Genomic DNA, 523040 nt, shown 5'->3' on the forward strand with positions numbered 1-523040 from the left:
ATTTGCTTTGTGTGGATTACAAGAGCAAGAAAGATATAAATAATAAACATCTTTCATATAAGAAAATAATCTAATATTTGTGCATATCTTCACCAAATTATAACTATTAAATTTTGTTTAAATTTTGAAATCAATGTATAAACAATTCTCTGTTTAGCTTGTTTCACTAACATTACCTAATTTCCTCATTACATTATTTCTAAATTTATGTATAATAAATTTAATGATGAGAAAAATCTCAACATATAGACCAAAAAATAGTTAAAATATTTGTCGCTGTTAGGCTTTTAATATGCCTCTAATTATCTAATTGTTCTACAAGTTATGATAAAAGAATAGCTTTTATGCATAAAACTATCTTTTTACTAATGAGAAGAATTTGAAAATTCATAGATGTTTTAGCCTTGGTTCGCTAAGAAAAATAACGAAAGTCTGCTGCCTAACTCACACGACAATGCTTTAATCAACTCTGTAATCCCCAGGCAGCAAGTGAGGAAAATTGGATGTGATGCAGAGTAAAAGTGCATGCAAATACAAGGTGATATGTTACTACAAATGAAAAGATAACTAATGTCTTGATCATATAGGGCATTCTGAACAGGCCATATGGAAGCACTGGGCCATGGAATAGTCCATCAGAGGGAGGAAAGAAGATAATTTTTTTCTGCAAATTTTTTCCTGCAAATTTTTTCCTTTTTCTGTTTATCATTGGCCAATGTTTATCTCATGAAGTGTTAACTTCCTCATATTTCTAGTACATATCAACTAGTCCTTCTGACAGAAGCCTAAGAATCCAGGATTCTCTGATGCTATTTTATCTGCATTTAGAAATGGTGCAAGCCAGCACCCTAATGAGACTTGTTGAGTAGGAACTGAGCATTGACTATGCTGTGGTTTCCATCACAGTGGACCCCACAGAAGTCATGCAAGGGGCTTAGCACCCACAGTAAGGCAGCCAAGATAATCAAATGTGCTACAAAATGAGGAGGTAGCCACAGGCAGCCAAAAGCCTGAGAGGGAAATGAGTTTAACTGAATATGGTAATACATCTAATAAAAGGTATAAAAATTTGCCTAGCTCTTAATAATAACTGATGAGTTACTTTTTAAAAATGTATACTATTGTGCACATGTACACGTAATACATAAATGCATTCAGCATTTTTATTAAATTAATCAATGTATCTCTGAATCCACCAAAAACTTTTCTAAATAGCATTGTTTAATTACATTTTCACTTATATTATGAGAACAGATTAAACTATTCATGTTTATTCATTTGAACCTGCAACTACTTCATAGCTGTACAAATAATTCCCCAAACTATTTAGATAATCAGACTTTACTCATAACTCTAAAAAGATAAAATTACAGCTAGAAGAAATAAAGTCATATACACAAATCTGTATTAATCAACTTTTTTCTGCTTTTGATCCACGTTTCACTAAAGAGTTTTATATTAATACCAAATACAATAACAAAAACATGATTAAAGATTAAACACTAAGGAACATACTTTATAAAAGGAATAATAACAATATGAAAAATAAATAAATTACTACCAAATTGCTCAAAAAGAAACTTGAATAAATGAAAAGACCAACTATATTCTTGGATTGTTTGAGAGACTCAAAATAATAAAGATGGCAATTTTTAGGTAAGAGAATTTAAGGTAGAGGTAAGAGAATTTAAGGTAATTAAACATGTTAAGTTTAACATGATTCAACAATCCAAAGATTTTGTTAATAATCCTGAGATATGTTAATAGACTATAAGATATAAAAAATAAAACACAAATAGCCAGAAACTACACTGTTGCATAGTAAACAACCACCAATCTCTGTGGCTTCCAAAAATAATCATCAATTTTATTCTCATGGGTTTGTAGGTTGGTAGTAGTTTGGTTTCTTTTGGCTGTCCTTATCTGCTAGGCTGTGCTCTGATCAGCATTAGATCCAGGAGTCTTCACCCTAGCTCTGAGCTGAAGAAGCCATGGCTATGTGTTTGTCATTACAAACAGGCATCAGAAGCTCAACAGGGGCCCCTTAAAACTTGGAATCAGGGCCAGTCATGGTGGTTCACACCTGTAATCCCAGCACTTTGGGAGGCTGAGGCAAGTGGATCACCTGAGGTCAGGAGTTCAAGACTAGCCTGACCAGCATGGTGAAACCCCGTCTCTACTAAAAATACAAAAAAAATTAGCCAGGCATGGTGGCAGGCACCTGTAATCCCAGCTACTCGGGAGGCTGAGGGAGGAGAATCACTTGAACCTGGGAAGAGGAGATTGCAGTGAGACGAGATTGTGCCATTGCATTCCAGCCTGGGCGACAAGAACAAAACTCTGTCCCAAAAAAACAAAACAAAGCAAAACCTTGGAATCAGAACTTTCTCTCTCTCACCTCGTGTATATTAGATTGATTAAACTAAGTCACACAGCCATGCTTAGTGACAACAATTTTACCGCACTCACATTGAATAACAACAAAGGAAGAGAGGAAATTATGAACTCTGAGCAAATAATACATTCTGCCACACATAAATTCTTCATGACTTGTGTTTTTACACTTTTAGCCCTATCTCAGTCTTCTGCTGTATTGTCCTTTATTTCTTACATTTTTAAAAATATTTTTTGTCCCCAAAACATTGCACCTATTTCTTCCTCTGTATCAACTCAACTTTTCCTACTTCCTAGTGAGGTTTATACTTAAAATCACTTCACTAGTATCACCTAAGTTCAATATTCTTATAGATGCTCATCTTATTTCATTGTTCATGTCATGTTGGCATTTAAATAATATAGCAATTTTTTTAAGGTTGTCATTATTGCTAGGCCTACAGTTTCATGAAAGCAAGGGTTTTGTTTGCTTTCATCATCACTATATCTCTAGAATGCAGTTTAAATTCCTTCATAAAGTAAGCACTTGATATGTATACATTGCAAGTATACACAAAATAATTAATATTATTTTGGGGGAAATTATTCTTATAGATATTATTTTCCAATTATATGTTTGACATATCCATTGTTCTCATCAATTATTATACGTTCTTATATGGCATATAATCTTTATCATATATATATTTATTGCATTCACTTCAATTTGATGTTTTCCTTTTGTTTATTTGTATTGCTTTGCTTTTGATAATTAGGGAAACTTCATATAACAAGATTTCAAAAGGATATGATAATTAAATTTTAAATACAAAGAAAATAAAAATATAAGCAAAATACTTACAATAGCTAGTATTTGCTGGAGGATAACCAGATATTAGAGAAAAGCCTATAATTCAAGATGGCAAGAATAGGAAAAAAATAGCTAAAAATAAAGATATTCATCAACTGGAAATAAATTCCAAATGAATTTGGATTGAAGAATATTAAATGTGCTAAGTTTGTAGAAGGTTGATGTTACTGGGTCATAATATAAACCAAAAAAAACCTAGTATTCAGACTGAATTTGAGGAAACTCTGAGGTGCAGAAAACTTTTAATTGTGTACCTATGCCATTCTTTATGACTAGCTAACTCTAAGAATTTTCATCTTCCTCTCTTCATTGCTGCAAATCCTTATTTAGAGGATGTACATTGTTTCTCATCTTTCTCAGTTAAGAAACCAGACAATATTCCTTTATGTAGGCATTGGTGCTAAAGAGTCTGTCCAAAAATGTTAAAAAAAAAGTGCAGCCCTCAGATCTAATAAGCATCAAAGCCTGTACGCCTACCACTTTAGTTATGTTTTGCTTTGTTCTTGGTGATGAGTGAGGGTCAAAATTAGGAAGAACGTAGAATACTGGAGCTCATATAATTTTTGGCAAATGTCTCTAATGTAATACAATTTGCATTGGAATTCTATTAATTTCCAAAGAGTAGTAGATACTATATGGCCAATAAATTTTCCCAGTGACTGAGACTAGTCCCACCTGTTTTCTTTTTCAGAGTTACTCCAGGACAATAAGAGGAGTAATGCTTACTTGGGCACTTGGAGAATGAACATGAATTGCCTTACCCAAGGCGATATTTGCATTATGCAAAAATAAAAAGCATCTGCATGAATATGAATATGACTATAAATATTACTGATATTACAAATTATGTTTATTTTCAATCTAAAAGTAACCATACCAATTTTCCTTTTCCTCTAGTATTGCATAAAACTTTCTGATTATTTTGACTTCTTCCTTTCAAATATTTCAATGATTACTTATTTTTTTCAAAAAGATGAATTAGATTTACCTAGATCTAATTAGCTAAGATGCGGTGACACTGGAGTAGGGCAGACTCGTAATCCAGACTGGTGTCCTTATAAAACAGAGAAATTGGAGCATATACATGCACACAGGAGAAACACCATGTGAAAATGAAGGAAGAAATTAGGATATTGAAGCATATGACAAAGAACACCAAAGACGTAGAGCAAGTAACAAGAAGAAGGTAGAAGAGAAGCATGGGACAGATTTCTTACTCACAGCCCCCAGAAGGAACCAACCCTGCCAATACCTTTATCTTGATTCTGACTTGCTGATCGTGAGACAATAAATTCATGTTGTGTAAGCCATCCAGTTTGTGGTATTTTGTTAGCGAAGCCCTAGCAAGCTGACTGGTTTGTTGTCCTCTACATATTAAAAATATCTCTTTTGTGTCTCATTGATCTTTGTACAAATCCTTCCTCCAACTCCAGCCAATTTCTTGAATCAGACATGAGATCAATGGAAGGGATAAATAAGTAAAAGAATCAGCAAATAAATAATACAAGGTGAAAAAAATCCCAATTAATTACTGTGCCTTGAGTTTGCAAGACAGGTGTAAGAAATTCTTGGAGATATTGCAAAAAATACAAAAAGAGAAAAATGAGTTGGGAATCATTCCACTGAATACCTACATAAACATTTACATTTCTGTAGCCTCTTTCAATACCATAAACACTAATTTCTATTTTAATTTTGTGTACCTGAACCCACTCTATTCACAGTTGCATCAGCATGACCTTTTTGCATGAATATGTTTTTGAAAATAATATCTTTCTGAGTTATCACCACCATTTCAATTATTTATATCCAATTTCCTATGTAAACTTCTGTGACACATGCCCTGACACTTCTGTCTCCTCACACTGATGACATCTCTCTATTGTCCTTCTTCAGTGTATATGAGTTTTCATTTGCTAAGAGACTTCAACTGTAGGATAATACCCTCTGGATATTTCACTAATTGTGTCTCTAATTTTAGGAAGAACTAAAGATTTTATTCTGATTTTACTTTATTTCAAGAAGTGGAAAAGTTTTTAAAGGAGTCAAGAAGAAAATGTTATTAAGAAAAAAAATATTGCACATACTAGACTAAGGAGTTTCTAAGAAGAAGTAAAGAGGCATTTAATAGAACTACTCTGTGCTGGATTTTTCTTAAGCGACATTTGATGTCTTTTTAGATTGCTGCTCTTTGTAGGAAAGTGTAAAAAATTATTTGCAGGAGAAGCCTCCCAGTTATCAAACAGTAGTAAAAATACATTAGGCTACACTTAGGTAAATCATCAAACTAGCTGATTGCTTGGGACTATCTCAAGACTAGAGACATGAAATGCTCATGCCTTACAAATCCCATTTCACCCAGTAAGGTAATATGTAGGGATTTTATGTCAGAATCTTGCTAATCATAACAAATATTTTTGCCTGGAAATTTGGCAAACATGTATTTGGAATCTTTAGCAACTCTAGAAAACTGGTAGAATGTGTGGGCTGTTGGGATCATAGTCCATTTTCATTTATTTCTCATCAAAGGGATATTGCTAACAGATGGCATCTGGATCTAAAACTTTAGTATGGGCTCATTGCATTGCTCTACTGCCTCTGATAGATCCTACTTCACTCATTTTATAATTTCTGACCCATGAAGTCTGTGCCAACCAGTGGTAGTATCACTTTCCTTTCAATTTTCTCATGAATTTCTAAATCAGGAGGTACATTTATGATCATAACATGTACTTTAAATAGGCATACCGGATGTTTTTAAATAGTCATCCTTTGTTGTGAATTTATATTTTGACTAAACAAAAACTATTACAGCTGCATTTTATGAAATGCCTTCCTTATAGTTATCACAACATTAGAGACCTGAGAATTGTATTTCTTAGAGAAAACTATTTTCTAAGTTAACTGAAAGGCCACAAGGAAAAATTAAGTAAGTGAAAATTATTAAATATATTTTGTTTATATCATTATCATCTCTCAAGTATAGCACAGAAACTACTGAGTTCACTATTATTTTTATTGTATTCTACACCAACATATGGTTTTACTTTATTTTTCTCTTTAAATCAACACCTAAACGTATGTACTTAGTCAAAGGTGGTTCTAAAATGTTGCTAGAGAATAGATGCAGCTCTAACATATTGGATAGGAGTCTATAAATTAATAACAATATAAAACTAAAATACTATAAAACAGCAAAACTGTACTGGGAAAATTACTCAATGCACAGACAATAGTTCTTTTAAAAAATAGTAGTCTATTGTTTCTCTACAATGTTACAATACATGAATAGCATCTACAGAAAGAAATGTTTCCATGCCATGCTATGCTAAATATATATCCTTTATCTTAAAGAAATCAATAGATAAGGTTAACATACAAAATAGGCTTCTGAGAGTAAACAAAATGAAACAAAAATAAACCTTCCCACACAAATAAGATATACTTGTCACGGAGGATAGCCTAGTTATAGCAATTGCAGTGCAAGACTTACAGAGCTACCCAACCAAACGCTTACTTGGCACCCATTTCCTAGTAGAACAGGCTTACAAACTTGTAAACAGGCACCATGCCATACTAACAGATGGTTGAGTATTCACAACCAAAAGACCATGAATGAACATCAAATGTGTTTACTGAGGGCAGGAGTTCCAAGAGCAAATGCCCAAACAGCTGTCTGTCCTTAGGTTATGAACCTAGAGTTGAAGATATCTGCCACTCCTAATTCATGTCTTGGTGAGATTAAGTTCTCTCAAACCCTCAAGTTGCCTTCTTCCTTTCATAACAAATATTCTTTATACACTGAACCATATGTATATGTACTTAATTGTGTTCAGAGTACTGTAGTGTTTTACTTGTAAATATGTTCATTTCAGTTAACATCTTGCATGTATGCCCAAAGGAAATAGCAGATATGTACTCAAATCTGATGTTGGTTGATATGTATTACCATCATTGTCAAAATCATTATTTACAGTCACAAACCTGTCTCTGACCATAAGAGATGCCTATTGTAAGGTAGCCTGGAGGATATAAAATCCTCTATAATCTCTTCACTGACACAATAGAAAATCGATCTGTTCTTATCTAGATTTATTACCCTCAGCTTTTAGGAGATGCAACACAATCTGAGAATGGTAATCATGACATTGTTTCTTAAAAGTTGGATGTAGTAAAGTTCATGTATTACAGTTGCCATAGCTTCTTCAGAAAATTCCACTGAAGAAAAACACAATAGCTAACACCTAACTTGTTTTTTCTAATGGACAATTGCACTGCAATAGCCCCCATGGGACAATTTCAAAAATCATAGTAAGCCTTTTAAAGACTTTTCAACATATATTATTAAGTAATTTATAATTGAAGGCATTATAATAAACTCAGGAAAGCTGTCAAGAGACAAGAATATCAAACACATTATTATTATCCTATAACATTTAAAATACATCTAAAAAGTAGTTATGTTATCTAATATTTTATAAATAATAGGCGATAGTTTTATTAAAGTTTGAATTTTTTCAGAAATTATTAAATTATTTTGCAAGGAGACTCTGAAGCCAGAATTTACATCAGGCTTCCATGGTGATATATGAGAATGCATTAGAAGCATTCTTACCAAAAACAAGATGAAGACAAGAATGTTTACAGTAAATTACATGTTATATTTACATTGGTCTATCTTTGCACATTATAATTAACGATGACATTACATGAAATAATATTTTTGAAACATATGTATTATATGTAAGTAGTTATTAAGTTATTTAAGACTCAGGAAAATCATCTAATACTTGCAAACAAAGAGTTGAATATCATACGATTCATGTAGATATTTCTATATATAAGTAACATAACATATATTAAGATAATGGCTAATTTAAAAATATAGAAGAACAAACACTTTTTAACATGAAAAATAACTAAACCATTATAATTGGAAATATGTTTACCTAAACATACTGACAGATGAAAAGATGACTATTCAATGAACAAAGATGGAAGAGGATGATCTTTAAGATACCTATTTTCTCTAACTTGACCTGTATATGTAACAAATTTTTAATTAAAATATAATTCTAATATCCATCTGAAAAGTAAAAATATGAAGTTAGCTATAAAAATTCTGAAAATAAAGAATAGTAACAAGCCACCAGGTATTTTAAAATATTGTGAAGTCACATAATTAAAAATGTATATTGACCTAGGAATTGGCTTGCCAATCAACGAGGAAGGTATAACAAAAATAAATAAAGTCATGTATGTAAGATTTTGGCTGATGGTAAAGAAGACATCTCAAAGTAGTGAGGAAACTATTTCATCTTTATTTAGTAACATTTATAATTGGCTGTTTAGTAATAAAAAAATAGAATATAAAAAATAGGAAACCAATTTTACTTCTTTAACAATTACACCTATAAACAAATACCAGAGGGAGTAACTATTTAAATGTAGAACGTGGCAGTTTAAAACACTACAAGGAGAAACGTGTTTCTAACTCAGGAATAGGAAAGGCACTTTTACAAATGGCATAGAAACCACCGGGAGCCATAAGTGAAATGGAAGCAAATAAAACTTTAAAACCCTTTTATTAGTTAGGTTAATACTAGCTTCTGTAAATAACAATCATGAAGTATTCAGTGGCTTCACAGAGTAAGAGTTTATTGCTAGCATGGTGGGTAGGCTACCATGCTGTGATTCAGAGCCTCAACCTCCTTCCTTTTCTCTTGGGGCTAGAGACTTTTCTGGGTCATCATAGTCCTCAGTATTCAGCTGGCCATTGAGGCAGCAGAGAGTGATAAAGGCCCACCAGCTTCTTAAATACGCAGACCTGAAAAAGACCCGCATTCATTCTACTCACACTACATGTTTGAACTCATTATCCCCACCTCCCTGACTTTGATTCAAAGGTGTGATGAGAACATAATTTCTGCCTGATCACCTGTTGCTCATCAACAACTCTGCACAGTAGAAGGTGTAGCTCATGTAATTAGAGGAAATGTAGTCATATTTTTTAAAAGAAAAATGTAACTACACACATAAAAAAGTCACAAAAAGGAAATCAAACATTGAAAATCCAACTACCATAGATGATACATTGAGAAAAAAGCAGAGATTCCTTAAGAAAGTAAAGAAAGTACTAAAATGAGGCAATAAAAAGGAGAATAAAATTGGTCAATAAATACATGAAAATATATTTAAGTATATTTTAATTTAAAAAGTAAATTGAAGCTCTTTGATGAATTTTTTCATTGGTGAAATTGGTAAAGCATATAAAAATTATCAAAACTGGAGAAGAACAGTTTTTATTACGCTTCAGGAGATGATAAAAAATAAATATAAATTCTATCTCTCTCTCTCTCTTTCTTTCTCACACACACCCATGAGACACACACACACACACACACAGAGAGAGAGAGAGAGAAAGAGATGTTCTCTAATCATTTGGCAAGGATTAACGACTAACGGAGAAAATGTTAGGGGTCTTCATAGGTGTTTGTATTTTTGTGTTTTATCAATTATTTGCTTTTGTAAAATGCATGCATTGATATTGTAATTCAAAAATTTTGTTTTCAACATAATTAAACAAAACTCTACAAACTGCACCAAATTATTAAAATATATTAAGGTTTTAAACACCCTAATATTTGGCTATGCTAAGTATTAAGCATAGCTAAAGTTTAATTCTGTGTTCCTTAAATTTCAGATTGTAAAGTAATAATTTGTGGAGTCTATCTAATACAACACAGATTGCCTACATCCACTTCCGGTGTTACTAATCAACAACTCTAGGGAGCAAACCACGAATATACATTATTAATGAATACTCTAGACAATTCTGATGCCAGTGATCTCTGTGGAACATACTTTAAGAAGCACCATGTTGAACTTAAAAATTCATAAAATAAAAACTGATGTCTAAAGTAATTTTATTTGTATTGTGTTTCACTATATTTTCATCATTTTCAAAGCAAATACCCTCCACTGTATATATTTCCCCTTAATCAGTTTTCTCTAAGGTATGATGTAAAGAGCCTGGACACATTTTCAGTGTTTTCATGGTATCCATGTTATGCTAAAGCTTCATCACACTCCCATAACTATTTTATACAGGTTTGCCTTTTTCTCGTAAACTATGAGCTTTTTGGAACTCATGTACAACTTCTCTCTCATTCACTGATGCACACCCAATGTCTTGTACAAGTATAGCACACAATAAATATTAAAATATTTGTTAGATATGGCTGAATAGTTGAAAATATTAATACATAAGAGGATACATTGTTATTGATATTGTATTGTTTCATTTTCATATATCTATCCTGTCTTTTAACTAGACACTCCATTTTGAAATTATCGTTTACTTTATAAACTACAATAAATACAAATGCACAGAAAGATTGTTTTAGAGTTTAGAGAGAATAACAAAGTACAAAATGTTTTGTTTATTTACCGTTATAAAAAGATAATTCAGCAGTGAAAAGATTCAGGGACAACATAGAGTGTTTGAAAAGGTACAGTTTTGAATTAGACTTCAGGAGTTTGGATTCTAACCTCAACACGTTTTAGCTTGGTGACATTAGGAATGTTTCCTAGACCTCTGATATCTCCATTTTCTTATCTGTAAAATGTGAATGATACTAATATGGCTATATTAGTAGGTTCTTGTGGAGATTATATGAATCATTTGTAACAAATTCTTGACATATATTAAGCAATAATGATTGCCAAATAAATACTCAGTGACATCAAATACAGATTCTTCTATATTCATTATCATAATCTGTATTGAAAATACAACAATTTTATCAGTTGAGAGTCTATTGAGCAATGAATAATACAGTAGATATATTAATATGAGATCAATGCAGTCCATGGTTTTACCCGATGAATCTGTTACTCAGTGTTTCAGTTTTTTGAGCTCTATTAATGTTCATTTTCTTATTCTTCCAGTAAGTAATACTGAGCAGTTGAGCTGTAGGTAAATCTCTAACCTCACGGATTTCATAACTATTGTGTGTGGGAAGAAATATAAAAATAAATAAATATATAACAAGATTTCATATATGATGTAGCTGATTCTTATGAATATTAACAGATAATATGAATTATTTCTACAGACATACATTCCCCAAATTCTAAATTTATGTTTGGAACATTTGCTTGTGTGTGTTTCTATGACATAACCAAGTTTGTCTTGAACTTGGAAGGCAAAATAGCTTCACTTACTTTGCTATTTTTAGGGCCATAATCCAGTTCTTGACACTCATAGTGCCAAGACAAGGTAAGTAATAATGCAGAAAGAAACAAGAGAAACATACAAAGGAGATTATTATTATTTTTATTTCTGATTTCTGATGATGGTTTCAATTGCTCCAATGAGAAAACCAATCTAGAGCAGAAATTGTTCTTTTAATTTTAGTCTTTTCCCTTTATCTTATACAGCATTTTATATGTTAATAATTTTTCAAAATTCAGATATTCATAATTTGAGAAGCACATCTTGGAGGTGTGGCTATTAAAACATAAATAAGAAACGTGGTTTACAAATTGGAATTGCAACTTACCACTTCAAATATTGTTTGAAGTTATTTTATTTTATTTTACTTTATTTTGTTTTATTTTATTTCACTTTATTTTGTTTTATTTTATTTCAGGAATGTCTTCTTAGAAATACTTGAAGGTGTTTCTACGTGAAGACCAGAGAGAAAGTAAAGTGGTCTCAAAGTGAATACATCCAGAAAGCAGCATGCAATATGGCTCTGCAATTAAGTTTTTATTCACTCAACTCAGTAATTGGCTAATTATGTCATGGTTATTATATGTCTCGTCTTGTTCTTAGTCTAAATTAGGTTCTGTTCATTTTGGTTCAATTTTTATGAGTAGTTTTCTGGTTCTGGTTTTTCTTTTGTTTCAATATATAGTACTTTCAGGCTAAACAGGCAATACCTCAGTTTGAAATTTTTAGGATAAATTTGTAACCTTCTAAGTCTTTATGACTTTAATTTCTCAAAAATGAATCCACACATACTATTTTTTCTCAACAGAGCACAACAGGTATGTTTATGTCAACCCTAATTTATCTCATTAATTGCACAACTGTGTGCAGAGCTGACATTTTCTGATGTCTGATTCTCATGTAGAAATATCTTCGATATAAATCCTTGCATTAGTGTCAGGAAAAACTTTCTAGAACATGGTCTCTCTTATGCTGAATGTCACCAGAAGGCTCTCCTTTGATGACTTCTCTTTGTAAAGCAATCCATTAGATGTATCTTTTACTGTTATAAATAATGCCACCTTACCTGGGCTGTGCTCTCTAACAGAATTGTGAGCACTCATGTTGGTTCTATTGACAGTTGTGATAAATTGTTATTCATCTGCATATGTTCTTACACAATAAAATTATGATTAATTGAAAAAGTATCTGAGATTGCTAGCTGGGGATAAATTAACAATTAAAGGCCAAAGAATTGAACAAGGAACTGCCATAGCAAGGCTTCAGAATGAAAACAAAGGCGTTAATATCCGCTTTGCCAAGTGATTATAATTACATCTTCAAATGTGTTTTTTTCTCAAACACTAGAGTGAGTAAGTTGTTACTGTATGATATATAGATATATATATATATATAGAGAGAGAGAGAGAGATAGATAGATAAAGTGTTTTTTAAATAGTTTTTTGCATTAATCGAATGTTTACTCTGTACCGCATTCTATCCTATGTGATGTATGTATCTGTTAGATAACCTAATCATCACTTTTATCCTGTGAATTTGATACTATTACTATCTCTACTTTATGGCTAAAAATTCTGAGGAGCAGCCTGAGATCTCATAGCCAGTGAGTACTGGAGTTAAGTTCCAAATCCATATATCAGTATTCCAGGCTGCAAAACAGAATTTAGCAAAGAAAGTTCTTATATATTAAGGGACTTTTATCTATAAAGCATTTTAATAATTCTTCACATGCAGCATGACTAATAAAAGTTGATGGCTTTTCTTGACAAAAATTCCTAAGAAAGATGAGAACAGAAACTTCCTGGTTAACTAATCCCAAAACAGTTTATGAAACCATAGTAACAGAATAATAGATTAGCTGAGCACTATAATTGGGCAGGGAGGGGGAGATTTGCACATTTAAAATCTAATTTAGGGAAGCACGCAGAATTTATAGTATTAAACAAACAGTAATATTTCAATGTTAAATATTTTAAGATCTTTAATTGATATTCAATTCAAAAGAAGAAATTAGTTTCAAGATTAATTTACTAGCAAAGTAGTAGCTCCTTTTTCATTATTAAACAAGTAATAATAATACTGCACTTGAGTCTTTTATTCACTTAACAAATATTTATTGATTCCTACTGTATGTCAGTCACTCTTCAAAATCATTTTATTTTGACTGCGAACAGGATAGAAAATATTCCTGCACCAGTGGGTTTTCAGATTACCTAGGACGCAGTTAAAAAAAACAGGAGAGGGAATTTTCAATGAGGATGCTATAGTAAATGCTAAGTTGTATTAGGCATTTATTATGTGACACACATTTTTCTATATTTTTTACACCTATTACTCTAGTTGGATTTCACAATTACACTGTCCTGTAAGAAATATTTTCATTCATATTTTTCAGATGAGGAAACTGAGGCATAAACCTCTCATAGTGGGGTTCAAGGCAGGCTATTTTTTTAATTAATAGACTTCATTTGCTTAGATTTAGTTTCACAGAAAATTGACCATATAGAACAAATAGTTCCTACATACTCGCTCTCTTTTTTATTCACTATTTCCCCTATTATTAACATCTTGCATTAGTGTGACCCATTTGACATAATTGAAACAGTATTAAGATATTATTATTAGCTATAGAATATTAACTAAAGTTCACCATACATTACCTTTGAGATCAGTCTTTGCATTTTACAGTTTTGAGTGTTTTGACAAATGTATTATACAAGGTCACATATCTACTATTAAAATATTGCAAAATAATTTTGCTACCCTAAATATTCCGTGTGCTCCATATATTCATTTCTCCTCCCTTCCATCTTGAAACCACTGATCTTTTTGCTACCTCTATAATTTTGCCTTTTCCTTTTCCAGAATGTTATAAGGGTGGAATCATATAGTGTGCAGCCTTGAATTGAAAGAGTGGCTTCTTCCACCAAATAATGTGCATTTAAGGTTCCTTCATGTCTTTACATGGCTTGATAGCTCACTTTTTATCCCTGAATAATAACTCATTATACAGATGTATCACCATTTGTTTACCCATTCATCTGTTGAAGGGCATGTTGATTGCTTCCAGCTTTTGTCAATTATGGATAGGCTGCTATAAACATTCATGTGTAGGCTTTTACCAACACATTTGGACAAACTCCAAGGAGCACAATTGCTGGATTATATAAGTAGACTATGTTTCATTACGTAAGAAGCTTTCAACCTGTCTTGTAAAGTGGTTCTATCATTTTGCATTCCCACTAGCAATAAAGGAGAGTTGTTCTACATTTTTGGAACATTTGGTGTTGTCATATTGGGCAAGGGGTATTTTAGCTATTCTAAAAGGGATCTCATAAGTTTAATTTGCAATATTCTAATAAAATATGATGTTGAACATCTTTTCATATGATTATTTGCTATTTGTATATTGTCTTTGATGAGGTGCCTACTCAGACCTTTTCCCCACTGTTTAAATGGGTTTTTTGTTTTCCAATTTGTTTCATGTGGACAAAATTATAATTTATGTTATATTGCCTTGTAGAATGCTGTTAGATAATGTAACAGGCTAAGGAATAGAAATAATTTGATGGAAAAACAAATCTACTTTTTATTTTACAAAGAAATGTTATGAAAGCCCTTTCTAAGGAGAAAGCATTTTACTTGATAATTTTTTAATAGAGGCAGGGTCTTGTTCTGTTCCCCAGGTTGGAGTGCAGTGACACAACCGTAGCTCATTGCAGCCTTGAACTCCTGAGCTCAAGCGATCCTCCAGAGTAGCTAGCACTTTAGGCAAGAGCCACTATAACCCAGCCAGGAGATAACATTTGAGTGAAAATCTGAATAATAAGAAAACCTAGACAAAGAAATTCTTGGGTGTAGAGAGGATTTTCATTAAACACAATGAGTTATAGTTTCTTAAATTATGAAATGAAGATACCTTTGTTAAGATTTGCTCAATATTTGCTTATAACAACTAAATTGACAGAATCAATAATTAATTATCTTTAAATGGATCATCTAATATGTGTACTGTTTACAATCTTTTTTATTCAATGCTAGCATGTGGACCTGACATCATTGTAGATATATAGCTGATATGATATACAAACATGATTTTTAGCGTCTTTTTATTTTCAAATAAGTATTTATCTGAATATATTTCAATGAAAACCTAAATGTTTTAAAAAATGATTGTATAAAGACTTTTTGCAATTAATGCTTAGTTTGTGTAAGTATTCTGTCATGTGTATTGTTTAGTATTTTAGCTGCAAGCAATCAAGACTGAGTAATTTAAGCAGAAATGTATTGACAGATATTGGATGGATTGTAGATATTTCAGAAGGACCAGAAAATCTGACACAGAAACTATGTAGTCTGGAATATTTCATCCAAATCCTACCACTTCGTTGGATCTGTGAAGTACTGCAATCACGCTGATGACACTGTGCATAGGGAACTGCCATTGGAATTCTCATCAGTGTTGCTCCTTGAAATTGGTTGCAGTGGCTGCACTTGCTACTGTGTAATTTTGTTTTTCCTTCTGGTCTGTATATTTTGCTTTGTATCACTAGCTTTAAATTGAGAAGGCAGGTATTTCTGACTGGTAAAGCCAAGATCACGTGTCCACAGTCTAGCTGCTACAAGGGAAGCTCAGAAAATAAGTCAATGAATCGATGTGTTATTGTTCGTTTGTTTTTCTTTTTGTTTGTTTTGTTTTGTTTTTGAGATGGAGTCTCGCTCTGTCGCCCAGGCTGGAGTGCAGTGGCGCGATCTCGGCTCACTGCAAGCTCCGCCCGCCTCAGCCTCCTGAGTAGCTGGTATTACAGGCGCCTGCCACCACGTCTGGCTAATTTTTTGTATTTTTACTAAAGACGGGGTTTCACCATGTTAGCCAAGATGGTCTCGATCTCCTGACCTCGTGATCTGCCCGCCTCGGCCTCCCAAAGTGCTGGGATTACAGGCGTGAGTCACCGCGCCCGGCCGAATTGAAGTTTTTAGCTTTTAAAAAGGTGACGTAAATGAAGACAAGGTAGTTTGAAAGTTCAAATGTCGAGTAGCCAAAAAGAATTAACAATTTTATATAGTATGCCATAATTCAGAATACATATGTTCCTGAAGAGTATATTATTCTTTATATACTATCTATTCTCTTCTAATGTGGTGCTATCTTGGTATTTTTGTTAGTATAGATACAAAATGTTATCAATTTTTTTCCTACCAGGTATCTTCCCCTTTGTAATGTCGTATTCTAGCTCTCCCATCAAGAGTCTATTTATTTATTTGTGAATCTGGGCTTGGCCATCTTATTTGCTTTGTACAATAGATCCTTAGCAAATGTTGTAAGCAGAGGTTTGCAAACTGCCTGTGCATTAGAGCTTACTCTTTTGATAATTTTGGAAATCTTATATTAAGCATAAAGTGAAATCTTGGTAAGTCCACCATATGAGCAGCATACATCCCAACCATCTTGTTGACTACTATCTGGTGGCAAATGCATTAGTGAGACTAGATTATATATATATATATATTTGTTGTTGTTGTTGTAGTTGTTGACACGGAGTTTCATTCTTGTCACCCAGACTGCAGTGCAATGGCGAGATCTTGGCTCACTGCAACTTCTGCCTCCCAGGGATCAACAGATTCTCCTGCCTCAGCCTCCTGAGTAACTGAGATTACAGGCACCCGCCACCATGCCTGGCTATCTTTTGTATTTTTAGTAGAGGTGGGGTTTCGCCATGTTGGTCAGGGTCGTTAGATGATAACTTGAGGGGCAGCTAAAGCTAAAAACTAGCCCCAAATTGCCTAACTATAGAAATGAGAAATAAGTATAGAGTATTTGTAATTCAAACCCACCAAATTTTAGGGTAGTTTGTTCTTGGTAAATGCTATCTAATACAGTTAGTATTTACTCCTTTTCATATATCACTGAGTAGCTTTTCTCCCCACTTTCTAATTGACACTCATCTGGTACATTGAAGGAAAATAGCTAAAATTTAACTGATTATTATTTGAAGGTATACATGGCATATTTTGAATATGGTTCATAAATCAGCTTCATAAAAGACCATGCATTTATTTCTACAAGACAAGATATTTAAACCTTTCTTTCAGATTTTTAAAAATATTATAGCATCTTGGCATACTTAGCAATTTTCAACATAGATGATGGTGTAAAAAAACTTTTATTTTTGCTTTGTTACAGATATATCAATTAGTTTCAGAAGTCAAAGGTGGTTATACTAAAAAGAAAATAAGTGACATTTTAGATCAGAAACAAAGTTGATTATTCCTAACTACAGAAATGGAAAAATGGCAGGGACCCTAATACTTCACAGATCAGTCACTGAAAGCTTTCCTAGCCTTTAATGACTGCAGGGTTGTCAGTAGGTATAGCTTGGTGGTAAAAATCTGGTATACTTTCCCCAGGGAATAGTGCTCCACTTATTTGCTTTCACAAAAAAAAAAAAAAAAGAAAATAAAACAAATTAAAAAAAACACATTTTAATGAATGTTGTAGTTTTGATAGTATTGTGAAATATTCCAGTAAATAAGTTTCTAAACTAAATTTATATGTGAAGTGTAAATGGCCTGTTCAATTTTATTGTCAAGAAAGGCTTCACCAAAGACTTTCCTCCAAATTATACATATTAAGTGAAGACTACTCTTCATTATGCCAAACTTCCAGTCAATTATTTCTAATATTTATAGAGGTAATTTCCTTAAGATGAAAAACTATAGAAATGTGTTCTGTACTTGCCGTGTTTCAATGATGAAAACTAAATTTAATAAGCAAACACATTTTTGTGACTTTGTTTCTATATATTCTTGATCTTGTATCATCATATTTGATTGTAGTTATAGTCTTTCAATTAAGTTATCTTGCAGTATTTAATTTTAAAAGAATTATGAAAATTTGTTTAGCACTTATAAACAATAAAAACATATCAATATGCTTAACCAAAAGTAAGTTTTTAGTGAATTCGAGTCAACAAAAATTTTTAAAGACATAGCATGTGTAGGCCAGGCACGGTGGCTCACGCCTGTAATCCCAGCACTTTGGGAGGCCGAGGTGGGCAGATCACGAGGTCAGGAGATCAAGACCATCCTGGCTAACACGGTGAATCCGTGTCTCTACTAAAAAATACAAAAAATTAGTCAGGCGTGGTGGCGGGTGCCTGTAGTCGCAGCTACTCGGGAGGCTGAGGCAGGAGAATGGCGTGCAACTTGGGAGGCGGAGCTTGCAGTGAGCCGAGGTCATGCCACTGCCCTCCAGCCTGGACGACAGAGTGAGACTCTGTCAAAAAAAAAAAAAAAAGACATAGCATGTGTAGACTGATGTATAACTGTGCAAATTAAAAGAAGACTGTATATAAGACAATGGAGTCAAGAAGAGTAGCAATTTAGATTATTACCAAGGACAAATAGTATAATAGTATGATTTGAAATATTTCATCAGAAGACATTATATCTGCTTCTCTACATATTCACAGGAATAGAAAGTAAATGGAACCTAAACTAGAGGAGACAAACTAAGGAAGATTTGCCCAAGAAACATAGCAACGATAAATAAATTGTCAGAAAGAAGCACTAATGGCCAGGACCTCAAAAGACAAGGTAATAATCACTATATTTGTAAATCAAGATACATTATTTATAACTAAAATAGTAATTTATTGTTTTATCCATTTAGAATAGTAACCATTTTATATTGTCAAATATAACTTTATTAATATTTAATATTTACTATCAATTCTTTCTGTTGGAGTTTAAATCTAGTAGTGAGTTTCACTTTTAACTGCAGTCCTATCACCCCGTTGTTTAAAATAATTTATCACATGAATGCTGACAAAATAGCCCTTCGTGTACATGAAGATGTAAATGATATATCCCCCTTAAGACTTTCCAGTTAAATTTTACCTCTAAACTTTGATGTTTTGAAAACATTGTCTTTGACTTTTTCTAAGTCCATAGTGTTGACACTACTTTGTATAATTGTATAAGTTAGATCACTCCCAGAAAATGAAAAGTAGTTTGATTTATAATATTTATAAACTATGACCTGGTCAACATGATAATGTATCATATACTAAGTGGACTAGTGACCAATAATATCCTAAGGATTTGTATTTCTATTTCCATAGATGACAAACCTGATATCCAGAATTATCAAGGTACTTATCAAGTAGAGGACCTGAAGCTGCAATCCACATCTTTGATCAAGTTCATTTCTTTTTCTAATAAGATCATGTAGCTTTCTATAGAATATAATTTATCTGTATATTACCTTAAGATTTCTCATTTCAATGGACCACTGAATTTAAAAATTGAAACACGGGTCATTAATGGAGAAGTTATATAAAAGTTATTCTGCTATGATTTGTGGTCAATCATAAGTCAACAATCTGAAGCTTAAAATGTGCCCCAAAGATAATGAGCTTTTCTAATTATGAAGGGGCTCCTGGGTAAGGTAGGCAGGGCTAAAGTAAGCATTAAAACAAAATGAAACAAAGCATTGTAAATGAAGTTGTTGGGCCTAGTTAATGCACAACTCAGTAAAATGTGATTGCCTGTTAAGCAAACCAGACAGGAGCCTCAAAAGAAATTAAATTATTATATAATAAATGTATTTAGAGAGGTGCAGAGTCTTAACTTCAAAACCTTGAAAACATTAAATCAACCCCTGATAATTAATACATTATTTATATTTAATGACCATTATGCATTAGAAATATGTTATAGCACTCACACTACACTAATCTGAAAGAGCTCGCAGAAGTGAAAAAACATAGAGAAAAATGTATACTTTTTACTATTAGTACATAATAGTTTTCAATGGCTTCTTCATAGCTAATTAGATATTAGAACATTATTTAAGGTACTTCAGATCTTAGTAGAAAATTTATGATTTTTGTTTTGTATGTATGCCACCAAAAACCTACAATGTTTGTATTTCTCTGGGAACTCTGTTGCCATCACCAGAATAGTAATGTATAATATACTCAATTTGCATACTAACAGGAAATTAATTTGTAACCAAACTGCAAGTAACCTCAAGCCACCATTAAAAAATCATTTGAACTTCTAGTATTAGACTAAATTAAAAAATATTAAAAACTAGGTTGCTGAAGCTGAAATATAGCAAAATTCTGCAGTGTTTCCTAGGATTTGTCAAAAACTTAAAAAGTTATTGCTTTAGTATAGCAATGGTAGTTCTTAATTAACACAAATAGTAAATTAACCAGCATGTCCTATTTTTGAAAAACCCATATGCATGCCTTATATTGTACAAAACACCTATGACAGACAATGTTTCCCTTGGGAATTTTCATATAAAAGTTAATTTATTTTAATATCAAGAATGATTTAATATTACCAGCAAGAAAGCTACGGTCAGTCCTCCATATTGATGGGTTCTTCATCCATGGATTCAACCAACTACAGATCTAAAATTTGCAGAACAAAAAAATAGATGGTTGTATGTACTGAACATATACAGACTTAAAAAATATTTCCTAAGAAATATGGTACAACCATAATTTACATAACGTTTACATTGTATTAGGTATTATAAGCAATCTAGAGATGATTTACATATACAAGAGGGTGTATTTAGGTTACATGCAAATATTACACCATTTTATATAAGATACTTGAGTATCTGTGAACTTTGGTATCCAATGGTGGGGGACTTTGGAGCAAATCCCCCACTGACACCCAGAGATGAGTGAAATTAGATTTGAGGTATCTTTTTTCATCCATTAAAATTATTATACGGAATTTCATAACAGCGATATGACTAATTTTCCAGGTAAGCACAAAACGTGTCTGGAGGGTATCAATAAGTGCTTATAACCATCAACCTAAGACCAAAGAATGATAAAAATTTACTAGCTGGACTCCCAAAAGTAATTTTTAAGGCTGATGTCAAGTGCCCAATTGTTATAAAGTAATTTCTCCAACACTTTACATTTTTGAAATAATCTAGATAAATTCAGTCCACTAAAATTCTACTTGAGCCTATTTAATTTCCTATGATTCAGTTATATTAACAAAAGGATTCTGTTTGGGTTTGGGGGTTATGCTTGAACGAGACTCAAGTTAATCATTTGGGTACTTAAATGTTCTTAACTCAAGGATTTCTTCTGACAGTCATTTCAAGAACAGCTTTATATTCTTCAATTCACCTATTCCACGAGAAATAAATACAAAGGGATTTTATTCTGCTCACATTTTTCTGCCTTGTCACCAAAATGCATTGCTTAGGGGCAATTTTCATGTACAAAAGGCCTATATGCTTCATGGATTTAAACACCCCTATTTCTCAGTAAAGGTCAAAGGGTGTTAATCACAGCCCCATAACTGTTCTCAACCTTCATTAACAGACACCATATTAAACTGATGGAAAGCCCTGCTTAATCAGGCTTTGCTAAAATTACTCAGGTAGATTATCAAGATAAAAGAGCAGGAAAGCTAGAAATGGGCCTGAGGGAGAATGTGCCTAAAAGTATCTGTCTTCCTCCTGTCACCAAAACCTGTGTAGCACTGAGAGATCTTTGGAAAGTAAAAGTTCAGACTTACTATTAGATTTTATTTTCAAGCATTAGAGTTTGGTGTTTTCAATTATAAATGAAAGCACAACTTGTTGCAGGATGATTTCAGCAAGGATGTTCCATTTCTTCATAAATAGTTATAATCTTGTTTTCCAGTACTTGAAATGTCTAAAGCCATTTGGATTTATGTAGGCCACTTCTTTCTGGTATTTATTCCTCAAAAAGCAGATATGTAAAATGTAGCAGAGTACCTATATTATACAACAGGCTTTGCATGATTAATATATAACTACACACATTGGCACATTAATTCACATTGTTTTAACACAGTTATGTTTTAGTCATCTAAATATTATGAAACAAAAAGAAAAAAGCAATAAAATATCACATACTTTATAGCAGACATAAGGGGAATATATATATATATACACACACACACACACACACACATATATATACACACACACCCACATTTGATCTCTATCAAAAGGTTTTGATCAAGAAAAATATGTATGTGTGCATGTTTGCATTTATGTATACATTGTGACATTACTGTATGAATTAATATTTATTCAATTCAATTAAAAAATTATTTTCATTGTGGTACTATAAAAGACACTAAATCCTAAGAAGCTACACAAACATCTTAAAACAATTCTCTTAAGTTGGTTACTTTTTGAACCGATATATACATGTAGTATAAAAGCAGGTAGAATAGGATACATTACTTTAGTGATATAAAATTTTACAGGAATTCGGAGAAATGAATAGTTAATTTTGGTTGAGAAGCCATAAACTATTCAATAATTCTTCATGAAGAAACAATGTTAAAGTCAAATCTTTAAAAATGAGTTAAAAAATGACACTAATGGCATTGGGCAGCAATATTTCTTCATTTATTAAAATAACCGCTTGTAGGAAGATATTTGATAGCAGGCATATGTAATGGGAAGCATGCGACAGTTCTTTGCAAACCACCAGAGCAGAGGAGAAGTTCAATATGTCAGAAACAAAGAAAAATTTAAAAACCAAGGAAAAGATGGAATGGTAGAATAATTTTAATGATGAGGGCAGGCATTGAGTAATTCAAATGTTAAGTATTTTATCATGAGGTCATTAGGATACATTAAAATATTTTAAGAAAATATTTTAAGGAAAATATGCAATGACATAATTTTATTTTTTAGAGTGTATTTGATGGAAGGAGGTGAAAGTGAAACCTAGAAGATGAGTTTGAATGTAATTGCTGAATTCTATTGAAAAATAAAGGTAATTTGATATAACTATGATAGTGGCAATGGGAATTAGTATGCAATAATGACAATGAGATAAGAAAGCTCAAACTTGGAAATTGATTAGATGCGTGATCACAAATATAGAAAAGGTAAAATTCGAAATAAGGACATTCTATTATTTGTTACTATTTCATTTTTTGCATGGGGAGGTCTTTCTCTCACCTCACTTCTACCACATACTTAATCTTACATTTCTGAAGTAGAAATATCAGTATATATATAAACAAGATAATGAAAGGAGAACAAAAGAAAGTCAATAAGATTACATTATTGGTGCTTTGATTCATGGTGATAAATTTTTGTAAACACTGTTTCTTTGTATTAAAATCATGAGCCCATATTTACTTTAGTGAGCATTCTGTAAATAGAGTCGGAAAATAAGATTGTTAATTACTCCAATTCCAAAGATCTCTTTTCCAGTTTATCTGGATATCCATGTCAGAAATTACATTACAGGTTTGCCTTTAAATTATAATGTGATGTTAATCCATCATCAATGCTTTAATCAGTGTGTCCTTACCAATTAACAGTGTAAAAGCCATTCACTATCTGAAACTAATACTTTAAAAAAAAATCCCATGGAAATTGTCTGTGAAATTCATACAAAAATATTCTGTGTCACAAATTTGAATGTGCAAGGATAAGATTTGAAATGGTGTCGATGTATCAAAATAACACATTTCATGCAGTGTGATAAAATTTTCACCACTGTCAAACTCAGAGAAATAATATCTTAACAGGTTTACAGGAAAGCAAAACATGCTTCATTATCGCTTTGAATATTTCATAAGATCAAAAGAAGCATGTATTTTTTTTTCACCAGGGAAGAATCTGTTTTGTTACTGAGAAAAACTTGTTTAGGTTTGAAAAGGTCAACGTTTCCAAGATAAATGTCATATTTTCGCTTAAAAATATGAATTTCCAAATTTTCTCAGAGTGAAAACTCATGTAATAGTTGCAGTATAATTTCATTGTAGATATGCCAAGTCAATATTTTGAAAGAAAACATTGCACATTTTTTAAACACAAGTAAGAGAAACTAACATTATGATAGAAAATTAATTTTAGTGTCTCAGGTGTATATTGTGTTGATGCCATTGGGCTATGATATATCTTGATTTGAATCCAAGACATTCCCCCCACTGTGACAAACTGACGTTTCCTGACCTTCTTAATTTGCTAGCGATGCTGTAACAAAATGCCACAGACTGGATGGCTTAAAAAACAGAAATTCATTTTCTCACAATTCTCAAGGCCAGAAGTCCAAAAACATGGTGCTGACAGGTTTTGTTTCTTCTGAAGTCTCTCTCCTTGACTTAAAGATGGCTGCCTTCTCACTTGTATCCTCACATGGCCTCTCCTCTGTGTGTGCACATCTCTTGATGTTTCTCTCTCTGCGTTAATCTCCTCTTCCATGATATAATGATATGAGCCAGATTGGATTAGGGCCCATTCTAATTACCTCATTTTAGCTTAATTACCTCTTTAGAGTCCCTAAATTCGAATATAGTGACATTCTGACATACTAGAAGTTAGGACTTCAGCATACGAAGTTTGGAGGGAGCAACTGAGTCCACAATAGTCCTAATTTTTTCAGAATACAAAGAAGCAGAATTATCATTTAAAATTCACAGTAATATTGATATTGAACAGAAATACATTTTATTCCCAACCCAATTTGACAACAAATAAAATTAAATCAGGCTTTAAGGAAACTATGAGGAAACTTCTCAGAGATATTCTTGAGCAATGACAATTTCTGTTTTCATTTGTAATGCTCATAAACTATTACTGCTTAATTACTCCACTTGTTTTTCAGTTGATTAACACTTGGCCAATTTCTCACTTCATCTATAATCCCATGTCTGTAAACCTCATTTGGTTAGCAACGCATCTACCACTTTGGAGGAGGTTAACAGCTATTTTAGTGTCTGGAATAAGTACTATTTTAGTAGCAGTAAAGTATCTTTTAAATTCCTGACATTATAAAGAAAGAAAAGAAAGATACTTTCTTTATATGTTGAAGATAATCTATCTCAAGCTGGTTGTCAGTAGAATATTAAATGTTGATTTTGTGGACACTCTTATGCCCAATATTACTGACACTATTTAAGATTATTCAGTACAGACTGATCAATGCATTAACAAGAGCAACAACAAAGAGGTTACACCTATGTGATATATAATTTCAATATTAATATTATGATATTAATGTATAATTATTTGAGGTCATGTAATTTTTTTAAAAATTTGGAGTGCTGAGGGAAACAAGGGGGATGGACACTATAATATTTTTGTTTGTTTTTAAAAATTTTTTACAATATATTTATGATGATACATTATGATTTTTTTAAACTGAATAAATAAAATCATATTCCTGCAGACTGTAAAAATGTAAAGATATTTTCCAAGTAATATGCAGGCAGGATATTCTTCATGTTACTTACATTGTATCTGAAATATTACAAATGTGTATATAATAACATACATATATTATTTTTCTTGAGAAATAAAAAATATATACTGAGTAAATGTGGAGATAATTCTACATCGTTTCTGGCTATTGGATGTTATAAAGATATCATTTCCTTTTCAAATAAACATATATGCTTAATACAATGATTATCAAATGCAAATTATTTTTAAAATTTAAGTGAAAAGGTCAATAAGTAAGAAAAGCTAACAAACTTTGGGAGTGGAAAGGCTATGTTAAAACTTGCGTTAGTAGAAATTAAGGCCTATATTAACATTTCAATACCTAACCAATTGTGGCCTTGTTTCCAGAATAGAGAGCTGATTTATATCTTGAAATAGGAGCGTAGAATATGCATAATTGAAGATATAATGAAGAAAATGAAAAATATATTAGAATATTTAATAAACAACGCTTGACAAGTGACTGAAAAACCAGGTTCATATCTGTCTACATATCTAAAATAAATTTCATTATAAAATATCAAACAAATAAATATAAATAACTACTCATTTAGGTTCCAGATGAAAAAAAGACTGTAAATAGTAAAAATGCAAAAAAGAAAAAATGTAGGACAACATTGGTAGTCTAATTTCCTAACCCCATATTTCCATTTCTTAATAAATCCTATTGATATTACCTCTAAAGCCTATTGCTTATCGGGCAATTTCTCTATATCTTTCTTACCACCACGCAAAAAGTAGTCTACACCTGGACTTCAGTAGCAGCCTCCTAAATTATTTTCAGTTATCTAAAAGCTTACCCCATTCATCTTTCAGCAGCAAGATTATACTCTAAAATATAATATTTGCTAACAATTATTAAGCATATAGTATGGGCCATGTACCGTTCTGTTTTCTTGGCTATAATAATACATTAATCTTCATATTAATCTTAACTTATGGCCCTCCCTCATTTTTAAATGAAGAATCTGAAAAAGATGAATAATTTATGACTTTAGCATTCATTAACAAAGTCACACAGAGAGTGGCAAGGCAAGATTTACACCCACACACTTCCACACTGAACTGCCTCTGTAAAGCAGCCCTAAAATTTATCTAGAATTGAAGAGAATAACCTTCAGCTTCTTTCCATGGCATATAAAGCCCTTGTTGTGCTGCCTCCCTGCCTTTCTCCTGACTCGTGTTATGTGACCTCCACCCACTCACTCACGTCTTCAATTACACCAGTCTCCCATTGAATTCCTTGCGCTTGCCAAGCTTATTCTTAGCTAACATCTTTTGCTTTTGCATTACTCTGCCTGGTTCTTCCCAGTGTTCTTCAAATAGTGTGTCCTCAAAGATAAATTACCCTACATAAAGTAACGTCTGTCCTCAACAAATACATACTGCAGGGGCTATTACTTCATGCTGTTTATTCTTCATAGCATCCAACACTATCATACTTTTTTTTATTTGTTATTAATTTATTTTTTGTACTCCCACACTAGAATGTAATCTCTATGAGGCCAAGTGTCTTGCCCTTTCTGAATAGAGCTCTATCAACAATGATTAAATCACTATGTGACACAGAATAATTTCTTAAATTAAATTAATGAAGGTATTAAATTAATGCCAGACTAAATCTGCAAAACTTTTGTATGCTAAAAAACTGTGATTAGAACTGTTCTTCTCACTCGATTCTTTTGTAAACTAAAAACTATTTAAAAAATCTATTAATTAAAAACTTAAAATAATGTTAAAAGAAAAAAGGGAAAAGCCTTTTCAACATTATAGTACAATGAGTTAAAACCTCTAAATATGAAATTTTATAATTTATTTACTAATACATAAAACATCAAGACCCTAATTTTAATAATGTGCAAAAGACACTGAAGTTTCCTGTATTTGAAAATGCAAATGTTGAACACATGTATAAAATAATTCAAATTATAAATTCTTTCCCTTTGAGAATTTGTATTATCTTGGAAGCTCTAATCAACAACCTAACATTACAACTAAAAGAACTACAGAATCAAGAGCAAACAAACCCCAAAGCTAGCAGAAGACAAGGAATAGCCTAGATCACAGTAGAACTGAAGAAGATAGAGACATGAAAAACCCTTCAAAAATCAAAAAATTTAGAAGCAGTTTTTTTAAATAGTTGATAAAATAGACCACCAGCTGGACTAATAAAGAAGAAAAGAGAGAAGAATCAAATAGACACAATCGGAAATGATAAGAAGGATATCATCACTGACCTACAGAAATACAAACAACTATTGGAGAATACTATAAACAGCCCTGTGTGCATAAACTAGAAAATCTAGCAGAAATGGATGCATTCCTGGAGGTATACAGCAACCCAAGACTGAATCAGGAGGAAATGGAATCCCTGAATAGGCTAATAATGAGTTCTGAAATTGAAGCAGTAATAAATAGCTACCAACCAAAAAAGCCCAGGACTGGACAGATTTACAGCTAAATTCTACCAGAAGTACAAAGAGGAGTTGGTAACATTTCTACTGAAACTATTCCAAACAATTGAAAAGGAGGAACTCCTCTCTAACTCATTTTATGAGGCCAGCATCATCCTGATACCAAAATCTGGCAGAGATACAAGAAAAAAAGAAAACTTCAGGTCAGTATCCCTGATGAACATCGATGTGAAAATCGTCAATAAAATACTGGCACACCAAATCCAGCAGCACTTCAAAAAGCTTATCCATCATGATCAAGTCGGCTTCATCCCTGGGATGCAAGGATGGTTCAACATAGCAAATCAATAAATGTAATTTATCACATAAACAGGACTACTGAAAAAAAAAACATGATTATCTCAATAGATGCTGAAAGGGCCTGGGATAAAATTTAAAATCCCTTATGTTAAAAACTTACAATAAACTAGGTATTGAATGAACATACCTCAAAATAATAAGAACCATATATGACAAACCCACAGCCAATATCATACCGAATGAGAAAAAGTTGGAATCATTCCCTTTGAAAACCGGCACAAGACAAGGATGCCGTCTCTCACCACTCCTATTCAGCATAGTATTGGAAATTCTATCCATGGCAATCAGGCAAGAAAAAGAAATAAAGGGTATTCAAATAGGAAGAGAGGAAGTCAAATAATCTTTGTTGGCAGATGATATGTTCCTATAAAACCCCATCATCTCAGCCCAAAAGCTCCTTAAGCTGATAAGCAGCTTCAACAGTCTCAGCATAAAAAATTAGTGTGCAAAAATCACTAGCATTCTTACACATCACCAACAAGCAAGCAGAGAGCCAAATCATGAATAAACTCCCATTCACAATTGCTACAAAGATAATAAAATACCTAGGAATATAGCTAACAAGGAAAGTGAAGGACCTCTTCAAGGAGAACTACAAACCACTGCTCCAATAAATCAGAGAGGACACAAACAAATGGAAAAACATTCCATGTTCATGGATAGGAAAAATCAATACTGTGGCAATGGACATACTGCTCAAAGTAATTTATAGATTCATTGCTATTTCCATTAAACTACCATTGACGTTCTTCACAGAATTAGAAAAAACTATTTTAAAATTCTTATGGAACCAAAAAAGGGCCCGACTAGCCAACACAATCCTAAGCAAAAAGAGCAAAACTGGAGGCATCACGCTACGCAACTTCAAACTATACAAGGCTACAGTAATCAAAACAGCATGGTACTGGTATAAAAACAGACAAACCAATAGAACATAATAGAGAACTCAGAAATAAGACCGTACACCTACAACCATCTGATCAACAAACCTAAAAAAAGAAATGGAGAAATTATTTCATATTTAATAAACGGTGTTGGGAGAACTGGCTACTAAATGCAGAAAATTGATACTGGACACCTTCCTTACACCTTATACAAAAATTAACTTAAGATGGATTAAAGACTTAAATGTAAAACCCAAAACCATAAAAACCCTAGAAGAAAACCTAGGCAATATCATTTAGGACATAGGCATGGACAAAGACTTCATGACTAAAATGCCAAAAATGATTGCAACAAAAGCCAAAATTGACAAATGGGATCTAATTAAACTAAAGAGTTTCTGCACAGCAAAAGAACCTATCATCAGAGTGAACAGACAGCCTATAGAATGGGATAAGAATTTTGCAATTTATCCATCTTACTAAGGTCTAATATAGAAAGTCTACAAATTTACAAGAAGAAAACAAACAACCCCATTAAAAAGTGGTCAAAGGACATGAACAGATGGTTCTCAAAAGAAAATATTTATGCAGCCAAGAAGCATATAAAAAAAAACTCAACATCACTCATCATTAGAGAAATGCAAATAAAAAACACAATGAGATACATCTCACGTCAGTCAGAACGGCGATTATTAAAACATCAAGAAACAACAGATGCTGGCGTGGTTGCAGAGAAAAAGGAACACTTTTACACTGTTGGTGGGAGTGTAAATTAGTCCAAGCATTGTGGAAGACAGTGGTGATTTCTCAAAGATCTTGAAGAAGAAATACCATTTGACCCAGCAACCCCATTACTGGGTATATATCCAAAGGAATATAAATCATTCCATTACAAAGATACACGCGTATGCTGTTCATTGCAACACTATTCACAATAGCAAAGACATGGAATCAATCCAAATGCCCATCAATGATAGACTGAATAAAGAAAATGTGGTGCATATACACCATGGAATACTATGCAGCCACAAAAAAGAATGAGATCATGTCCTTTGTAGGGACATGGATGGAGGTGGAAGCCGTTATTCTCAGCAAACTAAGGCAGGAACAGGAAACCAAACACTGAATGTTCTCACTTATATGTAGGAGCTGAATGATGAGAACACATGGACACATGGTGGGGAACAACACACACTGGGGCCTGTTGGGGGAGAGAAGGCAGAAGGAGAGCATCAGGAAGAATAGGTAATAAAAGCTCTGCTTAATACCTAGGTGATGGGTTGATCTGTGCAGCAAACCACCATGGCACATGTTTACCTGTGTAACAAACGTGCATATCCTGCACATGTACCCCAGAACTTTAAATAAAAGTTGGATTAAAAAAAGAAAGCTGTCAAAAAATAAAATAAAACCTCTTACATTGAAAGTTTAATTTCTTACCTGCAAAATTACCATGCAAATATCAAATTAAACTTTTTTTTCTTGAAGGACTATTTATAATTTACAGTCAAGTGTAACAGAATCACCTAGATGACTCCATTTTTTGGTGTTTTATGGATTTGTCATTGTTTTATTTTTCAATTCAATCATTAAGAAAACTTTTGTGGCATTAAGATCACAATTATGGTAAAAAAAAAAAAAAAAAAAGCTAGCGCATTTCCATTTTAGATACTTTTGCTCTCCAAATCAAAAAGTTCCACAGTATAATAAAAGGGAACAGAAAGAAAAGAAAGATAGCAAGAATACAAACACCATTATCAGAGGATGAGAAGTATTTTTTTTTCTTTTCTCAAACACCTAGCTTTTTCTCAAAACATGGCTTTTCCCCTCTGCTACATCCAGAAAATCCCATTGGTTGAAACAAAATTCTACAAAAATTTGGATTGCATGTCTTGGTTTTGGTTTTCTAAATGAATAAATTATGTAGTTCACTGAATTAGTAAATACATTGCTAAAATAATAGGATTGAATTATTCCACCTGCAGATGAACACTGAAGAAATAAATACAAATTACATTATCTCTATTATATTCTTATTTTTTATTTCAAATATTATGGGTGAGATAAAGTCAACCTTCTGGATAAATGTATTCCATCATCAAAATTCCAAGGGAAAATATATGCATGTGAATATATATGTAAATTTATACTTACAATGGCATATGGAGTTTTTTGTTATATCATTATTTATATTTATAATTAAAATGTCTAATTATACTACTTTTTGTAAAAACTGTTAATGCATCAGATATACCTAGGAAAAAAAACCCACATGTTATTTTCATTTTGGTGTGTGGCAAAGCTGATAAGAAGCTGTTAACAATACAGAATTGTAATGTGATGGTTTTATGTACTGTGGGGTTTAAAGCTGAATTTATTAAACGGATCAGATACCTATTTTTGTTATTTTTCTATGTTAACAAATAAATGCGGCTTCCAATATGTTGTTTTCTACTAAATATTCAGTATGCTAAAATGGAACCTAATGGCAATCACTGACCCCTGTATCCTTTTTAAAAACTGTATTAAAATAATGAATTCATATTTTTAATAAGTGTGTTTATTTTCTAATTTTTCTTGTAAGAAATGCTTGCTAATAACAAACTATAAATACAGATGAAAAATTTGCAGGACTTTTTTTTTCTCTAAGTTTAAGCACTACCATTTATTATTCCAGATATCTTCCTTTTTCTACCTATAACCTAATATCTCGGGGAATTCATGAATATTTACTTGAGTGTAATGAGGGTCAAGCTAAAGCAAGGCAATGGACCAGTACTCTTTTGTCCTCTTTCCTCCCTGTAGGAGTGGATCATTTCTTAATGGGGCACTTGACATAATACATGAATAGAAAGTTTACCTTGTTCCTCCCACTCACTCTCCCCCAGAGGTGCAAAGGCAGAGTGCTTTCTTAATAAAACCATTTATGGCTGAAGGTGCTTTTCCTTGCATTTTTATAAACTGCAACAGATATAATCATAGATGTGTGTGCTAAAAACATTTGTCTTATTCAGAATGTGATATTTAGGATCACTCAAGTCATATCTAGAATTTAGCTGTGAGATCACAGATCACTCTTCATGAACAAACTTTTTAATTTTTTTTTCCTGGAGATTTCTGTAAGTTTGCTTTTGAATTATGAGTGCTGCCCCTAATGAAGAAGTGCATGCCACCAAGAAACAGAGCGGATTCTGGGCTCAGCTATCCCTGATAGGTCTATTCATGTGTTTGTCTAAAATAGTTCATTCTATACGGGAAGACTCACATCAAGGACTTTGCAACAAGCTTCCAAATCTATTCTACAGCAGCCCACGAACACCCAACTGGTCCAGTAGATCAATGAAGTTGGTAATCACATCTTCAATGCCATACCAAAAGAAATTTAATTTTAGTGTGGAAGCAAAGCCACTGATAAAATAAATTTTCTGACTAAACACTTTTCTGATTTAATGAAGGGTATTAATATTCAAGGTGAGATGAATGAAATGAGGTGATACCTCATTTATGTTTTTTAATTTAATTTAAAATTTTGATTAACCTTTAATGGGTACAGCTTACATTATGATTCTAAAGTGCTAACTTTAAAAAATGGAGAATTTTATCTTTTACAACTTGAAATTTTGTGACCTTATAAAAATCAAAAATTTTATTTTTTATGTTTTATTTCTTTTCAATAAAGATAATTTCTCTGATACAGTAAAGTTCTATTGAATATTTTGATTTAAGTGCATATTAATACTACAAATTATCACTAAAAAGACAAGCCTTGTGAAAGGGCATAGTTTAATGGAATATATCTTTAGCTTTATGGGGGGTAAAAAGAGAAATGGCTTTCCATAGGGTTTTAAATAAACAAAATATATAAGGTACAGCTAAAATGACAGGAGTTCTAGTATAAACTTTTGGTTTATGGAATTACAACTATTTATTTTAAAATTTTGCTCTCACGTATTCTACAATACATTAAAAGTCTAGCTTTTGTTGTCATAGTTATAAAAATGCAACAATTTATGAATTACAATTTATGAGTTGTCCAAATGCATTTGTTGACTGCAGTTTATGTTTAAACAACTACTTTTTTCATGTGTAGAAATTTACAATAGCTCAGAAATGTACTGCATTCTGAAAAAAAAGAAGTCGGTTGGATTATAAGAAGGTCAACCATATTCATTAAAATTGTGCCTTGCTCTAGAAAAATAAAATCCAATTATTTTCAGTGTAGAACTATCAAAGCTTTTTTAGTTCATTGATTCAGGCCTCATTTTGTTAGTTTACTGTCTCAGAAAGAATATCTACCTGATTTGTATGCAGATGTCATACATTTCTGCCTACATATGGGTATTTTACTAATCATAGACTACTATCGTAAGCTCTAAATTTTACAAGCATAAAGCATGTGTTTATACAGTTGATATGGTTTGGTTGTGTCCCCACCCAAATTTCATCTTGAATTGTAGCTCCCAGAATTCCCATGTGTTGTGGGAGAGACTTAGTGGGAGGTAATTTAATCATGGGGGCAGTTTCCCCCATACTGTTCTCTTGGTAGTGAATGAGTTTCACGAGATCTGATGGTTTGATAAGAAGTTTCCCTTTTCACTTGGCTCTCATTCTGTCTTACCTGCAGCCATGAAAGACATGCTGTTCACTTTCCATCATGATTGTGAGGCCTCCCCAGCCACATGGAACTGTGAGTCCATTAAACATCTTTTTTCTTTATAAATTACCCAGCCTTGGGTATGTCTTTATCAGCAGCATGAAAACATACTAATACAACAGTTATAAAAACAATTCTTAGAAATAAAGGTTTTTTTGCTAATATATTTAAGGAAATATCTGTCTCACATACTAGAGTGCTATCCTAAAATGCTAATTAAAATTAAATCTATTTAGCTTTGTCTGTCCACCGAAGACTTCCAAGAGCTTATTCAGAAAACCCTGATAAGCCAATGTGTCTGACTCTTTGAGGCGTTCCTTGCTGTGTAGATGCTTTCTAAGATACTTGAAGTAGGGCATAGATAAGGCTGATAATAAATAAATATGGATTAAACAATCTGACTAAATTTTTTTAAGTCTAGCTTTGACTTCTATTACCAAATGTCATCTAAAAATGAAAAACTTCTTGTACTTACTATATGTTTTCAGTCCAAGACCTAGAACTTTGAATTTTTAACAGTGCCAATACTTGCAACTTAGGGACATATTGGATAGAATTACCTCCACAAACCAATCCTTAATACTTTACCATAAAACTACCATTTGGCATTTGATAACACCTCATATTCATTCTCTGTTGCTTTTTTTTTTTTTTTTTTTTGGAGATGGAGTTTTGCTCTTGTCGCCAGGCTGGAGTGCAATGGCCCAATCTTGGCTCACTGCAACCTCCGCCTCCCGGGTTCCAGCAGTTCTCCTGCCTCAACCCCCTGAGTAGCTGGGATTCTTGGTGCCTGCCACCATGTCCGGCTAATTTTTGTATTTTCAGTAGAAACGGGGTTTCACTATGTCGGCCAGGCAGGTCTCGAACTCCTCACATCAGGTGATCCACCTGCCTCGGCCTCCCAAAGTGCTGGGATTACAAGCATGAGTCACTGCGCCCGGCCCATTTTTTTTTTTTTTTTAAGTAGGGGGGGGTTTCGCCATGTTGGCCAGGCTGGTCTCGAACTGCTGACCTCAGGCAATCCACCTGCCTCAGCCACCCAAAGTGCTGGGATTACAGGTGTGAGCCACTGCACCCAGCCTTGCTTTTTATTTTAGTGATTGTCATCTCTGCAGCTAACTTATAAACTTCTTGGGCATAGCAATTATCTATTGTTTAGTTTTCATTGCCCTAAAGTAATAATAATACTGATTTTAATATTGAAGTATAAGCAGTCTGTTAATATTTGATGAATGGAAGAATAAATAGCATTTATAAGAGTTAAATATTACAGAAAGATGGTTTAGTCAACAAATGAAAGTGTGGTTACATTAGTCTGTCCTGACTGGGTGTAAAGTGGACCAACATAGAATAAATATAGAAAGAAAAGGAAGTGTCAATACAGCCCAGAACTGAAGTAATGGGATTACGGCAATCAGGCAGGGGAGCTATAGCAGGCAGAGGCTGCAACAGCAGAAGTGGCCGCAACAGTCAGAAGTGATGATAGATGGGGTGAAAAGCAACAACAGGCAAGGGCGGCAGATAGCAGCAGAGAAAAAAAAGCAATACCAAGAATATAATGGTAAGGGAGTACCATCTTGGGTGACACACTCATCCAGGAAAAACTAATATAAGTAGAAATACATTCAATGCATACTAACAGCCAAGGCCTCAGGGACTTCAGAGTACAGATGAAAAACACAGTGAAACAAAATAGAACAGAGAGCAAGAGAAACGGGATAGCCATTAAAGAATAAAGAGCTTCACAGGCATCCGTGGCTTCTGAATGTGAGAAATTTAAAAGATCACACATCCTTTACCTGAAAAATGGGCTGAAAATAGTGGATGACTGAGACTGCATAGTATTGATACTGTCAATCTTCTTCCTTCCTTCTTACCTCCTTTCCTCTTTACATTCCTTCCTTTCTTTTTTTTCTTCTTTAAATCTTTCTTTTCCTTCTTTTAAAATCAGTGACTCACCAGGCAAAATATGAAATTCTTAATTTTAGGAAAATGCGCCTCTTCCTTTTCACTCTCCGTCCCCCTCTTCTCTCTTCCTTCCCCAACTGCACACCTCATTAGAAGATATTCTTTTAAATTGTATTCTTTAGAGTTGAATTGGAAGTTTTGACAATTGAGACTGTTAATCAACACTTTGTAAACCTTTCTTCCCTGAGGCATAATAACCATGTTCCATTAAAACTGAAGAATGTATAAGAATGTATTTTCAAGGGAAACCTGCAAAAAATTAATTTAAATTTTTATTTGAGAAATTAAATTAAATGTAACTACTGATTCCAATTGTAAAAAAAACTTAAAGCAGTGTAAAGTGGCCATCAAAATATTGGAGCAACTAACACATAAACACTTTTACTAAAATATGCTTGTTTTTCTTCATTGATCCTCATAATTTGCCCTTTTAAAACCATAGATTCTAAATTACTTTTTAAAAATTCTTATTCTGTGGAGTAGGTAAAATAATGGCCTCCTCGAAATCCTTGACCTGTTCTCTAGAAATTATGCATATGTTACTTTATATGGCAAGACAGAATTAAGGTTACAGATGTAATTAAGATTGCTATTCAGCTGATCTCAAAGGGATTATCTGGGGTAATCCACCAGGGAACTAAAATAAATTCGATACAAATTCAGTGTTATCAAAAGGACCCTTAAAAGGAAAAGAGGGAGGCAAATAAGGTCAGAGTGAGGCAATGTGAGAAGGACTTGACACACCACTGGCTTTGAACATAAAAGGGGGTCACAAGTCAAGGAATACAGGAAGTTTCCAGAAGATCCAAAAGACAATGAAGTAGAGTATCCCTGAGAGTCTCTAGAAGGATATATTCAGGCCAATAATTTGATTTTAGTTAGTAAGACTGGTTCTGGATTTCTGGCCTCTAAAATTGCAAGATAATAAAATTTTGTTGTTGTAAGTCATTACATTGTTACAGCAATTTTTTTTTCTTACAACAGCCATAGGAACCTAATATAGTCTGCATGGTTATTGTGACCCTTACACATTAAGTAAAGTAATATATTGATTTTAGAGGTAATTAGAACTATGAAGTTAAAATGTGTAAAGATTCTTAAGTTGAAAATGGTAATTACTCTGATAACTATAGCTGAGTTTAACTGATATCAAATGCATTGCTATTTTCATTATATTTTGAGTTTTCATGATTACATGGTTGCAGTATGAATCCAAAATGAGAGATTCAAAATCTCAAGTTACTAATTGGTCTCAAGCTGTGCTGTTCAAATCATGCTAGCAAGAAAGCAATGTCTATTATATGAGCTTGAAAAAGGTAAAAATTCACATCTCCCTGGAATATAATTTCAATTTATTAGGGAAGTATTCTCTAAAGGATCAAATATACGTCAGATAAACATACAATAAGGAATCAAAATGGTTATTTAAAAGTGTAACCAACCTTTACAATTGAAAATGAGAGAGGGAGGTTTATAAGATCTCTTTTAATGAAAATCAAAATGGCTGTGCAGTTTATAATGTTTGAAAAAAGTGTCTTATTATCTCATATTTCTTTGCATTATATCAAAGCTTCACCTTTGATATAGTTATAAAACATATATTTATTGGAATATATATATAAAGTTATATTATTTACCATTATATTTTCAACTTTTTCCCTTATTTTCTCTAAATTACAATAGTCTCTGAGATAGTGCCAGTTTCTCTGTCACTGTACATATGCTATTCCCACGCTTAAAATGCTTTTTTCATCCATAATTTTGGATAGTGAAATCGTTTACACTCATTAAAACAAAGCTCAAAGATACTTCCCGCTGTGAAGTCTTCGCAACTCTCCTAGGCTGCTAAGGTTGCCACTTATGATGTAAATTTAAAGATACTTTGATATGCTTTTCTACCTGGCATTATGAGTCTAACTTTACATGCATTTCTCCACCTTGGAAGGTGAATTATTTAAAAGGTAGGACACGGTCTCATTCATCTCAGTATCCTCAGTCCTCAGCACAGTGTCTAGGACACTTTATCAATGTTTACCGAACAAATTAAGTGCCTGTTTAAATTCCAGGCATGTATCTTTCAATGTAATATCCTGCATTTGTCCTGGTGAGGTATTGGGATGAGATGAAATACATGGCATTCAATGTCTTTTATCCCCACCCCAAGAATAAATCTGAAAAAACTTTCGTGACAAATTAATGTATTTTTTAAAGAATTTCATTTTAAGCACCAAATTTTTATCTCTGTTTGCTGAGTGCCCACTTAAGCTACACTGGAAGCATAGGAAACATTTTATTCTGTAGAGAGTAATCAATTTCTTATAGAAGGGTTTAAAAGCCTTTATTTATATGCCTATAATCTACTCTGTTTTTATTCTAGTTACCACTAATCCAGTTTATATTTATTTTCCCTGCTTCTTGATGCTAAATAAATAAAGTTTAATCATAATACTTAGAAACGTAATACAGGTAAGTGTTCCAATGCCTGGTGCCCTAAGGCAGACAGCCTGGCTTAAATCCCAGTCATGACACTTAAAATACTGGTAAGTTTGAACAAGGCAGCAGGTTGTTCTGTGACTCAGTTTTCTGACAGCAGATGATAGACTTTTAGCCAGGTTGTAAATGTTTGGAGGAGGCAAAGGAAAAATTGCATATGCTAGATCGTGCCGTGTTTCAGGGATAACTATGTTTAACACCGCCTGATATGTCTTCAATTCATGTATTTATTCATTTAAATATATTATGTGCCTAGATGGTCGAGTCTCTGACTAGTAATTGTAAACTTATGTACCAATTTGTAAAAATTGTAACAATAGCAATAATAACAATAATTGGGGGAGTATCATCAACCAGGCTGTGAAGCAAAAGATTCCAGCTTTTGTCTTCCCACCAAAACACAATAACTGGACAGCCATCCCTGAGTGACTATAACCTGGTAGAGCTCAGAAGTCAATTTAAGAAGGTACAACAACATAGTAGAGGAAAAAAAGAATAACTTCACCAAAATGGTGAAAAAAGACACGCTCATTTTGCTTGTATCATCCCATCCCCCAGGAAGACATTGCTAACAAAAAGATGGAAATCCTTGTCTCACTAGTTTTCCTTCATAGGAAAAAGAAAAGCGGGATGAATAATCAGCTTCTTCAGACTTAGGGTCATTGCCCAGAGGGTCTCCTTTGCTGGTATCCTACCCAGCTCACTAAGGAAACTGGTATAGCTGACACATCTGGAAACAGCAAGGAACAAAGAAGTGTGGCACTATTAGTATCAGCCATGTGGCAGAAGCCACCATGGTACCCAGTGGCCTGCTCTACAGAGGACACCTGTATCCTTTATCTCCAGGGCCATAGTTTTTCACCTTTGCAGACTCCAGGTGCCTGAGCCACTGCCTCGCTAACATCCCGATCTCTGGAACTGTCCTGGGACCCAATGCAGCTACTGTATCTGAATGCCCAAACACAGCCCAGGCCTCAGCCATTGGCCCCAGGTCCCATTGCAAAACATGCATCCATGGTGAATCCCGCAGCTGTTTGTGCATGCAGCCAACCCAAACCTAAAACGTCAATCCTCACTGCTTCTTGGGAACCTGCAAAAGGCAATAGAGCTGTGCACATGCACATTGCCAGCCCTGGGATCTGCAGCTGCACATGTACAGGCAGCCAGCCCCTAATCCTGTCGCTGGCCTGAACCACTGTACTTGTCCTTTCACCTAGCTCCTTCAGCCACATACAGGCACAGTACCAACTATAATCCCTATAGAGAAGCACAACATCTGCAGCCAGCCCCCACATCTAAGCACACGCATCATTAGCTCAGGTCCACATTGCTAATGATTTTGATCCCTTACTGCAGAATCTGGAAGTACTGCTGAAGATCCCAACAGCCCATATACCCACTGTAGAATTCCTGAAGCTCTTGAAACCATGGGCTACCCAGATTCCAGTGTTGCAGATCCCAGCTTCCCGAGTTTAAAAGATGCTGTGAACCGCAGAACTAAAGCCGCACGTGTCCTTGTACTTGGTATCCGATGCCATAGCATGGTTCAGCATTCCCTTATCTTCCTTCCACTTCCCACAGTTGAAAGTCTTTTCACACCAAAGCTATTCCACATAATCTGGAAGAGATTACTGTTTCTTCAAATGTGAAGCCACTTATGCAAGGTGACAAGGATCATGAAGAATCAGGAAAACGATACCACCAAAGAAAAACAATAAACTTGCAGTTACCAAATAAAAAACATGGAGATCCACAAATTTTCCAAAAAATGTCTCAAAATATTTGTTCTAAGGTAACTCAGTGAACTATAAAAGAAAACAGATAAATAATTTAAGGACATTAGGACAACTATACAAGCACAAAATTAAAACTTTAACCAAAAAATTGAAAAATAACAAAGGAACAAAATAAATTTTAGAGCTGAAGAATCCAATGACTGAACTAAAAAAATGCAAAAGAAGGCCTCACTAGCAGACTTGGTCACACAGAAGAAAGAATAAGCAAACCCAAAGACAAATCATTTGAAATTATTATTATTATTATTATTATTATTATTATTATTGTTATTGAGATGGGGTCTCACTCTGGTGCCCAGGCTGGAGTGCAGTGTCACAATCTTGGCTCACTGTAGCCTCCTCCTCCTGTGTTCAAGTGATTCTTCTGCCTCAGCCTCCCAAAGTGCTGGGATTACAGGCATGAGCCACTGCACCCAGCCTCATTTGAAATTTAGTCAGAGGAGAACAAGATAAAAATAGTGAAAAAAATAAAGAAATCCTGTGGATTTATTGAATGATATCATGAGCAGTAACATCTGTATTTTAGGATTTTCAGGAGAATAAAGAAAGAGTAAGAAAGCTTATACAAAGAAGTCATGGCTGAAATCTTCCTAAATCTGGAAAAAAATTATGGAGGTCCAGGTACATGAAGCTCATAGATCTTCAATGAGATTTAACCCAAAGAAGACTTCACGAAGATATATTATGGTCAAACGCCAAATATTGAAGGTAAATAAATAACTTGTAGCATCAAAAGAAAATAAGTTCTTTACATGCAGAAAATTTCCAAAATCTATCAGTAGATTTCTTAGCAGAACCTTTGAAGGTAGAAGAGAGTGGGATGATATAATCAAAGTGCTAATGGAAAAAGTATATAAAAAAACTGTCAACCAACAATACTTTGCCTGGTAAAGCTTACTTTTGAAAAGCAAGGAGAAAGAAACATTTCTCCAGATAAACAAAAAACTGAGGCATATCATCACCGATTTTTTTAAAATTTTTATATATTTGGGGTGTACAAATACAGGCTTCTTACATGCATACATCGCATAGTGGTAAAATCTAGGCTTTTAGTTTATCCATCATCTGAATAATGAACATTGTAAACAATAGGTAATTTTTAAACTCTCATTCCCTTCTGACCTTTCCACCTCTTGGAGTTTCCAATGTCTATTATTTGACTGTATATTATGTCAATGTGTACTCATTATTCTCATTACTTAGCTCCCATTTATAAGTGAGAGCATGCAGCATTTGACTTTCTGTTTATGAGTTATTTTACTTAGGATAATGGCCTTTAGTTTCATTCATGTTGCTGCAAGAGACAAGATTTTATTTTTTGTGTGTGTGTGTGTCTGAGTAGTATTCTGTGTATATATTGACTATATCTCTTTATCCAGTCCTCTCTTGATGCATACTTAGGTTGATTCCATACCTTTGGCATTGTTAATAGTGCTGCAATACAAATATGAGTGCAGGTATCTGTTTTTAATAATTATGTATTTCCCTTTTGCATACACCCATTAGTAAAATTGCTGGATCAAATGGTAGTTCTATTTTAAGTTTTTGAGAAATCTCCATATGGTTTTTCATAAAAGTTATTACATAAAATTTGCATTCCCACCAACAGTGTATAAGCATTCCCTTTTCTCCACATCCTTGCCAACATCTGCTGTTTTTAGGCTTTTAGTAATAGCCACTCTGACTGATATAAGATGGCATCTCATTGTGATTTTAATCTGCATTTACCTTATGATTAGTGATGTTGAGCACTTCTTAACGTTTCTTGGTTGCTTGCATGTCTTCTTTTGAAAAATATCTGCTTGTATCTTTTGATCACTTTTTAGTGTTTAATTTTGTTTTCTTTTTGACTTGTTTGAGTTCCTTGTAGATTCTAGATATTAGCCCTTTGTCAGATGCATATTTTGCAAGTATTTTTTCCCGTTTGGTAGGTTGTCTCTTTACTCTGTCAATTGTTTCTTTTGCTGTGCTGAAGCTTTTTAGTTTAATTAAGTCCCATTTGTTGTTGTTGCATTTGCTTTTGAAAAATAAGTCATAAATACTTTGTCGGGGTTGATATTCACAAAAGCTTTTCATGGGTTTTCTTCTAAGAATTTTATAATTTTGGGTATTAGTTTAGGTTTTTAATCCATCTTGAGTTAATTTTTGTATGTTTGAGAGTTATGGGTCTAGTTTCATTCTTCTACATATGGCTACCCAATTTTCAGCAGCATTCATTGAATAAGGTATCATTTCCCTAGTGTATATTTTTGTTGACGATGTCAAAGATCAGTTGGTTGTAGGTATATGGCTGTATTCCTGAGTTTTCTATTCAGTTCCATTAGTCTATGTGTCTAGTTTTATAAAAGTACCATGATATTTTGGTTACTCTTGCCCTCCAATATAACTTAAACTAAGGAAATGTGATGCCTTCAGGTTTGTTCTTTTTACTTAGGATTTCTTTGGCTATTTCAGCTCTTTTTTGATTTTATAGGAATTTCAGAATTTTTTTTCCAATTCTACGTAAAATTCATTGGAAATTTCATACAGATCACATTGAACCTGTAGGTTACTTTGGGCAGTATGTTCATTTTAATGATATCTTTATAATATGATATGCTTTATAATATAATTCAAAATCAGTGGTTGATGTCTCTACCTTTGTTCTTTTTGCTTAATTGCTTGGTTAGTCAGGATCTTTTGTGGTTCCATACAAATGCTGGGGTTGTTTTTTTCTATTTCTTGAAACATGTCTTCCAATTCATAAGCATGGATGTTTTTCCATTTGTTTGTGTAATCTGCAATTTCTTTCATCAGTGTTTCGTAGTTCTTCTTATAGAGATATTTCACCTCCTTACTTAAATATATTCCTAGAAAAATTTTGTAACTATTATGAATGAGTTGTCTTCTTGATTTCATCCTCAACTAGTTCATTATTGGTTTATAAAAATGCTACTAATATTTTGTATGTTGATTCTGTATTCTGAAACTTTACTGAACTCATTTATCAAATCTAAGAGTGTTTGATGGATTCTTTAGGGTTTTCTAGATGTAAGAGCATATTATCAGCAAATAAGGATAATTTTACCTTCTCTTTCTCAATTTGGATGCCATTTTTTCTCTTCACTCATTACTCTGACAAGGACTTCCAGTTCTAGGTTGAATAGGAGTGATGAAAGTGGGCATAAGTAATGTATCAGGATACAAAATCAATATAGAAAATCAGCTGTATTTCCATACACTAACAGGAAACTACAATAAAAATAAAGAAAGAAATCAATCCCATTTACAGTCTAAAAAGAATAACATACTTAGGAATAAATTCCACCAAGGAGGTGAAATATCTGTATGCTAAAAACTATAAGACATTGGTAAAAGCCATTGAAGAAGATATAAATAAATGGAAAAATATCCTGTGTTCATGGATTGGGAGAATTGATATTGTTCAAATGTTTATACTGCCCAAAGTGATCTACAGATTCAATGCAATCTCTACCAAAATTCCAATAACAGTTTTGATAGAATTTTTTTTTAAAACACCGAATTCATATAAAACCACCTTTACTATCTAAGCAATCTTGAACAAGAAGAACCAAATCAGAGGCATCAAACTTCCTGATTTCAAATTATATTACAAAATGATAGTAATCAAAACATTATGTTATTGGCAGAAAACAGACACATAGGCAAATAGAAAAAATAGAAGATCCAGAAATAAAACCACACGTGCACAGTCAACTAATGTTTGGCAAAGGTGTCAAAAACACTCAATAGATAAAATCAGTGTTGTGGAATATTATTCAGACACACAAATAAGGAAATCTTGCTATTTATGAAAACATGGTTTAACTTGGAAGACATTATGCTAAGTAAAATAAGCCAGATGTGGACAGACAAATACTGTATGATTGCACTTGTCTGTGGAATCTAAAAGAGTTGAACTCATACAAACAGAGAGTAGAATGGTGGTGACCAGAGGTCGAGAGGTGAGGGAAATGGGAAGATGTTGGTCAAAGGTTACACACTTACAGTATAAATAAATTTTATAGACCTAATGTGTAGCATGGTGACTATAGTTTATTAATTATAATGTACACTTAAAAATTGCTAAGAGAATAGATCTTAAGCACTGTCAACACACACACAGGTTATTATGTGAAGTGATGGATATGTTTTATGTGAAGTGATGGATATGTTAGCTCAATTGTAATAATCATTTCACAATGTATGTGCATATGAAAGCATCGTGTTGTACACCTTGAATATGACCATCTTGGTTACCTATACTGCTTAAGTAGTAATACCCATCTTTTGATTGAGTACTTACTGTATTTGCAATATTGTGTTAAGTTCTTTACATGTCTTCTTTCATTTAATTCTTACCCTTTTAGGGATTTTCAAGTTCTCGTTTCAAAGTTGTGGAAACTGGTGCTTAACAACATTAAACAACCAGTATTCTAAGTAGCAGAAGCAAGTATAATTATGACATAGGTGAACAGTAGAGCCAATATCTGACAAGTAAAATACTATTCAATGATAAAATAAGGTAAACTTAGGCCAAAAAAGTTACAAAGTGTAAAACATTATATAACTGTTAATTAAAATAAAATTGTTAAGGATATTGGTGAGCTTTACTGTTAAGCATAATATTATATGAGAAAGGGTGGTACAGTTTTATGGAATTTTATTCTGAAAAGGCTGAATTCTACTTTGGACTCGTGATGCTTCATTTCTAAGTGGTTTTTGAGGGAGCTGTATTCACAAGTGTCACTGATAAATGGGATTCCTGAATACCTCTTTAATATTATTGCATGTTATTTGCCACTGCCAATATCCCACTGAAGAGTTCCTTGGTAAACATGGTTTGGAGTACAAAATGTAGGCTCCACACCCAAGAAGGTCATTCCTTAAAACCTTAAGTTACAATCTTGACAGCAAATGACAAAGGAAGCCTAGAAGATAAACAACCTAGGGAAGTGTAATACAAGGTGAAGAGAGTCTTCAAATACGCTAACTGGCTCCAAGTCACTCTACTCACAAATCCACGGATAGAAGAGAAAGCTGTAAAATAAAAATGTCATGGAATCAAACTAATGAGTGATTGACATTCCTGGCTGTAAGGTAAAGCTAGAAAGTCAGTGGTTTAAAGAATGGATGCTAATCTTTCCAGAAGCACGTTTGTTTGATTCTAGATGTCATACTTAATCACTAGGTGGCACTGCTTGGAGTCTGGTATCAAACCCAAGTGCTCATGTTCTTTCCCACCTAGACCATCTTATATTTAATTAAGTGGAAAGAAGTATACACAAATACATAGAAAACACAGAAAACTTTTAGTAATATACACACCATAAAATTATAGTTTTTTCCAGCTAGAATAGATTTAATATCTGATTTATGCAGAAGTAAATTGGTCTGGAATTCCTGGAACTAATTTTTCTTTTAGGTTAAGCCAGGTGAATTATCTATAAGAAATAATAAAGGATGTGGTAAAATGTTAAAAAAAAAAAAGGCATTTATCTAAAAGTCATGAGTGGGCTCCACACCTTGACTAATCCAAGATAACTATAACAATGTTGAATGTTATTTCTGTATTTTTGCTCTGTATATTTGAAATATTAACAAGTACTTTCCAGTTTGTATTTTGAGAATTGTTTCAATCTATTCACCACTGTCATCCTACTAGAACCTCATTAACGCAGGTTCTCATTAGGTCTCAATGTGATTATTTTAACAGCTTTCTAAGAATTTGTGTCTCCCTCCTCAATAATTATCTAAGATACAAATCTGCCCATGTTGCCTCATCCTTGTAAGCATGCAATGGCTACACACCACCACAGAGCAATGTTGAGCTTTTTTACATGGTATGGAAGACTCTTTATATCATTACTAATGCCTGCTTAACCCGTCATATTCTCCTCCATTCTCTGTCTTTCTGAGAGAATCCAGAAATGTTAAACTGCTTTTTTTTTTTTTTTCCATTTTCCCAGAAGCAAACAGTTTACAGTTTTCTTCATTTGGATAACTTCTAGTAATTAAGTTTGGCAGAACACCTCCTAATTCTAAAGCAATTACCCATTTTGTTACACGTACTGTTTATAATCTTATAGTGTAGAAATTATTATAATATTACGAATTTTAAAAATCAGTCACCAAGATGCTAGGTTATGTTGTCGAAGTTATACTATTAGCAACTGCAGGAGGTTAATCTCATATACTATTTCTTGAACACTACATTTCATTTTAAGGGAGGCTGGCGATCTAACCTACTATATTTTATAGAAAGCAACTTTGAATTTGACTTGTTCCTGTATATCACAGAAGAAATGACCCATGATGTCTAGCTGACCACAAAAATCACCCTTGACAGAGATGTTAAGAAACACATTTGTTGTGACTATTTGTGATCACTCTCTCAAGAAATAGCTTTGAACCCAAAGCAGATAAATTTTTTCCTAGTTCCCTTTATAGATAAATATGTATGTATTTGATCTATACAAATTTGTATATTCGATTATATAAAATATGATATATGGACTATATATTGTCTCATCCTTAAATTTATAATCATTATAACTACTAGAATAGCACATATATGCAATTAAAATATATATAAAAATATTTTAGTCCAGGCGCGGTGGCTCATGCCTGTAATCCCAGCACTTTGGGAGGCCGAGGCAGGCAGATTAGGAGGTCAGGAGATCAAGACCATCCTGGCTAACATGGTGAAACCCCGTTTCTATTAAAAATACGAAAAAATTAGCCAGGCATGGTGGCAGACGCCTGTAGTCCCAGCTACTCGGGAGGCTGAGGCAGGAGAATGGCGTGAACCCGGGAGGCAGAGCTTGCAGTAAGCCGAGATCATGCCACTGTACTCCAGGCTGGGCGACAGAGTGAGACTCCGTCTCAAAAAAAAAAAAATATATATATATATATATATATTTTATAAAACCAACATAAAATTGGTTAGAAAGAAGGCTAATCTTAACCGTTCTCATCATATATATATAAGCATTTTTTAATATGTATTTTTCCTTGATTATATTCAGAATTCTCATCTCCAATACAGTGCTCCAAAAATACATGTGAGACTTGTTTCTTTTTCCTTCAAAAATGAGATTCTTCTGCTTCCTTCCTTTCTGTCTCTTTTCTTCTTTCTTTCTCACTTCAGAAATGTATATCAACATTTTCTTATTATTTAAAAAAATTATTTACCAGCTCTTCCACAAAAAAAGATAATTGTATAGCCAAAAACATAAAGCAGGTCAGACATCAGTATTATTAGGCTGTTAAAATAAAATACTATTCCAAGTACGACAAAGAAAAGAGTAGGAGACTCATGTCAAAATGAAGTGAATATGGCCAATAAAGAAAGTGTTTTAGTGCCTTCCATTTATCCTCTTTGTTTTTGCTTTTATGATGTAACTTGAAGTCTTTCCAAATGAAAATACAGTAGAAGTCCAGGAGATTGAAACATCTACTTCACTTTCATTTTATTTCACCAGTGTAAAGCAAGAAGATACTGTACTGTGCTTTCCGTTGATATGTGTGTAGACTATTTTGGCATCTTTTAAGTCCCAGTAGGAAATCCTTTTCCTTTTGTTGTTTGTCACTAAAATCAGCTCATGGGTTCAAAGCTGCCAGTTCTTTTACTTCTTTTCAGCTGCCATTGTCCACAACTTGCCCAATTACCTATTACTCCTTGTTTGCAGAACCTATCTCAGGCAACCTTGAAACATCCTATAAGCTATTGTCAAGACTCCACGGACATCCCCGTTCATTAAATGAGGGCAGCACTATTGTGATCAGTCACAATACAAGGTGCAGCCTCAGTTTTTTGAGGACCTTCTTTAAAGTGGCACATCCTGTTAGAATGCTCATCTGTGGTATTAACAATATTAATTCTTTAATTCTAAAGGTAACATCCATGATATTGTAGCAATTTAAACCCAGAATGTTATGTTGGCTTAAGAATAATGTCAGAAAAAATAACAGAAAAAAATGTCCTTGAAGGATTAAAGAAGAAAACAAATATCTTGAATCTAAACCTCCTTTCAATTTACCAAGTTTGAAATAGCATAAAAGAAGCAAGCACTTGCTAAATCTCTTTTTTCCTGCTCTATAATACTTTAAAATAACAATTATGTGATTAAATATGTGAAGGTTCTCAGTATGCGTTTTGTTTCTAAGTTGTTTAGGTATGCCTCCAACCTGACCTATTAATACTAAGCAACTTTGTTTTACTATGACAAAAGGTAGCCACCTTCCACTTCTAAAGCTAATGCAGAATAGCCTATTGAAATATACTTCTTTTCCCATAAATGGTAGCCACCTTCCAATTCTAAAGTGGATGCAGACTAGCCTATTAAAATATGCTCTTTTTCCCGTAAATGTAATGCTGTTAAACAATCTTATATAAATATCAAAACAAAGCAGGTCAGAATTATATGTACATATTCATTGTTAGGAACAATGGTTTCCTAAAAGGATTTGAAAATAAACAGGTCTTTATGTATAATATGAAGAGAACTTCATATTAAATTCTTGAAAAATGTACTTGAAGGTAAATTTAGAGACAGTGTACATCCTTTACGGTACTTTTATAAGTCAACCTTAAACAAATCTTAAATGAGAAAATATATTAAGATAGTGTGAATGCTGTTTTAAGGTTATTCAACTCCCACCAACACTCTTTGTCATTGTATTTCATTTGCAATTCTTATACTACCTAAGTATATACACACTTTTCAGTTTATTCATTATTTATTACAAGAAATATGTTAATCCAGATATTAAAGAATCAACATAATTTAATAAAGTGATTCAGGAATAAGACATTTTAATTCCTGTGTAATATTATACAACTTAATTTGTATTTTAAAATAAACATTCACTGCTTAGGTAACTGAAAGTTGCCCACTAACATAGCTATTTAATATTAATATTCAGGACCATAAGAGAAAGAAAATAAAGCAAATCTTCCCAAACAATCTGATCTTCCGTGTTCTAAGTCTAATTTTTTAAGCTATATCAAATATAGGTCTATTTAATAAACATGTATAAGCCGAAAAGTTTGTGTCATTTATCTTTAAATATCTTGCCTGTAAATATTAGACAGAGTATATCTATAGGAAGGGTACGAGTAAATTATGAAATAGGATTGCAATAAAATATACTTCATCCATTTCAAACTTACATTATAGGCTTTAGAATAAACTATTTCTCTTACTTTTTTTTCAAAATTAAAATAAATACAGAAATAGTTAACATACTCCAACTTGGAACACCTGCGTTCTTCAGCAGAATTCAAGCCATGGTGGAGCTGATGAGGGATATTTGAAGTGCCAATCAAGGAGCTGTTCCCAGATCCTCCCACGTGGTTGAAGCCCTGCTGTCAGGAACATATTGGAAAGTTGTTCATTCACTTGAGGTGACAGATACAGATTGTGACAAGCCTCATATTGGGATTCTAGCTCAGGGGGTAACAAAGAGTGAAGTGAGAACGCAAAATTCATGGAGGAAAATGTCACTTGCCAATCTCCCTCCTTCCATACATCTTACTTTGCTTTGGACTACAGTTCACATATTACTCGGCAACAGAAAACAGGCTTATGTGAGTTTTTCTCTTACATCCTTGATTTGAATTCTTAAGACAGAATGCTTTTATTAAATAATTAGAGAATCAAGTAGTAATTTTGAAGTATGTCAATTAATCGCAGTTTTTTACCCTAGTGAAAGTCAAATTTAATTACTAGTGACAAAATTAAACTGGAAAATTTGAAAACTTGTATCTTAAATTTGTACACTTATTTGGCTGATATCTGAATATATCACTACTTTGGCAGATACAAATTCATCTCTAATCTGTCCATTCCATTTTTCTAGAACTTAAAGCTCTGGAGTTCTTTAGCTATTTCAAAATACATATATATAGATATATATATATAGATATATAGATATATATATATACACATATAATGTTAATACCGATTTTATAAGCTACAAATGGAATGCATATCTTCTTTCAGATCTCCAAGGAAAGTACCAAATACTGTACTTCTATTAATTAATAGTGATTAAAATAACACAATATAGAAACAATTTTAATGAATGTCTAAAATCATAAGGTGTATTTATTTTATATATATATATATACATGTGTGTATGTATGTGTATGTGTGTGTGTCTGTGTGTGTTCATAGAGAAGCGTTGGGGGGGTCTTGCTCTGTCACCCAGACTGGAGTACAGTGGTGCAATCATGGCACACTGCAGCCTTGACTTCCCCAGGCTCAGGTGATCCTCCTGCCTCAACCCTGAGTAGCTGGAACTACAGACGCACACCACCATGACTTGCTAATTTTTGTGTTTTTCATAGAGCCAGGGCTTTGCCATGTTGCCCAGGCTGTTATGTTATATTTTTACTCCGATATAATATACCTAAAAATTAATAATACAAATTAAATTAGAAACCCTCAAACATGAAAATTTTCTAAAAAGTTTTTAAATGCATTGGTTCAAGCGAGAAACTAAGTAAAATAAAACAGTATTTGGAATGTATACAAAATCTAAATACGAAGATGTGCCTCACTAGAAAAATCTATAACCTGATATATTTCATTTGTAAGAAGGAAAGTTTATTAATTAGCATTTATCCTTGAGTTTATAAAATTATTTTTCAAATTAATAAGAAAGGAAGGGAGGGGTAATGAAAACAAAAGTCAAAAATAAAAAGCAAGCCCTTCAACTAGCTATAAAAATAAGAACAGATTAGAGGAGAGGTGACAGCAACAAAATAAAGAAATAGGAGGTCCCCCACACATCCCTCCTGTAGCATCAATAACTGGTAGCCATCCATGGACAAAAGTGCCTTTGTGGAACTTTGGGATCCAGATAGGAAATTGTGAAACTCCAGTTGACCCAAGAATGATGAGAGCCATTTTGAGAAGATAGGTTCCCTGCCCAGGTGTCAGGCATGCTGACTGTGGTCCTGAATACAGATCCAGAAATAGCCTCCTCCTTTTGTTGACTCAACTACAGCTCCTTTGGCCTTGGTTCCAACAGCAACATCTCCCAAGGTGCTTGGGACGAACCATACCCACCCACGTCTCAGGTAACAAGGTCATCTACTCACCAGCTTGGGTCCTGACTGTGGACACTGAAGTGGCCTCTACCTGTCCCCAGACCCTCTCAGCTGCAGTTTGGGAGCAGTCCTGAATAACCAAGAAACTAATGAGAGACATGTCTGTCCATGCTTCTGGAGGCAGACCCAGATGTCTAAGAGTTGGAAGAATATTGTTCTAATGTTCATGCTACACAAAGTGATTTACAAATTCAGTGCAATCCCTATCAAAATTCTAATGACATGTTTCAAGAAATAGAAAAAAACAACCCCAGCATTTCTATGGAACCAGAAAAGATCCTGACTAACCAAGCAATTAAGCAAAAAGAGCAAAAAAGAACAAAGGTAGAGACATCAAACTTACTGATTTTGAATTATATTATAAAGCAATAGTATTTACAACAGTATGATACTGGCATGAATATAGACACATAGACAAATGGAACAGAATAGAAAGCCCAGAAATAAACCCAAGCATATATATTCAACCATTTTTTTAAATGGTGCCAAGAATGAAGAATACACAACTGAAAAAAGATAGATTATCCATAATTGATATAGGAAAAGCCAGATATCCATATGCAAAGTGATGAAATTGAACACTATTTTACACCATGCACAAAAATCAATTTAAAACAGATTAATAACCTAAACATAAGACCTGAAAGTGTGAAACTCCTAGGAGAAAACACAGGTCAAAAACTTCATGACATTAATCTTCAAAATACTTTCTTGGAGGCAACACCAATAGAACAAACAACAACAACGACAAAAAATAGACAAGTGCAACTACATCAAACTAAAGAGCTTCTTCAAAAGAAGCGATCAAGAGAGTGAAAAGGCAACCTATAGAAAGGTTGAAAATCTTTGCAAACCATTTATCTGATAAATGGTCAATATCTAAAATATTTAAGGAACACTTACATTTCAGTAGTTAAGAAAACACAAAACAACACAAAATATTTCACTTAAAAATAGGTAAAAGGACTGAATAGACATTTTTCCAAGGAAGACACACAAATAGCCAACAGGTATATGAAAGGTGCTCAAAAATCACAAGAGAAATGCAAATTAAAACCACAATGAGATAACATCTTACACCTGTTAGGGTGACTATTAATCAAAAAGTTCAGAGATAACAAGTGTTGGCAAGGCTATGGAGAAAAGGCAATATTTATAGACTGTTGGTGGGAATGTAAATTGAAACAGTCATTGCGGAAAACAGTATAAAGTTTCCTAAAACAATTAAAATAAAACTATCATATCCAACAATCTTATTTTCTGGGCATATATCCAGTGGAAATAAAATCAGTACCTCAAAAAGACATCTGAACCTGCATGTTTATTGCAGCATTATTCACAATAGCCAATATAGGACAACAACCTAAGTGTTCATCAACCAATGAATAGATAAAGAAAATGTGGGGGGTGGGGGGTGTGTGGGGTGTGTGTGTGTGTGTGTGTGTGTGTCTGTGTGTGTAATTACAGTTATTCAGCCATAAAGAGGATAATTTTGCCATATGAGACAACATGGATGCAACTGGAGAACTCTATGCTAAGTAATATAAGTCAGACACAAAAAAACAAATGCTATAATACTATATAATCTTACTTATGCATGGAACATAGAAAGTCAGCTTCATAGAAGCAGTGAATATAATGGTGGTTGGGAGTAGAGAAAATGGGGAGATTTTTATTAAGGGTACAAAAATTCAGTTGTTCAGGATAAATAAGATCAGGGGATTTAATGTGGAGCCTGGTGACTATGGTTAATAATACTGTATTGGATACCTGAAATTACCTAAGAGAGTGGATCCTAAGTGTTCTCAGCACACACACATACAAAGGTGATTAACCATGTTAGGTGATGCTAATTAACTTTATTGTGATAATCATTTCATAATGTGCATGTATATCAAATTATTGCATTTACATCTTAAATATATAAGATTTTCATCAAAAAATAACACTGGGACATGAGAAAATATAAAAATAATTATGTGAATTTAAAATAATATTAAAGAAAAGGCATATATCCTGGAAACTAAAAAAGGACTGAAGGAAATAGAGATATGGGGTATATTTTAACACTATATATACACACACACACACATACACACATTATATATATACTATGTATAACATCTCTACACACACCATATACATACTATATAATGTTAAAATATACCCCATATTAAGTTTCAATATATAACTTTTCAACATATATATATGTTGAAACCTATGCTAATTTGAAAATCTGAAAAAATTGCTAATATTCTCCTGCATAATTAAGTCATTTTTATGAATTGAGACTGTAAAAACATCAATAACCTTTTGGTTCATAGCAATTTTTTAAAAATAAATTATTTTTCTTGTCCTAGAAGTTTTGGACATATTGATAATGCAGTTATTAAGCAAATATTGTATTGTACAGATGATTCAAAACAATTATTTGTACTTATAACAGAATTTAGTGAAGTGTTATATGCTGAATATTAAAAATCAGTAACTGGTTGTCAGGAGGGAGGCTTAGCCAGATGGTTGAATAGAACCCGCCAGTGATAATCCCCCATAAGAACACCAAATTGAACAACTATCCACACAGGGAAGCACCTTGAAAAGAACAAAACATCAGGTGAGCAATCACAGTACCCAGGTTTAACATTAAATCAAGGAAAGAGGCACTGAAGGGGTAGGAAAGAGTCTTGAATTCCCTGCATCACCCCTGCCCCATCCCCCAGCAGTGTCATGTGGTATGGAGAACATTTTCTGTGTGTTTGGGGGAGGGAAAGTGCAATGATTGTGAAATTTTGCATTTTAGAACTCAGTGCTGCCCTGTCACAGTCAGAAGCAACACAGGGTACAATTCAGCTGGTGACCAATAGAAGGAGCACTTAGACCAGTCCTAGCCAGAGGAGAATTGTCCATATCAGTAGTGAGAGTCTGAGTTATGACTAGCCCTACCACCATGGGCTAAAGTACTCCGGAGTCCTAAATAAACTTAAGAAGCTGTCTAGACCACAGGACTGCAATTCCAGGACTAGTGCTGGTGCTGTGCTGGGCTTGGAGCCAGTGGACTTGGGTACCTGTAACCCAGTGAAACAGCAGCTAGGGTAGCCAAATGAATGTTTGTCACCCCTCTTCTAACTCCAGGCAGTGCAGCTGAGGGCACCAGGAGAGAATCCTTCTGCTTGAGGAAAGGAGGAAGGAGAGTAAAGAGGACTTTGTCTTGCAATTTGGATACTAGCTCAGACACAATAAAATAAAGCACCCAGCAGAGTCCTGAATCCCCCATTCCAGGCACTAGCTCTTGCATGACATTTTTAGACCCACTTTAGGCCAGAGGAGAACTTGATGCCCTGAAGGGAAAGAGCCGGTCCTGGCAGCATTCATCATCTGCTGACTAAAGAGCCCTTGGCTTTGAAGAAAAGTCAACAGTGTCCAGGCAGTAGTCCTCATGGCCCTGAGATGGTGGTAGCCATGGGGAGAGACTTCTGCATGAGGAAAGGAAAGGGAAAAGTAAAAATTTGCCTTGCAACTTTAGCAGCAGCTCAGCTGCAGTAAAATAAAGCAACAAGCAGCCTCCTAAAGTCCCCAGTTCCAGGTCCTGGCTCCCGAATGGCATTTCTAGACCTACTCTAGGCCAGAAGGGAACCTGCTGCCCTGAAGAGAAAGACAGAGGCCAGGCAGGATTCATCATTTGCCTACTGAAGAGCCCTTGAGACTTGAATAAACAGCAGATGGGCCAGGAAATAATTTCTAAAAGACTTGGTCAAGACACAGTACTGTGCCAGATTCAGGTGTAAACTAGCACATTCCCAGTGTTGGCGACCATAGGAGTGTTTGTATCACTCCTCCCCCAACTCCAGGCATCATCAGCATGGAGAAAGAGACTGTTTGAAAGTAGGAAGAGAACATCAGAATCCACCTGTTAATCCAGGAAATTCTCCTGGATCTTACTGAGGATTACCAAGGCAATACTTCTCTGTGTCTGCAAGAGTCATGCCATTATTTGTCTTGGGGTGCCATCTAATGCACATACAGCTGCAGTGACCAAAGACAGATCATAACACTCAATTCCCTTTGAATGCTTGGAAAGCTTTCTCAAGAAGGACAGGAACAAATAAGACCAGACCGCAAAGATGAGAATAAATATCTAGCTCTTCAATACCTGGACATTGATGAACATCCACAAGCATCAATACCATCCATGAAAGCATGACCTCACCAAACGAACCAAATAAAACACCAGTAACCAATCCTAGAGTGACAGAGATATACGACCTTTCAGATAGATAATTCAGTTTATCTTTTTTGAGGAAGCCCAGTGAAATACAAGATAAAACCAAAAAGGAATTGAGAATTCTATCAGATAAATTTAATAAGAATATTAAAGTAATTTTGAACAATCAAGCAGAAATTCTGGAGCCAAAAAAGTGCAATTGACAAACTGAAGAATGCATCAGAGTCACTCAACAGTAGAATAGATCAACTGAAAGAAAGAATTACCGAGCCTGAAGACAGACTATTTGAAAATAAATGGGCAGAGAAGACAAAAGAAAACAGAATAAAGCATGCCTACAAGATCTAGAAAATAGCTTCCAAACAGCAAGTCTAAGAGTTATTGGCTTAAAAGAGTAAGTAGAGGGAGATCAGGATAGAAAATCTATTCAACAAGTTAATAACAGAGAGCTTTCTAAACCTAGAGAAAGGTATCAATATTCAAATACAGGGAAGTTACAGAACACCAAGCAGCTTTAAACTTAATAAGACCACATCAAGGATTTAATAATCAAACTCCGAAGGGTCAAGGATAAAGAAAGGATCCTAAAAGCAGCAAAAGAAAAAAACCAACATATACAAAGCTTTAATAAGTATGTTAGCTGACTTCTGAGTGAACACTTTACTGGCCAGGAGAGTGGCATGACATATTTAAAATGATGAAAGAAAAAGATTTTATGCTAGAATATTATATACAGTGTAAATATTCTTCACACATGAAGGATAAATAAAGACTTTTTCAGACAAACAAAAGCTGAGGGGTTTTGTCAACATCAGACATGTCCTACAAGAAATGCTAATGAGAGTTATTCAATCTGAAAGAAAAGAATGCTAATAAGAAGCAAGAAGTCATCTGAAGGTACAAAACACACTGGTAATAATGGCACAAATACAGAATATTATAACACTTTAATTGCGGTGGGTAAATTACTCATATCTTGAGCAGAAATGCTAAGATGAATTTCTCAAAAATAGTAACTTTTCAAGACATAGACAGTATAGTAAGATATAAATAGAAATAAAAAATATAAAAGTGTGGAATTTAAGGTGTAAAGTTCTTTATTTTTGCTTGTTTCTTTGTTCAATCAGAGTCAAGTTGTCATCAGTTTAAAATAATGAGTTTTAAGATGTTACTTGCAAGACTTATGGTAACCTCAAATCAAAAAACCTACAAGAGATGCAAAAAAACAAAAAAGCAAGGAATTAGAACAAACAACCACAAAACAAATAGCAAAATAACAGTAGTAATTTTGTACTTACCACTAACATTGGATGGAAATGGGCTAAACTCTCTAATCAAAAGACGGAGTGGCTGAAAGGTGAAAAACAAGTCCCATTGACCTGTTGCCTTCCAAAACACACTTTATCAATAAAGACGCACAGACTAAAAATAAAAGAATGGAAAAAGATAATCCTTGCCCATGGAAACTAAAAGAAAGCAAGAGTAGCCGTACTTATATTAGACAAAATAGATTTCAAGACAAAAACTATGAAAAGAGACAAAGAAGATTTTTATAGAATGATAAAGGGGCCAAGTCAGCAAGAGGATATAATAATTGTAAACATATATGTGCCCAAAACTGGAACACTCATGTATATAAAGCAAATATTATTAGAATGAAAGAGAGAGACAGACCCCAATTCAATAACAGCTAGAGACTTCAACATCCTACATTCAGCATTGGATGGATCGTTGAGACAGAAAATCAAGAAAGAAACACTGGGCTTATGCCGTACTATAGATTAAATGAACTTAATAGATGTTTACCAAACATTTTACCCAATAGCTGCAGAATACACGTTCTTCTCCTCGGCACATGGATTATTCTTAGAATAGGCCATATGTTAGACCACAAAGTAATTCTTAGAAATAATTTTTTAAAAATAAAATTATATCAAGTATCTTCTCTGATGACAATGGAATTAAACTAGAAACCAATAATAAAATAAATTTTGCACACTATACAAGCACATGGAAATTAAACAATATGCTATCATTTAATAAAATTTAACATTATTCTTTGATAAAAAATAACCCTCAAACAACCATGTATAGAAGAAGCATAGCTCAACACAATAAAAGCCACTATGACAGACTCACAGCTAGTAACATACTGAATGGAAAAAAACTGAAAGCATGTTCTCTAAGATGTGGAACAAAACAAGGATGCCTACTTTCAACATTGTTATTCAACATAGTACTTGAAGTCCTAGCTAGAGCAATCAAACAAGAGAAAGAAGTAAGGAGCATCCACATAAGAAAGGAATAACTCAAATTATCCTAGTTTACAGAAGATATAATATCATATTGGGAAAAACCTAAAGACTCCACCAAAAACTATTAGAACTAATAAACTCAGTAAAGTTGCAGTATACAAAATCAACATACAAGAATTAGTAGCATTTCTGTATGCCAATAGCACACAATCTGAAAAAGAAATCAGGAAAGTAATTCCATTCACAATAGCTACAAATAAAGTACACTACTTAGGAATAAACAACTAAAAAAGTAGATCTCTTCAATAAAGAGTATAAAGCATTGATGAAATAAATGGAAGACACCAAAAAATGAAATGATATTCTATATTCATGGAATGGAAGAATCAATATTGTTAAAATGTCTATGCTACCCAAAGCAATCTACATATTCACTCTAATCTCTATCAAAATACCGATGACATTCTACATAGAAATAGAAAAACAAATCCTAAAATTTATATGGAACCGCAGAAGAGCCAGACTAGTAAATCCTCCTCAGAAAAAAGAATGAAACTGGAGGAATCACATTACCTGGCTTCAGATTATACTACAGAGTTATAGTAACCAAAACAGCATGGTACTGGCATAAAAACAAATAGACCAATGGAACAGAATGGAGAACCCAGAAACAAGTCCATATATCTACAGTGAATTTATCTTTGGCAGAGGAACATGCATTGGGGAAAAAAGAGTCTCTTCAATAAATGGTGCTGGGAAAACTGGATATCCATATGCAGAAGAATGAAACTTGATCCCTATCTCTCACCAAAAATCAAATAAAAATGAATTAAAGACTTACATCTAAGACCTCAAGTTATAAAACTACTAAAATAAAATATTGGGAAAACTCTCCAGGACATCGTTCTAGGCAGAGATTTCTTGAGTAATACCCCAAAAGGATAGGCAGCCAAAGCAAAAATGGACAAAAGGGATTACTTCAAGTTAAAAGTTCCTGCTCTACAGCAAAAGAAACAATCTACGGAAAAATATTCTCTGGGGAAGGGACAACCCGCAGAATGGGTGAAAATATTTATAAACTACCCATCTGACAAGGGATTAATAACCAGAATATATAAGGAGTTCCAATAACTCTATAGGAATAAATCAAACAACCCAATTAAACTACGGCCTAGGCTCCAGCTTTGGCTCTAGCATGGGCTCCAGCTCTTTCAGCCGCACCAGCACCACCAGGGCTGTGGTTGTGAAGAAGATCTAGATCCGCGACGGGAAGCTGGTGTCCGAGTCCCCTGACGTCCTGCCCAAGTCAACAGCTGTGGCAGTTCCTCCCTGCCTGCCCCTCCTGCAGCTTCCCCAGAGCCCGGGAGGGAGGCCGCTGTGCAAGAGAGCACAGGGAACAGGAGTCCCACCTGAGGCTCAACCCTAGCCCTCAGCCCACCTGCGGGGCGTTACTGCCTGGGGACCCCCCTTGCCCAGGCCTCCAGCTACAAAACAATTCAATTGCTTCTTCTTTTTTTTTTGTTCTGTCCAAAATAAAACCTCAGCTAGCTCGGCGAAAAAAAAAAAAAAAGGGGCAAAAGCAAAAGATCTGAAGATCTGAATAGATATTTCTCACAGAAAACATACAAATGGCATCCAGGCATATAAAAAGGTGCTCTACATCATTGTTCATAAGGGAAATCCAAGTCAAAAATACAATGATATGTCATCTTAAGTCAGTCAAAATGGCTTTATCCAAAAGACAGGTAATAACAAATGTTGGCAAGGATGTGTAAAAAAGGGAACCTTTTTACACGGTTGGTGGGAATTCAAATTAGTACAACCACTATGGAGGACAGTTTAGAGGTTCCTCAAAAAACTGAGAAGAGAACTACCATATGATTCAGCAATCCCACCTCTAGGTATATACCCAAAGGAAAGGAAATTAATTTACCAAAGAAGTATCTGCACTGTCACGTTCATTGTAGCATTATTCACAGTAGCCAAGATTTGGAATCAAAGTAAGTGTCCACTAACAGGTGAATGGAAAAATAAAATGTGGTACATATAGAAAATGGAGTACTACTCAGCCATAAAAAGAAAAAGATCCTGTTATTTGCAACATTATGAATAGAACTGGAGAACATTATGTTAAGTAAAATAAACCGGGCACATAAAGTCAAACTTCATATACTGTCATGCATTTGTGGAAGCTAACAATTAAAACAACTAAACTCATGGAGATAGGGAGTATATTAATGGTTAGGAGAGGCTGGGATGAGTAGTGGTGGTGAGGAGGAGGGGATGGTTAATGGGTGCAGAAATACAGTCATATAAAGTAAATAAGATCTAGTATTTGATAGCACAACAGGATGACTACAGTGAACAATAATTTATGGTACATTAAAAATAACTGACTATATTGGAAAGTTCATAACACAGAGAAATGATAAATGCTTGAGGTGATGCATAACATATTACCCTGATGTGATTATTACACACTATATGCCTATATAAAAATATCTCATGTACCCCATAAATATATACACACAGAAGAATTAAAAATTAAAATTAGTAATTGTCCTTCATACAATTACCATTTAGAAAATATGATAGAGGCAAGTGAGCTAACTTACGTCAAAACCTACAACAACAAAAAAATAAAATGCAGAAACATTTTATGAGAAATATAATACCTATATGCAAAAATAATAAACTGACTTAAAACTATATTTGGGTGCAATAAAATGGACACACATACCAAAGATAACTTTGCAAATATTAATGCAAAACAAATATTCTCAGACCAAAAATTTTAAACTACATAAATGAATTCCCAATATGTGTTAGATATGTGAGAATGACTGAAAATTTAGAAAGCACAATAATCTTAATAAGGAAGTTTTTCCTATACAAATATTAATAAGTTTTAGAAATTTCATTTTTAAAATAATGTGACTCTGATGAAAAAATCAAAAGTTAGACTGAGGGGAAATAAACTAAATGAGATACAATAATTAAAATTAATGTTACAAAATATTAATCTGTGCATAAAGGTACTCACTAAATAATGACCAGAAGACTGATTAGCTTTTTAATCTGAAATAAATCTTCATTTTAAACAAAGAATTTTAAAATTTAAAATATTAGCAACAATTTTTTTTTTTTTTACTATATATAGTAGTGTGTCACGTAACATTTTGGTCACTAATGAATCACATATACCACTGTGGTCCCATAAGTTTATAACACATAATTCTACTGTATCTTTTCTATGTTTAGATACACGAATATTTAAATATTTACTACTGTGTTATAATTGGCTACAGTATTCAGTACAGGAACATGCTGTACAGGTTTATAAGATAGGAGCAATAAACAATACCGTATAGTCTAGATGTGTAAGCAGCAGGCTACACTATCTCAGTTTGTCTAAGTACTCTATGATGTTCACATGACAATGACATCACCTAACAATGCATTTCTCAGAACTTATCCCTGTCATTAAGCAACAAATGACTGTATTCCTCTTATAGTATGTATACAAAATGAAATTACATAAAATAAATATTTAGCTTTTTAAATAACTTTTTAAAGACAAGTTTTGATTTACCTTTTATGACTATATAGTTTGTAAATGTATTTGTTACCTATACATTATTTAGCCACATCAGAATAACAGAGTCCTAAGTAAAGATTAAATATCAACAAACTCTTCTAGTGTTGACAGTGTTACAAAAGCTACAAAATATGAGAATCTAAAGACGTTTTCTAGGGATAACAAAATGTTTTGACTTTATATTCACTGATATTCTGCTAATGAGACAAGTACCAAATGCTGATTTCTCTGCTACTTTTCAGATAGCATTTGTCATTAAACTGTTAATAATGATGATTTTTTTTTACCTAAAGGAATATTAGGTTTGTGGATTTTCTCAGGTTACTAAGCAAGGGTATGTCTTCTCTTTCCTTTTCTCTGCCTCCCTCCCTGCCTCTCTCCTTCCTTCCCTCCCTCCCTCCCTCTATCCAATGGATTATAAATCTCTTTCCTTTCCTTTCCCTCCCTGACTTCCTCCCTCCCTCCCTTCCTTCCTTTCTTCCTCTCTTTCTCCAATGGGTTATGAATCTTTCTTTTATGGAAGATTTTATACTGAAATAAATAGACCTTATATGAAGAGAAGACAATTCTACATTAATTTGTTTTTGTCTTGCTGTAATTTTTTTCCACGAATTGTTTGATATTGTTCATGACAGCAAGCTAGAAACCACTACATGGCTAGAGGTAGTGGCTAATGCAGAGAAAGAGGGAAGACAAAGAGGGCATATGGAAAGCAATATAATTCTGATACCAGCATATTTCACAAAAAATATGAACTAACCTATACATTTATATTTTTTATTTGTATTCTTCACTCTATTGTAAACCTTCTTCCCCCAGTGAGGGAAAATATATATATTTGAGATAAATTACTTAATATCATAGTGAGGAGTGTAAACCCCAGGTAGTTTTTCTTGAAATCTATTATTGAAAATTAATATGTTACAGATAGGCGTTAATTTTTCTAAGGCCATAGATAATTCACATAGCATCTTATATATATTTATGTGTATGTATGTATATATTTAAATACATACACATATAGATATATAAGATGCTATGTAAATATACATACATACATAAACACACATGTATATATGATAAAGAAAATTAACAGGAGCTAAAGTAATATAATTGTTAAGAACCAGAGGAGAAGATATGATGAAAGTAAAGGGAAGATAATTTGATGCACATCTTTGCACCCAAGAGACAGTATTAGTCACTCTGTAGAAGACAATATTGTGAAAGCTATTTCAAGTGAATATTGATAGAAATAAGTTTTCTCTTTAAAAATGAAAATTAGTGTATATCTTCACAACAGTTAACACAATTGTGAGATATTCAGAAAAGTCATTAATTTGAGGATATATTTTTAGCCTTTTAAATAAAACCAAATATAATTTGGTCAAACCAGTGAATTATAGAGTAAATCAATAATCAGATGAAGGCTTCATATATGAATTATTTAAACTGATTTATTTGCTAATGGATTAATTTTACTGTAGTTCATGGGCACAAAATTGATCAGATTAAATAGGCATAAATTTTACTTGGACAAGTGAGGTATGCCACAATAAAAAATTAAAATGTACTTGCAAACATACCTGACATGCAACACACATATAAATATTCATATTAACACCCTACATGCAGATAAGAGAAGAACCTGTAAACTTTACTTCAAGGCATACATTTTGAATTAGAAACTTCTTTTTTTTTTTTTGAGACAGAGTCTCACTTAGTCGCCCAAGCTGGAATGAAATGGTGCGATCTCGGCTCACTGCAACCTCCGCCTCCCAGGTTCAAGCAATTCTCCTGCCTCAGCCTCCCCAGTAGCTGGGATTACAGGCACGTGCCACCACCATAATTGATAGTAACTTTTTTATTATATTAGCTCTTTTGCTAGTTACATGACTGCACTTTTTTTGAGGTAATGTTAGCAATTCATTTATAACTTACTAAGTTTGAGATAACTGTTAGATAATCAAGAAAATACCTTGTCCTAATAGTAATTTTGTATGTCATAATGAAGAAATTTCCTGCATAGAGATAAAATTATATGAAATTATGGGTATTTAAAGAATATAAGGCCTTGAGTAGAACATGGGAGTGAGTGATGATAAGAAAAAGTTTCCAAGACTAAGTCATAGAACAGTCTAACGTCCAAAGTTGAATTTGTGAAATGCACACACAAAAAATACTCAGAATGAACAGATAATAAGACAAGAAAACCCAGTAAATTTGAAGTCTGGAATTCCCTGTTTTTTTAAAGTGTTTTACAAAGTGATTTCCATTGGATCTGGCAATATAGAAGTAATGATAAGCTCAATGAAGTAAGATACATTGAAGCAATCAGAGAGAAGACTCTGCCTGGTATGTGTTCATAACAGAATGGAAGAGAGCAAAAATAGAGACAACCATTGCAGAAGAATATTTTGAGAGTTTTACAGTAGAGAAATGAAGAGGAAGGGAGAGCTGCAAGTGGAGTCAGGAAATGTTTTGTTTGGTTTTGTTCTTGAGGTTGCATAAATTAAAAAAGTTCTTAAATGTTGAAAGGATTGATTTAGTGAAAGGAAAAAGTTGATGAAAAAGGATGGGAAAAGGGAAACTACTGGAGTAATGTCTTTAACTGCAAGAATGGATGGCATCTAATGAACTAGCAGAGTGTTTGACCTTTGAACAAAATCCAGACAGTCCATGCATAGTAATAAGGGAAGTCAAAGTACACAGACAGAGATCAAGTAAGTGTTAGATATGGTCGTGGTAGCTTTTGGAATTTGTTGTCCTGCTTTTTTTTTTTTTTTCTATTTTATCAGTGAATTAGGAAGCAAGACATCTACTGAGAGTAAAGTTAGGGGAAATAGTGTTGAAGATTTTAGAAGAGATTTAGATTTTAGAAACAAACAAATATTATAAGAGAGGGGGATAGTGATGGACAATAAAATGTAGGATGAACAGAAACATTAAGAGCTTTAGAATTATTGGTCACTAATGTACTTGGAAACAGTCTGCATGTTTGTTTTCTTTTTCTCTACAGCCACATTGAGCTAGTGCCAAAGAGAGTAGGATAATAGTAACTGTGAGGTTGTTTTCCTAAATGAATAAAATGAAAGGACATAGGGAAATGGAATTTGAGATGAAAATGACAGATGAGATTTATGATGTGCAAAGACGGAAGTGAGATAGTGAAGTGAAGCTACTGACTGACTGAAAAACTAGCGGCATCAATGGATTATAAATCCTGATAAAGGAAGACACTTACAGAAGTCAGGATACTAGAAGAGATCATCCAGAAACATAGTTGCTGAGGATGTGAAACTACTCTTGAGATTGAGACTGGCGAGATGTTGCAGTTACTGGTATCCAACACCACCTGTGGTATGACTAGCAAAGTAAGTGGTCACTATTGTGCCATTGTGCTAATGTTCTAGTAGTGGAGACACATAAAACATATATATATATATATATTTTTTATATAATATATATACATACACACACACACACATACACACACATACACACACAATTTCCTTAAAATCCTGGAACATGGTAACGGCTCAATTAAAAAAAAAGTTCCATGAGTTAATAAATGAGAGAATACATATATGAGAATAAGCATCAAGGCTGATTAACTTAAAATTTTCTCTGGTTTTCACTTAATATTGAGAAAGCTTTTAATCACAGAACATGGATCTACTATTAAAATGTCAATGTTATAATAGGCAAAGACTACCGGGAACAGTCCTCTTGTTAAACAAATTGTGTGTATCACCTCTGGCAGCAAGAAAGAACACACAACATGGGGAAATATGGTATCCTGAAAAGAGGGTGTTAGCAAGAACCTGGTAAAGTACTGAAGTTTTTGGTGGGTGATTTGGAGGAGGTTCTAAAGAATCAGAAGTTTGCCCTAAATTGCATGCTGTTAGAAGGGGATGGGAGGTTTGGAAATGTGTATTTCATTACAGCTTTGCCTTATGTTCTCTCTCCTAATTGCAACTTTGCATCAGTCCATTTGCTATTATGTTTTTAATGTACTACTTTTTCCCGGGAGATGTCTTATAAGAATATCATAACTTTTACCTATTGAACATTGCAAAAATTAGTTCAAAGGTAGTTTTAAAAGTTCCTGATTGGCCAGGCATGGTGGCTCACGCCACCATGTAGTGTAATCCCACTACATTGGGAGGCCGAGGCGAGTGGATCCCTTGAGGTCAAAAGTTCAAGACCAACCTGGCCACAATGATGAAACCCGTCTCTAGTAAAAAAAAAAAAAAAATACACACACACACAAAATTAGCTGAGTGTGGTGGCACACACCTGTAATCCCAGCTACTCAGGAGACTGAGGCAGGAGAATCTCTTGAACCCAGGAGGCAGAGGTTTCATGAGCCGAAATTGTGCCACTGCACTCCAGCCTGGGTGATGGAGGGAGACTCAGTCTCAAAGAAAAAGAAATAAAAACAAAAACAAAAACAAAAACTGACAAAAGACGATTTGTTGCAATAAGGTACAAAATTATAAACAAGACCTAAGGCTATCCAAAGTAAAGATTACATCATGCCTGCAGGGCATCAGTTTTGCTAAACAGGTTGTTTTGACTGACTCTAAGATTGCATACTTAACTTAAACATTTCTCTCTGCTGACTCCTAGTTGTAGATAGAGATTTACTCCTTTAACCAATTGCAAATTAAGAATCTCTGAATTCACCTATATCCTATCAGCCCCTGCTTCCTGATATCATGCCCTTTCCAGCTGAACCAGTGTATATCTTCCAAGCATTGATTTATGCCTTTGCCTATAACTCCTGCCTCTCTAAAATGTATAAAACCAAATTGTAATCTAACCACCTTGGGCACCCTTTCTCACTCCTTGAGCCTGTGTTTCCCTGGGCTATGGTAACTTATATTGACTCAAACTAAACCCCTTTAAAGTATTTTAAAGAGTTTGTTTTTTTTTTTTTCATGAACATCCTGTGGAGCACATGTGGTTAGTTCAGCATAGTTCAAGGGGTAAACTGTAACAGATCCTATTCATACTCCACCCAATATTTTATATGCTTGTCTGTGTTTACCTATAGCTGTACTTAAACATTCCTGTACATTAAGTATGTTTCTGGCACTGTCTCCTTTCCTTTTCAAGAACCTGTGTTTCTCTTATTTACTGTCTGGAAGTATTTTCCAGCACCATATTATTTTGTACAGTTGCATTCAGATAAAATCCTTAAATATGGAATTTCCCTCCGACAATGAAGGATGGAAGTTATTGAATATATACTCCACCCTCCAAGCCCTTTAATGGAATGAATCCAAGATTTATCTCACACGGTTTCTCAGAGTTGCTAATAGACTGAATGCTGGTTGAATGATTGTTAATGTATATTAATAAAATGTGTATTTTATGGTGTTTCTCTTTTTCTCTTACTTTGCCTGTTTCTCTGCTTTTGTTTTCTGGAATCATATCCAAAATCAACTAAACGAATCCAAGTTCTTGACTCAATTTCTACTATGGAAGAAAACCTAAACTAAGACAAAATCAGTACAAGTCGATTTGAAAACAAAAGGGGGAGTGGGTGGGTGGATATTTACCTAATTACGTGAAGGATGGCAAAGAGTCTACAAGTTGAGAAATGAGGAGCAAGGTATTCCTGTTAAAGAAATCAGTTTATGAGAAAATAGTGAGTTGTAAAAAAAATTACAAAAAAGAGAGAATATAACAGAAACTGATAGCAAACGAATGTGGTTTTATTATAGTGATTGGTGGGGAGATTGACAGAAGATTTTAGAGAACTAGACAGAGGCCATAGTAATGGTTTTGAGTTTTGAATTAAATTAAATAGAAAAATCATTGCACATTTATAAGCACAGAAAATAAATAAGAAATTATAATACTTCCTGATGTTCTGCAATCCACCAGGAAAGATTAAATTGATAGGGCATCCAAGAAAAGTTGTTTTAAGCTTGAATAGATAGCAGTTGGTTTGGGAGTAAATGTATACGCTGAGGAAGAAAGTAGTGTTCCAGAAACGGAGAGGAAAAAACAGACATTTCTCAATATGTGAATAATAGGAGTATAAATCCGCCAATCTCTGGGAAAAGACAACACAGTTAAAATGTAAAATACACATAGTCTTTCACCCATTTTTAGTAATATATATATATATGCATGTGTATATATCACTCTATTATATACTATTTATGTAATATATTTACATATTTGTGATAAACATATAATGTATTTAAATATATAATATGTATTATATATTTTATATACTTATAGAAACAAAAATTGTATATATACATGCATATATTGCTTGTAAATTTGTGGAATAATGCATGCACAAGAGTATTCATTGAAAAGTTTTAAAGAGCATAAAACCAGAAACAACCTATATGGTCAAACTCCTATAGATTATGAGACATTTATAAAATGGTATATTATTCAGTCATTACAAAGGAAAACAAAACTGATCTATGTTGATCCCAATTATATTACCTGAAAAAAGCAAGGGACAGAAAGTTTTTGTAGTTTGCTGCCTTTCATATAATATCCTATGTTATCTAGTACACATAAAATGCAAACTTTAATAAACTCATTAGTTAATTTCAGCATTATTTGCTCTTTCTATGAGAAGAACTCTCACACCAAGGAATAGAGCAGTGAAAAGTTTACCAAACTGCAGCCTACTGTTTTGTATTAGTAGTAATGTTACAGATATCAAAAGCATTGTGTCTTACAAGATTCTGCCTCTTTTAATTTTAAAATGACCTGTTGAGTTTTAAGTCAACAGAATTTTGACTCTATACTCTATCGCTTTTAACTGTGGGGTTTTGTTGATTCTTCTGCCTTCATTCTCTTAGGTTTTCTTTCATTTTGAAGTTTCTATTGTGAAAGGAAAATATCTTGGGCCCCTTCAAGCTGGGACCTACTTAAGACAAATCTGCCTCCCACTCTATTCAAAATCATTCCTCTGCTCACAGAGATAGATGCATATTGTGATTGCCTCTTTTGGAAAGACATATCAGAAACTCAAAAAATGCAATTCATTTGTATTTCACTTACCTAGAAGCCCCCTTGGGGAGCAGGATTGGGAGCCTTGCTTTGAGTTGTCCCCGCCTTTCTGGATGGAACTAATGTACTATTTACAGATATTAATTGATGTCTCATGTCTCTATAAAATGTATGAAACCAAGCTGTGCCCCGACCATCTTGGGCACATGTCCTGAGACTGTGTCACAGGCATGTCCTCAACCTTGGCAAAATAAACTTTCCAAATTAACTGAGATCTGTCTCAGATTTTCTGGTTTCACATTTTGGTAATCACGGAGGGATTCTGAGCAGAGATGCTCCTGACTTTTGACAAATCTCCTATTGGTGCTTGGTACCAACATGAGCTAACTTTATCACTCAAACCAATAGGAAAAATTGCTGAGGTCTGGGAGCACTCCCTCCAGAGAATCCCTGATCTCCCAAAATTTGGTCCAGATTTAAAGCTTTTTTTGCTGCATAACTCCTCTTTTTTTTTTTTTTTTTTTTGGAGTTTTACTTGCTTCCAACTCAACGAAGCCAAGTTTGTCTGGCTTCCATGATGATGGAAATTTGAGCTCTCTTCCAACAGGGAAAATGAGATTTGTTTTTTGTTTGTTTGTTTGTTTGTTTGTTTTTTGCTTCTAGGATGGTAGAGAGCAGTCGTCAGCTTGAGATGCATCCCTAGGTAAGTAATTGAATTGGGGTTTGTCTTGCCTACAGTTAAGATTAACAACCAGGTGGTCTAAATTTCTTCTTAACATTAGAGTGCTCAGTGATCATATTGTTGGGGTTTTTTTGTTGTTTGTTCTCATCTGAAGTTGTTGTTTAATGATCCTAATTCTAGTTCAAAGGTGCAGTCTAAAGGATCTTCTCTATTGCTTTTAATCCCAAATTTAATCTTAATTTGGTTTGTTTGTGTGCATTTAAATAAGGAATTGAAATGTTGTTTTTATATGTTAATGAAAAGCTGGGTTTTCTCAGCTCCCAAAAGAAAGGTCACTTTGCTTCTATCAGCCAAAAGGCACCCCTGGGTGACCAGGGTCTCGTGGGAGTGTGTGTCGGGTTGACACCCCACAACATGCAGCAGCCCTGCAGGGAAATCCACAACAAAAACTTAATTTAAGAATGGCTTGTCCAGGAAACACATATAAGGTCTGATCAATCACCCAGTGTTTTGAGCCCTCTCTGAGGTCATAGACCTCTGGAGAGAAAACCTGAGGCAAGTAAAAGGGTGGAAATGACTCAATGGTGACATACTGTGGAGTCCTGCCCACAAACAGCACATAGCGATTCACCACACAAAAACCCTAGACCACAGTTCAGTTCCTCCTTTTAAGAAAAAAAAAAAAAGCAGAAACAAATATCTAAGATGTGGAGAAGACAAGGAGAATGACCCCCTTTGGAGTACTCCATAGGTTTAATGGCACCTCTACTTGCCAAAATTTATGGAAAATATAAATAATATCGTCTTTGTGCACATTTACATTAAGGAAAAAGAGCCTTAAGTTAAACCTGCAAACTATAGAGTTCCTAAGTCCTCTTTTGCTCTATTTTTTTCTGTTCTGCCTGCTCTAAATCCGCTGCTATCTTTCTATTAAGACAAAAACCACTATTTAGATTCAACAAGTTCTTTTTGCAATCTGGTAAACTTGTATTTATCTCATGGCTAAAAGTTCTGAAGTAAAAGCTATCGGATATTTGTGTGTATGTATGTGTATGTGTGTGTGTTTATATTTTAAAGGCCTTTATAATTTATATAATCAATTTTTTTCTCTCTGCAGCTTATACTGTAAATTTTGCTATTTGACTTCCACCTGAGTTTCTTCCTATAATATGCAAATTTAAGACTATTTAGCTAACAACTGCCCAGGGTTATAAAACAGATTATCAAGAATCTGAAAGTGGAAGATAAGAAGATTTAAAAAAGGTTTTTATGAATCTACAAAATGTACTCCTATTGGCATGCCTAATACATCTACGTATTTGTATGTTGTGTACACTATATTTCACTACTAAAAATATATAAAACAGTGGTAATTGGCTGAAAAAATAAAAGCACTTAAATCAGATACTAAAAGAGAAAAGACTAGTCAATGCTTTTTCAAGTTTATGTAACTTAAGTCAAATCTTTAATAAATAAGCTACCTTTAAAATTATTGGTAAAATAATATTAGAAATGTCTTAAGAATTGCTGGCATACATTTTTGTTTGCATTTATTAATCAAACTATTTTATACTTATCCCTGCCAAATACTGTAAGGTGTCAAAATTTGGCACAGTGTTTACAAAACTATAAACCCAACCCAATACAGAATGATCTTTGCTTGTGTAATTTTTAATAAATAAGACATTGATATAGGTTTAAAGAAAATAGCTTCATCTTAAATTTAGTAAGATTACCATAACTTGTAATCTTGTGGCTTAGGCAGTTTACCCCACAGGCAATAAGGAGGTTTGTTTTGGGAAAGGACTGTTATAGTTGTTGTTTCAAACTAAACTATAAAATAAGTTACTTCCAAAGTTAGTTCAGCCTATGCCCAGAAATGAATAAGGACAGCTTGGAGATTAAGAGCAAGATGGAGTCATTTAGGTCAAATCATTTTTCACTTTCTCAGTTATAATTTTGCAATGGTAGTTTCATAATTTTAAATCAAGACTACCACACTTTTCATAAATAATCTAGGTAAACAATAAAAATAAAATAATTAGGTAAATGTAATGGGACAAATACTTGTAGACAAACTGGTCATAATTTAGAATATAAAGTTATATTAAATTAAATAATAGATATTTTGTTATTTGGGTATTTTTCAATAAATATATTGTAGGAAAAATTCTTGCCAGAAAAAAAAGTGTGTTCTTAAAAAAAAAGGTGAACATGTTTTGTCTAATTCAAAGCTTATTTAAAGCTTATGTACTAAACCAGGTAAAATGAACCAGAAAATAAAGAGATATAAAGGATGTTACAAAAATAAAGAGGTTTTTTTTAGTAATAAGAAAGCTGAAAATGAAATAATTTTATAGGGAAAGAATCTTGCATAAAATATTTAGACCTAAAATAAAATGACTGGTTGTTTCAGAAGGAGGGATGTTCAGGACAAATCAGAAAGTCAAAGCATGTCATGAGTGGTTGGTGTAAGTCACAATGAGAGGATTTATATTTAAAAATAAAACTCAAAAGCTTTAATATGATCAAGTTGTCATATTATGAATAGATTTTGGTTTGGCTAGGAAAAAAATCCAGGTAATTTTATTAAAAAATAAAGTTATTACATCCATGCATCTTCCTGTATGTGCCTTTAAAGTCATTGTGACATTGAGTTACAGGGCTCTAACTACTGCATCTAAAAAGGAGAACAAGTCCTGATAAATCTTAAACACTGACATCAATTAAAGACTCGTCTTCAAGCCCCACAGACGATGCCAATCAAAATAACTGTTTCTGAGACACAGGGCAAGAAATTCAAGCTATTCAATTCCTCAAGGCGCAGGGACTATAGTGAAAGAGGTGGGTGTGTAACATGGTAAGGGCCAATTTTGAAAGATAAAATAAGTTTGATTTCCCTATAAATTAATCATTAATGTCAAAGGCAAACTGATGCAAGGCCAGCATATGGGCCTCTGTGTTAGATTAACAAGGTTTTCCTAAAGTATTAACTAATTCCTTAATAAAGGTTATAAATGTTATAAAAGGCATGGTCAATATTAACATTTTATAGATTCTTTATAAAATTTTGAAAAACAAATTTAATTGGCTTCATGTTGTTTTTATTAGCACTTATTATTTGGAAAATTAAGTCTCCTCTCTCAAAGAATAAAGATTTTTGCCTTTTTTGGAAATCTTTGAGTTATCGTTTGGGTTAAATGAATGACTTATTTTACAATGACCTGTGATCCTATTTTGTAATATCAAGTGTTTAAAACCTTTGATATTTGATAAACTTTCCAAAATCAAATTATAAATTATGTCTTTTTCTGACCTAATTAATCCTTTAAGATATTAAGTTTCCTAAAATAAAAAGAAATGACTTATTTGGTACAAAAATTTTAGAGGAAGCATTGTCAAATATCAAATGGTGTTGGGTTTTCTTTGGGCTGTGTTTGTGTAAATATGTTATTGGTATGTGTTCCAAAATTATGGGAAATTCCTGTTATTCTGATATAACTTAGTATACATAATCAGTAATAATAATAATTGTTATGTTAAAATTATTGTGTGCTATAGAGGTAACAAATTTCCTTGACAATTTTGTCTTTGACTATGGTTGCCCTAAAACTGTTGTCATTCACGGACAATTGTTTTGTTTTGATTCTCTTTAGAAGGTGGTAAAACTCTAACAGGTGCTCTTGAATGCAAGCTTCTGACAACTTTGGTGATTGTGACATAAGAACAGAGGAAAACTTTCAGGACTCATGAAGAGTTGAAATGTTCATGAGTATCAAGCAGAACAGGAATTAACAGCATGAGCTGAACTAATCTTTTTGGTTTTTTGCTTAAAATGTTTGCTGATCCTTTGCTTTGCTTTTTCAGAGTCTAAAAGCTTTTCTTTTGAGCTATTGACAATTTTTAACAATTCAGTATACTCCTATGAACAAAATTTGGAGTATATTTGTTTCTCTCTACCTGATTTCTCCAGAATTTAGAAACTATTTGTGAATATTTTTAACTTATGGCAATACAGTTATTTGCATAAGTGCAATAGGAATTTGTTTTTATTTGTAACAGAGCAACATTGGAGAAACTGGTTATTTTACCAAGGCTTTGACTGGAATGGTGTGCTTTCCTTTAAGGAACCAAACTTGACTTATGGAGCCAATAAAGCCCTTGGAAAAATTGGCCTCATATTTTGTGTACATAGTCCATAGGTTTCTGACCTGTGGTAAGTAAAGAATTTCACTTTTTTGACAGGCTCAGATTCCTCAGGTTTATTTTGGAGCTTCAAGAGGAGAGGAAATTCACCAAACCCATAGGTATTTAATGACACAAATTCATAGCTGGGTTCAGTTTCAACAAGTCTTATCTGAGATTCCTCCTATGGAACAAGTTCCATCAAAGCCAATTTAAAAGCCTATGTAAAAACAATTATTCTTGCTGCACATATACAAATACTTAGACCACATATAATAAATCAAAGCAGTCCTACCATTATTTGTCTTTAGTAATAATGGGAAACTGGAGACAGAAAAAATATGTTTCAAAACTGTAGTACATCTGCTGTTAGATTCTAATCTTGCCTGAAGTTTTCAATTTTTATTGTTTCCTACAGTTTGAACTGAATTTCAACTTTTCTTGGCTACCAGCCTTCAAAATAATGGTTTTTTTTTTCCTTTTTTTCCTAATTTGGACTAAAACTAAGCTGTGCTTCCCTAATGCCCTGTGAACTGAAGCCATACAACTTAAACTTCAGAAGAAAATAACAGCAACCAATTTACGTATATAAGCCACTTTCGTACCTGCCTACTAATATATGGACTTCAGAATAATGTGTCCTATATCGATTTTTCCAGGATTGTTCTTTTGTTTATTGTTGTTTTTCTCCCTTACTCCCCCATTTTCTCTTCATAGGACATGAGACTCTGCAACCTGCTAAAAATGAGTTTTCAGGATGTATCCTTCTAGGAATACCTGTCCTAGCCATGAGAGATCAGATGAAACCTGAGACCAGAGACTTACTTTTTTCCAAAATGCTTTCTCCAAAAATTTTTACAAAGAAAAGGGGGAGAAATGTGATAGGAAAATATTTTGGGGACCTTTACACTGGAAACTGCTCAGGGTAAATCTGCCTCTCATTCTATTCAAAATCATCCCTCTATCCACAGAGATAGATGCATACTCTATCTTTAAGTGATAATAGTAAGGTAGGAGTATGTTTATATAATGGTTTCATTGCTGTAAAAATAAATGACAATAATACTGTATTTTATTGATTCAAAATTACATTTTTTAATGTTGTTCCGTCATAGGCATGCATATTATACTTGATAAGAAAGCATACATTAAAATTTAATTTTAAATTTACTCTACTAGAATTAAACTAAATAATAGTATTTCCTATAGTCATTACATTCTTAAATTCAGTGATATATGGTGATATCATATACGTTGATAACACATAATATATGCTCAATTAATATTTAGTAAAATAATTATTTAATTACTATGAAATGTTAAGCTCCAAGTTTACATAAGAAATTGATATAGCAGACAGCTAGTCAGCCATAAGCAGAGCAGGAGAGGGTTCCCCTCACACCTCCCAAACCCCCACAACAGGAATGTCAGATGACCATCAGGTTATGGTCAGGCAGTCGTTAATGTCTCTCTAAAATAAAAATAAGTTGCAGCCAGTCCCAGGGAAAGTCAATCTCCCAATAGATGAAACACCTGAAACTGGGGATTAGCAGCTTCCCACTAAAATTCCAGGAGTTGGGTGGGTGGGCTCACGTATGTGCCCTAAGAGGCAAAATTGTGAAGTTTAACTGGTATATGACCATCTGGGTACATACCACTGGTAAAGGGAAGAACACCTCAGGTGAGCATGCATACAACTCCAGTAAATACATTGTGCATGCTCATCCAAGCGCTTACAGGCCACTGTGCATGTGGGCAGCACATCCATAAGAAGACTCAAGGGAAAAGGCATGCAAGATACCAGAAGTATGGCAACATACAAAACCCCAAGTCAAAAGGTAAGACCCTGCACTTGTTCTTCAAGTTACCACACGGGCTTCTTCCAAATGTATTTTCCTTCTTTTCATTTCTGCTCTAAAGCTTTGAAATAAACTTTCAATCCTGCTCTAAAACTTGCCTCAGTCTCTTCTCCTGCCTTATGCCCCTCAGTCAAATTCTTTTTTCTGAATAAGCAAGAATTGAGGTTGCTACAGACCCATCTGTATTTGCCACCAATAACTCGATTACCAGCCACCACTAACAAAATGATAAACTTTCATTTGTAGATATTTTACCTCTAACAAATAATATTTTATGCCCTCCCAAATGGAAGATAAAATATAAAATTTAACAGGCCACTTATAAATATTATTGGTTATAAAGAAAGGCATATTATCTAAGAAACATGACTGTTAGCCCCAGCTCACCATTTACTAAATGAATGCTTCCAGGAATATCACCCGATTGCTTTTAGTCTCATTTTTCTTGGCTATAGGTTTATTTGTAACAGTAAATATTTGGCAGTTACAAATATAATTTTGTAATTTTCATTATTTTCATTTTATCAAATTAGAGCTAAATTTTAGTACCTCATATTCTGTTATATAGAAATATATAGATTATGTATTTTGGAGATGATTTATATATAATTCCCCATAAAACCTGATGAAAACATATACATTTAAGATTTTCTCCAGTTTTATTATTTCATTATTTCATTTCTTCCTATTTACCTTTCTATCTCTTTCCCTCAGTTTTGTTTTCTCTCTACTTGACTCATCTTCCTTTCCTTCTTTTTCTTTTCTTTTAAATTAAACTGTGTTGCAAATCCAGTGTCAGTTACTGTGCATACCTTTGAAGAAGCATAGGGAACTTTACCCCAAAATGTGGCTCCTTGGTATAATAAATATTTTAACTTACAGGTTAACAAAAGATGGAAGAGACTTTTCCCCTTCCTACATAAAGATCAGATGGAGTCACCAAGGAGAACAATTGTTTTTTCTTCTCATTCCTGATAACTCATTATTCACTGCAGAAAAGACCAAAAATGTAACCACACCCAAACATATCCAAGACTGGACAAAGTCCATCTCTCAGACTCACTTAGTTTCTCACCCAAAAAAACCATTTACACATTAATCTCTGTTCTCTAATGATCTATTCATTCTGCCTAGTAATCATTTATTGCCCACCAACAGAATTACCTATATTCCCCATTTCCACCCTCTCCTCTGAAATAAGGCTATATAGCTATTTGGACCCCAATGGGATACTGGGCAATCACTCTGTGATTCTCCCCCCAAGCACATTGATAAAACTAGATGCCTTTTCTCTTATCAATATGCCTTTGTGAGCTGATTTTTCAGTGATGCTTCCAAGGTCAAAGAACACAATTTCCTTTGACTTCTAAATCTTATTAAACAAATTAAAGGAAGTTTTTATTCTTACAGAGATCTTTATAGATCCAGTAGATTTATTCATTTATCTATTGAGCAAATATTGATTGAATGCCTACTGTGTGCTAGATACAGTTCTAGGTGTCAGAGGTTTGCCTACAAAATCAAGAATGAATGACAGCACCTCTGCCCTTTGCAGTTTTACATCTTTATGTGGTAGAGAACAAAGCCTGTTGAGTAAGTAAATAATGAAATACATTCATATATTTTTCCAAACTGTGATGAATGCTAAGAAGAAGAAATACAGGGAGCTATACAATATTAAATACAAAGGCATAATTTAGCTTTGAGGGAATTTAGTTTGTGTTAGTACAAATAAATGACTACTTTGACTATTTTCTTTAATTAGCAATATGATAATAGTGGTATTTTTAATGCATAAACTCCTCAGTGCAAAGAAAGAGTTCATTTAATTTTTGTCCTAAAACTGTCTAGCATAGCATAACCATGAGCACATTAGGGCAGTTAGCAAATTATCTGGATATTATAAGGATATTAGATGTCAACAAACTCCATTATGCCTTTCGTCATTGTGATTGCACTATTATTTAAACTTCTCAACAGGGTCAGACTTTTTAAAAGACAGATGTAATATTCCATTTTTTATCATTGTGTTGATTTGCAAGGCTCAGAAAATATACAAACACATTTTCAGAAATTGACATAGGCAAAATCCAATCAAAAATAACCCTGAGAATTAAAATTACACCATATTTGAGACCATTAGGTAATATTCTCTTACCTGGGTCAGTAAAGAACTGAAGCTAAGTACTTTTTTTTCATTTTGGTTAAGCAAGGCTTTTTTTTTTTTCCTATCATTCAAGAAGACCAGAGCCAGGTAATAGTTAAAGTGATAAAAGTAGATTTTTTTTTTCCAGGAACTATTGAAATATGGGAAAGAGAGACCTCAGAATAGAACTTGGCTTATTTCCAAATATGACAAGAACAAGTAGGCTTTTATAGCCAAGGACGAGGAGATGGTGGGCATGGGGGTTGGTGGATGGAAAATGATTAAGAGTAGACATCTTAATCATTTAAGATGTCTTAAAAGGGAGAATTCTTGCTAACCTGACCTAACAGGATTCTCACTGAAGGCAACCCATGGTGTTTCTATATCACCTGAGGGATGAAGTATTTGACCAGATGTCAAACATGTTTAGATATGAAGGTGTGTGGGTATGTGGGAGTTCTCTCTAAACCATCTTAGCAGAATTTCCGTTAAAAATGGAAGATGCAGACCCAACAGGGATGGACACTGAAGGCCAAGGGAGAGAAGAGGTCTTACAGGAGTTTTACTAAATTTGGGTCAAGGAGAGCATCTTTGTCATTATACGTCATTCCTGCTTTTGATAGCAATGGTTAGTAAAACACTTTCTACAATAATGATGGGAAAGATCATTACATATTACACATCTACACAAAGAAAAACTATACATGGTTACATTATCCTGTCAATCGATGTTTTAAACAAAAACTTAAACCCAGAAATAACTGTATCAAAGCCGGCTGCATATGCTGTGTGACAGGCTAAAGAACTGCAATGTCGTCTCTAGATCTCCTGAGCATTCTTTAAGAAGGATATTGTCAAGGGGAAAATTTTTCTGGAAAGAGGAGAGATTGATAGGGTTTTCAAAGACCAGGGGTCCCAAGAAATGCTAGAAGGAATCAAAATGTTGTCTCTAGAAAACAGAAGAGACATCCACTACGTCCTAGTAGAACCTCAGCAAGTATTTTATGATTTAGTGGAAAAGAGGAAATGAATTACCAATTTCCAATGGAGACCCAAAAGGTCTTTCTTGTAAAGAATGAAAAAACAAAGTTAGAAATATAAAGTGCCTTTTATTTAATCTCCACAACCATGTTGTGAATTAGGTCATGATGCAATTTTTATACACTGGGTAATAGATTTCAGTCAAAGCCGTCAGAATTTTCTGACAGCCTTTTTTTCTCACACTATAAATATTGCTACTAATGTGATTATTATAGACTACATATATAAATGTTAGCTACTTTGTTTTCTTTGAAAAGAAATCAGCCAGGCATAGTGGCTCACGCCTGTAATCCCAGCAGTTTGAGAGGCCAAAGCAGGCAGATGGCCTGTGGTCAGGAGTTTGAGACTAGCCTGGCCAACATGGCAAAACCGTGTCTCTACTAAAAACACAAAAATTAGCTGGGTGTGGTGGCATGCGCCTGTAATCCCAGCTACTCGGGAGGTGGAGGCAGGAGAATCACTTGAACCTGGGAGGTGGAGGTTGCAGTGAGCCAAGATTGCGACACTGCACTCCAGCCTGAGCGACAAGAGCAAAACTCCGCCTCAAAACAAAAAAAAAATCAAATGAAACTCATGCAGATTCATTCTGTATGATATATATAATCGTGACTATGTTTTAAAAATATTTAAATGACAGTTTTCCCTTGTAAATTCTATTTTAAACAGGGTCCTACATATTAAATTATAATCTTATCTCATTTTACATGAAGTAGCTTTTCCCTGAGTATTCTCTTCTACTAATTATTTGACTTTAAATTTCTAAACTTTAGCAGATCTCAAAAAGAGCCAGGAGGAAAAGATTCCTAAAAAAATTAACAATGACATTATTACAAATAGGGGATAGAGCTGCAAATAATCTCTGCTTCTTTTAAACTAATTATAATTTGTGTCAAAGAGGACATTTTCTTTTATTGTAATAATATAGTGTAATTACAGGGGAATCCGTAGTCATACAATATAAATTTAATTTTTAGAAAGAATTAAGTTTTTTGTGTTTTGCTTATATATCTGAAAGGCTTTATTTTCAAACTAATTTGATTTTATTATTTATAATTTAAAAGAAAAAGTTATACTCTTACAGATGAGAAAAATTTGTCATATATTGTGTTTGCTAGCCTGGTTGCATTTAAAGCAACAGAGAATGTGTATTAAGCAAATTGTACTAATACCTCAAAAGTACAATTTACAAAATGAAATGGAGAATAAAACACTATTGTTTCGGGAAAGAGTCTCATTGCATGGCTATCCTGAAGTCTTGTTATGGGATTTATTAGAAATAATGAGCTTTGTGTGAAAACTTTTTTATTATGTCTCAAAGGGATTGTAAATAATAGAAATCTGAAGAGCTAATAAGAAATGACAAATGTATTACATTATATAGAGAACTACTAAAGAACAATTGTTTCTTTCCAATTATGTACCAGCACTGAAAGAAAAAAGAAGGTACTGTCACAAATTCTCTTTCAATTGCAGTAATATAAAGCACAGTATTTTAGCTAGTCAGTTGCTGTCATGTCCTAGTGAAAAGAGAAATTCCTTAACATAAAGCAACATTGTCTTCCTACAAAATAACAACAAAAATTCTTGCTGAATTATGGGACCACCTCTTAATAACTCACTTTTACCAGTGTGATTCTTTAAAACAGAGAAGTAATTTTATGAGAATATTAATGCCAGAGGTCATGTTTTGATGGTTTCAATTATAAGACATAACTGTTAAAATAATCAAAAGTATAGGAAAATAATGCAGTCTGTTTTTATGAAAGTAAATCTTTAAAAATAGATACATGCTCTTTTTGTTTACAGAAAATAGAAACAATCCCTCTCACCCACGTTCACCAATAGTCAGCCCATTAACCTATAGATGAATGCAAATGTCTTCCTCCCCTAACCAAACGCTGCTGTCCAGTTATAAACCAGTACTCCTAATTTCCTGTTATAAAAGTGATTCAGAAAAACTGAGTATAAAACACAATGTAAAATCATATATATATATATATACACATATTTAATTTACCCATCACAATCATAATAGGAGTGACGTCATGGAATATAGAGAAAAAACAGTTGAGCCAGCGACTCCTCAAATATATGCTTGACAACAACGCATCTTTAGTATTTTAAGGATTTTAAGAGGAAAGATAAAGGTAAACTGCCAAAAATAATGTAAAAAACCTGGCTTAATTAGCTAAGAAAAGTGTATTTGGTACTTTATGCTAAGGAAAGTTTATTTGGTACTTTTCTTTGATATGTAACATTGTTATAAAATGTCTGAAACCTAGTGGATGGTGTTTTTTGAAAGTATTTTGATATTCTGATTTAAGTAGATGATAAAAATAGCAGATGATAAAAAAATCAAAATTGAAAACACAACTCATTTACACAAATAATATTTTAATATTTTGGAAAATGTATTTAAGTGGAATACCTGGACTCGTCATCATAGAATATTCCTTAAAACATTCACTCATTCATTCCACATATAATATATATCTACAGATTATGTGTATGAAACTCAGTGCAGATTTATTCCCTAGGATTGTAGCACTGCATGAGAACCATGTGGTCTCTACCCTTAGGAACAGAACTTTCTAGTGAGGAGAAACAGACATTAAACAAGGAAACAATATATGAACAAGACACTTTCAGATTATGAAAGAAATAGAAAAGATCATGTCCTAGATGGAAATTGCAGTTGGTTGTGGGGAGGGGCTCGGTTAAGGCATTGTTTGGAAAAGACCCCTTTAAGAATGAGAAGTGTTTTGCTGTGAGAACTCAGAGTGCTTACATTGACATTGAACGTTTGTATCCACTGATGTGTGCCCGTATCGAGTTTCTGCAATGTCAGCTTCTAGTTTATTATTCAAGATTTGGCAGAATGGTTGCTAGCAGAACTAAGTTAGAGAGCTATGTGTGTGTGCGTTTAACTTGGCCTGGGGAACACAAACTGCTAGTTCTTTATACTCTGTGATTCTAGTCAAACCAGCTTCTTTAAGGAAGTATAAGTTCCATTGCAGAAACTACTTTTTTACTAGTCGAGTGCATGTTCCTTTAAAACATACACAGCAAAATGTTCACCTCTGACTACTTGTATGATAGTATCTTGGGAAGCTTTTTGAAAATTGCAGAGTAAGCAGTGTTGTTATTTCAGAACGAATCCATCAGATCTCCCTAGAGTGAAATGTGAAGAACAGTCTCCCTTAGTGATACTTATTATGCACATTAAATTTGAGAGCCTCTCCCCTAAGCCCATATGTATGTCATTCTATTTGCTACATAGGTGAATGGTGATGTCAGGTAATGATATACATGTCATTTGAGTATCTGTTCCTCCAAACATGATCTTTAGATACTAAAAGTAGTATCTAAAACACTTATTTCCGAATTTTAGTATGATTTTATTCTTAATTTTTTTCACCTTAACACTTTATTAAAGTAATATAAACTGAATGATACACTCCCAGAGACATTAAACATTAAAAATGGAACAATAAACATATGTACCACTTACAGTATTGTCAGTATTCTAGTAAAACTGCTCTCTTTTTACATGAAGAGAACTTTAAGACATTGCTTTATGCGCCTGTTCCCCCTTTTCTACATTTAACAGTTGAAGAGAGAGAGAGAAAAAAATACGCCAAATACAACATGGGGACATAGTGTACATGATTCCCTGTGAAGATTTTATTTCAGTATGTAATTAATTCAGACCCACTGAGCACTACTCAAACGTGTGGTTCACACGTTGGTGCAAGTCTGTGAACAGTTTGTTACTAGTCCACCAGGAGATAAGAAACTTGTGCCAGAAATATAAATCAACCAATGCTTTCTTCATCAAGAAAGTCACATTATTCCCTTTCTGCTCCCCACCCCCCTCCAAAAAAAGTCAATGAAACTAGTTAGCAAGGTGTGTTTACTGCCAAAAGTTGATTTACAGTCTGGCTCAAATTTTCTATCTCCTCGGGTACCAATAACAGACAGTTCTAGACCAATCTTTTTGAGTAGCCCTGATTGGAAAAATCATATACAGGTGGCATTCACTGCAGTCTTTTGAGTTTGACACATTTCTGTCCATTTACTCATAACTGAGATGTTCAATTGGTAAAATTCTTAACTTTCCTTTGGTGGAATATTTCTGAAAATTTCTAGGAAATATCTGTTTTCTATTTCATGTGTTAATCTCAAAATAAAAATAATTTATTTGGAGATAGCTAATTTGAGTCTATAATCTTTACTGTTGAATTACCCGTATGTATGCAAAAAAAGGAAATTTAAAAGGAAATGGTGACTTTATATGAAGTATAGGATTATTTTATTATTGGTTATAATTAAGAGAACAAAGGTTTGGTTTGGTTTTTTATGCGAGGCTGCTTACTTTCTGCTAATACATTGATAAATTTGTTTTCTTTTTAATAATAAAATACAGGGAATTCTATTTATCTGGTTAATATGATGGAAACGATCCTATAGTATTAACATCATGATCTAACTAAAGAGATATCAAGGCCAGACGCAGTGGCTTATGCCAGTAATCCCAGCACTTTGGGAGGTTGAGGCAGGAGCATTGTTTGAGCCCAGGAGTTTGAAACCAGCCGGGGAAAACATAGCAAAACCCTGTCTCTACAAAAAACTTTATAGTAACTTTAAAGTCAGTGGTCCCAGCTATGCAGGAGGCTAAGGTGGGAGCATTACTTCAGCCCAGGGGTTCAAGGCTCCAGTAAGCCATGATCAAGCCACTACACTCCAGTCTGGGTAACAGAGCAAGATTCTGTCTCAAAAAAAAAAAAAAAAAAAGATATCAATCACCATCGACAGACAAAATAAATTCAATGATATCTTCAATATAGTTTAGAAGTTGACTTTTATTAATTGATCTGTTGAAATTTTAACAAACATACTATTTTAGAATTTCTTAAATTTTAGAAAATTTAAGTTTAAATCCTAATTCTGCTACCTATTTGCTATTTCATCTTAAGCAAGTCATATTTCAGATCCTATATCTCCATTCTTTAAAATAGCAGTAAAAACACTAATTGATAGTTTCTTGGGTAGATCAAGACCTATAAATATGCAATTTTCTAACTTGGGTTTTGACACATATTAGGTGCTTAATAAAGTCTCTCTCTCCTCTCTCTCTCTCTCTCTGTGTGTGTGTCTGTGTGTCTGTGTGTGTGTGCATATATATACATATATAGTAATCAATTTGTGTACTTACATACAATGATTCATCCAAACAATCCTTCACTGCAAACAGATCTTATTGAATATTCCAGGAATAATGCTGGGCACTGAAGATATGGTGAATAAGAGAAATCCTGTAAAATAATGGAAATGGCAAGCCTAGTATTGTTAAAAGGAGTAGAACAATTTGATTTACTAAACTAAAAGTATCTCTTATGTGGCAAGTTTATTATTGTTCTTCAAATACAGCAGTGCCATCTGGATAAGTTGCTATTGAAGCAGTAAACATGACTATAAAATAATCAATAATTAATTAATTATTATTTGGGTTAGTAGAACCAAACAGAAAACCAACCATGAGACATCTCATTTTTATTCCCCTGGGACAGCAGTGTGTGGCCCAGTGCCTTTAGAATTTACTCCCTTTTGGGTGATTAACAGTTTTATGCTAAAAATTCTGAAATGTCCTTGGGAGTTGATTGTATGGATATTTTAAGTTATAGTTGTACTGTCTCAAGTGTTCCCACTGCTGATAGCAAAGATGATCCCTGTCCAAAGAGAGTGACAGAGAACAAGAGAGAAATCAAGAGAGTGAGAGAGCGAGAGACAGAGAGAGAGAGAGAGAGAGACGAACATCTTACAAAGAAAATACCTGTCTAGCCTTTAGAGGTTTCCTTCATTTCTATTTCCTCTGAATATAATAAAATGTGTTTCTTGTTGATGTCGCTGATTAGTAATTAAAGAAATCTGAACCAACACTCAGAAACCCAAAGGGGATGAAAATAAATGACTGCACATTAGTTTAGGCTGAGGGTTGAGGATGTAATTTATTTATGAACTAATGAATTAATTCATGAGAATCTGGATGTGGTTAGGGGATTAAGGTTCTTTACTCTGTAATCTTTGCTTGGAAAACATATAGTTTAGAGGTTTTAGCCAGCTGCTGATTAAGACCATTAGACAAAAAGCAGGCTGGTTTTCTTTTTTTATACTCACAATCACCTCCAAGCCAAATGTGAGGGCTGCCTTCTACCTGTCAAAATTGATATACTTTTGAGAACAAATACGTTTCATAGAAAATATTTTAAGCTTTTTCCAGCCAACCTTCCTGTTGGTTTTTCAGATCAAGCATTTTTCTTCATTAAGTAAGCAATAAAAAATAAAACTAAGATATTTATTTTATTGACAACAAAGTAAAATTGTGATGTAAACTATCATTTTTTTGAAAATAACTACATGTATACACAACCATCTCAGAATGTAGTCCTTTATATGAGACTGCTATTGTTGAAAACCTTCTTTCAAAGATGTTGTATAGATACACTTTATTTATTTTATTGAAGATACTGATTAAGATCAGAAATGGTGAAAGTCTCAAAGACAATTAAATCTGGAAGAGTTGTTTTTAAGGTCCTGTATATTTATAAAAGACAGTAAGTAAAGTACTTAAGAAAAGTCAAGATCTTATAATAAGATGTTTTTTTTACACACAGTTTAGATTAGCAGAAGGCTTGAGTTTCTGCTTCCATTCTCAGCCTGACATCCATAATCACCACACAGGGGAGTGTGTCATTGGTAGGCAACTGTCAGAGACAGTGGTTAGGAGACAGAAAAGTGCTGTCTCTTGTCCTCTTAAAAGCCTTAAGTAGGTTCCTTCATCCTCAAGTCTTGCATGAAGATGATGGCCTTCTAACTGGCATTGTTAAATGTGATGAAAAGCAAAACAAAAAGAAATAATGTAAATAAACCCAAGCAATCAATCATGAGGATTGAAAATTAAAGATCTGCCCTTCTATTTTCTTAAGACCCCTGTTAAAATGTCTAAGAACTAACAGAAAAAGTAATCTCTTTCTTTGACATTCCACAGAACTTTACCTGTACTTTTTTAGGGACACCTTTACCAAAGGTTAGTTAGTGCAAATTATTTACTTTCATATGTGATTACATATACTCAATAAGTAAAATAGTTTCTTGAGGGATGGCACAAGTTCTGTATCTGTCTCACTGTCCATGGCATATGGCAATTATTAAACAAATATTTTCTGATTAAATGAATAAATAAATGGGCCAGAACCTTAACCAATGACTACAGCTGAGCTATGTGATTCCTGTCATTATGCTGGTTATAACACTCTGATATAGGAAACACAAAATTTCTTTTAGTGGAGAGAAAGTTTAGAAAATGACCGTTTGGGGGCATTTCAGCTCTAGAAGTCTGACTGGTAAAAGGCAGCATGTGGGCTCCAGTTAATTGAGGGTAAGCTGCTAAGGACATGAACTTTGGAAACAAGAGTAAGGAAAAAGAAAAGCAATGACACCACTTCACCTATTTTACAGTTTTTCTTAGAGTTGGCTCTGAAAATGGATTTTAAAAATGGCTAATGTCCTCTGATAGATATATCTTTAATCAAAATAATAACAAAAATAATATTAAGCACTGAGCTGTAGTTCCTAATAAAATAAATTTAAAAAGAGTTGTTTTTTTTTTCATGTTATAATAATTGGGGGTATGTGAATATTTCCAATGTCTCCTAAGTTTTTCCTACTGCCATATGGTACATATGTGGGTGGTCTCTTATGATAGTGGCAGTAATAGCATAGTGGTAAAGAGCATGGACTCTAGATTCAGAATGCCTGCAGTCCATCATTATCAGCTAAGTGACAGGGCCAACACACAGCATAAGGCTTGACAGTTGAGATAATATATGTAGAAAAATAAGGATTAGGGTTGGGGCCAGAGAATGGAGTCAGCTTTCCCTAAGGCATACAGATGAGTGGAAGAACAGTGGGTGCTTGTCCAAGATATTAAGAAAGACTCAAGGGAAAATGGATGTTGAGTAGGCAACCAAAAATGTAGATTATATTCTGCCTCTGACTTTGTAGCAGAGCAGGAACTGATCATAACAAAAACTAATCACTCATCCAGCAGAAATCCCCTACCTTCAGGCTCTCTACCCTCCATTTTCTTGACTTTCTACTAACAAAGAAAATTTATTATTTTTCTCTTATTAGACCGTAAAGCTCTACATGTACTCAATAACTAACTTAGCAGAAAGATACACATTTGTTTTGTTTCTTAGGTTGCTAAATTTGTCTGAATTACTTATAGTGGACAAAATTAACTTCTTTTCATGGTCTAGGTGGTTCTTTCATAGGACTCCCCTTTTTCCCACAAGATATTAGAAACCTTTGATAATTCCTTTGATAAGGTATGGCACATTGTTATCTTGTAAACTATCAAGGCTTTAATCTTAATTATATTCCAACTCAAATCACAACTTTGAAAACATCTTTATCAAATATTTTCCTTAGACAATTTATTCTTAAAACACACCATATATACATACTTGTTTCAATATACCTTTCTAGAAAAGCACCTGCTTTTATTATAAGAGTGTCTTTAAACTACAGCATTTCACCAATTTATTTTTTCAGATTTTAAACATAAATTCAAATCACATGCAACTATTTTCCCAACTTTATTCTAAAATGTCATTTTACTCTTACATATGAATTAAAGGCTGACAATAATTGTTATAACCTATTCTTATATTTTGTTTGGTACATATTGGCTTATTGATAGGTCATCTTTAAAACTCTTTATTCATTGGCTTTCATTTTTCACGCAGATTTACTATAAACACATACTGATAGAAAAACACTCTCATAAGATTTGAAGTGAGAGGTTTAGTGATCATTTACTCTATACCACAAAGCATAAGCTTAAGTAGAAGGAAGTAGAAAACAGAAAACATAAGCTTAAGTAGAAAGAAGTAGAAATGTGTGTCTTTCAATCAGTAATTTAATAGGCACAGCAAGAGTATAATTGTATTAATAAACACTTTACATCCAAAGTTTCTTATAGAGCTTATTTTTTCTCAATTACCATATATAGCAGATGACATTATTATCCTCATTTTACACTTAAAAAAACCTAATGTATATGGAGGTGAAGCAATTCAAAGCATCTGTTTAACAAATGACACCCAGAGTGTAGATGCAGAGCATGGTGTACATGTGACCCCTTTTATCCTCTTGCATACTTTGTATTAAACTGTGAAGGCATACTTGTCTGTAAGACTAAAACAAAATGGAGGCCGTCACTCTGCTTCTGTTCAGTGAAAATACCTATATGATCTGTCTAATGAATGCAGGCCCTAAATTTCAATTTAGTCTCTGTAGACAATTTAGTCCACATTTTACTGAACCATTAACACTGATTTTATTTTTCCATTATTTAAATCTATTCTGGCTCTCTTCTTTTCTACTCTTTACATTTAATCATGTGAAATATGATAGTAAAATGTACTGTAACTAATGTGTTTAAAAAGAAAAATCGATAGGATGCAACAGATAACAACTTCACCCTCTGCTACCCTTGTGCATTCAAGCCTGGTTTAGGGTGAGGAGAAGGGTGAGTACTATTTTTCCACCACTTGAAAGGAGGGTGGAAAAATAGTACCCACCCTACTCCCCACCCCAAACCAGGCTTGAATGCACCAGCTTTCATAACTTATCTGAGCACTCTGAGATTTCCCTGGTCACTTCAAGTCAAAAAAAAAATCTCATTTCAGTGATTTAAATGTCAATTCCAAGTAAAAGACAAAATTAAATTTTATTTTACATATCTCTCTGCTATGAATGTAGCCTCCTCGGGGGCAGGCCCTGCCCTTACAAAACACAGAGCATGGATAAGACAATCTGTGCTTCCTGTAGGCAGCACATTTCCAAGAAGACATTTTTCTTTAAAGTCCAAAATCATTATCGTATTAAGTAAAAATTGTTTCCCAGGGCTGGAATGATGAAAGCGTAGAAAGAAAGAAGGAGTATTGTGATAGCAGATCTGCCTTCACATAGAAAGGAAAATAGGGAGTGAGAAAGATTTGTTTCGATTTCATGTTATGCAGTAAGCAAAACACCCTGTTCTGCAGATTTCACAGTGGCCCACAGGAAACACACACCAATTGTTGGTGTGATCCCAGTCACTTCCTTCCCATAGCTCTCTTTTCTATTGTCTCAGCCATCTTCTTACCCTTCTAATGTGTGAGACATTGGTTAGAATGCAGTTCAGTCTGGCTAAATGTTTCCAGCATCCCACACGGTCCCATAGAAACCTTTCTCAACCTTCTTTTACAAACTCAGGGACATGCTTACCCAATGATAGAAAACAAGATGCTCAGTCTCCAGCTTGGCAATAACTGCTCAGGTGTCCTAGTTCCCATTTTAGAAAGTGACAGTAATTAGGACGCTTACAGAAAAAAAAAAAAAAAAAATCACTCCCCCAGTGATTGAAATAAGCAGTCGAATTTAAAAGCATGGCCTGGAGTCCATCTGTATGAATGTCTGAAGGCAGGAACAGATGTCCACACCCTCTTTCCTTAGAGAAAAGCTCAGAAAGGTTAAATTAACTTGCTTAAGGCCACAGAACTAGTATAACGCAGAGCCTGAAGAACAGACTAAATTTTCCAGGCCTAAAATGGTGAATTTTCTATTACGATGACTTCTGATCATAGAAACCTGTAAGATAAAGGCTAGGAGAAACCTGTAAGATAAAGGCTAGGAGAAACCTGCTAGAACCAGAAAAGGGACACTTATGTCCTGTCATCCCTTTTATTTATAGTTCTAATACCGTTATGTGAAACACACAATTAGGTACAAGGGATAAAGCTACTAAGTTGGTGCAAAAGTTATTGCGGTGCTTACCATTGAAAGTAATGGCAAAAACCGCAATTACTTTTGTACCAACCTAATATATTTACTCTCTTTGTCTTTCTGCTTGCTGTTCCCCCTGGCTGGAACTCTCCCTTCCCTGAGGTCTGCAGGCCTCCATCCCTAACTTAAACTCCCCACTGAAATGTTCCTTATCAACAGACTCTCCAGGACTGGACTAAACTAAATAAAACAACACTCTCTAAAACAGACTATCTAATTCCCCCTACCGGCTTCATTTCTCTCCCTAGCCCTTATCATCATCTTATACAGTCTATATTAATTTTGTATTCTTTTGCTGTCCCAACTACAGTATCAGCTGCTTCGGGACAGACTCATTTTGTTTCACTGCTGTGTCCCCAGCAACTAGAACAGTGCAAGGCACAGAGTAGATGCTCAATTAACATTTGTTGAGTGAATGAATGAACACATAAATTGAGATTATAATATTTTCCAAGGACATAAAACACATACATAAATTATCACAGTGTAGAGCAGAATGTTACAAATGAGAGAAGAAAAAAACATTATTTATGGGGTGATCACCAGGTATTAAGACTGGTATTTAAACACAATTATTACAGCATTTATTGGGCAATGATAAAATACAGCACAATACAGGATATCAGATGGAAGTAACACTCAATTTCAGATTAAAACCAAATATAAGAACACTTATTTGGAAAGCAGAAAGACATAGAAGTTAAAAGCAAAGGGTTAGGAAAAAGATTTCCTGGGATTCAGATACTGGCTCTCTCTTTGTTTAACTATGGCACTTCTCCATACTCACATATATCTCTCTGTAAAAGAATAATAATCATATGTACTATATATTTTAATTGAGAAGATTAAATGAGATAATCCAAGTGAAGTGCCTGGGCCATATTAAATTACCAATAAGTATTCATTTCTTTTGCAATTTTACATAAAGTCATTTCTTCTTGACCTGCTCCTGAAAATGTGTTTATTTAGAAATGAGCCTATTTATCTATATTATTGGAAGGTAAAATAATATATCCAATTATAACAACTAAAAAACTTGTGTTATAATGGGAAAAAGTACCACTTACATTCCAGCTGTGAAACCTTATGAATGCTAATGAAATCAATGTGGTATTATTTGACTGGAACAGATATTTAATTTTTATATAAATATATGGCTCTCAGTTAATATTTGGGTATTAAAATAGAACCATAAAATCACATTATACTTCATTATGTCATTAAGCACAACCTATTGTACTTGTTAATTAAAACCTCCAAAATATTAACATCAGACAGTTTAAGTATTAGCAAACTAAGAACATGGCTAATTAAAATTTAAGAGGAATATTTCTGTGATTGTTTTTATGAGAAATATGTTTATATTTCACTTATGAGCAGGACTGATATTCAGCTGGAAAGTACTGGTGGCCTTAACCATTGCTTCCAGTTGGCTAATGTTCTGAATGGCTAGCGTCTTTATATGCTCTGCTTGTATGTACATGTTCTGAATTCAAATGATTTCCAAAATTCCAGAGTAATTTTAAAACCAAAACAGGACTCAAGTGTTAACAGTGTGACCAATTTTTCTCTTTTATATCAATATATAATAGTCAGTTTTTCCCTAAAAGAGGGACCTATTGAGGACATTTAGATATTATTTCTTTTTTTTAAATTATTATATGTTAAGTTCTAGGGTACATGTGCACAATGTGCAGGTTTGTTACATATGTATACATGTGCCATGTTGGTGTGCTGCACCCATTAACTCATCATTTACATTAGGTATATCTCCTAATGCTATCCATCCTCCCCGCCACAACCCGACCACAGGCCCCGGTGTGTGGTGTTCCCCACCCTGTGTCCAAGGGTTCTCATTGTTCAATTCCCACCTATGAGATATTATTTCTTTACATAAAATGTACCTTCTGCTAAAGTATAATATGAGAATTTCGAATGGTACCTTAAATCCATTTTGTTTCTCACTTCAATTCTATTTGAAAGTGTCTGAGAACTTTAACCTCTAATTTATATTGAGAGCTGAAACATTTATTTTATACTAGATTTCATTAGTTTTAAAATGATGTTACAATATGGTAATAGCCACAACTTTTTTTTAAATAGCACTACTTATAACCATACCAAGTATTGTGCAAAATTTATTTTTAACAAGTGATAACCAAGTGATTTCCAACATCTCCTTATTTGCTGTGAATGTGCAAACTAAAGGTATCCTTTAGTTTTTGTTTTATCTATATGTTTGAATATTAATGGGACTTGTCAAATATTTAATACTAGCATAATAAAATTTGTCACATATTTTTTCTCAGATATTCTTAAACCTACTTTGTCATATTTTTATATTTTTAACCTGAAAATTATATTTAAATATATGAAAGTTTGATGTATTGAGTATAGAGTAGAAAATAAAATGAGAATATATTATTCTGATTAAAAATACTAACACAAAAATTATAATAAGCGCAAAAATAATAATATTTTGGAAGCTTAATATGTGCTAGACCTCAGGATAATTATGTGGCATATTTAATTCACATATAGTCTGTGATAGAGAAAATCTATTTGTTTCCTATTTACATAGAGGACTCTAGAGCTCAGAAAGCATCCATTGCCTGGGGTCACCCAATTAATTTACAATTGTAGCAGGTGGACACTGATTTTGGTAAGTTGAGTATGCCATTTTTGTCTTGAAATTGCAATTATGATAATCTAATTTAAAATAAACATAACTTTTTCAGTAAAGGTCAGTGTAAAACTATGTTATTCCTAGTCCATTATAACCCTAAAAAATATACAAACATAGAGGTATGGCAAAATCAATTAGATCCTAAGGTATTCATAAAATTAGAATTGTCAGGCAGAAAAAGTCAAAGAGCTCATCTCCAAAATGTTTTAGCACATTTAATTTAATTCCCAAATTAATTTCCATTACAGAACTTTTGAAACGCTAAGATGGGTTTAAGAAACAAATTCTAGATTTTATAAAACAAGCACACAGAGTGAAGGTCCATAGAACTCCTTTAGACAACTGTTGCTTACATTAAAAATAGCTTTGTCAATTTTTCATTTTTTTTGCCAGGTGTAAAATCTGGCACTTTTTATGAGTTATTTAGGTTAGGTTGTTAAGTGTTCATTTTGTTCATACAGAGTTTAGAATTAAGACTATATCTTTTTGAGGGAATGGAATCCCCGTGTCCTCTCTGGATCTTCTTTAAGCTCTAGAATTTGCAGTCAGTCTGTCCCAGGAGTTTGTTTCTTACAGTCTCCTGTAGTGGTCTGTATGATCATGTTGTACCACAGAGGATGCTGAAATCTTTATCCAAATAGAACTGGGGCTGTTGTCATTATGCCTCATCTTGGAAAACTCACTAGGATAGCTCTTTGCTGTAGGGAACCCCCATTAAAATGAATTCTCTCTCCCTTTTTTTTTTTTTTTTGAGACAAAGTCTCACTCTGTTGCCCAAGCTGGGGTGCAGTGGCATGATCTCGGCTCACTGCTTCCACCTCCTGGGTTTAAGCAATTCTCCTGCCTCAGCCTCCCAAGTAGCTGGGACTACAGGCACACACCACCATGCCCGGCTAATTTTTGTATTTTTAGTAGAGACGGGGTTTCACTATGTTGGCCAGGCTGGTCTTGAACTCCTGACCTTGTGATCCTCCCGCCTCGGCCTCCCAAAGTCCTGGGATTACAGGCGTGAGCTACTGCACTCAGCCTGAATTCTTTCTTAATCTACTAGAAAATCATACTAATGGGTATAAATGTTCAACTAAAACATGTAGGAATTCCTATTATCTGATTTAACTCTCCTTAGTGAAATATTTTAAGAAGAACAAACATCTCTGAAGAAATTATATACTTATTTTGAATACATTTTGTTTCTATAATCTAAGAGTTTTTCTTCTCTCTCCAGTATAAATGAAGAATCAGACTTATGTAGTACCTTTAGAAAACTTCTTCCTTGTGTGTTTAACATAGGTTTTAATTATATGTGAAATTCATGCAAGGAAGAAAAATAAATGTATGAATGACCATCTTGGTAGCAAATGTTAAGAATGCAACTCAGCTTGGCTTAAGAAAAAAATAGTTATTATTTCAAATTTTAAAATATGGTAAAGGCAGGGGCAAAAATAGGCACAAAACAAAATATTGTTTTTTTGGTTCTTTTTGTTTGTTTGTTTGTTTGAGACAGGTTCTTGCTCTGCCACTGAGCTTGGAGTGCGGTGGTGTAAGCACAGTTCACTGCAGCTTCTGCCTCCTGAGCTCAAGTGATTCTCCCACCTCAGCATCCCAAGTGGCTGCGACCACAGATGCATGCCACAATGCATAGCTATTTTTTTTTAATTTTTTGTAAAAACAGAGTCTCACTATGTTGCCTAAGCTGGTCTCTAACTCCTGGCTCAAAGATCCTCCCAGCTGGCCTCCCAAAGGGCTGCCACTCCAGCCCGTAAAACAAAATATTATAATAACATGATCCTGTATAGCATTTCCTACACAGCTGGAAACATGGACACTTATAGTAATTAAGCATACATCTACCATCAGACAGTAGAGTCATCATAGAGATACCAATTGGCCGAGTGTGGATAAAGGTCCATTCTTGAATTAATGACTAGGGTGAGTATTCAATGTGCTAAAGTAACATATTTTACTCATCTTCAATTAGATTCCACCCAAATCCCTAAATCCAGAAACCTTGGGTGTGGAAGAAAATGACAAAGCCCAATGAGATGTTATAAGTAGATAGAAACAAGTCATTTTGTAGAAGATACAGCACTTTGTTGAGGAGCAATAGCATAGATACATTCTTTATCATGTAACATTGAAATTAGCTACTTATGAGCAATGACTTTTCTCTTAGACTGTAAATTCTGGTTCACGATTTACTCATCTTTGAAACCTGGACATTTAGGGCACCTGGCTTATATGTGTGCTCAATAAATAGAGCTACATTTAATCGAGTATTAAGATGATATAAACTGTTTCTGTAGTAATGGTTTGAATTTTATTTGGTACTGAGCACAATAGTTATACTGAGCTATTTATTTCTTAGCTCTGAATAATGCAAATTATTTGATTTATGTTACATTCCAGTATTTCCTTTGTTATCAATCATCCTAATGCAGCTTAGTCTTCCTTATTTTTCAGGATATGAAACAGTGATGTATTTACATTTCAGTTTAATTCAGTGAAAGTCTCATCTTCTTCTGCTCTTCAAGATTTGTCTTAAGAAAATACATTAAAATAAGAACAGTCATTCTTTATACAAGCTTCGTTTCTCAGCCTGTGACTAGTCAATAAAGATTATAAACAGGGATAACTTCCAAGAGGAATTTTGGCTCCAAAAAATATTTTCAGGCATATTAAAAGATGAAGATTCTTAGCAGTAGGAAAATATCACCAGCACATATGTGCTGCTAGCATTTAATAATAATTAAATGTCTGCTGGAGCAGGTTACATTATGAAGTAATTTAAAACTTTCAACAAGGAGTAGTAAGATATTTACCTTATTAGTTTCGTTTTTTAATCCCTGAAGAAAGGATTAACATTATATTCCTAAATAGCTTGGTATTGCAGAATTCTTCTACTCTAAGCTTTAAAGGCTACTGATGTTATTTTGCTTTTGCATTCCTGTCATATTTTTTAACAAGTGATACATAGAACAAGTCTAAATTATATCATATATCATGAAGTGTTTTTATGTTCTTTATTTGCCTTTGCCTTTATTTTCTATCATTGGCATTTCATATATAATTCATCACTAAAGTTATTGAGTAAAAAATGTCATCAGAGATTTTCATTAGCTATTATGTTAGACTGTGGCAAATTTACTTGTTGGTAATTACCAGCCCTCTCCTCAGTTTACAGATGTGGAAACAAAAGATCCAAAATATGTATTACCTTATCCAAGGTTGCACAGTTAATTCAATAGCAGAGAGGTGCCTAGAATTTGTCTGCCTCATAAAATATGTTATAAAATTATCATAATTATAATAGTCCATATTTTTCAGTACACTGCCATTCTAGCTGCTGAAGATATGGAGATGAATATTATCTAAGGCATGCAGGTCAATTTACCTGCAAAAAGAGACACAGTCTAAGGTATCAAAACAGCACCAGAAGATCTTTACAAACATATTCTGTTACCAAAGTAAACTCAGTGAATTTTTCTTTATTGTATTAATTTTTTGTTAAACATTTGAAAAATTCATTCTATTTCCAATATGCTGATTTACATTAATTTGAGAAAAAGACATATCCTTTCATTACTTGGAATGCTTCTTTTAGCTTTTCTCACTGACAACCTTGAAAATTTAAATAGAATGTGTTTAGCTAGGTCATTTTAATTTTTGTATCACTGTACATCAATTTTCATCTTTTAATACTTTTTCTACATGTAAAAATGAGAGGAAAGAATTAGATTAAAAATCATAGAAAAACTTATTTAATTATTCCCACCTTCTTATTTATACTTATTTAGTTTGGAAAATGCTTCTTAGTAAGTGTTTGGTTAAAAAAAATACATTTTTATTTGAGACTGGGATTTCCAGTGGCAATGCTGGTAGAGGCATAGCTTGTGAAGCAAAATTTCTGGACCGGACTAGCCCTCTGCATGTTATTAGAGAGTACAAAATTATCCTCCCCTGGCACATTTGCAAGAGGCAGCTCTTAGAAAGTAAACTCTCTCTACAGGCTATTGATATGAAGCACACTGATCTCATGCAAAGAACTGTGCAGCTGGTGCCATGGGAGAAGACCGTCAGATCCTTTCTAATGGAAAAATGAAGTCAGACCAAGCTTGCCTCCTTTCTTTACAAAATGTAATTATGTAAACTACAAAGCTTTATTATAGACAATGTTTATAATTAGCACTATTTTCCCTTTAATTTTAAATAAAGCATGTTAGCTGTGAGTGCCATGCCAACATATTTTCTACAGATGCTATAAACAATGCACAATCAGAAATCCATTTGGGTTGTTTTTGTGGTTATTATTTCAAATTGTGAAAACTCATAATAAATATCAATGTAATGAATAAACACCATTATATGTTGATAAACATCATACTCTTTCAATTTCAGACAAAACCAATGAATATTAATCAGAACGCTGGCTCTGCAATGATGACATCAAATGGGGTTTCCAATACCTATTAGGCTTCTCTCATAGTTCTGTTCTAATAAGGCCACTGGAATGGTTTATTGTATTCACAGCTCAAAAGTTAACAGAATGGCATTTCCATATTTACAAAATGCAAAGGGAAATAAAATATTAGTTTTGTGGGGAAGTGGTTTAGTTTCAATATCTAGCCAGCCTTTAAGCAAACAATTGAGTTTTTCATGTTCTCATTACATGAGGTCCTCCGTTTCCTTCAACTTTTGAATTTAAATACACTATGACTTATGGAAAGTGTAATATAATTTAGTAGTTCAAGATGTAAATTACAGACATGTAAATTAGTTTACTTTTTAGATTCTAAGCAACAGCAAATGTTAGTTTGATTTTAGAAGCAGCTGCCCAGTTTAGATACCAGTTAATCTTCGTTATTTATACCTGGCTCTATTATTTATTGTAAAATTCTGAACTAGTAACTTGACATCTTTTCTCCTTGGTTTTCTCCTGGATAAAAAGATAGGCACTCAGCAGACTCAACAATGGCTTCTTGCTACATCAAGCTATCATCTGTGCATTCATGTAAACATATGTAACCCTACAAAATTCGGCTATGGTTAGGTCTGCATTAGAATTTCAAATCCTTAACTTTGAACTTATTAAATCAATTTCTTTTGTTGTGCCATTAATAACAAGGTTTACAGAGTTAAGAGAGATGACTGTATAATTACAATACGAATTTACTTGCAAAATTAGACGTTTGAAAATTTTTAATGCTTCATATAGACTCTAATTCACATGTAAATCCTCTTTAATGTAAACAACTATAAAACATTTGATTCATTTGGTTGTATTAAATCAACTGAATAACACCAAATTCAAAGACTCTTATTTAAAATCTGACCAGAATTTTACATGTACCCGATGTTTAAAATTTTATTTCTGTGTATAGATCCTGGTTGGTTTCATGTAATATGTGGATTACAAGTTTATAAGAAGTCAACTCTATAATTATCTTATTTATTTCCTGTTTTGGCTACTTCACTGTTTGTTAGCACCTTTACTCACAGGTGATAAGGTACAATTAGAAGATATAAAAATTAAATCAGTCAATGTTGCTTTTTATGTTAGCAAGAACTGATAGAAAGGGCTTGAAATTATTGACCAAAATGAATTCTTGAACATCTGTGATTTGTAACTATATCAAGTTACTCATTCCTTCCTTTCTTGTAGAAAATCAAGAACCAGCTTATGTATGATAGGACTTCTATATGTTTACCTGGTCTGGACAGAAGTATAACACCATGCAACTGGTTTTCTTTTTTTTTTTTTTTTTTTGACGGAGTCTCGTTCTGTTCCCCAGGCTGGAGTGCAGTGGTGCGATCTCGGCTCACTCCAACCTCCGCCTCCCGGGTTCAAGCAATTATCCTGCCTCAACCTTCCAAGTAGCTGGGATTACAGGCATGAGCCACTGCGCCTGGCTGCAATTGATTTTCATCTACCATTTTTATATCAAAAAAATTATGTAATAATAATAACTCCTATATACCAAACACTTGCTATTTAGTATATTTGCTGACATGGTGTGCATTCAGTTTTAATTCATCTTAACTTTTCCATAATATGAGTTAGTTATAAAATCCTCCATTTCTTGAATTTTCATGGTGCTTCTTAACATTTTATTTAACAAAAATGACTGCACAGCACAATGGACAAAATTAGAGGTGGCTGTTCCCTGCTGAGGGTAACTGGTCACTACCCTGCAATGCAAATGGTGGAAAACCAGTTAGGAAGCTATAGAGGGTGATCTAGAGGAGACAGATAGCATGCTTTCTTCTCTTCAATATTTCTTTATTCTTTCCAATTATGACTTTTGTTTTCCTTTCATGAAAATACCTACATGGAAATTAACTCTTATAGACTGTAGCATTCTCCCCATCAGACAAGCCTGAAAAGGCTAAATTCTAGTGTGGAATCAATATGAGAGTCTTATTCTACGCCACACCTAGGCTAGCTGCATAATTTGCAGGAGCCCAGATAAAAATAACAAAATGTCAGAGAAGCCAATCTCTCTTTTTAGTGGCCCACTGCTGTGGTGCACTGTGGACAGGTGAATCCCAAGAATCACAACCTCTGCACCACGACATGCTCAGTACCTGGATCAGGAGTGGATAAGAAGCTCCCACAGACACCTGCCAAATATACTGTCCTGTGACGCTTCATTCCAACATAAGAATAGCTGTCTGGCCCCATCTTGAGGGTCCAGGAGTTATGCATCTGATCAGCATCCAGGCTCTCACCACGGGCAGAAAGTGATGGGGTAATATTGATGCAATCCACTAGCAGCCCTGGGTGGAAAGAAGCTGCAGTTGCAAAGAGCGTGTGGGGAGAGGAAGTCTGAGGGGAGCCAAGGGTGCCAGAAGGTGGGAAGTGGGCATACCCAGAACTCATCTTGCAGAGGTTGGGGACAGCAGGAAGCAGGGTCATATAAGCTGAGGCTCCAAGCTCTCAGTGCATGCTCCATTGTCCCGTGAACTTCACTTACATAATATAAATTGAAAGATAAAATTATTAAGATTTTCAAGACAAAAGCAAATGTTAAACTCCAAGCATGAGCCCCTTCTGAATATGAGCTTCTGTGTTACTGCAAAACCATAAATCGGACCTATGAGAAGCGAAGATGAAGAAAGTCTCAAAAACTAACTCAAGACTACTTTTAGGATTCAAGTCAGAATAATGTTTTTGAATTTAAAACCTACATCTTTCTAACCTGCTACTCTGATTATCTGACATAAAATTTAATATGTTGCATTTTATTTCCCAATTCTCCATTATCATAAGGTATTTGCTCAATGTATGCTTTCTGCCTGAAGGGCATGACTAGAAACACTTTATTTCCATGAGTAGATAATATTAGTGAGAACTCTTTTGATTCCATCAACACCTTGCATTGGCTTAGGGAAAACAGAAAAACAACAACAACAACAACAACAACAACAAAAACAACAAAAAAAAACTTGTCACAGAGACAAAAGAGACATTTTTCAGAAAAAAAAAAATGGGGCTCAACTAAGGATTAAAGCTGGGTATAGAAGCCAATAAATTTTACCTCCCACTCTGCTCCTTTCTGCATGTCTGTGTTATCTTTGTCTCTTTCTAAATCAATGTTTCCATTGCTTTCTTTCCCAAATTCAAGATGGAATTTATTCAAGCCAGTATTCCCAAGCTTTAATATTGCTGTTCCAATCACTCAAGAGAAAATGATTTAATATTTTTATTCTCAATTCTAAATCCCTGAAAAAGGGACTGATGGGACTTTCCTAGGTCATAATCACCTAACCACTACCACTCAAGAGTATCTGTTAAGGAATATTAATATATCAGTATTAATATATCAAGAAAATTGCTTGGTGGAGCTGCCCAATAACTCTATCTGTGAAGAGAACAGTTCTTAGAAATGAGAGCCTGCCAGGCAGCTCATGGGTTCCACTATGGATGACAAGGCTCTGTATCACAAGATGTTATTAGATTTATTGGAAAATGTTGGTGTAGCATCTCTTACTCCTGAAATTCAACTGTGTGGCAAATAGATTTTTGAAACATAACAATAAATTTGCTTTATTTCTCAAATTTTATCCAAGACTCTGAATGACTTTAACTAAGCTCCACATCAGACTCTGTTATATAAAAAGCAAAACTAATGTCATTTTTCATTTGTGGTGTATCTGTGACCTGACAGTCCTCCCATCCCTCTCGATGATACACTTTATTGAAAGAGTGAAAATTCTAGAAGGTGAAATGCAATTCAGGCCACCCCATGGCTGTCAATGTCATTTTTGTTCCTGCTGGGATTTCCAGTTTGACAGAAATCACCAGAAGTCAAGAGAACTATTTAAACTACGAATATAGCCTACGCACAAACTGGGGCCACTGGGTACCCCAGAAACCTCTAACAACAGTGTAAAATGTTTCATGTTAAACAATGCCTCCTACCAGAATGTCAGCGGTGTCCAAGGAGAATAACCTAAAAGAAATAGTGCTCCCAGGGCCTATCTCTATGAAAAACATGGGCTTTGTGAACTTGAATTTCATCTGCTTATATAGAAATTCAAATTGCATACATCTCCAGTATATGTTTCCAGGCTTTGCAATAAAAGCTGGGTTCTTTGTGATGGAATTTTGAAGTATAGTGCTGATGTTTTTGACAGAAATGATGTGTCTTCAAAGTTTTCTATCATGCATTTATATTTTATAGCCTTAAGTGAGTATATTCTGCATCATGTCACCTTCTCCATTTATACCTTTTCCTGAAAGGTAAAATCCTCATTACGTTTGTGCAATTTTTTTTTATGAATTGTCTTGATGCTGGGAAATATTTTGTTTCTTAATAATATGAATTAGAGAGTCATAATTTCTTATTGATTCATTTTTAATCCTTCATTAACTAAGTTATTACTTATCTTTGGTAACAAGACTAAGTTCTTATTTGCCTTGTGTGTGTTAGAATGCACTGAGGCTTATTAAAATGATTAGCATAATCACGTCATGCTGAGAACATATTCAGCATCTTACATTTAGTAGATGAAGTTTCCATAGATCCCATCCTCTTATTTGCACTTTACAACAGTTAAGCAGTATTTTTTCACGCGTAAAGACTTAAGTCTACATTGGGTAAACAAGTTTTAATTAATTTTGAGGGCAAGTCACCTGCAGAGGCAGTGGTTTGAAGGCCAAAATAAAACAATCTAAGACTCATGGTTGGATAGACATGGGTTCAAATTTCAGATTTTATACTTCCTGATTTTCTGCTGTTGAGTAAGTTACTTGCCCTCTATATTTTCCTATTAGTAAAGTAGGAGAATGCTGGTTATATCTACCCCGTGTGAAGATCAGGTGAGAGTTTTATGAGTGCTGATATTCAGTTTCTGCACAATCTTGTGGATTCGGGCTGTATACAAATCCTTTCTTTCCTTATTTGCTGAGGTCTGTGCTGTACTAATTGTGAAATGTTTTGAATGTATGTAAATGTCAAGAGCCACAACCTGGAACATATCACATACTCAAAACCATCTAAACACAATGTATAAACGTGGCAATTATTAGTTTATTCTGTATGTGTAGAGAAAATCTTTGAAGAGCTTTAGATGAATCTTTCATTAAAAAAGAGCTACATGCATCATGACACAAAGACTTAACAAGTAATTCTTATATTAAGTGTTACCAGTTATTTGTCACATAGTGGTGTTCACTGAATATTTTTATTCCATCAGACATCATTTCAGATAGATGCTCAAGGATTGGTGTGGTGACTGCCTGGTGAAACTTTCACAAAAATTTCAGTGTAAAAGTTCCAAGCATTAAGTATGAGATGAAGCCATTCAAACCAATATTCCCTATCTTTATATGTTTGAGCCCCATTAGATATTGATGTAAAACAGAATAAAAAGTATAATTGCTTTATCTTCTATTAGTTGCAAGGAGAAGAAAGAGAAATAGTATCTTAGGTTAGAGCTTCTGACCCTAGAATTCATTAGTTCTTAATCATGGCTAAATAATGGCATCATTAAAAACTTATGGAACCCTTACTAGATATCAAGCCTTGCCAAGTATTACCCTTGTAATTTTTTATTTAAATTTCAAACAATCTATGACGTAGATAGCTTTATATTTCCCACTTTAATATAAGAAAACATATGCTGTAAAACTATACTATACTTTGCAGAGTTCTGCAATTATTAGAGAGAAAACAAGATTTGAATCCAAGTATGACTAACATGAAAGAAATGCACTTGTTGCAGCCATATGTTAATCTTTCTTAGTGTAGTACAGGTAGTATTGATTTTAATATTTAACTTACTTGAAAAAATAGTAAATACATTTGAGATGTCTTTTATTTGTTTTTTTAGGGGAAGATTATCATCTATGTATGAATTTATTAAATTTTGAAGACAATTTGTGGACCTTCCAGCAAAAATGTAAAATGAGTTAATACAATTATTTCTGCTCCAGATGACAGTGAAAGAATATAAGATCAAAATAATAAACAAGAAATGAACAGAGACCATCAGAATATAGGAGATATGGACAAATTTATTTTAGTTAGACACTAAATGTAAAAAAGGTTTTTGCTAATGGAACTTAAGAAGTTTCTGTTAACAGTAACTGTATCTATCTTTCTAGCTGTCAGGCCAAAAACCCTGATATCTTCTTTAACTCTTCTGTTTACCTTGCCCCATGCAGATAGTCTCATCAAATTCTCTTTTCTCGAACATTATTTTATCCCAAATCCCAACATCTATCTTCACCTCCTTCATTAACACTGTAGTCCGAGCCACCAGCGTCAGTTGCCTCGGGGATTGCAACTGCCTCCAAGCTAATCCCTCAGCTTCCACCAATGTTAGACCTTGAGTCAGCCTATCCTCAACGTTAATCTTAATAGTCCTGTAAAAATGTTTGCCATTTCAGCATCTTCTGCTTTCAAAATAATCATAAAACATTAAAAAAAAATTAAAAAAACATAAAACATTAAAAATACAAAACATTAAAAAAAGTCATAGCTCATTGTTTCTCTGCTCCAAACCCTCCATTTGCTCCTTGATCCTGTCTAGCAAAAGACAATATATCCTTGCTGTGGGCTACAATATCCTTCAAATTATAGTCTCTGGTTATATCTATTACAAAATTTTCTGCAAAGCAACTCTCCTATCTTCTGGGTTCTAAACAAACGCTTCTGATACACAGACTTTTTACTTAACTTCACTGCATGAGTGTCTCTCCCTCTTTCACTGCCATTATCAATTTCTTAGCGAGTTCTTTAGTGAACAAGGTTCCTCATCCTGTATTCTCCACTTAGCACTTTCAATTATATTGCTCCACAGAATCGAACACATTTTAATATATTTTCTATCGAATAAATTTTGTTTTTTTTTTTCTGCCCTTTCCTATTCTCCTGAAACTTTAAGCTTAATAAAGGAAAGCGCCGGGCGGGGTGGCTCACGCCTGTAATCCCAGCACTTTCGGAGGCCGAGGCTGGCGGATCATGAGGTCAGGAGATGGAGACCATCCTGGCTAACACGGTGAAACCCCGTCTCTACTAAAAATACAAAAAATTAGCCAGGCGTGGTGGTGGGTGCCTGTAGTCCCAGTTACTCAGGAGGCTGGGGCAGGAGAATGGCGTGAACCCAGGAGGTGGAGCTTGCAGTGAGCTGAGATGGCGCCACTGCACTCCAGCCTGGGCGATAAAGCAAGACCCCGTCTCAAAAATAAATAAATAAATAAAGGAAAGCTGTTTTCTGGTTTATTCATTGCTCTATCCCATCACATTAAGCTGATTTTAATTGTTTAGTAAATATTTATTGATTACCAGATTAATACAATCTACTTAAATGTATATGTATATGCATGTTTGTGTATACATGCAAACACCTTCTCAACTGCAGTGTTTGTTGTGTATATACAATATGCACATTAATACACACACATATATGTACTTATACATATGCATGCATGTGTATGTGTATGGCAAACATTTCAGCTGAGAAGGTGTTTGCATGTCTGGCAACATCCTAAGCATTCCCCACTTATTAAAGAAAGGTCCATACCGAAACAAGCATAACATTCTCAAACTTCAAAGTCAAAGAGAAAATCTGGAAACCGTACAGGAATGGAAAACAACTAACACATAAAATAAAGCAAGAATAGTAAATCAGGTTTGCATCCATTTTCTATTAGCAACGGATATTGTAAAATATGGATATAACTACCAAAAGAAAAAAAACTGTAAATGTTTAAAAATGCAGCTGCTGAAGAGTGAAAGGACTGGGAAACAAACAGAATCTATGCTTAAAATGTACCATTTTAGCTAATTTGGGGCAAAAACTTTACTTCTATGGTTCTTGGTTTCATTATCTCTGGGTTTCTGTGATTCTATCCTTTCTATGGTTCTGTCTTTTTTCACAAGACTGTTTTATTCATTATGTAGAAAATTGTTTCTGGCTTACTAGTTATCAAGTTATCCTTTGAAAATTCATCAGATTATTACAGAATTGAAAGACTCAACTTTCCAAATATCTGCAGAAACCATTGTAGGCAGGGATTACCATTATTACTTCTTAACCTTCTTATCGACCCCCCATTTTTTCTTATTTTGGCTTAATCTTGGAGCATCAATTCATTCCTTTTTTACCTAGAATATAATCCAACTGTTAATAATTCCCACTTGCCTTCTGGCCACTTCTGATAAAAATATTCCTTCAATATTTCTACCATAATGTGTTTAAAACCAGGCTCAACCTCTGTCCATCTTAAGCCAGGCTCTTCTATTGTCACTTGGTCTGTTAATAACATCACTATTTTCAGAGCCACTCAAAACCTGCATGTCTACTTTTCAATTTTTTTGTTCTCCTTTCCCAACAGTTATTCCTTGATTGGATATCTACATACTCTGGGCATAGCATTTCTCTAGTCTAAAGATATGGAAGTGCGAGGCATAATCTCTGCTCACTAGAAATTCTGTTTATTCTGGAGACCAATGTGCAGAAACAATTATGATACGATAAACTGAGTATCAAATGAACAATAAATCAACTTGAAATAAAGCAGTATGTGAACATTAAAGAGAGAGAGGGAGGGAGAAATTGCTTCTGTCCCTATTGGAACAAAACTTATATTATCTCATTTCATCTCCTAGGTCACTAGGGTCCTGCCCAGGGTCTCCTAGGTCCTGCACAAAGTAGTCTTATTGCAGTATTTTTCTGAAATCAGCTATGTGTGTCACTAAAATTTCAATGGTTTAACTTTGTCAAGAGGGTTAAATAAATTTATGCATTGGACATTCAAGACACTTACGGTCTGGCTTTAACATTTTTTTTCCCCAGCCTTATCTCCCACTATTTGTCTGGTAAACACTATACGTGAGCTTTATTGAAACATTTACCTTTTTCAAATCCTTATGTTTTTCTAAATCCATCCATTTGCTCACCGCATTTTATCAACTACAAGCAGTTTTATCTTTCAAGATGCTAGTAAAATCAGCCAACTCCTGAAGTGCTCATGCTTACTACAATGACATGATCTGTCACTTCTCTTAACTTGCATAGCAATTTATATGCACTATTCTTTACATGCTTAACACATCAGTGTTTGGCATATTTGGGTATGTATCTCTGCTGTCCTACAAAATGATATGCTTGCTGCGAGTAGATACCATTCCTTATATCTCCTGGAATACTGTTTTTAGTGAGCCAATCAAAATCCCTTTTAAAAGTTTAAAGCACACTTAAAATTAAGCACGATTTTATTATTCTTCCTCATATTAAAGCTAACAGAGGAAAGTAAGAAATTGTGATTTTTAATTATTCTCAATTAAATCAAACAAACAGCTGGGTATATAGCTTTCTCAAAAAGATAAATTTCACATCATTGCAACAATCACAATGTGCAGCATTTACAAAGGCCTTTTGGGAAATCATTTTACAAAAATCGTACTCCTTTCTTATTTCATTTACTAGTTGAAAAAGACAGAAACCTGCTTATTGACCTTGTTTTACCTCTATGAGGCAATGAGATTACAACCGGGACTCACCACAGCCAATCACTGTTGCCATGAAAGGAAATAAAAGTGTACAGCACACTTTCCCCTTAAATCAATGCTCAATTTAGGGACAAAATCTTTAAGTCCATTCCTCCCTAAAGGGGAATTCCAGATAGCTATGGTGTAGAAATAACTGGATATGTCTCTCAAGTTTAGGAACTAAAGAGCAACCTGAATGTAATTTAGTATTATTTGAGGTAGATTAAAGGTGGGGCAGTAGAATAAACCCTTGATAATAAATCTCTCACTGCCATTTCCCCCCAATCCCCGGCAATTAAATAAAATCAAAACCAAGCCTATCTTTGTGATTAAAGTCACACCTGAATTTTTCAATTACCCAAACCAAATACTAGCATAGCACTTTGTATATCAAGGGGACACACAGTAATTGATTGTTGATGGAAATTAATTTAATAATTTAATTAAAGAGAATAAAAAAATGAATCTGGCTTTTGGTTCTGCATTTATTCTACTTTATTTGGAAAGATAAAATACTACCATGTTTATAGAAAAGATCATGCTGATTTCTATCTCACTCTGTTGCATCTTTAATTCATTTTGATGTTTATTTTTAAATCAAGAATTTAAGACATTAGAGAAAAGATGAAGGAGGTTTAAGCACTTAAAGGCTCTTAACAAAGACAAAAAAATAAGTCATGAGTATTTTTCTATTGTATTATGTAAACATGTCCAAGGATCTGACAAAGTTCATGACCCTGACTTTCTCTCTCTCTCACTCTCAAAATATAAATAGATAGATATAAAAAAGAAACAAAGAAAGTAAAGAAAGGTGAGAAGCAAAGACATAGACAAAGACACAGAAGCAACACCACACAATAAACAAGAGAAATTAAGAGAAGTCTCCATGGACCCTGAAAGGAAAGTAAATGCTACAGAAAAGCTGTGTTGGTCATGCTTTTACTATGCAACTTGGGTTGTAGTCCTAAAGTGCTCTTGTCCTTTGTCTTGTGTGATTTTGAAATGATAATTTAATCTTTAGCATCCTTAGTCCATTTGGAATCAGAGAGAGCTTTAAAGTTTTCATTTTAAAATTTCAGTTTAGTTTTGAATAAAAGTTTATTCCTTATGGAATTAACAAGTTTTTATACAGGTAGGAGACATGACAAGTATTTTTTAATCTATTTTGGACCCACACATATGTTGGTGAATTTGCCAGACATGTCACCCCCTTTGAAATACAAAGCCACACGACTGCCTTATTTTTGTTTAAAGATTAGGGTATTCTCATTCTGTAGTGCTTGAAAGTTACATTGAAACTAGCATTGATTTCATTATTATAGGCCATTTTCCAAATCAGCACCAATTATTTTCATCTTGAAGGGATAATGAACAGTATGATCTTAGAATAACTGTGTAAATTAAAACTCAGGAGGAATAAGCCTGTGTTTTACTGTAAATTAAAGATTAAATACTGCTTGTGGCTCTTTAAGAGCCTTATTTAATCTTCCAAACAATAAATGAAATGTCCATAGTAATCCGGGTAAGCATGTGTGTATGCACAATGTGGAACTTTCCTTCTGAGATGTGTTGCTCTGCATTTGCCTCGGTCCAAGAGAAATTCATGTCCTTCCTGTAATATATTCACTAAGTTATTCGTTCAATTAGTTATTCATTCATTTAGGCTTTGTATTTCAAAGTTAACTAAATAAAATGGAGAGGACTTAATACTGAAACTGCAAAATCTAGTAATGCTGAAGTATAGAAAAAAGTAAGTAATTATAATACAATGTGAAGTTTGCTGTAGCATTCTTATATAGAGGGTCTTTCTGGAAAATAGAAGGGAATAAATTAATTACTTTGATAGTATAGGCCAGAGAAACTTAAATAGAAAACTCAGTAGTCAAATAGACTATAAAAAATAAGAAAGACTTTATCTGGAAGAGATTAGAGAAAAAAACATTGCCAGGAAATCTCTTCCTATAAAGAACCTCAAATTTTTATTGACATAGTCACACTTTTTTCATTTTCTATTTTGCCAAACTTTCCATAAATATGTGGTAAGGCCTTGGAACTAGCAAAAGTGACCACATGACTCAGGCAAAGCCAACCTTAGTCTATGTACTTGCAACCTTAATAGTAATCACAACTACATAAGGTAAAGAGGGTAGAAATTGATCCATCCTAAAAATAACTCTGATAAGAACCTCCACTTGTTTGTGCTAAGTAGATTTCCAGAAAGCATCTAGTTTCAATTGTCTATGGAGTCAGACTCTGTGTAGCTATGATTCAGTGAGGTACCCAATATGTTTCCTTCTCATTTATATATAAAAAGGAGCCAAATGGAAATACTAAAAAATAAAGAAACCTAATATCAGATAAAAGAATTCCTTAAAAAATAAATAAGCAGACCAGGTAGAGTTGAGAGTAGAATTTGTGAACTTGAAGACAGATAAAATAAATTGTCAAAACAGAAACAAAGACAAAATTTTGAAAAGATACGTACATAATACAAGACATAAAACAATCAATGCTATAACATCTAAGGGGTCTTCAAAAATGTATAGGAAGTGTGTATTATGACAAAACTGTGTGTGGATTTAAATATTATTTTACACCAAACAAGCTTGTAATAATTCGTTGTAACATGCCTGAACAAGATCTAGTTTGAGGCATTAAGAAGGATAAGACACCAGTTTAAAAAGAGGCCCTACCAGAGCAACATGAATTCTGCTAAAATTGAAGGAAACATAACATCAAATTTATGGTGAAGTGTGGGTGAAAGAATAGTGAAATTGTTGATGCTTTGCAGAAAGTTTATGAGGAAAATAATTCAAAGAAACCAGCAGTTTACAAATGGATAACTCATTTTAAGAAGATATGAGATAATGTTGAAGATGAGTCCCACACCAATAGACCATCTACATCAATTTTTGAGGAAAAAAACACATTGTTTGTGTCCTAGTTGAAGAGGATAAATAGTTAACAGCAAAAACAGTAACCAACATCACGGAAATCTAAACTGGTTCAGCTGACACAATTCTGGCTGAAAAATTAAAGTTGAGCGAACTTTCCACTCAATGGTTGCCAAAACCATGGTGCCCAGATCAGCTGCAAACAAGAGAAGAGCTTTCAATGGAAATTTTAAACAAGAAGGATCATGATCCTGAAACATTTATTTAAAGAATTGTAACAAGAGATAAAACATGTCCTTACTAGTATGATCCTGAAGACAGAGCACAATCAAATCAATGGCTACTAAGAGGAAGAACTGGTCCAGTCAAAGCAAAAGCAGACGAGTCAAGAGCGAAGCTCATGCAACAATTTTTGGGGATAGTCAAGGCCTTTTGCTAGTTAACTTTCTGGGGAGCAAAAGAACATAACATCTATTTATTTTTAGAGTGTTTTGAGAAAGTTGGTCAAAGCTGTAGCAGAAAAATGCCTAGGAAAGCATCACCAGAGTCCTTCACCATGCTAATGCTTCTGCTCATTACTCTCATCAAACAAGGGCAATTTTACAAGAGTTTTGATGGGAAATTATTAGGCATTCATCTTATATTTCTAATTTGGTTTCTCCTGACTTCTTTTCATTTCTTTAAATCTTAAAGTATCCTTAAAGAGGATTTTTTTTCGTTGGGAATGGACTAAATTACTCACATCATCACTTAGAAAAATGTTTTACACTTGATGAAGCTTATGTTGGGAAAGAAAGTTTATATTTTATATTTTTAGCTTATAACCCCATTTTCCATGAGTTTTATGAAGTCCTCTTATATGTGTAATTGGAGATCCTAGATTTAGAAAGATGATAAAACAATGCAGGAAAAATATTTAATGGCCAGTAATTTTTCTAAAATTAATGAAAGTCAGCAGACTACATAACCAAGAAGCTCAGCAAACCCAAGAGGAATAAAGAAAAACAAATAAAAACAAACATGTAACAATAAGCATTCAACTAAAAAATAAAAACATCTAGTCATTATCTTTTTATAGCTGAAAAAGGAAACTTGGAGACATCCCAAGGGAAGGGGGAACATCGTGTCCTAAGGAACAAAAATAAGAATTACAGTACATTTTTTTTTTTTTGTCAACAAAGGCACAAACCAGAAGACGGTGGAATAACATTTTTAAAGTTTTGAAATAAAAAGTCTGTAAGTTAAGGATTTTATAGCCAGTAAATTTTTAAAAAAATAAAAGTAAAATAAGCACTTTACTTAGAGAATCAAACCTGACAGAATTTATTTTCAGCAGACATGTAGTACAAGAAATGTTAAAAGAATTTCTTCAGAAAGAATAATATAGTGCTAGATAAAACTTTGTCTATATAAACAAAAGTTATCAGAAATGGTAAAAATTAGGTTAAATTTAAAAGTCATTTATGTCTAAAGCATAAAGTTTAGAGTCTAAGCATAAAGCATAAAGTGTTGAGTTTATTATATAAAAGTAAAATGAATGACATCAATAACATAAAGATATGTAAAAGAAATTTAAAATATATATTGTATATAGTATATTTTAAGTGGTGTATGTCATATACTATATTTTAAGAGGTTGACATGCTTTGGCCGTGCCCCCACTCAAATCTCAATTTGAATTGTATCTCCCAGCATTCCCATTTGTTGTAGAAGGGACCCGGGGGAGGTGATCGAATCATGTGGGCCAGTCTTTCCTGTGCTATTCTCATGATAGTGAATAAGTCTCATGAGATCTGATGGGTTTATCAGGGGTTTGCACTTTTCCTTCTTCCTCATTTTCTCTTGTCGCCATCATGTAAGATATGTCTTTTGCCTCCTGCCATGTTTCTGAGGCCTCCCCAGCCATGTGGAACTGTAAGTCCAATTAAACCTCTTTTTTCCCCCCAGGCTCAGGTATGTCTTTATCAGCAGCATGAAAAAGGATTAATACAGTGGGGTATTATTTAAGACTGTGATACTGCAGACTATGACAAAGAATAAATGGGACAAAAAGAAAGCAACTAATGCCAGCAACAAACAAGTTTAATTCAAAATTAAAATCACAATATCATTTACATTACCACCCCCAAAATAAACTACTTACATATACACCTAACAAAATATATACAATGGCTATATGGAAAGCACTAAAACAGCATGATAAAAGAATTCTAAGAACAAAATATTATTTCATGTTTATGGATAGGAAGACTCAATAATTTCAAGAAGTTTGTTCTTTCCAACTTGATATATAGATTCAGGGCAATCCCAATGCAAATCTCTGCAAACTATAAGATGGATATTGAAAAACTGATTCTTAATTTTATTTGAGGAGGCAAAGGGCCTAGAATGCCCAACATGATATGGAAAGGGAAGAACAAAGTCAGAATGCTGACATTACATGACGTCAAGACTTACTATAAAACTACGGTAATTAAGACAGTGTGGTATCAGTGAAAGAACAGACAAATAGTTCAATGGAGTACTATAGAGAGTCCTGAAATATAACCACACAAATATAGTCAATTGATGTTTGACAAAAGAGCAAAGGCAATAATATAGACAAAAGATAGCTTGTTCATCAGAAGGTGCCAGAAAAATTGGACGTTCACACACACACAAATAAATCTAGACATAGACCTTATCACCCTTCACATAAATTAACTCAAAATAAAATATAAATCTAAGTGTAAAATGCAAAGCTATAAAAGTGTGAGAAGATAACATAGGAGAAAATCTAGATGACCTTGAGTTTGTCAGTGACTTCTTAGCTGCAACACCAAAGGCAGGATCCGTGAAGAAAATAATTGATAAGCTGAACTTAATTAAAATTAACAACCTTTGTTCTGATATTGTCAAGACAATGAGTAAACAAACCATATAAATTGGAGACGTCTCTACTACATGCTCAGGCAGATTTCCAGGCACATACTCACCTGGATCAGCAGCCTGAACCACTCCACCTTTCTTGTACACAGACCATGGTGTAGTGTGGCATATTTTCCAGGCATTTGGAGTCCCTTTCACTGAAATTAGTAGCCTGAGTTGCCCCACCCTTCCAGTGCGGAGATCTGGTTGCAGAGGGGCCCTCTCTGTTCAGTGTCCAGGTAAATGTCCAGGCATTTGGAACATCCACTTGCCTGGGTCAGCAGCTTGAGTCACCCACTCTTCTTGTGCAGAGACCATGATGAAGTGGAGCCCTCTCTCTCCACACCTAGAAATATCTCCAGGCATTAGGAGCACTCATTTGCCTGGGCCAGAAGCTTGGGCCAACCCATCCTTCCTGGGCACAGATTGCAGTGCAGGGTGTTCTCTGCTCCACACCTAGGCAAATCTCCAGGAATTCACAAGACCTACTCACTTGGATCAGCAGCCTAAGTTACCTCACCCTCCCTGTGCGGAGACCATGGTAAAATAGAGCCCTGTCTGCCCTATACCCAGGCATATGTCCAGGCATCTGGAGCACCCACCTACTTGGAATTGTAGTTTAGCCCAACCTCCTCTTCATGCAGAGAACTTGGGGCTGAGATGGTTTCCCAGCTTCATGCCTAAGTACATGTCTGAATTCTTCCTCAGTGCTGAAGCTTGTGCCTCCTGTGGGGAAACATGTAGATGGGCCTGCCTAAACTGATCCTCGCCATCTTGGCACCCAAAGAGGCTGAGCAGGAAGCTCAGACCACTGTGCACTCCGTGGATCAACCCATTTCCTGAGCCAACAGAGAGCTTTTGCCAGTAAACAAGGAGCTAGTATATATCTAGCCACTTTGGATACAGCTGCTTTTTTTTTTTTTTTAACCCAGAAGCACCATCTACCAGCTTGTTGATCAAACTGCACCGCTCAGTATGAAATATGCTAAAAGAAGTGAATAGGGAATTAGAAACAAAACCAAAAGTTCCTACCCAACATTCTCTAAAGTCTTACACAACATGGTGGGGGGAAGGAGGGAAAAGTAAAGGAAGAAAGTAATAACATAGGCAAAGAAAGAAAAAGAAAAAAATTCTACCTGTGAAAATAATTACAAAAATTAGAATTGTCATTGTCTCTGGATGAAAAGAAACCAGGGCAAGAATTCAGGCACCATGAATAATCTGAATATAGTAACATGATCAAAGATCACGTTAGCTCTCTAGCAATGGTCTCTAACCAAAATGGAAATTCAGAAATGGCAGTTAAAAAAATTCAGTGCATGGACTGCAAGGAAGTTGACAAGATGTAAGATAAGGTTAAACATCAACACAAAGGAATTTGTAAAGCAACCCAAGAAATGAAGAAAGAGATAAGCATCTTTAAAAGATATAAATCAGAGCTTCTGGAATTGAAAAACTGACTTAAGAAAATTCAAAATATATTATAAGTACAAAATACAACACAAAACAAATTGCAATAACTTTATCAGTATACTGTTTCAAGCAGAAGAAAGAATTTTAGAGCTTAAGGCAAGTTTTTCAAACTAACCTAGTCAGACAAAAATAAATAAAAATATTTATAAAAACTAATGTCTTCAAGAAATATGGCAATATGTAAAGCAACTCAACCTATTAATTACTGGCATTCTTAGAAAAGAAGGAGAAAAACTCAACAACCTGTAAAGTATTCAAGAAAATTTCCCAAATGTCATTAGAGAGGTAGACATCCAGTTAGCTACAAGAAATCCAGAGGACGCCTGTGAGATACTTTGCAAAGGGAACATCACCAAGATATATAGTCATCAGACTGTCCAAAGTCAACACTAAAAAAAAATCTTGGCCTGCTGTTGTGGCTCACATCTGTAATCCCAGCACTCTGGGAGGCCGAGGCAGGCATTCAAGGCCAGGAATTTGAGAACAGCCTGGCCAACATGGTGAAACACCATCTCTACTAAAACTACAAAAATTAGTCATGCATGGTGGCAGGCACCTGTAGTCCCAGCTATTTGGGAGGCTGAGACACAAGAATTACTTGAACCGGGAGGTGGAGGTTGCACTGAACTGAGGTCGCATCACTGCACTCTATCCTGGGCAACAGAGCAAGAATCTGGAATCTGGCAAAAAAAAAAAAAACCTTAAAAGCAGCTAGAGAAAAAAGTCAGATCACATAAAAAGGGACCCTAATCATTCTAATAGCACATTTCTAAGCAGAAACCTTATAAGCCAGGAGAGATTGGGGGCCTAGTTTCAGCATTCTTATAGAAAAATAATTCAACCAAGAATTTCATATTCCGCCAAACTATGCTTCTTGAGTAAAGAAGAAATGAAATATTTTCTAGACAGGCAAGCACTAAGGGAATTAGTTACCATTAGAACTGCCTTACAAGACATTCTTTTTTTTTTTTTTTTGAGATGCAGTCTTGCTCTATTGTCCAGGCTGGAGTGCAGTAGCGCGATCTCGGCTCACTGCAAGCTCCGCCTCCCAGCTTCAGGCCATTCTCCTGCGTCAGCCTCCTGAGTAGCTGGGACTACAGGCACCCGCCACCACGCCCAGCTAATTTTTTGTATTTTTAGTAGAGACGGGGTTTCACCGTGTTAGCCAGGATGGTCTCAATCTCCTGACCTCGTGATCCGCCCGCCTCGGCCTCCCAAAGTACTGGGATTACAGGCTTGAGCCACCGCACCCGGCCAGAACTGCCTTACCAGAAATTCTTAAGGAAGTTCTAAACAAGGAAATGAAAGAAAGATACCTACTACCACAAAAACACACTTAAGTAAATCGCCAACAGACCCTAGAAGGCAACCACAAAATAGAAACTACAAGGCAACCAGGTAACAACATAATGATAGGCTCGAAACTTCACATATCAATATTAACCTTTAATGTAAATGGTCTAAATGCCTCATTTAAAAAGTACAGAGTTGGAAGTTGGACCAAAAAAAAAAAATTGAGATCCATCCAGCTGTTGTCTGCAAGAGACCCATTTCACGTTATGATATCTATAGGCTCAAAGTGAAGGGTTAAATATGTATCCTAGAAACAGAAAACAAAACAGACGGAGTGGTTTATTCTTATATCAGATAAAACAGACTCTAAACAAACAACAGCAGAAAGGGACAAGAAGGGCGTTACATAATGGTAAAAGCTTCAATTGAACAAGACTTTACTCACTTAAATCTACATGCACCCCACATTGAAGCACACAGATTCATAAAACAAGTACTTCTAGACCTATGAAATCTTTTACAGCCACTTTTCCCAGCACCATTTATTAAATAGGGAATCCTTTCCCCATTTCTTGTTTTTGTCAGGTTTGTCAAAGCTGAAACTGGATCCCTTCCTTACACCTTATACAAAAAATAATTCAAGATGGATTAATGACTTAAATGTTAGACCTAAAACCATAAAAACCCTAGAAGAAAACCTAGGCAATAGGCATGGGCAAGGACTTCATGTCTAAAACTCCAAAAGCAATGGCAACAAAAGCCAAAACTGACAAATGGGATCTAATTAAACTAAAGAGTTTCTGCACAGCAAAAGAAACTACCATCAGAGTGAACAGGCAACCTATAGAATGGGAGAAAATGTTTGCAATCTACTCATCTGACAAAGGGCTAATATCCAGAATCTACAAAGAACTCAAACAAATTTACAAGAAAAAAGCAAACAACCCCATCAAAAAGTGGGCAAAGGATATGAACAGACACTTCTCAAAAGAAGACATTTATGCAGCCAACAGACACATGAAAAAATGCTCATCATCACTGGCCATCAGAGACATGCAAATCAAAACCACAATGAGATACCATCTCACGCCAATTAGAATGGCGATCATTAAAAAGTCAGGAAACAACAGGTGCTGGAGAGGATGTGGAGAAATAGGAACACTTTGACACTGTTGGTGGGACTGTAAACTAGTTCAACCATTGTGGAAGTCAGTGTGGTGATTCTTCAGGGATCTAGAACTAGAAATACCGTTTGATCCAGCCATCCCATTACTGGGTATATACCCAAAGGATTATAAATCATGCTGCTATAAAGACACATGCACATGTATGTTCATTGCTGCACTATTCACAACAGCAAAGACTTGGAACCAACCCAAATGTCCATCAATGATAGACTGCATTAAGAAAATGTGGCACATATACACCATGGAATACTATGCAGCCATTAAAAAAGGATGAGTTCATATCCTTTGTAGGGACATGGATGAAGCTGGAAACCATCATTCTCAGCAAACTATCGCAAGGACAAAAAACCAAACACCACATGTTCTCACTCATAGGTGGGAACTGAACAATGAGAACACTTGGACACAGGAAGGGGAACATCACACACCAGGGCCTGTCATGGGGTGAGGGGAGGGGGGAGGGATAGCATCAGGAGATATACCTAATGTAAATGATGAGTTAATGGGTGCAGCACACCAACATGGCACATGTATACATATGTAACAAACCTGCATGTTGTGCACAGGTACCCTAGAACTTAAAGTACAATAATAAAAAAATAAAAAATAAATAAAAATGTATACAAGATGATAAAACAGTAAAAAATAATTGACACCATCAATAGATTACAATTATCATGTGCTGCAGTTTAAAAAAAAAAAAAAAAAAGAAATCTTTTACAGCCACACAACAAAAGTGGGGATTTCAACATCGCAACCGACAGCATTAGACCAGCCTGGGCAACATGAAGAAACCTCATCTCTACAAAAAGTACAAAGTTTTCCAGGCATGATGGCGTGTTCCTGTAGTCCCAGCTACAGGAACTGAGGATGCTGAGGTGGGGGATCACTTGAGCATCAGGAGGTTGAGGCTGCAGTTAGCCATGTTTATGCCACTGCACTCCAGCCTGGGCGACAAAGTGAGACTTTCCCTTGAAAAGAAAATAAAAATTTAAATTAATAGTATTGGTGTTTAAAAATGGGAAAATATCTTTAAAAGATCATAAAGGAGTATATTATAAACAGTATTATGCCATTTGCTTAAAATTTTTGGATAAATCAACAAATCCTTTGAAAGTTATCAATTACCAGAACTGAAGACAATAAGAAATGGAAAATCTGAATTACCTATATCATTAAGAGGAAATTAAAACAATAATGCAAAACCTTCCTATGAAAATGTTAGGCCTAATCTTTCACTAGTGAAAATGTGAGCACATTAAAAAGATATAATGCCAGTGTTACTAGCCCTTTCAGAAGAGAGAACTAAGAGGAAAAATTTTCTAAATCATCATATGAGGCTAGAATTTCCATCGTAGCAAACCCAGAGAAGAGTATTACAACAAAAAAGAAAACCATAGTCCAATAATCCTAACAATTGAAGATTATAATAGTCAGTAAAACATTACCAAGTCTAGTCCTTCAAAATTATAACATTTAATGGCCTAGTGAGCATTATCACAGGAAGACAAGTTTGTTTTTTCATTCATAAAGCATTTAATGTGTAATTAGCAACATTAATAAAATTGTCACATGGAAATTTACTTTAATAGAATGGTAGCCTCCAAGTATACTCTTGGAGGAAGAGTGACCCCAGACGTCATGGAACTGAAAGGTTTGCAGAGCAAGTTAAAATGCTCTACTCACATGATTTATTAAATCAATTAAAAACGTACAGCGTCAAGTGAGGTGAGTTAGATGGGGATAAGCTATCCTATTTACAAAGCATGCAAACAGGTATGTGTTGCATATACATCATGGAATACTATGCAGCCATAAGAAAGAACAAGATTATGTTCTTTGCAACAACGTTGATGGAGCTTGAGGACATTATTCTAAGGAACTAATACAGGAACAGAAAAAAAATACCACATATTCTCATTTATAAGTGAGAACTAAACATTGAGTACAGATGGACACAAAGAAAGGAAGAACAGATACTGGGGCCTACTTGAGGGTGGAGGGTAGAGGGTTGGAGGAGGAACAGAATAAAAAAAACTACCTATCAGGTACTATGCTTATTACCCTGGTGACAAAATAATCTGTACACCAAATGCCTGTGACATGTAGTTTACCTATATAACAAACCTGAGCATGTCCCTGACCCTAAAATAAAAGTTACAAAGAAGAAGAAAAAGTATGCATATATTGAAATTAAATATTCCTATTTTCTAAGAGGAGGAGGACATTAACTTATTTTGATTTTAAATTGATGACTTTTTACTGAGGACCAAATTCACATATTTGCCCAGCCTTGGAAAATGCAGTGCCATTGCAGTATCTGTCTTTGTCTCCTCTACATAACACAGATGCCATCCTTCCAAGAAACTATCTTATCCTTAATTGTTTAAATGAATTTTGCCTACGCCCCCGACCTCATTTTTGATCTGCTTAACAAATAAAATCTGGGATAGAATTCTGGAGCCTATGCCTGGGCATGATGTCAGGAGAAAGACAGTTTTGTTATGTTTTGATTTGTTTCTCCCAATTCTGAACTGTTTAATATTTCACCTAGACTACAGGTTTGATTTCCTTTACTTGTATTGCTGATGCCTAGATAAGGTGCCAGGTGTGCTTTAATTTTATTTCCTTTGAAAATACAATATTATACTGTATTGATGTAAATATTTTGATAACATAAGCAGTTATGGAGATGATGGCATACAAATGAATAGTTGATGGGTCCTGGAGTCCCACTGCGTGAGTCTGCATTTTAAATTTGTCACTTCTAGCTGCGTGACTTGGGCAAATTATTTTAATCTCTTTGGGCTTCCCAGTCCTAAAGGGGAATAGTATTAGTTTCACCCTCAAGTGCTTGCTAAGAATATTTGGTAAAATAATACATGTAAAGGACATGGAAGTGTTTCTGGCACAGATTAAGCCCTCCATACTATAAACCATATGGTTATACTTAATATTAAGTGAAAACATCAGTGATATATTTAAAGATTTTAATATTTGCATTAGTTTGAGTTTTATAACTGCCTTTGTATTGATGAAGAAATATATAATACAAAATTAAGTAAAAGTTACTCTGAGTCTAATGCATCTGTAATGCATGAAAAGCTTGACACAAAAAGTAAGTGGTTTGGAGAAATCAGGAAAGGGGGCAAGCTTCAGAGACTCCCAAGAGACTAATAGCATAGACTATCAAAAAAGACAGATTTGTCACAGACTTACAAATAAATTACTGAAGACAACATTAGTAGACTAACCTACTTTCAACACGACATGAAACTCTATTCCAGATTCATTTCCAACTTTTAAAAATACTATATTAACTTTTCAGTAAATATGTGTATAATATCTGCAATTGAAAAGTTGAAGAAAACATTGTAACAGAAAAGACCACCAGTATATCTGTCTCTTGTATTCAGTGCGTACCATAAAAAGTAGCAATAATATCCACTAAAAGCAGAACACAACAGCTAATATGAAAATGTCCAAGTAGTAAAGGATTCCTGAACTGCGAATTCATTGAAGTTCATTCTACATTATGGATTGTTTTGAATTGATGCTAATGTATATGATATATGCATATGTTTGTACACTTTGCATGTATTTTAGGAATTCATTCAAAATCATTTTGCATGTGGCTTGCTTTTTATTTACTAAAGTTATTGAAATATGGACCTTTCATAATCTAATTACGTTGAAAGGCACAGGGCTGTATTAGATAGTTTGAAGAATTTTAACAACAAGTACATGTATTTAATCCGTAGTCCTACCAGGTTATAGAATACTTTTGTGTACCCAGAAAGTTATCCTGATGCCCCTTTTTTGCCAATCATAGTGTCTACTAGAAGCGAACATTATTCTGATTTCTATCACCATAGATTAATTTTGTTCATTCCAGAACTTCATGGAAATCATGCAATATGTCCTCTCATGCCAAGCTTCCTTCACCCAGCATAATATATTTTTGAGATTCATCCATTTGTTCTGTGCATAAGAAATATGTTCCTTTTTGTATTGCATTTTGTATATTTATTTACTGCTAGATATTTGTGTCGCTTCCTGTTTTTAGCTATTATGACTAGTGCCGCTGTGAATCATCATGTATAAGAATTTTTCTAGACACTTTTGTCTAGTGCAAAGGATACGTGAATAGTGGATGGGTAAATGGATTCCTGGGTCATAAGGTGGGGCATGTTTTAATTTATTAGAAATAGCCAGAGTATTTTTCAAAATGATTTCACCATTCATTCCCATAAGCAAAAGGTAGGAATCCTGGTTGCTCTATGTCCTGGGGAATATTCAGGATTTCAAGTATTTCATTTGATCAATTCTACTAGGTATGTGATATCACACAGGGAAATTAATATCTATGTATTTAATGACTATTGATATTGAGCACTTTTCAAATATTATCTTCTATTGTGAAGTGCCTTTTCAAGTCTTTTGTCCCTTTTTTGGTGAAATCATTTGTCTTTTTATTATTGAGTTAGAGGCTTTCTTTATATATGTATTTGAAATAACTTTGTCAACTATGTTTGGAACTGTTTCTCCCACTGTCAGTTGTGAGAGAAATATTTCTAAATTTTTAAAATATTCAGATTCTAAAAGCTGTCTTTTGAAAAAGAGATTTTTTACTTTTATAATGTCTGATTAATAAACTTTTTCGCTTATGCCTAGTGACTTTTGTGTTTTTTATGAGACACATTTGACAACTTAATGTGACAAAGAGTGTCTTTTTTAGAAGCTTTATAGTTGAGATTTTATGGTTAGGTCCATCTCGAATTGATCTTTTGCTTTTGTCATAAGGTAAGAACTGAGGTGCATTTTCTTTTCATTTTTTATATGTGGTTGTTGCATAACTATTTATTTATTTATTTATTTATGAGACAGGTCTTTCTCTGACTCCCAGGCTGAAGTACAGAGGCATGATCATAGCTCAGTAGAATTTCGAATTCCTGGGCTGAAGTAATCTTCCCTCTTTAGCCTCCCAAGTAGCTGGGACTTCAGGCATGCATCACCATACCCAGCTGTTTTTTAAAATTAATTTTTATAGAAGTAGGGTCTCACTATGTTCCCCAGGCTGCCACTATCATTTATTGAAAAAACTTTTCCCATTAAATTGTTTACTGCTTCTTAAAAAACTAATTGACCTTGTATATGTGTGATTATTTCTAGACTACTCTGTTTCAAAATCAATTAGTATTAGTTTGTATATTTTATTTTTTAAAAAAAAATTATATTGGTTAATCTTTTCATTTCTATATAAATTATAGAATTACATTGTCAGTTACTATTAAGAGCCCTGCTGAGGTTTTGAGTTGTTTCATGGTGAATCAGTAGGTCATTTTAGGAAGACTTGACATCTTAACATGGGGTACTCCTCATTCATGAGGTTCTAATATGGCGTCTCTTTGCTGACACTTTTTTCTGGCCCCATTTGTCCTCAATTCAAGAATATAAATAAAACCCACAGTTAATTAGAGGCTAATCTGTATGATACAGTAATGACCAGGTACAAATTATTTCATCTTTCCAACAGAGAAAGTATGTCATTGAGTTGGGGCATCTTCCATCTTTGGGTCCCTTTGTTCAAACCTCAATTCTGGTCCTTATACCATCCACAGGGAAGGCTAGTGCAGCAGAAAGTGAGAGACCAGGCATATAAACATTGCTTATCCCAAGACTCAGGTAGGATTAATTTGTTATATATGCAATCATGGACAGTGGTTGTCTTTTGATATAGGATGTGAAAGCCTGAAGTTTCAGGAGCTAAAAATGGGTAGGAGGCAGATGTTTGTGATTCCTAACAGGAGGGTGGACCTGTTGTGTTGTTTTGTTTTGTTTTTCTCAGTAAACCATCAAGTGGACAGTCATATCCAGTCATATCGGCTACACCTGCCTGTTTTCAGAGATCTAAGCAGTCTTGCATACATGTGTTAATGATGACCATAGACATAGCTCAAACACAGTAAGACTCCAGAGTATAGAAATCTAAAGTCTCTGGATGTTGAGACAAGTAGAGGAGTGATCTGAAATAAAGCCGTATAAAGAACTTTTTGTTTTAAATTGAGATGGGTTCTTGCTATGTTGCCCAGGCTGGCCTTGAACTCCAGGGCTCAAGCAATCCTCCCACCTCAACCTCCCAAAGTGCTGGGATTACGGGCATAAGCCACCATGCCCAGCCTGAAAAAAATTTTTAATGAGAATTTTTCTCATAGCAATAGAAACACAGATTGAGATTTATCTCTGAAAAATGGAATGACGTGATACATATTAATGAATATTATTTGTTATTATAGGAAGCGGAATATATAGGGGATCTATTTTCAAATGGACCCTCACTCAATAAAGAATAGACAGATAAATAATTGTGGTGGATTGAAGCTCATTTCCCTTATTCTTTATCTTCCTTCTCCTGCTTAAAGGACAGTTGTTCGGGATGATTTAAATTAGCACTTTCTCAATTTCATTGAGAGTAATTTGCTACAAACATTTACTGTCAAAATGTTCAAATTAGAGATATTTAAATGTTTGTGTAAAAAGATAAAATGGGGAGATTTCCATTTATGTTTTAAAAATGTAATACATGGATTAAGAAATTATTTTCTCTTGGCTCTGATGCATTAGAGGTTGACTATGTACTTTAATTTGTTATCAAAACATAATTTTTACATCTAATATATGAATATTTGTATAATAGTAGCTCTACTATAAGAAAATGGATATGACCTATACCTATTTATAAGTTGATAACAGAAATCAAATATACATTTTTTGTACTATTAATACCAGATGTTTTTACTGAATACAAAGATTTGACAAAACATATTCCGGAATGCCGATGTGAAACTTAATCTATAAATTAAGATTATAATGTTAATTAAACATTTATTATCTTAATGGGATTTTTCAAAGCTGTGGTTAATTGAATTTATTACTAGAAGCTGCTAATCTCTGAGATTTACATTTAACAGTAGGATGATCTTAATTTGCCCCATTATTGTGCCAATTTTAACTGATATTTCCAGTTATTTCAGTATTATTTTGTTTTGCATTCTGATATATAAGTGAGTCAAAATTGCCTCTTTGTGGCCCTGGGATACTTATTTCTTCATTGCAGGCTCAGATCCATAACTAAAAACCCACCACTGCCAAATTCAACATTTTATACATTAAGGCACTTTAAAAATAGACCAAAAAAAGAAGACTTTTAGCCATTTAGACCCTACTTGTTTTGAATACCTTATGTAACCTCAACCAGAATCTGATGGGAATAAATAAGCTCGGGGCTCTATAAAGATTCCAAGCTGTCACTGCCCTTCTGACAATGTCATTGCCCCTCTGACCCTGAGACTCCCCACCACGCTACTGAGTGACATCACTTAAACCTATAAGCCTCCTCTCTAGTCTTCTTCACCCTGGAGTCCGCTCACTCAACTCCTCTTCTGAGTATTCGCCCCCACCCCATAGCCTCTGAATAGACCAGCTGTGAGGGACTCCCCTGCAAATCAGCTTGTCAGAGCACTGTCCCATAAAGCTTGTGTGTGCTACTGCACACACATGGTCTTATCTTTTTCCTTGATTAGCCCTCAAATCCTGAAACATCTTATACATGTTTATAATAAATGAAAAGATGTATTCTGATTAAATGATATTTTAAACATATTGTTGGATTTAATTTGTTCCTATATCCACCACATTTAAAAATGATTCATTAATTCAGTGAAAACCATTCTGCAACTTGTTTGGAACCATGTGAAAACAAAATCAGATTTACCTATAAATGTTTTCTTTATTTTAAAAGCTATTATTGTATTATTGTATAGACATAAATGAAAAGCCAAAATTTACACCTTCTAGTCAACAAATGTGAGCAGTCCAAAACCGAGTTAAATAAATAAATAAATAAATAAATAAAGCAGGGAGAAAATGATCAGAATCCATTCTTGATTGCCTAAGGAATAATTAAATCACCAGCTCGCCCCTCCTTGTTGTTTATACTAGAAAACACCAATTGAACTTTAAAATTATTCTCATAATTTGATATCACCTTCTGTAGCCTGTGAAATCCCTTCTCTTTTTCAAAACGTTGTTAATTTTTGTCTTCTTTATACTATTGCACTATGTGCTTCTTTTATAACATCATACTTTACTATACTGTAGTTTATTTTTTCAAATTTGTTTTCTGTATCAGGCTATGACTTCTGGAGGTGCTATGTGTTATCCATCTGTTTTTCTGAATACCTTGTACAATTCATATCACATAGTAGGCTCTAAATAATTGTTATATAAATATTTCAACATAAAACATCATTATATATAATGACATGTATATACATATACACATACAAAAGTATATTATGCAAAAAACAAGAGCCCAGGGGTTACAGTTTGCTCAGTTCTAACATGTGAGGGCTTGTCATGAAAATGCCGACATGTCACATTCATGTGAGCCATTTGTATTTTTAAATATAAATCTCCTTCATTATGATCTTTAAAAATTTGGTTTTGGTTAAGTACAGTCTGGAAACTAAGTATGGAGAGAAAGAAAACCAGACCAAGGTTATTCAAATATATTTGAAAAAATTAAGTTAACGTGAATTGTTTAGAATGGCATTTATTCTTTTTAATTTTTTTGTATTGTGATTAAAATAACATTATGTTAAACATAGATTATATACAGTCCAAGGTAATTGATAGTTGCACTGCATCCTTAACTAAAAAAGTGATATCATGCTTCCAAACAAAGTTTGTAACATATAAAAGAGAATAAACTTGCATATACAATAAAGTAGCTTAGTCTCATCTCTCTTTTCCTAACACATTCAATATATGCCACACAGTGGACTTTAATTTCATTTTGAATTACGTATGAACAGGTAACATTATAATAAATATTATTAAAGTATTACTGATTGAACCTAGATACCAGAAAATTGGCTGGAAGTTGGTTGATCAAGTAGATATTGAGTTTAAAAACTAAGAAGTGACTAATAATCGCATTGCTGTAGAATGTGAAGGGTGTTACAAACGTCTTGTTTACTGGGAAACACAAGTGTTGGATTGCACTGGAATCATTCAATTAAGTAGAAAGAGGCATTTAAATGCAAAGAGAGAACTTACTTAAAAATAAATAAGCCACAATTGTAGGAACTAAGTTTTGGAAAGCCTTTACTTTAAAAGCTTCTTAGAATTAATATCTGAATTGCATGAAATAAGATACGAGAAGATAATAAGAAAGAATAAAGGGAGATTTAATGTTAGAATATAAGAATTAAAATTCACAAAAGACTATCAAAGGATATAATCAGTAAAAAGAGGTAAGATAAAATGTCACGTTGACACTAGAAGAAACCATCGAGCATACTTGTTCACAAGATAGGGACAAAAACGAAAAACATAAGAGTAAAAATTCTATCATACTGAAGGCCATATGGAGTTTTACATTTAATAAGTGCTTTCTGAATATGAGTCGTGGAGCTAAAATTCGACAGACATTATACTATTTAGACCCACAATAAGCTGTTTGGAAGAAACTTTTATTCACTCGGTTTCATAGAGAAGGAAGGTGAGCCCCCGGGAGATTTAAAACACTATTGGAGTTACATGACTATTGAACCAAATTAAAGAATAGTAGGACTTGATACGGAACATTCACCATGGGGGCCATTCTTTTAAATATTGCCCCAAAACCTTCACAAATTATATGGTCTAAGTTTTGTATTTCCCATATATCAAAGGGAAGAGTAATAGTTTCATATTCATAAAATTTTTATGAGGATAATTAGATAGTGGTGAAAGAAATTGCAAGGACCTAGAAGATAATACATTCACAAAATGTTATTCCTATTACCATGATTATTATAAATGTCACCCTAGCTCTTCTCCTTTTTGGTCAATATTCTTTGTGAACACCTTTTCATATCATAGATAAATGTAGAATTTTTATATACAATTATAATGGTTTTTATTTGGACATATTATTTCATGCTGCATTAAACAGATGTTTCACTATCTGGTCTGAGGATATGATGACTCTTAGCCCAAGCTGCACCATTTTGTAAACCCCCGCCATTTCGCAAACCCAGGTCACAGTGGAAAATTCCACTACGGCTCAGGCTGTGAGAAACATCCTGCCGGGCAAGTCCTAAGCCTAACCGCCTGATCTCAGGAAATTCCTCACTTAGCAACAGCTAACCACCCTGCCCACCCCACTTCACAACAAGCCCAGATCTCTCCCACTCGGACCTAAACTTACCCAGTCTGTAAGCGGGGGCGGGCTCTGGCGCTAGCTGGTGTCCTCCTCCGCGGGTGTTTGTTCGATAAACCTGTGTTGCTGTAGAGCCGCCTCCGTCCGTTTTTTCTCCCGTTCCTGCGCTAACGATGACATTATACCAAATGTAACTGGTAAGCATCATTCTTTGAAGAAAAGTAATTTACGATATTGTAAGAGGGGCTTCAGTTAATGCGGGGGTGGGGGTGGGGAATTAGATATGGCGGCCTGACATCATTTTAATATGTCTGGCACAAGACTGAAAATATTTGCCAAAAAAAAAAGGTTATATTTTTCGATCTTGACAAATTATATCTCAAGTTCAGCTGAATTAAATCCCTGCCAAAAACAAATACAAAAGCAACAACAACAGCAACAAATAACAAGAAAACAACAGTGGGCTATTTTTAAAAACAAGCAAGACAACCTTTAAAAATATTGAAAAAAATAATAGAGCAATTCATAGTTGCAAACATAGCTTTTAATATAAGTATATTATAAAGCTGCAATATTTCAGGGACTATGAAATGTCTACTAGAGTCAACAAGTAAACTGATGCTAGTATAACCCTGAATAATCCATAAATATGATGTTTAGCATTTGGAAAATATAATTTTATATGGTTATTTAATAAGTTGTTCCAAGATAATTTATGAATTATTTGCATAAAATTATGTTAAATCCATGAATCACATCATTTATTGAAAATACATTTTATTTAAATGTAATATATGTGAGTATGTGTATAATATGAGGTGTGTGTTCTTGTGTGTACTATTATACCATGAGGGCAAGCTCTAAAGACAATCCCTTAATTGGGATTTGAGACATCCTCACCCTAAAAGAAATAGATTTCTTTTTTATTTTCTGCTGAATCAAATAAGATTATGAACTATTTCCTATTGTTTTGAAGCAATACACTAAAAATCATCTATACAATTTTCTATCCTCTTTTTTTCTGCCGATATAATTACTATGCTGAATTCTATTTTGCTTTTTCTCTTTAGTTTTGTGATGGTTTTCATGACTCTGTGTCATGAAAGAGCATATTAGTTTTACTTGATTTTATATATTGACATATGTTGTGTCTATTCTTCTGTGACTTCCATTTGGGCTTAAATTATTTGAAAGTTCATCTATGTTGATAAGTGTAGTGGTCAGTGAACTGATTTTCACTGCCTTAGTAGTAGTATGATATACAAATGTGCATGTTGTTTATCCATATTATAATAATAGTCAGTGCAAACGTTTTACATATTTTGTTGTGACAGCAATCCTCTAAAGACCTTTTTGCACTGTTCTATACTTCCAATAATTTGTTTTGTGTATGTACCAACATGTCAAATATCAGGGTAAAGGATATTTGCTCATTTAACTTACATAGTTAACCCAAATTGCAACATCTGTTTGTGCTAATTTTAAAAGGAACTTTATATAATCGAAGTCGTTTTGTAAAATGACTGCCCAAACTCAACTCATAGATAAGGGAATTTTATTTTTAGAAACAATAGCCTCCAGAAAAATAGCTTCCTTCTAAAAGTGGTCAAATGCAAAACACAAGCCAGGCATAGCTCATCTCTGTAATTCAAGCACTTTGGGAGGCAGAGGGGAGTATAGCAACGTAGCAACGTAGCAAGACACCCCTCTCTCTCTAAAAATTAAAAAAAAAATTAGCCTTGCATGGTGGCACTCACCTGTAGTCCCAGATACTTGGGAGGCTGAGATGGGAGGATTGCTTCAGCCCTGGAGGTTGAGGCTGCAGTGAGCCATGATAGCGCCACTACACTCCAGACTGGGTGAGAGAGCAAGACCCTGTCACAAAAGAAAAAATAAATAAACAAACATTTGTTAAAACATTTAAAATAATTATATAAGACAAAATAATCTGTAGATGTATTTTGGGAATATATTGATTCTTACTATTTTTCTCTAAGTCCTGAAGAGCATAGGTTCAGCTTAGCTTTGTTTTTTAGAAAAAAATTTTGTGTTACATTTTTGAATTGCACAAAATTGCATGATGCTTTAGCTTAACGCTAACTGAATTTCCCAGCTTGTTGTTCACCTTACATTTTTAATTGCCTTTTCTATCTTTCTGTCTATTTAGAAGATTGTTTCTTCTCTTATAGAGTTTTTTTTTTCAAAAAAAATTAATAAAACATTGTTTTATTTTTCTTAAAGACATCTTTCAATGAATTCATTTCCTCCTTATCCGAATTAGACTGCTTCACCTCGATCCTGCTAATTAGCTGTCACTATGCCATTTCTTGTCTTTGGATTAGATCTGCTGTTTGCCTACCTCTCTTTTATAGATATCACGTTTTATGATGGTGGTGTTTTTGTTTTGTTGTCTTTTCCTGTGTTTGTTGGAAAGGGGATGGATAGAGAGAAAGAACTGTTTGTTTTGTTCTTATGGTCCACATACCTGAATAATTTTTATCAGAAACTTTTTGTAAGAGGTAAACTTTCCATATCCTCAGCAATGACACATGACACATTTTATGACAAAGGAGATGTCAGCAGAAATACTGTATTTCTCAGAAAGTTTTGCTTTTGCTTTACTGACCTTGCTCAGTGGCTATCTTGGGACTGACAGTGAATAAAATGGCAAGAGAAACTGGAAAACCCTGGCATTTATATGTTTGAGCTGGTGCATCCACTCCGAACTCCCAATACCTAAAAGTCTTGTTATTTGATAAAAAAATAAAACATCTGTGAGTAGTCACTATTACTTGCGCTTTCTATTATGTGTGAAAGAATAGAAGTCTAATAGAGACAATGTATATATGAGAGTGTGGGTGAGTTGTCTGTGATATGTTACATGTATATATGTGGACAGGTCAATATGGAGCTATAGAATGTGAAAAAATAATACCAAATGATGTATTTTTAGTTGTTGACATAGATTACTTTTAAATGATACAGGAATTATGTCAGTTGGACAGAACTTCACATGAAATGGTGCATGATACAAATCCTTAAGAATGTGCAGGTCACTGTCCCGTAGTAGTGAAAGGGGTAAGTAAATATCAGCAAGCAGTTGGGCAATGTAGCCAATGGCATAGTGAGTAATTTTCCAGTGGCTGAAAAAAAAATGGAAATCAGTAAAATTGAACATCAGGAAGTCACAATGCATATAAAACAATATAGGAAAATGCATAGATAAAAGCTCTTTGCTTTATAAGTTTTTTTTTTTTCAAATATTGCTAATGTAGGATTTTTCTCAGCTCCTTTGTCAGACTCATGACAAGGGTGAATGTTTACTCAGCCCACCGCACTCAGCTCCTTGCAGGAAGGATCACATGAGCAAGCAAGGGCAGGACCCAGCCAGCCACTCCGGGCACTGGTGGGAGCAAGCTATGTGTGGGGCCCACGGCCAGACCAGGTGTGAGTGAGCAAGTGTGGGATCCAGCCAGCCACTCTGGACACTGGTGGGAGCGAGCTCCATGCAGGGCCCATGGCAGTGCCAGGTGAGGATGCCTGTGACCCTGGAACCCCAGAGGGAGTGTTACTGTCCTCTCTTAGCTCCTCTGTCTGTTGATGGCTATGTGTTAACAGCTCAGTTGGCTCCTTACCTCATCACGTGGGGCAACTGCCCTCCACTGGCAATGGCAAAGGGGTAGTGTGACAGCCTTTTTGGGTACCTGCACTCAGTGGGTACCAAGCTCTTGTCAGGCATCCAAGGAGAATGAGGTCACAAGGACACTTGAAGGATGGTGAAGGCAGATAATTTTACTGAGCAGTGGAAATGGCTCTCAGCAGAGAGGGGAGCTGGAAAGGGGACAGGAAGGGCAGGTAGTCTTTCCTGAAGTCAGGTGGTCTTCTCCCCTATGTCTGGCTATCTCTTCCCCAAAGTCAAGCCATCTCTTTTCCCCAAAGTCTGGGCATCTCTCCTCTGAAGTCAAGCCATCTCTCCTCTGTACTGACAGAGTCTGGGGTCTTCAGAAAGAACCAAGAGGGAGAGAGTGGGCAAACAGGAATGGAAGTTCTCACTTTGGGCTGTGGGTTTCATGCTACTTTGGCTTGAAGGTGGGCTTTCACTGGGGACCCGCCCCTGTCTGCCTAGAATTTCTCTGCCTCCTACCTCTATCGTTGCTTTGAGTGTTCAACATTTCCAGATAAGGCCCAAAAGAGAATATCATTCCCATGTGGTTTTACGAGTCCATTCTTCCTCAAACTCAAAGGATAAAATCACTGAAATATACCACTATTATTTGTGTAAGTAATAAAACTTCAAAATTTATATTAAATTTGCATGAGACTCTAATAATATATGTTATTCTAACTTGTAAAATGGAAGGAAGGAAGGAAGGAAGAAGGAAGGTTTCTTGTGAAGTTGTAGTTTGGCTGAAAACAATTACAAATAATTTAATTATTATGATTTGGAATAATGATACTTTTAGCTTGAATGTTCAATTTAGCTTTAATAATTCAGCGACTCTGCAATCTCCATCTCAGTGCAGTTCTATCATTTTCAAATTGTAAAGGCCAAGAATACTATTAAATGTATTGATTTTCATCTTTACTTACAGATATATGAATAGCCTCTAAAACTGACAAGCAAATAGGGTTAAAATTGCTTCCTACAAGAAAGCACAGAAGGAAAATGCTAAAGCCAATGAAAAACCAAAAATGTCTTTGATAACACCTCGGTCACTCTACAGGATAACTAAGCCTCAGAACATTTGCCAATTCACATAAATTATCTTTGGAATGTTCTAACCTTTGAAATAAAATGAAAATAGTTACTAGCTTTATCTACATGACATGACTGGGTTTCTTTTAGCATGCAAAGTAACAACAGAAAAAACCATATCTGATAGCAAAATTCTTACAATAATCTCAATCTCTGCATTAAACTTGGGGGGGGGGATTGCATCTTTGTATACAAAATCATTTATGGGCAAAGTTTCAAAATAAATGAGATGTAAATTCTATGAATTTCATTATGTTACTAAATTGGAAACCAGTTACACATATAGAGGCTTAGGTGCACTGAGTTGAGAAATAATGCAGAGACTACACATTATATTGCATGGACATTTTCTACCCTTCATTTTTTGAAGAGGAAGATGATATTTAAGTTGGATTTAGAGTTGAAAAAATTGTCTAGTGCAACTCACATAGTCTATTTTACTTGCATATGTTTCACATTTGTCCTTTGGTGGGTTGCTTGTGTTTTGAAGAGTATTGAAATTATATGAGTTTTTCAATTCATATTAAACCTAAAACATATTTCTGTCTCCAGTAAGCTTCTCTGTTGATCATAACTGCCCAACAAAGTGAGCAGTTTGAACCATTCGTTTTCAATAACCAATAATCTTGGGCATATTGTGAAATCCTCTATTTTGTTTTGTGTCCTCTCCACCATCCCCAGGAACAAAAGTTCCATTTATTAAATATAAAATAATTGAGTGTCTGAATGCTGAACATTCTTCCTGAATATCTTAGCATTTTATTTGTTTGCAAACACATTTTAATGTCGTTGGTAAAGAAAACATTTCTCAATTATTCAGAATTTAATTATGGATCATCTTGATCTAAGGTGATATTTCATAGACTCATTTATGATAGTGGTGCAACTACAAGGCGTCTGTGTGACAAATCTCATAGATATGCAGAGGTTAACGTATAGCATAAAGATCGGTGGGCTATGACTTAGGGAGTCCTGAGTAATTAGTATAGTGCTAATTATTACCTTTTTTCTTTTTGAAAATTTTAGTTAGAGATCTGGCTTCTGTCTGTTGCCCAGGCTGGTCTTGAACTCCTTGGCTCAAAGCAATCCCCCTGCCTCAGCCTCCCAAAGTGCTGGGATTACAGGCATAAACCACTGCATCTGAAATATAAATTTTTTTTTTGAGTAGCAGAGCCTTTATTTGTATACTTTCTGATAGGTACTACAGCACTGATTATAATTCACAAGTTTGATGTGAATAATATGTTGTATAATATATGCAAATATTTACGCAATTTTAAAGGGGCTTTATAAATTCCACCTTTATTAATGCAATCATATTTATTAATTTTTTATTACTATTTATACTCATTAAATTTTTGGACATTAGCTTGAAACCATTCTTTCACTCTGATGGCTTTCCATGTGTTTTAATAATCGTAATAATTTTAATCATTAATAATTTATCAATGTGTCATGTGCTAAAAGATTTAGAGATATATAAATCAGTATAGTAAAGTTGATATAAATATATAAATACGTATATACTTTTTGGTTTTTTACTGTAGGCTTTTCCTTTTACCATTATTAGGCAAATAATCATTGTGATTTACTGTCATTTCTACAAATCCAAAACAATAATTATATGCAATCATAAATTGCTCAATAAGACTAAAATTCTATTATTAAAGTAATAAAATTGAGTCACTTAATTCAAGCCATATATTCACTGAACACCTGCTATGTGTAATGCACTCTGCTGTATACTTGCAAACTTCTAAGCTTTATGAGGATTATACGCTAACTTCTTTGTACAAAACTATCTCCTATTTCAAATTTGTTCTTATCATCTTTTATCTTGCGTTAACATGATGAAATTGGATTTTTGTTTATATTCTCACTTTTTGAAAGTCTTCCAGTATCATGTCAAGAAACTTTGAAGGATCTGAGATTTTAGATTACTTCTACACTAACAAGTTAGCCATGGTTACTGGACGAAGAGGCAGAACTTACAGAGACAATAACTTTATTAGAGCACCATAAGCTTATGAGTATCATGTTTGCCTTGGTCCCATCCTCTTTCTCTAAGTCCCACGAGAATAACGCAGAGGTGTCTACTTGATACTGCACATGCAATGTTTTTGCTTCACAACTGATTAATTGCAATGTTACAGAACCTGATTCTTTTGCAGTAGGTTATTTAGCAGATCTGCCCTTTTGCCCGAAAGGAGAACTATTTCTGTCTTCCAAGGCTATCCTATACAAATAACCTTGAAAAGACAATCTAGAACAAAGACAAATCAGTGCCTCTGCTCACAAACATGCAAAAACATGAGACATCATGAAGAATTGTCTCCCACGGTATTATATCTTGAATTTTGAAAGGGAAACATAATGCTATCTGAATTTATGTTATGCTTCTATTCAGATACATGCTGCTGTAATACTAATACATGCTGCTGTAATACTAATACATGCTGCTGTAATAAGGAGTCCTCATTTAAGTTACTGTGTCCAAAATGAGTTTCCAGTGGTCCTCCATCTTGATACATGCTTCAGTATCACTTATACAGAAAGGGTGGACATGGTAAGTCACTTGCTCGCTATTAAAGCTTCTTCTTAGAAGTAATATGACTACTTTCATACATATTCATTTGCCTCAGCAAGACACACAGTCATATTTAGCTTCCAAAAAGGTTGGAAAGCACAATTTTATCATGTCCTGGAAACTGATCAACACTAATTGCAAGTCTACATGTTCATGGAAGGAAGAGACAACTCTTAACGTTTGTAATCAGATCTTACAAACGTAAGATCTGATGGCACCAATTTTTTCCAATGTGATGTTTTCATAGTAGTCAATAGAAGAAGAGAAACAGAAGGCAATTCCGTTTGGGAACAGGATATCTTCCTTAGGAACGAGAAAATGGTGTCTTCCTTGCCAATTATTTTCTCTGCCCATAGAGCCACAGGGCTAAAACTGCTTGCTGGAATAATGTGTAAAGACCGCAAAATAGTCAGCTCTTCACAAAAATAGTATTGTAATAGATATCATTCTGCTATCATTCAGCTCTGATAACATAATCTCATTTGCTTTCGCTCCAACATGCTACTCACTGTACTTCCATACACTCTCACCCTCTCACCTTGAAGAAATCTTTGAAAATACTGTTCAAAACTGTGGCACCATTCTGAATTCCAGTCCTTGACTTAAATCAATTTTCAAGAGCATTAGATAAGCAGAGGTCTTGTCTTAGTTTTATATGACAATGTAATGAAATTTATTGAACCACTTTGTCTTAAATATATAAACAGAAAAAATAGCATAAAAATGAAGAGTTGGAAAATATAGGGATCATTACTAAACTGATGAAAAGCTATTCTTCAGACACATTTTATAGAGTTGAAAAGATTTCAAAATTGCTAAATAACTGTAGCAAAGACAGTGCAAGTTTGAACAATCTGTAGCATAATGAAATGTCTCAGATATTAAACACAAATAGAAAAAATGCATTTTGTTTATTAAATGTAGGATTTTGCATATTAAAACATTAAAACTGTCTGTTATTATTTTATTTAAATTCGGAGAAATTCCTGGCTTATCTACAGGAGAAAATTATTACACAAATAATGCAGTATACTTTAAAGCAAGAAAGAATCGTTTTTTGTTCTTTTAAAATTTGTTGACTGCTGGAAGAATAATGAGATAAAGTAATAATTTTTTTCAGGTTATTGAGGTATAATTACATAGTAAAAGTTATATATATTTAAGGTGTACAATTTCATGTTTTAACATAGGTATACATTTTGAAATACCACAATCAAGTTCTAATATATATTTTAGGCTAGGAAGCAAGAGTGGAAAATGAAACATATTTAGTTCTCACTGAGTATCCCAGGGGATTCAGGATTATAATGCTCAGAGAAAGTAGTGAGAGCTATAAGCACATTGAACTCATAGGCCAATAGCTCAACTTCTATGAAGCTCAAAGCCTACAACTCTAAGGTAAACATCTCTAGTCATGTGTCTATCTTGGGCTTCTTTTGTCCTATCTTCTCTTCTCACTCATCCTTCTTGCCTCATATCATTCTCAGTTACATGCTTGCCTGCCTTCCTACCCTCCTACCCTTCCTTCTCTTCTTTCTTCCTACCTTCCTTGCTTCCTTTCTTCTTCTCTCCTTCCTTCCTTTCCTTCTCTCCTTTCTTTCTATTTCCATTTCCTTTTGCAAGATCTTGTCCTCATCTGCCACTGCAGTATTTCTAGTGTATTAGTTTTCTCTTGCTGAGCTAACAAACTACCAAAATGTGGTGGCTTAAGACAGCAAACATTTATTATTTGATGGTTCTGGAGGTCAGAAGTGAAGTGAAATTCACTGGGCTGAAATCAAAGTGTCAGCAGGTCTGCATTCTTTCTAGAGTCTGTAGCTAAGAATCTGTTTCTTTGCCTTTTTCAGTTCCTAAAGGTTATCCACATTCCTTGGTTCATGGCCATCAGTCAGCAATTACATCACAGCAAACTCTACTGCCCTTTGGTACACCTTCTTCTCTGACTGTAATTCTCCTGCCTCCTTCTGTCAATTATAAAAAAAGAAAACCCTGTGATTTCATTGGGCCTATCTGATTCATACAGAATCACCTGCTCACCTCAAGATTCTTAACCTACTAATAGCTGCAAAGCCCCTTTTGTCATATTTACAGGTTCTGGGAGTTAGGATGTAGATGTCTGTGGTAGGCTATTATCCTGCTTACCATATCCAACAAATTGCCTTAAGTCAAGATTCTCCTGAAAAAAACAGAAACAACAGTTTATCTATCTATCTATCTATCTATCTATCTATCTATCTATCTATCTATTCATCCATCTATCGATTGACCTGTTTCTATTCTATAGCTGTTTCTATTATTCTATAATCTATATCTATTCTATAGCTGTATCCATCTGTAGAGACATTCTGGATACACTACTTCTGAATAATACTATCTTCCACTAGATCTTACTCCTATAGATGGGTCAAAGTCTGTGAGGTGGTCTGAAGTCATAGGGTTCTCCTGAGTACTTTCAGCACTTAATACACATTGTGTTATCCACACAATAGGGGAAAAACTTATTCTGCCATTTACAGACATGTATCAAAGTAGCTGATGTCACAGCATCATACAGAGTGCTAATTGAATAACAGCCTATTTTATTTTTCATGTGTGCCTCTCTTTCCATAATAGGACACAAGGGTTCATGGGTGGTTAGCCTCAAAGACAAATATTAGTGATGAACATCATGCTGTACTCAGAATTGCTTCTCTGGACTGATAATGAAAGCTTTTTCACTAAGCCACGCTTGACTGCCTGACTCTTCCGTTATGATGAGCCCTCTCCCAGGATGCTCCTCAGGGGTTTATTACAGTCGACTTCTGGATCAGGCTGCCAGACATATAGAGACACGTCTGAATTCCATGTATGAACAGAGCATAGACTAAAGCTGTAACACCTTATCATCTCCCAGGCTGCTTCCAAGCTTCTGAAAACTGGTTTTGCCCCTAAAACCTTAATACATTGTAAAATCAACCCTGTTATGTTTGAATCATAGCATTTTAGAAAAATGAAATAGTGATTTTGTGCTACTGCTTGATAATACAGAAAAGTAAATGTCTATGCAAGGGCATGAAGTACTTATATTTTTAAACTTTAAAAAGGAAAGTAACCAGACATTGGGCTTCCTTGTCATTTACAGCAGCAGCCCCCAACCTTTTTGGCACCAGGGACCAGTTTCATAGAAGACAATTTTTCCATGGACCCGGTGTGGGGAGATGGTTTCCGGATGATTCAAGCACATTACATTTATTGTACACTGTATTTCTATTATTATTACTATAATTATAGAACTCAATATAATTCAGAGTCGGTGGGTACCCTGAGCTTGTTTTCCTGCAACTAGATGCTCCCATCTGGGGTTGATGGGACAGAGTGACAGATCATCAGGTATTAGATTATCATAAGGAGTGCATGACATAGATCCCTCGCATGTGCAGTTCACAATAGAGTTTGCACTCCTGTGAGAATCCAATGCTGCAGTTGATCTGACGGGAGCTGGAGCTCAGGCAGTAATGTGAGCGATGAGGAGGGGCTGTAAATACAGATGAAGCTTCACTGGCTTGCCTGCTGTTCACTGCTTGCTGTGTGGCTTGGTTCCTAACGGGCCATGGACTAGTACTGGTCTGTGGCCCAGGGGCTGTGGACCCCTGATTTTAAGAAGTAAGATAGCAACAAAAATAAGGATTTGTTAATTCAACAACGTTGTGAAGGTTTAGGAATTTCTTTTAATTTCACAGTGTTTATTTTTTGCCTGTATTTTCTAATTATCTGTTATATTTAATATAGAACTCCTAAAAAGGAGTGTGGGTGAAGACAGTAGTCTACCTGCCGCCAACTTTAATGAAAGAGAAAACTCAAAAAAGTAAAGTAAGTGATGCAAAATCTGAAAAAGATGACGTCTGAATTCGATGGTCTTAAGAAAGGAGAGTTTATAAATATCTAGGATACAGAAATGGTGACTTTAGCTTCAAGGAACCTATGTGGGGTTGCCTGAAATTTGTCTCTGTAATGTCACATGTGTGGAAGATACTGTATGTCATTAATAACTGATTTTGTGCCAATTGGAAGTATTATTAAATTACTGTGCACAGCACTTGATAGCAAAATAAGGGGATGTTTCTTACATATTCCTAGGTATTTCTGAATTTACTCTGCTGGTTTTATATAAAACATGAACACTGGAAAATAGAAAACAAGTATCCCAAAATCCTTTCCTAGTATGTGTGCCCATGCCTCTCACTTAATGATTTCACATTATTGATAAATTTCCTCATCGATATAGTGCTCCATTTTATTAATCTTGAATTGGGCAAAAAAAGATGTAGTTGCTGCAAGGCACTTTCATTTGCCATCGTTTTCGCAAGGGCTCATATTCCTACATCTTCTGAAATACCTAATTAACTCTTGTTTAAAATGAGCACATGCAGAATATAAATGGAATAAATTACTACTCATTGAAACTCAAATATTTCCAATTGAATAAATATTTGACAGAATATTAAGAGCTTTTTGAAGCTATTTCACATAACCACTTAGAAACTATGAATCCAGGACCCACTATTTGAAAAGTACATTACCAACAATAAGCAGCTTGTTCATTATAAGTCTCATTGATATGTCAAGTGACAGTATTAAATCGGTGACTAAATAAAGCTTACTATATCTAGGGTTAAAAAAGAAGGTTGGATTTACTTTCTGATTTGTCTGATTTTTATGTAATGACAAAAACCTTTTTTCAAGAGCATAAAGTTAACCAATTTATGTTATAAATGATAAACAGTGACAGTGTACTACTGCACATATCTACCCATAATAGGCAGACTTCCGAAGCAAATGAAATCATGATCATTAAATTAAAATAACCTAGGTTCAATATATGCCTTGTCATCTCCCGAATATGAACAAAATTACTTCATTTCTCAGAGGCTCGGTTTCCCTGATTGAAAAATGTGAGTAATAGTAGCATTCTGTTGATGCCATTATTAGTCAGTTCAGTATAACATCGTAGAATATCACAGACTTGGTGGCTCAAGCAACCAAAACTTATTTTTTCAAAGCTCTGGAGTCTGGAAGTCCACGATCAAGGTGCTAGCAGGGTTGGTTTCTAGTGAGGCCTCTCTTCCTGGCTTGCGGGTGGCTGCCTTCTTACTATTAGTTTGATGCAAACGTAATTGCATATTTTCCCATTAAAAGTAATGGCAAAAAACACAATTATGTTTACACCAACGTAATATATCCTTCGACAGCTGTTTCTGTGTGCATGCACTCCTGGTGTCTCTCTTTTTATGAGGACCGCAGTCCTATTGGGTTAGAGTCCCACCTTTATGACCTAATTTAACCTCAATTACCTCCTTAAAGGTCTTATCTCCAACTAAAGTCACACTGGGGGTCAGAGCTCCAACATGTGAATTTTTCTGGGCAGGGTAGCACATTCCATAATAGTTTTGTTTTAGTGATTAAATGGTATATGGCATGGATACTCAATGTTTAATTACACAGTGGAAACTCAGAAGTGTTAACTGTTTTATTTTAACGCCATCACCTATGAGTGAATTCTGATTTGCCTTATCTGAAAGCATTACCTAGTAGACTATCCAGGCAGTTAAAGCAGCCGCTGTACCTGTCACCTTCTCATCTTCCCTGCATCTCAATTACTAGGGTTTCTGGCAAGGAGGTGAATCAAACCCCACTCAGTTCTCAGAGATTGTATTATTATTGTCTCTTCTTTCTGGTCACCACACCCAAGGTTTTCAAATCAGTTCACCGCCATTCCCCAAATCTCAAGCTTCTGCAGAAATAAAGAGCAATATTGTAAAAATAAAGAAAAAAAAATAAAAAGGAAACAAAGGTTTGGACATGCTGAGTGTGACATGTACAAACTACACACACAAACACAAAATCACTAATGGCTTATCTCTATAGATTTAATATGCAATTTTAAAAAGGCAATTATGCATTATTAAAGGATCTGAAGGGTTCATATCTATTTTTACCTAGCTTTTATATCCACCCAACCCTCCACACACATCCCTTTTTTGACTCCTGCATTGGTTTTATTGTTCATTAAGAATACCAATTAGATGACAGTTCTTTATTTTAAATCAAGTTATGCAAATGTGGCCTACACATGCAGGTTTATTAATAAACAATATGTGTTTCATTTTCAGTTGCATTAATATTTTACACCTAAAATTGCAGTTATAGCAAGTTTACTAAAAAGACTTTCTAGCTAGAATTTAAATGAAAGAACAAAGAAAGACACTTAGCATATTGACTTTAGAAGGCTTCGGAACATATTATATTTTTAGACTAGTTATAGGAAATGTGGAAAACAAGTTCTGTATCTGGAACAACATCTCATAATCATTTGTGTTACTTCAAAACAGACTAAATAATGAGTTCTGTTTATTCATAAAAAGAAAGCAAATTTTATACCATACTCCCAGAAATAAAATAATAGTATTTACCTAAAAATAACATGGTACATTTAAGATAATTCTGAACCAATGCTTTGGATAAAGTAAACAATGTTTTTCTCAGTTTTTTTAGGGAATGCATTTAAGTTTTGAAAATTTCATTCTGATATAAATATTCCAAATAGATATTGCCGGGAACTATTATCAGTTTAGAAACTCAGCATATTCATAAGTTCACTTTGCATTTGTATAGTTTTCATAAGTCCAAATGTTTATACCTGACCTCTGGTTATTGACATAAAGAAAGATTAAGCATCTACATCTAAGATAAGGCAATCAAAAGACTGTTTCTCCTAGGAGTTTACAGTACAAATGTTTGAGGTCAAATGTATCATTTGTTGATCCAGTTCAGACCTAGTTTCTCTATCCAAGAACTTTTTTTAGGTCACTTTAACCCTACCCTATCTGTTTCAGAGTGCAAAGTATAGTTGAAGGTAAGAACAAGTAATCATAAAAAAAATAGATACACTTTTGAAAGTTCCATGTAGTTGTGTAATAATATTTATCACTGACAGATAATACTTGATATCAGCTTTTATGAAAAATGTCAATAAGCAGCAATCCATAGAGGAAAGATAATTGTTTCATTGCACTAATAGAAGCTCAGCTAATTTAGGATTTTAGAGGTGAGTGAAAATTGGCAATCATTTGTGAGGCCAGAAAAATGTAATGATAAGTATATGTCCTTATGCTTTTCCTATATGCTAGGCAGTGCTTTACATGCTTTACATGTCTTCTTAACATGCTAGGAGATGAGATGGTGCTATTCTTGTTTAAGGATTCTCAACTCCTAAGTGTGGAGCTTGGTTTTATTGTGACAGTCGATTTCCATAGCTGGAGCGCTTGATCACAAAGTTTTACTGACTACTATGCTAAAGTTATGCACATGTTATAGGTAAAAAATCTTCTAGGCATTGTAGTATGTACAAAATAAATAAACTTCTGCCCTTCAAGGTACAACTTGTGAGCAATTAATTATAATACCTTGCAGAAGTATAGAGCACTCATTAAAGTTCAAAGTGCTTTGGAGAGAGAAGACATTTTCTGACAGGAGGATTGACAATATTTGCAAAAGGAAATTTGTATTTAGCTAGGTCTTGAAGAATGTATTGGATTTCATGGTGAAGTTTATTGTTTTTTCCAATTTATCACTCTCTTCTCTATGATATAATTGTATATCCACATCCTTTAACATTTGACTTGGCAGTACCTCCCTCTAGAGCACATGGTGTATATTTACCTGCCCCAATGATATTGAGCTTGGTTATATGCTTTTCTGTGGTCATTGGAATGCCAGTAGGCATTATATAAACTGATATGACAGTGTTTGGTCCCTTGGACTCCTGCCATCACCATGAGAGAAGCACGCCTATTAAGTCACCATATGAGACAAGTGAGGCAATTCTGAACCCAACCTTTAGCCTAGTGGAAAATCCAGCTGAACCACAACTCATCCAAACTCAAGAAGAAAAAATATAAATGTTTCTTGCAAGAAGACACCAAGATTTTGAAGTTTATATTATACAATAAAAGCTAGATAATATATATTTTGACCAGGCATGGTGGCTCACTCCTGTAATCTCAGCATTTTGGGAAGCCAAGGCAGGAGAAATGCTTGAGGCCAGGAGTTCGAGACCAGCCCAGCAAATATGGTGAAACCCCATCTCTACTAAAACAAAACAAAAAAAAAACAAAACAAAACAAAAAACATAGCCGGGTGTGGTGGTGTGCACCTGTAGTCCCAGCTGCTGGGGAGGCTGAGGCAGGAGAATTTCTTGAACCTGGGAGGTGGAGGTTGCAGTGAGCTGAGTTCAGCCACTGTACTCCAGCCTGGGCAACAGAGCGAAACTCCATCTCAAAAATAAATAAATAAATACATAAAGACATATTTTAACAGATAATGTGGTAAGAGACAGAGACTTTGAAAGAATGATATCATCAAAGACATAGAGCCCCCAAACAGATTGAGAGAATAAATATTGAGTGCAATATCAGAGGACTGATAGAAATCTTCATGGAAAAGTATAAGAAGTGGTAAAGTCAGATTAGTCCATCAAATGTGAGTTCCATCAGGGCAACAGTTTCATTTACCTTGTCATTCTTTATCCTCAGTGTCTAAAACAATGCTTGTCACTCAAGAGCATTTGAAAAACATTTGTTGGTTGAGCAGATGACATGAACACAATTAAGGGTGTTTAAAAATTTTTCTTCAGCTGAAATCTGGGAGCCATCAAATGATTTTCAAAGGAGGAATTTCAGAAGTGGTATCAGGTTTAGTAAGTCATTTTTTTGGAGGAAGGATGTTTCATTCTCTGTAATACTTCCATTTTCATGTGGAAGGACCTCTCATAGAGAAACACTCCTGGACTGACTCACTCCTCCACAGGGAGAATGGATTAGAGTGGCAAAAATTTGGAGGTACATGAACTAATTAAGACTCTTCCTTGGCATACTTTCTGTGACTCTGGTAGAGTAGACTTTTGTGATTCTGGTAAAGTAGACTTTTTCTTTTTTTGCCACAACGTATTGTTTTTTATTGTGTAGGATAGAAGCAAAAATGAGAAAAATAGAAAGGCAATCAGAATCTCTTTGGGGAATTTATTAAAATTATTTTGAGTGACTCTTATTCTTTGGAATCTTCGTTATACATTTCATATGTTCCCAGTGCTGCTGCTAAGATCTTTGCTACCATATAGAGAAACACTGCTGATGAATTAAATCAGGAAGAGGAAAGCAAAAAAGGGAAATGCAAAGGGAGAGAGTCTTAGTGATCATTTTGGGTTTCTAGATTCATGATTACCTGAAGCAAAATCCAGAACTTAAAATTCTCTTTTACATTGATTTATGGAATTAAAAAAATATTTTTTTTTCTGTTTTGAGTTGTATTTCAGCTGGTTTGTGTTTGATTCCTCATAAGTTATCGTTGAAGGTATTGTGATTAATGAATAGAATGAGATCAGTACTGCAAATGGAAGGGAAGAGGATGAAATAAGTAACAGTATGGCCCTAGAAAAGTCAATGGTAATTTATTACATATAGGGGAAGAGAAGTATAAAAGAGTTAATGATTACTCCGAAGTTTCAATTCTGGGCAGGATGGTGGCAACATGAAACTAAAATAGGAAAGACAAGAACGAGAGCAGGTTTATGGAGTTTCATGTTGTCTGTCATGAATTTAAAGAATGAGTAGGATAGCTATATGGTTGTTAAGAGAGCACAGTTAAATTTTGTGATTATAGTCCAAATGAGAGGTTTGCCATGCAATATTTACTTAAATGCATTCAGCACAGTAATAGCGGAAGATTTCAGAAGAACTTATCTCTGGAAAAGAGTATAAAACTGAACTGGGGAAATATTTGTATGTAGGAGTGGGTAGGGAAAGAAAAAGCACTGAAGGAAACAGAGTGGGACTTCAGAAAGATACCAAAAGAGCCAGAGAAAAAGAAATTAGCATTTATCAAGGACCGAATATAATGTTTTCAAGCATTTTCCGTGTCATTTCATCTATCATCAGAACTCTATGAGAAAGACATTACTATCATCATTTTACTGTTGAGTGAACTAAAACTTGGCAAGGATAAGAAAATTGGCCAAGAGCCCACAGCCAGGAAGGGCAAAGCTGGAATTCAAACACAAATCTGTTTGACTTTAAAACCCATGCCCTTTCTGCCACCTCCTGCTGCCACTTTCACTAAAGGAAAGCACTATTATCAGGACCAATGAAAAATTAACTGCAAGGGTCCACGACCAAATGCTGGAGAAAGCATTAACAGGATGTGAACTAATTTGAGATCAACTAGTTCTCCTATTATCTTGCAGATGAGGAAAATAAAGTTAAATGATTTTTCCATAAACACACAGATGGCTAGCATCAGGGTCAGAAGGAGTACCTAGGTTTTCTGGAAGTGACTATGGTGCCACTGACCATCACCACATTCTGCCTTCAATGTGTACTTCAAATCACAATATATTCAGTTATGACTAGAGCCATTAAGTGGCATGTCTTGGACTCTTGGGCATATCTTCATCATTTTCACTCCTGATTCATCTTACTGGATACCCGAAACTTTTTTTTCTATTGAATTAAGCATAGTTCATACAAAAATAATTAAGGATATGTGGCACAAGGGTAACACGAATTTCGCTGATGGGTTCAAGCAAATCTACTTGGCTTTGATATTCCAGTTTCTGATAATCTGACTGATAATAAAAGACTTGTGATAATAAGACTTGTTAACTAATAATAAATAAAACAGGCTTTTCCAGGATTTCAATACACACACACACACACACACACACACACACACACGTATGTATCCCATAAATGCTAAATGCTTGATTTTATGATAAGTGGTGTACTACAAATATAATCACCATATCAATGCTAATAGCTATGAAGGAAACAAAAACAATAAAGTTACTTCAAATACTTTGGAATACAGAGGTGTATAGTGGTGGTGGGGAGAGAGAATGGGGGCAGGGATTTCTTCATAGAAATGTCAGGGAAGCCACTGTGAGTTCAGGAAAATTAAAAGGAACCAGTCATGGGATGACCCCCCCTACCGCTCCACCCCCAGCAAGTGGAACAGCAGGAAAAGAAACAGATGAGGTAGAATGCTATTATCATATTTGAGGACTAGGAACCTTGGCAGTAAAGATGATAACTTTCTGGCCTGCAGACAGGTTGCTTGGGCTTTGGTTTACTCACTTGTTTGTGCAGAAAGGGAACTCCTATGGTAGTCTTGTGGACCAGGCTAAATGCATCCATATTTCCTTTACATCTTTATCAAGAAGATGGAAATGATTGCTCAGTGTGTTGCTGGGTGGCATTTTTCCAAGAAAAGTATCTTAAGCCCATTGTGATCATCTGACTTTTCAGGGTACATCCTGCATGACCAGTATCCACAGATTAGAATAATAAATTATGGCCTAGGGTAACTCTTTTTCTTGGCGGATTAAAATAGTGATAAAATGTGTAAACATTCTAGAGATATTCCCTTCCAATTGTTGAAACAACAGTATATTTAAATCAGTGGGCCTCCATATTTTGGGTAAGCTGAGACACTTACACAAAATATGTACCTCGTTTCTAGAACAAGTGATTTGAGGTCAGAAAGGGGTCTGAGTATATTTTTAAAAGCTTTTCCTCTAAATCAATAGATAAAACAACAACAATAACAAAATACTTTCCAGGTCATTCTGGTACTCATCAATGATTGATCATTCTTAGTTTATGCTACAAAACATATTGGCACTATTGCTTAAATTCCATTGTATCAGCTCTCTTGCATATCAAAGCTGTATTACAAGCTTCCCCAAATCTCAATGATTTAAAAAAAATAAGTCTTTCTTTAACCCAAGAGTCTAATGGAGGATGTATAGGCTAGGCTTGGGGGTGGTTCTTTTTATGTCAGTTGGACTTACTCACAGGCCTGGTAGTCAGCTGACTGTTTCCAGGGGTAATGTGGGGGACTGGTTCACGTTGTCTCTCATTTGCCAGTTGTCTAGGCTGGGCAAGTAGTGACAGCAGAAAAGCAAGAGAATGAACAAAAACATAAAAATACCTTTTCAAGTCTCTCTTTTCATTAAATTTGTTAGCATCTCATTAGCTAAAGTCACATGGCCAAGCCAGATTATGAAGTTGCTTTGAGATTCCAAGATGTTAGAGGGATAAGAGAAGAATGAGGGCATTAATACAATTAAGTTACCACATCATACATAATCATAGCTACATCAAACACAGGAAGAAACTCCCTTTTATACTTTCCCTGCTACTCCAGCATCTACCTTCAATTTAACTCGTTAGCTGAGCAGGCACAATAAGCTAGGCAGTTAGCTACAGTACATCTCTCAGCAAAGCAGATTCGGCCTGGAAGATTTTCCTGTTTAGAGAGAAACTAGTGGTAAGATCTAAGATCAATGTGAATGAGGGAAAATGTGCTTCAGCTGCTTTTTTTCACTGTAATACTTCTAACTTCTCAGGAAAGGACACATTTATTAGTAGTAGTAGTAGTAGTAGTACTAGTATTATTATTTTGAGGTAGGGTCTCACTCTGTTGCTCACATTGGAGTTCAGTGGTGCTACCACGGCTCAGGGCAACCTTGATCTGTGGTGCTCAAGTGATACTCCCCCCACAGCATCCTGAGTAGCTGGGACTACAAGCACATGCCACCATGCCCAGCTAATTTATTTTATTTTTTGTAGAGATAGGGTCTTCCTATGTTGTGCAGCCTTTAATCTTGAACCCCTGCGCTAAAACAATCCTTGAGCCTCAGCCTCCCAAAGTGCTAGGATTACAAGCATGAGCCACCACACCCAGTCGAAACTGACACTTTACTCTTCTCCCCTTCCTAGAACCTCCCTACTTATTTGATATCTAAACTGGCCATCTCCTCTTCTGCTTATTCAGATATATTCTGATACTCAAGTCCTATTAAAATGATTCAAATTATAGGTTCTGGCCAGGTGCTGTGGCTCACACCTGTAATCCCAGCACTTTGGGAGGCTGAGCCAGGCAGATTGCCTGAGGTCAGGAGTTCGAGACCAGCCTAGCCAACACGGTGAAACCCCAACTCTACTAAAAATGCAAAAACTAGCTGAGCATGTTGGCAGGTGCCTATAATCCCAGCTACTCGGGAGGATGAAGTAGAAGAATTGCTTGAACCCAGGAGATGGAGGTTGCAGTGAGCTTAGGTTGTGCCACTGAACTCCAGCATGAGCAACAGAGCTAGACTCCATCTCAAATATATATATACAGAGAGAGAGGTTCTAATCATAAAGAGTTGGTGTAACATCTTAATATTTAAAATGCACACATGATCTTTGATTTAGAATTTGTTTCTGATATCTGTGCCTGCAGACCATCTATTTGGGGAGAGCCCTATATTGAGTGGATATTGGCGTGCTTCTGATGAAGGCTCAGCAAATCTCACTCCTACTCAGACTCTGATTTTTGAAAGAAGATACTGATTCACAGGAAGTGCTTGGATTTCAACTGAGGTGGAGATGTCATTTCAGCAGGAGGTTTTCTAGGGCTATTGGCTTTGCCTGCTATTGGTAGGAGTATCTGAGTCCAGCAGGGTGTTAAAAATATATGCTGTGTTCTACCTTTCTGCGGTTTCCATGTCAGGACTCTCTGGGTTCTTGAACCTTTCTGAGGTCATTTCTAGTGTTTTTCAGCCAATTCTGTGATCACATTAAAGCTAGAAAACATAGATTAAAACACTCATCAACTCTTTTCAGCATTTAGAAAATCTCCAAAGCTTACTATTATTATTATTAATTTTTATTGAAACGAAGACTACTTATGAAACTCCAAAAGTTTGAAAACCTTTGTATAATAGGTTAATTTCGTTATATTATGCTCACCATACCTCCAATTATTCCCGATATAAAAATTCTAGAACGTGAAGATAGTCATTTCTACAGCAATCAGAATATCCTGAGCAAAAGGTAACAGTCACGTAGATTTTTCTTTCAAAGTGGTAACTTATATGTTAAAGTTAAGGGATCAATCTGCAGGGCTATTTTAAATGATTGGCTCCTGGGAAGGATGACCTGGTGTCTTTCTACAATGGCATGGTGATGTACTTGAGGAAGGGAAGGAGAAGCAGAGTGAATCCACTGTGAATTTTTGTTTTCCAGGCTTTTTCTGAGGAGCATGGTTGATACATAGAAGTCACCTTAATTTTTTAATAGAAAAACTATTTCACATTCTTAGAATGTTATGCAAGTCATTATCCCTAACAACTTAACCAGCTGCTGTGCTTAACTATATTTCTCTGTATGAAAATGTGATGATTAACGTGACTAATGTAATGATACAAGTACCACTTACCTACTTTTAAGTTAAAGAACTAAATTCCCTATTCAAATGCATTGGGATTACAATATTTTCACATTAGCTTGCACAGTTCAGTGCTTCTATCTAGAAGTTTTTTTAGAGATCTCTGATTAACTGCGTTATCCTCACACAGCTTAAGCAATTTTTTTATTAGCTGTATTTTTAACAGCACCCAGGGGAGTTAGAAATTATTTTTAAGGTTAAAAATGACTGTGTTTACACACCTTTTCATTGAAGACCTCATTAGCTAGGTAATTTGAATAGCAGCAGTTGAGAGTTTTATAAAATACTAGAAGAGAGGCTACTTTATAATCGTTTCCGCAGTGAAAACACTCTTGAAATAGTGCTTGATTTTATGAATAAACTGTATCAGGATACGTAGAGTTTTTAAAAAAACTCGTACATTTTCCCTAGGATTAGGTAAAACTAACTTTGGAGGGGAATAAAAAATAACAGCCTACTACACTTTTGGATATTATTTATTCTGTAATTCTCCATTAAATTTATTCAATTTGGCACCTATGAAAGGATTTCTTTTACTCTATTCATCTTGGTCACAATACGTTTAAGCTTAAGCTGATTTCTCCTACAGGGTATGCAAGGCAGACAGAGGTAAACTTTCAGGGTCAGAAAAATTCAGCCCGAGCATCTTCTACACAAGGTCCTTACCATCATCAAGAGAGAAACGGTAGTTCAAACTAGGGCTACTTAATGTACTGAAAGTACAGAGATTGGCCTGAATTGCACAATTTTCAGGTGGTCTTTTATGTTGCGATGAGAAATTTCAAACATAATTTTTGCTCACACTTTGGGTTCTTAATGCCTTCCATTCAATCAGCATAGTTGTGTTGAGGCTAAAGCCTCAAATACATTGAAAAGTAGCACTAAGAAAAATTAGGCCCCTAAATTATAATATTTCATAATATTTTTGATTTAGGGGCTCCAAAAGGACATACTTTTTCTACTCAAACAAATAGGAACAGTTATGAAAAACATACAGGAGTCAGGCAGGTGGAGATCAAAATATCTTTACTATTGATAAAGGTGCATGGAGAATATGGCTTAGGGGCTTCCAGATGGGCTTATTTATTTGCCCTCCAGCTAAATTACTCCCTCAAATCTTCCCACAAAGGCAGAGCCTGTCATGTAAACTTACTACAGTTTGGAGCAACAAAACAAAGATGTATCTTCTCTGCTGGCCCCAGGGCATAAAATATAGGCACAGAAGTTGCTGAGCCTTATGTTACAATTTAATAAATTAGTCTTTTCTTCCTGGGGTGGAAGGCAGAACAGATCAAAGCCCACTTGTTACACTAAAAGAAGTCCCTCTACGTGGAGACATGAAGAAGGAGAGAGAACTGATACGCCTTGACAACTGCTGAAAATTTGGTATATAATGGCATATAGAATCATAGCTTTCTGTCCTTCGGTATTGGCTTATATTAATAAAAATGAGCCTGATAAAAAGAAAAGATTACCTGCCTGAAATAGAAATGGTCAGATAGATATAAATGATTATTTAAACAACCACTAGCTTTATAGCATCATCCTGCTACATTATATAATACATCAGGTATAGAAGAGCAGTTAAAAGCAAAGAGTTCTGCTATCTTAATGCTCTTTATCTTTGGCCTCTGAAGAGGTAGGCTGGAAAGTTATTCTTGTAATGTAAATTATAGACATGGCTTTTAATGGTGTCAGCTGAGGCCATCATTTCATTTTACGTAAAACACCAAACAGCTATTGGAAGTTAATGAACTTTCTTTATTAGCATATCAGGAACATTTAAACCAGTGATCTAGAAAAAAAAAACAGCCCTGTGTATCTGATCGTAAATTTTGGAACTCCCCATCACCTTGATTAATATTGTCTTCAGGATTGGGAAGAATGGTATTCAAATGCATGTGTATATTAATGTGTTTTTTATTGTGGCATGTTTTATTATTATTTTTGGAAGGGAGCCGTATAATTTGATTCACTCTTCTTATCATTATAATTTCCTTTTGGTTTTGTATACTACATAATGCTTTTTAAAATTATATGATACAATGTACTACACAATGCTTAAAAATATTTGGTAAGATGAATATAAATATATATTTAAGTTATATAAAATTATTTTTATGAATATATACATTAAAATTTACCTGTGTTAAGGACAAATACTTTAAAAGTAAGCATATAAATTTACTATTGGTGTATAGAAATGTTATTGATTTTTTTGTGTTGGTTTTGTATCCTCCAACTTTACTACATTGATTTTTAATAGGTTTCTGGTGGAGTCTTTAGAGTTTTCTATATACATATATAAAATCATGTTCTCTGCAAACAGGGACAACTTGACTTCCTTCTTTTCCAATTTGGACATCCTTTATTTCTTTCTCTTGTCTAATTGCTCTGGCTAGAATTCCAGCACTATGTTGAATAAAAGTGGTGAAAGTGAGTATTCTTGTCTTGTTCCAGATCATAGAGAAAAAGCTTTCAATATTTCCTCTTCAATGTGATGTAGGCTGTGGGTTTGGAATAAACGGTCTTTATTGTGTTTAGGTATGTTTATTATATACCCAATTTGCTGATAGTATTTATCATGAGGGTCTATTGAATTTTATCAAATGCTTTTTTGGTGTCTGTTGAAATGATCATATACTTTTTCTTTTTCATTTTCATTCTGTTAATTTGATATATCACATTTGTTGATGTGTGTGTGTTGTACCATCCTTCCATCCCTGGGATAAATCTCACTTGATCATGGTGAATAATTTTTTTAATTTGCCGTTGAATTCAGTTTGTGAGTATTTTGTTGACAATTTTGGCTTCCATGTTCATCAGGGATATTAGCATGTAGTTTTCCTTTTTGCTGTGTTCTTGTCTGGTTTTGGTATCAGGCCTTGTAGGATAACTTTGGAACTATTCTGTCCTCTTTAATTTTTTGGAATAGTTTGAGTAGAATTGGTATTTTTTTTTTAAATATTTGGCAGAAAACAGAGGTGAAGCCATCAGGCCCTAGGTTTTTCTTTGATGAGAGACTTGAAAAAACATAACTATTACTTCAATTTTCTTACTTGTTATTGATCTGTTTAGGTATTCTATTTCTTTATGATTCAATCTTGGTAAGTTGTATGTGTCCTGGAATTTATACATTTATTCTAGGTTTTTCCATTTGTTGTCATGCAGCTGTTTATAATAGTCTCATATGATCCTTTTATTTCTGTGGTATAAACTCACATATGAGCCAGCAATTTCATTCTTTTATATATACATATATATATGTAATAAAACTAGTATATTGAAGCACCTATTTACAGATGAATGGATTTTTAAAATGTGATATACACACACACATAAAATCACACAATGGAATACTGTTCAATTAGAAGACAGCCTGAAAATCCTATAATTTGCAGCAACATGAATGAACCTGGAGGACATTATGTTAAGTGAAATGAGGCAGGGACAGAATGCCAAACACCTCATGATCTCATTTGTATGTGGACTCTAAAGAAGTTGATCTTATAGAAATAGAAATTAGAATACTGTAGAGGTCCCCAACCTTTTTGGCATCTGGGGCCAATTTTGTGGAAGACAATTTTTCCACAGACTAGGGTGGAGTAGGGATGGTTTTGGGATTATTCAAGCACATTACATTTATTATGCAATTTATTTCTATTATTATTACACTGCAATATATAATGAAATAATTATACAACTCATCACAAGGTAGAATCACTTAGAACCCTATGCTTGTTTTCGTGCAACTAGACTGTCCCATATGGGGGTGATAGGAGACAGTGACAGATCATCAGGCTTTAGATTCTCATAAGGATCATGCATCCTAGACCCCTTGCATGCACAGCTCACAATAGGGTTTGTGCTTCTATGAAAATCTAATGCTATGGCTGATCCGAAAGGAGCTGGAGCTCAGGAAATAATGTGAGTGATGGGGAGTGGCTGTAAATGCAGATGCAGCTTTGCTCACTCACCCATTGCTCACTTCCTGCTGTGCAGCCTGATTCCTAACAGGCCATAGACTGGTACAGGTCTGTGGCCTGGGGGTTGGAGACCCCTGGAATAGCGGTTATCAGAGCCTGTGGATGGTAGAAGGGAGAAAGAATGAGGAGAATTTCGTCAATGGGTACAAAGTTAGAATTAGGAAGATTAAGTTCTGGTGTTCTATTACATAGTAGGGTGACTATAGTTAATGATGATGCATATTTCAAGATAGCTAGAATAGAGGATTTTGAATTTTATCCCTACAAATACATGTTTAGGGTGAAAAATATGCTAATTACCTTGATTTGATAATTATGTAATTATACATGCTAAATATGTGTAATTATGTGACTATTACAAATAAAATAAAACTTTTTAAAAAGCAAGCATGTAAACTTAATCAACACTTAGACAAAGATAAGGCACATTAGCAACATCCAGAAGTCTCTTAAGCACCATCCTAATTATTAATTCCCCAAGATGAACATTGATTTCTATCTCTGTAGATTACATTACCTGTTTTTGAACATTGTAGAAATGAATTATTAGGTGTATGATGATTTGTCTGCTTCTGTTGGCACAACAGTTTATCCTTAATACTTATCCATGCTGTTGTGTATAATGGTAGTTTTTTTTTTCTGTGTGGGTTAATATTCTACTACATATTATATTTATTTTTTCTATTTTTGGTGGGCATACACTTGAGTTTTTTCCAGTTTTTTAGTATTTGTATGTGCTTTCTATTAACTTCCTGTTCATGTGGGAAATATATGCACTCATTTTCACTGCATATGTACTGAAGAGACCTTGACGAACACATGTGTGCATTTCTACTGGTCATATACTTAGGAGTAAAAATGCTGAGTCATTGGAACTATTGGTTCAGCTCCAGTAAATCACGTCAAGGAGGACCCCAAAGTGATTTTCTCACCAGCAGCATAGTGAGGCAGTTCCAGCTGCCTCACTCTCTTGCCAGTCCTTGGTATTATCAGTATTTTCATTTTAGTCATTAGGGAGATTAATTGTTTAATCTTGTAACTTTCTGAAGTTTAAGCTTAGTTTTTCCTGGTGACAGCATTTTCATATACACACTGCAATTAGATATTCCTCACTGCAATTAGATAGTCCTTTTACTTACTGCTGCCTGTTGAATGATATCAGTCAAATTACACTGTATTGCCTATTTATTTATTGTATGTTTGGGTTCATATACGAATCATTTGTCAGATATAAGTATTGAAATGATTATCCTACCTTGTAGCTTGCTTTTAATTCTCTCAATAGTGTCTTTATTAATAAAGTACAAGGAAACACCCTCTGGAATCTTTATTACTATGATATATCTGCAATATAATTTTGTGTATTTATAGTATGAGGGAAGGTGAAGGTTTACTTTTTAACAAAAATACACAAATGCAAACGAACCATTAAAATAAATCTGTTTCAAAGTTTCAGTGACCCCTTTTTATAAATCAAGTGACCTCATGTACCTAAGGGTTTTTTTTTTTGACTAAGAGTTTTCTTGATCGTCTCTTTTATTCATATATGTGTCCACCTTTGCTCCACTTCCATCCTGCATTGATTACTGTAGTTTTATAATAATTCTTGAAGTGTGGTTATGTAAGCCGTCAAACCATTTTTTTCTAACTTAAAATTATCTTTGTGGTTATTGATTTTCAAGTATATTTTAAAATCAGCCTCTCAATTTATGCACACAATTGTGCACACATGCACAAGTGGTTTTGACTGGATTTGCATTATATCCATAAAATGGAGAAAAGTGCTATATTTATAATATAGGATAGAGTTTTAGTTTTTTTATTATGTTCCTTTATTTTTAGTAATACCTATTGCCTAGACTTTTCTTTTATGTTACTATAGCTATACCTACTCTATTCTGTTATGGTTCACATGCTTTATTATTTTAAAAAATGTATTTTAATATTTCTCCGTTCTTATACTTTAGGTCCTTATTGCTCTAATGTACAAATAATCTTTACTTAAAATTCAGTCTACTAAATTTACAGAAAAATAAATGTTAAAAGTAGTGTTGCAGGAATTTCCCAGTTTATCTATGTATGAGTAGCTATTATTAGACCAACATACTTTGTTATAAAAGAAGTTTAAAAACCTGGAAAAATATATGGTAGGCACTGGAAAACACTGAATGTATCCATGAGCTTTTCTAGAATATGAGGTCCCTTTGTCATGTTTTGAATGTACGTATTAAAGGAAGAAACTAATCATAATATAATTCAAGTTATTTACCCAAGATTCTCTAAATTTTCATTTTGGGTTATCCACTCTTCATTCTTTTCTATCCTTTTTGTCTCTGGTCTTCTTTAAATGTTTTATCCTACGTCTAATATGTCTTAAGGACCCACAAATTCCATGCACGAGAGCTCCACCATTATGATCTAATCACTTTTCAAGGGCCACACCTCCTAATGCCATTACATTGGTAATTAGGTTTCAACACGTGACTTTGGAGGTTCACAAAATTCAGACCATAGCAGGGACTATGAGCCCAGTGGTGATTCTGGAGTTTGGACAATGCTTAGAAATATTGGTGATGCAATAAGCCAGAGGAAACAAACTCACAGGAAATCAGCTGGAACCTTGGGAACATCATAACTTATGGATAGAAATACTCTTATTTTAGATTAAGATCTTCTCGAAACTCACTGTAATAAAGTCCTAAAACAAACCTGGCAAATATAAAGGGTATCATCTAGCAAATTAACTGATTGCCAGAAAAAAGTTAACAGTATTTCAAGAAAGAAAAATCCAGAAACTCAACAATATTGCACCCATATTAGTAAGCATATGATAAAGAATTAAGCGATATTTGAAGAAAGAGAAAAATATAATTATTGAAAAATATAAAGTTAGATAAAAACAGACCCAGAGATCACACAAATGACAGAATTGTCAAACCAGAACTTTCACAGAGCTATTTTAAATATTGTCAAAAATGTTGTAGTAGGCAGAATTCCCAGATGGTTCACAAGATTACTATCTACTGGTATACCCATCCTGCATAATACCATCCTCTTGAGTCTATGTAAGACAGGTGCATATGATCGATGTCACTCCTGTGACTGGGTTATGTTACGTGGTAAACATAAAAAAAGTTGATGATGTAATTGCAGTCCTTAAACAGTTTGACTTTGAGTTAAATCGAAAGAGACATTATGCTGGTTGAACCTGATCTAATAAAATAGATGGCCAAGTTCTTCCATGGGAACAAAGAAAGTATCCTTCTGGAATTGAATGAAACATTCATGTTTTAAATAGTCGATGGAGAAAATACATGTCCTACCTAGACTTTGGGCAATCTCAAGCAACTGAACATGGCCTCCAGTTGAAGACCAGCAAAAATCCAGGTCCTTCAGTAATAAATCTCAAGAAAATGAATTTGGCCAACCTGAATAAGCTTTAAAGTTGATACTTCTCCTAACTAAGCCTCCAAATATCTACCTCCTTGATTGTATCCATATAAAACCCTGAGCAGAGTCCATGCCTTATTCATTAATATTGTTAATGTCTAATGTTTAATATATAGTTGATAGTAAATAAACATCTGTGGTTGAACTGAGTTAATGTCTTGCTTTACATATATATAATTTAATTTTTTATTACCTGTTTGACTTTTAGTGAGTTAATTGACAAGTCTGGAATATTTCTAAGCTTGACATCATTAAGAATTAAGTTTATATTTCAAATTTCTTTTGAAGCCAGTCATCTCTGTAATATCATAGTTGGAACATTTGCTCTAGCAATTTACTGGCTTATATAGCCTTTACTATAAAACTGATACATGGTCATACAAGGACTTTTTTTTCAATTCATTTTGCTAATTTTTAAGAAATAATATCCAGTAAAATTATACAATAGCAAGGTTACAGTGTGAACACACTATAACACTGCCAAAAAATAGGTTGCTCTTTTTTTTTGTTCAATACCATTTAAGTTTAGATAGAAATAATTTCCTCAACTGTCTTGATTATCCAGAAGTTTTCTTTCACTTCATGTTTATTCTGAAGGACATTCTAGGAGATATCCTCACACAGCAGAAGGAAGACTTGTAGTTTTGACAAATAAAAGTTTTAATGAGTAGTGTGCCACCATGGATTCCTGTAAAATAGAGCGAAGTTCTTGCTAAAATGAAATCAAGATAGTTAATTGATGCATTAAGATAATATGAAGTTTCCCCTAGCATAAAGCCTAGATGGACACTTGGGAGAAGTATGACCTAGTTCAAATTTTCAGCACTCAACATCATACACAGCAATACTCACCATAACCAAGATATGGAAGCAACTTAAGTGTCCATCAATGAATGAATGAATACAGAAAATGTGGTCTATACACAGAAACAGTGTTATATATACACAATGTAATACTATACAGCCTTAAAAAATTCTGTCGTTTGTGACAGTATGGATGAACTTGAGAACGTTATGCTAAGTGAAATAATCCAGGCAAAGAAAGACATATACTGAGTGATTTCATTTATATATGCAATCTAAAAACGTTGATCTCCTAGAAAAAGAGAATAGAATGGTAGCTACCAGAGGCTGGGGATTGAGGGAGGTTGATGGAGAAAGGGTAAATGTTTGTCAAAGGGTACAAAGTTTCAGTTAGAAAGGAAATAGAAGATTCCGTTATCTATTTCATCATCCAGCATGGTGAATTTAGTTAATAATAATGTATACTTCAAAATTAGAAAAAGAGAAGATTTTAAACATTCTCACTAAAAAGTGTAAGTAGGTGAAGTGTTGAATTTGTTAATTGGCTTAGTTGAATCTTTCTACAATGTATACATGTCTGACAATATCACATTGTAATGTGTGTGTGTGTGTGTGTGTGTGTGTGTGTATAGTGGCTTGTGGCTACATCTCTTGTTACTCTAAGTTAACACCACTGGTTTTTTTTTCCTCTCTGTGTATGTATATGTGTGTGTGTATATATATATAAATATATATATAAACAGTTATTTTTTGTCAATTTTAAAAAAAACAAACATCCTATATCTTGGCATTATTGTTACTTATTCTTTCTCTCCCCAACAAAAACCCTACTTATGGGCCATTTCATCTGCTTTGGGCTCCCGGTGTTTGGATTCTTTCTAGCCTCCTCCTTTCTTTCCCAGCAACCTGTCCCCAAAATATCTATATCACCACACCAACAACTCTACTCTCTTTTCCTAAATACTAGTACTTCATGCCGACTCAGAAATAAGAACACCTGGCAACAAATGAGGTACACGGAAAAAACAACTATTTTCTCTTCCCTTTTCCTTTCCAAATATTTGACTGCCTCATTTTTTTTCTTCATGCAGAAAAGACAATATATTTAATAGTTGTTAGGTTTTCCTCACTTCTTTATTATCAAATACATTTGACCTTACTACATTGTCATAACATAATGCATTGAAATATGTACAGGGATGAAGAGTAAGACAAGGAAATAAAAACCATCATGAAAAAACTACTTGAAGAGAAGAAATGAAAAAATCATATTGGGAAGAAAGAAGCGAAAACAGTGAAAATTTCCATAGAATAGTGGAACTTGGTAGATTTAGGAAATCAAGAGAATACCAATGTGGCTGGAACTTAACAAGAAAGAGACTGAAATGCAGAAGGTGAGATAAGGTGGGACTGAAGGAGGTAGTAATGGACGCATCAAGCAGGGCTCCATACAACTGTTGGTTAATCATTGCAAACTTTACCCTAAAAGCAATAAAAGCCTGCCAAAAGGAATCCACATTAGTTTCCTATAATGCTGTAACAAACTACCACAAACTAGGTGGCTTAAGACAATAAAATTTATTCTCTCACAGTTCTGGAGGCCAAAGTTCTATAACCAAGGTATGGGCACCTCCACTCCCTCTGAAAACTCTAGGGGGACTATGTTCCCTGTGACTTTCTGCATCTGTACATTATTGGCATCCTTTGGCTTGTGGCCACATATCTTGTTACTCTAACTTAACACCACTGTTGTTTTTTTGTTTGTTTTTTTTTTCCTCTCTGTCTATGTCTAGTTGCCTTTTAATTTACCCCTGTTTTTTGCAGTCGGAAAAGGGAGGAGTATTTTAACAGTCTTTTCAGATAATTGTGGATATTCCCTTTGATACTACACCAAATCTCTGCAAGTTATAGTTTCATAAAGTTTGTTTGCATTCTGCAATCTGAAACCATATCAGTAAACTTTTCTCACTTTATTGTATTTAAATTCATTGGTTTAGCTTTCCATTTGGATCTTTCCTGCTCATACATGATATGGAAAATATTGGTTCATGGAATTAAATGTTAGAACATTTTATATTACCATCAAAAAAATACATTTGTTAAAATCAGCAGTAATCTCATTAGAAGTCTTCTTTCCCTCCAGCTTTATTGAGATATAATTGGTATGCAAAAACCTGTACATAATCATTATATACAATTTGGTGAGTTTGGACAAATGTATACACTCCTGTTACCACCACCACCACAATCCAGGTGATAAACACGTCCATCACCTCCAAAGTTTCCTTGTGTCCTTGTGTTTTATTTTCATTTTTATTTCGTGTATGTTAAGGACACTTAACATAAGATGTACCCTCAACAAATTTAAGTATACACTACCTTCTTATTAGCTGTGTGCATATTGGGAAAGCTGTCATGCTCTTAGTGGCAGATACAATTTTTCAAAGTGTCTATATTTTTGCTTGAAGGCTTGGCTTTTATCACCATCAACAAATATGTCAGTGATTTTTTTTGATGTAACAGGTTCATTTTGTTTTTGAGAAAATGTCTGCCAAATGCCCAACTTTCAATACTAATACTTTGTCTTTCAATTGTTATTTCATGTAAAAAGGATATTCTATGAGAACAAAGAAGCTGCTAGTTCAGCTTGCTGATCAAACAGTTAGCATAGATTCTTTTCCTTGAGGCAACCATCATACATCAGTATGCTGCACAACTCCTTCATGTGAACTCATGAACTCAGGGGTCAAGCTTTCATGCAATTGCTAATGTTCACTGTTTCATCAAGGATATTCCTATATGAAACCATCCTTTTTTTTTTTCCACTGTGAGTTCACAGTGGTAATGATGACCTATAGCGGTGGTGCCAGTGCCTTGATTTGTGCTAAGGTGCCAGCAATTTTCAACACCCTTGCTTTTATCATCATCAGTGCTTAATGTTAGCCTATGAAAGTTGTGAGTGACCTGTTTGCATTATTATTATGATTGTTGTGATGTCATAGACATCCTGAAAGTTGCTTGAGAACCCCCAATGTGTCTTGGAGCCCTTTGAGAACAGCTGGCTTGCCAGTTCAGTTGAGGGCGGGCTCCTCACAGTGATCTGTCTCCTCTGAGGTCACTCAACTGCATCAAGCTTCTCCTTTGCTTACTAACTTCTAAAGCTATCTTTTTAGAAGCAGTGACCAGCTACTTCTTGGTTCAGCTGTGTTGTAGTTTTCCAAGTGAACGAAAATTTGATAACACTAGGAAAGAAAATATTTCTGAGTCAGGCAACTCCTGACCTGTATGAAGTTGTACATTTTGCTTTCTTAACACAATAAATTCATCCATAAACTTGCTTATACATGATTGACTTTCTTCATTTGTTAAGATGAAGATAATCACAAAGAGAATACGAAGAAATGTTTTGTTCATTTATCAAGAAGTATTTGGTCATCATAATTAAATTTTTAAAAAGCAGGCTACCACTTGTTGTAATGCTTTTTATTTAATGGACGATTTAATGTGTTCTTTTTTTAATTTCCTGTAAACAGTAATCAGATATTGATTTGATTCCGTTTCTATTTTGGGACAAAACTGCTTCATCGGTGGTGGAGTGTATTTCTCACCTGAGTCAGGTAATGTTGTTTGTCTCTCTATTTTTGGAGGATTCATGACTATTGACAACCATTGCCTAGATTCGTTATTTCATCGGGGGTTTGCAAAATGGTGATATTTTTATTGCCTTCGTTTTTTAGTTATTAGAATACTTTCATAAAGAGAAACTTTCCATCATCAACGATTTGAGATCTAGTTAGTAGAGAAAAGTTAGGTTAAATGCCTGATGTTTTTTCTTATTTTTAAAATCAATTTAAAAAAAATTACTCCCATAGGTCTTTGCAGAACAGGTGGTATTTGGTTACATGAGTAAGTTCTTTAGTGGTGATGTGTGAGATTTTGGTGCACCCATCACCTGAGCAGTATGCACTGAACCAAATTTGTAGTCTTTTATCCCTCAACCCTCTCCCACCCTTTCCGCCTGGATCCCCAAAGTCAATTACGTCATTCTTATGTCTTTTCATCCTCATAGCTTAGCTCCCATTTATGAATGAGAACATACAATGTTTGATTTTCCATTCCTGAGTTACCTCACTTAGAATAATAGTCTTCAATCACATCCAGGTTGCTGCAAACGCCATTACTTCATTCCTTTATATGGCTGAATAGTTTTCCATTATGTACATATATATGTGTGTGTGTGTGTGTGTGTGTGTATGTATATATGCCACAGTTTCTTTGTCTGCTCATTGGTTGATGGGCATTTGGGTTGGTTCCACATTTTTGTAATTGTGAATTGTGCTGCTATAAATGTGTGTGCAAGTATCTTTTTTATAAAGTGATTACTTTTCCTCTGGGTGGATAACCAGTAGTGGGATTGCTAGATCAAAAAGTAGTTCTACTTTAGTTTTTTAAGGAATCTCCACACTGTTGTCTGTAGTGGTTGTATTAGTTCACATTTCCACCAGCAGTGTAGAAGTGTTCCCTTTTCACTGCATCCCCACCAATATTTATTATTATTTGATGTTCTGTCTATGGCCGTTCTTGCAGGAGTAAGGTGGTATTACATTGTGGTTTTGATTTGCATTTCCCTGATCATTAGTGATGTTAAACATTTTTTTCAAATGTTTGTTGGCCATTTGTGTATCTTCTTCTGAGAATTGTCTATTCATGTCCTTGGCCCATTTTTTGATGGGATTGTTTGCTTTTTTCATGCTAATTTGAATTTATTGTAGATTCTGAGTATTAGTCCTTTGTTAGATGTATAGATTGTGAAGATTTTCTCCCACTCTGTGGGTTATCTGTTTACTCTGCTAACTGTTCCTTTTGCCATGCAAAAGCTCTTTAGTTTAATTAAATCCCACCTATTTGTCTTTGGTTTTATCACGTTTGCTTTTGGGTTCTTGGTCATGAAATCCTTGACTAAGCCAATGTCTAGAAGGGTGTTTCTGATGTTATCTTGTAGAAGTTTTATAATTTCAGGTCTTATATTTAAGACCTTGATCCATCTTAAGTTGATTTTTGTATAACATGAGAGGTGAGGATTCAGTTTCATTCTCCTACATGTGGCTTGCCAATTATCCCAACACCATTTGTTGAATAGTGTGTCCTTTCCCCACTTTATGTTTTTGCTTGCTTTGTCAAAGATTAGTTGGCTACAGGTATTTGGCTCTATTTCTGGATTCTCTATTCTGTCCCATTGGTTTGTATGCCTATTTTTATACCAGTACCATGCTGTTTTGGTGACTATGGCTTTACAGTATAGTTTGAAATCAGGTTATGTGATGTCTCCAGATTTGTTCTTTTTGCCTAGTCTTGCTTTGGCTATGCCGACTCTTTTTTGGTTCCATATGAATTTTAGGATTGTTTTTCTAGTTCTCCAAAGAATGATGGTGGTATTTTGATGGGATTTGCATTGAATTTATAGATTGCTTTTGGCAGTATGGTCATTTTCACAATATTGATTCTACCGATCTATGAGCATGGCATATGTTTCCAATTGTTTGTGCCATCTAACATTTCTTTCAGCAGTATTTTGTAGTTTTCCTTGTAGAGGTCTTTCACCTCCTTGGTTAGGTATATTCCTATGTATTTTATGTTTTTGGAGCTATTGTAAAAGGGGTGGAGTTATTTATTTGATTCTCAGCTTGGTCACTGGTGGTGTATAGGAGAGCTACTGATGTGTGTACATTAATACTGTACCCTGAAATTTTGCTGAATTCATTTATCTGTTCTATGAGCATTTTGGAGGAGTCTGCAGGGTTTTCAATCAGGGTATACAATCGTATCATCAGCAAACAGTGACAGTTAGATTTCCTCTTTATTGATTCAGATGCCCTTTATTTATTTCTCTTGTCTGAATTCTCTGGCTAGGACTTCTAGTACTTTGCTGAATAGAAATGGCAAGAGTTGGCATCTTGTCTTGTTTTAGTTCCCAGGGGGATTTCTTTCAACTTTTTCCCATTCAGTATTATATTGGCTGGGGGTTTGTCATAGATGGCTTTTATTACATTGAGGTAAGTCCCTTGTATGCTGATTTTGCTGAGGGTTTTAATCATGAAAGCATGATGGATCTTGTCAAATGCTTTTTTCTTATGAGGACACATGTAATTGGAATCAGGGCCAACCAGGTAATTCAGGTTAATTTCCTCATCTCAAAATATTTAACTTAATTAAATATGTAAAGCTCCACAGATTTGTGTTTTAAGCTATCTGAAATTGTTTGAGCAAATATTTTTTGAAGTGAATTCAGAAATCAGGACAGAAACCACACTGGGTCCAGGACCATATTGAATCTAATAGTTAACTGGATTGGGTCTAGCTAGAAGTTTGAATGTCTGACTGGGTCAGAAAAAAAAATGGCAGTAAATGGCAATATTGCAGGGAGTGAAAGCTCTTGCTTTCAGAAATTCATGGGAATTTTTGTGTTTTATCCATTTTGCTTCTTGTTCTGTACTTAAGTAGGAAAAAATCATTGACTAAGTTGCTCAAAGGGATCTAAGAGCCAAATCCAAGTTTTGATGTCAAAATGAGATTCTTAATTTCTGAAGAACTGAGTAATCAACCTTGCAGATATGCCTACATTTATATGTATAAGTATTAGGCCCCAGAATTTGCAAATACTTACAAAAAATGCAAAATTTCACTATAGATAATTTAAAATTACAGTGGGACATTCCATATGAGCAGTGTTGCACTTTAAGAGATGCATTTCAAGATGAGATCTCCTGAATTAGGCTAATCCAGGGATGCTGGTTGAAGCTTCTAAAAAGCCTGAAACTCCCTTTTAAAAGACTTTATAAAAGGAAAACAAAAAACTTAAGCAACCAATTGCAAAGAAAAATGGAATCTGCTAACCTTTTGGCTTAGTTATCATTCCCCTCTAAAGGTTAAAAAAAAGCAGGATAAAGTGTTTATAAGAGATAGGCCCTCAGGTAAAGTAGGCTCACTTCTTTTTCGGAGCTACTCATGCTGAGTCCAGACATAGAAAATGTTTTCTTTGCCCTATTCCTTAAGGGTCTCCACTCTGAACTCAGTAAATTTTTGTGACTTAGATAGATATTTTGAAACTCTTTTGTAAAAGAAATTTACATCTAGAAAAGAAATCTCCCTTTGTAAGGGTGTCTGCCTCTATGAACCTGGAGGAGAGGGAAGACTGAGTCACTTAGAAACTCTTATCATTGGTTTAAATTTACATAACAAGTCTTATTTAAGTTTAAGGTGCTTTTTCAGGACATCTTGTCTTAACTGGGTCTTTACCTCCTTTCCTTGTTTGGGTAAAACTGGTGTACTATTTAGGCATAAAGTTCTAGCTGTGTGTTTTTGAAATATAAATTTTCCGTCTTGTTTCACCTAAGAATTGTCCATTTAGAAGTGATAATTTATGATTTACTAATTAACAATTGCTTAGGAAAATAAACTGGTAATTTAAAAATTGATAGTCTGAATGTGGAAAAGAAAAGCTATTTGGAAGTTGGCAAAAAACACACAATCTGATAGAAAGCTATAAGATCTATTTCTATCTGTGTCTGTATGTCAGTATGTTTATGTGTTATGTGTATATGGTAGTTCTATGTGATTTCAGATATTATTTGGTAAATAAAGCTAGTTTAAAAATTGTTGGTAAAATAAAATAGAAATGTCTTCAAGATTGCCAGTATTAAATATAATTTAGACATTTTTTGCCTGGGCCTAATGGTCAGACTGGTTTATGCTATCCTAAAACATGTTTTGGGGTCATAAAACTGCAGCTCCTGTAATATTTTTGATACATGCTTGATTTGTCTATAAGCTAAAGTTGTAAGTGCTGGCTACTGGGTTCCCCTAACATCTTGCACACACCTTACTGTGAGATTAGTGTCTTTGGTTTTGAGCCTCTAGATAGGTGGCCATGGTGAGGCCTGGAGGCACATGCATGTCCTCAGCATATGTGCCACCAGCTGCAAGGCAAAGTCCTGTTTTCCCTAGCCTGGGTGTACCTTCTGACCAGGTGGGAAGGTTTGTATCCTCCAGGCATCATCTTCACAGCTCTAGCCTCTGTCCTAAGCTTTATATCTGCTATGTCAATTCTGAATCCAGACAAGCTCTGTCCTTCAGAGTTATCCTGTCATATGGACAACTGGGAACCCTGGAGAATAAAAGAAGACAGTAGAGATGATACTTGTGTTATCGTAAAAAATTATTTTTAGTTATTTTAAATAAATAAAATGAAATAAGTCATTATATTTAATTAAGTAATAAATAATTGTAAAATATCAGTCATTTCTAAGCAAGTTAAGATACTGAAACATTAATTATTAGATACACATTTAAGTTTTTATGCTTTGACATTTTATATATTATAAAAAGCTACATATATTTATATCTGTTAATAAACAAAAAATTGAGAAAACATATCTTTCTGAATGATATGAAATAATTTGCAACCTTAAATATTAATATAAAACCATTTAAATCATATATTTTCTAGATTTTTTCACTGATAATTAGGGTTATTAAAAGTAAAAATTGTAGTTGATATAAGTAATTAAAACTAGTGAATATAAGAGAAACAATTCTATATACAGAGTGTATGAGGAAAGCAAGGTATATTTTTGGCAAGGAAAGTTTTAAAGGCATGAAAATGTGTGTTTGTTGAGAAAAAATTTCATGTAGTATAAAAGTTATTTAAAGTTTTATATGGTTTGGCTCTGTGTCCTGAACCAAATCTCATCTTGAATTGTAGTTTTCATAATCCCCTTGTATTGTGGGAAGGACCCAGTGGGAGGTAATTGAATCATGAGGTTGGTTATCCCCATGCTGTTCTTGTGATAGTGAGTGAGTTCTCACAAGATCTGATGGTTTTATAAGGGGCTTTTCACATTTGCTCAGCATTTCTCTCTCCTGCCACCATGTGAACAAGAACATGTTTGCTTCCCCTTCTGCCATAATTGCAAGTGTCCTGAGGCCACCCAGGCATTCAGAACTGTGAGTCAATTAAACACCTTTCCTTTATAAATTACCCAGTCTCAGGTATACCTTCACAGCAGCATGAAAAGGAACTAATACAGTAAATTTGTGCCACAGAGAGTAGGGTGCTGATACAATGATGCCCCAAAATATGGAAGCTATTTTGGAACTGGGTAATAGCCTGAGGCTAGAACAGTTTGGAGAACTCAGAAGAACACAGAAAGATGTGGGAAAGTTTAAAACTTCCTAGAGACTTCTTAAATGGCTTTGACAAAAATGCTGATAGTGATATGGATAATAAAGTCCAGCCTGAAGTGGTCTCAGATGGAGATGAGGAACTTATTGGGAACTGGAATAAAGGTGATATTTGCTATGCTTTAGCAAAGAGACTGGTGACATTTTGCCCCTTCCCTAGAGGTCTGTGGTCTTTGAACTTGAGGGAGATGACATAGGGTATCTGGCAGAAGAAATTTCTAAACAGCAAAGTGTTCAAGAAATGACAAAGCATAAAAGTTTGGAAAATTTGCAGCCTGACGTTATAATAGAAAAGAAAAACCCATTTTCTAGGGATAAATTCAAGCCCACCACAGAAATTTGCATAAGTAAACAGGAGTCAAATGTTAATCACTGAGAAAATGGGGAAAATGTCTCCAGAGCATGTCAGAGACCTTTGTGGCAGCCCCTCCCACCACAGTCCTAAAGGCCTAGGACAGTAAAATTGTTTCATGGGCCATGTTCAGGGCCTTGCTTTGGGCAATCTTGCAACTTGGTGCCCTATGTCTCAGCCATGGCTAAAAGTGGCCAACCTACAGCTCAGATCATTGCTTCAGATGATACAAGCCCCAATCCTTGACAACTTACACGTGGTGTTGGGCGTGTGGGTACATAGGTGGGAAACTCCACCTAGATTTCAGAGGATGTATGGAAATGCCTGGATGTTCAGGCAGAAGTTTGCTGCAGGGGCAGAGCCCTCATGGAGAACCTCTGCTAGGGCAATGCAGAAGGGAAATGTGAGGTTAGAGCCTCCAAACAGAGTCCCCCAACTAGGGCACTGCCTAGTGGAGCTGTGAGAAGAAGGCCACCATCATCCAGACCCCAGAATTGTAGATCCACCAACAGCTTCTGCCCTGCACCTGGAAAAGCTGCAGACACTTAATGCAGTCTATGAAAGCAGATGGGAGGGGGGCTCTACCCTGCAAAGCAAAAGGGTGGAGCTGTCCAAAGCTGTGGGTGCCGACATCTTGCATCAGCATGACCTGATGTGAGACATGGAGTCAAAGGAGATCGTTTAGAAAATTTAAGTTTTAATTATTGCCCTATTGGATTTTGGACTTGCATGAGGCATGTAGCCTCTTCACTTTGGCTAATTTCTATATTTGGAACTGGTACATGGCAAACACTACACTAAGCAATAAAAGTGCAAGCAAATGCTTACAAGGGGACACAGACAAAGTTGCAAATAATTAAGATTCACTAGGGTGAGCCCTAAAACTCAAATAGTTATAATAGTGTAATAGTAAGGCAGGCTTTAGAATCCATAGAGAACTTAAAAAAGATGACAGCAGAGTTGGAGATTTTTGTATTATTAAGTAGGTGTTTAAAGTGTATTCAAGAAAGAGTAAAAGGCTTTAGAGAGGTATAGTTATATATACTTTTTAGGTGATCAAGAAGAGTTTTTTGGTTTGACAGAACTTTTATGGAAGGAACTAATAGCTGAAGATAGAAATGCATCCAAAATCAGATGTTAGGAACACTGGGAGTTCTCTATGGGGAAACATTGAAGGATTTTAAACAGGACCTTGTTATGAGTTTCCAAAGATCATATTATGAAGTCACTTTTCAAGCCATATAAGTCCAATTCAATTACTTTGTGCTTTTCAACATAATCTATCTCTTGGTTTACCTCTTCTTTCCCTGGAGGTGTCTGTGGCTGTGGCAATACTGTTAGCTTCTCCTTTTCCTCCTTTTTCCCATTTCTCCTGCCTTTCCTCCTCCTCTCCCTCTTCTCCACCTCCTCTACTCCTCCTCTTCCTTCTTCTTTAACAATTTCATAACATAATCTCAAAATTACTGGTACTTTAGGTCTCAAAACTCTGTGAAGCTAATTAAAATCAGAGCTTTCATACTGAGTTAATAGATTTCATAGCTTGTTATGAACATGTTGATTATTGCTCTGTTGCTTTGCCCACTCTGTGAGTATAATGCAAAACTTATGGCAGGTATTTTTTAGAATGATTTTGACTTAAAAACAAAAAATGCAATGTTTTCTAAAAATTTCTAACCAGTTCAAATAGCATTATTAATTTGGAAGACATTGGTAATAATAATATTCATTTGCCATATGCATGATATGAGCTAAAAATATTGACTTTCTATTGCCTTATAACACATTAGTACAAACTGAGTAGTTTGATACAATACCTGTGTATTAACTAACAGTCTGAAGGTCAAAAGTTCAGTCACGTATGACTTGGTTCTATCCTCAAGGTCTTAAAAGGGTGAAATCCAAATATCAGCTAAATTGTGTGTCTTTCTGGAGCTTGTGGTCCTTTTTCTAGTTGACATTATTACTGGTAGAATTCAGTGGTTTGCAGTTGTAGTACAGCTGAGGTTACTGTTCACTTGCTGGCTTTGATACAGAGCTTATTCTCAGCTTCCAGAGGCAAGTAAAATGTCCTTGAAATATAACCCCTTCCTTATACCCTCTTATACTTTGTATATCCCTGACACTTGAAAGGGCAGTGATTTTAATGCCTCTCTTAAGTTGGTCAGGCTCACATAGATATTCTTCACCTTCATTAACTTAACTGATTGGATTGGGTTGAATTCTTGGTACATGAACTCAGGTATATGAATCAAGGTATTTTGTTGGGGTGATCAGACTCAACACCAGGCTGTGGGGGCTATGAAGTCCAGTAGAGTCAAAGGAATGAGACAAGACAAGTTAAGAGTGCATAAAGTGGGACCAGGGGGCCAACACTAGCATGGAAGCTGCAAAGGCCCTGAGCTCTGGAAGCCCGCACTATTTATTGGTGATCAAACAAAGAAGCAGGTGGTGAGTCTGTGGGGGCTGAAAGAAAGTGCTGTATCAAGCACATGATCTACAGCTGTGATGGTTTAGCATTTTCTTTGAAGCATATGGAACATGTTCTGCTACTTGAGATAATGAGAAATATGTTCTTCTGGTTTAAGATACAGTCGATCTATGAGCCTGGGAGTGCTAGAAGCAAGGAGCCAGCAAGGCTAGACACATTCCAGAGGCCATGAGGGGCTTTATGCCCTGAGCCCTGGATTTCGTCCAAGCCGCTAGAGGTTTTATGCCCTGGGCTTAGATTGTGGTGTGGCAGGGCAGCCTTCCACCCTTTGGCATGGAGCTTGGTGTTCCAAAGGCCATGAGGGATTTTAGACCCTGGCCCCCGGACATGTTCCCAGACTCTTTTACATTATGTCAGACATACAAGCCCTGCCTCAGCTTTTTTCCCAACACTCAGCTTTTCCTCAACAGTATTTTCCAGATATACTTTTATTACATCTGAGAAATCTCTTTGCTATATAATTTAACATAATCAAGTCAGATGTATTCTATCATCAAGAAGTCCCCCACACTCAAGGGCAGGAAATCACACAAGAGTGGACAGAAGTGATAGGAGACATCTTAAAAATTCTGCCTACCATATAAGCATTCTGTTAAATGATTTATATGCATTATTTTGATATCTCAATATAATTCGATTGTCCCAGATTTATAGATAAGTAAAGCCAGTCTTTGAGAGAGTATGAAACTTGGCCAGCCAGCCACGGTGGCTCACACCTGTAATCCCAGCACTTTGGGAGGCTGAGGCAGATGGATCACCTGAGGTCAGGAGTTCGAGACCAGTCTGGGCAATATGGTGAAACCCCTCCTCTACTAAAAATGCAAAAATTAGCCAGGTGTGGTGGTGCATGTCTGTAATCCCAGCTACTTGGGAGGCTGAGACAGAAGAATTGCTTGAATCCAGAAGGCGGAGGTTACAGTGAGCCAAGCTCACACCACTATATTCCAGCCTGGGCGACAGATTGAGACTCTGTCTCAAAAGAAAGAAAGAAAGAAAGAAACTTGGCCTAGGCCATAGGTGGAATTCAACTGAATTGGATCTGAAATCCAAGGACAAAATATTTTATACTATGAAATACTTCCTTGTTAACAGTTAATTCTCATTTAACAAAAGTAGTTAAATCATAACTTTTTAATGAAAAGTATAGATAACATGTTGAATCTATTTTGTTTTTTTTCATTTTTATGCTGATGCATACTGAGAATTCACATTGATATAAACCTGAACACCAAGACATTAAAAACTATTGTTAATATCTCTCAGGTGTGTGTGTGTGTATGTTTTTCTGTGCACGCATGTGTGTATTTGTGTGTGTGTACACATTCCTATATTGTGAAGTGTTGGTTCAATGGCACCGGTGTTACAGGATTACATTCTTCATGAATTTCATCAGTTGCATAATTTGTGTTTCGTGTGTGTGTGTGTGTGTTACGTCCCTTCTGTAAAGTAATACAAATAAGTTAAAACTGAACTCCTTTTCATAGAGATCATTGATCCACAAATATTGAAGGCAGAATTCTAAGATGTCCCCAAGATTCTCAACCCCTCTCATACAGGTTTTATATAATTCTCATGACTATGAATATGATAAATTTTGCTCCCATGGTTATGTAATATGGCACAGTAGGCTTAAAGATAAGGAGTTTTGCTGGTGGGCGTGACCTAATCACACAGACCTTTTAAAAACAGAAAGGCCTGGTCACAGAAGGAAAAGTCAAAGATATTTCATGCTTGAGAAGGACGTTTTCTATTGCTGAGTTAGAGAAGATCAAGTAACAAGGACTTTAGATCAGCCTCTGAGAGCTAAGAATGATCCGTGGCCAGCACCTAGCAAAACAACAGGACCTCTTATGACCACAGGAAATGAATTATACTAGTGGCCTGGAAGAGTTTAGAAGTAGGCCTTTCTCCAGATTAACTTCCAGTTGAGGATAGTCAGTCGACACCTTGATTTTACCCTGGTGAGACTCCTAGCCGGAGACTGAAATTAAATGCGCCAAATTCTTAACCACAGAAGTTGAGATAATAAATTTGTGTTGCTTTAAACTGATAAATATGAGGTAATTTGTTACTTAGCAGCAGAAAACTACTAAACACATAAAAGGGAATTTTAATAGTATGGGTTCTTTAAACATTTGAGTGAATTTCAAAAGCCTTGTTGGGTTCTTGAAGAAAACCATGCAGGCATGCTCAGACGTCGACACTGGTTTCTTAACAACCAAACTAGATTGTCTTGTCAAGATGCTTCAAGGAGCTATACCCTTAAAATCCATCTGTTCAATAGCTGTGAGGTGAGATTTCCAACTGACACATATGATTGCTCTCACATAGACTATCCAAGGTTTGAAAAGGAGAGTTGTCACAGTTGGCTGGTTACTTGGAATGAGAGACTAGGTTTAGTGTATTGAAGCCACTGAATTATAATGACGACTGATTCTCTTCAATGTCTTAAATTAAAAACAATAGTATTAATAAAATGTTAAATATGGTAAAATAAATGAGGGGGAACATTAAGAAGGGTAGTAGAAAATAATAATATGGAGGGTGCATGTTGTTGTTAGGAGGTGAACTAAAACCTGAGTGAGACGTGTAATCTGGACTTAATCTGGAATACATGTTTGTACTTCACATATATGGAATTACTTTAATTTACAAAGCTTTTACAAAAAAATTGCTAAGTCTAAAATTATTTTTTCCCAAAAGGCCATTATAAAGAGATATTTTCTCTCTCCTAAAATTTAAAAAAAGCAACACACACATGCACACACATTTTAAACAATAGCATTGTCCCTGATAGATGGATACCTAACATTTTTTCCTTCCTATAAAATAATTATTTTGAAGTATTGGCAGCTCCCCTTATATGCACATGCTGATGAGCACAGGGGTGTAAAAGCCATATGGTCACTCTTTCTAATTCATCTTGTTCATTAAGGTGACATTAAATTTTATTATAGCACTTCAATAATGTTAGTTTTTTCATGCCTACATTATTCTATTTCATCAATATTTCAAAAACAAAGCCAAGACTATTTTATATTTTATAATAAACAGGCAATGAAATTTAAATCAATAATCACTTCAGTTCTAACACATGCCGCTTGGGTTTAGAGAGAAATATGGTGTGAATTAGCATCCTCCCTTTAGATAAAAAGACTCATTCATTAAGGAAGACATTCATATGCTGAGACACCATAACCTATTGGAAACACTCTAATAAAAAACCAATCACTTATGTTTTCATAGCACTGTAATGCTCAGGAAGTAGGGGTATGGAGTCAGAGAGTGGGTTTTAACAAAATTATTTATTAATACAGTAGTGAAAAATACTGATTAAACTATTCCCTACTTCCTGCCAACTACAGTCACCTGGAAGGAACACGCTAAAAGAAATACAAAGTGTCAAAGAAACATTAAGATTGAAATGTAGTATTCTCTGACATATATAGTCGTCTTAGCTAATATGATCTTTGTTGCTTTCATTATTATTATTATTATTTTGCTGTTTTTCAGCATGCATCTACATCTTAATTACAATTAAAATTAAGAAATATCTTGCTGGCCGCATGCGATGGCTCATGCCTGTAATCCCAGCACTTTGGGAGACCGAGGCGGGTGGGTCATGAGGTCAAGAGTTCAAGACCAGCCTGGCCAAGATGGTGAAACCCTGTCTCTACTGAAAAAAAAAAAAAAAAAAAAAGAAAGAAATACCTTTTACCTATTTACCTACTTCCTGGAAAAAGTAGTAGCTCTCTGTAGCATTACAGAGTTTCAGTGGAACCAAATTTTTGCCATTAAAAACTGGCATTAAATTGAAATATATGTTATATGCCTCAGTCATTTCAAACTTCATTGTAATTAGCTAGCTCACAAGTTGGTGAACATTCAAAACTAGACATGAGTCATGACATCTGTTAACATTTCTACTTTCAGATTATATCACAAGATGACTAGGAAAAGATTAGACGGCATTTGCCTAAAAATTACCTGACAATTGTCCCTCACTTCTCATTCTTTTTTTAGAAGAGATAAAAGTTTTTATTCTATAATAAATGTGTAGGAATTCAAGGGACAGCAAAAGATAGAAAATAGAAACTATAAATAGAAATTGAAAGGCATACATCTACATAAATATGAAATAAACCCTGAAAACCTAAAAGAAAAAACAAACAAACAAACAAAAAAACAAAGAAAGGAATCAATGTTAGAGCACGAAGGACAAGACTTTATAATTACATTCTGCACATCACTGCTTGAAATTAGAGCTCATTTTGTGTATAGAGTAACACTGGTAAATATTCAGTTTGGGTATTGAATATAGATTGTTGATGTATTTGCAAGAAATCTCAGGCAATTTTCAGCTTTGGACTTGTCAACATGAACTAGAACAACTTTGTTTATGGCCCCCTAGAGCTGAACAGGATTTAAAAATAATAAAACCTACTACTACCCATTGTGTTTTCAATCTCATTGGCGTTATACAAGTAAATAAAAATGTGTTCTATCTCAGAAATTTCCTTAAAACTGAGTTTCAGAATTCTAAGTGTGAGTGCTTTACATAGGTATCTGTAAGTTCAAGTCAAAATACAAATTTGGTAACAGAGTAGCTGTACTATCTGTCCCCACATGACATTTCTTTCATTTAACTGCCCAGGAAGTCAAGGTAGGTAATGAAGCCTGAATCATGGCAAATGTCAAATCACTTGATCTGCCCCATTTGAAGCATCATACAAAAGATACAATGTTATTTTGGCTTGTCTGTGGGTCTGGCCTTTATGCAATTGGTTTATCATATACTGGCTTCTAGCTTCCACTTGTGTCTCTTAGGGTGAAGCTGTTGGTATTTTCTGTGGGTACAATTTCTGCTACAGATCTGAGAGAATATAATCCTGCTGTGTTTAGCAAATCGCTCTTCCTCTGAATTAGTATTTTAAGGGGCCTTATATGGTATTGCTTAGTTCCTTTGCTGCTGGTCCAGAAGCTTGAACGGCAGATTTATCTTCAAGGAAAGTTATGTTCTATCACCTTAATGGGGAATTAGCTACATAAAGTATTTGAGATTCTTTTTCATGGGAGATTTGTCTATTTTTACCAATTACTTATGTATTTTATAATTTATATCATTATGAACACATGAATATTTACTTCATACTTCTGTTTTAATTCAATCCTTCTTTCTTTGTTTTGTTGTTTAAATTGTTCCAGCTTTGACAATTACAAACTTTCATAGTTGCCCCCTTTGTCATACCCCCATTAATAAACGTTGTTGTTTTTAGCACACTTGCTTGCTTTCTGACATCATAACATGCTCCAGATTCATCTTGCGTATTCCCTGCCCCAATCCTCGAATCAGGCATTATCCCAGGCTCCTTTATTTGAGAGTAGTGTTAGAAACCAAGACTTGGGTGTGGTGTTGGATGTATTTGTTGTGCTACTACGGTGTCATTGCTTCTAGACCCTCTCAGCAGGTAGAGCTTGGAAAATATAGATGTATAATATATGCTAAACTCATTTAAGATTTTTAAGCAAAGGTCACTACATATGGTTTAGACTCTGTGAGAATTGTACCTACTGGAGTTGGGGAGTTCACTGACTGCATAGTCAAGTTCAGAAGCTCTGATAAAGTTAACACTGAAGTGATACATACAATCAACTTGTAAGAAAATGGCAGAGATAGTCTATCTACTATTAGTACAAGCTGCCAATAGGAAGCAACATTTTGGGCTAAAAGCAATTGAATAATTGGATCTAACTAAAAAATCATCTAAAGATGAAGGTACAAATACATATATATCTTCCTAAAAATTTGATTTACTTTCTCTATGCTTAGTGCTGTCGCTCATGCTAATAAGTATGTGAAACCATAATAATCAGTAAGGCAGTTAAAAAGCAAATATGAATAAGCTCTAGAGATATATTGTACAACATTTTACCTCTAGTCAATAATATGGAACTGTACACTTAAAAATTTTGTGAAGAAGGTGGATTGCATGTTTAGTGTTCTTACCAAACTAAAATAAAACTAAGATTAGAAAAAATTTAGAATATTTTTAAATGTTCATTTTGAGGTAGGAAAAAGATCTGTATCATTAATAAATAAAATCAATATTGAAAATATTTTATCAAATTAAAAATATTTTAAATATGTTTATATTATTTATAATGTCTTAGCACAGTGGTAGTAGAAAGTAACAGTAATATAGAAAATATTTAAATAAATGAGGGATTCTGATTTGGGTCAAGAGGGAGTAATAATAACACAGTGAAACAGAAAACTGCTTACTTCCCTCCAAAGACGATAAAATATAAAAAACAATAGTTCATACACATTCACAGACAATAAAGCACTATCATCTTAAGAAGTGGAGCAAGATAATAAAAACTAAAAAAAAAAATTAAATTAAGGTCATCTCTATGACTGTCCCAACTGATTGGCTTGAGAAGGTTTTCAGGATGCAGGGAATGGAGAAAGAAATCAATGAAAACCTGGTACATTCCCTGTCTTCAGAGAAAACTCTGATTGTACTTAAGACATAACAGGCTGAGAGAGGGTGCTGACCCAAGGGCCTTTGTGTTTCCCTCGGCTGAATTAAACTTTAGATAGGTTTCTTTCTGCCAATAGGTCTTACCTTCCTTTTATTAGAACTTCTACTTCAGAAAACTTGCAGTGATAAATTCTTCTGCCTCTTTGAGATTTAGATCTTCATAAAATCCTTGTGTACTACTTAAACAACCTTGTATTGTCTTTCTCAAGAACCTGGAAGCTGTCCCTTTGAAATGTAACCATCAAAGATAATACCTCTATTTCTCAGTCACTGTGAGAGGGTAGGCACCTAACTTCCATGGGTGCATGTTAGCAAACACAGATGACTTAATTACAAGAAAAACATTTACATACTGGGGAGTAACTCAACATGCTCAACACATCTCATTGATCAACCTCCCTTTTAATGTTCTTCAGTACTTTTCCACTAGCTCACCCTAACTGTTCAAATACCCTTTCCTTCTGTTTTAGTGTAGTTGAGTTTGGAATGAGTTCTGCCCTCTCTCCCATTTTAACAATATTGAATAATGTCTTCATTATCTATTCATTTTTGTCCTGGGCAAATTTTGATCTGATAATGTGATACCTGAGTAGTTGCAAAATATTTTTACTTTGTATCTTGCAAAACAGAATTTATGTTTCAGCCATACTTTGGGCTTCTAGAATTGCACAGTAGAAATTTTGAGAAAGTTGGAAACAGAGGGTGGATTGACTAGGAGAAAGGAAGTGCAAAGTAGTAAAACACTTAGAATATAGTAGAGGATGAAAAACTCAAGTGCTTACATATTGTGATGTGAGTCAAAATAGCAGCAACATAAGTCTTAGTGGAATTAGTTTGCCCCAAGCTTTACAACAGAACAATTCTCAGCAGGTTGTGGTAAATATGAAGACAAACTTCTCCCAGAGGGAATCTGCTGCAGCTTCCTTATTTATGTTATTTTAGAAAATGACTTCATCAACTTTTTCTATTGATCACAAGGGAAGAATTCCTCTAACTCGTCCAAGGACCATATTTATTTTATACTTATGAAGATTTAAAGTTCCAGTTTGTGTTTTGGTTTGTTTTTGCAATAATGATCTCCATTCTAACTCGGTCTGTTATCTAATTCTCTATGTCTAGTTTCTTTATCTATAATTTGGAGATAATAAGACATGGAGTGGTTGCCAGGATTAAATGAATTAATATATGTAAAATGCTTAGTAAATATCTAACATAGTTAATGCTCTATAATTATATATTATTATTATCACTATTAATCACAGTTAAGGCAAATCAACAGGTACAAGGAAGAACTTTTTTTATAGTTGTTTCTTGGCAATATACAGAACAATAGGATATGGAATTTTGCATTCCCCTCATTCATCCGTTACTTCTAAACTTTGCATAACATCTATAAATCATCACTCTTCTATATAGTTTTATTTACCAAGTTAATGCTCAATCAAGAAGTAGCTCATTTCATTTATAAAGTGAATTACATTACTTACTCCATGTGCCAGGAAAAAAATGTTTATGCTTCTTTCTTTTTTTCAGTGAGGTACACTGAAACCCTAGATGAATAGTTTATAATTCAGAATGCATGCAACATTCAGGATGGCTGCTTATATTCAAATAATAAAAAGATGGTAAATAAATCTTGATGATTAATGACACTGAAATAGAGTATTATTTAGAAAAATGAGGCTTTTATATTTTTTAAATAAATTACAGTAATATGTTTGTTGTAAGTTAATGAGTATAGTCATTGTACTTTACCTCTGATTCACATAGCATTTTACATTAAATCAGAAAAACTGACAAGATTTTCTCTTTGTGTTGTTATTCTGCATTAAAAAATTAGCAAAAATAATTTGACTAAAATATAGCTTTAATTTTGATTCACTATAAAGTCGTTATTTCTAGAAATCTCTATGATCAAGAAAAAGGATGCTATTTGAGTTATTAAAGTTAAGTTGCTCTGGGTCTATGAACTATTTCTGTATGTCAAAAAATAATCAATTGTTTAAACATCAACAATTTGATATCTCCCATAGTGTCAGTAAATGTGTTTATTATTGAGATCATAGGAAATTTGTTTTTTATAAATCCAGCATCATGGAATAAGCTATATAAACTTACTTGTCTCTAAGGTAATGTTGCAAAACAAACAAAAAAATGAATAAAATGGCATTTCTAAATATCTTACGGTCCTTGCCTCACATTTTAAATGGTTGCATTTATATGCTATAAGTACATTCTAAGTTCACTACAAGATTTACAGCTACAACTAAGTTCTTACTGGGTTCTGAATATCTTTCTTTCATGCTGTTCATATTTCTTAACTTTTGAAACAAAATTCAAGGGAGAATCCATGCAAACTATAAATTATCTTGTTCCTGATTCAACCAAAGGAATCAACAGGCAATTATCATATGGGATTTGTGTGTCTGTGTTAGCATGCCATTGTACCTGTATTTAGGGTGTGTAGTATAGATCACTTCGTTTGAAATATTCTGTAAAGATATTTTAAGTAATGATTATAATAAAATAAAACTTAGAAATGTACCTAAAAAGACATATTTCCCCCTTACAATTGAAACTTCATACTATTCAAACTGCAATTTAGTATATTTAAGCACAGACTTAAGACCAAAATGTATGCTTAGGCATGGGGATAAGGAAATATTTTGTTTTTAAATGTTTTTATTTTCCTTTTATATTTATGTTGCTATTTGAGATTAATTTTTTGTTGTTTCCTTCTTACAAAATTCTCAATACCAGCAATTAGGAAGCATTCTTCTTCTCTTTTCAGCATTGTTACTTTTCCTCGTCTTAATCTTAGTCATTTGAAGCATAGCCTCATTTCCGAGCCTATCATCATGAGTGTTCATATTAACTCTATTATTCAATACTCAATATACTAATTTCAATGTAAAAGGACATTGAAATGTGACTTCAATCAAATATCATAATTTTTCACATCAGGTCTGTCATTCCAGAAGTTTCTGATACTCAGCCTAGAATTTCTATAGTGTTACCAATTAGTCACACAAACTTTTTGGGTCGTTTGGAAAAATCCAAATTATTATTATAATTTTTGCAAACATATCCAACACTTACTGTCTACTTAATCTCTTAATTCTCTTGATGAAAAAAAAACATAGAGAAAGGAGGTAAATAAAGTAGGCTCTTGAAATCTGAATGTATTTCTTATTCTAGTAGCTGGACTAAAAATAATATATTTACACAACACTTGGAATCTGTTCAGATTTTCGTATCTCAGCATGTCATTTCTAATCTATTACCATGTTCACCAAATAGGCTTTCCCCCCAGACTTGAATAATTAAAGAATTCTTGACTGCATGTCAGTTTTTTAAGGTGTCTCCTCCGCAACCAAGTGATCGCTAAGAATTCAGCTACTTCAGATTAACTTCCCTGGGGTTGGTAACACAATCCCATGTTGCTAGCTGTCTTCGGGTAAGGGAAACACCCCTACCAAAAGCTTCCAGCTGATCCTCATCCCCAAGCCATTGTATCATCCATTCTACTAGTCTCCCAGAATGAGGATGCCAGGATATTTCTGTCATATCATCAGTCTCTTGGGTAGAGCTCAGCCTGCTACCCTTTTGCGAGGATCTGCATTCTGAGAAATTTTTCATCGGAGTTTCCCTCCTTCCTGTCCCTTCTGTGGATCCCACTTCTGCTTCGGAGTGAGGCGTGGACAACTTAATTTCACTCAGTTGTGCCTAATTTGTTTCCTCATCTTTTCAGTTAGTTCTTACATTTCGGCATGCTCCTTGTCATACCCACCTGAGGTCAAGGGTTTAAAGCCAGACTGTAAACCCAGACATCCCTATGATCTTTACCAGAGCAGCTCCTTTCCCAAGTCTTGTATCAAAGCTTCTGACACTTCTAACCTTGGCTTTAATATCTTTCATTTCAATATAATGAATTTTCATTTTGCCGTTTTTTTATTTAATGTCTCTACTTGAAAATATGCTTTTCTGTCTTTAGCATTTTGCTCAAGAGAATTTTGTAAATACTGCTCCAGCACCCTACCTGTTTAATATCCCAGCTCAGAAACCAAAGACACTATGGACATAGCCAAGATACCAAAATTATCCAAACATACATGCATGCATGCATGCACACTTGAATAGACACATTTGTGTGCATGTGTGTGTTTGTATATAAATAAGCATACTGTTTGTTTATCTGCAAGGTTTAGAAAGCTAAGGACCAAACTTTTCAGCCTTCTCCACTTATATCGCAGACAAGAATATCATTTTCTTTTTTAAAAAAATTATTTTTTTACATTACATTCTAGGTTTCCATTGCAATTCTAGTATCTGGAAATTAAGAATGGTTCTGGAAATGCAGAAATGCACACTTTTTATATTCTCACACATCTCGTCCCAATATTGTACAAGAGTTTCATTAAGCCAGGCGTAATGACACACATCTGTTTCAAGACAAATTGTTTGAGGGAAATTATCATTAACCAATGGAAATACTACACTGTTGTTTAAGAAAACTCTTTAATGTCTCAATACTAACTTTAACCAAAATAATTTGTACTACTCTTACAAAAATCAGTGCTTAAGGTCAACTCTCTTTCACATATCACAAAATATTTATTATATACACATCTTGAAACAGAATTCTCACAGTAAAACACTTCCTTGGAATCATTCTCTTCTTTAGCTTTCTCAAGGAAAGTCAATAATAAAATAGGCTATTTTTAAAACACCTCTGTCAACTTTTCCATGTCTTCCTTTTTGGCATTTATTTATTTTTAGCTTGTGGAGTCGCTTTATTGCTGGCTCCTTTTTTTTTTTTTTTTTTTTTTTGTCAGATCTGTCTTTATTTTTCATGAAGTCAGAGTCCTTCATAAAAGAGATAGACCATTTCCCCAGCTGGACTTTTGTAGCCTCCTCAGTCAAAAATAATTGGCTACAAAGGTAGAAGGCAGGATCTCAACAGCCTATCAGAGATTCTGACATTTAGGTTTCTACATTGCCTTTAGAGAACAGGTAAAATTTACCTTTCTGGCATACCTGTTTTTATGTTCCAACCCTCTGTCTTCACACTTGCGAAATCTTACAGAGGGATCCCCTTATACTGACTTGTTAGTGTCTACCTTTTTCTTCTAGCCATTGTTAGAGCCAGACATTTAATAAGGAGCCTTCTCTCCTGAATTTTAGCCTTCTGGGATTATTCTTTTTTTTCCTCCTCTAAAATAACTTTTCCCATTTCATCATTTGGATTATCTACCTCCAAGGATCATTTGAGACATTAAAAGATTATCCACTCCACTTTTTAGAAGTAACTCTATTAAAGAATAAAACATGAATTGACCTACAATTTTAGAAATTCATGAGTTTTTCTAGAAATTACTGCCCAGATGTTCATGATGGATGCTATTTTTCAGCTTAGCAAAATCTTCTATTTACCAGAGTCCCACAGATACATGCTAACACATTCTCCTGCTTGCTGTGTCAAATTCTTGAGACTCTGTCTACATTCCATTCTGTAGAAGGACAGTCCTACAAGGCGAGCATAGTGAGAGAAGAACAACATAAGCAACAACAACCTACATTACTCTGAGCTCCAACACAGAGCACCAGGAGACGAGGATCCATATTTTTCCTATTTTTGGTCCTTGGAATCTAGGCTTTCTTTCCAAGTATTGATGCCTATTTAACAAGCCAAGGGAGCAGCATGGATGAATACAAGTGCATGATGTATTACTTAGCACTGACCCAGATTGAAAAGGTGAGTTGTCCTTGAGTGGGTGGGAGGATGGGAGGTCTTTTTCTTTCTGTAATAACTAGTCTCAAGTTTATTCTTTAGTAGTCACATTCTTCCTACACAGCCAATCTCAAGTTTATTCTTTAGTAGTCGCATTCTTCCTACAGGATTTTTAGCAGAAAATCCTTCCAAATTTCTCCACGACCACTCCCCAAGCAAGGACTAACCATTTCTTCTTTGCTATTTACTCCATTTACCTAGGTTTCTATTACCATAATATTACTAGCATCAAGCAGTGGTTCTGTTGTCAAGGCAACTAAAATCTTTACTCGTTACAATCACTGCTAAGTTCTTGGCTGTCCTCACTTTTTTTTAATTCAATAATAAAATCCATTCCTTGTTTCTACATACTTTTTTCCTGATTATGTCTTCATGAAAGTGTCTTTGTCACTCTCATTCAAATCTGATTAAACTATATGTTTCTCTTGCACATACTGATTAATTTACTTCTGCTATACTAACTTACCTTGGTGTCTTTTGTGTCCTGCTATATCATAAATATTTCCTCCAGTCATTATTTGTCACTAACAAAAAACCACAGAATATTTATGTTTAAGGAACGAATATAAGAAGGGCAAATATTTGGAATGGGAATGGGTGGCCAGAGTTTTCAAAAGCAAACCAAAAAGGCAATAAATCCCAGAAGGCAAGAGGCAGGATCAAGAAAGAGAAACTATCTCGTCAAATCATGAAAATGACTAAGTAGTATACTTGAAAAGAGGAGAAAATTCTTGTAGAAAAATTTGAATGCTTAAGTCCCACATGCAATATTTTTCAAATGTCTACTATATATTTAAGTAGAAATATGCAAATACTTAAATAGAAATATTTAAATATGAAGTAGACATTTGAAATATATTGCATGTGGGACTTAAACATCCCCAACACTCATCCAATACATGGTGGTTTTACACTGATAGTGACTATAGTGGACGTATTTGCTTCACATAAACATAAACCAAATCAAACCAAACCAAACCCAACTTATCTCTCAGGAACCATGCTAGATGCTTTACTTTTCATCATAGTATTTGACTATTAAAAGATATATTAAATTTAAAGGAATATAGGAAGAAAGAAGAAAAGAAAATAGAAATAGTAAGGAAGAATCAGCACTAAGGAATATAGGCAGGGCTAAAAACATTTTGAGGAAACAATTCACTTTGCAGCTCCTCTTAGTATTGAGCTTTATTTTTATTAAAAGTAGTACTCCTTTTAAAGTGGCGTTGGTCAATGACAATTTCAATGGCTTATGAGTTTTCTGACTGTGAAAGGTATTCTTCAAAAATGCCACCTTTCTTCCTGCTTTCTTCCCCAATAATCCACTCCAGGTTTTCTCCCCCTGTGTAATCCCTTTTCACTTTGAAACAGCTGGCCTATCTAACAAAGAGATTGCAGTGCAGTTGAGAATGCAACACTTCTGAAGCTGGATCATAGAATGCTTGTGGCTTCTTGCCTCCATTACTTGGAATTTCCAGTTCTGGGAAACAAACAGAAACACAACTACCATGTTCTGAGAAGCTCAAGCCACATGGAAAAATTACGCACAGGCTCTCCAGGTGACAACTGCAGCTGAGCAGGCATTTGAAAGCCAGCATCAGCCAGGTGAGTGAGTTTCCTTGGCCTTCCCGCACAGTTAAAGCTTCACATGACAGCAGTCATATCTAACAACTAATTACAACTGCTTAAGAGAGACTTCAAGCAAAATCCACTTAGCTAAGACCACAGTCACAGTCCACCCAGCAGTCCAGAGAATTATGAACGATAGTAACACATTGCTGTTTTAAGACACTAAGTCTTGAGTAATTTCTTGTGCAACAATTGATAACTAAAACATGGTTTCTAAGTAGAAGATGCTTAATATCCCACTGCAACTTTTCTCTAGCTTCCAATTCCACACCCTATCGAAAGAAAAAAAAAAGCCAAAACAAACAAACAAACTGGAACGACACAGACTCACATGAAAGACACTCCACAATTAATCTAAAAATTAATTACTTCAATGCAGATATAAGTTGTCATTTTATTGAAATTAACTTTAGTCAAAATGTGTTGAGTTATATGAAAATGCATCTGAATATTTAAGACATCAATTGAGCTATGTTGACATTGTAGATAGGTAGGTCTAAGTGTTATATCACTACAAAGGTTACTATTGCTTGTCCTAGGATAACAAAAGCTATATCTTTTTTCCTGATGTTTCCTATCAACTAGATTGTATCTGAATAAATTTCCTTCAAGTATTTTGGAAGCAGAGTTTTCAGCAGTTTTGTTTTATTTTCTAGTGTATGTTTTAAAAATCTATTGCATGGGTTTTAATTTTCTTTGTTCTTTCTTTTTATTATACTTTAAGTTATGGAATATATGTGCAGAATGTGCAGGTTTGTTACATAGGTATACACATGCCATGGTGGTATACTGCACCCATCAACTCGTCATCTACATTAGGCATTTCTTATAATATTCTCCTTCCCCTGGCCCCCTACCCCCCGACAGGCTCCTGTGTGTGATGCTCCCCTTCCTGTGTCCATATGTTCTCATTGATCAACTCCCACTTATGAGTGAGAACATGCGGTGTTTGGTTTTCTGTTCCTGTGTTAGTTTGCTGAGAACGATGGTTTCTAAATATACAATCTTGTCATCTGCAAACAGAGACAATTTGATTTCCTCTCCTCCTATTTGAATACTCTTTATTTCTTTCTCTTGCCTGATTACCCTGGCCAGAACTTCCAATACTATACGAGTGGTGAGAGATGGCATCCTTGTCTTGTCCAGTTTTCTAAGTGAATTTAGTTTGTATCATAAGTGACATATCTTCATAGAAGAAAGTACAGGTACTCAAAAATTAGATAACAAAAACTGTCAGAAAACACTTAAATTTGAATTTAAGTATACATGCATTAAGTATGTATTTTTTGAAAAACAATTGATTCTGCTGACATTGTTATGTATATGTTTTTTATGCATGTTAAAAACTGTTAACATGCTTTCCTGATATTAAATATGCTAGCATTTATATAATAATTTTAGTGGCTTTATAATATTTTATTTTATGGGTTTATGATAATATATATTAAAATTTCTGCACAGGATATTTTTATAAATGTGAGGTAGATGATCAGTGACCATATTTCACATTTCAAAATAAATACAAACTCAAATTTAAATTAGCTATAATACTTATACTTTAGGAATAATTATTGCATGACTAATTAGCCCCATCCTTGTTTTTAAAAAACCCAGAATATATACCCGTTAATTTAGAAATAAATGCATTGATTCTCTTTTGTCTCTTCTAAAAACACTCATTCTTATGATGAATGCAAGAATTACAAATGCATATTCTGTCTCACTTATTCAGTCAAAACAGGGAAGAATGTATTGTATTTATTCAATTGAAATAAATGGCACAGAAGAGGAAGATAAGTGAATTGGTCTATTGCAAAGTCTTTTAGAATAAGAAATTAACATCGAATTTCATATGCATTTTACTTTTAGTATGCCAGAGAAATACTGAATTGAAATTTATATCTCAGAGGTCTGTAGGAATAAGAATTGAGTCATTTACTAAATTATTAAATTGTACTCTAAGAGTCATTAGCTTAAAAGTTTATTATTGGATTAATCTATGCTATCACAGGATTCCTTTCATATTTAATATTCTTTTCAGACTCTCCACACACTTTCTGAAGGTTATAAAGAGTTTAAGAATGATCTCATAAGAGAACACTGTTTTCTTACAGGTTAGTTTAGTTACAGGATAGAACTACGGGCTAAGTAGGAAAACGTCTTCAATGTTTCCCATGTCCACATTACAGTGATCCATTCTTTAAAATTAGTAAGTTAAAGGAGGCAATGGGAACTTTAGCTCTAGTGCATCTATGCTAGTGAGATAAGGTGTTTATTTAACTTATTTTGTTTTATAAAATTTAATCTATCATCAGTAGTTCTCTGGTTTGTGGAGAAAAGTTTGGCTTGACTTTTCAGCAAATAGGTCAAATACTTAGTCACTTTACTGATATCTTTTCATACAGAGTTTGTTGACTACTAATTCTACAGAATTTTCTTTTGGAATTGGGAACAATTGTATAGCTGTTCTTGAGTATCCCATAGATGGTCGCTGTCAAAATACCCAAAGCTGAACTCATTATGTTTTGTAATCTTTACCTTTCTCCTCATTACTTATCTTGATGAATGATACTAGCCAATCAAGTAAAGACCTAAGGATATATGTAGATTACTTTTTACTAGCTTTTAAATGTGTTTTCCTATTTCTAGTATGATCATACTGTAATGCATTTCACTTATTACTATATAATATTTATAAAATTTAAATTTAACCATAATATCTCTTTGTTTAAAAGTACTTAGTGATGCCCTAATATTCAGAAAATATTTTTAAAAATTTTGAACACATAAGAAAACTCATCATATGATTTTGCTTAACAGGTCTTTCTACTACTTTCTATATGCAGTTGTATCAGTCAAAATTATGTTTAGCTTCTAATTTTTAGAGCAGATATCAGTTTATTTCTCATACATCCATACAATATCCAGTCACCTGTATCCCAGGCAGCAAGACTGAGGAAGAGGCAAAGAAAATTGTGCCCCATGCTTAATTTGCATGAAAACTCATCTCAACCTGCATATCTTTGGTCAAATCTTAGTTATATGGTCTTATGGAAATACAAAGAACAACCGGATATTCTAGTGATTAAGAGAGAAAGAAAGCATTGATAAACAAATAGAAAAAGGAAATTAATACTTGGTAGACAACTAGCGTTTCTACCACAGCACTTCTTATCAAGACACGTAAAATGATTTGCTTTCTAAACATATCATGATGTCTCATGGACATTCAAGGTGTCCTGTCTAGAATGCCTTGTTCTGTCTTTGCACAGCAAAATTCTGTCTATTCTTTAAAATCAACTGGAGTCTGTCCAGAAACTTTCTGTGACACTTGCAGTCTTATTTACTAGTTTAGTGTTTTATTTATACCCATGTTATTATGACTTGCCATTGTAAATGCTTTATAAAAATAATTTTAGTTTCACAAGTACAATATATTTTTTTTAAATCATTGTTTGCTTGTTTTACTGAATTTCATATTCTTCTACATTTAGGCTAAAATCAAAGCCTTATAGAAATGATATAAATATAAGGATAAATGAGATACCAGAGAATCATAAAATGAGGGAATTTTTCACTTTAATGTGCATCTGAGAGAAGAAAATAATTAGGATTTATCAGACCATAAGCAGATTGACTTAAGCAAATTCTGGAAATGTTATTTACATATATGACCTTTTAAGTCTTGCTAGTTTTTATAGGACAGCTTGCAAGAAAAAGAAAAACAGTGTTTTTAACCATAATTTTCTTTTTTCAGCATAGAATAAGAGCTACACTCTTTTGTGTTTCATTTTGTTTTTTGTTCAATAATTATGATGTAAAATTAAAAGCCTCTAATGCCCTTTTCCCAAATTAAAATGCATAGAAAACATAAAAACCTCTTGTCAAAGTGTAAGTGCTTATAGCCATTGAAAATTGTATATGATTGCTTTATTTAGTTTCTCAAGCCCAGCTAAAGAGAAATGCTTGATTATGTGTGATTGCATACTATATCTTCCTGGAGGGAAAGCTATTACCCCACCACTGATGGCCATCCATAAAATGCAGCATCTGTTCTGACCCTAAGAATGAGACTCATTGAGCTAGATGTATATAGCAACTAGATATATAGTAAAAGGCAGGGTGCTTCTAAAAGCAAGACGAGAGATGTGTAGAAGTAACTTCAGTAGTAGGGAATAAGAATGTGACCCTGCCTTACATCTATTAAATTTATACAGCAGAAAATTGAAGCATGAACCAAACACTCATGTGAAAGTAGAGAAAAGATGACTGTGAGCAAAGGCAATAGTAAAATTTTCTTACAAGGTTAAAAAAAGGGGGGCATTACCATAAAAAATATACTTCTACAAGCTACTCAGGTTTAAGAAGAATTTAAATAATTGTATTTATATTATTATTTCTTGTAATGTTCTAATATTTGAACACATGAAGAAAGAATCACACTCAAACCATCGATAAAACCTGCTATATTTACACATCCTCCACCAAATGCATTTTGTAATTGAAAGTGTGTCCTTAAGTCTAAAGGTTTCCCGTTTAGTTGTTACCAGCTTTATTTTCCATTCTTAGTGACCTTAATAGAATATGTGGTACCTGATCTGTAATAATTTCTTTTTGGGGCATTTTTATTTCTTTTCATTTTGACTAATAGGACATAGAATTAGAAATTACCAATGTTAAATTATATATGAACATAGAAAAATAGCCTTTGGACAGTTCTATTGGTGGCCAATCCAAAAGAAATAACATGAAAATATATGATTCAATATAAGACAAATAATTCCAGATGTGAGAAATAAATACTATATATATCAAAACCTTCTTAGGTTTTAGCAATTAAGATTTGTTAAAAAGAAAATAATATTAAGTTACCTTGAAGGTTAAAACTGAATTCTAGTGAGTGGAAAAAATAATGTGTAATCAAAGACCAAATAAAATATTTCAAGGAGAATGATCCTGTACTTAAGAAAATAAGTCATTTTAATAGAACTTTATAAGCATTCTTTCATATAAGCAAGGCCAGGACAGCACGTTAATAATAATCATTCTAATTAGTTATTGCAGATTCCTAAGACTCTGAAGTAAACTGTGGGCTGTGGGTTAGGCTGTCTGTGCTCAAGCATAGAAACTACCACTCAATATGCATGTGACTTTAGCCACGTTTTTCAATTCTTACTATTTTAACAAGAATATTTAAACTAGAATAACTAAAGTCATTATATATGTAAGAATATTTATGTACATTTTCCAAGTTAGTCCATAAATTAAATTTTTCTTAGTCTAATTATTGAAAAACAGAGGTTTGTCTATGCTATATGTTCCTCTTTCTCCCACACTTCTCACCAGGAGCAAATTTAGCAAATTTGAGCAAATTTAGCATGTACAAATATTATCTGAATTTACTCCAACTGTATATAATGATTCTGGGAATACATTCCATTGTTAAAAGAAAATTTTAAGACAAATTAAATTTAAAAGAATGTAGGGTCAGGTAACTTGACTCATCCATAATCCCAGCAATTTGGGAGGCTGAGGGAGGAGAATCACTTAAAGCAGGAGTTCCAGCCCACCTGGGCAACATAGTAAGGCTCTGTCTCTACAAAATAAATGAATAAATAAACAAAGTAACCGGCATGGTGGCATGCACTTGAAGTCCTAGCTACTCAGGAGACTGAGGTGGGAGGATTGCATGAGCCCAGGTGTTTGAGGCTGCAGTAAGCAATGATCACACCACTGCACTCCAGCCTGGGTGACAGAGCAAGACCCTGTCTCTAGAGAAAAAAAAATATTCACAGAGGTTAATTAAGCAAAGAATACTTTGCAAATTGGGGAGGACTCTGGACAAGAATATGTTTCTAGTGACTTCAACACCAGGGCTGTAACATGGTCGGACACAAAAAGTTAACTGACATACAGAAAACAAAAGTGAGGTACAGAAACATCTAGGTTGGTTAGAGCTGGGTGTTGGCTTATTTAGAGAGGATTTACTTATTTAAAGAGGATTTGTTATTCAAGCAGGATTTGAAAAGTTGGCTGCATGTAATTGGCTGAACCTCCCAGATTGCTGCAAGAGGAGGTTACAGTTCACTACGCGTGGAGAAACTGTTGGGCCAAACTTAAAATATGTAAGGAGGCAGCTTTAGGCCAAGTTTAATTTAATACCATGAAAGAGTGATACCAATATTTCTTACTTGACAACTATTTCTACCAGCACATTAAACAGTCTATAATTACTATATAGAAAGCAATCACAATATAGCTCCAAAGGATTCAAGAGTATGAGAAAAAAAAAACAGGCTGACTTCTCAAATTCAAATAGTACAAATCAATACATCTTAAATCAGATAAGACATTTGCCAAAGAGCACATGTTTTCCCTACACATTGTCCACACCTTTGAAAATACTTCCTTTATTAACCCTTCTTAAACTTATCTTGATTTCCCTGTAGTGTTTGGTATCTGCTATAACCTTGGCTGATACAGTTATTAGTATCATAACTGGCTGTATGGAACAAACTATCAAAATAGGAGTCTGGCTTGTTTTTCTCATACATTCAAGCAGCACAGGGTTAATCTCATTGCTGGGGGAAATGTGACACATGTCCTTTCTGGCATACAGTTGCATCACAAGTATTCAAATCATTTCTGAGATAATATAGAATAAATGCAGGAGGAGGGTAAGGTGATGAAAATTCAAATTGTTGTGACAATTAGGTGCCATGGTAACATGGATAAATACAAAGACTTGGCTTCTTCTGACATTCCCAGAGAGCATATACCGGAAAAAAGAAAACTGAAAAGTTATGAAGACACAAATTGCAACCCGGGTGGAGAGCCAGAAGACCTCCAAAGCAGCTTTAAAGGAATTTCTATTCACCTATAGTCACCAGGCAGATACAGTTGAAGACCAACAAGTTATCTAATTTTTAGAGTAGAAAAATTGCAATTCCACTTTGAGGCTAAATCCTGCCAAGTCTCTTATGCTATGGTGGGGTTTGCAGGCTAATACTCTCAGGCTACTATCTTTTTAAAAAAAATAAAGTGTTATTTAAAGATAGTCACAACATTGGTTTACATAATATTTATGGCTGCTCTTGTGTTACAATGGCAGAGCTGACATACTTGAGTTGTTTCAACAAAGACAGTAGTGTCCACAGTACAAAAAAAAAATATTTCTTAACTTACCCTTTAAAGAAAATGTTTGTCAACCCCTGTGCCATGGCAGTGGAACTTGTGAAGAAGATATGAGAAGCTGAGATACGGGATGGAGTCTTTGAGAAAATGTAGATGAGTCTGAGAGAAGCTAACCTCCAAAACCTATGACCTACCATACCTTCATGTTGTGAAGGCAACAACACACCCACTTTTCAAAAACCACTCACTTTCATATAAGAAACTTGGATTGGTGAAACAATTGGACTTATTAAGCACCTCTATCACCTGTCAGGTAACAAGAGTTATGTAAACTTGAAAGAGAAGTACAAGGAAACCATGGCTTATACCCTAAATTATCAAATGAGAAACACTGGTATCAATCATTCATAGTGTTAAATTACGTTCACTAAGAGAACTAACAGAATATTCCAGTCAAGCTTAGCAAGATCCTGAAGCACATATAAGGCAGTGGGAGTTATACAAAGGGAAATGAAATATAAGATTCCATTAGATAAGTTTATTGACATGGGTGCACTTATCTGGGTTTGGGGACTTCATGTTGCTTTGTTCTACTGGGAGTGGTGTTAATAGTTTATTAGGTTAACTAAATGAAATGTGGACTCAATGCTAATCTCTAGTCAATAAAGTCAAAGTGTTGAAACTTCTTTTGCACGCTACAGAAAGAGCAGTTTAAAGACTCAAGAGTTGACAATGCTGGAATTAATTTATTTTGAGCAACCTAATCAGCCACCTGTTAATCATGACTCCCAGGAGGGCTCAGAGTATACTCCCTTCTCCAAGACCCTCAAAAGGTATTGACAAGGGAAGTTGCAGACAACAGCTTTTTTGAACTCTGTGGTGTCCATTCTCTAGAATGGTATGGAAATTGCAGAGATTAATGCCACCATAAAAGGGGATAGTGATCCCTGCAACATTCCCATTTAACTTGCTGGTTTAAGCAGTAAAACGGAGACACAGAAAAGTAAAGTAACATGCCCAAATTAGTCTAATTCATGGATTTTGAAACCACAATTCCTCTTCATAAGAAGTACACGACATTTGACATTCAAACAGCTATGACTTTAATTGAAGTCAGTGAAAGTAGAAATTGAATATCAAGAGAATTTTAGCACATAAAAGGTCCAGATTTGCTGGTGGAAAGGGAATAATGTACTTTAATTGCAAAGCAATAATGAATTATAAAACAGAAAAAGATGATACACTCAAAAATCTGTTTTCTTTTTTTGAAAGAGAGGGCATAGAAATTTTCTGAGTTTCTCTGGAATATGAAGAACTTTTGGGCCAGGCGCAGTGGCTGATACCTGTAATCCCAGCACTTTGGGAGGCCGAGGCGGGTGGATCACTTGAAGTCAGGAGTTCGAGACCAGCCTGACCAGCATGGTGAAGCCCCATCTCTACCAAAAATACAAAAATTAGCCAGGCCTGGTGGCGTGCGCCTGTAATCCAAGCTACTCAGGTGGCTGAGGTACAAAAATCACTGGAACTTGGGGGGCAGAGGTTGCAGTGAGCCGAGATCACGCCATTGCACTCCAGCCTAGATAACAAACAGAGCAAGACTCAGTCTCAAAAAAAAAAAAAACTTTTAGCAAAATATTGTTATTGAAAGTAAGTATTGTTCTTTGAATCATATCAGTACCTATGAAATACCAGTTACATTATATATATGTAAAATTGAGGTTGGTGGTGACTATTAAAATATAAGAATTAAAATATTTTCTATTATAAATAATTGGTAATATCAATTATAGAATTAAGCTACCAAGTTTAAGAGACTCTAGTCATGGAATGTTTACAGTGTATCGTGCAAAGACGTTTATCTGTTTATGACCTAGGTAATGAGTTTTGCTATCCTAAGGGGGGAAGAAATGCTCTAAAGTGATTAAAACATTCTGCAACTTCCTTTTACGATCCCCAGGGATCAAAGTCAGAAGGCAGTTCAAGGGATGAATGTGGCCTCCATTTTCTCTGGCATAAGGTTGAATGATTGAGGAAAGAAGCAGGTGAAGTGACTTTTATCCAAGAAAGAAGGATGGCAATAAGGATTTTGGACTTCTATGGTTGTGGATGGAGATAGGCCCTAAGTACAGTATCGTTAAACTTATAAAGAAAGTAACGTTGCATTTATTTTATAATGAACTACTTGATATCTTAAAAGCGAATCTGAATGCTGATATTTAAAGTGACCAGAAAAGCTATAAATCAGCCTAAGCATTCATTAAAGCAAGGAATGATAACTGATGTGGATTAGTAAGACAGTGAAGAAGATTTGTTTGTTTGTTTGTTTTAAGCATTGCTCTTAATTTACACCTTTTTGAGTCCAGTTCCTCAATAAACAATAAAGGACTTTACCAGATGGAAAGCATCCGAAATAATGATTGCATGTAATTCCTGTAAGTTCTTGAGTCATCACATTTTATACTTAGAACAAGTATTTATCTCAAGAAACTGAGGCTCATAAGAGTTAATTTATTCCTAATGCATCACAGTGTGTATCAGATACAAAGCAGGAATTCCATGCCAGGTTTCCCTGATTCAAAAAGTCATTTTTCTTGTATCTCACAACTACCTGGTTAACATAATAGCAGTCAATATCAATCCTTAGATCCAAGTGACCACTTGGTTACTTTAACTGTCAGTGAAATCAAATGAGATAAGAGCCTGATGAAGGACACACTAATACTTCAGTATAAATTTAGAGCAATCCCAAATTAGTAAAAAATGGCAGGATAGCACAAAACTGCTCATAGATTGATTTTCACCTTTAGAAACAGATACTGTGCAGCATATTATCTGACCATATTACCTAGAATGCATTTCATTCAGAACATTTTAAATCCTATGCTATTTGTAAGCGTATTTTTATGCAGAGCCAATTGTGCCACACATGTGAACCACAAGAAAAAAACACATAGGTATTCTAGGAAAAAAATGTATTTAGAGTAGAGATGGTGTTGGATTACTATGTCTTTATGAACACCATAAGGGTGCCTTATATATAGCAACTGTTGTCATATTTCTAGCATGTGAGTTACAAAAAAACTACTTTCAGAATGTATGAATAAAGATATTCATTTTGTAGTCTGTAGCAATTTATGCCAATTAAGCCATATATGCTGCATTATATATGCGACAACTATTTTACTGTCTTCTTAGCTACCTTGTTGCAATTCTGTGTTTTGGTAAGCTTACTATCAAAATAAGCACACATTTTCTTGGCTTTAAAACTGGCTACTTCATGCTAAATTATTATTCAGTATAATGTGTTATTCATAGTATTCAGTTACCTGCGAAGTGCTTATACATCTCACTGGGCATCTTAGTTGGCAGCACAGTTTATTTAATGTATCTTTTTAACTTCCTATAAATAAGTTGAATGAAGAGTAATGCAATACAATATTGTTTTGACTTTTTATGTAAAAATGACGAGACACTATGATTAATAAGCTGGTTCTCTACAAAATGTAAAATGGAGAGAAAAAAACACAATATCAGTTATTAGTGATCTATTGTCATCTGTAATTATAAGTCTAAGTCCAATACTGGGCAGTCTCATTTACAGAAAATGTGGCAGAAATTAAGAGGGAATCTAAGAAGAGCAACAAATTAATGAATACATAAAATTCCCTGTATAATTTTCTTCTGTAGTAATACTTAGTGTAAGAAGGAAAGGAGGAAGGAGAACTTACTTCCGGTATTCAGAATTTTACAGAGAACATTAAAAAATGAGCATTGTTTGCCTACTGATTTACCCTACTATGAAATCTGCAACAGAGACACACGAAAATTACGGAGTCATACATTACGAACTGGCCAAAGAAAAAGTTGTTTTATGCTTAGTTATCTTATTTTAATAAAACAAGTCTTCTGTACAATCGGTGAGACAGGTATTTGTAGAACACGCTTATTTTCCTCCCTTTGTAAGGATTCAGCATGGGACAGAGAAATAATAACTTCACCATATTACTGGAATTCAATCTGGGATAAAAACTTACCCTAAAAAAAATTATTACATGGGGAGAAAAGGAGAATAGGGTAGAAGCAGACCTCACTCATTAAAGAATTGGTTTTGCCTAAAAAAAAAAAAAAAAAAAAAAAAATCTTGGTTTCCAGAATCTCAGGCCAATTCCAGCCTACCCCCTACTTTGTATAAATTACAAAAATGCACCTTTTCTTAAACCAAGTACCTTCACATGAGCCCAATGAGAAGAACAGAGAGAACAGTAGATTTGCGAGGTCACTAACCTTTCACAGACGGTAAGCTGTAAAACTGTAGAATGCGGCAAATTGTATTAGCTCCGAGACCTCTCATTCCTCTCCTAATCTAAGCATTTTATTCTTTTGTAAACATTCATATTTTGGTGTATGTTCAATGTTAATGCAGATTGAAATGCCATGAAGAAAGAAACCAGGTATATCTGATTGCAGTAAAAAGGTGAAGGGAGGTCACTTTCAATTACGTAGTAATTTGTTATTGTCAATTTTAAAAATCTTCCAACAATACAAATAAGCAAACCTGTTGTCAATTATTTCAGAAAATCAGAATAAATGTTTCTCACAACTATCAAATTACATAATCCTTAGCCTAACAATTATAAAATAATTGTTTCTAAATATTTTGTAACTAATTCCCATGTGCGAGGAGATGTTCTGCATCCATAGTGTTCAATAAATATTCTTGATAAAAAAATTCACTTAATAAAGTAAGAAAATGTAAATGCCTTTTAATTGGTTTTTGAATGTTGGCATAGACCAATTTCTCTATCAAGTCGCTTAAGGAATACGTATTTGAAAATGTGTGTATTCTGATGCAAAATCCAAAATAAACAGTTTTAAAAATCAGTCTGATTTGTTTTAAATAGACAGTGATATGTGGCTGATGTTGAAAAAAAATGCAGTTAAAAGCTTCAATAAAACATTTAATCAATTTCAATGAATACAGTTTCCCAAACTGATTAAATTCATTTTGAGTTCCTATCATGTATCAGGCATTAGGTTTGGTTTTTGATGTTAGGGATTAAAAAAGTGAATAAAAGTTCATCCCCGACCTGAAAGAGCTTACAATTGGCTCTTGACAACATAATTTTTACCAAAATGAGTTCTTGAGAGGAGTAAGAATCATCTTTGCCCTAATGCTTCCCTACAGTAAATTGGTTATTCTGACGGTGTTCCTATCTAATTCCAATAGCTTGCTTCAGAGGTACAAGCAGCTAAATTACAGGTCTGTTTATACAGTTCTCCTGGTTTCTTACAAGTATAATACACATGCTCTATTTTTTTTTCTATCATCTACAGTGGTCGTTTATGTACAATGGTGGTTTATATAGTTTGCAAGAAAACAATACAAATAGAAACAAATAGGCAACGAGAACAAAATTAAAATACCTTTCTAAAACTATTGTTAAGAATTCAAATTTAAAAATAAAATCTAGTTGAAACAGTTCCTGTCATTAACCAAAAAAAAAACATGCATAGCAATTTCAAGGAGATATATTTCTTTTCTTAAGCTTCATACCATCAAATAAAATGACTGGTATTCATAGAACTTTATAGTTCTAAAATCATGGTGCCTTACACTAAGTAATTTTATTTTTGGAAAATAGTTTAAAGTGATAAAAAGGCCACGAAAATAAATTTATTAAAAATTGTATTTTAAATGAAAGGTTACATGGGCCAAGAAAATGTGGACGATGATGAAGGAATGATGAAGGCCAGAGGAAGGAGCTGCTTACCCTCTCTCTTCGGTTTCATGTAGTGTTCCTGTAAACATTGGCATTTACAGGCCTTGAGGGTGTTTCAGCAGATAAACTTCAAAGAAATCTGAATGTGATGTTTTACTCAAAGCCCTAAATGGCCATGGCAATTAACTAAACTGTCCTTCAGAAATCATAAGTCTCAGTGTAATTTACAGGCTTCTTCCCTCATAGGTTGGGTAATTTTTGTGTAATCTTACCCTGAAGCTATAATTTGGTTTGTGGCCTACCTAAAGTTTATCCTCATAGATTGGGTAATTTTTGCATCATCTCACCCTGAAGCTATAATCTGGTTTGTGGCCTACCTGAAGTTTATAACTCTAGAGCGATATTTTATTTTGATGCTAAATTGTCCTTGGATGGAAGTCTGCAGTATGCAAATTTGTTATGTGATTCTGTAGCCATACAGACCTGGTTTAACTTTCATGTCACAAAATTGTTAATGATTTTTGCTTTGCGTGGATCTTCAAATTGAAGTCACATAAGTTGAGCATTGCCGGATGAACCAAGCATGCAACCACAGGAAGAACATAAGTGCTTGGACTGAGGAACAAGTACTGAATTAAGAAGCAGACATCACATGGGAGGATTTAGGATCCAATCAGATCAAGCCCTAGAGTTTCTTCATGGCAGGATCCAGACAGATCATACCTCCCAGCATCACTTCACTGCAAGGTCCAATCAGATCATGCTTTATTACTCTCTGACAATAAAACCTGCCCCACCCTCAGCTTGGAGAAGAAAAATTTAAACCTGACTCCTGTCTCCTTGCTTGGCTGCCGGGATAGAAACCCTTTTCTCTACAAAAACCCAGTGCTTTGGTGTTTGACTTCTGTTGTGAATGAGAAAACAAACCCAAATTTGGTTTGCTAATAATTCTACTTCCCTTTTCATACTCTCATTTTGTAATCCTAGAGAAACTCATAGTGATAACTTTTTATCTATTTGTCTTTATTTTATAAAATTTAGTGTTATACTTTCTAGAAGTTTGAATATTGTTAAGGTTTTTGAAATCAAAAAATGAATAATTTATGTGGAGTGTCTAATTTTGCCCAGTATACTTTGTCATTCTGCATAGAAAACATCTCCTACTTATACAACTGACCTTAATTCATGAAAACTTCCGGGGATGTGGAGTGTACCATACTGTAGAGGATTAAAATATATGATAAAGCAGAACTAAGAGTAGATTTACTACCTGATCTTCTAAAGAAACAGGAAATACCTAATCTTCAAAACCCCTTTTTGGATGACTCTAATTTAATTTTAAATTCTACTCTCCTTGTAAGACTCAAAAATAAGAGTTATGAAATCAGCTTTAATAATGAACTAAGGGGAAAAATGACTTTTCTTCTGTGAAAATGTAGAAATGTCATAAATACCTTCTCTAAAATTATATGGAAGCTTTATTCTACATCTTTGAAAACCAGTTCTGGTATTGGCTAAATTTGAATTATAGTCATGTGCTACATAATGACATTTCAATCAATAATGGATCATGTATAACAATGATGGTACAACAAAATTATAACAGAGCTGAAAAGTTCCCCATTGCCTAGTGACATCACAGCCATTGTAAAGTCTTAGTGCAATGATTATTTTTGTATTTGTGGTGATGCTGGCGTAAACACACCTATTGTACTGCCAGACCTATAAAAGTTTACAGCATGAAAAATTTTGTGCAGTACATAGTACTTGATAATGATTAAAAAATGGCTGTGCTGCTGGTTTATGTGTTTACTGTGCTTCTTATCACTATTTTAGAGTATACTCCTTCTTATTAAAAAGTAACGTGAGCTATAAAACAGCTTAGGTCATGTCCTTCAGAACGTATTCTAGAAGTTATTCTTATCATAGATGACAGCTCCATGTGTTACGTCCCTGAAGACTTTCCAGTGGGACAAGACATGAAGGTAGAAGACAGTGATATTGATGATCCCGACCTTATGTGGACTGAGGCTAGTGTGTGTGTGTGTCTTAGTTTTCAATTAAAAGTTTAAAAAGTAAAAAAATAGTTAAAATAGAAAAAGCCTTTTAGAATAAGGATATTCTAAAAGTTGTAAGTTAAAATAGAAAAAGCCTTTTAGAATAAGGATATTAAGAACGAAAATATTTTTGTATAGCTGTACAATGTACTTTCTAAGACAAGTCAAAAAGTTTTTAAAAATTGAAAATTTTCTTAAGCACAAAAGTTATAGTAACATAAAGTTAGTTGATTATTAGAGAAAAAAATATGGATTAGTGTAGCCTAAGTGTACAGCATTTATCAAGTCAACAGTAGTGTACTATAATGTCCTAGGCCTTCATATTCATTCACGACTCACTCACTGACTCACCCAGAGCACCTAATCCTGCGTGCTCCATTCATGGTCAGTGCCCTAGACAAGTGTACCATTTTTTATATTTTCTCCTGTTATTTTTACTGTATCTTTTCTATGTTTAGTTATGTTTGAATACTCAAACACCATTATGTAACAATGCCTACAGTATTCAGTACAGTAACATGCTCTAGAGATTTGTAGACTAGGAACAATAAGCTGTACGATATAGCGTAGGTGTATAGTAGGCTATACCATCCAGGTTTTTACAAGTACACTCTGGCGTTGGCTTAATGACAAAATTGCTTAGGGATGTATTTCTCAGAGCCTACCTACATCATTAAGTAATGCATGACTCTACCTATTTTATTGTCTTTTTTATGTTTAGGCCTCTCTTGATTTGCTCCATGTAAAGTTACTTTTTATTGTATGACACTTAATTTCCCCAAAATTGTGTTTCAAAAATCAAAAGATTATAACCTATTCTAATAAAATCTGATAATTTTTTTACATTGCCCTGATAAATGTTTTTTCAATGCACATCATAACTTCCAGGGACCTATTAGAATTTATCACATTTATTTTAATATAATTTTAAATAATTATAATTATAAATTTAAACTAAAAATACAGTGAAATTGTTTGAATAGAAATGTTTGAAATTTAATTTTTTTAGTTGTGAATATAGGAAGAATTATCACATCCATGTTTCTGAGTATTATTTCTACTTTTAGGGATCACAAAATAGCTTATTCAGTTCTATTGCATCATTGCATTGCAAGCTTGTATGTAATTTGCCTTCTATTATCACCTCTGGGTCTCTTTTGGCACTGAACACAAGTTTTACCTGCCCCTTGAATGTGCCAGGTTATTTTTCCCTGGATGCCTTATGTGGTTTGCATTTTTACAAGCTAACTCTGAGTTTGAACAATCTTTTACATATTTCTAACCTGTTTTAGTGCACCCATATTATTTTTCCTCTCTTCACTTTGGTAACCTATACAAATCTAGAGTAACCTGAAAATTTATGTTTATATTCTGATCTAGCTATTCTCCCAGAGTCCTAACACTAGAGTCAATATTTTTTGACTTGTATAAAGCAGAATAAAATTTTAATAGGTGTCTGGAATGGCCTGACGATAAGGATAACCTCATATTTATGAAATAAGAACCTGATTTTAAAGTCATGACTATGTAATTATTGTGAATGTACATTCTTAAACATTTTTGTAAAGTTCTTGAACATTTTATGTTAAATAATGAAATAAGCTGTAAATGGTAGTTTGAAATTCTTGCTTACTAAATGACAGCATTCTCTTCCTGAATTTGGGGAAATTATCATCGTCAAGTTAGACAAAATGCTCTGCCAATTGTCATAAGTTTTATCATACAGATTATTTTTTAAATTGTATATTTTGCATTCATTAAAATCTATCACATAAACTGTATATTTTGAAGTAGTTTTTAAAGCTCTATCATATGTTTACAGCAATATGGCTTGGTAGCTTCATTAGATTATCTATATTTTAAAATATTGTTAAAATACATAATTTTTGGCCATACTTCTGGCATTGTTTTTGCATTGTTGGTGAATGAAAACAGTTATTTGAAGAAAGCTTTACTGCCATTTTTGTGGGAAATTAAACTGTTCAATAATAAAGTTGTCTAATTAGGAAAAATACAGTCAAAAACATAATATGACTGTAATCATAATGAATGTGGTAATTCAACTTCGTAAATTACTTTCCTAACCACTGATCTTCCAAAGTCTGTGCTTTCAATGCATCTTCTAATGTCGCCCCTTGCAGTAATCTTTATCTGTCTTCTCTCCCTTTGATTTCGTTAGACTTCTTAAGTAGAAGTTTTTTTCTCCCATAAATAGGTTTGTCCTTTTCCACAGTTTCCCATTAAAATAAAGACTGTACAAAAAGGAGTGCACAGGAAAGATATTACATTTTTCATTTGCCTGCTGCTTTACTCTCATTAGTCTTCCCTCCTTCGATTTCCTTTTAGGAGCTGTGCTCATGGTGCAGCGTGTGTTTTCATGGCTGGCTTAAATGGTTCATCTTTTGCAAATCTTCAAGGTAGATAAAGAAGCTTTTTAGTAGATGTTAATTCCTTTACATAATCTCCAGTTTCTCAACTCTGACTTTTTTCAGTTTCTTCAATAAATAAATACTGACAAAAGAACAAAGCAAAACAAAGACAGAGAACTTTACCTCATTTAAATTTTTTCCCATAATATTTCCATGCTTATCACAGAAGGTCTTTTTTTTTTTTTTTTTTTTTTGAGACGGATTCTCACTCTGTCTCCAGGCTGGAGTGCAGTGGCACAATCTCGGCTCACTGCAACCTCCACCTCCCCAGTCCAAGCGATTCTCCTGCCTCAGCCTCCAGAGTAGCTGGGACTATAGCCATGCACCACCATGCCCAGCTAATTTTTGTATTTTTAGTAGAGATGGGGTTTCACCATGTTGGCCAGGATGGTCTCAATCTCTTGACATCGTGATACGCCCACCTCTGCTTCACAAAGTGCTGGGATTACAGGCATGAGCCACTGCACCCAGCCAAGAAGATCGATATTTAAAAAAAAAAAAAATAGTACTTTGAAAACTCTTAATTATGTCATAGGTTCTACTACTACTCATTGAATCTCCAGAGTTAATGATCTTTTCTCTGTTCTTAGCTCTCTCAGAACACTTCTTGAGTTACATTTGTTCCTGACAGAATAACAAAACTACCTTATTCGCTTTTTACTCTGCATATTCACCAATGAGATTTGCAGTGCTTTTTAAATGTCCATTTATATTTTAAATTATAAACAGTAATTTTTCTCTCTCAGCACAAAGGAAAAAATAAAACATTTTGAGGGACATGCTCAAATTTAAGATATTCTTTCCTAAGACTAACATCAACACACAGAGATTTTAGGAAAAAAGAACATGGAAACTGTTTTCTCCACAAATACTTTTTGGGACCTGGGGGCAGTCTTTGCATTATGGCCACTAACATCTGAAAGTGGGATTAAAGAGGAATGCATTCCTAACCCTGTTGTACTTCTACCAAGGAGAGAAAATAATTATGCTTGCATAACTAATCTAATACTTTCTCAGAGATTTAGAAAATTGTCTTTTCAAATAATTATCTATTTTCTTTTGCCTAAGTGCTTAAAGTTCTAAGTCAAAGGGATATTGCATTATTTTAACAAGTCTTTATTGAGAGAGAGCTTCCTTCATATCAAGCAAAGCATGGCTTGTTGCTGTTGATACAAGCCAGTCAATATCTTCTTGGAAGTTTTTTTTTTTCCTTTTTTCAACACACAAACTTTGAGAACCTCATTGTTCTATATGATCTTTTCCTATATTCTTAGCTTCAAATTAACAGAATTTATCATGAAATATGATTGTGAGAGAGTTAGCAGTCTGGTTGTAGTCTGCCCATAGGAGACCAATGCATTTTAACAGAAACCTTGGGGAGATAATGGTGTCAACTTTTATTATTTCTGTAGAATGAAGTAAGAAAGTCAATCTTTGAGAAAATTCAAAGAACACAGACATTTTTGAGAACAGAAGGATTTGTGGATTTTTTCAATTAACCCTATAGGTTCAGCCCCAGGATTATGGATTACTCATCTTTCATCTTAATAAGCCATTTTCTTTATCAGAATGTTAATTGAGACAATTGTCTCAAGCTCAAGACCCTGATGGCATATTCAAATGAAAGGACTCAAAAAAATGTCTGAAAGATTCCAGAAGCTAATTTATCTAAAACCAAACTCATTACCACCTTCCCTTACACACACACACACAAACAAAACAAAAACAAAAACAAAAAATAAACCTATTTTCAAATAAATAATGCAGCATTTAAACAATTATTTCTGATCTTGGCTAATGCTTTCAACTTAGTATTACAATTTAGCATCTATGAAAAATCTATGGATTAGTGAAACCCATCCCCCATCAAACTCTTCAGGCAATCAATTACACCTCAACAATATCTTTGGAATCTTACTTTTCCTTTCCATTCTTGCTGTCATAAATTTAGGTTAGGACGTCCTTTTTTCTCTATAGCCCATTGAGAGATTTACTTCTCTCTCTTAACTCTAGCCCATATTCCATATTGCCTCTGTAATTAATCTTCATAAAACAGTAGCTTCATTGTCTTGGGAATTATATTAGTTTGCTAGGGCTGCATAATAAAATACCACACCCTAGGTAGCTTAAACACCACAAATCTATTTTCTCATCATTCTGGAGGCTAGAAGTACAAGGTTAGGTTGGGTTGCTTCTGAGATCTCTCTTCTTGGCTTGTGGATGACTGCCTTCTTGCTACGTCCTCACATGTTCATGCTTGGGTCTGTGTGTTGTCTGTGTCCTGATCTCCACTTCTTATAAGAGGAGATTGGATTAGGGTTTATTGATATAACCTGATTTTTCCTTCATTACCTCTGTTGTGATTTTCTCTAATTTGGTCTTGTGGTATCTCTGTCAAGGGTGACTATCAGTCTATAAGTGGTCATAAGAGTCCTGATAGGAGGAGTTAGGTTTGGTTGTATTGATCAGGTAGAGGTAAAACCAAAAAGCTTAAAACAGAAGTACCATATTAATTACACACACAAAGAGAATAAGGGTGTCCATGTGGGCTGATGGGAAGCATCAGAGAGCTCAATCAGAGGATGGGGAGGAAGAGACAGAGAGACAGAGACAGAGAGAAACGAGAGAGAGAGAGAATGAGTAAGAAACTATGGAACTATGCCATCTATGCCTTTTTTAAAGTCCATGGGCATTATCCTCTAGGCTTTCCATATGTATTGTAAATTGTCTAGTTTAAAAAAAAACACTCTCTAAGGGAGAAAATTATTTGTATGACTCTGGAGTTAATTATTAGATTTTGTCATAGAAGCTAAGGGATGTGTTGGGTTTTGGCTCTGTGAGATAAGGAAAAAAACGCCTCAGATATATTGCAAAAATAAACACACACACACAGAGGGAAAGTTTTGACTAAGTCAAATGTGACAGGGACTGGGTTTCAAATAACTGATATCAGACCTAAAAATGGATGCTGAATCAGCAACTATATTAAACAAATTTGTGACAACTTCTAACTCCAAATACAGTAACACTCTTAATTATTGTGGGTTAGGACTTTAACATCTGAATTATGAAGAGACACAAGTCAGCCCATAACAATGTCCAGTTTTTTTCCCAAGTATGTTTGGCCTTTCCAATCTAGTTCTAATGCATCTCTTTATTCCCGCCTTTTGACGATCCACCCCACTGCATTCACCTACAACTAGTTGAAAGTCAGTAGAACTGCTTGTTCCTGATGTGCCTTTATCAATACTCCACATGAGAAATGTCTGGTCTTTCTGCAAATGTATTGCCAATCTCCTATGTGATTCCACTTGCATGGAAACAATGAGTATGTGGAGAGTAAAGTATGGAGTCAAATGTAATTGAAGTATTAAAAGCTGGCCTTATTCTTACCTCATTTTGTATCTCCTTTTTCCACTCTTCTGTTGGTCCACTTTGGTTTTATGCTATCTTGTTACATGTATCCTTCTAAAGTTAATTAAATAATTAAATACTTAATTTTTATTTTTTTATTATATGTATCTGGGATACATGTGCAGAACGTGCAGGTTTGTTACATAGGTATACATGTGCCATGCTGGTTTGCTGCACCCATCAACCCATCATCTACATTAGGTATTTCTATTAATGCTATCCCTCCCCCATCTCCCTATTCCCCAACAGGTCCCAGTGTGTGATGTTCCCTTCTCTGTGTCCATATGTTCTCATTGATCAGCACCCACTTATGAGTGAGAACATGCGGTGTTGTTTTCTCTTTCTGTGTTAGTTTGCTGAAAATGATGGTTTCCAGCTTTATCCATGTCCAGCAAAGGACATGAACTCATCCTTTTTATGGCTGCATAGTATTCCATGGTGTATATGTGCCGCATTCTCTTTATCCAGTCTATCATCAATAGGCATTTGGGTTGGTTCCAAGTCTTTGCTATTGTGAATAGTGCTGCAATAAACATACACGTGCATGTGTCTTTATGGTAGAATAGTTTATAATTCTTTGGTTAAATATCCAGTAATGGGATTACTGGGTCAAATGGTATTCCTGGTTCTAGATCCTTGAGGAATTGCCACAACTATCTTCCACAGTGGTTTAACTAATTTACACTCCCACCAACAGTGTAAAAGTGATCCTATTTCTCCACATCCTCTCCAGCATCTGTTGTTTCCTGACTTTTTAATGATCACCATTCTAACTGACATGAGATGGTATCTTACTGTGGTTTTGATTTGCATTTCTCTAATAACCAGTGATGATGGAGTTTTTTTTTTCATATGTTTGTTGGATGCATGAATGTCTTCTTTTGAGACGTGTGGATTCATATCCTTCACCTACTTTTTGATGGGTTTGTTTTTTCTTACAAATTTGTTTAAGTTCCTTGTAGATTCTGAATATTAGCCCTTTGTCAGATTGATTGAATGCACACATTTTCTCCCATTCTGTACGTTGCCTGTTCACTCTAATGATAGTTTCTTTTGCTGTGCAGAAGCTCTTTAGTTTAATTAGATCCCATTTGTCAATTTTGGCTTTGTTGCATTTACTTTTGGTGTTTTAGTTATGAAGTTTTTGCCCATGCCTATGTCCTGAATGGTATTGCCTAGGTTTTCTTCAAGGATTTTTATGGTTTTAAGTATTAAGTCTTTAATCCATCTTGAGTTAATTTTTTATAAGGTATAAAGAAGGGGTCCAGTTTCAGTTTTCTCCCTATGGCTAGCCAGTTTTCCCAACACCATTTTTTAAACAGGGAATCCTTTCCCTATTGCTTGTTTTTGTCAGGTTTGTCAAAGATCAGATGGTTGTAGATGTGTGGTGTTATTTCTGAGGCCTCTGTACTGTTTCATTGGTCTATATATCTGTTTTGGTACCAGTATCATGCTGTTTTGGTTACTGTAGCCTTGTAGTATAGTTTGAAGTCAGGTAGTGTGATGCCTCCAGCTTTGTTCTTTTTGCTTAGTATTGTCTTGGCTATACAGGCTCTTTTTTGGTTCCATATGAAATTTAAGGTAGTTTTTTCTAATTCCGTGAAGAAAGTCAATGGTAGCTTGATGGGGATAGCATTGAATCTATAAATTACTTTGGCCACAATACTAATTATTTCTATCCATGAGCATGGAATGTTTTTCCATTTGTTTGTGTCCTCTTTTATTTCCTAGAGCAGTGGTTTGTAGTTCTTCTTGAAGAGGTCCTTCACATCCCTTGTAAGTTAGATATTTTATTCTCTTTGTAGTAGTTGTGAATGGGAGTTCACTCAAACAAGATGGAATGTAAAAATATTGCTAATATTCAGTGCCTACACAGATATTGTTCTTATTGCAAAGGTTTCAATTATGAATAAATAGGCTGATTCATACTATCAAGGAGTTTATTGTAATGAAGCAATCTTACATACCTGTATTATGGAATTTATCATATTGCATTTTAAATTAGTGATCCACATTTATGACTCTTTAGCTGGACAGTAAGCATGAATATCAAGAATATTAATTATCCATCTATTCATCCTGAGGACCTAGCACAATTGCCTGAAATAATAAATATTTTAAAAAGAAAGAAGATATTGCAAAAAATAAGATGTAGTTTATCTTAGTCAGGGAGGACCAAGTAGATAATTTACACATTTAGGCAACTGATCTCTGATGGATCAGAATGAGATAATTAAATTAATTTAAAGTATAACTTTTAAAATTATGGAATCTCAGGTCATCTGGTCAGCAGCCATTTCATGTCTGATAGCAATCATGTTTTACTTTCTTTAGGTATTGAAACCTTTCCTTCATCTCTGTGAAGTTCTAGGAAATAGGCTGTTGTACTGTAGATAGTCTCACACCAAACGTTACTCTAACCCTGTATACAGTAAGTAATAGGATCAAGTGTTTCAGTGAATGGTCAGTACTTAATCACTGTCACTTTGTCTCATAATACGTCACTTTATCTTGCTCATTCAATTTAACTTTGACAAGAGATAGTGTTTTCCCATATTTTAGTAGTGTTATAGCCAACAGGGATGATGAATGAGTTTCCCGGTTCTGCTTCTTACATATTGTCCACCCTCTAGGTTGTAATTTAGTCTCTTTTCTCTCTTTACTGTCTACATCTCTCTGCTCTCTCATTTACTCTCTTGAATTCAATTATATTCTATACACAGATTGTCCTCAACTCTAAATCTCAAACTAAAACCATCTCATTTAGATTCTATAGATTCAACTTCTTGCGTGTGTCCAATATAGGTGATATCAATCTCTGTAACATTGAGCTCATCTTCTTTGGTCCTAGTTATATGCTTCTCTTCCTCATCACCTGTTTCAACAAATGTGTCCACCATCATTATTTTAATAGCTGATTAACCATTCTTTCATTTTTATGCCCTATTCATTGCCAAATTCTTTCTGGAACCTCTGGAATCTTCCCAGAATGCAAAGCTAAATATTTAGTTTGTCTGCTTAAACCTTTGCAATGGTCTCCCTCACTTTTAGAACAAAGTTTAAATCACTTTGCAGAATTTATCTTACCCTATAAGTTTAGCCACTGCTTACCTCTCTATTTTCCACTCAGATAGTCATGGCTCAAATGACACACACATACTCTTTCTCTCTCTCTCTCTTTCTCTCTCTCTCTCCCCCCCTCCCCCCCTCCCCCTCTCTCTCTTCTCTTACCTCCATCCCCACTACACACCCCTGGGACTATGGAGGTTCTTCCAGTGAAGAAGTCCTATTTTCTTCTCTTTATCTTTATGATTGCTAGGAATTTTTGTAGAAATCTCAGTCTAACCTAACTAATCTCTATTTATTTTGAGGTTTATGATTAGACATCCCTTTCTTCTGTAAATGATTTTTAAATTGCTCATTATAAGTGTGGTACCTGTTAATCATCTTACTATATGCTTCTATGGATTGTGGTATGCCTACTTTTGTACTGTGTTATAATTTTCTATTTGCCATTATGAAAAGAGCCATTTCTATTGGATCAGCATTATATTTTTCACATTTAGTTCGGCACTATTCACAAATGATAAAATGGATAGTTAATATTCATTAGATGGATATCAAATGAAGGCAAGATGCTGGATACTTCTGGTTTAGAACAAAATTAGCTAATATAACAGATCCTATATTTAAACCAACAGGAACCCAATTTTCTTATTCTTGCTAAGACACAGACAAATTTGTTTAAAATTTCAAATCTCCATGCCAAAATCTAACCAAGCATCCATGTTATAAATCTGGGATGATACTCACTCAGGAGGACAAAAGCAACTATGCTAATACAAGGAAGAAGAGATTTTCTGAGATCTTTGAATAAATTGTTGAGCCACCAGCACAAAATTATTAGCCTTGGGCTTCCTACCAAATAAAATATAAATAACCTCAATGGTATAAACCATTGTCTATAGAACATTTTGTTATTTCATAACAGACACACCAATCCTCAGCCTTTTTAAATATAGTACCTAGTAGTGTGCCTAGATCATAGTCAATATTAAATAAAGTACGTTGAATGAAAAGTATAAGAAATGATACCTTTCAGTATTTGCATATAACTGAATAATCACAATCTTTCCCACATTCAAATTGATGTGATGTAAATAATTACTGTTATTTGAAAACCTAAAATATAATAGTATAAACACATAATACTAGTTCAGTCATTCTGTTGACAATTATTTAGATACTAGCAAGAAAATAAAAAGAATTGAGTAGCAAGTTAATTATTAGTCAATAGCACAATTGCATTCAAACAAGAAGACTGAGGCTAATCAATTGTACCTGAAACAGTTAATTGTATATTCATCTTGATAATGATATTACATTTAAATATTAGTAAGTACCCATGTTTATGTGTAATAATTACATATAAAGCTGAGAATTATAAGGCTTTTAAGACTATATTTCCTTCTAGGAATTTGATTAGGAAATATATTAGCAATGTAAATAGCACTTTATTCATAAGATTGCAATAAATAAACTTGATTTTGTCATCTTCACAAAAGTGATTCCATTTACTCATAATTTGTAAATAACTTTAAATTAAATCTTTTATTATCATGTCTCTTCGAAATAGAACTAAGTCATCAGAAATAATAGCTATGAGCACTAACAGCAGGAATTACATATATCCAGCTCCCTCCTTTTGAGTAAATTCCCATTTTTTTAAACATAAAAATATATTTCTATTAAATATATATATTAACTATATATAATATGTAGAATACATTTCTAGTAAATACATGCAAATTGACTTGATGGTAGTAATTGGTTTCAAGAAAAACTATATTTTCACAGGATTGGGAATTGTTTCATTTTCTTTGATCTGTAATGATACTCTTTTTTTTTATTATACTTTAAGTTCTAGGGTACATGTGCACAATGTGCAGGTTTGTTACATAGGAATACATGTGCCATGTTGGTTTGCTGCACCCATCAACTCATCATTTACATTAGGTATTTCTCCTAATCCTATCCCTCCCCCTCCCCCCACCCCCCAACAGGCCCCGGTGTGTGAAGTTCCCCTCCCTGTGTCCGTGTGTTCTCATTGTTCAGCTCCCAATGAGAACATGCGGTGTTTGGTTTTCTGTCCTTGTGATAGTTTGCTTAGAATGATGGTTTCCATCTTCATCCACATCCCTCCAAGGGACATAAACTGATCCTTTTTTGTGACTGCATAGTATTCCATGGTGTATATGTGCCACATTTTCTTAATCCAGTCTATCACTGATGGACATATGGATTGGTTCCAAGTCTTTGCTATTGTGAATAGTGCCACAATAAACATAGGTGTGCATGTGTCTTTATAGTAGCAAGATTTATAATCCTTTGGATATATACCCAGTAATGGGATTGTTGGGTCAAATGGTATTTCTAGTTCTAGATCCTTGAGGAATTGCCACACTGTCTTCCATGATGGTTAACTAATTTACACTGCCACCAACAGTGTAAAAACATGCCTTTTTCTCCACATCCTCTCCAGCATCTGTTGTTTCCTGACTTTTTTTTTTATTACACTTTAAGTTTTAGGGTACATGTGCACAATGTGCAAGTTAGTTACATATGTATACATGTGCCATGCTGGTGTGCTGCACCCATTAACTCGTCATTTAGCATTAGGTATATCTCCTAATGCTATCCCTCCCCCCTCCCCCCACCCCACAACAGTCCCCAGAGTGTGATGTTCCCCTTCCTGGGTCCATGTGTTCTCATTGTTCAATTCCCACCTATGAGTGAGAACATGCGGTGTTTCGTTTTCTGTCCTTGAGATAGTTTACTGAGAATGATGATTTCCAATGATCACCATTCTAACTGGAGAGAGATGGTATATCATTGTGGTTTTGATTCGCATTTCTCTAATAACCAGTGATGATGAGCATTTTTTCATATGTCTGTTGGCTGCATAAATGTCTTCTTTTGAGAAGTATCTGTTCATATCCTTTGCCCACTTTTTGATGGGGTTGTTTCTTTTTTTCTTATAAATTTGTTTAAGTCTTTGTAGATTTGGGTTATTAGCCCTTTACCAGATGGGTAGACTGCAAAGATTTTCTCCCATTCTGTAGGTTGCCCATTCACTCTGATGATAGTTTCTTTTGCTGTGCAGAAGCTCTTTAGTTTAATTAGATCCCATTTGTTAATTTTGGCTTTTGTTGCCATTGCTTTTGGTGTTTTAGTCATGAAGTCTTTGCCCATACCTATGTCCTGAATGGTATTGCCTAGGTTTTCTTCTAGGGTTTTTATGGTTTTAGGTCTTACATTTAAGTCTTAATCCATCTTGAGTTAATTTTTGTATATGATGTAAGGAAGGGATCCAGTTTCAGTTTTCTACATATGGCTAGCCAGTTTTCCCAGCGCCATTTATTAAATAGGGAATCCTTTCCCCATTACTTGTTTTTGTCAGGTTTGTCAAAGATCAGATGGTTGTAGATGTGTGATGTTATTTCTGAGGCCTCTGTTCTGTTCCATTGGTCTATATATCTGTTTTGGTACCAGTACCATGCTGTTTTGGTCTTTAAAATTTTCTATTCTTAGAAGAAAAGAAGAACCCTTAAGGCACAATAGAATCCCTGACTTTCTAGTACAATCTATTTTCTCCTTTCACTATACTTCTGATTTTCTTCACATGGTAGGATTTAGGAAATAAATAGCATAGCTGAGGGTGGTGGGTGAAGTGAAGATATGGAAGACCCACGAAGAAGCAGCTGAAAAGGTGTCCCTGTATCAACAACCCTTTACTGCAGTTTTTCCACTGAGCTAGTTTAAATAGGCTTATTTACAAGAGAATGCTAGATATATGGCAAAGCAAATACAATTATTAATGCCTTTAAAATGCAAAGATGAGTTAATACACATAATTGTCTTAATTTTTTTTAAAGGACAGATTTCAAGAACAACTGTATTGCTGTTTCTCTTTACTCAATGATATTTAACTGGAATGCAAAGTAAGCATTAATATTAAACAAGTAAGGTTTTGTCATCTGGGCTGCCTCCAATACTGTTTCTTTTCCAGTAAAGGCAAAGCAGAACAGAACAATGCATGCATGTGCATGCGCGCGCGCACACACACACACACACACAGAGGAAGATTTGTTAATAAAGACTAAAACTGTGTATTCAACAGAAAATGTTTTTGAAAATGAAACCCCAGAAGATTGTACACCCAATATCGACTTCTAGTCACATTGTAAAATGCATGTCACCCAGAAAACAAATAAAATATTACAATGTAAAGTTACTTTGTGTTTCATAATATTTCCACATTTACGGAAATCTGTAGCTACCTTAAAAACAAAAGTGAATCATAAGTCTTCTAGTGGGAAGAAATAATCTATTTTTCTCATATTATTTTTCCTTCTGGTTTTAAAATTTATTTTTCATAATGATACATGCTGGTAACTTTGCGGATTCTTTTTCTTTCCTTGTTTGTTTTAATGTTGTCACTTTGTGCCTCCATCTGGTAATAATAATTACTATGATATAATTAGCATTATAATGATGATGCTAATGACAATGACTATCCTTATAGCTAACTCTTATTGGGTATGTAATATGTGTGCTAGACAGTGTTCTGAAATCATCACCGTTATTAACACTGTACTTTTCAGAGAATTCTGTGAAGTGGGTACTGCTAAAGATGAGTAAATGGAGACACAAGTTAACTAACCTGTTTAAAGTCACACAGTAAAAACATGAAAGGGCTAAGATTCAAATCTGGGCTTCAGAGAGTGTGTTCTTGTTTACTACCCTATCCTGTATCTTAAGTAAGATTTCCTTGGCAAAAATTAATGATCATAATAAACAAATAAGAATAGACTTTGAAATCCATTAGTTTAGAAACAACTTGTATAATACAAATAAAAAGTCTAAAGTCAGTTTGACCTTACATTACATTCTAATTCCACTACATGGTCAATTTACTTAACCCCAAATCGGAAGCCTCAGTCAACTCATGTTATACAATAATCTTTATAATACAATAATCTTTATTTAGCAAGACTCTTGAGTATTATTGATAATGAATCTACTGTGCCTGTCAAAATTATATTACTTTTTTATTTTTCTATGTTTTTTCTGTATTTTCTAATTATTCTGAAATGACCATATGTTAATTACATTAAATTCATATAAATGTTATTAAACTGAACATAATATTTCATTTGCAGAATGAGCTAAAAAGTCTAGTTGCTATTTAAAATAAAAAATAAAGATTGTAGAGCTTTTCATTCTCTGAATTATTATATTATTAGCAGATTAATATTGGCAAACCAGAGTCCCATATTATCACACATACAGAATTTTTTTAACTGGACATGCAAAGTATTAATTGGCTATACCTTGTCCTACCCTGCATAAATATCTCCTCCACACCATCACTGCTTTCAAGACAGAAGAGTTAACTTTAATGTGAGCATTGGCCGGCTCATCTTTCAGGCTTCTTTTCAATCATTTATGATTATTTTATCTAGTTACTTTCTCATTTATTTCTCCAGTTATGCCACAAACTATAACCTCCAGACATTTGCCACAAGTTAAACAGCAAATTAGGTTATTAATTAAAAACACTAATTCCAAATTGCCCAGCCAACAACATGCTACCAAATTATGCATTAGACATCAGAAACGGAAACAAAAAATTTGTATCATCCATTTTAAATTTTATATCCTTATTAATGAGATAAGTTAAAATATTTTGGTATAAAAGTTATGTGAAGATAGTTGTTTTTAAAGAAATAAAAATTCCTTACATTACATACATAACTATATGTAACTATATGTACACAATTATATGTGTATATATATATACACACACACATATATATATAGCTATGTGAACATAGGTGTATAATTTAAACATTTAGTAAGGTTATACATAAAAATGTTTCATATAGGTTAATCCAAACATTAGCTAATGATGAGACATTTTATTTAATGATTCCATGAATTCTTGACTCCATGATTTTCTAATATTTTATTTAGTGTAATCAGCTGAAATGCTTTGAGTTGTCAGCAATAGAAATCCCAAGCTCAAAGCCTATAATCTTAGAAAATTTTTAGAAGACACATTTTTAAAGTCTGCATTAAAGAGACATTCACAGTAGTAATTAGACATTTATTTGAATATGAAGGCCAGGCATGGTGACTCATGCCTATAATTCGAGCACTTTGGGAGGCCAAGACAGGAGGATCCCTTGAGGCCAGGAGTTTGAGACCTAGCCTGGGCAACATAGTAAGACCCTGTTTCTACAGACAAAACCAAAAACCAAACAAACCAACAACAACTACAACAAGAAAACCATTAGCTAAGCGTGCCTAATCTGGAGGGTGAGATGGGAGGACCATCACTTGATCCCAGGAGTTCAAGGCTGCAATGACCTAGGATCGCACCACTGCACTACAGCCTGAGTGACAAAGTGAGACCCTGCCTCAAAAAAAAAAATAAATAAAAATAAAATATAATAAAATTAATAAAAAGGAAATAAAATAATATGTTATATTGTTGATAGATTTGTATGAGAACAAAAAACATAGTTTTTTGAACTGGTTTTATTCTACTTCAACAAGTGTCTTTGTCTACACTTAAAATTCTGCAGCATATTTTAAAATACGTCTTTTACAGAGATCTGATTTTTTTCTTCAATGAACATTATACACTGTTTAATTTAAAAGATAATGGGAAGGCATTATTCTGTAAAAGACAAAATGAAGGCATTTTAATGCAAATGTCAAGTTGCCTGTGTCTAGGATATAAGGATCTTACAGCTTTAAATTTTATTTTCTTCTCACAGATTCCTTAATTAAAGATAATGTTTAATCTGTTACCAAACTCATATATGACTTTTTGAACAGTTCTGTCAGTGGCACCTACAAGACATACTTAACATTAAATAGAATGACAAGATAATCAATTACAAGGTCTTGGAAGCAAACCAACACACAAACCCAGAGGTGATTTTACAAATACACCTGTAGCAAGCTGGACAAATGCCAGAGTTAAATAACAACAGACTAGTTAAGGAAATGCTTTGAATGGAGGTGGGTGAGCTTATCAGAAGGCACTTATATTTGCCCTTCTGTTTTGGGAAAATTTTGTAACTGCCAGGTAATAAATTGTTCATCCATCTGAATTTTTTTTTCAGAAGCCATTACAAAGCCAGATGTTTCCAATATCCAGAATTCTGTTGCAAGCATAAAAGACTTAGGATACTTGGTCAGCATTTCACTTTCGGAAGTTTTGAAGGAAAAATATTCATGTAGTATTATATTCCTGACAGAGATCTGCTATTTTTAAAATACATACGGCTGTATTTTCTGCCACATATTTTGCTAAAAACACCAAGGTTCAAAACAACTACAGACATTATGATATAAAGGAGGAATTCATATTTGAAATAAGCAGTAAAATCTTCAGCTCAGGCCGGGTGCTGTGGTTCACGCCTGCAATCCCAGCACTTTGGAAGGCCAAGGCGGGTGGTTCACGAGGTCAGGAAATCGAGACCATCCTGGCTAACACGGTGAAACCCAGACTCTACTAAAAATACAAAAAATTAGCCAGGCGTGGCGGTGGGCACCTGTAGTCCCAGCTACCCAGGAGGCTGAGGCGGGAGAATGGCGTGAACCCGGGAGGCAGAGCTTGCAGTAAGCCAAGATCGAGCCACTGCACTCCAGCCTGGGCGACAGCGCAAGGCTCCGTCAAAAAAAAAAAAAAAAAAAAAAAATCTTCAGCTCAAAATGTTATTGCTGTAATACATTAACTTGTTTATATCACTCATATTAGGATCATACACATTTTATCAATCTCTGTTCTTCCTTTCACAGCAGCGGAGGCATTTTGCCACAGAACGATCTTCCATGAAATAGCCACCTCTGTTTTGCAAGATGAACTACCCTAAGCATGTTGTTAACCACCTTAATCTCTTTGGCTCACTTGATATTTTTTCTCTCTCTCTCCCTCTCTCTCTCTCTCTCTCTCCCACCACCCGCTTCCCGCCCACCCGCGCCCCCTCCTTCTCTGTCAGACTCTTAACTCAATGGACCAGAATCTGGTGGTGGCACGTGAGATCAATTTGAGGGTCATGATGAGACCAAAAGTTGGAGTCCTAAGACAGAGACTGTGGGAGACATGCAGTCCAAATATGATTATAATTTAATAAAACCCTAGGAGTGAAAAAAGTTTCAAGAAGTATTTAGGGGGAAAAACAATAGACACTGGCGACTGGTTGCAAAAACATTGAGGTTTTTCACTCATTGACATTCAAAAACTCAAGATCTTCCAACCCATTTACTCTCTTTTCTGGACGTGAGACAAATCCTCCCACATTCTGCAGGAAGTCTCTGTGTGGCATTCATGAAGTTACTACAATGGAGAAGAATATCGAGGTTCAAAATAGATTGATGTGTCTCTTGATTCAGTCTTCATCAGTGCTTAATTTACATATGGTCTTCTTGCCTTAACTAAGGGAAGTGATAGAGCTTTCTGTGTCAAATAAAATCAGTTGTATTTTCGTAGTGCCTATTAAATTTGACAGGTAAAGAGATGATGCTTTCAGAATAAAGGAAGAGAAGTCCAGGGCATTGAATCCTAAAATGACCTCTAGAGTACAGCTGAACAATATCATATAACTTTATTTTTGTACCTAATAAAGTAGAAAGATCTGCTGAGGTGTTTTTTATTACATTGTGATTTATAATCAGCATCATTTGCTTGCTTCTATGACAATAGAACTTTCCTTCTACCCTTTCACTCTTAACATCTAAGCTGCTTGATCTATTGTACATCATTTTGTCTTTTAATAACCAATCACAAACTTAGTCTTAGCCATAAGTCTAACTTTTATCCTTAAAAAAATTTACTAAAGGTAGACTGTCATCATGGTCACATTAATTGTAATGTTCTTGCCTATAATTACTTTTTCTCTTATTACTACTAGAAAATTTATCTGAAATTTGGAAATAGGCAAAAGACATTACTAGGCATGTTGTCAGTGCAATCCTGGACTTTATTTTGTTTTGGCTAGGCCGTTTTACAACTTGGTAGGGCATTTAATTTATAGATTTTTGGCTAGGATAAAGACAAATTATTTTGGTTAAGCAAAACATACAATCCCAGATATATAATTTTTTTTACCTTGTTGTATTATAATCATTGATGTAGCTTACCCAGCCATCTGATCCTCCTATACTCAAGCTTCTCAAATGCTTTTTGAGTTGGTTTTAAGCTCTCGCTATTTCCTTCATTATATAGTTGAATAAAATCTTATAACCTGTGTTCTTGTTTATTTGCATGAGAGTCTTAATTGTATCCTTTAAAAATATATTTTGACAATATTGCTCATTAAGCTACAAGCTCTATGAGAATAGTGTAAAATTGTTTTTAAAAATCTTAACATTTAAGATAATATCTCTTAGTCTAGTGATATATATGTCCTTAATTACATAAATAAATATGTTAAGTGTAATGTAAGGAAAGTGTAATGTAAATTATATACTTGTATTTATTATCGTGGTACAGACTGTGTAAAATTACTGTAATCAATTCTAGGTATCACAGCAATCATTTCATGATACAGTGAAGTTTCCAGAAACAATAACATTAAGAACTCCAGTTGCTAAATTGTGTAAAGAAACATAAACAGCAAAAACATAACATGATTTGTTGATGTGTATATGAGTACAGATGTACAGCCACAGAAAAGTAGATATGTACACTGTGGTATATTCACACAGTGGAGTGTTATACAACAAAGTACATATGAATGTTCACAAATCTATTTTTTCTAAATGCTCCATTAATTCATACGCATATGTATAAGTAATATACAATAAGAAAGAGAAATTACTGCTGTGTTTTCTACATACTGAATAGATTATTTATGTTATTATGAAGTGCAATGGTTAGTTATGTATATGAATGTGGTATAATGACTTGATATCAAAATGAGGTCCAGAACTCTATGTGTATCATTCCAATACTGAGAATCATCCATAGAAGACTGAATATTGTCATTTTCTAAATAAAATATTGCTTTATTAAAATGATTGTTCTAGTGATATAAGCATTACACATGTATATATGTTATATATACCATATAACTATGTGACGTTGCAACACTTACGCTGAAACAAACTATTTAATAATATTTTAATGATGAAATCAGTGCAAACATGACAACTATCCAATGGAGAAAACGTAAATTCAGAGGCACTCTCCTATGTTGGAAACTGTGGCTAGACCTTCACAGAAAAGGAAATATGTGAAGTTAGATGCTCAGCCTTATTAGTAATTAGAAAAATGTTTAAAATTAACCTGAGATTCAATTTTCCAATCATTTAACTGATAGAAAAATCTATAAATTAAAAATGAAATATGTCAATAATAAGCATTGGAAATGATGTGGATTTACAGATTACGTGGGGTACAAATTGGTACAAACACTTTGGAAAAGACTTTGGCATTAACCACTTAAGTTGAACATTCATATACCTTATAACCAAGCACTTCAAATTCTAGGCATATGTATATGAATACTCTTTCACATGTTTAGTAGAAGATGTGTAAATGGCTGTTCACAGAACCAGATCACAGAACACACCAGAGTTCTCTAATATGAACACTGTGATATATTTATACAATAGAATGTTACATAACAAAGAAAACAAATGAACTACATAGCATGGGACAACATGGAGGAAGCTTGAGCATATACAATTAAATTAAAAATTAAGTCACCAAAAGATGGCTTTTTATTAACATAATAATATTTAAAACCTCATGTATTTTTCAAGATTACACATAGATACAGGAAGTCTTTTAACAAAGGCAAGAAGATGGAATGCATAGAGCATGTGTCTGGATGTAGGTTTTTGTAGGAGTCCTAATTTTTGTTTTGGATTATTGGTTCATAGGTCATAACATTGCTATATATGTTAAATGTACTAAATGAAATTAAAACGGACAAAAGCAATGTCTTAGCTTCATTTGTTAAGGATTTTCAAATTGTTTAAATGATAAAAATTCAAAAGGTGATACTAAAAATCTCTTAAATGGTTTGGGGTTTGTTTTACACATCAATGTCTAAAGTAATACATATTCATAAATTATTTTGCCACCTGCATGAGGTTCTGAGTTGAAAACATGTTTTTCCCTAACTCCAAATTATTTAATATCAGAACTTGAACTTATGTACCCATTTTAACTACTAAACTGGGAACACCAAGTATATAGTACTTCTCATAAAAAAAAAACACACAAGTAAACCAAGTGTTATTTTTGAATGGATGTATTGATTATGGATATGTAATGTATTAATGTCTATATAATCCAAATATTATATTTTTAAATTATAAATAAATATGCACATATGATATCTAACATCTGATTGTCTTGAGTGTGATAATTTAACTAGATTAATTTTAGATTACCATAAAAAAACATATCAAAACTAACTGATTTCTTCACTTTTCAACCAACCAGTCTCCTTTGAGAAAAGCAGGTAAATTGACTTTTTTTTTCCAATTTTGAATCCTTTTTGGAACGAGGTAGTCAAGTACATATTGATTTCAAGGATGGAATTGTAAATCTCAAAATAAGAAGACCCATAAAACATATCATGAAAGTTATTAAAATCCAGTAGTGTTATTTGGGAGTTTATAAAATTTGTTTTTAGCATTGTTTACAAGCTTTACAATATCCTCCCCCGTCTTTATCTAATGTTGAATATAGTTATGCAGTGCTCAGTGTGAGCAAAGGGCCTGCAAGTGCTGCATTGATAAGAGACAGAAATAAGACATAATTTCACTTCTCAAGGTGCCCACCAGGGAGAAAGCAGAACAGCAAAACAAGAAAGCTTGTTTCTGGAGTTTTACTTAAAGAGCCAGCAAATTACTATGGGAAATAATTACTATTAGAAACAATAATAAAATATATATTTATTTCACTAATTTTTAAGCTTTTTTACTAGAACATTTCTTTTGAGGCCTCAATAATAAAATATATTCTATATAAAGATTGGAAGCCATCAAGACCCAAGGCATTTATGAAAGCAGAACTTGGTTTTTAATTGTATTTTTTTGGGGGAACACTGTAATATCTTTCCTGTGTATTCTTGTCTTTAACCTTTGATCTGGGGACATCCTGCTACAGAGAAATGTGTAGTATTTAAAGAAAAAAAGACTTGACATTCTATCATGTTAATATACATATGTCTTTTCTTTGTGGAAAAGATACCAGAATAAACTTGAATCAAGTATATAGCCTGTTAAAAGGACAATATTTCCTATTAATTAGAAGCAGATTAAGAGTCCTTTAGTGAGCTTTCTGTCCTGGCATATTTTCCAAAAAAGGATTTTAGAATCAATTTCCTCATACATATTTTTTAAAATGTGATCATTCTAGTGTTTCTCCTTCCTTCTTTGAAAGGGAACCAGGAAGAAGAACTTGATAACAGGACCTTGCATAATTAATCGATTGATCACTGAACTTCATTGTCATATTTCTACGGTCAAATTTTGGGAGAAAGCTGTCGCAATTTCATCAGAGTGTAGCAATGCCCGAGTTGTAACTGAGTTCCATCTGGGTGAGCAGCCAGCTTATAACAATCTTGGAAAAGCTTGCAGGTTTCTCAAAAAAGCCTCAGGTATTGTTTTTGCAAAACCTGGGGCTTTTCTAAGATTTGTTTTCTCAGGTTGGTTTGTCTCAAAAAGCATTTTTCTGGAGCCTGTTACAAGAGTTATGGTGTGTCAAAGAATCAGAATTACGATTTTTTTTTTCAGGTACCTAGAAAACATGATGGCTACTAACAGATATTTATCTCAGTGTAGCAGTATATATTTTCCTAAAATTACAAGAAGGTTTTGAAATGTTTTTATACATATAATAATTGCATTTTTAAAATGTCATTTTGAAATTAACACTCAATGAGTAAGAGACTGAAAATAACTTGCTAAGTGAATCTCATTTTATGATATTTGTATATCAGGCATATATATTGGGAAATACATAATAGGAAATTAATTAGCTCTATTTGTAATATATAATGCAAAAATAAATTACCCTTTAAAGGTAAAGTTAGTAATGTTCTGACTAAAACAAAATATATTAAATACATAAAGTGACAATATTTTCTTAGAAATGTTGGGGCAAAAATTACACAAATTTGTTGTCAACTGAAGTTTTTAGTTTGTGAGACACATAAATCACATTAAAACAATGTTAACACTTTTAAGTTTATGAACATGTCTATGTTTTTAATCATCTCCTCTTCATCCACACACACACACACACACACACACACACACCTTGACAATGTAATCCTTGAATTTTTTGTTATTTTTGAAATACACCGTATTTATTGTAAATAGCTTACAATTAGCTACAGCACTCTTTGAACTCAAACATAAAATTAGAATCACTAGGTTCGAATATTGGCTCTGTAAATTACAAGCTTTGATACTTTGACTAGCTTTATTTTTTTGATTCTTTGAAAAGCTACCTTTTAATTCTTGAGCTTGGGATTCTTTAATGTCTCTGCGCCTCATATGTGTTACCTACAAAATAGGATACAATAAAGTTTATTTCACATATATGCATAAATCAAGTAATATGAGTTTATGTTAAAGTGCTCTATATGGCGTAACATAAATTTTTATAAATATTTATCTATTATGTGCTTAGTATACTGTTAAACTCTAATGTAAATAAAAAAATACATATTTATGAAAGAATTGTAAGCAATTTGAGAGAAGAAGCAACCACATGGAGCAGTCAAGTAGTGACACAAATTAAAGCAAATAGTGTAAGATCAGTGATAAATGCAACAAAATGTTACCAAATTTCATAGGTCTGGTAGCTCAATGTGGCATAAAACTGTATGGGAGTATATAACAAATGTGTAGATCCTGAATTGGACAGCTAAAAAGATCATATATTTGAGGCATAATCATTTTGATGACTGAAAGTAGAAAATGAATTAGATGAATTAACACTTCAGAGTCTTGAATGGTAAACTAAGAAGCTAGACTCTACTTCAGAAGAGAATAGAGTCTTGTATGCTTCTGAGCAGGAGAAATATTATAATGCCATTAGGCCTATCTAGACAAATAAATTTGGCATTAGAATGACAGGTTAATTTGCCAGGAAATGCAGTGGAAATAAAAGAGAATATGTCTAGGAAACAATTTCATTAGCTTTGGAAATCTAGCACAAATTTCATTATTCAAAATTATCTTACTTTGGGTGGTGTGCATTTCATCAAATAATAAATAAGTCCACATAAAATTTGACCAAGTCCAAAAATAGTAGTCAGTCTGCCAAAAGCAATTATTTGCCTAAGGAACAATCAAGTGCCTTTGTCCATATTCACCTTGATGATTTATGATTACTACACTCAGAGTGTTAATAATTTGGCAACTTATCTCTTTAATTTCACTTCATTATTCTAAATTGCACTATTCTATTCCAGTGCTAGGACTCTGCACATTATTATTCTTATTAATTATAATGGAGACTGTAGTCATGATTCTGGTGAATGAGAGATTATTCTAGATTCTGGAGGTGAGATCCTGCTGTCCTCAACAATTCATCATGAGAAAAGGAATTAAACAATGGAGTTAATGAATTTTACATAGAACTCTTATATGGAATCTTGTAAGTGTCCTTATACTTAGGAAGAGTAGAAAGAGGAAAAGAGAAGGAGAAAAAAAATCTGGGAAAGAAGTATTGGCTATGATCATCTGGTCACTCCAATTTAGTGGAGAGCTCAAAGTACGGGAGAAAAGCATCTGGATTTTAGAGTAGCTAGTCAAATGCATTAGGTTTATTTTGTATTATATTATAAACCCTGATAAGAATGATGTTATCCTGAATATGTTTCAATGGCAATGTTAACATGTTAATGTGAAAATAAAACCAGTGACATTCTTTTAATTTTGTCAAATATAAAATATAAAATATAAATATCAATTGTTGACTATATTCTGGATTGTCAGAGTAGTTCATCACTGTATATGATCCTATAAAAGAACTACTAAAAATTTTGCGGGCCAGGTACGGAGGCTCATTCCTGTAATCCCAGCACTTTGGGAGGCTGAGGCAGGTGGATCACTTGAGGTCAGGGTTTCAAGAATAGATAGGCCCAATGGTGAAACCCCATCTCTACTAAAAATACAAACAAAAGTAGCTGGACATGGTGGCGCATGCCTGTAGTCCCAGCTACTCAGGAGGCTGAGGCAGGAGAATTGCTTGAACCTGGGAAGTGGAGTTTGCAGTGAGTCGAGATCGTGCCATTGCACTCCAGCCTGGGCAACAAGAGTGAAACCCTGTCCCCCCACCAAAAAAAAAATCTGGAAGATCCCATTTTGGTTACACACTAGATGCATGCATAGAACTGAAATTTTATTTATTATAGTTCTATGCTATTTCATGGAGAAAATTAGTATTTTTACCATCTTTGCCATGATTGGGGTTGAAAAAGAAGGAATTATGGCAGAAGAAAATTATGACTAAATGCTTTTGTGATATATCATTATTTAGAAAATAGCAATGTAAGTAAAAATAGAAATATGCTATAATATAATGCAATGCAAGGTCTATGTCGTCTCTTCTCAAACTAATACATAAAGGAATCAACTGAGAATCATATTAAAATAAACATTCTTATTTAGTTAGTCTGTCATGGGGAATCTTTGAAATTCTTCATTTATATCAAGTTTTTAGGTTACCAATATTCAGTTTGTAAGGTTATTGTTTTAAATAAATTTTTAGCATACATATGCTTTTCCTTGGAAGAAATAATTTTCATAGTTACAAGAAATGAAATATAAACCTATTGAAATACAGAATAATTTTGTATATCTCTCTAATGCATCCCTAATCCTAACTAGGCGGTATACAATACATACTTATTCTTAATAGTGGTGATGATAACTTCTGTACACAATTTGCTTTGGTTTCCAAGACAAAAAGTCCTGTATTAATTGCTAGATTTCAATGTTCAAAATCATTTTGAGAAAAATTACCTTATTTCAGGCCTTATTTTTGTGTCTGAAAGTTGGTGTCTAAATCCCGTCTTTTTTTTTTTTTTTTTTAGTTGTGAGACCTTGGGAGATGGTTCAACCTCTTCGTATTTTGTTTTTTTGCAGATAAAACCAAGATAGAAATTGTGCCTCATAATTGATATTTTGAGGATTCCATGAAGTAATAAATTTATTATGTGCTAAGAAATATGTGCCTGGTATGTTGATTTTTCTAATTATTATTTTATATGTGATATATACACATACATGTAGGTCATATATATAAAGTTATGATTCATTCTAAAAGTTTATAAGAAGCCGATTTTTATCGTATTGTAATTTAAAATCTGTAATTTCTGTAACTTAACGATAAAATAACATTTTACCTTTGTACTCTCTTAAGAATATAGAATGCTTATAAAAATACAATAAAGTATAATACTTAAGTTAAAATTCAGTACTTGGTATGCTATTCATGAGCAGTAGTACTGACATTTCATTTTTCATAATACCAGCTGAACCTTTTCATGAGTTGCACCGTTTACTTAGTTAAACAGCATGTAGCACTATCACCAATAAAATATCGCTTACTTGTGATTAACTTCATACACAGTAAAGCACTCACATCCTCACAATCATGATTCTTTATATAACTATTAAATTGTATATAAATAATGTTACTGCTATATTATTCCTATGAAGAAAAATATCAGTTGAAACCCCTTTAGAATTAAAAAAGGAAAGACACAGGAAGAAATTCCCTTCGTTTTTTATTTTTATAATGTGCACTTAAAGGAACAGTGAAACACATCAGCACATACCAAAGCTTTAGAATTTTTCCTTAAAAATATAAGATTGAAGAGTTTACTTAATTCAACTTTGAAATTTACCATAGCCTATTAACTGAAGGCATCCATTTTTTCTATAATATATCTAATCATTCATTCAACAAATAATGATTCAGCACCTCCTATATTCTGGGACTTGAATGTAAACCAGACCACTGCAGTGAACATAATAAAAACCCTCCTAAGTAAAGATATACTCTTAAAATACATATGTGTGTCTGTAATTCTAGACTTGAAAATCGATGAAGGCTTCCTGGAAAAGGCCAAGTGTAAACAGGATCCCTATTAAGTTCTCAAAGCCTAAAACTGCCTGCCTTCCACGTATTTTCCTTCAGTGTAAACTACATAGGAAACATAAGAGTTTTGCTTGTTTCTTTTTAACTGTCTAATTGTAAATCTTCAGTTCATGCCTCTATCAGTTTTTCTCTACATGTTTTCATTTGTGTGCTTGTTGTCAAAACAATTGATCACAAGATGTATTTATGCCTTATAATTAAATAAGAAATTAAAAAAAAAACTATCATGTATTTGTTAATAACCAAGTAAAAGTAGGCTAAACTCTTAGTCTGGGAAGATGAAAATGTGGTGATTAAGTGATATGTGGCAACCATATGTATTATTTTCCAAGACTGATGGTGTGGTTATGTTTTTATATTTATGTGTCTACACAGGAGCAGTAGTGTTTTGTCATCTGCCAGCTACAGGCTTGGGTATGACATTCCCTGAATTAGTATTTGGGGAACCTTCGAGTATTTAAAGGTGCTCATCACACCTCTTAGTTATCTCTTTTTTTTTCTTTTTTGAGAATCATAAAAACTATGAGAAACATTAAGCTTTCTTTTCAGAGTTTGTTCATTGGATGTAAGATTCTTGCCCACTGCCCCCACCACCCCACCAATGAATTTGGGCTACCATCTTATACCAATAACACTGGAAAGTCTATTTTTCCAAAAGGTTCACTGTGTGTAAAATATTCACAGTTTACCAGGCAGGCAATTAGATATTGTATTCATTTAATGGAATTTTGTGGTTTCACATGTAGGCTGTAGAGTCAGGCAACCTGGGTACAAATAATAACTCAACTACTTAGCCATCTTTCACATTTTCTCTTAAAATTGTAATATACCGCCAATGTATTTTATTTTATTTTTTTTGAGATGGAGTCTTGTTCTGTTGCCCAGGATGGAGTACAGTGACACGATCTCAGCTTACTGCAACCACTGCCTCCCAGGTTCAAGCGATTCTCCTGCTTAGCCTACTGAGTAGCTGGAACTACCTACAGGCTTGCGCTTCCATACCTGACTAATTCTTGTATTTTTGGTAGAGATGGGGTTTCACCATACTGGCCAGGGTGGTGTTGAAGTGACCTCAGGTGATACACCTGCCTGGGCCTCCCAAAGTGCTGAGATTACAGGCGTGAGCCACCATGCCTGGCCTATTTTGTTATTTACTTATATTTGAATATTCTTAACTCTGTTATTATTTTATGTAAACAAATAATTAAGAACTTTCAAAGATAAGTGTATTTTCACAATTAGTTTCATGATAATTTTTGCTGCATCTTATCCTTGTAACAAATGCTATATAACCTCAGGGAAGAAAATTATCTTCACTGACACTTTATCTTCTAAAAAAGATTTTTAATTGAGGTGTAGCAAAAATAAAACATTAAATCTCAGTGTACAAGCTGGTGAGCTTTATACACCTATGTAATCATATTAATTATTGTAGCATTTTATTCTTAGAAAATAAATATACATTTAAACTTAGAATTTCAATGTGAGAAGTACACATGAACATTTTCATTCCAACTTATGTGTAGAATACATAATTATATTTAAAAGTGAATATTCCCATATTGAAAATTACAACAAATCTTGTTTGTCTGTTACATGAATTATATAGATGGCAGCCTATGTGATTGTTAAGATCCAAACTCCAAATATTTGTTAAGATGTAAACTCCAAATATTTTCCTTTGTATTTTTCTGTGTTATTCCACTCAAATATGTGTTGTGCATAATCTTTAAAACTACTGTGAACCCATTGTCATATCAAATGACTCAATAGTTAATCTTACAATGAAAAAATACTAAAGATTGACTTTAGTCCACCTGTCCAATCAGCCATCTAATCAAAGCAAAATGGACAATGATGAAGATCTTTGTCTCACAAAATAATGAAGTCAGAATTTGGGCAAGAGGAGACTGAGAAAATAAAAATCAGTTGGAATGCTAAAAACCTGTCTTGTCTTTTATATGCTAAAATAAAAAACACAGACAAACTAGTTGAAGAGTTAACTGGCAACAATATTTCTCCCAAGGACATAGTGATATGTCATAACAAATATCTTCTTTTTTTAACTTTTATTTTAGGTTTGGAGGCACATGTGAAGCTTTGTTTCATAGGTAAACACGTGTCATGGTAGTTTGTGGTACATATTATTTCATCACCTAGGTATTAAACCCAAGTACCCAATAGTTATTTTTTCTGCTCCGTTCCCTCCACACATCCTCCCCCATCAAGTAGACCCAGTGTCTGTTGTTTCCCTCTTTGTGTTCATAAGTTCTTATCATTTAGCTCCCATTTATAAGTGAGAATATGTAGTATTTTGTTTTCTTTTGCTGCATTAGTTTGCTAAGGATATAACCTCCAGCTCCATCTATGTTTGTGCAAAAGACATGATCTTATTCTTTTTTATGACTGCGTAGTATTTCATGGTGTATATGTACCACATTTTCTTTATCCAGTCTGGCACTGATGGGTCTTTAGCCATGTGAAAAAAGATCAGTATCACTTATCATTAGAGAAAGGGAAATCAAAACCACAATGAGACACCATCTCACATAAGTCAGAATGGCTGCTATTAAAAAGTCAAGAAATAACAGATGCCGGTGAGGTTGTGGAGAAAGGGAACACTTATACACTATCAGTGGGAGTGTAAATTAGTTTAACCATTGTGGAAAGCAGTATGGCAATATCTTAAATTGCCAGCAATCCCATCACTGGGGTATACATTCCCAGAGGAATACAAATCATTCTATCATAAAGACACATGTACATGAATGTTTATTGCAGCACTATTCATGGTAATTATCTTCTTTTGAGTGACTGTTTCTAACTCATTGTGAAACACTGCTATTTAAAAATTTTACCTGCACATATTAATTCTCTGATGCTCTTCCTTTCTTTATGTAGATGGACATTTCTTATCTGTACTATTTTCCTTCTCTGAAGAACTTTTAACATTTCTAGGAAAGCAATCTATTGACAGCAGATTCCCTGTGTTTTCGTTTGTTTGAGAAAGTCTTTATTTCTCCTTCATGTTTAAAGGATAATTATGTAGGGTGTAGCATTCTAGGTTTTTTTGTTTTACTTTTTGTTTTGTTTGTTTGTGTGTGTGTGTGTGTGTGTGTCTCAAAACTAAATATTTCACTGTACTAATTTCTTGCTTGCCTGATTTCTGAGAAGTTAGATGTAATTTTCATCGTTTTTTTCACATATATGTAAGGTTTATTTTCTTTCTCTTCTGGCTTCTTTCAAGATTTTTTCTTCATCTTTGATTTTCTGAAATTTGAATATGATATGACTAGGTGTAGGTTTGTTTGTTTGGCATTTATCTCGGTTGCTGTCCTCTGAGATTTTGGATTTGTGGTTTGGTGTGTGACATTAATTTGGAGAAATTCTTAATCATAATTGCTTCAATTATTTATTCTGTTCCTTTCACTTTTTCTTTTCTTTCTGGTAATCCTGTTATGCATATGTTATACATTTTGTAGTTGTCTCATAGTTCCTGATTATAGTTGTCTCATAGTACCTGGATGTTTTGTTCTAATTTTTAGGTCTTGTTTTCTCTTTGTATTTCAGTTTGGGAATTTTGTACTGTTACATCTTGAAGTTCAGGGATTCTTCCCTCAGCCATGTTCAGTGTATCAGCCCATCAAAGGCATTCTTCATTTCTGTTACAGTGTTTTTTATCTGTATCATTTCTTTTTATTTTTTTCTCAAAATTTTCATCTCTGCTTACATTATACTTCGTTCTTGCATATTGCTTACTTTTTTCATTAAAGCTCATAGCACACTTATCAGATATGTATTTTGAAATTCATGATTTGATAATTTCAACATTTTACCTTATGTGAGTCATTTAACCTTCTTATGCTTACTCTGTCTCTTCACAATGTGTATTTTTTGTCTTAGTATGACTTCTAATTTTTGCTGAATGGAGGATATGATGAATCTGAGTTTAAAAAACTGTGGTTAATAAGCCTTTAGTAATGAAGAGGTAAGGTGTGGGAAAGGGAAGTGCTCTAAAGTTATATTATTAGGTCACAGTCTTCTGTGCCCCTGGACTATAAGCTTAAAAGATGCTTCTCAATTTCCCTATTGCCCCACTGTAGGTGGAACAGGGGTGCTACAGGGAGCTGGAGTCAGGTATTTCATTTCCCTTAGCTAGATTAGGATCTAATAAAACACCTTTGGTAAAATTGCTTTTGTAAAATGTTTTCTCCCAAAGGCAGGTCTTGTTAGGAACAGCATGGTGTGGTGTATTTAAAAATGGTGCCTTTCCCTTTCACTGCTGGAAGCATGAAAGGATTTTTCCCTGACATTCATAAGACTTGGTAAAGATCCTGGAGGTGAAACTCACAAAAGTGTAAACTACGACTAGGTCCTCTAGAGTTTTTAACTTTCAGACTTGTGCATTCTGAGCCTTCAGCAATTCATCAACTAAAGTTAGGTTTTCCTATCCTGGGAATGATACCCAAGGTGGCTTCTGCTCATAACTTTCTGTTCCACTAAGTTGGGATACTCTGTAGGTGCCTGTTTGTCTCTTCAACTTTGGGTATAGCAGTTTGCCCTGTTACCTCACTTCTCTGATAAACCTAAGAAGAGATGATGATTTTTCAGTTTGTTCAGCCATTTGCTGTTTGTTACAATGGAGCAGTGACTTCCAGGCTTCTTACCCACCAGCTTAATAGACTTTTGTCAAAGAAAAAATTTACTTCATAGGTGTAACAGGCAAGAAAGACATTACTTCAGACTAAAAGGAGAGAGAGATTAAAGAACTTTGAGAGAACAAAAAATAAAGATGAGATAATTTTTTTAACACTGGCAACACTGAGAAAACTAATGAAAAAGTACTAGAGGACACTGCAGGGAGGTTGGTCAATGTGGTTAGTTCATCTCTGTTTGCTAACAGTAGGTAAGTAGAGTTAGACCACTATCTTCCCACAGAGTCTGGAAGAAAGGAGCACTATCCCCTTAGATGAATGTGTTTTAAAGGCTTGACTACAAGGTTCTTAAGAAAGACATTTCTGGGTCGTAGAAGATTTACATTTCAAAGGAGCAGAGAAAAAATCTACAATTGTAAGTATTCTAAAGTAAATAATAAAACTGAGATCAGGTACTTAGTGGTAGGAAGAAGCCTATCTACACAGTTTAGTCAAGTTGAGGGAAACATTCAGGCTACCCTGGTCAATTTCAAATCTATTTTCTTCAGTTACAAAAATATTAGTGGTCGTGAACCCTTACCTGCAGTAACCTCAATTCTTCTCCCCTCAGAAGAAAGAATTTGACCGAGGGGCATGAGGCAAAAGGAGAGACCGAGGCACATTTTAGAGCAAGAGTGAAAGTGTATTAAAAAGCTTTGAAACAGAAACAGAGATGAAAAGAAAGAAAGTACACTTGGAAGAGGGCCAAGTGGGCGACTTGAAAGATAAGCGCACAGTTTGACCTTTGGGCTGGGGCTTTACATGTAGGTATACCTCTCCACTCACCCGTCTCCTGAGATCATATTGGGAAGCTGCTGATCAGTTTCAGGTGTTCTCTATCAACTAGGAGCCTGCCTTTCCCTGGCACCGGTTGTGACCAATTATTACTTTAGAGAGACAGTTAACAACAGTTTGACTATCACCTGATGGTCACCAGATACTTAAACTTACTTGATATTTCTTCTATAATAAGAGGTGTGTCTCTTGCCTTGAAATGAATAAATATAATTATTTATATAATGTTTCTAACTGAAAAATAAATTCTAGAAGTTAAACAATTTTATATTCATTTTGCCTCTATATTAAAAAATATACTTTATATATGTGTTTTAAAGTCAGTAAAATGTTACAGATAAATTATGTTTTCTCAACATAGCCATAAACATGACTGCAACAGAATCATTATGCATTACATATTTAAGGTTATTGCTAATGATCACTAATCACTAATTTGTATGTCACAGATAATTGGCATCCATGCACTAAAAGATGCAACCTCAGAATAAATTCAGTGCCTTTCACACACAGAAACATGATTCTTAAGCAAATGACATAGTCCCAAAGATGATAGGAAAGTTAGTTATCACTTCTGTGAAAGAGGTGAATTAAAAATTTGTAAATTGGAATTTTCCTTTTAACATAAGAAGCAGATATGGCAACAAGATTAATCATAAAACCTCAGTATATTGTGATTATCCTGAGTATAAATGAGATCAGTGATGTTGCTTAAAGCTGTGAAGATTTAAAGATGATTGGATTAAATAACAGAAAGAAACCTGGCCTGGGAATCTAAAGGTGTAGGGTTTGAAGGTTTAATTCTCACTTGAATATTAGTCAGCTGTGCTAGCTGTCTTAGACAAGTTATTAAAATATTCCAAGTAAAATACGAAGGCCAGAGCAAATAATCTTTAATTTTTTTCTCCAGCATTAATAATTCTATTATTCTTTTCAAATCTATAAAGTCAGAATTAAGTACTCACAGTGAAGAAGTTAATTTTTTCATAGAAGGGGAATTATATTACCAAAAACAGCATGCACTTCACATTAAACAAAGATGTAATTCTTCCTTCCTCCTTCCTTTCTTTTCTTTTCCCCTCTCTCCTTTTCTTCTTCTCTCTCTCCCTCTTTCCTTTCTTCTGAATTGGATAATTTAAAGTAATAAGAACTTAAACATAGATAGAAAAGAACAAACAAAATACAGATACATGAGGTAAGAATCATGCACCAGGGAAAATCATATGAATAATTTTGTTAAAATCTCTCCTAATGATAGTACCAGAAACAAGAGTAGAGTTTTAGAAATTGCACAACTCCCATTATTAAAAGGAAGAATTTTGAATAATCACATGTTAATTATTATTATTTTCTCCTATAACCAAATTAGACAGATTTCCCATGGAGGTATTTCTATGAAGTTTGGGAGTAGCAATAAAATATTGAAAAATATTTAGTACTGACATTTGCAATTTTAATTAATGCAGAAACATTTAAAAAGAGAGCATGTTTTTACTTTGCAAACCAGGAGCAAAATTTTAAATTGTTATTTTGTGAATGCGACTTTACAAGGATCACGTATAATAATGGCTAAGTATATTGTTTGATGGAATCTTAGATATAACTGGGAAGAGTTAGTGATCTAAAGCAGAAGTTTTAAATACCAATGCTAATAGCAAAGAGGCGGGTAACAATATGTGAAATGATTAGGTGTATAAACCAGCACTTTGGGAATGACAGTTACAGAGTAGGTCTGGAGGGCATCAATTCAGAGAGATTAGCAGCAACTTAACTTCAGATAATTTGTGCTGATGCAACCTGGTCATTTTTTAGAAAAAGCTTGGACAAAGAAATAAATCACAAAAATGTTTTAATTAAAAAATATTTGTAATGATAAAAATTCTAATTTATTGTCTTTAGTTTCTCTACACATTTACTTACATTATTTTTTACTTTGAAGAAAATGTGTGAGGTCAGAATAAAAAACATTACTGTTATTTTACAGTAAAGGCAATTAAATGCATTTAAGTGACTTGATCAACATTATTCTTGGAATTCAAATAAAAGTTGTGAGGTACCTCTAATCATAAACATTCTGTTTAACGCAATGCTTCCTGATTTAGACTCAGGATTTTACAAATATTGAGTCAATATATGCAGAAAACAAAAAGGCACAAAAATAAAAAGCTGCTATCATAGTTTAAACATTGGCCCACATTGAAGACATAATGTCAATAAAGAGACGTAAGTCCCATTAACAGGTTATAGCACATTGGTATAGAAAAATTATATAGATGGGCTGGGCGCTGTGGCGGTTCACGCCTGTAATCCGAGCACTTTAGGAGGCCGAGGCGGGTGGATCACAAGGAGATCGAGACCATCCTGGCTAACAAGGTGAAACCCCATCTCTACTAAAAGTACAAAAAACTAGCCGGGCGTGAAGACAGGTGCCTGTAATCCCAGCTACTCGGGAGGCTGAGGCAGGAGAATGGCGTGAACCCGGGAGGCAGAGCTTGCAGTGAGCAGAGATCACGCCACCGCACTCCAGCCTGGGCGACAGAGCGAGACTCCGACTCAAAAAAAAAAAAAAAAAAAAGAACAATTACATAGATGGAGAGAATTAGATACAAGAAAATTCCAAAGAGTATGTAACTATGAAATAATTTTAAGTGTTATAGGCAGAAAACACATATACTTTACTTATTGTATTATCTATTATACATCATATCATATACTTTATTATAATATATACCTAATTTTTATGGTATATATATATATACGCACACACACACATAGACACGATTAAAGAATAAATATAAAATTTGGATAACATTAAAGAATAGCTTAAAATGGCATATCTTTATAATGCCAGGAATCAGCCATAGCAGATGAACCTACCTGGTATACAGCATTAAGAAACTGTAAGCTCATTAGGAAAGAAAAGATAAAATGAGGAAAATCGGAAGGCATTCTCCATTGCTTTTTGCCTGAGGAGCCTCATAATATAGTAATTCAGAACACATATTTTAATGTATGTTGACTCCTTGGATACATATAATAATTGTCTTTCTGCCTTGCAAACATTTCTGCATTCCAAGAGCTTATGACCCGTGAAAAGCTTCTCCTTATCTTATCTCTATATTGTTGTCTTGACTTGTTCCTTTTCTAAAGATCACTTATAATAAGGCTATAGGACTTTAACAGGTGTCCTCAAATGCAGAATTTTAATAGCTTTGAAGATTGTAACATTTGAATAGAGACAAAAATATACAAGACTCATGAAGAGCTTAAATGTCCATGAATATAAAAACAGGAGTTAACTGCATGAACTACACTAATAGAAATCTGAACTAATCTTTTTTCACTTTTTCTTATAACGTAGTTAATTCTTGTTTTGTATTCAAAGTCAAGGAAACCTTTCTTTTAAGCTAAGTAAGGTATACTTCTGTGAACAAAATTTGAAGTAAATTTGTTTTTCACTGCCAGTTTGCTCTAAAATTTGGAAACCATTTGTGAGTATTCTTAAGACACAATAGGCAAAACTGGTTGTTTTTCCAAGGCTTTGACTGGAAGGATGTGTTTCCCTTTAAGGAATCAAGCTTGATTTTCAGAGCCAATAAAAGCCCCTTGGGAAGACTGGCCTCATACCTTTGCCTAGGCAGTCCCCTTACAGGGTTTCTGGCCTGTGGTCATTAAAGGGTGTTGCTTTCTAACAGATCCAGGAGCTCCAAGCTTATCTTGGGACCTTAAGAGGAAAGGATCACCCAACTCACAGGTATTTGAGGATACAAACCCATGGCTGGGCTTGGCTTTAAAAGGCCTTATCTGAGATTTCTTGTGGAACAGAGTTCCATCGAAGCCAGTACAAAAGGCCTACATAGAAATAATTATTCTTGCTGCACTTTATGCTAATAATCAGGCCAAGTATAGTTCTATCATATTTTTTTTTTACCAAAAATGAGGACTGAAGAGAGAAAAGTTATGCAACAAAATTTATCATACATTTGTCATTAAATTCTATTGTCATTTGGTTGTTTTTAAGTTTTTTAACCCACATTTTATACTAATCCTGCTTATTCCTGAGAATCAAGTAGTGATCTCCTGCAGCCCCAAAGAAACAGAAAGGGATGGGTAATGTAAAAATCTGGATCAATATTCTAGCTCTGGGCAATTATCCTGCAAATCCTGCCAGGTAATAAAAGTAAATAGGGTGCCCATACTTGCAGGTTTCTTTGTTTGGGAAAATAAAGCCTCATAGACCCTCAAAAAGAAATTCTATGTATTGGCAAGTAAAATTTTAGATGGAAATAATCTACTATGCCACCCTTGTGGACACTGCTATACACACTCTACTATTTGCAGTAGGGCTAGACATGGTAGCACCTTCTAACTAAAATATCAGACAGAGAGTTTCCATTGCTGTAGTATTTTCCTTAGTTATTATCCTTATATCAGGGATAATAGTCATCAACAAGAAGTAAGCAAGAAAGTTTTACCATCTCGGAGTCTGCTAGGACTTTTTATTGGGTTTGTTAATATGTCACACCCTAGCTATGAAAAGCATGTTATAAAGAAAAATATTTTATATAACAAATATTTCATGTGGTATATTCTTGTCCTAAAGACAATAACTAGTTGTTTAAAAAAAGGGATGTTTAGGACAAGTCAGAAAGTTTGAGCATGTCATAGATGGTTTGTGGAAGTCATGAAAAAAATCAGTTAATTGCAGGAAAGATTTAGCCAAGGTTAACACTAAGGTTTCTCTAGTCACCCAAATCCAATTCCACTTATCCTAAAAAGAATGTTACTATTATAATATTTCAGCAACATATAGTTTAGGCAAACTAGTACTACAACCCATTGAAACAGCTGACAGCAATCACACTCCAAGTGGTGCTGCAGGCAGAACCACACATAGTCATTGCTAAACATAGACATAAACCTTTCTTCTGAGGATCTAAGATCAATTGCAAGAGGAGGTCTAGCTGCTGTTCCCCTCAAAACATCCCTTTTCACTTGATCTTGGACAAAAGGCTGAGAAGAAGAAAGTAGCCAGAAAGAGTCATTGTTCAACACTCCCTAACAACAGTTAGGGTTACCACTCCTGAGGGGAGAATGATATAGGAATTAGAAAGAAATCATTTAGGCAGATAGGGTAAGGAAGTCCTCAGCAAATTTTCCCTTTTAATTAAAAGCAGCCCCCAAATTATTTATTTTCTAACAAAGAGCAGCCTGTAAAATCAAGCTACAGACAGAGAAGCAAGCTGGAAGTTTGTATTCATGAATATCGGCAGCTATGCCAATAGTAAAAGTCTATCTGGGGCTAGGCATTTGTGACATAGTGGCTCGATTTTTTCCTTTCCTTGTCATCCATGTTCACAGTAAGGAGCAGGCAACATTATGCCCATGAAGTAGAAACTCCATTTGCGTAATAAATAATTAGGGTGGGTTTGCCAGCTTCCTCGTGTGCTTTGTAAATGTCACACTTGGTCCAACCAATCTTTGGGCTCTATGTAGCTCAGACACCACCTCATCAAGCCTGTCTGTAAAACCCTGTGCACTCTGCCACAGACCAGAAGTCCCATTCAGGCACCCCTCTCCTTCTAAGGAGAGAGTGCTATTTTCCTCTCTCTTTCTTTTGCCTGTTAAACCTCCATTCTTAAACTCGCTCCTTGTGTGTGTTCGTGTCCTTGATTTCCTTGGCATGAGGCAACAAACCTTAAGTATTACCCCAGAAAACAACGTTGCTTCACTGCCAATATCTGGGTTTTAGCCCAGTGATCCCCATATTGAACCTTTGACTTGTAGAACAGTGAAATAATAAATGTATGTTTTTAAAGCTATTAGATTTGTAGTAACTTATTACATCTGTGATGGAAAATGAATGCAGTTATTTAAATATATTACGAATTATTGAACCTTTCATTTTAAGTGATTTGATTTATAAAATGTCCTTTTCTCTTAAACTTGGACAAAAATCAGACCCAAACCATCAGTAGGATATGACATTAAAAAGTATAAGTAACACTACTATATAAAATGGCTGCTTTTAAGTTTGTAATAGTAATGACAGCTATTATTTATTGAGTACTATTAACATATGCCCAATTGGACAGACAAAATGGACTCTACATAGCTAACTGAGGTGCTCAAACTTAACACAGAACCATGCAATAATGGCTCAGTCAAGGAGCAATCATGTACTTTGTGTTTTCAGAAATATGTAAAAGTATCACAGGACCTCCTTCTCTACAGTCACACCAAACTAGTTTCCCTTATCATGCCAAGATAAATTGTTGTCAATTTGATACAGTTTGGCTGTTTCCCCACCTAAATCTCACCTTGAGTTGTAATAATTATCACATGTCAAGGGCAGAGCCAGGTTGAGACAATTGAATCATGTGGGTGGTTTCCCCTATATTTTTTCTCATGCTAGTGAATAAGTCTCATGAAATCTGATGGTTTTAAAAATGAGAGTTCCCCTGCATAAGCATTCTTGCCTGTTGTCATGTAAGATGTAATTTTGCTCCTCATTCATGTTCTGCCATAATTGCAAGGTCTCCCCAGCCCTGTAGAACTGTGAGTCAATAAAATCTCTTTCTTTTATAAATTACCCAGCCTCAGGTATGTTTTTATTAGCAGCATAAGGACAGACTAATACACAATTTATCAGGGCTTAATTTTTGATATGGTTTGGCTGTGCCCCCACCCAAACCTCAAATTGAATTTTATCTCCCAGAATTCCCACGTGTTGTGGGAGGGACCCGGTAGGAGGTAACTAAATAATGGAGGCCAGTCTTTCCCATGCTATTCTGATGAGATCTGATGGGTTTATCAGAGGTTCCACTTTTGCTTCTTCTTCATTCTCTCTTGCCACTGCCATGTAAGAACAGCCTTTTGCTCTCTGCCATGATCGTGAGACCTCCCCAGCCATGTGAAACTATAAGTCAAATTAAACCACCTTTGCTTCCCAGTATCTTTTATGTCTTTGTCAGCAATGTGAAAATGGAATAATACAATTGTACAAACCAATCAGAGCTCAGCTGTATTTACCAATTAAAATGTAGCTTCACCAACCAATCAGAACTAATTTTCAATCCCACATTTGCATAAATAGACCAGATTGGGTATCTGGGTGCACATTTTGCTGTAAAACCCAAATACTCTATTTGTTACTTGGAATCAACCATCATTTTACTTGAAGGCTGTATATCCCAGGTTCATAACCTAATCACTGAAATAAAGTCTCTTTCCTCCAAAATCTTTTCAGAGAACTTTCGTTCACAGTAGAAGCTATATTTCAGACAGTTTGATATTAATGCTATTTATTATTTATAAGCTACTAATTCACATTTTAATAAATTTAGGCACTTTGTGAGGGTCTTTATACATCATAAAAAGTAGCCCATTTTTATAATTTCAGTAGTATTTATTGAAATAATGGCAACTACCATTAATATGAGGATATGATTCCAGTAGGCTCTAGCTTATTTTAAAGAGAACATCTTCACAAAGAATTATAAAAATCAGTATGAAAGTTTGTATAATAAGGATAATATAAATCAGTATTTGTGTGGTATATTACACTTTCTGCTTCAGTCCCAATGTAAACCTAACCATAATCTTAACAAACATCTTTCAAGAAAAGTAGCAGACATAATCAGAAATGAAAAACAAAACGCTGACAATGTGACTGTCTTTAACTTGGCTTTAGAAAATCAATCTTTTTGTTTTGAGCACTAAGCATGTGTTGATCTACACCACTTAATTATGAATTATAAATGCTTTTCAGATATGTCTAGAATTGGAAGCATTCATAAAATTGTTTCTTATTGATAGTTAGCATTAGTGGCTAAAATAAATATCAAAATGATACAAATCTATATAGCAGTTAGAAAAAAACATAAAGGCAAAGATAACTGACACTGTATCACATCCCTTAGTGTCCCATGAAGTAAGCAATAAAATCTATACACTTATACAGTTTGTGAGAACTAAATGAAATTAAATATGTGAAGAAATCTAAAACTGTGGAGTACATATATTATTTGCTATTTAAAACCTAACCTTGGATAAGTCAATTAAAAACTTAAATTGCTGTTTCCTACTTTGACTCTTTAGAAACTAGGCCTTATTTATTCTTGAAGTCAATATTTGTTATATACCTACTATACACGAGATTTTGTTTTATGCATTTGGAACAAAAGAAGTTCTTATCTTCATGGAACTCATTTATCCCTTGTTTGAGGCAACACTTATTTATAGTCTAAAACTTCACTCATTCCTAATGTAATTCAAAGGGGACATTTGAAAATATCACACTACCAAAATTTTAGCTTATAATGTATTTGTGAGATAAAATTTATCTTAGTTTATTATAAATTATTTGTTTGTAGATTTGGACAAAATTCTACCTTTACTAGTTTCTATGTGACATTGAACACCGTATTTAGCATTTAAGAAATTAACTTCATAGCCAAGACAGCCGACTTGAAGCAGTTAGTGTGCATGGCTCTCACAGAGAGTAAAGAAAGGGGTGAGTACAGCACCTTCAACTGAAACATCAAAATACTTGCATTAAGACTGATGAAGAAACTAACTGACTCACAGAGAAGAGAGGAAAGTAAATCAGGCTAATGGCACAACTGGGAGAGACACGGAGCCAAGGGAACCTCCCCCACCCAAAATAGTCTTAAATGTACGACCTTGGGCACTCACAGTTCTCCCATGAATCTTGGCAACCCTTAGGTCAGGAGACTGCTTCATGAATCTAGAGCATTCAGTCTGATACACAGAGCTACATGGAGTCTTGGCAGAGCAGACATTCAATCACGCAGTAAAGACTCAAGAGCCTTAGATACTCCAGCTTTCTGGGCTTCCAGGCAAAAGTAGCTGCAACTCTGGCAACGTGGCAGGTTAGACCCTGTAGTAATCCTATCTTGCATTGCAATAAACTACCCGAGACTGGGTAATTTATAAATAAAAGAGGTCTAATTGACTCACAGTTCCACATGAATGGAAAAACCTGAGAAAACTTGCAATTATGGCAGAAGGCAAAGGGGAAGCAAGAACTTTCTTCACAGGCAGCTGGAGGAGGATGGTGGAATGTGCCAGACACATCAAAAAAGCAGATCTTGTAAGAATTCACTCACTATAATGAGACAAGCATGGAGGAAATACACCTTCATGATTCAGTAATCCCCCACAAGGTTTTTTCCGCAACACATGGGGGTTACAATTCCAGATGAGATTTGGGTGGGGACACAGAGCCAAACCTTATCATTTTTATCTGGCTGCTCCCAAATGTCATGTCCTTTTCATATTTCAAAACCAATCATGCTTTCTCAATTGTCCCTCAATGTCCTAACTCATTCTAGCATTAACTCAAAAGTCCAAGTCCGAAATCTCATCTAAGACAAGGCAAGTCCCTTCCACCTATGAGCCTGTAAAATAAAATAAAAAAACAAGTTAGTTACTTCCGAGATACAATGGAGGTACAGGCATTGGGTAAATATTACCATTCCAAAAGAAAGAAATTGGCCAAAACAAAAAAGCTAAAGGCTCCATCCGAGCTTGAAACCCAGCAGAGCAGGCATTAAATCTCAAAGGTCCAAAATAATCTTGTTTGTCTACATGTCTCACACCCAGGCCACACTGATGCAAGAAGTGGGCTCTCAAGACCTTGGGAAGCTCCCTGTCTGTGGCTCTGCAGGATAGAGCCCCCATGGCTACTTTCACAGGCTGGTGTTGAGTATCTGTGGCTTTTCCAGGCACTCTGTACAAGCTGCTGATGGATCTATCATTCTGGGGTCTAGAGGATGGTGGCCATCTTCTCACAGCTGCACTAGCCAGTGCCACACTGGGGACTCTGTGTGGAGAATCAAACTCCACATTTCCCCTCTGCACTGCCCTAGTAGAGGTTCTCCATAAGGACTCCACATCTACAGAAGACTTCTGTCTGGACATCCAGGCATTTCCATACGTCTTCTGAAATCTAGGCTGAGGCTTCCAAACCTCAACTCTTGCCCACTGTACACCTGCAGGCTTGACACCATGTGGAAGCCTTGGCAACTTCTGACTTGCACAATGAAACAGTGGCCTGAGACATATCTGGGGCCCTTTTAGCCATGCTGGAGCTGGAACAGCTGGGATGCAGGGAGCTGTGTCCAGTGGTTGCACAGGAAAGTGGGGCCCTGGGCCTAGTCCACTAAACCATTTTTTTTCCTAGGCCTCTAGGCCTGTAATGGGAAGGACTGCCACAAAGGACTCTGACATGCCTTGTAGGCATTTTTCTTACTGTTTTGGCTACTAACATTTGACTGCTCTTCACGTATGCAAATTTCTGCAGTTGTATTGAATTTCACTCCTAAAAGTGGGTTTTTCTTTTCCATTAGATGGCCACGCTGCAAATTTTCCGAAGTTTTATGCTCTGCTTCCCTTTCCAATATAAGTTACAGTTTTGGGTAATTTCTTTGTTTATGCAAATGAACATAGTCTTTTAGAAGCAGCCAGGCCAATTTTTGAACTCTTTGCTGCTTAGAAATTTCTTGTGTCAGATACCTTAAATAATCTTTCTCAAGTTCAAATTTTCACAGATGTCTATACCGGGGCACAATGCTGCCAGTCTCTTTGCTAAAGCATATCAAGAGTGACTTTGCTCCAGCTCTTAATAAGTTTCTCACCTTCATCTAAGACCTCTTCAGCCTAGACTTCACTATTCATATCACTATTAGCATTCTGGTCAAAACTATTCAACAAATCTCTAGCAAATTTCAAACTTACCTTCATCTTCAAAGTGTTCCAACCTCTCCTCATGACTCAGTTCCAAAGTTGCTTCCACATTTTCAGGTATCTTTACAGCAATGCCCCTCCTCTCTGATACCAATTGTCTGTATTAGCTCATTCTTGCATTTCTCTAAAAAGCTACCTGAGACTGGACAATTTTTAAATAAAAATGGTTTAATTGGCTCATGTTTCTGTGGGCTGTACAGGCTTATGCTTCTGGGGAGGCCTCAGGAAACATACAATCATGGTGGAAGGTGAAGAGGAAGCAGGCATGGTCTTCACAAGGTCAGCAGGACAGAGAGAGAGACAACGGGAAAGGTGCCACACACTCTACAATAACCAGATTTTATGAGACTTCTACTATGCAATAGCACTAGGGGGACAGTGCTAAACATTAAAAACCACCTGCATGATCCAATCACCTCCCACCAGGCCCTTCCTCCACACCGGTATTACAAATTGACACGAGATTTTGGTGGGGACACAGAACCAAACCATATCAACCATGTACATCACCCTAGGCTGAATCCAGGATGCTGAGCAGCAATGGTCTACAGGTGCAATTTCCATGGCACTTAACAGGATAAGACCCACTGGCTTGGAATTCCAGCCAGGCATGGTAGCAGCACTGCACCTTCTTGGGATGGAGCTTCCAGGTGGAAGGGAGGGCTGCCATCTTTGCTGTTTAGGCAATAGCCGTTCTGACCTTTGAGCTTTAGAGAGTCCAAGTCCAAGTGACCAGGGGCTGAAGGCGTCTCCCAGCACAGCACAGTTGCTCTATGAAAATGTGGCCAGACTGCCTTTTTAAACAGATCTCAATCGCATCCGTCCTCACTAGCTGGGCCTCCCAACTGGGACCTCCATCCACCCCTGTTGGTGTTCTCTGACAGAGATTTGAAAACTCCTAGAACAGAGTTGCTAGAGGGAGAGACAGGCCACTATCTTTACTGTTTGGGCAACCTAGCTGTTCTGGCTTCATGGATTAGAGAGTCCAAGCTGACCATGGGCTAAGGTGGTTGTCCAGCACAGCACAGCTTCCCTATGAAAAACATGGCCAGAATGCTTTTTTAAGCAGGTCCTTGATCTTAGTTCTCATCATGGTGTGAAGCCTGTCAACTTGGGTCTCCAGATAACCCCACCAGTGTTCTCTAGCTGACAGAGATTTCAGGACTTTCTGGGACACAGCTCCCAGGGAGAGAGACAGGCCACCATCTTTTCTATGTGGGTGACTTGCTGAAGTCGACCCTGGAGTGGAAGCCAGTCCATCTTCCACGGGTCCCACACAACCCCTACTGCTGGCCACCAGACAGGGAACTCCTGACTTGGGTCCACAGCACAGACCCACCATCCTGGGCTGATACCACTGAGTGATTGCTGACCCACATCTCTATGGAGCAGAGCTCTCAAGAGACAAGCAAAGTGGTGGGACAGCAAACCAGCTGACGTGCAGCTTAGTGGGCTTACTGTGTGTCTATAGCATAGTGTGGCCAAGTACAGCCATCTCTCTAGGCTAGACTTTCTCTGATAACAAACTTTAGCCCTACGGGAACTGTCAGACCTGATATCTGCAGGGCAGTCTTGCACATCACACAGGTCTGGCCCGACCTGAGCACTCCTTGGTCTGTTGGCCTTTCCTAGGGCACTGGCCTGGCCACATGTGCTTACAGGAAAGTCTTGGGTTTTCTTGGGGCCCACACCATAGCTTCTGTGCTGGTGGATTGTGCCTGACCAGTGGTGAGCTCCAGTAAGGCGGCCCTTACCACTGCATGCCATGTGTTCACTCCCTATATTGCAGCTTCCCCTGAGCTCATGGCAAGTCCTCATATCACTTTGCTGGCAAATATCTGCAAGGCCAGGTTTTGCTTTACTTGCCCCACCAGCACCTGGGAGTACAGTATGCTCCCCGACCCCCGCCAGCTGCCATTGCAGGTGGAGCCTTGGTGGAAACAGAGCCAGCAAGCCCCGCTCCTGCCAGTGCCCTACTCTTGTGTTAATGCTGCACAGAGAGCAGGGGATTCTCCCACAAGCTAAGTGATCACTCCTGCTTGCAGGGCACAGAGAAAGCACCCAGACCTGTGCTGGCCAGCACCCCATGCCAAGCCAACACCATCTCCAGTGCAGCAGAGCTCATGGTCTCCAGCAGGGGCCCCCAAGTTGTCTCCCAGCTGCAGTGCATTTGCGACTGTGGTGAAAGCCTACAGGCAAGAAGGTAACCCTGCATCCACTAGCACTCTGCTGTAGCTGCTGCACCTCATTCCCCCCCAGCGCAGTGAACTCCAAACTTCAAGGAGCCAGAGAACAAAGTCAGGGCTCAATACAAATCCCTCAGACTTAGAGCACGCAGTCCAGGAATTGCGAGCTGAGTTTTGGTCCCCTTTAAGGCTTCCAGAAATAAAACCATTTGGCTGAATCCACCTTATACAACAATTAAGCCATCAAGGTCATTAAATGTGATAAAACAAGACACCCATCCAAAGGTCACAAACCTTAAAGATTCAGGATAGATAAGCCCACAAATATATGAAAGAATAGGTGCAAGAAGAATGAAAATTCAAAAGCCAGAGTGCCTGCTTTCCTCCAAATGACTGCATCACATCTTCAGTAAGGGTTCAGAATTGATCTGAGGCTGAGATGGCTGAAATGGCAGAAATGGAATTCAGAATATGTATAGAAGTAAAGTTCAGTGAGCTAAAGGAGTATGTTGTAACTCAATGCAAGGAAGCTAAAAATTATGATACAACATTGCAGGAGCTGACAGAAAAAAAATAGCCAGTATAGAGAAGAATGTAACCAACCTGATAGAGCTGAAAAACACATACCACAATTCATAATATAGTCACAAGTATTAATAGCAAAACAGACCAAGCAGAGGAAAGAGTCTCAGAGCTTAAAGATTGGCTTTCTGAAATAAGACAATTAGACAAGAACAGAGAAAATTGTATGAAAAGGAATGAACAAGGCCTCTGAGGAATATAAAATTATGTAAAGAGACCAAATCTATGACTGATTGATGTACCTTAAAGAGATGGGTAGAATGAAATCAACTTGGAAAACATATTTCAGAATATCACCTATGAGAACTTCCCCAACCTAGATAGACAGGCCAACATTCAAATTCAGGAAATTCAGAAAACCCCAGCAAGATACACCACAAGATGGTTATCCCCAAGACACATAATAATCATCAGATTCTTTAAGTCAAAATGAAAGAGAAAATGTTAAAGGCAGCTAGAGAAAAAGGCCAGGCCACCTACAAAGGAAAGCCCATCATACTAACAGTGGACATGTCAGCTGAAATCCTATAAGCCAGAAGAGATTGGGGACCAACCCAGAGTTTTATATCTGACCAAATCAAGCTTCATAAATGGAGGAGAAATAAGATTATTTTCAGACAAGCAAATGCTGAGGAAATTTGTTACCACCAGACCTGCCTTATGATAGCTCCTGAAGGAAGCACTAAATATCAAAAGGAAAGACCATTACCAGCCACTACAAAAAACAAACTGAAGTACACAGACCATTGACACTACAAAACAACCAAATAAACAAATCTGCAAAATAACCAGCTAACGTCATTATGACAGGATCAAATTCACCCCAACCCAACACTATCTCCAGTACAGCAGAGCATGTGGTCTCCAGCAGGGGCCCCCAACTTCTCCCCAAGCTGCTGTGCCTTTGTGACTGTGGTGAATGCCTACAGGGCAGCAGGTATCCCTGCATCCACTAGCACTCTGCTGCACCTCAGTTCTCCCAGCTCAATGAACTCCAAACTTCAAGGAGCTTCAACATATCAATATTAACATTAAATGGGCTACACGCACCAATTAAAAGACATAGAGTGGCAAGCTGGAAAAGGGTCAAAGACCCATTGGTATACTGTCTTCAAGGGACCTATCTCACATGCAATGGCACACATAGGCTCAAAATAAAGGGATGAAAAATAGTCTGTCAAGCAAATGGAAAACAGATAAAAATATTGGTTTCAAACCTAGTTCCTGACTAAACAGATGTAAAATGAACAAAGATAAAAAAGACAAAAAAAGAGCATTATATACTGGTAAAGATTTCAATTCAACCAGAAGAGCTATCTTAAATATATATGCACCCAACACAGGAACACCCAGATTCATAAAGCAAGTTCTTAGAGACCTTCAAAGAGACTTCAGACTCCCACACAGTAATAGTGGAAGACTTTAACACCCCCACTGGCAATATTAGACAGATCACTGAGACAGAAAATTAACAAAGATATTTAGGACCTGAACTCAGCACTGGATTAAATGAACCAGATAGTTATCTACAGAACTATCCACCCAAAACAACAGAATATATATTCTTCTCATTGCTGCACGGCATATACTCTAAAATTGATCACATAATCTGAAGTAAAACACTCCTCAGCAAAGGCAAGGGAACTGAAATAATAACAATCTCTCAAACCACAGCACAATAAAATTAGAAACCAAAACAAGAAATTCACTCAAAACCATACAATTACATGAAAATGTAATAAAGTCCTCTCAAATGACTTTTGGGTAAATAATGAAATTAAGGCAAATATCAAGAAGTTCTTTGATGCTAATGAGAAAAAAGATACAACATACCAGAAACTCCAGGACAACCTAAGGCAGTGTTAAGAGGGAAAAAAAAACCCAGGACCAGATGGATTCACAGCTGAATTCTAGAAAATCTACAAAGAAGAGGTGGTACAATTCCTGGTGATAGTAGGTTCCAAGATAACTGACTAGCCATATGCAGAAGATTAAAACTGGACCCCTTCTTTACATCATATACCAAAATCAACTCAAGATAGATTAAAGACTTAAACGTTAAACCCAAAATTATAAAAAAAAATCCTTGAAGACAACCTAAGCAAAACCTTTCAGGACATAGGCATGGGCAATGATTTTATTATGAAATTGTCAAAAGCAATTGCAACAAAAGCAAAAATTGACATATGGGATCTAATTAAACTAAAGCGTCTCTACAAAGCAAAAGAAACTATCAACAGGCTAAACAGACAACCTACAGAATGGGAGAAAATTTTTGCAAACTATGCATCTGACAAAGGTCTAATATCCAGCAGATATTAAAAAAAAAAAGAAACCCAAACAACCCCATTAAAAAGTGGGCAAGGAACATGAACAGACACTTTTTGAAAGAAGACACTCATGCAGCCACGAATCACATAAAAAAAGCTTAATGTCATTGATTATTAGAGAAATGTAATCAAAACCACAATGAGATACCATCTCACACCAGATGGTTATTATTAAAAAGTTAAAAAATAACAGATGCTGGTGAGGTTGTGGAGTATGTGGAGTAAAAGGAATGGTTGTACACTGTTGGTGGGTGGGAAAATTAGTTTGACTATTGTGGAAGATAGCATTGGGATTTTTCAAAGACCTAAAGACAGAAATGCCATTTGACCCAGCAATCCCATTACTGGATATATACCCAAAGGAATATACACCATTATATTATAAAGACACATGCATGCATATGTTCATTGCAGCACTATTCACAATAGCAAAGTCATGGAATCAACCTAAATGCTCGTCAATGACAGACCGAATACAGAAAATGTGGTACATATACATGATGGAATACTATGCAGCCATAAAAACGAATGAGATCATATTCTTTGCAGGGACATGGATGAAGTTGGAGGCCATTATTCTTAGCAAACTGACACAGGAACAGAAAACCGCATACCACATGTTCTCACTTATAAGTGGGAGTTAAATTATGAGAACACATGGACCTATACAGGGGAACAACACACCTATATTCTATAGGTCAAGAATTTTAATGAAGATACAATAAGATAATATGTGTGATGTAATCTGCAATATATGCTCAATACAGATGGCTGTTTTCATGTGCATTTCTATCTCCATAAAATATTAGGAGTGATATTTTGTTTATAAGTAAACATGGAATTGACTCTTGAATCTTCAATCTGACTCATTCATGGGATATTGTTGAATATTTCTTAGTTTTTATAATTTCTATAGGATCAAAAGAAAGATGACTGCAAAAATGATTTCCCCATCTATAATTTATTTCAGTCATTAAAAACCCATAAATTATAAATATTATGAAGAATAAGTTATGTAGCTTTTTATTAACCATGTGATTGCACTTAACCAGCTTATATGCTTCTAAAAACGTGCATGTGAGCTCCTATCTGTATTCAAATACCTCAAAAATGGCAAGATAGAAATATGGCCCTTTATAAAATATTTTTTAAAAGAACTGTGGTAATGCATATTAAAGTAAAAATGCATAGGTACATAAACCAAAAGTTATCTGAGACAAGTCTCTACCAAGTTAGAAGTTTATTTTGCTGAGGTTAAGGACATGCCCATGTCACAGCCTCAAGAGGTCCTGATGACATGTGTCCCAGTTGTTCATGCTACAGCTTGTTTTTACATTTTAGGGAAACATAAGACATCAATCAATATATGTAAGATGTACATTGGTTTGGTCTGGAAAGGTAAGACAATTTAAAACGGTGGCTTCCAGGTTGCCGGTGGATTCAAAGATATTCTGACTGGCAATTGGTTGAAAGAGTTTATCTAAAGACCTGGAATCTATAGAATGAAATGTCTGGATTAAGACAAGAGGTTGTGAAGAACAAGATTCTTACTATGCTGATGAATCCTTCATGTATGAGGCTTCAGATAGAATAGATTGTAAATGTTTCTTATCAGACCTAAAAACATGCCAGATTCTTATGTTAATTCTCTCCTGGATCAGGGAAAAGACCTGCAGAAAAGTGATTCTCTGCAGAATGTAGATTTTCCCCACAAAGACAGCTTTGCAGGGCAATTTCAAAACATGTCGAAGATATATATTTTGGGGTAAAATACTTCAATTTCTTTCAGGGCTTGCTATCTGTCATATGATGCTGTGATAGTCAGTCTGGAATTTAGTGTTTCATTGCTAAAAAAAAAAAAAGTCTTAAAATCTCCGTTGTAATGTTGATGCTGGTCAGTTGTGCCTGAATTCCAGAGGGAGGAGGGGTTAATGAGGCATGTTCGACCCCACTTCCCATCATGGTGTGAACGAGCTTTTCAGGTTAATGTTGGAATGCCCTTGGCTGAGACAAGGGGTCTTTTCAATAGTTGTGGGGCTTAGAATTCTATTTTTAGTTTACATCTATTTAGTGTTTTCCATGGGTCCCTAGTTTGTCATCCCATAAGTCATTTGGTCTTTCCAAAGTAATCCCATTTGTAACTCAGAGCCTTTAATATCTGAAACTAATGAGAGTCATAACAGATGAATCCTTCATATGGGAAATATAGTGAAATCCAGAATAAAACAGAAAATATGCCAAAAAGTTATTGGGCCAACGAAATCTCAATTAAAATAATGTTCTTTGGTAAATTAAAACTTGTTTATTGAAGGGCATGGTAAAAATGGGGCATGAGATTAGCCCTCTGCAGTCACAAAATTGACAAACTAATTGGGAAAATGCAAAGCAGGTAGTCTTCTCTTTCCAGACATAATGCATGTAGGTTAAATGTGTGGAAATCAAGTAAGCGGCTTAGAGGTTATTTTTGTTTATCTTTATTCTTTGAAACAGAGTCTTGCCCTGTTGCCCAGGCTGCAGTGCAGTAGCGCCATCTCAGCTCACTGCAAGCTCCGCCTCCTGGGTTCACGCCATTCCCCTACCTCAGCCTCCCAAGTAGCTGGGACTACACGTGCGTGCCATCACGCCCGGCTAATTTTTTGTATTTTTAGTAGAGACGGGGTTTCACCATGTTATCCAGGAGGGTCTCGATCTCCTGACTTCACGATCCGCCCGCCTCGGCCTCCCAAAGTGCTGGGATTACAGGCGTGAGCCACTGCACCCGGCTCTGCTTAGAGGTTATAAAGGGCAAGCACAGAAAGAGAATATTTTAAATTCTAATTATACCTACCTATAGAGCATTAGAGTAGGTTAATTTCAACTCCAGTCCAAGTTCTGGTCCCAGAACAATTTCAATCCAAATGTCAAGGGCTGCCTCCATCCTTGTGAGAACATCTTATAAATTCAATATATTGGGGGTTTTTTAAGTTGCACATCAATAAAACACAAAATACGTATAGGTAGCAGAGTCAGCATAGACACTAATCATGTGAATGATTAACATCTTAAGGTTTTCTAATTTACATACAGCCATTCACAGAAAGAGTATGAACAGCAATACCGCTAAGGAAACTAATCACAGAAAAGGAGGTCCTCATTACAGTAAATAAAGATCCTGAGTTTTCTTAGTCCGTGACACTTCCTTCCATTGCAGGGTACATACTGTTCCCTTTTCTAAGGCTTCATAGCTTGAAAAAGCATCCATACCAACCAGGTGACCAAAGAACCCAACTAGAGATTAAGATACTGCAATTTTGACCTGAAGTCAGGAGTTCGAGACCAGCCTGGCCAACGTGGTGAAACCCCGTCTCTACTAACAATACAAAAATTAGCAGGTGAGGTAGCATGCACCTGTAATCACAGCTACTTGGGAGACTGAGGCATGAGAATCACTTGAACTGGGAGATAGAGGTTGCAGTGAGCCAAGATTGTACTACTGCACTCCAGCCTGGGTGATAGAGTGACATTCTGTCTCAAAAAAAAAAAAAAGAGATACTGCAGTCTTGAACCTCTATCAAAAAGATGTCTGTGTGTTTTCATGCGTGTATGTGTTTGTGTGTGTTGTGTACATATTAAGAGGAAGGGTTAACTTAAATTGTAACATGATCCACAAGGTATACAATCTTAGGTATGTAACCATAGCTAGGAAAAATACATATATGTAAGAGTGTTTATAAATAATAAATTTTAATTAGCTAAAAATCTTTGTTTACCTTATTATAGGAAAAATATACCAATATTAGTATTTCAAATATTAGTTGTTCTAATTTACCTGTAAGTATCTGTATTGAAAACAAAATAATAGACAGGGAAATTCAGTAGAACTTGAAAAGCACAAATACCAGTCATCAATGTAGTGAATCATTGAAATCTATCCTTGACTAGTGTGAAATATGTACGAAGAGATATTGGTGTTCTTAGTTTACAAAAACAAATTCATATCCATTTCTGACTGATGTGTGGTAATATAATTTATAATAATTAATAATACAGCTAGATGTGTTCCTCTTTAAAAATTTAGTTAAAATGTGCAAGCCTACCAATGCTACAGAGTGCATTAGCTTTTACTGCCAGACAATACATCACAAGAAAATAAGTCAACCGACTGACTTTTCAGTGCAGACAACAAAAAGCTTTTATAAACACATTAATGACGGAAATTGTGTTTTTCACTCAGTATGTACTGAAGCATAATGAAGTTAGGTCTCCAAACCAAAATATATTTTCTCTCAGGGAAAAACAATCATTTAAACAGCCATGGATTTGTTACCTAGTGCCTTGACACTTCAGGATGAGCTCCTTCAAAGCATGCTGATCTTACTTATCTGAAAATAAATAAGGCACACAGAAAAAAAAGTCTCCTGATAAATATTTGCATTATCAAGTGCTGCAGTGTTTTTGGGTGCTCAGTTTGTGCTTACAGATCAAAATATTTATAAATACAAATCTTAAAATATTCATAAATTTGTTTTAATGGTGTTTACTTAGAAATCAACAGTGTTCATGACATATATTATAGACTACGTTACTCCTTCCAGATATAAATTGTAGCATTTGCTATGGTTTTAGCACACAATATTTTGAAAATTTCGTAACAATTTGATGTTCTAAAATAATCAATATCTATATATTCAAGATTGTTATTGTAATATTTTCTTATTTCTTGCAATGGAACATAAAAATGAAACAACATAGACTGAGTTAAAATGCATTATTTATTTTACAGAAGTAGAAATTAATTTGCACTTCACTTAAACAAAAGTATCCTTAATATTTATTCAGTGAGAACAAATATACAGCATTCTGAAATCATATAACTTGTGAACATAAAGTCTAAATGATCACAAATCAAAAACAGAGTGTAGATGCCAAAAAAGATAGGAAAAATTGACTTGAAAATATAATTACTCAAATTATAATATGCTGGCATTATTTTTCTTCTTACAAATAATTAACACTTTGCCAAAAATTCTCAAAGGCTCATTAGACCCTTAAAGTATCATTTTACTAGTGAGCAAGGCAGAAGATATGATACATTATAATTTTCCTTATAACTTCCATTAATTTACTTTATAAAAATTTGGATTTTTTAAAGAAACTAACAAATTGTAGACTTAACTATAAATTTTGAGGGTGCAAATAAGATGTGAGAAATGAGATATTTAAATGGTGTAAAATATCCCTGGACAGAATTTCTTGTTACTTAGGCTCCATTCCTTTCTCTAGGGAAACCTACATGGTTAGCTATAACCAAATCAATACGTGAAAAAAATTAGGCTAAATTTTTTTTAGACAAAATTGGAATCGATACCCAATGCCTGCTAAAGTAATTTTATGGCACTTGGGACATCTGTTAATTTAATATTAGATTCATTGAGGCTATTGTTTTAACTGTGTCTGGATCACTTCAAAATAATTCTGAATAAATTATTGTATAAGGTAAGGAAGTTAGCATCTTAATCAGAAACGTACAGTGCAAGACTCTTAAAGCAGTTTTTGAAAGACGCAATCACATGTCTTCATCCAGGTTGGATAGGCAAAATTGTAGATTTTACAAACTAAATTTGTGCCTAGGGATTTACTCAATGACATAAGGGATGTTAGAAACAATTGTCTGTTGACGAAGTGAGTTGTCTTTAAGTTATGAGATTTCCTAGAAAGTTTCAGTTTACAAATAAGAGAATTCAGCAAGCCCTGTGAAAGCCTTCGCTGTGGTATTCTTAGTTCTTGAGTTTCTTTTGGTTGGGTGTGTCAGAATTTCACTCTCATGAAAGTTTTTTTAGAGTGCTTGAGGACAGAGAACAGGGACCTCCCTGAGCTTACATCAGAAGGTGAAAGAGTGATTTTTGTTCTTGATTGCTAATTAATGCTTGTTGTTTTGACAGAATTTAGTCTAAGTATTATCAGTGCAGTATGTCACCTCCTAGCAAAATATGCAAAAGGAGAAATATAGCCTTTACCTATTTCTAATTCTGGGGCATACTGACTTTCTTCACAAGAACTGGCAATTCTAAGCCTTGTTTAAAGCAGTTTTCAACAGGTCCCAAAGCAGCACCAATGTATAAGTTTTGTATATAATGAAGCTCATATGACTTAAAAAAAAAAAACATAAACAGAATATGTATGACACCGGAAAAGTGAGGATGCATTTTCCCTCATGTATGAAAGGTAATATTGGATCATTGAATGAGTGGCTGAGCTAGATTAGAGAGTACAAATTTATGCTTAATCGAGTTTAGAAATTCATAGGCATTAAGAGGAAGCAGGAAACTTTAGTAGGTGGAGCTATGAACCTATCGTTCCATATTTCAGCAAAAGCAGCTTCCCATACAGTGGAATCCCATCACAAACTGTGTTTAACTTATTTAAAGTTATATTTTAGTCAGTGCGCACATATCCAGAGTGAGATGGAAAATATTAAAAGGTTGTTTTTCTAAGTATTCATGTACTAATTTTTCCTGTGGGCATTTTATAGTACTGAGTATGATTTTACAATTTGAAGAAATACATTTTCACATGGCCTCTGTATTCATGCCAACCCATTAATGCACAATGGAAGAAATAACAAACTATCCAGTTATGTAGAACAATTGATTATGTTGTTTATTAAGAAATGTATTGATCTGAAAAGCAGATCTATTAATGGATTTTTAGGATAATTTTGATTATTGTATCAGACCAAACTTGAAGCCATACCCAATCCTAAGATTAATACATATTCAATTTCTCTTGTCAAATACAAAACAAGCTCTAGGCTTAGGTAAGGATAAATTATACACAAAAGAATAGAAGCAATGGGTGGGGAAGGAACTATCATAATAGAGAAAATGCAATGAAGATGAGATCTGCAATATTCCCAGTGTAAAGGCAGAAAAAAAGATTTTGTTTTGAAAAGGAGTAAAAAAGACTGGAAAAAAGACACATTTGGAGAAGTAGGATAAATAGTGATAGATGGGATAGGTGATCAGAGAATAATTTTCCCTGAAATCAGCCTGTTTTTGGAGAAGTCAGTAAGGTACTATAGTATGTTGGGTCAGATAAGAATGAATCAAAACTAAGAGTTCTGTTTGAGGAGATATACTTAATAAATGTCGGTTAGCAAGCATTTTGCTACAATTGATCAATGAAGGCAAAATAGTTCAGTTCTTCATGTACCACGTAAACAATAAGAATTTGGAGGTCTGTGTCTGGATTTGTCATAGGTAACCAGGGGAGCATTCATGGGTCTTACCTAAGTCATAAAGAAATTGGGGGGTGTATTTGTATTAAGCCTTGTTTTTTAACACAAAAGCTTAGGGGAAAATTGTATTACCCTTCACTGTTTTTCAGGCAGCAGCTACTCCAGGCACAAATGAAGCCCATGCATGGTCCACTGCAGTGGTGAGTCGTTGGAAGTATATATTGACTTTTTGGGCTTTTTATTATGCTTTTTCAGATCTGGTGGAAGAGTTAAGTTACAAGGCAACCTAAAGTTTCAATTAGGATCTGAAAAGTCATGTTTTAGTTTTTGTCATCAAGTCAAGAGGGAGAAAGAAAAATTATATATGTTTGTTTGGAGGGTGGTAGTCAGATATTGAGAGAAACTAGAAGAATTGAAGTTTGAGTAAGAATAGACAATGTGTGCAAGATGACAAGATGCAGTTTAATTTACACTTAAGTTATAAAACTGTTTTCTTTTTTCCCCCACCTATTCATCAGTTAACTGGAAAATTGCAAGAGGGGCAAAATATCTCAAAGACAATGAACAGGGCCACGATTTCATAATCTGCTAGAGTATGCTATAGTTTTCCATTAAAACACAAAATTCCTCCCTGTAGTCTCCCACTATTTTGATCAAAGGTAGTACCAAAGAAAGATTATTCTTTCTCACAGAATAAGTCTGATCTTATTATATTTGGCCTTATTGTTTAAATAAGTAGAATAATAATATTAATTTAACATATGGACCTTTTACATTTTACTTTGTTGGAAGTTTTCATGGATAAGCTCAGAAAAAAAACCTTTTTTCTCAATGGCTTAAAATAATCATAAAATCTCTAACTAAGCCTCCCAAAATGTTACTTGCTTACTTATCTATAATGCTGGAAGGCATGTAAGTTCAGGTGCTAGGTCATTTTTTCCAAGAAGGCTTGGTAAGTGTTGACTCCAGAAAGCCATTCTGGGTTTCTTAAAGTGTCTAGTCATATCTGAATCAAGTATCATTCGCAAATAAGAGATTCCATTCAAAGCCTTGGTTGCATAACTAAGGTTTCCAATTATGTTCAGTTAACAAGAAAACTAGATTCTGGGCCGGGCGCGGTGGCTCACGCCTGTAATCCCAGCACTTTGGGAGGCCGAGGCGGGCGGATCACGAGGTCAGGAGATCGAGACCATCCTGGCTAACATGGTGAAACCCCGTCTCTACTAAAAATACAAAAAATTAGCCGGGTGTGGTGGCGGGCGCCTGTAGTCCCAGCTACTCGGGAGGCTGAGGCAGGAGAATGGCGTGAACCTGGGAGGCGGAGCTTGCAGTGAGCTGAGATTGCGCCACTGCACTCCAACCTGGGCGACAGAGCCAGACTCCGTCTCAAAAAAAAAAAAAAAAAAAAAAAAAAAGGAAAACTAGATTCTTTCCCAACATATTCAAATAATTATATTGCCATGTAAATAAGAATATAAGAGATTCTAAATTGTGGAAGAAGCAGGCAGAGGGAGAACATAAATGTTTCACTTCATTTACGAAAGCATAGTAGACTAAATTATTATGTGTTGCAGATGGCTCAAGAGAAAAGACAGACTCCTTATATCCAAAAAAATGAACATGAAAGCATCAGTAGTATTTCAAACAAAATTCATAATTATCTCTCATTTGTTTATTCAATTGACTCTTTTTCCACTCCATCTTGGGCTATCAGTCTAATGAATCCACCAGCTTTTCAACTAGAACTCTGAAAATCCTGACTCCATTTAGTTGTAGAGTCTCAAAGTTACTTAAGCATTGCCATCAAGAAGCCTGGGCCTGAGTGTACCTGGCATGCTCTTTACCTGGATCCCTGAGATGGCATTTTTTTTTAAATTTTATTTTGAAGAGGCATCACAATGGCCTATTATTGGTTGTCGGCACATTCAGGAAAGGATTAGAGTAAAACAAATCAAAACAAAAACTATCTCTATATTACTAAAGAATTCAAAGAGCTAAATAACTTATTACAAAATAAGGCAATAGACAAAAACATTTGTTTGCTTCTGTGATGTGCAACATTTTAAAACGTAACAGAGATTATGACTGAAACATTGTACTACAGGGGTCTAATATCAGGCAGAGCAGCATTAAGATTCTGATAAATAAAAACACATAATGGGCAATAAGGACATTGTCAAATCTCTAGGAACTTTATACAATTTCTGAAATACTTATAATACCAATATTTTACCTGTACAAATTTTACCTAGAAAAGGTTAAGCATCTCTTCTGATATGACAAAGCTTCCCGTGCATCTCATAATATATTAAATAAATCTAATTATTTTTAACACTTCTTGTTTTGCAAAGTGAAAGAAAAAATGATTTGTGGTTTTGCAGGGCTCCTGTAGGAAATCTCAAAGACAGTTTTAAGTGCAAAGAATATCATTTGAAATTCTATTTCGGAAAGGTAAAATGTCAAAAGTTGTGAAATGGGATTGCCAAAGTGACAATAACAAATTTTAAAAATAAATAAGAGGTAACACAATTGAAAATATAAATACTTATTTTTAAAATTGCAAATACTTTGTTCTCTTAAATAATCAAGGACATGATAAAGTCAACATAAAGCACAAGAAATTAGTTTGATAAGACACAGAATCTTTGCCTTCCAGGAAGATTACTCAGAAGGTAAAGAAAAACCTACTTCATACTAAATTTTGTTTTAAATTTTTTATAAACAAACCTATCAAACCTCAGCCATCTTTGACCATGGCAAATGAAATTCTCTTTCTGCAAATCATCTACCACTTTCCATATCCACTCAGGTATTGTTCTATACATTCCTCTTTTTCATTCCAGAGTTAACAGTTATTTAGCTGGAAAAATTACACTTTTTCCTTATCAAAGACACATCCTGCATAACTTATGTACTTAATTTAATGTAAGTCTAAGCCCTTAAGTTGCTAAAACCTCTTGGAAACTATCTCTAAGCTGACATACTGTAAGCAAAATCAAGCTTGGCTGCTGCCACTTGTAAAGCCAATAAACAAGGAGGAAGTACACTGGAAGGCAAGTGACCTCATTGCGGAGCTAGCAGTGAGGAGATGGCAAAGGCTACTATCTTAAAGAAACTGTCTTATACTTGAGGCTGAAGAGGGGCTTACAAAGGGAACTTGGAATGGGAGGCATGTAGGAATGGTGCTGGGTGCCAGTCTCTATGTTGCCGTGGCTATTTTGAGTCATGATTAAGACTCAAACCCGGAACACAGGCTAGTATCATCTCAACAATGGCCGGGTTACCTGGAATTTTGCAGCTGGGTCTCCATGCTTAGTCTGTCTCAAAATTAGCCCCTGGAACTTCTAAGCAAGCACATAGTTAAGAGTGTATGGTATAAATTTAACAAGCATGTAGTTAGATAATGTGCATGACGTGAGGGAGTGTATGGTGGGAAAGGGAAAGACGTGGAGTTTCAAAGTACACTTCAAGTCTGTATTTTAAGACTAAGAAGGAAAAAAGGTTTCTGCAGTTTGCTTCAAGGTTATATCTTGAAAGTAGGGTGGAAGGAGAAATAAGATAGAAGAAAAAATTAAATGCGTTTTGAAGCTAAAATGCTTGGTTACGATAGTATAATATATAATTACTATTGAAATAAAATGTCAAAATAAGTTTACTTTTATTACCTTCTGAAATTTTCAGAATACTTTTATAAGTATTTGATTATGTCTAAACAAATCATAATAAAACTCTTTGAGGCATTGTATAATTGAATTTGTTAATGCCATCTGAAGGCAGAAAAATACTAAATATGTATATATATGTACACACATAAAGAGCTTATAGCTTCAATTCTAAAAATTTGTATTTCTGTCTTTATGATGTTTCAGTCATAAACACAGAAATACATAATCACTGGTTTATGTAAAAAACTGACTCTTGTCCTTTCACCATCTTTATATTTTTTACCAGCAATGTTTTTCGGAAGCATGTGACAAATTGACTTTACCTGCTCTCCCCAATTGGCCATGATGTATAATCTTATGGAATACATGAATTAAATTTCAGACAAGGGACTGAAGAGAGACCAGCTGGCCATCTGCGTGTCTCCAAAGCCCACCTAAGTGAATAAAACATCTAGACTCTTTCCAACTGGCTTTATCAGCCTCTGGTGGTTGCTTTTGGGATTATCTAATCCCCCAAGAGACCCTCACAGGGAAGAGGACTTAAACCCAAATGATTATAGGGAATTGAGGAAGTAGAGTAGGTAGAGAAAGACCTGGCAAAGGTGGATAGAGTGGTGGAGGAGGTAGAAGTAGGTGTTGAAAAGGGCCAGATCAATGGACTCAGAGGGACTCGTGGAAAGGTGGCAGATGGAGTAAAGGAGGAAGAAGCAGCTAGAGGGCTGGGGCTGTTAGATGAGCCAGTTCAAGGAGATCCCAAGTTTACCAAAGGGGCTATTTTAGTCCTAATTTGTCTTTTGTAAATAATTCACCATTTCTGAAGACATTTAACTGAATTAGTGCTGTAAAGCAAATATAGTCAAAGCAAAAGCATATTATAGCAAAGCATATAGTCAGTGGGAAAAGGTGCCTGAAAGAGAATTACTGAAGGGATTAACAGATAGTTAAACCAAAGGGATGGGGAAACTTTAAAGCTGGGGAAGAATCCCACTTGGTTAATTTCCTCACAGGATTCCCAGATCCAAGAGCCAAGGAACCCCTCTGAAAATCGTGGGGTCAAAGGAGAGATTCCCCTGCATGCCCCCAGGTGTGAGAAGCCAGAGAAAATCAGAAGAGGCCTCATGTAAGGGACAAAGAGAATAACCAGTTTGCTTGAAAAAATTAAAGTAATTCCTTTGTAACAGAAAAGATGCCTGTAGCATTGCTTTCAGAGTTGATCTCATTAAAAGATCCTCAAATAGTCTAGCAGGAAAGGAGTTCAAAGGTCTGACAGGGCACCATAATCAGTATGGGGGGGTGGGGTCCAGTGGTGAGCCCCAATCTTAATCTGAGTCTCAGCACCAAAAACTATAGGATAAAAGTCACACTCTAGACCTTAACAGGGCTTGTTACAAAACATGGAAAAAAGACTCTTGCAACAGAGAAAAAAAAAACCTATTGTAAGTAATAGGGAGAATGTTCTGACTGAGAGATTTGCCAGCCTTGAAAAGGTTAGACAAAAAGGAGCTTTTGTTTTGTAAAGAAGAATAATAAGGCCAGGAAACCAGATTGGGGAAGTGGTACAAACAAGGGTGGAAAAATTAGATGGGAGGTCAGTGAAGATAATACACTGAGACAGCCTATTTTGGGAAAAGGTATTAAAGATGTGTTGTGTGTGGGTTCAGGCTGTATTGGATCAAAATGCAGGGGCATGAGGGAAGAAGAGAATTTAAACCAAAGTTTAGTTGATCAGTGGGGCCAAACCGTTCAGTTCAATTCTTCACTCATTATTTTAAAAATGGGAATTTGGAGTGTGTGTGTACGTGTGTGTGTGTGTGTGTGTGTGTGTGTCTGGCTTTGTCATAGGTAAACAAAATGGGCATCCATGAGTCTTGCCTAAGTAATATGGAAAAGAGAGTTTCTTTACCATCTGTAAACCTTGACCAAGAACACAAAAAAGGTGGGAGAGTTTTATTAACCTTCATTATTTTCTAGGATCACAAGTCTTAGTAAAGTTCAACATTGTCACCCTCAATCCTATCACCACAGATGCTGTTGCTACTGAGCCACCTGCATTGGTTTTCTTTTTTCTGTCAAGCAGTGAACCTTACATGTCTATTAGAACAAGAGAGATAAAATGGGCACTTAAGCTATTAAAGAATGTCCTGGCTTTACCAAGAGACAGGTACATCTTAAGGAAATTCCTTTCCTTTAAATCATACTACTTGCAATCCAATTTACTGAGGTTAAATTCAAGAAAAACAATTTCCTCATTAATATGTCCTGCCTTATGCCATATGGATTATGGACTTAACAGGCATTTGAGGGAAGGTGGGTGGTATAACTTGGAGATGAAATCAATAGCATGGACACAGACTAGAGAGCATAAACAGATGGTTTGCATATTTAAATTTGCTATGGAAGTACCACAGTTCCTGCCAACAAAGTCAGGTCACATTCCAGAATATCAGCTAACAATCAAGAGAAAAGGCTAAATCTGAGAAGGTAAGACAGAGTCACACCTAATTTTGTTATAGAGCATGGCAGATACAGGATCAATACATTTTAATATAATGAGATGCTAAGTGCTTACCATTTGCAAGAAATTCTTAGGCCATTGGAAGGTGAAGTTAAAGTCCAGATTTTTAAACTGAGGATGAAACCATACATAAAAATGTAATTTAAGGATATAGGCAAGCATTTCAGTTAAGGTCAAACTTGTACACAAAAAAGTAGATGGGAGCCAAGTAACTGACATGAGGAGTGTGATGGGGGTTGAAGATTTGGAATAGATTGAAACACAGCTACAGAGGGCAAAGAATGATTATGGTCAAGACAATTGTTTGTGTTCTCTTTTTCATTGTTAATAATGATTTTACTACTCTCTAGAGAGAGCAAAGGTTTTTAGTGAATCTTAATTATAGAGAAGTCAGAACAGTCTGGGGGGATATTGGGAGATACCAAACTTTCATTATTGCAAATTATTTAAATCTTTGCTTTTTAATCTTTCAGACACTTAATCTTATATTTTCAAGTAAAAGAAAGTTGCATGATGATTTATCATACAATATCAAGAATTTTTTTAGTGTAATAAGTGTTAACCAAAAGGATTTTGGTTTGATTTGCTTGTCTCTTCTTAATAAGAAGTGTATGACTCCATTTTTTTCCCATGAGAAAAAGGTCTGTCACCTGAACAATATGAAAGTTCCATTCTCCATAGTAATGCTGTAAAGTTTAAAATGTAAGGACAATCCTTGATTACATTTCTAAATATGCCATATCTTATTGGTCTCTTTCTCTCTCTGTCTCTCTAATCCCAGCAATAAAATTTACAAGGTAAATTTAACATACATTTAGCAAGCATCTCTACCTGTCATGCATTGTTAAGCACAGTTAAATAAAGATAAGATGAGAGAAAAAGGACATGATCTTGCACTTTATCGTGTAGCATTGTGTTCTTTCTACTTGACTTTCTCAAAGTATATACCCTCCTCACAACCAAAAAATGTCCATCTATCAGAAAACGTTTTTCTATTTTTATTATGGCAAAGTATTTGTATTTAAAAATAATGCTACTGGACCACACTTTGTAATGTTTTGCAAAAAATGTAATTTAATATATTACTTTTAAAAGGGCAAGTGATGGCCAGAATAAGTTAGGGAGAGAGTAGTAAAAGCCTAATGCATCCTCATCTATTCTGTGCCTGAGGAAAAACAAGTCCAGTTCCCATTCCCGCATTTTCTGGCAGTTGATATAAGTAGTCATGGCACTGCTTGTCTACCACCTGCTGGGGAACAGGAGGAATCAAAGGAAGGGGCTGGGTTATAGGATTCCAAAGCACACCCAGGAGACTATGGGACTACTGTTGTCATGTGCAGGAGGCACTACTCTATTGGAGACATGGGGCCTTAAGCAGAAGGTTATTTAAATCCCAAAGCATAAACAAAATTGTTGGAAATAGAAAAGCCCAAGAAGCCGAAAGGCTGAGTTAACCTGCCTACTGGAGTGCGGAATGTGGACACTTTTTGCAAAAGCAGTGAGGTCTGGGCTTTGTGTCAATGTGATAAATTTTACTTCCCTTTAAATATCTTTATCAAAACCTTCCCCCAGATAAATTGTAAATCAATTGACCAAGGTAATTTACTTATTCTCAGCTGGATGTTTGCGTCTTATAATTTTGCTTCCAGAAAAGGACACAGCCTGCCTGTGGTTTCCTAACCATTTGGCAGGCAGGAGAAAAACATCAGGTCAGTGGCCAATAACGCAGTTGCAACAGTAAATATGGGGCAGCACTTTAGAGGAGGCAGGAAAAAAGATGAGGAGCTTTGCCCTCCCTGTGGGGAAAAAAACGTTGCTGGATTGGCAGGACTTTCTCTGAGGATTAACAGAATTTGCTCCGGTGACAAGCAGGTCACAGTAATTATTCTCACCTCTTTGTAGCTTTTCAATTGCCATTACCCTCCTGTGGCAGCTTATGGAGAATAGTTGGTGTAAAAATTAAGGGCACTGATTATTATAATTAGATAAACATAGGGATAACAATTTTATTCAATTAAGGGTTTTGGCAAAGTGACCTAAACTAAGCCACAAAGATAATCAACCCACAACACCATATTACACAAATGTCTGAATTTGCATTCAGAAAGATGGAATGTAGTCATTTTGGTCAAATCAGAATTCTCCAGAGGCAAAGTAAGAATCAGTGCCCATGAAAGTAAGTACAGCAAGAGGTGATGATAATTTCAAATGGCAAGCAAAGGGATCTGAAACTTTGTATTCTTAATTTCCATCTTCTTAAGTCTGATATCACTTTCCTTAAAAAAGGCAATTTAGTTAGAAGACACTGACATATCCCTAGAATTTGGCATTTTTCCTGGATTCAAAAAGGCTCATAAAACATTTTTTTAATGAATGGATGAATTATGTAATAGGAGAATAAATGAATGTATAAGTGTATATAAGCAATAAGTAATTGAAGTCTTAAGGGTTCTCTTGAAAATCTTGTAGTATCAGTAAGGGATTCCATCAAATTAAGCCTAGAAATCTCATTAGTAGGTGTTGTTTTTCTAATGATTTACTTTGAGTGAAAAAATGAAACATTAACACATAGTCACTACATGAAACATATGACTGCATTGCCCTTTTATCTAAATTGAAGAAAATGCTCTAAGGAAGAGATAAACAATTTTTTTCAATTCTGCGCATCTATGTAAGCCTTCTTCCTATTCTTAGTTCTCTTTATTCCCACTTGCTCACTTTCTAGCTTAGTCTACTTACTTTTCCTCTTCTGTCATTTTTCTCCTCTCCCTCTTCATATTCCATCTCTCTCCATTTCATTCAGAGCTTTATCAAAAGATCTCCATAGCCAAGAAGATATATCATTTTACTCACTTACCCTTCAAATAACCATGACATCTAAACTACTTGTTATGCTGTCTGTTTGGCCTGACATCTCTTCCTGCTATGCTTCTTTTTTTCTCCTTGGTCATGCCTTCTCATGTTAGAGAGCATGACAAAATTATTTTATCTAACCAGTGTTCCCCAGTACCAGAAGAGTGAATTGATCATTCCCTTCATTTAAACTTTTGCCGTGTAACGAACATGTCTATTCTACCACATATCACCTATCACTGATATTTCTTTCTGTGCTGCTTTCAGATTGTAACTTCAGGAGATTAATGGTCATAGCACATCGCTGTTAGTATCCATAGTTCCTGGCACATTGTAGGTGCTCAATATTTGAAAACATGAATGAAAACAGAAGGGAATGCAGAAAGTACAGAGTTGGCGGACATACATATTTTACAGTCATATTTGCTTACCCAAAAATATAAAGGCATCACTGTTTTTATAACATTAAATTAATTAAAATTAGAAGTTGAATGCATTTTTCAAACTCTAATTAAATATGAGTAATTTTCTAAAATTCAAGTGAGACTAAAATACAAACATGGCATCTTTTCATGTCATACTTTCTTCTAACTTGCTCAACTTATAAATAAATGAACACACACACACATATATATATATATATACATATATATGGCATTGAAATCTACATATGAAAAGCTACATAGAAACTGAAATAACACTTTCATTCTATTAAGTAAATATGTGTCTGTAATGTCATTGGTTAAGTTGAATTCTGAATGGAATTTATATCAGTGCTTAGCATTATGCTTTTTCTCCTATTCATTTCATCCTTTCTTATATTTTCTGGAGCCATTTTATTCACTGCCAGTGCATCTGATTGGACTGCAAAACATGAAATGTGTGGCTTCAAAACACAGCTGGAGCCAATGTCATTCTTTAGCCAGCTGGCATGAGCCATCATTGTAGAAAGCAGCTGACTTCTGTTTTGATAGAGTAAGCATTCCAATGTGTGCTGCTTGTAATTCACTCACCATCCAACAAACAAATTAGTTTAGAAAAGAAATATATCAGCCATTGAGAGGAATGAGATTGATTGATAAAAGGGTCTATCACTCCCTCCTACTTATGGTACACAGTGTACTTCCGAGGCTTTTAGCAAAGTAGTTTGTACCAATTGCAGTGTTTTCATCCCCACAGCAAGAACCAGTGTGAAAAAACACTTGAAATTTTTCATGGCTCAAGGACAAAAAGAACAGAGAACAACTTGGACAATCTACTTCATCTATGTACCTATGCAGACCTATTTGTCTATCTATCACCTATTTATCTGTTCTGTCCATCTATCCACAACTCCACCTGCCAGTTTATCTAACTGTCATCCACCTCTCCAACTACAGGACTATCTGTTATATTTCCCTCTATCTCATTATCCCCTGTTTACCTATCTATCTATCTATTCATTCATTCATTCACCTATTATCTATCTATCTATCTATCTATCTATCTACCTATATCTAGTCTTTTTCTCTCTCTCTTTCTCCCTCTATTGTATTCCCTTGTAATAATAAGGATAGTTGTTCATTCAGTTATTGCTTAAATTTCTCCAGGAATAAAAGACTTATCATTTGACCTTATAGCCAATTATCTAATTGTCCAGCTCTAGCACTTACAGAGTTAACTGCATTTCTATGATCTTTATTCATTAGTTATGGCTTTGCTCTCAATAGCAGTACAAAATAATATTATGCACCTTGCACTGAAGATATCTCCCGATTTTTGAAGAGAGCTCGTTATTTTTTTCCAAGCCTTTTATCACTAGCCTAAATAAACTTGCTCTTTTCAGGATATATTTTTCTAATGATGAACTGCAATGTTCCTCTCTTGCACACCTGCCAGGTGTATCATTGCTTTTTTAATTTAAATTACTGTGCCAGATTTAGAAACAAAAGGATCTTAAATCTATTACTTATGCTGTACTCATTTCCTACATATTAACACTAATATCATATGATTTAAAAACTTGAAAATAGCCCTTTTCATGTCATATCATTTGTTTATTACTCCTTAATAAATAGTTACAAACTTAGAAGCTTAAAAAAGAACACATTCCTTGTAGATTCTGGATATTAGCCCTTTGTTTGATGGATAGATAACAAAATTTTTTCCCATTCTGTAGGTTGCATGTTCACTCTGATGATAGTTTCTTTTGCTGTGCAAAAGCTCTTTAGTTTAATTAGATATCATTTGTCAATTTTGGCTTCTGTTGCCATTGCTTTTGGTGTTTTCATCATGGAAATTAAACAGATTTACGAGAAAAAGACAACCCCATCAAAAAGTGGGTGAAGGATATGAACAGACACTTCTCAAAATAAGACATTTATACAGCCAACAAACATATGAAAAAATGCTCATCATCACTGGTCATTAGAGAAATGCAAATCAAAACCAGAATGAGATACTATCTCATGCCGGTTAGAATGGCAATCATTAAAAAGTCATGAAACAACACATGCTGGAGAGGATGTGGAGAAATAGGAACACTTCGACACTGTTGGTGGGAGTGTAAATTAGTTCAATCATTAGGGAAGACAGTGTGACAATTCATCAAAGATCTGGAACCAGAAATACCATTTGGCCCAGCAATCCCATTACTGGGTATATATTCAAAGGATTATAAATTATTCTACTATAAAGACACATGCACACGTATGTTTATTGCAGCACTATTCACAATAGCAAAGACTTGCAACCAACCCAAATGCCCATCAGTGATAGACTGGATAAAGAAAATGTGGCACATATACACCACGGAATACTGTGCAGCCATGAAAAAGATGAGTTCATGTCCTTTGAAGGGACATGGATGAACCTGGAAACCATCATCCTCAGCAAACTAACACAAGAACAGAAAACAAAACGCTGCATGTTCTCACTTACAAGTGGGAGTTGAACATCGAGAACACATGAACACAGGGATGGTAACATCACACACCAGGGCCTGTTGCAGGGTGGGGGGGCTAGGGGAGGGATAGCATTAGGAGAAATACCTAATGTAGATGATGGGTTGATGGGCACAGCAAACCGCCAAGGCACATGTATACCTATGTAACAAATCTGCACGTTCTGAACATATATCACAGAACTTAAAGTATAATTAAAAAACAAAAACAAAAACATATACAAAAAATCCAATTATAAAAAAACAAGCAAAAAAACAGAACAGTTTATCTCACAGTTTCTGTGAGTCAGAAACCCAGGGATCAGCTAAGCTGAGTCCTCAGCTTGGGCTGCCATGAAGGTGTCACCTGAACTGTGTCCTCATCTGGAGCCTGGGAAGGACCACTTCCAGAGTCACTCAGGTTGTTGGCAGAGTTCATCTCCATGTGGCTGTGGAACTGTCCTGACTTCTTTCTGGCTGATGACTAGAGGCTTCCCCAGGGTCTTAGATCCTGGCCTCAGCATATAGCATGTAAGTTTCCTAACATGAATGCTTACTTCTTGAAAGTCAACAAGGGAGAAATCTCTAGATGAAATCTGCTAGCAATATGGACACTTATATAAGGTAACATAATCATGGAAGTACAACCTGTCATATTTGCCATCTGTTATTGGTTAGAAACAAGTCACAGGTTCCACCTACATTCGAAGGAAGAAGATTAAAAGACATGGAAACACCAGGAGGCAGGTGTCATAGGGGACCCCTTTGAGTCTTTCTACCAAATATATAATGAATCAAAAGTGCATCAAGTGATATTGCATTGGAATATATGATAGAAGTTTATTTTTAATGCTTCATAGAACTTTGTAAAAACCATAAGCGCTATGAGGTTTTCCCATTTCCTTGGGAGTGGGGTCTGAGTGCTGGTAGACGTACTGGATTGAGTTAATTACCTCAATTCTACAAGCCTCCCTTTGCCATGCAACTTTGCCAACTATCCTTTTGCCATGCAACTTTGCAGTGCTCTTTCCCTGTAAACAGAGCCTACTATCCTACCTACTTGAAACTATGCTCAAAACATTACTTGCTTTATTTTTTTCTTAGGGCTGCCATAACAAATGACCACATATTCAGGGACTTAAAATAGCAAAAGGTTATTCTCTCAAGTTACGGATGGTATAAATCCAAAATCAAGGTGTTGATAGGGTTGCACACTTGTAGAGGCTCTAGAAGAGGATTTTTTCATATCTCTGTCTTTCTCGTGGCTGCAGGCATTCATTGGTTTGTTGATGCATCATTCCAATCTCTGTATCTGTCTTCACCTGCTCTTCCCCTCTATGTCTGTGTCTTCTCTCTGTTTCAGACATTTGTCCCTGGATTTAAGGCCCAGCCATATCTAACCTAGAGTTCTTTAACTGAATTACATCTTTAATACTCTTTTTCCAAATAATCTCAAACTCACAGGTTCTTGGTCATGGACACATGTTTTTCGTAGGCCAATATTCAAACCATTACATCTGCTTTGGCCAATTACAGACTTGCAGGTGTGATGTGACATAGAACTTGTGAGACTAGACCTTTTTTTCTCACAATTCTGCCACGTCTATGAAAAGTACATATTTTTGTGATCCCTCCCTAGTCGTAGGAAGAGGGAAGCATGCTGGTGCTTCAAAAATGATGCCTCAGCCAAGCTTAGACTACAGCTGAAATCCCAGCTTACTTGAGATTCAAGATAGAGCCTAACTAAGCGCTTAGAACAACCAAACCAGATTCAGCCAAGATCAACTAAAATCCACACATATGTGAGAAATAAGTCAATATTCACTATAGCATGATACTACAGTTCTGTGGTTTGTGCTTAGACAACACCTAATTTATATAAGCATGTATGCATACATGTATTTTAATCTCTTTTAGCATCTTCAGAATTCATTGTGTGTTATCTGTTCCTCTAATCTCTCCTAATTTCAGGAAAAAAGTTTTTACTTCTGATTTGCATTTTCTGTCAGCCAAACTTGCTCCCATAAAAGTATTTGTTGCAATTTACTCTTATTAAAATGAAAATTTAAGTCATATAAACTTGCATGAGGGTTATTTAATTTACTACAAATAAGATAATAGCTATGAGATAGATACTATCACCATGACAGTTTCAACCCACAACAAAACTTAGGCACAGATGATTCAGGGAAGTTACACAGAGTCACACAGTTACTAAGAAGTACAACGTGGTTTAATCCAGGAAACCTAAAATTCAAAGACTCTGTTCTTATCCAATAATTTCTCAGACCCAGGATAATAAAATAAAATGCTGCTCCTTTACTCAAAGAATGCCAAGCATAGTGACAGAGGGTAAACAAAAGAAAACTCTTTTGGGAAGGGGTTCCTAAAATATCGATTTTGTAAATACTTTTATAAGGTGTTTGGGAAAGCCATGGGCGTATATTGCTTACTCTGGTTCTTATCTCGAATTTGTCCAACTCTGAAAATACAAGTGTAAGAATGTACCTTTTCTTTTTTATTTATTTATTTTTTTTTTGAGATGGAGCCTCGCTCTGCTGCCCAGACTGGAGTGCAGTGGCGTGATCTCAGCTCACTGTAAGCTCCGCTTCCTGGGTTCACACCGTTTTCTCGCCTCAGCCTCCCGAGTAGCTGGGACTACAGGTGCCCACCACCACGCCTGGCTAATTTTTTGTATTTTTAGTAGAGACGGGGTTTCACCGTGTTAGCCAGGATGGTCTCGATCTCCTGACCTCATCATGATCTGCCCGCCTCAGCCTCCCAAAGTGCTGGGATTACAGGCATGAGCTACCACGCCCAGCGAATTTACCTCTTCTTGTTAGCCACATACCTCATGATTTCCCACTTAATACTCTTAGAATTCAAAATTCATTTAAAAAATTTATAACTATTTTGTGTTCTCTAGACATTTCCCCCCCCCCCCCCCCAGTGGAAGTGTTGGGATGGTTTGAATATGATAGTTTCCCCTTATCTGAGAAAAATAGGTTCCAAGACCCCTAGCAGATGCCAGCAAATGCAGATAGTAACGAACTTGATTGCTGTCAATGAGAACATATTTCTCTTCATGTCTTTCACCTACAAATGTAATATTTTTTTCATTCAAACTAAGCACTTAACACGGACTTTACCTATAATTTTTGTAGCTTGAGGTGCAACAGCAAAACCAACACAATTTTTTTCTTTTCTTCATGATTTCATGACTAAAAAAGTTATTCTTACCATAGATTTTAGCAATTTGAAATTTATGGATTGTTTATTTCTGAAGTTTTTCATTTCATATTTTCAGACATGGGTGACCATGGATAACTGGAACCATAGAAAGCAGAACTACAGATACAAAGGGACTACTGAATTGCCTAATCTTTCTGGTATAGTTTGGTTCTGTGTCCCACCCAAATCTCATCTGGAATTGTAAACCCCACGTGTCTAGGGAGGGGCCTGGTGGGAGGCCCCATGGGGGCAGTTTCCTCCATACTGTTCTTATGATAATGAGGGAGTTCTCAGAAGATCTGATGATTTTAAAAGTGGCAGTTTCCCCTGCCCTCTCTCTCTCCTACTGCTTTGTGAAGAAGGTGCTTTCTTTTCCTTCTACTTATGCCATGATGATACATTTCCTGAGGCCTCCACAGCCATGCCGAACTGTGAGTTGATTAAACCTTTTTTTATTTATAAATTACCCAGTCTCAGGTAGTATTTTTTATAGCAGTGTGAAACCTGACTAAATCAGAGAATTGGTACTTACAGAGTGGGGTGCTGCTATAAAGATAAACTAAAAATGTGGAAGAGACTTTGGAAATGGGTAACAGGCAGAGTTTGGAACAGTTTAGAGGCCTCAGAAGAAGACAGGAAGATGTGGGAAAGTTTGGAATTTCCTAGAGACTCACTGAGTGATTTTAACCAAAATGTTGATAGTGATATGAACAATGAAGTCCAGACTGAGGTGATCTCAGGTGGAGATAATAAACTTAGTGGAAATTGTAGTAAATATCACACTTACTATGCTTTAGCAAAGTGACTGATGGCATTTTTCCCCTTCACTAGAAATCAGTGGAACTTTAAATTTGAGAGAGATGATTTAGGGTACCTGGTGGAAGAAATTCCTAAACAGCAAAACATTCAAGAGGTGACCTGGCTTATTCTGAAAGTGTTCAGCTATGTACTTCACAAAGAGCTGGAATGAAATCAAAACTTATGTTTAAAAGGGAAGCGGAACATAGAGCTTGGAAAATTTGCAGCATGATCATGTAGTAGAAAAGAAAAACCCATTTTCTGAGGAGGAAGTCAAGCCAGCTGCACAAATTTGCATAAGTAACACAGAGCCAAACGTTAATAGCCAAAACAATGGGGACAATATCTCCAGGGCATGTCAGGGATCGTCACAGCAGCACCTCCCATAACAAGCCTTGAGGCCTAGGAGAAAAAAAATGGTTTTGTGGACCAGGACCATGGCCCCCCTCCTCTGTGCAGCCCTGGAACATGATGCCTGCATCCCAGTCACTCCAGCTCCAGTCATGGCTAAAAGGGGCCAAGGTACAGCTCAGGCTGTTACTTCAGAGGGTGTAAACCCCAAGCTTTGGTGGCTTTCACATGGTGTTTGGCCTGTGGGTGAGCAGAAGACAATAGTTGAGTTTTGGGAACCTCCACTTAGATTTCAAGGGATAGATAGAAACACCTGAATGTCCAGGCAGAAGTCTGCTGCAGGGGCGGAGGCCTCATGGACAGGAGTAGAGCCCTCATTGCCCTCTACTAGGGCAATGGAGAGGGGAAATATGAGGCTGGAGCCCCCAAACAGAGTCCTCACTGGTGCACTGCATAGTGAAGCTGTGAGAAGTGGGCCACCATCTTCCAGACCTCAGAATGATAGATCTACCAACAGCTTGTACTGTGCACCTAGAAAAGCTGCTGGCACTCAGCACCAGCTAGTGAATGCAGCCATGGGGGCTGTACCTTGCAAAGCCACAGGGGAAGAGCTTCCAAGGCCTTAGAAACCTACCCCTTGCATCACTGTGCCATGAACATGAGACATGAAATCAAAGGAGATTATTTTTAAGCTTTAATATTTAATGAGTGTGCTGCCAGGTTTTGGACTTGCCTAGGGGTTTGTGGCCCCTTTTTTGGCCAATTTCTCCCATTTGGAATGGGAACATTTACCCAATGCTTGTACCCTCATTGTGTCTTTGAAGTAACTAACTTGTTTTTGATTTTACAATCTCATTGGCAGAAGGGACTTGCCTTGTTTCAGATGAGACTTTGGACAGTGGACTTTTGAGTTAGTGTTGGAGTGAGTTAAGACTTTGGAGGATTGTTAGGAAGGGCCGATTGGTTTCAAAATGTAAAAATGACATCAGGTTTGGGAGGAGCAAGAGGCAGAATAATGTGGTTTGGCTCTGTGTCCCCACCCAAATCTCACCTGGAATTTTAATCCTCATATGTCAAGGGAGGGATCTGGTGAGAGGTGGTGATTGAATAATGGGGTGGTTTCCCCCATCCTGTTCTTGTGATAGTAAGAGAGTTATCATGAGATCTGAAGGTTTTAAAAGTGACAGTTTTCCCCCAAACTCCCTCTCCTGCCAGACATACTTTAGTTCCCTTTCACCTTTTGCCATGACTGTATGTTTTCTGAGGCTTCCCCAGCCATGCAGTACTGTGAATAAATTAAACCTCTTTTTTTTTTTTTTTTTTTGGCGGATGGAGTTTCACTCTTGCTGCCCAGGCTGGAGTGCAGTGGTGTGAGGTTGGCTTACTGCAACCTCTACCTCCAAGGTTCAAGCAATTGTCCTGCCTCACCCTCCCAAGTAGCTGGGATTACGGGCACCCACCACCACACCTGGCTAATTTTTGTATTTTTAGTAGAGACAAGTTTTCACCATGTTGGGTAGGCTGGTCTTGAACTCCTGACCTCAGGTGATCCACCCACCTCAGCCTTCCAAAGTGCTGGGATTACAGGTGTGAGCCACTGTGCTAGGCCAAACCTCTTTTCTTTATAAATTACCCAGTCTCAGGTAATATCATTATAACAGTGTGAGAATGGACTAATACACTTGCTTTACAGAAGGCATAGTATGTCATCGGAACCTATTGGTTTTTCCATTTGCTTAGCTTTACAATGCATAAATACAAATTTAACAGTAATGTACAATCCATGTTTTTATGCAATATATATAGTATAGAATTTTAATAAATGATTAAAATTTTAATATTCAAAGCATGCATTATTTATAGCAGGGATGTACAAAGCAATTCTAGTAACTTATTAAAAAATTACTAAGAATGCAAGGATAAAATGGCAGACAAAGACTTTGGACGTATATCATCAACCTTTTTACAACATTGTCCTCACTATTCATGGATGTGTAGTCTTCTTACTTAACTTCTTTGAATTGCAATTGTCTTTTTGTTATAATATAATTATTTTAATCATCTGAAAGGATCTCTACTATTATAGCAAAATTCCTTTGATATCTCTTGCCTCTTTCTCCTATGAAACAAACTCTGCTATATTTATTATTGATCTCTTGGTCGCCATGATGTAATGTCTATTCTACTGCCTTCGTAGAATAGGCATTTGTCTTCAAATGGACATAAAGTTAATAGCTAATACCTAGTCCATCAAGAGGAAGACTCTAATTGTCATATACTTTCCAAACTGAATCTCAACTCATAGCTTTCGAAGCCTTTTCCTAGGCTGTGTTAGGTTTCAATAGGACATCTGTTTTGACACTTCTTGAATAACTTTTTTTTTGTATATGTGATTCCCCTATAAAATTTAAGTTTTTTAATTTAAGAAAATTATATTTTATATATTTTTATAGTAAATGTAAAAATTCTCCTGGTTAAAAAGCACTTATATCAATAAGGATTCTATTAGGAAACAAACTTCTATTCAGATACTTTAACTCAGATTTTTAACTCCATTTTCAAAGTTTTTTCTCTAAGAACTCCCCTCATCTACTTAAAAAATGCACACTCCACATATTTTAAAAAGCTGAGGATAACAAATGTTTTTGTTTATGTGGGATAAATATATTAATATTTACTGCATTAAAGTTATAATTGATTGTTAAAATATTTATTTCTTAATTTGAAATGAATAAACCTATTATGTTACATATTTAATGAAAATAATTACATTCTCAAAAATATATCAATTGAAATAATTGCATCATATTGCATTTTTTCAAATTGCTTTAATGTTTTTCTTAATTGAAGACATGTAGATTTTCATATATACTTTCACATCCAATCTATTGCAATATTTTGTTTTAGTTCAAATATATAGAAGAAATCTAACCCAATGCAAAAACAACAGTTGTTTCCATCATTCCATATCTTCCATATCCCCCTTATTCTCTATCAGCATTTTGACTTGATCAGGTTCTTTACACTGAGTAACCCAAATCTTTCAGTTTCACAAGGTCTACTTCTTACTGGTCCTATCTTTATTGATTTACTTCTCCCCATGCTCACTGTTTAGCAACAATCTAATTTCCTCTTGGTCTTCAAGATCAGTCCTACCTGCCTGAGGAGTAATTGCCTTATTTTCATTTTTGATACATGAGAAGTCCAAAGTACCCATGGGGCAGTTCCTAAAATGAGTTTAATAAAATTAGGGCTGTATTTCCTAGTGGAAACTTTTCTTCCTTTGCAAGTAGGACCTCCAAGTTATGGGAAAGGAAGAAAATACTACTACTACTACTACTACCACTACTACTACTACTACTATGAATAATAATAATAATAATAATAATAATAATAAAAGTAGCTTAGTAAGCATAATTACGACATGCTTACCTTCACTTTTTACTGCCTATTCAGCTCAGTTCTGCCTATGGAAAAAGTGCCATATATTGGTTGCTGTCTTCATACATATATCATATTCTGTAGAATAGAACTCCAGCTACTCAAAATATTTTTCCCAGCTAGTATCATGAGTGAGATTTCAGTAGGCCATTCCACTCTTCTATCAACTTGACTGCTTCTGGGTGTGAGGTACATCATGAGGGTAACTGCACAGGGATGGACCTATTTCCTCAATCATATCATGATAAAAAATGTTTCTTTGTCACAGGCAATGGTATACAGGGTAACATGATAATGAATGAAGCAATTTGTAAGTTCTTTAATAGTAATACACACAGAAGTGTTTAAGGCATGGAGAGAAAAAACATATTTAGATTAGTTATGTATTACCAAAAGAATGAATGACTGCCTCTTCAAGAAATAAAGGGGTCCAATGCAATCATCCTTTGTTAGGTGGTTAATAGGTGTACCTGCAAAGTGGTATTGATATGATTCGGCTTCATATCCCCACCCAAATCTCATCTCGAATAATAATTCCCATGTGTTGATGGAGGAACCTGGTGGGATGTGACTGGATCATGGGAGCAGTTTCCTCCATGCTGCTGTCATGATATTAAGGGAGCTCTCATGAGATCTGATGTTTTTATAAATGGCAGTTTCCCCTGACCTCTCTCTCTCCTGCTACCGTGTAATATGTGCTTGCTTCCTCTTCACCTTCCCCCATGATTGTAAGTTTCCTGAGGCCTCCTCAACTGTGTGAAACAGTGAGTCAATTAAACCTCTTCTAATCATAATTTACACAGCCTTAAGTAGTATCTTTATAGCAGTGTGAAAATTGACTAATACAGGCATCAAATTGGAAACTCACTTTCTCTCTGCTATTTGCAAGTTGGGCACTCAAAATGTGTGGTAGTCAAATCAGTCTTGGTTGGATGAAACACAGCTTGTTGAAATTATGCTTACCCAATTTTGCCTCTATCCTTTGCTATAACCACTTTATAAATGTGTTCATTGAAGAAGCAGCAAAGCAGATGGAGCAAGAAAATTGGCATTCCAAGGAGTGTTCATTTTATCTAACTGATTATTAAGAGTGGAAGACATCAGCAGCTATTTCAAGAAGTTTATCTACATACCTTTTTCCAGATCTCATCTTCAACAGTCTTTTCAATGTACTCTACATATGTCACTGAGTGGCTTGGCAATCTATTAATCATTATATAGAAGGCAATTATTAATAGATCCATTCCTCAGGCCATCTTTTCTTCTAATCAAAGTGGAAAACAAAATATCTTGTGTTTAAATTTTTCACTCTGGGAAAATTTCTCATCACAACTTCTATTCAGTATATTGTACAGAAGCCTCTTTAATGTCACGCCTTTTTTTCCTTTTCTATTAAAAAAAGAAGTTATAAGTGTTGTTTTAGAAGGAAATGGCAAAACATCAAAACTAATTACCATAGGAATTGAAGATGCCTACTTTTGAATCTTCATTGTGCCTTTGTGACCTGCTTGAATGTGGTGTCATATAAATGGTTTCTTTTTATGCTATAGCATAAGTTCTACTTAATGGTCTGATGTATCATATGCCACTTAGTTGGTGATAGGCAGTGTTATCAATGTACTTAGTGTCCCAGATTAAGCATTAATTTTTCAACTGAATCACAGGTATAAGTCCTGAGCTACTACTAGAGAAAGACAGTTTTTAGCAAAAAAACAAAAAACAAAAAACAAAAAACAAGGAGCATAGCTTTGCTCCAACACTCTAAGAATCTGGACTATGATTTTCCCAGTAGATTTTTTGAGAGACTCCATATAGTCTTCTTATCTGCTGTAGATTCATCATCAAATACCATTGTGTCCACTAATTGTAAGGACAGAACATCTGGACCTGCTCGAGACATTCCTTCCTCATCCTTATTTAATATTGGAGACCACATCGATTAATAGGTAGCTGATGAGAATCCCATCCATATGCCAAATTTGTTACATCCTAAATTCAAAGATTCCCCTCAATTCTCATTATATGCAGTGGATGGAACAAAAGAGAGCAATTTGTCTTTTACTTTAGAAGAGATACCTGAGAGACTACTGGACTCCTAGAAAATTTAACAATAATGTTTTCACCTAAAATTTTATGGAGTTCATTTCTCATTCTAAAGTATTAATGTGTCTTATTTAAGTTACCTAAGCTACTCGCTTCTCCTACCCATAGGGGCATCAAGGTAACTGAGGTCTCTTTAGACTACATTATGACAAAGAGAAGGACACTGAACATAGATTTGAATGAAGGTTAAAAAAGAAGTTACCAATGTTTTTTATTAAATTGATAGAAAAACGAACATCAAACATTTTTTCCCCCAGATAAGTAGTTTTATGCCAGCTATCAGGGAGTATGCTAATTTTTTCAGTAATGGTATAGCACCTGAACCTTCCATAAAGGGTAGTATTCTTTCCAAGTTTATGAGAATACACAGCTACTTTTCAAGATCGATCAAACTTTTTTTTTTAACCAGCCAAAGAGATAAAATAACCAATCGTCCTTGATCCTTCCACATGTTTGGAAATAGCAGTAGGGTCTGTATTTTCCTTTTAGACATGGTATAGTTTTCTTTTGACTGCATTTTTCTATTAAATATGGTATTGTTTTATTTAATTGTGTTTTCTTATTAAATATGGTATTGTTTAATTTTGACAAATAACATTCTAATGGCTTTCATTTGGTCTCTGATACCTTAGGAAGAGTCAGAGAACAATCACACGAATCTTGCTACTTGTTTAGTGTCCCGCTTTTAACAACATATTCAGGAACCCAAGCTCTAACCGTGGGATGGGCCACTGGACCATCTATTACATGTCCTCTGTCAGATTCACTGCAATGGGTCACAGCATTTACTCAGATCCACTACCTACTAATCTTAGGAGATATTTGCCCTTCCAGTTTCTCAGTGCCTAGTTACTCTGCAAATGGCCACAAGTACATTTTGTTTCAGAATCTTACTTTCACAGGCTGTAGGTAATTGTTTATTTCAAGCTTTAATATGCTAAAAAATCAACTTCTTAAACCCACTCTCCAGTGCACAGGTCAACATATTAAATGCCAAATTCTGAATTAGACCTACTGCTTTGATAAATTTGGCCCAGTTCAACTTAATACACTGTGTTATTTGATTTGACATCCTTAAGGGTGACAAGATCTTGTAATTTTCTTTGATGTACAGGCTATCTTCTGTAGAAACCTTGCATTTCCCAGTCTGGAGTCTAAGACCAGAGGCAGTGAGTGATAATGGGAAAGTATCTTTACAAAAATAAACACCTGCTGGAAATAAAGTTTAAGAATATTTGGAGAAAAGATTCACAATTTTGGCTCTAGCTACCAAAATACCCCTAAACCAAGTCTTCAAATCTGATTTGCTTTTAAACAGTGACCTATTCTAGGCATAAGTGACTTGAAAGTTGCACATTTACTGGTGTTGCAATCTTTAACTTGCAGTTTGATTTGGATTCTGGTCTTTGGCATGCCTTTCTTATAGCTATGAGACAAGAGATTGTTTTAAGATTATCATGAAAGCTTTCTGCTTTTCCTCATATGTCTATAATTGGACATTAAGGGCCCACAGATTATCACTTGTTTTTTTTTTTCTTTTGTAAGTTCTCAAGAATAGTTAAAGACAGACATTCCACCCCACAGTCTGTAATCAGTATGACTGTCATATTGATCAAATGCTATCAACTGTGGATTACATAAACCTTTGCTCTCCATTGGTACTTCAACCCAAGCCACTACCTGGGCTCAACCTCAAAGGCATGCAGTCTATAACAGTCCCACAGTGTTCTGTACTTATAAAGTCCTGTACTTCTTTTAATGCTCAGTTGTCTTTTGTTACTGGCTTAAAATTCTTAATAATTTTTAAACAAAGGGCTCAGTATCTTATTTTGCACTGAGCCCCACAAATTGTGTAGCCAGTTGGCCATGTCGCCAACAAAACTAATTTGACTAAATCTGGTGCCAATGAATGACAAATTAAGGCTGTTCTGCATTCCCCAGCAAAGGATATCACCTATATGCTTGACTAATATGGGGCCAGTCTAGTTTCAGAATCCCATCTCAGCTTCTGCTTCCTGGTGGAACACTTGCAACCAGCTACTCTCTCAGGTTTTTGTTCTCTCAGATGGCCCAACTGATAGGATTTCAATGAGGGCTTATTTATAGATATGTGAGAGGCTTTAGCAAAACAATAAGGGAAATTGAGTTTTCTAGAGGCTAGTAATAGTGAGAAGAATCTTTCATCAATGAATTATAGTTGTGGAAAAACACAGCCACTGCCAGAACCAAATTCGAACCAAGCCTGAATTGGAGAAGATAACCTAACCTCTTTTTCTTTAGTGAAACCCAGCTGGAAGCTGGCCTGCAAAGGAATCCTGGTAATACTATCCATAACAGTCAGACAATTGGGCAGAGAAGATTGAGCATGGATCTGTTGAAAAAGGGCAAGAGAAAAGCCGTGTAAAATACAATTTAAAATTAATCTTCTCCTTTTTTCTACTCTAAAAGTTGGAATCTTTATAACATGGAAGGACTACTCAGCATGGAAAAGCTACAAGGAAAGTATAGTGAAGACAAATATTTTATTTCCCACCCATTCTTGAGTTACAATAAATACCTACTCCTCCTTATTTTTAGCTTACTTAGAATAAGATTGCAGCTGTGAATCCATCTGATTTCATCCCCCGAGTCCTCTGTTTTAGCATGCATAATTGAAAGCCAGTTGTGAGTAAAAGGTGTAGTTCCATAGAATTTATGTTTGGTTCCTTTTAAATTTATTGGACTGTCGTGTACTTTTTTACTAAGCATGAAAGACACTGTGCTTTTGTGTATTCACTTTATGTCTATAATGAATTTATCCTTTTGTTGTATTCTAGTCATTATAATTTAATGTTTAATTCTTTTGTGTTGTTTTATTTTAGTACCTTTATATTTTCATAAACATATCAGTTACATAGTTGTTGAACTGTCCTAGAATTTAAGATCCCTAAATACATTCATTGTAAATATTCTGCTAAAAATTCTAGCACTGAAACAAAAGCAGTATAACAAATGTTTTTTATTGTAATAAAAAGGTACTGAAAATGTCAACTCAAACCTTGATACAAACGGTATAGAGGCCAGGGATGGAGATATCGTTCTTCGCTGTGTACTTCCAGTATTAATCTGCTCTTATTCCTTTAAAATATGCTCATAAAAAGAGACAGAAAGGATGATTAAATATTTATTTATTTATTTATAATGTGGTTAATATTATTAATGAAGTATATTCATATAATTACTTTTTTGGAGTTTAATCAAATGTAGATCTATAGAAAACAGCTGTTCAATACTTAAACAGATGGACAGGGAAGGGAAACATAGTGTCCTGTGTTTAAAGAGCTGAATGTATATCTAAACCCATAACACTGCTACCTTTTGTGCACCAACAAAATAACCTAGCCTAAAATGCCTTCAAATGAAGGCTACATATTCTCTTCAAAGTAAAGTGGCTGTTACTGTTAATAAATTGAGTAATAAAATTTATACCTCAAAATATTACAAATAAACATAGGCAGTTTCATACTATTTAGATATTACAACTGAAAACATATAAAACCAAAACAAAAGCCAATTGAAAATTAAGTAGTATGAAATAAAGCCAGCCTAATTTTGAGATTACCTTAAAAACAAGTTATAAAGGGGGAATCCAGGCAACATGCAAATTTGTAAATCATCCTTATTGCCTGATTTTAAATAAGCACCTTCTAGAATTTACCAGGCTCTTTCTACCTAGTGCTTAATAAGTAGCAAATGAGAAGCTTATGAAAGATCATCCAATTCTGTCAGACAATGAGGGCATCACAAAGCTAAGGAATGCTTTTAATGAAAGTATGGTACCTAGTGTCTTCTTGTCTTCTCCAAGAACTCACTAAAGACAATATGGCAGCAAGAGTTGACAAGTGATCTCTATACTACAATAAAAGCAATCATTACTCTCAATTCTTTTAGAAAGAAAAAAGTTATAAATGAGTGAACTACTGTAGAAACATGGAGGGTAGAGTAAACCAAAAGAACTGAGACACCTGATACACCAGAAGTAAAAGAGATCGTGGTTTGAAAGACAAGATTTGTTTTGTGCCACAGTGCTCTGGATTTGATATTATTCAAATAGCAATATAAAGCCCTTGCTTTTGTGTGCTAGAGTTTATCTAAGCATCCTTAATCAGTTAATATTTTGGTCAAATATCTCATATGTCATAAACAACTGTTTTTCTTCATTTCTTCATTACATTTATTTACTAATAACAGGATCTGCTCTTTGCTACGTATTACCCTCTGTGTAGGACTAAAACAATAAAAATATAGTCAGAGGCTCTGCCCTCAGAGAGGTTAATTTAGATAAATAAATAATATAGGTTTTTAAAAGCAAATATAATAAATTAAAATCAATTCCTAAATGATTGTAAATTATTTTAGCTACAAAAAGGACTATTTCAACCACAGAGATAAACTGCACAAGCTGATTTAGATTTTTTTCTTGCTTTAAGAATCAAGGCAGTACCTTTGGTTTCTTACTTTTAAATTGATTTAGTTCCCTCTTGAGCTGATTTATACCACTTTGCTTCTATTATTGACTTTGGCAGTTTGTTACTTATTTCAACTACTCTTTTGTGTAATAGAATTTTTTGAATCACCTATAGGCTAGGCTTGCACTTAATTTCAATGCATGAACCTGTGTTTTTAAATGAGCTATTCCTTCAAGCAGCAGATCTCTTTTTTTTCTTCTTCAATTTTTTTTTTTGTATTTCAGTAAGACCTCACATATTGACCTTTTTTTTTCTAAGACATTGTAAGCTTTTAAAAAGTGAAGTTTAAGCATGCAATTAGGAGCAATGAAGCACAAAATTGCTCATGCAAGAAATATCATCATTTTCCTTGTGCATCTGAAAATAAGGGATTTATGCTGCCCAGTCATGAGCTAACTAGTAGGATAAGGGCACACAATCATGCACAACCTATCATTACATTTTAACAAATTCAGTAATAGTTTGGTACCCACAATTATAAACTCATAAACACCCACTTGATGATATGCCTTTCTTCTTACTGCACATACAGTGATTTGTTCTATATGATGTGATTTTGACTTTTTGTCCATTTATTCTCTATGTGTCACAAGTTTTTTTCGAGAAATATTAATATCATTTGAGAGTAGACTTTAAGGTTTTTCAAGGTTCAGTTAAAGATGGAGGGCTATGGAGGAAAAAGTGTTTAAGGGGCCAGTAAATCTTTTTTAGTTGCTATTCTCATGCAATCTGTTTAAGATGCACCAGATTTAATAGCTGAAAAGGGACTGGAGCCCAGTCTAATTTCTGGTCCACAAGACCACAGTATTTTCTGCATTAAACAGCTGCATCTTCAGTTGCTCTTTATTTAAATAGACAAATACACTCTCATAGTAAATATAAAAGCCAACTGGAAATTAATTAGGGTCAACAATTTCTATATGTTTCATTATTAGAAGCTTAATATCACAATTATGGCATATCAATACCCACCTTTTGCCCTCACTGCCTTAAAAACTTTCCTCTTGCTCACAGCCAGCTCTATTCCTGACCTCATTATTTTCTTTTCATGGATTTCAGATTTTTCTTTTTCTCTCACATAACTGCGACAGAATTATTTTCCTTAAATTTCTTACCCATTGGAGACAATTACTATTTTTTATTATTAGAGAAGTGATTCTACAGAGTAGAAGAGGCACTGGATTTTGCATTTTTTTCTTTTACTTTTTTTTTGCCTATATCACTAACATCCTGTCATTTTGAATAAATGCTTTATTTTTAAGACCCCATTTCTTTAAATATGATTATGGGATAATTATAACTGCTCTACTTATGAAAAATAAGTATGTATTTAATTAAATATCAAATGGTTAGCATATAAAGTCCTCTGCACATTGTAAATCAATAAACAACCATGCATTTTTATGAAGGTTATACGTATTACTAGACACAGTTTGAAATGATTGGTTTGCTACTGATAATATTCCTTTTCTCTAATTTTGTTTGCATTGATTCATACCCCTATCACTGATACTTTCCCTACCCCTTCAGCCTAACACATTTTGCAAGATTTATTTCAAATTCCACCTCTTCCCTAAAGCTTTCCTAAGAATTCCAACCAATCTTGACATTTCCAAACAAAATATATTATTATATAGAGACGTTTATTTCCTAAAATGATTATTAAAATATATTTTATTAAATATTTCAGAATATTTGAGAATAGATTTTCTACTGAAAATGTGTGAAATTTAAAAACCAGTAGTAAGATGTTGAGATAATTTTTTTTTCCACATAGGCTAGACAGGCCTTCGGTGGTCTTAGTCAATTCCAGTTATTCCAGTTAAGTTTATAACGTCTCTTTTCACTCATAGAGGGGTCCTGATTCAGATGAAAGAAAAAAGGTGTTCACCTTGTCAATGGGTCAATTTCATGTAGTGGCTACAAAGTGGTGGAAAACATCCACCATTAATCACTGTGTGTTTGCTGAGAACTGGAGCTGGATTCTGCCACGATAGTACAAATACAGTTGGTCAAGGAACAGGAGAGCAAGGTTGAGAAAAGTATCTTAATGTGTACTAGTATCAGAGTATGCACCAAGAAAAGGAATTGTAAAATGATTGTGCTCTTAGATGTCATATATTCCTATACAAAGGCAATATGAAATAGCCCGTGTTAGTTTGAAGGAAGGAATGTCTGAGTAGTTGGAGTCATATTTGTAGATTCAGTGAGAATAGATGTAAATCTCTCCATCATTCCACACCCACTTCTGCATCTTTCTGTGTCCTGCACCTCTTGGCTAGATTTTCCAGAAATAAAACTATACAGTCAATTTCAGGTGCATTTTAGGCAGTAGCTACAGGTCTCTTGGTAATTCTGTTTGCAACCTTTGTTTCTGTTATCTATCTTGAGAAATTTGATGTCCCTAAATGTTTCTTATTATTTAGAATGATGTTTAAGTTAATGATTACACATATGGGGGTGATTATTTAATGATTCTATTTTTTTCTCTTTGTTTCCAAATATTGCAACATTATAGAGTCTCTGATTTTGAAAGAATTCCATGAACATTGCAATGTGAATTATCACATTGCACTCTGCCTGTAGTACATGTCGCTCCCTCATTCAGTTTTCATCATTGCATCTGTGCTATTGGCTGTGGACATAGCGAAGCAGAAACTGAAGAAGTATCGCCAACTAGTTCGATGGTACAGGCTGATTGTATTTATTTTGGGAGGACTTATCTGATCTCTCCAGACTTCACTTAGGTATTTTTGTCAGCTATGACACTTTCAGCTGTAAGAAACAGAAGATACAATTACAATCAGCTTTGAAAAGAAGAGTTGATTAAAGAAATCTTGTGTAAGGCAGTACCAGCTCATCAAGGGCCAGGATCCTTCATCATTCTCCCCCACCATCCTCAGCATTTTGGCTTACAAGCTAAGGCTGATGCCCTAATGATAAAAAATGCAATGGCATGGAAGCTCCAGTTTTCATGTCCTCACAAAACCCATTTGGCAGCAGGGAAAGAGGCAGTGTTCCTCACATTCTGCTTTTTTTATCAGAAAGGAAATCTTCTACCAGATCCCTAAAATCTAACTTTATATTTTGTCTCATTAGCCATAGTTATATCACATGACCATGCGTGAGCTAATCACTGCAAGAGGAAAGGATGGTTATTAATGGGCTTTGCCTAATCAACATTTCTTCCAGGAGCTGGAAAGAGAACCAGTTTCCCTGAGTGCATGTGCCATCGGTTCCTGAACAGAAACCAGTTTCTTATAGCAAGGAATAAGGAAATAATGGCTATTGGGAGGGATTTCTATAGCATCTGCCACACCTTTCAATGTGTTTCTGTAGCACTTACCATAGTATATAGTGCCGTGCCCGCTAACTTGTCTGTTTCCCATATGTGATTGTATAAAGGTAGAGAATGGCTTGAGCTCATTGTGTATCCGCAAAATATCATACACAGTAAGTGATCTTAAATGAACAAATTAATACTGAATGTTATGTTGTACTATAAATGGTCAATATGACTTCAGGATACATCAAGCTGAAGTGTCTGTGCCCTTCTGTAGGCTACGGGAAATCTGCAAGCTTTTATAAATATGCTTCATAAATCATGGAAAAATAAGGCAAAGTCTAATCTTTCTTTCTTTGGTATGTCTTTTTATTAAATTTCAGCACAGTATTTCCGCATTGAATATGTCACCTTCAGTAATATAGGATGCTTTGGGAAAAAAGACACATGCAGGTGTAGACACTGAAGAAGAGCTTTCTATTTTGTCATTTTATTGTTCCTAAACTTGGAATAAGGCTATGTTTCATTTTTCTTATTATATGTTTAGTAGAAGAAATGATCTCTACTTATAGCTTACAAAAGGAAGTCTAACGTAGCAACAAAGTACTAATTAATTTTCATTCACGTGATGTTATAATAACATCTCTGAGAGATGACTTAAGGCATAATATGTTTTTTTTCTCTTTTGAAATAAATGAACTCACCTTGGATGCTAATTCATGAGTTACTTTTTAAAATAATGTTTAGTCTTTATAAACAGGAATGCACTAAAATTTAAAAACACGGAAACATACGTAGGTCATATAAATTTAAGAAATGAAAACTGTAGCATTCTCGAAAAGTTATGTTTTGCCCTTTAAGAAAATTGTAGTTTATTTCTGCAGCTGGATTAAAAAAAGCACAGAATGAGGAAAAAAATAAATATAGATAGACAGATATAGATGTTTGTACCAAAACAAGTTGATTATTCTCTTTAGATTTGGACACAGATAATACCTTGAGGGAGATATAAAACACTGTAGAACAGTTTCTCAATTGTGACACTATTGACATTTTGGGCTGGATAAGTCTTTGTTGTAGAGGGTTGTCCTTTCCATTGCACAATGTTTAGCAGCGTCCCTAGCCTCTACCACTAGATGCCAGTAGCATCTCCCCATTTGTCACAAACAAAAATGTCTCCAGATGTTACCAGATATTACAAGGAGAGAAAAGTAACCGTAAGTTAAAAACCATAGCTGTTAAGTAGCAAAACTATAAAAATTTTCATCTTAATATGTAACAGCTTAAAAAAAAAAGGATGGGTTTGATAAGGTTGGTGACTTTGAGTTATGTGATTGGTACTTGGGCCATAGACTATGGGAACTGAAGAAAGATGATTCATTTGTTTATAAAATATAATAATCCTTTTCCACTGTTTTACAAGACCATTTATCAGTTCTTTTTTTCCATTAGTATGTAGAAAAAAAATAAAAATAATGAATTCAGCAAATATTCATCAAGCCAGTATTCTGCATTAATTATCTTACTAAATATTCAAGAGTCAAAAATAACAGCCTATTTCCTCACAAGACTGATGGTCTAGAAGTTGAAACATAAACAAATTATTAGACTATTATAACAGAAGAATGAACAAAGCAGCTGAGGAACTCAGAGGAGAAATTAAATACATTTTCACAGAGAGTTCAGGACATTTTTCCATAGACATGCTATTTGAGCTGATTTTTTAAAAAACAACATGAGAAAAAAATGGAATAACATTTAAAACAATGGTGCATACTTGTGAACTTCATGTAGCTCACAGAATTAGAGCAAGGATGTAGCAAGATAGAGTAGTTGAAGTAGAAGCTGTCAAGAAAAACAAAGCTGGGCTATGAGAGGTTCATATATTACACAAAAATAATTAGGCCTTTCTGCTGTACGTTTTAAACAGTTCAGTAATGTGATTAGAGCTATAATCTAGAAACACTATTGTAGTCATGTGTGGAGGTTAAAGCATCTCTGTCGCGGATGATAATCCACCATGTTGACTTCAGTTTGACCCCAGTTCCAGGAAGGCCTCTAAAATTTCTACTTTATCTACTGTTTCTTGTATAAGAGCATGTACTTACGGTAAATCCTACCCTTATGTCAAAACAACCTTGATCATAAATTCTGCTCTTAGACAGATTCATGTAGCATTCTTGCCTTTCCCTACAATTGTCCTACACTCTTTTTTCCTAAGGCATATGAGCTCTGGGTCTAGGAGATAATGGTGCAGGGATCCACCATCTTGTCTTGCTGCTGCCCTAGATACAAAGATGGCTTCTGTTCATAAATATTTCTTTCTGAAAAACTGGATATGTCACCCTCTTTCTTTGGTTTCTCAGCTTCCTCAGACCTTTGGGGTTTGCCTAGGCCTGCCCACCATAGAACATGATATATGAACTTTAAATATAAAGTAAAGAAAACTGAAGGCAATGAAACCTACATTATGAGAGAAATGTTGAAAACTTGAATAAATCCACAGAAAGAAAGAACACAAGGGTAAAACATTCAGGTCATGTTAAAGTGTTATAAATTATATAAATAAAGAGAGAGAAAATGAAGAGGCTGCAAGACATAATGACTTTCATGCTTTTGGTATAGGTAATTTGGAATATCTTGATGCTATTAAGCAGAGGTGATACATACAAAAAGGAAACAAAAAGATTTGGGGGGTGAATAACACATTTTGACATATATCGAAGGCCCTTTAGATATTCTAAAATATCTGTAAAGATATTCAGAATCAGTGGGAAACAATTCTAGTGCTTATCAGAGATGTTTATTATTAAGTTATACGTATAAAAGTAGATGCCCAGTGATCACAGTATCACAAAGTAAGCTTTCAAGTTTAGAACAATAGAGAACAATAGAGAAACTCCAACTCCATTTAAATGGAAGATATATGAACAAAAATGTTCATTTATCATTCTTGTTATTCTTAATTTTACCATTGTCAGAGTGGTTAAGAAAAAAACAGGGGAGATTTTTTTTTCCACAGAAAGCAAGATTGAAGACAGCTTCAATAAGAAAGTTAAAAGAATTGCTTGATCTCTAGTCTTCATACATTGCAGATGTGTAAAACAATATGAAGATGAAAGAGTGCCCTTTAAATGTGTCTGCTGGAAAGTCACTGGGGATCTTAGCACAGCAGTCACAGTGGAAAGGTGAGAGTTGAATCAAGGTCCTCAAGGAGGAGGAGAAAGATTCAAGATAACATGTAGAAGGTAACTGGGGTAGGAAGAATAATGGCCACCCAAAGAGGCCCACATTTTAATTACCAGAACATGTGCTTATCTTAAGATGCATGAGAAGGAAGAGTTAAATCTTTTCATGAAATTACATTTGCCAGTTAGCTGACCTTGAAATAGAGTGAGTATCCTGGATCATCCAGGTAGGCACAATGTAATCATAAGGTTCTTAAAAGTGAGAGAAGGAGGAAAAGGAGGTCAAAGTCAGAAGAAGTAACTACAGAAGAATAGTCTGGGAGATGTAACATTGCTAGCTTTGAAGATAGAAAGAGGCATGGAATGTGAGTGGTCTCTAGATGTTTGGAAAGAGCAAGGAGATGAATTTGCCCCTCGAGATATGAGAAATGCAGACCTGCTGACACCTTGATTTTAGGCCAATAAAACCTATGTTAGTCTTCTAACCTACACAACTGTTAAGGTTTGTGTGGTGTTAAGGCACCCAGTTTGTGATGTTTGCTTATAGCAGCAATTACCTGTTTGGAAACTAACACAGGAATCTCAGCAGAAAAAAAAAAAACAAAAAAAAACCCACCATTTTTTGAGAAATTTATTGATTCATTTAACAAATATTTACAGATCTGTTCCACCTGTTGGAGATACAGTTGTGAATAAAACACGTACACAAAAATCAATCCCTCCATTGGAGAACTTCGCTTTCAATAAACAAATTCTAAAAGGATCTGGTATATTAGATATTAATTGCTGTGGAGAAACAAACAAAAGAAGGCAAAAGATATTAGTTACAATGGCGGTGCAAGAATTGAGATTGCTGAATCTTCCTTGAAAAACGGACATTTGAGCAAAGATGTGAAGCAGTGAATCAAGTGATGTATACGTCATGGGGAAGAACAAACTGGAAAGAGGAAATCACAAGTGTATAATCCCAGGAGCAAAATCAGAACTGGCTTGTTTAACGGACAGGTGGAGTGCAGTCAGGCAGGAGAGATGAGTTCAGAGAAACAACACGTGGGTAAAGTTTGTCAGATCACAGTAGTAATGACTTTGTATTTCATCAGCATGGAAATAAAATCTATTGCAACATTTTAAGTAGAGGGCATGATTTGATTTGTGTTTTAAAAGGACAGCTCTGGGTATGGGTTTGAAAATAGACTAACAGAAGTTAGGGTTGAAACAGGCTGAACAGTTGGCAAGCATTTTCCATAATCTAGTAAATAAATAATGTGACTTAGATCTAAATTTTAGGAGTGGTCACAGGGAGGAGGAAAGCTGCTGGATGTCAGAAATAATGTGAACATTTGGTCCCCTGGATTGGATGTGGAATGTGGGAGAAAGGGCGGAGTCAAGGATAAATTCATAGTACACATTTAGTTTAGGAGACCCACTAGTGGAAGACAGAAAGACAATGAGGGGACAGGGCGTGGTGGCTCACACCTGTAATCCCAGCACTTTGAGAGGCCAAGGTGGGCAAATCACTAGGTCAGGAGTTCAAGATCAACCTGGCCAACATGGTGAAACCCCATCTCTACTAAAAATACAAAAATTTGCAGGGCATGGTGGCAGGGGCCTGTAATCCCAGCTACTCAGGAGGCTGAGGCAGGAGAATCACTTGAACCTGGGAGTTGTAGGCTGCAGTGAGCCAAGATTGTGCCACTGCACTCCAGCCTGGGTGATAGAGCGAGAGGCCATCTGAATAAATAAATAAATAAATAACAATGGAGGATGGAGCATTGCAAATATAGTATCGGAATGTATCAATAATAATCACAATAAGTTACATTTTGATAATTTTCAAACACTGAATATCATATGATCATTATCAACCACCTGCAGTATTATTAAGAATGTTTTCCTCATTTTGTAAATTAAAAATATGAGAAAAAGGGAGGCTAATTGACTTTTGCAAAGCCATCGTTACCGAATGAAAGACTGACTCCCTGGTGACAATAAACCTCTTTCATATAGTAGTGATTATGCCTGAAGAATTTCTATTTTTTAAATCTTTCCAACAATTTTCACACTGAAATACCAAGTACCACATTAAGAGTATTTTTTTGTAAATTGCTTTTGATACAAATGATATTGAGAGTAATATGAACTATGTGTACATATATGGAATATTGGAGCCACATGAATTGTAGAAAGCTTAAGAAATCATTAATATATTTCCTGCATCAGTTGGAATTACATTTAGATATTTTCAAACATATGAGAATGTATTGTTTTTCAATAGGCCTTCCATGGAGAGGAAATATAAGCCTCAAAATGCTTGTAGAATTTTTAAGCTGCAAAATTTCAAATATCATTAATTGTATATTGTATATTCTGCCTTCTTGGTAAAACCTGGAATTAAAATCTTTGGTATGCAATTATTAAATTTAGCACAAAAATGAAATTTTATTAACGTGATGGCATGCTTGAATTGTGTTTGTGATTATTATCATGATGATTTCAGGGGCCTGGATAAAAGTAGCATTTCCTTCTTTCCAGATCTCCATGGAATAGTGAAAAACAGGCTAAGTGATGAAAAAGAAGTGCCGGGAATTTGGTATACTTCATTTTTCAAGGTACATGCACATTTAAAAGACTTGATAAAAAGAAACAGGGAGAACAAAAGTAACTGGAACAAGGAAAGAGATGAGTCCAAATCAAGAGGCAGTTTCCAGCTTACTTGTAAAAAGACATTCGCAATTTGTAGCTTAGGAAACACTATTCTTAAATTTTAGGATCATTTTTCTTGAGAAAGCTTCTTTGCTATTCTGAGGTTTCCTGGCTTCTCTTGACAAAAGAATTTATTGAAATAGTAGACACTACTTCTATGTGCTATGTTCCATTACATAGTGAATTCAGTATTACAGTATTTTATTAAAATGAAATTTATAAACCCAAACAATAAGCTAATGAATAATGCTGCTCAGCTCATTAAAGCTAAATTTAGAAAATAACCATTGATCATTTTTTCAGAGCAGTTTTTAATTTCAAATAACTTATAAAGGAAGCCTGAGTTTTTAATTAACAAATGGGTAGGTTTATATAGTAAAGTGGTAATTTTTAGCACAGAAATTAATTGATATGTGGCTTGTTTACCTTCTGTGTTAGAATTTCTGTATTGGCAAATGTTTTTTATATAAATAGAGATACATATTAAATGTATTGGTGTTTAAAGACGTAATATTTGTGTGTGTGTGTGTGTGTGTGTGTGTGTATGCATCTGTATAATTTTTCTTGAGCCTAGTTGAACTCATTTAAGCTAAAGGAGCTTGTGTGTTCATGAAGAAAATAAACAAAATAGCACCTCTTATCCCCTTAATTTATGCTTAGGATTGGGGCTATTTATCAAGGTTTAAGAAAGCTTGGTAGCTACCAATTTAATAAAAAAGAAACTCCACCAGCTCTTGAATCCCCAAGTGCAACAAGGTGCAAAGCTATGTACTGGTGTTGTTCACACATTGCTCAGGATTGTGTTATTCTTTATTGTGATTCATGTAATTTTGAAATAGATAGGGAAATGTTCATTATTCCTTAGGGTATATTTTGAACTGTACTTCCCAAGACACTGTAATATTTTTTATGTGGAGTTATTCCTTTTATTTTACATGTGCTGCTGTTCCTGGTTTAAAAGTAGAGCTAGATGAAGGATCAGTCTTATCATTAAAGACTGACTGAAGTATAAATGCTTTTTAGCTTATTTAAAGTATAATTTACCTTAAATTGCAAAAGTTGCTTTTTTATGAGTGACTGATTATTTGAATCGTCTTGATTTGAGTTGGTGAAATAAATAGGAAAAAAAGCACAGCTTTCTTTAAATAATAAATAAAGCAGGCATGTGTCATAGGGTAGAGTATATTGAAGAATGAAATAAATTGAAAATTAATCCACAAACAAGTGAATAAGTGTACCTGAATATGTTCATGAATTTCTCTGAAAATGAAATAACCATGAATGATTCAGTAGTTTAGTCTACATTTTTATAGAGGATACATCTATTTTATCATTATTTAGGGCTGGTTTTTTATATACCTTCTAGTTTCTTTAATATTTTCCCAAAGCAGATAAATTGCATCTCTTCTGTATATTAATGTTTTTTTTAATTTAAAATTGAAGAAAAACTGAATACATGGGCTTTGAAATAAATAAACATTTCATTGCAGGCTAGTGAAGGCTAACAAAACCACGGGAACCAGAAATCTAGCTGCAAAATAAAGTACGAAAGCTCAAAGTTACCAGATGCTTTCAATAAAAATATTAAAACTATGATTGATAATAATAACAAAACCTTTATATAATGTCCAAGCATGGTTTAAGGGCATGTTTTGTATCTATTTCTATATTTATGTGTTTATCTAGATATCTATCTGTACACATAGGTACATGTGTAGACATGAATCCTGAATATATACATATCTTAACTAATTTAATTTTAACAATGCTACACAATAGGCAACATAGGGATTGCATAATTTAAGTCACACACCTAACATGACCGGAATTCAAACAGATTGACTTCAAAGTCTGACTGTCATGCATACTGTTTCTTCTACCTCTGTGACAGAAAGTTTATCTTAGAAATCTAGGCTTTTTTTGTTTTTTTCCAAACATAGCTACCAGTTCAACATGTCTTTTCTGGGATCATCACATCAGTGCCACAGACAAGTAGATAAAATGCAAACCAAGTGAGATTCTGGGTTCAACATAAAAGGAATTCATTTTACTGATTGAAGGTTTTCAAGAGTGAGAAGGAACTGGCAGTTTACATCAAAGACTCACTGAGTACCCATATTTATTTATTAAACAGATATTATTTTATTGAGTGGCTATCCTATGCTGGGAACTGGTTTTATTTCTCAGAATAGAGGTAAAAAGATGATCCTTGATTAAAAAGAGATTATACCCCTGGGAAAAAGTAAACATGCAAACAACTAATGTAAATATGTCATGGAAATGTTAATAATGGTAATATGTACAAATAACACTGAAAAACTTAAGAAAATGAATATATGTTGGAACATCAGAAAATGCTTCGCACAAGAAAAAAGCTTTAAGTTGAGATTTGAATTTCCTTGGCTCTGATGTAGTAGTTTCCTAAAGTGGATTATTATAAAGATTATATAAACACACAATATATATGTACCATATATACACATATATGTGCATAATCACATTTGTACATCTGGAATATTTGATGTTTTTGTATATATACACATATTCAGTCTCACTGGGTCCTGACTACTAAGTGAATATACTACATTCAGTTACTAGGGCACAAATTATGGACAGAAATAGTGGTTGAGATTAGACACATGGGTTGTGTTCACATCATAAAGTGTGTTAGGTGTCATAACAAAGGTGTTTGAACGTTTATGCAGTACAATCTATTAAAACAGCAAAGAAACTTGGTAGGAAACAATAATATTGACATATCTGAATATTATAGAGATGATTATCTGAAGGCAGTGTTTGTAGTTTTTTGTACCCACATCAACATAGGTTGAATTGTACATAGATATCCTTTAATTATTTAGTTAACACATTAGATAATAATTATTATTTTTAAGTAATATATGCAAACATTTTTCATCTTTATTAAACTAAATGGTGGAGGATGTATGAGAAATGAAGCGGGAAATGGTTACCTTATTTGCCAATGCAGGAGTATATGTTTTCCTCTACCCTTGTTAAAGTAGATATTCATATTTCATATCTCCCTTCTCTCTACTCTCCAATCTTGTCCTCATCATATTAGGCCTTCAGACCCAGAAAACTTGGGTGTAATTTTACTATTGAAATTTTACAACTTAGTTTCAGAGTGTCACAAAGCAAAAAATACTCCACCACCATTTCCTCGCCCCCTCTGCTCTATCTGAATCTATATGATGTTACCAATACTGAAGGAGGCTGGCTTCATACCACGCCCTAGAGAATGGGGGTATGACGTGGTGCAGGGTTCACATTGACTTGATCCCAATTCTTTGAGATTTATTGCGATGTTTTATATTATAGGAGGAGATACATTTTCTTAAGCGATTCCATCTATACACAAGAAGAAAATGGTTCCTGCAAAGCTGGGGTACAATATTCTATTTATGCCAGTTAAATCAAAGATTTTTAGTGTGGAAATGCTCTAATGCTTACTGATTACCTGTCTGATAGATCTATCAGTTATCGTGGAGAATGTAATATCTTACTTTAGTAAAAGATTCGTCACTTTCTCCTTGCAGTTTTGTTAAATGTTTGCCTCTATATTTTGAAGCTATGCTATTTCATACATATATGTTTAAAATTATGTCTTACTGATGAGTTGAACTTTTCATTGCTATAGAGTAATCCTCTTAATTTCCAATAACTTTTTAAAATTATAACTATTTTATCAGATGTTATATTTTAAGTAATTCTCCAAAAACATATTTTTACATTATTTGATTTTCAACCTTTTAATTTTAATTGTACCTCATGAACCAACATGTTTTTAAGCCACTATTGTGAACATTTTTTAACTAGAGAGTTTAATTCATTTACATTTATTTCTACTACCATATTATCTGATTTCTATTTATTCACTTTTTTCTCCCTTTCTTAACATCATTTAGATTAATTTGATGTTTTACGTTTATTTTATTTCTCATCCCATTTTTTCCCCTGTACTTGTTTGGAAGTTATATGCACTCTATATATTTTAGAATCTGTTACTCTTGCCGTTTAAAGAGCATATTAAATTCTAAACATATTTAATATTGTAACCTCTATTACTTACAATATAAGCATCTTGGAATAGTTAAGTCTTACCAAGGATTTTTTACTTATATTCTTTTTCTTGTTTTCCAGGGTTTTAATTGCAGTGCATTTTTTACCCACTCATTGAATTCTGCAAACACTCAGTGCCCTTGGAAAAGGACCCTGGGCCTCGAAAAAAATGTCAGCCTTAGCCTATGCATTGATTACCTGAAAAGAGAGCCCAGTCAAGCTATACCCAGACTGCTAACAATGTAAAGTTAAAAAAAAATGTAAAATAATTCATTTGTGTGGTTTGTGCTAAGTTTGTGGTAATGGTTATGTAGCAATACAAAACCAATACCAATAATTAATTAATGAGGGAATTAATAAGATGCTACAACTGATTCAAATGAGAATTCAGAAAACACTTACATAGGCAATTAGGAATACTGAAATGAATTTACCAATAGATGCAAAACTGGTCAATATCCACAGGGCAAATATCAGCTGCATTCACTAGATAATATTTTTTTCAATTTCTATGGATAAGTATAATTGACATTACTGATTACTGTCAGGTTTTATTTCTCTATAACTTAAAGAGTTGTAAAAAGTTCAAAGACAAGAAAAGATACAGCTTTTTATCAAATCAAATAACCCAGAAGGGTACACTAGATGGGACACACAGTGGCCTCTTTTGCTCATTTAATAGGTTTTTTCATAATTTCTTCCAGAGCAAATGAAATAGGAATGTGATTTACCTACTTTAAACATTGTTAAAGTGTATAGAGAGATCATATATTTAGGAGTGCTACATGGAAGGTGTAATTATTATTAAAAATATCCAAAACTGATGACTAATAGGTGCTTGAAGCTCTGCTAGAAATGCTTGCAAACTAGAACATTTACAAGTAGGTGCCAACAGTATTTCTGCCAAAGCAAGCGCCGTACTGTTTTGCTATGTGGCAATGCTCTATCATACAGGGAAAATATCCCCCAGAATTTATTCAGTTGATTATCTATTACCTGAAACTTCTGTTTGAGAAGCTCAACAAACACCTTGCAGTGAAAAGAAAACAGAGAAATGTGCTAGGCATGGAAAGAGAAATTCTACACATACAAATTCAGCTTGGGGAATATTTGCCAATAAATGTCAAATGCTAATAACTGGCCCACTAATCATTGTAAAAATAAATTATCCCACTCAGGCATTCCTCTGAGTATCATCTAAGAGGCAAGCTCTAGTTTTTAAACTAAAGAGAGTTTTAAATTTAAGAATTGCCTACTTTCCCATTAATTCTATTTGTTTTCTTCAGGATCTTTTTTACAAACAGTTGATGCCTCTGCTACAACATAATTGTTAAGTATATTTTTCTTTTCTTTTTAGTGATGAAATCCACTCATGGAAAAGTCCATGTTTTTCAGGAAGTGTGTGGGAAGATTGTATTTTTGCCTGCTCTTCAGCTTGGCAAGAAATCGTTACAATGTGGGATAGATGCCATCACGTGCTTACTCTTATGTTTTTGTTCGGTTTAGAGCTGGCAGAAGGGTATTTTCTGTTTACGATGAGAAGTACAAGTAGCTGTTGCCAGAATTTGGCCGTAGGAGCTATTAGTTAAGATATAGCTAAACACTGCGTCTAGACTTTGATAAATCCAAGTAGCTAATTGAGAGTCACTTGTATCCTAAACCTGGAGTAAATGGAATAAACTTTTCATTTGAAACTCCTCTAGAGGAGAGACGCAGTGGCTCACTCCTGTAATTCCAGCACTCTGGGATGCCAAGGCGGGTGGATTACCTGAGGTCAGGGTTTCGAGACCAGCCTGGTCAACGTGGTGAAACCCCGGCTCTACTAAAAATACAAAAAAAAAAAAAAAAAAAAAAAATATATATATATATATATATATATATATACACACACACACACATACACACACATATAAAATAATCTGCTTCCACACTCACTCATAAATATATATATATATATATATGCAGGGTGTGCTGGTGGTCACCTGTAATCCCAGCTACTCAGGAGGCTGAGGCAGGAGAATCACTTGAACCTGGGAGGCGGAGGTTGCAGTGAGTCAGCATAACGCCATTGCCCTCTAGGCTGGGTAACAAGAGTGAAATTCTGTCTCAAAATACAAAAACAAACAAACAGAACTCCTCTAATCTTTGGTTCTGGTATTCAAGACTTAAATAATACAAATTCTCATGTTTAAGTATTCTACTGGGTTTCTAAAATTCCTCGAGTTCAGTGTTGGGACCACATGGGATAAAGTGAGGATCTGTATTGATGTGTAGAAATGACGACTGTTTTTAATCTAAGAAATCCTGGTACAACTTTTGCATACTTTCTACACAAGTTTCATTTAGAAAATAGAATCTGCTCCAAAAATTTTTGAAAATAACCAGCTTAGAAAGCATGAGTTTTTCACTGCTAAGCAACAAAAATTACCAAAAACTAGCCACTTCAACATGCATTTATTATCTCACAGTTAAGTAGGGCAGAAATTTCGATGGGCGCAATTGGGTTCTTTGCCCAGAGTATGGCAAAATCTTTTTTTTAATTTATTTCATTTATTTATTTATTTATTTATTTATTTATTTATTTATTTGAGACGGAGTCTCGCTCTGTCACCCAGGCTGGAGTGCAGTGGTGCGATCTCGGCTCACTGCAAGCTCCGCCTCCCGGGTTCACGCCATTCTGCTGCCTCAGCCTCCCGAGTAGCTGGGACTACAGGTGCCCATCACCACACCCGGCTAATTTTTTGTATTTTTAGTAGAGACAGGGTTTCACCGTGTTAGCCAGTATGGTCTCAATCTCCTCACCTCGTGATCCACCCGCATGGGCCTCCCAAAGTCCTGGGATTACAGGTGTGAGGCACAGTGCCCTGCTGGCAACCTTAATTTTTATTAAGATGTCAGCCTGCCTGGGCTCTTAACTGTAAGTACTGAAGAATAATCTGCTTCCACACTCACTCATTTAGATTCCTGGACAAATTAAGTTCCTTGTGGTTGTAGTACTGAGGATTTTTTTTTTTTTCTTGCTGATTCAGCTGGGGGTCGTTCCTAACTTCTACAGGCTGCTAGTCTTCCTTGTCCCATCACACTCTTCAAAGCTACCAAAGATGGGTCAAATCTACTTCATGCTTGGAAGGCTTTTGACTTCTGGTACTGGCCAGAAAATTCTGCACTTAAAAGACTTGCATGATTAGATTAAGCTCACCTAGATTAGCTTCCTGTGTTTAAGGTCACCCGTGCCATATAACCTAATCATGGAAGTGATATATATCAACAGTTTCACAGTCCCCAGGATTAGGGTTTTTCTACCTAAAACACCGAGGTAGATTTGTAGTTGGAATTCTATTGAGGGTAGATGTGAGGGGAGCAATTTGACAATCAATTACCCAAGTGATCAGAAGATTCTTTGGAGTGACTCTGGGAATGGCGTTTTTGTGGCTGAGAATTGTTAGTAAAGTAAGTGTTTAGATGAGCTACATACAAGTGAACTTGCATAAATATAAAAACAATAAGAATTGGGTACCAAGACATAAGGAGAGCAATATAATATATAAGGAGAGCAATATATGGCTGATTTTAATAATAAAGGCTGAGGTTTTCTTTAAAAAAAAAAAGCCACAGTCTTATTTCATCTCAGTATTTATATTTCTTTTAAAAGTTATATTTGTATCACAAAATACAATTTAATTCATTAGTTTGCATTTTTAATCAATATTATTAAAAAGTAAATATGTTTATGATTTTTAATACTTTTTATGACTCTTTACAGAGCAAATCCCCTGTTTTGTTCTCAAATACAAGTATCTTTCTGAAAAACATTCATAATAGCCACTGCCTCATTTGTTTCACTAGTGTATCAAATGAGATGCGAGATTTCTTAGAGTTCAGTCTTGCTATTCCAACCTATGACAACCTGGAAAATTTCACGTGCCTGGAGATGAAGGTTAAGCATATGAAGAGACTGTTTTCTTATCTAGTCACTTTCCTTACAAAGAAATAGAATAGTATATTTTTATCTGCATCCTTTATCCAGAGAAACTTTTTAAAGCCATTAGACAAAATACTTTAGATAAAAAGAAATCCAATTTTGGTTTTGCTTGTCCTTTTGTTTACTTCTTTACACCATTAGCAATATTGCTTACTACGCTAAATAAAAGTCACTTGTGATGGCATATTAAAAGAAATGTGACAATAAGGCAGGTAGTGTAAGGAATCCATTATCATTAGACCATGCTGTTTAATATGTAAATTAACTGCTTTCTAAAACATCTAGTTGAATAAGTAAAATGCAACCTGAAAAAATAAGAGTATAAATAAGAAAAAGAAATACTTAGAATGTAATTTTTCTTCTTTTTTCATCCATTCAAGTTTTGTTATAAAATTGCAGCAATTCAGTCAGATCTTCAGGTTCCATTTGTAATTCTAGCTTTCTTTTTTTAAAATATGTATTAATATTTTATTTTATTTTATTTAAGTTCTGGGATACAAGTGCTGAATGTGCAGGTTTGTTACATAGGTATATATTTGCCATGTGGTTTGCTGCACCTATCAAGCTGTCATCAAGGTTTTAAGCCCCACATGCATTAAATATTTGTCCTAATGTTCTCCTTCCCCTTCCTACTACTTCTGGGCAGGCCCCAGTGTGTGATGTTCCCCTCCCTGTGTCCATGTGTCTTCATTGTTCAGCTCCCAGTTATGAGTGAGAACATGTACTGTTTAGTTTTCTATTCATGTGTCAGTTTGCTGAGAATGATGGCTTTAAGCTTCATCCATGTCCCTGCAAAGGACAGGAACTCATTCTTTTTCATGGCTGCATAGTATTCCATAGGATATATGTGCCACATTTTCTTTATCCAATCTATCATTGATGAGCATTTGGGTTGCTTCCAAGTCTTTGCTATTGTGAATAGTGATGCAATAAACATACTTGTGAATGCATCTTTATAGTAGAATGATTTATAAACCTTTGGGTGTATATCCAGTAATGAGATTGCTGGGTCAAATGGTATTTCTGGTTCTAGATCCTTGAGGAATTGCCACACTGATTTCCACAATGGTTGAACTAATTTATGCTCCTGCAATCAGTGTAAAAATGTTCCTGTTTCTCCACATCCTCACCAGCATCTGTTGTTTCTAGACTTTTTAATCATCACCATTCTAACTGGCATGAGATGGTATCTCATTGTGGTTTTGATTTGCATTTCTCTAATGACCAGTGACACTGAGCTTTTCTTTATATGTTTGTTGGTCATATAAATGTCTTCTTTTGAGAAGTGTCTGTTCATATCTTTTGCCCACTCTTTGATGGGGTTGTTTTTTTCTTGTAAATTTGTTTAAGTTTCTTGTAGATTCTGGATATTAGACCTTTGTCAGATGGATAGATTGCAAAAATTTTCTCCCATTCTGTAAATTGCCTGTTCACTCTGGTGATAGTTTCTTTTGCTGATCAGAAGCTCTATAATTTAATTAGATCCATTTGTCAATTTTGGCTTTTGTTGCAATTGCTTTTGGTGTTTTAGTCATGAAGTCTTTACACATGCCTATGTCCTAAATGGTATTGGCTAGGTTTTCTTCTAGGGTTTTTATGGTTTTAGGTTTTAGATTTAAGGTTTTCATCCATCCTGAGTTAATTTTTGCATAAGGTGTAAGGAAGGGGTCCAGTTTCTGTTTTCTGCATATGGCTAGCCAGCTTTCCCAACACCATTTATTAAACAGGAAATCATTTCTTCATTACTTGTTTTTGTCAGGTTTGTCGATGATTGTAGATGTATGGTGTTATTTCTGAGGCCTCTGTTCTGTTCCTTTGGCTTATATATCTGTTTTGTTACCAGTACCATGCTGTTTTGGTTACTGCAGCCTTGTAGTATAGTTTGAAGTCAGGTGGCATGATGCCTCCAGCTTTGCTCTTTTTGCTTAGGATGTCTTTGTTATACAGGCTCTTTTTTGGTTCCATATGAAATGTGAAGTAGTTTTTTTCTAGTTCTGTGAAGAAAGTCAATGGTAGCTTGATGGGAATAGCATTGAATCTGTAAGTTACTTCGGGCAGCAAGGCCATTTTCATGATATTGATTCTTCCTATCCATGAGCATGCATTTTTTTCCATTTGTTTGTGTCCTCTTTTATTTCCCTGAGCAATGGTTTGTAGTTCTCCTTGAAGAGGTCCCTCACATCCCTTGTAAGTTGTATTCCTAGGTATTCTATTCTCTTTGTAGCAATTCTGAATGGGAATTTACTCATGATCTGGCTCTCTGTTTATCTATTATTGGTGTATAGGAATGCTTGTGATTTTTGCACATTGATTTTGTATCCTGAGACTTTGCTGAAGTTGCTTATCAGCTTAAGGAGTTTTGGGCTGAGATGATAGGGTTTGCTAAATATACAATCATGTTGTCTGCAAAAAGAGACAATTTGACTTCCTCTTTTCCTATTTGAATATCATTTATTTATTTCTCTTGCCTGATTGCTCTGTTCAGAATTTCCAATATTATGTTGAGTAGAAGTGGTAGAGAGGGCATCTTTGTCTTGTGCCAGTTTTCAAAGGGAATACTTCTAGCTTTTGCCCATTCAGAATGATATTGGCTATGAGTTTGTCATAAATAGCTCTTATTATTTTGAGATATGTTCCATCAATATCTAGTTTATTGAGTGTTTTTAGCATGAATGGGTGTTGAATTTTATCGAAGGCCTTTTCTGCATCTGTTGAGATAATCATGTGGTTTTTGTCATTGGTTCTGTTTATGTGATGGATTACATTTATTGATTTGCATATGTTGAACCAGCCTTGCATCCCAGGGATGAAGCCAACTTGATTGTGGTGGATAAGCTTTTTGATGTGCTGCTGGATTCAGTTTGAGAATTTTTGCATCAATGTTCCTCAGGGATATTGGCCTGAAATTTTGTTGTTGTTGTGTCTCTGACAGATTTTAGAATCAGGATGATGTTGGCCTCATAAAATGAGTTAGGGAGGAGTTCCTCTTTTTCTATTGTTTGGAATCATTTCAGATGGAATGGTACTAGCTCCTGTTTGTACCTCTGGGAAAATTCAGTTGTGAATCCATCTGGTCTTGGGCTTTTTTTTTTTTTTTTGGTTGTTAGGGTATTAATTACTGCCTCAATTTCAGAACTTGTTACTAGTCTATTCAGGGATTTTGACTTTTTCTTTGTTTAGTCTTGGGAGGGTGTATGTGTCAGGAATTTAACCATTTTTTTCCAGGTTTTCTGGTTGATTTGCATAGAGGTCTTTATAGTATTCTCTGATGGTAGTTTTTATTTCTGAAGGATCAATAGTGATATCCCCTTTATAATTTTTTAATGTGTCTATTTGATTCTTCTCTCTTTTCTGCTTTAGCAGTCTGGCTAGCAGTCTATCTATTTTGTTAATCTTTTCAAAAAACCATCTCCTGGATTCATTCATTTTTTGAAGGATTTTGTGTGTCTCTCTCTCCTTCAGTTTTGCTCTGATCTTAGTTATTTCTTGTATTCTGCTAGTTTTTGAATTTGTTTGCTCTTGTTTCTCTGGTTTTCTTAATTGTGATGTTAGGGTGTCTTTTTAGATTTTTTTCGCTTTCTGATGTGGGCATTTGGTGCTATAAAATTCCCTCTAAACACTGCTTTAGCTGTATCCCAGAGAATCTGGTACATTGTCTCTTTTTTTCTCATTGGTTTCAAAGAACTTTGTTATTTCTACCTGAATTTCATTATTTACCTAGTAATCATTCAGGAACAGGTTGTTCAGTTTCCATGTAGTTTTGTGGTTTTGAGTGAGTTGGTTAATCCTGAGTTCTAATTTGGTTGCACTGTGGTCAGAGGGGCTGTTTGTTATGATTTCTGTTCTTTTGCATTTGCTGAAGAACGTTTTACTTCCAATTATGTGGTCGGTTTTAGAGTAAATGCTATGTGGTGCTGAAAAGAATTTATATTTTGTTGATTTGGGGTGGAGAGTTCTGTAGATATCTATTAGGTCTGCTTGATCCAGAGCTGAGTTCAAGTGCTGAATATCCTTGTTAATGATCTGTCTTGTTGATCCGTCTAATATTGACAGTGGGGTGTTAAACTCTCCCACTATTATTGTGTGGGAGTCTAAGTCTCTTTGTAGGTCTCTAAGAACTTGTTTTATGAATGTGGGTGCTCCTGCATTGGGTGCACATATATTTAAGACAGTTAACACTTCTTGTTGCATTGTTCCCTTTACCATTATGTAATGCCCTTCTTTGTCTTTTTTGATCTTTGTTGGTTTAAAGTCTGTTTTATCTGAGATTAGGATTGCAACTTCTGCTTTTTTTTTTTTTTTTTTTTTGCCTTCCATTTGCTTGGTAAACATTCCTCCATCCTTTATTTTGAGCCTATATGTGTCTTTGCACATGAGATTCATCTCCTGAATACAGCATAACAATGGGTCTTGACTTGTTATCCAACTTTCCAGTCTGTGCCTTTTAATTGGGGCATTTAGCCCATTTACATTTAAGGCTAATATTGTTATATGTGAATTTGATCCTGTCATCATGATGCTAGCTGGATATTTCACACATTAGTTGATGCAGTTTCTTCATGGTGTGGCTGGTCTTTATATGTTGGTGTGTTTTTGAAGTGGCTGGTACCAGCTTTTCCTTTCCATATTTAGTGCTTCCTTCAGGAGCTCTTGTAAGGCAGGCCTGGTGGTGACAAAATTCCTTAGCATTTGCTTGTTTGTAAAGGATTTTATTTCTCCTTCACTTATGAAACTTAGTTTGGATGGATATAAAATTCTAGGTTGAAAATTTTTTTCTTTAAGAATATTGAATTAGGGCCCCACTGTCTTCTGGCTTGTGGGGTTTTTGCAGTGAGATCCACTGTTAGTCCAATGAGCTTCCCTTTGTAGGTAACCTGGCCTTTCTCTCTGGCTTCAAATGCTCTTTAAAATGTACCAGGAAGAAGATGAAGGTCAAGGTTTGCTCTCAATTTTGAAGTAACCCCATATGCATGTGTCTTATATCAGCAAATCCTATATGCTTATTTGTTCTGTAGTAAATAAATTTCTCTTTAATATATGTATATATTCTAATTAGTTGTTTTGATGCATAGATTTCTTAGTGAGCTTTAGGAAATGTTTCCTGCCAATTCACTGACATAGATATTTTGAGTATCTATGGGGTGCTTACTTCTACTAGGTTAGCATTGACATGTAAGGGGAGAGATAAGAAGGGCTTTCTTAGCTAAGTGTGAAGGGGTCAAATATTTAAAAACAAAAAAAATTTTCTCCCATTCCGCAGGTTGCCTGTTCACTCTGATGATAGTTTCTTTTGCTGTACAGAAGCTCTTTAGTTTACATAGATCCAATTTGTCAATTTTGACTTTTGTTGCCATTGCTTTTGCTGTTTTAGTCATGAAGTCTGCCCATGCCTATGTCCTGAATGGTATTGCCTAGGTTTTCTTCTAGGGTTTTATGGTTTTTAGGTATGTTTATTGAAGCACAATTCACAATAGCAAAGACTTGGAACCAACCCAAAAGCCCATCAATGAGACCAGATAAAGAAAATGTGGCACATATACACCATGGAATACTATGCAGCTATAAAAAAGGATGAGTTCATGTTCTTTGCAGAAACATGGATGAAGCTGGAAACCATCAATCTCAGCAAACTAACATGGGAACAGAAAACCAAACAGCACGTGTTCTCTCTCATAAGTGGGAGTTGAACAATGAAAACACATGGACACGGAGGGGGGAACATCATACACAGGGGCCTCTCAGAGTGTAGGGGGCTGGGGAGGGATAGCATTAGGAGAAATACCTAATGTAGAAGATGGGTTGATGGTTGCAGCAAACCAGCATGGCACGTGTATACCTATGTAACAAACCTGCATGTTCTGTACATGTATCCCAGAATTTAAAGTATAATAAAAAAAGAAAACATTACATATACTAGTGATGGAGTGTCTTAGAAGGAATGTTTGTTGGTGGTTATAGATAATGAGAGATAATAGAATTACAGCAGTAATTTTCTTTATGCTGTCTTCAAGAATACCTAAGGAATGATGCCTCCAAGTATCCATGAGTGATAGGTTATTTTTCAGTATTTAGTTCTGGATTTTTAATAGAAGAAAGTTAATCTAATCTTAAAAATGTATACTATAATTAAGATACTAGTGGCATATGGTAAAAGTTTTTGATTCTTATTTTTACCTTCATTGCTCTTTACTCAATTTTAAAGATGGATATTTGTAAAATGCTATACTTTCATTTGTTTACTTAATTTTACAGATGGATATTTTTAAAATACTTTTATTTCCTGGTATTCTATAATAGGTTTTCGTTTGTAGTGGTATTGATACTCTTACTTGAAAGCTATATGCATTCTATCTCTTTCTCTACTCTTTATAAGGAAATGGAGTTATTAAGATTTATTCAATACCTTCTACATGCCAAGGACTGTGTTTTCCACTTAAGTTCCTTCATTTCATGCAATCCTTACGTGATTTTTTTAAGTGTCACATACTCCGGTAAGTAGTTACAGCATAGTAATTGAACTGTTAAATCAAGTTTATCCTAAAGCTGCCTCCTTACGTATTTAAGTTCGACCTAAAGGTTTTTCTCCACATCATGAACTATAACAAGTGGAGGTGTAAAACGACCATAGCCAACACCTGTGCCAATCACTGAATTTTTAGCTAATCAAATGTAGGCAACTGTTGATACCATGTTCAGATATGGCAAATGCTGACCTGCAACCAATCCAGTTGTTTCTGTAACTCACTTCCATTTTCTGTACAGTAATTTTCTTTTTACTCTCCATAAATCTTCTTCCACCACGTGACTGCTCTGGAGATTCTCTGAATTTGACGTGATTCTGGGGGGCTGCCCGATTCACAAATTGTTCATTGCTCAATTAAACTCATTTAAATTTAATTTGGCTAAAGTTTTTCTTTTAACAGAACTGATTAGAAAAATGAGGTTCAGTGGTGTAATATATTAATAATTTGTCCAGATTCTCACATATATTCAGAGTGGTACTAGTATTCAGCATAGGTATGCATTTGCATAGCATTGTAACACAACTATTTTATGTGAGGTGTTAGTTTATTGACATTTGGTAAATAGCTCACTCAAGGCTGCTGAGAAAATGATAAAGAAACAATTAGAACACAAATCTTCCGAGTTCTAAAATTTGTTTTCTATCAGCTACCTTAAAACTTCAAAAATAAATAAAATTATTGAAAATATTCTGATAGCCAGAACTGCCACATAAGCCAAAGAGTTTCTATAAAGACAGATATACAGAAGTAGGTCCATAGGTAAATCCAACTGTAAGTTCCGCCCAAAAGTAGTCACATAATATGAAGTATGCTATAGCCATATAATTTTTAAGTGTCCTTAAAAATAGTGTTATCTTCTGAAACCCTCCACAATCTTTTGACAAATCCTTTCATATTTAATAAACAAGTGCATGCATAAATAATGTATACATAAATAACTTAATATTTCCATTATGGAAAGAAATATGCAAAGTCCTATATATGGCCATAGGAATACCATGATAATAAAGTGATTCAGAAACATACGGGCATAAGTTTGGCCACTTATATATATGCTCTAATAGAAACAGAGGTAAACATTGATAATTGACTCTAAAACAGCATGCGGGTTAGGGATGCTGGTCCCTTTACCTGCAGTTTAAAATCATCATATAATTTTTGACTCCCTCAAAAATTAACTACTAATAGCCTACTCTTGACCAGAAGCCTTAGCAATAATATAAACAGCTGGTTAACACATATTTTGTGTTTTGCAAAAAGTGCAAGGTTTTCACCCCTGCTGAAACAGCTACGACATGGACTTCACAAATTTTCTTTTCTTTTTCACAATGGTCCTTAGGCTGGATTCATTATGTGTAAATGACAGGCAACTGCAGCTGCAGACGTCAATCTACAGTACATACCAGGCAATTCAACTTTTCTTATAATGTCATGACATTTCTCTGCTTCTTGGGAGCACTTCCAGCATCACTAGTGGCACATCGCATGGGTCTCATGGTGTTTCTCAAGGTTTACAATATTGCACTAAATATTGCAAAAAATGTGTGAGAACCATGACAGATAACTTTTTACTGTGACATGCAATTTACTGGAGAGGGACCGTTTATGCAGTGATGATTAGCATCACACAGCTTTTAAAGCAGAGTCTCGTGATACTAGAGCTCACTGCCACAGAAGCAGGAAGTGGCTGTGAAATTATTACATTAGTGCGGTGTGCGCTACAGGTAATTTATGCAATTATAATTTAATACTGAATTATTGTGTTTGTTTACATTTTTCCCAATTGTGATTGGCACTATGTAAGGTCTGTGTTTCTGTGCATAAGTTTTGATAAATTTTGATGTTTTAATAATAGGTTTGTGTATATTTTATGGTACTAAATGATAAAGTAGACTAATATCTACATGTATTTTGTGCATTCATGCATTTCTTTTTATTTTTTTATGTATTTTTAGACTATGTTGTTTATCTGTGAGTTTTTTCAAATTGTCACAAATCTCTCCAAAAAATTGCCCAATGTATGTATTGGCAAAAATCTGCATGTAAGTGAATACACACAGTTTAAACCCATGTTTTTTAAGGGTCAACTGCAGTTGCAAACATGCAAGGAAACACAAAGAAATGCCCACCAATGCTTTACATTAAAAATACTCACACAGAGTTGTTTTTAAATTCTGGATCTCTTTTAATATTTTCAAATAAACTTCCGTGTTCCTGAGTCTTCTGGTTTAAAATGGCAGGAAAATAAAGCTAAAAAGCTTTACTGTATTACCAATTAGCATTTGTTTTTACACCTTCTGTGATGACAGATGGCCAAAAATGATCTGAACAATAACATCGAGTTAATAAAATATCTTTGGAAATCAGAAAAAGTTACAGGTAGGACCTTTGATACATTCTAAATTGATCAATTCTTTCTTCTTGTGCCTGCAAACTTAAAAAAAAATTTCTGCATTACCAAGCTGTGCAAAGCAAAATTGAAAATGGCATAATATAAGCTAAGTAGAGATTCATTTGAATATAATCATTTTGAGCCTTTAGCTCTTTTTGATTTTATAAGGCTGAATTTTGAATATTACTCTTGCAAAAAATAGCTTACAGCAAATTTTATAAAAAATGACACCTTGAATTATTAGGCTATCAATTGTTTTCATTTATTTATTCATCCACTCTTTCATTCAAAAATGTCTGTAGAACATGACCATCAATATTGGATGTGCAGAAATATATGAAATACTGACCCTGCCCTTCTATTAATTCTAGAATGAAATCACACTGTCAAATAAATACTAAAAATGCACTCTAGCCAATGGAAAATAAATAAATAAAAAGGCAGCATGGAAGTATAAGAAATGGGAGAGATACTAACCTATTCAGAGAGTGGAAAACAAGTTTTTCCTGGATGAAGAGAAACTGTATCAGGACATGAGTGCATTATATGATCCTAGACTCCAATCCTGAATGAGAATTTGAGAATCTAGGGAGGGTGGTGAATATATTTTGCATGGAAAAGAATTATAAATGACTATTTACAGAAGGAGAAATATGAGAGACTGCAAAAATAATCACAATTTTCCCCTTCTATCAAGAGATGGAGTCTCCTTCTCCACCCATTGAATCCTTACTGGTCATGTTCATGGGGAATTGTTAATTGCAAAGCATACATAGACTTTAAAAAAGCATTTGTACATTGTGACTTATCGTTACTTGCTGTTTTGGGGACATTTTGCCATCACATGAATGAGACTGGATTAGACTGGTAAATTAGGAAGTCTGTGCCCAGTGGCTCCTGCTGGCTCAGCTGTCATCCAGTCAACCTCTTGTAACAGATCTGCCAAGCTGACCAGAAGCTGACCACATATAAATGGATGAGACCAGCAGAAATATTATTTGGCTTAGCCGAACTCAAATTGTTAACTTTCAGATTCAAGCTCAATAAACAATTGTTAACTTCAAGGAACTAAGTTTTTTAGTAGTTTGTTACCCCAAAAACAATAAATGATACAATGCCTGAGTAGTCAGTTTGTCTCTGACTATGGTGTAAAAAGAATAAGGTATACATCACACTATTCCCACAATGACAAAGTAGGAAATAGTGTAGATAAATCTATTACTGAAGTTATAATGATGATCTCTCATGAAGAGGATGTCCGTGAGGTTGGATTTAGAGTAAAACATACTTCTTCTCACAATGAAGTACTCAGTATATAATGAAGTACTCACAATATAACCTTCCCTTTGCAATTCTCCATTGTTTCTACAGGACCTTATCTTTTTCTTATGTGTTGGCTATTAACTGGGCAAAGGAAATTTTGAAATTTATTAATTTGCTTGCTTTTACTTCTTTATAGAGAGTAATTACAGTGCTTCTCACTGTGAAACAGTAATTCACTTCATTGAGACTAGTCATTCTTCACTACACCTTCACAACCAGTAAGTAATGGACAATGGAGAATGTCTTCGGACTACAGCTTTGGGCAGACCCTTCAAAGTGAACAACATAAGTGTCTAAAATATATACAAAAATCATATATATATATTAAAGTTGAGTCCATATATCATATCAGTAGCATAATACCCAGCTTTTATCTTGATCTGGGCTTTTTTTTTTTTTATTTTTTTGAGACAAGATCTTGCTCTGTCACCCAAGCTGCAGTGCCATAGTGCTATCACCACTCACTGCAGGCTTGCCCTCCCAGGGTCAAAAGATTCTCCTGCCTCAGCCTCCCAAGTAGCTGGGACTACAGGCAGAGGCCACGACACCCAACTCATTTTTGTATTTTTTGTAGAGATGAAATTTCACCATTTTTGCATAAGCTGGTCTTGAACTTTTGGGCTCAAGCAATCTGTCCACTTTGGCCTCCCAAAATTCTGAGACTACAGGCCTTAGCCACCATGTCCTGCCGATCAGGCCTTTAAACCTAAGAAATTACCAAAAGTAATTTTTATAAATTATTACCACCAAATCTTACATTAACCTACACTTATCATTTAGAATAACTTCCTATTTTTTTAAAATTTTTTCTTCTTCATTGTGAAATTCAAGATGTTGACTCCAATTAACATTGTCTTAGTCCATTTTGGCTGCCATAACAAAATACCATAAACTGGGTAGTTTATAAAATATAGAAATTCATTTCTCACAGTTATAGACACTAGGAAGTCCAAGATCAAGGCGCTGGCAGATTCAGTGTCTGGTGAGGGCCGCTTTGCTGATTTATAGATGGCACCTTCCAGCTGTGTCCTCACATAGTAGAAAGGGTGTGGTAGCTTTTTGGGGCCTCTTTTATGAGGGCACTAATCCCATTCAAGAGGGGCTCCACCCTCATCACCTAATCATGTCCCAGAGGCCTCCCTTATTAATACCATTTCTTCGGGTTTAGGTTTTCAGCCTATAGATTTTGAGGGCACATAAGCATTCAAACCATAGCAAACATAAAATCAAATCTTTGTGCAGTTTTATGTCTCCGTTGCCTTGGAGATTGTCTCTTTCTGCATATGCTGCTAGACAATTAAGTAGAATGGCTAGCATCTGTTACCAGTCCCCAGGATTGACTCCTTTTGATTTAATTTTAGTTTGGGGTTTGATGTACTCACAGTAAGTACGGTTTAATAAATTTAATAAATGTTTTAAGGCACACTGTCAAAAAATTATCTAATGTGCTATGCCTGTAGTTAACTCTTTAGAACATGTAGACAACTTACAGAGAGTCAATAAGCAGAACATGTCGGAAAAATGCCAACTTATTAGCAGGGAAAAATAATGATTCAAAAAGTTACAAAACTAATCTAACATTTTATCTAACTTTATTTGCATCGTGAGTGTGTGTGTTCCTCTCTATGGAAGGAGCCAAGCTCTTTTTTTTTTTTTTTTTTTTTTTTTTTTTTTTGAGACGGAGTCTCACCCTGTCGCCCAGGCTGGAGTGCAGTGGCGCAATCTCGGCTCACTGCAAGCTCCGCCTCCCGGGTTCCCGCCATTCTCCTGCCTCAGCCTCCCGAGTAGCTGGGACTACAGGCGCCCGCCAACATGCCCAGCTGATTTTTTGTATTTTTAGTAGAGACGGGGTTTCACCGTGTTAGCCAGGATGGTCTTGATCCCCTGACCTCGTGATCCGCCCGCCTCGGCCTCCCAAAGTCCTGGGATTACAGGCGTGAGCCACCGTGCCCGGAGCCAAGCTCTTAATGGAAATTATCACTTGGTCATTCTTAATCATCTTTGGCCATTAAGAATCCTCAGGATGATCTTCAAAATATTGATGCAGGGCCACACCCTCAGAGAGTCTAAGATCTGGGATGGAACCCAGTTACAGGCATTCTAAAAATTCCCCATTTGATTCTAATATTCAGCCAGGTTGAAACCACTGGGCTGTAAAAATAAATTGTTTCTTTTGAGCATAATATAATAGAGGCAGCTTTCTCTTCTATGTCAGAAAATAAAGACATGAGGAAAAAAAAACGTTCATACCTTTCCTCATTATAAATAGCCCACACTGAGGTCACAGAAGTAATTTCCGGACAACTGCAGAAACTCCCAGAACTTAGAATTACAGAAACAGAATATTTCATGAGCTCATTTTCTTTGCTATAGTATAGCAGTTTAGTCTCTATTAAATAATAGTAAGTATTGAATACTTAAAATGCACTCATGCTTTCTATACATTATCTCTTTTGATCTGCACAGTGGTTTAAATGATTTTTTTTAATCGAGCTGAAAAAACAAGGCTAAGAGAAATTAAAATTATGTAAAGGTGATTTTGTTGTTTTATAATTTACTTTAGAATACCTAGGCATTAACAGGAAAGAGAGAGAGTCCACACAAAGTTTAATCTTTAATGCTACAGTGTAGGGGTGACTATTTTTTCTAAGAGAAATACTTGTCCAGTGGCCTGTCAGCTACCTATTAAAGGCTTCTAATCTGAGGTCTATACTCAAGAGATGGCCCTAAAATTTTTAATTTTTTTCAGCTATCTTGATGTCTGGACAACACTAGAAACTGTTAACTTACATAACTAATTTTGGACATACTTCATCCTTGTATGAGTAGGATAGAAGGCTCTAGATAGCCGAGTAGTCAATTCTCTTCGGAATGAGATACACTTGATTCTGACAAGATGTTATATATAGAATATTATTTCTTCCCCTTTGTATCCAGCTTTATTAACGTGTAATTGGCACACAAGAACTGCACAAAGTGAAAGTGGATAATTATTCATACAATGAGCCTATGCAGCACTGCAAAAGTGTCCTGATACCATTTTGTAATTCCTTCCTCCAGCCTTTCCAAGTGCCTTCCACTCCCTCCCACACTTCCTAATCCTAAGATAATGATTGATCTGCTTTCTGTCACTGTAGACAAGTTTGAATTTACTAGAATTTTATAAAAATAGTGTTACATCATCTGTATTTGTTTTTGTTTATCTTTTTTATGCCAATCATAATTTTGATATGACATTAAAAAGATAAGCAAATATATGGCATTATTTTTCTTACCATGTCATTATTTTGAGATTTATCCATGCATGGTGTCCCACTGTATGCATAGGCCAAGAATTTGTATCTGTTCACCTATTGACAGATATTGTTTTTTTGTTTTTTTTTTTCCAATTTGAGGCTATTACAAGTTAGGCTGCTATGAACATTCATGCAAAAGTCTTTCTACAGATGTTTTATTTCCCTTGGGTAAATATCTATTAGTGGGATGGGTAGGTCATATGACAGGAGTATGTTTAACTTTTTAAATAATTGCCAAAGAGTTATGCAAAGTGGTTGTACCACTTCCATTCCGACTAGATGTGTTTGAGGTTTTCAGTTGTTCCACACACTTGATAAGCTTTCTTCTTAATTTTATTATGGATTGAATATGAAGCAGAAACCCATTGTGGCTTTAATTTATATGTTCTAATAAACCATGATGTTATACACCTTTTCGTGATTTTTTGCTGTTTAGAATTTTTGGTAAAGTGTTTGTTCAGATTAATTGCTCATTTTAAATTAGGCTATTGGCCTTATCACATTGTAAGAGGACTCTGTATTCTAAATACAAAATCTTTGTCAGATATTTGTTTTTCACACGGTTTCTTCAAATCTGCAGCTTGCATTTTCATTTATTTAACAGTGTTTGTAAGAAAATAGACGTTCGTATTTTACAAAATGCAATTTATTACTATTATTTCAAGAGTTTGTGCATTTGATATCTATTTAAGAAATCTTTGTCAAACTATAGTAAATAAAATTTTCTCCTAGATAATATTTTCAGGTTTTCTTTTAGAAGCTTGCTGTTAGGAGTTTTATTATCCTAGCTGTTATATTTAGATATATTATCCATTTTGAGTTAATATTTTATACAATGTAAGGTAAGAGTTGACGTTCATTTTTTTTCAATCTGAACTATTCAAAGGTTCTAGCATCACTTTTGAAGAAGGTATTTATTTCTCATTGAAATGTTTTGATATATTTTTCCAAAATCAGTTTATCATATGCATGTGAATCTATTCCTGGGCTCTTTATTTGCTCCATTGATCATTTTTTATTATCTTTATTCCAACATCAAATTTTCCTTATTGTCATAGCTTAATAAGTCTTGAAATCAAAGATCATAGGTCTTCTATCGTTAATCTCCTACTTTAAGTTTCTTTTGGCTATTCTAGATCCTATGTACTTTTATAAAAATTTTAGAATCAATTTAGTTTTCAATTTCTACAAAGACTACTGGGGTTTTGGTTGGGTTACATTGCATCTATAAATCAATTTGCAGAAAATTAACATACTGTGATCAGATAATATACTGTATATTATTTGAATCCTTTTAGTTGTATTGAGACCTATAATATGAGCCAATATATGGCTTACCTTGGCAAAATTTCTATATGCATTTGAAAAGAATCTGTGTTCTTCTGCTGTTTAATGGTTTGGCCTAATAATGCCATAATTGGGCAAGACTGTTGATTAGTGTTTTTTATGTAGGTCATATACTGATTGATTTTCTCTCTATCTATTACATTAATTACTGAGAAAGGACTTTTGAAATTCCCAACTACTTTACTTCATGTATTTTGAAGCTGTGTTATTAGGTGTATAACCACTTAGGATTGTTACACTTTCTTGATGATGTTATGTTTCTAGATGATTTAGGATGTCCCTTTACTACAACAAAATGATTGTCTTTATCCCTAGTATTATTCTTTACTTTGGAATCTACTTTGCCTGACATTATTGAAATCAATGAAGATTTATTTTTATTTGTGTTAGTGGGCAATTGTTTGTTTATTTTAATCAGCCTTTTACATTTAATCCCTTTTAGCTTTTATATTTAAAGGGGTTTTATTTTTGCCAGTACATACGTAGCTCTTACATTTTATCAAATATTATAATTTCTGTCAAATAACTATAGTGCTTAAATAATGTATATTATTTATTTTATTGTCGACAGTTTTGGGTTTAATATACCATTTTGCTATATATTTTTATTGGTATTATCTATTCTTTGTTTCTGTTTCTTGCTTTTATTTTGCCTTTTACTCTGAGTAGTCTTGATGCCTGAACTTGACCATACTTTGAGCTGAATGCTCTTACTAAAATATTTTGGCAATTTATTTTAGTGGACTTTTCATTTAAAATGACAGTATAATACAAGACAATGAAAGAGATTTTGGAACTGATAAAACACATGGTACAATTTTTGTGACTCCTGTGTGGCGCCTTGTAAATAAATGCTAGCATGATTGATAGAATTGAGTCTCAGACTTGTTTTTATGATAAACTGAATGAAATATTAAATTGAAAACCTTTAGCTCTAATGATAGCATTGTGACATTTAAAAATTTATTTAAACAATTAATTTACTTCCCCAGATCACATATCTACTAAATGATATTGCAACCATCCCATTAAAAAGAAAGTTCAATAAGTCCAACTCTATCTCTTTTTATGTCTTCCCTTATTTGTCAGGGATTCCATTTCTTGGATCATAGTCTCTAAATCTTGATATAATTTAGAAAGCATTAAGTCAATTACTTATCCATAATATGAAAAACTTAATACCTGATGATTTAAGTAATTTGTTCTAATTCAAAGAGTTATTGATCACAAACACTGAAGTTGAACTTAGACTTTTTGTCACAGTCTGCCAAAATCTTTCAGTTTGGAGATTTAACCTGCTTACCTGCTGTTTAGCAGGCCTGTTACAGTTCCATGGGTGTTGGTAGAAGTCTTGAGATTCTGGGGTCAGAGACACAGGTCAGTTTATTACTCACAACAGTAGCAGTAGCCAAGAGCATCAACATGTATGCTTTTTTATGAAGCTCTTTTATCTATAGGTTGACACAACGTAAGCCATGTGACATCTGCTTATGTAGTGCATTGTTACAGTGGGGGAGACCCAAGTTTAGGTGAGTCAAATATTTTATAATGAGCAGTAAGCTTGCATAATTTTTTCCTGAGGGAGATACTATCATTATTATGCTGGACAGTAAACAAACCAGTTATTTGCTCCAGACAGAGACATTCTCTCCACCTTCTATGACTGTTTACTATCTACATATTTGTGAAAAGATCCTCTGGTACAAATGGAATCAGTGTCTTTGCACAAAAGAGGTGCAGAAACACAACTGTCTCCAACACAGTCCAGAGGACTTCTCACTATAATTTTAAGGTCTTTATCTTGTATCTTCTAGCTTCTTGCTAGAGGCCTTATACTTTTCATTTGTAACTTTCTGTTGTGTATTTTCTTTTTAAAATATTATAAACTGAAAGACAGTCACTCATCATTATGCTAATGTTACAGATGAGACATACATGTCAAGTTGATGTAAGTAACTTTCTCAAGGTCTAATAAATATATCACAGTGGAAATATACCTAGGATTTTCTGGCTACTAAAACCAAAACTATTCATATGAAAGCTTTTTATATTTTTAAGTGCATTTATACAGAGGCCTGACAACTATCTAGTTACTCCTTAGGAGACTCACTACTTAGTAAAACTTGGGGAGCTGTAGGCTAGGGAACGTGATGATGCAAGTGTGTGTGTGTGTGTGTGTGTGTGTGTGTCTGAGATAGCATTATGATATTTACAAATTTAAAAATACTATATATAATAAATATCAAATATTAATATCAAATAGTAATATCAAAGAGATATTGATCACAAACACTGAAATTGAACTTAGACTTTTTGTCACAGTCTGCCAAAATCTTTCAGTTTGGAGATTTAACCTGCTTACCTGCTATTTAGCAGGCCTGTTACAGTTCCATGGGTGTTGGTAGAAGTCTTGAGATTCCAGGGTCAGAGACAAAGGTCAGTTTATTACTCACAACAGTAGCAGTAGTATATATTCTACTATATATATATATATAGAGAGAGAGAGAGAGAGAGAGAGGAGAATAATACAACCCAGGCATCTTTTTAATAAAACAAATGGATACAATTCAAACTGAAGAGGCAGTCAAACAAAGATAGCCAGACAGTTAAAATGACAATTGCTGCTGCAAACACAGTTGCTTTTGATCTGTGGACAATGTTGAAAACACTGAATAATAACTTTCATTTCACACCCACACTCACACTTACAAATACCCACCAATCATTATTCCTAGTACCATCAGTACACTAGAAATAAAATAATAAATCTATTAAACATAACTTTAAGTCATGAAAAAAGTGAGTTTGGAATTAAAAAGTGACAATTTTGGCTGGTATGTTTTACATGGATAAGTTATTTCTATAACAGAACTTGAAAGTTTGCCCCCTTTTACTCTGGTCACATACACAGATAACGTACTTTTTGAAGGTCCATCAGTCTCCAGTTAAGGAGAAAAGCTGCAGTCTCCAGTTAAGGGAGATGATGAGAGTGTCCCAGCACAGTAGCAAATAGTGGGCTACTTTGTTTAATGCAGGAGGGAAGGAAGCTAGTAGATTTATTTGATCCAGACATAGAGGTGATTCTCAGAATGGGATGCTTTGGAAAAGCATATATTTGACTGTACTTTTAGGAAGAAATAGCAATTACTAATCTTACAACTCCATTGCTCGGGTGCATTCTTTCAGTAGTAAAAACAGGAACTGCATAATATTAAAATAACCTAGAGAATTTAGGTCAGTCAGAATAGTGCTGTACCAACACTTGTAAGAAAAGCAGCAGAAAATGGATTTTAAAAATTCAAAGATGTCTTTATACATCCACTAATAAAAGACACCAAAATGCTCTTAGTAGCAGATTTAAAGAGACTTATTGTTCGTGATGATTAAACCCAGCAGGCTTACTTGTTTTACAAACAGTATTCTGCCATCCTGTGTGTAATTTGCATATACAGCTAATGCACTAGCTCACACACTATACAGATACATATAATACCTATAAGTACATATAACGTGTATACATATATGTACACGTACACATATATGTTTACACACAAATATATATGGAAATCAATGTATTTATAAACCAAAATAAAATTCTAAGCCCCCAAACTGACCAAATGAATGCTTTCTTTCAGCCAAGAGGATTTCAAAGAAACCTAGATAGCAGGCCCTAAAAGAAATACAACTATTTTACTCCAAAATATATTTTTTGACGTATTTTAAAATGGCCCTGCCAAACTGTCTCTTGTTGGGGACATTTACCTTCTGTAGAGAATCCCCTTTTCTTTCCAGGTCTTTCTCTGATCCTGAAGACATTAGCTGAGACTCTAGCACCTTTTACATATCTGTATGAAAAAAAATTGCCATCTATTGCCTCTAAGGGTGGTCACCTATGATACCTCATCTGCAAAATAAGAATCTTGATCTCCCCAGACCCTTATCTTAAGCCAGAGATTCCTTTCTATTGATTCCAGGTCTTTAGATAATAACAACTCTTTCAACCAATTGCCAGTCAGAAAGTCTTTTAATCCACCTGTGAAGTGTAAGTCACTGCTTAGAATTGTCCTGTTTTAATGTCTTATGTCTCCCCAAAATGTATAAAAAAAACAAGCTGTAACCTAACCACGTTGGGCACATGTTCTCAGGACCTCTCGAGACTATACCTTGGATCATGGTCACTTATATTTGGCTCAGAACAAACCTCTTTAAATATTTTATAGAGTTTGCTTTTTTTCATCAGCATCTTAAACCCAGCAAAATATTATTTAATATTGAGATTGAATGGCTTTTATGTGATCAGTGCAATGTTTTGGTATTTCATTTTCTTCTTCTTTAGATAGATAATATGGATGTTATCATTCTTGTTTTCCACAAATATGTGTTTTATTACTAAGGCAGACTTTGATATCTAAGTGTCTTCTGATGTAATCACTTGACAGTTTCTTCTTGCCCACTGCATACACAAAACCAATTAACTGAGACAGCAGTATTGCAGTAGAAAAGAATTGAGTTGATGTGAGGACAACCATGCAGAAGAACTGGAGTTATCACTTAAATCAGTCTTCCCAAAGGCTCAGAAGTTAGGGTTTTTCAAAGACAGTTTAGAGGGCAGGGGACCAGGGAATGGGTGCTGCTGATTGGTTGTGGATTGAATCATGAGTGTGGAAAATGGTCTTCTTGGGCTGAGTGTGTCTCTGGCTGTGGCTATATAGGACTGGTTGAGTCATAAATTATGCATTCAGGTGGGGTCAGCCACTTGACAGAATGCAAAAGTCTGAAAAGCATCCCAAAAGACTAATAATAGGTTATAAAATTGTGATGTTATCTACAGGAACAATTGGAGAAGTCACACATATTGTGGCCTCTGGCCACACGACTCCTGAGCAGTAAGGGATTATAGAAACTATGCCTACATCTTAGTAGAATGTAGGACCCTCTCATAATCCCACCCTGTGGTCTTTCATTAGTTTTACAAAGGTGATTTAGTTTTAGAAAGGGCTATTATTCTTGCTTTAAAGATAAAGTATAGACTTAATCCTTCCAATAGTTACCTTGTTTTATGCCCAGGAATGAATGAGGACAGCCAGTCTGTGAGGCTAGAAGAAAGATGGTCGGTCATCCTATCTTTCTCTCACTGTCTTAATTTTTCATAGGGAATTTCACTGGCTAAACCCTTTCCAAAAGAGTAGAAAAAAATAAGTGCCTCTGGAATGCTTTACTTAACATTTTGCACACTGCTATTATTTTGTTTTATTTTTATTTTCTTTTATTTCCTGTTTTGTATGAATTCTAAATTCTAATTGGTATCTATCAGCAGGAGCTTGCATGCAGAATTTAAACTGGAACATCACAACTAAGACCAAGTTTTGGTTAGGAAAGTCTCTGGTTGCTTAAGACTTTTGGGGAATATTTGTGAAATCTGGTTACTTGAATGAGGACGCAAACCAAGCCAGTTTCTCTGTGGTTCATTCTGGTAACTTGCTCTCTGTAAATATACTAGAAGGCTCAGGCCTTATATTCATGCTTCTGAGCAGTACATGACATCAACATAATTGAGAATGGAATACTTAACTTGCTGTTTTACTGGATGAGAAGCATTACCAAGAGCTCTACCATGTTGAAAAAGTATCACAGAGACTTTTATTCAAAACATGAATCCTTTGAGTTATGCATTGTCTATTAGGTGAAGTATGTTTTACCTGCAAATATAACTATTAATCTGAAATATTTAAGTGAATTTTCTCAGATAGGGAAGTACAAAATAAAATAATATCTCTTTCAGTAGTTTATTACCGGCCTATACTTCTCCTTTACTCGACACAAACAAGAAAACCACAGCATTGTTTTGCTCAAGAAACTTGTTCCCACAGTGTCCCACTTTCTTTTTGAGGAGAATATCAGACAGATTGCTGTAATTTTGGAGCACAGAATCTAAAATTGAACAGAAAGAGATAAGATCAGAAAAACTAAGAAGAAAGGAAAAGATTTAGTAAGGCAAGGTAGACTGTTCAGCATAACAAATGTTGTGAGATACCTAAGGGAGAAGAAAAGAGCCCTTCTCTAAGGTTCAAAATATTGGGGTGGAATCTTGGCATTGGAGAATCAGAGATTTGGGTAGTATGGGCTGAGAGAGAACTGGGCAGCAGGAAAATGAACTGTGTTACAGGGAGGAGTGTGGATTACACCTTTTAAAATATTTGAGAAATAGAGAAGAGACTGAAATTTCCTACATCTCCTCCTCCCTCCCTCTCTTAATTGCTTTCATTTTAAAAACTTCTGCTGCATGAATTTAGATTATCTAAAGAGAAACCAGAAAAATGTGGGTCTTGATTCATCACTGTAACAAAAAACAGTCACAATAAAAGCAATGTAAACACTTGAATCAAGCATAAATAACGTTCCTGAGAGACTAATACTGAAGTAAGTAGCTCTCAAAATGTAAAAGATGAAACTAAATAGCGCGTTTAAGTAGGGCTGTACAATCACAAGCCATATGACAGAAGCTCAACAAAAATGCAAAATTACACACACACACACACACACACACATATCTTCTGCCATGATGAACCCCTAGACCTCTAGCAGATATAAGAGGTTTTATTTTAATTCCAATTGTTTTAGGGGTACAGGTGGTTTCTGGTTGCATGGATTAATTGATGAATTATACAGTGGCAAAGTCTGGGATTTTAGTGTATATTGTACCTGACTGGTAATATTTCATCCCCCACTCCTCTCCCACCCTCCCCCATTCTGAGCCTCCAATGTTCATATATTATTATTTATGCCTCTGCATACCCATAGCATAGCTCCCACTTACAAGTGAGAATATATACTGCATTTGGTTTTCTGTTCCTGAGTCACGTCACTTAGAATAATGGCCTCCCGTTCCATTAAAGATGCTGTTTCTTCTTTTTTTATGGATGAGTAGTATTCCATGGCATGTGTGTGTGTGTGTGTGTGTGTATCACCTTTTCTTTATCCACTCATTGATTGATGGGCACTTACATTCATTCCATAGCATTGCAATTGTTCATTGTGCTGCAATAAACATATGAATGTGAGTGTTTTTTCTATATAATGACTTATATTCTTTTGGTAGACATCTAGTAATGGGATTGATGGGTCAAATAGTAGGTCTACTTATAGTTATTGGAGAAATTCCATTCTGTTTTTCATAGGGATTGTATTAATTTAATTCCCAACAACAGTGTATAAGAATTCCTCTTTCACTGTATCCATAACAGCATCTGTTATTAAAAATTGACTTTTTAATAATGGCCATTCTGAAAGGTATAAGATGGTAAGAGATAACAGCTTGATTTATTCTTGAGGGGAGAGGTTCTGGAGGGTAATAAAAACATGAGACAATTTAGCCAAGTTGTAGCCCCTGAGGAGAATGGCTAACAGGCCACTGACTCAACTAAGAAGGGTTGATGTGCATAGAAAAATTAGCTTAGAGGTTGAATAGGTGAAAAATCAAGAAATAGGGATAAACTGAAAACAGCTAGCTACCAAATAGTCTGGAAGGTCTGCTGGTGGTTTAGTGATAGGAAGAAGTGTTTTAGGAAAATTGCTGTTACTTAACTAATTACCATAACATTAGCAACTAAAAGCAACAGAAGTTTATTATTTTACAGTTTGTGTTGGTCTGAAGCCTGGACATATTTGAACTAGATTCTATGTCTGGGTCTTACAAAGTTTCAATCAAGGTTCCAGCTTGATTATGTTCTTTTCTAGAGCTCAGTATTCTCATTTAAGCTCATTTGGTTGTTGACAGTTCTCTGGTCCTTATGGTTGTAGGACTGAGGGTCCTTTTGTTTTGCTAGCTGTTGGCCTGGAGCCACCCTCAGCATCTGGAGACTGCCTGCAGTTCTTTGTTGCATGAGTGCTCCCATTGCCTCTCTCATGCTTTGGATTTATCCGGCTTCAGAAAGGACCCAATGTCTCTTTCAGACAAGATCAGGCATGCATTCAGGGTGGTATGGCCCTAGACACAGTGCCCCTTTCAAAGACTCACCTGATTAGATCTGGTCCTTCCAGATGATCTCTCTTTTTATCAACTCAAAGTCAACTGATTAGTAAGTAACTTAATCACAATAGTGATATAGAATCATATTTACAGGTTCTACCTGCATTCAAGGGAAGGGCAGTGTACAAGGGTGTGGAAATTCTGTGGGTTATCTTAAAAATCTGCTTACCACAACAGGCGTGATGATTGAAAGTGAAGTTTTGGAAGGGGTTGGAGACATTTGAGACAGATGCACTCTATCTAGATACAGGAGAGGGGCCACTACATGATATATTCAAACATCATTTGAAAGGGCTTAAATAGAACAAGAGAGTAATTAATATTTTTGTTGGCTATAAAGCTATAGCTTGATAAGTTTAATAAGACAGATATTAAAAGTATACCTTAATATTAATAATAAGCTAATAGTAACAATTCTGATTTTTGCACCAATGAGGGACATGAGGCTAACACAACTAAATGAAATATCCTGAGGATGTATCACTTTTATCATTAGATTTCATAGTTATTGGTGTATGCATGTTATCTTCCTATTAGTATCTTTCTTAAAGGTAAATATTGTGTCATTTATTTTTTATACTTCCAGGAGCCAGCTTAATATTAGCACCCTATACATATCTGATAAATTAACAATTATAATTGACACTGTTAATTAATACTTTATAGCCCTATTCTATTTATTTGGTTTATTGACATATCTATAGTCAGATGACATGATTTTTAACATGTATTTTAAAAATAGTTAGTAGCATACATACCACAGGATATGACTTGAGAGTTCACCTAAGTGTTGTAAAGCTTGTTGTCATTCTACAAAGAATCCTTCCAAGAGCATCATGGGTAAAATTAATATAAATACTGTATCTCAAACATGGGGGAAGTCTAGAAAGCTTTTAAACACTATTAGCTTGGTTTTCTAATAATATGACTTGTCTTGTTCCTTTTTCCTGTGCTGACTTACTAACTTTTATTAAACTAGTTCTCTTATTGCTGTGCATATTTATCTAGAACCAATAGCACCACTACATTTTTTTATTGCGAGTGGATGGTTAGCCCCCAGTGGTTCTTTTATGATTTCATGATGGATTTCTAGTTATCTCTTGTCCTTCTATAATCTTCATAGCAGTCTTGGTGGTCTTCTTAATGGTGGCAGAAGTTCAGAAAACTATTGGCTACTTGTCATGAAGTACTTGCAATAGCCAGGTGAAAAGTTTAAAGTATGAATAACAATAATTTATTTTAAGTATATTTCTGTACTCTTAGATTATAATATACTAGTAAAATGTCCTGTGCCCCTAAAATGTTATATAGTATAGAAAAGTTCCCATATTTTCCCACAGAGGGATTATATGTGACCTTCGTTCTCTACATTCAAATTATGTATGTCCATTTATTTAATAAAAGTATAAATTCCTCTTCTATACTCTCTCCCCAGTGTAGAGACTTAATTCTCTAGAGTTACTGAAATCAATATAATAAAACTTCCTTGGCCTCTAGAGACTTTAAAGTAAATTCAAAATTTAGCCTGCTCAGCAGTTAGTACAGTTAACAATAGTTTCAAAGCCCAAACTTTAATCCTGAATCTGTTCAGTCAGGCTGCTTGCAATCCATATGGTTCTTTAACTGCTCAATTAAAGTTTAAAAAGTGGGAACTCAGTTGAAAAAGTCATTTTCCTCTTGTGTGTACTTCACCAAAATAGACCCTTCATTGTTTTCTTTTCTTTTGAAAATAATTCAATATTTTCAAGTAGAAAGTATTATAATTTCTATTAAAAAACAATATTCATGTGTAATTCTAAAAATCAATCAGCACTTTGCTGTTCTTTTCCCTCCAGTATTCTTAGGCTTAAACTTGTCTGAAAATTGTGTTTACATTATTCATGGAGAACATATTTACTTCAACTTCATTGAGTCTAAAGGGAAGAAAAGAAGCCACAATTTATTATGCACTCAGTTTTCTGTGAAGAATGAAGGTGAATAGTGATTAGGTATATAAAAGGAGCTGAATTGCAATCCTGGTTGATTTGGCATGGAAGCAGAAGTATGCTTTCTCTTGCTTATACTACTACTTTGTCCAAAGGATCAAGATCAAAATATTGACATGACCATAAAGGTATGCCTAACCAAGGTTAATCCAGATCTCTAGCCTTTCACTTGACCTCTTTTAGTGGCTTCAACGTTCGGGCCATATCTGTTTGCTTTTATTCTGGATGCCACTATGCTCCTTCCAAACTTAGAAACGCTTGATCTTTGTGCTTGGAATGTTCACCATTCCCAAATCTGTTTGCCTTGTTCTGTTTATGTTTCTGATCTCAAATTAAAAACGACTTTCTCAGGGAAAGTCTTCCAGTTTACCAAAGACTAAGTCATTACCTTTAAAATATATACTCAAAACTGGTCATCCTAATCAGTTCTAAGTTAATTTTTAGGTGGTTATTTGATTGAAAACAACATTTAAAATTCCTTTGAATGCACTTTTGAAAACATTTATTGGATGAATTGGATAATGATAACTATAGTAATAATAACATTCATTTTGTGCTTAACATGACAGGAATTATTCTAAAGTCATATATAAGTACTCACACAGACACATGTAAACTTAAATCTCATAGGAAATCTATGAGAAAAACCCTAGGAGACAGTTCATTATGTGTCTGCCTATCCTATAAGTGAAGAACTGTCCTTTTTACTGAATTATCTTTCAAGGATATTTATGTAGAACACAGACTTGGAAGACAGAGATAGTGTCTTTCTACAGGGTAACGAATGCACATGTTTACAGTCCAGTTTAATATAGATAATGTCTCCTTCCAAAGCTAAAGATGTAGGCGTGCTTATAGCCCATTCTAAAGATTCCAGTTACCTGAAATCAAGGTTTCTCTCCTGCAATATAATCCTTAGTGTATAAGGGTCATGTGGCTCTCTGCATAGCTTTGTGAAAACCAAGGTTCAGGGAACAAACACAAAAATGGTGATAATCTGGCTACTGTTATTTTTATGCATAACAAATCATTCTTAGCCTCTGACCTGGAAATCTCTTGTGCCTTCCAAATCTCATGTTGAAATGTGATTGCCAGTGTTGAAGGTGGGAGGTGTTTGGGTCATGGGGGTGGACTTCTCATAAATTATTTGATGCCCCCTTTGTGGCAATGAGTTAGTGCAAAGCCTGATTGTGAAAAAAAAAAAAAAAAGAAAAAGAAAAAAAAGAAAGAAAGAAAAAAAGAGTCTGGGACCTTCCCTCACTCTATCTTGCCTCCTGTCTTGCCATGTGATATGTGGGCTTCCCTTTTGCATTCCACCATGATTGTAAGTGTCCTGAGGCCTCACTAGTAGCTGAGCAAATGCTGGTGCCATGCTTGCATAGCCTGCAGAACCATGAGCCAAATAAACCTCTTTTCTTTTTATGAATTACCCAATCTCAGGTATTTTCTTTATAGGAACACAAATATATTAACACAAAGGATGAATGAAACTATGACAGGACAAACAGTTAGCTTGCAAGTAGTGTAAAATGTCAAAACTGCTATGGTTTTGAAAGTGAGAATTATTATCATTATTATTATACCTACTTGACAGAAAAGACAGCAGAAGTACAGAGAGATGAAGAGGCCATTTATCTTTTATTATTTCACCTTCTTTATGCACAACCAAAATGGCTAGAACTTTTGAATTTTTTTCATAGTTAATCCCAAGCAACAGACATGTTGAATATACTACACTAAGCTGACAACTTGTATTTATATCCATTTATATCAGCATTATAATGCTGAAAGTGTTAAAATTACCACACTAAATTATTGTCTAATTTAATCAAAGATGTGTATGAAATACATTATCTACAAAAAGTGAATTATGTATTATTGGTTTTCATTGGGGATTTAGATTCAAAAGCTTAACTTGGAAATTCACATTTTTAAAATTTTTAATAAATGTCATAACAACATATTCCTAATTGAGCAATTAAATTAATTGTTAAACAATTTGTGCATATTCAGATAGTTTTCATCTAAAATCCCATTATGATGGGTACTAAGTAAATTATATTTCAACTATGTGATGGGGAGGTATAGTCTACCAAAATAATATTTATAACTGGTTTAGTGGCTTAAGTGATAATTTTAAGGAAAATTATCTGAATAAAAATTAGATGCATTTACCGTGATCTCATACTACATACAAATAAACAGGTATATGACTGAAATAAAATGACCATATGGATTTTACCAGTGCTTATATCTACTCAGGAGAGCCTTGGTATCAACAGTTTTTTTGTTAAAATAAAAAAATAAAAATAATCATATAATACATTTATGTGGAGAAATAAAATAACAATATCTGATGTGGTACAGATATAACTGGCTAGTTAATTTTATTCTTGCAGATAAACAACTTGAATAATGTTCCAATAGAGCAAAATGGTCAGGAATGTGTTTTCTACAGCGAGAATGTGTGGGCTTAAACTTTTGGTGTTGACAATGGGCACCATGAAAGTTACAGTTCAGATGGTCAGAATATAAAATTTTTGACAATCTTGGCAAAAGTGAGAGTAAGAGATTTAAAAAAGGCAGTTATCTGCTTATGTGCTGTAACTTAGATTTCATGCTTGGATCCTTGAATTTTCCACCAAATAAAGTAGAAAAATTTGGCTTTGAGTTTCCTTAAATGCAGTACAAACTCCAGAACATAATCAGCACTACATTAGTGCTATTTGAAATAATGAATAAATAAAGGAATAGATGCTAAATGGCGTATGACTCCATTGTCCCTAAAAATATCCATTTAAAATGTAGAAGCTATATATAAATTTATTTTTTGATTATTTTATCAATCTAACATTAAGAAAGTACTAAAGAATTAAGACATCAGAGCAAGCAAAATTTGATCAGTAAAAATAAATTTGGAGAATCCCAAGGACAGTTTATATTAACTGCATACCTGCATAGGGAGGCATATTTAAGTGTAGAAGATTGAGCACACTTAAACAAAATGCTATAGGGCCGGTCATGACTTGAAGCCCAGTCATCAAAAACTTGAGCATTTCTGCAAAGCAGTATTAGTATATTTCAATTACCTTTAATGTTTTGCTTAGTTGTCCCCCTTAGTTATATTTGTACCTTTTAGAATTTAGGTTAAAATAAAAAATAATACATTCATTTTGTTAAAAAGGTAAACTAAAGTCAAATAACATTTTAGAGAGTTTATTTGAGTAAACAGCAATTTATGAGTTGGGCAACTCCAAAGCAGTAATGATTTAAAGTAAAGGCTCTAGTGAAAAGTCACAAGGGACCGGCTTTTACAGGGTGAATACAGAAGAAAATATTGGATTGTTTCCAATTATAAAGTTACCTTATTTGGTCTATCTTGCTGGAAAGTTGTGAGTTACATAAGTTTGCTGGCTGCTTCTGATTGATTGAGCTTAAGTTCTGTTAATATGATAGGATGCTATTCTAAAGTAGTAAATAGTTGTTTTCTGGTTGTTTTTTAATACAAGCATTTAAAAAAAAAGCTCAAGTTAAGTTTCACTTGTATTTGCAAACCAAGTAAGATTAAATTCACTTGTGCAGACTAACTAGCTTTGTCTGCTCAAGGATTCTTCATGTCTGGTCTCCATTGTAACTTATATTAGCAACCTTTATATATCATGAAAAATGCACCGGATTCTATTCTGAACATTTTAATTAAAATACATATTTTACTCTGATATTCACTCTATGATCTATTCTTTTTTTGTAGATTAGAATATTGAGGTACAGAAAGACTTAGTCACTTGTCCAAATCCCGGTGGAGCCAGCATTTGATCCCACAAATTCTAGCTGTAGAAAACACATTCCTGACCACTTTGCTCTGTTCTTGCATTCTATTTTATTTTACTGTCTGATTAAAAACATTGGCAAAATGAAGTTCTGTGTAACTCAGCATGTTTGAATAATGCATGCTCCTTCGTACAAATTTTTAGTTACATTTTAGGGAATTGTTTGTAATGTAGAATAAATGGAATATTCAGATGATCTGGAATTAGATATATTCAATGGTTACAATCAAACTATCTTGTATTTTTGAATTTTAAAAACCTCCAAAATCTGTACATTATAAAGCTTTTAATTTTTTTTAAACTGACTATACCTTCTTAAAAGAAAATTAAGAGCTATTTTCTAGCCTGCATTTCAAACAACTTGTTGTTTTCTCTTTTCAAATTGTTAAATTTCAAAGACCTACTTGGAGAACAAAGCAGCTGTTGCTTTAGCTAAAAATCTTCCAGTTCAACTTCAACCTACAGAACATTACCCATGAGATTAAGTAAAGTTCTCCCTAACATTCTGGTGTGTTGAATTAGAATGTATCTAATAAAAGAACTTTTTGTTAGCATTTTAGCAACCTAAAAAGAAAGAAAAAGAGAGAACTAAATATTTTTAATATTCAGTGTGATAGTTAATACTGAGCGTCAATTTGATTGGATTGAAGGAAGCAAAGTATTGATCCTGGGTGTGTCTGTGGGGGTCTTGCCAAAAGAGATTAGCATCTGAGTCAGTGGGCTGAGAAAGGCAGACCCATCCTTAATCTGAGTAGGCACCATCTAATCAGCTGCCAGCACTGCTAGAATATAAAGCAGGCAGGAAAACATGAAAAGGCTAGACTAGGTTAGCTTCCCAGTCTACATCTTTCTCCCATGCTGGGTGCTTTCTGCCCTAGAATGTCAGACTCCAAGTTCCTCAGCTTTGGGACTCGGACTGGCTTCCATGCTCCTTAGCTTGCAGAGGGCCTATTGTGGGACCTTGTAATCGTGTGAGTTAATACTGCTGTATAAACTCCCATATATATGTATATATGTGTGTGTGTGTGTGTGTGTGTGTGTATATGTGTATATATGTGTATATGTATATATATATGTGTATATATATGTTGTACGTTACCTTTCCTTTCTTTAGAAAATAAAGTTATATATATTATATAATTATAATTATATATATCTCATATATATATATATATATGAGATCTATATCTCTTAGCTCTGTCCCTCTAGAAAATCCCCACTAATACAGATTTAACCTTGATGTATACATTCAGGTAACTATTGTTTTCTAACTCTGAATTTTACCTTTTATATTCTATGATATGCTACCCTGTCTGAAAAGACAAAGAAAGTGGAAGTGAAAATTGAGAGCATGAGAAGAAACACATTAATGTTCAGACTATGCCCTGGGGAAATTGTGAATAAACGTTAATTTTTAGTGCCTTTACAGATGGAAGGAAAAGTTGGAGATAATAAAGAAGTCACTTATTATATTAGTCCATTTTCACACTGCTGACAAAGATATACCTGAGACTGGGTAATTTATGAAGAAAATGATTCTTAATGGACTCACAGTTCCATGTGTCTGGGGAGGCCTCACAATCATGGCATAAGGCAAAATGCATGTCTTTCATGGCAGCAGAGAATAGAGAACAAGAGCTAAGCGAAAGCGGAACCCCTTATAAAAACATTAGCTTTTGTGAGATTTATTCACTACCACAAGAACAGTATGGGGGAAACACCCCGTGATTCAATTATCTCCCACCAGGTCCCTCCCACAACTATGTAGGAACTATGGGAGCTACAATTCAAGATGAGATTTGGGTGGGCACACAGCTAAATCATATCACTTATCTCTCTAAATAATTGGCTAATTACAAGATATTAAGTCTAATGAATTTACAAAACTCACCTTAAGAAAACTATGCAATCCAATACAAATAACATTAGCATAGCTCCATATGCTGAACTTGAATGACTCTGCCACTCTGAAAGTCATTTAAGTTTTTTCAGTAAACATTCAAGGAAAGGAAAGAGAAAGGAAGGGATGAGAAGGGAAGAAAAGAGAGAGAGAAAGAGAAGGAGAAAAGTCAGAATTGTCTTAGGTAACACAAAGGCAACAAAGTCTTGAGTGTTTAGGAAAGGGTGAAGGAATAATCAAGTCATTGCTGTTTCTCATACAGAAAATCTAGAAAGAAAAACTTTACATATAAAGCTTATATATGTGGGTATAGGCTGAACTACAAATTAAAAAGAATCTAATATGTATAACTTTCCAAGTGCTCCCAGTGTTTTCTATAATATCATTATAGTAAAATTATAACTATCCACTGAATACAATATCTAATGACAAATTTTCCACTCAAATAATTTATAGACTTGATCAATATACATATTGACACACACATACACATTCATGCACACACAAAGATAAATAGATTTATTCATCAATCCTTGCAACCATACATATGATTATAGATACATGCATACATAGAACATTTTAACTGTGTAATATTACCTAATCTTTAAGAAGATCTCCTGAGATTTCCCCCCATTAGCACGTTATCTAGAAGCTTATTTAAATTACAGAAACTTCACAATTACATGTTAACACATTTTTCAGAATTAGCAATATACAGTAAGTGTATTTTAGTAACTTGTTTTGGAGGCACATTATTCCAATTTAAAATGTTTAAAATAGAAAGTTGTTATTTGTGTGTATTTTAATCTGTTTTGGTGATTATGCTATAACTCTAAAACTCTTCTGGTGGTATCCTTCTAGGTATTCCACAAGAAGAGAGTTCAAGTGGAAAGAGAAAAGTCATGTTACATAAGATTGTCTCTAATCAGTCAACCACTGGAGTCAGATAAAAATAGAAGATGAAAATCTGTCAGATGAAATTTCACTTTGGAAATATTGTTTGTGTTCTTGAAATGTATAAGATTTGTGTTTCTATCCACAAATTGTGTATATAGCAGCACATTAAAAGAGGTAGTTTCAGCTGATGTTCCCCAAAGTGCATATCGTATGTTCCAATGTTTCTGCATATCCTATACTTTAATATCTAAATTATATAAAGTCCCCATCTGTTGCACAAAAATTTGTCCTTCTGAAGATTCCTGAGAATTCCTAGAAAATGCCTGCATGTCTCAATTATTTCTTGTCATGTCTTCCTCTGAATTTTTGTTTCAAACTGCTCTTCATTATTTCTGGCCATATCCTTTAGCCCCAACCATGCCTTCATGGTTCCTCTCTGCATATTTTGCCTGTGAAAATGAACTCAGCCTTTCACTTTATTTTCTAAGATAGTGAGAACACAAAACTGCTTAAGGATGCATAGGTAACTTACAACTTAGAAAATAAAGTTATAAATTTAAATGTATAGATTCAATGCTATTTCCCTCAAGCTACCACTGACTTGCTTCACAGAATTGGAAAAAACTACTTTAAACTTCATATGGAACCAAAAAAGAGCCGGCACAGCCAAGACAGTCTTAGGCAAAAAGAAAAAAGCTGGAGGCATCACGCTACCTGACTTCAAACTATACTATAAGGCTACAGTAACCAAAAGAGCATGGCACTAGTACCAAAACAGATATATTGACCAATGGAACAGAACAGAGGCCTCAGAAATAACAGCACACATCTACAACCATCTGATCTTTGACAAACCTGACACAAACAAGCAATGGGGAAAAGATTTCCTATTTAATAATTGGTGTTGGGAAAACTGGATAGCCATATGCAGAAAACTGAATGCATATCTCATGAAATGTTCAACATATGTCATCCTCACTTCTCAATCTATCAATTATTTTCAATCTTAAAATAATCTCCATCAAAAATCCTAGAAGAAAACCTGGGCAGTACCATTCAGGACATAGGCATAGGCAAAGACTTCATGTCTAAAACACCAAAAACAATGTCAACAAAAGCCAAAATTGACAAATGGAATCTAATTAAACTAAAGAGCTCTGCACAGCAAAAGAAACTATCATCAGATTGAACAGGCAACCTATAGAATGGGAGACAATTTTTGCAATCTATCCATCTGACAAAGGGCTAATATCCAGAATCTACAAAGAACTTAAACAACTGTACAAGAAAAAAACAACCCCATCAAAAAGTGGGCAAAGGATATCAACAGACACTTCTCAAAAGAAGACACTTATGCAGCCAACAAATATGTGAAAAAATGCACATCATCACTGGTCATTAGAGAAATGCAAATCGAAACCACAATGAGATACCATCTCATGCCAGCTAGAATGGCGATCATTAAAAAGTCAGGAAAAAACAGATGCTGGAGAGGATGTGGAGAAATAGGAACACTTTTACACTGTTAGTGGGAGTGTAAATTAGTTCAACCATTGTGGAAGACAGTGTGGTGATTCCTCAAGGATCTGGAACTAGAAATACTATTTGACCCAGCAATCCCATTACTGGCTATATGCCCAATGGATTATAAATAATTCTACTATAAAGTCAAATGCACTCCTATGTTTACTGTGGCACTATTCACAATAGCAAAGACTTAGAACTAGCCAACTATTTATCTTGATCTGGCTTTTTCATTTCTAGATATAAATCTATAATTCTAACTGACTTCTACCTGTCTAGGTAGAATAAAATAATTAACAGATCAACTTCTGGACTCAAAGACCTTCCAAAATCCAGAAATACGTGTTTCCCTGCTTTAAATCCTACACAATAAGAGCTAAAGTCTTAGAGATAAAATTGGAGATTAAGGCCACCTACAATTTTCAATTTTGTCCCATTATTTCTTTCTATTCCCTTATTTCAGATCAAGTCAAAATACGTGGTTGATTTGGACATTTTTCTAATTTCTTTTTCTGTTAGCCTTGTGCTTGCAACACTGTCCCTGTATACATTACCTCTTTTTTTAAGTTCAGTTAAAATGCTATTTTCTTGCCGATGCCATTCCTAATCACTTCTTTTGTCAAAGAAACTATTTGCACACTCAGATAACATATAATTTCTATCTCTCATCTCCACTTATAACACATGATCTTACATTTTAATTATTCATGTGCTTTTTTTTATCTCCTGTCATAGGTTGAAAGTGCCCAATGAATTAAGTAATAAAAGTGGTATTTAAAGTGAACTTCAGTGGAAATGAACCTGCATATGATTGAAGAAAGGCAAATGAATGAAGTGATGAAAAATAGATGACTTAGTTTGAAATGATTATCATTAAAGGACTAAAAGCAGTTCTAGAACAAAAAGAATGGCATGTTAAGATTATTGTGTAGGCGATAATCGTGAATAATATGCTAGTATGGTAACACTATCCAGGCTCACATTCCAAAGTTTAATGTTAATATGGCAGAAATAACCCTATGCTAAAAACACAAAAGTTAAGATATAGTGGAATATTCATAATGCTGCCTATTATTTGGAAGGCCTTGGAAACTTGCAAAAACAAATAAATAAATACATAAATAGAAAACACTGTACCTTTCTCACTTACTCCAGCTCTGAGGATCCAGGAGCTGCATGTTGCACTTGGGTGTCTTAAGTGAAAGGATCCTCTTTGACATAAGTGATAAGCAATGCAGAAGCTCTCTTCCTTGCTTCTGTACATAGCACATTTACATGCCAGGGCTTTGGCATTAAAGTAAGTTGGCATTGTACATGCTTGTCTGTTTGGTCTGTTTACATATGTTACATACCACTTTAGCAATCCTGGTGTGACATCATTTCAAAGTCTTGCTCATACTCTCTTTCTACCCCAAGCCTTACAGAAGCTTATCACTGTATTTCACTAAAACTTTATGGTATGGAAAGAAAGAGCTACTCACTCTTTTTCTTCCTAGTCTACTCCTCTTTCTCACTTTATCATCTATTAAGATGGACATAAACAAGGAGTGCTCTGGAAAGCTAATGAGCACTTCTGTTACTGCTGTTACATTATCTCAAAAATTTTTCTAAAATATTTCCAATTTATTTGAACCCCCTGAAATCACAATTCTTTTTTTACTGATTTATTTCTCTGTCATGCTTATGAGCCACACTTCTTTGGTGAAAAGGGGCCAATACATTCTCACTACAATCCAGAGAGATTAGAAAATGTATTTTCTTTGCAACATCAAAAAGACACAATTTTGGTATGTAAGATCACCTTAGACTAAACTGTGTTGCTATGGCACAGATGATTTGGAGCAAGGGCTAAAAACAGTTGCCGACTCATTTCTCCTAAGGCCGTTGAAATACTTGTCAACAGGAAATGTGGAGTCTTGATTAGACTAGTGTAATTGTATTCCCATAACATAACTTCTGTGAGCCAAATTTCTCTCATCTGCAAGAAATGAAGCTAAAAATACCTACCAGGAGGATTTTTTTTGAAGATTAAATGGTGTAGGATATACAAAATACCCAGTCTGTAACAGGAACTCAAAAATGTTTCTCCATTTCTTCATATTTGTCTGAGTACATGTGAATAAAGACCAATTTAGAAACAACTGAAATTATTTTTAAAAGATAGATACTAATATTTTTGAAAGAATTTTGTGCTAACTTTCTTACAAACATCTGTGAATAAAAATAGCTGGAAAACGCCAAATAAAATTCTTAAATATTCAGATAAGCAAAGATTTGCTATGTAATTTATACTTAGCAAATTCTAAGGGAGTCACTCTACAAACACTCATCTGCATTACGGATTTTTTATTTTCCATGGAGACAATCATATAATTTCTTTTTACTAGATTCTGAATAGTTCTAAATAAAAAAGTAGCCCACCCCCATTATTGATCATAATTCACATCCTCATGATTTCTTTTCAAGACATCCTCATTATTGCAGTGAGTAAAACAGTTGCTTGCAATACAATTTTAACAAAAGAGAGAGGAATAAAAAGGAACTCCACTTTTCCTATTAAATCACACGACAAAGAAGTTGTTGAAATGGGAAATCAGATGGGTGTGTTTACTATTAACAGAGGCAAACCACGTAGATACCACGAGAAAAGTTGTGTGTCTATCTGTGTATTCAAGTTTAAAGAGAAACATGCTGACAACCTGATTTAGACAGAAACTCTTACAATTTATCTAAAGAAGAAATTGGTTCTCATTTTTATAAATTTTAAATATTGTCTTTTTTGAACTAGGTATATCCTATTTCAAGGTAGCAAATAAAATCATTCAGGTTTTTTATTTGTTTGCTTTTGCTACACTGAGATGAGATTTGAATATTTCAAGTTGTTTTATGTTAATCTTTTCATTTTGTTTATCCTTTTTATTTCTTTTTGTTAAATTTACATGTAATCAAATATGTGTACGTTAGAGACAGCTGGATTTTTCTTGAAGACCCGAAGTTTGACAAGGGATGGAGAAAGAGCACAAGGTAGAGTTTTTCAATTATAATTATGGAAGCAGGCACTATGTTCATGAATAAGTACAACTGGCTGTAATAGAGAAGTATCAGAAATGAATTCTTAATTCCTGTCAATTTTATATAGTCATTAATCTCTCTTTCAAAAAAATCAGCATCTTTGTTAAATAAATCATTTTCTTTTTACCTAGTAAGCTGATTTTTTAAATTATTAAATAGATGACATTAGTAAACAATGGTTCATTTTAAATTAAGATATCTGTGTTCAAATCTCAGCTCTGCTTCATATTACTGTCTATTGGGTGCACTTGCCCTACTTGATTTGTTTTTCTCTTGGATGGGAATGATACATCTCAAACAATTGGTATAAATATTATATAAGGCACAACATAGGAAAATTGCTTAGTGTGGTATCTAACACATTGTAAGAATGTGATAATGCATGGCTATCACTATAGGCCAGATTGTTTACTGAAACTAAATATTATATTTAGTAGACACTTAATGCCTTAGTTATTCATGATGGCTTACTTGCAACATTATATTTTCCATTTAATCTACAATACAATGGCAGCAAGGTTAGCTGAATTTCCCATCCTGGAGTCTGCTCCCATACTCATTTTACCCTCCTGTTGGGAGGAAAAAATTATCTGCCATTAAAGCCATCATATACCTTTGTCTAATTGGCAATGGGATGACAGGTTTATGGACTGCAGGATGATGGAACAGAGAATATTCACATATAATTTACTTTCCATATGTGTATTAGTTAAACAAATATGCATGTCAGATAATGCTGGATTCTGGAGTTACAGCAATGTGCAAGAGGAAGAAAGGACCTGCTTTAGTAGAATTTATATTCAAGTGGCTAAAACACTATTCATCAATTATATTATTGTTTGCACTTTTTCATTTTTCTCTTTTAAAAGAAGATTATACATCTCCATTATTTCCATGTGACTTGCCCATGTATCCCATAGGAGACACAGATACACATATATAGGTACAGATATAGGTAAAGATATGATATAGAAAGCTAGATAGATATCTCCTGATCTCATTGGCTCTGGTTTTAGTCATGGGGCTTATTCTGAACAATGGAATATGAGTGGATGTAATGTGAACCATGTCCAAACAGAAGTTTTCAATAGTGTCACGTCTCTCTCTCTGTTAAAAGGATATACATATCTACATAAGAATGAGATTTCAACTTGATGCCTAAGATGAAATAACTAATGGAACAGAGCTATATCTTACCCACAGATTGCCATAGATTTCCATAGAGCCATAAGACCATAACTGCAGCCTCTGGTAGCATACATGTAATGTGACAGAGAAGTAAACCATTATTGTTATAAGTCACTGTGACTTGAGATTATTGGTTGCCATTGTCAAGCTGACAAATACAGATAATAAATAAAGAAATAACCCTTCATAACCTGCTGATATTTAACATTAACATGGTAACATGGCATAAAGATGTCTAAAAAATAATTTAGATATCTTGGTGAGGAAATGCCTCTCTGTTGAAAACAGGTCCCCAAATCTGGCCACAAACTGGCCCCAAAACTGGCCATAAACAAAATCTCTGCAGCACTGTGACATGTTCATGATGGCCATGACACCCACGGCAAAGGTTGTGGGTTTACTGGAATGAGAGCAAGGAACACCTGGCCCACCCAGGGCAGAAAACTGCTTAAGGCATTCCTAAGGCACAAACAATAGCATGAGTGATCTGTGCCTTAAGGACATGTTCCTGCTGCAGATAACTAGCCAGGGTCCATCCCTTGTTTTCGGCCCATCCCTTTGTTTTCCGTTAAGGAATACTTTTAGTTAATCTATAATCTATAGAAATAATGCTTATCACTGGCTTGCTGTCAGTATATATGCGGGTCAAACTCTGTTTGGGACTGTCAGCTCTGAAGGCTGTGAGTCCCCCAGTTTCCCACTCCACACTCTATATTTCTGTGTGTGAGTCTTGAATTCCTCTAGCGCCACTGGGTTAGGTTCTCCACGACTGAGCTGGTCTTGGCACCTCTCTAAAGTTGAAACATTTAAGCTGAGATCTGCTGAAAAAGTCATCAAAGAAAGTCAGAAAGAAGACCATTAAAACAATAGGAAAAAAAATGCAAAAGCCCTCAAGCAAGAAAGGTCATGACACAAAAAGAATATGATGAATCCAAGGACACTGAAAATGCAAGTGTGGCCTTCTGAGTACAGTATGTAAGAAAGAAAGTGGCAAGGGACAAACTTATGGAGTTAGGCTGACACCAGTTCATGTGGGGCTTTATATTATAAATTAGGTTCAATACTTTAGATTTTGTAAAAAGTCACTGGAAATGTAAAAGCAGAACAGGAATATAATCTAATTTTCATTTTGAACAGATTACTCAGATAGCTATTTTGACAACTGTTTTTAAGAGGACAATAGTAGAGACTGGGATATATTTGTAAATTCTGAATTAGTCAAGGTAAGATGTGTTGATGACTTGATTAGAGTTAATAAATAATTTCCATTTTACTCCTGTTGCCCTCCAGAGTTCTGGGTTCATTTCTCATTTTCCTTATCTAAGATGATTGCAAGGAATCTTTTCAGGAGTGGTAGAGTCTGCTTCATTCAAAAGTGGTTATTGTCTCATTAATTCTTGGGTCAATTTTTGTCTCCATCAAACAAGGTAAAATGCCTCATATATGAGGCAAAGTTATTTTATGTTACCTTTCATTATTGTGAAGAAGCATTCCTATAGCTTCTGCTGCCAATTGAACTTTTTAAAAATTATCTGAGACATAATATAGCTTGTCCTTTCTCACCATGAAACATCATGATCTATTTAAAAATTCCCCTTATGATGAGATAGAAAAAGAATGTTTTTGCAAGTGTTTTGATTTTTGTATTTAAAAATAAATATTGTGAGATTTTAGAAGCAGATAAAAAACTCAAACTGATTGGTAGGCTTTATTTTTCCTATACAAACTTTCTTTCAATTATTAATTTTTCCAGTAAAACAAAGATGTATAAAATATTTTATGGTAAAAATGGAAAAGGCAGCATGAGGCAAGCAATAATTAAGTCATCTGATACAATTCCAACCTTCTGTGCATTCTCAATACTTAATAGTTTTTATCAATTTTTTGTTTTACAGGGAAATATGATGCAATTCCATGTTTCTATGCATTCTCAATACTTAATAGTTTCTATCAATTTTTTGTTTACAGGGAAATATAATAATCATTATAGATATTATATACTCAGAAAATAATATCAGCCAGAAACACAGATGACAAATTAATTTATCTACTTTTTTATATATAATTCATGTTGCTTCATACTAAAATAAAATTGAAAAATTTTTGCCATTTGTTTTTATTAAGGTAAGAACATTTACTTACCACAAGATCTACTCTCTTAACAAATGTTTAAGCATGCAATGCAATATTGTTAACTACAGCACAATGTTGTACAGCAGAACTCTAGAACTTACTCATCTTGCTTAACTGAAATCTTATACCCATTAACCAGCAATTTCACATTTTTTCCTCCCCTCAACTCCAGGCAATCAGTATTCCACTCTTTGTTTCTATGAGTTTGACTATTTTTGATACCTTATATAAGCAGAATCATGCAGCATTTCTATGACTAACTTATTTCACTTAATATGCTGTCTTCAGTTTCATCCATGTTGTTGCATATGGCAGGATTTCTTTATTTGTTAAGGATGAATAATATTCCCTTGTTTATATATCACGTTTTCTATGTTAATTTATTCATTGGTGCAATGGGTTATTTCTACGTCTTGGTCATTATGAATAATACTGCAAGGAACATGGGGGTGCAGATATCTCTTCAACATACAGATTTTAATTCTTCTGGATATATAGTCAGAAGTAGAATTTCTGGATCTTATGATAGTTCTATTTTTAATTTTTTGAAGAATCAGCATGCTGAATTAGAATTTCTTCACATCCTTCACAATACTTGCTGTCTTCAATTTAATTTTATTTTATTTTTGATAAAAGCCATTCTAGCAAGTATAAGGTGATATCTCACTGTGGTTTTTGACTGTATGTCCTTGACTATTATTGATGTTGAATATCATTTCATATATCTGTTGGCTATTTCTATATTATCTTTAGAGAAATGTCTATTCAAGGAATATGCCAATTGAAAAAATCAGGTTAATTGGCATTTTTGCTATTGAGTTGTAGGAGCTCTTTATATTTTTGGATATGACCACTTATCAGATACATAGTTACATTTTTACTCTGTTGATTATTATTTTTTGCTGTGTAGAAGTTTTGTAATTTTATTTAGTCCCATTTATGCATTTTTGCTTTTGTTGTCTTCTGCTTTTGGTATTATATTTAAGAAATCATTGAAAAGACAAATATCATAGACATTTATTTCCTATGCTTTAATCTAAGATGTTTTACAGTTGCATGTCTTACATTTGTCTTTAATTCATTTTGAGTTGATTTTTGTATATGGTGTAATACACAGGCCTAATTTCATTCTTTAGTATGTGAAGTTTTCTAGCACCATTTGCTGAAGAAATTATCCTTTCCTTATTCCGTATTCCTGACATTCTTGTTGAAGATCAGTGAACTGTACACTACTGGGCTTATTTCTGATCTCTCTCTTCTGTTCCATTGTTCTGTACACTGGTTTTTATGCCAGCACTATACTGTTTGAATACTGTAGCTTTGTAATATATTTGAAATCAGGAAGTACAGTGCCTGCAGTTTTTATCTTCTTTCTCAATAACTGTTTAACTATTAGGGGTCTTTTGTGATTCCAAATGAATTTGGGGATTTTTTTTTCTATTTCTGTAAAAAGTGGCATTGAGATTTTGATTGGGGTTGCATCAAATCTGTAGATTTCTTTCGATAATATGGACATTTTAACAATAGTAAGTCTTTCAATCTGTTAACACAAGATGTCTTTCCAATGATTAGTGTCTTTAAGTTTTTCATCAATGTTTGTAATTTTCAGTGAACAAATATTTTCCCTCCTTGGTTAAGTTTATTTCTAAGTGATATGGTTAGGCTTTGTGTTCCCACCCAAATCTTATCTTGAATTCTAATTCCCATAATCCCCACATCTCATGGGAGAGCCCAGGCAGAGGCAACTGAATCATGGGGGTGGGTTCACTCATGCTGTTCTCATGATAATGCGGGTGCTTTCATGAGATCTGATGGTTTAAAAGTGGAAGTTTTCCATGTGCTCTCTCTCTGTCTCTCTCTCTCTCACACACACACACACACACTGGTGCCACCTTGAGAAGAAGATGCTTGCTTCTCTTTGCCTTCTGCCATGATTGTAAGTTTCCTGAGGTCTCCCTACCCATGATAAACTGTGAGCAAATTAAACCTCTTTCCTTTATAAATTACCCAGTCTCGGGCAGTTCTTTACAGCAGCATGAAAATAGACTAATACACTACATATTTTATTTTTTATTGTATTGTAAGTGGAATTGTTTTCTTAATTTCCTGTGTAGTTTGTTGATTGCAACTAGTTTTCGCAGATTGATTTTGTATCCTGTAATTTTACTAACTTTATTTTTTAGTTCTAATAGATTTTTGTGCTATCTTTAGTGTCTTATAGATAAAAGATAAGGTCATCCTCTAACAGATAAATTTTACTTCTTCCTTTCTGATTTAGATAACTTTATTTTTTTCCCACAGGGTAAGATATTAGCTGAATATCTATTACATATTGCCTTTATTATGTTTAGGTAAATTATTTTTCTTATGTTTTTGAGAGTTTTTAATATTTAAAGGGTGTTGAACTTTGTCAATATTTTGAGATGATCATGTGATTTTTTTTTATTTTTCATTCTGTTAATGTGGTATATCCCCTTAATTGGTTTGTATATTTGGGACTATTCTTGCATCCTGGGAATAATGCCACTTGGTCATGGTGTACCATGCATTTAATATTGTATTAGGCCATTTTCACGCTGCTAGAAAGAACTTCCCAAGATTGGATAATTTATTAAGGAAAGAGGTTTAATTGACTCACCGTTCAACCTGCACGGCAAAATCTCAGGAAACTTACAATCATGGCGAAGGCAAAAGGGAAGCAAGGCACCTTTCTCACTAGGTGGCAGAAAGGAGAAATGAGCAGGGGAACTGCCAGACACTTTTAAAAACATCTGTTCTCATTAGAACTCACCACTATCAGAGGAACCACCTCTGTAATCCAATCACTTCCCACCAGTTTCCTCCCTTAACACCTGGGTTTAACAATTCAAGATGAGATTTGGGTAAGGACAAAAAGCTAAACCATATCAAACATACTGTTGAATTTGGTTTGCTAGTATTTTGTTGAGGATTTTTACATCTGTATTCATCAGGGATATTGGGATATACTTTTATTTTCTTGTAGTTTTCCTGGCATTGGTATCAGGGTAATGCTTGCTTCATAAAATGAGTTTGAAAATGTTCCTTGTTTTCCAAATTCTTGGAAGACTTTGTGATGGGTTGATGCTAATTATTCTTTAAATATTTAATAGCATTTAACCCTGAAGACATCTGGTCCAGGTCTTTTCTTTGTTGGGAGGTTTTTTTATTATGAATTTAATCTTCTCATTTAATATTGTGATAGTGACTGAGTTCTCATGAGATCTGATGATTTTATGAGGGGCTTTTCTCTCTTTGCTCAGAACTTCTCCTTCCTGCCACCATGTGAAGAAAGATGTGTTTGCTTCCTCTTCTGCCATGATTGTAAATTACCTGAGGCCTCCCCAAACCCTGGGGCACCATGAATCAACTAAACCTCTTTTTCTTTATAAATTACCCAGTCTTTGGTATGCTTTTTATTAGCAGCAAGAGAACGGACTAATACAGTCTCCATATTTGGTCATCTGTCTGGATGATCTGTTTTGAAAATATAGTGTTGAAGTCCTTTACTGCTATTGGATTGCTGTTTATTTCTCTCTACAGTTCTGTCCATGTTTGCTATTTATAAGTATGTTCTCTGATGTTAGGTGCACATATATTTATTATTGTTATATCTTCCTAATGAATTGATTTTTTATAATTATATGACGACCTTCTTTGTCTTTTGTGATGGTTTTTGACTTAAAGTCTTATTTTCTGTTATAAATACAACTATAATTTCGGTTGAATATCTTTTTCCACCCGTTGAATTTTGGCTGTATGTGTTCTTAAAGGTAAAGTAAGCCTCTTATACATACAATATCTTTGGATCTTTTAAATTTTATTTTAATTCCATTCAGCCACTCTATATTTTGTATTGGGGAGTTTAATCTATTTATGTTTAAAGTAATTATTAACAAGAAAGGACTTAGTATTGCCATTTTGTTAATTATGACCTGTTTGCCTTATATTTCTCTCCACCTTCTTTTCCTTTTGTGACATCTTCCCTTGTGATATGTTGATATTTTTGTGTTAATTATTCATCAATACTTCTTTTATCTTTTGTGTAATTTCTAGAGATGTTTTCTTTGTGTTTTGGTAAAGCACACATAAATGATCTTATAACAGCCTATTTTAAGCTGGCAACAACCTAACTTCAATCAAATACAAAAATTGTTACATTTTACTTTTTCTCCCACACTTTAAGTTACTGATATCATAATTTACATCTATTTATACTGTTTATTTATAACATATTTTCAAAATTATTTTTATTTTAAGTAGGTTTGTCTTTATCTTTTACAGTAGAATTAACTTATATGAGCACCACCATTATGGTGTTACAGTATTTTGTGTTTGTTTATATATTTACCAGTGAATTTATACTTTCATATACTTTTGTGTTACAGTTTAGTGTCCTTTTAACATGAAGATCTCCTCTTAGCATTTAGTAAGGTAGTTGTAGAATTGCCTCAGTATTTGTTTGTCTGGGAAAACATTTATCTCTCTTTATTGTTGAATGATGGTTTTACTGATTGTAATATTCTTGATTGGCTTTTTTTTCTTTCTGCATTTTGACATATTTCACTTCCTTCTGTCCTGAAAATTTTCTATTGATAAGTCCACTGATAGACATGTGGAGGTTTTTCTTTATGCTCTAATTCATTTTTCTCTAGGTAATTTCAAAACTTTATTTTAGTCTTTAAGTTTTAACAATTTCATTATAATGTTTCTCTGTGTATAATTATTTGATTTCATTTTATCTGAGGCCATCAGGCTTTGTGAATCTGTAGGTTTATTTCTCTCCTCAGAATTGGGAAATTTTTATCCATTTTTTTTTAACATAGGCTGTTCCTTTTTTCACCTCCTGAGAATCTCATAATGTTTTTATTCATTGACTTGGTGGTGTCCCATAGTCCTTTAATTTTTTTTTTGGCAGGGGGGTCCTTTTCATTTATTTTCCTTTTTTCTTCATTAACTGGATAATTTATAATAATCTATTTTGAAATATTGCTGACCCTTTTTTCTGCTTGATCTGTCTGCTGCTAAACCCTTCTAATGTATTTTTATAAGTCATTGTATTTTTTATTTCTAGGATTTTTGTTTAGTTCTTTTTTATAGTTTTTATTTCTTTGTTGATATTCTCATTTTGTTTTGTTTCTTGATTTTCCTGATTTTGTTTAGTTGTCTACTTGTTCTCTTTTAACTCACTGAGCTTCTTTAATATTATTATTTTGAATTATTTGTCAGGTAATTTGTAGATTTTTATCTCTTTAGGTTGATTGCTGGAGATTTACTGTGTTCCTTACACTGGGTCACATTTTCTTAATTATTTGTTTTGTGTAATTATGTGTTGGTATCTGTCCAGTTGAAGAAACAGCCACTTCTCCCATCTTTACAAACTGGCTTTAATAAGAAAAATCCTGGGCCAGGCAAGGTGGCTCACACCTGTAATCCTAACACTTTGGGGGCTGAGGTGGGCAAATCACAAGGTCAGGAGTTTGAGACCAGCCTGGCCAACATGATGAAACCCTGTCTCTACTAAAAATATAAAAAATTATCTGGGCATGGTGGTGGGCGCCTGTAATCCCAGCTACTAGGGCGGCTGAGGGAGGAGAATCACTTGGATCCAGGAGGCAGAGGTTGAAGTGAACCAAGATCACTCCACTGCACTCCAGCTTGGGTGACAGAGTGAGATTCTTTCAAAAAAAAAAAAAAAAAAAGAAAGAAAGAAAGAAAAGAAAAGTAAAATCCGTCACCAATCACCAATGAGCCTGGTTAGAGATTCTGGATGCTTCCAAAACTTTATCTACAAATATGTCTTCTCCAGATGTGTGTATTTGATTCATAATTAGAGAAATATATGAGATTATTTTTTTCTGGTACTTGTACTCTCTTTTCCACTGTGGTGTCTGACTACTGTTTCATAAGCCAGGATGTTGGAGGCACACTCCACTCTTCTCCCTCCTTGAGGGGAAGCCTCAGATGCTGTAACTTCTTTCAGTTTTGCAAAGCTATGCGGGACATAGAAAGTCACTCAACCTCTTCCTTTGTTTAAGGTGCCCCCAAGGAACTAAACTATGTTGGTTTTGGCAGTGCCGTAAGTGAGGTGAGAAAGGAAATGGCATATAGGGTATCAAATAAAAAAGCAGGGACATTGGATAAACACTCCATTCTCTCTTTCCCACAAAGGGAACAGAGGTGGACTGGGGCACTCTCTCTCAATTCTGAGATAAGCTGTCTTGTAGGAGGGGCTGATGTGAGTTAAATTAAAAGGCATTTCTTAATCATTCTAATGTAGCTGATCTTGGCTTTGTGTTCACGTGAGACACTAGGACTTCTGAACTGGATTCAGGACTTCTCATTAAGGTATTTTAGTTTACACATCATTGTAAATTGGCGCTTCTGGGAGAAAATGAAGTCTATAACTTCCTACTATGTCATCTTTTTGACGTCATTCACTACTTTGTTGTTGTTTACGATAATGTAGTTATATCTGTGTTATGTTTATAATAATTTTGAAAGTATTGAGAATAAGCTTTATCATTAAAAACTATTTCAAAGTTTTTCTTCAACAGTAACTTATAATTGACCCAATTCCTTTAAATTTTAGCTAAAATTATGTGTATCAATAATATATTTTAATTTATTCATTTTTGTATCCTCAGTTTTTTTATTGTATTCTTATTGTGTTTATGTTATCAAGTTATGTTGTTTCTTAAGGGAGAAAGTTTTGTTTTTTTCTTTTTCTGTATTCTTTATGCAAGACATTTTCTTCAATCTTTTTTTCACAAGTTTTGTAATGTTTGCTTTTAATGAATACTAATAGATTTTTCTATAAAATTGAAAAATTAAATTTTATCAGTTTAAATATATATACTTTAAAGTGTGTGTTTATTTTTTAAATATCATATATGAATTATTTCTCAGAATAATGTTTTTCTCAGTGTCTTATTTTACTTTAGTATTATTTTTGCTGAATTATTTTTATGCTTCTAAACATCTCAGTCTTTAAACTAGGAATGTTTTATAATAACAAACAATAGTTTCATTCTGGTAGCCTTTTTCTTTGTTATCTTAAATTTAACACACTCCTTTTATAATCTTATTAACAAAAACAAAAATGCCTCCAACATTTATTTATTTTCTTCTTCCATGTGAATTTTTTTTATTTTCTTGCTACAATTATTTACTTCTAAACCAAAAATGATACTAACAAATTAATAAAAAGTACATTAAAATTTTTAAAGATGAAACATTTGAGATCACTCATTCAGCAAAAGAGTTTATGGCTTTATCTTTCTAAAGAAAACAGATTGATTTATTGCTAAAGTCTTTATATATACATACTCCAAAAACCTTTACACCCCATTTCAGAAAACTGCTTGCCACAGAACCAAATGAATTAAGTAGAATGTTTCAAATCATCTCATAATTAAATAGCTTTTGCTTCTATACTGCTTTGTATAGATCTACTAAACCTATCATTGACTCATGAGATTGGAAGAATTAAATAAGTTAATATATGTAATTCACTGAAAAGAGTCCCGAAATATAATAAATTCTCAGACATGGTAACAATTATCTCTACCAAATAAATGTTGTATTATTCCATTTTCACACTGCTGATAAAGACTTACCTGAGACTGGGTAATTTATAAAGGAAAGAGGTTTAATAGACTCACAATTCCACATGACTGGGGAGGCCTCAATCATGGTGGAAGGAGAAAGGCATGTCTTACATGCCAGCAGACAAGCCAGAATAATGATAGCCAAGTGAAAGGGGAAACCCATTATGAAATCATCAGATCTCGTGGGACTTACTCACTACCACAAGAACAGCATGAGGAAAACCGCCCCTGTGATTCAATTATCTCCCACTGGGTTCCTCCCACAATACGTGAGAATTATGTAAGCTACAATTCAAGGTGAGATTTTGGGCAGAGAAAGAGCCAAACTATATCATTCTACCCTGGCACCTCACAAAACTCATGTCCTCACATTTCAAAACCAATCATGTTTTCCCAACAGTCCCCCAAAGTTTTAACTCACTTTAGCATTAACTCAAAAGTTAACTCAAAAGGGCAAGTTCATTCTGCCTATCAGCTTGTAAAATCAAAATCAAGTTAGTTACTTCCTAGATACAATGGGGACACAAGCATTGGGTAAATACAGTTATTCCAAATGGGAGAAATTAGCCAAAACAAAGGGGTTACAGGCCCCAGAGAAGTCCAAAATCCAGTGGGGAAGTCAAATTTTAAAGTTCCAAAATGATCTCCTTTGACTCCATGTCTCACATCCAGGTCACACTGATGTAAAAGGTGGGATTCCATGGCCTTGGGCACCTCTGCCCCATGGCTTTGCATCCCAGTCCCCCACCCAGCTGCTTTTATGGGCTAGTTTTGAGTGCCTGTGGCTTTTCCAGGTGTACAGTGCAAAATGTTGTTAGATTTGCCATTCCGGGTCATGGAGGACAGTGGCCCTCTTCTCACAGCTCCACTAGGCAGTGGTCCAGTGGAGACTCCGCTGGGGCTTCAACCCCACATTTCCCGTTAGCACTACCCTAGCAAAGGTTCTCCATGAGGGCCCCACCCCTGCAACAAACTTCAGCCTGGACTTCCCGGCATTCCATACATCCTCTGAAATCTAGGTGGAGGTTCCCAAACCTTAATTCTTGACTTTTTGGCACCAGCAGGCTCAACACCATGTGGAAGCTGCCAAGGCTTGGGGATTGCACCCTCTGAAGCCATGGCCCGGTCTGGACTGTGGCCCTTTTAGCCATGGCTAGATCAGCTGGGATACAGGGCACCAAACCATTTATTCCTTCTAGTTCTTCAGGCCTGTGATAGGAAGGGCTGTCACAAAGGTCTTTGACATGCCCTGGAGACATTTCTCTCATTGTCTTTGCAATTAACATTTGGATCCTCATTACTTATGCAAATTTCTGCAGCTGGCTTGAATCTCTCTTCAGAAAATGGGTTTTTATTTTATACTGCATTGTCAGGCTATACATTTTCCAAACTTTTATCCTCTATTTTCTAACTAAATGCTTTTGACAGCACCCAAGTCACCTTTTAATGCTTTACTTCTTAGAAATTTCTTCCACCAGATACCCTAAATCATCTCTCTCAAGTTGAAAGTTCCACAGATTTCTAGAGCAGGGGCAAAATGCTACCAGTCTCTTTGCTAAAACATAGCAAGAGTCACCTATACTCCCATTCCCAACAAGTTTCTCATCTCCATCTGAGACCACCTCAGCCTCGATTTCATTGTCCATATCATTATCAGCATTTTGGTCAAAGCCATTCAACAAGTCTCTAGGAAGTTCCAAACTTTTCCATATTTTCCTGTGTTCTACTAAGCCCTCCAAACTCTTCCAAACTCTGCCTGTTACCCAGTTCCAAAGTCACATCCCCATTTTCAGGTATCTTTACAGCAGTGTCACAGTCCCAGTATCAATTTACTGTATGAATCTATTTTCACATTGCTGATAAAGCCATACCCAAGACTGGGAATTTATAAAGGAAAGAGGTTTTAATGGACTCATATTTCCATATGGCTGGGGAGGTCTCACAATCCTGGTGGAAGGTAAGGAGGAGCAAGTCACATCTTACATGGCAGCCAGGAAGAGAGAGAATGAGAACCAAGTGAAATAGGCTTCCCCTTAAAAATCCATTATATCTTGTGAGACTTATTCACTATACCATGAGAACAGTATGGGGAAAACTGCCCCCATGATTCAATTACCTCCCACTAAGTCTCTCCCATAACATATGGGAATTATGTGAGCTACAATTCATTATGAGGTTTGGGTGAGGAGACAGAAAAACCATATCAGATGTCAACAATTATTATATCTACCACAACATTGTGCAGAATGCCAATTACATGGTCAGTTATTTGTAAATTCTGTTAAATTGAGTGTGTGCCTTTTATTGCAGAAGACAGTTTAATTTATGGTTTTACTTTGTAAATTAGAAATATTAGAAATACATAAGAAATTCATTTGAATTTTTTTCTTCTACCTGGTTTAAAGACCACCTATCAAATCCATTTAATTTTCCATTTGAAAAATTTATATAGACACAATTTTATTTGGTACCTGCTCATCCACAACATTACTTGACTTAATAGACTAAATTTTAATGACCTGAAATTGAACCCAAAATATTTTTCGGCACATCATTCAGCATATAACTCCAGGCTTAAGGACAAAAAAAAGAAACAGGCAGAATTACAGGAATACCTCAGAGATATTGAGGATTCAGTTCCAGACCCCTACAGTAAAGTAAATTTCACAATAATGCAAGTCACAAAAATATTTTTGTTCCCCTGGGTATATAAAAGTTATGTTTGCCCTATAATCTATTAAGTATGCAATAATATTATGTCAAAAAAGAATGTACATACCTTAAGTTGAAAATTTTTTGTTGCTAAAAAATGCTAAGAATCATCTGAGCCTTCAACAAGTTGTAATCTTTTCGCTAGTGGAAAGTCTTGCTTCAATGTTGATGACCACTGCCTGGTCAGGGTGCTGGCTGCTGAAGGTTGGGGTGACTGGCATTTTCTTAAATAAGAAGACAAAGTTTGCCAAGCTGATTGACTGTACTTTTCACAAAATATTTATCTGTAGCACAAAATGTTCTTTTATGTCATCTTACCCACAATAGAACTTCTTTCAAAATTGGGGTCAATCCTGTATAACTCTGCTGCTGCTTTATCAATTAAGTTTATGGATTATTCTAAATTCTTTGTCGTCATTTCAACAATGTTCATGGCATCTTCACCAGGCTTAAATTCCATATTAGTAAACCACTTCCTTTGCTTATCCATAAGAAGCAACTCCTCATCTGTTCAATTTATATCATGAAATTGTAGAAATTCAATAACATATTCACTTTCCACATGTAATTCTAGTTCTTTCACTGTTTTCACCACATTATTACCTTCACATAAGTCTTGAACCCCTCAAAGTTATCCTTAAGAGTTGGAATCAACTTTTTGCAAACTCCTGTTAATGTTGATATTTTGACCTTTTTCTATGAATTACAAATGTTCTTAATGGCATCTAGAATGATGAATGCTTTCCAGAATGTTTTCAATTTACTTCGCCCAGATCCATTAGGGGAATCACTACTCATGACAGCTATAGCCTTAAAAAATGTGTTTCTTAAGAAATAAGACTTGAAATTCAAAATTACTTTTTGATCAATGGTATACAGAGTGGATGTTGTGTTAGCAGGTACGAAAATTGAATTAATCTCCTTATACGTCTCCATTAGAGCTCTTGGGTAATTAGGTACATTGCCAACAAATAGTAATATTTTGAAAATAATCTTTTATTTCTCAGGTGTGGGTCTCAAAAGTGAGTTAAAAATATTCAATAAGGTGTTCTATAAACAGATGTGCTGTTATCCAGGCTTTGCTATTCTATTTACAGAGTATAGGCCAAGCAGATTGAGTGTAATTCTTCCAGGCCTGAGGAGTTCAGAATGATCAATAATCATTAGTCTTAGCTTAAGTTACCAGCTGCAATAGTCCCTAACAAAAAGCCAGCCTATCTATGAAAGCTTTGAAGCCAGGCCTTGACTTCTCTCTAGCAATGTAAGTCCTAAATGGTATATTCTTACAATAGAAGGGTGTTTTCTCTACATGGAAAAATGTGTTGCTTAGCGTACTCACATTCATCACTATCTTAGCTAAATTTTCCAGAAACCTTGCTGCAGCTTCTCCATCAGCATTTGCTGCTTGACTTTGAACATTTATGTTATGGAGACAATTTCTTTGATTAAATCTCATGAACTAACCGTTTCTAGCTTCAGACATTTCTTCTGCAGCTTCCTCATCTTTCTTAGCCTTCATAGAATTGAAGAGTTAGGAGCCTGGTTCTAGATTAGGCTTTGGCTTAAAGGGAATATTGTGACCGGTTTGATCTTCTATCCAGATGACTAAAACTTTCTTTGTATCAGCAATAACACTATTTTACTCACTATCATTCATGTATTCACTGGAGTAGCACTTTCAATTTCCTTCAAGAACTTTTTTATTGCATTCACAACTTGGCTAACTGGTGCAAGAATCTTAGCTTTTGGCCTGTCTTGTCTTTCAATGTGCCTTTCTCACTAACCATACTCATTTCTAGCTTTTGATTTAAAGTGAATGATTGTGACTCTTCTTTTCATATGAACACTTCATAGGAGGACACTGTATGGTGGTTAACTTGCATAATTTTAATGTGTTGTGTCTCTGGGAGTAGGGAGGCCTGAGAAGACAAAGAGAGATGGGGAAACTGCTATGCGGTGGAGCAGTCTGAACACATGGACTTCTCAACTAAGTTCATCTTATATAAGCATTGTTTGTAATGTCCCCAAATAATTATAATAGTAATGTCAAAGATCACCATAACAGACATAAAAATAATACAAAGTTTGAAATATTGTGATAATTACCAAAAGGTGACACAGAGACATGAAGTGAGCACATGCTGTTGGGAAAATGGTGTTAATAGACTTGCTTGACACAGCGTTGCCACAAACCTTCAACTTGTAAAAAACTCAGTATCTGAAACACACAATAAACTTAAGTGCAATTAAAACAGGTGGGCCAGGCACAGTGGCTCATGCCTGTAATCCCAGTACTTTGGGAGGCAGAGGCAGATGGATCACTTGAAGTCAGGGGTTTGAGACCAGCCTGGACCACATGGTGAAACCCTGTATCTACTAAAAATAAAAAATTAGCCGGGTGGTTTTTTGTGCCTGTAGTCCCAGCTATGTGGGAGGCTGAGGCGGGAGGATAGCTTGAACTTGGGTGGCGGAGGTGGCAGTGAGCCAAGATTGTGCCACTGAATTCCAGCCTGGGAGACAGAGTGAGAATTCCTCTCAAAAAAAAAAAAAAAAAAAGAAAAGAAAAGAAAGAAAAAGAAAAGAAAAAAAGACAGTTGTGTCTATAGTTAAGCCAGAATTTGAACCTAAAAATCTTAATAAGCCATGACAAGGAGTCTCTCTTTAAAGCCCTTACATTTTTATATAACTTGGGCTGCCCTGGTACAAACACACCAAATTTATAAAATTAGCAAATATTAGAGACATAAAAATCCTTAAAAATTATATAACTTAGCCAATGTTTAAACAAATGAACTGATATTAGATTTGTCCTTTTTCATTCAGCTAATGTACTAGCAAAACTAAGACTAGAAGATAGAACTCCTGATTTCCAACTTAGCACTTTTGCCTGACTGTATATTGATGGTCACGTAAGCAGTTGCTCAGAAAAGCTAGAATTAATGGTAGAGATCTCAGTTTTATTGGTGTATACTTTTTAGTAGAATATGTAATAACATATCTAGGCATTCTCTAACTCTCAGTGTTCTTCCTCTGATGAAATCTGATAGATTTCTATTTTTTTTCGTCCCTCCTGCACATTTTATTTCCTACCCAGTATAGGTTTCTGGTGCATAGATGTTTCTCAAAAATATTTATTGAATGAATAATAAAAGTGAATGACGATGATCAGTTGACTGTGTTGCACCATATTTTATGGAGGGGTTCTAAGAAGACAGAAAAAAATAGCACACTAATAAGGATCTACTTTATTCATGTTATTTCTTTGTTCAGCATATTCATCACCACAATATGTAGGAAGTGGATAGTTTTTTTTGTCTGTTTGTGTTTTGTTTTGTTTTGTTTTTTTCAGATGGAGTCACGCTCTGTCACCCAGGCCAGAGTGCAATGGCCGATTTCGGCTCACTGCAACCTCCACCTCCCAGGTTCAAGCAATTCTCCTGCCTCAGCCTCCTGAGTAGCTGTGACTACAGGCACACGCCATGACGCCTGGCTAATTTTTTTGGATTTTTAGTAGAGACAGGATTTCAACGTATTGCCCAGGCTGATTTCGAACTCCTGAGCTCAGGCAATCTACCCACCTCAGCCTCCCAAAGTGTTAGGATTATAGGCATGAGCCACTGCGCCCAGCAGAAGTGGACAATTCTTAAATAAAAGAATAATATGTTTAATAAATTTTCTCCATGTGTGTCTGTATTTTTGAGCATGCCTACAAACATATATGTTTTCATTTGAGCTCTGTACTTTCTAGGCCCTAATAGTCTACCCCTTTCCCCACATTTTCTCCAACTTACTGGGAAAAAATGAAGCAGCTGGACCGGAGACATCTATGGTTTCTTCTATCTGTTGCATCCTTATGATTCTCATATGCTATACTTCTAATTAAACTCCTTGATGCTAATTAAGAATGAGAATAGAACAAATGGCACTAGCTGAATCCAGACATCCTTCTGTTAAACTTAGTGAGTTCTTCAGGGCTGGGCGTTTAGATATTTCCCCTAATTAGGATTCATTGGCACTCACACCCTGTCATATGTACTTTATCATCAGTTCCATAAAAATAATCCCAGAGAGTAGATCAGAAAATACCTGTCTTCTCTAAAGTACTCATAATCACAAGACTGTTTTTTTTTTTTTTTTCAGCAGTGCTGCAACATCCTAAGAATCTGTGGTTTGGCAGATGGTGTGATGCAGTGTGTAATTTGGCATGCTATGTCTATCAGCCTGTGGTAACCCTTAGGCATTTTATTTCTACAGGAAACAATGATGGTGAGGACAGCATGTGGTGACCCACAGGAACATAATCATGTTAACTCCTGACTCTGCAAAAACTTAGCACGTGGCATTGTTTTTAGCATCTTCTAAGAAACCGACATTGATTAAATAGACATTTGTTTGACTGCATTAGATTGCTTCTGGTTGGTTTGTTCTTTCTTCCACTAAATTTACCAAAGAATGTACTAGAGTAGTGTGAAATTGGACGTCTGGTAACTGATCAGCATCACCTCCACTGCTGCATACACTAATAACTTCAACTCATATTTGGTAGTTTTTAAATTCTCTCATGCAATCAGAAGACCTTAAATTCTAATATTTTTCTATCAATGCTCTACAGCATCATGTCTCATTTCAAATGAAATATTAAGTATTAAGAAAGCCAACTTACATGGCTTATATTTGTGGCAAAACATGATGAATGTTGTAGAAATAGAGATGTGTAAATGTGAATAAGAAAATAAGCAATTATTTCTTTTCTATCTTGAAAATGAGCAAAAAAATTAAGGTGAATCAAAGCAAGGTTCATAAAAATATAAACCTTATATTTAAAGACACAATTTAACATTTTTATTCCCTTCAATTTTTTTGCAGGAAAGGACACACAATCCACCTCTTTTCTCAGGATAAACACCTGTAAAATAAAATAGTAACTATTAAGTTTAAGACCTATAAGTGAAAGACAGAAAAAACCACAATATGCAACGAATTTCTGTGTTACCCTGTCTTCCTGTGAGAGGATTATCTATTTTTCTCTCCTTCTGTGGCAATATATACAGTCACATCTTTAGAAAGAAGCAACTTCAAAGTGCTTTTTTCCACGTAGTAGTCCAGTGAGAAAATTGAAAACTAAATAAATCAGTTGAAATAATTTTTATTCCTTGAGCTGATCTTTATTCAGTCCATGGAGGAACAGGTGAACTTGTTTAAATCTGCGCTAAGAATGCCAACAATTTTTATTACCACGGGTGAAGGGAGGGCTTCTAAATCCAAAGCTCCAGAGAGTGATGGGAAAGCCCTAACACAGTCTCCACAGTGTGCTTGAAGAAGATTTTGACCTTCAGTACTCACTAAATCTAACAAGTGTGAAGTAATATCTCATCATGGTTTTAATTTACGCTTCCCTGATGATTAGTGATGTTATGTTTTCACATACCTGTTGGCCACTTGTATGTCTTCTTTTGTGAAATGCCTATTAAGTTCCTTTGCTCATTTTAAAATCAGGTTATTTGTTTTCTTGCTATTAAGTTGAATTATCTGTATATTTTGAATATTAATCCCTTAACAGATGTATAAGTTGCAAATGTTCTCCTGTTCCCTAGATTGCGTCTTCACTTTTTTTATTGTGTCCTTTGCTGTGTAGAAGCTTTTAGTTTGATATAATCCCACTTGTCTATTTCTGCTTTTGTTGCCTATGCTTTTTTGTCATATCCAAAAAAACTCATTGCCTAGACCAATGTCATAGAGTATTTCCTCTATGTTTTCTTCCAGGAGTTTTCTAGTTTTGGTTCTTGCATTTAAGTCTGCACTTAATTTTGAGTTTGCTTTTGTGTGTGATGTGAGATGAGGGACTAATTTCATTCTTCTGCCTGTGATATCCAGTTTACCCAACACCATTTATTGAAGAGACTATCCTTTCCCCATTGTGTGTTCTTGCCACCTTTGTCAACAATCTGCTGATTTTAAATACATGAATTTTGTTCTGGGCTTTCTATTCTGTCCCATTGTTCTGTCTCTCTGTTTTTTATGCCAGTACCATCCTGTTTTGATTACTATAGCTTTGTAGTGTATATTGATGCCAAGTACCATGATGCCTCCAACCTTGTTCTTTTTGCTCAAGATTCCTTTGTCTATTTGGAGTACTTTGTGGCTTCACAAAAAAATTTTAATTTTTTTTCTATTTCTGTGAAAAATGTCATCAGAATTTTGATGAGGATTGCATCAAATCTGTAGATCACTTGGGTCATATGAAAATTTTAACAATATTAATTCTTCCAACCCTTAAACATGAATATCTTTAAATTTATTTACAGCTTCTTTAATTTCTTTATTAATATGGAGAAATGAAAATGCTGGCACACTGTTGTGAGAATGTAATTATTACAGCCACTGTGAAAAACAATATGCAGGTTTTGGCTGGGTGCAGTGGCTCACACCTGTAATCCCATCACTTTGGGATGTGAGGTGGATGGATCATCAGAGGTCAGGAGTTTAAAACCAGCCAGGCCAACATGATGAAAGGTTGTCTCTACTAAAAGTACAAAAATCAGCCGGGCTTGGTGGCACGTGCCTGTAATCCCAGCTACTAGGGAGGCTGAGGCAGGAGAATCACTTGGACCCAGGAGGTAGAGGTTGCAGTGAGCCAAGATTGCACCACTGTACTCCAGCCTGGGTGACAGAGTGCAATTCTGTCTACAAAAAAACAAACGAAATGAAAGAAAGAAAGAAAGAAAGAAAGAAAGAAAGAAAGAAAGAAAGAAAGAAAGAAAGAAAGAAAGAAAGAAAGAAAGAGAAGAAAGAGAGAGAGAAAGAAAGAAGAGAAAGAAAGAAAGAAAGAAAGAAAGAAAGAAAGAAAGAAAGAAAGAAAGAAAGAAAGAAAGAAAATATGCAGGTTTCTAAAAAATTCAAAATATGGTAGGAGACAGAAAAGAATAAGGAACTTTTAGTTAACAGATTTGAAGTTACAGCTATAAGAGAAATGTAAGTTCTCTAGTGTTCTATAGCACAGCAGGGTGAATATGATTAATAGTAATTTATATTTTCAAGAAGCTAGAAGACAGGATTTTGAACTTTCACAGCACAGAGAAATGATAAATGTTTGAGCTGATAAATATCCTAATTACTCTGATTTGATTATTACACATTATATACAAGTATTGAAATATTACTCTGTATTCCATAAATATGTACAACTGTTACATGTCAACTAAAACTAAAAGGAAAAACCATTAAAATAGAACTGCCACAGGATTCTGCAATCTCACTTCTGGGTATATGTCCAAAGGAAATGCAATCAGTATGTTGAAAAAATACCTGCACTCCCACATTCATCGCAGCATTATTCACAATAGCCAAAATATAGAATCAACCTAAGTGTTCATCAATAAATGAATGGATAAAGAAAATGTGGTATATGCTCATTGGAGTGCTTTTTAGCCTCACAGGTGTGAGACACCGCACCTGGCCTTGTTTTTTAACAAGGAAATCTTGACCAGGTGCTGTGGCTTACATCTGTAATCCCAGCACTTTGGGAGGCAGAGGCAGGCAGATCATCTGAGGTCAGGAGTTCAAGACTAGCCTGGCCAACATGGTGAAACCCCATGTCTACTAAAAATACAAAGATTAGCCGAGTGTGGTGGTGCATGCCTATAATCCCAGCTACTCAGGAGGCTGAGGCAAGATAATTGCTTGAACCTAGGAGGCGGAGGTTGCCATGAGCCGAGATCACCCCACTGCACTCCAGCCTGGGCGACAGAATGAGACTCCATCTCAAAAACAAAAGAAAGAAGTCTTGTCATTTGTGACAACATGGATAAACCTGGAGGACATGTTAAGTGAAATAAACCAGACACAGAAAGACAAATGCCACATGATCTCACTTGCATTAGAAGTCTCAAAAAGTTGAACCCATAGAAACAGAGAGTAGAATGGTAGATACCAGGGGCTGAGATAGTAGGGAATGAGTGGTTTGACTAGATGTTGGTCAAAGGATATAAAATTTCAGTTAGATAAGATGGAAAATTCCACAGATGTACTGTACAGCATGGTGACTATAGTTAATAGCAGTATATGGTAGTCTAAAAATCTCTATGAGAGTAGATTTTCAATAATTTTACCACAAAAAATGTAACTCTGTTAGGAAATAAATATATGAATTAGCTCAATGTGTATATATGTATATATATGTTATATATTTCAAAATGTCATGTTGTATACAATAAATTTAAACAATTTTGTCATGAAATGTTTAATAAAAAATAGTTCTAAACTGTAAATCATCACTAAAATTTATATAGGAACAGAATTTATGTTCATAATAGAGAGCTTCTTATAGTTGAAAATATTTATAAACAATTATCAGCAAATATGTTGTTAAACATGGTATACAATAAAGTTGATGAAAACTTTTAAGTGAAATGACAAATCTCTATCAAATATAAAAAGAATTGAAGGAAACAAAGATAATATTTTAAACATTTATTCCCAGTCTACTTTAGTTTTATGAATCTGTGCCTTATTCTTTAATATATAATTAGAATATATTGACTATCTCTCTATATTCTGTATCTTGAATATACAGAATATCAAAATAGGCTTGGAGTCTACTTTTATATGTTTCAAACAAGAAAATCTCCTTTCATACTGCCTCCTAGCAGCTAGACCTTGGGCACAATCACACTAGTAGTAGCTTTGGCTACAGATTCAAGGTGTGAAAATGTGAAGTTGCCTTCACAAGTCCAAGCAGAAAATCATGGGGCTCTTCTAACCTTTATGAATTCCAGCATTGACTTTTATTCTATGCCGTGATGGTCACTTGCTATGGAAGCCTGAAAAATTTAACAGATATTTAAGTCTTAATTAGTTTTTATTCAGAATCCCCAAACTAAAAAGGATATGCTCTGTAACCTCTTATCAAGGACCCACTTGTACAAGGGCCTTTTGCCAGATAGATGTCTTAGGAAGACATTTAGCCCGAAAGCCACATGGTTGCCAACAAATGTTTTATTTTATTTCTTTGGTCTCTTATATCTAATAATCCCTTACTCATTTTGAATTCTTTTTTTTTACTATATCTTTTAAGTAGAAGGCTTTTAGAAGCGTGTCATGGAGACAGAAGCCCCTACTTACCTCCTGAGCATCTATGGAAAATTAAGAGTTGACTTTTATTATAGGTCTCTCAAGTGAGCTAAGCATAACCAAGCATAGGCTCCTCCTTAAGGTATTACATTTTTAGAGAGTACTGAAAAGGTAGGGGTCCTTCAAACTACCTGGGATGAAGGAAAAGCTTTGGAGTCCCAAGGAATAGCAGAGGGAGAATAAGGATGGCACCTAAATGTGGTGTAGGGGTTCCAGGGACCAACTTCTCAGGGTCTTGAGAAGACCACTGCTCTGCATGATTGTATGATTCCTGTGGGGCAATTCCCACCCATGACAGTTCCTTCACTATTTTTTTTTTTTGATTCAAGATGTTTCTCTATCATCCAGGCTGGAGTAAAGTGTCAGGATTGCAGCTTCAGCCTCATGGGCTCAAGCTATCATCTCACATCAGCCTCCTGAGTAGCTGGGGTTACAGGTGCACACCACCATGCCTAGCTAATTTTTAAATTTTTTTTGTAGAGATGGGGGTGTGGGGTGTCTCACTATACTGCCAGACCGGTCTCAAACTCCTGGCCCCAAGCAATCTTTCTGCCTTAAACTTCCACAGTGGTGGTATTACATGTGTGAGCCATCACACCTGGCCAAATTCATTTTTCTATGATCTTTCTGTTGTCCTTTCAATACATTTCTTTTCTTCTTAAGTTAATGAGAAAATATTTCTTTGCTTTACAATGAGGAATCTTGACGAGTATATATTGTTATGAAACAACCTTAAAAAGGTCAATAGAATAAAAAGTCCAAACAAATCTTCTTTATACTATTCTAAAAAGTAGGTTTGTTATGGCCAGAAATGGGATGGTAAGAAGAGGTGTTCTGTAGCTTAGCAGAGAGTAAGAAAAGTGTCAAAAATAAGAGACTCATCACATGTATATTTAGAAAAGGACTGCTTGTAACATCTATTAACTCACAAGAAGACTTAAGAAAGAGATTTTAGTGCCTTCTATGTGTTAAGAAGAGAGTTTGATGGAAAGAATTATGATTCTATAATTAATGCCAAATTTGTTATGTTTCCATCCTGTATTTTGTGTGAAACCTTGGGAATAAATTCTGACTGCTAAATTCTGACTGCTAAAGTGGTATTGATTTTAAACTTGACTCACCAACTTCACAGGGGTTAATACAGATGTGAAAAATCTTGAGTTATAAGCTTCCTGCATGCATGAGACTTGTTTTTATTTTGCTGCTCTAGTGTTATTGGTTTTATTACGCAAGGAGAAAGAAGGCAGGGAATTTATGGTCAGGAGATTCCTAGTCAGGAGGTTCATAGTCAGAAGATCTAGACTGGGTCACAAGAAATGACAGAATTTAAGCATTGGAGCCAGGGAATAAGAATGTGTGTGCTCTGCCTGTGTTTTCCACATTCATTTTACTCAGCATTGCACTGTCATCTTGCTTAAGAACAATTCAGTAGGTCAGAAACATTGGATTCCAAAGCTGTTAATGGTTTATTTTCCATTTCTTGCCTTTGCAATTTCTGAAATAAAGTTATATCCCAGATAACTGATGGGAAAACAGGGTTCAAGGCTATAGGATATATGACTCATTTAACATAAGATTATTCAAATTAATGAATTAGCAAATCCTCTTGTGCTTATAATAAGCAAATATAAGTTTTATCTTGTCTATTATAAAAGAAATGTCTAAACATTAAGTGCAAAAACCAAACTAGGCAGCAGGAGAAGGAAATTAGTTATGTTGTTTTTATAATAAGGATTGTAAAACCAATATCTTAGTGAAATTCTCGGAAAGCTTGATTTAAAAATTTATCAAAATTCTGGAGTTTTTTTGTTTCATTTGGTCTATTTGTCAGTGGTTTGAGGTCTTAGTTCTGCAGCGACATCTTATGGAGTTGGTTAGTTTGCACAACCATTTAATAATGTCTGCCAGAACTGATCATTGTTCTAACAGATTTGATGCAAATAGGATCCCTGCCTGTGCTTTGAATGTGGAAGTAATTAAATGGATGCTATGAGGACTTTTATTTTTTTCTCTGTTGTTGCTTATCTAAAATTTCCTTATCATGGCAACTGTATAATTTTTAAGACACTCCAAAATATGTACTGAGGTCTGAAATTCTCACTACATATTCCAAATTAGGATAGGAAGGGAGAAGGAAGCTGTTGAATAGTGAAGTAAGACAGCAGTAAAAGATCACAGTACAGCTGGTGTTTGTTGGAAACAGTTTCCACTTAAAAATTTGCAGCAGTGCAAGTACCTCAATTATTATTGGCACTTTTCACTGTTCGTGATCACCAGGAGTGAAAAAAAAAAAAAAGAAAAGAAAAGAAAAGAAAATTGAATTCTTTGAAACTCAGAGAAGTAAACTGTGAAAAATTTTTGAGTGCCGAAATTTACCCATTTCTTCTTCCGATTGTGTTCTTTTGAACAGAACACATTGCATTAAACTCTAGAAAGAAAAAAAGTGACTGTTTTCATATTTTTATGATTGGAGTCACATTCTTAAGATCTGTAATATAGATTACAGCATCATATTATTATCTGCTAGAAGAAATATAGCTAATCACCTCTAAATTAGCAATGTTACATTTTATTTTGCTTCCTATTTACTAGTGTGGCACATTTTAATGACAGAAAATTTCCTTGAAGGCAGGAGCTTTACACACAGTAGGATTTCACTCAGTTTTTGCATATATTGACCACTGCAGAATACAAACAACTGTTAAGTAATTTCTCCCAAAGACAGGCCATAATAAAGACGAAAAATATAAAGTATATGACACTAAAAATCCTGTTAATCTTGATCAATCAGTGAATGAAACACTAATTGTGCCAAACAACACATTCTACCTGAACAAAAGGAGGAAATTGCAGTATGTTTCTATGAATACATAGCAGCTCTTCTATGCCATTATTATCACTGGTGAGTAAAGATCAGGGTGAATCATTGTCTAATATCTTGTGATCTTCCTCGCATATAAAAATTGCCAGGGCACTTCATTAATTATGATTGCATCTTAAGGGCTCTGGACATTTTCATGAGTGCCACAGGACACCTAGAAAATAATTGCATCTTTTGAGAACCATGTGCCAGTGACAAGGTAAAGCTCAGGTTGTATATTCCAGAGATTCTCTGGCAAATGAGCATTGCATGCCTTAATATTCTAAGCCCATCAGTTAGAAAAGGCTGACCCTATGACTTAAAATTGCATGCTGCATGATTAGAAAGATAGATAACAATATATTTTAAAGAATTATTTGTACCTCACACATGCCCAACAAGATTGAATGATTTTAATTGAATTGAATATTGGTAAATTTGCTAGAAACAGAAAAATAAGAAGTTAAAATTTTTTTTTGGTGGTGTGAAATATGATGACTTTTATTTCAGTTATGTGATCTAGAGGTAGCACTCATCCAAATAAGTAGCAGTTGGCAATGTGAAATTGAATATAGGAGAAATGAGAGACAACAGTTATATAGATTTGAAGAAGAGTATTAGATAAAATGCACTTTGGTAAATTCTTGAAAGATATATTATAGAAGATCATAAATACTTCATATCCCAAATAGTGGATTATTCCAGACATGGAAATTTTTGTCAAGATGCTATACTTATCTCCTTTGTCATAGTATCACACTGCTAGCTGATTAGTTTGAGATACTCTTTTTCAAACTTGAGCGAGATTCAGTATGTTACCATGAGGAACGCTGACTCAGTCTTGAAATACAGTGGTAACTACTGGCAGGAATGTCAGAGGCGTTTGAGTAAGAGCAACTCTATCTTGGATAGGGGCTGGGTAAAATGAGGCTGAAACCTATTGGGCTGCATTCTCAGGAGGTTAGGCACTCTAAGTCACAGAATGAGATAGAAAGTCAGGACAAGATACAGGTCATAAGCACCTTGCTGATAAAACAGGCTGCATTAAAGAGGCTGGCCAAAACCTACCAAAATCAAGATGGTGATGAAAGTGACCTCTGGTCATCCCTCACTGCTCATTATATGCTAATTATAATATATTAGCATGACAAAAGATCCTCCCACCAGAGCCATGACAGTTTACAAATGCCATGGCAATGTCTGGAAGCTACACTATATTGTCTAAAAGGGGGAGGAACCCTCAGTTCTGAGAATTGGTTACCCCTTTCCTGGAAAACTCATGAATAATTCACCCCTCGTTTAGCATGTAATCAAGAAATAACTAAAAGTATACTCAGTCGAGCAGCCTGTGCCACTGCTCTGCCTATGAGTAGCCATTCTTTATTCCTTTACTTTCCTAATAAACTTGAATTCTCTTTTGTGCCAGGTCCAAGAACCCTCTCTTGAGGTCTGGATCAGGACCCCTTTCTGGTAACAGGAATAGAAGACCATAAATACTTCATAGACAAGGCAACTTCTCAGTTCAGACTATGAAGCTACTCTACACATAGACGTAACTGATAGCAACATGAGCATACATCACCAATAGGATACCAATAAAAGCATGCAGACCTTCGAGGCCTGTAGGTGTTTAAAGTTAAGATTTTAAAATAGAAAGTAATTTATTCCATGTAACTATGTAATTATGGATAACTGGAATTTGCTTCCCTACCCCTATAAAAAGTACAGAAAAAGATAAATATGCTTAAGATAGCAGACAGAAAATATATTTTTAAAAATAACCAACTTGAAGAAAAACAAGGTTTTACCACTAACTTCCTTTTACGGTATAGGTAGATTGAGAGTTTCAGCTTCATCTATTTTTTGAGAAGTGATATAAGATTGAATCAACCGGAGGAAGATGACAGCTTTTTCTATGCCAAAATATTTTTTAAAGCAAATAGGAAGACAACTGGAAGAAACACACATAAACTGCTGGGTTCCAACATTCTGTTTCTAATTGGCTAATTTCATATTAGCAGTTTTACATCTTTTCTTCTGATGTGAATCATCATGGGGAAAGAAAACAAGGCAAATGATTTCCTGGCTGAGAAAAACATCTTTGCTTCATTACATAATTTTAATTTGTTCTGGTTTCTATTCTGAACACTGAGAACTCAATAGAGAAAATGTTGCTTTTTAACATAACTATATGCATTTATATAACTATGTACATTTAAAATGTTAAAAAGCCAACTTCCACCCCATCCCGTTGTTTGTCACATTCTGCTTCCCAAGCCTTTCAAAATTAAAGTCTGCGATGCCTGTTAAGTGCAGATTCAGTCCCATCAATTATTGAGATAGTATTTTCCAGGAAAACATAATATATCAGTAAGCACAGTCTCACTTGAGTAGGGCCTAGAGATAGTCATGCAGCCGAAGTCATACTATTTACCTAATTAGATTGGGGTAAGCCACAAGTACTTGTGAAGTGGCTGATACTAAAATATTAACACAAGCTCTAATAAGAGCTGTCATTTAATATGTATTTCTAATATGTAGAAATTCACAGAACATTTTTCTTACTGACAGGGCTGGGAGAACAAAAAATTAAAGTGCTAATCTAGTTATGAAGAAAAGTCCTTGCTAACAACTAAAATTTTAAGTTGGTCTCAGAAGGCCTACTCACTGGGAATAAGGGAAAACTGGAAATAGATCAGTCCTCGCAGACACTAGACCTCCAGTTCCAATTATTTAATCCTTTACTTGATTATAGTGATCATTGCCCTTAGGCTAACACCCTGGCAAAGCAAACTTAATTACACTTCTGAGGAATATCTCATACAAAACTTCAAATTATCTCTAAATTTTTACATCTCTAATGATTGTCACTCAGCAAAAACAAAACAAAATAATAGAAAAACTAACCAAGCATATGAGGAAATCAAATCACATCACCACACAGAGAAAACCGAGGTAAGACAGTCACATTAAGATCCAGATAATGGCGATAAGGGTCATGAATTTTAAATCAAGTAGTCTCTATGGCTTCACAAATATCAACAAGTTAGAGTAAAAACTTTGATGGAGAACTGGAAGCAATAAAATAAAGCAAATGAAAATTTTATTGTGAAAATTTATATGTAAAACCTTGAAAGAAGAACTCAAAAGATGGTGTAATAGCAGATTACACTTAGTTGAGGATAGAATTAGTTGCTCTATAGGTCAAAAGAAAATATTCAGATTGAATTACAGAGAGAAAAAAAGAATGAAATACTGAAACAATATCATACATATCAAAAATTATAATACTAAAAGTAAAAGAAGTATGACTCCTAAAACATTTCATTGATATTTTACTAGACATTATAGCCAGTACCATAAGACAAAAAAAAAAAAAAAAAAGATTAAGGAAAAAGTTATAAAAGAGTAATTTTCACATATGACATAATATCTTTCATAGAAAATACAAACAATCTATAAGAAAAGTGTTAAGCTTAACACATTATAAAAGATATTAGGTACAAGGCTAATTAGAAAAAAGGCATAAAAAATTTAAAATGTAATTTAAAATAGATGACTTTTAAATATCATAAAATACCAAATACCTAGGCACAAATGTAACCAACCATAAACACACAATATTTCTATGAAAAAAAATTTTAAAAAATATTGAGAGAATTTTTTAAACGTGCATAAGTTGAAAGACACAATAGAGTCATAGACTGAATACTCATTTTTCAAAGACATCAATTTTTCACAAACTGATCTATAGCTTTAGTGTAATCTTAAAATTTCTAGTCATTTTAATACAAAAATCAATTTTGATTCAAATTTTATATAAAAATATAAAATGTAACAGAGCAGTATATACTGAAAGAAGAATAAAGTGTGAGGACTTAATCTGCTAGATCTCAAGGTTTCACAGATAGACACCCTAAAGCAAGTTTCTCAACCATGTCATGATTGACATTTTGGGGAGAATGATTTTTTGTTTTGGGGAGCTGTCTTATGACTGGAGGATGTTTTTCCACATCTCTGTTCTCTACCCAGTTATGCATCCACAGTAACCACTCTTTACAGTTGTAACATACATAAATGTCAACAGATGTCAAATGTCTTCTGGGGAGGGGGAGGAATCACCCCTGTTGAGAATCAGTAGAAAACTTCATGCCTATATCTAACAAAAACCATGTACAAGAACATTCATAAATTAATGTCTGTATTAGCCAAAAGCATAAACAACCCAAATATTTATAAACATTAGAGGGATCAAATAATTAGTATATTATTATAACTGTATTCCATAAACACTGACACTAAGCTAATTTCAATTATACACAAACATACAAATATATTGTACTAGCATAATAATTTATATGCCTCATATTACTAATTTCTACTTCCTTTTTGTTCTTTGGTCAATTGTACACAAATTTTGTCTCCTCTTATAAGTTTAAATTCCTTGGAAGCAAGAACTCTATCTGACAAAACATAATAATTATGTACAATGCAATAGCAAGTGGAGTACCTGATTTTTTAACACCTAAGAACCTAAATGGAAAAAAAAAGAAGTGCTTAGTGTATACATACATACATATAAATGTATGCATTTGTAATTGTTTCTGTTGTATTGCTTCTAACTTATCCTGAAAAACAAGGGAAATCATCTTTCCTTTATTCCAAATAATAAATGCATGTATACATATGTACTTGTATAATTTTCCAATTCTCCTACATTCAACTGATTAAAGCCATTTTAGTGCATTTAGAAAAAATAATAGGCTGGGTGTGGTGGCTCATGCCTGTAATCTGAACATATTGGGAAGCCAACGTGGCTGGATGGCTTGATGCCAGGAGTTTGATACCAGCCTGGATGATATAGCAAGACTCCATCTCTATATTTTAAAAAATAGACAAAATAATATTACTTCTTTGAGAAAGGTATTTGCTTTTCATTGTGATCTGGTTGAAATTATAATAATCATTGTTATGAACTGTCATATGTGTATACTGTGTTGAGCACATACATGTATTATTTTACTCTTCCAACCCATAAAGTCATGATACAGTACTATTATATATCATCTTTTTAAAATGAGGACTCTGAGAAAATGACCATATTAATAGACACACAGTGAGAAAGAGTGTACCTGGAATATGAAGCCAAACCATTTAGCACCAAAGTACTTGCTCATGACCAGGACACTGTACTCTCTCTTCTCCTGAGAAGGCTTCTAATCTCCCCTGTGACTCTGAGTAGTGTTTTCACAGACAGGTGTTCATATACAATTAAATTACATAATGTGAACAAAGAACAAGACTGTCGAATAAGCATTGTCAATAAAAGTTCATTCTACTTCCCAAAATTCAGAATTGCCATTACTGAGTAACAATTGAATATTAATCAAGCAAACATCACATGAACTTTAGACATTTAACTTTTACACTCCTGTGAGATAAGCAGTGTAATCCCCACATTATGGATAGTGAGACTGATACTAAAAATACTAAGTAAATTGTTCAAGAGTATAAAGATGATAAGTGGCAGAGGCAAGTTTTGAAACTAAGCTTATTATACTATATTATACTATAGCTAGGAAACTTTTCAAAACGCCCCACTGCCCTACCGGGTAGGAATGAGCTCATAATAAGATAGAAAAATATGAAAAGCAGTTTTTCTGGAGGTGATTATATCTACCATGAGCAAAACAGGTATCAGTCAGTGATATCATTTGATTTTGAAGAAGAAAGAGAAAGGAAAAAGGTTGTAAACATCAAGATTATTAATTTGTAATCCATTTCAGATATGATCCTAGAACTTAAAAAATAACTTCTATATTAGGATTCTCTAGAGGGAGAGAACTAATAGGATATATATATGTGTGTATATATATATAAAAAAGGATGCATATGTATATAATAGGATATATACATATATAAACTTATATAATACATATAAATATATATTATAATATAAATACATATTTAAATATTCATAACATATATTTATATTATACATTATTTTATATAAAAATTTATATTTAAATATTCATAAAATATATTTATATATTATATATTTATATTATGTAAATATATATTTAAATATTCATTATATATTGCTAATATAATATATATTTATATTATATATAAATTTATATATTTATTGTGTAAGTTTAATACTCCTTAATAAACGCCCATATATATATATCTATATATCCTATTATACACATATATATCCTGTTATATATATATGGGAGTTTATTAAGGAGTATTAAACTTACACAATCAAAAGATCCCACAATAGGCCATCTTACACAATCAAAAGTTCCACAGTAGGCCGTCTGAAAGCTGAGGAGCAAGGAAGCCAGTCCAAGTTCCAAAGCTGAAGAACTTCAAGACCAATCAAGAGCAGGAAGCATCCAGCTTAGGAGAAAGATGTAGGCTGGGAGGCTAAGCCAGTCTAGTCTAGTCTTTTCATGTTATTCTGCCTGCTTTATAACCTAGCGCCACTGGCAGCTGACTAAATGGTACCCACCCAGACTAAGAATAGATCTGCCTTTCCTAGCCCACTAAGACAAATTTTAATATCCTTTGGCAACACCCTCACAGATATACCTGGGATCAATGCTTTGCATCCTTCAATCCAATCAAGTTGACATTATTAGATAAAGTTAACAATAATTAAAAGCTGATATGAAGTAAATAAATCTTAGGTCACATGATAAAGCAAAAAGGAAATACAATGAAAATATTTTCTAAGTAGAAGTGTATACATGAACAACATATTTTTAACAAAAGGAGGAGAAAATACTTATGATAGTTACAGTCCTCATTTCTACAGTTGGTCATGTCGTCATAGCTGGTATTGATGACTACTGTTTTCTACTCCCCATTCTGTATTCCCTTTGCCGTCAGCAAGTACCTCAGCAGGTCATGTTTTTTTTTTCCTGGTGGAGTTACCCCAACCTTTCTCCCTGAAGGGTCTGGGCCATCTGTAGTCCTGCCTGAATTGGGCTGTTGTAGTTTCCCATTGACCTTAATCACAGGGCATGGTAATTCTGAGAGATGCCCTAATGGATCTCCTGTATTCCATGCATACTCTTCCTTACCTCCCTTGTGAAGAAGTAGACTGATTTTATCTTGGTAGTTCATGTCAATCCCACCAGCCAACACTTTAACTCCTTTCTTAGCCTGTTGACTTAAAGGTAGGAGGATCCCAAAGTGTCCAGATAGCAATCTTAACTTCAGGTTTAATGAAATTGTTGTTGTGTCTCCTAGTGGCAGCATTTCTCCCTCTAGAACTAAGACCTCTAGGCCAGCAGAATGTAATGTCATGGGAACAGGAAGCAAAAATTTTGCTAGTGGATCACTAGGGGTGATGGTGAGTGGTGCCACTTCCATTTCCACCCTTTGATTCCTGGACTTGTGAATCCTGGCTATGAGAAAAAATGTATCATATATTGGATGCTGATTCAGAGTATACACAGCCTTCTGAAAAACTTTGCCCCAGCCCTGTAAAGTCTTGCCACCTAGTTGGCATTGCAATAGTGACTTCAAAAGGCCATTCCACTGTTGTATCATTCCAGCTGCTTCAGGATGATGGGGAATATGGTAAAACTAGTGAAGTCTATGGGCATGAGCCTACTGCCACGCTTCTTTAGCCATAAAGTGAGTGCCTTTGTCAGAGGCAATGCTGTGAGGAATACCATGTCAGCGGATGAGGCATTCCAAGAGTCCATGGATGGTAGTCTTGGCAAAAGCATAGGATGCAGGATAGGCAAACCCATATCCACAGTAAGTGTATATTCCAGTGAGGACAAACTCCTGCCCTTTTCATGATGGAAGAGGTACAATATAATCAACCTTCCACCAGGTTGCTGGCTGATTACCCTGAGGAATGGTGCCATATTGAGGGCTCAGTGTTAGTCTCTGCTGCTGGTAAACTGAGCATTCACCAATGGCCATAACCAGGTTAGCCTTGGTGAGTGGAAGTCCATGTTTCTGATCCCATGCATAACCTACATTCCTGCCATCATGGTCACTTTGTTCATGGGTCCATTGGGTGATGACGGGGTGGCTGAGGAAAGAGGCTGAGTGGTGTCCACAGAAAGCGTCATTCAATCCACTTGAATATTAAAATCCTCCTCTGCTGAGATCACCCACTGATGCGGACTCCCATGGGATACAATTATTTTCACAGTTTTTGTCCACTGAGAGAGGTCCATCTACATACCTCTTCCTCAAATTTCTTTGTCACCAATTTTCCAATCATGCTTTTTCCAAGCCCCTGACCATCCAGTCAAACCACTGGCTACAGCCCGTGAATCAGTATGTAATCACACATCTGGCCACTTCTCCTTGCATGCAAAATGCACAACCATGTGCACTGCTTCTAGTTCTGCCCACTAGAAAGATTTCCCTTCACTGCCATCCTTCAGGGATGTCCTAGAAAGGGGATGTAGTGTTGCAGCTGCCCACTTTCGGGTGGTGCCTGCATATCATGCTCAATCATCTGTGGACTAGTCCCTAGTCTTCTTTTCGTCTGTCATCTGATCTTAGTAAACTCCCCATGAGGCCATTGTGCAGGCTGGGAGAGAGAAGGCAGGGTGGCAGGAGTGGAGACCATGGGCATTTGAGCAACTTTCTCGTTTAATTTACTTGTGCCTTCAGGACCTACTCGAACCCAATCATGTATATAACACTTTTATTTGATGATGGAACACTGCTGTGCACAACCCACTTTATGGCTAGATAGGCCAGAAAGCATCCAGTTCATGATAGGTAGTTCAGGTTGCATGTTGACTCGATGACCCACAGTCAAACGTTCAGTTTCCACCAAAGTCCAATAGCAGGCCAAGAGCTGTCTCTCAAAAGGAGAGCAGTTACCTGCAGAAGATGGCAGGGCCTTGCTTCAAAATCCTAGAGGTTTCCACTATGATTCATCTATGGGGCCTGCCAAAGACTCCAAACAGCATCCCTATCTGCCACTGACACTTCAAGCACCATTGGATCTTCTGGGTCATAGGGCCCCAGTGGGAGAGCAGCTTTCACAGCAGCTTGACCTGTTGGAGAGCCTTCTCCTGTTCTGGACTCCACTCAAAACTGGCAGCCTTTTGAGTCACTTAACAAATGGGCCTGAGTAACATACCCAAATGAGGAATGTGTTGCCTCCAAAATCCAAATAGGACCTCTAGGTGTTGTGTCTCTTTCTTGGTTGTAGGAGGGGCCAAATGCAGCAACATATTCTACACCTTAGAAGGAATATCTCGACAGGCCCCACACCACTGGACCCCTAGAAATTTTACTTAGGTAGAAGATCCCTGAATTTATTTTCCATCCTCTGGCATGCAAATGTCTCACAATAAGTCTAGTATGTTTGCTACTTCTTGCTCACTGGAACCAATCAGCATAATGTCATCAATGTAACGGACCAGTGTGATATCTTGTGGAAGGGAAAAGTGATCAAAATCTCTCAGAATAGGATTATGACACAAAGCTGGACAGTTGATATGCACCTGAGGTAGGACAGTAAAGGTATATTCCTGGCCTTGCCAGCAGAAGGCAGATTGCTTCTGGTGGGCCTTATGGACAGGAATGGAGAAAAAGACATTTGCCAAGTCAATGGCTGCATACCAGATACCAGGAGATGTGTTAATTTGCTCAGTCAATGAAACCACATCTGGTACAGCAGCTGCAATTGGAGTCACCACTTGGTTAAGCTTATGATAATCCACTGTCATTCTTCAAGATCCATCTGTCTTCTGCTCAGGCCAAATAGGAGAGTTGAACTGGGATGAGGTGGGAATCACGACACCTGCATCTTTCAAGTCCTTGATGGCAGCACTAATCTCCACAATCCCTCCAGAGACACGAACTTGTTTTTGGTTTACTATTTTTCTAGCTAAAGCCAGCTCTAATGGCATCCATTTGGCCTTTCCCACCATAATAGCCTTCATCCTACCAGTCAGGGAGCCAATGTGGGGGTTCTTCCAGTTGTTAAGTATGTCTATGCGAATTGTGCATTCTAGCAATGGGGAAATGACCATAGGATGAGTCCGGGGACCCACTGGGACCCATTGTAAGTTGGACCTGAGCTAAAACTTCATTAATTACCTGATCTCCATAAGCCCCTACTTTAACTGGAGGACCACAATGACGTTTTGAGTCTCCTGAAATCAGCATCAGCTCAGAGTCAGTGGCCAGCAGTCCCCAAAATGTCTGATCATTTCCCTTTCCCCAATGCACAGTTACCCTCGTAAAAGGTTGGAAGTTTCCTTGGGGAAGAATGGAAGAAAGATTAACAGCATAAATTATCAGTAGTGTAGTGAGGTCCTTCCTCAAAGGGACCTGGCCTCTCCCTCACTCAAGGGGTTACGGGTCTCTAAACTGGCTCAAGTCTGGACATTGATTGAGGGGCAGTGGCTCTGTTTTTATCATTTAAATTAGCCTTTTGTTCATTTGACCTGGAAGTTTTCTTCTTATATAAATTAAGCAGGAATGCAGTAAGGTTCCTATCAATTTCACTTCTAGGAACACCATGATTAATTAGCCAATGACAGAACTCTACATGAGTCAGACTATTCTGCCTGCTGCTTTGCCTCTGCTGTCCATTATGATAGCCATACCCAACTTGTCTTTGATGTTTGAGTGCCGCCACTTGGCCCTGCCACCTCGGGATCTGATTATTCCCATTGTATTTAAATTTTGTAGTTGGGTGACTGTAGTTCCTACCGGTAGAGCTGACATACAGAGAAGAGTAATTTTAGGGCTCTTCAAAGATGAAGGTGCTGCCCTCACAAATCTATTTTGCAAAGCATTGGTCAAGGGTAAATTTTCTAGACCCTCCCAGCTGGGATGAGTAGGTCTAAAGTGACTAATTCACTCTACCATTCCAATCTCCCTAAGCCTTTGGATCCCTTCCTCTACATTAAACCAAGAGAGATCAGGCATTTCCAGTTGGCTTACAGTGGGCTATTTTTTAATCCATATTTCAGCTAACCAAGCAAATAAGCTATTAGAACCTCTTTTAACTCCCCAAGCCCCAACATTAAATGCAGAATCCCTACTTAGTGGGCTGAAATCAATAAATTCAGCCTGATTTAACTCTATGTTACTTCCACCAATAAACCACACCCTTAATATTCATTCTCATGCCTATTCTCTAGATTTCTGCTTATATAAATTAGAAAACGTAAGCAGTTCTTTTCAAGTGTACCACCCCTCCTCATGGGTCACACTCTCAACCTCACCTCTAGGGGCCCACCAGGACTTTAGTCTACTTATAAATTTAGAAGCAAACAGTGGTGTTGAGGAGAATCAACATTATCTTGCCTGAAGAGAATCAACATTATCTTGCCTGGCAACTGCCTTGAGGGAGGCCATCACTGTTGTCCTAGGCAGCGCAGGGTTTATCTCCTCAGACAAAGGCGGAAATATTGATGGCAGCATGGGTCGTGGGTTGGGGAGGGGATTATGCCACTACTGGGGATGGAAAAGCTGTTTCTTCTCACAAAAAAGGTTCATCAGAGTTTAAAAGCTCAGTGTCCCAGCTTCATCAGGGTCTTCCCACACATCCCCATTCCAAGTTGCAGAGTCCCATTCTTTTCCAATCAATATCCTCACTTTAACAGTGGACACCTGGTGAGGCTGTGCATGCGCCTTTTGTTGCAGGTCAGCCACTCGCATGATAAGAGCTTGGGTTGGTTTTTCCACAATTTCAGCTTTTTCTCTACAGGAGATAAGACTCTCACTCAGGGCAATCTTAGCAGATTTGAGACTCTGTATCTGCTTCTGAAACCAGGAGTTAGAATCCCTGAGTTCATATTTTCTTTCATCACTTTGTCCAGTGAACTTAGGAGCAACCAACAAGCTTCATATTATGTTCCTTGGTTCTGCATATATTGTCAAAGGTGTTATGTACGGAGTCACTAAACTCCTTGCCTCTTATGAGCAGTGAATCAAGAGTGTCAAATGCATTTATTTTGCATAACTCTCTAAACAATTCATGCCAAAGACTATCAGTGTTCTCCATACTATTTGAAATAGAGGTCAGGGCCAGGCACAGTGGCTCACACCTGTAATCCCAGCACTTTGGGAGGCCGAGGTGGGCAGATCACAAGGTCAGGAGATCAAGACCATTCTGGCTAACACGGTGAAACACCGTCCCTACTAAAAATACAAAAAATTAGCGAGGCATGGTGGTGGGCACCTGTAGTCCCAGCTACTCGGGAGGCTGAGGCAGGGGAATGGCATGAACCTGGGAGGCGGAGCTTGCAGTGAGCAGAGATCACGCCACTGCACTCCAGCCTGGGTGACAGAGTGAGACTCTGTCCCAAAAAAATAAAAAATTAAAAAATAAAATAAAATAAAATAAGTAGAGATCTGGAGTGGTGGCTCATGCCTGTAATCCCAGCACTTAACTCCTCACAAGGTCAGGAGTTCAAGACGCGCCTAGACAACATGGTGAAATCCTGTCTCTACTAAAAGTACAAAATTAGCCGGGTATGGTGGCACGCACCTGTAGTCCCAGCTACTTGGGAGGTGGTTCATGAGTTTATTAAGAAGTATTAAACTCACACAACCACAAGGTCCCACAAGGTTGTCTGCAGGCAAGGAAGCCAGTCTGAGTCCCAACATTGAAGAACTTTAAGTCCAATGTACAAGGGCAGGAAGCATCCAGCATGGGAGAAAGATGTAGGCTGGGAAGCTAGGCCAGTCTAGTCTTTTCACGTTATTCTGCCTGCTTTATATCCTAGCTGTGCTGATAGCTGATTAGATGGTGCCCACCCAGATTAAGGGTGAATCTGCCTTTCCCAGACCACTAAATCAAATTTTAATATCCTTTGGCAACACCTTCACAGACACACCCAGGATCAATACTTTGCATCTTTCAATCCAATCAAGTTGACACTCAGTATTAACCATCACAACTTCCAATTTTGATATTTCAAATAGTACTCTGCATTTCATAAACTGCTTTTTATATATATTCTGACACTTTAAGAATTTCATACCATAGAAATTAATCTTATCAAATAATAATTCTTATGCTCAACATCACTAATCATCACAGAAATGCAAAGCAAAACCACAATAAGAGTTCATCTTACTGGAGTCAGAATGGCTGTTATTGAAAAGTCAAAAAGAAAAAACAAAAAAAACGAAAAAACAAAAAACAGATGTTGGCAAGGATGTGGAGAAAAGGAAATTCTTAGACACTGCTGGAAGGAATGTAAACTAGTACAGCCACTAAGAAAAACAGTATGGATATTTTTCAAAAAACTAAAAGCAGAATTATCATTCAATTCAGCAATCCTGCTACTCGGTATCTACCCAAAAGAGAAGAAATTGGTATAACAAAGGGATACCTATACCCCATATTTATTGCAGCACTATTCACAAGAGCAAAGATATGGGATCAGCCTAGGTGTCCATCAAGGGATGAATGGATGAAGAAAACATAACATAAATACACAATGGAATATTCTTTAGCTATTAAAAAGAGAATAAAATCATGTCCTTTGCAGAAACATGGATGAAACTGGAGGTCATTATCTTCAGTGAAATAAACCATGCATAAAAAGTCAAGCATTGCATGTTATTGTAAGTAGCTTAACTCCAAAATGCATTTTAAAACATTTTTTCCCTTTTCTCTTTTCTTCCTATTCTCCATCTAACCTTGAAGCAAACTGCAGAAGCTTTTCTTCTTAACCTTAAAATAGACTTCATATCCCTCCCTTGCACACTGTATATTTCCTTCACATTTATCTAACTGTATGCTAGTATCTAATTATGTGCTTACTTAGATGTTCCGGTTGCTAATCTTGAAATACACAGACTAAGCCTGGAGACCTAGCCTGCAAAAAAGGCAGCTAGTCAACAACCCAGCCACTCTTGAGATGATGCCAGCAGGCACTTCAGGTGAACTGAAACCTAAGATAAGCCACCAAAACAAGACACACAGACCTTGTACTCAGCACAATTCCTGCATGCCTCATATAACAAGTTTCCATTTTTATTCCCTTGCCTTCTCCCCAGAAATTTCAAGTGGTTACTTTGGATGTAACTCTGGCCACTTTCACATTACTAGTTTTGATAAAGTCACTTTCTTCCTATGATACTTCACTCTTGTTATCTGGCTCTGCAAGTGCTGAGTGCCTGGACCTGCATTTGGTTACATTCTCTCTTTCTTTTTTTAATTATACTTTAAGTTCTAGGGTACATGTGCACAATGTGCAGGTTTGTTACATATGTATACATGTGCCATGTTGGTGTGCTGCACCCATTAACTCCTCATTTACATTCTCATGTGTATGTCGGCGTCAAAAAGATTTGAACACATGGAGGTGGAGAGTGGAAAAATAGATCATATATTGGGAAGCCTGAGTAGAGGGGAGGGGAAAGGATGAAAATAAATGTGCTAAAAGGCACAAACATACAGTAAGAAGGAATAAATTCAATGTTTGATAGCACAGCAGGTTGACTATACTTAAAAATAAATTGTACTTGGGCAATGATATCCTAAATAACCCCCCTTGATCACTATGCATTCAACTCATCTAAAAGTCTTCTCATGTACCACATAAATTTGTACAAATAAAAAAGGAAATAAAAAATTTTATCATTAAATTTAATCTTACTAATAGTTTTTAGCATTGAAGTGCAGAGCTTGAAAACTCACTTCCTGAAGGAGTATGGCTGCCAAAAGCAGACTAGATTGGTTTATGCAGAAATGAAGGAATTGCATGGCATTGAACTACTACAGTATCCCTCTTGAGTTTTCAAAATTATTTCTATTGTCAGATATTGATATTAAAAAAATTTGAGATGCTAAATATGTTGCCAGGTGTCCTAAGATACTATTTTCCTATTCACCACATCTAAAACATAATAAATGTAGGAATTTAGTAACTTATGATGAAAAACAGAGTGGCAACTGGAATAAGGTTCATTTCTTTTAAATTTAAATCTGTTGATCTCTATTTACAATTAATATACAGAAATAGATATTTATATATCAAGATGAAATAAACCAACATGTATAGCTGCATCACTGAATACTCTCCCATCTTTCAGCAATGGCTATATTCACACAATGCTCGCTTCTTAGCCAAAACAGATAAATTGCGAGGACTGTCCTTATACATAGAATCCAACTATAGTTTAGGAAAACACTAGCCTATAGGATGAAATACAATTCTATGATATAAAATGTCACAATAAATTTCTCTAGAAAAAAATCCATTTCTTTTAACAATGCAAATTTAAATATTTCTTTGTGTAACCCATTCTCTCAAAAAATCTCAAATTTTGTAAAGCATTAAGGAAATAAACTAAAAGTCATTTTCTCTGAAATAAATTGTATCTTAAACGAATGACCCACTGGTTAATTGACCAATTTGTTTCTAAAGCTCAAATGAATCAGATGTACCAGTGATAGGGTACAGGGCTAAAAATTAGCAGAACTTATTATTTTATATTATTATGTCTATTCTCAACTCTGCTCTTTGCTGCACTTTTTCTATCAATATGTAGATGGAGAGAGAAGATAAGTGACTCCAAACTTTTTCAATTTATATTTTAAGTGTTTGGGAAGCAGACACAGGAACTTCTGTTGCCCTAAGAACAGTGTAAATAATGACAATAACTATTGAAGGCAGAAATTCGGGAAATGTTATGGTTACACAATCCTCCCTGAGGCATGAAAATAGGGTCTGAAGGCAGGAAACATAAGGCGGATTCACACTTCAGCTATGACAGGAACTATCCTCTCCATTTGCATAGGGCGTTCCCTGAGTAAATGACTTTGTAACTTTACTTCATCCTCTTCATTTACATAGGGCATACACCAAGTAACCAATGGAAACCTCTACAGTGTATTAAATCCCCCCAGAATTCTGTACGGGGCCCTCGAGCCCCTATGCTTGGGCCCGCTCCCAAACTGTGGAGCTACTTTCATTTTCAATAAGTTTCTGCTTTTGTTGCTTCATTCTTTCCTTGCTTTGTTTGTATGTTTTGTCTGATTCTTTGTTCAAGACACCAAGAAGCTGGTCACCATCCACTGGTAACACTCCCCACGTGGTGTGAGTCAAGCAAAATCTCAGATAAATTTAGAGAGAGACTTTCATAAAACTTTATAAGCCAAATTTACTCTCCAAATTGTAACTCCATTTCAATGTAGTTACACTGAGTTGAAGCTAAAGGAAATAGCTCTCGGAATAACATTTAAGAAACACCTCATTGTTAATGATTTATCTTTGATCCTGGTGCCTCTTCACTTGCGTTACATTGGAATTTTATATTCTTTAGCATCTGATTGAAAGGAGGGGCCAGCTGGGCTTCCTGGGTCGAGTAGGGGCTCAGAAAGCTGTGAAACTCACTCATTTCCTGCATCAGGACTTACTTTGGTCCTGGATGAATAATATTGAAGACATATGCTTAAAATATCCCTAATATCAGAATTTGTGCATGTGTTTTCTTCCCCAAGAAAGCTATAAACAGCGAAAATTTTGCTGTAAGCTTCCCTGTGTCCTCTCTCCCTCTCTCTCTTCCCCCTCGCCTGAAACTAAAATGAATGTTAATTGCCCATTTGTCTGTGACCAGTGGACCTTATCTATGCTTCCAATTCCAATTCCTTGTAAACATACTTTGTAAAGTCCTGTGAGATCCTGTCTCCTTTGCCGCTGCAAGGTCATAAAGTAGATAAAACCTAAGTTGCAATTCCGGTTTTCCTCAAGATCTGAGACATGTTAATTGTCTTTATTTCTCACTCTGGTAACATCTGCCCACCTCACGTATTTCCTGCCTTAAAGAGTTTAAAAGGTGACTGAAGAATGTAACACTGGCTACCCGCTCAGGACCCCTTCCATGCTGTGGAAGCTTTGTACTGTCACTCTGCTCAATAAAGCCTATGGCTTTTTTTTCTCTTGGTCAGTGTCTCCATCATTCCCCATAGGCAGCCACCTCACCAATTATTTGGCATGGCTAAGGCAAGAACCTTTGGCATTACATGATGAGAAACAAATTCACTGTGCACTTTCTAAAAATTTCTGTCCAGTGAAACAGGACGCACTTATCCACAAGGTACGTGAAGCAAATTTACTAAGTACAGATAGCCAGCAAAGGACAACGGAAGCCTAGCGTTACCGGGGGTCCTTGCTCACAGAGCTTCCAGCGAGGTATGCAGTGGTCAGTGATAATGGAATCCTGGAAAGTAATCCCCTCACTCCAGGAACTAGTGTTCAGCTGGAAGAACTAATGGCCCTCACTCAGGCACTAGAATTAGGAGAAAGGAAAAGGGTAAATATATATACAGACTCTAAGTATGCTTACCTAGTCCTCCATGCCCATGCAGCAATATGGAGAGAAAGGGAATTCCTAACTTCTGAGGGAACACCTATCAAACATCAGGAAACCATCAGGAGATTATTATTGGCTGTACAGAAACCTAAAGAGGTGGCAGTCTTACTGCTGGGGTCATCAGAAAGGAAAGGAAAGGAAAATAGAAGGGAACTGCCAAGCGGATACTGAAGCCAAAAGAGCCACAAAGCAGGACCCTCCATTAGAAATGCTTATAGAAGGGCCCCTAGTATGGGGTAATCCCCTCTGGGAAACCAAGCCCCAATACTCAGGAGGAGAAATAGAATGGGGAACCTCATGAGGACATAGTTTTCTCCCCTCAGGATGGCTAGCCACCAAAGAAGGAAAAATCCTTTTGCCTGCAGGTAACCAATGAAAATTAGTTAAAACCCTTCAACATACCTTTCACTTAGGCATTGATAGCACTCATCAGATGGCCAAATTTTTATTTACTGGACCAGGCCTTTTCAAAACTATCAAGCAGATAGTCAGGACCTGTAAAGTGTGCCAAAGAAATAATCCCCTGCACTGCAAGCCATATATTTCAATCCCTGTATCTTTAACCTCCTTGTTAAGTTTGTCTCTTCCAGAATCGAAGATGTAAAACTACAAATCGTTCTTCAAATGGAGTCCAAGATGCAATCCATGACTAAGATCTACCACGGACCCTTGGACTGGCCTACTAGCCCATGCTCTGATGTTAATGACATCAAAGTCACCCCTCCTGAGGAAATCTCAACTGCACCACCCCACTACGCCCCAATTCAGCACGAAGCAGTTAAAGCGGTCATTGGCCAACCTCCCCAACAGCATTTGGGTTTGCCTGTTGAGAGGTGGGAATGACAGACAAGACTAGCTAGATTTCCTAGGCTGATTAAGAATCCCTAAGCCTAGCTGGGAAGGTGACCATTTCCACCTTTAAACACAGGGCTTGCAACTTAGCTCACACATGACCAATCAGATAGCAAGGAGAGCCCACTAAAATGCTCATTAGGCAACAACAGGAGGTAAAGAAATAGCCAATCATCTGTTGCCTGACAGCACAGTGGGAGGGACAAAGATCTGCATATAAACCCAGGCATTCCAGCCGGCAATGGCAACACCCTTTGGGTCCCCTCCCCTTGTATGGGAGCTCTGTTTTCATTCTATTTCACTCTATTAAATCTTGCAACTGCACTCTTCTGGTCCGTGTTTGTTACAGCTCGAGCTGAGCTTTCGCTTGCCGTCCACCACTGATGTTTTGCCACTGTCGCAGACCCGCCACTGACTTCCATTCTTCTCGATCCAGCAGGGTGTCCGCTGTGCTCCTGATCCAGCGAGGCGCCCATTGCCACTCCTGATCGGGCTAAAGGTTTGCCATTGTTCCTGCATGGCTAAGTGCCTGGGTTTGTCCTAATCGAGCTGAACACTAGTCACTGGGTTCCACGGTTCTCTTCCGTGACCCACAGCTTCTAATAGAGCTATAACACTCACCACATGGCCCAAGATTCCATTCCTTGGAATCCGTAAGGCCAAGAACCCCAGGTCAGAGAACACGAGACTTGCCACCATCTTGGAAGAGGCTCGCCACCATCTTGGAAGCTCTGTGAGCAAGGACCCCCAGTAACACTAGGACTCATTGTGAACTGGTCCTCCAGTGTTCAGAAAGCTGCCTAGGGTGGATGGAGTCTCAAATGTGTGTGCCCCACTTGCGCTGCCAGTGAGGGACTCCAAAAGGCAGCCTGTTCAGGGTTACATGCCTCATGAAAAATGTGACTCACTGGGTAAAGCTTTGAGGGATATCCTGCTTCTATGGGAGACAGGAACAAAGCCCAGCTGTCCTGGTCTTTTCTTCCCTATCTCAGGATAAGGGGATAGGGTGATAGGGTGAACTGTCCTGGGTAGTTCTTCCCTGTCTCAGGATATTTCATTTTTAGCACATTCTACAATTACTCTCAGAACTCTATACAAGTAGGCGAGGGGAGAGAAAGATGGTTGGCTAAGGCTATCCAGAGACCAACCAACATCTGAATTTACAGAAATCGTGGCACATAGATCCTTTCCTCATATCCAGCCTCCATAAGGCAGCAGGACACTGAGGCATGACATGAAAAGTCAAACAGAGAAACATGAAAAGCTATCTTTGTTCATTGGGCAAGGAAATACTGAAGGAAGAGTCAATTTTGTTTATTACAGAAGGAGAAGGAGCTGAAATATTGCTGAATTTTGGAATATCTATAATTGGAGTCTATATGCTTAACTGATGAGCCAAGGATATACTCTATATTATACCAAGTGCCATAAAAATTATTATAATAAAAATAACAACTTTTGAGCATAATGATATTTTATGTTAGGCCCTTGTAGCATTGTATAATAGAACAAGCACTGAGATAAAATGGGAGAACAGGTTCTATTACCAACCAAATCTTTTATTTTTTTATTATTTATTATTATTTTTTAAATATATATTTTAAGTTCCAGGATACATCTGCAGAAAGTGCAAGTTTGTTACATAGGTATACACATGCCATGGTGACTTGCTGCACCCAACAGCCTGTCACCTACATTAGGTGTTTCTCCTAATGCTGTCCTTCTCCTAGCCCCCCAACCCCCAAAAGGCCCTAGTGTGTGATGTTCCCCTCTGTGTGTCCATGTGTTCTCATTGTTCAACTCCCACTTGTGAATGAGAACATATGGTGTTTCGTTTTCTGTTTCTGTGTTAGCTTGCTAAGAATGATGGTTTCCAGCTTCATCAATGTCCCTGCAAAGGATATGAACTCATCCTTTGTTATGACTGCATAGTATTCCGCAGTTTATATGTGCCACATTTTCTTTATCCACTCTATCATTGATGGGTATTTGGGTTGGTTCCAAGTCTTTGCTGTTGTGAATAGTGCTGCAATAAATATAAGTGTACATGTGTCTTTATAGTAGAATGATGATTTGTAATCCTTTGGGTATATACTCAGTAAAGGGGTTGCTGGGTCAAATGGTATTTCTGGCTCTAGATCCTTGAGGAATCGCCATAGTGTCTTCCACAATGGTTGAACTAATTTGAATTCCCACCAACAGTGTAAAAGTGTTCCTATTTCTCCCCATCCTCTCCAGTATCTGTTGTTTCCTGACTTTTTAATGATCACCATTCTAACTGGTGTGAAATGGTATCTCATTATGATTTTGATTTCCATTTCTCTCATGACCAGTGATGGTGAACTTTTTTTCATGTATCTGTTGGCCACGTAAGTGTCTTCTTTTGAGAAGTGTCTGTTCATATCTTTTGGCCACTTTTTGATGAGGTTGTTTGTTTTTTTCTTGTAAATGTTTTTAAGTTCCTTGTAGATTCTGGATATTAGCCATTCATCAGATGGATACATGCAAAAATTTTCTCCCATTCTATAGGTTGCTTGTTCACTCTGATGATAGTTTCTTTTGCTGTGCAGAAGCTCTTTAATTAGATCCCATTTGTCAATTTTGGCTTTTGTTGCCATTGCTTTTGGTATAGCCAAGACAATCCTAAGCAAAAAGAACAAAGCTGGAGGTATCACGCTACCTGCCTTCAAACTATACTACAAGGCTACAGTAATCAAAACTGCATGGTACTAGTACCAAAACAGATATATAGACCAATTGAACAGAACAGAGGCCTCAGATATAATGCCACACATACGCAACCATCTGATCTTTGACAAATCTGACAAAAGCAAGTAATGGGGAAAGGATTCCCTATTTAATAAATGGTGTTTGGTAAACTGGCTAGCCACACGCAGAAACTGAAACTGGACCCCTTCCTTACATCTTATACAAAAATTAACTCAAGATTTATTAAAGACCTCAACGTAAGACCTAAAACCATAAAAACCCTAGAAGAAAACCTAGGCAGTACCATTCAGGACATAGGCATGGGCAAAGACTTCATGACTAAAATAGCAGCCTAATCTTAAACAGGCATATGACCTGGGAAAGTCAGTTAATCTTTATGGACTATATCCATACAATAAAATGAAGTCAGGAGAAAGACTGGGCAAACTCTGAGGTTTAAAGCTTAAAACATATAGCTCATTTTCCTTCTCCCTCACAGTTGGCACTCTATTTTACACTTTCTTTTCTCTGCTTGCATATTGGGAAATTATCAGAGCTTCATCACCGCATTTTCTCTATATTCATTTCCTCCTCATCCTGTACAATTTGAATTATGCCACTCCATTGAAACTGTATTCTTGATAGTGTTACCTGAATGTTTCCCCAGTATCCTCACATGCTCTTTATCCTGGGTTTCATAGGTATTTGAAAATTTTAATGATTAATTTTATTACATCCTATCCTTCCATTTATACATTTGTACCATTATATTATAAGTGGTTTTGACTGAACCTTCTATTACTTTCCTATATTACTCCCACATCTCCTAAAAAAGTGTGTGGGATATGTTTGTGGATTAATAATTATTTGCTGAAATGTCAGTGTTGTTGGACTTTGTGGGTCTTATTCTTTGGACCATTGGGTTTGAGTAGTACATTCAAAGCCCTAATAATAATATCAATATTATTTGGTTCATATAATATATATGTTCTTTACACTCTAAAAATGTTCTGTAGTTTATTCAATGTTACTAATATTGTGGATATTTGGAAAAAATATAAATTTTTTTTGTGTTAGATCACTAACTGTGATATCATGGTACTGCATATTTTGGCTTTTACTTGAGACACAAATATTCTCTTTTATTTAATATACAAAGAATCAAAGAAATACTTAGCTATATCAGTATCAGCAAATAAAAAAGAGACAATTGCCAATGTGCAAAAGAACAGCATAGACTTTAAATGTATTTATATGGTCAGGAATATATACTAATTAATTATCAGAAATTAGTGGAATATTATAATTTTAAAAGGTGATAACTGTCCAAGTAATATCAACTCTTTCATCTTTCACTCAACACATTCCTATCTACCTTTAGGAGGACAACAGGATGAGAGTTCGAATTAAGTATATTCAAACTGAATTTACATTAAGTAGAAAGAGTGATGGAGTTAAATTTAGAAACATAATCGTGTTAAATGTACATGCCAACCTCCTGTGGGGCAACATGGACAGCCAGAAAAGAAATAGAAAGGCTTTTGACTCACTCTCGTTTTCAGCGTGTAGCCTGGATCTTCATTCTGTACTCTAAAGGGTTAGTCACACTTGAGTCCTTTGAGAAGAATATGCCAAGAAGAAAGTACTTCAGACAGTATTTCTTAGGGGAAAGGTCGGTGAAGGTAAAAAAAAAAAAAAAAAAAAAGGAGAAGGAGCTGGTAAAAGCCTCCCAAAGTTGGGAATAAAGGAACAGCAAAGTGAATTTGGTAGGAAGAGCCTCAGACTGCAGTACAGCTTGGAGACAGTCTCACCCAGGCTGATGGGAGCTTCAGAGCCAAGTTGCTCATTAGAGGAGTCCACATTTGGCAGGAAGAGCCACACTTAGTGCCCCTGTGGTGCTCAGTCATTGGCTGGCAGCTGCTTGGGCATGTCTGGGCATGAACACTACAACGGATCTGAAGTTGCAGAAGTTGAAAACAACTTTTTTTCCCTTCAAATTTTATTTTAAAACCTACACCTGTAGAAGAGTTGAAAGAATCAGAAAACAAACAATATTAAACTGTTTATCAATTATTAACATCTTTTGACATTTTCTTTATCTCTTCTTGTATATTTTACTCTGAACAACAACAAAGAATCAAAACCTAAGTGTCATGCATGTCCGTGTGAAGAGACCACCAAACAGGCTTGGTGTGAGCAACAAGGCTGTTTATTTCACCTGGGTGCAGGCAGGCTGAGTCCAAAAAAGGAGTCAGCAAAGGGAGATAGGGGTGGGGCCATTTTATAGGATTTGGGTGGGTAGTGGAAAAGTACAGTCAAAGGGAGTTTTTCTCTTGTGGGCAGGGCCGGGGGTCACGAGGTGCTCAGTGGGGGAACTTCTGAGCCAGAAGAAGGACTTTCACAAGGTTAATTGCTCAGTTAAGGTGGGGCAGGAACAAATCACAATGGTGGAATGTTATCAGTTAAGGCAGGAATCCGCCATTTTCACTTCTTTTGTGATTCTTCACTTGCTTCAGGCCATCTGGATGTATACTTGCAGGTCACAGGAGATATGATGGCTTAGCTTGGGCTCAGAGGCCTGACACTAAGGATGCACTGAAGACCTTTGAAACGGAGCAGCAGGTTCTCTCAAAGGGCGTTGTGCATGGTGCACTCCCATGACAGCCACGCCGGAAAGTCACAGATTGAATATGTGGCAAACTAGTTCAGATCTGCTCTGCATAATGCCATCTCTATAAATTTGTAAAAGAAAATAATTCCATAGGGATGTGATGCAAATAATACTAGCACAGTCTGGGTGTATCATTAACAGGGAAATTGTTATATGGGCAGGGATAAAGCAGAGAATTCCTGCAAGATCTGCCTGTCATGTGACCAGATCTGGAAAGCACTGTACCTGTCAGACAACTAAACTGCTTGAACCCTTAGAAAAGGGAGGGACTTTTTTCATTCCTACTTGGGGAACAATTGAACATCAGAAGCAAGAAGAAGGCCAAGTAGAAGAAAGACCTCAGCTCTGCACAGGGCTTAGAATAGAGCCCAAGCTCTTTCTGTTGGCCTATATTTGCTTTCACTTTTGCATATTTTTCTAAGCTTATTATGTTTTTAGTTTCTCAAAGATGGGAAACTCTTTTACCCCAGAGACTTTGCATTAATGTCTCCTCTGGCTAGAATTTTTTTCCAAGGCTTTTTACCATGGCTGGCTCCTTCCCCTCTTACAGGTCTCAGACCTGCCTTGAATATCTTCTGTAAAGAGGTACCTCTGTTCTCTGTTCTCTTCTCCATTACGACAACACGTGAGCATCCTTCAAAATGATTTGTATTATATAGTTATGCACAGACATGTTTTTATACAGGACTTTAAATGCATTAGGGCAGCAAAAATATAGTTTTGTATACATATATACACAAAATCATAGCATAACAATACATATCTGTTGAGAAATTATTCAATGAACTAATGAAAAGCTATGTATATCTTAACATTTTATATACATCACAAAATACAAAACACTGCCCTCTAGAAAGGTCGTAAAATTTTATATTCTTAGAACCAGTTTATGAGAGTCCTTATTTTCCTCTTGTTCCTTAACAATAAATTTTATGGCTTAAAAAAAAAGTTGTTCATATAAAGAAAAATAGAATTCATTACTGTTTTGATTTGTGTTCTATTGAATTTCAGTCAGGTTAAGTATGATTTCATGTATGTGGAAAATTTGTACTTTTTCTATCGTAAATTATCTGTTCATTGTTTATTTAAAAATATATTCAAACTGTAATTTAGGTAAAATATATATTATGTCTATAAATAAAATTATATGATGTCATAAGAAAGGATGATGGAGATCATTCAATGACATGAAACATCCATGATGTATCAAAATAAGACTTGGCTATTATGCAGGAAGGAACAGAAAAAAGCAACCTATCACCAATGCAGCCCTTCTATAAAAATGCTTTTCTGAAATTTTTAAAATATTTGGATGCATGTGATAGATTTTTTTAATTTCAATAGTATATGGTGGACAACATTAAGTAGTACTAAATAATTAAATGATTTTCTGTATTGTGGAAAGCAAAATGAAACAAAGCAAAATAATTATTTTATAAAGCAATGATACAAGTAAATGATAACGATTAGTTTGCTTAAAGAAATTATATGAAAAGTGCTTAGAATTTTGGAGGCACTGGTTTCTTTTCTTCGACTTTTAAAATGAGCAGCTTTCTTCAGTGATTCTCCTGGTTTCTTGCTCCGGTTACTTGTTAAACTTCTTCCTGGAATTTTAATTCACTCACTTTTCCAAAATTGTCACTATTTCTCATTGTTAACTTCAAAATTTGTTAAACCCTTGATACGTTGAGACTAAAAACGGCCATTTAGTAGATTCTGTCTTAAAATTTTATATTACTTTGAAACACGCTGTCTTCTTTACAAAGCCACCATCAATATGTCGTCTACAGCAGGAGATTTCAGAGCGCGATCTGTGGACCCCTGGAATTCCTGGAGTTGTTTTCATTATAATGGCCCCAAGTTTATAATTTATTTATATGCATACTAAGACTTTTTTTTTGCTTTTTATTTATTGATTTTTTTGTATTGTGCAGCAATTTACACAATGGAGCAAAAGCAATGCTGTGTAAAACTACTGACATATTGGCATAAATCATGGTGTAGGCCTAAAACTGTACTGGTAGTCATTGTGTTCTTTACCACCTCATGCTCACAAAAATAAAATACCACTTTTATTTAAGAATATTCTTGATGAATTATTTAAAAGTGTTATTTGATACAAAAATTAGCCAGGCGTGGTGGCGGGAGACTGTAGTCCCAGCTACTTGGGAGGCTGAGACAGGAGAAAGGCCTGAACCCGGGAGGAGGAGGTTGCAGTGAGCCAAGTTCGTGCCACTGCACTCCAGCCTGGGAGACAGAGCGAGACTCCATCAAAAAAAAACAAAAAAACAAAAAAAAAAACCCAAAAAAAAAAAAACTGTGTTATTTGATTAAACCTCAATCCTTGTGTACATATCAATGTTCTGGGTGTAGGCACACAGCACTTCTGCTGCACACTGAAGTATGATGGCAGTTCCAAAGAAAACCAATTAGGCAATTATTCGAGTTAAGAGCTGAACTAGTTGCTTCTTTCATGGAATAGAATTCTTGAAATAATTATTAACAAACTGTAGCTACACAGGCCGGTATATTGAACAGACATTTTATTAAAAGTTGAATGAAATGAGTCTATCATTTCAAGTAAACGACGGAGAATATATTGCCAGTAATACATTTCAAACTTTGTATCAGCCAGTATGAGCTTGACATCTTTCTGTACATAAAGCTTTTTCTGATGACAACAGTGGCAGTACTGTTACTAGAAAGGGGTCCGATCCAGACCCCAAGACAGAGTTCTTGATCTGGTGCAAGAAAGATTCCAGGCAAGTCCATAAAGTGAAACCAAGTTTATTAGAGAAGTAAAGAAACAAAAGAATGGCTACTCCACAAGCAGAGCAGCGGTTTCGGTTGCATGACTGAGTATACTTATGGTTATTTCTTGATTATATGTTAAATATATAATAAGAAAGAATTTTAAGGCAAGTAACATGTTTCATCTTCCAGCTCAAGAGCCCCCATTCTTCTCTACAGTTGTGATCTCAAGGTGACTGCAAGCTTAATAACTTTGTCTTCACTATGGCTTGGTATTTTTGTGATTCACATTGCTTTCCTGGTGCAAGGGAACTATATTTAACTAATAAACAATTTAAATAAATGGAATTTTATTACACAGTATATGCCTTTTCTTGTGTAAATATACAGAAACAGCTCGATAAATTTTGTTTAAAACTCAGAGGCTAAAAAGGTAATTCTGAAGGTGTGTACCAACATGAAGTTCTCCATAACTAGGACACAGATTCGAAACTATGTCTATGCTCATAATTTGGGTGAAGAGGTAAAGTAGCATCAACTTAACAGATGTCAGTTTCAGGATGACAGAGAGTGACTTAGAGGGAAGTGAACAGTAGTTTGGGGAAGTATAGAGACACATTCCTGACCAGAATAACTAAGTTTGAATTTGTGAAATCAGTTACCATTTTCTTGGGAATCTCATAAATATCTTAACAAGAAAAACTGGTAGAAGACTTTTATACTCAATTATTCATTGAGCACCTTCCATGTGCCAAATGTTTCATAAACTCTCAGTGATACAGCAATGAATAAGACAAAGGCCCTGTCCTTACATATTTTGTATTGTCATATATAAATTCCATAGTTAAATCGGGTAAGGTTTTTAAAAATCATAAATGTTACGTTTATTGAAAATGTAACTGATCAAAGACTGATGACACAAAGAAAATGGAAAGAAATTGGAAAAGGGAGATTAGAATATAGGGTCAAATTCAGTACCACAATCAACATACTATTATAAGTATTTACTACAGCATACTAAAGACTCATTGCTAAGCTAGGAAATTTATTATCAGGATACTACCTCTGTATAAACACTTTCCCTTAAGCTCATAATGCTCTCAAATTGGATTCACAAGTACAAAAAAGAAGCTAAAAATAAAGGTTGACTAGCATTTAAAAATATTTTAACTCACTCTGGCAATTCTGATATTCATAAAAATATAGAATTGTAATAATCATTATTCTTAGAGATAAGATTACAGCAGGCTTGAATTTTGTGCAGTTTAATGTTCACTTCATTGTGTGCCTATGGAACACATACTTACTATATGATAAACACTGTGTAAGTCTATAAGAACAAAAACATTGATAAGGCATTTTGTCTATCTACAGAAAGCTCCTAGTATTATAGGGAGGAAAAAAGTAGATGCAAAATTTCTAATATATCTTAATTATTATGACAGAGGTCTACAGCAATTGCTGTACTGGAGAGTCTTAATTATTTGCATGGTATTTTTTATATTATTTTAATCATAAGCAGAAGTAGTCAATATTTAATAGCAGATAAAACATAGGCTTGACCAATCTGAATGGACCCTATGGAAAACTATTAAAAATATCTTGGTGCAAACTTGATGTATGTCAGCCCTGATTATGAGCTATGGGCTATCATACCTCTATTTTCCTAGAAATCATAAGTTCTTGAGTCTAATATTTGTGATCTCAGTAACTACTCTGTATACGGTAACTAAGAAAAATGCTAAGTACAAAGAATCTGATAGGAAAATAGAAGATAGATATCTCACTATTAGTAGTAGCTTAAATGTTGTATGAAGCTAAGGATTCCATTGAATTTAAATTCCCATAACTCTATACACAGGTGAAAAAAACATAATTGCCAAAACATGCTTTCTCTCACAATTTTTTTTTTTTTTTTTTGAGGTGGAGTCTCGCTCTGTCTCCTAGCTGCAGTGCAGTGGCTCGATCTCGGCTCACTGCAAGCTCCGCCTCCCGGGTTCACACCATTCTCCTGCCTCAGCCTCCCAAGTAGCTGGGACTACAGGCGCCCGCCACCTCTCCCGGCTAATTTTTTGTATTTTTAGTAGAGACGGGGTTTCACTGTGTTAGCCAGGATGGTCTTGATCTCCTGACCTCGTCTCTCACAATTTTTCCATCTTCTTTATGTGTTGTTAGTTGTGCAGAGATAATGTGTTATCAATTATAATAGTTATCAAAGTTAAAATTATACTTTCATCAGTACATAGCTGTTTTTAATAGATGTTGTTATCTTATTGTGTTTACAATTTGATTGAAACATTATTCAGAGATTCTTAAGGAGAGAAACTTAAAATGATTTCAGCCACAAGGCCATCACCTGAAACAAAAGCATTTTAAATATCTAATCACTAATACTTCATCAAATTTCTCTTGCATTTTCTCTCTCCTGGAAATATTGCTGGTTTGTTTGCTTGTTTGTTTTGTTTACAACTCTGGGTTTTACAGTGAGTTTTAACTAATAGAGCTTGAATTCATAACCAGATTCCACAGCTATTGACTAACACTGAGTATGTTACATAGCCAATATATATACCTCAGTTTTTCCATCTGCAGAATAAGGATAGTGGCATCAAAAAGTAGAAATGTTATGCTATTAAAAAATAACACAGGTAAGACTCTCAGTGTGCGGATGGCTCATTGTTTGTGCCAAATAAATAATAGCTGAAAACTGTACAAAAGCTTTTTTTGGAAAGGATTTTTGCAGGTATTTGAAGAATGGAGCTAACTAAAATTGTTTTGCGTTTGTTAACATTTAGTGTTTCTTAGTTTTAATTTATTTCTGCAGCATAAACAATTGATATAAGGAGGGGGGAAAATCCCTCAAAGGTTACCTTTTGAAAGCTTATTGTAAATGCAGAAAATAACTCCTTTACCTAGGGAGAGCTTGTGAAGATTAATGAGTTGTTTCTTTGGGTTCAAGTTTTCCACATGCACTGGGTCCACTATGGTGATATAATTAATTTCACAACACCAGGGTTTTGTCATCCGACATTCTCGTACCATGCATCTGTGATAAGTATTCTTTAATTAAACCTCAAAATTTGCCACTGTTGTTACCTAGTGCAGCTGGAACGTAGATATACCTCTGTGGACCACAAAGGTTTTAACATGCAGCTGGGGAAGCTTAATAATAGAATGTTTACAAGAAAGCCTTCTGGTTGGTGTCCAAAGTTCTTAAAACTTTTAATAAATACTTCTATCTAAAAAACAAATTATAACAGGGGAAGTAAGGAACTTGTGTTTCTGTTCATAGCTTACAGAGGGCAACAAGGTATGCTCCCTAGCCAAGGAGGGGGGAGCTTTCTTTCATGATTCTCCTCAGCTCCCAGCTTACTGGCAAGCACCTAGATAATTACTTTCCTGTGAATACAGCTGAGGATAACTCTTCTCTTAAGGACTTGGGTACAAAGATGCAGACGAGATAGGGTTGGTTTCATCTGATGGTCATTGTTCCAGCTTTATAAACTTAGTAAGCATTTATTTGCATCTCATTTGAACAGTCTTGGTGGACCTTTTAATCACAGTTCAATAACAGAATTAAAGTATACATTCATTTAAAGGTTCTCAGGCAGGGCGTGGTGGCTCAGGCCTGTAATCCCTGCACTTTCAGAGGCCAAGGTGGGTGGATCACCTGAGGTCAAGAGTTCGAGACCAGCCTGGCCAACACGGTGAAACCCCGTCTCTACTAAAAATATAAAATTAGACTGGCATGGTGGCATATGCCTGTAATCCCAGCTACCCAGGAGGCTGAAGCAGGAGAGCTGCTTGAACCCGGGAGGTGGAGGCTGCTGTGAGCTGAGATCACACCATTGCACTCCAGCCTGGGCAACAAAAGCAAAACTCCAACTCAAAAAATGAATATATCAATAAATAAATAAAAATAAAAATAAATAAAGGTCCTCAGTAATAAGCATAGTTTGTCTTGTTCTTGAATTCAAATTTTGTTCAATTCCCTTCTAGTGACTCGCTAAAAATTAGGGTGTAAAAATGCAATCTGCTGCAATGGCTGAGAGCACAGACTCCTTTTTGTATTACATATTCATTATGTAATCTTAGATAAGCAACTCAAATCTCTTGTCCTCAATTTCCTTATCTTTATTATGGGAATAATAGTCAAATTTATCTCATAGAGTTGTTATGAGGATTAAAATAAATAAAAACCACTTAGTAAGGTAAGAGGTATATAGTAACCATTCTAGTAATGGTGGTGATGAAGAATTAAATGATAACTAGTGATAAGTGTATAGTGAAGACAGAAGAAAGGTGAGCTACAGAAAAATTATTTCAGCAATCAATTATAATGAGAAAATGGTAAAATCTGTTACAAACAGTATTTCCATCTCAGATTCTCTGGAGAAAAGCAGAATGAAAGGTAGTTTTTTCTGTCCTCACACGCCTCTGTTTTTTTTTTTTTTTGCCTCAGAGCACTGTTGCTACATGTCTTTAACGAATTCTAGAACTTGAGAGGAAACTATACTGGAAGAGATAAGTGACAAGTATGTACCTAGTTGCTTGTCAGGTTAGAGGAGTGAAATATGCTTAATGGCAGAAATACCAGAAGATGAATTTGAGTTGCTTCTGAGAGTCCAGGGGGAATGTTGGATTTCTGAGGACCCTAAACCAGTAGGGGTACATGGCGCATCTCTGGAGACTGAAAACTGAATCTTCTATATAAGACAAAAATACTTAAGTCCAAACTTGATATGTTCACAACAGAACTGTGTCTGTAAGGGTAATGCAGGTTTGAACATGAAGCCTGACATGTATGGTAACCAGTGTGAAGTGAAGACAAGTTTGTCTCTTTAAACATTTCTGGACTGCATATTGGTGGAATTCTAGAGAGACCTCTAAAATGGCTGACAGTGAGCCTCAGAAAATCAAAGTAATAAAAAGAAATGAAGTCAACCTTGATCCAAAAGGAAGTTAGTCTCAGGCTCTATCTCCTCTCTCTCTCTCTCTCTTTTTTTTTTGTTTTATCAACAGACATTCAGTATCCTGAAAAGAAGAGATAAAGGCTTCAGGCAGAGGGCGGCAACAAAAATGGAGGGTGCCTCTTCATATCTGAGATCTTGCTTCCTGAGACCATAGAGTAAGGCAATTACTTCGAAGATGAGGGAAACAAACTAAAATTTTGGATCATGGGAAGAGCTCTGTATACTGAATAAGAATGTGTATTGATTTAGTTGACATTAAGCCAAAGATAGTTGTGCTTCAAATTAGTTAATGCAAATTAAATGATTCTCCAGATCCAAAATATTTTTTCTCCCAGGCTTAATGTTCTGGGCTAAAATAAATTTTTGATTAAAGAAAGTTTTTCATAGAATCTTCTTTTGTAAAAAGGAAGGGATTGATTTTTAATATATACTGCCCTTAGATATTCTTAAGAGACTGTCCTTCACACACCCCTATTGGCTTTCACATGGAAATATTTGTGCTGGTGGAAAACTGATTCAGGACAAGATATACGTATTAGAAAGATGTCTCCTCCATGGTTGGGAAAGGATGTAGTAATACAGGCAGAGAATGTAAGCAATGATTTTTCAAGTCCAATTGTTTACCAATGAAAGAGCATGGCAGAGTAGTCTATTAAGATATTAAGCCATGTTGTGTTCTCTATGAGGGTAGGAGCCTGGAACACATGAGACATGAACTTTATCACACATACTCAGCTTCTGATTACCCCTACTCCAACGTATTAATGCCAAGCTGTAACTTTTGAAAATTTCAGTTTAGCATGGAAATAATTTTGTGTATTTATAGAATGAAAGGGGTTATATAAGAGGTTCTATGGTGGAATGTAAATGACAGGAAGAAGAATTTAGGGGATATTGTAGAAAATGGGATCGTCTGCCTAGGTCACCTTTCAAGGAATAACTTGCTGGGTGTCTATGGGGGGTGCAGGAGTAGATTTCTTTCATTTGTCTGCTTTCTCATACTCTTCAGCAGCTACAGAGAAATTCCTCCTGCCCCAATGTTATTCAGTGGAGAAATAATAGTCCTTTCATCAAATGGTGACAGAACAATGGGTGTACCTATATATTTTTTAAAGCATTGATATATATATAGATACATATCACTCATACATTATTAAAAATAAAATTATTACACATGGATCATAGATCCAAATGTAATACATAAATCTATAAGACTATGAAAACAAAACAGGTAAAAATCTTTATGAACTGGAATTAGGCATGGAATTTTTTAAAGTGTCACCAAAATAAATCCATAAAAGAAAAAAAACTGAAAAATTGGACTTCATCAAACTCAGACTTGGAGAAAATATTTCAGTCATATATCCAACAATGGATTTGCATCAAACTATACCAAAAAACCTCTCAAAACTCAACAGTAAGAAAACAAGTAGCCAAATTTAAAAAATGAGTAAAACGTTTGTCAAGACTTTTGTAAAGAGGATGTATGGATGATACAAAAATCTCAGAAAAAGATCTTCAATAAAAAATGCAAGCTAAATCCATGTACATATTAGAATGGCTATTTTTTTTAAAGTCAACAATATCTAGTACTGTAATTGATGCAGAGCAAATGGAAATACCATATATTACTAGTCAGAATATAAAACCCTACAGTCATTCCGGCAAACAGTCTCAATTTACTTTAAATTCAAACAATTCACTGATTATATGACCAAGTAATTCTATTCCTAGGTATTTACCCTAGAGAAATAAAAACTTATATTTACACAAAATCTTTTACATAAACGTAAAACTGAAAACAACTCAAATTTTCTTCAATGAGTGTTATGAACTAAGTGTGTCCCCCACTCCAAATTCATATTTTGAAATCTTAACCCCTAATATGATAGTATTAGGAGGTGGGGCCTTTTTGAGAACTCTTAGTTCATTTTATGCATCTACAACAGAATAACACAGACTGGGTAATTTATAAAGAATAGTTTATGTAGCTCATGTTTCCTAGAGACTGGAAGGTCTGAAAACATGGATTCAGCATCTGGAGAGGGTCATCCCATGGTGGAAGGGTTGAAGGTGAAAGCAAGCACAAGAGGTAGAAAGAGGTACCAGGAACCACACTCATTTTAACCACCAACTCTTGCCAATACTGACATTAATCCACTCGTAAGGGCTCCACCCTCATGACATAATCGCCTCTTATTAGGCCACACCTCCCAGCACTATTGCATTGGAGATTAAGTTTGCAACAGGTAAACGTTTTGAGGGCACATTCAAGCCATAGCAGGAGATAAGTCATGAGGGTGGATTGTCACCAGAGATATTTGTGTCCTTATAAAAGAGACAACCAGAGAGTTCTCTAGCTCTCTTTCTGCCATATGAGGACACAGTGAGAAGACAGCCATCTATGGACCCAGGAAGTGGGCTCTTACCAGACACCGAATCTTTTAGTGCCTTAATTTTGGACTTTGTGGCCCCCAGAACTGTAAGAAATAAATTGTTGTTTAAGCCACCCAGTCTATAGTATTTGTTTGGAACAGCATGAACTGATTAAGACAATAGGTAAATGAATAAAATTACTGTTGAAGATGCATACAATGGAATACAAGTCAGTTATAAACATATTAACTAGTATACAAAACAACTTGCAGAAACCTTAAAGTCATTATGCTGAATGAGAGAAGCCCTCGCCATAGATACCAAAACTTATGATCTTATGTATTGTATATTCTTGAATAAACTTAACCATAGTAATGGGAAAAAAAAAAAATCAGAGGTTGCCAAGAATTAATCATGGGCAGATATGACAAAAAGGGACAGCAAAAGGGAGGTTATTTTGTATCATCATCGAGATGGTAGTTATACAAATTTATACATCTGTTAAAATGCATAAAACTGTGCACTAGAAAAAGGTAGTTTTACTACATGACAGTGTAAGCTATAATACAAATTACACATGTAAGGAATTGCCTCTATTGTCCAAATGATACCTGAAAGTGTAAGTGTAATATATATATATATATATATATATATATATATATATATATATATATATATATATATATTTTTTTTTTTTTTAAGAGTTTGGTGGTTATTGATGATTTAAAAAATAAATGTAGGACTTATTCAGTTTATCTGTTTTGTCTTACATGACTTTGGTAGCATGTATACATTAAGAAATTCACTTATTTTACCTAAATTGTCAAATTTGAGGGCATCGAGTTGTTTTTGGAATTGTTTTATTTTGCTCTTGATGTCTACGGGTTCACTAGCAGTGTCTCTTCTTTTCCCTGCTATTAGAGATGTAAGTCTTTTGATTATTTCTCTTGGTCAATTTGGCTAAGAATTCATCAATGTTATGAATATTTTCAAATACCCAACTTTTTTTCTTTTTTTTTTTTTTTTTTTTAAGACGGAGTCTTGCTCTGTCGCCCAGGCTGGAGCACAGTGGCGTGATCTCTGCTCGCTGCAAGCTCCGTCTCCCAGGTTCACGCCATTCTCCTGCCTCAGCCTCCCGAGTAGCTGGGACTACAGGCACCCGCCACCACGCCCGGCTAATTTTTTGTATTTTTAGTAGAGACGGGGTTTCACCGTGTTAGCCAGGATGGTCTCAATCTCCTGATCTCGTGATCCATCTGCCTCAGCCTCTCAAAGTGCTGGGATTACAGGCGTGAGCCACCACACTGGGCCCAACTTTTCATTTGATTGATTTTTCCCCTTTTTCTATTTGTATAAATTTGTAGGGCACAAGTATAATTTTGTTACACGAATATATTGCACAGTGGTGAAATCAGCGCTTTTTGATTTTCTTTATTCTTTTTCTTAATTTTTAATGATTTCTAGTTTCATATTTATTTTCTTGCTCCTGTTTGCTTCGGATTTAACCTGTTCTCTTAGTTTTTTAAAGATGAATGCTTATGTTACTTATTTTAAAACTGTCTTCTTTCTAATAAAAAACATTTAGTGCTATAAATGTTCCTCTCAACAGAATGTAAGCTGCATCCCATATATTCGATTGGTTGTATTTTCATTTTTATGATGGTCTAAATACTTTTAAATTTCTCTTTACGTATTCTTTTTGACTCCAGAGTTATATAGAATTATGCTCTTTAATTGCCAAATATTAGGATATTTTTTATATCTTTTTATTATTGATGTCTAATTTACTTCTATTATGGCTCAAGACATACTTTGCATGATACCTTTGCAATAAAATTTGTTTTGTGGCCAAGATGTATATTCTTTAATGTTCCATGTGCACTGCTGTTGTTGGGTAGAATGTCCTATAAATGTCAATTAGTTCAAGTTTTCTGATGATTTTATAAAGGTCATCTATAATGTTACTGAATGTGTCTGTGTAATTGTTCTGTCATTGCTGAGAAAGCTCTGTTGAAATTTCAAACTATGGATTTACCTATATAACTTTTTGGTTTTCTTTCTTTCTTTCTTTCTCTCTCTCTCTTTCTTTCTTTCTTTCTTTCTTTCTTTCTTTCTTTCTTTCTTTCTTTCTTTCCTTCTTTCTTTCTCTTTTCTTTCTTTTTTTCTTCATGTGTCTTGACACTGTTTTTAGAAATATGCACATTTAGGATTGATATGTCTTATAGAATCATTCTTTTCAGATAATGTCCTTTCCTTTTTTCTTTTTATTTATTTTTAAAATTATTATTATTTATTAAGCACAGAAGGGGTCTCACCATGTTGCCCAGGATGGTCTCATACTCCTGCCTCAGCCACCCAAGAGCTGTGATTAAGGCATGATCCAATGCACCCACACAGGTAATATCCTCTTCCATGCCAAGAAATAAGATATTATTTCTTGTTCTTAAGCTTACTTTGTCTTATATTAATATAGATATTTTAGCTTTGTTTTGGTTGATAATTTCATTGTGTGGATTTTTGTCCATTGCTCAATAGATAATAATTGATTTTAATGAAATGACTCCCAATGTAGAAATACATTTATACTGGTGTATTTTTATTTAGCTCTATGCTGTAGTGAAAAATATTTTCTTACTGACTATGCTTTTAAATTTTGGATTCTGTAAATGAAATATTAAGATTAAATTTTGAGTGTACTTATTAATATAGTATGTGACTATCTCTAGATCTCAAAAAATGTAACATGCAAAAAAATTTTTCAAATTATATTTTGTATTCTAGTAAGCCCTTTATTGATTATCAACAATCCTGTCGACGCTAATTTGGCTTTCTATGTTTTGTAAAATTTTGACGTGCACTAATGCATATATGTGAAGAATGAATTATTTTCTTAAGTGTGAAAATCAAAATTTATCACTTAAAATCTTGTCTCTGTAGCTAATTGTCCACTATTTAAGTTGACTGTAGTAGTACAAAGGATAAAAATGAATTGCTAAGATAATAAAATTTAAAAATAAATCAAGAGATTATACAGGTATACCGAAATTGAAAATTTAAGTAAATGAATGGTGGGTGGCAGATGCCAAGTTTCTCACTGTTGGGGTGTCAGTTTTCTGATAAGCCAGAGAAGAAGGCTATAATGGTCCACTGGGCATGGTGGCTTATGCCTGTAATCCCAGCACTTTGGAAGGATGAGGCGGGCAGATCACCTGAGGTCAGGAGTTCGAGACCAGCCTGACCAACACAGGGAAACCCTGTCTCTACTAAAAATACAAAATTAGCCAGGCGTGGTGGTACATGCCTGTAATCCCAGGTACTTGGGAGGCTGAGGCAGGAGAACTGCTTGAACGTGGGAGGCGGAGGTTGTGGTAAGCTGAGATCGTGCCATTGCACTCCAGCCTGGGCAACAAGACTGAAACTCGGTCTCAAAAAAAAAATAAAAAATAAAAAAAGAAGACTGGAATGATCCATGTGATAATGGATTACAGGTGGAGACATCAAGATGAACTCAGCCTTTGCTTAATATAAATATAAATGACTACATATAATTTCTAGATATGTACATATATATGGGTTAGCATAAACACATATATTTCCTTGTTCTGTCAGCTTAGAGGTTCTAGAAGCAATGATGGGCTAGTATCATCAAGCCCATCTAATGCTAAGACTGCTTTCTTCATTCTCTAAATAAAGAAACCAGAATACTTAGAGAAATTACTCATTCTAGGACAGGAACAGGAAATATACAAAATAAGGCTGAAACATCTTGTAGTGCCATAAATAAGGAAGTACTCCAAAGTATATTTACATTGATGGGGGAATGTCAAAGGGACCTAGGAAATAACTCCCAAAGGCCTGATCTGGAACAATTTGAGTAGAAAATAGATAAAGAAGCATTGAACTATAACCCAAAGTTTAAATATTCATAAATCTATAGCAACATAACCAAATAAAGTAACAAATTATTCATGCAGAAGAATTCCAAATAATTTATCTAGAGACTTTGACCTCAAGGATTTGGAGCCTATTTCTTCATACTCTAAGTGTGACGATGTCCTTCCAAAGACTACAGTATGGAAAGGGTGAAAAGAATAAACTTTCAGTGAAAAAGGCTGAAAAATGCTGCCTCAACCAAGTGATCAAGGTCAACATAAACAGCGTTTTATCATGTTAATAGTATGTACCCTTGATATGATAAAATGAAAATGGCACTTTTATGTGGTTTTCCTTCCCAAACTTTATGACTCTAGTCTAACTATGAAAAAAAAATACCAATTCCAATATCGGAGTATTCTAAGAAATGCTGGACAAGTACTCTTTAAAACTCTCAAAATATTCAAAAACAATGGAAGTCTGAGAAACTATCAAGAAACTCTAAGACTTGTCAAAGACGGTTATGACAACTAATTGCAATGGGGTATCTCAGATAAGATGTTAGAACAGAAAAAGGACAAGGGGTAAAAACAGGAAATCTAAATAAAGTATGAAATTTAGATCATGATGATGTGTCAAGATTGGTTTATTAATTGTAAGAAATGTAGCAGACTAACATAAGACAATAACAGGGGAATATAGATGTGGGATATATGGGAACTCTGTATTATCTTCTCATTTTATCTGTAAATCTTAAAGGGATGTAAAAATAGAATTTATTTTAAAATTATTATCTGTATATATAAAGAGGTAAGAGAGTTTCAGTAGGTCCTCCAATAAGTAATTAAAGACCAACATTTTAACAGAATATAATTTAAAGAAGCAATAAGAAATATGAAAATAAAATTTAAAGATGCAGTAAAAAATTATGAAAATTATCTTCTTAAAGGCAAACAACTAACAAGGTAGTGAAAAATGACCAAGATTCAGGGCTAGACAAAAGCCTGGGGAGATGAGCCTGGTTTGGGAGTAGCTTTTCCCCTGGAGGTGTGTGTTGATTCTGGGGAAGACTACTTTAAAAATGAAAAGAGCTTTACTTATGACTACTGAAGAATAAAGGGATGTACCCCAGCTACAGATTGGTACTCAAAAGCCTTTAAGCTAGGAAAAAATGAGAATCACAAGTAGATGGGTCCTTACAGGGACTGTAGCTCAGTTTGTAATCATTTCCTCTCTTGAAATTGAATTGTTGTATGGTGGATTTTTTTAATTCCAAAGAACAACAGCAGAATTAAATGTACATATTTTTGGAAGAAAATTATTTTATCTAGTCCTGTAGTTATCCCCACACTCAGCATACATACACTCCTCTACTCAGTGTATGCACACACACACACACACACACACACACACCCCCAAAACACAGAACTGAAACACAGAGATATGAAACATTCTTGAAAAACCAATAATAAAACAAATAAGCCCACTGTGATGGTTAATATTAGGTGTCAACTGGATTCCATTGATGGACGCCTAGATGGCTGGTAAAGTATTGTGTCTGAGTGTGTCCGTGAGGGTATTGCCATAGGAGACTGACATTTGAGCCAATGGACTGGGAGAAGAAGACCCACCCTCAATGTGGGTAGGCACCATCATTCAGCTGCCAGCATGGCTAGAACAAAACAGGTGGAAGAAGGTGAAATAAGCTGGCTTGCTGAGTCTTCTGGCTACCTACTTTCTCCCATATTGGATGCTTCCTTTGTTCCTCTCAGCCTTGGACATCAGACTCCAGCTTCTTTGGCCTTTGGACTCTGGGACTTGCCCCAGTGCTTTGTTGGGGCTCTTGGGCCTTCAGCCACAGACTGAAGGCTGCACTGTCAACTTCCCTGTTTTTGAGGCTTTTGGACTCAGACTGAGCCACTACTGGCTTATTTTTCCCTAGCTTGTAGATGGCCTACTGTGGGATTTTGTCTTGTGATCGTGTGAGCCAATTCTCCCTAATAAACTCACTTTCATATTTACATATATCCTATCAGTTCTGTCCCTCTGGATAACCCTGAACAAACACCCACAGATATTAAAGTTTTTAAGACATAGATTTTATAATAATAATCATATTTACCTTGTTCAAATAATACAAAATAAGATTTAAGAATATCTACTCAAACTCAAATATATAAAATACAAAATTGAAATGTTGTAGCTAACTAAATGCAATAAAAGTATTTAAGATCTCAGTGGTTGTGTTTTAGCTTCAGCTTAGACACAACTGAAACATGAATTTGAGTACTGGGCTGGAGTATGAGGTTGAGGACATAGAAGACACAATGAAACAATGTAGTATATGTTCAATTGGGGCCCTAGACCAAAGCTTGCAAATGGTAGACATTCAAAAAATATCTATTAAATGAATAAACACATGAAGTGGAAAGATATGCAGTGAACTACCATTTAACAAATAATTGCTAAATTTTTATTTTACTTTGTTTAATGTGTGATTCAAAGACAATTAATTCAATCATAGTTGAATTAATCATAGTTTAGAGCAAGAAATCACAGTTTAGAACAAAACAAAACCAAATATTATCATACTCAAGATGTCTGAGAGTGATTATGAATACTATAGGATATTAGCTCAAGGGCTGAAATCGGTTCATAAAATCTCTGCCTTTACTCTTGCTGTAAGAACAATTGATCGGATCATCATACTCTTTATGTATTTCCCTATTTGATGCCAATATCCTGACTATTAACAGTATTTACATGGAGTCTAAAAAAATGATAGTGACAACTCCATTCAATAGGTATAAGAAATATTATCTCTGTAGGAGACAGCGTTTCAATTTTATTCAAGATAACTTTTAAAGTAAATCATATTGTTATTTAAATGAGGTCAATGAAAACTATTAAGTTTATTATAGAAATGTTTATTTCCTCCATAAAGACAACCTCTGAAGAGTACATTATTTGAAACTGAGCGCCTGAGTGGTATTCATGACTAATGGTTTTAAGCCAGAATTTACTTTCGCATGAAGCATATCGCTTCCCCCAACTTCTACATCAATAGGGCAATGTTTCACTTCCAAAAAGCACTTAATTTGGAGAGCTAATTTCATGTTGCAATAAAAATTCCACTGAATAATTCCTGCATTTTACCTACTCCTATTCCATTTCCAAGGTATTATATACAGAAAAACATGCCCAGCGGGTTTCCTTAAACTCAATCCCTCAGGCAGAAAGAAAACATAACTTGGTCTGAATGATTTTTTTTCCTCTTCCTGCCTTACTCTCTTATAAACTGACTCTACCTGACTGAAAATAGATCAGAGAGTGTATTAAATTAACCTGTGCTCTTTTATTTCTGGCTGCTTCAGGAAATGAATTTTCAAACTTGAAGTAAACTTATCTTCTTCCTCTTCTTTCTTCCCTGCCCTTCAGGAAAACCTTCTTGCAATATTGTTTCAGATGAAAGGACTGTAAACTCTATCAATGACTTTAAACTTCATTATGGGATGAGCATCAAACACTACTTGACTATACTTGGCTCATTTGTCCAGTAACATGTCCAACTTAACTTCCATTTATTGAGGAATTAACATATATTAGCACTCACTGCAATTTTTGATATATACTTATTCAAATGCACTACTTTTAATTTTATTGCAGTGTCATATAAAGTATTTCAGTGGTCCTTAAAATATTTTATCACCAGAAGAAATGGAGAATCATAGCTCCCAGGTGGTAGAATAAGATTTAGAAAATGAAACATAGTGCTAAAAGAGGGCTTAGCTGTTTGTGCATGACATGGTTACCCCATTACTTGGCACTTCTCCTTCCTGTTGCCATGTGAAGAAGGACGTATTCTGCCATGATTGTAAGTTTCCTGAGCCCTCTCCAGCCATGCTGAACTGTGAGTCAATTAAACCTCTTTCTTTTATAAATTACCCGGTCTCAGATATTTCTTCATAGCAGCACAAGAAGACACTAATACAGTGCAATTACCTCATTTTTGCAGAAGAGGAAAATAGGACTAAGTGAAATGATATTATTAATATCAAAAGAACGTAAAGTATAATAAGTTTCTCTATGATCTGTCTTGGATACAAAATTCTTAATGGCATTAATCACCTCATTCATTGGCTTCTCTGTGTTCCTGATACCTATTTTTACAGTTTGTTATGTTCACTCATTCTTCTAGCCAACGTTTATAAGGGCCTCTTCTGTGTCTAATATTTTTCTAGGCTATGGGAATACAACAGTTGGATAAAAGGTAAATATTCCTTATTATCTAGAGTTTTTATTCTGGTAGGGGAGATATAACAAAGTAAATATGTTTAATGTTGAGAAGAGGCAGATGAACCATAGAGCTAATGAAGCTTAATCATCAGGGCTCCTCATTTACATAGGCCCCTTCCAAGACTCAGAAGAGGCACTAACAGTATTTCACATGGTCGTATCATTTTGTGTAATTGCAAATTATGTAATGTTTATGACAGTGGGTTAAGATGTTGCCTCATTCTACTTCAACTTCTCCAGCCATCATACTTTTTCTTGTCTTGTCTAGACTTACAGAGGCTGTAGGCTTTCTTTGCTTCCAACTAAGGGGAAGTTGATGAAAAAATATATTTGGGTGACATTGCATTACCAATACAAATTTATTTCAATCAAACAACAAATTTAGGAAGTAAAATACAAGGAAATAGAAGTATATTAAAGCTATAATCAGACACAAATATAATAAAATACAATAAAAGTATTTTAACTAAGTAAAATAAATAAATATATAAATATATCTCTTTAGATATATAAAAATATATATAAAGATATATATATCAATTGATAACTGGGTAGATGAAAGATATGGATATGGATATACATGTGCTCAATAATTTAGAAGAGAAACAATCCAATAGAAAAATCATTAAGATATTTGGACAAGTATTTTCTGAGTCTAACTAAATGATTAATAAAGTCATGAAATCATGATTATTCTCTTTAGTAATCAGTAAAATGTGAATTAGAACCAAATTTAAATACCCTTACATACACAGGAAGATTGCTACTATTTAAAAAAAAAAAAAATTTTGGAGGGCATGTGACACATCAAGAAATTTTATACACTGTTCTTAGGAGTGAAAATTGGTATAACCACTTCAGAAATCATTAAAACTCAATTATACAAATGAATGATACAGTAATTTCATTCACATGGATATTCCCAATAGAAATCCATCCACTTCTTTACCAATAAAAAGTGCAATTATGTTCATTGCAACTATTCTCAGAACAAAAAAATTAGAAGTAACCCAAAAAACTATTCATAAACAACTCATTGGAAATTTAAATAGATTTTAACATTTCAACAGAATTCCAAATAGCATTACATGCACTAGTATGTATAAATCTAATCAACGTAATGTTTACCAAAAAGAGCTATATAAAGAAATAGTTTAATTCATATGAAGTCCAAAAATAGGCAGATTCAGAGCAAAAAAAAAAAAAAAAACCTCATTAAAATAAGGTAGCATTTAAATTGGGAAAAAAATGAAATTGTGATGCTTTCAATACTGGGTATTATATTTGTTTGCTAATTTGATCGATAAAAACATATTTTTGCCTGTAATCCCAGCACTTTGGGAGGCTGAGGCGGGCGGATCACAAGGTCAGGACATCGAGACCATCCTGGCTAACACGATGAAACCCTGTATCTACTAAAAATAAAAAAAAAAAATTAGTGGGGCATGGTGGTGGGCACCTGTAATCCCATCTACTTGGGAGGCTGAGGCAGGAGAATGGCGTGAACCTGGGAGGCAGAGCTTGCAGTGAGCTGAGATCCCACCACTGCACTCCAGCCTGGGTGACAGAACGAGACTCCATTTCAAAAAAAAAAAAAAACCTTTTTTTTTATTTTACATTTCCAAGATTATCAGCAAATGAGAACACTTTTTTATAGATACTGGCCATTTGACTCTCTTGTAAGGATTGCATATTCACATCATTTAGCCAGTTTTTTAAAATGGAATTTAGTATTTTTATTAGAGTTTACATATAAAATTATTATTAACCCTTTTTTCAGGAGCTATTTAGAAATACTTTTCTTTGTTATATTTATTATATTTCTTTAAAATTTTGTCTTGTTATATTTCTAATTGCTTATGTATATTCAGTTTATTTTCCTTTTGCCATGAAAGTTTTTAAAACATAAGATTTAATTTCTCAAATGATATGTGGTTTCAAAGCTTTCATCATACCTGGAGTGCTCTCCCAATTACAAGATGATAAAACTAAGCTTTCACATTTTGTTTAGTATGCATAGTTTTTAAATATCTAAATCTCTAATCTACCAGAATTATAAAATGGCCAATGAAATGTGTATGTAAAAACACACATATATACACACATGTGCATGTGTATGCACATCATAAGCATTCACATGGATATACACATATGAATTGGCTAAAAGATCTTTAGCATCACACATGGTATACTGGAATGAGAGTTATCCCATATGTCATGTGATCTTGGTTCTAATCTCATTTTATTCACTATTTTGTTCTTAAACTTGAAGCAAGACACTTTATTTCTCTGGGATAGTTACTTTAACCATAAGATAAATTGATTGAACAAGATTAAATCTAAGGTATCCCATAATGTATTAGATAGGAACTGAAGAGTTTGCTTCAGTTCTGACAGTTTGTGCATGCTGTGTGTGGACCTGATCTCTGCAAGATCTTCCAAATCCATAATGTTCTGCCAGGTAAAATTTATTCTCACATCTGCAATCAGAGGGAAACTAATGTGCACATTATCTGTATTAGGCACATCTGTTATTCATTGCTTAGCTCTTGAGTTCTTTTGTCTAGGTGGAATATCTGACCTCATATTTCCAACCACTGGTGATTTCACCAAGGTACCACAATATGGAAATCCATTCAATTTTTCAGGCTGCATAGCTTCTAACACTTATGACTCCAAAATAGAAGATTAATTTGAGAAATCAGTTTCATTTTTCTGGTAAGTACAAGAAAACTGCATATTTATGGGTAGTGTTTTTTGAAAGTTATATTCAACCTGTCAAGGGAAAACAAAATAAGGTAATGTTGAGTAAGAGGATGATGGAAGAGGTAGAATAAGATAAATTGAGGTGAGAGGATAAGAATCCCAGTGAGACAAGAGAATATCTTCTGTTTTTCATAGCTTTTGAGTTCAGATGAAGCATATGTGCTTAATTTATTATACTTCTTTTGGGCTTGTAGGAAAATATTCTTTAACCTTATGTTCTACAAAATTTCTTATGTGAGTGCTATGGAATGCACTACATCCTCAAAATTCATATGTTGAAGCCTAACCCTCAATGTGATGGTATTTGGAGATGAGGACTTTGGAAAATAATCAGGTTCATATAAGGTCATGAGGATGGATGACTCATGAAGAGATTAGGACTCTTCAAAGAAGAGACACCAGGGAGCTTGTACTCTCTTTCTCTCTGTGCCTCTCTCTCTCTTTCTCTCTCTCTCTCTCTCTTCCCACCATGTGAGGATGAGTGGGAAGGCCTGTAAACCAGGAAGAGAACCCTCACAAGAAACAAATTCTGCTGGCACTTTAATTTTGGATTTCCTAGCCTCCAGAACGGTGAAAAATAAATTTCCATTGTTCAAGACACCCAGTCTATGGCATTTTTGTTATGGCAGCCAGAGTTGACTAAAATGGCTGTTACTTTACTCCCATTATCAAAATCTGTATTAGCCAGGAGTTTGCAGGAAAATAGACCAATGAGATATGTGTACATGTGTATCTATATCTAATGCTAATATCTATCTACACTATATTGATATCTCAGTATTTGCAGTCTGCAAACTGGAGACCAAGGAGAGTCAACAATATAGTTCTAGTATGAATCCAAAGGCCTGAGAACCAGTATAAGTTCTAGTCTGAGTCTGAGTCTAAAGGCAGAAAAAGATGAATGGATGTCTCAGCTCAAAGAGTCAGGCAGAGAGAGTGAATATTCCCTTACTCCGATTTTTTCTTTTATTCAGACCCTCAATGGATTGAATGAGGCACATCCACAATGGGGAGGAAAAGTTGTTTTATTCAGTTTATTAATTTAAATGTCAATCTTATCCAGATACACCTTCACAGACACACCAAGAATAAACTTAATGAAATATATGGGCACCCTGTAGCCCAGTCAAGTTGACACATAAAAGTAACCATCACAGTGAACTAGGTGGATATAGGTTTTGTCACTTTCAAAACAAATCAGCTCTGAGTAAATGTTTCTTCCAATTCTCAGTCTCTAAAACCACTTGACTAAAGAATTATTCTAATTTTCTTGTTCTCAATCACTCAAGCAGTGAAATAATCTAACAGCCAAAATATTCATAATATATTTGTCTTGCATCCTCTCACTGCCCACTTTATAGTGATCCATAATTATATCTCTAAGTATTTGACATGTTACACTAATTTGCTTTCTTCTTCATAGCAATTTTCTTTTTTATGTGTTAAACAATACTGGTACAACAACAACAGAAAACTTAACTACTTACTTTAGAAAATGTTTGCTCCTAGAAGGTGGTGAGTTTAAATGATTGAAATCATTTTCTTTCTAATGTTAACAGCTTGATCATGACAGCTCTCAGTTCAAGACCTTTGTCTCACTGAATTGACCAACCCAAAACTACTTTGTCATAAACTTTCAGTTTTTCCAACCAATTGCCCGATTTTTAAGATCCTCTCTGGCCCTAAAACTTAACACATATTCTTCCCTAATTTCCCCAACTTGAGACATGACAAAGACTCTCAAGATAGTTCTTGCTTCCTTCAGTAGGTATAATAAACTTAGCTTTGCTTTTTGAAAACATTTTTTTATGTTTATCAATAGTCTCCAGACAGGTATAGAATACCAGAGGGGAAAAGACTTGAAAAACAAATAGAGAAAAGGAAGATAATTAGATCTATCCTAAAAGCATGATCTTATAAGCAGAAGAAACTACTGCATTTCTATAGAAGAGCCAGACAATAAGATAAAATTAGAATATTTTATGTACACTATAAGGCAAGAGGGAATACTTTGGTGAGGACAAAGCAGTACAAGCATGTCTGTCACCCACTTTGTTTTGCTGCATATCTCCCTCAACCTGTACACAATTAATATTTCATAAGAATCCCAGTGATAGGTTACATGCCAGTCTTTTTAAAGAAGATATTTTTAATTTTCACCATTTTTAAATTGCAAAATACCTATTTCACCACCTACATTTTTTCTATGAATATTCTAATTTGAATATTAATGATCCTATATATTTGGTTTATGTTTATTTAAAGCCAACATATTTTTTCTAGTAAATGTATATTTATTATTTAACCATTCAACTTAAGGCCACAGAAAATAAAACCATAGTAATATGATTTTTTAATATAGAAAAAATACTCATTTATCAAAAGCATGAGAATCTAGAAAATACACAAGTATTTTTTTCTTAACCCTTAACTCACCATCTTTGACTTAAATACGAAAAAAAAAAAAAAGAATTAGGTGGTCCCACTATTAAATCAGGGAGCCTAAATTAAACAGTTACTCTAAATAAGGTGGATAAAACAGACACTTTTTTAGAAGAAAGACCTAGGTCAGAAAAACAAAAGAGAATCATAAGACTACATGTAGCTCAAAAATATCGGCTTTGTTTGCTTAAAAATCCTATTCTAGCAAACCGTAATGAACAGAATTCAGGGTTTTGAACTCCAACATTATTATTATTATTATTATTATTTGTTTTTTTATTACAATTTAAGTTCTGAGATACATGTACAGAACGTGCAGGTTTGTTACATAGGTATAGATGTGCTATGGTGGTTTGCTGCACCCATCAAACCGTCATCTACATTAGGTATTTCTCCTAATGCTATCCCTCCCCTAGCCCTAAATCCCTCAAAAGGCCTCCGTGTGTGATGTTCCCCTCCCTGTGTCCATGTGTTCTCGTTGTTGAACTCCAACTTCTCTTGCTCTAGGATTCAAGGAATTGGTTCTAATTCAAACAGGTCTTAGGTTCAAATTTGTAAACCAAGATGTAGAAACCCAGTTCAGGGATCAGTGCAAAAAAAAAAAAATCCAAATGAGATGTTCTTAGGAGCAAAGGAGCAGGCAATAGAGAGTCCCAACCACACATGGCAAAAAATTGTTTCATAGCATGTAGAATTTACTAAATTATTTTCAGTCTCACTTGAATTTAAAATATATAAAAATAAATACCTGCAATACATTGAGCAGCTACACTATGTTGAGTAGTAAATGCAAAAGTCTTATAAACATTATCTTAATAGTTAAAATTGCGGCAAATTATTTCCTACATCTGTATTTTACAGTTGAGAAAAGGGAAAATATAAATAGTAAGTTTTTTGTTCAAGTTCACATACAATCTAGGTGACAGAATTCAAAAACCACATCTGTCTGATTTCACAGCTATAAACTTTCACTGAGTTAGATGCTCATAAACTTTTCCAAAAAACGATTAAAACTTTTTTTTGTTGTTTTTGACTTTTGAAACATCCATATTAAGAATTCGTTTTCAGTTGTTGGCAAGATTTTGACATTAAGATGCAAATAAAGTCAAGATGATTTATGGTGTTTTGTTTTCTTTCTCCCAAAACCTGGATAGGATTCATTCTTTATTTTAGGAGAAATTTCAATTGTAGAGTATATTGTATCACTGGACATGAGTCTCTTTTGTGATGTCCTCTAATTATCACTTGAAATTACAGCCTTTGAAGGCACAGAATCTATTAGTTCTCTTCTGTCTGAATATTCTTCCCAATAACCCATTCTACATTCACCGCTGCACGGCCATATGGAGCTGCTCAGTCTTTTATTGAGACTCTTGATTGAAAAGCCTCATGGGACTGTGAACAGCCAAGGAAAGAGAAAAGGATTAGTAGTAATAATACTAAGATTTGACCAGAAAGACTGATTCAGCAGATATATGAGCCATAATTTCACATTCTACCATCCCAGCAGCAAGGGAACTAACTAATTACATGGCAGACACTCTGGACTTCAGGTACATTTTTCATTTCACCTCTGTTGAAGTCAAGTATTCCAAAGAATTTACTACATGAAACAATGTGTTTGATGCCAAGATGCACTAAAATATGTATGACAAAATTGTAATATCAGGCTATCCATGTTACAACAATTCCCAAAGCTATGAAATTACTGCTTCCTTTCCCATTAATGAGGGGACTCTATCTCAATCAGTGAAGTGCAATATCCTTGTTCATTGTGATACCTTATAGCATGCCACGTGCAGTGATTGTACTTTCCAATAAAACTTACTTAGTGAACTTTGGGGTATAGAAAAATGTCAAGTTGATGTTGTATGGTGCAATTTTTGCATTATGTATATTTTAAAGGGGAATGTTTTGTTTCTGAAATATAAAAATTATCAATGACTATAAAATTAACAGTTTCTCATTCTTCAAGTCCTTATGCTAATAAAATGTGAGTTTAATATTTCTTTTTTTATTTATGGTTTTAAATTTTTTTGAATTTTCAATCAACTGAAAGTGTTCATTGCATATGCAGTGTGTGTGTGTGTGTGTATTATGTTGAGTAGTACAAGCAAAATTTTACAGATATTACCTTAATAGTTAACATTGCTGCAAATTATCTCCTACATGTATATTTTACATGTGTGAAAATTGAAAATATAAATAGTAATACACATACACACATCTGAAATAGCCATTATGAGCCAGTGATATTTTTTAAATGACCGTCACTAACTTCAAGTGATGTTAATTACGTATTGGAAGAAAGCTTACAAAATAATTTTTAAAAACAAATAAATGAATCATATATAGAAATAGTTACTAGTATGCACACAAAATTCTATGCAAGTAAAGAAATGGATTTTTGGGTCTCTTCAAATTGATTCCTGTTCATTCTTTTCATCTCATGAACATCAGTCCTCATCTAGGTAAGTTTTAATTCCATGTCAGTGATTTACTCATCATCAAATCTTAATGATATCCCTAGTCCCATGAACCATCTATTTTCACATGCATTTTGATCCCCTTCCCTTTGCCTCACAAGCAACTATGCCAAATAATAGCCTCTTTTATGAATATTCTTAAATAATGACTACTTTTTTTAAAAAAATAGCACATTTTATAGCACATGCTAAATGCTAGGATTATAGTTATATAAAAGCCAGATGCAATTTCTGCCTTTACAGAAGCTACAGTCTAGCTGATATTGCCACTAAGTTAAAACTTACACATCTCAAATAAATATCTAGAACTTAACAGCCTATTGTGGGCCGGACACAGTGGCTCATACCTGTAATCTCAGCACTTTGGGAGACTGAGGCAGGTGGATCATTTGAGGTCAGGAGTTCGAGGCCAGTCTGACTAAAATGGTGAAACCCTGTCTCTACTAAAAATAGAAAAATTAGCTGTGCATGGTGGCATGTGCCTATAATCCCAGCTATTTGGGAGGCTGAGGCAAGATAATCTAATGAACCCAGGAGGCTGAAGTTGCAGTGAGCTGAGATCGCGCTCCAGCCCTGGCAACAGAGGGAGATTCTGTCTCAAACTCAGAAAAAAAAAAAAGTGAAGACAGCAGCTAATGGTTCACCAAACACTTCTTATCTTATCTTGTACAAATATAAAATCTATTCTTCACAACCTTTATTTTTTGTTAAATATGGCTGTGTTATTGAGTGACCACTTTACTGAGTTCTAGATATAAAATGCATGGAAATTATGTGTACCACATCTAGCAAGGCCCATTGGTATTACCCATGTATGGTTCTCTCTCACTTGCCCTTCCATTGAAAACCACCATATCTATAATGGCAGAGATTTCATAGGAAAGTAACAAGAGACCCTGAAGCACTGATAAGAAGAGACCAACCTATTGACCAGAACCATCCTTTCACTCCTTATGTAAGTGATGAATGCACTTCTACTGACTGCAGCCACAGAGATTACAGGGGTTAGATTTGATTTCTCTGATGTTACTTTGGCTAATGCAGAACTAGATGAGATGAAGGTATAAAAATAACTCTTAAAATATGTAATATTGACTTCATAATAGGGTAGATGAAAAGAAGGAAACATATTGGAGGCCGAAGAGATGCAAAACCATCATATGTAGTGATACAATATTCATTAAAAGTATTACTGCCGTGACTTGTAAGGCAGTTCACATTGCCTATAGCTGCAAGAGAAGTAATTGAAGTGATAATGTATGTTGGCTTTTACTTTCACATTTAGACATATTTTACTGGAAATTCACGAGCATTGACTAGACAATTTGTAAACATAAAAAAGAGAATAGAGAGAATTTATAAATTTCAGGATACAAACAGTTGGAAGAGGAAAGGACAATATATCACCTAATGACTTAAAACTTTGAGCTGGGGCAATGACTGGACTGGATTTTGGGCAGATACCATTGCAACCACGGTGTGTTTCTAATATACAAGAAGATGATAGCCAGAGTCCAGAAGGAAAAAATATTTTCTAAGACAAAAGGGAGCCTTTACATAGAAGATATATGAAATTTTGATTACTGATTTGAAGATAGAAACACCCTTTTTGAATTTAAGTGATACTAAATGCACACTTATTATTATTTTAAAGATTTTATTTGTTACAGAAATCAACATTAACTAAGACATTTAACCTTCCCTCTCACACTGCTATGGTTGAATGTGCTCCCAAAATTCATGTTAAAACTTAATCCTCAAGGTAACAGTATTAAGAGACAGGGCTTTTAAGAGGTGATTATGTCATGAGAGCAGAACCCTCATTAATGGCATGAGAGGCCTTATATAAGGGCTGGAGGGAACTAGCTAGGCCCTTTTTGCTTTCCTGCCTTTGGCCATGTTAGGACACAGCAACAAAGCACCATCTTAGAAGCAGACAGCAGCCCTCACCAGACAACAAATGCTGGAGCCTTGATTCTAAACTGCCCAGCCTCCAGAACTATGAGAAATAAATTTCTGTTCTTCATAAATTACCCTGTCCCACATATTTTGTTATAGCAGCCCAAACTAGACTAAGATGCATACTATTGCTGTGATATCCCAAATATGCATGTGTATGTGTTTGCATGCATTTATGGTACATAAAAAAATATTTATCTTTATCTATCTGTTGATCTATCTAATCAACTATACCTGCTAACAAATTTAATGTATTAAAATCTACATTTTCCATAGAGTAAGTCTCAATTATTTTTAAGAAAATGTGTCCCATTGTCTGTTTTTATTTGCTTGTTTTTTAAGATCAAATCAGGTTTATTTTTAACACTTCTCCTAGTAGCTCAGGATAACACTGGAGTTTTGAATGAATTGATTGTTCAAAGAGCAGAAAAAGTACCCATTTCCATATACTTCCCAAGTATTTCTAAGGTATATCTTCCAGGTATCTTCCTCTCTTTTCTGCTATCACTCTATAGTGGGAAAGAATTAAGAAGAGGTAAGTACACATTATCATAACAGCCTACAGTGAGGTTGTTGTATCTCCTTGGCACATCAAAATTCTGCTGTCTTATCTCATTGTCTACAGGTTCAATATAGAAAAGTCTAGTTATTGAAGAGCTTTCTAGCAAACAGCCTTCTAAGGCACTGGTGCTCCTTTGTGAATTGGTTTTATCTTCTTTCTGATTTGCAGGCAGCATCTATGTGTTGCATTTCTTTTAAACATGTATTCTTCTTTGTCTTATGCTATAGAAGGTCCTAGTAAGACTGTGAAAGAGATGAAGAATTAATAATTATAGAAGTACTAGTCACGAAGTAACCTATATTGAGAACTTACTAAGTTCCAAGAACTAAGTTCTTTGTATGTTAAATAATCTTTAATCATTATACTATTCCTATGAATACTATTTTCCCCATTTTATGATACGAATACCAAGGGACAGAAAAAACTCTCACAAACTGATCAAGAAAATGGAGAGAACTCTTTAAAACTCCAAGGTCAAGAGTACAATGGAAGACAGCATCTAAGATGTGTTAGAAGTTAATAAGAAAATAGAAGGAATAAGTTCAAGAGGTCTATTGTACAACATAATCTTAAAAAAGAAATAAAAGAAACAGGTATTATTTGTAAAAAACAAAAAAATCTCATATGCCAATACATTTGGAATATTTAAATAAAATGGACAAATTCCACTTACTAAATATGATGTAAATAATAGCATGCAACTTCAACATATGTGGAACTAATAGAGCAGTTCAGTCATTAATTAAAAGCATTTTATGAAGAAAAATTGCAGCCCAAATGGCTTTATTAATACAGCCTACCAAACAATCAAATAGAAGAACATATAATATTCCATAAATACTTTCAGAAATAAGAAAAAGAAAGTAGAGCAAACATCTCATTTTGGGAGACTACTGTAATATTTTTGGGAAAATCTAAAAAAAACCAAATTTTAATATCATTAATGAAAATAGATGCAAAAACTCTTTAGAAAGTTTCCAATCAAATCTAGAATTATATTAAAATGGTAAATAAGATAGGGCATATTAAAGAGCAGTAACTAATAAAACAAAGTATATGTGCAAATAAATACGATCAAAAAATCCAAAAGATAATTTGCAAATTAAGTTTAAAATATGATATTCAAGCAATATCCACATTAACATAATTAAAGAGATATATCATATGATTATCTCAATAAATGCAGAAAAGCATTTATGAAATTAACAGGTATTATTAATTGAATACATAAGTTAGAAAGAAAAGGGAACACTGTTGTTGCTGTCATAAAGCATGTCTTTTAAAAATCTACATCAAACATAATGAAACGTTGAAAGTCTTTTCTTTGAAATTGTGAAAATGACAAAAATGTACTCATTCAACACATCTATTCAATAAACTTGAAGGTACCACCAATGCTGTAATGTAAGAAAACAATAAGAGCTATAGATATAGAGACTTAAAGGACAAACAAGCCTGTTATTATTTTAGAAAATAGTTCGTCTTCATAGAAAACCCAAAAGATATTATAGTCAATATACTAGCATAAATAAATGACATTCTAAGTGCTCATGGAGATAAGATTAGCATAGAAAAATCACATGTACCAATATATAGAAAATTGATAGGTATATATAGAAAATATATATCAATATATATGTGTATGGGCAACAAAAATAACAAAAACAAATACTTTTTACAATAGCATTACAATTATCAAAAATTACTAATAAAACTAATAAAAGATAAGTAAATCTGCTATTCAAAATAAAATTTTAAAGATATTTTAAACGAATTAAACTGAGGAATAAGCCACAATAATGGAGCTGAAAGGCTCAAAATTTATAAACTTTCTCATAAAATTGATCTAATTATTCATTGCGATCTTTTTCAAATAGCTGACATTTTTCTTATGCATATTAACAAATTCTAAAATTCATATGGAAACTAAAGTGTCATGAATAGCTACGAAACTCTAGAAGAGGAAAGGAAGGAAGAAAGATAAGGAAGAGGAAGAGGGAGAAAGACAGCGGGCAAGAGGGCTTGTTATTGGTATCATGTATATTTCTGATTTTTTATTCTAAAATCTCAATACTACTCATTTATAAGTTAAAATATTATTAAAATCACCAGCTTATCTCAATCACAAAATGCCACCACTTAAACCACGTAAAAAACTACTAAAAGTACTTAATCTACTACTACTATTAGTACTACTACTAGCTAACATTTATTGATCACTTGCTATATGCTAAGCAATCTGCCAAGGACTTTAATGGATTATCTCATTTAACCCTTAAAATACATTTATATGGCAGCTATCATAATTGTTCTTTCTTTTCTTAGGTGAAAATGTATTAGAGTGAGTAAAGTACTAACAGATGCTAGAGCCAACATTTGAACCATTTTTATCTTAACTCTGAAATTTCAATCACTGATGCATCAGATATCATTTTAACAATAAAGGCCAAAGGGAGATGATTGGTTTTAACTTATAGATTCAACACGGTGAAACAGAACTACAACTGCACTGGTAATCAAGAAAGAAACTAGACTGGACTGAAAAGTCCCAGGTTTACAAATTAATTTTAAGTGATGGTGAAATTCATTTTTCTATTGTTCAAAAGGTAGAATTACAGTTTTAGGAATCTGTCCATTTACAATGACCCAAGGGTTTTCAGTGTATTTTGCCCTGCTTCTCAGTGAGAAACGTGGCATTTAATGATTAAGGTACAATAGAATTTCCTTTTATCTTCTCGACCATATGTCCTGGCATACATAGTGCATGCGAATAGAACTCAACATCCTCATCCAATATCTTTCTTGGCAAATATAGTTTTACTGCACACTAAACTTACTTTATACTGCTTGTAGAATAAGAGAAAATGTATTAGAGTAGCCTGTCCAAGAAATGAAAATGACAGATAAAAGATTTAAATATGAACTACAGTACCAATAAAGGCTAACAAAATGCTTGCAAAGAGATGTCTAAGTAATAACATTTATTTTGATGTAATGTTATTTAGAGCTGAGGAAAAGGGCCTCTGTTCATTCCAGGAAATGGAGTTAGTAAGAGGAGTTCAATTAAATGCTGCTTCTCAGAAATATGGGTCAATAATTATTGGTCTCTAAAGGCTAGTTTTCTATCCTGCCATTACACTGGGGTTTTCTGACATTTTAGGAAAAAGTATTTTCCTTATTTTGAATTCTATTACACTTTCTTTTTATCACACTGTACATATTTCTGAAATCTTTCTTATATAAAAGTAAATCTATTTTTAAATGGCAAATAGCAATATTCAGGAAGATTATTTATTTGAAGAAGACATTGAGATTTTTCAAAAGATAAAATTTCTGTGTCTGCAAAAGCTCATGATTTGAAAGCAGATGGCATTTATATAACAACAAAATAGAAATTAATTTGTTTTGCTCTTGGGACTTGAGAAATGCAGGACGTATTAGAGGGATAAAAGATGCAAGCAAGCATTGTCCTTTGGAAAACCCTACAATTTTATATAACGGTAAAAATAAGAACCAGATTCGGGTTCTAGTACTGGTTTGCAACTAATTAGGCTTTCATTCTTAACTAAGTCCTTCATCTATTTATTATGGGCTTCGAATTAAATGGTTTGATAAATTCACTCAGTCAATGAAAATGTATATGATCATGTCGGTCAAATTATGTCTCCTCTGTCCAAATCCCTCCATGAGTTTCCCATCACTTCTAGAGTAAAAGCCAAAGTTTTGAAAATGACAACATCGTCTAATACTCAATTCTTCCAAACTTCACACAAGCCTCAGTGGCCTCACTGCTAATGCTAGACTAAGGCCAGTCACATCTCCCAGGGGGGCAACTGGCTGCACACACTGGCTGTACCATGTGTGTCTGGAATGCTGTCTTCCCTGGAGAAGAGTCTTTGCTTGACTAAACTTTAGTCGGGATCCTAAACCTTCTTCTAGGTCCATCTGTTCACTTCCTTATAAAATCCAGTTTTAGCAAAGACTACTGCTAAGTTCATTTAGTGAGAAACCCCCACCCTTGATGTCTGATCACTCTCAATATCTGATAAGGGACCTCATCCTTTACCATCCCCTAGATGATGTCTGATCACCCTGGCCTTTCTTCAGCAAGAATTCTCTTAGGTCATCTTCACTAGAATCCTCTACAATTATGATGTTCCCACTTATTAACTTGCCATGCACTGATCCTTATCCTGCTCCTCGGCTATAAATTTTCACTTGTCCATTCTATATTTGGAGTTGAGCTCAATCTTTCTCCTTTAATGCAAACTACCACTGCAGTGGTTTAGAAACACTCAGGTCTGATTAAACTTACAAAGCATCACCAGATTATCACAGGAAAAAATATATATGCATATATACTTTTTACTATATTTTACTATATTGCATATATACTTTTATTACATGTTATATATAATTTTTCAATAATAAAAAGGCATGATAAGAAAAGATAACTAAATACAGTCCCTGGAAGAGGTAACACTGTAGAATGCTCATTAGAGGTGTTAGGTAGAAATCTATTGTTATATTTTCTGCAAACCTATAAAACAGCATCTAAATACACATACAGTTATTCCAATATACGTGGTCATTGGAAGTAATTATGTACCAGTAGACTCATATTACCTTAATTTTTCCAGTTAGTATTTCTGAGTGAACCATATGGACAAGGGTAAAAGCCAAAGTTTTAGATTCTAGCAGAAGGAGATAATTCTTTGGTTTAAAGATGTGGATGAGAATTATAGGTATTATGAAAGCCTGGTGACTCCAGTGTGCTCTCTTTATCTTATACTGATAAGGAAGGCTGAGACACACTTGGAATAAGAAGTAAAATATTGGTTGCTCAAAGCGGTAAATAGATAATAAATAAACATGGTAATTACAGAATACTGTATGTTCTGTGAAGGAAATAAAGTAGGGTAATTGAAGAGTAAAGTGAAGAGGACACTTTGGATATTCACTAAGACCTCTTTTAGCTAAAATCCCTGTCTCCCTGTGCTTTTTTTATGGAAAGAGAAAAAGAAGTCCATTTGGCTTTAACTCATATCAAAGGATGAGTCACAGGATAGAAGTCAGAGAGGTTAAAAAGAGTCAGAATTTATTGCCACTCATAGCTTTATTATGATTCATCGTCATTGTAAGGTTTTCTGCCAAAAAAAAAACGAAGATTTTTTTTCTTTCTGTTTTAGAAGAATCACTTATGCAGCACACAGCACTGAAGAGAAATCAATACAGTAATACTACTTAGGAGGCTATTGGAATAATTTGAGTGAGAACCAATATAAGCTTGGACCGGAATGATAGGAGAGGAGGTCGTGAGGAGTGGTTGCATTATGGTTATATTTTGAACATAAAGCCAGCAGAAATTATTAATGAATTAGTTATTTAATGTGAGAGAAAAAGAGGTGTCAAGAATGACCCTATGGTTTTTACATCTTAGTACCTAAAAGAATAAAGGAGTTACTAACTAAAATAAAAAAAATATGGAATAGACCTAGAAGAATAAAGGAGTTACTAACTAAAATAAAAAATATGGAATAAGACAGGTTTCTGAACAGAAGATCAGGAACTCAATTTTTTATATATTAAGTTTAAAATGACTATAAGATATCCAAATGTCCAAATGTGAAGGTTGATTAAGTAAAATAGAGTAGTCTGAAATTAACAAAAAATGTTAAGGAGTAAGGATGTATAGATGTTTTTAATTCCATGAGACTAGATGAGATTACTACTGAAGTGGTACCAAATGGAAAAATATGCCCTCAGTAACAATAGAGACCTATGTAGAAACATGTCGTCAGTAGTCTCACTGGCTGTGCACTTGCTTCTGTTTAGGTTTCCAGTTGTCAAAAGAAAGAATTTGCTATAGCTCGAATGTCATAAAGGACAAAGTCATAGGTTGAATTCTGGCTCTATATACAGTTAGCTGTGTAAATTAGGGAAAGCAAATTAAACTCTGAGCTGTGTCTTTATTGATAACAGTAGGACACAGATAATATGTTCCCGATTTCTGATAATATCTTCCATTCTGGTAGTAAATAATTTTTGTGAAAAATTAATTATTTTTGAAATTACTAAATATATATAAAATAAAATTTCTGTTTTGCCCTTAACAATGTGTAAACTAATTATCTTCCTCCTTTGACTATTAACACCCTTCTCTAAAGAGCTATTTTTTCTAAATAAAAATCAAAACTATTAAAACAGAATGAAAAAATTTTGTGATATGCTCTGATTGCTATTTTTCTTGATTATTAGAAGAATTTTATTATTGCCTCACTTCAATAATTTGAAATGCTTAAACATGTTGGCAGCCAAAAAAAGATTGAAGTAGTTCATGCTAGTACTGGTCACAAAACATATAGTTTCTATATAATCCAGTAATGTCAAAGGCTATCAATAAGATGTGCTGTATAAATATATACTTTATATACATATACAAAATAAACAAATATATATAGATATATAGAGAGAAACAGAGAGAGACCCACAGCTATATATATATATATATATATATATATATATAATGTATATGTGTTACTGCCAAGAAAATGTGTGTTTGTGAGTGTAAATATATAGAGATTTGGTGTTTACATTTATACTTCAATTTCTTCTGTTTGGAAAGCGACTATCTAAAAACAAAAGCAAAAATAAAACCTAAGAGTTTTTGAGGCATTATTACCATCAGTCGGTTCTTATGGAAAATATACTTGATGATATACGTGAAGAGTGAATAAGTCAAGTTTTTATAGTAATTAACTTTCCAAGTGGTCAAACTGCTAAATTCTTCTACACTGTATCTTTCTCTAAATATACAAAATGTCTAAAAGTCCAACAATCAATGAACCATGCAAAATTTTTATGTATATCCTCTCAAGTATGTGATTGTTCTTATTTTCTAAATGTGTATAAATGAAAATTAAATTTGAAGTAGTATAGTTGAATATTATATACATATGTGTGTGGGGGGGTTTAGGAATTTAGTGTTAAATTTTCTTACAAATTCACATTCAACTAATTTATAATATTGAACTATTATTAAAATTTAAAAGTTGTAATCCTTTAATCTAGGCTTGGTATTCTTAGTTATTTAATATTAAGTTGGTGCAAAAGTAATTGCAGCTAACCAGCTAACAAATTCAGTTAAAAGCAATTACTTTTGCACCAACCAAATTCTAATATTAACCTAATACTTAGGAATATTTTGAAACTTCCACATAATTCAAATTCAAGTGCAGGTGAATTCAGTAGTGTCTGGTTGTCTTGTGAAAGAATGTTATCTGAATATAGCACTTGAGTTTGATATCTCTGGGTTCAGATTATTGACTGTCAAGGGATTGAGGATTTATAGGTTAAACTTATCATAATGTTTAAAAGGCAGGAAACAATACAGATGAAGTCAGGAAATACTAACTTAATCGAAGTTCTAGATTTTATAAGAAGTTGGATTGGTTGAAACAAGACAAGACTATATGTCTCAGAAGCTTGTCAGAAGTTAAAATGTTTTATGCAATTTGTACAATATTACTTAAAGGTTTAAAATGTGTTTTGTAAATAAATAACATTTTTCTGAAAAGCCATTTTTTATTTTATTTGGAGGCTTACATATGTACTTTTTAACCTAAGAAGTGAACCACTTCCAAAGAAAATAAACATAAATAAAGTTTAAGTGTATAATTGTTTGAAAATCCAAAACAGTCCAATAGTAAGAAATCGGACTACATGTGTAATGATTTATTCATAGAACACACTAGCATAAAATCATTAATATATTTTCAAAGAATATTTAATAACATAAGAAAAGTTTATTTAAAAATGCACAGTTAAAAAGTACAAGGAAGGTTATTATCGTTTATTTTATATTCATCACTTTGATTAAATTACAAAAAGAAAAACTATACGCAACCAACCATGTGTTGATAACAATGTGCATTTTGTAAGTGATATTTTGAATAATTTACCTTTCTGAAGTTTTCCAGACCTTGCACAGGTAATGTTTTCGTCATAAGAAACAAGTAATTTATTGAAAAAATATATTATTGGCTATCTTAATATTTTGTTATTCATACAAGCAAGATACCAAGTAGGTCTCATGTGCTTTTATTGTCTCAGAACTTGGTTTATACTGAGGAAAATCAATCTATATTTATTGGTGAACTAAACCATATTGCTTAAGATCTCTCTATACACTATTCTGATAAAAAGCTATAAAAAGAAGAAAGAAACACAAACTTTCATAAAACATTTGTTTGTTTGAAGTCACTTAGACTTAGCATTTTTCCTTGAAAAGCTTCATGAATAATTGAGCCTAATGTTCATGAAAAGCTCTGGCTGAATTCTAAAACTACAAAAATGTATACTGTTACAACAGGCCTATTAAGGCAATTTAAATTTGATATGAAATGGATCCTAGACTATACAACAGAACTGACTACTGAGTCAAAAGGACTGACTTTGAAGAATGATGATATGGGCTTATAAATGTCATCATGAAAGTGCTGATGTAAGGCAAAGTCTAACGTGCTCACTAGAAATTTTAAAAGAAAACAAGGTTTGAAAAATAGAGATTGTAGAGATTGTAGCTCATTTAGAATTTGTCTAGCAGGCTTACTGGTTCACCACCTCCCCCCTCCCCGACATACACACACCTACTGATAGAAGAACTGGGTTCCCAGTTGCATCTCTGTTTTTAGTAGCTGTGAGATTTTGAACACATTTCTTGAGGTCTCCTAGTTTCAGGGTCCTAATTCACTAAATGGATTAATAATAGTATTTACTTCCATCTCATGTGTTTTTAGTGTGCATTTAATGTGCTAATTTTTCTATAGTTCTTAGTATTATACCTGGAAATACTCACATGTATTACTATGATTATTTACTTACTTTCTATAGTTTTCCTGTACAGGAAAATCAGATAAATGTATTATTCACGGCTCCTAAAAACAGACCAGGAACCACAAGTGAGAGAGTTTTCAAGCTCAATGGAACAAGAACAAACTGATCAATAGGTTTCTCTTCATTAAACAGGAGGGCTTTAATTCATGTTGAAATATGTGTTGAACATCTATTCATACTTGAAGTTCCAATTAAGATGAACTGAAGTAATACAGGCATAGGATCTTTATAAACTGTGAAGTTAAGTGCAAATATTAGGGATGATTACTAATATCACCAGAATTTCTTTATAAGCATAGCAATTGATATTCAAATTAGCAAATATCTTTTGCAACATACTAAAGCACTTTAAGAGTTAGTTTTTCCTTAGGAAAATATATATATCTTATTTCCTAGGAATAATTTACAAACTTGAACAATTTAGCAGAATTTGCATTATCCATTATTTTAAAAGAGTTTCATTTTAGGAAAGTCCTTTTTAATTCTATAATATTGTAATTCATCTTTATTTTAAATGGTATAAGTTCTATACTGAATTAATATTTTATTTTGACTAAAATTGCATTTTCCCCTAAACATACCTTTTCACGAACAAATATCTCTATGTAGTTAAAAATCAGTTTCAACTTAGGATTCATCGTCATAGAATATATTGGGCAAAAAAAATATGTGAGTCTATTTGCCAGCTCAAAGCACTGTGAACATTGGTGCAGTGAATATATATCAACCCTCCAGGGAAGGTTTTCTGACAGTAGTGCTTATATGACACATACTGTCTCTTGACCCATGAAATGCATTGCACATGATCAATTTGTTACTTGAATTGTCCTAATGGGAGAAGGTTGTCATTCACTCACTGAGGTAAATTGAGTGTAACAAATAATTTCATTGGCTGCATCATTAATATTGTATTATTTATGTAAATAAGAGCAGCGCTTTATACCAGTTTTACACTGAAATACTATTTGGTATTTATGTGGTAAGTTTTAGTAGAGCACTTAAAAAGACCAAAGAAACACAATATTTTTGTCTTATTTTACCCTTAATATTGTGATGGGTAAATGAAATTGAATAACCTAAATAACTTGTGACTGGCTAGCCCTTAAAAGAGAAACAAATCTATTTTATTCTATTCTGTCTTTTTCTACCATATTATGAATTTCTTAATACATGATTATGGTTTCTCAGACTAAGGTTAATAAAGATACACAACGACCTTAGGATCATACTGGACAGTTTACAAAGTACTTCCACATCTATTTGAAGTGGGCTCTGACTTTTCTGGCTGGACTTCATCATGAATTGACTCAGAAAGCAAGTTGCCAGGGCAGAGAGCAAACAGTTCACACAATTTTGCTCAGACTATATTGAAAGTTACCAAGGAAAAATGAACTGAGTATATGAACCAGTTTGAATCATCTAAAACTCAACACCTATTTATCAAAGGTATCTAGCAGACTATTTGTACCCAAAAATCTAAACATGAGTTTTTGAGTAAATTAAATTTGGATTTGGCCAGAGTTGTAGTTAAACCAGTTTTATTTTTTTAACTGTCATAAACTTGAATTCTTCAAGAAAGGTAGATATACCTTACTGCATGAGATGATTAAGAAAACTAAAGAAATGAGATAATGTGTGAAATTTTCAGCAGGTGTCTCTTTGAACCATGTTCATATGCTTCTCATTTCCCTACTACATTTTACTGTAATGCAAATTTACTTTAAGCCTTCTCCCACAGATTATGAGCTATTTAATTGCATGGGAATTATATTCTTCTTCTCTACATTTCTAGTTCACGGCATTAAATTATACATTCATTCATTCTTCCATTAACTTCCTCATTCAACAAATACTTTAAGTCTGGTGCAGTGGTTCACACCTGTAATTCCAACACTTTAGGAGGCCAATGTGGGGAGAATCACTTGAGACCAAGAGTTTGAAACCAGCCTGGGCAACATAGCAAGACCCTATCTTTACAAAAAATTATAAATAACTTAAAAAATACTTTAACATCTGTGTGTGATATAGCAAATTGCATAGTGTTCAAATGATCTAAACCTAGATTCAAATCCTAGCTTTATAAAGTACTAACTTTGAGACTTTTGCATTATCACATTATCTACTGAAGATTTAGTTTTGAAAATATAAAACTTTATGCAGTGGTAAAAATTAAATAGTACACAAAATTCAAGAAATACAAGCAAAGTATAGGAGACATTAAGGGCTAAATAGTGTGGGTTAGTTTCTAGCAACAAAAGTCTATTGAGAACTAAAATTAATAACTTGAGTCAATAGGTCTATCAGTCATCTTTAGATAAATTATGTTGTAGTAATAAAAAGTCAAAGAACCTCCTAGTATTATTTCCACAAAAGTTTAACTCGTTAATATTACATGTTCCTGTGGCAAAGCGATGGCTTTTTTCCATGCATTCTTTATTCCAGGATTTAGGCAAGGGGGCAGACCCCATCTGACATTCCAGCTGGCATTCCAGCTACAATGCTTCAGTGAACAAACAAGGATAAAAATCAACAGTGGCTCTTAAATCTCCTGCTATCTATGACTTCTATTCATACTACATTGTTCAGACTAAGTTAAAATGTGTCTAATTTCTGTGAGGCAGCTAAATGGGAAGAAAAATATATCCCACGACAATTGTAAATGATACGTGTAATAAAAAAATCAAATTCTAGGGTGGAAAAGTAATCAAGGAAGCCTCTGCATGGGATAAAATTTGATCAGCTGCATGGGAGGACCAAAGGATATATGTAGAACGGAGATAGTATCTGGGGATAAAATTGATAGGGCCAGCCAGATGATAGAAATTTATATTGTAGTATGCTTACTTATTGTAGCAGCCATCACCAACCAGCGCTGTCCAAGTTGCTTAATTTTGGCAATTAATTTAATAACTGAAATTCAGCAAAGACACACAGGAGCCTTTAGATATACAAAAAACACATCCTGGTTGTAGCCTTACACACAATGGCCACTCTACTTCAAATAAATTTCTAGGATTTGTCTATGTCACTGAATCCCTACTTCATTTCTCTGAGCAGAAAATGCCTTTGATGGCTCAATGTATTTTCAAACTTCATATTTTATTACCTCTACTTCTCATACAAGTGAATCCCTACATATTTTTCAAGTAGTTGGTCCTACAGACTGAATTTTTTTTTTTTTTTTTGTATCTGAAAGAAACATTTTCTTTGGCAAAACAACATCTTGGGGTGGGGAGGGGGTTGGCTTTTAGACTCATACTCAAGTATGAGTGCTGGGATCTCTCTGGACCTACAAAATATCTTGAAATCTAATGTCATAAAGATAAAAAGCTATTGGATAAAATACTTTTGAGCAAGGGAAGAGCTCAAGACAAATAGTGGTTTAGAAAGATAGAACTAACAATGATATATAAAATAAATAAGGTGGGAATCTGGAGAGAGTGATCTTATTATTGCATACCTACCAAGGTTGTGACCCATTGTTTCACTTAGTTGTGACAACGAAAATTATGGTGAAAAATTCTAAAGAGACTTTACTCTGTCAAGGCCAATTGCTGTCAAGTCCAATATTTTTAACTATTATAAGATTAATGGAAAAGTGGAGATTTTAGAATTAAGTCAAGGTTATATAATCGTAATAGCCAGTGTTATTCTTAAGTGGTGTTACTGTTATGTAAATTCCTCTTGAATGTATAAACTCTGACCTATGCATTAAATAGAAAAATGAACGGATAAGTCATAAAGAACTTTAAGAAAAAGTTATATAACTCGCAATACAAGATATGTAAAAGGTGATAAACAATAATATTAAATCACTTGCTTTCAAGGAATTTAGTAGTATTGATGGTTTGATTCATAATTTATGTGTTGTATTTTACATAAACTTCAAAACATGATAAGGTGCTTATAAAGAGTAAAATAATTATATAATTAGTGATGTTATACCCAAAATGTGAGAAAAAGAAAGCTTTTAATTATCTAAAAAATTTGGTATATGGAATTTTTGTCATTCTAGTCAAAAGAATTACCTAAATTCCCCATTTCCCACATAAAGTCATGCCACAGATAAAACCAAATCAGGTGCTTTTAGGAATTAACACTGCATCATTTGAAACACAAAAATAAAGACAATTATTTTTACTTTTTCATAACATACTAAAGAAAGAATAATCATTTCCCTTTGCTAAAAATGTCAGCAATGAAACCAGGCATATAATAGTATAAATTAGGAAAAAAAAGTTCAATGACATGAATTTGTTATCCAGCCAAAAATTATATAGAATTGTAGCTGAACACACTTATTTTGAAAAGAGTTCCGGAATGATGAATCTTAATAATATCAATCAGCATGCATTTTAAAAATACAAATCCAACTGCAAGTAAAAATCGTAACTTTTTTTAAAAACTGGAACTATTTCAATAGATACAAATTTGTTCATGAAAATTTAAACAGGATATTGTTTCAATGGAAAACTGATTTCCAAAGAAGCAGTAATAAGTATTCTCATAAAATTATGAACAGCTAGCATCATCCCTACTATAACCTTTCCAGAATATGAATATGTTGATTAATTGCATGAGACACCACACTTGAATTAGCCTTCTAAGCACAAAGATCTATACTTATGGTCAATCTAGCGCTACAGTCCAGCATGCCAAGTTTGGAATTTAATTTTATATGATTTCACTCCTGTGAATGTTTCATTGGCAACTTTAGTATGTTAGATGTTTAAAAAAAAAAGTTATAATCCTGAATGGCATGATATTTGAAATGTGGAAAATAGATATCTTTGAAAAATGTTTTTCAAATATTACTTTATAGTTGATTAATACATGCCTTTATTGTTAATATCAATGTTTGAAGAATTGTACTGAAATAAACTATTGTCATGTCACAGGATAAGGTCATTTTATTGTAGATAATACTTTTATCAAGGGCCTAGCCATTTGTTCTAAATTATCTTAAGAAAAAGAAAGATTTCAAAGATTTAAGTTCCTAGTCACTTATGCAAGCATGTCAAGTTATCATCTATTTCTGCTTCTGTTAAAGAAACCAATGAGTTGTGTATTTGCTATTACAATTTCCATCAAAGGGGAACCTGGAGTCGGAATGCCAGAATTTAAATGTCACCTTTGCTCTTTAGCAAAAAATGACTGTCAGGACAATTGACTCAACCACTGTCAGTTTTTTTGCTTTTTCATTTTTTTCATACATATAAAGCCTTTATTACACTCTGAATCTAAGATAAATGAGATAATACATGTAAAACTTTTACACAATGTGCCATATGCCTACCATTCAGTCAATGGCAATTACTATAAATTAATATAGTAATATTAATTACTATAAATTAATATAGTAATATTAATTACTATAAATTAATATGCCCTGATAATGTAAGTGGACCAACCAGGATTTATACTGGGGTCTGCCCCATTCTAACCCCCATTATCTCCCCACTGTACAACACTGCCTCCTGATAATAAATATCTCATCAATGAAACCGTCCTCTACAAAGGTTTGCTGAAGATAGTAATATTACATTTGAAAATAAAACTTGATTAGGACACTAAATTAAAAAGCTATCTTCTTAGTAATAGAATTGGTTATAAAAGGCCTCATCTAGTCTGTTTCCTCTGTAGCCAAGTCAGGTGAATTTGCTGGAGAAAAGAAATGCTGATGAGATTATGTGTTGACCCATTCTGTCTCCCTGCAGATGGTCCCAGCTGGCATAGCGTGTACTTATTGTCCAAATGAGACCCTATTTTGTTTTTTACTTTTTATTGTATCTCTCCTAGGAAATAAAAATATAAATGTTGCTGTTGTGTTATCTGTACAGAAAAAAGAAATTGGTGCCTGATGTTTGAGAGAAACAAATCCCATATGAAATCGTTCTCACATTAAAATAGAAGCAATGGATTATAACTGCAAATATAAACCAGGTGTCTGTCATCGTTTTTTATTCTAATCTCATTACAGGCACATGGAACTTTGAAGTCTGTCTTATACGGATAAAGAAATGTTTTAAATTTATTTGTATAAGCACACAGTTCCAAGGAATGTCTTACAAAGAGGAAGCGTGCTGGAATGGCAGAGACAGAGACACAGAAAGTGAAGCTCTATATCTTGCTGATACCTATAATACGCTAAAAATATCTGAATTTCAGACACTGGGGTCTATGTTTTGCTTACAAACAGAAGAAAAAGAATAGTGCATATTCACAGAAATGTTTTGAAGGGAACACCAAGAAAGGAGGTAAAGGAAAGAGACAAAGTTATAGTGTTTCAGCGTAATTCTAACTCTGAAATAAAAAAGAAACAGACAACATAGGGGAGATGCATGCCACAAAATATCTTTAGGTCCAGGAAAAGGCTCTCTGTTTATTGTTACACCTTGTGCCCTAAATCTGCATATTCAGTCTTCTATACAGCTGGATCTTTTGAGGAAACACAAGTTAACTCAAATACAGTTAACTTGTTGAAGGCATTACCTCAACATTTTTATTGCTTTTACACTTGTTTCATTCATTTATATTTAGATGGCATAAAGACAAAGGAAATACCACCAACATTAACATATTTGGATGAACAATATACAGAACTAAAATACACAGATCTGTATTTGGGATAATAAAATTAACAAAAGATTTGGACAAAAATAATGAAGAAGAAAATAGTAATTAGTATCACCAATAGATGACAGTCTCATGGATAAGGTACACAGTTGAAAAAAAAAACCTGCAAGACTTATTCATTTATTGTCTTTCACTTATTTATTTTAAAAAAATACCCATACTGACCATCTATCATATCTCTGGATTTATAGATAGATTTGGTTAAAAATACCTACCTTGTATTTTGTGACTGTCGTATACTTGAATCTATGAGTATGTGGCTTTAAGGTACTTGCGTAGTATAGCAAAAACCTGCAAGAAAATATAAATAGGTCCCTATTTTGCTAATATTTATGCCTATGGTAAAGGGCTGTCATTAATACCTACCCTAAAATGACATGTGAAGGGCTGTCATCAATACCTACCCCAAAATGAGCTTGTTACTCATGTTTTTTTTGATGAAGATGATGCTGATAATGTTGACATTGATGATGTTGAGAAAGAGGAAGAGGACATTGCTATATCATTCTCCCCCATAGGGTCACTTAGGTAGCTGTACAGGATGAGGTTGCCAACCTCAATAAGCTCATTATTCATAATTCAATGGGACACACACACACACACACACCAATAAGTACAAAAAGCCCAACACCACAGATTTATGCAACTTTCTACAGGCAAATAGAAATAAAAATGCCTAACTCTCTCAAACATTTTGTCTCACATATACAGTTATATTAAAACTATGAAGAAAAGACAGAAAGATAAGTACTTCTACATATTTGGTACATTTAGTACATTTTTTATGACTCCTTAGGAATTCACTTTTCTTCGGTTTACCATTCCTTTCCTTCAGTTATTCCCCATATGGGAAAGTGTTAAGTTCTCTTATAAAACTTGTCAATTTCCTCTGACTATATTAGTGTTTGCTTATATTACTTTCAAGGTGTAATTTTATAAAACAGTGCAATATTTAAGTGATGTTAAAGAGAACAGAAGAAATAACCATAAACTATATTTTTCTATGTACTACTCTTCCATTATTATACCCAAAGGAAGTAACACAGGTAAAATCTGATAGATAATTAAACCTTACAAAAAGTTTAGAATTTTCTGGTCTCAGTTCATATGACGTGAAAATGAATGTAACAGAGAAATATATCTGGGACGTGAATCATTCCCATGCAAAATAATTAGGATGAGAAAATCAAAACTTGATATCATTAAGGTGGAAACTGGCATAGTGCTTTAAAAGAGAAATCTAAAAATTCCACTAATAAACCGTGAAAGAATGAGTATTTGCACTGTGTACAAACACGGAACACTTCAAACAACAAGTTTGTGGTGGCTCAGGAGCCTGTGACTACAAATATAAACTGCAAGTATAAATCATATTTCTATTCATTTGTAAAAGAATTAATAGAATACAGGTGACCCTTGAACAACATAAATTTGAACTGTGTGGGTCACCACTTATACGTGAATTTTCGTCAGCCTCTAACACCCCTGAGACAGCAAGACCAATGGTCTCCTCTTCCTGCTTCTCTTCAGCCTATTCAACATGAAGGCGATGAAGTTGAAGACCTATATCATGATCCACTTTCACTTAATGGATAGTAAATATATTTTTTCTTTCCTACAATTTTCTTAATATATTTTCTTTTCTCTAGCTTGCTTTATCGTAAGGATACAGTATATAATACATATAACATACAAAATATGTGCTAATATATTGTTTGTCATCTGTAAGGCTTCTGCTCAACAGTAGGCTATTAATAGTTAAGTTGTGAGACTTAAATACACAGCTCCCCTAAACCCTGTGTTGTTTAAGGGTCATCTGTATAAGAGTGTGTATATTATAGGGATTTTTGTCCTAGCTCAAATAAACATGACTCCCTTTCAAATATCTCATTTCTAGAACCAGGGTGTTTTCATCACAGTGTAGGGATAGATTCCTTTTGACTCCTCCTACAGACATCTTCTTAAGCCCTCAGGGCGGATGTTCCACTACCAATTACCGTCTTGAGAACATTACTGTACTGAACACAGTCATCCTTTACAGATCTCTCGTGCTTTACTTATTTTTTTATTTTTATTTTTTTGACAGGGTCTCGCTTTGCCTCCCAGGCTGGAGTGCAGTGGCATGATCATACCTAACTACAGCCTCCACCTCCTGGGTTCAAGCAATTCTCCTGCCTCAGCCTCCCGAGTAGTTGGAATTACAGGTGTGTGCCACTACACCCAGATAATTTTTTGTATTGTTAGTAGAGACAGGTTTTCGCCATGTTGGCCAGACTGGTCTCTAACTCCTGAGATCCAGTGATACATCCACCTTGGCCTCCTAAAGTGTTGGGATTACAGGCATGAGCCATCACACTCGGCTGTTGTTGGCTTACTTCTATTTTCACCTCAAGTAAGTAACCCTGCATCTCTCCGACTCCCACCCCCATAAAATATTCTGTCAGGGTCTTTGCCTCAATTACCCTTGAGAAACTGAAAAAAGAAAAAGCCTTGGAATGGAAAATTAAATGGAATGGTCTGGCTTTATGTTCAGAGATAATGACAGAGAACAACAAAAATATATAAAATAATTTATAAGTACTAATGTGTTTGTACAAGTCCAACCATTTCGGCAATGTTACTAAGGAAGGTCTCCTGCTTAACTTTTCAATGCATCTCCAGTTTCCTAGAACACCAGAAAAATAACTAGACCAATGAATGCTCTAGCAACCCTCACCAGCTGCAGTGCTCCCAGCTGATCAGTCTTTCAATTCTCCAAGAAATCATATATTTTCAACTTTAATGCTAGCTTGAATATGAAATATAGCATTCACAAATCTTATTAGTGCCATCTGCATTTAATTATTCACTTTCTTACCATGTAAATAAAGTTCACCTTTGTTGACCAAAAAGTGTGGAGGCACTTACAGGTTATACAGACAATAAGATTTGATACATTGCTTTCTGAGTCCTCCAAATTATTTTGTTAAATTATTGAAATTATAAAAAATGTATTAAAAGATAATAAATTCAAATCTTTGTATCGGAATGGGAATATGGGTGCAGTAGCTATTCAGTTACTTAGTTTCACCAACCTAATATCAGGGAATATGAGCTACATTTTTTTTTAAACTCCATTTCACATTTAGGTCAGCAGAAATGAAATGAATGTATTTTCTTGTGACTGTGTATTAAATGCAGAAAAAGATTTTGGGGAAAATAATGTATCTATAGCTTATAACAATATGTTTCTGTTTCAAATGCTAATGAACAATGGATACATTCTAGAAAAGTAGGAAAAAGGGAGATTAGTAATTATGGTTTTTGAGTGAGTGTATCCTATAAACCATGCATCTATCTACTGATCAAAGTTCTTACCATGAAAATTATATCAACTTTTAGGAGCCTGTGTCTATTAGCCTGTTCTCATGCTGCTAATAAAGACAAATCAGAGACTGGGTAATTTGTAAAGAAAAGAGGTTTAATTGACTCACAGTTCCACGTTGCTGGGGAGGCCTCACAGTCATGGCAGAAGGTGAAGGGGAAGCAACATATGTCTTACATGACAGCAGGCAATAGAGAGCATATGCAGGGGAACTCCACCCTAAAAAACCATCAGATCTCGTGAGACTTATTCACTATCACGAGAACAGCACTGGAAAGATCCCATGATTCAATTACCTCCCACTGGGTCCCTCCCATGAAACGTGGGAATTATGGGAACTACAATTTAATATGAGATTTTGGTGGGGACACAGCCAAAGCATATCACTGTTCAATAAAAATTGTATTTAATATCATATATGCCTTTACTGGATGCCTCTAGGTCACTGCTGTTTTTTGTATTCTTGTGAGATTTCCTTTTCCAATAATGTCAGAATATTCTATTTTTACTTAGAATAGGGATGAAAGTTTCTTCCCCTCTATTATTACTGAACTAATACATGTCAAGAATGATTAAATTAGCACTGATAATTTCAATAAAAATATTAGCTCTAAAAATTATAAGGCAAGGACAAAAATTGCAATATAACCTGTTTATTCTAATGCAGCATGTGCAAAGACCATTTTTTAAAGTCTGGTGAATTTAAATTCAATTTTTTACTGAGGTTCTCTTTTTCACAAGAGTTTGATTACTGAAAAAATATCTACTTGTGGTAAGGAAGAAAAAATAATATCTGTCAGGTACATAGCACATTCTAAAATCTCTATTGTGTTTTTCTTGTATTATCTCAGTAGTTACATGAAATTGAATTATTTAAGGAATGCATAATTACTAGAATATTTAGTTTAGAGGACAGAGTGCAAAAACTCAAAAATGCAATGAAACTAGTAAATGGAGAAGCTGATATTCAACTTAAGAGCCATCTGGCTCACAACTTTGTACTTTTTGTGCTACATCAAAATGCTTCTTGAAAATAACAAACAGCAACATTAACTTAGCAATAGTCAGTGTGAACGGTGTCTGTCATATTTTTTTTCTAATGTTCACAAAACCCTGGAAGGCAAAATCTCTGATCTTTGGTTAAAAAATTGAATCAGAATTTTCCATAATTATGGAGAGAAACAGATTTAGAGTATATTATAATTTCACAGAAGAAAACTGTACATTCTCTTTTTGGTCAGATTTCAATAGCAAATATAAATTATTCAGAATAGAAAAGGCTCAGAAAATATATTGTTATGTCCAAGAGTGTTTATCTATCTAAAGTATCAGAAGGAAGTCAGCTAAACTAGCAAATATAGCAGAGATACCAACAACATTGTCCAACATCAAGGCTCAAGCTAGCTGTCCCCAAAAGCCCTGCCAGCAGGTAAATGTCAGAGCAAGAAAAGACCAAAAGATCACATACAAACTTCACTTATTACTCTTCCTACAGTCCTCCACATATCATGTATCCTTTTGGATACACTTTATCTTGCCTAAGAACAGGCCCGCAATCTATGAATTACAAGAAGAGAGAGACGGGGAGGGAGACAGAGAACAATGTAATTTCTGGGAAAGAGTAAGCAGCACATACAGACAGCATGAAGACTACCCTTATCCATCAATCTATCATTCTCAGACACTATAGGCTACAAGACACTGATTCAGGTACCTCCTGATCCTGATGCTGAAAAATAGAACAAAAGACAAACACTCACTGTAACTTTGAGAGGCAAGCTAAATAGATATGGCATAGAAAGGTCATAGGTCTCATACAGCAAAAGGAAAATGGAGAAGATAGGTTAGAAAAAAAAACTCTGCGAAAAATTTTTGTTAGTGTTTTCACACATATTTATGATATAAACCCAATATCACTGTAAAACCTTTCCATTTTAAATAGATATTTTTCAGCTTCAGACATTTGGTGTCCACTTGTTGATAACATCCTTCCCACATTCATTATAATGGCTGTTAACTATAATGTTAATTATAATGACTGTGTGTGCATGTTGTGTATATAAACACACACACATATATATACATATATACACACATATTTATACACAAATATACACACATATATTCACACACACATGTATGCACATTTATTCTATTCTATCCTTTATTAGATAGTTGTGCAATTTTTATCCGACTCAATTTCTCCTATTTTCTCAATTGACAGTATCTTTTAAAATTCCAAAGTTTTTTAATCTTGATAAAATCCAACTTGTCAACATTTTTCTTTTATGGCTCATGATTTTGTTGTCATGTCACAGAAATATTTGAGTAATCCAAGGTCTCAATGCTGTTTTCTATGTTTCTTTCAATAAATTATATAATTTAGATTTTTACTTGAGCAAATGATCCATTTGAGTTAATATGAGTTCTCAGTTGAGGTCTTTATTCTGCAATGTCCAAAATTTTTTAGCATCATTTGTTGAAAAGCCTATCCATCTTACAATATTGTTGACATTCAACTCACCATATATGTGTAGGTGGCTTTGTTTTTCTGTTCCATTAATCTACGTGTCTATCTTTTACCCTGTATCACATATCACAATGTCTTGTTTACTATAGCTTTGAAGTAAGTATTGAAATCAGTGTGCATTTTTGTTTTTGTTTTGTTTTGTTTGAAACACGGTCTCACTCTGTTGCTCAGGCTGGAGTGCAGTGGCATGATTATTGCTCACTGAAACCTTGAACTCCTGGGCTCAAGATATGTTCCTTCCTGAGCCTACCGAGTAGCTGGGACTACAAGTAAGCAACATTATGCTCAGCTAATATTTTTCTTTTTAATAGCAATGAGGTCTCGCTATGTTGCCCAGGCTGGTCTTGATCTCCTGGTCTCAGGTTATCCTCCCGCCTTGGCCTCCCAAAATTCTGGGATTTCAGGTATGGGCCACTGTGCTTGGCCCAGTAAGCATTTTGAAAGTTTACTCTAAAAATTCAAGCAGAAGAATCATAAAGAAAACCATGTCTTGGCACATTATAATCCTATTGCCAAGAAAACAAAAACAAAAAAAAAGAGAGAGAGACAGACATTATGCACACAGGAATAAATACATGCACAAATGACAGCACACTATTTATCAGAAACTATTCAATCCAGAAGCCAGTAGAACCAAATATTTAGCATACTGGAAAAACAAACATGCATACAAAATTTGTGACCTAGAATTCTATATCCAGTGAAAATATATTTTTAAAATAATGGCTTTTTTTTCAGATGAACAAAAGCCTAGGGAATTTATTGTCGACATAGTGCAGGGAATTTGAAAGCATTTTTGCAAGCAGAAGGAAAGTAATACTAGATACATCTACAAACTGGTAAGTCTACATATATATATATATATATATATATATATATATATATATATACACACACACAGTATATCAAACACTGATAAAATTAAAATAACTTGAAAAATTCACAATTACATTAGGAAACTGTAATACTCCTTCAGTAGTTAATTAAACTAGGAAAACAACACTTTAAATATTATAATAAAAATATCAATGAGATTAAAAACATTAACATTTATGGAAAGCTTTTCACAAAAAAAAGTATTATTTTCAAGTGTACATATAACATTCACCAAGATCAATCAAATTTTAAGCCATAAAATATGTCTCAATACATTTTACAATATATTTATACTAAGTATGTCCTTGGACCCAAATATAATTAAATTAGATATTGACAAAAATCTGAAAATATTTTTAAATATTTGAACATTAACCAGTATAGTTATAAATAAACCTTGGCCAGAAAAAATAATAAATGAAATCACAAAAGAAATTATATGTATTCTAAACTAAAAGTAAAACAAAAATTTGGAGGATAAAGACAAAGCAATGCTTAATATAAACTTACAACTTAAAAAATAAGAATTGAAGAGAAAATTAGGTCTAAGATAAGCAAAAAGTAAGTTTATAATAAAGATAGAAGAGAAAAATCAATAAAATAGAAAATGGACAAAGGAAGAAAGTAAGACTGAAAGCTAATTCTTTGTAAATATCAATAAAATTAATAAACCTCTAGCCTAACTGTTCAAGGAAACAAAAGAAAATATGAGTCACCAATATCAGAAATAAAAGAGAAAACCTTACAACAAGCTCTTTTAGACAATTAATGACCATGATTATTATAATGAATACACATGTCAATAAATTCCACTTAGTTGAAATGAAAAAATTTCTTGAAAACACTAAAACTTGTTCAAGAAGAAATAAATAATCTGGATGGTCTTATTATATGTTATTATGATTAAGATTATTAAGATTTAGTAGATGAAATTCTTCCCTAGTAATTAAAATCTGGGCCAAGGTGATTTAATTGGTGATTTCTATCAAACGTTTTTTAAAAGATAACTAATCAACACAATTCTACATAAATCACAACACTAATTCTACACAAATTCTTTCAGAAGATAAAAGAAGGAAACACTATCCAACTTATTTAATGAGGGCAGCATTATTCTCATACCCAAAATCAGAAAAAATACCTTATATAAAAGAAAACAGACTTGTGTTCTTCAGAATGATTAATAACATATACTTAACAATATTTTAACAAATTAAATATTACAGTATAGTAGGGGAAAAAACAACATAATGAATTAAGATTCATCCTAAGAATACAGAGTAGTCTAACCCAAAATGAATCAATATATTTCAGCATATTTACTAACAAAATAAGAAAATAAACGATTATATCAATAGAATCATGAAAATTTGTTTGTAAATAATTCAGCATTATTTCACAGTAAAACAAGAACTCAAAAAACTGGGAATGGAATAAAAGCCGAAGACACAAAGTCAATTATCCCCAGGTGATTTTATGATCACTGGAATATCATTAGCCCTTAGGGCAATGCAATATTGAACCACAGTAAAAAACACAAAAAAAAATTCATTAGAATGCTTCAAATTTAAAATACTGACAACACCAAAGATTTCTGAGACGTCAGAGTATTTTGAACTCGTGTGGCAATTCAAAATAAAGTATTTCTTAAAGAAACAGTTGGCAGTTCTTTATAAAGTTAAATATATATTTATTATGTGACCCAACAAACTGATTTTAAGGTATTTTTCCAAATAATCACAAATATATGCCCATAATAAATGGTCATATCCATATATTCATTATATATTTATTCACTAGAAAGAAATAAAAAACAACCCAAATAAACATCACTAACAAATGGATAATTTGTTATTGAATTGTGGTATACCATGAATTAGAATACTACTCACCAATAAAAAACAAACAAACTCAAGGTAAAGGCACCATCAATAAATCTCAAAAGCATGCTAAAAAGAAACCAGACACAAAAGGATATATACTGTATGGTTCCATGTATATGAAAAACTAGAAGCTGTGTTAATGGTAGCTTGGGCGCAAGGATGGAAGAAAGGTACTGACCCCAAAGAGCAAAAATCTACTTTTCGGGGTGATGAAAATGTTCTATATGATTGCACCACTCTATGTACATTTTAAAACACATTAAAATACGTCCTTGCAATGTATACATTTTATTTCATGTACAGTATTCCTTAATGAAGCTCTTAAAATGTCTGCCATTCAGCTATGTTTTGTCAGACATTGTTCTTCGTCTGGCCAACAGACATTGACCACCTTTTCTGATTTCCAGTAGAACACCAATTGTGTTCATTCTTTAACAGTGGTTTTCTTCCCAAGAGACTGGGACTCTCTCCAGTCTCAAGCAGTTAAACCTTAATAGAGGTATTACAATCATGTTAATCTACTCTCCTTGCAAAGTAATCGTTACAAACACGTACAAGTGTCATAATTCTGGCCAATTGACGATATCTTCTTAGAAAGTTTCTCTTATTCTCTAACTGTCCTTCAAAATGGATAATTTTCAAATATTTATGTATTGCTTATCAAACGTGTGTCTTTACTCTGTTATAGATTGCAAAATTAACTTACAGTTTAAAGGAACAGGGACTGTAAAGATACACATAAAACCTAAATAAGTATTTCTCAAAATATGTTGACTGAAACCAAGAAAAAAATATTTACATAAGGTCCAGGTGCAGACATGAACATACATATGCATGTGAAACAAGAATGGTACAAAATAATGCTTACACTTACCAGTAAGCTAGGATATTTTCTATTCCACTATACCCTATTCTACTGTATTAATTTATATTTTAATGCTGGGGAGAACCCAGTAAATTTATTTCATTCAGCTAATAAGATTCATAATTTGAAAAACAGAGGCATTGTAGTCTTACTCAGTAACACTCGAGCAGCCAACCAAATATAGTGCTTGTGATTTTTTAGTGCTTGTGATTTTTAAACCCACTTTTTTCGGGTCAGTATCATGAAGGCATTAATTAAATACTTCACACTTTTAAATTTATTAAATTTTCCCATTAATGAACATATTGACAGAGTAACATTGCAAGTACCTTAACATAGATACCGATATGCATTAAAGACAAAATAGCCTCAACCTTTTAGATATTTAAACACCTGGAGAAATAGAATTCTTTTACTGCAGTATTTTGGTGCAATGAAAATATTCTTATTTTATGCCCTTAACACTAACCTCTTGTTATAGAATAGTGTGAAAAAAAAGTCTTACAATTGTCTATAATAGTTTAAATAAATTTTAACTAAATTCAATATTCATCTATTAGCTTCAAAAAATCTGTAATTTTTCTATGTAGTTAATAAGCAAATGTCATTAAATCATTAAAGGTTTATACATGCTGAACTTAATAGAACATCAGTTTTAACCTAATAAACTACTTTAAAAAATTACTGCTATTTTGATAGAAAATATGTAGAAATTTATTCATAACATATCTCCTAAGTATAGAAATATTCAGAAATTGTATAATCAAAAAAGCATTATAACTATTTAAAACCATATGGTTGCATATGAATACTCATTCAGTGGTAACACTGAATTGAGAATACAAAGTCCAAAGAACATCAAAGCTTGGATTAATTTATGAATATGATGATGTGATTCCCAGGTGTAATGTTTTTAGCATTTTCAGTTCTGTATTTAATCTAGATGAGTCTTATTTGGAATCAGAATCAGGTTTTCAGAATACTAAATATCAATTCCCATGTCCCAAGAATGCCAGTAAATTGCTTAGACAATCCAGCTAATTGAATTTAATTTCATTATGAGGCCGACTTTATATAACTATAAAAGATAAAGGAAGAAAGAAAAAAGATGAAAATAAAAAACAATCTATCAAAAGTTGAGAAAAAAATTAGTAATCTCACTCTGTTTTCTACAAAAAGTATCTCTGCATCATTGCACATTTGTAGCAGCATGGGTTTCTAGGCCATGGAAAGATCATTGCACATTCCTCTATCACCTTCAAAACATAGAATCATTAGAAGCCTGGTAGGTAAGACGAGCACAGATAACATTTTTGTAAAATGCCCTGAGAGGGGCATCAGTGAAGTGTCAAAAATGAGAAAGCCCAGAGTTTCAAGAGGCCACAGGTAGTTTGACTTCACATGAACATAATGTGCAAGAAAGGGAATTGAAACCCCTTCTATTTTCACCACCTATCTCAATAGGGCGTTTATATGGTTTCTAGAATATATCTAATCTGTATTGCTGAGCTTTTTTTTTTTTTTGGCAGAAATTATCCCTAATCCCTATACCACACTACTTAGCAAACATCCACTTGGAGATTTCAAGTAGGCGGATACTACTCACAACTGGGGCTCAGACATACAAATGCAGGTTATTAAATGATAAATGGTATATAAATTCAAAGGGTTTATTGAGATATTTTGGGTTACTAAAGATAGAAAAGAGTATATAATTAAACCTAGTACTCTGCAGCACTAAAGTCAGTGAGAGGACAAGTCTTCTAACGGGATTTGGAAGGAGGTGCCAGTGAAATAAGAAAATACATAATTCTTAAGGACCAGTTATGGAATTGAATCAAGAAAAAGCCACATGATCAAATGTGTTAACTGCTGATAATTCGAGTAAGATGAGAGCTGAAAATAAATAATGGATTTGGCAAGAGGAGACCTTGCTAAGACTGGTTTCAGCAGACCAATAGGCATGAAAGTATGCTTGTAGTGTGCTAAAAGCAGAATTGGAAATGTAGAAGTGGAGAAAGCAAATTTAGACAGATGCTCAGAGTGTATTGTAAGGGGGAGCAAAAACGTAGGAAAAAAGTTGTAGTTTAAACTTTTGCATAGTTTCTCAGTGCTTAGTATCTATCAAAAGAGAAAAGATAAGGATGGTTATTACATGTATTTACAAGATTGACAAAATTAAGTAAATAGTAAATTACATATTTCAAAAATCTGCTTTATTTAGTTGATAGTCTGTGATGGTTTCTTCAGAGCTGTTATACGCTATTATGTAAATACCTAATCACTAACACACTGTGCATTACTTACTCTATCCTACGTGAACACTCCGTTGGAGTCATTATGGATTATTGTATAAATGCCTAATTGCAGGCATTTTAAGATAGTTATTATTTACTTGATAGCTTGTAATGGATTTTTCAAAGTAAATATTTAGTACAACTATGCATGCCTCTTAGCGTTCAGGACTTGCCTATGAAAATAATATATAATTCCATGTATGTGTGTATGTAATATGCATACCTCAAAATCAACATTATCATAAAAGATTTTATTGAGTTTTAATGATGCTATAATTCATCATTTGTAAACAGAAGTCCTTTTGGAGTCACACAGACATGAGAATAAGTGTGATTCTCCTACCTACTAGGAGATTTTAGCTTTTTAATTTCACTCTCTCTATTGCCTACTTAAAATGGAAAATATCCACCATGAAAATGCTTGTTTACTTGCTCTTTTCTTGCATGTACTTTTCATTGCTAAGGCAGAATGCTTTCATTACTAAAGGTAGAAGAAACTATGAATGGGTTAGTGTGTTGCTATAAATCTGCTTGAGTTGCAATGAAGAGCTTTCTGGATTGGGTCTCTCTGCATCATTACATCATTATTATATTTGGTATATGTTTTAAGTTATTAATCTGTAAGTTTTCTCTAGAGTACAACCTTCCAGACCAAGATTTGTTTCTGGATGTGTGCATTATTTAATGCAATAAGTATTTGAATGAATATAGGGTAGAAATTGAGATAGCAATGTAAAATAAAATGGTCAGATTAAAACTTATTGACAAGATAAAATTTGAGAAAAGGATCCAAATATGTTAGCATCATAAATAATTATGAGTGGAGTTAATAAATATTATTTATTATTAATAAATAACCATTATTCCAGATGGAAAAACTCGCAGTCAGTACAAAGTCACTAAGGCAGAAGTGTGCAGTATATTGGACAAAGGTCAAGGCAGCAGTGGGAATGAACTAGAATAAGCAAGTGAAACTGTAGTAGGAGATAAGCTCAGAGAATTAAGGGTATGGAGAAGACAGTGTACATTATTTGGTTCCTTGTTGAATATTCTGACTTTTGCTCTGAGGGAAGGGGAAAGACCACAAAATTTAGGACAGAGGGTTACTCTGGCTTCCAAGAATCAACTTGTAGGGATAAAAGAATTGAAGTAGAACAGTCAGTTATTCAAACAATATAGGAGCAATAATGATGAATTGAACAAAGATGATAAAGGATTGAGAAGGGACAGTCTAGCAAATTGGATAGGCTATGAGAAAAATAAATAAAGATAATTTAAAGTTTTTGGCCTGAGCAAGGGATTGGGTGCATTTGTTATCAGCTGAGACCAGAAAGGCTACTAGAAAATCAATTTGGGGTATGTGGGAAAGGAAGATCAGGAGTTCAGATTTGTACTTATTGAGTTTGAGATAACTGCTTAATGTTTAAGTAGAAATTTGTATATATGAAGCTGAAATTTAGAGGAGGGATCTGAGGTACAGACATAAATAGTGAGTTTCAGGCACAGAGATGGCATCTGAAGCCAGTGCACTCCATATAATCACCAAATGAGGGAGACTATATAAAAAATGGTATTAAGGATGGAGTCCGGGAATACTTTAAGATTTAAGAAGAATAGAAAAAATGGTATCAAGAATAATTTATGAATGACTTAGTAATGAAAACAAGAAGATTATTTTCTCCCTCAACCCAATTAAAGAAAATATACCAAAACTGATTATCAAATTCTGCCGAGAGATTACGGTAAATGAGGACTGAATTGCAGACCATTGGATTTAGCAATGTGTAAGCCAACACCAACCTTAACATGAGAAATGAGCATGAAAACCTGATTGGTGTGAGATAAGGAGTGAATGGGAGGAGATAAGTTGAAGACAGAAGGAACAAACAAGTCTTTTGAAGAGACTTTGTTGTTGTTGCCACTAAGAGGGGTATAGAAATTGGGTGGTAGCAAATGGAGAAACTTTAGTTTACATAAAGTTTTTTTGCATTTTTTTTTTCAAAATACATAGTGATAAAAGCATGCTTGTGCAGTATAATATTTTTCTGTTGCTCTGTAACAAATTACTACAAATGTAGTGGCCTAAAGCAACACAAATTTATTCTCTTACAGTTCTGGATGTCAGAAATATGACATAAGTCATACAGGGCTAAAAGCAAGGTGCTGACAGGGATGATTCTTTTTGAAATCTCTGAGGAAGAATAAATTTGCTTGCCTTTTCCAGGTTTTAGGGCTCTATCCTTTGCATTCTCTGGCTCACGGCCCCTTCCTCTGTCTTCAAAGCCAGTAGCATTGTATCTTCAATGTCTCTCTGTGTTTAACATCACATGGCTTTCTCTCCCTCTGATCTCTTATCTTCCTCTTATAGGGAGTCCTGTGATTACATCACATTCACCTGGATAATCCCTCATTTTAAAACCTTTAACCACATCCGCCAAGTCTATTTTTCCATATAAGGTAATATATTTATAGTTTCTAGGGATTAAGATGTGGATATGTTAAGGAGAATTGTTCAGTCTAAAATATACATTGGTAAAAATGATTCTATAGGAAGGAACATTGTTGGTAAAGGCAGAAGAGGAAAGAGTTGCTGGGGCAATGTCTAGAGTTGGCTAGAGGCTGTGGCACGTAGTACCCAAGTAAAATGTATGGCATTAAATAGGAGTGGAAATAGTTCATCTATAATAACAGGTGAGAAGGCGGATTATATAAGTGGTGGTAGTGGTAGAAAAAAATGATGTGGTGGGAGAAGTGAGCGTATCCTCTTAGATTAGTCAGATTTTATTGATTACTAGTCTGCCTCTAACAATGGCTGATATGACTATGGATTACAAACTGAACTAGTTATAAGCTTTCTAATCAACACTTCCAAATAGACACATTCATTGACTTATCAAGAATAAACTTATTGAGTATTAGATAATAAATACCAGGTAATACTTCCTTTAGGTAATGTGTTACAACATCTAAAACTGTTCCTTGCTACCCTTGCCTGTTTTTAGTAACTCTCTTCTGGGTTCCCTCAACAACCACTCTCTAAACACATTAAATAGTGTATTTACTAATAACAGTGCAGAAGTGGCATTTGATATGGTTCAAATTTGTTTCCCAAAATTCACGCATTGGGAACTTAATCCTTAATTAAACAGTATTGAGAAGTAGCTCCTTCAAGTGGTGATTAGGTCATAAAGGCTCCACCTTCATGAATAAATTAACACGATTATCTCAGGAGTGGGTTAGTTATCCTGGGAGTGGATCCCTGATAAAAGGGTGAGTTTGGCCTCCTTTCTCTTTCTCTTGCCCTTTCACCTTCTGCCATGGGATGATGCAGCAAGAAGGTCTACACCAGGTACTCAAATGCTGACACCTTGATATTGGGCTTTCCAGCTTCCAGAATTATGAATTTTTTTTTTTTTTTTGAGATGGAGTCACACTCTCTCATCCAGGCTGGAGTGCAGTGGCACAGTCTCAGTCTTCCGGGTTCAAGCAATTCTCCTGCCTCAGCCTCTGTATTAGCTGGGATTACAGGCACTTGTCACAACACCCAGCTAATTTTGGTATTTTTAGTAGAGACAGCACCATGTTGTCCAGGCTGGTCTGGAACTCCTGACTTCAGGTGATCTGCCTGTCTTGGCCTCCCAAAGTGCTGGGATTACAGATGTGAGCCCGGCCCCCCGACCCCCGACCCTGCTTTTAAGTTATTCAGTCTGTTATAGTCTGTTACAGCAACACAATATGAACTCATAGTATCTCATTGAGTTATAGCCCCAATGAAAAGCTCGTATTTAAAATATGAACAAAAAATTTGTCTCATACATTTATTAGTGTTTGTTCTTTTTCTTCTTTTTTAGCATTTTTTTAAATTAAGAGCATATTAATTTCCTTTATGGGAATTTCCTTCCTAATATTGTGTGCAGTCTTGGTGGTTTAGTAAACAAATAGCTCTATCCTATCATTTCAGAAGTTTAAAAGGATCTGGAAGCTATCTTGGTCAAAAAATGTCTTCTGGTTTTCCTGGTACAGAAATAGGGGGAAAATAATGCAATCTAAACTCAGCTAACTTAACTAATTTTTCCCCCGGGACTGAATTTTTAATGGAGAGATTAAAGGGCAATTGCCATACATTTTACTTGGGTAATACATGCCACAACCTCTAGCCAACTCTAGACATTGCCCCAGTAACTTTTTCCTGTTCTGCCTTTACCAACAATGTTCCCTCCTATAGAATCATTTTTACCAAATACATTGGTAAAAATGATTGGAAGTTTGACAAGCGAAGGCCAAACTCACCCTTTTATCAGGGATCCACTCCCAAGATAACTAACCCAGTCTGGAGAAATTGAAGGGCAAGGGTAAGTTCAGCAGTAGTGCTGAACTTGTACCTGGAAGGCAGGCAGCCAGCCAGGCAGTATCTGTTCTGTTTTTGTTTGTTTGTTTATTTTTGTTTTTTGCTTTTGAGATGGAGTTTCACTCTTGTTGCCCAGGCTGGAGTGCAACGATGTGATCTTGGCTCACCGCAATCTCTGCCTCCCGGGTTCAAGCAATTCTCCTGCCTTATCCTCTTGAGTAGCTGGGATTACAGGCATGAGCCACCATGACCAGTTAATTTTGTATTTTTAGTAGAGACAGGGTTTCTCTATGTTGGTCCAGCTGGCCTCAAACTCGTGACCTCAGGTTATCCGCCTGCCTTGGCCTCCCAAAGTTCTAGGATTACAGGTGTGAGCCATAGCACCTGGCCATCTGTTCTGTTTTCTAACCTGTTTACAAGTGGGTAATCTATCCAATAAACACAATATGCTTCCCAATATATTGCCAATAAATTATCTCTCTCTCTTTTTTTAATTTTTTTTGCTAAAGTTGGGCAAAGTTAATTCCTTGTTACTTAAAACCAAAAGACCCTAACTCATAGACTAATTTCAAGGGACTTATATTTCAGTCCTAGAGAAATAGGACATATAATTGGAAAATGTCTATATGAGCATCTGTCAGTAAGTACTAGCAGTCAGTCAGAAAGGAATTTGAGCTGGACCCTGAGACAAGGTAGAACTGGATTCCTTTGAGAGGAGGTGGGTGGACACTACATGTATGGAAAGAGACACAAGGGATACAGTGGGGCTGGAGAGAGACCAATTTGAGGACCAAAGCCAAAAGACCGAATAAAGCAGAGCATTCCCTTTGAGAAGTTGCCAAGCAAATAGGATAATTTTTGTTTGAGTTTGAAAGATGACGTTTGAATATCAATAAAGAATGTGGCCAACAATAAGTCTACATTTAAATCATTGGCTCAATATAGAAACAGGCAACAATGCAGATTTTTAGGCTTGCAATAAAATATTGAAATTAGATATAAAATATATCTAAATATGTACATCAAAGAGAGTGAGAGAGAGAATAAAAGAGAAAGAAAAAAGTGAGCAATTGTAATTCAAATCTCTTCTTTTCACATAGAGAAGGAAAAGTAGTGGAGAGGACATTTATCAAAAAGAGGAAAACAATACATATTTTCATTATTTCTCTTATTTTCTGTTTTGTTAATGCTAAATATAAATAACAGTATTCATTTTGCATTGATGAAGAAAATGAAGCAGAAATGTTAACCAACTTGCTGAAGTCAATGAAGCTGGTAAGAGGAATAGCCAATTTTTCCAAGGTCAAACTTTGATTAAGAAAATTAATTAGATTCTATTGTTGGAAATTTTGAAGAGCATGCACATTCAGTCACAGAACTTTGTGCTGGACCAAAGACTCAGAAATACGATTGTAATATTACATTGTGTGTTTTCTAATCCTTTTTGCCTCAAGTATTCCTTGGTGTAAAATATGGGGAAAATAAAGGATAATACTGTAATATAAGACTTCTTGATAAATTAGTAAAATAATTAGGCATAAGTTAAAAAGAAACAATTACGTATGTTTCAATACAAATATTCCCACAATATTATCAAACAACAAATGTCTACTTTATCCACAAGTAAGCGAAATTCCTAATTTCTTCTTGTTTAACTTAACCTGCAGCTTATTTTACTAAATGCATATGTAGGTTATTATTCACTGTGATGTTTAATTAATTTCAAACTCCTCTCTTGTGATATTTCTTTATGGTGTCACTTGAAGGACACCATGAGATTTTGATGTTAATTAAGTCATGATTCTATTGCAGTCTTAAACTTGGATATTCCCATTCAGTTAATCTTGATTTTGTTCCCTGGATGAAACATGTATATTATTAACAAAAAAGTTGCAAGTCTAACAGGATTTTCTGTGGGAATTCTTTATACAGAAATCATGTTTATGATTAAATTCTTGTGCAATACATTGCAGTTATTTCTCTTGAAATTCCCGTAATATACTTCCATTCAGTGAAATAAACAGCATGCCCAGCTTAAGAAATTAAACTCTTGTTCCAAACAAAGGCTACAGATTTAATTAAATAAATTCAACACTTTAAAAAGTTGTGTATGTGACTATCAGTATTGGTGAAATGATGTTGTGGGTTATTATTTACAGTGAAATTGATGATACTTGAAAAACTGAAATAATCTTATTAAAATGTGCTGTATTCTCCACATGATGATATAGTACTAACAGATATTTAGAAAAATAACACACACATTGATTAAAAAACACACACACACTTCTTCTAGTCCCTTTTCTTTTAAGTTCTTTGGTTAAGAGGGAATCCTTACAGGTAACTATTTGACATCAGTTATTCCCTTCAAGCTTAGGAAGATAATCATATTAATTACTGACATGATCCTCAGTAACGGCAACATAATTTATTGAGACTAAACATATGAATATATTCATATAATTGCATTAAATTTACTAATTGGCAAATCCCATTAGGTCAGGAACCATGCCCATATTGTTAACCATAATATCTTCACATACTTAATACTGAACTTCATGTAAATTAGATATACATAAGTATTCATTTACAAATTTTATAAAATATCTTCAGAAGCAAATAAATTGGCTTCTGTAAATTCTGGCACAGAGTTACACCTCCTGACATAAACAACTATAGCCCTTGAATAGCTGTATAAAGTAACTTCAGTCATTGAACAAAAGCAGTGTAGGACTATGATCCTCCTGAGGAAAGGAATCTCATGAAACAAACCCTACATTTGCCTGCCTCTCTACCTGGGAATATTTTCCCAACTTTGCTGCAAGGAGCTGGTGCAAAACAGAGCAGAGTGGGGGCACTGGGCAAAACAGGCAGAGATCAAAATTCACTGCTGCTGAGGTGCTTAGAAACTGGGAGGTGTGGCACCAGAGAGAAGGATGGTAATACAAAGAGTAGACGGTGGGAGATTGTTTTCTGCTATTCTTTGGCTAAGGGCTGAGCTAAGTGTTTGAAGGTCTTAGCAGACAGTGACTGCTATAAGACTAAGAGTGATGAAAAAATTCCTAGATGTTGAGCTTTGCTGGAATACATTAAAATTCCAGCATAGCCGCGGTGTAGAGACTGTGTTAATACTGTGGTATCCACCTTGGACACTAAAACTTTGTGCCTTCGAGAATAAGGACCACACTGTGAAAGACTCCTCTAGGCCTGTCCTAACGAAGTCTAAAATCAATCCATTGCAAGATCTGCATGGGTGACCCAGTTTGGAGTCTTCGTCATGATTTGAACATACAGAGTCTATTGCAGTGGAGGGAAAAAAGAAAACCTCTTCCTCTATCCTTCCAGGTTTTCCAGATATGGCTCTCTCTGCAAATTATATTGACAAAGGACAGATTAACAAGGACAAAGTAAACAGTGTTTTCACACCTGCACTCAATGATTAGTCATTCAAAAAGGTGGTTAGAACTTGGGCTTGACATAGCATCCCAGCAAAGAATGATGAATGTATAGAGAAATAACAAAGGAAAGAAAAAGGGTTTTAGGCTTTCAGGGGCAGCAAACAGTGGGAGAGTACACATATGATGGACCCATTGAGGAGAAAGGTTTCTGTAGGTTCATCTCATTGCTGACTTCATCTTCCTCAAGGCCATAAAACTTCCCTGGGGAAAAGGAATTAATAGCGGGTTATAATTTCTCCGAAGTTTCTGCTCTTAATTAGATAATGGAAACTCCAAGACTTCTTTCTGTATCTGTTGGACCTTAAATGCCTTCAGCACAAAATAATCATTACACCAAATTGGTTTATGGGGTAGCATATTTTGATTATCCACACTACAAATTTCTAGTATACAATTTAAAACACTACACAGGCATAAAATAAGTAAACTGTTCAATTATAAGGACAAAATATCAAAATAAACAAACAAAAATTACTCTAGTATATTCTCTGACCACAGTATAAAATAGAAATAAATATCAAATAGGCATCTGAAAAAATATTAAAAAAATACATCATGACCAGGTGGGTTTATGCTATGAAAAAAAAGTTAATTTCAATACATTGTAAATATTTATAAATTTAAGATGAGGGAATGTTATTTTGTTATAACTTTCAAGTTGATTTTCATGACTACTTTGAATTTGAGCAATTTTTTATATATTCATTAGCCATGTGTTTTATTTCTGATGAAAATATTTTTTTAATATTTTTGGCTCAATATTGTAGGCATTACTATAGTCTGAAAAATCATTATTTTTCCATTTTATTATGCATTTCACTTCAGTTCATGATATGGTTAAGCAGTGTGTCCCCACCCAAACTTCATCTTGAATTGTAATCCCCATACTCCCCACGTGTCAAGAGAGACCAGGTGGACTTAATTGAATCATGAGGGTGGTTTCCCCCATACTGTTCTTGTGATAGTGAGTTCTCACAAGATCTGATGGTTTTATAAGGGGCTCTTCCCACTTTGGTCAGCACTTCTCCTTCCTGCTGCCTTGTGAAGAAGGTATTTTGCTTCTCCTTCACCTTCTGCCATGATTGTAAGTTTCCTGAGGACTTCCCAGCCATGCTAAACTGTGAGTCAATTAGACCTCTTTCCTTTATAAATTACCCAGTCTTGGGCAGTTCTTTATAGCAGTATAAAAACAGACTAATACAGTCCGTTTATAGCTTTTATTTTTGTTTTGATATGGTGGCTTTTGACAAACAGATGCCATCTTTTTATCATTCATTTGTGATTATCAAGATCTACTGTCTTGATTTGTACTTTCTGTATCTTATTTAATAAATTCTCCTCTGCCTGAATGCCATAAAGGTATTTTCTAATACCTAAATTTTAAAGTTTTGCTTTTCACAAGGAAGTATTTATGATCAAATCATCCATCCCATTTCTAACAAATTGTAATATCTTTTTATCCTAAACTGTATTAGTTTCCTATTGCTGCTTTAACAAATTAGCATACACTGTTTGGTTTAAAACAATACTGATTATAATCTTACAGGTATGAAATTCAGGAGTCCAAAATGGGTTTCAGTGGGCTAAGATCAATGAGTATGCAGAGCTGTAGTCCTTCGGGAGGACCTAGAGGAGAAGGTGTTTCCCTGACTCTTCCACGTTCTGGAGGTCACCTTTGTTCTTTGCTTTGTGGCTGCCTTCCAGTTAGCAGTGGTATCATTCTGGCTTCTGCTTCCATCATGACATTTCCTTCTTTGACACTTCTGCCTCCTTCTTTCACTTAGAAGGATCTTTATTATTTATTACATTGAACTCATCCAGATAATCTAGGATAATTTCCTTATCTCAAAATCTTAACCTTAATCACATCTGCAAAGTCCCTTTTGCCATGTATGGTAACATATGCACATATTGCAGGGATAAGGACATGGGCATATTTGGGGGACTAGTTTTCTGCCTACCACACACATCAGTTTCCAAAAAATATCTGAACATGTTGCTAGCTTCACTTTTTCTTCTAAGGCATTATTTTTCTATCTCCGCCAAACTAGTACCTATATTAAATATTCTTTATTTGAAAGATACGTTTGTTAGAGCAGGCCCACACATCCTGCCTTCTCACTACTGTTTTTATCTAATTGAAACAAATCTTGGCCATCTTGCTACTTTAATCATCTGTGTGGAATTTAGATTGAATTTATATATCGTAACCCTGGAAAAATCATGTTTGTATATTGATTGAAATTACATTTAGTTCAGAGATTAATTGGGAAAAATTTTCATCTTTATTGTGTAAACCCTTCCAACTGATGGAAATTACTCATATTTCTATTTATTTTCATCTTTTATATCTTTTAATAAAATTGTATAATTTTTCGTAGTGAGCTTTTCCATCACCTAGTAGATTACCTTTAAGTTTTCTATGTTTTTTTGCTATTCTAATGGTTTTATGATGGTTTTTAATTGTTTGGAGTTAGTATACAAATTTATATGTTTATAAACTCTTGCATAATTATTGTTTCAATGTATATTTATTGAGTATATTGGACGCAAATATTTTAGGATTTGTTCTTGGTGCTCCCAAACACAAAGAATAAAATAGAAAAATTGAACTTCATTAAATTTAGCTTCTAGCAGAAAGACAATAAAGAAATATGTATGTATAATATATGATATATTAAATAGTATGTAAAATAGGAAAAAAGAAAGCTCAAAGAGTGAAGAGGGAGTTGGGCATTGGGTTAGAGTTTCGGATTTTGGATTGGGTAGGAACAAGACCTCACTGAGAAGGAGACAGTTGAGTAAATATTTGAAGGAATTGAGAGAAATCCAATGGGAAAGTGTATCAAGCAGAAAGGACAGCAAATGCAAAGGTCCTGACCTGGTAGGATGCCTCACATACTCACGGAATAGCAAGGAGATCAGTGTGGCTTGTGGAATGCAAACGAAGGGAAGAGAAACAGAAAATGAAATGAGGGAGGCAAGAGGTAGGGGGCATAGCATGTCAGACATTTTAAGCCATTGCTAAAATCTCAGTTCTTGCTATTTGTGAGCAAGAAAACTACCAGAAGGTTCTGAGAAAACGGGTTACGTGACTAAAGTTTTAGCATGTTTTCTTCGCCTGTTAAGATGAGAACACTTCATAGTTGGCACTGTGGAAGCAGTAACAATGACTTAGGACCTCTCAATAATTTGGGTGAGAGATGATAGTTGCTTAGAATGGACTGTAGTAGTGATGACTATAAGAAGTGGCCAGGTACAAGATATATTTGGTAATCATTTTCAGATTGTCCCATTACCTTATACATTTGAGAATTGAAGGACTAATTTTCCTACTTGTTTCTCTTACTGATTCTGATCACAATGGCTTGTAACTTTTTCTTTTTCTTTTCTTCTTTTTCCTTTTTTGAGAAGGAGTTGTTCATTCTTGTTGCCCAGGCTAGAGTGCAATGGCGCGATCTCAGCTCACCGCAACCTCCATCTCCCGAGGTCAAGTGATTCTCCTGCCTCAGCCTCCTGAGTAGCTGAGGTTACAGGCATGTGCCACCATGCCCAGCTAATGTTGTATTTTTAGTAGAGATGGGGTTTCTCCATGTTAGTCAGGCTGGTCTCGAACTCCTGACCTCAGGTGATCTGCCTGCCTCGGCCTCCCAAAATGCTGGGATTATAGGCATGAGCCACCGTGCACAGCCGTAAGTTTTTAATGTAAACTCATTTTTGGTAGATGTTTGTTTTGTATGATGAGACAAAATGTTTTTCAGGTTATGGCTACGTCCTTTCACAGTAGTTATTGTTGTGGTTTTGTTTTGTTTTTAGCAAAGTGCCTTATGAATTTTATGTTAAATTTTGTCCTCGTGTTCTTCTCCATGAAGAAGGCTTATAATTTAGATTTAAGCTCTATAGTTGATGTACACTTGGTTTTTAATGATTTCTTTGTTTTTCACAGTAGACTTTTATTTGTCTATCCAGAATTTGGGTAGAGATAAACCTTGTGCCACCTCCCTGAACAAACAGTAATGGTTCATTCTCCTTTTCTTGAATGCAGAATTTTTTGAAAGCCCCACCACTATGAAAAGGTTTTACTCCCACTCTACACATTACAGTTACAAATCATAGTTTGTTTTTTAGAGCTTAGATTTAGTTTAGGTCACACTCTCTTCTGCCCCTTCCCACACTGACCAGTGGCCTCGTCTTCTCAACTCATAAGCCCACAAATCTGTTGTTGGTTTGTCACTATTTACAATATCTGAAGATTTTTTTTCTTTCTTTCTTCTTTTATTTTGGTAGGATCACTTATACATTTTTGAAATGTTATATTTTCTTTCTAGATTTTCTAATGTTTACAGGGAAAGGTTATAAAGAGCACTCAGATCAGAGAGTAATTTTATTTTGCATACATGTATCTTTTGATTGCAGTATAACCATAGATAAGTAAACACTATTGTTCTTATTCTTATGCCTCTGTTATTAAACACAAAATACACACAAATACATACACACACTCTCTCTTACTTTCACAAAAAAATGAATTCAGAAATACAGAATACCTGCAACAAGATTTCTGCATGGTATTCATTAACATTACTGACCTTAAAAAGTACTCAAAGCCCAGTGAGACCAACCAAAGATCCTTGTAAAACAAAGTTCACTGCAAGAAGAAAAACTGCTAAATACATATCCCTTAAATATATTCCTTATAGATACTTTACACACATTTTGATGTAAGCAAAATGAATAAGCAAGTATCTGTATATATAGTCATGTCACCTGGTACATTTATTTTAAAAGAGGACTGTTTACGTGGAAGCAAATTGTATGCCACAGAGGTTTGGAGAGATATATTCTTTCATATTTTTAAGATGATTCAGCTGATGCTGTCTTTATTGCCTTTGCCTAAAGCAAGTTACAACGTAAAAGCTGAATGTATTGTCAATGACAAAATGCCACAACAGAATCAGATTTTAGAGATAGGTGGATTAAAAAAAAGTGAAGTAAAGCCATTTTCTCAAAATAAACAAGTAAATAATAATCTAAACTGAAAATTCCCAAACAGAATGATAACACCATGAAGCCCTGAATACTTGTTGCATCCGCACCTTTTCAATAAGAAGAATGTCTTTGTTAGATTAGACAGTAAACAAATATTTGATAATAAATGAATTAGTGTATTATTTAAAAGGAACAGAATGTGGGTTAATCATGTCTGGAAAGTTAAAACTAAATAAATTTTGTTATCTTCAATATCCAGAAATTTATAACCATGAAAAAGTAAAAGGCAGAAAAGAAATACCTAGTAGAATGTTGCAACTTCCAGCTCCTTTGTACCTAACAAGTAGGTGTTTGATTTACATAATAACGCTTTTGCATTTGCATTTTGAAGGATAACTGTAACAAATCACTTCTATTGATAAATTATAGAAAAAGTCATAAAATAATTTTAATTAAACTTTTAAGTTAAAATGTTGCTAGATTAGAAATCCCAGAAAAAAATTATTTTAAATCTTCTCCCATTTTCTAGCCTCTCAGCTTTTTTATGAAAAGAAAATCTTTGTGATTATAATAGCATAGAAATTAAGACACATAGTCAAATTATTGAATTGGTGAAGGATTTTTTGTTCTACTATTTGTATGGACATTGAATGAGAACTACACCTTGCATATTTCAGAGCAGAAACCCCTCTTAAACATAGAAATCCCTTTGTTTTAATAGGAGGTAGGGAAAGGTGTTGATCTAGTGGTGTTCTTGTGACTGTTTAACAACAGGCTTTGCAGAAATGAAAGCTCTCATTTGTAGTATTTGCCTCTCTCATACTGTAAATATTTCCACAATGTTCCTGTTTAAGCCACCAGTGTATCATTCATGAACAGGGAGTTGGAAAGAAGTGTGCTTAACAGGCTCCTTGAAAGCCTGTGTGAGTAGTCACCATTACACCAACAGTGCCTCTAGACAAGTAGACAGGAATATAGGCAAGGAGCAAGGGAAGTGCAGTACGTGGAAGAAAATGTGACTTTTCACATATGACATCTGAGATAAATATCATTTCCAGGCAACAGAAGAAGAAAGTTCTGATTTTTTCTATCAAAATTGAAAGCCTTCATTAATAGAATACTTGCCAAACAGCGGCAATTGGGAGTGAAGTTCTACAAATTGTTCTGCTCTGTAGCAGAAAATTTTAGAATTCTCAGGTGCATTATAAAAAAAGATAAGTAATTTTCATCTTGATTCTTAAAAGACATTACATTTATACAAAACTCTTTAGAGAAGTATAAACAAATATGTACTTTTTTATATTTACTGTAAATATGTATGTACATATTATATTTACTGTAAACACGTATATACATATTATATTTACCAAACACAGATACATAAAATATACTAAACATAAGAATATGGCAAAGACAGTATAACTCTGAATATGATTGCCAGTAAAAAAAGAAAAAAATAATATATCTACTCAATCACTTTAACACAACATCAAGAGACCACTGGAAAAGAACAAAATAAGACTCAATGAGAAAAGTTTCATTTTCATTGAAACAAGTGTTGATGTAAGGAAGTTCTGCAAGTTAACCACAATGTAATAGCAAAATTAAAATTAAATTATTGAAGTCAATCATAGACACAATGGAAACTTCAGGTAATCAAATTATTGGTGTGGAATACTCCCACTTTTAAAATACTCATTTTAAAAGTCCTATGAGGAGTCTGGGCATAGTGGCTCACACCTGTAATCCCAGCACTTTGGGAGACCGAAGCGAGTGGATCACCTGAGGTCAGGAGTTTGACACCAGCCTGAGCAACATGGTGAAACCCCGTCTCTACTAAAAATACAAAAATTAGCCGGGCCTGGTGGTGGGTGCCTGAAATCCTGGCTACTCAGGCGACTGGGGTGGGAAAATTGCTTGAACCCGGGAGGCGGAGGTTGCAGTGAGCCGAGATTGCACCACTGCACTCCAGGCTGGGCAACAAAGCCAGACACTGTCTCAAAAATAAATAAATAAATAAATAAGTCCTATGACAATGGAAAAGAAAAGTAGAGATGAAAATTATAAAAGATGTGAAGTTTTAAACCCTGGATAGCAAAGATCCAACATCTGGATAATACATGTTCCTGGAAGAAAATGTTTAAAGAAGAGAATATATAAAATATTATAAAAATCAAATGTATACTGAGAGGTAGCCTCCCTTTCTTCTTTGTATCTTGCTAGCCCCTAACCAGGCTGCAAATATGGCAAAATTAAGCACTGCTTTTGTTTGATGAGGTAGATGGAGTAGGCCCTGACTGAGGTGAAAAGTGGCATGGTAGGGGCCAGTTGGGCTCGGACTAAGGAAATGGTAGTTGTGTTTGGGATGTTGGTCACATATACAATGACTGATCAGATAAATAAATAATGGTTTGATGAAAATGGGAGCCATATTTTTTAGTAATGAAGAAATTTACAAAAATAGAAAGATAGAAGATTTGAATGAATCCCGTGGTGTTGAAGTAGAACTTTAGAGGTAGTGACAGGAAGGCATATAGGTACATGATTGATAGATAGATAGATAGATAAACAGATAGATAGATAGATATGCATGTACATAAAATATATACACACACATACAGAGAGAAGAGACAGAAGTAAAAATAAATGTAATTAAATTATAACAGGGAAACTCCTACTATGCATAAGTTCTTTGAATCTTGCTATTTTTCTCTTGATTTATATTATTTCAAAATAAAAAGCTAAAATAATGTATTTGGAAGACAAATTCCTAAATAAAATAAAATACTTGCAATTAGAAGAGATTAGTTGAAATAAGGCATTCTTCTTATTTCTGCCTTAACACACAATATAGCCATACTTTTATTTAATATAATAAATATTTACTTGGGAAAATTTTTTTAATACATGTAAGTAAAAGTGTAAAAATTTAATTCTGCCACCCAGAGAACATTGCTATTGCCATTTTGTTTCTCTTCTTTGCAATGTTTTCCAGTGCTGTATAGCATGCAGTTCAAAGGAAAATTTTTGTGGTCCAGAGAACTCAACTGAAATTCAGATTCTACCACTCATTACTGCTATAGACTTGTCAGCTACTTAGAGTTTTGGTCTCATTTTCTATATATACAGCATAAATAATGATATCAATATTATTAAGTTATAGTAAAAATAAAATACATTATAAAATATGCTCCAATATCCCACTTATAATCTATTAAAATCTATTTCTCATAATCTTGCATCTATAGTAAATTGATCACGGCTAAAACTTTGAACTTTTGGTGAATTCACCTCATAAAGCTAAATGTTTTACTTCTGGAACATCAAAATATTTAAAAACATCATTCTTATTATAAGCCAAATTAATCTTCTTTTATAATTTTCAACCATCCTTCTTAGTATGTTACTTCGAGGTGACAGAATGGATTCATTGTTCCTGCTATTGAAAAGCAATTCAAATATTTGAATGCTGCTACCATGTCATTTAAGTATTGCCTTTTCAAGGTTAATATTCCTAATCTAGTCAGTCATTTCCTCTGTCTTCTCTTTCAGATACTTTGTTTTTTTTCTAGCCACTGTCTAATTTACCAAAGTGTCTCTTAAAATTTGTATCCCAAGAGTAAAACATAACAGATACTGTCTGATCAGAAAGTTTAATAAGACTGTTGCTTCCCTTGATAACTAAATTATCTTAATTTAACTTTATAAAATGTTCAAATATTTACTATTTCTGTTTCACTGATTTATAAACAATATTATGTGAGGAAGTTTACAAATGGTTGGATCCAGGAAATCGAGTTATTAAGTTATTATGCAGGAGAGAAGCATGGACTTTTGAATGGGGTCACATGGGTGGGCAGGTAAATAAGGGTTATGAAATTGTCAGGGAAATGAACACAAGATGCCAATAATGGCTTACCAGCCTCCTGGACCTTATGAATCCTAATAGAAGTTTTAAAGAACATTGAGAATGATTGTACTTCGTCAGAACAATCAAAGCAATCTTCCAGTTTTCAAAGTGCAAAGGAAAGGTGCATCCCATATGTACAGCCTCATTCACCTTGGTTCTTGGGGTCATCTGTGTAATCAATTCCTCTGGACTTCAAATATTCTCTCCCTGCTCAGCAAACATCTCTTTCCCACTTGTCAAACTGAGTTGGCACTGTGAAAACACATCCAACTTCATTCAATTCAGGAAGCTTGTCAATGCCTCTCTTTATATCAGGTGCCCATAATTGGAAAAAGATTTTAGATAATATTACTTGGAGAGGGTAGAGTAGAATACAACTATTACTTTTCATATTTAGGAAAATCTGCTGCTTTTAACTTAGTCTTAGATTTTTTTCTCTTTTTATAATATATGATTACCTTGAAATGTTCCATGTATTTTTCAGCAAGACCCTGTTTATTACCACCCCTCAGCTGGGTTCTCATTGCTTCTCTATAATATGTTTTTCATCCTCTTCTCCTTTTTTTCTTTTCTACCACATATAACACTCCATTTGAAAAGGTGAAGCAAGATGTTTTATGGTGAGAGAAAAAGAAAATAAGGACAAGAAATAAACTCATCATTAGTGTGTTAGTTCATTTTTGTAAACAGGTACTCCTTAAGCAACTATTATGTGAATGGAGCTGTGTTAAGCACTGCAGATACAATAATGCACTACACTGTTGTGGTGCCAGCCATTTTAGGGCTTATAACCAAGTGATTATGACCAGGGAGTGGTTCCATGAGACAGTAGCAATGGTTTCATGAAATACTGGAACACATATGCTATTAGTAAAGGGATATTGGATAATCTAATATTTTATTATTATGTATACAATACATTTAGACTATGTGAAAATAGAATCAGTAACACTTATCAATGGGTTGTAGGGTTTTTTTACAAAGAAAATAAGCCAAATCTATTTTGTAAAAGCTGATTTATTGATAGCAAAGCCCACTTCAAACTAGAAAAGAGAAAGGAGAAAAATAATACTGTACCACATATGAACTGATCTAGGTCATTTTGTGCTGTTACATTTTTTGTGTGATAAAATATACATAACATAAAATTAACTATTTATCCACTTTTAAATGTACACTTTAGTGTCATTAAGTGCATTCACTACATTGTGAAACCATCACTACTACTATGCATCTCCACGTCTTTTTCATATTCCCAAACTGAAGCTCTGTACCCATTAGACAACTTCCCATTCCCTTCTGCTTCCAGCCCCTTGTAACCTCTATTCGACTTCCTGTATCTATGTATTTGACTATTTTATGCACTTCAGATAAGTGAAACAATAGTTGCCTTTTGCCTCTGGTTCTGGTTTATTTCACTTAGCATAATGTATTCAAGATTCATTCATGTCATAGTCTTTATCAGAATTTCATTTCTCTTTAAGGCTCAGTAGTAATCTCTTGCATGTATATACCACATTTTGTTTATCCATTGATGGACATTTTGTTTATCTGTTGATGGACATTTGGATAGCTTCCACCTTTTGGCTGTTTTGAATAATGCTGCTGTGAACATTGGTATAAAAATTTCCATTTGAGTCCATGCTTTTAATTCGTTTAAACATATATTTGGAAGTGGAATTGTGGGATCATATGTGTGCTATTAATTTTTAAGTGATTTTGTATCAAAAATAATGAATATAAATTCAATTGATAAACACTTTTATAACAAATTGTTTTTAGTTTTTAAATAATTCTGCATAAATTAATCTAAGGAAAATTACATGAAGCAGTTATAAATCTGTGAGAGCAATGAAGATGGGAGGAATTATATATTCATATAGTTGTAAGTGAATAAAGTTTAAATTTGGGTTCCATAGAAATAGAGAAGACTTGCCCCACATGCTTGCAAAATTGAACTGGTCTTAATTATGCAAACATACACTATTTTTTAAAATTTCGATAACAGTGTACTATCACAGCATATTGTTACACTGCTTTAAGTCACCATATATAAGAAATAAAGTAAAATAAAAGCTCCTAAGACACGTCTAATTATTCCCTTGCAAAGCTTGATACTGTAAATTTCCCTGGAATGGTGATATTCACATGTATTAAACAATATCACAAATTGGTGGGTTGATCTGGTACTTACTGAGCTAAATGCTCCCAAGAAGCAAATCACAGCAATATTTAAAAGTTTTAGGGGCCAGGTGCAGTGGCTCACATTTGTAATCTCAGCACTTTGGGAGGCGGAGGAGGGTGGATTACAAGGTCAGAAGTTTGAGACGAGCCTGGCCAATATGGTGAAACTCCGTCTCTACTAAAAATACAAAAATTATCCTGGCATGGTTGCAGGCTCCTGTAGTCCAAGCTACTCAGGAGGCTGAGGCAAGAGAATCGCTTGAACCCGGGAGGTGGAGGTTGCAGTGAGGTGAGAGCACGCCACTGCACTCCGGCCTGGGCAACAGAACAAGACTCCACCTCAAAAAAAAAAAAAAAAAAAAAAAAAGCTTTAGTAACTCTTTTACACCCTCTAAGGCATTTTATAAAATAGCAGTAAATCAATAAAATTTGAAAGTGGGCAGCATGTTAACCTTTGAACCCATGTTTTACTTTAGGATTCTATTTAACATATAAAGTTTGAGGCTGTATATTGTACAACTGTACAATTTTAGGTAATGAGAGATGAGTTTGGAGAAGTAATGCTAGTAGATGCAGTCTTTCTCTACTTTCTCCTGTGTAACTTGATTCTCGCCCAGTACTTGAAATACTACCAATATACTGAACCCTCAATCAGTATTTCCAGTACTAAATCCTCAGTTGATACAGGTTCATGTATCAAATTGCTTTCTGAACAGCTCCACTTAAATGTCTAATGGGTGTTTTACATTTAACGTTCTCAGTACACCCCTCCCTCTCCCAAACCTTGCCCCAGTAGCAGTCAGTTTTAGGAAATGGCCAAACCATGAACTCCAGTGACACAAACAGTGGAATAAATCCTGAGTGGTATGTTTCCCTGACAGAAAGTGCTTCAGGAGCAAGTCAGCCCCTAAAACTCATTACAAATCCATACACTTTTGGCTATTTATAGCTTTCCTAGTCTAGTCTATGTCACACTAGTCATATTCTCTCACTTGGACTTAGGAACATAGTATCCTAATTAGTTTCCTTTTTTTCTCTGATTGTCCTCTTCTTTTTCTCACCTATAATCCATTCACCACTCTCCTTAATTGCTGCTATAATTTTTCCTCACTTATTTAAAAATCCAAAATCTTTATTATGGTTCTTTGTATGAATGGATCCTGCCCTCTTCTCCAACATGCATCTTAACTTGCATGCAGACTTCAGAGTAATTAGCATTTTAAAAATTTTAATGTGTTAGTGTTTTGTTTTTCTATCAGTTTTCTTTATCATCTTCTTTAATGTTAGGTGATTAATTTGTTTAAGTGACAGCATGCCTATGGAGTAAATCATAACATTAAAACTTGGTCAATTTCCTATCAATTTATTTTATATATGATGGATTTCAGTGGGTAAATGATTCAATTTTGGCCAGAAGTGTGCTGAGTGACTTCTGGGTAAGAGTTTATTTTCCTGAAATTAAAAAAAGAGAAATGAGGAAAAGAAGTATCTTTTCTTCCTACCTGGAGTGCCATTATAACAAGAAATGGTGCTTTGAAATGTATCAGTCATCTTGTAAGAAAGACTGTCAGTGTAAAGACAAAAAATAAATGAAAAAACAAGCAAAAATATGCTGAAGCTGGCAGGACATCTGGGTCTTTGGTGATACTGGTATACAGAGTGAACCAATTTGAAATTTCTTATAATGTGAAATTAAAAATCTATTATTAAGATATTGTATCAATTATCTATTGCTGATTAACAACTTGCCTTAAAATTTAGTCACTTAAAATAACAATTCCTTGTTGCTCCAAGATTCTATATATTGGGTCTGCAGTTCTTTTGATCTTGGTCAAGCTAGATTGATCTTGGCTGGACTTGATCATGCAACCATGATCATCTAACAGATCAGCTGCATTTCACTTTGGCTCTTCTTGGCTGAGCTTTCTCATATAAGTTTTGGGTCCATGGCTTGCACAAATGAGACAAATAAACTAAGTTTTGCATAATGTTTTATCTTCCAGCAGGCTAGTTTGGGCTTGTTGTCATGGAAATAGCAGGAGTCCCAACTACAAGAGTTGCAGTGTCAAGGCCTTGTCTTATAACTGGCACATAGTCACTTCCACCATATTCTTTTTGCTAAAGAAAGTCACAAAGTCAGCCCACATTCAAGTAGAGGGGAAACTGACTCCACCACTTGATGTGAAGAGTTGGAATATCATAGTTATTGTTTCCTGTGACTTGCCATAGCATATTTCCTGACACTAACAACTCTGTATTTCTTCCCGAATTCTGAAATATTCTTTTGTTGGCTCTTCCTATACTTGATTCATTACATTAAGTTTTCCATTTAAATGTTATTTCCTTAGAAAGACTTTATCATTTGTCAAATTGCTCTATTCTCTTCATCAGTTACTCTATTTTCTCAATAGAATATGAACTTTGTAAAAACAGGAACTTTACTTTGTTTATGCCAGTAGTTTATATACATTTTCTGTTACGTGAAAAGCACAAAATGTTTTTTTCATGGTTAAAGAAATTAAAGAATAAATATGTAATCACTGCAATGAGAAGAGTGAATTTTTATTTTCCCAACTTGTTTTATGTGTTTATGAGAGTAGACTTTATTATTAGTTTTGAAATGGGTAATGAGGGGAAAAAATACTATAAATCTCAATCATTTTATCAGTCCTTTGCCATTGATACACACACACAGACACACACACACACACACACACACACACTATATTTATATACATATATAGCCCCGACTACATGAGTTGCAGGAGTCCCAACTACATGAGCATATATATATATATATATATATATATATATATATATATATATATGTAGTGTGTGTGTGTATATGTATATATATGGAAAATATATAATTATATATGCATGTATGTGTAATTATTTTGACAAATTAGAACAAATATATTCACTCTTCTAATTCTTGAACTTGTTTACATATTTTTTCCTGCATACAATGTATATCCGCCATTTTTCTTTTTAGTATATAGGTTTTTCTTTTTTTATTTCCAAGCAAATATCATCTTTTTAAAAAAATTTTGTGTTCCTACTAGATAAGTTGTTTTCCTCCACTGGATCTCTTTAATTATCTCTTTGTATACCTAATGTGGAACTTGGCACACTTTGTTTTTTCAGTTATCCAAACATTGATTTATGTCCCCACAAGTTAAAAGGTAGTTTTCTGAAAATCTGAGTCTGTCTTACTCTCATTTCTTTATTTACTATAGTTTATTACATGTATATAGCAAGCCATCAATAAATATTTATTAATTTGAGTTTAAGTATGTGATATATAGTCAGCCTGATAGCATAGATGTCTGATTTAATTTTGAAACTAATTGTAAGATAAAATGCAGTTTCTATTTTTGCCTTATTGAATTTGATTATGCTACTTAAAACTTAATGTCCCTGTGCAATCTCTCTAAAGGAGGTTCTTACTTTTTGTAATTTTGCAAGCTACAATAACATTGCATAGGCACATTGATACAATGGCCTAGTTTGCTTTCTCCTAGCAATTGTTTAAAGCTTGTTCCATGTTCCTACTTCTGTTGGCTTTCTCTCCTTCATTATATCTTATTTCCCATTATGCTGCCTTCCAATCACTGAATTCCATTCCCACTGGCTCAGTGCTGGGATCTCGTCTTTCTCAAATTCCCAGAACCTTCCCAGATAAACACCTTCAATTATAATCACTCCTCTCCTCTTCAACAGAGGCCCCTAACAATAAACAACTCACTCAACAGGTAGCTGAAAAATGATTCTCAGATGAGCTTAGTGTAACAAGGAACTTGGATGTAATATGTTTTTTACTCTTTGAATTCCCATTAATCTCCTCATTGTAGAGGAGTAGACTTTGATTTTGCCCATAAGCAGAACTTAGGCAGTGTGATGTCTAGTACAGAAATGTTCTGCAGTATTAAATATATCCCATGATGTACTAAGAAGCTACTTCAGCAGCATAATAAACTAAACACCACTATGGTGTCAACATAAATGAGTAAACAACAAATAAATATTTAACATATAAAAATCAAATTTTAGATTTTGATTTATTTATATAAGGTATTTATAAATGTGTCCTCTTAAATTTAAAGTATTTTTTGAGGATGAGAAACTGAAAAGTAGTTCCAAATATACACAATGTCAAGAACAAGAGGATTTAGAAACTTCCATTTATAAATACCTCCAAACACAGACAAAAATATGACCTTGAAGATGTCTACCAACTTCCCCATTCTGTCTCGTCTTCCTTTTTTCTTTGAGAATCTTAGACTCTGCACCCACATACTATCCTCCATTCTGTTCCTGAAGAGTCTTGAACTCAGGACCTAACAGATTTAAAGTTATAATAAAGATCTTATGTTTTACAAGGCCGTGTGAATATTAGTTGGTACAACTGAAAGTCAAATAGATGTCAAACATTCAAAAAAACAAAGAAAGAAAAAAATAATATACCATAAAATAACTGACAAAGGTTTCACTCTTTGGACAGAGAATGCTACCTTCCCTCTCCTTTAGATTTCTCTATGAAGGTCATTGTCAACTCAGCCAACCTGTTAATTTAGCTGCTTAGCCCAAAGTTGTGTTTCCTTCTTTATTACAAAAATCCATCTGTGTGTGTGTGTGTGTGTGTGTGTGTGTGCGTGTGCATGTGTGTGTGTTATGTGACAGAGAGAAAGAGAGATGAATTGAAAGAGAGTGAGATAAGAGAAAAAAAGAATAATTTTAACAAAATCTACACCGACAGAGGTAAATTTCAAATAATGCAAAAACTATAATAGTATATACCATATTATGAAATTGTGAAAAAAATATGAGTCTGTTTTAAAATAACTCTTCTCTCTGAGTCTCTCTGTCTCTCTCTTTCTCTCATGCATTCACATATACATACACACATACACACATACAATTATAAACACATACTCACAAGCTTTCATTCTCAAATAGTAGACTAGAATGCTCAGAGAAGACCAGGTCATTCTGAAATCTTACTTGAAGTCTTAATGTTTCATCAAAGTCCCTAACTATGCTCCCCATCAGTAGCTCCCCTATCTCTTATTCTCCAAAATGCTTGACTACAACGTTTGAGCGGTTATTCCTTTTCCTTTATCTTCCATTAAAAAATCTGAAGAGGACTCTAGAAAATATGTCCTCCTTCTGAGGGAGCAAGGGAGATTAGAATACATTTTCCAACCTTTATTCTGTCTGCAGAAGATTAGATGTTCCAAAGTCATTTTAAGTCCTAAATTGCCATAGTGCAGTTGAATCCAGTACTGTGGCCCTGGTGGCAGAACCATTCTCTAAAACTGCAATGGAATTTTTTAAATTGATTTTCTTATTTATAGTCATCTTAACATACCTGTAGTTACATCCATGATATTTTGCATATGCAAGCCTATCTCTAAATTAAAATATAGTTTTATTAAACTACCAGACTTTCATGTAAAAGTCCATCCTTAGTCTCTTTTCATGGAGCTCTTTTGTCCAACTGAAAGGAATTACGGCATGTTGCTTACTTAGTTGGTTTCAATGAGGATATGAAAGCTATTCTCTGGATTTTGTCTAAATCAAAGACTGAATCCTAATCGGACTTGTCACTCAAAGCATTTCTTAATTTATCTTTTACAAGTTGGATATGAAAAATACTTATATCTTAATCCTGCAAGTCCTATAATTTCTGGATTTTTTCTCTTTTAATTCTTCTAAGCTGGCCAATGCTTTTCTGAGCTCATCTTTTTCTTGTAGCACTTTTTGTAGCTCTAGTAAATGTAGCTAATTAGTGGTTGGGGGAGAGAGTGATATGCTAGTAACATCACCAGGAGCCTGTTTGCTTAATCAATTGCCTTTTAGGTACTTGCGGCTAATAGTTTTACCAAATGGTTTGTTACTGCATTTTATTCAACCTTTAATAATAAATCCCTTGCTGCCTTGAGCCCGACTCCAAAACCAAAGCCACATAATTTAATAAAAGCTTTCTATTTATAAGTAATGATTACTTTATTACTTAGCTCTTGCTGAGCTAAGTTGTGATATCAAGAGACATGAAAGTCTCGAAATCATAATGGTGAAAACAAAAAGATTTACTTGATTTTCTCCTTACATGGTGGTAACAAGTAGACTACCGCTCTGTTCAATGTCCTGTTTAATCCAGAGCCCAGGGTAAAGAGGCAGCCTTGTTTGAGTACATGGTGGCCTCATGGCAGAGGGAAGAGAGCTGTAGCAATCATTAAATGGATCTTTCATCTTTTACTCAGAATTTGCAAAAACTTTAAATCATGTTCCATTAGCCCACGTGTTATGGACTAAATTTTGTCCCCCCAAAATTCACATGCTAAAGCATATAACAGCCCATGTCAGTGTATTCAAGGATAGGCCTTTAAGGAGGCAATTAAGGTTAAATGTGGTCATAAAGGTGGGGCCCTAATCCAATAGGACTAGTGTCCTTTTTTTTTTTTTTTTTTCGAGATGGAATCCCGCTCTGTCGCCCAGGCTGGAGTGCAGTGGTGAGATCTCGGCTCACTGCAAGCTCCGCTTCCTGGGTTCACGCCATTCTCCTGCCTCACCCTCCCGAGTAGCTGGGACTACAGGCACCCGCCACCACGCCCGGCTAATTTTCTGTATTTTTAGTAGAGACGGGGTTTCACCGTGGTCTCGATCTCCTGACCTCATGATCTGCCTGCCTCGGCCTCCCAAAGAGCTAGGATTACAGGCATGAGCCACCGCGCCCGGCCAGGACTAGTGTCCTTTTAAGAAGAAAGCAAGAGACACCAGGGATGTGTGGACCCAGAAAAAAGGCCACGCAAGGACACAAAAAGAAGGTAACCATCTGCAAGCCAAGGGGATAGGCCTGGGGAGAAAACAAGCCTACAGGCACTTTGATCCCAGGCTTCCAACCTCCAGAACTGTGAGAAATCAATGTTGTTTTAGCCTCCTAGTCTACAGTAGTCTCTTATTACAGCACAAGCTGACAAATGCACCAACTAAGTCACATCCTCAACCCTGACAGTAGCGGTGTGAAGTATATTCCTCCCACAGAGAAGCAGTGGGTGTTACATGGTATTAGCAAGGAATATATGAGCTGCTTTGATGAAGACAGCAATAATTTTGAACAATAATCTTATCTAGCATGAGTATTTTTCTGGCTAAGTGTGAAGAGATATAAAAATAATTTTAAACTTGGTTCCAGTTTTCATTTGACCTAGTATTTTAATTGTAATCAGCATTTATTATCTAGACTGGTATAACACACATCCAAATTCCTAAAATCTGTGAGCTTTTTAATGGAATAAAAAAGAAGAAAACAAAACAGACTCCAGAAACACTGAAAATATAATTATTCAAAAGCAAAATTATTAAAGATATACTTCAATTTTACATTTTTAGACATGGGCCATTAGCTGTGAAAATGTAAGTTGTATAATAGGTGTGTCTTTGTCTGGACTCATGGGTGAAGCCTCCAGTATCAAAAAGTCTTGTATGATACATTCATATTTTAACAATTAATATGTTGTCCCATATAAGTTAACATAGATATATGAGTATTCACCAATCATGAGCCCTGTTCTTCATAGAATGTTTAATCTTGAAGGAAAGACGGAGGTGGAAAGATACTTCCAATTATGAACATTGACTAATAAAAGCAGAGACTTAAGGGATAAGTAAGGTAGTAGATCTCCAGAGATGGTAGAAATGGATATTTTAAGAAGAAACGGGTAATAAGCCCTAAAATAAATCTCAAAACTTTTTTTCATTAATTTAAGTAGAAGAAACAGGATGTTGTTAGCTACTTATTCATCTTACAAATTCTTGCATGGTTTAAACGGCCCTGCATATACATGGAGTGATAGGTGATAATTCCCTCCCTACTGCTCCGAATTAGGGGGCCAGAATACCACTTCCCTTCTTTTCTCATGGTCTTACTGGAATTACATTGTGTTTTGATGGTAGCTGGTTTAAGGCAAAAGACATAAAGGGAATACTAATGGTCTACATTTATGTGGTTTGAAGAAATCATATATTGCTATATATTAAAGGTATCAATGTATATATAATTATGCCCTTTTGCTACTTCAAAATTTGACTGTAACATTGAGGGCTATGGTTTTAAAACTGGTTATGTGAGCAGAAATGCACGGTTCCTGAGACTATTTCCACATGCCCTGAGGTTAGTAGAAGCTTCAAATTTCCTACTGTTTTTCCAATTGAACTTCAGTGCTTATCTAAGGTCCATGTTAAAGTAGCTCAAAAGCTTTCTTGTAAAAAAAAAAAAAAGATATCCATAGCTAAAGTGTAGTTGAAAACCTCCATGAAATTCTTTACCTTCACATACCATATTTTTATGTTCTGTTTCCTCTTTATAACCATTTAAAACAATCTTGAAGCATTTTGTTAACTTTATTATGTTTTCTTTGCCCAGATGCTTTCTTCAGTCTACAACCCCCACATTTTACATAACACCACTTATCACATTGTACATTTATTTTCTTAGCAGTATGGAGAACAAAATTTCACAACTGGCCGTGAAACAAGGGCACATGGAGAACTGGGGCAAATTTAGTATTTGGGAGTGTACCTCAGTGAGATAGAAACATATCTAATTGATATAGACAAGGTCTAGATAATAAGAAGCAGATGTCTCTTGCATGCACAATCTTCCACTAAAAGCACTTGAAAGGGTTAAATTTTGAGACAAAAGAGACAACTCTAAAACTTCAGGATCTCAGCTTACTCTTGGTCATTGCTCATGCTCTACCAGACATTGTCCCAAACAGCTAAAAGTGTAAGCCTTGATCTCTGTGGTATTTTACAACTTCAAAGCAAAGGAGCTCAGAGATGGAAAACTGAGGCTCAAAGAAGTCAGGACAATGTGGTATTGGAAAAGAAGAACCCTTAAAATACCAATTGATCTTTCCTCCTACCTTTAAGTTGAATGGCTCATAAATTATCTCATATGTCTCTACATCTTACAAGAAATAAAATTCTATGGTTACATGGTCCTCTGATTAAAATTCCATTAGAAATCTACAGACAAAAATCTCTTCTTCATGTCTCTCATATTAAGTCTAAGCTACATCTGACTTCAGTGAAGATGGCAAACAGCTGTTCCTCTTCCTTAAGCTCACCGTATATTTAGCAAAAACTCTATTAAACAGCCCTTCCTCTCTCTTCCTTAAGCTGAAATCAAATTATATTTTATCATTATTTTAGCTTGGCATTTATCTTACACAATTAGCCTCTTTTTCTTATTAATGTTGTGTGTCTTTTTACAAGGAGTTTTGTAGGTCATGTGAGTCAGTGCAACATGAAGATAAATTGCTCACAGTAGGGAAAAAAATAGCAAAAAAAATGGGATTGACGAAGAGGAAAGGAAATTGGTCAGGTTAGCTAATGAGCCAAGAATGTGAGAAGATATATTTACTGATTTTTTTTTCTTCCTCTCTGCATCTATAAAGTATCTCCATTTAACAACCTCCTGGGTTTACAAATGTGTAACAAGAAAAAAAAAATTGGAGAATACTTTACTGTCCCTAATTATCAATTTTGCCCTGGCAACCATCTACTAAAACTAATAATAAAAAGAATAAGCATGATTTGTTTCTCCTACAGTTGGCTGAATTTAGTTAAATTAAAAATAAAGTGTTATTGACATTAGCTTCAGAAGATAAAGATCCAAAGCTGACTTGAGCAGTGAGTTAACCAGAAAGTGATTAAATTCTGTGAATACATATGATGGGCCTTATGTCTGAAAGATTTTTATATTGACTCTTCTTATGGGCCTTGTTTTAAAAGATCCCAGAACAAATATCTAACAATAATCTAAGGCAATGGCTAATGGAAATGCCACCTTTACAGCTCAAGGGTAACATATTTGTTTAAGAAATAGGTGTACTAGCCTTCCCTGAGATTTTTTTCCATAATTAATGAGTTGATTAATTATATGTGTACTATAAATGATGGTGTCTGGATAATGATTACTGACCCATATGCAGTTCCCAAACCACAGCAAACTTCGAAAATTCAATTACAAGGTCCAGATGCTGTATACTGCATATGTAAACTGTTTCAGGAAGGAAGATTGCATATTAATAACATAGTCTATGTGGGTTCTCTCTGCAGTCTAGTGAATATTTTGCAGAAATAGTTCCTGGGGAAAGCAAAAGGTATACGGAAACTAGACTGTTTCAAGTTTATTTCAACCTACAGCTACATTACATGTTTACTCTTATCATAATTAGTATGTTTGTTTCAATTATTAAAATCGTTTTTTTAAAATTACTTATTAGATTAATATATTTCAAAGATAAAAATAAATCTGAAGTATCAAGCCGTGTATTCTTGGTACTGCAGAATATTATGTCATTTTTATGTGCTCATACTGACTCCCTTCTGATTGTATAGAGTACAGAATAGCAACTGACATTTTTTGGAAAAGTGTAAAAACCAACACTTTGGTAAATGAACACCAACCGAAATCTGTATCTAGTAGTAGATATGTACAATTGTTTTTAAAAAAATGAGCATTTATTAAGCTTTACTACTTACTACAGTCATTAATTCAATTTAACTATTTACCAATCATGTATTTTCTAGGCACCTCTTATGAACCAGGATCTGTACTTGGTGTCCCAGTTATAAAGTAAAACAGCCCATCCTTCCTGCACTCAAGGAGACAGCTCCGTAAGGGGGGAGCTTGTTAAAAATGCAGAATTTGGGGAACTATTCACAGAGATTTTTATTAAGTTACATTGAAAAAAGCCTGGGAATAGCTATGATCTCCTGTCTGGTGATTTGGATGTGATAGTCTCAAACATATTTTGAAATATACTTGCCCAAAGAATGGAGAAAGACCCAGCCATCCCTCCTCATGTGGCTGCTGAGGGAGATACATGTATAATAAAAAAACTGCCAAAAACAAAGTCTCCTGGTTTTTTTTTTTCCTTTATTTTTTTCTACCACTTCAGCTCACATCGTATTTTTTTCTATTTAATAGTTTTCTGCTGTTAGCCAAGAAAACAGGAAATTTGGATGCTCCGTTCCACACCAAATGAATCAGGACCTCCAGGTGGAAAAAAAAAAAAAAGTGGAGATCTGCTTTTTCTTCTTTCTTCTTTTTCTTTCTTCTTTTCATTAACCTCTATTTGGAGAAACACTGGTCTTGGAAATGAATTGACATAGTAACGTGACCTTAGACAAATCAATTAAGTTTCTTGACCCCTGACTTTTTTTTTTCATCTGTATAATGCTGTTTTTACTATGGATTTATTAATGTCCTTCCAGCTCTGATATTTTCTTGTTGATTCTAATTTCATTTCAGCTTTATTCATTTTCTTTTTGACACAAATGCCTTTGATGGGAATCTCTTTAAACAAAAGCTTTGAGATTTTAAAAAATTGTAATCTTTGATAACTTCTACATTTATCATCCTCCTTATTTTAACTTTATTTTCTCTTGTTTACCACTACTTAATCTTCAAGTCTTGAAATCAGCTCAGATTGGAAAATATATGAAAGCCCAGTTCTTGTTTCTTTCCTATTTGCATTTGCTTTTTAGAGAAATCTGGAAAAATTAACAAATTATAAAATGCTTTGTAATAATTATTTCAAATATTATTTCTAGGGTTTCTAATTACATTTCATTCATTGGAGATGACAGTTCCAAACATATGCACCTTTGTAAATGAAGAGGATAGAATTTTAATCAGAAGAAAGAGAAAATAAAAGTGCTATGATTAGAAAAACTTGAGGATTATTCTAACCAGCAAGCAAAGATCTCTTAAAAACTTCAGGGGAATTGAAGAATGTTTTTTAAAAACAATTACGTGGCAAGAACTCTCGATTGGATAGGTAAATACAGGTAATAGATATGTTTGAGGTAAAACAGAACCTCAATTTAAATAGATTAATGTAAGAATTTTAAAAATGCTGATGAACTTGATATATTACAATAATCCTTTCTGGGCTGAAGGAAATAGAAATAAATAGTAGGAGCAAGCCACAGTGGAAAAAACATACAATCTGTCTCACTGGGTGAGAGGGTTGTCCTGAAAACATCTGACATCTGGAATGCCCTTGTCTCCAAGGATGCAAGTCCTCCAAATATCCTAAGGCTAATATAATGCCATCAAGTAAATGGACTTTGTTTATATACATAGGAATTTTTTAAGAAATCAAAACATTAAAATTCTCGAAAGCAGTATGATTGATCAATAACTAAATCTATCCATAGCTGAGAATTTGCACAACCTGGGCAACAAGCATTTTCCAGGAATAAATTGCTCTTCATCCACAGTGTGTAAATGACTCTTCCAAAACGATTTTAACAGATGTCACCATTTTATCTTATTTTTTTCTTCCTGTTCCATCTGCCACTGTCTCAAACTCTCTTTACTTCATTCCTCAGGAACAGCTTTCATCTGCTCTTATTTCCTTTAAATATGTGATAATCTTTGTTCATTGACTTTATTTTCCTAAGATATGGTTGTTCTAATTAATTTTACCTAAGCTGACATTAGGAGCATTGTAAAAATTAATAACAATCTTACACAAGAATCTGTCTTAATACTATGAAATATAATCAGGTTTTCCATTTTTATAAATGTCTTTGTTTAGAGTAAAACAGGTGATGATATGGCTTTATCATCAAGGGACTCACCTCAATGCTAACCTAAGAAGAGAGGAAATTATTTCTGATATAGGTTCCAAACACAATTAAGCATTTTAACTCATGCATATAACAATCTCCTTGTCTCAATCAACTGCTACTCTTCTGTTATATAATGAATTTCCTTCTTTCAATTATTTTCTAAGAAGCATTCTATTTTTGGCATAAAATATTGATTTCCTTAAACAAAAATTCATGATGGTACAGCATAAGCATGAAGACTTTAGATTTATGTGTGATTTCTGAGCAGCGGCTATTAATTTTGGTCGACTTTGAGAGAACATTTGAATTGATTAGCATTAACTATTTTTAAATCAGTAGAGACTGAGTTATCATATACACATAGGTGTGTACATGCATATGTATGTATGTATTTTTCTTCTCTTTTTTTATATAGTAGGAGTAATGGGGCAAGATAGACTCATATAGACTAAAGAAATAAGTTAGCATATTTGAATTGTAGTACACAAAAGTAGAACCTATTATAAATGTATACATGTATTAAGTATGATGAGTAATTACTCCTGTAATAACTATGTCTCTGAAAATCCTTCCTGGAAAATTGTTTTCTCCTAAACGTGCTGCTGCAGTTAACTTGTATTTTATGTGTTGCTATAAAGACACATGCACACGTATGTTTATTGCTGCACTATTCACAATAGCAAAGACTTGGAACCAACCCAAATGTCCATCAATGATAGACTGGATTAAGAAAATGTGGCACATATACACCATGGAATACTATACAGCCATAAAAAAGGATGAGTTCATGTCTTTTTAGGGACATGGATGAAACTGGAAGCCATCATTCTCAGCAAACTATCGCAAGGACAGAAAACCAAATACCACATGTTCTGACTCATAGGTGGGAATTGAACAATGAGAACACACGGACACAGGAAGGGGAACATCACACTCTGGGGCCTGTTGTGGGGTGGGGGGAGGGGGGAGGGATAGCATTAGGAGATATACCTAATGCTAAATGACGAGTTAATGGGTGCAGCACACCAGCATGGCACATGTATACATATGTAACTAACCTGCACAATGTGCACATGTACCCTAAAACTTAAAGTATAATAATAATAAAATAAAATGAAATAAAAAAGAAAGTTGATTCATATTAGAGAAGGTTACTGTGACTTGAGTGCTTTGTGCAATTCATATTTAGAAACAATAAAATTCACAGATAAATTAAAAAAAAAAGATGCTGTGTAAATCAAGCCCTCCAACATGATTGTATTAATAAATATGTCTAAATGCATATGAACAGGCACAGACATGTTGTCTTATTTGTTAATTACTTCACGGTGTTAGGTCTTGGGTTCACTAAATTTTAAAACATGATATTTTTTATATATTACTGAATCTAAAAAGAAAAGCAAAAAATATGAAAAAGCAAAATCAAATATTTTATAAAGTGAAAAAAGGGCATTATATCAAATTTGATGTATTGTGATACTGACGTGTCACATCTAGTTTAGTCAGATGTCCTGTTAGGCTTCATTGCCTACATGCTACCATAATTAGAGGTGACAGTTTAGAACATTTTATGTGTTAAAAGACATAAATAGAAGTAAATTCTTCACAATATCGGGTAGGGAATTCTAAGTCAATTGGTCTGGGCTATCAAATACAGGTGAAAAAATTTCTAAGTGCACTAGAAAAAGGAAAAGCTTAGCTCCAAAAGTTGTGCTAGTGGGGTACTTTAATTATGCTATCAAATTGTATTTGAAAGAGGACTGATTATTTCAGTGCTGAAAAATATACACACAAGAGCAAAAGATCATTTTTAAACACAGCAGGCTTCTCTAAGTCCTGTTACAGGATCTGACTTAAAATGGCAAATGCAGATTTCATTGTGATGTTGATACTCTGTTCCTTCCCCCAAGACTTGCTTTGCAACTTTTCTCACTTGCAAATTTTCATCCTAGAGTTAAGTAACCTTTTAGAGGATTTCACTTGGGATAATTCATTCTTACAGACTCAGTTATGTGTGCAATAATGGCCTATCTATTCTGACATTATTGGAAATGAAGAAATGATATATTTTTTCTTTCACCTGAGGATAAACCTCGTGAAATCTTTGTTTCAAACACCTTAAGAGTCCCTGTACATTTCCTAGCTACTTTTAGCTTAAAGTCTTGTACTGTTTGGTGACATGTTCAGCGTAAAAAGTGTCTTACATCCTACAGATTCAAATAAAAAATTGCTATAAATCATAGGCAAAAATTAGTGGTTAGTTCATCTGTTAGAATATCTGCCAATGACAAGGTTATTTCAATATCTAGATTGATACTGTATCTTGAAAATAAAATGCTACAACCCTTTTCTGTGGAGGGCAAATTTAAAAATAAATTTAACCTATTTATGGGGGATTAATTTAAAAATCAGTTACTTGTTTTGCAAATGAGATGTGGAAGAACTACAGAATGTTAGAATTTAAGTTTTTTTTAAAGTATTGAGTCTACTATATCATTTTATTTATGTATTTTATATTGAGATGAATATACATTTAAACAGGGACAAGTAATTTTTCTAAAATGTAAATTGAAAAGATAAAAGTGAGACTCTCCAATGGGTAGACATAATTTGAGCACACTGATATCACAAGTTTTAATACCTAGCCTTATAATTTCTAAAGAATATATTATTAAAAGTAATAAATAAAATTATTATTTAAAAAATAGAGTAAACTTTGCTCCCCCAGGCTCACTTCCGATGTCCTTGATTTTTTTTATACTTCCTATTTTAGATAATTTCATCTTCTTCTTATTTTCTGTTCACAATATCTTATGCTTCTAACTATGTTGCTAGCCATATTTCATCTATGTTAATATATATCTAAAGATATCCAGTGACCTTTAGATTACATCATTTTCATTGATAACATCCTAATTCCCAGTCCCATGTTCTTCCTTCAGACAATATTGGGTCTAATTTTAAGAATTTGAGAGAGTAGAAGAATGAGAAAAAGGCTCGGTGTTCGGGACAAGGGATACATGTTATAGTGACACAGTTGAGAGTATCAGAAAGTGTATAGAACTAAATTGGCCCCACAATAGTGGAGGGCCCTAATGTTTAACAGCAGTGACCCCTACATAGTAGAATTTCAGGTGACAATTTTATTTTCAGATTAATTGATTAGTTGGCTTGCCTTTATTGGCTAATTTTACTATTCTGGACTTGTATTACCTATAAAATATTGGCAAATTCATTTTTAAAAAAGACACTAAGAGATGACTGGGATTCCATATGATATTTGCAGTAGCAGAAACATCCCCAATTAAACAATGATTACAAACTATGGGAAGTAAATCTAATGAAGTTCACTGTATCTACCTGGAATACATGGATTTGGGAAGAAAAGCTTAATCAAGCCATATAGACCTAAAATAAATAAAAATAATGGCATTTGCAACTTTTTCTTTCAATACGTTTTTTCTACTAATTTTTCATGTGTCCCCAGCTTCAGCTCATTACTTGCCACTCTAGTCTTCTCTTTTTTCATTATTCAAACTTAGTCAATCACGTTTTTGTCTAATCAACTTACTATTTATTGATCTCCTAAAGAAGACATCCTTCATACATTAGAACCATGTTCTTACTCTTTTTATCCTAGATTGACAGTACCTCTCACTTATTTTCATGTTCTAGGCAATGGGTAGCTTTGTTCTGCAGCTAAAATATTCTATGACACTATGATCAAAAGGGCCATGAACAAAAGTGAATGGACTTTTAATGATGAGAATGTGGGGTTCACTAAGTGTGTTGCATTCTATATGTAAAATGTAAGTTTTGGAGTCAAGATTGGAATACAGATTTTAACACATATTACAATCCACCATTACAAAGTAAAAGTAATCTGCCATTGCTTTTAGTGGCAAAACCACAATTGCTTTTGCACCATCCTAATACTTTCCATAAGTGATCTTAAATAGAAAAATATAACTAGAGACTTACTCATATTTAAAATGAAAATAAATAATATGAATGATTAAGTTGTATTATTTTATCTAATGAGATAATGTATAAAAGTTTTTAGCACAGTGTTTGAAATATAGTAAATTTTCAATAAACATATTCTCATTACTAGTTAGTATTTTATACTGTAGGTGTATATTTTTGGAAAGAGTATGCAATAAATGTTTAGCAGTTCTTTTCACCAATTTTATTTGATGGAATAATGTTTTTAAGTTTGAATCAATGAGGTTTAGGTGAACCTGATAAATCGGCAAATTCTAGAAGTTGTCCATGACCCAGTTCTGACTAGTGTATTCCAACTGGATGGTTGTAATTAATTTGTCCAGATATGAACATGTGACCCAATCTAGACTTAAAATTAAATCTTAGCTATTCCCTAGATGAGAGAAATAAAATTCTGACCACATCATTTTATTTCCTGACTCTAAAACTAGCTATAATTCTAGACTTTTTAGTTATACACAATTGTGTTTGAGAGCTATCTCATATCAACTTATGAGATCCAACTATTAAATTTTTAGAAATTTTTTGAGGTCATTTTTAGACACAGAAATTATTAAAAATAAACATGTTAATTTATAATTAAATTATATGTAAAACAAGGAAAATAAATTATTTAAATTCATCACTCCCTAAGTATTTCGCTATATTATGCTGTGATTTATGCTACCGAAAATATTTACATAGATGATGTTTGTATCATGGCAACACTGTACAATGGCAAGCTAATGTGCATGTCTCCAACTTCCTATTAGTGGCCTCAGGTTGTAGCTTGTAATTCAGTCATGAAGAGAGTATTTACAGCATGAAAATTAATACCACATATCAGGGTTCGATTTAATATTTTGTTGATTGTGTAGAATAGAAGTAATTAATAAAGGTAAAAATAATGAATAAAAGTATGTTAATAATGCAAATTATTTTTTAAATTGTGTCTGTAACCATTACATTGTGAACCACCCCAACATACAAGGACATATTATCCTTGTATTAAAAAATTATGATTCTTAGAAAAGTGATTGTATCATTGGTGAACAAGTAAAGGTTTTAATTAATTTTACTTTTATCTTACCACTAATGTAAATAAAAATAGTAAACAATATTCATATTGAAACTCTATTCATTTGCTAATTGTAGTCAGCTATCTATGGATTTAAGAGTTTGGCAAAAGTTAACAAAAACTCCCCATGAAAAGGGAACTAATATTTTATTACTTGTGCATTATATACTATGCATCTTTATATTAGTAAAACATAAAAAAAAGTTGCACATAAAACTTTTTTGAGGGAAAATTCTTTTTTTTTTTTTTTTTCCGCCCAGGCTGGAGTGCAGTGGCGTGATCTCGGCTCACTGCAAGCTCCGCCTCCTGGGTTCACGCCATTCTCCTGCCTCAGCCTCCTGAGTAGCTGGGACTGCAGGTGCCCGCCACCATGCCCGGCTTATTTTTTTTTGTATTTTTAGTAGAGACGGGGTTTCACCGTGTTAGCCAGGATGGTCTCGATCTCCTGACTTCATGATCCACCCACCTCAGCCTCCCAAAGTGCTGGGATTACAGGGGTGAGCCATGGTGCCTGGTGGAGAGATGATTCTTAAATATTTACTTGCTCACATTGGTTATAAGCTGGTTATTAAGAGAGTTAAGTAGTATTTTTACCATATGTTCCTGAGTCAGTTGTACTTGTTAAAGGAGTGTTGCAAGTAATAAACTTTAGCATGTACAATTAGATTTATTAATTGGGATGAAAAATGTAGCAGGAAAGTGTTTAATTTCCAAGTAGGAAGTGGATAATACGTGTTGAATGATATACATTAAATATTAAAGAGTTAACTGCTAAAGCTCAGATATCAGATCATGTGCCTATCTTTTGGGGAACCTGCCCTGATATTCACATAGGTTCTTTTCTATTTTCCTTAAGCATTGGCCAGCTTGAGAAATAAAGGGGCAGAGTACAAAAGAGAGAAATTTTAAAGCTGGGCATCTCGGGGAGACATCACATGTTGTTAGGTTCCACGATGCCCCACAAGCTGCAAAAACCAGAAAGTTTTTATTAGGGATTTTCAAAAGGGGAGGGAGTGTGCGAATAGGTGTGGGTGACAGACATCAAGTACTTTACAAGGTAATAGAATATAAGAAGAGAAGTGGAGGCAGGGTGAGATCACAGGACCACAGGACCAAGGAGAAATTAAAATTGCTAATGAAGTTTCGGGCACCATTGTCATTGATAACATCTTATCAGCAGACAGGGTTTTTGAGATCAACCGGTCTGACCAAAATTTATTAGGCAGGAATTTCCTCTTCCTAATAAGCCTGGGAGTGCTATGGGAGACTGGGTTCTATTTCACCCCTGCAGTCTCAACCATAAGAGACGGCTATGCCCAGGGGGGCCATTCATAGGCCTACCCCCAGGCACGCATTCTCTTTCTCAGGGATGTTCCTTGCTGAGAAAAAGAATTCAGCGATACTTCTCCCATTTGCTTTTGAAAGAAGAGAAATATGGCTCTGTTCCGCTCGGCTCACCAGCGGTCAGAGTTTAAGGTTATCTCTCTTATTCCCTGAACAATTGCTGTTATCCTGTTCTTTTTTCAAGGTGCCCAGATTTCATATTGCTTAAACACACATGCTGTACAATTTGTGCAGTTAATGCAATTATTACAGGGTCCTGAGGTGACATACATCCTCCTCAGCTGACAGGATTAAGAGATTAAAGACAGGCATAGGAAATCACAAGGGTATTGATTGGGGAAGTGATAAGTGTCCATGAAATCTTTACAATTTATGTTTAGAGATTGCAGTAAAGACAAGCATAAAAGTATTAATTTGGGGAACTAATAAATGTCCATGAAATCTTCACAATCCACGTTCTGCCATGCTTCAGCCAGTCCCTCCGTTTGGGGTCCCTGACTTCCCACAACACCTATCTATAAAGAAATTTTAATGCGTCTGGTTATAAAATGACAGACTATTTGTAAAAGAAAAGAAAAAAAAAGAATATGCTCGCCAAGAGAAGTTGTATCAAATCAAGACAGATAAATGTGTTTATTATAGGACTAAGAAAGCTGAATTCTCCATTTTAAATGAAATATTGTATGAGGAAATTCAAAGAGGAGAGAGATACAGCAGAAAACAAAATTGGCATCTGGGGAAATCTGATATTAATGCTCCTTACTAGTTCTTTCCAGCAACTTTATAACCATGCCTGACAAAGTGACAGTTACTCAAACTTTAAAGAGCCAGCTTCTGTGACCAGCATGGGGGTGCTTGGGAAAAGATTATTTATATCTCTGTCTCTGGCCTAATACTTCACATTGCTCTTGGACAGAGAAGAATGAAGATCATTTAAATGACATCTAGCAACATGTACTGGGTTTTAACTTCTTTTATTATGAGATGGAAACCTCCAGATTGTGTTTTGATTCAGGGACCATGGCTCAATAAAATATCTACCCCTTTTGTTATTAATTTATGATGCAAATAGAAAGAAATTGACTAGAAGAAAGTGTAAATTTTTAGGTGTGGAATTTTTTTTTTCTTTTCTTTTCTTTTTTTTTTTTTTGAGACGGAGTCTCACTCTATCGCCCCAGCTGGAGTGCAGAGGTGCAATCTCGGCTCACTGCAAGCTCCGCCTCCTGGGTTCACGCCATTCTCCTGCCTCAGCCTCCCGAGTAGCTGGGACTACAGGTGCCCGCCACCACACCAGGCTAATTTTTTGTATTTTTGAGGAGAAACAAGGTTTCACTGTGTTAGCCAGGAAGGTCTTGATCTCCTGACCTTGTGATCCACCTGCCTTGGCCTCCCAAAATGCTGGGATTACAGGTGTGAGTCATTGCGCCTGGCCAGATGCTGAATTTTTAGAGAAGCTACAAGCCTAGTCAAAAAAAGGCTATTATTGCTCAACCTCTACGGCAAATTCTGTGATGTGAATCTCAAATTGTTAGTTACTAAAGTATGACATTTATCAGGAAGAAAACTTTTCTCAATACCTTTCTAAAATATGATCAACATTAAAAAAAAAAAAAAAAACCGAGACCCATCTATCTGATGTCTTCAAGAGACCCATCTCACATGTAATGGCATCCATGAGCTCTAAGTAAAGGGTTGGAGAAAGATCTACTGCACACATGGAAAACAAAAGTGCAGGAGTTACTATTCTTACATCAGATAAAACAGACTTCAAACCAATAACAGTAAAAAAGAGCAAAGAAAGTCATTACATAATGATAAAGGGTTCAATTCAACAAGAAGACTAAGCTATCTTAATTATATATGCACCCAATATTGGAGCACCCATATTCATAAAATACATACTTCTAGATCTACAAGGAGCCCTAGACAGCCCACAAAATAATTGTGGGAAACTTCAACAACTTACCAACAGTATTAGACAAATCATCAAGGCAGAAAACTAACAAAGAAATTCTGGACTTAAGCTTGACATTTGGTCAGCTGGACCTAATAGACATCTACAGAATTTTCCATTCATCAATGACAAAATACACATTTTTCTCATCTGTATATAGAGCACATTTCAAGATGGACCACATGCTCAGCCATAAAGCAAGTCTCAATAAATTAAAAAATATATAGAAGTCATACCAACCACATTCTCAGAACACAGAGGAAAAAATATAAATCAATGCCAAGAAGATATCTTCAAATCACAAATTTGCAAGGAAATTAAACAAGTTGCTCCTGAATAACTTTCAGGCAAACAACAAAATGTCGGCAGAAATGAAAAATACCCTTTGAAATAAGTGAAGAGAGACATAGCATATTAAAATTTCTGGGACATGGTGAAAGCAGTGTTAAGAGGAAAATTTATAGCTAAATACCTACCTCAAAAATTTAGGAAGATCACAAACTAATGATCTAACATCACATCTAGAGGAACTAGAAAAAGAATAACAAGCTAACTCCAAAGCTGGCAGAAGAGAAGTAGTAACTAAAATCATTGTGGAGCTGAATGAAATTGAGATCCCAAAACCCATACAAAGAATTAACAAAACCAAAAGTTTATTTTTTGAAAATATAAACAGGATTGTTAGACCACTAGCTAGGTTAACAGAACAGAGGGAAGGTCTAATTATGCACAAACAGAAATGACAGAGGTGACATTACTACCAATCACACAGAAATACAAAAGATCCTCAGAGACTATTATAAGTACTTTTGTGCACACAAACTAGAAAATCTAGAAGAAATAAATTCCTGAGACCATGCAATATTCCAAGATTGAATCAGAAAGATATTGAAACACTGCAACAGACCAATATTGAGTTCTGACACTGAATCAGTGATTTAAAAAAACAAACAAACTACTAATCAAAACAATTCTGGACCAAGTGGATTCACAGCCAAATTCTATCAGATGTATGTAGAAGAGTTGTTACAAATTCTACTGAAACTATTTCAAAAAATTCAGAAGAAAGGACTCCCACACAAGTCATTTTACAAAGACAGCATCACCCTAATATCAATGCCTGGCAAAGACACAACAACAAAGAAAACTATAGGCCAATATCTCTGATTAATAGAGATGCAAAAATCTTCAACAAATTACTAGGAAACCAAATTCAATAGCACATCAGTTAATTCACCAAGAGCAAGTAGGCTTCATTCCTGGGATGCAAGGTTGGTTCAACATGTGGGATTTAATAAATGTGATTTACCACATAAACAGAATTAAAACAAAAAAAAATGACCATCTCAAGAGATGCAGAAAAATATTTCAATAAAATCCAACATCTGTTCATGATAAAAATTCTCAAGACACTAGATATTAAAGGAACATGCTCCCTAATAACAGCTATCTGTGACAAACCCATGGCTGACATCATACTGAACAGGCAAAAACTGGAAGCATTCCCTTGAGAGCTGGAACAAAATATGGATGGCCACTCTCACCGCTCCTATTCAACATAGTTCTGAAACTGCTGGCCAGAGGAATCAGCAAGAGAAAAAAAAATAAAAAGGCATCCAAATAGAAAAAGAAGTCAAAATATCTCTCTTCACCTGATATTATTCTACACCTAAAGACTCCTACAAAAGGCTCCTGGAACTGATAAATTATTTCAGGAAGGCTTCAGGATACAAAACCAATGTACAAAAATCAGTCACATTTGTGTACCCCAATAACGTTCAAGCTAAGATTGAAAACAAGAACACAATCTCATTTAAAGTAGTTACAAAAATTAAAATACCTAGAAATACATCTAACCAAGGAGGCAAAAGATCTCTAAGAAGAAAACTATAAAACACTGGTAAAAGAACTCATAGATGATACAAATTCAAAACTGTTCCATGCTCATGAATTGGAAGAATCAATATTGTTAAAATGGCCATACTGTTCAAAGCAATCTACAGATTCAATGCTATCCCTACGAAACTATGAATGTCATTTTTCACAGAATTAGAAAAAAAAAATTCTAAAATTCATTTGGAGTCCCTAAAAGCCTGAGTAGTCAAAGCAATTCTATGAAGAAAGAACAAAAGATAAATATCTAATATCCACCTTGTAGTTGTAGGTAAGCCATGGCATTTTGCCTATGCCCTTCAGTTTTAACTCCGTAGCAGGTTTTACAATTGCAAATGTCTCACGTGTGTGCATACATATCTGTCTATGTATGTGTGTGCATGAGTGTGTAAACTAAGAAAGCCCTTTTAGTCCACATTACCTGGGAGCAATTAATAGTCATATGATAAATAAAAAAGTATAAAAAATAAAAATTACCTTTACAGAAGCTAAAAATCAACAGAGTAAAAATCAACCCTATTAATATTCATAGAAATGTGGAGACACACCCTCTATTTCCACAAGATGTCCAAACAATGTCTGAGTTAAGCTTCTCGAATTCTCAATAGTTTACACAGATGTCAGTTCATAAACAGTACACATAGAACACTGAGACTAGTATAATTCTTGAAGGGTTAATTTACAAATGGATGCGTTAGGGTTGGGGTAGAGATACCACAAAGGATAGTGAAGTAACCTGTCACTTCCTAGCAGCCATTTCCTTACCACAAGCACATCTGAAGGAGATCAAAATCAGAAGCAAAACATCCTGTACGGTCTGTGCTTTGTTTGAATCAGTGGTTAAAGATGTAGCTACTTACAGGGAAGAAGCAAGATGAATTAGTATATTGGTCTAACTCTTCATCCTTCGCAGCTCCTGTTAAAGGCTCACCATTAGCTGAGGCCATTTAGAAGTCAGAGGACCCAGAAGACATAATGGACGTTAAAAAAGGTAATGGAAAAAAAAGTGGCACATGAATTTAGAGGAGCAAATAAGGTATCTTTCACAGTTTAGAAACATTAGCTTTCATAGGGATAACTTTTCCAAACATATACATGAGATAGTGTCTCTAAAATGCTTAGGACAATGTCTGGCTTGCATGAAAGAGGGTCTAAGAAATTATTAGGTTCGCCGGGCACGGTGGCTCACGCCTGTAATGCCAGCACTTTGGGAGGCCAAGGCGGGCGGATCTCCTGAGGTTGGGAGCTTGAGACCACCTGATCAACGTGGAGAAACCCGGTCTCTACTAAAGATACAAAATTAGCCGCGAGTGGTGGCGCATACCTATAATCCCAGCTACTCGGGAGGCTGGGTCGGGAGAATCACTTGAACCCAGGAGGCGGAAGTTGCAGTGAGCCGAGATCGTGCCATTGCACTCCAGGCTGGGCAACAAGAGCAAAACTTCGTAAAAAAAAAAATGTATATGTATGTATGTGTATGTATGTATATATATATATGTAAGATTCATTCTTCTTCCTATATTTGCAAAATTTTCCAGCAAGAATGAATAAATAGAAGAATCAAGGTCCCTTTTCTCTCAGAAGAAAGCATTTACTACGTTAAAGGAACATAAACTGCATGTTGATGATACATCATTATATAAATATTTGACAATATTTGCTCCTTTATGAAGTAATTGGCATCAAGATTTAAGCTATCAAATACATTTATTATGTGCCATTTTGTATAAAACATATTTATATTGCTTTGAAATGAGCATATATTTGCAAAGATACTGTCCTTGAGTGGAGATGTTGTGTTCATATTACTTCAATTTGGTCTCATAATTGTGGGTAGCAAAATCTAATGGTTCTGGGACACAAACTCTGTTAACATTGCTAACTGACGTATTCAGTCAACTATTTTTGTATATACTTAATAGTTTTTGATGCTTCCTGGTGTACCTCTTGCTGTGGATTTCAAGCCAGTGCCAAAGATCTTGTTTGTATATACATATATTGAGGAGATATAGCAAAGTAAATAGTTTCTACAGGACTCCATGTCATTGATTTCACATCCTGATAGGCAGCAGTTGTTCCAGGATCTCTGCTAAAACTCCTCATATCTAATAGCACTGCAAATAAGAGAATGGACTTTATTCATGCCAAAGTCAAACGGAATCCTCTAAAATTTAAGGGAATAATGGTTTTAATGCAAATATTTATTTTTGATTTCTAAAATATAGCTTTAGAAATTTATTGGAAAAAATGTATGGTCTACTCTTGACACCTTGAAGAAAAATCTGTCCTGAATATTTGTACTTTTTTTTTCTCTAGACATAAATGAAAAATAATTTTAGAAGACTACTTTAGCAGAACTGTTAACATCTAGCATCTTTCAGTTGTGTGTGATTGGGGGAAAGAGAAGAGAAAAGACATAAGGAATTAGATACATTTTTGCCAATGACAGTTATAAGACAAAATTAAAATAATATGAACATAACATCTCTAGCCAAGGACAGTTTCATTGCAAATATCTGCTCATCTCAAAGCAATATAAATATATTTTATACAAAATGTTATACAGCAAATATATTCAATAGCTTCAATCTTGATGACAATTACCTCATAAAGGAAAAGTATTTCAAATATTTATGCAATGATATATTGTCAACATGCAACATGCCCATGCCAAATATGCACTTCATTGTTTTCATTATCATCCATAATTCTTTAAATCTCCTCTTGTTCTAGCTGCCACTTAATTTGTCAGCAGAATTTTCTAGAGAGATCAAGAATTTTTTTTTAAATGCTGACAATAGAGGAAAAGGACATTATTAGGAAAGAACAGAGAGACAGTGGTAATAACCAATTTTAACATTTTTCAGAATACAAAAGTAAAAATAAAAAAAATTATGGTAGATTCATGTTATGACATGTAAAAAAAGTATGCTTAAGAAGAAGTGTTTCTATTTTTTGTTTTGTCTACCTACTGGCAACCTCCTCTGCCTGCTGTAAAATCCTGCTAGGAAAAGATGTCATAGAGAACTTGTAGATATTTGTATAATTTTAATATCTCATTTTAAAAAGTATACCAATGACCAATAGATGTATACTAATTAAGGTAATCTGCATGGATCAAATTGAGCACCCCAGATTTCAAAAGATATTCAAAATCATTTACCTATGTGTGTCTTGATTCTGTAGAGGCTATCTGTAGACTTGGTGGTCAATGAGTAATTACATCATAGTAAAAATCATGTGGGTTCAATTAAATAAAATATTATTTGTTTAAAAATATAACAGAATGACTCAAATATGTATGAAATATATTTCTACTCTGATATATAAAAAATCCAATTTTCTAATATATTGTGTACAAGATGCGTGATGGTATGATGTTGCAAACCATAGTTGGGTGGTCTGTTAGATTTTACAATAAACATACTGCTCAGTAGGATCATAGAGGAATGTGTGGGTATCAGAAAAGAGTGATGAGGTGAATATATTGGCCACCTGGAGGTTTGAAAAAGACATCTGAGCAATTCTTGTAATTCTTTATATTTCCAAACTATATAGCAAAGGCAGAATTAAGCACAGAAAAAAATGGTAATAAGGCAAAAAGAAGGAGAAAACAAGATATCCTTTCATTGTCTAGCATGATTTTTTGCATGATCCATGGAATAAAAATATAAAAAACTAACTTTCATAAGCAATATAATCTAACTTGCTTATAAAAAAAGCTGTCTTGATCATTAAAATCATGTTTAATCTAAAATAATTTTCGTTTAGGGAATTTTATAGATTATTCGAAGTATCAAAATATATCTGTACATAATTATAGCACCAATTGTATGAGTCGCAGAGGTAAATTCTGCTTTAGCAAACATAAGAAAAGAGAGCATATGTTTTCTTTTTTTTTTTTGCTTCATAGACATTTTTTCTTTTTAGAATAAAACTCTCTTCAACCAGAAAAAGATATTTCAATATGGTTTTTAATTTAAAAATAAGTCATGTGGTTCTTCATGATTAGTCCCTGATTTGAAAGCTTAGTCATTTGGGAAAAAATAAATATTGTTCAGTCAACACAGTATTTTCTTCTTTAAACTTTTTATTCACATGTCTTTTAGTTTACCAGTACCAATCCTGAAATACCTAAGACTGAGGATTTTAAAATTTCACATTTTTAATATTCTTTTTTAAATTAATGCCTCTTTTAACATCTAGAACTCATTGCCTAGTGAATTTCTTAATGTAGTCTCCAATGCATAATACATAGCTAAGCTTCCTTTGGACAGGTAATATCTCTTTTCTGATTGATTAAAAGGAAGGAATACAAAGTATTAAGTAAAACACTAATTGAAATATAAATATTTTAGTTTATTAGATAACCATCATAAAAATTATTCATACATGAAATTGAAACCATTTCATTGCAAGTATTTTACTGATTACAGAATTTGTAATGCATGTTCTACCCTGTGAAGAATAAAAATATTATCTTTCCAGAGTATCAAATATGTCATTGAGAATTTTATAGAATTTGCTGCCTGGGAAGAAGTAGAATCACCTGACATTGTTAAACATTGGCAAAGACAGAAATAACAGCTTGTGCCAATGCAAATTGCCTGGAAGTTTGTCGATATAGATGAACATGGACAGATGGTTTTCTGAAAGCAGTATCATCTTGGTTTTCTACTTAACAGAAATGAAGGACCTCATATTTATGATGACATATTATAAATCATGAGAATGAAGCTGTTCATTTTTCTTCTATACTTTTCTCTGTCAAGTAGAGACACTACTAGGAGAGTGCCTAGTGAGTACTTAAACACACATTGTAGAGTTAAAGTTATCCATTCTGTTTAGGTGATCTTGCCTATAATCATGGTCAAATATAGTATTCCACTCTTGCAGTAAAGAGTGATTATCCATCGATTTTAAAAGTTCTAAGTCTATATCCTTATTGGAAGATGCGGACAGAAGAGGGAATTGTTGTTTGAAGTTTAAGAGTGTAGAATAGGGGAAAGTAGCACATGCTTGCATCTTACTTAGAGTTGCCTGGGTGGTCATAAAATCAAACCACCTGTTTAGGGAAGAAGTACTTAGTGGTAACAGACATCAATAAGACAGAACACATCTTCAATGACCCCAGAAGGAGAAGATGCATAAAGAGCTATCACAAAAGGTTAAACCTAAAGGAGAGAAGAGGGATCAGTGAAACAGGAAGATGTGTACAGTGATAGTTCTGAGAAAGGTTCTTTTACCCTAAAATGGCTTTTCAGTATTTTCTTGAGTGAAAACACCAGATATATTCAATAGCAATTCTAACACAAAAAGACTTGGCAGCTGGGCGAGGTGGCATAGGCTTGTAATCCCAGTACTTTGGGAGGCTGAGGCAATGGATTGATTGAGGTCAGGAGTTCAAGACTAGCCTGACCAACATAGTGAAACACCATCTCTACTAAAAATACAAAATTAGCTGGGCATGATCGCGGCTGCCTGTGATCCCAGCTACTCAGGAAGCTGAGGTGGGAGAATTGCTTGAACCAGGGAGGCGGAGGTTACAGTGAGCTGAGATCGCACCACTGCACTCAAGTCTGGGTGACAGAGCAAGATTCCGTCTCAAAAAACAAAACAAAACACAGCAAAACAAAAAGTCTTGGCAAACAGACCATTTCATTCTTTGGATAACAATTTTTTAACCATTTCCAATTTAAGGTCCAAGTGTCCAGACCCCCATGTCTGTAAGAGATCATTGCTAGTCACAAACTTTCAGGAAAACAATAATCCTAGCTTGTACTTCCCAAAAACAAATTAGAAGTGTCTCTTCTGCAATTTGATTGAATCAGCTCCAAGGAAAAACACTGCTGTAAAAAAAAATATATATATATAATTATGTATATATGGGTACAATTTTAAATACATTTCATTACATTGATGTACTCTCAAAAATAATAAACATGCAAACTGAACTCCTAACTGTTGCTTAGACAATACTATAGATACATGTACTCAATAACCTTTCTCCTGAACTGTAATCTCAATGAAATAAACTGATCTTTAACCCAAAGAAATGTAAAGACCATCAGTATGGGATTACATTTCCTTTATAATGGCTTTAATCAAGTGTAACTATACTGCTGAGTATAACTACAATTGCATTAAATTACAATTTACTTAAGAATATTCGAGTCCTTAAATTTTCAAAATATAAATAAAGCCTAACTTAATATTAAAGCTAATTTTAAACAGAAAATGTTTTTACCTTGTATTAAAATTATTAGACACACTATAATTACCCAACTTAAACCTGTTCCAGTTAGATATTTTTCTGAATCCAGAAGCTAGTAACATATAATATCTCTGTACATAATATTTTTACAAGATAGTTTTTAATATGACATATTTACAATCATTTAAATTTTGTTTTTGCTACAAATTGACTAGTGAAAATTCATACAATATCCTCATTTTTCAAGTAATAAGCTATTTTATAGTAGTTAGCATTCAGATTGCTTCACAATCCATTTTCCTCAAACTATATTTTCTTCCTCTGAAATCCAAATTAATCATAGATTTCCATAGAAATCCAAATTAATCATAATTCTACTTTTGTGAAAGTAGAATTAAGGAGGAGATTTAATGGGTGATTAGTGGACAATTATCTTAGTTCTTTTTACAAAATTAGAAGACTTAATTTTTAAAACAAATTCAAAATCTTTTTTATATTTGAATATCTTATCCACAGCTTGGATGTGAAAACTTATATTTTTCTGTTTCTACAGTCTAGTTTTGAGTTACGTTTGTACCATAATCTATTATGGACAAAAAATAAAAATACTTATAGAGCACAAAATTTGAGAAGGAATGAAACATAATCCTTACCCCTTCACCCTTTCTGAAAAAGATTATAATAACAAGAATGATGATAAAAATGCATATGTAGCATAAAAACTATTTTCAAATCCTGATTCTATTGCTGATAATAAGGATATGACATCTCTTTAAAAGGAAGATAACTGTGGCATTTTTAAAATATAGCCACGAATACTTTCAATGTCCTCACATTGAAGGGTAGACATCATGTTTCTTTCCCCTGAAGTCAGACAGGCTGTGATTGCTTAAACCAACTGACCATTAAAGTAATTCTATGTGACTTCTGAGGCAAGATTTTTAAAGGCAATAAATTGACCCATTAACTGAAACACTCAGGCAAGCTACCTGTATGATTCCATGCTGTGAGGAAGTTCAAGTTACATGAAGAAGCAATATTCAGACACTCTGGTTAAAAGATTATTTTGAGCCCAGCCTTTAAGTCATACCAATGCAGGAGCCAAATATGTAAATGAAGAAGCTTTCAGAAGATTTCATTGTCCAACGTTTAATTCATTCCTAGACATCTAGGACTTCTCAGAGGCCCCAAATATTGTAGACCACAGAAATGTCACCCCACTTTGCATTTTCAACCCCCTGACCCCAGAATATATGAGGATGACAAAATGGTTATTGCATCATGCCACTGAATTTCAGTAGTTTGTTTTGCAGAAATAACTAGCAGAAGCAATGACAAATAGAAATGTTTTCTTTCTCCACAATTTGGAAGACCATCACAAAAAGGAAAGAAGAGAAAATGTGGCATAGCACAAACCTGAGTCTTCCATTTGACAGCTGTAAATTTTGGGAATTGGTATTTAAATCATGGATGATATTCTCATATTCTGGGCGTTTACGAAAGGTTAAATTAGATAGCATAATTAAATTATCAGACAAAACTGTGCTTTCAACAAAAAATGCATAGTTATTTTATCCCTCCCCTTATTATTAAATAAATTTTAATAGGTCTTTTTATAGGTGAAACATTATTGCCAGAAAAGAATTTCAAACTATATAAATGAGAAAAAAACAATGTTAGGCTTTTTTGAAATTAAGGAAAATTTCATAGTGCAAGAGGTATTGGTAATGCAGTCTATAGACATAAAAATTTCATTCATTTTAATAAATACATGAGTATCTCACAGGAAGAATACAAAGTTTGAGATACACAGGTAAGTAAAAGGGTTGCATTTCCAGTCCTCATGGAATTTAGAATCTAGCAGGTAAATAAATGGGAATCACAAACAATTTTTAGTCTGATGAGTTTTTAAATAGACAAGACCACAATACTATGGGAATATACAGCAGCAAAATTTACCCTTGTCTCCCTGAAAATAAACCATTAAACAGATTCAAAATAATAGACCGTAGCTCGTAAATATTAGAGAAGTATGCCTTGAAGAAGCAGCAATAGACATAAAAGCTGTGAGAAGAAAGAATGCAGAACACCTTAGTGAAATCGAGAGACAACCAGTTTGTTTGGGTCATAGACACCAGTAAGGACACGTGACTGGAGACAGAAGTCAGGGCTATATGAAATGGACCTTTAGTAGATTAACGAATTTCTCTTAAGGGCAATAGTACATTATTCAAAGGGGTTAAGCAAGTGATTTCAGATATTTGTTTTAAAATGTTAGCTAAAGAATGCACAATCTATATGACTCTCCAGAGTAAAACTCTTAGGGATTTTCATACTTTTTTTTCCCTTTTGATGCTCATGACATACCCTCATTCAAAAAAGGTTTGGGCATTATTCTTCTGTAATTATACAACAGACATAAGAATACTTGATTTATGATTTGTACTCTCATGCCCTGATTCAGGAATCAGAAATATAAAGCCTTTTTATCACATACATGATTCAACTGGCAAAACTATTTAAATTTATCGCTATGTTGTTTCATGATTTAAAAAAAAAAATCCTACAAAATGAGTTTACACTCTAAACTGTATCCCAAGGATAGCAAGAAATTTCACAGAAATTTATTTAAAGAGGATTGGTTAAGTTTTGAAAAACTAGTATGCAGCTTTGTATAATTACTAAACTGAAGAACAAAATATTAAATTATATTATGATAAACCTCTCATATTATTTTTTGTCATAGTATCAAATGTCTATATATTTGCTTTACATTTAACTATTGACACTTGTAGTTTGAAAGCCTCTTAGTCTTTCTTGCTGTCTAATGGATGTTTGCTTAACAGGCCTTGATACTATTGTAGGCTTGAATTTATATAAATCTTACCTCCAGAACACACAATATAATAACTACCTAACCTATACAGCGGGTCCAGATATTCTACTTATGTCTTTCTGGTCTCATTCATAGAACTTATTTCTACTACTAGTAACTCCTCATGAGAAAACAAACAAAAAACAAAAACAAAAAAAAAGTGTACTTTCTCTTCACTCGCTTGCTTCTGCTCCCTGTCTCGTGGATTCAATTTGCTTGTTCTTTGCTCATGGAAACGATGCTTGGATCCAGAATGTGACTTTGCTTTCTGTGGTGCCAGCTCTTCCGCTAGCGTCTTTCCTTTTATCCCTTTATTAAAAATTATTCTAACATTATATTTTACTTTCAGCATATTTTCTACCAACATTCATCAGAATTAGTAAGGAATCTCTGGTTAAAGTTAAGCATTATGGCTAGTAAGTTAAATGAAAGTTAAGTATATTCAACATGTATAAATATTGGCATACAGCATAGCATCCAAGGACATAGTCTTACAAGATGATTAAAACACTTAACTTTGATATGTGAGAGCTTGTTTTGAAAATGAAACTCTACACCCACACACCAACATAACATTTACCAGAAAATTTTCAAGTTATTTTTTTCAAAGGAATGTCTCTTACTATGATCACAAAATTTGGATGTCAGGAGTAATTAATTATCTCATACTTTTATCCACAATGCTTAGACAGTAGGAATTAAAGTTTTAAATTGGGACATAAATCTGGAAAAAAAAAGTTAAATTGGCTCCGTGTGATCTTATGTATAACTAAGAATGCTTATAGTTTTCATCAAACTATTCTCTTTTAAAGGTTTGCTTTATAGCCAATTAGTTTTGCTGTATTCTGAGTCATATACTTAATAATGAGAAAAAAATGTTTTCTATATGTTGTTTTAGAAGAGATGGAAAAGCACTTCAGAATTTTGTCAGAAAAAAAAGAAATGTATCAAAGTAATTTTTCACTTTGTTACAAATTCGAGTGTGTCGACATCTACTCTATATATTAAAGCAAAGTCTATTCAACACATGCATAAATAATGGAATTAATAAAATATAAATGACTGTGCAAATAAGTTGACAAATTGTTGAAAGTTATTTTCTAGAACATGAAAGTCAAATAATAAAAGTTGGGGAATACCAAAATATCATGTGCTTTTTTATCTATCTAGGGAGACTGATTACTTAATCCACTTCTTTTTAAAGCTTCATGAGCACTCAAATATATTGTAACTCTTTCTGAATGAAAAGATAATATTCATACAATGAATGTGAGGGTTTCATGTTGATCTTCCTATTGCCTTTTGTTTAACAACAAAACAACCTTTCTAACCTAACAATATAAAACAAAAATTATTTGAGTATCTAGCAGACTTCTCTTGGAGAAAGAAATATACTGGACCCAATTTGCTGTAGAGAGTGAGATTCCAAAGCATATTTTAGAAGAAAGAAGAGAAATTAACTTAAAAAAACCCGAATTTCCTTGCATAAGAAATAAATGCAGAAGTCCCACCTCTAGAATGGCAATGTGAAGAGCTCCATGGATCTTTTTTCCAGTAAAAGTGTTGAAAATTATAAAACAACCATCATCTATGTCACTTGAAAAGTCATATCGGTACATAGAAAATGATGAAGTATTTATTCAAGAAAATCTATTGATACTCACTAAGAACAGTGAGAGTTTTTTTGCATTTGATCCACAACCCATTCTTACCTCTCTTTCTCACAGCCTATCTTGATATAAACTCTACTCAAGGCAATGTAGCCAAGAACACAGGACTTTTACTAGACCCCATTGGGGGGCTATAGTATGTTTCTGAGAGTAACAGTACATCAGAATTTTTCATTTCAACCCCCGCCTGCTGCCACTACCTGTTCTTGAGGTTAAGCTTTTGTTGAATGTGGCCAAGAAGTGAGATGTCACTTCTTCCTACCAGCTCTAATTCATGGAATGAGGACTGTTTGGGTGCAACACACTGAGAACACTGGGCCCTGATTGTCTTCTTTCTGGTTTGTCTGTAAGGCAAGTTCTCATTCCAGGAGTGGCAAGCTGAGATTACCAATGGCTACTCCTCATCCCAGTGACCCAGTCTCAAAGTAGGGCTGTCACTCCAAGAGGAGAATGTTGCTCTCTTTGCTGCAATCACCAGAGCCAAAGCTCACAAGTTTTGCCCAAAGGAAGGGGCAGAACATACAGTAGAAGAGTGATGAAACTTTTCCCACAAGAAGAGTTTGGGGGAAATTCAACCATAAGGATACTTTGAAAAACAATGAAGGGATGGTAAAAAGCAAATAAGAAGGACTGGCACTTTATTAGAGACATATGCTTTGAAACAAAGGTCAGCTAGTTTACCAGGAATAACCCAAGAAGAAGACAGCTAAGAAGAGCCCTTCTGGTGTCAGGAAGAAGTTTCAAATGCTGAACAAATGAAAAGACCTGAAATAATAAATAAGACTGTTAATATAACAAAAGCTGTAAATACATAGTACGTTTCTTTTTATCTCTTTTTTTTAAAGACATAAAATTATGTCAAGTGTGTTAGTCTGTTCGTGCTGATATATATATATATATATATATATATATACACACACATATATATATATATCAGACACTGAGAAATTTGTAAAGAACTTTATTTCTCATAGTTCTGCAGGCTGGAAGTTTAAGATCAATTTGCTGGCAGGTTTGGTGTCTGCTGAGGTGCCTTGAATATCCTCAGAGGGTATGAATGCTGTATTTTCAAATGGTGAAAAGGATGAAAAGTCAAAGGGTCCTAATTCCTCCAGCCCTTTTATGAGACACTCATACCATCCATGAGGACAGAGTCCTAATAGCCTAATCACGTCCTCAAGGTTCCAGCTCTTAATGCTGTCACATTGAAATTGAGTCTCAACATGAACTTTGGAGAGGACAAAACAACAAATCATAGCATCAAGTAACAGTTATAACCATAAATTATTGGGTATATAGCATATATAGATGTAATGTGTACAGCAATTATAGCACAAAAAGGAGAGTCGAAATATACAAAAGTGAACAAAAGTGAAATTTATATTAACATATATGTCACTAGAATTGTTATCCATCTAAAATTGAGTCTGATAAGATGTATACAGTAAACCCTAAAGTAGCAATTAAGGGAAACATTGAAAAAATATAGATAAAATATTATTAAAATTAAAATTAAATGTTATATAAAAAATACCTAATTCAAAAGAAAGCAGTAAAGGAAGAATAGAGGAATGAAAAGACATAAGGTATACAGAAAACTGAAGTAAAATGATGGATGTAAATTTAACTATACTAGTAATCTCAAGTGAAAATGAATTTAAATATTCAAATAAAAGACAGAGATTGTCAGACTGGAGGAAAAACAAATTAAATAAACAAGATCCATCTACATGTTGTCTGCAGGAGACATACTTTAGATCCAAAGATGAAAATTCATAGAAAAAAAAAAGGATGGAAAAGTTATATTATGCAGGCAGTAACCACAAGAAAGCTGGAATTGTTATATTAACATAGAAAAAAATAGACTTTAAAACAAAAGGGGTTACAGACGTAAAGAGAGATATTTCATAAAAATAAAAGGGCCAATATCTCAAAAATAGGTAACAATTATAAGCATATATATGTGTGATGAAAAGACATCAAAATCCATTGATATAGAAACTCCCAAAAATGAAGATTACATAGGCAATTTAACATACTTCTTGCAGCCTTTAATACTCACTTTCACAAATGGATAAAATGACTAGGCAGAAGATCAACAAAGAAATAGAACACTTGAACAATCTATAAAATAACTAGACTGCTTAGCTATTTAAGGAACACTGTAACAACAGTAGATTCTCAAGTGCACATGCAACATTGTCCAGGAATACCATATCCCAGGCCATAAAATAGACCTCAATGAATTTAAACATTGGAAAAATACAAAGTATATTTTCATACAATAATTGAGTAAAATCATAAATCAGCAATAGGAAAATTTGGGAAACTCAGAAATATGTGGAAATTAAACAGCATGCTCTTAAATGATCAATGGGTCCAAGAAGAAATAATGAGATAAATTAGAAAATACTTTAAAAGAAGATAAAATACTTTAAGAACACATAACATCTCTTATATGATGCAGTAAAAGTAGTTCTCATACTCAAAAATGACATTCTCCAACCTGCCACCACAGGCACTGAAAAAAGAAAAGCAAATTAAAACTAGAGCAACCACAAGAAAGTATTAGGAATATACAAATTAGTGAAATACAAAATAGAAAAACAATTGAGAACCTCAACAAAGCCAAAAATTGTTTCCTTGAACACATCAACAGTGGCCACAATTTAGACAGACCGACCAACAAGAAAGAGAAACTAGTCAAGTATTAATGAATTTTTTAAAAGGACACTAAACTTAAAGAAATAAAAAATTATTACAAAAGTACCTATGAACAATTATATACCAAAATTTAGATATTTTGTATGAACTGGATAAATTCTAAGAAAGATTCAAATTAGCAAAAATGAGTCAAGGAAAAATATAAAATCTTATCAAGTAAAGAGATTAAGTTAGTAATCAAAACTACCACCCCAGGAAACAATGACAACAGCAACAAAATCCTCTAGCCAAGAATGCCTCTATGAAACTTTTAAAGTTGAATTAATACAATTATTTACAAACTCTTGCAAAAAAAATAAAAGGGAATACACTTCCCAGTTTATTCTTTGAAGCTAGTATTACCTTATAACAAAACCAGACAAAAGCATCAAAAAAAAAAAAGAAAAAGAAAACAAAAACGCAGAAGAATATCTTCAACAAAAATAGATGGAAAAAATCCTCAGCAAAACGCTAATGAACAAAATCCAGCAATACATAAAACATATAATGTACTATAACCAGGCAGGATTTACCTCAGGAATGCAAGACTGTTTCAACACCTGAAAGTCAATTAATGTAATATACTACAGTAGTAGAATAAAAAACAAAAAACATACAATCATCTCAATAGATATATTAAGAAAAAAAAACACTTTACAAAATCCAATGGCATTTAATGACAAAAACTCTTAAGAAACCAGGAATAGAAGGGAACTTCCTCAGCCTGATAATGGGCTTCTGTGAAAATCCAAAGCTAATATCAAAATAAATGGTAAAAGGCCAAATGTTTTCTCCTAAGATCGCAACAAGACAAGTATATCTGCTCTTGACACATCTATTTAACATCATACTAGAAGTTTTAGTTAGGATTAGGACAATTAGGTCAGAAAACAAAATAAAATCCAAATTGAAAAGGAAAAGTAAAACTATATTTGCAGATAAAATGAACTTGTACTCTGATAATCCACTAAAAACTTGTAAGTTAAAAATGAAACTTGCTGGGAGGGGTGGCTGTGGGTGCAGCTTCGGCAGACTTAAACCTTCCTGCGTGCTGGCTTTGAAGAGAGTAGCAGATCTCCCAGCACAGCGTTCCAGCTCTGCTAAGGGACAGACTGCCTCCTCAAGTGGGTCGCTGACCCCCGTGCCTCTTGACTGGGAGACACCTCCCAGGAGGGGTCGACAGACACCTCATACAGGAGAGTTCCGGCTGGCACCTGGCAGGTGCCCCTCTGGGATGAAGCTTCCAGAGGAAGGAACAGGCAGCAATCTTTGCTGTTCTGCAGGCTCCACTGTTGATACTGAGGCAAACAGGGTCTGGAGTGGACCTCCAGCCAACTCCAGCAGACCTACAGCAGAGGAACCTGACTGTTAGAAGGAAAGCTAACAAACAGAAAGGAATAGCATCAACATCAACAGGAAGGACATCCACAGAAAAACCCCATCCGAAGCTTCCCAAATACCAACATCAAATACCAAAGGTGGGTAAATCCATGAAGATGAGGAAAAACCAGCGCAAAAAGGCTGAGAATTCCAAAAACCAGAATGCCTCTTCTTTTCCAAAGGATGCCAACTCCTCTCCAGCAAGGGAACAAAACTGGACAGAGCATGAGTTTGATGAATTGACAGAAGTAGGCTTCAGAAGGTGGGTAATAACAAACTCCTCCAAGCAAAAGGGGCATGTTCTAACCCAATGCAAGGAAGCTAAGAACATTGAAAAAAAGTTAGATGAATTGCTAACTAGAATAACAAGCTTAGAGAGGAACATAAATGACCTCATGGAGCTGAAAAACCCAGCACGAGAACTTCGTGAAGCATACACAAGTATCAATAGCCAAATCAATCAAGTGGAAGAAAGGATATCAGAGATTAAAAATCAACTTAATGAAATAAAGCATGAAGACAAGATTAGAGAAAAAAGAATGAAAAGGAAAGAACAAAGCCTCCAAGAAATATGGGACTATGTGAAAAGACCAAACCTAAGTTTGATTGCTGTACCTGAAAGTGATGGGGAGAATGGTACCAAATTGGAAAACACTGTTCAGGATATTATCCAGGAGAACTTCTCCAGCCTAGAAAGGCAAGCCAACATTCAAATTCAGGAAATACAGAGAACACCTCAAAGATACTCCTCGAGAAGAGCAACCCCAAGATACATCATCATTAGATTCACCAAGCTTCAACTGAAGGAAAAAATGTTAAGGGTAGCCAGAGAGAAAGGTTTGGTTACCCACAAAGGGAAGCTCATCAGACTAACAGGGGATCTCTCTGCAGAAAACCTACAGCCAGGAGAGAGTGGGGGCCAATATTCAACATTCTTAAAGAAAAGAATTTTCAACCCAGAATTTCATATCCAGCCAAACTAAGCTTCATAAGTGAAGGAGAAATAAAATCCTTTACAGAAAAGCAAATGCTGACAGATTTTGTCACCAGCAGGCCTACCTTACAAGAGCTCTTGAACGATGCACTAAATATGGAAAGGAAAAACCGGTACCAGCCACTGCAAAAATGTATCAAATTGTAAAGACCATTGACAATATGAAGAAACTACATCAACTTATGGGCAAAATAGGCCAGGTGCAGTGGCTTACGCCTGTAATCCCACCACTTTGGGAGGCTGAGGTGGGTGGATCACAAGGTCAGGAGTTGGAGACCAGCCTGGCCAACATGGTGAAACCCCATCTCTACTAAAAATACAAAAATTAGCCAGGCAAGGTGGCAGACGCCTGTAATCCCAGCTACTTGGGAGGCTGAGGCAGAGAACTGCTTGTACCCTGGAGGCGGATGGTGCAGTGAGCCAAGACCATGCCACTGCATTCCAGCCTGGGTGACAGAGTGAGACTCCGTCCCCCTCCCTGCAAAAAAAAGGGCAAAATAACCAGCTAGCATCATGACAGGATCAAATTCACACATAACTATATTAACCTTAAATGTAAATGGGCTAAATGCCCTAATTAAAAGACACAGATTGGCAAACTGCATAAACAGTCAAGACCCATTGGTGTGTTGTATTCAGGAGACATACCTCATGTGCAAAGGCACACATAAGCTCAGAATAAAGGGACGGAGGAATATTTACCAAGTAAATGGAAAGCAAAAAGCAGGAGTTGCAATCCTAGTCTCTGATAAAACAGACTTTAACAAAGATCAAAAAAGACAAAAAAGGGAATTACATAATGGTAAAGGAATCAACACAAGAAGAAGAACTAACTATTCTAAATATATATGCACCCAATACAGGAGCACCCAGATTCATAAAGAAAGTTCTTAGAGACCTACAAAGAGACTTAGACTCCCACACAATAATAGTGGGAGATTTTAACACCACGCTGTCAATATTAGACCAATCAACAAGACAGAAAATTAACAAGGATATTCAGGACTTGAACTCAGCTCTGGACCAAGCAGACCTAATACACGTCTACAGCAATCTCAACCCCAAATCAGCAGAATACACATTTTTCTCAGCACTACAATGCACTTACTCTAAAATTGACCACATAATTGGAAGTAAAACACTCCTCAGCAAATGCAAAAGAACGGAAATCATAACAAACACTCTCTCAGACCACAGTGCAATCAAATTAGAATTCAGGATTATGAAACTCACTCAAAACTGCACAACTACATGGAAACTGAACAACCTGCTCCTGAATGACTACTGAGTAAATAACGAAATTAAGGCAGAAATAACTAAGTTCTTTGAAACCAATGCGAACAAAGACACAACATACCAGAATCTCTGAGACACAGCTAAAGCAGTGTTTACAGGGAAATTTATAGCACTAAATGCCCACAGGAGAAAGGAAGGATCTAAAATCAACACCCTAACATCACAACTAAAAGAACTAGAGAAGCAAGAGCAAACAAATTCAAAAGCTAGCAAAAGACAAGAAATAATTAAGATCAGAACGGAACCGAGGGAAATTGAGACACAAAAAAAAACCCTGCAAAGAATCAATGAATCCAGGAGCTGGTTTTTTGAAAAGATTAACAAAATAGCTAGACCACTAGCCAGACTAATAAAGAAGAAAATAGAGAAGAATCAAATAGACACAATAAAAAGTGATAAAGGAGATATCACCAATGACCCCACAAAAATACAAACTACCATCAGAGAATAATATAAACACCTAGACTCAAATAAACCAGAAAATCTAGCAGAAATGGATAAATTCCTGGACACTTACACCCTCCCAAAACTAAACCAGGAATAAGTCAAAACCCTGAATAGACCAGTAACAAGTTCTGAAATTGAGTCAGTAATTAATAGCCTACCAACCGAAAAAAGCCCAGGACCAGACGGATTCACAGACGAATTCTACCAGAGGTACAAAGTGGAGCTGGTACCATTCCTTCTGAAAATATCCCAAACAATAGAAAAAGAGGGACTCCTCCCTAACTCATTTTATGAGGCCGGCATCATCCTGATATCAAAACCTGGCAGAGACATAACAAAAAAAGAAAATTTCAGGCCAATATCCCTGATGAACATCGATGCGAAAATTCTCAATAATATACAGGCAAACCGAATCCAGCAGCACATCAGAAAGCTTATCCACCACAATCAAGTCAGCTTCACCGCTGGGATGCAAGGCTGCTTCAACATACGCAAATCAATAAATGTAATCCATCATATAAACAGAACCAACCACAAAAACCACATGATTTTCTCAATAGATGCAGAAAAGTCCTTTGATAAAATGCAACACCCTTTCATGCTAAAAACTCTCAATAAACTAGGTATTGATGGAATGTATCCAAAATAATAAGAGCTATTTATGACAAACCCACTGCCAATATTGTACTGAATGGGAAAAGCTGGAAGCATTCCCTTTGAAAACCAACACAAGACAAAGATGCCCTCTCTCACCACTCCTTTTCAACATAGTATTGGAAGTTCTGGCCAGGGAAATCAGGCAAGAGAAAGAAATAAAGGGTATTCAAATAGGAAGAGACAAAGTCAAAATGTTTCTGTTTGCAGATGACATGATTGCATATTTGGAAAACCCATCATCTCAGTCCAAAATCTCCTTAAGCTGATAAGCAACTTCAGCAAAGTCTCAGGATACAAAATCAATGTGCAAAAATCACAAGCATTCCTATACACCAATAATAGACAGAGAGCCAAATCATGAGTCAACTCCCATTCGCAATTGCTACAAAAATACCTAGGAATACAACTTACAAGGGATGTGAAGGACCTCTTCAAGGAGGACTACAAACCACTGCTCAAGGAAATAAGAGAGGATACAAACAAATGGAAAAACATTCCATGCTCATGGATAGAAAGCATCAATATCGTGAAAATGGCCATACTGCCCAATGTAATTTATAGATTCAATTCTATCCCCATCAAGCTACCACTGACTTTCTTCACAGAATTAGAGAAAACTACTTTAAATTGCATATGGAACAAAAAAAGAGCCCATATGGCCAAGACAATCCTAAGCAAAAATAACCAAGCTGGAGGCATAATGCTACCTGACTTTGAACAATACTGCAAGACTTCAGTAACAAAAACAGCATAGTACTGGTACCAAAACAGATATATAGACCAATAGAACAGAACAGAGGCCTCCGAAATAATGCCACACATCTACAACCATCTGATTTTTGACAAAACCTGAGAAAAACAAGCAATGGGGAAAGGATTCCCTATTTAATAAATGGTATGGGGAAAACTGGCTAGCCATATGCAGAAAACTGAAACTGGACCCCCTCCTTACACCTTATACAAAAATCAACTCAAGATGGATTAAAGACTTAAATGTAAGACCTAAAATCATAAAAACCCTAGAAAAAAACCTAGGCAATACCATTCAGGACACAGGCATGGGCAAAGACTTCATGACTAAAATGCCAAAAGCAATAGCAACAAAAGCCAAAATTGACAAATGTAAAGAGCTTCCGCATAGTGAAAGAAACTATCATCAGAGTGAACAGGCAACCTACAGAATGGGAGAAAATTTTTGCAATCTACTCATCTGACAAAGGGCTAATATCCAGAAACTACAAGGAACTTAAAAAAAATTTGCAAGAAAAAAAAACCATGAAAACGTGGGCGAAGGATATGAACAGACACTTTTCAAAAGACGACATTTATGCAGCCAACAAACATATGAAAAAAAGCTCATCATCACTGGTCATTAGATAAATGCAAATCAAAACCACAGTGAGATACCATCTCACACCAGTTAGAATGGTGATCACTAAAAAGTCAGAAAACAACACATGCTGGAGAGGATGGGGAGAACCAGAAATGCTTTTACACTGATGGTGGGAGTGTAAACTATTTCAACCATTGTGGCTGACAGTGTGTTGATTCCTCAAGGATCTAGAACCAGAAATACCATTTGACCCAGCAATCCCATTACTGGGTATATAACCAAAGGATTATAAATCATTCTACTATAAAGGCATATGCCCATCAATAATAGACTGGATAAAGAAAATGTGGCACATATACACCATGGAATACTAGGCAGCCATAAAAAAGGATGAGTTAATGTCCTTTGCAGGGACATGGATGAAGCTGGAAACCATCATTCTCAGCAAACTGACACGGGAATAGAAAACCAAACACTGCATGTTCTCATTCATAAGTGGGAGTTTAACAATGAGAACACATAGGCATGGGGAGGGGAACATCACACACTGGGGCCTCTTGGGGGGTGGGGGGCTATGGGAGTCATAGCATTAGGAGAAATGCCTAATGTAGATGACGGGTTGATGGGTGCAGCAAAGCACCATAGCACGTGTATACCTATGTAACAAACCCGCACGTTCTGCACATGTAGCCCTGAACTTAAAGTATAATTTAAAAATTTTTAAATTAGCCAGGCTTAGTGGCACATACTTGTAGTCCTATACTTGGGAGGCTGAGGAGGGGGGATTGCTCGAGCTGAGTTTGAGAATGCAGTTAGCTATGATCACGCCACTGTATTCCAGCCTGGGCAACAAAGCAAGACCCTATCTCTAAAAAATTAAATAAAATAAAAATCTAAATGTCTTTATATAGAACTTAAGATATTGGTGATTAATTTGTAACACTTTTCTAGATCTTAAAAATAATGCCTCTTTGGAGTTGTCTCTAAATTAGCAGACATCTGTCCCTTTTTTTACATCCTGAATTATGAAAAAACATTAATTCTTGTCTAAGGACAGGAATCCACAGCTGAAAAAAAAAATCCTGACTATTATGCATAAGATATTACCTGGGGTTAATAGAAGTCATCTTTATTTGTTCTTGATGTGTCCAAAGCTTTAAAAATAAAGTATTAATTAATTTTGATATTAATATTATTTTCTCTTTCATATTAGTGTGAAGAAGCTACTACTTACTGAAGCCTTTTTTTTTTCAAATCAAATATGTAATTTCGGGGTTTGTATACTCTAGAAATTTGGGCTCTTGAGAACACTATCAGGAAACAATGACAAAAACGGGTTTCTACAAATGGAGGCTTCTTGCCTGTAAAACCTACAAAGTTGTATTAAAATCCCTAGATAGCAGAGTGACAGGTTTGCAAAAAGATAAATGAGGACACCTGACAGAAAGTTGTGATAGCACCATAAAATTGCATTTTAATTGGAAGATTTTTGCCTATTCAATTTAAGTAATTATTTATACATGGAATTTTGTATCTATCACATTGCTATTTGCTTTCTGTTATTTAAAACACATTTTTCTATTTTCTCTGCTTCTTTTGGATCAATCACATATTTCTACCTTTCAATTTCCCTGCATTGTTAGCTATGAATACTTTCACTATTGTTTTAGTAGTTATCCTAGATATTACCATCAGCACCCTTTACTGATTATCATGTAACAATTATTTCTTCTACTCCTCTTTGGATAATGCTAGAATATTGTAACATTTAAAGGACATTTATACTCTGTACTTTGCATTTTATTTTTATGTATCTTTCATCTATAAATTTATATCCATCTGACCTGATGGATCATTCAGTTAAAGACTATACCAAAAGATTTTAAAAAGTTATAGCACTCTTTGAATAAAATTTTAAATGTCATTTTCACATAAAGTAATACTGTATATATAATTTTAGGTAAAATAATTAACAAATTATCTCGAAACAACAGCTTCTAGACAAAGAATATTACGTTGAAAAATATTCGAATTATTTTCCCAAGAGCAAAATTGAAAGAAAAAGTATCTTTTTAATGACTCTTCTGTCTGTTGCATTCATGAGCTATGTTTCAACAAACTCACATGATAATCTTTATTTTGCTCTAGAAGTATTTTTTATGCTACATTTAAGATTCAAGTGCAGTTTTAAAACAAGATAACCATAAGACCCCAATATGTCAGTGGAATATTGAAAAAATGAGATGAATAACTGAGTATTTAAAGCAAATTATGTGTGCTTTAAATGATTTAAAACACACACATTGATGTATGATGTGAACATAATGAATAAAGTTTTATCTGCTTATTCTGAAAGCAAAAAAAATTATAATAATGTATTCTGATTATGGTGTTGAATGCCTGATTAAATGCAGAATCTCCTACTCTCCCACTTTGAAGGAATGACTGTCACCAATCCTTTCTCTGTCAATCTCCATCCATTATCAAGTCTTCTCTTTCTCCCATGTAAAGTAAAATAAAACTGATTTCATTTGATTTTACTCACACAGCGTATTTATTTACTTGCAAATTTTGAATGCTTTCAGAAAGTTGTTTTTATTAAATTGATTTTTCTGTATATGAATATTGTTTGAGTATCCTTGTCTGGGAATGAATGCATAAGAAAGTTTGTCCACCATAATGAACAGCAATGTTTCTCACTAAAAGTCTTCTAAAACAAAACTGTTTAGTGAGAGTTATATTTTTAACACATTAGTATTATTGTTTTGCTCAATCCATATATTACTAATTTACCTAGAGTGTCTGTCATTCTTCATTTATTTTCAACAACGAATTCTCTCATTTTGTGTGAAAATGTACTTACTGAGTCATTGTCTTCAAGAATATTCTAATTTGGTATATAATTACAGATTAATGAATTTTAAGCTCTTTGAATATATTATTTCATTGCACATGGTTTCCATTATTCCTACTGGAAGAAATTGCTTCTTTTACGTTTATGAGCCTCCCTCCTCCCTTCCTCCTTCCCTCCCTCCCTCCCTTCCTCCCTCCCTCCCTTCTTCCCTCCCTTCCTTCCTTCCATCCTTCCTTCCTCCTTTTTACTCCTTCTTATTTTCTCCCTCTCTTTCCTTCCTTCTGTTTTTTGTCTCCTCCTCTTATCCTCCTTCTATTACTTCCATTATTTATAGCTGCTTATTAGATTTTTCTTTTCTGCTTTGTCTTCAGTGGTCTTACTACTATAAGCATACGTGCAGTTATCCTTTTGTTTATCTTCTTTGGAGTTTCCAGAATGTCTCCAATTTGTGATACTGTTTTTCAACAGTTTTTGATAATTCTTCAAATTAGGGTACCCCATCAAATAATGTTTGGTCCCATTTACTCTCTTCTTTCTCTCTGAAACTCCAATTACATGTATGTTTGACCTTTTACTTGACTCCCACATGTGTTTAACACATTTTTACATATTTTCACTCCTATCTCCCCTCTGCAGTTTAGTTTACACAACTGCTATAGATTAATATTTTTATATCTCTTTGTCTATTTCATTCTTCACTGGAGGCTAATTTGCTTTGAAATTCACCCATTAGATGAATTTCGGATACTTATTTTTTAGGTTCTGCTAGGTTTATCTGATTTGTTGCTATGTATTCCAACTTTATGGTAAAATCTTTATTTTTAGCTGCTTTCTCCATCTTTTGGTCTATTTTCTTGAATATATTAATCATAGATATTTAAAGCCGTTTTCACCCATCTATGATATCTGAATAATTTTTTAAACTATTTTTTCTTGGGGCCTGATCTTGTCACGGTTTTTGATCATATGGAACTATGGTATCTCTTGGCATTTTTGCTTTTTTTTTATTTCTTCATGTAGCATGGCCATATGAAAATACAAAGGCCTCAAATAGTGTCATATTCTTCCAGAGAAAGTATTTTCTCTCCATTAGACTTGATAGAGTGGTAGTTGATAATCCAGCCAGCAGCTGTGCTGACTCTCAGCTGGGTTGCAACCCCAACAATGCTACCCTACCTCTGGGTTTCTACTAGCTCTCAGTCGTTTTCATATAAGAGTCCTGAGTGTTCTTTATGGCCCCTCTAACTTTTGTTTTATAAAATTGAAAATAACTCTGCTCAGCTTTTAATGTCTTTTCACTTAGGATTTTAGTTTCCTGATCAAGTTTTGAAGCCTCAAATTTCAGCAGATGTCCTAGGGAAAAAAAAGGCTATCTCAACCGATATATCCCTGAAAAACTCTGTTGGTTTTCTGTCCCCAGCTGTGTCATTTTGGTTTCTCTCACTCTTGTCTTTGCCTATTCTCTGAAATACCCCCAGGGCAATATCAGCTGCTGAGTTCCTATCATCTTCCCATGGTTCACACCTCTTTGTAGTTCCAGCTGAATCCTAATCTGCCTTCTCTCAAAATGTCATTTCTTTGGTTTATCTAGCTTTTCTAACAGACCTCGGTAGAATTGCTGACTTGCTGAAGCATCTATATTCCACTCAGAAGCAAAACTGTATAATTATTTATCGAATTAACAGACATTTCTAGAGCAACCATGTGACAGAAGTTATACTGGAGATATCGTATACATGTATGAATCTGTGTGTGTGAGTGTATACATACTAGTTTCTAATAATAAAACACTATGGATGGTACAATTACATCATTCAATGAATGAGAAGGCAGCATAGAATTGTTAAAGCTCTTCTGCTATCAAGTAACTATATTGGAGGACTTAACTCATTCTTAAATTTATAGTAGACAAGCTATTAAATTAATTTATTCACCTTTAGATCTTGGTACTTGAAACATTTGCTGTAACATTCAGGTGAGAAGAAATGGTTGAGTATGTGTTTGATGAGGCTAGAGGCAAAAAGAATGCCTCACATGTTTTCTCCAAAGTATACTACTATTTTCAAAAGAGCATGGGGAGGAAGTACTTTACAAATTTCCAAAAAATACATATAATTCAATTAAAAAATTGTATTTCATCTTGAATGAAAAAATTCAATTCTGTTTAAATATGAAAATTTTCCATAAAGCATGAAATATAAATTAAAAACAGTATTTAGAGAATGGATTCACTCTTCTGGAATGAATTTAATTTTTAATGTTTTTTACATCTTTTCTTTTGCACACACTTATATTTTATAATTTAGCAAATATAATCAGCCCTCCTGTAAACACTCTGAATTTGAAAGAAAAAATATTTTGGAAGACATTGTTATTATTTCCTAACACTGCCATTTTTAAGCATAGTTAGCATATATTTTAACTACCTTCTGCTGTGTGAAACTGATGATGAGATTAGATTTTACTGTGAAAATGTTCCATTTAAAAATCTCACAATTTTTCACACATTCTATTTATTAAAAGCATTTTTGTTATTTTAAAGAAAAAAAATCTATTTACATTTCCTTTTCTTCAAAAGCCCACAAAGTGAGGAAGTAAACTGGATTCTGTCATATTGCAGTGGTTTTAACTAGAAAGCATTACTCTTTTATTGTCCTTGTCTAATCTCAGAAAGTTATATTTACTTACCTTTTAAATACAATGCAAACTTAACTGAAGATTACTGAGAATCAGGGTTTTCTCCCCTGCTCCTTTGCAGTAAATTGAAAAACACCTGGAAAGTATTTTTATCCCAATATAGGTTAATTACATTTTGAAGAGTTTGTTCCATTTTCTTGATATATTAAGCACTATAAATTCTAATTTATTTTTGAGTATTGAAGAACTTGTATAACTGAGATCATAAAACACATCTAATGGATATAAGTAATATTTGTCAAATGCTTATTATGTGCCTGAAAATGTCAGGTACTATTAAAATGTCATTTAGCATGTGAAGAAACTAATAGAAATGAAGTAAGTGAATTTACTAAATTCATAGGTCTAGTAGGTAGGGAGCTGGAATTTAGACCTAGCCATCTGAGTTTAGCAGACATATTTCCAGTCACAATTACAGGATTCTGTCTATAGCACACCTTTTTCCAGAATGAAGAACTCTGACAGGAGATAAGCTAGTAAAGATCAAATACTGTGTGTATTTTGTTATTGAGAGAACTGTTGGAGATCATCATTTAGGCATTTGACAAACACAGGCATCGTTTCTTTTATTTTAGTTTTAATATAAGTTCAAGGGTATATGTGCAGGGTTTTGCTATATAGTTAACCTTGTGTACAGATTATTTCATAACTCAGGTATTAAGTCTAGTACCCATTAATTATTTTTCCTTATCCTCTCCCTCCTCTCACCCTCCACCCTCAAGCAGGTCCCGGTGTCTCTAGTTCCCCTCTCATCACTTAGCTCTCATTTTTAAGTGAGAATATGTGGTAGTTGTTTTTCTGTTCCTGTGTTAGTTTGCAAAGAATAATGATCTCCAGATCCATTCATGTTCCTACAAAGGACAGGGTCTCATTCCTTATTATGGCTACATAGTATTCTGTGATGCATATGTATCACATTTTCTTTATCTGGTCTACCATTGATGGGCACTTAGGTTGGTTCCATGTTTTTGCTATTGTGAATAGTGCTGCAATAAATATACATGTGCATGTCTCTTTATGATAGAATAATTTTTATTCCTTTGGGTATATACCTAGTAATGGGATTACTGGGTTAAATGGTAATTCTGTTTTTAGGTCTTTGAGGAATTGCCACACTGTCTTCCACAATGGCTGAACTAATTTACACTCCCCCCAACAGTGTATGTGTTGTTTTTCACTGCAATCTCACCAGCATATGTTTATTTTTTGACTTTTTAGTAATAGCCATTCTGACTGGTGTGAAATGGGATCTCACTGTGGTTTTGATTTGCATTTATCTAATAATCAGTAATGCTGAGCTTGCTTTCATATAGCTGTTGGCCACATGCATGTCTTCTTTTGAAAAGTGTCTGTACATGTCCTTTGCTCACTTTTTAATAGTGTTGTATTTTTTTGCTTGTAAATTTAAGTTTCTTATCGATTCTGTATATTAGACCTTTGTCAGATGCATAGTTTGCAAATATTTTTCTCCTATTCTGTAGGTTGTCTGTTAACTCTGTTGATAGTTTCTTCTGCTGTGCAGAAGCTCTTTAGTTTAATTAGATCCCATTTGCCAACTTTTCATTTAATTGAAATTGTTTTTGGCATCTTCATCATGAAATCTTTGCTTATTCCTATGTTCAGAATGATATTGCCTAGGTTGTCTCCCAGGGTTTTTGTAGTTTTGGGTTTTGCGGTTAAGTAATTAGTCTATCTTGAGTTGAATTTTGTATGTGGTATAAGGAAGAAGTCTACTTTCAATCTTCTGCATATGTGTATGGCTAGCCAGTTGTCCCAGAACCATTTATTGAATAGGGAGTCCTTTTTTCAACGCTTGTTTTTGTCAAAGATCAGATGGTTGTAGGTATGTGGCTTTATTTCTGTGCTCTCTATTTGTTCGATTGGTTTATGTGTCAGTTTTAGTACAAGTACCATGCTGTTTTGGTTACTGTATCCCTATAGCATAGTTTGAAGTCAGGTAACATGATGACTCCAGCTTTGTTCTTCTTGCTTAGGAATGCCTTGGCTATCCAGGTTCCTTTATGGTTCCATATAAATTTTAACATATTTTTTCTAGTTCTGTGAAAATCGTCATTGGTAGTTTGATAGAAATAGCATTGAATTTCTAAATTGCTTTGGGCAGTATGGCCATTTTAGCAGTATCGATTCTTTCTATCCTTGAGCATGGAATGTTTTTCCATTTGTTTGTGTCATCTCTGATTTACTTGAGTGCTATTTTGTAATTCTTGTTGTAGAGAACTTTCACCTTCCTGGTTAGCTGTATTCTTAGGTATTTTCTTCTTTTTGTGGTAGTTGTGAATGAGATTGTGTTCCTGATTTTGCTCTCAGCTTGACTGTTGTTGGTGTATAGGAATGCTACTGATTTTTGTACATTGATTTTGTATCCTGAGACTTCACTGAAATTGTTTATCATCTTAAGAAGCTTTTGGTCTAAGACAGGGAGGTTTCTAGATGTAGAATTATGTTGTCTGCAAGCAGAAATAGTTTGACTTTCTCACTTCCTATTTGGATGCTCTTTACCTCTTTCTCTTGCCCGACTGCTCTGGCCAGGACTTCCAATGGTATATTGAATAGGAGTGGTGAGAAAGGGCATCCTTGACTTGTGCTGGTTTTCAAGGGAAATGCTTCCAGCCTTTGCCTATGCAGTATGATATTGTCTGTGGGTTCGTCATACATGGCTCTTATTATTTTGAGATATGTTCCTTCAGTACCTAGTTTATTGAGAATTTTTAACATGAAGGTTTATTGGTTTTCATTGAAAGCCTTTTCTGCATCTATTGAGATGAGCATGTGGTTTTTGTCTTTAGTTCTGTTTATGTGATGTATCACCTTTGTTGATTTGTATATGTTGAGCCAACCTTGCATCTTAGGGATAAAGCATACTTGATTATGGTAAGCTTTCTGATATGCTGCTGGATTCGGTTTGCCATTATTGAAACATGGGCATCTTAGTACCAAACCACAAAATTATAGAAGTTGGTTTACCCTTTTCCAGGCAGAGTTGGATGAATGATGAGTTGCCTCTGCATAATACATATAATAGAGAAAGAGTACACAATTTCTTCTGGAAATTTTCAGGTGCCAGTTTACTCGTTCTTCTCAGAGCTGGAATGAGTGAAGGGACAGAAAAAGACTAGGAATACTGGTATATTCTTTACCCTCCCATTGAGGTCAAAGAATGTTTTCCTTCCCCCAAATTCACTATGATGTTATCTCATTATACATACACATAGCTATATATAGTTAAAAGTTCTAAATGCATAGACAAGTTAGGGTATTTTCTAGAAGTTTATTAATTTTTCTTCTTTGATTAAGGATGCCAAGATAACAGTATTTTGGAAAATCATGTTTGCTTTCGGAAATTCCTAATCTGATTTTATTGTTCCACAAAATCATAATATTATAAATTAAAACTTATTACTTATTGTTCTAGTACCAGTCATGTAATTTTAATAAATATGTACTCCATATATTTTTTAAATGGTAGCTTTGATGATTTATTTTTCACAGTTCTGCTAGTAACTATGGTTTTACTTTCCTCCCTTTTTCTCAGTTGATAAAATCACAGTCTCTAGGCCCAGATGCTGGTATGGCAATCTGGCAGAGCCATAAAATTGCATGAGGTATTTCCTAAAGCATCATCTCATAATATCTCAACTGTTTTTCATTTATTATCAAAACCAAAAATGCAGTTTTGATTGGTTAATTGATCACAAATTGGAGTAAATAGTATTGTCCTAAAGTCAATAAACATAAATATTACATTGCTAATTTGATTATGTTTTATGTGCAAATTATGGCCATCAAGTACTTGAATTTCACAGTCTCAAGACTTATAGTCTAACAGCATTACAGCCCAGTAAACAGTGCACTTTAATTGTCATAATGAAGTATAATCATCAACAATGAGTGACTCAATTTTGGGGATTCACAAAATGATTATGTAGATTAACTGTCTACCAAAACAAGTAAAAATTACAGATACATTTATGTAGATTATAAATGGACACCGACCTGAGCAGTCACAATTTGTTAACATTGACATGAACTTTCACATGAGAAGGAATTAGAGTAGCAGATGTAAAGAACTTCCAGCTATGATCCTGATATTTCTGTCTTTTCAGTTACAATGAGTGACATGAATACCAAAAACAGTTTGAGGTTTAATCATCAGAAATAATTTAGTCTTTAATTTGAATTGCCTGGTTTTGGCTCATTTATAGCATTTCTTGCTAATTGAATTTTTTAACAGAAACATGCATGAAAAGGTTGCTAGTAAGGGGATTGATAAGTATATATGCTACATAATATTGGTGTCCTGAAAAAGAGTGATATGCCAACAAAGCAATATTACGTAAAAGTAATTTCCTGGAGAATTTATGGAAAGATTCTTTGATGACATGGGTATTATATGTAAACTCCTAAGACACAGGTTTGTCTTAAAGAAGTCAAACTCTGTTAATTATTATTATTATTATTACAGTTGTTCTTGTGACAAGAAGTTTTTTTTTTTTTTGAGACGGAGTCTCGCTCTGTCACCCAGGCTGTAGTGCAGTGGCGCGATCTCGGCTCACTGCAAGCTCCGCCTCCCGGGTTCACGCCATTCTCCTGCCTCAGCCTCCCGAGTAGCTGGGACTACCGGCGCCCACCACCACGCCCGGCTAATTTTTTGTTTTTTTCAGTAGAGACGGGGTTTCACCGTGTTAACCAGGGCAGTCTCGATCTCCTGACCTCGTGGTCCCCCCGCCTCGGCCTCCCAAAGTGCTGGGATTACAGGGGTGAGCCACTGCGCCTGGCCATGACAAGAAAATATTTTTATTAGCAAGGAAAAAAACGAAAATATGAGCTCAACTATTCTGAGAAAATATTTGTCTTTGATTGAAAATATATGTATCAATATTCCCATCTTATTAATCTTTTATACATGATTTCCAACATATTAGTGATACCTGTTGGACAGCCTTCCAGATTAGCCTTAAATCTCCATCTTTAAAGTTTCTATCTACATAAACTTTGCTTCAAGACTTTTTTTTTCCTCAGGTGGATTGCTATAATAGTCTTCTAACTGATGACCTCACTGTTTCCAACACTCCATTTTTTTCTGCCTTTGAAAATGACTTTATGAGAACACAATCTTTGGAGTAATCAGAGGTATCTTTGTGCTTGAAGGCTGTTATAGGTTGGATTTTCTGGAAAGCAGACTCTGAGACAGAGATTAATACATAGAAAAAATAATTGGAAAATAATCTCAGGAATAATACCTTAGGGAAGGGGAAAAACAAGGATTGCTTGGATGGAGAAATTGGGCTGCAGTGCTATCGCAAAAAGACCTCAGCTCTGAAGCTGAGATGGCACTCAGAGATGTCCGTAGTTGGGGCTGGTCCTTAATAACATGCATCAGCTAGTAATTGGATTCAGGCCTTCTCTGAAAGAGAGCATAACCTTGGGAGTGATGGCATTTCAGCCCACCTCAGTCAATCCCTAGCCTTGAGGCTGCAACCGATAAAGAGTATTTCCTTCTTCTACTCCCCATTCTGCATCCCTTTTCAATCTCAGCAACTCTGCTGATCTGGGTGGCCTGCCTGTTGTGATAACCAAGAACTTCATCTCTGAGCTGTCTGTACTACTGATCGCTGTGCTGTTCTAGGCTGTGGCAAATGAACTTGTGAAATTATATCAAAATTGGGACATGCTATCCCAAGAGATGCTGAAGTTATTATTCCTCTCTAACCATATTCTTTAACAGCAGCCTTAATTCTGCCTAATAATCAGCATTAATTATCCATGCCAAAATGAAAACTTCTTCTTGCCTGCCGGTACCTTGGTACGGTCAAGTCCAAAGAGCCCAGATGGCTGCCACAGCTTACCATTCAATAGGTCTCTTGCTATTAAACCAAGTGAAAGACTTCTTCCTTTGAGAACAAGGCTACCTTCCATACAACCTTGCTCGCACTATGTTAATTGTGCTCACCTGGATTTTGACAATAATGTACCACCTCCTAGTCTCTATTTCTGGAGGATCTTCTCATACACATTGCTATCAGGAAGGCTAGTTCTCTAATACAATTTCTTACCTTCAGCCCTGGCCTAAAGAAGAGAGTCACATATGAGATTCTCAGTGATGCTTATGTCATTCTCAACAGCATATTCTTTATTGCTTTGGTAAAATTGTCCTCCAACTCCTCCAGGGAAAATATTTTTTTGGCCTATTTTCCAACATTACATAGCATATGCAATCTGGCATCCCACTTCTCTGAGTCTTTTGTTCCTTTTTTTAACTTTCTGCCACAGTAGTTCTGGCATCTTCAATTCACTTATTTTAGCCCATAAAATTTTCCACGATTCTAGGAACCATGTAAATACTATGTTTTTTCATTTCCCAAGGTTCTTGCCAGGCCATTAAATTTTGAGTTCCAGAAAAGAAAAGGAAAAGTTCTCACACTGATAAACTCTCCCTTTCCCAAACTCATCTTCAACCCCCTTGCACTGCCTGTTTAATTCAGCGTCATCAGAAAATAACCCCAAATGTCTTGCACTCCTGGCTTCCGCTGATAGAGGTAAGCAATATATTGTGCTTTTTTCATGGTATAGTACGTTTCCTTCCTTTTTCTCTTAGTTTCAGCACTTCCCTGACTGACTTAACCTTAGATATGTGTGTAAAGGATAGAGGCGAGATAGAAACAGTTTGTGGGGGCAGGGCCACCTTTTGTCCTGCATCATCTTCAACTAAGGGAATATACCCAGATCTTAGTAGATATGGGTAGGCTACTTCTGCAGTATTAGGAGAATCTGGAGAGGGTTCAAAATTTTTAAGTTTGTCAACTCAGGTGTTCCAATCACATGTCACAGGATCTCATTCTTTCATAATTAAGATTCTGACCTTTACATAGCAGAGCTGCCCAAGAGCTTTAACATGCTTATGACTAAATCTTGGGGCTCTGTTTTCTCAGCCTGCTAACTGTGGGAGATAAGTCCCTTTAGATGTGGCCGAGTAGCTCCTCTGGCTTCCACAGTAAATTTTTAGTTAATTTATTAGCCTTTCATTGTATTTATCTAGAGCATAAAGTGCTCTGAGCTTAAAAAAATCCAGTTCCTTTTGATTTACAATTACTCTCTCACCATATTTGTATCTATCTTACACTACTTGCCAATACAATTTATTTCACCAGTATAATATCTCTGTTCTTGTTTGATGAATATTTTAACAACTGCATTGCTCTCTTATGTCTAAGGATGTGGTCATCATTGCTCATCAGCTGGAAAACGATCCCATTGTGAAAATCCATTATACCATCTTCTTTCAGGGGTTCTTGGTCGCTGGGGAAAATTTCTCCACTAACTACCTTTATTCAGACTATATACTCCAGAATTCTGTTTAAGAAAACAGCTTCGGGAGGTAGAGATATAGGTAGTCTTCCTCTTGAGCTAAGGATGGGTGGTCAACTGTCCAGTGTAATAAACATAATGTCTTCCTGTGGCAAAGCTTAGGCAAGCTAATCATCCATTATAAATTCGGTATACCCCAAGTTTGAGATCTTTTCCTATGATTCACCTCACCGTGAGCACAATATATCACGGGGGCATTCATTGTGCAGCCCTGTGGGAATTGAGCTCAGGAAACAAGCACAAAATGTTGATAACTGGCTACTGTTATTGCTCTGGGCAAGAAACTGCCCTTTGAGTCTGCCTACTCGTCTTATGTCTTCTGACAATGTCCACAAAACTTTGGCAGGCTAAATTGCTGGCTTGTCTGTGGGATAAAAATCACAGTACCTCCACAGTTCTAAACACTGGAAACAACTGTTAAGATTCAGGCTCCTCAGACTGAACTTTAGTTCAGACTCTGAGATCGTCAGTGTTCTTTACTGTCTATAAATGACATTTTCAACAAATTATCACATCTGATTTCCATGGAAAAGTACATATGAATTTTAAACTGTTTGCTCTATTTAAATTAAATAGAAAGTATTATTTTCTTTCCATTTGAGTATTATTACTTAGTGTGTAGTCTTTCACTCATTTGCTTTTGTCATATTTAAAACTCATAGAAACAGACATTTATAGGATACTCAAATTACAAGTCTGCTTTCATGTCTAGATTTTTGCCTGGCAACACTGTGCACAACATCAACCCTCCTTTCCTCCTTCCTTGCTTTCCTCCTTTCCCTCCCTCCCTCCCTTTCTCCCTCCCTTCCTTCCTTCTTTCCTTCCTTCCTTCTTTTTCCTTTCATTCTCTCTCCTTAAAAATAAATCAACTTTTTAATACTTCTGTTAAAGCTATAATGATTTAATAAATATCAAAAGGATTCTGTAGTATTAATGGCACTTTAAAAATCTCTCCCTTAATAGTCAATTTTAATGTTGATAATGAATGCATTTGTTAAAGATAAAATTATGGGTTTGTGAGAGTCAGATGAATACAGTGGGAAAAATCTGTTTTGTAATTATGACAGAAGGCAAAAGCATTAAAGATTAAGAGAGACATCTTTGGAAAAAAAAATCACTGTGCTTAATTTAACTTGTATTATTAGGAAATAATTATCATACATATTATGATTTTATTCTATATATTATAAATGTAGATAAGAGAAATTATTCAGCATCAGTCACAAACATAATATTTTAATTCTAAAAACTTAGCAATATAGTTTTACAAAAAATAAAATACATTGTATTCATCTATTTCATTAGAAATTGAATTTCTGAGCTCAAATACCTCAAGTTCCAAGAAGCACTGTGACAAAAACTATTGAATACATCAAATATCCAAGAAATTGTTATTAATGCTGACATTATTTATACAAACTATGATTTCTTCACTCTTACGCTGAAGATTTAAATGTATGTATCACCACTAACGCTAAATGAGTTGTAGTACTTGCCAGCTAGTGTCACAACTTCCACATTAGTCAGTAAAAGTTTATACAATTAATTATAGTTTCATATTAGAATATTGACATGTGAATTTTTTAAACTTATACTTTATTACTCTTTAATTTAGCATGAGGCCAACATTTTTTAAAATGCTATAGTAGATTTAATCAGTTAATTTGTGTTGCATTGCTATTTCTTCTAACTAGCTAAGAATGTTTTACTGTTCTTTAGCTAAGTTTATATAGACTCTTGGACAACATTTCCAGGTTGCTGCTGGTCGAGCACCCTTTCACAGTTCAAGGTTAGTTAGTGTGTATCATTTTTTTCCAATAGGATTTTACTATAATTTCATATTTACTTGAAAATAATAAAATGCAGGAGTTGAGTCATGTTAGCAACATCCATATCTTTTTACATAATGTAAATCTCCAAATAACTGTAATTTACCTTCTTTTTGATATAGGCATAATATTAATCATTTTAAAGAAAAATAGAGCTCAGTTATAACTGCATCATCCATCCACCACACTAGACAGAAAAAGATTTCAAACTTACAACAAAACATAACACAATTTTGTTGGGAATATATTCAGATTATGCATTAAAGCCAACACTGAAGATCAAGACATTTTATTTTCCCCTTTCTGCAGTTTACTAACTTATTTTAAGATAATTTTACTAACAGTACTTCACTATTCTTAGGGCATATCATGAGAAATAAGCAGAATATAAGGTGCTAGGTTCAATAATATTTCACCTCAGTGGAGGAAAGGATGATTTTCAGCTGTGATAGAGGCAAGCAGCTGGTCCTAGCCCTAAGAACGGCAGCCTCCTAACAGAAAAAGTTAAGGCAAAAATTTTCATAAGAAAGTACAAACAACAAAAACAGACTGTAGTTACTTTCTTTCCTCCTATTTGGTGATCATTCAGTCCAGGGAATTTGTCATGACTGGCACTGTCTGGGCTAGCAATGGCATCTACAAGAGCCATCATAATAGCATGCAAACCTTGCAATGCTGTCATTGTTTCTAAGGAAATGCAAATACATGGATCCTCATGAATTTCTAAGAATGAGGGCTGCTTATAAAGTAGCTCTCAAGTGAGGCATATGCTTTTAATTTTTAATGTCTGTAACAACCATGACTATGAAATGGATGTAAAAACAGGTGAAAACTAGAAATAAAAGACAGTAGTATAGATTTTTACAAAATATTTGGCTTTTTTTTTTTTTTTTTGACAAAGTCTCACTCTGTCGCCGTCTGGAGTGCAGTGTGGCATGATCTTGGCTCACTGCAACCTCCGCCTCCTGTATTCAAGCGATTCTACTGCCTCAGCTTCCTAAGTAGCTGGGATTACAAGCAGGCACCACCATGCTCAGTTAATTTTTTGTATTTTTAGTAGAGATGGGGTTTCACTATGTTGTGTCCTTTTCTTTCAATCTATTTTGTTAAATTAAAGCTTCTTCAATCTTCTTCCCCCTGTCCCTGACAATTCCTGCAGTAGTGCAAGGAAGAGAGTTCTTTAAGTTAGAGAGTTCTTTAAAGCATAAGCAAGGAGGGATACAGTGACCCAAAATAATAACACTCTAAGTATATTCATTAATTCACTTTTAATTTATCATCTAATTGTGAGCAAGTTGGCATACATTTTCTATTCAATGGAATTGTTACAATAGGTAGCTAGTCAGGCATGAACAGGGCATGAGAGGGCTTCCCCTAGCCTTGTACCAGGAATGCCAGGCAACCATCAGGTGATGGTCAGGTGGTTGTTAACTGTCTTTCTAAAATAATAATTGGTAGCAGCTGGCACCAGGGAAAAGCAGTCTCCCAATGGACCGAAAAATTCTGAAGCTGATCAGCAGTTTCCTGATAAGATCTCAGGAGCTGGGCTAGTGGGCTCAAGCATGCCCATCGAGAGGCAAAGTGTATGACATCTCAGAGACATTTAACTGGTAAGGGAAGAATGACTCAAGTGAACATGCATGCAACTCCAGTAAACACACTGTGCATGCACCCCTCCCACATGCTAGGAGTCCAAGCTCATGCAGACAGCCTACCCCAAGGGAAGAATCAGGGAATAAGGCATGCAAGATCCTGCAAGCATGCCAACATATAAAAACCCAAGTCAGAGCCGGGCATGGTGGCTCACACCTGTAATCCCAGCACTTTGGGAGGCTGAGGCGGGCGGATTACGAGGTCAAGAGATGGAAACCATCCTGGCCAACAGGGTGAAACCCTGTCTCTACTAAAAATACAAAAGTTAGCTGGGCTTCGTGGTGAGAGCCTATAATCCCAGCTGTTCAGGAGGCTGACGCAGGAGAATTGCTTGAACCCAGGAGGTGGAGGTTGCAGGGTTGCAGTGAGCCGAGATCGTGTCACTAAACTCCAGTCTGGTGACAGAGAGAGACTCCCTCAAAAAAAAAAAAAAAAAAAATTCAAGTCGGAAGGTCAAATTGCACACTTGATCTCCCAAGTTGCCCACTTGGCCCTCTTCCAGCTGTTCTTTCATTACTTCTGGTCCTGCTCTAAAGCTTTTTAATAAACTGTCATTCCTGTTCTAAAACTTGCCTTCTTCTTTATTCCCCTCAGTCAAAATTTTTCTTCTGAGGAGGCAAGAATTGAGGTTGCTGCAGACCCATACAGCTTCAGTAGCAGAATACTACACATAGAAAAATCCCAAAACTATTTATAAGACCTAGACATGACATTTTTACTCTTTTTACCTCAGTTTCATCTTCTCCAAAATAAAAGGCTTCATCTAGATGATTATCTAAAACATCTGCTTATCTAAAATAGAAAATAATTTGAGTAAATTTCCCTGTACAAAAAGAATTAAAATAATAATCTACTCTAAATTTGAAATTATTCTTATTGTATACACACATTCACTTATCTTCCACTCCACTTTGCAGGTATGACAAGAATTAATAATAACCAAAATGTATTGCATGTTTGCCTTGTTTCAACTATTGTTCTGAACACATTACGTGTTTGATTTTGTAATTCTCACAATAGCCCTATGAGGCAAATATGATGATGATGATGCTGGAATTTTACAAATGAGGAAGAGAAAGTTCTGTTTGCTCAAGGTCACACAACTGGTGAACATAAACAAAATATTTAGCAACTTTATTCTGTAATAAACTCATAATTCTACTTCTTGTCAAGACTGATCAAACAAAGGCAAGCATCTCACTGTTTGCATTTCTATTATCATTACCAGAGTCCACTCTTTTAGAGATTTCCTTTGTCAAAGTTAAGGGTAAGAGACAAAATAAAACATAAGAATGGAAAAGTCAGAAGAAAAAGGGGAGATAGTTTTGTCATTAAAAATAAAATAAAATTCATATATGGATGCCAAACAACGATGTCAAACAACATAGTTTTTAATAGAATAGAATATAGTTTTAAATATAACAAGCTTCCAAAGGTCTGGCAATTAGAAATCATTAGTGGTTTTGGTGTGAGAAGGTTCACTAGTGTAGCTGATAGGAAAGGACACTGAAATTAATTGACTAGCAAATACAAGGGGAAAGAACATGGGAAAATCTAATGTTTCTTTAAGATATTAATAAAGAGAAGTGAGATCGTATATCAGGGGTAATTGTAAAGCATTTGGCTGGTTTAGTTTTTCTTAAGATGTAGGTGTCTTGACCCAATATGTAGTTCAAAAAGAAAGTTGCTAACCTGGAAGAAAATTTTAAGATAGACAGTTTTGAACAAGTGTTTTGGAGGCAGTTTTGAACAAAGAAAGTGTTTTGGAGGCAGAAAATCAGTTTATTTTCTCAGAATCATTAAAAATACAAAAGAAGATCAAAAAAAAGGGAAGGAGGAAATATAAAGCTGACTAAGAAGGAAGCTCACAATCAAGTGTTCCTGCAGGAAGTAGACTGAGTCAGCTGCTGAAGATGAAATTAAGATGGGGTAGAGGAGTGGCATATTAATTTGTACGTTCTCCTTGTTCACACACAGAAGAAATGTGTTTCTTAAGCCTTTTATTTCAGATATCATGTACTTAAATTTCCCACTTTTGTATGAGGACTGATGTTATAAAGCAAAATATTGATGGATATATTTATAACACAGTATGGGTTAGAACATTATTTAATCATGAAAATCAGTGACCTGAGTAGTAACAAAGTTGAGAGCAAAATACTAAAGAAATGAAAAGAAAAAAAAGATACATCCTCAGAATGATACTGGTCAAGAAATTCAAAGCTGGGTAAATTGATTAAAGCATTTAATGATTGCTTATTTAGCAATGCAGCAGTTCTATAAGGAAAAAAGAAAAGAAAAGAAAAAAAAATCTGGCCCAGGTGCAGTGGCTAACGCCTGTAATCTCAGCACTTTGGGAGTCTGAGGCAGGCAGATCATCTGAGGTCAGGAGTTTGAGGCCAGCCTGGCTAACATGGTGAAACCCCGTTTCTACTAAAAATACAAAAAATTAGCCAGGAATGGTGGTGGCGCGGGCCGGTAATCCCAGCTACTCTGGAAGCTGAGGCAGGAGAATCGCTTGAACCCAGGAGGCGGAGGTTGCAGTGAGCCGAAGTCGTGTCATTGCACTCCAGCTTGGGCAAGAAGAGCGAAACTCCGTCACAAAAAAAAAAAAAAAAAAAAAAAAAAAAAAATGCTGCAGGAGATAGGTTTATAGAGAGAAAACATTAACTTAACTGCTCATTAATATGCTGCAACAGAGAAGTTACTTTGTGAGGAAACTGGAAGTTACAAAATGAATAAGACAATAACTTTGCCCTCAAGTGGACTGCAATTTGTATCAATTTACTTATTTATTTATATTTTATCCCGGAGCATATTAACATTATTGATAATACTATTAAAATTAAGACAGATTTTAATATAAGTTTTTTTTTCCCCCACTTAAATCGCAGGAGAAAGGGCTTAAGACCCTGAAATAGTAAAAAAAAAAAAAACAAAAATTTATAGGAAAATTTCCCCAAAAGGTAAGCACAATAAAAAGTCAAAAGGAGGTACGGGCTGAAGAATGACTTCCTGCAATGTGTAATTTCAAGGTCAGTCTGCAGTACATTTTCTGGATGATGTAAACTTGTACCTTAAAGAGGAGTAGAATTTGAACATACAGACACAGGATAAATATTTTAAGTTGAAAAAATGTTATGCAGAAAATTATAGTTATAAGAAAGTATTAGGCTCATGTAGCCAAATTTATAGAATTCTATCATGCTGAAGGACAGGATGTGAGAAAGTAACTCGATGCCGGAATGAAAGATGGGTTAAAGAGTTTAGACATTATTTAGAGTATGGATTTCAATGGATTTCTTTTTCAACCAAGAATGAATGCTACATGAGACCTGTGTATCAAGTGTTATCCCCTATTGGGTGTTTTCCCTGGTCTTTCTTTCTTCAAGGTAAACTTAAGTTAATTTTTTAGGTTTATTTTAGCAGTATATACTTCTATCTATCATAACATTTACCCATGATACTATAATTATCTGTTTGCCTACGGGATTCTACCACTGCTAAAAAGCAAAGATTAATCTTTACTTATCTCTAATTTCCAAGTATTGTGTGCAGCACTCAGTATATTGCAGAATTCAATATATTTTAATTAAATTGAGAATCTATCTATATATAAGATGATTATTAAAAACAACAGAAGTGTGAAAGAATTGGGGTGAGAAGAAAAAGTTTCATCCCTAGATGGTGACTTTTACTATTCTCTAGTCTACCAGTGTGGACAGTGGTAGCTGAAGTGAGCCAGGAAAATACTCATGAAGGAAAGAAATAAGGATGACCAAATTCAGATATAAAGAAGTTGAAAAGAGAGTGACTTGGTCAGGACAGTTTGCTATGCAAATTTAAAAAAAAAAAAAAAGATGGTTAAGATGAAATTCTCTGGGTAACATGGCAAGTAATAACTTCTGTAATCAACTTTAGAACACAAGTTTAGTGTATTTATTGTCCAAAATGTGATCTCAGCATGTACCAGCCAGTAAAAAGAAAGGCAAAAAATTGTATTATTATTGTTGATAGTGTAGTTCCTTTCAAACACTCAAAATTTCTCCTAATTTCAATTATTATGTATCATATAAGCCTGTTATTTTTTATTATGATAAAAAATGCGTTACTTTAACTTTACCATCTTAACCATTTTTAAGTATACAGTTTAGTAGTAATGATATTCACATTGCTGTGCAACAGAGCTGTAGAACTACGTATCTTGCGAAACTGAAACTATACTCATTAAACACTCATTCACCTTTCCCTCTTCTCTCAGGCCTTGGCAACCACCTTTCTACTTTCCAATTCTATAATTTTTAACCACTTTAGATACTTCATGTAAGTGAAAGCATACAGTATTGTTCTTTTGTGACTGGCTTAGTTCACTTAGCATAATGTCCTTGAGGTTTATTTCTGTGGCAGCATGTGCTTCTTTTGAAGTCTGCGAGATTCTCCATTGTATGTATATACCACATTTTCTTTATCCAGTCATTGGTCAATGAACATTTTGGTTGCTTTTACCTCTCGGCTATTGTGAATAATGCTGCAAGAACATGGGTCTTCAAATATGACTTCAAGATTCTGCTCTGAATTCTTTTTGATATAGACACAAAAGTCGGATTGCTCGGTCATATTGTTAATACCATTTTAATTTTTTGTGGAACCTCCATTCTATTTCCCTTAATGGCTGTATCATTTTACATTCCCACCAGTGGTGCTCATGGGTTCCAATTTCTCTGTATCCTTGCTAATACTTGCTACATTCTGTTACTTTGATAATGGCCCTCCTAAGTAAGGTGTGTGAGATGACATTTCATTGTGTTTTTGATTTGCATTTATCTTATGATTCATGATATTAACCACATTTTTATATGCTTGGTGACTATTTGTAGATCTTCTTTGGAGAATAACATATTCAAGTCTTTTGCCCAATTTTAAAACTGGATAGCTTATGACATTTTTATCTAAGGAAAAATTGGCAGTTTTGCCAAAGGCCGATTCTCACGGGGAATGAAGTCACTTTCTGAAAGGAAGTTTGTAGAGCATATGTGGCAGCTGTTCCCTCCTCTTGCTACCTCACTCTCTATAAATTCAAAAGGCATCTAGAATTTCTGCAGCAAATTTTTTGAAGGATAGCTAAGACTTTTGAAGGACTGGTTATGAAGGAGCCATAAAAGTGTCTTGTGAATGTTCAAATTATCCTAGTCTTACCTTCAGACTCGGGCAAACTGCTATAAAAAATTAACTTGTTTTTCTGTTTTTTTTTTGTTTTTGCTTTTTGTTTTGTTTTGTTTTGAGACGGAGTCTCACTCTGTTGCCCAGGCTGGAGTGCAGTGGCGAGATCTCGGCTCACTGCAACCTCCGCCTCCTGGGTTCAAGGAATTCTCCTGCCTCAGCCTCCTGAGTAGCTGGGATTACAGGCACACACCACCACGCCTGGCTAATTTTTGCATTTTTAGCAGAGATAGGGTTTCACCATGTTGGTCAGGCTGGTCTCGAACTTCTGACCTCGTGATCCACCCAACTCAGCCTTCCAAAGTGCTGGGATTACAGGCATGAACTACCGCGCCCGGCCTTTTCTGTTTATTTTAATGTAAAACATGCAAAATGCATTCTAACAGCCACCTCTGCCATTGGCAATTATTATTTCAATTGTATTTCAAAATATCAAACCTATAAATATACCATTAGAAACGAAGAATCTTTCATGACTGTTCCCTGAAGCTTTTCTTCGATAGTACATTATTGTCAGAAAATACATAAGGTCTGAATCTTGACATTTGAAGGATCAGTAATTGTTGCTATCAAAATCAGGTTATGACCCAGGACAGCCACAGCCTGAGAACACTCACATAATAGCATCATAAGGCTCAATGTCACAATGATCTGGGAAGGGCAACTAGCCATAGGCACTGCTATTTGGTTCAGAGAAGCACCAATTAATTCGACTGCTCTCTGATCCACTTGAAGAACTCAGCTGGAAATCAAACAAAGCCAACCTAAAAAAAAAAGTCTAACACTAGAGGTATGTTGTGTGTTCTTTCAAGTAGACTATATTTTAGACTCTAGAACTGAGGGTCATAACTCCTGTATCTCTCTCTTTTCATAGAATTAGAGTTTGTCAAAGGTGTTAAAAATAAAATGAGTGTGAATGTCCTACAAGGTTTATGTGAAAGTTCAGAAGGAAAGTAAAGAAAGACTAAGCAGCAAGACTTTTAGGTAAGAGTAATAATAACAACAATATGAAAAATGAAAGCTTTCATCCCCATCCTCATTGGTTCTCACTCTTCCTCTTGGAAATCAAATTTGCATGTGACTTATATTTTAATAAGAATGGCTGTTACAAAATCTCACATTCATATTTTGAGTAAAAAGATTGGTGGAATTAAAAACTAATTTAAAAACTGATTTTTGAATATTTAACAAAATCCTAAGAATCTCTCCATTTCCTAAATGCCTTTCAAAGATAATGCCATATATATGACCCCTCTCTCATGCTATTAGAAACATACATATGGCAATGTCACACATTAACAGTTGTACCCTAAGGCCACTTCCTAGAAATTAAATTATTTTCCTCATCAGACACAATGTTGTGTTTCTTCCAAACTCCAAGTGATTCCTGAGAGTAGGATAAAGTTCTACAGTGTTGCTGGTCTTCTAGAAGCTGGGGTATTTCTACTCTGTAGCACGGACAGGAAATCCAAACACAAAGAAAGAAGATGAACGGTATTGTGATCTCACTGAGTTTGGGAAACAGATTATAGTTGAGGGAAGCTGAGGTGGCTAGAATTTGCAGATTACAGTACCAACCAACTGAAGTGAAGCTGGGAACATGTTTCAGAAATCTGCATGAAGTAAACTTGAGTCTTCTGTTGAATACTAGGCTGAGCATTGGGAAGGAGAATTTTCACAAGGCCAGACAATGAAAACTTATGAGGAGCTATAACCAAAGAAATACCTGAAGGTCACAAAGGGTTGGTAGACATTTTAGTTCCAACTAAGCAGACTGGGGGAAACATACTGAAAATCAACGCAGATTCAATAGAACCTGCAGAAAATTTGTATCTTCAGAGTAAAGCTAAACTAATCAAAAAGGAAAACCTATGTCTTCCAAACAAACATCAAAAACAAGAGTTTGAAAGGCTGAAGCTGATCCACAGGTAACTTAACTGGCTGTCAAAACAAAAATCAACACATTTTAAAGGACGATTATACCATCCAGGCATTCAATAGCTAACATTCACCAAGTCCAGCTCTCAATAAATTAGAAAAAGATATATAGAAAACCTCAAGTATTTAGAAATTTAGCAACATATCTTGAATAACTCACTCATAATGAAATGCCTCACCAAATAAGCAGTATAGTGAACTTTTCTTAGTGTGATGAAGGGAAACAATTAAAAACCTACAGCTAACATATACATAATTGAATGACATAACACTTTCCCCCTATGATTATGAAAAAGTCTACTATAATCCCTTTCACCACCTCAATTCAACATTAGAGAAGATGCCACAGCACACACAATAAGGGGAAAAAAAATACAAGGCATAAATCTTAGAAAGAACGAGAAAATCCCTCTGTTAATTCACAAAAAAAAAACAAGATCATGGTTACAGGTTAGGTTTCCTAAGAAGCAGATCCTTAGATGGATTTTAGTATGCAGAAACTTTTTTGAGGAAACAGCTCTCAAATCAATATCTATGAAGGGGAGTTCCAGGAAACAGCACTGGGTTGGAGGATAAACCATCCTGAGATTAAAAAATCAAGAAAGACTTAAGTAAACCCATGGGATCTGCAGAGTTAAAATGCCATTTTATTAGTTATGACAAGGTGGTCAAACTTTTATACTGCCCCAGGAAGAAGTTTACCTTTAAGCAAATTGGACTGACTTCAGCTGAGGCAATGCCTGAAAGAACTTGCCTGACTTGGCCAACTGACTGCCAAGAGCATTCCTAACACCTAGGTAGGAAGTCTTGCATTGAAGAATTCTATGGCAGCAATACACAGTGTCCACAGATTAAGTATAGAACATCCAAAATGATGTATAGAAAAAGATTACTAGAACTATTGAACATGAGCTTAGCTAAGTCAAGTGATACATGATTTATATATAGCCATCAACTGTTTTGCTATATACTAGCAATGAACAATTTAGAAAGTAAAATGTAAAATATAATCCAAAATGCTATTTAGAATTAGGAAACATTTAGGTATTTATTTAGAAAAGTGTATGTAAAATACCTACACAGAAAGCTATACATTTTTTGCTAGAAACCGATAAAGAACTACTAAATGTAGAAATATATCATGTACACAGATGGAAAATCTCAATAATATTTTCAGTTTTTTTTTCCAGATGATCTATAGATTCAATGCAACCCCAGTCAAAATCCAGGCAGACTTTATTTTTCTTTTACATTTGACAAATGATTCTAAAATTTGTACAGCAAAGGAAACAATATAAAATAGCCAAAGCACTTCTGGAAAAACAAATTGGAAGACTGGCGTTGCCTGATTTAAACACTTAGCCTAAGACTAGAGTAATCAAGAGAGTTAGGTCTTGGCATAAGAAGATACATGTAGATAGATTAAATGTATAGAGTTCAGAAAAAGATCCACATATATATGGTAGTTGATTTTTTTTTAGCAAAAATACTAGCATAAAAATGGAGAAATGATCAACAACTTTACAAGTAATGCTGTAAATATTGGATGTATTTGTGGGGAAAATTAATCTCAACCTTTACCTCATAATATATAAATTGAAATGAATTATAGACCTAAACACAAAGGCAAAAACTGTAAAATTTCTAGGTGAAATTATAAGAGAAAATCTTTTTGTCCTTTAGTTTGGTAAACATCTCCTAGGTGGAAGACAACAAATAAAAACCTAAAATAACACCTCGACAAGTTAGACATCAACAAAATTTAAAACTTCTGTTTTGTAAAAGACTCCGTGGACACAGAAAAAAAAAAAAAGACAAGCCAGAAACTGGGAGAAATTATTTTCAACATATGTATATTACATTGTACTTATATTCAGATTATATAAGTAACT

The 523040-nt window shown here is 34.7% G+C and overlaps 4 long non-coding RNA genes across 4 annotated transcripts; 1 reads left to right on the forward strand and 3 right to left on the reverse strand.

The window, feature by feature from the left end:
* Nucleotides 1-22077: 22077 nt before the first annotated feature.
* Nucleotides 22078-126082, reverse strand: LOC129532968 (uncharacterized). Its single transcript, XR_008678951.2, has 4 exons — nucleotides 125992-126082; nucleotides 83622-83721; nucleotides 49564-49682; nucleotides 22078-22263 (listed from the first exon to the last, which is right to left on the reverse strand). It is a non-coding gene; the product is annotated as an uncharacterized lncRNA (long non-coding RNA).
* Nucleotides 126012-291316, forward strand: LOC129532967 (uncharacterized). Its single transcript, XR_008678950.2, has 5 exons — nucleotides 126012-126140; nucleotides 251564-251614; nucleotides 286803-286879; nucleotides 290313-290379; nucleotides 291135-291316. It is a non-coding gene; the product is annotated as an uncharacterized lncRNA (long non-coding RNA).
* Nucleotides 279012-379715, reverse strand: LOC134758310 (uncharacterized). The gene is made up of 3 exons (XR_010133360.1): nucleotides 379256-379715; nucleotides 344883-345039; nucleotides 279012-280574 (listed from the first exon to the last, which is right to left on the reverse strand). It is a non-coding gene; the product is annotated as an uncharacterized lncRNA (long non-coding RNA).
* A 28297-nt stretch (nucleotides 379716-408012) lies between these two features.
* On the reverse strand, nucleotides 408013-427951 carry LOC129533009 (uncharacterized). The gene is made up of 3 exons (XR_008679007.2): nucleotides 427865-427951; nucleotides 424607-424682; nucleotides 408013-409102 (listed from the first exon to the last, which is right to left on the reverse strand). It is a non-coding gene; the product is annotated as an uncharacterized lncRNA (long non-coding RNA).
* Nucleotides 427952-523040: the final 95089 nt, after the last annotated feature.

This window comes from Gorilla gorilla, chromosome 3 (assembly GCF_029281585.2).
Source record: "Gorilla gorilla gorilla isolate KB3781 chromosome 3, NHGRI_mGorGor1-v2.1_pri, whole genome shotgun sequence".
Lineage (NCBI taxonomy): Eukaryota > Metazoa > Chordata > Mammalia > Primates > Hominidae > Gorilla > Gorilla gorilla.